Raw genomic sequence first — 576,716 nt, 5'->3', positions numbered from 1 at the left:
CATTGTCTCTCTAATATTCTGGACCAACATGGCTACAATAACACTGCAAACAATCTGTATTTCTAAGTCAGCCTAAAGCAGCTTTGCACTACCTGCTGCTTTGTTAAAATTCTGCAGGAAGCCCTATGCCATCATTTTGTTTTTAGCTAAAAAGGAATCCTGAATTAAGAGAGAAGCTGCCATGCTCAGCAAATAAAGGAACCTACCATGCAGGGAAATTGAATCTAGACAAATTCCAACTGGAAATAAGGGGTCATTTTTAACAGTGATGATAATTAACCATTGGAACAATTTAGCAACACATTTTACCAAGAGCCACAGTGGAATTTCCATCACTGGCAATTTTAAAATCAAGATTGGATTTTTTTCCCCCCTAAAAATATGCTCTAGTTCAAAAGGAATTATTTTGGGGAAAGTCTATGGCCTGTGATATATAGGATGTCAGAGTAGATGATCACAATGGTCCCTTCTGGCCTTCAAATCTATGGAGTTCTGCATACAGTTAAAGGGACAGATCTTCAAGTATAGCTAGTTAGACCTTGGCACAGCTGAAAATCAGAATTTCAGTGGTGGTTTTAATTTATGTCAACTGCCAACAGCTGCAAGGAGCCTTTTCAGCAGCTGGGGCTCAGCGATTTAGTGACTACACCCACTTCCCCTTAACCAGGCACCTAGTCACCAACCTGAATACATACAACAAAATCCTGAAATTTATAGTAACAGAAAAGTATGCCCAGTTTTAAAGTTCTTCATATTTTTCTTAGTTGAAGGTACTGGTCATAGATGTCAGTGAAACACTATTCTTCCTTCAGCTCTTTGATTGCTGTTTTGATTCACTTTCTACAGTAAAAACGACAAAGAGTTGTGTGGCACCTTATAGACTAACAGATGTATTGGAGCATAAGCTTTCGTGGGTGAATATCCACTTCATCAGATGCATGTGGTGGCCACAGGACTCTTTGGCACTTTTTACAGATCCAGACTAACACGGCTACCCCTCTGATACTTTCTACAGTGACATTTGCATTTACAGGCCAATAAAAATAATCCACCCTTCCATTATCTTTATGGCCAGCGGTTTCTGGATGGTATCATTTGTGTGCATCTGTGTGTGGAGGAATTAATTATAGTTTAACACATTTGTCCAAGTCGAGAACCCATAGTTTAGGTAAAGGACAAAGGGGGGGAAAGAAGGAGGCATGTTGAGCTGAATTTATGTAGTAGTCATATGTTGAAGGTCCCTGATAGTTTGTGCAAACTGCACGGTGATGTATCATATGTGAAAAGTATACTCCACAAACACATCAGTGTTAGTTGTAAAGTTTCACAAACACTCAAATCTTACCACACTAATGATTTCAAGTATCTTCTTGGAAGCAATTAATAAAAGGATTTTTTAAAAAAAAGTTATTTATATATGACTGAGCTTCAAGCATTTCAGGTTCAGGTACTAAGCAATAATGTTCAATAAATCTTACTCTGACAATGAACTTTGTCTTAATCAATGTCTTAATCTTGATTATTTGTATTATTGTATCACCTAGAGGCCCCAGCCCTATTGTTCTAGTTGCAGTGTAAACAAAACACATAACAAAAAGTCCCAACAATGTAAGGATAAGATGAGAGACAATAGGTGGATAACAACAAACAAAAAGGAATTGATTACAAGGTAACAAGATGATTTTGACGTATAAGTACACCAGCTGCCGAACCATTGTTATGTCTTCTGTAGGCATCATGGCAGAGGAGAGTTTCAAGGAGGATTTAAAGGTGCTACAATGTGGTGACTTCGCAGATAATTACTGGGTGCTTGCAGTGATGCCACTGTGTGAAACACATTCAGTAAATCTCTGATTTCCCTTACATGCACCCCAAGGAAAGCCACAGCATTTTGCTAAATTTTTTTTTTATTTTTTTTTAATTATTTGTAAAAGTTCTTTGAACATTGTGGTGGTAAAGTGTGCTGGACTAACCACTCTATATCCACATATAATACCTGTAAATCACAGGCAGCAGTACAAACTTCCACACGCAGTCTCATGATTCTTAACTGTCTCTCAAACCCTGTCCTAGAAGGACCACCTGGCAAGGGTGTGAGGGTTGTTCAGTGTTCATGCTCATTCATTCCTGTGCTTCTTAGAGTGATAATTTTATAACCAGTCTATGGGGATTTGGGCTCAGACCACCAGTATATTTCACACAAGGTCACAAATTACATTAGCTAGGGATTTGTTTTCAAAGGTGATGAGCACCCACGGCTGTCACTGAAGATCAGTAATTACTTTCAGTCACTATTGAACTTGTCCGGATTGAATCTCAGGCCAGAGCTAGAAAAGTTCTCACAGCAAGTCACTCCTGCAACAAGATTAAAATTTTAATACTGAAACAGGATTGTATTGTTACATTCCCTAGTCTCCTCACAATCCCTGTCAGGAAAAGTAGATTGTTGTTGTTCCATTTCTTTTGACTATAGTTTCTGTCATGTGAGGAAGCGGAAACTCCTCTCTTCCTTAGGTCTCATCCAGCAATGATCATTTTCAAGAGAACACACCCTTGAATCCAACAATTAAAATCCAATGTCATTATTACAGTTAATATGTGGCTAATACAGCCATGTTACAGTACAGAGTATTTCCTAAAATGGCAAGAATATGGACACAATATAAAAATCTCCTTCTCTAGTAATGTAATCAGAAACATTGCTGAGCAGAAGCAGTACTAAGTAATAACAGATTTACAACCTCTAGGTTACTAATTCTTTCGTCTTAATCTTAATAAACAGAGACTAACTTTGAACCTGTACAACTGAATCAGAGAGAGATCTGGGCATGGAAGGAAATCTAGAAAGAGTATATGATTTTCCTGAACTTTCCTTTAGTTTTCATTTGGGGGTGGAGGCAGGGTGGGGGTTGTACAACTTGACACAAAATGTAAAATCAGCCCTGGTTTGCTCTACAGGCTGGTCTCAGTTTCAAGCTGGTCAGATTCAAGTAGATTTTCAGTTGTATTAATAATTGTTTCTCACAACTGGATCCATAGATAAATATATAAAGTTACCTTACTGCACTATTACTTTGCACCTCCCTGAACTCAGAAAATACCTTGAAAACTGTAGTGGCTGAGATAAGGTTAGTTAGCTAAGACAATTGAAAAAGCCATTGTAACAGAGAATAAATTGAAGGCATCACCAATCACTTTATTAATGTAAAGATTGGCTTACCTGCATAAATAATCAGGCTTCTCACTATCAGCTGTATTTATTTAGTACCTGTAGCCATTTATTGAATGTTGTTACCATTAACTTAGAACGGATGTCTTAATTTGAAACAACTCCTTGCATTGTGTTCTGATGTGTTAATTGTGTTCAAACAATTTACTATAGAAGGTAGATGCACTATAAAAAGAATGAAACATATAATAAATGGACAAGCTGTAGAAATGAATGTACCATAAAGTTAACTGAGCATGTGGCCTGCATTTAAAATGGCAAAAATGTGTTCATTAACCTCCAAAACAGCAAAGGTTTAGCACAGTTACAGGAGAATGACACTTTTTTTTTTCCATGGGATCATGCAAATTAGAGGCAAAAAAGATCTATTATATCATCTTGTCTATTCCTTTCTGCCAATTCACGAATTGTTCTCTACAATATATAATCTAGTATTTTTCAAGTCTTGTTTTAAATGACTCAAGTAAAGATCGTGCTTCCATCATGTACCTTATGTTGTTATTATACAGTCTATTAGACCTCACTCTTAGGATAGTCTTTTCTAGTATTCATCCTACATTTCCCTTTGCCCAGTTTCATCCAAGTTATATCCTTTTTTGACCACCCTAAACGAATCTCCCTCTGGTATTTATATCCTTCAAATACTTACAGACACTTTAGCCACTATTTATCCAAGCTATGCATATTTTGTTCTCTCGGATATTTTCTCATAGAACAACACTTTCATCCCTCTACCCACTTCTGTTGTTCTTCATAGATTCATAGACGAGACCATTGTGATCATCTAGTCTGACCTCCTGCATAACACAGCCCATCACTTATTTGGATTCTCTTCAGTTTGTTAACAGCTTTCTGGTATTTAGGGGCCCAAAACTACACAGTATTTTAAGGTTGTCTTGGCAGCACTATAGAGGAAAAACCACTACTCTTGGTCTCTGACTTGAAATTACTGCTATCATCCTTCATTGTAAGATATATAGCCTAAATTTATATTTATATATATATATATATATATTGCCATATTACATTAGGCTTCTATTTAGTTAACTATAGTTATCTCTAGGTCCATTATCAGCACGGCTTATGGTGAGCTGTGTCATACTGTCTGGAGTGGCTCACGACTGAGAGTGCCAAAAAGCAGGGCACACACCTCAAACTGGTTGTATGTTCTGTAATTAGATTTCACCAACCCAGTAACAAATGTGGACTCCTGGATCACTGTAACAGTCTTACCATGGAGTCACAGACAGTCCCCTTGGGCACAGCAGTCTATCTTGCCACCCAGGCAAGCTGTATTTAGTGATAAATGGTCACTTACACCAAAAATTACAAAATAGTCAGGTTGTGCCCAGTCCCAAAAGACCAATCACTTACCCCAGATCAATTTCTTAGCTCTCACACCAAAGACAATGCTGGTAGCCAATCCTATAGTAAACTAATTAAAGATTTATTAATTAGGAAAAAGAAATCAGAGAATAATTCACAGGTTAAAGCAGGCAACATATATACACACATGAGTTGTTTCCAAAAGGAGACAGAGATGTAATCTGTCAGCACTGAATGTCTTTTTAGGGCTAACACAGATTGACCCTGGGATCTCTGCTTTTTGTTTCTTAACTCCAGCCCTTGTAAGCATTCAAACAGCAAAGAGATGAAAAATCTTCATGTCAGCTATCTTTATTTCCTTCTTCCAGAAATCAAGCTGATGGGACATGTTTTCTCGCATGTAGCACCTTCATGGGTGTAAAAGGACCATTAAACTAGCCTTTGTGTTGTGATGTTCCACAATGGCCCATTTTTTCTTGATAGTTCTTCTGTATGGGTGGGAGAACCACTACCACTTTTCCTGCCTTGGTACACAAGTTCAGATGAGGCATTTTCACAATTATAAAGCAAAATTTATATATTACCTTATAGCCTGGGATACAGGCATTACAAGTAAGATTAATGGATGCAGCAACTTAGAAGCATTTTATAGAGTCTAAACACTAAACACATCCTTACAAGTCAAACACCCTGTCTTGAACAATATTAACACACAGGTGAGCTGGTCTGGTTTCCAGCTATAAATTTGTCAGGGCTTATGCTTACAGCCTTGGCAAGAGCTGGCACTTGAATGACGAGCATCACAAGTGATCAAAAATGTAATGACTATTTCATTCAAATGCTGATTGCCCATTAGTTTCACTTCTTCTTTTAGAAAACAGATCTGTCTGACATAGGAGGAAAATAGATGAGAAAGTAGGATGAAAAAGGAGGGTATATTTTCAACAAGGAAGAACTGCTTCATGATAACTGTGTATGTTGTATTGTTGGTCTTCCTGTCCTTGCATTCTACTTTGCCCTTTCTCTTCCCTCCTGTATCAGTGTTGTTTTTTTCCCCTTTCATTTTTGAGGTGACTGTGCTGTGGAGGAAATGGGTGGGCTGGGTTATTTATACCAGATACTATAAGAATGACTGTCTTTTTGCCTCCTTGTTTCCTGGCAGGTGGCATCATATTGTTCTCTGTGGAGAACTGTTTTCATTGTAGGATGGGGGAAGAGAAGATACTGGTTATGACAGGAACTCACAATTTGGTCAGTCCCTTGACAAGCAGACACATACTCCGAATGATCATTAATTCCATGTACCTCACTTGCGAATGCCTATCTGAGGCCTGATTTTCAGAGGCGCTTAGGACTCATTGCTCCCAGTGACTGAAATGGTTGTTACTAATATCCAGTAGTGATGGAATAGTGCCCCAGGTTGGGCGCTGCCTGTGAGACTCTAGTGTTCCTACAGCATTATGGAGACAGAATATTTTGAGGCCTAGATTTCTCAGTGCATGTTTGTCATTATTTGCAAACTGACAGGTTGTACCACAATTCAAAATACGTAGTTGTAGGCATTTAGTTTGTTCCTTTTTTTGTTTTGTTTTGGGGCAAAATGTATGTGTTCTGCTTTTATTTTCCTGCTTTTTGTTGGTTTTTTTAGCCTAAAATCTTCCAAAACGTAGGAAATTGTACCTAGCATTTCAAAATTTGCTAGGAAGGAGCCAGTGCCATTTCTCCTACCTTTGTTTACTTTGCTTCCCCACAGCTCACCACAACTTTCCTGCTTTCATTAGCCTGGCTACAGGCTTATATCCATATCAGCAGGCAAACCTTCTCTGGATAGACTGTAGGTGATTTGGGGCTCTCTAATATTAGATGAAAGTTAAATACAAGAGTCAAAGTTTAACTTGAGGATCTTACGCTATAGCAGCCTCCAGGGTAGTACTTCAATAGAGGCTGCTCAGCTGAAGTAGGGACCCCTGGCAAGTCCCAGGAGCACTCGGGAAATCGTATGCACTGCCTTTCTCCTTGGCAAAGAGACGCATCCATGGAATGGTTGGGCCTTTTGACTCTATCAACAGCGTACAAGAGGTTAACGTATAAAACAGCACTAAAAGACACATTATATTTGAGGTCATTTGGGTGTCATTTCAAGACTTCCTGAAATAAGCTAACTCTGGGAACTTACAAACCAATTCACACTTATGGCAAAGGATAACTGAAATGACACATATATCATGCCTCAAAATGATACCCGCATAATCCTCCATTTTAATCTAGCATTAAATCTTTATTTAGTGTATGTATACAATATAATATTTCTAGATACTTTACTTCTGATGTAACACATGGTATAGATCCTACTGTTGGTTAATTGAAATTATTATTTTTAATTAAAATTTTAAATAACACTACTTGTCTTGTTTACCGTCAGTTTTGCAAAACTATCACATCATTTTTCAAGTTCAATTATTTTAAAAATAAAATAGAACAAAAATATATAATACCTTTTAAAATTGTAAAGAGAAATGTCAAGACAGAAAATGTCCTAATTCCACAATTATTAGATTGGAAGTCGTTTTGCTCTAAATCCAAGCATTCCAACTTTATCTCAATATTGTATAATCATTGTCAACATCTACTGTAAAGATGTATGTGACCAAGAACAAATGGCATTGCTTAGTATGTAGAACCTGCTTAGTATTTTTAATGTGCACTTCACAAGCTATTGCAATGGTTATATTGTTTCAGAGCATAGTATGACATTATTTAAATTAGGGATCTTTGATATGATACATTTTGTCAGTTTATTGTATGCAGCTGTTAATAAATGTGTTCCTGTTATGCAAATACACCCTTGCTGGCATGTGTGAAGCTAACTGGAGAAATGCTATATTATCTAGAGGCAATTTAAGTAGTCAGCAAAAAGAGCTGCCAGCTGGTACACTTCTGCTGATTAAAGGTGATTTATTAAACTGTGCCTCACATGTTACACCATGTCATGAAAACACTATTGTAAACTAAAACGCCTTTTCTGTTTCCTCACCCTCTGAGAAGGTGACATTCTGAGGTAACCCACAAGTAGGTCCTCAGTGTAGTTAATTCCAGGTATCAGGTCAAATTCAGAGGTCACGTAAGAGTAGTGCAAATTACATAGCAGAGGCCCTAGTCTTCCACCTCAGGGGTCTTACATCCCTGAAATGCAGGGATTATTTTTATTATTTTTATTTAGGTGTCCAAAGATACAGAGAGGTGCCAAATAGGATTTATAAAAGCATCTAAGTTCCTTATTCCCAAATAAAACAACGGAGAGTCATTTAGAAGACAAAGCTCCAGTTTCAAAAGTGGCCCAGATCTTCACAGGTCCATAAACACCGAACTCACATTGAAATCAATAGGAGTTAAGGGCAAGTTCCACAAGAAGATTTAGGCATTGCAATGCAAGGCAATACCTAACCTCTAGGAGCCCTGACACTTGACAGAATTCTCAGCCCTCAGTTAGGCGCCAGGCTCCTCATACAATCTATGGGAACAGTTAGGTGCCTAAGAAGAGGATTCTCAGAAGCCAGCAAGCTGAGTGGGAAGCCACCTAAGCCAGCCAGGAGTGAGATGAAGAGAAAAGGGCCCAGAAGCACAATAGTCCTTTGGTGCATAACTCAATCTGGTCCTCAGGTACCAGACTGACAGGTCAGAGATAGGCACCTCCCTCTGTTCAGGACGCTCAGCCATTAACTCCCTCCTGAAGTTAGGCACCTAACCCAGATCAGCCTTTTCTCACCAAAATAGAGAGACACAAAAAGATCCCTTCACTCCCTCAGAACAGAGAGACAGATTCACAACCCCACTTTGGATCAGGGACTTGAACCCACATCCCTGATGAGTGCCCAAGCCAGCTGGCTATTCTGGAGATGGATGCACACAGAACTCCTCTCCACTCTATCTTTTGTGTGAGGCCTGATCCTGATCCCACTGAGAATGCCTAAGGGAACAGGACCCACAGGTGAAATAGACAGGGGAATGCTTAGCATGAGAACCCTGCTTCAGTGCCACCAGATTGCATTAGTGCTTGAAGTAGTTCATTAGCTGAAGAGCAGTGCAGTGCTTCAGCATCTTTATGCATGCCTACCAGAGAAAAAGGAGGTGCTTAGGGGTTAGGCAACAGCGAAGCAGTGCCTTTGAGAATGTCAGTGGCACTTACATAGGGTGACCAGATGTCCCAATTGTATAGGGACAGTCCTGACTTTTGTTTTTTTTCTTATATAGGCTCCTATTAGCCCCAAGCCCCTGTCACGATTTTTCACATTTGCTGTCTGGTCACCCTACACTTACATGTTGAACTTGGGTGCCTAAGGACATTTGTGGATCTGGGCCCTTGATGCCTAAGTCACTGAAAATCAATTGCAATTGGGCTATTCACTACCTAAATCATTTTTGAAAATGGAACTTAGCCATCTAAGGACTTATCTACATTGCAAGATACTGTACAGCAAGCCGGGCTCAATCTGCAGTGCACCAGCTTGTCACCACTAACTCTCCACACAGACTGTAGCAGTGACCACACGGGATGTTAGTGCATGGCAAGTGGGTGCACTATAGATTCACAGCCCAGCTTGTCATGCCATGTAGCTAACTCGCCATGTAGACAAGCCCTAAGGCAATTAGGTTTTGCTGCACTTTGTAGAGCAATGACTAAGTACCTTTAAAAATCTGGGCCTGGTACCCCAAACAAGGGCCTGATCCAAAGCCTATAGAAGTCAATGGGAGTCTTTCCATGGGCTTTGAATCAATTCCCAATTGCTCTGTGCCTCATTATACCCAACTGTAAAAATGGGGATAATATTTACCTGACTCATATAGGTGTTGTGGGATCTAATCAAGTAGAGTTTGTAAAGCACCTTGAGATCATCAACTGAAAAGTACTATATAATTATAAAGTACCCATCTTCTTTATTATTCACTATTAAAAATTGTCATACCTTTCATGCATTAGGATATCTCTTTGGAAGTAAGTGAAATAACTTGAAAGCAGAAATATATATATATTAAACTGCACAACTATAATAAATAGCCAGCCTTTTGTTAAACTGTATTACATAACTTTTGTCTACCGACAGATTCTGTTGTGGCTGATAATAAGATACATGGTACAGCTTTCCACTAGGAATGTGAATGTAAATGAAGTGCTAAATGATTAATTTTACCATTCTGATTACACATCAGAAATAACATCCTTTATCTGGGCTGCTAATGCCAACAGTATTATTTATGCAACAGGAAGGGTTGGAGGGAAATGAGGGAAAAGCAGTAGAAGTACTGTATCATTCATTAGCATATACAGACAAGGTATTCTTTTGTATGAGTATGTTGCACTATTTTACAGGCGCTGTTAAAGTATTTTATGAAAGCCTAGATGATGCAAGGCATTTTTAGAAGTGCTTTGAGTCTTGCCATATTTTTCTTTGGATCATCAATAACTTTTTTCTTGAAAACAGCTTGAAAGGAGATAGTTTGGGTCTTGATATTGCTAAAAGCTAAGGACCTGCTCCAGTAAAGCCCTTGCTTAGCGTTAAACATGAGTCTCTTTGAATTCATGAAACTACTCACATGCTTAAAGTGAAGCACGTTTAAGTGTTTTGCTGGAGTGGGACCTAAATCAGCAGTATATGGGGTAAGTATGAATGCAATGTGTTCACTTCTCTAGAGCATGTCACTTACTCCCAATGATTTACTCTAAATTCACATAAATATATAACAATTCTCAACTTTCCAACTCCCTTCAACATTTCCAATTCCAGCTTGCCCCAGGCCTTCAATCCACTTCTTAATCAGCTCTTCATTCATTACAAATGCAGAATACTGGATGGAGTTGAAGCCAGCAAGCTTTGCTGTCTTTCCCAAGTCACCAGACATTTCTGTCCAGAACCAGATGTTCTTCACAAGTGATCACTCCCAGGCTGCAGAATCTCTAGGCAGAATGCCACAGCGAGCCTTTTCTTCTCTGAAATCCAGATTCTCTTGGTCTAAGTATTGTCACATCCCAAGCACAACAGATGACTATTACACAATGGAAGTTCTATCAGTTCTATATTTTTGACAATCCATTGAAAGAACATACTTTTGTATTATCTCGTGGTTTTGTGTGCATCCCTGGGACCTAGAGAAGAGGAGGACAACCTTAGGGGACCCAGGCCCTTAGGAGCAGGCCCCTAGGCCAGGGCCCTGGGGGGGGGAGGCCCTGGGAGCAGGGCTGGGGGGGCCAGGCAGGGCAGGCAGGGCCCAGGCAGCAGCTGGGAGGGAGCAGGGGCTGGGGCTGGAGCAAGCAGGAGCAGGCAGGCAGGCCCCACAGCAGGCAGCTGGGCCAGGGGAGGGCAGCAGGGGCAGGCAGTCAGGCAGCAGGGCAGGGCAGCGCAGGGGCAGGGCAGAGCAGCACTCAGGGCAGGCAGGCAGGAAACAGGCAGGGGCAGCCTCAGGTCAGGGGGGGGACAGCAGCAGGCAGTGGCACAGGCAGCTCAGTCTCAGGTCCTCAGTCACAACTGGTGAGTCAGACCTTTGGGGAGGGGAGGCTGGGTCGGAGAGTGAGGGTGGTGTGTGGGAGGGGTGAGTGGGGGCACAGGCCAGGCCGGGCCCTCCACCCACCCCACTGGCCCCCAGCTGGGGCTGAGGCAGCAGCGCAGTGCAGCAGCTGGCTGGAACCTGGAGACATACCACACTGCGCCGTGGCACGGGCCGCCGACAGGGGGCGCCACCCGGGCACTCCACTTCCCCCCGGCCCACCTCGCACTGGGTCTGGCAGTTCGCCTGGGCCTCTGCCGCTGGCACTCCTCGACCCGGGCTTGATGGCCGGTCCGCTCGCTCCGGGGGGTTGGGCGGGGACTGCTCGGGCCGGGCGGCGGCTCCGGGTAGGGCCAGGGGGCGGGGCGTCGCGCGCGCGCTGGTCCTCCTCCTGGGCCGGCCCCCTCCCGGCCGGGAGGGCCCTGGGGGCGAGGCAGGTGAGTGGGGGGAAGCTCGCAGTTGCAGCAGGGTTCAGGCTCCAGGCAGGAGGGCTCAGCCAGCCAGACGCTCCCGCGCCTGCGGCTGCGCGCGGCGGCGGCTGCTGACTGAGCTGCCCCTTTTTCTCCTGCCCTGCCCCCCTGCCCTCCGGGGCGGGGACTGATGGTGGAAGCTCTGCCCACTGGGGGGTTGGCAAGGGAGCTCCCTCTGCCGGGCAGGAGGGGAGCCACACCGACTCACTACAGTGCAGCTGCATCATAGAGACAGTTCCAGGGCAAAGGGAAAATTCCTCTTCATGTCACACATTTTGAATCTGTCCCAGACGAGCTGCATTGCTCCCTGCTCATGTTCTCAGAGTGGGTAAAAATAACCATCTCAAATAATTTCTCCCATGTAAAAACAGCAACTGTTGTTATCTACATTAGGAACCCAAGACTTAAAGCATTGTTCACTGCCTGCTCAGGAGTCTATATGGCAGGATTAAATAACATTGTGTGTAAAATATCTGTCTTTTATCTATGTTAGTTCTTTCACTGTTATTACCACCAGTGGAGCTGCAATGGTGGGAGATATCGAGAAAAATGCCAGTGTAGATAACTCTTTATATCAGGGTTGGTTATTTCCTTCTTGTCTATTATCTCCAGGAACAAGGGGCCTGCAGGCAAAATTATGCTCTCAGTGACACCTATCCAACTGCATTGTCTTCGTTAGATTTGACTTGGTGTAACTGGTTAGAATTTAGTAAACAGTCTGTGGATGATGCACAAGATTGGACAAAATCCAGCTCTTTCTCTTTTAACTAGGGTGACCAGACAGCAAATGTGAAATATTGGGATGGGGGTGGGGGGTAATAGGAGCCTATATAAGAAAAAGACCCAAAACTCAGGACTGTCCCTATAAAATCGGGACATCTGGTCACCCTACTTTTAACCGTGTTGGCTCCCCAGGGCTAACAGGAGTAACACACAGTAGAAATGTGTTTAGTCACTGAAGTTAGCAGAAATTACTGTGAATACACACACAGGAAGCAGATCTGTTGAGTAAGAAGGCACCATTGTTATATTGGCACTTTTCAGAAGACCACATTTTAAGGCATCTTGTTGCTTTGGCTTTCTTTTCATCTGCAGCCACAGCAAATGCTTTTGAAGATCACAAATCAGGAATGTTGCCAACTGCTACAAAGGTTGTTGCATGGTTTCAGAATTATGTTCTTGGGTATGTCAGCTGGTACTTAAAATATTTCATACAAAATACTATAATAAAAATGACCAGTAAAGAAAATAACTACTGCACTGATTTGTCCATTACGCACTCTTGACAGTTAATCTCTGTATTACACACACACACACATAAACACACACACACAAAAAAGCTGGAAAGCTGAAAACCTCCAAATTCAAAAGAAATTCTTACAAAGAATCTATACTACAAGAAACCTCTCCTAATGCCATCAATAAACATAATTATTGTGTAATACTGCCAGCTCCTTCTCTCTTTACACCCTTATCAGCCAACAAAACAAGGAAATTATTAAACTCTAAAAGCACAGCACAATTATTAAAATCTAAAAGAAACCCTGCCCTACTCCAAAAAGAGGCTTGATCCCAAAAAGGAGGACATGCCAGAGATTCTATGAGGTGCACTAGAAACTTCGCTATTGCTATAGATTTTATGTGGAAGGTGCTTAGATACTATAGAGATAGCTAGATACGTAATATCAGTTTTACGCTGACCTAAAATAATTTGTTGAAAAAATTAATAAAATATCTCTCCCAGGTTTATGCATTTACAGACATCTGCTATGCTGCTAACAAAAACCCGTGCTTTTCCTAAATGAAGATAACCTTGAAATGGTCAATATCAGCCATAGACAAAGAGTATTACCATGGGTCCCTCTCTTTGCTTTTACCAACATCTCAGCTTTTTTTTTTCCTGACTTCTTCAGAACCCTGCAGAAAATCAGAAGTTCCTTCATGTAGTTTATGCTACCATAAGTGGTCATTTCTTCTACTTCGTCTTCTTCCGCTGACCTTGTCAGCTCATTAAAGTTCTAATATCCCATAATTTCTATAGGTTTCCTTCAGTATGCCTCAGAAACAGCAAAGGAAGTTGTTTCTTCCTATACCTTCAGGTGACTAATTCTTTGCTGTGCTTCATTAAAAGTGCCAGTGTGCTGAGATTTTTTTCCCCAGCATCCATTGTCTGCATTCAATTTCATCCGCCTTTCACACACCATACAAAACCGATTTCTAAGCCTAGCATAGCAAAATGGAGTTCTAAGAGGTGAGGGAGGCCAGCATGGGACAAGGGGGGTGGGTGGGTCAATTCATCATATATTTAAATAAAAACTCTACAACTTGAATGATATGCTCACAGCACATTTCCACCCCTGTACACACGTACACCACAAGGTCTCTGGATTACTTCACGAGAAGAGAAGAGAAGAGAAGAGAAGAGAAGAATGAGACTATTCACATGTGGAAAGTTACTCACATGCATAAATATTTGCAGGATTAGCGCCTAAGTAGAGATATAATAAGCAGAAGGTAGAAAAAAAATCAGATGCAGGAGGCTAGAGCAGTGAGCAACAAGGGCTGAAAGAGTTATTGTAGGGGTCTTGCACACATCTTGTGTGTGTATTTAAAATAATATTCAAACATAAAAAAGCATTAACACAGAGCTGAGGTTGCTGAACTTCATTCATTAAAAAAAAATCTATTAAGTATACAGGGAACCTTGAATTAAGGAGCTTTATCAAACGTTAGAAACTGCTAAACATACATATATTGTAACATAAGGTGGGGACAAGTATCAGAGGGGTAGCTGTGTTAGTCTGGATCTGTAAAAGCAGCAAAGAGTCCTGTGGCACCTTACAGACGTATTGGAGCATGAGCTTTTGTGGGTGAATACCAACTTTGTCGGATGCATGTCAGGTGGGGAGAGACAGCTCAAGAAACCTTCACCCCTGCACAGTTGAGATGAGAAATGAAGGCACTGCCCCCAGCTCGCACTGCCAGTGGAGCTAGCCATTCCAACCTGGCAGGTATAGCCAGGTATAGCCATGGCTTGGCTCCCTGCCCCATCCACACGCAGCAGTGGATTTGGCCCAGCCCGGGTGGGGGCAGGGCACATTTTGCACCTTTCAAAGGGTGTTCCAGCAGGTGGTCTCCTGTGGAACCTTAGCCAGTGTTTCTCCCGTGGAACTGTACTACAACACAGACCCTCCCCCAGCCAGATAGCAGGTAGGCTGAGTGCCACAATGTGGCCCTATGTGCAAATGGTTTAGTCTCATTTTTCTTGGGATTTGGATTCTACCCCTGCAGCACTAAGATAATACAAAATTGTGGTTGTTGCAGATTTACAAAACCAGAGGGGAACTTCCAGAAAATTAAAATATCAAACAAACGTTTAAAAAAAAACCCTCACGCTCATTAAAACACCTGTAATTTAAGCCATTTCAAAATGAAGCCACTGGAATCTTGGAGAGTGAAATAAAAGAAAAAAGCCTGTCTACCTGTGATTTCAAACTGCATCGTTTTCAGTTCGGCAGAGTTATTTTTGGAAAGCAATTTGCCATATCCCTATTTTAAACTGGAGAAAAGTTCTTAGCTGCCAGTGTTGCATGAAAGCAGATTAGTAAAAGGTAAGGGTTAAACAGGCAGGTCTCTATATGTCACCAATTAAAAGGGAATAAAAAAGGGGAGGAGGAAAGGTGCAGAAAGACAAGTCTGTGTGTGTCACAACAGGAGGATCAGAAATGATTAGAGTCAAAATTACAAGTCTGTCTGTCATGATATATGACAAATTTAAAATAGAGTAGAAGTCAAATGACACTGAGACTGAGCAGGGAAAATTTTTACCAAGTGGGAAAATAAATTTAAGCCTGGCATAGAAACTGGAGGGTTAAGAGTTTATACTGATGCTGGATCACTTACTGTAGATGAGTGTAAATAATAATCTACAGGAGAACCAGACAAGTTAACAAGCCTCATGAACACTCAGAACATTTCTACTTGCTAAATGAATAATTAAAATCGCTCCCAACCCCCAGTCTCAGGCAATGGCCAACTAAATTGGGAAGACGATCAGTTATTATTTCTGCAATATTCTGTACATCTGAAGAAAGACTAGTTCATCCACATCTGTGAATGATTATACAAATATATGGATTGCTCTATTAGGAGCATGGAAATAGGATGGTGATTGGTACACTATGAATACAACACATAGACTGGAGGTTAAAAGAGGGTCAAAGTTGTGTTCAGGAAGTTAATAGGCACAGTGCCTCTAGTATGGCTGGCATTGAGTATCTCTTTATCGGTGTTTCATATCTGGCCTATTTCATGACACATTCATGTAATCTTTCAATTAGACCTCATGCTATGGTATAAAATATGATTGGCCTTGAAAATGATTTTGTGCAACAAATGTTTACAAAAGAGACAGGCCTAAAATACAAAATTTGCATTCAGATTTAAAGTTGCCACCTGTTGTAATATTTGGTGTTTTCCTTAAAGTCCAGTGGCAGGAATCAAGAGATTGCAAGGACAGCTTCCAGCCTTCATGAGTGCCGAGAAAGGCCTGAAAATGTGAAGTAAGGGAACCAAAAAACCTGAAGGCAAATAAAAGGAGCCCATTTATTATTTTTCAGAAAAACGTATGGTTTTTATATCAATCTCATAATTTTTGAAGCCTAGCTCATGATTTTTGAACTCTTGGAATTGGCAGTACTACAGACCCAGACATGTCCAAAGTCTGGAGATGATCAGATCTATAATTTGTCTTGGATCATTAGAGAGAGAGGAGCCAGCTGGTAAATATGGGGTCTGAACCCTGGTTCAGATTCTAAATCCAGAGATTTTCACATCCAGGATTTTGGTTCAGGCCCATCCCTAATTTGGAGTAGTATACAAAACGAGAGTGAGCGCAGAACACTGATAAAACCCTTTAAAAATGCCACAATGTCGCAGAAAGTTTGACAATTAACAACTTTGCATTAGCACTCCTATTGAGCTGCTAAATGCACTCTCTTGTATCTGATGCTTGTTAAGACGAGACAGTGAGGTTTTACTTCTGGAATTCATGAGAACAACTGGAACCAATGGTCATTTAGAATACCTGGAAGAGATTACCCAAATCCTTGGGTCCATCTGAGCGGTGCATGGCTGGGTGCCTCCCCAGTCCCCAAAGCAGAGAGGGACTGGCTCAGCCCTTAGCACAAATTAGAGCAGATTTCCAGCTGCTCTACTTTATGGTGGTTTGTAATAGCCCCCTCCTGCCCCTGGTATTCCTCCTACACCAGGGCACTGAGAGGAGCTTTTAACTTTCAAGTTATAGCAATAAATACTGTGCAGTCATACGCAGTACGAAATTAAACAAATGCGCATGCAGCAGCTTCAGCATGCATATTTCCAACACCTTGCACATAAGGAAATCCTTTAACAATGGAATCAAATCCAAACTAAACAGAGAGGAATTGTTTTGAGGGACGGCTCATTTCCTACTGCTGGCTCTTTACTGTTGATTATTTAAGCACTCATTTTACTTATAAATGGAAACTGAATCATAGTAGGTTACCACGCTGGAAAATGATTGGAAATCAGAGTCAGTCCAAGTCACAGATATGGCCATTTCCTCTCTGGACAGGAAGCCTACACTCAAATGGTCCTTTCGGGAGCTCTGAGTGATAAAAAACCTGTTTCTATCCTCTTTCAGAAGGACCTGCATAATGTTTTCATATGTCACTTAGAAAAAAAATGTCAGGATGTCCCTTTCCAAACACGGATGTGAGAGCAGGAAAAAGGAAAGGTGCCATATACATTTTCTGCTTGTCTAGACAGCGTAAAGTCTGTTTTCAGTATTGGAGTAAGACAGGCCCTATAGATTGAGCATATTATACACTACACCCTCCCTCTCTCTAATTTATTTTTATTTACTTATTTTGACTTATACACACAGGAAAGATAAGGGAGTGCAGCTCCATGGCTCTAAGCACCTTTGTCAATATATTAAAAAATAATTATTATCATGCACAACTCCCTCCATTTCATCTGCCTGCCCTAACCAACAATTGCCAGATAGAAAATAAACAATGAAAAATCCCTGTCAACCTCACTATCTCTATCATTCTTTGCCCCCTCCAAAGGCCAGGGACATGCCTGAAAGACTGATGCAAGCTATTTTGAACCTAGGTGGGAGCTAGTTCCAGAAACAAGAGGCTCCCATAGAGAATGCTCTGGGAGTGGGTCTCTCCCTTTCATACCAACAGGGCTCCAGCCTGAGTTACTCTGTTGCCCACAGCTATGGCAGTATCACACACACATAGAGGTACCTCTTAGTTCTATGATAGATTCCCAGTAGAGGATGTTATAGTGTGATAGCATGCTTATGTATAGGATAATGCCTGGGTATTGAGATAACTCAACAGTCAGGAAGTGCTGGAGAAGAGAGGACAGTCTATATGGAGGAAGGAATAAAGCTTAAATGTCGCACTGTCTTGGCTCTCTCTCTTTTTTTGCTTGAACACTGAACATCTAGGTAGGCAGTGTCCCAGGTCTTCTAGGTCTTACATCATAACCAATACCTTTAATTCCACCTGGAAACCAGTAGGCAGCCAGCAAAGAGCCTAGAGTGTCATAAATTGAACCCAAACCACAAGTTTGAAAAAGGCCAAACTTCAAAGTCTGCCATGCACCCCAGTGCTTCCAGGACTGCCAGATACCATGCCAAAGACTATTATCCCAGGTTGTAAAGGGTGACAAGAAAAGGAAAAGCTCCCATGGAATCCTGTTATTGAGAGAATTGCAGCTACAGTTGGGCCAACATTCAGAAAAATACAGAGGGCCTGATTCTCCACTGCCTTGTGCAGTCATTCACCTATGTTAAGAGGGTGTGAAACCATTCTGAGGCAGAAGCAATTTATACTCACTTTGCATAGCTGTGGGCAACTATATAAAGACACAAAGCAGCAAAGAACCAGTTCCAGAGATATTCAGGGGCTTATCACAACTCATCCTTCACATTTTTCCCAAGTCCTTCCCTCAGCATGACCCCACTCACCCTCAACGCTCTCTGCACATGCACACACCTGAAAAAAAGAAAACAATAGCGAGTGGTCATTCTGACTTGAGGGTTCTTTCTGCTCAGAGTTCAGTTCTATAAAAATGGGATAAAGAGATGCATCTGGCAATTGCGACCCAAAAACTCTATAGTGACAATCACAGTGGAGTGACACATGCCAGCTGTTTGCTTGATTTGACCTTGATGAGGATCCTTTTCCTGACCCTTTTGACTTTCAGAGAACAAGTCATGGAGGGAACATCATACATCTTTCGGTGTCTTATACAATTCATCTCTTGGGATTGAGATGCTTTTGATGTAAGCAATGCCACAAAATGCAAAAAGAAATTAAGGATTGCTCATAGGACAGAGATGCCCAGAGAGTAAATATTTAAAGCATCCTTTAAAAAGTCTATGCATAGAACATAATCAAATGGGAGGAAATCTGCCATTGTCAGCACAACCCTGATTCTTGGTATTACTTATATCCTGCATCTCCATATCTTCAGCATGATGCCTCGATCCCAAATGACACTGGATACTTGTTATAACATGTGCAGAAGTGCTTTTATCTTTCTCCTCCCGCCCGCCTTTTAGAAGTTTGTTGTCAAATATTGCGGGGATTAGTTTCAAACGTCAAAAGCAGATGTGGAGCTAGGAGTAAAGGTTTTTTTTAAAAAAAATGAAACCTGCCTTTTAGACACCTCAGATAAAGAAACATGAATCACTTCAAACAATCTTCATTTTGCACAGCTATTTAATATTCTAGGCTGCTGTTCTGCAGGCATCCAAATGGAATGCTAATTATTCACTTCTCTTCCCAGCTAAAAGCTTCACAGAGGCTGACAGAAGAAAAGACACTAGACTGTAGAACAACAATGCCATGCTTTCAGTAGGAAAGGCAACTATAAAATGTTTCCTGCAGCCTAATTCTTCTAGCATCAGCTGATTCTTTACTAGTTCCTACTTGACACCAATTAATTTCTCCTCTTCAACATAGTATCCCCTGCAGCCTCAGCTGATAGTGGATGTACTATTTCTGGATTTTAGCAAAGCTTTGATACAGTCTCCCACAGTATTCTTGCCAGCAAGTTAAAGAAGTCTGGGCTGGATGAATGGACGGTAAGGTGGATAGAAAACTGGCTAGATGGTCGGGCTCAACAGGTAGTGATCAATGGTTCCATGTCTAGTTGGCAGCCAGTATCAAGTGGAGTGCCCCAAGGGTTGGTGCTGGGGCCGGTTTTGTTCAATATCTTCATTAACGATCTGGAGGATGGTGTGGACTGCACCCTTAGCAAGTTTGCAGATGACACTAAACTGGGAGGAGTGGTTGATACGCTGGAGGGTAGGGACAGGATACAGAGGGACCTAGACAAATTAGAGGATTGGGCCAAAAGAAATATGATGAGGTTCAACAAGGACAAGTGCAGAGTCCTGCACTTAGGACGGAAGAATCCCATGCACTGCTACAGACTAGGGACCGAATGGCTGGGTAGCAGTTCTGCAGAAAAGGACCTAGGGGTTACGGTGCACGAAAAGCTGAATATGAGTCAACAGTGTGCCCTTGTTGCCAAGAAGGCTAATGGCATTTTGGGTTGTATAAGTAGGGGCATTTCCAGCAGATCAAGGGATGTGATCATTCCCCTCTACTCAGCACTGGTGAGGCCTCATTTGGAGTACTGTGTCCAGTTTTGGGCCCCACACTACAAGAAGGATGTGGATAAATTGGAGAGAGTCCAGCGGAGGGCAACAAAAATGATTAGTAGGCTGGAGCACATGATTTATGAGGAGAGGCTGAGGGAACTGGGATTGTTTAGTCTGCAGAAGAGAAGAATGAGGGGGGATTTGATAGCTGCTTTCAACTACCTGAAAGGGGGTTCCAAAGAGGATGGATCTAGACTGTTCTCAGTGGTAGAAGATGACAGAACAAGGAGTAATGGTCTCAAGTTGCAGAGGGGGAGGTTTAGGTTGGATATTAGGAAAAACTTTTTTACTAGTAGGGTGGTGAAGAACTGGAATGGGTTACCTAGGGAGGTAGTGGAATCTCCTTCCTTAGAGGTTTTTAAGGTCAGGCTTGACAGAGCCCTGGCTGGGATGATTTAGTTGGGTTTGGTCCTGCTTTGAGCAGTGGGTTGGACTAGATGACCTCCTGAGGTCCCTTCCAACCCTGAGATTCACTGACTGCCTCAGAGTATTTAAATTCCTCCTCATTTGATGAGATGTCATTTGTTCCTAGCTTTCATTACCCAGCCCAGATTTCTCCAAGATCACAAACTCACTGGAATTTCTCAGTCCTCTTTTCCTGTCTTCAGATCTTAATCAAAGGCAGTCCATGCTGATAGAACAAAGACAGACTTGTCCATCACTGCCTCTCACTTAGGGTATGTCTTCACTGTAGAGTTACCTTTAGGTGTTGGTCACCTAAGTTATGTCTACACTTCAATTAGACACTCACAGCTGACTCAGTTTTGCAGGGCTTGGGCTAAATGGCTATTTTACTGCAGTGTAAAGGTTTTGGACCCCACCTCACAGTGTCCTAGAGCCTGGGCTCCAGCATGAATCTGAATGTCTACACTGCAGTTAAATAACCCCTTAGTCCAAGCATCATGAACCCGAGTCAGCTGGCATGGGTGAGCCATGAGTTTTTAATTGCAGTGTAGACATACCCACAGTCTACACACTTGGGTTAGCCTAGCCCTGCTGTGAGCAGCCATGCTACAAAGCCACAACTGAGTGACTGGGTCCCCACTGGTGCTGCGCTCACCTATGTGTGTTGTAGGACTTCTGAGTGCACATCCCGTGGGTTCTTTTTGCTGCAGTAAGCTGAGTAACTCTATGATTCTTTTCCAGTGAATTGTGAGGGAACTTATCTGTCATGCTGGCACACAAAGAGAATTGTGCAAAGGTACTGGAAGACAATCAGCATTTGAGTGATTTAGCCTGTACCTTCACTGCAAAACAGGCAGATTACCAGTCAAAGTGAAAGCAGTACCCAGGCTTTAGTCTGCACTTCAGGATGAGCCAGCCAGCCTGGGCCGAAAGTACCACTAAATTCATCTGAGAAGATTTTGTGTGTGGACAGAAGGGATAGGGGGGCCCAAGCAGCAACACCCGAGTAAAAGCCAAAGTTAATTCTGCCCTGGTGCTGGCAGCCAGCTCTTTTACCAAGTGATGCCTAACTGATGTCATAAATACAACTGCATCTGAGCCATTAGCTCAGGGATGAGATCTTCCCCTCCACTTGAGAGATCCAACTACTATTTTTCTCTGGTCCTCTTCTCTTGACTATCCTCTGGCATCCTTGTACAGATGCATTCATTCTTCCTCTTTGACTCACTCTGACCTTTCTATCTACCTGTCTGGCCTCTTTCAGCTCCCAAGTGCAATATAAACTTCCCACAATTCACAGTTTTAAAGAATGAAGTCCTTTTTCTTGCTAAAAAGTCATCTTTCACCAATGCCTTAACTTTGACCTGAATTTTGCTCCCAAGTCCAGAGAACTTGGGTCAAATTTTTCTCTCATTTGCACTGTTTCAGCACCATGAATTCTGAAAAGTAAAAACATCAGTCACATATCAGAGGGGTAGACGTATTAGTCTGTATCCACAAAAACAATGAGGAGCCCAATGGCACCTGAAGGAGTCCTGGTGCATCTGAAGAAGTGGGTTTCTTACCCACGAAAGCTTATGCCCAAATAAATCTGTTAGTCTTTAATGTAACATCAGTCACACTTAATTTAAATGTGCTTAGTATAGTGAATTGGAATAGCTGCTGAGAGGCTGTGTTTTGTTTCACAGCCAATATGGCACATGTAGAAGTTTTGGAGCAGCAGCTGAGGGGTCGTGTTTTTCGTTTTTGTGGCCAGTATGACATGTTCAGCAGATTTTGGGGCTGCAGTTCAGAGGTTGTTCTTTTTCTTTTTTCAAACTAGTCTCTGGTATCTTTCCAGCTAAGCTTTTCAACACCTTTTGTCTGTGCAAAACCATAAACAAAGGATGAAAACAGTTTCTTTGCGAGAATAAACCCTATTATGGAGATTACTGATAACATTTTCTGGTCGGGCATGACTCCAGAATTCAGACTCTTTCCTCTTCCCCACTTGACCACACTGCCTGCCACAGCCTGAAAGTGTTTTACTTTCAAAATGTGATCCCTTTTTTGTGTGTGTGTTAAAATATCAGCCTTTTTTATACAAGCTGTTATGTGCCAACCAAATTTAAGAAAAGACTAATTAGCAACATATTCAGGTGGAATATCTGTGCAGTTTTGGCTGTAGAGTATTTTCATCACTAGTCTGAAGAACTTTTTCCAGTGCAAGACTCCTTTAATTGTAAAGTTTTACATTTGGAGTTCATGAAAGATATTAGAGCATTCACCCTGGAAACAGAAGTCTACTATGTATCACACAATAGAATGGACAATATTTCCCATGCTATCCCAGGCACATTGTTGTGTGTTAACAACCTTTAGAAGATAGAGTGTCCTGCAGTTTCTGTACCAAACCAGTCTATGGCCAACATGGGATCTAATTCTGCAATTGGTTTGTGATACGACCCCCCATTCACTAGGAGCTGGAGAGAGAGCTTGTCAACACTTGAAACGCTGCAGCGACACAACTGTAGTGCTGCAGCTGTGCTGCAGAAGCCCTTGAGTGTAGACATTACCTATGCCAACAGGAAAGGTTGTCCTGTAAGTGTAAGTAATCCACCTCCTGGACAGGCAGTAGCTAAGTTGACAGAAGAATTCTCCTGTCAAGCTAGCTCAAGCTTAGGTGGATTTTTCACACCCCTGAGCTATGCGGCAGGGGTCAACCTAATTTTCTAGAGTAGGCCAGCCCTGAGACTACCATTTATTTCACCTAGCCCAACAAGCAGCAGGTAAGAGTCAGATAACTTTCACTTACTACTCAGCTGGCCTATATTTGAACCAGCAACCTGGATGTGACACTTTCATATACCTCCATCCATGAAGACCCTCCAGAAATGTTATTATTTAAAACTTTATGCTTCACAGTTTAAAATAATCTCTATTAAGATTTAGAATAAGACCTTCATGAGAGGGCAGATTACCCCACATCTGCCTCCTACTGGGTTCCTTGCAGCTTCCTCTGAAATACCTGGTGCTGTCAGAGACAGGATACGGGACAGTCTGGGTCCTGTCAGGCAATTCCTATGCCCCCAAAATATGCACAATAGAAAAATGACATTAATAAATGCTGCCTGGGATTCCCTGTTTACATTATTGACTTTATATTGAAGAATTCAAGATAAAACATTAATTCTTTCTAACCTTTAAGTACTTTTCTTTCATTTTCTCTTTGTAGAACATTGAAGTACTTTGTAAAGAACCCAAGACACTTTACAAACATGAATTAATTTCCCTTTTTCAGGCAGTAAATGTTATTATCCCCATTTTACAGATGGGGAAGATGAGACAAAGAGAGGTTTGGCAATTTCCCTAGGCTTACTCAGGATGTCTGTGGCAGAGCCAGGGACAGATCCAAATCTCCTGGCTCCCGATCCTATCTGGAATCAGAAGACTATTCTTCATCTTTATGGATCTGACTCCATTAACTCAAATGGGCTTTGCATGAGGCCCTATAGTTCTATTATATTAAGCGCTTCAAGTTGAGTGAATACTCATGTAATACTGACAGAGTATGTCTCCAATGAAATCACAGGGTTTGACTGCATCTTGTGTAGACATACTCAAGATAACTTTAATCTAAACCAAAAGAATGAAACTGTGGCAGCACAGGCTTCAGCATGGGCTAGCCAACTGAATAATTGCCCTGGGGTCCAGGAGGGCTTGTACGGCCCTCACTAAAGCCCATGCTCCCATGGCTTCACTGCTCCAGTACCCAAGCTAGTTTAAAACAAGTTCAAGTATGTCCACACAAGCTGCAGCCGCACCCCATGATTGTAATATAGACATACCCTTAGTGGACCAGGTTCTTGACTGGGGCCAAGAAGCACACAATGCTAGTTAGTGTGGGAGTTGTGAGAAAGTGGCATAATGCTCACTTCACATGTCTGATCCTAAGGCACAGAGTACTATGGTCTGCCTGACGTCTGCTCCTATTTACCCTAGCTGCTAACAGCCACACAGGGCCAAATGCACAGTCAGGGATTGGCGCAGCATAGAGGCATCCTGGCCTTGACCCCTACCAGCAGCAAGGCAGGGATGGCATTGGAGGCTCAACACCAGCTCTGCACCATTGGAGAATCCCCCTACGCGGTCTAACATATACCAGCTGCTAAGAGCCCCAAGAGACTGAACCTGCAGTCAGAGTGCAGCACAAAGCTGGGGCAGTCTGTCCACATCCCTTACAGGCCCCAACTAGCAGGTATAGAAGCCTCTACACCATAAGTGGCAGGTACAAAAGGCCAGTGGAGGCTAAGCCTCCCCAAACAGCCAGCCCACTACCTTTGGAGCATCCCGCAACCAAAAGGGTGGGCACCCTGGCCATGGCCCCACCTGCACTCCATCCTTAGGCCCCAATCCCACTCATCCTCTTCCACCCAAGGTCCTGACCTCCCTCCACCTTTTCCCATCCCCGCTCCCCCCGCATGGAGCTCTCACAGGACGGGGCAGAGAGGCAGGCATGAGTGGTGAGCAGCCAGCTGGCTGGCCAGCAGGCAGGTGGGCAGGCCAGAAGAGGGGGCAAAGAATATAGACATGCGGTGGACAGGGTCTGAGGGAGGGGATCAAGCGGGGCCAGGGGTAGAGCGTGGGCAGGGCTCAGGGGCAGCTCCAGGCCCCAGCACGCCAAGCGTGTGCTTGGGGCGGCATGCCACGGGGGGCGCTCTGCCTGTCGCCGGGAGGGCGGCAGGCGGCTCCGATGGACCTCCCGCAGGCACGCCTGTGGATGCTCCACCGGAGCCGCGGGACCAACGGACCCTCCGCAGACACGTCTGCAGGAGGTCCACCGGAGCCGCGGGACCGGCGACCGCCAGAGCGCCCCCCACGGCGTGCCGCCGTGCTTGGGGCGGCGAAATTCCTAGAGCCGCCCCTGGCAGGGCTTCAGGGGATGGAGGCCAAGCAGGGGCGGGCTTAGGGTGGCAGTCCTCGGGGCAGGGCCATGGGCCAGGTGCACCCAGCGGCCCAAAATGGAGAAGTCATGTGCCGCCCATGCTCTACACCAATTCTATATAATTGGAGTACACCCTATTTTGAGGCAATCCACTAGGGGCCAGATATACCAATGCAATGATCACAATTTGCCAGCAGGATGGTACAAAGTGGCCACGCTACACCAGAGGATCCAACTAAGATGTTTTCCCATCCATCCTCACCTCAGCACCTTTTTACCCATTGTGAATTTTATAAACTTTCACTTGGCATTTTGTTTAGGATTATTTCTTGGATTGGTAAAAGTTTTTCTACAGGAGTTTGTTTGTTTTGTTCTATAGACTTGCATTTCTTTAGAGACTGGTTCAGAAACTCTTTTCTCCATCTATAATTACAATTACTTTCCAATATGCGCAATCTGATACTCTAAGATGTGAATCAAATCATTAGTAAGCAATTATGAAACCCAGACTATTTCTTTGTTAGATGCTATTTTCTCCCTTTTGAACTGCTTCACTGTGCCATGGAGGCTCCAATGATTTCATTGTCAAAGATCGCCCCATTGGCCTGTGCCCTCATTCAATCAAATAAAAGAAAATGATTCAACTAATCCAATTTAAAACAAATTTATAAAAGAAAAATTGCACATTGATCCACAAATGAAGTTACTGACATCTGAATTAGACTTTGCAATTAGCCGTACAACCATTGTATTCCTTCACTTATATTACATATACATTTATATTCAAGATCAAATATGCAATCTTAAGGTCATTGAAGGACAGGCAGTCAGAGATTTATGAAGGGTAAGGTATCCTTCTCTGAGACTGAGTCAGTTCTATGAAAGTCTACAGATTGTTATATTTTGGTCTTTACCGTTCTTTGTATCCTATTGTTTCCCAGACAGACTGTCACAGTCAGATCCTTATAACCTGCAGTACTTGTCCCACTAAGTCACTTAGCTGCATCATGCATACAATTGAATACAGCTTATAGTTTTACCACTTGTGAGCTTCTGCGTTCTTTGCGGTTGTTTTATTTCTTTCTTAATATTAATTGATGTGGCTAGCCGTGTAGTTCACTAGAGGACATTCAGTGTATTTGACCCTGGCCATGTATAAGAAACAGACAAAAAGAGTCCGACTGAAGCTATCATTTTCCAATTTGAGGGCTTAAGTTAGACTTCTAAATAAATAGCCTGATTGTCAGAGATGTTGAATATCCTCCACTCCCCAGGAAATTATGCATCTGTGACAGGTGGTCATGAAATTATTTTTTTCTAATTAATAATTTAGACAAAAATAACAACTTAATCAAAATTTTTCTTCAGAATTTTTTAGGGTTGTGTCAAAAGACCAGAACCCTACAAACCAAAAAATGTAAGGTTTCAGTTGTCTAAAACTGTTCTTTTTTTTTCAACAGAAATCAGAAACATTTTGACAATTTGTTATTTGTGAAACTGTAGAGAAAAATTACTTTTCATCAAAAAGCTGCTCAACAATTTTTTTAAAACCAGCTCTAGTATCTATTTACATTTTTGGGCCTGATCATCATAGTATCTGAGCATCTCAAAATACAAATACATTTTGAATTTATCTTGACAATACCTCTGTGAGGTAAGGCAGTATTAGCCCTGCCTTGTAAACTGAGGCACAGAGAGTTTAAGTGCCTTGCTAATGATCACACAGGAAGTCTCTGGCAGTGAGCTAAACCCTAGGTCTCCTGAATGCCAGTCTAGTGCCTTAACCATTAGACTCCCCTTCCTCTCTGACTGGGTGTTGTGGGTGCTCAGCACTGATCTTTAGGCACCCAAGTTTGAAAATTTTGGCAATTGATTTATATAAAATCATAGCTATTGAAGAAAAGACTGGCTATGGTAGCTCATTCAATCTGCATCCTTGCCAGTTCAGCATTGTCCCCTGCCAGTATTTGTCCAGTCTAACAAGTGACTTTAAACTTCCAAAGCAATGGGGTCTCCATAATGTCCTTTAGGCTATTGTTCCATAGTTCTCACTAGTGAATAACAGAGTGGATAATCAGCTCCCCTATGTGCAATTTGAGTACAGTACTATTATCACTATTGCATACCATTTAATACCCCAAAAGGATCCATTGGGCCTGATTCTGCCACCTTTACTCACATGGAACATAAGGAGCTAAACTTACAGAATTGGACACCTGATTTTCATGTCTGTCAGTACATGTGTTAGGGATTATATCAGTGGTAAGAAGCTACATGCAGAATATAATCAGCAACACATCTAGAGATGCACAGCTCTCAAAAGGTGCCGAGGTTCCACTGCATTCCAGGAGTTTGGACTTTGACCTGACACCCAAGTTTGGTCTGTAAAAATGGGGCGGAAATCTCATGAGAACAGATTGGCTGGCAGAGTGGGTCCTGGGTTTTGCAGGGCCCATACACAGTAAAAAATGATGGACAGTGTGACTAGAAAGTGATATATGGGATGAAGGGTTACAACCTTACGTAGCCTCATTAATAACATGGTCCTAAGACAGGCAGTGGTTTCTTTTTCTCATGCGACAAGGGACAGTCTTTCTCAGGTTTTTGACACTTGTCCTTCCAGTCATGACCAGAATCAGAAAGTCCAGAGGGAAAAAGTACAATTTACTCAACTTTCACAAATAAGGATCAGCTCAATTCTGTGTTAGATCTGGAAGCTTGAGATCCTTCTAGTGTCTCAGAGCAAGTTCTCCTGTCTCTAACTTTATTTGCCAACTCTGCTGTCATTCGTACCAGTGCAAATCAGCAATCATTGCTTTGCACAGGGGACAGGAAATTGTACATTATTCAGTGAGGGTGAAAATCACCCTGTGAGGAAGGCCAGAACAAAGCCTATGCCCCACATAAATCCCAATTAGATCCTATTCTGAGGATTTAAATGGGCTGCAAGTTTTGTGCTGACCTTCTGCACCCTAACAGAGGAAAACACTAATGGCTTTTCTCCTCAAAGGGGCCTTTGTGTTTATTTACCATGCTGTGTAGCAATACTTAGATGCAGCTGCCAGTCAGAGGTGGCAAATCATCTTCAGGTTTAAAAATCTTTACTCAGAATCTGATATTTTTTCTACCTAGCTTGCTGAAATTATTTAGGAGAGGCACTTTTCCCACCACTTCACTAGTTCCTTTCTCATCCATGTTACCTTCAGAAGAAGTTTGAATAAAACCTCTAAGTTTTTTTAAAATGTTCTCACCATTAATTTTCCATTTGTATCAAGTATTATTAGCTTGCAGGTTACACTACCAAACATACCACAAGTCTCAAAGTCATAGTGGATGCACCATAGGTGAGATTCAATAAGTCTTCTACAGGTAATATGATAAAATCTTAATACAAAAGTACTGATATACAATGCCAATCATTCACTCTCTCTTAGATTTCAGTTACAGTGATGAATTAGCATTAGCTCTTCCTGTGCTGTCTTTTTGTCTATTGTGCTGTCTATATTTTCAGCATGTGACCATTTTAAGTGAATATCTCTGACAATGAGGGACAAAGAGGAAACTGATATAATCCAGACTGACCTCTTGGTTGGCAAACACTATTTGCTATGTGATTTGATATCTAAAAAACAGCATTAAGATAGTATCATCCTGGGGAAAAGAGACACATTCTACTGTAGCTAGTAAAAGACATTGGTGTAATAATGTCCATTTAATAATGCTATTAAATTCAGAGAATTGGTGTATTTATTTATTCTCTTACATTCAGATTTAAACCTATTGTGTCCTTTGCAGTAAGACCTTAACACATGAATGTTTAGCAAATGCATCCTTAGTATTTCACCTGGAAGACCTTAAAATGTGGCATCTTTTCTAGAGGATGCACACTTCCACCTCCTGTTGAAATGAAAAGCTATGCATGCAAGCATATGAGAATTAATCTGGCCTTATGATGCAACATACATTGTAAGATTGTGGCAGAAAAAGCAGTAAAAGGGAAAAGAACAAACTTCCCAAATTAGTATATGAAGAAGATGGAGCACAGCATGCTGTGCCCTGCAGGCTGCAATCTGCTCCATTTTATGTAAACTACATGCAGCACTCAGGCTTCTGCCAAGTTATCAAAGCTGCCCTCAGTTGGACAAACTTTGATGCCTCTGGGGTGCTTGTTGGGTTTCACGCTGACAGAGCTGACAGTTCATTGTAGCTCTACTCTTGGCTGGCAGAATCTTTATTTTATGTGAAGTTCATTCACATGGCTTACAAGGCACATGCAATCAAGTCATTCATGCTAACTCTGGTGTATCAGGGAAGCTAATAAAGATCTATTTTCAAGATTAAACATTTCATATCTTTCTCCAAATTTGTTCTCTACTCAGGATGTGTTAGAAACTTTGAGAAATTGAAAAAAACCTTAAAAGCTTTCACCTCAACAGGGCAGTGACTAACACCTTGGGTTAAGATACCTCAGCATGCTCAACAGTGCTAATGGGTTAGAGAAAGGTTAAAGGCATATTGTAAAGGTTGTTAAACCAAAAATTGATCTTCCTTACCAGTGGTCTATCAGGAAGACCTCACCTTCAGAATGCCATTATGTTTGTATTCTTCCAACATGTCCATTGTAGAATTTTGAATACATTCTGCTATTTTGAGATCATCACTCCACTTTAATTCTAGCACTCATTACAACCTAATTAAATGAGGGATTTCTATTTCTTCCCACCCTAACCCATCCCCCAATTTAAAGGACACCATCTCTAAGACTGAAGTCTTTTGGAGCAAGTAAATATTAATCTGAAAGCACTGATGTTTCATATGTATCATTTTGGTGGTTAATCACTATATTAGGAAGATTTCTGCATGGGTTTTCTATTGTTACAAAAAGCAATCCATATTTTTAAATCTCTGGTAGAAAAAATAATTGTGTTGTACAATAGATAATGCATCCGAAGAAGTGAGCTTTAGCTCACGAAAGCTCATGCTACAATAAATTTGTTAGTCTTTAAGGTGCCACAAGTACTCCTGTTTTTTTTTTGCGGATACAGACTAACACGGCTGCTACTCTGAAACCTGTCAATAGATAATATGTCTCTCTACCTTGAAAAGCTTAGCATCTAAGGCCCCAATCCTGCAAACACTTAAGCAGATGGCCTAACTTTACTTACTATCAACACTCCCAATTAATTCACTGCAGGATCAGGGTATAAAACAGTACAGTATAAAACAGAACAAAATATAGTAATATTATTATTTATAGCACAAGCAGTCAGGATGTGGTCAGCACAAGTGGTCAAGGGCCCCTTGCTCAGGACATTTACTTCTAGAAAAGACAAAGCACTGATGAATGTAAGATAGGAACCAATGCTGCACTGGCTGAGGAATGGATTAGCTGACCTAATATGCTGCCTGTTCCACCTCTAATTTTATTAGCCTGTTGGACCTTTTTATAAAAAAAGCCTTATCCATAAGGCTGTTTATATTCAAACGTACATCGGTAGTCATGTATGTCCGTCTTTTGGCCTTCTTTCTTCATTTTCTTGTGATCGTACAAGATTATACAACACTAATCCTAAAGCATGTAATCCAGATTTGATTATATTAAATATGCACTAAATTTTCAAAGGACCCTCAATTTGACCTGCAAATTTTCACAAAAAGTCATTTATGCTTGAAGAATATTGAATTTGTTCTACAGATGATACTCAAATGATGGCTAAGAATTTTTTTAACTGATTCAGGGAGCTGAACACTCATTTTATTTATTGGAATTGGGTGTCAAAGACGTTTGATGCTTTGAAACATCTCAGCTGATTTTTTTTTTGTTATAACCATCTATGTAACATTTTTAGACATAACCACAGATTTTTCTCAGTTCCCAGTAAATACAGGGTGGGAACAGATGGTAATATGCACATTTTATTTCATAATGATGAGTTAACTGGTTCTTATGGAAAATGGAGCTAATCACTTTGTAACACCAGTGTTATGTTAATGTAACTCCATTGAAATCAATGGAGTTACACTATCATAAAACTTGTATAACAGAGTGGTGAATCAGACCCACAATCTTCACCTGTTTCCACTAGAACTGATCTGAATATATTACTTGTATCTCATTCTGTTTCTCTCTCTCTAAGTATATAATATATGTATATACACACACACTACGGAGGTGCCAGGCATGGCTCCATAACTGAAGCGGAGTGCCATTTTGCCCTTATATCAGAAGTACAGCAAGTTGTGAGTGCTCAGTTTCACAATTCATCAAAAAATTAGCTTTTTAAAATGTTGTATTTGTTAATAGCTTTCTCCTATATTAGCATCTCCTGAGACCTTACATCCGTAAATTAGTTTTAAAGTCTGCAATGTTAAGGATTTAATTTTGGATAACAGATTTTTCTTTTTACTTCCAAGGTAGTTTGCATGGCGAAGAGCTGAGTTAGGGTCTCAGGATTTGCCCCAAGGATATCATTACATATGGAAAACAATTCCATTCTACTAAGGGAAATTGGGGCATGGATATACCAAAACCATTCAACTCCTAACCTATCCGACTTAATAGTGGCAGTCTGTGCTGAAGCCCAACCATAGTTTGGAATGACAGAGGTGTGACAGATCAGGACTACGGTGCATTAGCAGTGCTGTATAGAAAACTATCCTATCCAAACTAACCAAATGGGCCTGATTCTCATTTACACTAAGGCTTTTCAACACTGTTGAACAGGCCTTAAAGAGTGTATATAAAAAGAGGACTTAGAGTAAATGAGTATCAGACCCTATCTCTATCTGAGTTGCTATGTCCTAGCCTCTTTAACAATTCTTGCACCATCGAACTCAACTGGAGTTTTGCCACTGACACCAGTGGCAATAGGATCAAATTCTAAATTGAAATTGCCAGATTCTGAGATCTTTCCTTTGAGGGCTTGCATAAGAAATTTGGAACCTGAACCTGTTTTTTGCCATTGGATTTAACAGGAGCAGGACCTGGGTCTAATAAAAGAAAGAAAAGTCCAGGTACTCAGCGAAAGATATATGGCTTATTGTCCTAAGAAGGCATTTTTGAGAAAACTATCTAAACCATATATCATGCCTAAAGATATATCGTTGTAGGTAAGACCTCAGAGTGGTTCCTATATGGAGTTATTTCTTTTCTTAGCTATTGTAAGAGAGGAATAGAGAAGGAGAAAGAAATTAAAAGTAATGCATGTGCAACATACAAAACAAATTAGAAGGCATGACCCTCTGCAGCATGGTAAAAAAGGAATGTCTTTATATTTTTGCTTTTTTTATATTGAATGCACATGGTGAATGTGAGCTGTTATAGTGAAATATTGTTGATTCACATTAACACTGTATGATATTGTGCCTGAAAAATTCACAATGTTCATTTGTATTTGAGATTTTATTGGATTGGAGATTTGGCGTATCTTTAAGTCACACATGTGTCGGATGAAATGAAGAACATTTTTTTGCCCTGTGTTACTAATTATTGAAAAATAGTTCTGTCTGTTGAATGATTATGACCCAATTTTGTTCTTCAGGGGCAGGGGGGAATAGGCTTTAGCCTATTATTTTATAGAATGTAATGCACATTTGACTAGGTTGTAAATATTAAACAGCAACTGCAGCATAACAGATGTGACTGGTTCATATTTTGTGTTTAAGAGAAGATTTGTCAGGATTGCTTTGCCTATTTACATTTCATGGGCTCTAAATTTCTCTAACTTCCAAATTCAAAGCTTCACACAGCTAATAGTACTATCATGGAAACAAGAACAAGATGCTATAGCTGACTCCAACTCTCAGCACCTGATCAATGAGAAGACTCCCATTGTCTTCAGTGGGCTCTGGATTGGACTCTAAACAAGCAGATGACTAACCAAAGTCACCTTATTGGTATTTTGGGAGACCACAACATAGCTGAGTATAGACTTTAGGCCAAAGGCAGATGGCACAGTTCATGTTGCTGGCCCAGATTTAGAATATTCTCATTGCATATGCTGCTGCTTCTGGCTTTTGTAATCAGAGAAAGAACAGTATTTGTGGCATCTGCTGTGAATGGAGCTACGCCAATTTATACCAGTTCAGGATCGATGGATCCCATAACCTCCAACACACAGTTTCCAATAAGTTACTGCTATTTCATGCTAGTCTATGAAGTGTCTAAATACCTGGATAGTCAGTGAAATTTAATACCTAATAGTGTATTAAAGTGCATTTGTCACATTCTTATTGATTATAATTATACTTTGCATCTACACCACATTTTTTATGAGAGAAACTTAAACCGCTCTATAAAAATCAATTAATTAACATGCCAGTCACCTCTTGTGTAGTTAAGTATTATTGTAGCCACTTTAAAACTGCTTAAAAGGCAAAGAGAAGTTAAGTGACTTGGTCAAGATCCCAGAGCAAGTCAACAACTGACTCAAGAACAGAACCCAGGAGTCCAGGATCTCATTGCTCCGCTCCAACCACAAGACAATATTCTTTCTCTGTACTAAAAAAGTTTTAAAAAAAATGAAAAGAAAAAAAACCACACACACTCCTAAAACTCAACGTGGAAAAGAATGGATTCTGAAGTACTGCTTCACTTCTGTGCTATAAAGCAGAAGATAAACTGTATTCTGCCATTTTCTTGGCACATCAAGAGCTCTGCTAAAGTACAGTGCCTGGAAATTAGTTTAAATACAGTTAGATTTCTATTTTGTGTCTTGTCCTTATGTACTGATTGCAGAGATATATCTCTGGTCCCTTTCTACTAGATTTTTAACAGGGAAAAATGTTGCAAATATTGAAAAAAAAAGCAGTAGCTTCTGTGGACAGTCATTCAGAAACATCGTCATTTATTCATCTACTTCCATCTCTGAGAAATGTATTAAAGGAGCAGAACAGTGAAGAAAAAAGAGGCAAACTAAAGGAGATACTTTCCTTTTTCTTCTCCTTTTATCTGGCACATATCAAATGTGACCTGAAGAAGACTTTTTGGGTCAGATTCATCCCTGTGCGATGACCAATTCAAAGCTCCCTGTACCACTTGGTCCCTAAGATGCAGCTGTGTTGGATGCCCTGGGTAGGGTTGGCACTTTTTATAAATAGAATACAAATGCCTCCATCAGCAAATGCTGTGCTCCTCTGGGACAACGTACATCTCAAAGCCAAGGATGAAATATGAGAGATCTGGGACAAAGTATTCCCTGTCAAGGGGAATCTGGCTATACAACAATCTGCCTGAGGAGATCAGGTGAGGTTTCAGGAACAAACCATCCCGATATGTAGAAAGAATAATAAATATGGCAGGCGACCAGTTTGGCTTAACAGTGAAATCCTTGGCTGGATTGGACAAATGACCAGGGAGGAGTATAAAAATATTCTACAGGCATGCAGGAGTGAAATCACACTAGGAGTTGCAGCTGGCAAGAGATATTAAGAGTAATAAGAAGGGTTTCTTCAGGTATGTTAGCAACAAGAAGAAAGTCAAGGAAAGTGTGGGCCCCTTACTGAATGAAGGAGGCAACCTAGTGTCAGAGGATGTGGAACAAACTAATGTACTCAGTGCTTTTTTTGCCTCTGTCTTCACGAACAAGATCAGCTCCCAGATTACTGCACTGGGCAGCACAGCATGGGGAGGAGGTGACCAGCCCTCTGTGGAGAAAGAAGCAGTTCAAGACTATTTAGAAAAGCTGGACAAGCACAAGTCCATGGGGCTGGATGCACTGCATCCGACGGTGCTAAAGGAGTTAGCAGATGTGATTGCAGAGCCATTGGCCATTATCTTTGAAAACTCATGGCAATCGGGAGAGGTCCTGGATGACTGGAAAAAGGCTAATGTAGTGCCCATCTTTAACAAAGGGAAGAAGGAGGATCCAGGGAACTACAGGCCAGTCAGCCTCACCTCAGTCCCTGGAAAAATCATGGAGCAGGTCCTCAGGGAATCAATTCTGATTCACTTAGAGGAGAGGAAAGTGATCAGGAACAGTCAGCATGGATTCACCAAGGGCAAGTCATGCCTTTCTAAGCTAATGGCCTTCTATGATGAGATAACTGGCTCTCTGGATGACAGGAAAGCAGTGGACATGTTATTCCTTGACTTTAGCAAAGCTTTTGATACAGTCTCCCACAGTATTCTTGCCAGCAAGTTAAAGAAGTATGGGCTGGATGAATGGACTATAAGGTGGATAGAAAGCTGACTAGATAATCGGGCTCAATGGGTAGTGATCAATGGCTCCATGTCTAGTTGGCAGTCCTGGGGCCAGTTTTCTTCAGTACCTTCATTAATGATCTGGAAGATGGCGTGGACTGCACCCTCAGCAAGTTTGCAGATGACACTAAACTGGGAGGAGTGGCAGATATGTTGGAGGGTAGGGATAGGATACAGAGGGACCTAGACAAATTAGAGGATTGGGCCAAAAGAAATCTGATGAGGTTCAACAAGGACAAGTGCAGAGTCCTGCACTTAGGAAGGAAGAATCCCATGCACTGCTACAGACTAGGGACCGAGTGGCTAGGCAGCAGTTCTGCAGAAAAGGACCTAGGAGTTACAGTGGACGAGAAGCTGGATATGAGTCAACAGTGTGCCCTTGTTGCCAAGAAAGCTAACAACATTTTGGGCTGTATAAGTAGGGGCATTGCCAGCAGATCGAGGGATGTGATCATTCCCCTGTATTCGACATTGGTGAGGCCTCATCTGGAGTACCGTGTCCAGTTTTGGGCCCCACACTACAAGAAGGATGTGGATAAATTGGAGAGAGTCCAGCAGAGGGCAACAAAAATGATTAGGGGGCTGGAGCACATGACTTATGTGGAGAGGCTGAGGGAACTGGGATTGTTTAGTCTGTAGAAGAGAAGAATGAGGGGGGATTTGATAGCTACCTGAAAGGGGGTTCCAAAGAGGATGGATCTAGACTGTTCTCAGTGGTACCAGATGACAGAACAAGGAGTAATGGTCTCAAGATTCAGTAGGGGAGGTTTAGGAAAACTTTTTCACTAAGGGGGTGGTGAAGCACTGGAATGGGTTACCTAGGGAGGTGGTGGAATCTCCTTCCTTAGAGATTTTTAAGGTCAGGCTTGACAAAGCCCTGGCTGGGATGATTTAGTTGGGGACTGGTCCTGCTTTTAGCAGGGGACTGGACTAGATGTCCTCCTGAGGTCCCTTCCAACCCTGATATTCTATGATTCTATGAATCTAGGATGATCGTCTCTAGGAAACGTTGCCAGGCCTGCCTCTTTGAGAGAGACTTTCCACCATAAGTGACACTCACAATGTGACAAGTCTTTTACTCCCAAACCCCTACCAACTCCACTCACACACTAAACCTATACCCAAAACAGTTTTGACACCCCCCCTCAAAAATGAGAGATGTGCCAGAGATTCCATGAAGACCACTAGTGATTTTGCTATTGCTAGTGTTTTTATGTGGAAGGTGCACAGATGCTATGGTGATGGGCAGCAGTATAAAACCCACAGACTGACAGACAGATGGAAGTCAGCCAGTATGGGGTGGGAGATGTTTGGGGACTAGGTGAGGATGAACAGGGGTGGGGCCAAAGGATCTATTAGTATGAACATAGATCCAAATGCCCCTATAGATTGGATGGGAAGGGAATAGAGAATCCTACCCATAAGCTTCTACATCCCCTGCTCAGGGACTGTGTTTTTGTTCTTTGTACAGCACCTAGCACAGTGGGGCCCTGGACCAAACTGGATGCTCCTGGGTGCTACAATAATACAAATAATAAACAATAAATGATGCCCTAAAAGTAGCTGGCCTAGGAAGGAAAATAGCCAAGATGCCTGTGAGATACATGCGGTCAGAGGTTCCCAGACTATGGTATGCATACCGCTGGGGGTACACGAGACATCTCTGGGGGGTATGCATGAGAAATTGTTTAATGATGGATTTTATTTATTCATTATTTTATTTATTGCATTTTTGTAATAGGCTACTGAGACAAAGCTTTACAGCTCCATGGGAATTTGTTATATAAAATACAGTAGTTAATTTACTTCAAGATGTACCAATGAGAACACAGATATGCAGAGACGCTGACATACACAGCCCTCACCTCCAACCACCGTACAATGCGGGTTCAGTTGCCCAGCAACTGTCCAATCTAACTGAGCTCAGAACTCAGACTTTTTTTCTGTTGTATACATCACACTATATCTGTACGTAACAATGAAATATGGACAGATGGCTAAAGACAGGTAGTGTTCAGAAGAACACACAAGTATCAGTGATGAGAAGGGGAGAATATGTGGACAGTTGGTAGATCCAGAATGGGGTACGTGGGCAGTAGGTAGATCTGGAAGGGAGTACGTGGGTAGTTGGTAGATCCGGAAGCGGGTACGCAGGCAGTTGATACATCCGGAAAGGGGTACATGGGCAGTTGATAGATCTGGAAGGGGGTACACATGGGCAGTTGGTAAATCTGGAAGGGGGTACGTAGGCAGTTGGTAGATCTGGAAGGGGGTACGTGGGCAGTTGGTAAATCTGGAAGGGGGTACACATGGGCAGTTGGTAGATCTGGAAGGGGGTACGCAATAAGAAAGGTTTGGGAACCTCTGCACTAGGCAGTGGACTCCTATGGAGTCCTTATCACGTGCTAGAACTGATCTCCGCTGGGGAGAGTAATAGAACAAACACTGCTTCCCCTTCCCTGGGGTACAATGGCCTCCACTGGAGCAAGATGGTGCAGTTTCCACCTCTTCACTTTTATATGTAGCTGACATTTTAGAAAGGCATTTTCAAAGGCACAAATGGCAGTTAGATGCCAAACACCCAAAGGGAGTCAGGCACTTAACTGCCATTTCAGCCTTTGAAAATCTCTCCTTAAATATATCTCTAAAGTAATGGGAAAAAAAGGCATTGCCAGCCTGCAGAGTTCTGGCCCACTATCCCAGACTGACTGAAGCCCTGTGAGGGCATGATTGTTATTATTGTCAATGCATCCTCCTACCATCAGCCCACAGCATCAGATGAGGGTCTTTTTATATGGCATGAGGAGTTCACAGAGGCCACTCAAGGAGTCACATATGGGTTGCAGAACTCAAAGATTCTAGTATTTCAGTAATTTGTGGAATAATACAAGAACTTATTGCCTTACATTGCAATTTGATATATCTAAATCCAAGTGCTTCCAAAGAAGATTCAAAAAAGCTGTTGTAAAACTTGGTAATCATCAGCTACATGTGCATCAGATCCTTAGGAGAACAATACGTTTACTTGTGGTGGGGAGAAAAGAAAAATAAATTTTTAAAAACCAGTTGGCAATAGATGCTCTTTAATTCTTTTTTTTTTCATTCCTCTCCTAAAGCCAGGGATCAGCCAAAGCTGCATGCACGTTTATCTAAGCTGAGTGACCGCATTGTAAACCTATTCTAGTCAACAAACCGTAAATGGTTTGAATTAATTAATTTCCTTTGGAAATCTGTTGTATCCTATATCCTGCTTTACCCTCTATGAAGAAGGCCCAACATGGAAGCATCAGTTAGCACCATAAGTACAGCTCAGTGACAACTCACTTTGTTGTTAATGAAAAATGGTTACTGCTGCATTCAGAAGCCCATTGATGTTAATGTGTCCAATGATCTTGTGGGCTAACATCTGGTCTATGTTAGGTGCTAACTCTAATTCTCAGTCGATATTTTCGGACATTGCTACTGTTGACAATTTACGGGTCTTACCTGTGTGTGCTACACAGCTTTGCTGTGATCTAGCTAAATAACATTTATTCTGAAATAATTCATCAGTATTAATTCTACGTATTTCATCACAACTGCAGGGCAAGCAAAGACACATGCTATTAATACCTAATGTCAAGTTTGATCCCTAGTCAATGCTCTTAAGTTTTGCCATTTTTGCCAAGTATTTGAGGTCTCAACTCCACATGATGTTGTAGCAATAACTTATAAAAGGGAAATGTCCCAAAAGCCCTGTAGAAAAACGCAGACACCACAAACATTATGGCTCACACCAGACCAGATTGGGGTAGGAGAGCTGACTATAGCTAGATTTATGTGCCTACCATAGCTTTTTTAACTTGTTTGATTTCTGACAGCTAGTTATACTATTTTGGAATCTTCCTTCTCGACGATGGCAGCTGCTATCCAAAATAAGCGGTGGGGCTGCAGTTAGAAATTTGCATATTTCTAGAGAGGCAAACTCACCACCTCTTCTCTCTGTACAATCATAACTGCTCACAACATCAATGCCTTAAAATGATTAGATAGATAGATAGATAGATAGATAGATAGATAGATTTAGTCAAATTTATTGCCTATATTTAAAGGTATCTGGAACTTCCCATTACAAGACCTTTATTTCAGTTGCTTATAACTTTACCAAACTTTAGCCCATTTGGGCTGAAATTTTCTATGCCAGATGTCTGCCTCAGGCTGATTTTTTTTTTAATTTCCAGCAAAAATGATTCCACTGTTTCAAAGAATAAGATTAGGGGAAAAGTTGTTTTGCCCATGTAAAAAAAATTCTTACAAACTTTTGGTTGAGAAAATATAACCCTTCATACTTTACAACAGCAACTTGAAATTTGGCATGGGAGGGTTTCCTGCTGTCAGGAATGAGCCTTCAGCCATCACTACCAGTGAAAACACACCCACATTTGGCCAACTTATACGCCAGTGGAAAAAAACCTCAGTTCTCAGATGCTCAGTAGAGATATGTCAGAGGTTAGCCAGTTGAATTCTGACGCTTCCATCTGCACTGATCACACTCCAGCCTAGGGCAGCAGCAAGAGCTGAGCATGTCTTTCCCAGAAGTTGTTGCTCATGGCTGCTGGGCCTGTGTGAGCCAGACATAGAACTGAAAGCAGGGAAACTCTCTCTCTCTCTCTCTCTCGTGCTCTTAATGTCGCCTTGCTGGCACCCTGGCAATGTAGAGCAAGAGGAACAGCCTGACTGAAATACTGAGAGGACAAGAACCAGGCATAGGTGGGGAGGGGCAGAGAAAGTAGATGGGGCTGGGAGTTTGGGGGAGGGAAAACTGGAACTGGGAGGTGGTGAGGAGGTAAGAGAAGACTGGGACGGGTTAGGAAGGAGCCTGGGACTGGGACCTGGGGGGAAGGAGTGAGGGGGGGACTAGAAGCCAGTGGGGGAAGAAGGAAGACTGGTACTGAAGAAAGGGCTAGAGGGGGAGAGAGGAAGACTGGGAGTGGCTGGATAAAGAGAATGGGATGAGGAGCCTCGTGGGGAGATTGGAACTTGGAGTAGAGGAGGATGGGAAAGATTTTAATTAGATTAGGATGTGGGCAGTGGAGGAGGGGTGGCTAGGAAGGCTCAAAGAGGAGATTGGGACAAGGGCAGAAGAGAGACACAGTGGGGAATGGAAGCAGGGGCAAGACTGAGATCTGAGGAGGATCCCAGACAAAAGGGGGGAAAGACTGGGACTGGCTGGACAAGGAGCTTGGGGCAAGAATCCTGGGGGAGATGCAGACTGAGTGTCCATATGAGGAGATTAGGACTGCCTGGCAAAGAGACTGGGAATGGCTAGCTGAGGAAAATGGGACTGGGACAAAGAGGGATAGCTCAGTGGTTTGAGCATTGGCCTACTAAACCCAGGGTTGTGAGTTCACTCCTTGAGGGGGCCACTTAGGGATCTGGGGCAAAAATCACTTCATATAGGGAGGAGGGATAGCTCAGTGGTTTGAGCGTTGGCCTGCTAAACCCAGCGTTGTGAGTTCAATTCTTGAGGAGACCAGTTAGGGATCTGGGGCAAAAATTGGTCCTGCTAGTGAAGGCAGGGGGCTGGACTAGATAACCTTTCTAGGTCCCTTCCAGTTCTAGGAGATTGGTATATCTCCAATTATTACCTTCGAGGGGAGGGATAGCTCAGTGGTTTGAGCATTGGCCTGCTAAACCCAGGGTTGTGAGTTCAATCCTTGAGGGGGCCACTTAGGGATTGGGGCAAAAATTGGTCCTGCTAGTGAAGGCAGGGGGCTGGACTTGATGACCTTTCAAGGTCCCTTCCAGTTCTAGGAGATTGGTATATCTCCTTTATTACCTAAATTCTGTCATCGCCTAATTTTGGTACTTGGTTTTGTAACTTTAATGTTCTTTTACTGTAGTGTTTTGTGAGTAATATAAATACAATTCATTAGAATGCACACTGTGGCTTGTAGCCCTTTGTACAGCAATGATGAGTTCTTAAAGATTCATTTTATAAAAAAAACATTGGTTGCTATGGAAGCAGTTTCAAAAATCCTTTGTTAGAATTGTGTTTTTTCTGCTAATATAAAAAGCAGTGCCTCTTTTTTACCATATTTATCATGATTGTATCTGGCCATCTTACAAGAAAAGAGAAGCAGGTAGTTCCTTGTAAGTACTCTCTCTAGCCAGAAGCAGAGTGGGGTGCTTGGCATTAGTTACTAGTTTGATTTTTATGAGGGTGAGATGGGATTCTGTTTTGTGTTCTTTTAGCAAAGAAATAGACCGTGAATTCTCCTGATCTCTTATTCATGGGGTGGCCACTGAAAAATCTGTCTCCAGCTCTCACTATTCTTACCATGTTGCATTCTTATCCAGTAACCTCCTTTGCTCCGGAGGTGTGAAGTTGTCACAGAAATTCCTGACTCCTGAATAATATTTGAGATCCACAAAGTCTATTGCTGAGGACAGAATGTGTGGCATACATCCTGGAACATGACCACTGTAGTCATATTCTCAAAACAGGCCAATCAATGACTTGAACCTAAAGTAATCCTTGTAATGCTATATCCCCAATGTGTGTTTGTGTATGAGGCTAGGGAGGAGGGAGACATACTGTTGAGATGGAGGCCCGAGTGGGGAATGGGAAGATTGGAGCTGGAGTGCATATGTGAAAAGCAGATGTGGAAGGTTTTCCTGAGCAGAGCTGAGTTTGTGACAGCAGGGGCTTGGGAAAGAAGTCTCTGTAATGACTGTGTTAAGATATTTTAATAAAGAAGTTACCTATTGTAAATAAATCCATATGTTTTCTAATCCATAGTCCCATTCCTACTTAGGCATCTGACAATGTGGGGAATTAGAAGCCATAGGATTAATGGTATAGGTCCCTATTATGTTTAATAGGGGGCGGACAGCAATTAATGACTCATTTTAAATGACAATTTTAATGAGAGTCTTCTTTTAGGAAGACACACTATTAAAAGAGAAAAAAAAATTCTACAAACCTTTCATCCATAGGAGGCTAAACTAACCAACAAAAGCAACTGTTGGAGAAATAAACATTTAAGAGAAGACAACAAGGGAGCCATACATATAAGCTACTTCCCCAATATATACATATATTACAATTAGGGCTGGCGGAAACTTTCCATTGCAGCCTTTTTCTATAGAAAACTCGGTTTTCCAAAAAAAAATTGTGTGAAAAATGTCTGCTTTTGGTGCAAAACTTTCACTTTTCACTGAAAAAACAAAACAACCATAACCAAACCTTTGGCAGAAAACCAGACACTTTAGAGCCAAAAAATTTCAACACACCTCTACCTCGATATAACGCTGCCCTTGGGAGCCAAAAATCTTACCGCGTTATAGGTGAAACCGCGTTATATTGAACTTGCTTTGATCCACCGGAGAGCACAGCCCCACCCCCCCGGAGCACTGCTTTATTGCATTATATTTGAAGTCGTGTTATATAGGGTCATATTATATTGAGGTAGAGGTGTATTTGGTTCTTCAACAAATTTGTTTTTTTAAAATCCTTGGAAAATTTTGATGATGATTTTATTTTATTGTCAATGGCATTTTGCACAGCTCTAATTACAATATTCATGTTTATGCCAGGTCAAGTAGCTTGTGTGTATCGATTGTAATAATAGTTACACAGAGATCTTGTATTTTCTAAAACAAAAAAGGAAGCACAGTTAGTAGGAAAGAATTATTAAGCAGGTCTTTTTTTTTTTTTTAAAAAAATGTCATGACTCCTTATGAAGTAAATTGAAGACAGTCAAAACTTCATGAAGCTCTGAAATTACCCTTTAGTCACTTTCAGTTTGGCCCAGACTACTTTAAATAAAGTGTTGCCATTTGACTCCAAAACGTTTCTCATTTACAGGTACCATTTCTCCCATACGTCATGATTTTATTAAGCGAGGCTTTCACCTACACTACAACAAACACCACCAAGAAAGTTTCTAAATCATGCTGGGTTTTTTATTTGGTACAGTCCATAGGTGCATTCATCGACTCTTAATGGGAGGTCTTAGTCTGATTTTTTTCTTGAAAGGGAGTTATTGAGGAGGGGGTGGGAATTAAATAATATTTTCCCAATAATGCAGGGTTCATAACATTTGTCATCATGTGAATTCCCATGGAAATGCCAGGGTATGTCTACACTGCAATTAAAACTCCGCAGCTGGCCCATGCCAGATGACTCAGGCTCACGGGGCTCAGGCTAAGGGGCTGTTTAATTGCGGTGTAAACGTTTGGTCTCATTCTGCAGCCCAAGCTCCGGGACCCTCCCCCTTGCAGGATCCTAGAGCCTGGGCTCCAGCCCGAGCCCAAACATGTACACCACAATAAACTAGTCCCCTAGCCTGAGTCCCATGTGCTCAAGTCAGCTGGCATTGGCCAGCGGCGGGTGTTTAACTTCAGTTAGACATACCCCAAGTGTACAGAGCAGCTGTAATTTTGGGTCAGTTCCTTCACACACTGTAATTTGCCTAGAAAAGAGCTGCATATTTAATAACCCTTACCAAAACAGGAGTTAATATCTGAACATTTGCATTTTATTTGTCTCTTTTATAAGAAACAGCTGTATTTGAGAGGATTTAGCATGGATTACAGGTCACAGAGGGGCAGAAAGTTATACAAGCTATTTTCTAATCCCGTTTTTTACCTTCAATAAAAGGAGTGTTATGGATTTCCTCTCCCACCCAGCTGGTTTGCATGTGGGCGGGGCTAGAGCAAGGATAAAAGGGAGTGAAATGTTACATTGTTTTTATAGTTGTGCTGCCAGTAGCTAGCCCTAGGGAAGAGAGGCACTTCAGTAGCTAGAGCTCTAGACGTGTAAAAGATTGCTGGATTTAAAGAAATGTGGCCTTGCCTCACTCATTCAGATACCCCAGAGGCTTCAGGAGACACAAAGTAAATGTGCTACATGCTGCTACAAATCTTCATGTTCACTCTGACTAGTATTTACCTAGCAAAAATGTAGTCCTATGAGATTTCTAAAAAAGAAAAAAAAATCTATTCTAACCTACATAGTGAAGAGAATAAAGGCTAGGATTCTCCTCTGCATTAGAACCCTGCCCGGTGCAGGAGATGGAGTGAAGTGTTACAGCTCTCCGATCCTCAGGACTGCTCTGTGCTGGCCACAGCCCTGATGCAACTTAGAGTAGTTGCCAGACTGCTCTAAGCTGCACCCCTACACAGGCTCCCTGTGGGACCCTATGCTACTGGAGAATTAGTGTAGCAGAACTCTGCCATATCCTTCCCTGATCCCAACCTGCTTTTCTCATTAACCTTGACATGACCATTTGCCTGAGTGCCCCACAGGGACCTCTATGCAATAGAGAACCTGGCAGGTTGTCTTCATTATTGTAAACACAATTGGCTGTGAGTGAAGTGGTACAATAGAAGCAATTTCATTCAAATCTGAAGAATACAGCAGCAGGACCAGTGTCTTGTACTATAAACCGGAACAAGAAAATGTAGGTTTGTTAACAGCTTTAGAGCTCCCTGCCCACTTGGTTTCTGTGTCTTTGATGTCCCTCACCAAAGCCCTCTTCCAAGAGGCTAGCAAATTCACCACTATCATATCATCTCCTTGCAGTCAGCCAAATCTCAGTCTGGGCTTAGCCATCATCTCTTTAAATCTCTTGCCTCTGGGTCATCTCCAGAACTCCCTCTCCTGAGCAAGCATCACTGTTCCCAGCTAGTCCTGAAACCCACCAGAGAAGAGGCAATTCTTGATTTAGTCCTAAGTGGAGCACAGGATCTGGTCCAAGAGGTGAATATAGCTGGACAGCTTGGTAATAGTGACCATAATATAATTAAATTTAATATCCCTGTGGCAGAGAAAACACCACAACAGCCCAACACTGTAGCATTTAATTTCTTAAAGGAGGACTACACAAAAATGAGGAAGTTAGTTAAACAGAAATTAAAAGTGAAATTCCTGCAAGCTGCATGGAAACTTCTTAAAGACATCATAATAGAGGCTCAACTTAAATGTATACCCTACATTAAAAAACATAGTAAGAGAACCAAAAAAGTGCCATCATAGTTAAACAACAAAATAAAAGAAGCAGTGAGAGGCAAAAAGGTATCCTTTAAAAAGTGGAAGTTAAATCCTAGTGAGGAAAATAGAAAGGAGCATAAACTCTGGCAAATGAGGTGTAAAAATATAATTAAGAAGGCCAAAAAGAATTTGAAGAACAGCTTACCAAAGATTCAAAAACTAATATAAAAAAAAAGTTTAAGTACATCAGAAGCAGGAAGCCTGCTAAACAAGTGGGGCCACTGGATGATTGAGATGCTAAAGGAGCACTCAGGGACAATAAGGCCATTGCAGAGAAACTAAATGAATTCTTTGCATCAGTCTTCACAGCTGAGGATGTGAGGGAGATTCCCAGACCTGAGACAATCTTTTTAGGTGACAAATAGGAGGAACTGTCCCAAATGGAGGTGTCATTAGAGAAGGTTTTGGAACAAATTGATAAACTAAATAGTAACAAGTCACCAGGACCAGATGGCATTCACCCAAGAGTTTGAAGGAACTCAAATGTGAAATTGCAGAACTACTAACTGTAGTTTGTAACCTGTCATTTAAATCAGCTTCTGTACCAGATGACTGGAGGATAGCTAATGTGATGCCAATTTTTTAAAAGGGTTCCAGAGGTCATCCCAGCAATTACAGACCAGTAAGCCTCATTTCAGTACTGGGCAAACTGGTTGAAACTATAGTAAAGAACAAAATTGTCAGAAATATAGACGAACATAATTTGTTGGGAAAGAGTCAACATGGTTTTTGTAAACGGAAATCATATCTCACCAATCTACTAGAATTCTTTGAAGGGGTCAACAACCATATGGACAAGTGGTATCCAGTAGATATAGTGTACTTAGATTTTCAGAAAGCCTTTGACAAAGTCCCTCACCAAAGGCTCTTAAGCAAGGTAAGCTGTTATGGAATAACAGGGAAGGTCTTCTTATGGATTGGTACCTGGTTAAAAGATAAGAAACAAAGAGTAGGAATAAATGGTCAGTTTTCAGAATGGAGAGAGGTAAATAGTGCTGTCCCCGAGGGGTCTGTACTGGGCCTAGTCCTATTCAACATATTCAGAAATGATCTGGAAAAAGGGGTAAACGGTGAGTTGGCAAAATTTGCAGATGATACAAAACTACTCAAGATAGTTAAGTCCCAGGCAGACTGTGAAGAACTACAAAAGGATCTCTTAAAACTGGGTCACTGGTCAATAAAATGGCAGATGCAATTCAATGTTGATAAATGCAAAGTAATGCACACTGGAAAACAATCCCAACTATACATATAAAATAATGGAGTCTAAATTAGCTGTTACCACTCAAGATAGAGTCTTGGAGTCATTGTGGATAGTTCTCTGAAATCATTCACTCAATGTGCAGCAGCAATCAAAAAAGCAAACAGAATGTTGGGAATCATTAGGAAATGAATAGATAATAAGACAGAAAATATCTTAGTGCCTCTATATAAATCCATGGTACGCTCACATCTTGAATACTGCATGCAGATGTGGTCGTCCCCACCACAAAAAAAGATGTATTGGAATCGGAAAAGGTTCAGAAAAGGGCAACAAAAATGATTAGGGTTAAGGAATGGCTTCCATATGAGGAAAGATTAATAAGACTAGGACTTTTCAGCTTCGAAAAGAGACAACAAAGGGGGGATATGATAGAGGTCTATAAAATCATGACTGGTGTGGAGAAATTAAATAAGAAGTGTTATTTACTCTTTCTCATAACACCAGAACTAGGAGCCACCAAATAAAATTAATAGGCAGCAGGTTTAAAACAAACAAAAGGAAATATTTTTTTCACACAATGCACAGTCAACCTGTGGAACTCCTTGCCAGAGGATGTTGTGAAGGCCAAGAGTATAACAGGGTTCAAAGAAGAACTAGACAAATTAATGGAGGATAAATCCATCAGTGGCTATTAGCCAAGATGGGGTGCAGGAACACGTGTTAGACTTACTGTGAGTGGGATGGGGGCCTGCCCCATCACATTCCTGCCACACAGAGTGTGGTGAACTGAAAACAATTAGAATTCACCCATTTTCATGTTTCTGGTGCTTCTGCAAAAATGCAGTTTCCTGCAATATTTTTATAATCGTGGCCTGGAGACAGGTGTTAGAGGAGTCCAGATATTTAGGTATTTATTCTCCCCAGGCACACATATTTCCTATTATTTTAAATGGGATTTAAGTGTGCAGGCAGGAAGGGGGAAATAAACTGCTAATGATCTAAGCTGGAGAAAAGGTAATGCAAAGCGGTTAGAAAACAGGTTAGTCGAAGAGGGGAAGGAAATTATTGCCCTGAATTAATCATAAATGAGAAGAATGGAAAAGACCATCTGGACTTGGGTTTCTGCATGGAAGAGGCATTTCATCTCCATTTGACTCTCAAATGTTGTACCTAATCTAGACTTAAGGACCTTTAGTGACAGTGGATCAGCTACCTCCATAGGCTGATCATTCTACTAATTGCCATGACGGCTAAGAAATGTTTTCCTGATGTCTAACCTAACCAGCAGGATGAGCAGCTTCTTCTGCTCAGAAAACACATGGAATGTTATTTATGCAAGTTAAACAACTGTGACAGAGAGAAGAAAAACATGTAGCACTTACTTCTCCTCCAAGGAAACTCTCAGCTCATACAGCGTATTTCCAAATGGCCACACTTTGCTACATATTCCTGAGACTGCTTTGATACAAATCACAGGCTTTGTTTTTACTTAGGCCAGGGGTCGGCAATCTTTCAGAAATGCTGTGCCGAGTCTTCATTCATTCACTCTAATTTAAGGTTTCACGTGCTGGTAATACATTTTAACATTCTTAGAAGGTCTCTTTCTATAAGTCTATAATATATAACTAAACTATTGTTGTATGTAAAGTAAATAAGGTTTTTAAAATGTTTAAGAAGCTTCATTTAAAATTAAATAAAATGCAGAGCCCCCTAGACGGGTGCTCAGGACCCAGGCACTGTGAGTGCCACTGAAAATCAGTTTGTGTGCCGCCTTCGGCACCCGTGCCATAGGTTGCCTACCCCTGACTTAGGCTCTTGTAAAAAAAAAAAAAAAAAAAACCCAACAGAGATTAAAATCAGGCCTGCAGTAAAAGAGTTAATGCTGTGACATGTGATATCATCAAAAGTCCAACATGAGTAAAACAAAAACATTCATGATTACTCATAATTACGAGTGTAATCTTTTTACTTTTTGGTGGGTGAGAATAAGCTATCATCCTTGAACTACAAGGGCATGCCAACCCCTCATATCCCCCCACCCCGCAATGAACCACCAGGCATCCCTCCTGAGCTACACAGGAAGTCAGACTAGATGACCACAGTGGTCCCTTCCAGCCTTGGAATCTATGCAGCTGTTGTCCTAGAATTAACAGTGTAACAGAGTAGCTAATGGATGTGAAATCATGACTTTGGGGGAATGAACACTTTGAGACAAACTATATAATCTCATATGGTCACTTGTGGCAGGGCAGGGGTAAAACCCCTTGATTGCCCTGCTAAAATGCTGGCTAAGCCCTGCTTTCAGGCAGAGAGGCCAGGGGCAGAGGTGCAAAGCAGCCATCGGGGAGCCCAGCTGCTGGCCCTAGCGAGGGCCTGCTTACTGCAATAGACTGAGCTAAGCAGCGACAGCTGGGCTGAAGGCGGGGAGGGCTATAAAAGCCCTGAACCAAACTCAGTCAGGAGGCTAGCCTGGGAGGGGACAGGAGGCTACGGCTCTATCTTCTCACAGCCGGAAGGGAGCCTCAAGGGCCAAGAGATCCTGGAATGGGTTGGAAAGGGGATAAAGGGGACTGCATGGTGGCACTATAAAATAAAGCACAAGGATGAAGCACCAGAAGAAGACGTGAGGACTCTTATTTTATCAGCCTGGGCACAGGATGAGAAGGCAGAAACCTGTGCAGACCCTGTGACACTGGGGGCTTGTCCGGGATCCTCTTAGCCATTGCTGTTTGTGGCTGCTAGCATTGAGGAGACCCTAAAGTGGCTGGTGAGCACAGTGCAGGAAATGCAATAATCCCAACAGACAGAGAGGCAACAGTGTCACAGGGTCCGCACAGGTTTCTGCCTTCTCACCCTGTACCCTGTGCTTAGGCTGGTAAAATAAGAGTCCTCATGCCTTCTTCTGGTGTTTCACCCTTGTGCTTTATTTTACAGTGGCACTGTGCAGTCCCCTAGCGGGGAAGGAAGAGGAACTGATCTGCAGGACTGCCGGTGGGTGCTGAGCTCCCCCTATTTTTTTTCCGTGGGTTTGCCAGTCCTGGAGCATCCATGGAGTCAGCACTTATGAGCTCAGTTAAAACAGATACCTGCCCTGGGATATTTGCTGACTGAGGAGGAACAGAGCCCTGATCTCAGAATAGAGTGAGTAGCTGCCTGAGTAGCTGGAGTCAGGGATCATATAAGGCTGTGGTGAGAGCCACTGTGTGCACAAACAAGGTCATATAACCATAGGGGTATTAATGATGTGATAATGACACCTTTATTAAAAGGTGCAAAATAATGCTTTCCTTTGGAAATATAATTTTCCCTGACATTTCCACAGCTATATCTCTGGGACAATTATTATCCTTTATTCATTTCTGAAATTCATTATTATTTTGCCACAGTTGAATCTATTGAGGTTTCCATTTTATATTTCTAAATTGTTCTTAGAGGAATGAAGCAGAATACTGCCATTCAGAACAAGTGAGAAGTGATAATTAAAAATAAATACTGCAGTAATTGCAAGGTGGTTCAATTAAAGTAACAAAGAGAGAGAATTGTGACTGAGCCATACAAAGTCATAGTTTATTGTTACAAATTGGATTTGAATTCGGTCTGGTTGGAAACAGGCAAAAGATCTCAAGGTTGCAAGCACCACATGAAATGAGCTGGGATGATGAATTACCTGCATTGAACCTTCTTTCTTTTTCCAGGAACAGCTAATGATAATGTTAGCCCATCTGCAGCAGAGATTTTGCTAAAATTTTATCAGCGGATGTTTTTTCAAACAAGTAATTCTAGGTTGTTGACTTCTGAAAAGAACAGCCATGTAGAATAACCATCCATTCTCAGCCCTGCTAGATACTTGGGGTTGCATACAGAATTATAAAACCCTTGATGTTTCTCACTATTGATTCAAAATGTAATAGAGCTCTTCATGATTTTATGTGGTGTTTCTTTTGATAGTTAAGTGCCCTATGCCTCTTAAATTTCCTTAACACTATTTAGCTTCTTTCTGTCCAAGTAACTTGTAATTGTCATAACTAGAGCTCAGCAAAAAAATTTCAGACAAAACTTTTGTCCATCAAAAAATGAAGCTTCAGCAACATGAAAATGTTTCAGGGATTTGTGTCAACTTTGCCAAATTGTTTGTTTGGAAAAAAGCAAAACAAAAAAAATTCTGAAAAATAAAAATGTTTCATTACATTTTTTTTAAACATTTAAAGTGAAATGTTTTGATTTTGTCAAAATGAAACTTTTAATTTGACCCAAAACTAATTTTTTTTTAACTTTTCAATTGGCCAGAAATTTCAAAAAAATTCATTTCGGTCCTACCCAATACAACTTTTTTTCTACTTTTCAAAATTGCCAACAAACTGAAAAAGCCATTATTCACCTAGCTCTAGCCATAATTGACATACAATGATAAAAAAGAGTCAGTGTAAAAGAGGGAAGTAATATCCCATGAACAAAGTGCATTTGATCATATCAGCATTCTTTATACGCATTCTATGGCCCAAGTTTCACTAAGTTTAAATGGTGGCAAAATTACAGACTGAAATGTCATATATAAGGAATGGCATGAAAAAAAGTGCAGAGAGGCTTGTGTGAGAAACAGAGAAATGGTTGTTCAAGGATGGCATCTTTGTGCTACAAAGGATAGGGCGTAATGTAACAAGACACCAATGAAAAAGTATAGAGTAGCAGGTTTTTTTAGGCATTAAAGGAAATTCTTGAGAATGTATTGCTGAATCAATCAACACTGCTGTGAAATGGTGTCAAACAAAGAATTCAAGGAACAATATTTCAGCTATGAAGAATTACATTCCATCCCATAAAAGCATTCAGCATCTTTTACTGATTAACAGTAAATAACCTCATTGAGTATAAATGCAGCACGATAAAGTGTCCACTATGTTTTCCTGCTTCCTCATCTTTATGAGCTCATTACTAATGAGGCTTTAAATAATAATTACTGGAAATCAATTGCCCATAATTGGAGCAAGAATATCACACTTGCACATATCATACCATTTTGGGAAAGGGAACTTCTACCATTTATGTGTTCAGTCGATAAAAGACAGTTTTTATCATGGTACATTTTTTCTCATTAGCTTTTTTTGCGGTCCATTTCCTCTTGCACAGAAGAAGAAAAAAGCTAATGCGATCAAGTGCTACCTTCAGAAGAGCTTTTTTACAGAATGATTTGTCAGTCACAATGAACGAAGTATTTCATTCTATTAAGTGGAAGAAATCCTAATTGAGCCTTTGCGAGTGAGAATAATCCCTTTGAGAAGAATGATCACCTTAGTGCTGCTGCCAGAATATATTTTAGGCTGGGATTTCAATGGAGTCTGGGAAAATTATACTTTCACTGTGAGTTAAGTTCCAAGATCCCATAGCCACCTTTGACAAAAGAAAACTCAAAGGATGCAACAAATCAGAAAAAGGGAAGAAATTCCCAATTTAGGCTGCCAGTCCCTCCTGCCTCCACCCCCCTCAACACTCTTGAGAGGTGATCTAAACTACTTAAAATTTACTGTGATCTTGTCTTGTCTGTATGATGTGATAATTTACAGGTCTTATACAGTCTTTGCCTTTTAGTGCTTTTCTGCAAGTCCATGTCTATATCAGGAAATAGATGTTAGCCTCTCTTTTTAATTATTTTTCTGCCTTACAATACAGCTGGCATTGTCAAGTTACTTAAAATAGCTCTTCCTAAATAATTCACTTTGAAAACCATTGATAATCTTGTTCCTTATCAGCGTTTCCAAAAATCTTCCCCACAGCTGAAATCAGCGTTATGGTCTGTGGTTTCCCATATCATCCCTTGTTCATTACTGAATTAGCCATCTGTCCATCCTCTGGGGTCACTGCCATCCTTGGCAAGCTATCAAAACTCATTGCCAAAGGCTTTCCTATTTCTTCCCTTGTTGCTTCCTCCTCAGACTGAGGGATGTAATTCATCTAGGACTGGAGCTCTGTCCACTTTTAAGAGTTCTAATTGCCTTTTTATCTGCCCTAGTGCAATGGTCAAGCCTTTTAGCATCTCTTTGCCTCCTGCCCCCAGGAAAATTCCTGTTGTTCAGGTTAGCATGTGAAAGGTCTGAAACAAACTGACCTGCAGATGACAGTTCTAATTCTAATTCTGTCCTGCCCTCTTCCCCTGCTTCCTCACACATTCACTCTTATTTTAAGAATCATTTAAGAAAAATACTCTCCTGCTTACATACTTTCTATCTCCCTCTTTCATATATCCCTATGCATCAAATGCCCCAATAACTATGTGGGCAAAACCAGACAATCACTATACTCTTGACTGAACTCGCGCAGAAAAATGATAAAAGACAAGAACACCATATCACCATAACACTCCATGTCTGATATTTCAATATTTGTCCTCAAAGGAAACCTGCACAACACCTTCAAAAGGCGAGCCTGGGAACTTAAATTCATAACTCTGCTATACACCAAAAACCATGGACTTAACAGGGATACTAGTTTTATGGCTCATTACAACAATTTGTAACACACCACACAGCCAGCTACCATTCATCGCCCACTTCCACCATACCTTTCCCCGTTCTGCTTACCCCAATCTGAACTAGCTTGTATTTAGCTCAGACATCCTGCTTGCTTCCCCAGACCTGAAGAAGAGCTCTGTGTAATTAGAAAGCTTGTACCTTCCACCAGCAGAAGTTGGTCCAGCAAAAGATGTTACCTCACCTACCTTGTCTCCTTCATGAAACAGTGTTTCATGTGTTTAGTATGGAGATAACATTTCTTTACAACTCATTTCCTTCTCTTTTACTAAGCCACTGTTAAGGTGACTGCAATGGGGGTTGTGTGCACTCACTCCAGAACAATTATCTAGATTATTTTTTAATTTGGGCCAGATACTGAGGGAGTTTTTTCAAAGACACAAATGGGTAGCTGGTCACAGAGATCCCACTGTAACTCAATAGGAGTTATGGATCCTACTGCTATTTGTGCCTTTAAAAATCTTTCCCAATTGCCTCTTTTTTTTTAATATTAGATAGAGCTAAACAGAAAACACATTTTTAAATGTCTTTGATTTTAAAGGAAGGACAATTGCTAGATTTTTTAAATTTGAATCTTCCAAAACTAATCCCAAGTGTTAGTCAGCACCAGTAATGGTATCCCTTGGTATCCTACTGCTAATTGAACTGTCTCGTTAGACTGACCTCCCACTTGGTAAGGCAACTCCCATTCTTTCATGTGCTGTGTATTTATTCCTGCTACTGTATTTTCCACTCCATGCATCTGATGAAGTGGGTTCTAGCCCATGAAAGTTTATGCCCAAATAAATGTTTTAGTCTCTAAAGTGCTATAAGGATTTCTCGTTGTCTTTGCTGATACAGACTAACATGGCTACCACTCTGAAAAATAATACATGTATTTAGTGCCCTGCATCATGAAGGATCCTAAAATACTTAGCAAATGAGGAGTCAGATCCTCTGCCCAGTCTAAGTCCCCTTTGGACTGCCCTTGTTTGCTCCCAGGATCAGAAGGGGTGGAAAGGTGGTAGAACACCAGAGCACCTTCTATATAAAATCAGTAGCAGTAGAAAAGTTCCTACTGGACTTCGTGGATTCTTGGGCATTTCTCCTTTTTCAGAGTCAAAACTGTACTTCAGGTCGGGCTCTTTTGGTTTTGGTGAGCAGAGGGTTAGGAATTGAAGGAGGTGCCAGGGTTGTCACTGTGAGTATCATTGTTATAGTGGAAAGGCTTTGTGGAACCTGCTGTCTTCCTCAGAACGTTTGTACTGAACAGCCCTAACAAGTGCTGCTAAATCACTAATGAATATTCTAAAGATCTGTAGTGTCTTGTAACGACCTGAATACAGAGGATTCAGATTAATGACTAGAGGGCTGAGGATAGCTCATTCAAAAATTTGTAATGCAAATAATAAAACCTTCCACAGTGCTCACGAAACCTTCTAACTGGGTTTTGTTTCCTTTTTGTCACAAATGTCCTGGCCTGGCTGGTTAATTAATTATTAGTGCTCTAGTTCTGGAGAACTGCCACTTCTGGGTCAGAAAATATATTTATAATTCTTCTGTCTGACTAAAGCGATGTTCCACAGCCTGTCAGCACAAGTACAAGACTTACACCAATGCTGAGAGTCTGTTGCCAGGATACATTTGCAAGTCATTTTTTCTTGCCTCTGTAATTAGGAAATGGTGGAAAATAACTGCTAGTTACAGGTAACCCAAGCTACTGCTCACAGGTAGCACAACAGCTAACACGTCAAATGCAATGTCAAAGTGCCAAGTGGAATGTCAAAGTCTAGCTGAATAAACAACGAGCCTGTGCACTGGTGAGCCCAGGGAGAAGTGTTTCCCTCTGAGGCACAGTGCCTTCCAAAATTCCCCTATGATGGTACTGCTTTCCAGGGTGCCATCATAAACCTGTGCTTTTCAGGAGAATCTAGCCCTAGCTGGGTAATTGAGATGATATAGAAGAAGAAGATCACTTAACAAACTGAACACAAGAACTCTGATACCAGAGTCAGGATCTGGATTGTACTGAATGACACTATACACCTCAACCTCGATATAACGCTGTCCTCGGGAGCCAAAAAATCTTACCGCATTATAGGTGAAACCGTGTTATATCGAACTTGCTTTGATCCACCAGAGTGCGCAGCCCCCTCCCCCCCGGAGCACTGCTTTACCGCATTATATCTGAATTCGTGTTATATTTGGTCGCGTTATATCAAGGTAGAGGTGTAGTTAAAAGTTAGGTGCTAGAATTGGAACCAAAGATTCAGTGAATGGAAGCTAAGGGAACTGTACGTGAACATGATCAAATGAAAGACTGGAGTTAAGGTTTATTGTCCTGTAAGTTAAAAAAGTTACCAAAAACTGGTTATGGGATCAAATTACTAAGGAGATGAGCAGGTTTGGTAAAAACAAATAATGATAATCAGCAAAAATGTTTCCATTTTTCATCAGAATTTTTCAATCAACTCTCATGTTGAGTCCTTCTACACCGAGTGCTGAGTGCATGATTGTGCTTGAAGCCACAGAAATTCTGCTATTGTCAAAGACTTTGTGAGTTAAAACAGAATCTTCAACAGGAGGGTAATGGCAGCAGCAGCACATTTAAGACAAAAGTGATACAGGTCATGAGAAAAGCAAATACAGATTGAGTGAAGGATTTAAGATGAACTCTGTTCTTCTGTGAGTTGAAAAGTGTCACAAAGCCCAAGGTAATAGAGCTGACGTCAGAGCTGCAACTCTAAGATTCAGACAATGACATGAACCAAAGACATCAAAGGGATTAAAAAAGCACAAGATGAACAGTTTTCCTGATCAGTTTGTCTTCAGTCCATAACATGACTGCATAGAATCATGGAATCATAGAATATCAGAGTTGGAAGGGACCTCAGGAGGTCATCTAGTCCAACCCCCTGCTCAAAGCAGGACCAATTCCCAACTAAATCATCCCAGCCAGGACTTTGTCAAGCCTGACCTTAAAAAGCTCTAAGGAAGGAGATTCCTGCACTGCTAATCCACAACAACAGACCTCTGTCTAATGTTCCTGCAAGAACCTGGACAGTTAAGATTATGCTGGAGGACAGAAAGGTGGAAAGCCAGCATTTTGCTTTCCCCAGTACCAGAAACTGCGGGTACAGATATCTTTAAACCATATGTCCAAATGTGCTGGAGGAACCATTGCTGTCATTACCTGTAACATCACATATAAACCAAGTATCTGGCCAACTGGAAAGACATGTAAAATCTTTTTTATCCTTCCGAGTGGCCCAAAAAGCAAAGAGATACGAGATCTTTACAGCATTACCCGGTGTGCTGTGTCTGGTAATTAAATTCCCATACTGCTGGCATGAATTAGAGATCACAATTTGGTCTGCCAGCGTGACATGAAAATGAATTGGAAATTTCTGCATAAACAATCCTTGTTTGCTATAGTAGAGAACTCAAATAACTTGTGTATTCAAGACAACTGGGTGAGCATTAATCCACAGAATGATCACAAGAGCAGAAAGCAAAAGCAGAAGGTAAACAAAAGATTAAATACAATTTTTTTCTGATATTTATAAAAGGATACAAAGTATAAAGACATGAATTATTGAAATAATCCTGGTATTACAGATTTCTGATATTACAGTGATAAGGTTTTTAATATGTGTTCTTATTTAGAGCCTGATCTCAAGAGGTGCTGAGCATCCAATACTCCTGTTTAAATCAATGGGAGTATGGATGTAAAAAGATGCACAGGATTTTATCCCTAGTGCCCTAACACATAATCCCGAAGGCCAAATTCTGACTCTGGATGCATAGGTATAGCTCTCAATGAAATGTGTGTTACCTAGCAACCTACCATCAGCAATGGGACAGCTTTAAAAATGTCTGGTCTCCAATGGGACAGTGCCAAAGGAGCTACCCAGAAGAGGAGGAAGAACCCAGTGAGGTGATATGGAAGAAGATGCCTGAGATCCTAGAACTTGAGGACAATGTCATGCCCCAGTTATGACCACAGAGGCCCTCTTGACAGTGCAACCAATGCACTCAACTGTGAAAGGGGAGAGAACAGAGGGAAGGATTCCAGGAAGGTTGCACAGGGCACTGTCCTACACGACATGCAGCTAAAGCTGGGTGAGCTGCCCAACTGCTGGGCCAGTTGCACTACCACCAGCACCTCTTCCTCTTCTGGTGGTTTTGTGAATGGCACCTCAATCCTGAAAAAGATTTTTGGCCAAAACTATTCAAAGAATTGGTGTCAAATTGACCAACAATTTTGCGTCAGTCGAAACTTTATTTTCCAGTGAATAAACTAGTTGTAAAAAACCCCCCAAAAGTGCCCAGTTCTACACACAGCCTAGCCCCATAGGAGTCCCCTGTGAGCCAGCATATAGGAGTACATAGGGGTGGGCCGTGGCTGTGCCGGGGTATAAGATCACTGCTGTGGCTCCTCCCATCCTTCTCCCCTGAAATGGGGAGTGACAGAGGTTACTGCAGCTGGATGGCAAGATAAGGGGCTTCTCTGTGAAAGGGAAGGTATGTGTTTACTAGGAACTACACACTGTCTGGACATTTCTACAGAACAGAGTGACATTTAATGGCTGAATAATATACTGCAAATCAACACAACATTATCCCCTGTAGCCTGAGCCATTAGCCAATATTTGGGGCCTTGCTGGGTTGCTTCTATTAGGAGGAGAAATTGATGATAGGACTCAGTTGTTTCCTTGGTGCAATCCTGTTTATTCACAAATGATGTCCACAAAGTCTTATATCCCTGCACACACTAACACACAACAGGAGGCAGTTTCCTTGTTCAGAAATCCATGCCTGCTTTCCAACCAGTCCTGTGCCCCACAGAAACTCTCTTTCTTGGCTTCACTCTAGGGCAGAGGTAGGCAACCTATGGCACATGTGCCGAAGGCGGCACGCAAGCTGATTTTCAGTGGCACTCACACTGCCCGGGTCCTAGGCACCAGTCCAGAGGGCTCTGCATTTTAATTTAATTTTAAATGAAGCTTCTTAAACATTTTAAAAACCTTATTTACTTTACATACAACAATAGTTTAGTTATCTATTATGGACTTCTAGAAAGAGACCTTCTAAAAACATTAAACTGTATTACTGGCACGCGAAACCTTACATTTGAGTGAATAAATGAAGACTCAGCACACCACTTCTGAAAGGTTGCCGACCCCTGCTCTAGGGCTATCCTCAACAGTTTTTCTCTTGCATTCTTCAGGCTTTGGGGTCCTGTCTGCATCTGACACAGAGACATATACAACTCCATCAATCAGTGCCCAGACCCTATATTTGCTGTCAGTCCCAGGGATAATGCTCTTATTCTCCCTGAGTTAGTTCTTACTCAGGCCTTCCCATGTGGTCCAGTACCTCAGGTGGTGTTGCTGTTGTTTTAGCTATCTCTAACAAAGGGGCATTGAAATGCTCCATCATTTAACATGAATGAAAGATGGTTAGTATGCCCATCACTTCAGACAGGTCTGTGATTACTGTAAATTAAACATGCATTTGCTGGCAGCCACCATCACCCTCTGGCATAACAATTCAATTAGAACCAAGAGGCCAGTACTCTAAAGTCCACTTCTTCCCTTTTATTCCTTAGTTTCCTCCAGCTGTAGGAGCCTTCCCTCCTAATTTGGCATTATATGGTGCGTATTTCAGGAGTGGAGCTGGCAGCAGCTTTTGGTTGAAGGTCTCTTCCTGCTCTGGCCCCATGTAGTGTTCGTACACCTTACCTCAGAGTTATTCCATCACCTTCCCCTGGTCATACTTTGGAATCTACTGCTGGGGTCACTTGCCTGGTGGACGACTGGAATGTTCCACAATTTTAGTCTAAATGGTTACCCAGGATTAATTTGTACAATGTACCACAACATACATCAGCCCCAGCTGGAAAAAGTGCTGTCAGTTTAATGCCTGTTTTATGGTAATGAAAGATTAACAAGGACGAGGAAGAAGGAGCTTGGAAGGAGGGAGTTTATGAACAAAATTGCAGCAAAAATCAAAGAAGTCCTAGTGAGGCCCCTAGTCTCCTTCTGACTGCTCAGCACGAGATTTCAGATGCAAGGACATTTTCAACTAACAAAAAGAAGAAATGTTTGTACAGTATTAATTATTCACCCCTTTCTAGGGTTTCCATGCACTCAACACTACCAAATTTCCCATGTAAATTATTTAACACTTCATACTTCACCATAGATACTGTTTGAAGAGCAATACATGCAATTCAAAATAATATAGTCCCCAGGCCTTGATACCAAGCTGACAGTCCCAAGTACCTGATGATTCTGAACCTATGTTATGAACACCAAGAAAATCATCATCATAATAATACCCTGTCCTTATTACAGCATTTTAATCCATAGCTCCATGGGTCAAAATGGGAGGGGGGTGGAAAGAAGTGGTGATGCTCAGCTCAAGCCCCACTCTAAATACCAGGGTTCCATACAGTGCCAGCATTCCCCAGTAAACAGACATTTCCTCAGGTCCATCCATGTATTTTATGTGTTGAAACATGTAAAATTCCACATCAGAAAGATAACTAGTTTACGTAGAAGGTTCCAGTTTATTTTCCTACCACTTCAGCAGACAGAACTGCATTTCTTACTCATGCCAGCAATATGGGAAGTTACTACCAGACACAGCACACCAGTTAATGCTGTTGTAGTCTGTGACGGGTTGTACTTACCACTTGGGGTCCTGTACCAGTACCACTTGTACTTACCACTTGCCCTTGTGGGCATGCTTCAAATGGAAGCAGACTATAAAAGTGTGTAGTTCAGCTCAGTCTGGGCTGATTGGAAATGAAAGAGGACGTTGTTGCAGGCTCCCACCCAGAAGCTGTTGGAGCCCCAGACCACAGAAGCTAGACATGCTGAGACTCAAGTGAATACCCTGTTGTCTGCTGAAGCCTATGAGAAGGAGTCACTGGGAACTTTGCCTGCCAAGTATTTCATAAGAACATAAGAATGGCCCTACTGGGTCAGACCAAAGGTCCATCTAGCCCGGTATCCTGTCTTCCGACAGTGGCCAGTGCCAGGTGCCCCAGAGGGAATGAACAGAAGAGGTAATCATCAAGTGATCCATCCCCTGTCACTCATTCCCAGCTTCTGGCAAACAGAGGCGAGGGACACCATTCTTGCCCATCCTGGCTAATAGCCATTGATGGACCAATCCTCCATGAATTTATCTAGTTCTTTTTTGAACCCTGTTATGGTCTTGGCCTTCACAACATCCTCTGGCAAGGAGTTCCACAGGTTGATTGTGCATTGTGTGAAGAAATACTTCCTTTTATTTGTTTTAAACCTGCTCCCTATTAAAGAGATTCAGAGAATCAGAGGACCTGCAGATTACAGAGAAGGAAGACAAGGTAGGAAGTAGCCCAGGTGAATTAGACATTGATCCACTTGTGGTACCAGGAACAGAGTCAGCATGTTTCGGTGGGTTCCCCACTGACCCAGAGGGGCGACCACCTGTCACTGATATGGCTCTGGTGGAGTAGGGAGGACCCTGCCCCTGCTGCCAATTCACCCCTGCACAGCACCCCACTGCCCTTTGGCTACAAGGGCCGAGTGTGTGACTGATTTCCCTCCAGTCAGGAAGAGTGAGACCCCTGGATGGGAAGGGCTGCCCTACATGGAAGAGTGGTCCCATTGTCTCTGGCTGCTAGGCAATACTGCCCTATGCTGAAAGGCAGTGTGTACTTACCCCCCAACATGGTCTTGTGGTCTTGCTTTGTGGGCCACCAGGGAGGATAGAAATCATTCCATGCACCTTTCCAATGGGCCAGGTTGTCAGGTCGAATGTTACAGATAATGACAGCAATGGTTTCCCCCAGCACATTTGGACATATGGCTTAGAGACATCTGAACCAGCAGTTTCTGCTACTGGGTAAAGCAAAATGCTGCATTGGCCTTCCAGCTTACTGTTCTCCATAATAATCAGAACTGTGCAGGTACTTGCAATATCATTGTAAAAAGTTCTGTAATGGTGGAATGGTGGTGCAGCTGTGTGACAAGGTGAAGACAAATTAATCATGGAACCTGTTCCCTTTATGCTTTTTCAATTCTTGTCATTGTCTGATTCTCACTCTTTGCAGCTTTGTCATCAGCTGTGTTATTTGGGGAGCTGTGACACTTTTCAACCCACAAGAGAACAGAGTTCACCTTAAGCTCTTCACTCAATCTGTATGTACTTTTCCCGTGCCCGGTATATCTTTTGACATAAATGTGCTCCGGCTGCAGTTTTCCCCTTGCTGAGGATGCTGTATTTTAACTCACAAAGTCTTAGATGACAGCAGAACGTCTGCAGCTTCAAGCATTTTCAGTCCAATCCGCACTCGGCACCTTTTAGACCAAGCTCAGTATTTGAGTTGGGTGGAAGATTTTTTATATATGTGAGATCACTGTAATAGAATCACAGAAGAAAGTGATGGAAAAGAAGTACCCCTTACCCAGTACAGGATTTTTCTCATCTGTATACATTTTGGTGCTCTGGTCAGTCTAGTTTTCAGTTAATCAAATGATCCTCTTCATTGGGAGACTATTCCATAATTAACATCTCCCCCTTTACCCTGCTGCCTCCTGTTAATCATCCCCATCTTTGTTCCCTCTCCCTCCTCTTCCAGTTTTCTATTTCCTCCTTGCCTAAATGTTCCCAATATCCACATTTCTACATCCCTCCAATCTCTTATCTTCAGTTACCTGTCCACAATCGCCAATATTTAAATCAATTTTTTTTCATAGTTTATGCATCCATTTTTTCTTGTATATACATGGAATATGTGACTATATCTCAGTACACACACACACACACACACACACACACATACCCTTAAGATATGAACATAACTTTGATCTACATGATCATGTATGTGCAACCCTGGGCTTCTGCTCTCCTTTCCCCACACTTCCTGCCACTCATTGCATTTTTCCTTTTCTGAATTTCATTCCATCACTTTCCCAGGCATAATACCATGTAGCAGAAATTGTTTGACACTTTCAGAGGTTAACCTTGATGATTCCATGATACCAGAGACTGTAAATACACTGTTAGTTACTGGACAGCTGTTCTGCTTACCCAAGAAATCTGAAAATCCTGAATAGAAGGTAGTCATCTCTCTCTGAATAATTAATTAAATTGATAATCTTGTCAGTTGCGGTTATTCTGTATGTCAATTCATGTGTTATATTTTAGGCTCCAGATTGTTGCAATGTTTGCATGTTCTTCTTTCTTTCCACCGCCTCATTGCCAATATGGTCAGGCCATTATTACTACAAGAAAGGCAGACTACTTATGTTTCCACCCGAAGAAGAAAGCAGAATAAAGGAATCTACAGAGAGTTTGACCTGCTAAACACTTGAATATGCCATGTATGGTTTTGATAAGGAAATTCAGGTTCAAGTGACTTTTGAGAAGTAAACAACCTGGCTTCTAAGTTAGAAATCTGCACAACCATGCCAGTTTGACAGCCAATGAAAATTTTCAAAAATTTACTCAATACTTTTACACCTACAGATCACAAACTAACATCCAGTTAGGGCTAGTAGGAGAAAGACATGTTAATATGGATATTAATTCTATTATAAATGATGTTGAAAAGTGTTTTCTTTGTGTATAAGAGTGTGGGATCATGACAAATCTAGTTGCTGGGCAGGAACCTATTACTACTGCTACCAGCTAAGGAAAATCTTATTTAGCTGAAGAGATAGAGACCTGTGTAAGCTGAAGAACCAGAATTCTAATTGCAGCTGCACACACGTGTATGGGTTTAGTAGTTATTATATCTGCTGTTTTCAGCAAGGGAATTTATTAACTCTGTCTACTTATGGACAAAAGACAAACACAGCCTTGCAAACCACTTGCTTCTACCTTTTAGACCTCTGTGCTCTTTATACAGCATGGTTAATGATAAAATAGAAGGTTTTTAAGAACAGATTAGGCAAACATCTGTCAGGGATGGTGTCAAAGAGCCTAGTGAAAGCCCCCTCTTTGCCTCCCACTAGGACTGCTGTGAGATGTATCCAAGTCTCCAGGCTCTGGACCCCTGCAGTGTTTCAAGCCCCTGATGGTTGAATAGAATTCAGCCACTTCCCTAATCTCTGGGTCCTTAGGGTACAGATCTTCTATGTGGCACCTCCCTGGGAGTGTTGAAACCCACTGTCCAGCTGCCTAGCCCAACTGGGTGCAGCCCTGAACCTTTTGACTCCCCAGTACTTGAACACATCACTGACCCAGAATTCTTCCCCAAAAGTGTGAAGCTTCTGGTTTACAGTTGAACTCTCTCTGGGGCATGCAGTAGTTCTGAAGCAGTCAACACACATGCTTTACACAGTCTAACATCTTTATGTTCTTTTAATTATGTAAAGTACAAGAGTACAGATCATACAAAACAAAAAACATTACCTGCATTTCCCTTTCTATTTCACCTTTCCCTAGAGAGTCCTTGGGGACCATCTGGTCCAGGAAAGTAAGCAGGGTGTCCCCTGCCTCATGCAGGCTGTTACATGATGGGGTGCATGATGGGCTACACATGAACTGAAGAACGACCCATGAACAGACCAGCTTCTACTCTTTTAAAACTTTCAGCTCCTGTGTCAAGTGACTCCTTTTCCAGCTTCCCTCACATGAGCACAGACCCCTGCCAGGTAACTTTGTTGCCCTAGCAAGCTTCCCTCTGTTAAACTAGTCCTCCTTGGCAGGGACCACTCTTTTGTCTAGAGTGAATCAATTCCCAACAACTGGATACTTAAAAGTCACCTACCCTCTATTGTCATTATTTTGCCACCAGCCTTTGGAAGTTTCAGCTTAACATGGAGACAGACTATAAAGAATGTAAAAGGCCATACATGCAAAATGGAGTTTGCAGCCTGACAGACTTCATAATCACACACATAATTCATAAATTGTATGGATATATTTCCCATTCATCAGACATGATTTAAATTTATTTAATCCTGCCTCAGTGCACGGAGATGGTCTAGAGGAACTCTTGAGTTCGCTTACACCCTTAAATTTCTCTGGGCTTCATTTTGGTTGTATTTCAAATACTGATCACTTCCCTCAGTTTTTGTTTCCATATGACATATACATTTCCAAAATCCAGTTTTAGATAGTTGTGACTTCCACGTACAGTTCTTAAACTAAATACCAGAGCATCGATTACGTGAAATGGGTACCTAGTAAAAGAGAGATTCCTGCTTTGGTAAGTAACCCATGTCTAACCTGCAGGGTGCCATTGTTGTTATTCATAATCCTCTGATAAAAGCTGTGAAGTGAGTGCCTGCCTTGACGATGGCTTTGTTTTCAAGCTCAGTTATGTGATAATATACAACTAATGCAACAGTAGGCTACTTCCTAACAAAACGGGAGGAAACAGAAATACTTGCATACAATATGACCTTGAGCAACTGAGGAAACAACTTGAACATAGATCTGGCAGAATTTTTCATTCTAAATATTTTGACTAAAAATTCTTTTTAAAAAAAAAAAGAATGTTGCAAAAATCATTTTCTATTTTTTAAAACTTTTTTATTTTTCTTTTCTCTGTCCTCCCTTTTTTTCCCTTTTCCATATTTTTAAATGATAACATGGGGAAAAATAAAGGGTCTCAGAAAGGTGCAATAAAAAGGGAGGTATAACTAAAACCAAACACTTTCACACTGCTTTTTAAAACAAAACAAACAAACAAAAAACTCTCAGTAAAAAATGTTCATGATTTTTTGTTTAACCGTGAAAATAATAACGCTATTCCTTTAGAAACTAAGAGAATGAAAACTTCTTGCAACATTTCTGGTGAAAAAGTATCAGTATTTTTCAACCAGCTATACATGTATATATTATAAACTGGTTGAGATTGCTCTGATTACCGGTTGTTTCTTAAAGTAAGCATTAAGATTACATATTAACAAACTACTCTATAATGAGATGGAAATAGCAAAGAATCATGTGGCACCTTATAGACTAACAGAAGTTTAGTGATTTCCAATGAGATGGAAATAGTGACATTTTAACCTGTGGACTGGATAGGTCAAGGCTCAAGACAGCAATAAAGGAGCAGTAATACCCACCCATAACAAAAAAATAAAGGAGAAAAAGATGACCATGACATTTCATACTTCTGTATTTTTGTTTTGATTTTTCCCAGACATGTTTTTTTCACTCAGACCCTGTGACTCAGTGGCTGTCAACCTTTCCAGACTACTGTACCCATCTCAGGACTCTGTTTTGCATACCCCCACGTTCCACCCAGCGGCGGCTCCAGGCACCAGCGCTCCAAGTGCGTGCCTGGGGCGGCAAGCCGTGGGGGGCGCCTGCCGGTCCCTGTGAGGGCAGCAGTCAGGCAGCCTTCGGCAGCTTGCCTGCAGGAGGTCCGCCGGTCCCGCGGATTCAGCAGCAATTTGGCAGCAGGTACACCAAATCTGTGGGACCAGCGGACCTCCTGCAGTAGGCATGCTGCCGAATCTGCGGAACCGGGGAGCTCCTGCAGGCAAGACGCCGAAGGCGACCTGCCTGCTGTGCTTGGGGCGGCAAAAAAGCTAGAGCCGCCCCTGGTTCCACCTCACTTAAAAACTACTTGCTTACAAAATCAGACATAAAAATACAAATGGGTCACAGCACACTATTACTGAAAAATAGCGTATCTTCACCATATAATTATAAAATAAATCAATTGGAATGTAAATATTGTACTTACATTTCAGTGTATAGTATATAGAGCAGAATAAACAAGTCATTGTCTGTATGAAATTTTAGTTTGTACTGAGTATAATACTAGTTATGAATGACCTTATACATTTCTCTTTTCAAGAATATCAGACACTGTCTTCTTCTCCAAGAACCATAAACTGTCTTCATGAGTAGGCTTTATTCGGAAGGCAAACAAATAAAGATTTGCCTTTTTCAATTCAATCTTCAACTAATTTGAGACATTTTCTACTTCAAACAGAAAGACAGAAAAGGGTAAAGGAAAAGATTGGGATGGATACTTATACGTACTTCATTTGAGTTGTTCGAGAAAATAAAACACAGTAATCTTACAAAGTCAATCAACTCGGTGACTTTCTGGAAACAATTCCTAAGAAAAGCACAAGTTTTGTTTCCATAAATAGCATTTATGAATAATTTGGAATCAAGCTTTAGCTTCATAATAATTTTAATCTTATTAAGAGATACAGTAATAATGACACTGGATCTCCTCCTCCCCCCAAAACCCCCGAATTCCATTTACTAGTGGATGAACTGAGTTCTGCATATGCTATAGAAATGCACCAGCATATTGGCTATTTATAACAACAGTAATAATAAACATATACATATATGCAATTATTCTATAAATCAAAATATATTACCATGGAAAATATATCTAAAGATAATGAGATTTCTAAACAATTGCCAGTGAGTACTGCTTCCAGAACTAATTTATTAAAGGGAGGGAATGTGTTTACTAATGAAAGCAGTGGACTGGAAGTAACAACTCTTAGGTTCAAATCCCAGCTCTGGTACTGACACACAATGTGATCTTCTGCAAGCCACTTAGCCAGCTTTTCCATCTATAAAGTAGAGATAGTAACACTTTCTTCAAAGAGGTATTGTGACGATGTTTGTAAAGTGCTTTGCAATGCCAGCAAGAAAGGCACTGTATAAAGGTAAAAGTATTAATAACTGATTATTACTGTGATTGTAAATAGCCAATATGCCTGATGATTTCTATAGGATATACTATACTCAAATAATCCACTATTGAACATAATTTAATTGTTATGTATAACAATGCTAAAATATGAATCCCATGCATATTTCAAAGCAAATGAATAAGGGAAAGTAGCAAAAAAAATAAAAAGAGAGAGTTGATTGTCCCTGCCATCAAAGAATATCCTTTGCACATTCCTGGCACTACATCAAGGTTAAGTTAAATGCAGCACTTGAAGGCAGTTGCATGTGGTAGAGTGTACAACCAGGCTCATTAGCCAATGGTGAGTCTTATGCAAAAGTCTTTAATGTGGTACAATGGCATTTTTCAGCCTTCTTTTAAAAGGGAAAAAGTTAATAATGTGAAAGTTTTATTACTTTTTTTTTCTTTTAAAGAAGTGCCTTTTTGTAGTGAACTATTGTGGCTAGTTAGAGCGAAAGCTCAGGGATTTCCTTCACTCTAGGAATGACTGTAATTATACAAGGGGCAGGAACCACAGCAGTAAACTGGCAACACACCAACGTCTTAACCTCTGAGACAGGAGGTGGAGAGGTGTTAGCAGTCTTACCCAAATCCTTAAAGCATAAACATATGGTAAATCCATTACTTAAACTACAAAGACTAGAACCTTGCTAATGAACCTATTTACTAGGTTAAATAAATACTAAAAGTGTTTAAAAAAGGCTAGCTGTGTGAGTTTTCAAAATCAAACATTCTTCACTTGTCAGAATTTGGTGTTTGGAATCTGTGAAACATGATGACCTTTCCAAGCCCATGAACACATAGACCTACACACTGTCTGTGTCCTCACCACCACATTAAACTACAAAGCCTTTATAAGTGATGTGAATTGGCTAAGGTAGCATCGACACTGGCAATGCTTGGCCTCCCACCAGCGGTGGATATGTAGACAGGAAGACTCATGCATTTTTACCACCTTGTTGTCTAACCTGATGGTGAATTATGTGTCTGATTTTATTCAGTGTAGACAAGGCCTAAGAGTAGAAGTAAGAAAGGATGATTTTTTCATGTACAAATCTCTTCCTAATGCCCAAAAAAGAGGCCAGCACTGTTAGCTGTAGCAGCAGCTTTAATGCACATTTTCACATCAGCCTTAGTTTTAAGGTGTAAAGGACACCAAAGTCCATAAGAGCTGCATTTTATAGAAATAAAACTAAACTGATTATTGTTTTGCCAGACAATTTCCTCTCTAGAGGATGTGGGAATGAGATGGCTACAAATACTCGTTAAAACCTCTATTAGTGGTTTCATTGCATTACTATCGCAATGAAATCAGGTCCATCCAAAGCTGACGGAAGTCGATGGAATGATTTCCCATTTAATTCAAAAGGGTTTGGGTCAGGCCTATGGAAATACACAGTTGAGACAGAAAGGCTTAGTGACTCAAGACTCGGGTACTCTTCAGTTCTAAGCACATTCACTGTCTCTTTGACCTCGGGTAAGCCACTTTTTCCTCTCTGTCTCCTTTTTCCCATCTGTGAAATATAATCACGGCCTACTTCACATGAATGATATGTTTGTAATCTGTTCTGAAAATGAAATAAGTACTAGGAATTCATATTTTGTCAATTTTAAGTAAAACATACACTTGCAAGAAAAGAGGAAAGATCATGTTTATACTATTGTGGTCGTGGAAGCTGAATAGATGTTGGTCATCGGCTTGATAGAATTCAGTCTCAACAGATGTATTACCAAATGCAAGTTAGCATTTCTCATAAGAACATAAGAATGGCCATACGGGGTCAGACCAATTGTCCATCTAGCCCGCTATCCTGACTTCTAAAAGTGGCTTTTACACTTGACTTGCCAGAGATTATGGTCCTTTTTATTTTTCTCAGTAGGATTTGATTTCCAATTTTTAAAGATGCCTTCTTGTCTCTAACTGCCTCTTTCGCTCTGTTGTATAGCCATGGTAGCATTTTTTGGTCCTCTTCGGCCTGGTCTACACTACGCGTTTAAACCGGTTTTAGGAGCGTAAAACCGATTTAACGCCACAACCGTCCACACTAGGAGGCACCTTATATCGATTTTAATGGCTCTTTAAACCGGTTTCTGTACTCCTCCCTAACGAGAGGAGTAACGCTAGTATCGGTATTACCATATCGGATTAGGGTTAGTGTGGCCGCTGATCGACGGTATTGGCCTCCGGGCGGTATCCCACAGTGCACCAGTGACCGCTCTGGACAGCATTCTGAACTCGGATGCAGTGGCCAGGTAGACAGGAAAAGCCCCGCGAACTTTTGAATATTTCCTGTTTGCCCAGCGTGGAGCTCTGATCAGCACGGGTGGTGATGCAGTTAAAAATCAAAATAAAGAAAGAGCTCCCGCATGGATGATGCGGACGTGATCGCTGTAAGGGCAGGCAAATCTGTTCTATCAGCGCTCCGTTACAGAAGACGACATTCAAAATCATTTTTTAAATATCTCCAGACAGATGCCATAACAGGACTCAGCGCACTGCTGCGTGACAAGCGTAACGGAAAGCCAAAGAATCAAATGGACGCTCATGGACTGGAGGACTCAAGCTATCCCACAGTTCCTGCAGTCTCTGAAAAGCATTTGCATTCTTGGCTGAGCTCCAAATGCTTCTAGGGTCAAAAACAGTGTCCGCGGTGGGTCAGGGCATAGCTCGGCAATTTACGCACACCCTCCCCACCCCCAGAAGTGAAAGGGAAAACAATCCTCTCTTGACTCTTTTACATGTCACCCTATCTTTACTGAATGCTGCAGATAGACGCGATGGTGCAGCACTCAACACCAACATCCTTGCTCCCCCCACGCTATGGCTGGCTGATGGTACAAAATGACCGGTATCGGTCCTCGTCATCAGCCTATTGGCACATGGGGCAGTGCAAAAGGACTGGCAACCATGATGACCAGCATCTGTTAGGTCAATCAAGGGTGCCTGGTCCTAATTTTTCCTGGTAGATGGTGCAATATGGCTGATAACCATCATCGTCATAGCAACAGGGGGCTGAGCTCCATCAGCCCCCACCCTTCATGTGTAAAGAAAAGATTCAAGTGCCCCTGAACTAGCAGGGGGATGCTGGGCTCCTCTCCTACACACTCCTTACTGTCCTGTCTGGACTATCATAGCAGCTGGAGGCTGCCTTCCACTCATATCTCACTAAAGTCACTGTGTCTTATTCCTGCATTCTTTATTACTTCATCACACAAGTGGGGGGACAATGCTACGGTAGCCCAGGAAGGCTGAGGGAAGAACGGAATCAACAGGTGGGGTTGTTGCAGGAGCACCCCCTGTGAATAGCATACAGCTCATAATTTCTGCAGGATCTGACACAGAGCAGCTGTGCTCTCTGATACAGTGGTTCTCTAGTACACTTGCCCATATTCTAGGCAGGACTGATTCTATTTTTAGATACCAAAAAGGAGGGATTGACTCAGGGAGTCATTCCCAATTTTGGCTTTTGCGCCCCTGGCTAAGAGCAGCCAGGGGCACTTATGACAGCAGCAAATGGAACAGTGCAAAAGGACTGGTAGCCACGATCATCTTATTACCAATTTATGGTATGGTAGATGGTACAATATGGCTGATAACCATCTCTGCTATCATGCAAAAGCAAAAGCATGCTGCTGTGTAGCGCTGCTGAATCGCCTCTGTGAGCGGCATCTAGTACACATACGGTGACAGTCACAAAAGGCGAAACAGGCTCCATGATTGCCATGCTATGGCATATTCCAGGGCAATCCAGGTAAAAAAAGGCATGAAATGCTTGTCTGCCGTTGCTTTCCCAGCGGAAGGAGTGACTGATGACATTTACCCAGAACCACCCGCGACAATGATTTTTGCCACATCAGGCACTGGGATCTCAACCCAGAAATTCAAAGGGGTGGGGGAGGCTGCGGGAACTATGGGATAGCTATGGAGTAGCTACCCACAGTGCAATGCTCCAGAAATCGACGCTAGCCTCGGACCGTGGACGCACACCACCGATTTAATGTGTTTAGTGTGGCCGCGCACACTCGATTTTATACAATCTGTTTTGTTAAACCGGTTTATGTAAATTCGGAATAATCCCGTAGTGTAGACGTACCCATACTTTTATTCACTATTAAATAATTTATTAATAATAATAATAATTATTATTATTATTTATTGGATATACATATCATTTGAGCCTCTATTATGGTATTTTTTAAAAGTTTCCCTGCAGCTTGCAGGCATTTCACTCTCGTGACTGTTCCTTTTAATTTCCACTTAACTAGACTCCTCATTTTTGTGCAGTTCCCCTTTGTGAAGTTAAATGCTACTGTGGTGAGTAGCTACATTCACCTCTTGGACCAGATCCTGTGCATCACTTAGGACTCCCTTGAGGGTTCCATAACTAGCTGCTACAGAATACAGTTATTAATGGTGTCTCGAAATTTCAGCTCTGCATCCCATCCTGAGATGACGTGTTCCCAGTGAATATGGGCATAGATGAAATCTCCCATTACTATTGGGTTTTCTGTTTTTCTAGCTTCTCTAATCTCCCTGAGCTTTTCACAATCACTGTCAGCATCCTGGTCACGTCCAGAAATCTGGGCGAGCCATCAGTTTCGCTCATCTTTAATACACCACTATCAACTGCAAACATACAGACAAAAGTTAACTATGGTCCCTATCCTAAAGTGAGATCATTTGTGCAGACCTCTGGTGCCCATGAAGAATCACGCTGAAGTCCAGTGTGAAGTCCATGGAAGGGAAGTGAGGCCTACAAGCAATTTTAAAATATTAAACATAACTATATTTAAATCATGCATTCCATAATTTTAGATGACTTCTTGCAGAAGAGATAAAGCATTTTCTCTAAATTGTTCACAGACATAATTTCCATTGTTTTAAAAATGTTTTAGTTTGCTAAAAAAAAAGGGGGAGGATGAATGAATGCAATTTTCAGTAAAAAAACAATGGTTATATGATTTAATATATTAATATGTTTATACAATCCTCTAGGATAAATTCACACTAGCAACAAATGGTTATTATTCACATACTGAGGGAAAATTATTTATTTCCACACTAGAAAAAAGCATTTTGCAGTAGAAAATGGACTGTATGGATTTTTTATTAAAAGGGTCATTGATCAAGTATTTGCCATTATTTGTGTCACACTTTTACCCATCCAGGGTGAAAGCAGCTTTCTAATGTAGGATGACAACATAGGTGCAGCAGTGCACACAAAGGAAACAGCTGAAGAGAAAAGCTCAAGCAGCTGTATGAAATCATGCTATTCTGAGATTGTTCCAGTAACACCCCCACCTGCCAGACACACACACACACCCAATGTGTGGCACAGACACCACAGATGGCTTAAGCTAAAAGTTTTTCTAACTTTAATAAGTGATAGTACTGATAAGAAGATTTTACCATACTGAAATAGCATTTTTCAGGCAAGAGTTTGAAAACTGAGGACCCAATCACCCTTCCCAGGGACAGAGACAAAAAGGAGCTCAGGAAGGGTGTCTATAAGAGGTTTTGCTTGTGAACTTTTCCTCACATTTTTCATCAGCATGAAATTTGATTCCTTTCTCCCAGGGCCGGCTCCAGACCCCAGCGCGCCAAGCACGCACTTGGGGCGGCGTCCCAGCAGGAGGGCGGCAGGCAGCTCCGCAACTCCGGTAGACCTCCCGCAGACGTGCCTGCGGAGGGGCCGCTGGTCCCGCGGCTCCGGTGAAGCATCCACAGGCACGTCTGTGGGAGCCGCGGGACCGGCGACCGCTAGAGCGCCCCCCACGGCATGCCGCCGTGCTTGGGGTGGCGGAAATCCTAGAGCCGCCCCTGCTTTCTCTCCACTACCACAGAACAGACCTCACAACTCAGTCACAAACAATGACTTTGTACCTCCCAAGACCTTCCTCTCACTTCCTGGCTGCATGACTCCCAGAACCGGCAGCTGCTCCTGGGTATTTCCCTTTAGAAGGTCTCCACACTACAGAAGGCAAGTCATGGAATAGAAATACAGTGCAATGCACTGTGCACAGGACTTTGGGAGAGCTAAATGAACATTAATGTAGAGTGAAATCTATTCCATCTGCATAGAGCTCAAGCATTTCAAAACAGAGTACGGAGGAGTTGGAAAGGTGAAAACCATCCCTCATCACAAGGCTATCAGGCTGAAACAGCAGCCCTTCTGCACCACTTGCACAAGTTCTTGAAGTCACGGAATTGTAATTCCTTGATCCCCTCACTGCCTTCTGTGTCAGCATTTGTGGAGCCAGAAAAGATATTCTTTTAGTAGAATGTAAGGAATGTGAGGACTTCCCTGTTCACCCATGATGTTCTCCATGCCTCCACACATCCCAGACATGGGGCTTACTTGGTGCAAGAGGTCTTATGTGGACCTACTGACCATTAGTGAATTTCTCCTACAGTGGGGTATGATGCACATAATCTAGTCCCAGTGCCTTGATGTAAGGAGCTCCCAGTAATTGGATACATCATATGAAACAGAGTAAATGAATTTCTGGCTAGCATTCAACTACCTAATGCAAAAGGTATTTCTTTCATTTCTTCTAAAATTGTTTTTACAAGCATTTCCTTGTCAGATACCACAGCCTCTTTAACTGCAGTTTTCACACAAAAAAAAGCCAAAACCCATCTCTTTGAATTTCATGGATGACAAGTCAGCAATAACATATCAGCCAGAAAAATGTAAACGAATGTTTTCTGGGGAAGGAAAAAATGTGATTTATAAAATAATCCCTTACACAAGTTGTTTTTTTAAACGAGTTCAGATTTTTCTGAAGTAAATATAGTTATATTCATAAACTCTCATACAGGTCTTTGCATATTTACAAATTTTCTCTCCTCCCCCAAAAGACCTAGACTAACTTGTGGAACTCCTTACCTGAGGAGGTTGTGAAGGCTAGGACTATAACAATGTTTAAAAGGGGACTGGATAAATTCATGGTGGCTAAGTCCATAAATGGCTATTAGCCAGAATGGGTAAGAATGGTGTCCCTAGCCTCTGTTCGTCAGAGGATGGAGATGGATGGCAGGAGAGAGATCACTTGATCATTGCCTGTTAGATTCACTCCCTCTGGGGCACCTGGCATTGGCCACTGTCGGTAGACAGATACTGGGCTAGATGGACCTTTGGTCTGACCCGGTACGGCCTTTCTTATGTTCTTATGTTCTTAATAAATATCAATGCAACTGTAGATAATTCTTTGAAGTAAGGCACCTCAGTCAGGGCAGGCGCTGGCTTTTTTGCCACCCCAAGCAAAAAAAAAAAAAAAACCTGCAGGGTGGCTGGAGCGGCGAAGCAAAAAAAACCAAAAAAAAACAGCGGGGCGGCCGGAGCCAGGGTGCAAACTTTCGGCTAGTGGGACTCCCTGCATTGCAGACGTGCCCTGGGCAGTGGACTGCGCACCCCGGCTAGCAGGGGAGAGGGAGCGGGGGAGAGAGAGAGAAGGGGGGCAGCCAGGGCTTCCTTCAGCCAGGGGGCTCACCACTCGGCCCCTCCCGCTGCGCCGCCTGCCGGGAGGGCTCCGCGCCGCTCCGGTCGGCGGGGAGGGAATGACCCGGGCTGCCAGGCTTGCTGCAGACCTGGCACCGGCTGGGGCAGACGGAGTGCGCAGCCGGCTCCCAGCAGGGCACTCCCCTCCTCTGCACCGCCTCCCCCTACAGGGCGGCTAGAGCGGCGAACAAAAAAAAAAGAAAAAAAAAGGGCGGCCGTGTCGCCCTAGGATTGGACGAAATGCCGCCCCTTAGAATCTGCCGCCCCAAGCACAAGCTTGCTTGGCTGGTGCCTGGAGCCGGCCCTAACCTCAGTAGCTAATTGAACAGAAATATTCCTTCATTGTGAGTTGAAGCAAGAAAATTCACATACTGCAGAAGATTAAATTACGTTAGATATTTCTGATGCCTTTATGTTAAGTTTGTTTTTGCTTTCTGACTTTAAACAGTCTAAAGCAGTGGTGGGCACCCTGTGGCCCATGGGCCACACGCGGCCTGTCAGGGTAATCTGCTGGTGGGCCGCAAGACAGTGTTTACATTGGCTGCCCGCAGCTCCCAGTGGCTGCGGTTCACCGTTCCTGGCCAATTGGAGCTGTGGGACGCAGCACAGGCGCCGCTTCCCACAGCTCTCATTGGCCAGGAACGGCAAACCGCGGACACTGGGAGCTTCAGACAGCCATGCCTGTGGACAGTCAATGTAAACACTGTCTTGTGGCCCGCCAACAGATTACCCTGATGGGCTGCATGCCCATGACTGGTTTAAAGACTGATCACCAACAAAACATATAGTTAGATTCATTCCCTTCCTCTCAGCCACAGTCACAGTCACCAAATCATGATCAAAAGAACTGTTCCATGTATAGCAGAACCTCAGAGTTACAAACACCTCGGGAATGGAGGTTGTTCATAACTCTGAAATGTTCGTAAATCTGAACAAAGCATTATGGTTGTTCTTTCAAAAGTTTACAACTGAACATTTACTTAATACAGCTTTGAAACTTTACTATGCAGAAGAAAAATGCTCTTTTTAACCATCTTAATTTAAATGAAACAGGCATAGACACAGTTTCCTTACCTTGTCAAATCTTGTTTATTTTAGTTTTCCCTTTATTTTTTTAGTAGTTTACATTTAACATAGTACTGTACTATATTTGCTTTTCTTTTTTGTCTCTGCTGGCCTTACCATGGGGTGACCTGAGGCAGCTGCCTCAGGTGCTCTAGACTGTGGGGGGCACCACTAGGATCCAGAGTGTAGAAAATTGTGCCTGCTGCTGGTGCATATGTATTCTCTCTGCTTTAGATGCACAGAGATAGTGGCATGCTGTGCTGGAGGAAGGAGAGCACAAGAGACATAACAGGCAGGCAGGAGAAAAGGTGAGAGGGAATAACAGAAAGCAGCAGGAGCTGCAGGGAGAGAGAGGAGGAGCCTCCTCTTATTTACCTCTCTAGCACCCCCAGAAGCCTGGATTGATTAACACCAGCTTCTCAGGGAGCTTCCTGTTTCCTGCTGCTTCCCTGAACCCACTTGAGGAGAACAGGCAGTCAACTGAAGTAGTAGGAGCCAGTTAGGCCCTTAAGATGCTGATATCTTCCCTCACTCAGGCCCTGCTACCAGCCTGCTTATTTGTCCCCTTCAATTGTGTGTTGAGAGCCACTATAGCTGGCACAGAACAGCAGTCATGAGTGAAAGAAGAGAACGCCCCTCTGGGACAACATTCAGAAAAAGAAAGCAAGCAAAGGAAGTTTTTCTATCTAAGCAGAAAGGAGCTTTCCTGAGATACATAGACACAAATGTTCACAGTGAGCCTGCCGGCCCCAGTGAGGATGTGAGTGGTGAGGAGATGCCTGATCTTCCAGTTAGTCAGAGTGCAGGTGACCTGGCAGCTACTGCAGCATCCATATCTCCATCTCAAATGGATGTAACCATGCACATTCCTGAAGAAAAGTGTAGATCAGAGAAGAGTGTGGTGGAGGCACAAGAAACAGCTGCTGCTGAGTTTAGTTCCTTAAGTCTAGATGATCCGGGACTGTGGACCCACTTGAGCAGTAGCCAGAGGGACTTCCTTGTACTGCATGGGCCACAGTAAGTGAAAAACATCATGTTCTCCAAAGACAATGAAAACAGAAGTTTCCATCCAACACATTACTAAATCCCCAGTGGTGACAAAGTGGAGAGGCCATGGCTTATGTACTCAAAAACCCAGAATGCTGCATACTGTTTTTGTTGCAAATTCTTCCACTCTAATGTTCCAGCTACATTGGGTTCTACGGGAACAAAGGACTGGAAAAAATCTGGCTAGAAATCTGGCATGCCATGAAAGACAGCAAATCACTAGAGAGCATTCCATAGGTGGAAAGTGCTTGAGATGAGACTAAGGTTAAAGGCCACCATAGATGATCGGCATCAGAGTTTCTTTACTGGCAAAATGTTCTGAAAAGGCTCATTGCCATAGTGAGAATTCTTGCTACCCAAAACCTAGCACTGCGTGGCACTTCAGATCAGCTGTACATGCCAAACAATGGAAAATTCCTTTAAATTGTGGAGTTGATGGCTGAGTTTGATGCTGTACTCCAGGAGCATCTAAGAAGAGTCACCACCCAAGAAATGTACACACACCACTACCTTGGAAAAACAATTCAAAATGAGATCACACAGTTACTGGCAACAAAAGTCAAACAGAAGATTGTGGCAGATCTGAAGTCAGCAAGATATTACTCTGTTATTCTGGACTGCACACCTGACATCAGTCATACAGAACAAATGATTTTAATGGTGCATTTTGTAACAACAATAGAACTTAGTGAAAATGTCCCTGCAATGGTGACTGTCAGAGAGCATTTTCTACAATTTATTGACATTGATGATACTACAGGAGCTGGTATGACAAATGTGCTTCTTAAAAAGCTGGAAGCTACGGTAATTGCGATAGTTGACATGAGAGGTCAGGGCTACGATAATGGTGCCAACATGAGAGGAAAGAACAGAGGAGTGCAGACACGGTTCCAAGAGTTAAACTCTCGAGCTATTTTTGTCACATGCAGTTCTCATTCATTGAACTTGGTGGTCAGTGATGCAGCATCAGCTTCTAGTGAGGCTGCTGAATTTTTTAATGTAATTCAAAGCATCTATGTATTTTTCTCTGCATCGACTCATCGATGGCAAATTTTGAAGCAACATCTGGGAACATCCTCTCTGACACTGAAACCACTGAGTGCCACGTGATGGGAAAGTCAAATGGAGGCGATAAAGCCTAACACACACCAAATTGGGAAGATAGATGATTCCATAGTTGCCATTATGGAGGATAATGCCATGACAGTAACTGTTTGTGGGAGAACAGTGGCAGAAATGGAATCACCAGAAACATACATAACTTCAAATTTCTGTGTGTCTTAGTATTGTGGCATGACATACTGTTTGAAATAAATGTTGTAAGCAAGAGATTCCAAGGTGTTAACCTTGATATATCTGGAGCAATGGAACAACTGGACAAAGCAAAGTCATATCTACAGTCTTACCAGTCAGATGAGGGATTTCAAAACGTTCTGAAGAGTGCACAGAAGTTGGCAGAGGAACTTCACACTGAAGCTATTTTCCCACTCATTCAAGAATACAAGAGTCACTGAAGAAGATGACATTTTGATTACGAGGCACGGGATAATCCCATAAGAGACCCCAAACAACAATTCAAAGTTGAATTCTTTAACCAGGTGCTAGATTGTGCAATAGAGTGAATTGAAGAACATTTCATGCAGCTCAAGGAACAGAGCAGTATATTTGGGATGTTATATGATATTCCAAAACTCCTCACTATACCTGAAGAAGACCTACATCAGCACTACAGACAGTGTTGACACATGATGACATATGCGATATTGATGTGAGTGATTTAGGTGATGAACTGAAAGCCCTTTCAAGATACATTTCAGCAGGATCTACTCCAAAGGCTGTTCCGGAATATATGTGCACAAAGAAGATGACCACCCTCTTTCCAAATGCTTTTGTTGCTGTGCGCATACTTCTAACACTTCCTGTAACAGTTGCCAATGGAGAATGCAGTTTCTCCAAGCTGAAGTTAATAAAAACACATCTACGCTCCACAATGACACAGGAGAGGCTGGTTGGCCTTGCAACCATCTCAGTAGAGCATGAGCTGGCCCAGACTGTGGACCTTCAGCAGGAAGCAGTTAAAATCTTTGCAACCAAGAAGGCACAGAAAGCACCACTTTGATTATTCAGACAGATAAAAATGCCAGTGTTTACTATGCAGACAAGAAAAGTTACATTTGCTGTTCAGGCATTTGAGAGTTAAGTGTTACTTAAAATTTTTGAACAAGGCATTTTAAGTTGTTAGTTCTCCTTTATTGGGGTAGGTAGCAGAGCAGTACCACGAGAGGAGTAGAACAGGAAGAAGGCAGAATTGAGATCTTTCAAAGTTTTGGCCCAAGTGAGGGGGCATGGCGGGGGCGGGTCATTTGAGCTCCCCACCTCAGGTGCCAAAATGTTGTGGGCTGGCCTGCTGCTGCCTGATTGCATACCTCCAGTTCCAAATGTGATGTGTGGTTGACTGGTCAATTTGTAACTCTGGTATTCATAACTCTGAGGTTCTACTGTAGTAAACTGCCTAATCAACTCATAATACCTTCACACACACCCAGACCTAAGCACTACCCACTGTAAAGGGTTGTCTTCCTCCTGAACCAGTAAAAATCAACAGAATGAAAAAAGGTCTTCCTGGAACAAAGAACACAAATCCAGAACCGTGGAGGGTGCCCAAACCAGGAGGGTGCCTTGAAGGAGCTTGAGTCCATCACTCAAACAGAAGCCCTGGAAGCTCTGAGAGATATGTGAAATCAACCCCTACTTACTCATACATGGTAGCAAGAACATCTAGCCACAGGATATCTGAGATCATACCAGTCTCCCTAAATAATTCTGAAGTCCCATTCACTGGATACCAACAAACTCATCAATTACCTTCTTGTTTCTGACTCATTTTCTTGGCAAGGTCACTGAGAATGTTGTAGTATTCAAGCTCCATCTCTGATGAATAGCCCTGTCTTGGCATGGAAGAAAAGAGGACACAAACCTAATACACAGATATTACTAGATTTCTCAGTACCAAGTGTCAACATCTCTGACCATTTTGTGCCGATGACACAGCATGAGTAAATGAGGCAGCACTGCACTGGATTCACTCAAACAGATCTGAAAGAGTTATCATGGACATCTGTTCCTTTTCAATCTAGAACCATAGAGTCCTGTAAGGATTAATATTCTTATCCCCCTTCCTTAATTGCTTTGAGAAAACATGAGATCCTGGGACTTCACTGCCACCAATACACAGATGGCATTCGACTACAAGTCTCCTTTTACACTGTGCAGACTCTTGTCACCAAAATGTCTCAATGTCTAGAAAAAATAAGTGGATGGAAAAGCACAATATTTTATTCTGGGTTTTGTTATTTTAGTTGTTTAACTATTTTAGGTGACAATATATATTTCCAATGTTAAGGTTCATCTAGCAAAGAACACAGAATCTATGAATTTCCTTCGCACAGCCCAATAACCAAATTTACTGCAGTTCTTAATTATCCATGAAATTTTAAAATCTAGGCCTTTTTTCTATCCCTCAAAATCCTCAGAAAAATATTAGTGAGACTCAGCTGTTTAGCATTACTAATATTGTCACATATTCCCAACCTCTTTCCTCCTGATAGTAGAATATTATTAAAACTAGTGACAGAGTCATGCGTTTTCATCTAAGAGTAAAAATAAATATAAATGTTACCAATCAGGCTAACATAATGGAATATTCATATTCTTGCCTCTGGACCAGTTTTGAAGACTAGGGCTTATCCAGTCTCATAATCCTAAAATTGTAACCTGACTTCCAATGTTAACAGTTATCAAATAATTTTCATGTAGCCTCCCTTTATTTGTGTTTATTAATTGTTTGGATAATTGCAATTATAAACGGAATGCTTCACTGATTCTGTAATTAGGGAGCCTGAATTTGGAATAATGTATTAGGTCTTAATTTATGTGCTGTGAAATCTGTTAGATCATTTGCTAGTTACTGTGTTGTCTTGAATAAAGGCACTCTACAAAGAGATTTTAGGGTGAGGGTCACTAGTATAATCAGAAACATACTTGGCCTGGCCTCCAGCTAAAGATTACAAGCTTTTAAGTGTATTTCTGTTTTGCAAAGTAGCCTTTTGAAGACAGCCATTTCAACAAAATTCTTTTTTCAGATATTTTTTTTTTTAAAAAGGAGCAATTATTTTGCACAATTGTTCAACTTTAAAAAAAAATCTAGATGCAAGAGTTGATCAAGTGTGAGAAGTGTTTAGCACTCTGGACTGACTTGTCTGAACCTCTGGAATGAAATCTTCAAAGCTAGGAGCAAGTGTTGGTTTTAATACTAAGCAGTGAGCTGGAGCGAGGGGTTTGATTAAAAAATTGGACAATAAAGTGAGCCAAGCCAATTACTGTCTCATGCACAAAGACATGCTTATGTTTTCTACAGCATAGGGAAGGAAATGACATGGCTTGGCTTTGAATTGTAATTTACCGTGTTCATCCATACACTTGTATAACAGCCTTTGCTAATACTGCTGTAGTAAAAGATCTGTCAGCAGGTCCATTATAAAGTCAGGTTTCAGCCTTTTTGTTGCCAAATTCAGCTGTTGAAAATGGTATTTGGCTAAAATGTAGCTCACAAGTTGTCAGCTTGGACATGATTCTATAAAACAGAAACCCTGGCGTTATTTGAATCTCTTCAGAAATTTACATTTTTCAAAACACAGCCAAAAAAGGGAGAAATGACAAGAATGTCATTTTTTATTGGCAGTCTCAGCAGAGAAGGCATCGATTAAATGTGCATGAAGACTAAACTACTTCTCATACTTGAAGGGTGGCTCTTTTATGCCAGGGTTGAGACACATTGAAGGAGTCTTGAGTTGCCACGGCCTCTGCTCGTAGTGGATCAATAGTGGACTTCAGTCTCCATTGATGTCAAGCTGCCACCTGAGCACCAGAGACAACTGCTTTAGAAGCTGGACCTAGAATATGGAATTTACGCCCACAAAAGAGAAGAGTAATCACAGAATTAACCACATTCAGAATTAAGACTATGATCCTGCAAACACTTATGCATGCATGTGCTTAACTTTAATTGACTTCACTGGGATTAATGTGTTTAAAATAAAGCACATGTGTAAGTATTTGCAGACTCAGGGTGTAAATGCAAAGCCTATTTTTCTGACTTAGCTTTTCCACCATAAAATGTCCACTTAGACTCACACGCAAATCTGCTACCTTTCATACACTCGTTATCTTCTGTAGCCAACATTCAGAAGAACAGAGACCAACTCAAAAGAAGGTGGTGATGTGCCCAGTGTACAGTGAGGAAGAAAGATCAGCAGATGGGAATTGGCATAAGGAAACAAAACATGGAAATAGTGTTTTATCTGGAGAAATCACAGACTACACTTTGGATACGGTGCATTCATGAGCACCTGAGAATGTCAAATTAAGGTGCACCTGTTGCGTGTACATTCCTGAGCGAAGTTCTGCTGCTCAAGAGATATAGGAATAAGATTTGTAGGGAAAAACCGATATGTGGTATGCATATTCTGTGCAGCACTGGGTGCAGCTCAATGGGAATCTTTGGAAGTGGGCAAGGGGAGGGGTGGGGCCGGAGAGTCTGCCAGTCCTTTCTTTCACATATGAGACAAACTAGAACTACAAAGACTAGTCTGGAAACCCATTTTCAGAACAATTCTGCTGCCAATAGTAGCTTTAGTGGCAGGATTATTTCCCTCCTTCCTCCACACAGATTACCTCAGCATCCAGTCAAAATACTTGTCCCACTGTATTTTGTGCCTAAACAGTCAAGAAAGAGTAAGAACTGGGTCCTTAATCTGTAAGGTTCTAAGTGTCTCCTGAAAAGTGCTGAGAACCCTCAGCTCTACTGACCATCAGTCGGAGCTGAGAATGTTCAGCACATTGCAGGATTGGGGCTCATACTACTTTGTCAGGCCAGACATGGCCTATGAAAAGGAAAGGATGAGTGACAAGTGGGACTTCCTTTAGCCTCACAAATACAATGCCCTCAACAAAAGTTACTTTCAAACATAGGCAAATGTATAGAAAAGCATATGGCAATATTGAAATGGGCCTCTCCCAAAAATGTAGCCCTCCTATCCCTTGGGTTTCAAGCAAGCAGAATAGAAATGAGATGGGGATAACAGGAAGAGAAAATCTGCTCCCCAATGGTGAAGAAAGAGCAGAATTTATGATCCAGCAAATGAAATGTAAGCAACAGTTTTAAATGGAAAAGGATAGAAAATTATGGCCAAGAAAATAAATGTTAGATTTGGTTTTAATTATGAGGTAATTTAATTAATGCACCAATTTCTGCTCCTGGATTCATTGGTGTGATTCATTAACATCTATGAAATTATAATTATGTAATTGAGAGCAGAATTTGTCTAAATGTGACAAAATGTGATAATTAAGGAACCAGTCTTCTGGGCTTTACCTGATCATGAAGTCAATGAATTTTTCCTCTTTAAGAACTACAGAATTAGACCCTAAAAGCACAGACTTGAAAGGACATGTTAATAAACCATATGAAGAAGGCTCTTCACATCACCATATTCCAGGAAATCATTTTATCAGAACAAATAAAAACACACCAAAAACTATTATAAATTGTGGGTGGCATTTTATAGAAATGCTCTTTGTGTGGTTTTATTATTCACGTGAATTTTATTTCATAACTTAACAAGTCACTTCTCAAAGAACCATGACATTCTTTCTTTGTCAGAATTTTTTTTGTTGTTCTTTGTTTTATTTGCTCCTGGAATATGAGTAAAGCTACCTGCAAACCATTAAATACTAAAGTAATACAAACCAAGCAGGAGACCCTAAGGGACAAGAAAATGCATATCAAAAGACAAGAACCATGTTAATTTCTTTTACATACGTGCTCTCATTCCCTATTTGGCTTGCTGCTTTTTATCATGGCACTATATTACCTCGTTTCCCAGGAGTTTTCTGGATCTCAACCTATAATCCTCAATGGGGAGTGTGGGGGTGTGTGAGAACCTTTGCAGTTTGTTGCCAGTGAGTGAATTGGAACAATTTAGTTTAGCTCAGAGGAAGTGATTTACACACAAACATCCATCACATCTAACCTACTCTGCTCTGTTAACTTTCTGTTTGATCTCTTGAGGGTTGAGTAGATTAGGGAGGGTCTTCACACGGTGGTTTCATTAACAGCCTATGGGTTAACCTGGCATGAGTCCTGTTTAAATATAATGGTTGTGCATTTCAGTGTTTAATAGGTATGCTTTAAAACGGGAAGAAGAAAAAAAGATGTTAATTAGTATCATTATTTCCCAATTCAGGAAACACCAATCATACTGTAGAGGAAAATCACTTTCCATTTGCTGGAATTTTAGAGTATGTGCAGAGAACAGAATTTAGTGTTCTCTAGGACAGATTATACTCAAAGATTCCCAATATGCTTTAAACATAGCAAGGGAATTCCTGGTAATACAGCGTCTGTGCAGGCACACAGAGTATCTATTAAACATCCACCAATAACTCATGCAATTCTGGACATTAGAACCCATTTTATTGAGACAGGGAATGCAGGCCAGATGGACACTGGGGTTATCACTACACTTTTAAAATACTGCCAAAGGATGAATGGATCTCTGTTTAACATCTTCTCAGCAGGCCAGCACCTCTAACACTGCAGCACTCTCCCAGCCCTATCCTGCATTGTCAGCACATTTGAATCTAAGCCTCAGTGTGACACATGAACCCAAGACTTCTGTTCCAGAGTTAAGAGTGTTTTCAAAGGATCCAACTGCCTCAACTACAGATAGCATCAAAGTTTAGTATCATAGATATCTACACTGCAATGCCTCACTGAATCTAATCTTGCATAAATTCCTGATCACTGATTATGTGTCGTACACTATCATCCATATGAACTAGCTTATAAAGTATTTGATTATTTGTATTCATGCTTTACTCTAAATCAATGAAGTTGGATTTGTGGTGTGCCCTAATGTATGATGTCATTAAGTTGCAATATATAGTATATTTATTTTTGATGTTCTACTCCTTCCACCTGTTATCTCACTAGTTTGAATTCATAATATACTTAATAAAATAAGTAAACTTGGAAATAATATGATGCTTGCCAGATACAACTGCAATCACATTGCTTGTTGTACCTTTGTCTATTTACATTGTAAGTTCTTTAGAATAAGGATTGTGTCTTCCTATGTCTGTACAATACAGTAGGATGTTTATCTTGAGGGTGTCTTTAAAGCATTTCTTTTGGCCTACCTGTTTCCTTTCTCCTTTGGTGAGTTGGGCGTACAGCAGTTGTTTTGGTAAACGTATATCAGGCATGCGCACACAGTGCCCACTCCACCTCAGCTGGTACTGGATAATCAGGACCTCAACACTGAAGATGTTGGCCTCTGTGAGGACACTGACATTAGTGCGATGATCCTCCCACTTTATGTTGAGGTTCTTCCAAAGAAAGTGCTGGTGCTGGCATTCCAGGTTTTTCAAGTGTTTTCCAAGGTGTGCCCGAGTCTCACAGCCATAGAGGAGAGTTGGGATTACCACCGCTTTATAAACTGAAAGTCTTGTATGTGTTCTGATCTTATGATTGTTGAGCACCCAGTGAGACAGTCTGCCAAAGGCAAAACTGGCACAGCGAATTCTGTGCTGAATCTCGACATCTATGTCTGCCGTCTGTGAGAGATGGCTGCCAAGATAGGCAAAGTATTCTACATTTTCCAGTTCTTCTTTGTCAATGTAGATCTTCCTTGCTGGATCTGATGATTGACAGGGAACTGGCTGGTGGAGAACTTTAGCCTCACAAATACAGTGCCAATGTTCAGAGTTAGCCCAATCTTTTGTAAGCTTATGAGAAGCAATTAAGGGCTGTTTGGAAGTCCTCCTTTGAGTGTGCAACAACAGCACAATCATCTGTGTATTGGAGTTCAGTTATTTTTGCCGATATTTCTTTAGTTCTGGCACGGAGACGAGAAAGGTTGAAGAGGTTGCCATCAGTCACATATTGGATGCCAATGCCCTGCAGTAGATGGGCTTGGGTTATTAATGTTTTCATAGCTGCTAAGAAGATGGAGAAAAGGGTGGGTGCCAGTACACAACCTTGTTTTATGCCAATTCGGATGACAAAAGACTCAGAGGTAGAGCCACTGCACAGGATGGACACAGTCATCTGGTCGTGGAGGAATCTTACAATAGTGATAAATTTGCTTGGGCAGCCAAACTTTGACATGATTTTCCACAGAGCCTCATGGCTGGCAGAGTTGAAAGCTTTGCTCAGATCGATAAAGGCCATATACAGCTCCTGGTGTTGTTCTTGACATTTTTCCTGGATCTGCCCAGCTGTGAAAATCATGGCAGTGGTGCCTCGTGATGGTCTGAAGCCGCACTGGGACTCTGGAAGAACTTCTGCTGCAATATGGAGCAGGCGATTCAGTAAGATTCTAGCAAGAATCTTCCCAGCGATGGAGAGGAGGGCAATGTCTTGATAGTTGCCACAGTTGGCCTGTCTCCCTTGTTGAAAATGGTGACAATGGTAGCATAACATAAGTCAGCAGGGATTTCTTTGATGCACCAGATTTTGAGGAACAGCAAATGAGGCTTGTTAGTGTTTCTCCCCCCCACTTTCATTATTTCAGCTGGTATGCCATCAGGACTGATGCTTTATTGTTTTTCATTTGTTTAATTGCTTTGTGGACCTCCTCAAGTGTTGGTGGATTGGCAAGAATTTCCCAGTTTGGGTGCTGAGGGATGGAGTCGATGGTGTCGTCAGTCAGTCAATTTAGAAGCTTTTGCTCGTGTTCCTTTCCTTCCAGCGCTCTGTGTTGGATTCGTTATCTTTAAGAAGGCTACTACCATCTTCAGTTCTCTAGGTCCATACAGGGTCTTTGCCTCACAAAAAAAGCTCCACATATCACGTCTGTCAGCGAATGTTTGGATTTCGTTTTCTTTGTTCTCCCTCCATTTGTTTTTGATTTCTCAGATCCTCCTTTGAACTTCAGCTTTGAGCTGATGAAAAGAGCTCTGCTTCTGATTGGATAGTGGTTGTTTTTGCCAGTCACAGAAAGCTTTTCTCTCCTGATCGAAAAGGGTTGTAATCTCAATGTTGTTGTTGTCAAACCAGTCCTGATGGCAGTGGGTAGGAAGGCCAATGGATTTCTCGCAAGCCTCATGGATGGTCTGTTTTAGGGCTTCCCAATCTCCTTCAACACTTGTGTTGTCACTTCCCTGGCCAGTTTTTCACTGAGGAGTGTTTGGAAGTTCTGAGGATTGGTGCACTGAGGATTGAAGTCGTTGGATGTTGTATTGTATTGATTTGGATTGCTTTCTATGTTCACGAGCAATCCTGATGGACATGACTAGGGTCCTACCAATCTCATGGCTGTGAAAAACATGTCATGGACCGTGAAATCAGCCCTCCCCCCATGAAGTGTGATCTCCCCTGCTGCTGGGAGTCTGGGGCTCCTAGCTGCTAGTCCAGCCACACTGGGGAGGGACAGGACTTGTCCTTCCCCTGCATGGCTGCTCTTGATAGGGAGATCAGACCCACAGATCTGATCTCCCTATCAAGGAGGCAGCACAGAAATGAGGGTGGTACACTCTCATTTCAGTGCTGCAGCAGCCTGGGAGCTGGGCTCCAAGCTTCCATCCCCTTCTCCCTCCACCCCCTCTCCCCCACGCAGTTCCTTCCATGGCTCTGAGCGCCGAGCTGCTGGCTTCCCCTTCTTCCCCCAGCAGCTCTTGCTGGGCTGGGGGCTTCTGCTCCCAGCAGCTGCAACTGCAGACCGGGCTCAGGGCATCCCCCACACTCCAGCTAGGGCTTGCAGCAGCCCAGGCTGGGACTTCCCTGTTGCTCCAGCTGGAGCTCAGGGTACCCTCTGCTGCTCCAGCCTGGGAAGCCTGAGTTCAGGACTTCGCCCCTCTCCACCACAGCTCCTGCCATGGCTCCAGGCTTCCTCCCCAGTGGCTGGGGCTGGGGCTTCCGCTCCTGGCAGTGTAGTGTAAGAAACTGAAACTGCTGTCTGTAGGAATTTGCTACATCAGATAGCAGGGGGTTTTTTGTTTGTTTTTTTTTACAATCCCTTACATATAAGTAACTACTACATGTAGCAAATTCTTACAGGTAGCAGTTTCTCGCACTACACCTGCCACACTCGGCACTTCTGCCCTCTCCCCCTAGAGCAGTCTGGGCTCAGGGTTTCCACACCAACCCCCTTCCCTACCCCACCAGAGCAGCTTGGGGTTTCAGCCCCCCACCTGAGGCTCCGGCCAGTCCAGGCTCGAGGCTTCAGTCCTGCAGCTGCAGCCTGGGCTCGGGGTGCCCAGGCTCAGGGCTTCTTTCCCCAGGGCTCCTGCCAAGATTCAGGGTGACCCAGTTGGGGCCTCCACCCTAGGCCTTGTTCCGGGGCTAGGGCATGCATTTTCCCTGGGAGCCCCAAATTTACTGAGTGGGGCCCCTGCCTTAATCTGGCCTGGACTAGCAGTGAGGAGCCCCTGGCTGGGGTGCTCTTAGCAGCATGGGGGAGATCCTACCCACCTCCACCTCCCAGAGCCTCCTCTAACTGCAGGAAGCTCGGAGGCTGCTGGCTAGGCAGCACAGAAGTGAGGGTGACAACCTTGGGACCCCCCTACAACAACTTTACAACCCCCCCCACAATCCCATTTTGGGTCAGAACCGCACAGTTACAACACCCTGAAATTTCAGATAGAAACATCTGAAATCATGACACTGACCAATTTTAAAACCCTCTGGCCATAAAATTGACCAGAAGGGACCATGAATTTGGTAGGGCCCTAGACATGACTGACCTCACCGGGCGGTGCTCAGCCCAGCAATCATCGGCTCCTCTCATGAGAGGGGTGATTTGGACATCTCTTAGATCCTGTGTCTTACAATGAAATAGTCTAGGAGGTGCTACTGTTTTGAGCGGGGGTGTTGCCAAGTTGTTTTGTACTTGTTGCTTTGTCTGAAGATTGTGTTTGTGATCACAAGGTCGTGCTCTGTACAAAAGGATCATATTGGAATTGGTCTTGCCCATTCCTTCCTTCCCAGTGGTGCTACTCCATACATTAGAATCTCGGCCAACTCTTGCGTTAAAGTCCCCTAAGAGGATTATTTTATCTGTTTTTGGAATGGATGACAAAATTTTATCAGGGTCAGTGCAGAAGGAGTCTTTCTGTTCTTCTTCAGCGTCAAGTGCATATGCACTGATGATAGTGGCAAATGACTTATTAATCAATTGGATGTGAAGAGTCATAAGGCGCTCGTTGATGCCGAGGGGGAGTTCAGTCAGGTGGTTGACTAGAAGGTTCTTGATTGAAAAGCCAACACCGTGTATTTGCCTGTCGCTTCTTGGTTTTCCTTTCGAGAGAAAGTGTAACCACCACCCTCTTCCCTCAAGTGGCCTTCGTCTGTACATCTTGTTTCGCTGAAAGCAGTGATGTCAATATTGTACCTCAAGAGTTCTCAGGCAACAATTGCTGTTCTGCGTTTGGGTCTTTCACTTTTTGATTCATCTAGTAGGATACGGACATTCCAGGTTGCAAGAAACATTTTTGTTTTTCGACCGCATTGGGAGTGATCCCTCTGGACATGGTTATCCAGTCAGGTAAGGTGGGATAGCCTATGTTTGGGGCACCTTTTCTAGCCCCTTCCCCATATGGAGTGAGCAGAGAGGTTCCTAAAAAGGCGTGCTCAGTCATGAACGCTGCTGCCAAAAATCCCTCCCCAATCCCAATCCAGGGACACATGACAATCAGCTCGCAGTCACTGCCTGCGTGTGGGTCTGTGACTAGTGACTCCTGGCGATCACTTCACCTGTCCCTTGTCACCTGTTGCCACTCACCCATCGCCGCATGACTTTTGGGGTGGGGGAGTTCTTCCTGTGAAAGAAGCCTGCATGTGAGAAGTTTAATGTGGAGGAGCTGGTGCGCATCAGCAGTCACAGAAATCTTGGCGAAAGAGTCATTTGTGTCCGGTGAAAAAGAGGTTAAAGATGACCGGGGGTTTCTCCTCTGTTGCAGCCTTCATCTGCCTTCACAGCCATTGAGAGGTGATCCTCGTTCATCCGCCTGTTCTGCCATTGAGGTCTTATACTGGGTTGGGTTGGGTTGCACTTTGTCTGGCACCTCGCCTTCAACCTTACTGCCATGGGTGACCCTACCAGGAGTACAGGACTCCCAACAGCATTGCTCTTAGGGCCTTAGGTATACACAAGCATCTCCACCACATCAAGGTAGCAGCCCAAAGAGAAGAATTTCTGAATTCCTATATTGCTCCTTATGATTTCATTAGCCTCTCCAGTAGGAAATCTACAGAAACAATTCAGAGATGAACTGTAGTGTGTCTATAGTAAAGATTTGGTAGAGTTTCCTTAAAAAGATGGCAGAATTCTGAAAATGGCCAACACAGAGCTGAGCTGAAGTGGGCTACATTTATTGTTCAAAGTTCATTTATTTCAATTCTAAACTGAAACAAAGAAGGAAACCTTTTTTCCAAGCTCTCTAGGCACCATGCCAACACTTAATTACATACAAAGTTATACAATACAAAAAAAAAAATCTAGATGTAATCAAGTAATAACAAAACAAGCCAATACCCACTTCCACCTAAAATCCTACAGCCCTCATTGTACACTCCCACCCTTCCAGAAGCCCAGGGAAATGGATGGGCCTTGCAATACATCTTGAAGCTCAATCAATATGGGCTATTTTATATCAAGATTTGGGGGAGCAAATTCTCAAAGAGAGGAGACCTCAGTAGACATGCCCTGCTGACATCTCCCTGCCATTTCTATTGAGGCTCCCCAGCCTCAATAGATTTAGGATCTTATAGGTCAAACCACCGACTTTATATGCAGAAGCTAAGTGGCAAAAAACATTTGCCTCCCTTGGTTGTTTTTTCTTTCCTTTGTTTTTCTTTTCTTGTTCTCCACTTTTATGTCTATATGTTGATGTGTCTTTCTTACCCTTAGCAAGACACATACAACAGTTCTGTTCAGCATTGGATTTTCACCGGCTTCACAAAATGATTAGTTCCTATCCTACAAAACTCATTACAATAGGAACATAAGAATGTAGGAATTGCCAGATTGGATTACTCCCCCAAGGTCCATCTTGTCCAGTGTCCTGTCATTGACAGTGTCCAAATACTTCAGGGGAAGCTGTAAGAATCCCACAATCCTAAAGTAGATTTAGGATACTCTGCTCTCCACATTAGGATTCCAACCTGATCTTTGAGGGTACGTCTACAGCTGGGAGGTGTGAGTCCCAATGCAAATAGACACACTCATGCTAGCTTTGCTCAAGCTGGTGCACTAAAAATAGCAGTGTGGACATTGCGGTGTAGGCGGCAGCTCGGGCTCGCTGCCCAGGTCCAAGCCTGCCCAATCTCCTGGATCCCAAGTTCAGATGGCTAGCCCAAGCTGCTGCCCATGTCCACACAATGTCAACACTGCTATTTTTAGTGAACTAGCTCGAGCAATGCTAGCATGGGTCTGTCTACCTGTGTTTGGAATCACATCTCCCAGTGGCAATTGTTAGAGAAGCCCAAGGTTTGAAGTCAAATCAGAGTATATCCATTAACTTCAATAGGTTTTGGATCAAGCCCCTAAAAATTTTAGTGTCATTTAGAAAAGAAAGCCCATATTGCTTGCTTATATATACCTGCCCCTGGAAATTTCCACTACATGCATCCGACGAAGTGGGTATTCACCCACGAAAGCTCATGCTCCAAAACGTCTGTTAGTCTATAAGGTGCCACAGGATTCTTTGCTGCTTTTACAGATCCAGACTAACACGGCTACCCCTCTGATACTTGACCCCATATTAGTAGTTAATAATGGTTAATTTCACCTTAAAGTTACAGAAAAATATTCTAGATGTTAAATATTTTTGATAGAATCTTAACTTTTTATGTTTTTGTTTTTCCTTGACATTTCATGGTAGTATATTATAAAAGGATTACTACTGCATATCAAGCAATAGCACTTGTTGCTTCTTAAGCTTAAGTTCAACTGAATCAAACATCGTAGTCTAAACACACACACACACACACACGAAAGAGGGGAGGGAGGAGGAAGACTGAAGAAAGTTGTTCATCCAACTAGACAGACAAGGTGGGTGAGGTAAAATATTTTATTGGAGCTATTTCTGTTGGTGAGAGAGACAAGCTTTCAAGTTTACACAGAGTTCTTCTTCAGATCTTGGAAATTAATCAGAGTGTCACTTCTAAATACAAGGTGGAACAGAAAGTTTAGCATAAGTAGTTAACACATATTTCAAGGGACCATTCAAGGTGAAGTGGCTTGTTAGCACCTCTCCAGTCATAGGGAGGAAAGTAAGCATGGTGGTATAAGCAGCTGGGGGAAGAAAGGGGTTGTAAAGATGTGTTCATAGAATCATAGATTATTAGGGTTGGAAGGGACCTCAAGAGATCATCTAGTCCAACCCCCTGCTCAAAGCAGGACCAATCCCCAAATGGCCCCCTCAAGGATTGAACTCACAACCCTGGGTTTAGCAGGCCAATGCTCAAACCACTGTTGTTGGAATGGGTCACCCAAATACCCTGAAAGAACCTGTTACAATTCAGAAATAAAAACCCCTCCAAATGCACACTGCTAGTTGTCACCTCCCACCCCACACTAGAATCCACATGGGGTATCTACAACCCACACTTGAAGGGGACTACATCCTGAAAGACATCTTTCCTGAACTCAGTCTTCTGGCCTTCAAACAATCCCCCAACCTCTCCAAGCTCTCCACAGACCAGAAGACACCAACTCAAAGCGGCACCAGATCCTGCCAGAACAACAGATGCAAAATCTGCAGACATATCTCTGCTGCTACAATGATCAACACACTCCACAAAAAACCTTTCAAGATCCATAGGTCCTACACATGCCTATCACAACATGTGGTGTATCTCATCCAGTGCACTAAATGCCCCAATACAGCAGCTATGCGGGTGAAACCAGACAATCAATACGCTCTCCAGTGAACTCACGTAGGAAAATGACAAAAGACCAAAATGCCACATCACCTCTGGGTGAACACTTTTCACAAAACGCTCACTCTATAGCTGACCGATCAGTCCTCATTGTCAAAGGAAACCCCCATTACACTTTCAAAAGATGAGCCTGGGAGCTTATAACTTTACTAGACACTAAAACTCATTGACTGACGAGAGACACTGGATTTATGGCTTATTACAACAATCTGTAAACCACTAACACTTCTCTCTTCCCCCTCTCCCATTTCCCTCTCCCTCCTTTCCTTCCTATGACTGGAAGGGGGTAAACAGGCCACTTCACCTGGAATGGTCCCTTGAAATAGGTTATTTACTTATGCTAAACAATCTGTTCCACCTTGTATTTAGCAGTGACACTCTGATTAATTTCCCAGACCTGAAGAAGAGCTCTGTGTAGCTCGAAAGCTTGTCTCTCTCACCAACAGAAGTAGGTCCAGTAAAAGATATTACTTCACCCACCTTGTATCTCTAATAGCCTGGGACTGACATGGCTACAATATGTTAATCCAACTAGACAGACATAAGCTATTTTCTCCTGTCAAATTATGCGTAATCAATAGGAACAGAACCAGAGTGTGTGAACACGTGTAGACTATAATAATATTTATCACTTACATAGGGGTTAAAGTGAGTTATAATAAAAAATGAACAGCTTGTTCACTCCAGACTTCACAAACGTAGCACTCATTTGCAAGGAAGCATGAACAATTCTAGAGAAGCACCATGAATCTAGCACACAGTTATGACAAGTTATGATCTAGCTCCCATCTTCTGAAAGACAGAAGGAATAAAATTCTACTATCCAAAAGTTTGATAAATACTTCACTTTCTTTAAAATTAGGAAGCACTACTGAAGTCTTAGTTTGAAAGAATGAGTACAATGTCCATTTTCTACCTAAAATATGGAGGAGGGAAGATTTTTTTTTTTAATTACCTATTCATTCACCCAGAGTTAGTGCACACTTACTCACAGACAGGAACAGTGCATTGATGGAAACAATCACAAAAAATAACTAATGGGATAGTAGATTTCGAGAGCATTCCATTTCCTGGTCATCGGTTACAAAAGCAGCCGGGGAAGCGTTTCCTGATTCTGCCACTCCCGAGCCTGAAAACCTCAGCAGCTTGATAGTGTTTAGGTATCAGAGGGCCCCACCGGAGGGCACGCCTGCAGCTAGGGAGCACCCAAAGCAAGCTTATGTATTGTTGCCCCTTTCAGATCCAAGCAGCTAGTCAAAGTTTAGGGCCGTGGGGATGTTCCAGTTGCGGGGTAGAAATTGATGATGGTATCTGATATTTTCTTTGGTGCAATCTTGTTTATTTACAAGGACTGTGCAAGGTCCTGCTTCTCCAAATGCAGGAGGAACCAGAAACAAAAAAAAATGCTTTCTTAGTTTACAATCCCATGCGCCAGCACCAGACCCAAAAAACTCTCTCTAGCTTTTTCCAGTGTCATGCATCACAGTTCTCGGGGGGAGCTATAAAAGCCTTTAAAAAACCTTTGGTTTTTGAATTTTGCCTTTCGCTTTCGGATTCCATTTCAGATTCGGACAGTCCCAGTGCCCGCAGTGGTGGTTTGAGTTGACTCGAAATTAATCTTGAGTGATTCATGACTACTTTTCTCTTCGTAAGTCCTCCTCACCCCAGCACCTCCATCACTTTACTTGCTCACTACACTGACTGGCTCAGAAGGAGAATTCAGTGAACTGAGCACCACCACACAGTACTAGGTAACCGCGGCTTGGGTCAGCTGGCTCTCCACTTTTATTTTTTTTAATTAGAAGCAGACTGAAGGTGGGGCAACTCTGGTGGTCTAGTGCACCTGTAGTGGGGTGGGGGAATTTGTTGGGGGCTGGTGGCATGGCTGGACGGCAGGTAGGAGGGAAGGGGTCTGTGTGGGCTGTGGGGAGCAGGGGATGGATTGGTGATGGGGTCGTGGAGGAAAGGGGATTTGTTGGTAGGGAGCGATGGGGACTGGGAGGGGTCCAGTTCAGGGAGGCTATAGGGGACAATGGCATGGCTGCTGGGCTGCGGGGCTGTGAGGGCCAGCAGCATGGCCGCCCAGGGGGACAGCATGGCTGCGGGGGTTTGTGTGGGAGATGGGGCTGTGGGGTGGCACAGCTGGGTGAGGGGCTGCAGCATGGCTTGGGGTGAAGAGGAACTGGGGGGGCACATACCTGGCTGGGATTAAGGAGGACAGTCAGGGAGGGATTGTGGAGTGGCATGGCTGGGCTGTGGGCGGCGGTGGCAGTTCCACGGGGCTGTGTGAGGGGGCAGTGGGAGGTAGTGGGGTGGCATGGTTGTTGATCAGTCATCGGGAAACTCTGGTGATGTGGTGCACCTACGGTGGGGAGGGTCTGTCAGGGTGATATGTAATTGTCCCAGGTTACTGGATGGGGGTTCGAGAAGGTTTTGTGTTGTATTGTTGAAGAAAAACCCCTCAATATTGAACCCAACCCTGTTTTCTGCCAACTCCATCTGGAAGAAGGGCTACATACCTTTTTCTGTGTACTTACATTATTACTAAAAATAAATTATGGAATTTGTATATAAACACCCCTCTGAAATGGGTTTGGCTTGTTTTGGGCTTGCTGTGAAAGGCAATGCAGCTTTTTAATCTTGTGAGACCTGGCAACACTTCAGGGTTTGTGATTAACTTAGGCCTGGTCTAAACTTAAAATGTAGGTCAACATAGCAATTGAGCTCAGGGGTGTGAAAAATCCACACTCACTGAATGCTGTAGCTATGCTGACCTTAACCCCAGTGTACATCCAGCTAGGACAATGGAAGAATGCTTCTGTCAACCTAACCTCGGTGCTGTTGCTCAGGGAGGTAGAGTTGCTACAATGATGAAAAAACCCTTTCCATTGCTGATTGTGTGAATAGTACAGGGTTACAGCACCATAACTACAGCACCCTAACTATGATGCTATAGCACGCATGGTGTAGACATGGCCTTATCTTTATAGCTATGCTAATTGAAGGTAACATTAATACCTCTCAACCTCAATTAGTTGGGCTTTTTTTTAAACTTGGCCCATAACAAGATTTCAGCCAGCTCATAACAATATACAACATGACACTTGGGCTCTTCACACCACTATGGATAAAAGTCCATCAAGCATTCTCACGGTTACATCCCACATGAAGACATTTATCAGCTTTGAAGAGGCACTTTCATGCTGGAGAACTTATCTGATATATTTGCTCTTCTGATCTTGTTCCTTTTCAGCAAATAGCAAACAGGAGGTGAAATCCTAAACCCACTAAAGGCAATGGCAAAACTCCCACTTCAATAAGGCCAAGATTTCACCACATTTATGCTGAAAACTATGCTGTGAGGCCTACAGAACACTTGATAATGGTGATGCAGTTGGTGTGCTCTTTTTTTACTGCTGCTTATTATACTAACTACAACTGTCCTACTCTTACCGTGTGCTACCGTTACCTGTTAGTTGTATCCATATGCTGTCTTTGGTCTTACCCAGAGACTGCAAGTTTTTCAAGACAGGAACCAACTTATATGTACATACCCTACATGTACAGTGTCCAGCAAAATGTGGCCCTAATTCTTGATTGTAGCCTCTAAGTGCTACTGTAAAACAAATAATAAATAAAGCAATAATAATATGCTTAAATCAAGACTTACTTCATCCCATTTCCAGCTCCTCCCCTGCTGTTGCAGCTGTAGTACTGAGTTTGAGACATCACAAACATTTACATGGCAAACAGATGTAATGAACTCAGGAAGACGATTTCTGCTGGATCCTGCGGGAGGGAGAAAGCTCTTATCAAAGGATAAAACAGCAGCAACAAAAGACACCCCAGAAAATAGTCATTGAAACTATGACAAGATTGTTCAATATAGCAGCTCAAGAACAAGTTCTTTTACAGATTTTTAAAAAGTAAAAATGGGTTATTTTACCATAATAATGTTTCTGATGTTACACTTTTTAGGCTAGTATAATTCAAACATGGTGTCAGTTTAAAAATGAACTTTGGAAAGTGATTTATCTATCTCTGGCCTCCGTGCTTTTGGTATTTTCAGAAAAGAAGTGGGAGATTCAAAATCTCCATTGCAAATGCATAAGTAATGAGTTTAAGTCAAAAATCTGGAGTGGGGCTCTGTAACTTGCTTTCGCTATACTTTTAAAATTTACTTTTTAAAAAAATTCCTGAGAGTGCTGTATTGTGGTTCATTGGCTACTCTGTAAAATCCTGCTGCTGGAGTTCTCTTCTGGAGTGTGCGCGGTGACACAGTCTGACCCAATGGATCAGCTGAACTTAAATCAACTCGTGCAATTGCAGGGGATTGGATTTGAGAGAACCAGGACGTCCCTTCTAATCCTATGACCCTAAATTGAACATTCATCTAAAATAGCTATTTTGTTAATCCCACCACTCCAATCCAATACTTTAGAAAACAGCTTCTTTGAGCAAAGAGTTTCAGTGCTTCCTTCCACTACATTACAGGCAGTAGCATAGCTGGCAGGGTTCAGTGGAAGCAGCCGCTTCCCCTCAGGCCGGCAGGCACGGAAGTGGTGCCTGCCGGCCGGCGCTGCCAGCCACAGGGCTGGAGGAGCCGCGGGGCGGCAGTGGAAGCCCGGCGCAGAAGTGGCGCCTGCTGGCCGGCGCTACCAGCCACACGGCCGGAGGAGCCGCAGGGCGGCAGCTTGGCGTGGAAGCGGCACCTGCTGGCCGGTGCTGCCAGCCACACGGCCGGAGGAGCTGTGGGGCTGCAGGCCAGCACGGAAGCTGCGCCTGCCGGCCCGTGCAGCCAAGTGCTGGGACAGGAGCCAGGGACAGGCGGCAGCGCAGGAGGGAAGGTGAACGGGGCGGGGGAGATCTGGTCTTGAGGCATGGCCAGAGGAGGAGTCAAGGGGGCGTGACCAGAGGAGGAGCCGGGGGGGGGGGCTTTTTAATGTTTTTTTCTCTCCCTACACTGAAAACCTGGCTACACCACTGATTACAGGCTTCTCTCTACAAACCCAGTTCTTCTGAACATGATTGGCTACTCCCCCCCTGGCTCCACCTTTCCATTCAGCAAGCCCCTTAACATGCCATAGTCTCTCTCCCTCACCATAGCTTCTGCCTTCAGCTGACTATGCCTTAGTTGTCTTCAGCCTAGCAGGATGAAGCCTTCCTAGCTCCACCCAGGCTCCTGATTTCTTACCTATCCATCCACCTATCTCTTGCTCGCCTTCCTGGGCCTCCCTTGCACGGTCCTCTCTGTTCCAGCTCCCTTCCCCAATAATTGTCACACTCACCGAAACCACCCTTTCCATCAGCACCCTCTCCCATTCCTAAATTTAAGTAAACCAGAAATTAAGATGTGAATGGTGCATAGAATTGGGATAAAGGTAAATTTATTTCAATGTGATTTTATGTCGCATTGTTCCAAATGGAGAAATGCCACACATATCATGGGGGCAGAAATGCCACAAATGCATAGCAACTAATTCAACAAAACCTGAAGATTAAAATACAGAATACTATTTATTTAGGCATTTTTAGTTTTTCATCACTGCAGCATCTAAGCACATCACAAACATTAACTTCTTATCCTCGCAATACCCTGTAAGGCCAGGAAGTATCATCCCCATTCTTCAGGCATAAAAGCAGAGATGTGCAGCCAGTATAAATCAGCATCACTCCATTGACCATGTTGGTATTACTCTAATTTACTCCAGCTGCTCCAGAAAAATTAAGGCCCTCATTCTGCAAAGATTTAGACACACATTTAACTTTAAGACAGGAATAGGCCCAATGGAGCACGCATACACAAGTATTTGCAGGATCACAGCCTAAATAATCTTTCCAAAGTCACAGAGGAAGTTTGTCGCACACTCATAGATCTTGAACCTAGATTTTGAGTCCCACTCTAGTGCCTTAGCAAGATCATCCTTAGGAGTGCGTTGTTAAATTATAGATGACAATTTCCTAACTCAAAAAGCACATGCGGGAATTCTACATTAGGTCCTGATCTTGACAGATAAATAGGAATTGATCTCAGAACTAAAAATTAGTGGTGATTTAGGTGCAAGTGATCATGACTTGATCATATCTGTCATGTGCAAACAGAAGAAAGTCCAGATCAGTAATATACATACTTTGTACTTAAAAGGGCCAATTTAACAAAGCTGAAAACAATTATGAGCCAATCAGCTAGGACAAAGAATTTAAACAGGAAACTGTGAGGGATAATTGGGAACTGATTAAGAACATTTTACTAGATGCTTAAAAAGTCACAATCAAGAAAGAAGGCTATGCTGGTTAAAAATCCAACCTGACAGAGAGGAAGTGAAAGTAGCTATAAAAAATAAATTAAAAAAATACATTACGGGAAAAGGGAAACTTCATAGCAAAGAATATAAATTAGAAGCTAGGAATTTTATAAAATTGTTAAGGGAAGAAAAAGGACACAAGGAGAAATCTGTGGTGAGCAGGACTGAAGGCAATAAGAAGGAACTTCTAAAATATAGAACTAAAGAAATCCTAACAAGGGTATTGGTCCATTGCAAGATGGAAATGGTAGAACCATCAATACACACAAAAAAAGACGGTTACTCACCATTGTAACTGTTGTTCTTCGAGATGTGTTGCTCCTATCCATTCCAGTTAGGTGTGTGCGCGCCGCGTGCACGGCTCGTCGGAAGATTTTTACCCTAGCAACACTCGGTGGGTCGGCTGGGCGCCCCCTGGAGTGGCGCCGCTATAGCGCCGAATATATACCCCAGCCGACCCGTCCGCTCCTCAGTTCCTTCTTGCCGGCTAATCCGACAGTGGGGAAGGAGGGCGGGTCTGGAATGGATAGGAGCAACAATCTCGAAGAACAACAGTTACAATGGTGAGTAACCGTCTTTTCTTCTTCGAGTGATTGCTCCTATGCATTCCAGTTAGGTGATTCCCAAGCCTTACCTAGGCGGTGGGGTCAGAGTGAGATGTGGCAGAGTGTAAGACTGCTGAGCCGAAGGCTGCATCGTCTCTAGATTGTTGCACCGATGCGTAGTGGGCAGCAAAAGTGTGGACCGAAGACCAGGTAGCCGCCCGACAGATGTCCTGGATGGGGACATGGGCCAGGAAGGCGGCAGAAGAAGCTTGCGCTCTCGTAGAGTGAGCGGTGAGACGGCTAGCTGGCACGTGAGCAAGCTCGTAGCATGTCCGGATACATGCTGTCACCCAGGAGGAGATCCTCTGAGAGGAGACCAACTTGCCCTTCATGCGATCGGCAACCGCTACGAATAGCTGGGGCGAACGCCGGAAGGGTTTCGTTCGCTCTATGTAAAACACGAGGGCCCTGCGGACGTCAAGGCTGTGAAGCTGTTGTTCACGACGTGAGGCGTGTGGCTTCGGAAAAAAAACTGGGAGGAAAATGTCCTGGTTCACATGGAAGGCCGACACCACCTTAGGGAGGAAGGCCGGGTGTGGCCGAAGCTGTACCTTGTCTCCATGGAAGATGGTATATGGTGGACCAGCCGTTAGGGCGTGAAGCTCGGAAACTCGTCTTGCTGAAGTTATAGCAACGAGAAACGCCATTTTCCATGAAAAATAGAGAAGGGAACAGGTGGCCAAGGGCTCAAAGGGGGCTCCCATAAGCTTGGCTAGAACTAAGTTCAAATCCCAGGAAGGTGTAGGACGCCGTATCGGCGGGTACAAGCGATCTAGTCCCTTAAGGAAGCGGGAAACCATCTGATTGGAAAAGATGGACCGTTCTCCCACGCCAGGTCGAAAGGCGGAAATTGCCGCCAGGTGCACCTTCAAGGAGGAGACCGCGAGACCTTGCTCCTTGAGAGACCAGAGGTAGTCCAGGATCGTAGGAATAGGGACTGCGAAAGGATTGAGACCCTTCTGATCGCAGCAGAGTGCGAAACGCTTCCATTTCGCAAGGTAGGTCGATCGAGTGGACGGCTTCCTGCTTTCCATCAGGACTTGCTGCATCGCTGCAGAGCAGTCACGCTCCGCTCGTGTCAGCCACGTAGGAACCAAGCTATAAGATGGAGGGACTGCAGGTCCGGGTGGCGAAGCCTGTTGAAGTCCTGTGTTATCAGGTCCGGCCATAAGGGGAGAGGAATGGGATCCCGTACCGAGAGCTCGAGCAGCAGGGTGTACCAGTGCTGTCTCGGCCAGGCCGAAGCGATGAGTATGAGGCGGGCCCCGTCCCTCCGGAGCTTGAGTAGCACCCGGTGTACGAGGGGGAACGGAGGGAAGGCATACAGCAGGTGACCCGTCCAGGGGCGGAGGAATGCGTCCGATAGGGAGCCCTGGGAGTAACCCTGGTAAGAGAAGAACTGGTGACATTTCCTGTTCTCTTTGGAGGCAAACAGATCTATTTGGGGAACACCCCACCTCTGGAAAACTGTGTGGATAACATCTGGGCGAATCGACCACTCGTGGGAGAGGAATGACCTGCTGAGATGGTCGGCCAACGTGTTCTGCACTCCTGGAAGAAATGATGCTACAAGGTGAATAGAGTGGGTTATACAGAAGTCCCAAAGGTGTATCGCTTCTGTGCAAAGCAGGGAGGAACGAGCTCCCCCCCCCCCGCCTGTTGACGTAAAACATCGCTGTCGTGTTGTCCGTGAAAACGGCCACGCAGCGCCCTTGGAGATGGGCGCGGAAGGTTTGACACGCCAAGCGAATTGCCCGCAGCTCCCTGACATTGATATGAAGGGAGAGCTCTTGTGGCGACCAGAGACCCTGGGTGTGCAGGTTGTCGAGGTGTGCACCCCACCCCAATGCCGAAGCATCCGTGGTCAGTGTGACAGATGGGTGGGGTGGGCGGAATGGAACTCCGGCACACACTACCTCCGGGTTCAGCCACCAGTTGAGCAGTTCGAAGGTTGATGTCGGGACTGTGACCACCATATCTATGGAGTCACGGTGCGGGCGGTACACTGACGCCAGCCAAGTTTGAAAGGAGCGAAGACGCAGCCTCACGGACGTGGTCACGAATGTGCATGCTGCCATGTGGCCAAGGAGGCGGAGGCAGGACCGCACCATCGTTGTCGGAAAGGACTGTAGGTCTCGGACAAGGGAAGCCAAAGTCTGGTGCCGAGGTTGAGGGAGGCAGGCTCTGGCTAAATTGGAATCCAGGACCACACCGATGAACTCCACCCTTTGTGTTGGAGCTAAGATAGACTTTTCGGCATTGATCATAAGGCCTAGCCGTTGAACAGGCCTAGGATCTCAGCCATTTGACTTGTTACCAGTTGGTGGGAAGATCCGCGGATCAGCCAGTCGTCAAGATACGGGTAAACATGTATGCGATGACGGCGAAGGGCCGCAGCCACCACTGCCATGCACTTGATGAAGACCCCCGGTGCCGTGGAGAGGCCGAATGGGAGCACCGTAAACTGGTAGTGCATACTGTTGACGACGAAGCGCAGATAGCGTCGATGAGGGGGGTAAATCGCGATATGGAAGTATGCGTCCCTCATGTCGAGGACGGCAAACCAGTCTCTCGGATCCAGGGAGGGGATAATGGTCCCCAGGGTTACCATGTGGAACTTGAGCTTGACCAGAAATATGTTGAGCTCTCGGAGGTCGAGGATTGGTCGCAGACCTCCCTTCGCCTTGGGGATCAGGAAATAACGGGAGTAAAATCCCCTGCCTTGCATGCTTTCCGGCACCTCCTCTATGGCACCCAAACTCAACAGAGTCTCGACCTCTTGTAAGAGGAACTGCTCGTGAGAGGGGTCCCTGAAGAGGGATAGGGAGGAGGCGAAACAAATTGGAGTCGTTAACCAAACTGCACCGTGTGCGGAGCACCCAGTTGTCTGTTGTTATGTGGGACCACGCCAGCAGGAAGTGGGAAAGACGGTTGGAAAATAACGGGGAAGGATCCGGTAAATAAACTGGTGGGCCGCCCTCGGGCGTCCCCTCAAAAGTTTTGTTTAGGTCCCGGGGGGGGGCTTGGAGGGCGCTTGGGGCTGATTTCCCCGGTTGCCCGACGGTCTACGCCGATTCACTCTGCCCCTGTACCTATTATCGGGGCGCGGTAGGGGCTGGTTGGACGGGCGGTATGGCTGAGGCCTGAAGGATCTCCGCTGGGTAACCGGCGTGTGCATGCCCAGGGAGCGGATAGTGACTCGACCATCTTTGAGGGTCTGCAGCCTTGAGTCTGTTTTCTCGGAAAACAGACCCTTGGTGTCAAACGGTAAGTCCTGGATAGTGTGTTGGACTTCCGGTGGTAACGCGGAGGCCTGCAGCCATGAAATCCTCCTCATGGTCACCCCAGAGGCCAAGGTCCTGGCTCCTGAATCCACGGAGTCCAGAGAGGCTTGGAGTGCCGATCGGGAGGCTCTTACCCTCCTCAATAAGGGCCTTGAATTCAGGGCGGTAGTCTGACAGCACCAGCTCAGTGAACTTTGAGAGAGACAGCAAGGTGTCATGGGTGTATCTACTGAGGAGAGCCTGCTGGTTGGCAATCCTCAATTGGAGACCACCGGCTGAATAGACCTTCCATCCCAAAAGATCCATGCGCCGTGCCTCTTTAGATTTTGGCGCTTTAGCTGGCTGCCCATGGCGCTCACGGTCATTAATGGACTGCACAACCAGTGAGTCTGGAGCTGGGTGCGTATACAGATACTCATAGCCTCTGGAGGGGACCGAGTACTTCCTTTCCACCCCCCGAGCAGTGGGAGGGGTGGAAGCCGGCGACTGCCAAATAATATCTGCATTTCTCTGGATGGTGCGAATGAAGGGCAAAGCCACCCGAAGAGGCGCCTCAGCCCCGATTATGCTGACCACAGGGTCATCATCCTCTGCCACCTCCTCAACGGGCAGGTTAATGTTTTGTGCCACCCGTTGAAGCAAGTCCTGGTGGGCACGGAGGTCAATCGGGGGAGGGCCCGATGACGACGCGCCCGCCACCGCCTCATCCGGCAAGGAAGACGATGACAGGCCCGGGACTAGGGTGTCCAGTGGTGGCTCGTCAATGTGCTGCGCAGCCTCCGTGATCGGGGGATGCTCGGCAACAACAGGCAGCTGAGGTTCCTCTACCAATGACGAGGGAGGAGGTCTGCTGACTGTAGCCTCAGGCGCCCTGTGGACGGAAGTTCTGGGGCCCTGAGATGGGGGTACCCCTTGCGCCTCATGATAGGCCCATGGGGTCCAGAAACCCCATTGGGGGGAACCCTGGTCCTGGCCTTGAGGATCAGTGCGTGGATTGGCTACACTGTCCGCTTGCGAGGAGACAGATGGCTGACACGAAGGCCACGGCGGGGCGGAGACACTGTGGGATTGCGCCATCGACGCCGCCAGTCTGTCCCTGGATGGTACCGGGGAACGGTACCGGTCGTCACGGTGCCGGGAGCGAGATCGAGACCATCGACCGTGCCGGTGCCGGGAGGTCGACCTGGATCTCGATTCTCAGCGGTGGGAGCAGCTGCGGGATGAACGGTACCGGGAGTGGTACCGAGATCCGGATCTGCGTCGATACCGCTGGTCAGGAGAGCGGGACCGGGATCGTCTCCGGGAGTGCAACCGGTACCGCGATGGCGAGCGGTACCGGGACTGCGACTGGCGCCGAGATCTGGATTGGCGTGGAGGAGAGCGTTTCCGGGACCAGGACCTGGAGTACCGTCTCTCTCGTCCACCAGGGGAAGGAGGCCGCATGATAGCCGGCTTACCCACTGACTTCACAGACCGCACCGGCAGTGCCGGGGGCTGGATACACTGAGGCTTGGTGAGCGCTATCAGCTCTCTCGCCGTCGAAAAAGTTTCGGGTGTCGACGGGAGAGGCAGCTCGACCACGGTTTGCACCTGGGAGCAAGGCGGTACCGGACTCAACGGCTTTTGTGGTACCGGAGTCGACGGTACAGCGCCTGTCTTGGGCGCCAGCAGAGTCGGCGCCGGTGCCGGTGGTTGGGCCAGCGGACCTGGTGCAGATGTCTTGGCGGCCATCTGCACCAGCTTACGCTTCCTCGCAGGAGAGAGGGAACGGTGCCGGGACGCCGGTGCCGGTTCCTGGTTTTTCACAGTCTCGGTACCGGACCGGCCAGGAACCGCTGGGGCGCTCCATACTGAAGAGGACTGCGGAGCGGCTGAGGTCGGCACCGCAGGGCTAAGTGCCGACTCCATCAAGAGCTGCTTTAAACGAAAGTCTCGCTCTTTCTTTGTCCTCGGCTTAAAAGACTTGCAAATAGGGCACTTATCTGCACGATGAGACTCTCCTAAGCACCGCAGGCAGGAGGTGTGAGGGTCTCCTATCGGCATGGTCCGCTGACAGGCCGAGCAGGGCTTGAATCCCGGTGCCTTGGGCATGAGCCCGCACCGGTTCAGGAAAAGAAGGGCTAGGCCCCCCAGTTTCCCCTAACTAACTAGTGAACTAATCTAACTATTTTAAGAACTATATACAATAATTACAACGAAGAAATCAGAGAGAAGCTAGGGCTGTGGAGGTCAAAGGAGCACTCCACCGTTCCAACGACCGTCACGGGCGGTAAGAAGGAACTGAGGAGCGGACGGGTCGGCTGGGGTATATATTGGGCGCTATAGCGGCGCCACTCCAGGGGGCGCCCAGCCGACCCACCGAGTGTTGCTAGGGTAAAAATCTTCCGACGAGCCGTGCACACAGCGCGCGCACACCTAACTGGAATGCATAGAAGCAATCACTCGAAGAAGAAGGCAGAATTGTCAAATAAATATTTCTGTTCTGTATTTGAGAGAAAACCAGATGATGTACTTAAATTGTACAGTGATGATAGAATAACTTCCTTTCCAACAGTAACTAAGGATAATGTTAAACAGCAGTTACTAAAGTCAGACATTTTCAGATCAACAGTTCTGGATAACTTGCATCCAAGAGTTTTACAAGAGCTGGCCAAGGAGCTCATTGGACCATTAATATTGATTTTCAATAAGTCTTGGAACCCTAGGGAAATTGCAGAGAACTGGAAGAAGCTAACTTTTAAAATATTTTAAAAGAATAAAAAAGATGACTCAGGTATGTATAGGCCTGCCAGACTCACATCAATCCCAGGCAAAATAATGATACAGCTGATATAAGACTTGGTTAATAAAGAATTAAAGGAAGGTAATATAATTAATGCCAATCAACATGGGTTTATGGAAAATAAATCATGTCAAACTAACTAAATATACATATTTTTAATTAGATTACAAGTTTTGTTGATAAAGGTAATAGGGTTGATGTAATATACTTAGAATTCTGTAAGACATTCGACTTGGTACCACATGACTTTTTGATTAAACTCCAGAAAATACAAAATCAACATGGCACACATTAACTGAATTAAAAACTGGCAATTGGATAGGTCTCAAATTGTAAATGAAAACAGTGAATCATCATTGAATGGGTGTGTTTCTCAAGTGGTTTTCTACAGGGATCAGCTCTTGGCCTAAACTATTTAACATTTTTAAGAAAAAGAAAGAAAGAAAAAAAATGATGACTGATGTTTTCAGGTGATACAAAGATTGAGGGAGTGGTAAATAATGAAGAGGACAGGTTACTAAAACAGAGTGATTGCTTGGTAAGCTGGGTGAAAGCAAACAACACGTATTTTAGTATGGCCAAACATAAAGCCACACATCTAGGAACAAAGAATGCAGTACTTACAGGACTGGGAACTCTAGCCTGGGAAGCGGTGAGAATGATTAAAGGACTGGAAAACATGCCTTCTCGTGAAAGACTCAAGAAGATCAATCTATTTAGCTTATCAAAGGGAAAATTTAAGCTTTGATTTGATTATAGCGTACAGTACTGTGGCCCATTGCCTGAGCATAGTCTGTTAGATATGCCATACCTTGCAAAATGTACCTTCAGTTTCTTGATCACAGTTCTTGCCCGAATGTCCTCTAGATAGTCCACCTCCCAGAAACAGGAGTAGTAATCTACTGTGACCATGTAGTTCCTGTTATTAAAATTGAACAGGCTTGTTCTGACCTTTTCCCAGTGTGAGGTTGGGATTTCATGAGTCTTAGAATCTCCTTCTGTTGTGTCTCATTATACTCTTTCTATGCCTCTATCCCAAAGTGTGAAGCATGTATCCAATAGTGCCTGCAAAGATTGGCTGGTGGCTCAATGGCCCATCTAGCTCCAAATGCCAGGACATTCTTGACATCAGAAATAGTGAACGCCTGCCCTGGATAAATGGAGTAATATGTCCTTAATCATTGGTAACGGGTAGTGATTTCTTTTTAATGCTCTATTCAATGGTCTTGGGTCAAGGTAGCTCCTCAGGCCATGTCTACATTACAAAACTTTGGTCGACAAAAATTACATTGTTGTAAAGCCACCACAGTTAGTATATCACTTGTGTTTATGCATACTTGTCTGCTTGTGTTGGTGCTTTATGTACTCACCAAGGGTGCGTGTGTTGACACAAAATACAGTGCACCATAAGTAGGTATCCCAGTGTGTCACATGCCCCCTCCAGTGCAATGCCTTTTTGGACATTTTCATAGTGTATTGTGGGGGCACACACGACCCACACATGGGAGCAAGAGGTCAGAGTCCCATCATGCAACTTTCTCCCTTCTATAATGCCATCTCCAGCCCATAATTTTCATGCCTTTTTAAAGAATCCCACAAACTCATGCTGCACTTGTCACTATCTGCCATTTCTGAAACATGGAGCCCGCACAGCTCTGCAGTGATGTCATGAACATCGCAAACACAAGATAAATGATCCTTCAGTATTTGCAGAGCCTCAGGAAATACCGCAAAAATGGGGGACATGACAATTTCTTTGAGAACAGATTGCTAAGGGACATAGCAAAAAATAAATTCAGGGTTGTTAATGGTGTTTACGGAGCATCAGGAGAAGGAGGACAACCACTTCTGGCAAAACATGAGCACTGACTGATGGGATCACATCATAATGCAGGTTTGGGATGATGAGCAGTGGCTGCAGAACTTTCAGATGTGAAAGGCCTTATATCTGAATCTGTGTTGAGCCTGCACCAGTCCTCCAGAGCCAGGGGCGGCTCTAGGAATTTGGCCGCCCCAAGTACGCCGGTCCCGCGGCTCCGGGGGACCTCTTGCAGACGTGCCTGCGGAGCGTCCGCTGGTTCCGCGGCTCCGGTGGAGCTCCCACAGACGTGCCTGCGGATGCTCCACCGGAGCCACGGAACCAGCGGACCCTCCGCAGTCATGCCTGCGGCAGGTCCACCAGTCCCGCGGCTCCAGTAGACCTCCCGCAGGCATGACTGCGGAAGGTCCGCCAGAGCTGCCTGCCACCCTGCCGGCAAAATGCCGCCCCAAGCGCGCGCTTGGAGCGCTGGGGTCTGGAGCCGGCCCTGTCCAGAGCAGGAACACTAGAATGAAAGCTGCATTGACACTGGAGAAGCGAGTGGCGATTGCACTGGAGAAACTTGCCAGATTCCTACAGTGCAGAGGGAAATAATTTTGGAGTTGGAAAATCCACAGTGGGGTATTGTCATGCAAGTGCATAGGGCCATAAATTGTATCTTGCTCCACAGGACTGAGACTCTAGGCAATGTGCAGAACATCCTGGGTGGATTTGCAGCTATGGGGATCCTAACACTGTGTTGGGGTGATAAACAGCCCGCACATCCCTATTTTGGCTCCAGCCCATCTTGCCACAGAAGGTGGCAACTTTTCTATGGTTCAGCAGAAAAGGGCAACTTTTCTATGGTTATGCAAACACTGGTGGATCACTGGGAACGCTTCACTGATCTCAGTGTGGGCTGGCCAGAGAAGGTGCATGACGATCACATCTTTAAGAACACAGGACTATTCAGAAAGCTGCAAGAAGGGACATTTTTTCTCAACCAGCAGATTTCCATTGACAGTGTTGAAATGACAATATTGATCCTGGGAGACCCAGCCTACCTTTAGCTCTCCTGGCTCATGAAGCCGTACACAGGCCATGTTGACAGTCCAAGGAACAATTTGACTACCAGCTCAGCAGGTGCAGAATGACAGTTCAATGTGCTTTTGGTAAACTGAAGGGAGGCGGGCTGTGTTTACTCACTAGATTAGATGTCAGAGTGAAAAATATACTGATGGTTATAGATGCTTGTTGTGTCCTGCATAATATCTGTGAGACAAAGAACATAAGAATGGCCATACTGGGTCAGGCCAAAGGTCCATCTAGCCCAGTATATAAAAAACGGCTCGGCTGGAGCGGCGGGGCAGGGGAGGGAACACGGCGCGGCTGGAGTGGCAAAGCGGGGGGGGGACACGGCGTGGCTGGAGCGGCAAAGCGCGGGGGGGAACACGGCGCGGCTGGAGTGGCAAAGCGGGGGGGAAACATGGCGCGGCTGGAGCGGCAAAGTGGGGGGGGGGAACAACACAAAAACGGCATGGCTGGAGCAGCAAACAAACAAAAACAAAAAAAAGCGGCCATGCCACCCTAGGTTTGGGCGGAATGCCGCCCCGTAGAATCTCCCGCCCCAAGCACGAGCTTGCTCAGCTGGTGCCTGGAGCCGGCTCTGACTACTGAGAAAGCAAAGTGAAATGATTGTTATTGTCCGTCAGATCGGACTAGCACAAAATTTCACTAACTCAGGATCAACTTGTGGCTAATTCTAGAGCAGCATGATTATAGCCACAAAGCTGCACAAGTATTATTTACACATTTTTAAAAGATTAACATTTAAACATGTCAAACTATGTCATTATCCCACTATTTGTAATAAATATTTGGAGACCTGAAATTCAAACCTAACAATCTTCTTTGCATTCTACATATAAGTGGTGATTGGATTATTATTGTAGGGTTGCTCTACCGCTCTGTTTTAGCAAGTGAATAAAAGTAAGGTCTGTTTTGTTTGTTTGTTTGAGGTTTTGTTTGTTTGTTTTTTAGAATAAAATCAGAGTAAATTAATATTGGGGCCTACCAAACTGTACAGTGTCCTGTTAAACAATAATTAACTTTTGGAATATACCCTTTTGGAAACCAGTCAGCAAGAATAACTATTAGTTGAGTGCTTCAGTGTAACAATAAGGCAGACAACGGTATTTAAAGGAAATTGGTTGTTATGGTTCTCACATCAAGGTCCCCTCCCCTGGATAGGTTGTAATGTCACTCCCAGCTGAACATATGGTAGCAGTCAAGCATATAATCTACCTGGGGGTCCTGGTGGCCCTACAAACAGATCACCTCCTCCTTGTGTTCTTTAAGGACATATCAATGTGCACTTAAAATAATTAAAACCAACATTCTTTCAATTTCACCCCTTATAAAACGTCTGGGAGATGAACCGTGACTCTGGTTTAGTCCAATGCAGGCTGATCTCTTGTTCCTAATCTATCAATCTGGGTATAAAATCAAACCTCTCAGTGCATTCTATATTCAGCTGTTCACAATGATCCTGAGACTGCTGCGGAGTGTGAAAAGCATCAGTAAGTGACAGGGATAGGTTTACCAGAATGCTAATGCCATCAAGAGCATGAATCAGAGTGATCGGGTTTCTCAGCTACAGTTTGGAGTACAGTTGCCTGCGACTTTGTTGTTTTGAACTCTGCTTCAGCCCTTGAGCTGAGACTCATTTCAGTTCAGGGCTAAATGTGCTGTAATTGAAGGATTAAATAAAAGATACTTTAAAATTATTGTCTTCAGAATCTATTCTTGAAAATAACGATTGTGTTTCTAACATGCTTATATACTTCACTGATGAGCACCTATGTAATGTAATTAAGCTCTAGTCAAGGATGAAAACCAACTTTGGTCATGGTTATTTTTTAAAACTATGGTCTCAAGGCCTGAAAAACTCATGTTTAAGCATTTGTAAATAACTTCGCTTCACTCACTTGCTTACCCTGAAACCGCACTCCCAGCAGTACAAGTGCTTATGGAAAAACTTAACTCTGTGATCTTTCTTCTAGGTCATTACAGCATAAAAATCATGCTGCATTATTGCAAAGCTTGCTTTTGCTATAGGAGAAAATGTAAACCTAACAAAATAAAAGTCATTGGGCTAGATTCCAACCTCCCCCCCCCCCCCGCCACCCGTTAGCACAGGAGGGTGGGAATGGAGGGCATCAGCCACAGTGCAGTCATCTTTGGTTGAAAGTACATATCCGCAACTGGTCAATTCACTTCACAGTTTAGGAGTGCTCCTGAATTCCTCATCGATGTTAAGCTCCCACATTGCAGCAGTCATGAGCAATGCTTTCTACAATCTCTACTTGGTTAGGAGGCTCCCTCTTATCCTGGCAGACAAAGACCTGACTTTGCTTACATACACCTTTGTCATCGCCCATCTGGACCACAGCAATGCAGTGTACCAGCCATCACCCCTCAGCAAAACTCCATCTAATTCAGAACAGAACAGTACACAGAGTACTGCAATCACATCAAATCCTGTCCTCAGTTCCCTACACTGGCTTCCCATAAAATACGGAATCAAGTTTAAAGTCTTGGCCCTTTTCCTCTCAAGGAATTCAATGGCCTGGGCCGAGCATATATAAAAAGTCACTTATATCTGCAGAAAGAACACTGTGGTCAACAGCTCTACTCCTCTGGCACAATGGAACTTTCTACCAGAAGGTTAAAGTTCAGCTGCATAGGAGACACAGCTTCCTTGGTCACCGCGTCAGAATGGACTTTCTCAGGAACTCAGGACCACTGCAAACCTCAAGGCAAAGGCAAAGTTCACTTCTATAGTCTATAATAAGGCATTAGAAAACATGCGTTATAGTGTTTGAGCTCTTTGAGTCTATTTAGCTTAACAAAGAGAAGGTTAAAGGCAGTCTGCTGATTACAGACTAAAAGTATCCACATGGGGAACAAATATTTAAAAATGGGCTCTTCAGTCTAGCAGAGAAAGAAATAACATGATCCAATGGCTGGAAGTTGAAGCTAGACAAATTGTGTGAGAGTGACAAAGAGAGTGAAAATAAGGCGCACATTCTTAATGGTAAGGGTAATTAACCATTGGAATAATTTACCAAGTGTCATGGTAGATTTTCTATCACTGACAATTTTGAAATCAAGACTGGATGTTTTTCTAGAAGATCTGCTCTAGGAATTATTTTGGGGAAGTTCTATGGCCACTGTTACATAGGAGATCAGACAAGGCCCTTCTGCCCTTGAAATCTATTAATCAATCTGCCTTCCCTAACAAAGACAGGGCAGCATGTACATTTAAAAAATAAGAATAAAACAACCCCCAAAACCTCACTCCACTACACACATAAAATTCTCCCAGTTAGGAGAGAATGAGAGAACAAATGACCCACATGTGATCGGATGTTAGTCACACCATTTCATGTACCTCAGGAAAGTGCTCAGACACTATAGTAATGAGGACAATACAAGGACCTATTCTTATGAGCTGAGTGAAACCTTGTTATGGATTGAGTTAAAACCCCTTTGAGATTGATAGGTGTGAAGTCACCGTTCAATTAATATAACTGTAAGCATAAATCCCCACCTAAACAAAAGAGGACTGTGAAGCCACCCAGGACTTATTGGGTTAGTATTGTTTTGAGTAGGTGTGTTAGGGGTGGAGAGGGGAAAGACAGAGCACAGAGAAAATGAGGACAGACGAGAACAGAGGCAGATGCAAAAAAGCAAGAAAACCAAGCAGCAGCCTGTGAGCACCGTGTGACCCTGGAAAAAGCTAGAGAGAGAGCTTTTATGTCTGGCATTGGCGAAAGAGGTTTGGAACTGTAAACCAGTAAACTGCTTTCTGTTCTTGATTCCTCCTGCATTTGGAGGAGCAGGATTTTTACGTTCCTTGGAAACAAACATGATTGCATCAAAGAAAAAGACCAGAATCCATCAATTCTACATCCAACTAGAATATTGTCTGAGCCCTGAAATTTTACTTGCTGTTCGGATCAAAAAGGGACAACGCTATCAAGAACAGAATAGGCTCCCTGATTCTGACTGCGCACCCCATCTCCAAAGTGACTTAGAGCAGTCCAGCAGCTGTTTTAAATCACATACCTGGCACTGGGTTCTCATTGTGTCCTGCACCAGTGAGGAGTCATGTAGTAGAGTGCTGCTGTGCCACACCTGCTCTCCATAGGTGGCCGAGTGTCCAATTTTTGCCTGTCAAAAAGGGGACCTGGCAGTGTCTGGTCAGATGTACTGACTAGACACTAAAAGTCTGGTTACTGTGGGTGGAGGTGAGGGAGAAGGCGCTGGGTCATCAACCCGTGCCACAACCTCTGCTCAGCTGGGGCTGCCTCCTACCGGCATCTCATGGTCAGGCAGGCAGCAGGCTCTGCACTGGGCTGCAGCTCCCATCCCAGCCCTGGAACAGAGGGAGCCCAGCTTGGGAGGAGGGAAGTGAAAAGCAGCGAGTGATGGCAGGGTTGGGGGGGAGAAGAGAAGTGAGTGGGAGGTAGGCCTCGGGGGAAGAGGCGTGGCAGGGGGCCCAGTCCTCATAAATTAGAAAGTTAGCTACCCTTTCTCTTCACCTCTGCTGTGTTTCCTCCTACCCACTCTACCATGAGAGAGAGGTAGCAGTTGCACAGTACCAAGCAGCAATACAGCTGAATCAACAGGGGAATGCCCCCTTCATTGGGGGCAGATTGCAACCCCTTGAGTACACACATTAGAAAAACTTATCTTAAGAAAAGCATGAAGTAGGTAGGGGCTTTATCCTGGAGTGGAATTCAACGGAACAACCCATCTGAGCATGGCATACTTGTATAAATAGGTCTGAGACCTGAATTTCTCCTTCAGAGCTCGATGCACTGTGTGATTATTTCAGATCACGTTGTTAGACACAACAAGGAACTTTTTCATTCTTAAAAATGAAGGAAAATCTTAATATTGGTTTCAAAACTAGTATGTCTAGATTTTACTTTGCTCTACAATGTACTTGTAAAATAAAAGCTTTTTGCAACTGGGTTGCAAGCAAACCAACAGCCATTATAAACATTCATGCTGCTACAACAGGCATTTCAAAATAAACCAAAATTTAAAGGATGGCTCTAAGAAAAGCCCTATAATGAGCCCTTGTGATCCTTGAAGTGGTTTCTCACATCAGCAGCACCTCACTAAATGAACTCATTCTTCTCTTCTTAAATGCTCTCTACTAAGCAACAGTCAGAGAGCTGCAGATTCCTCTCTCTGGAGATGTAGCGGCCCTTGCACTCAGGTTAATTAGCTTAACGTAGGACACAGACTAGTGAAGTTTGGGGTTTCTTCTTTAAACAATTAAGATGGAAGTTCTAGATATAGTAAAAAGTCTCTGGGAAGAAATGCCATGGCAAAATATCCAATAGGTACAACAGTAGTACAAAGCACAGGGCCATCATTCTAAGGAATTGCCACAGGATAGGGGAGAGAACACAACTTTTTGCCACTGTAGGTAGAATGGGTTGAACAGTATCCAAAAACATACTGGCCCAACGTGGGCTAGTTTGCCTTTATTATATTCATTGCTTTGCATTATATTCAACAGTAATGCAAGAAACCTACAGGCCTGTATCCCGTAAGACATTAGCTTCACCAAGTTAGCATAAGGTTTGAGGCCTATGGACTTTGAAGAGATAAATGGCCCAATGGAAAACCCCAAGTATTTGGGGAGCTGATAATAGAGTTTAAGGGGAAGCTCTGACCACGGGTACATGAGTCAACCACAGAAGCGTCCTGGCAATGAAGGGACGTACATAACAGGTACATGAGATACATCTAAGGCTAGCCTGCTTGCTTGCCTCTATATCTTTTCTTATAATTTTCTTATTTTCTTATGGCTTTGATTATTTGTTTTATTAGAATAGGTTTATATTAAAGTATATTTTGGCTGTAACACAAGAGACCTGCGGGCCACATCCTGTATGTTGTGCTAAGGCAAGGTTAGCATACATACGTTTGGGATCTTCCACCTAGAGAGATGATGATGAGCTAAAGCAGAAGGTTCATATATGGCTGCAACCTTTAACATAGAGGATGCGTTAAAGCAGGTTGGCACAAGGGTTCTTCTAAGTTCATACCCTTTTAAACTTAACAGGTACACCGCAACTTGGAAAGAACCAAAATAACTGGTTGGGACAGAAATAACAAATGTGATACCTACTCACAAAAGGGCCATGGTAACGAATTGACATATATGATTGTAAGCAGAGTCAGGATGAGCTCTACCCTGACATCTGGTGGTGAATTATGGGGAGTGTGGAAAGGAATTTCAGGTATTTGCATTGGCACACCCACCCTGCCCATGGCAGCCTGGGATGGTTATTTTGACAGCTCTGGGATCCCCAATCTCTTTGTTGTTGGGGCAGGAGGAATAAAGTGTTGTCACCCTGATTATGTGAATGAGGAACTACGAGACTGCCTTATGACAGAGATGTCTCAACAGCAATTAAGTAGCACTTGCTAGACAAGGGACATGGGTGCCAAAACTCCATGAATTGAGAGAGGTTGGGGATTAATGTGTGTACCTAATGGTATGGGCCCCTTTTGAGGGCCTGGAATACTAATTGCACATCCTCCTCTCTCCACTGTTGAAGAGCAGAGCTAATTTTGATTCTATTAGGAGTCCATCTAGAAGTTGCTGAGCTGAATTCACGTTGGGCCAATAGTGCACCAGTACTGGGGCTCCCCTACTATGAGCTGAAATCACTAAAAGAGCTAAGCTTACTGAGCTGAGATCACTGAGTGCTGTGTTAACTAGTGGGGGAGCCTGAAGATCTGTTGCTAAGCGGCTGGCAGAGTGGAGCAGTTTCTAGCATGTTGGAGCAGCCCACGGAACAGTGAGTGGAGTGGCTCGCGGGGACGGCTGGAGGAGCAGCACAGCTGGTGGAGTGGAGCCAGTCGTGGGGAAGGCTGCAGCAGAGCTCCACAGAGAGGTGGAGCAGTTGGCCCTGGCCCACGTAAGGTGCCCCTTAACACCCTGTGTGTGCCCCCCCATTTCCACCCAGACTGGGGGGGTACAACTCTGCAGATAAACTTTTGAACTCTGGGGTGGTACTGACCAGAGACTTTTGGGTTGTTGGACTTTGGGGTGATTGGACTTAAGACCCTAAGGGGGAAAGGACATTGCCAAATGTACTTGGAGGTGGGGTTTTTTTGCTTATGGTTTGTGTTATAATCCTGTTTGTGGTGTTTCTCCAATGTGATGCCGCATTGTTTCCCTCCTTTATTAAAAGGATTTTGCTACACTCGGACTATGTGCTTGCAGGTGTGGAAGTATTGCCTCCTAGAGGCGCCCAGGGGGGTGGTATGTAATTGTCCCAGGTCACTAGGTGGGGGCTCAAGACGGTTTTGCATTGTGTTATTGAAACGGAACCCCTGGATACTGAACCCGGCCCTTGTTGCTGCCAACTCAGAGGGGCAGAAGGTTTACATGACAAGTTGGGATCATTGATATAGTAACCTACAGGAAAAAGACACTCCAACATTAGTAAGGTGAGGAAATACAAATAAGGAAAAGGGGAAAAAATCCCCTACTAAATATGCTTCAAACATAACAGCATCAGCGTAACATATTACGAAAGTGGCATCCCAGGCTAGGGGCAGTAGGAGAGAGAGAGAGAGATGTAGTCCTTGGGAGGTGCCAGAATGATGTCCACTGGTGATGATGAGGAAGGTGATGGTGATGAGGAAGATGATGGCTAACACTTCAGGGTGTTCTACAAGGGATGGTGTGAGTATACAGGTGTGCAGATGTACATTCCGTGGTATCTCTATCTTACTAAGCTGGGGTGTTTGTGACTGATATTTACAACTACAGTTTATTAATACATTTAAAAGTTCCTATAGTGCGAGTGTTGCAACTGTGCACATTGGGGTTCCCAACTATATAATACACCTCTACCCTGATATAACGCAGTCCTCAGGAGCCAAAAAATCTCACCGCCTTATAGGTGAGACCACGTTATATCAGGTTCGGGCTGGTACACCGTACCAGACTGGACCGGCTTCCCCATCAGTGATTTAAAGGTCCTAGTGCTCCAGCTGCTATGGGGAGGCCTGGGGCTTCCTGCAGCAGCTGGAGCCTCTGGCCCTTTAAATCCCCGCCGGGGCTCCAGCAGCCGGGCTTGGGTGGTGATTTAAAGGGCCCGGTGCTCCAGCTGCTGTGGGGAGCTCCAGTCCTTTTAAATCACCACCAGAGCTCTGGCAGCCAGGCTTGGGCAGGGATTTAAAGGGCCCCGGGCCACCACATGAATTTGGATATAACGCAGTAAAGTAGCAGGGCTCAGGTGGCACTTTAAAGGGCCTGGTCTCCCTGCTGCTTTACTGCATTATATCTGAATTCGTGTTATATCAGGTCACGTTCTATCAGGCTAGAGGTGTAATTTGAATAATACTGGACCTGATCTTGGGGCAAGAACCTGTCAACCCTCAAAATGATAACAGGGGATTATTAAGTAATCAATATAATGAATACATAATTAATGACCAAGCAACAACAAAAATATAAAATTAGTACTGCCCCATTTGATGTCTCCTATATGAATACTTGGAGCAGAGTAGGGTTCACTGCTGACTTAGGCTTAATGCAGGTTTTGGTGAAGCTAATGTCTTACGGGATACAGTGGTAAACTATGAAATACATTTAAAGCCAGATTACAACTAAAACTGGGACTTCTGAATGCTAGACTGTAGGGAGCTTATGTAAATTTTCACTGTTTTAGTAAGATGGGCTAACTTTAATATGCAATATTTAAAGTATGATTCTGCTCTGAAGAGCAACTATAAAAAGATGGCATGTGAGTGGAGGAGAGAGTTCTCTCAGTAGCTAAGTTTTTCCAACGTGATTAGTGATTTTAAGACATCTTAGAAAGGGACCTGATTTTCAGAGGGTAGGAGCTCAGCATTTTCTGAAAATCAGGACCCTTTAAAAGTATCTTCAGCTGCACACCAAAACTTTTGAAAACTTTTACCAATGAGCCATGTTTACAAGATGTATTGTTTCCTAACTGGCAGCCATGCAAAGAGCATGGGCTTTGCAAGTTGTCCCCCCCCGCCTTCAGTTCCCCTTCTCACATTCATTACAAATAAGTTTTGCAGGCCAAATTAGGCTTTCAATGACCCCTGTGCAAACCCCATGGTCTTAACTGGTTAACAGATGTAAACTGACTGGAACCCTGCAAACAAATGTGTGGAGAATCAACCATATACAGTTTGCTCTCTTCAGCATGCAGGCTTAACAGGAGTAAAAGGCAACTAACTTGTTTACTTTAGTGACAAAAAGCAGGTATGATTCTGGACACACACAGTCTGGGTAGGAAAAGGACTTTACAGGGTCTCTCTTTTTAAAAAAAGATTTTATTTTGAAAAGGGGGAATTGCAAAGACAAGATGAAATTGGAGGATGTGTTCTGATTGCAAACCCATATCCCTGACTGTTTGGGTTATAAGATAACCCATGTTTAACTTGACCAGGTCCTGGGCATTTCTTGCTGTATTCAATAAACTGCAGAATGGTGCATGCTGGGGCACCTCTCTGAGTATAGACTGCATGCAAGATCACACACTAATTAAAGTGGGTCTAGAATACCCCTTGCAGCCTAGGTAGATGGGGCACCATGGGTTTAACTTATTTTTCATTTTAGGTCAATCATTCAACTTTACAAAATGTGTTTACACTTTAAAGTTCATTTGCCAAATGAGAAATAGGAGGTAAAAAATGTCTTATGCTGTGAGATGCAAAGATTGTGTCCTTTAAAGCAGTTAAGGAAGGTTGAGAGCACACAAGGTTGTTTTGGTTTTTTTGTTTAATTTTTTAAACTCAGTAGGATGCTAAGGAAAAAAAGTGTAGCTGCTGTATATTTCAAGGTACTATGTGCTTTAGAAAATTGGATTAAATAAAGACACTAGTGAAAAAGTAGCATATTGCACATCAAGCTGTCACAGCAAGATTTTTATGTAATTTGGACTGTTGACAGAACTTTAAGTGGCTTCTGCTCATTTTAAAGCTTTTAGAGACTTCCTTGAATTTGGAAAAAAGTGTTCTATTCATTAGTTTGGCACACTATAATAGTACTGGTAGCAGCACTGTAGGTATGGATGAGCTGACAGTTATTGTAAACCCAATTATGAAGGTCTAATATTCCATTTCAAATTGCATTGGGCTGTAACTTATGATACAAGAGGACAATGTGGATACATTTTTTTTTAAAATACAAAAAAAACCTAGCCTAGAAGTTTAAATAGCACCAAAAAATCCCCCACCCACGCCAAACAAGCCCACCCACCCCACACCACACTTGGGTTATATTACTTTTGCATGTTTTTTAGTCCCAATTCTGGGTAAAAGTGTAACCTACCACCATTAAAGAACCTAATGTACACAAACAGCTTAGAATTTTGAAATAGCTGATTTAAAATATGGCTACGAAGCTGCTGCTAAATTTCATAACCACCGTTTTACAATAATTATTCATTCACTTTAGTAAAGCATGTTTGTCCTTCACAACCATCTCTCAAGTTTACGAAGACCATGCTGCAGATGCTGCATATATAATGTAGCAGCTGCTAATATGCCAGCTACTCAAGTAGGTCAGAGAGAGTATCTTGGATGTAGTTTACATAATAAGATGAAGCCTCATTAGAAGGTGCTGGTGCTCAAAAGTAGTAGAAAGATCTCCACACAAGCTAACAGGTGTTTATAATGGGATTTTACTGATCATGTATTTTTGGCCTGTGTTCATAGTGTGGCTTTTAGCATCAAATAGAAACAAAACTAATTATCTCAAGTTAGATGTGATGATGCTACCTGTTGTGCTTGGACTATCTGCTGGGTTTTAGCCCAGGCAAAGGCTGGTGGGCCAGGATACTTTTATTAGCTTATACATTCTAACTGGTGGGATATTTCCATACATGCCGGATCTAATTGACTTGTTGAACACACACAGTTTCCTGGCTTTAGTTTGCTGCATCACATTAATTTTTCTGTAATTGTAGGCAAAGTCAGTCTTCAGCCAACTAGAAACAGTATGGCTCACCTGTCTAATGCCCTCTCAGGTATTGCAGTATATAACCCCAGTTCAGCATATGTTCATACATATTCTACTAATTAACTCAGTCATAATAAAGCACTTTTAATACCTTGCTTTATAATGGTATATCAGCTATGAGCAACAGTATTCAAGACTTTAGCAACTAGATATATTTAATGGGTCATTACAAAAAGATTACTTTTTTTTGGCCCATATGGATAAAATATTTTAGGTAGCACAGTGTGTATTTTCCAAGCATTACTATGACAAATTCTTGGTAAGATCATCATGTTTAGAGAGGGAGCATGATATACAGGCTTGAGCAGAGGTCTATGAAATCAGGAGACCTAGGCCCTATTCTGTCTCAAGTCTGACTCTTTCTGGCCTTATACTAGCAGACAGTACCATGGACTCAGGAGACCAGTGTTTTATTCCTGGCTCTGCCACTGGCCTGCTGCGTGACCTTGGGCAAGTCACTTTGCATCTGTACCTTTATTCCCATCTTACAGATGTGGAGATGATGATACTGACCTATTTTGTAAAGGGCTTTAAAAATATATAGATAAAAGCACTATGTTGATGACAAGCACCATACATAAAGAGCTAGGACAGGAATCACTCATCCACCTTATGAAGCTCTCAGCAAGGTTATGGGAGGAGATCATTCAACATTATGATTATGAGGATACTTTCAAACAGTTATAAAACTTGTCTATAAAGTTTGTGCTGAAATGTCTGGTGAATACAATATATTGAGAACAAAGTCATTGTCAAGGGGATCCCCTACAATAGGTGCTAATTAGGTCTCTTCCAGGTTTAATTTCCATAATTCATGGTTATTCTTGGTCCACAGGTGACTAGAGGTAGAACTGTGACTGGCTGAAGATTTAAACACACACAACCCAACTCAAACAGCTACCCACCTCGAGTCCTCATTTTCCCCGCCCCCCCCAACACACACACCAAAAATAAAAATCTTAATTTTAAAACGTTGCATAGTGTATGCATGCAATCCCCAATCAAGAATATAACTTGTAGCTCTCAGCTCATTTTGTTTCATCCCAAGTTTTTGTAAGCACTATGCGCCCTAAGCTATTTTGATAATTGATTTAAGTATGAGGGGAAATAAGTTAGATACATAGCATTATATGGATATTCACATATGGAAGTGACCACAGACCAATTACATCTTCAAGTAGACTAGGCACATTTATTTGCTTGTGTGGTTCCATAAACATGAGAACATTGAAGCAAAACACAGTATTGCCAGAAGCAATTTTGTCTGCCCTCACAGTAGCAAAATAGAACCATACTTGAAGTGTAAGAGACTACTGAACTCCTGCCTTTGGAGTACACTAAAAAGAGGCCCCAACTAAGCAGTTTGGACAGAGTGGCAAACACCATCTGTATCCTTTTCCCTTCCATAAAAGGAACCTTTATAGTGTAGAAAAGGAAAACAAAGAAAGATTACTACCAGTAGTTATAAATACTCCAATAGTTAATCATCCAATAAGAGCATGAATTCTCATGAGACATACAAAGCTGTTGAATTAGTATTTCTGACTGTAAAAAAAGTGCCCAAATAAGTGGAACTATGATACACAATTCAACATTTTATTCCTCCCAATTACACCCATTTTAAGAATATTTTTTCTAAAACAAGTAGTTCAGGAAAAGTGAAAGCTAGCATTCTTTGCTAAATTTTACTATATTCTTAAAATGCAATATAACAACTCACTTTTGACCAGGAACAATTAATGTGTACGTGTGCTGATTTGCTGGCCATCATTACCACCTCTTCATTCATAGCTCTGAAATTTAAAGACATTTAGCAACAGAGCTACTCACACAGGGTTGTACATTTATCATTCCACGCTGATTACTAGAGTTACTGAGAACAGCAATGAACATAAACAGTTTTGACATGTACAGGTGATCTGTCTACAGCAGGAATTCATATTGTACCCAAAACAAGGTACAGACTGTTTAAATAGTTAGTTGTGGATAAAAACACTGGCAGTTTAAATTGTATGTTTAATCCTGTTGTAGCAACAAGTCAGCTAATGAAGCAGAGTTTCTTCATTGTGAACACTAAGCTTAGCTCCATACATGAAGATCCAATATCTTTGATTAAAAAAAAAAAAAAATTTAGCTTGAAACAGTTTCACCATTAAAAAAAAAAAAAAAGAAAGAAAAACAGACTAGTTTAGATTCTGTGCCCCTTAGGCGGCATCAATGAAACATTAGCACCACCATGAGGCAGTCAATAGATTTGTTTTTAGCAATGAACTTAGAAAGAAAAAGAAAAAAACCCAAACACACACACCCTAACCCCACAGCCTTCAATATTAATTTGGCAGCCAATTTAATGACCAGGATACTAGTATGAATATTATTTTGGATATTATCATGGGTGTCTGTGTTCTCATGCCCAGCTCAAATAGATTCATGTTATTTATTTGCTACCTGAGTTTCCAAGACATTCTGACCTTGTTTGCACTGGTGTGACTACACTTAAAACCAACAGAACTGCTCCAGATTTAGACTGGTGGCAAAAAGTAATCTTTATCATCTCTCAGCCATGGATGCAAACGCAAATCAACACTGCCTGATTCAGAAAGAATCCCTGTTTGAAAGGGCACTTAATTGGGGAGTTGGCTAGGTAGCTTGAGTTGCTTGCCTATACAGCATCAGTCTTTGCCTATTTCCAAAGACTCCTAACCTACAACCAGCATCAAGCAGCTGCTCTTATTTGTCAATAGAGCAAGCTACTTTGATTAAAAAAATCTAAGCATCTTAGCTGAGTTCAGCTCTCAGCTTTATGGACTCACTAGGAAGGTGGTCTTATTTGCCTTCTGAGATAGATGATCAGGAAAAGTTATAGTAACATTATAAACTGTCACTGATGTAGCCGGCAGCCTGATTTAATATAAGCAATTCAGTTTAATTCCTTGTAACAGGGAGCACAAACAGCCTTGCCAATGTACCACCTCAACAAAACACACAACTGCCCCCAGCAACGATCTACATAAATGCCTATTAAGAAAACTGTGCCCTACATTCTGTTTAGCATAGCCAGGTTCTGAAGGATTACCATAGGGAATCAACTCCAGAGTCAAGAATCCTTCACTAAGTCATGCTGCAGTCTTAGAGAGTACATACTTAGACTACCAGAAAAAAAAGCCTCTTAAATATAAGAGGCTGACAATGGAAAAAGAAAGCCAATATTTTCCAAACCCGCGTGCCTAAAAACTATGTCCTTAAAGCTTTATTTAGCCATCTTCAGTCTTAGGATTGGACTTCAGAATTGTGAATATTTAATGCCTCAATTTTTATTTTGGTGCCTGAACAAGGCTCTTGCTTGAGACATCTGGTCTGAACATTTTTGCTAGTTCTGTTCAGAAATTTTTTATATGCTTTACACTTGGATGAATGTTTAGGGAACAATTTTACTGACAAAAAAAGTCTCCACCCACTGAATGATTGATGCTTGTGTGTTTGTATGAAGTGATTTTAGTGCTGCAAAATGAAAATTGCACTTACACCTACAATTTTTGAACTACTTAAAGAACACTGTTCAATTAAGTGCACCTGCTTTGTGTATGTCATACTGAGGATTAGGAAGGTGAAACATTACCACCTTTTCTGATGTGAAGTCACATGGTGGGCTTCCATTGCCACATGGAAAAACACACTGGTGAGAGCCTGCCTGACTTGTTGCACCTTTGCTTGTTTCAAGTACAAGAACACTAGAAAGATTTTCAGAGATAAAAAGAGAACTCATAGGCCATTGCCCAATTCAGTTATGGTATCAAGTTCTAATGAATCTTTCATCATTTTTTGAAAGTCAGTTTTAAGTTACTGACAAAATAAGTTCTCTTCCCTCTCCCGGCCCCACTCCCACAACATAGTCTCTTATGTTGAAATACTTCATATTTCTCTGTGGAACAACTTAAAACCTAGGCTGCTGGGTTCTCATCCCAATGCACACTGGGCCATTTCCTCCATTCTGGCAAGCAGGCACACTACTCCAATTCTGGAAATATGTTTTCTGCTCACAAGAATAGAGAAGATATTCAGGGGAATGGAACAACACTCACACAATATCAGATATTTCCTGTAACTTTGGATATTTTTAAGTGTCAAACCAGCAATTGCTTTAAGCCGCTGAAAATAATTTTAAAGTAACTTTAAGGTTTATACCTGAAGCCACAAAATGGAATAAATCCAAACTTAAATGAAATGCCATTAGACAGATTTTACCTGAAATGTGTAAGTATGCAGTTTATAGCTACTATAAAAGGCAGTTTCTCCTCCCTTGGTGTTCACACCTCAACTGCTAGAAAAAGGGCCTCACCCTCCCTGATTGAACTAACCTCGTTATTTCCAGACTGATTCTCGCCTGCATACTTATACCTGCCTCTGGACATTTCCATTACATGCATCTGACGAAGTGGGTATTCAACTACGAAAGCTTATGCTCCAATATATCTGTTAGACTATAAGGTGCCACAGGACTGGCACAGGTCTGGATCTGTAAAAAGCAACAAACACGGCTACCTCTCTGATATAAAAAGAGAATATCCACAAGGATATCAGAGGGCTATTCAAAAGCCTTCCTACTAGCGCCTTCAACTATTACCATTTATAAGGTCTGCAGGATGAAGATGGTCACTTGTAATGCTTATGAATGCTGCAGGCTCCTGGGCCCATGGACTTCCGTTTAGCCAAGTGAATCCAGTGTTCATTGACTTGCCCCAACAAACTAGATTACATATGTTAAATTGCAGAAGACTCAATGTTCTGCAATACTCAAGCAAAGCAGGATAGGTCCTCTCCAATTAAGTTCCATGTTTTTGTAGATACAAGTCAGAGCCTCTAATTTCTAAGATACTTAAACGTGATGGATTTTTCCCCACAATATTTTAAAACAATGTACTTTGTGAAAATTCAGTTGTTTGTTATAACATGCATTAAAAATACCTGTTTTTTTAAAAGAACTAGAACACAAGTGAACAAAAAAGTTTTTGTCAAGGTTGACTATGTGATTGAAAACTGAATTTAACCCGACAAAATAGTACCAGGACAAATCATTTTATATTTAGTAGAAAGGTATATAACATTCTCACTCAACTGGGTAAATTATATTTGCATTTTTAGTAAATGAAAATGCTACAAAACTAGTGATTCTGAAGACTCACTCAAGGATAAGGGGGAAAATGTAAAAAAAACCAAACAAACAAACAAACACTCTCAAGTTTAGATTAGTTCTCTTTTATTAGGCCAACATTTATGACAGCTAAAACATGGGAGTCTACATTCTTGAACAGGGTTGCTTGACATGCAAGAACAGTGCCTTGTTTTTAAGAGTTATTGGAAATATTACTGCCGAGAGGCAGCACAAGATTATAGTATTTTCAATGTGGAGCTTATTTTATTATTATTCAAGTCTTGCCTAAAGTGTGGCACATTCAAAACATTCTGAACAGCTGGTTAGGAAGGTAGCCAAGATGTAAGAAAGATGTCTGAGCCTCCTTTTCAAGGGCAGCCAACTCTTGTACTGTAGGTGCCAAAATATCCACATGGCCTTTATAGGTTCCACCTGCCAAAAAAGAACCACACTCTAAAGGACATGCTTGAAATAACTTGTCAGCAGTACTTATGTTCAGTTGCAATTGTTCAGAAAGTTAACTATTCCAGCCTTACTAACTTGCTATTGGCAAACTTGCAGACCTCACCCCACACAGTAAATATTATCAGTTGCAACTCAGCTAGAAACAAATTTTAATTATCTAGACAAAAACCAGTAAAAAAAAACAAAAAAAAAAACAAAAAAAACCACCACACACCTTTAATAAAATCAGAGAGTTTAGAAGGTCGGTTTATTTAACTGAATTTATGTTATGGTTAAACAAATGCTCCCAGCCATAGATAAATACATACCCATGCTTGCAACTGCCTGAAAAGAACCCACGTCCTTATTTTTATATAAATTTATATTTTGAAAAACCCCCCACAAACACAGGATCCTGGTATTACCACACAGGAGGACCTTACATTTGATGGCCTGCCATGTATCACAGTCACATATAGGGGGTGGAGTGAAAATAATCATGGATGCTTTGTTTAGTGACATGGGTTCTTCCAAAAAGGTTACATAAAGAGTGGTTACATAAATTACAAGTCTTAAGATACGGACCATTTTGTCAATTTTTTTATCGTTAAGTCACTCTTTCCAATGTTTCCGCTAATTGACTGAACGAAACGTAACTAGACTACCAAACACTAATTAGTTGCTTACCGCCTGCAGCCCTTCTTTTTCCATATGTAACTTTCCCATCGAAGTCATCCACTGGTACTTTTATGTCTGGCTCAACTTGGGAAATAGTACAGTTCAGATGCTCTTCAATCTCACCCAGCAACTAAGAAAGAAAAAAAAAACAACAATTCAGTCTTAAAGATTCGTCCATTTCTGAAGCAAAAAATAGTATTATATTGTTCTAAACCAGTTATTATGTTCAGTGGTTCCAACAGGAGTGGCATACATCCAAGAACAGAGTTTGCCCTGAAAGGAATAAAGTCTCAGAAGTGTATGCATACTAGCTTAGACTAGATGACCTCTTTAGTTCCCTTCGAGCCCTTCACTTCTGTGATTTTAATCACTTCTGCGATTAAGTCTCTCTCTAGACCAGTGGTTCCCAAACTTGTTCCGCCACTTGTGCGGGGAAAGCCCCTGGCGGACCGGGCCGGTTTGTTGACCTGCCGTGTCTGCAGGTTCAGCTGATCACAGCTCCCATGGCTGCGGTTCGCCGCTCCAGGCCAATGGGAGCTGCTGGAAGCGGTGGCCAGTACGGCCTGTTTGTGTCTAACCTGTTCTTAAAAGCCTTCAGTGGCAGGAATTCCAGGTAACCTGTTCTATTGCTTAACAATCCCCCTCATTTTAATAGCCAACCTAAATTTCCCTAGTTACAAACTAAGCTTTTTAGTTCTTGTTCTACTCTCTGTGGACATAGAGAACAACTGATCACTGTTCTCTTTAGAACAAACTTTTACATTTGAAGACTTCTGTTTCCCCCCCAACCCCCAAGTTGTGTTCTTTAAACATGGCCTATTCTTTCAACCATTGCTCACAGGTCATGTTTTCTAAATTTTATTTTTGTTGCTCTCTGAACTCTCTCCAATTTGTCTACATCTTTCTTAACGGGTGGTGCCCAAAAAGTGGACACAGTACTCCAGCTGAGGCCCCATCAGTGGTGAGGAAAGGGGAATTACTACCTCTCACGTCTTACATATGACACTCCTTTTGATACAGAATAACCACAACTGTTATAATCAAGGCCCCTTTGAGACTACAAGTAACTCTCTATGGGCAGACCCCTTACATCCATATGGTGCCCCTACTGCAGCATTTTTCAAACATTTTATATTGATGAGCCCTTTCACACAGTAAGCCTCTGATTGGGACTCTCCCCATATAAATTAAAATGGGGAGGGGAGGTAATTTAATTGAAGCTTGGGGCTATCAGCCCCATGGAGTTGACAGCTTGCAACCCCCATGTAACCACCTTCCAACCCCAAGAGGTCATGATGCCCAGTCTGAGAATCCCTTCCTTATTGACTTTAATGGGGCCGACCCACACAGAATAACTTGTGGTCTGAACCTAACTGCTTATTTTATTACATACAAGGCATTTAATATTTCACAAGTGTGAATTGCCATGAATTTCCAGCAATTTCATACTGGACAGATCCCATTCAAAAATCTGTACTTGTATAAAAAAAAGTGATATTCTCAGGTTAAGAGAAATGACAGATATAAGTAGTCTTGAGAGATAATTCATCTCAGTAAATGAAATTAATATCAAATTTTTAATCCCATTTTATAACAGTTCACAGCACGTGGTTAGGAAGGTGGTAAAATGCATTCAGAATCTGCATGTTATTCTGGATATGGAAGATGAAAATACAAGATTCTCTTATCAATCTGTGCAATAGCAACATAATCAGCTGCACTTTAAATCATCAAAAACTGATTGAGAATTATTGTATGAAGCGATATTACATTCTTGAAACAGACATGCAAACTTATCGTCAGTCTATTTGACTAGATGATAAGTGAGACAGTCGGCTTTCTATTATGTATTAATCATTTTTAGAAAGGACAGTTAAGATGCAATTAAACATTCACTAGCAATATCCTAGCACAATGGAATCAGTTATTTTATCTGTGAAGACACTGGATGTAAGTCAGTGCCAAAACTAAGAGGATACAAGAAAAAAAAAATGTTCTTGGATATTTATCAACAGGATAATATAATCAAAATTAATTTCAAACTTTGTAGATTAAAATGAAATATATATTCCCAACCACCACAATTTTGACTTTAAATAAAAACTATTTTTAAAAAGTCTTCATCCATGGGATTTTGAAACTATGATTTATGCTTCAGTTAAACAAGACAAACTATAATGTACATTCCTCTCAATCCTTGAGAAACAAGTATCAGCTATTTTTTCCCTCCTTTTAAATAGAAAGGTGATATTTTTGAATTAAAAAAACAAACAAACAAAAAAAACAAATGAAAGATTACCTGCATCTCTTTGTACCAAATAGTGCAACCTCCATCTTCCTTCAGCCTGGTATTATAGCAACCCTTTCCACGGCTACTACAAACATGATACCACACCTAGACAAGAAGTGAAATATATGCCACACACAAATAAAACAATTCAATCACTTATATATTAATGCATTATTATTTTCATTAAATCCAGTATAAGAACTACAATACTCAGTTAAAGATGCAGATGCACTAAACCAAAGTACAATACACAAACAAATGGGAGTTTTCCAAAGCAAGAGATTAAGTTAGATATCAGCCATGATAAACTTCACTCAAACAACTTTTCTTCTGCCCAGTGCCTCTGCTTTTGGATTAGAATTACCTTCTCTTTTTCTGTTGCCACGAGGGAAATCGCCAGACCCATTCTGAAATGTTTGAAAAAAAGTACTTAAGTATTTCTAAAGTGCATTTGAAGCATCAAACAAACCCCATAAAAGATTGATGAAGGTTCCAACATACCTTTCAGCTCTGCCTACTCTCCCAATTCGATGAACGTAGTTTTGCTTTTCATCAGGAAGCGTGACATTGATAACTGCATTAATAAAAAAGGTGGACGTTACCACATACAGGAGTATGACAATTCAAAGCAGGAGCATACAACCCAGGTTGTACTAACTACTTATAGTAATCATACATACTGTTAATTTATTCTACCTCAACTCTGCTGTAATCCCTTTTTCATGCATATGAAACAGTTTCACAGAGTAACAAAAACCAGTTGACAGGACAAGTTACCTTTAATAAAAGAAGATATTTTTTAAGAATTTTCTTGTTTCAAACCCCCCCCCCCCCCAAATTGTAGCCAGCTCAGGTTGAAACACCTATAGTTAAGGTTGCTCAACACCTCAGAGTATAAGACTTCTCTGGGGTTCCCCCCCCCCGAAAAATAAGCGATTATATAGTTAAAGACTGCAACGTCACACATACATATACAAGATGGCCAAATTAAGATTGCCTGTGGACTTCCTAATATTCGAGTGCTTCATTTTGAAAGCTTAACGTTCTCTTAGTGTGTTATTATATATTCGGTTTAACTAGTTTGTATATTCACATACTTAAGCAAACCCTTACAGAGTTCCATAGCTAAAATTCATGTGTTAATCATATTTAGACTTCTTACCATAAGGAACACCATGGATATCAATTCCTCTAGCAGCTACATCGGTGCAGATCAAGAATCTGACATCTCCTTTCTAAGGAAAAATTGAATTCATAGTTAAACCCACTACAGTTTTTAAAAACAAATTCCTCCCTCCCCCACCTCACACTCACTGCAAGGGCCTTTAAACAGAGTATCCTTTGAGAGTTGGGTTACTTATTTAGCCTAATGTGCAGTTCCTTTAAAAAAAATTGGTCCTAGTCTTTAAGTTAGTGTAATTACTTGTGTATAGCTTCTAATTACAGGAACAACATGTCACAGGGTTTAGACAATAGTGAATAATTACATCCTGGGCCTCTGGCTTGATGAGCTATTTTAATGTGGATGCTCCTAAAATTGGAAGACTGGCCCTACACGTTAAAGCATGGCTTATGTTATTAATAAGACACCACATATGATATTACGAGCCCTATCCCATGGCCACAAGAGCAAACTATTTCCTTACAACTTCAGGTAAGTAGGTAGGCTACTAAAAGTAGTAATCTTTCCACATTCCATACTGCATTGTGAAGGACTCGTTCACCCCTCCCTGGAACGCTGAGTAGCATGAAATGGAGAAGTGTTTGGAGAAGTAGTTGGGCAAAATAGCAGATACACTTTGCATACTGTTCTCTCAATCCAGATATTACAAAGGCCCTCTGGCATCACAGACATCCTCATATGAAATAAACACCCTTATTGCAGTGGTTTGGGAATACTGCATTTCCACATCAAGTCATCCTGGTTCAGATTTGTTTGGGGACTGAGAAGCACCATAACACAGCCTGTATTTTTACCTTAAATCTTTCCAAGTTTTGTTTTCTTTCTTGAGGTTTTCTGTCACCATGCAGACAGACACATGAAAACTGATGTCCTTTCTTATCTGGGCCTAAAAAAAGTTAGGTTATTAATATTCTATTGAACAAAGAATAAAATATACAAACCATTCAATAATCACACTGACAGCATACTACAAACATATAGAAGTTTAAGTCCAAAACTTCAGATGTTGTACAAAGATGACCTTTGTGAGAAGAGGTTTTAAATGTCAAGCAGAAGATACAGTTCAGACATATCACAGTAACATACTATTTTGCTATGGGGCAGATCATTTTAAGCTTTTTTTTGGAAGGTATAAGTGACACCATTGCAAGGAAGTTTTATCACCATGTAAATACGTTTTACAGTACATGGATCTTGGCCTCAGGTGCCAAGAGGCCAAGAAAAGTTTGGTGATCACAGTATGCCATCAACACAGGTGAGCAACTAGTGGTTAACTGTCATCTTACAGCTTTCAGAAAATTTTATAATTAAGACCTGAAACACTCTGAAAGAAGAACAAAAAAACATTTGATATAAACATCTTCAAGTATTAGTATTTCTTTAAAAAAAAAAAAAAAAAAAAAAGCAAAAGTGGACTACTATTTAAGGCCTAAACAGTCAATTTTGAGACATCAATAAAACGGATTAAATAAGTTTACAATGAGAAATATTACCTCCTCCTTGTTGCATAAAGTACTGCTCCATGTTATCACAGTCTATTTTAGTTCTGCAGAAAATAATTGCTTGATCCATCTTGTGTTCCTTAATTGCTCGAACAGTATACTCTCCCTTTAGTATTTTAATAGCTTCAGACCACATTTCTGAGTATAACAAGAGACGATTGTCACTCAAAGCATTTATAAAAATGCTATTTTCTAAATGTGTTACTATACGGTTTTCTGAAGGCTGCTTTGAACACTTATCACGAAAACCAGGTATATTAGTATGGATAGGTGCAACAGGCCCAAGTCTGCACTCACATTCTCCTGCCCCAAAGAAAAAGGGTGAAGAATTCTCTTCCCCCAGCAAGAGTTAAAATACCTCTCATGGGGAAGTTACCTTCTCTCAGCCACTCAAGTTGTCTGCAGACTCAGGCAGACATCCCTGCTTCAGTTGTATTCAAATTCCATTTTCGAGCTGTTCTTTGCAAACTTGAGGACTAGAAACAAGCTTTTTTTCCTATTTGACTATGACCTAATCACTTGACTCCAGGAACTGAAACATGCTATATCTTTTTGTAGGGCCTCTCTCTCAATACAGCTCAACTCTGCCTCATGATATCTTTTAAAGCAGGGATGGGCAAACTTTTTGGCCCAAGGGCCACATCTGAGTGGTGAAACTGTATGCAGGGTCATGAATTTAGGGCTGGGGCAGGGGGTTGGGGAGCGCGGGGTGTGGGAGGCGGTACAGTGAGCAGGAAGGGGCTCAGGGGCAGCGGTTTGGAGTGCAGTAGGGGTTCAGCAGGGGATCAGGGGGTTCAGGGTAAGGGGGTGTGGCCCAGTGCCACTTACCTTGAGTGGCTCTGGGGTAGCAGCAGTGCGGCTAAGACAGGCTCCCTGCCTGCCCTTGTCCTGCACCACTCCTGGAAGTGGCCAGCATGTCTGGCAATGGCTCTTGTGGGTGGGGTGGGACAGGCAGGTCTGCTGCACGCTGCCCTTGCCTGCGGGTATTATCCCCAAATGGCTGCAGTTCCCCATTCCTGGCCAATTGGAACTGCAGAGGATGGTGCCTGCAGGCGAGGGCAGTGCACGGAGCCCTCTGCCCCACGCCCTTCCCCAGGGGCTGCAAGGATGTGGTGCCGACCGCATCTGGGAGCGGCGCAGGGCCATGGCAGGCAGGGAGATGGATTGAAAGCCCTGACCATCTGGATTTGGCCCATGGACCATAGTTTGCCCTCCCCTGTTCTAAAAAATACTATTTCAAAAGCCACTGCTCTGATACCAAATGTTGTTAAGTCTGCAGGGTAAGTTCAATTACCTGGACTGTTAACACCAGGCCTTGTATTATCTTTCGCATGTACCTCATCAGTCTAGAAAGGGGAAGAAAAAAAAAAAAAAAAGGTAATTATAGCAGTGCCTTCATAACTACAATAGTATGCAAAACTAGCATCAATCTCATCAATAGTTTGCTATTTGCATTTAATTTATTAAGCACCAACAATCTACTTGGCGTTCTATGACACATTAAGACAACCATTGCTCCAGCGGCCTTATCTAACATTAGCAAGCACCAAAGGTGAAGTTCTTGTCCCAACAGAATCAATGGGAGTATTGCTATTAGTTGCCACCCTCCAGGATTGTGCTGGAATCTCCAGGAATGAAAGATCAATCTTTCATTAAAGATTGTGTCATGTGATAAAACCTCCAGGAATATGTCCAACCAAAACTGGCAACCCTAACTGCTATCAACTTAATCTGAAGTGAATTTTTTTCCACTACGTTTTCAGTGGAATTTTCCTATCTCTAGGCCAAAAGTAGTTTGAATTTGGGGAAATTTAGTGTTTTTGTTTTTTTAAGTGTGTAATGCACATTACAGAATTTTTCATTCCAAGTTCTCAAAGTCAATGCTTATTTTATAGATATTGATTTATCTCTGTGTTTCAGTTTACCTAGTCCAAGAGCACAGAGCAAATCAACTGCATGGCAGGAATTAAAATTCTCATGTTCTTGACTTCCAGTTTCATGCTCCTTTCTCTAACCTACATTGCTTCTCTGTGACTGCTGAAAGGGAAACTACAGTATTTTGAGGAAGAGAGAGTTACAAATTTAGCTGATTCGGGATTTAAAAATATACTTTTTTTGTAATTAAGTACTTGGGGGGGAAAAAAAGTAAAATTCAAAGTCAACAAAAACCACAAGAAAGCTAATTGTCAAAAACAGCTATGTTTATTTTTAAAGCAGAACAAAGCCCATCAGGAGAAAATACTCAACTATAGAAGGCAGTAGTAAGTAGAGAGGTAAGCTAGTCCACATTGGTTACTAAAGCAACTCTCTTGAAAGCTGAATACTAAGGGTATGTCTACACTACGGGATTATTCCGATTTTACAGAAACCGATATTTGGAAACATTGTATAAAGTCGAGTGCACGCGGCCACACTAAACACATTAATTCGGCGGTGTGCATCTACTTCTGGAATGTTGCACTGTGGGTAGCTATCCCATAGTTCCCGCAGTCTCCCCCGCCCATTGGAATTCTGGGTTGAGATCCCAATGCCTGATGGGGCCAAAAATTTGTCACGGGTGGTTATGGATAAACGTCCTCAATCAATCCTCCCTTCGTGAAAGCAACAGCAGACAATCATTTTGCGGCCTTTTCCCTGGATTGTCTGGGCAGACGCCATAGCATGGCAACCATGGAGCCCATTCAGCCTTTTTTCACTGTCACTGTATGTCTACTGGATGTTGCTAACAGACGCGGTACTGCAGCGCTACACGGCAGCATCCCCTTGCCTTTGCAAGTTAGCAGAGATGGTTACCAGCCCTACTGTACTGTCTGCTGCCTTGCAAGGTGACAATGACCGTTACCAGTCACACTGTACCATCTGCTGCTGTGATGGGTACTCCTGGCCGGCCTTGGTGAGGTCGGTCAGGGGGCGCATGAACAAAAATGGGAATGACTCCCCAGGTCATTCCCTTCTTTAAGTTTTGTCTAATGGAGGGTCAGTCCTGCCTAGAATATCAGGCAAGCCTACTGAAGAACCAGAGATACAAACGGCCTCTCTGGGTCAGAGCCCCAGACATCCCGCAGAAATGATGAGCTGTATGCCATTCTAGGGGGTGCCCCTGCAACAACGCCACCCATTGCTTCCCTCCTGGGCTACTGTGGCCGTTATCCCCCCATTTGTGTGATGAAGTAATAAAGAATGCATTAACAACAACACTGACTTTATTGCCTCTGCAAGCAGAGATCAAAGTGGGGAGGGGAGGGCAGCCTCCAGCTGCTAGAATATTCCAGGCAAGAGTGAATCTCCATTAGACAAAGCTTAAAGAAGAGAAAGACCTGTGAGTCATTCCCATTTTTGCCCAGGCACCCCCGGCCAACCTCACCCAGGCCAGCCAGGAGCACTCACGGGACGACGACGATGGCTATAAGTCCTACTGTACCGTCTGCAAGGTAAGGGAAGGTAAGGGGATACCTCAGTGTAGCACTGCAGCACTGCGTCTGCCAGCAGCATCCAGTAGACATATGGTGACATTGAAAGAAAAAAAAGCCGAGAAAGGATTTTTTCCCCCACTTTGCTTTCGGGGGGAGGGGGGGGTGAAGGTGGCGCGACAACAACGATATATACCCTGAACCAGCTGCGACAATGTTTTTTTGACCCTTCAGGCGCCGAAATGGTTTTCGGAGAGAGTGCGGGAACTATTGGATAGCTACAGTCATCCCTCCCTCCATGCGCGTCCATTTCATTCTTTGGCTTTCTGGTACGCTTGTCTCAGGTCCTTAAGTTTCACGCAGCACTGTGTTGAGACCCTGTTGTGGCCTCTGTCCATCATAGCCTTGGAGATTTTTTCAAATGTTTTGGCATTTCATCTATTGAATCTGTTCTATCAGAACTCCGTTCCATTTCCATATACAGAGATGAGAGATCTCCCGTACGGTCCATGCTGGAGCTCTTTTTTGATTCTGGGAGTGCATGGTCACCTGCGCTGATCAGTGCTCCATGCTGGGCAAACAGGAAATGAAATTCAGAAGTTTGCGGGGCTTTTCCTGTCTACCTGGCCAGTGCATCCGAGTTCAGATTGCGGTCCAGAGCGGTCACAATGGTGCACTGTGGGATAGCTTCCAGAGGCCAATACCGTCGAATTGCGGCCACACTAACCCTAATTTGAAATGGCAATACCGATTTCAGTGCTACTCCCCTCGTCGGGGAGGAGTACAGATATCGATATTAAGAGCCCTTTATATCAAAGTAAAGAGGTTCGTTGTGTGGACAGGTGCAGGGTTAATTCGGTTTAACACTGCTAAGTTCGAAATAAACTCGTAGTGTAGACCAGGTCTAAGAGTCACATTAATTCTAGCCAAGGCAGGGAAAAAAAAAAAAAAACCCCCACCATGACCAGCTACACAAGAGCAACAGTTTATATTTACCATTGCCAAGTATTTATTTTTATGGAGTATTAGGATATAGATATTCAGGCCTGTCTGCAAAGGCCTATACTTTAAGAATTTAGGTTTATTCTTATCACTTAACTAGTTACAGAGGTACAAAACAAGAATAATAATAATAATAATAATAAAAAAAATCACAGTCTGCCTGTTTATAGGCCTTCTCTCACTATGATAGTCTAAGGCCTTGTTCTTAGGCTAAGGCCGTTGGCTAAACAGCAGGGGCAGCCATAAGCTGGGAAGCGAACGGTCACATCCTCAGTCAAACTGAAATAAGGCAGTTTTGGGCTGTTAAAAAGGTGATCCGATCTATCACCTCCAGATAAAGGGAATAATAATAATAATAAGAGGAGATATACCTATCTCCTAGAACTGGAAGGGACCTTGAAAGGTCATCAAGTCCAGACCCCTGCCTTCACTAGCAGGACCAAGTACTGATTTTTGCCCCAGATCCCTAAGGGGCCTCCTCAAGGATTGAACTCACAACCCTGGGTTTAGCAGGCGAATGCTCAAACCACTGAGCTATCCCTCCCCCCTAAAGGAAGAGCCTAGAAGATGTAAAAGGAAATTTAGTTTGATAGTTTTCTGTTTGGTAAGAACTCACTTAGCAATAGATACAGCTGGGAAACCCTTATGTCTTTATAGATGTAGTTGTGAAATCCTCACTTCTGTATTGTTTTATCATTATAGTTTCCACTTTGCTATTATTTGCATGGTCTCTGGTTCTGTGATTGTTTCTGTCTGCTGTATAATTAATTTTGTTGGGTGAAACCAATGAAGGTGGTGAATATAATTGGTTAGATAAACATGTTACAATGTGTTAGAATTGGTTAGTTAAATATCAGAAAAATGATTGGTTAAAGTATAGCTAAGCAGAACTCAAGTATGATGGCAGACTAGATAGTAAAGCAGGAAGTGGTGGTGGGTGGGAAATTGGAATCATGTTTTGCTAAGGTGGGGAATGGGAACAGAGACATAGGCAAAGCTCTGTGGGGTCAGAGCTGGGAAGAGGACACTGAGGAAGGAAACAGGAATCATGCTTTCTGGAAGTTCACCCCAACAAACATCGAATTGTTTGCACCTTCAGACTTCTTGCATGAAGAGAGAGCAACAATACCCGAAGGACCAGGAAAAAGAGAGTGAAAGAATAAGCACCCTTACACGGGGTTTGTATAAACGTATTCAAAAAAGTATATAAAGTATGCTAGTTATGGAGAAATGTGTGGGCAAAAGGGAAAATCCTTGTTTTCTAAAATGATTTTTTCTGAAAAAGCCAAACAAGAAGTTGAGGGGGGAAAAAAAAAAACCCACCTAGGTAAATTTAGAGAATTACCTTTAAAAGCAAGTTTCAGCTACACTGACAAATGCATGGACTCCCTCCGGTGGTTAGTTTAAGACCTACCACATTCTATATCCATATTTTGGCTACAGAATGATCTAAAATCTCAGTGAGTTTTTAAGTAACTAAGTACTTTACCCTCAACTCAATAAAGATATCTGATAAGAACTTATCCTAATTCAAACACTGCAAACAAGTTTGCCAAACCAACCTGGCTTCTCCATTTCACCTTGAAATGGTTTTGCAAAGAGCAAAATTTGTCTCTGGCTGGAAATGCTGGGGTTTATCCATCCTCCTTGTGGGGTTAAGGATAGTGAGATGTTTATCAGGGGAAATGAGTCTTTATGAAACTTGAAATCCAACCCTGGGCAAGAAAAATAGTTTTCCCTTCCCCAGATTAGCCAATAACTGCAGGCAGAGGCACTGTGAAGTATGAAGGTACTTGAAGGTAAATGTCAAGGAAGATATCTGCTCTCTTGCCAAAGAAACATAAGGCCTCCTCAAGCACAAATAAATGCCAGTAGATCTAAGAAAGTGCAAGCTCCCCAGTTAAAGCCCTCAGTTGGAGGGCAGACTAGAGACACACAAGCTATCAAGAACTTCAGGTGGTGGCGCTGGAAAATAAGAGTTCCTGGGCTCCTGTACTGAGGCTACAAGATCAGAGTGATCACTGCCTCTAATTATTTTGTTTAGGGTAGCAGGGAATAAGGTCAGTTGTCCACATCTCACAGAAGAGAAACCTACTCCTAATTCTGTACTCCTAATTCTGTGCTGCAGTGGAGATGGATTGCACCAGAACGGCATGCCAGCATTTTTGCTGCATGAGGGATGTCATTTTGTTCTTAAAATGGCAGCCTCCATATAGTGTGATGTGATATCCTCTCTCTCTCACACACACACACACACAGGATGTCATTTGGTAGAGCAAAACGTCAACCTCCCGTACAGCACGTGTGTAAGGTCATGTTGTCAGAAGTATTCTGGTGGTTGCCCATTCAGGACTATACCCCTGTCCTTATTTGAAATTTAAGGATTAACTATTTAAACCTATTCATTTGATGGAATTTTAAGAGCAAGAAATTAAAGAAAAAAAGTCTATACGCTTAATTTAGCCAGACAAAACTGGTCCATCTGAAACAAAAGTCTGGAATTAATCAGCCAAAACTGACATTACAAATGGAGATTGGCAACTGCAAAGCCCATTAGGGTAGTTCGACTCAGTAAGGGCATAGACCACCACAGCAAGGTCTACATTAGAAAGGCTTATTTACAGACTTCTGACCAGTCACAGATGAAAGATAATGTCTGGGACTATGGAACATTACAGGGGAAAAAAAATAAAATAAAAATAAAAAAAAAATCAGGTATAATGCTGTCCTCTGCAACTCAGACCCATTAAAGTTTGCTGGCAATCAGGTCTCTCATCCAGATTTCTATTTGAGTCAGGCACTTAGATTGCAAGAGTCTTGCAGAATTGGAGTTTTATTAGATCTGCAATATTACGTTGACAACATGGACTTTACACTACAATCAATATGCCAAATTTTATATTCAGATAGATGCAGCCATTTCAACAGGCTACAGTGCCTGTTGGTCCCATATGGGACCAAGTTCAGGTTCTAGCAGTTTAAGTCACTGTGTAACCTGAAAGCAAAAAAGTGGGTTTTTTTTAAATTAAGTTACATCTACTGTGGTCTAATAGGCAATTACAAACCACTTACCCTGATATGATTCTTGCCAAGCCTTTCCCATTGTTTGTCATTTTTGGGATTCACAGGAACAACAACGTGGTGTACAGTTTCTGGGACAGAATCCTCTCCTTTTAAGTCAACCCAAGTGGGGAAATGCATGATCTTCTCAGCCAGTTTCTTCACATCAAAAGAATGTAGAGTTGCAGAACACACAATAACCTTAAGAAAAATACAAATGTTTTATGGCAAGAAGTTTTACCAAAGCCACAAACACCACAGCAGGTGACTCTTAGTGGTCAAGAGTTTAAGTGGAGAGAATGAAGTCTGGAAGGGTCTTGTAGGTTGGTGACAGTTGTGTGGTGTTATGCAGAGAATTTTTTGCCTCTCTATTTCTGACACTATAGACTGATGGAAACCAGCCCTATGAAGGTCTTTCTGGCCAAGTCAAATAATTACTCCATTGTTCTCTAAAATCAGCTGCCCAGTCATTCCTGGTCAAGGAGATCAGCATTATTGGCAGCTGAAGAAGAGGCAACACAGAGCAGAGATGAAATAGAATATATCTGAGGAATTGTTAATCACATGGATACTTTACAATTTTACAGATTTCTGAATGTGGACTTTAGGGTTGTCATGTATCTGTTCCAAGTATAATTTTCATATCAAAATGCCTACAGTAATACTGCAGATTATGAAAGTTGTTTATCACACTCCTAATTTGAGTTACACCTAGAACCAAGTAGCAGACTGTAGTTCGAGTGGTGGTGGTGGTGATGCACTTTTTTCATAATGAGGAAGTACACAGCTCTTGATGGCATTCTAGGTAGTTTCTAGCCTACACATGTTTTCTTTTCAAATTGAAAGAAAGCTGACCTTTAGTAAGAGTATATTAATATATAAATATAATGTGAAAATGTATGTTTTGCTTTTCATTTTTTGGTTTAGTTCAAAAACTAGCATCTTAAAATTACTCAAGATAGCCAACCATTTCAGCCCAACAAGGAAGGCCATGAAAGACCAGCAGATTAAACCCAAGAGTATCTTCTGTAAACACTAAGAAGGAGAAATAGTAATTTCAGGAAATTGCTGACTTTCTAAATAAAATCCCATGTTATACCTTTAATTAGCAGACAGTCATCTATAAAAACTATTGTTAGAAAAATATAACAGTAGGTAACCACTTGTGGTGGAAGGTAGATTCAGAGAGTTGTAGGCCAGTATATCACAGGCTATTAAGCTATACCCAGTTACCCCTGTGTTCAGCCCAACAACTTGCGAACAAAACACTGAAACAAATAAAAAAGAGAAAGTGAACAGAAAAGTATTAAATTCCCCGTAAAAGAAAAAAGTGCATCACACTGATACAAGCTGTTGAACATAACAGTTTAACGTGTTAAAAATGATTGCTGATTACAATAAAGAGAGCATTATACCTGCAGTCTTTTTCCATCTGAAGTTATCTGAGGAATCTGACCATGGATTCTGTTTATGAAGTCTGTATAACCTTGGAGAAGGAGGCCATCCTACATTGGGTATCAAAAAAAAGAGAAGCTACAACACCTTTTGTTAATCTACTCAGACAAACAAATATTAGGATATGACTTTGATGCTCTTTAAAAAAAAAAAAAAAAAAAAAAAACCCTTGTCTGGCTGGGAAAGCATTACCAAAAGGGAAAAAAATCCTAAAACTCCTATTTATTTAAACTGGATCCTGAATAAAATTAAAGTGGGTGGACGAAAACAAACCCTCCAGACCAGCTGCTGCACTTTAAAGTTTACTCTACTTAAATAAACTGAACTAGAAAACCTGAAATAGCACCATTGTAGCTTTTTGAGCAGAAGTTCAGAATAGCCCACACAATTCCAAAAGCTGATTTAAAATTAAAAAAAGCAGGTTTTGGGGAAGAAAAAAAAAGTCAACAAGTAGGAAAAACTAGTTTATTTTAATCAATACCTAAAACCCACCTCAAAAAAAACACACCCAAATTAGTGTCCAAGCTAGATTTAGAAGATGAACTAAAGTCATATGTGCGACGGTTGTGACTGCAGTTGTATAAACTCAGCCTAGGTAGTATTTTCAAAGTTAGTAAATTAGGTATTTTTCCATAGTACTTTTTTGGTATTTGGCATTAAATTATATTACAACATCAAATCTTGTGATACCAGCTTCTACCCAAGGGCTTTGTACATTCAAAATGCTGCCTTTGAGGCTGCTACTTCCATGCACGATTCCTCTGTTACAAGGTGAAATGACTTTTTTTTGAGGAGTAGCCATTTAAGTTTTTCTGAAGGTGAAGCTTTTTGAAAGCCTTGTGACCACTCATGGTCTGCCTATTTCAGGGAGACGACTAACTCAGTCCACACCTTGGATGCAATGCAAGTGCAGGAATTGAGCATGCTGCATTTACAAAACACTAACTAGGATAATGAACCCTGAAACACAAGGATATTGAACTGTCACTAATGCATTTAAATACATAATTGCTTTAACTCTAGGACAATGAAAACTTCATCTAACTTCTAACAGTAAATCAAACTGCCAAAGTTTTGTTCTTACAAACAATATTAGTTATTTTCCTTTACTTACAGCTTCATCAAGAACCAGGAATCTAACTTGAGATAAGTTAAGCTTTCCAGTTGACACCAAATCATCCAATCTTCCAGGGGTTCCCACAACGATGTCCACCTATGAAATATAAAACGGTTTTTAAGTACATGTAGCAAGTCAAAATTTAACATGAACACTAAATTTAGGAAATTGCATGCAGAGCCAAGTGTCGTGATTAATTAAGGTAGCACAACCCTTCCCACTAAAAGACCCAGTTTTCAGTTGCTTATAAAACTTTGCCAACCTTTAATAGTATCAGCTGAAATTTGTCATTCCCACTATCTGGTTCACACTGAATATCTTTGGAACATTTCAGCTACAATGGTTCAGCTGTTTCAGACAACAAGGTTGATGAAAATAAGTGGTACTGCCCACATTTAACAACCCCCTTCCCCCCCCCACCACAAACTTCCAGTCATCTAATTGAGAAGCTCCAAGTCCTCTACCCATTGATGCAGAGATTTGATATTTCGCAAGGGCGAGGGACGAGAATCACCTTTGTGGGTCAGTGAGGTGATTTTTGCCATTCCTCTAAAAATATATAGCTAAAGTTTGGCCAAGCCAAAAAACAAAACCCCCTTAGAACCCCCCCCCCTCAGTTAACACATGCTTTGTGGAGACTTGTTAGAGCTTGGCAGCTAACTTCACTGAAGATTCATCTACACACCAAAATGCTCCTATAGACACCAGCAGACATACTGTATCCATGGATAGCTGAACATACTTCATCCAACCAGGACTTTCCTTACAATTGCTCCTTGCATCAGCTGGGGCTATTTGGGGCTCAGGAACTGAAAGCAGGGAAACCATCTCTATTGTGCTCTCAATGATAGTGCACAGGCAGCAAGGAAAAGGAGGAGAAAGCACCTGTTTGAATGCTGATGAGTGTAATATGGGGGATGGGGCTTGGACAGGAGTTGGGGGGGGGATGTAGGGCCAGATGATAGCACTAAGACAGAATGCTCTATAGCCAATAGAGCACACTCCCCTAGAGCCTGAAATTGAACCCAAGAACGTTCAGTCTCTACACTCCTCTGTCAGCAAATACCTGTGAAACCCATTCATAAAACGTACATTGCATCCCCCTCTAGGGGCTGATCCACACTAGAGGATAACAGTCTACTTCTGCTACCAGTTCCTCCATTTGCTTAAGCGGAGAAGGTCTGCTGTGGCCTCTAAGGGTTCAAACTTTTTTTTTTTTTTAAAATCAGGTGGGTTTTAAACAAACTGAAAAAATGGAATTTCTATTAATGTAAAGGTTGCAAAGTCAAGTACCCAAATGCCAGGAAAAGCCAGCATTCAGGCTGCCTGTGCAACTGTATTTGCCCCCCCATGTATGTATGCATGCATTATATGATTATACACTATTTTTTCCACAGGACCCTACTCTTGTTTAGTGAGCAGGATGGATGGTGTTCAGGGGATGAATCAGGGTGGAGTAATGAATGAGGCTGTTATCTCTAGGCACAAAGCCAAATGTACTCTAATGCATTTTACAGATACATATGGGATTTGTCCCCCCACCCGCAAAAATCAAGAATTGCAGTCACTTCTGGGGTCAAACAGTAGCAGGTTGGCACAGACACACTAAACAAAAGCTTAAGACTGAAAATGAATAATAGACTGCAGGGAACATATAGGCAAACAAAATGTTAGACATTTATCTATTAGTATGCACCGGAAAGAGGATTCTAATTTGCAAATCTCTTATGTTTGAAGAGATGAAAACGACAGTTTCCACTAAACGTATAAAGCAGGTAGAGCACAGTAAAGATTAAAATATCTTTAGGATACCAATAACGACAGTGCTATAGGACTGTTAATTACTGTATGTGCTTAGGACCTTGTTTTTTACAACTCATCTGAAAGATGATACCTTAAACACTGTGCTACTGAATACCATGCTGGGGCGCAGGTTCTGATCCAAGTCAGAAAGAAAATAATCATTTCCTTCAGTGCCTTTATTTTCCCTAAATGTATCCCTGACAAGAAGGATGACACTTAACTTAGGAGACCTGACAGGATTATGGCTGGAGGTGATACGATTCTATCTTGATCTATGAATTACCTTACTGATCAATGCACCAGCTTTTCTTACAGAACATAAAGGTTTGTATTCTCCCCCACCCGCCAGGTTTAATACTGCAGTTTCCAGACACCGAATTAAGGCTCTAACTTTTCAGGCCCATGTGTCTCAATGCCCAAAGCAAAATGCTATTTAGTGTTATAGTAGGCCAGCATTACCATGGCCTACATAGGTAGTACAACAACAACAGCATGACAGCAAAGCTTATCTAATGAAACCCTTCCTCACATCTCCTTCCTATTTCCCCTGTTTTGGAGGAGGAGGAGGAGGAGGAGGAGGAAATGACAAATTAGGATTGTTTTTGTGAAAACACAATAGATGCAGTTTCCAAACTAATCTAGAGACAGAATGCAATTCCTGAAAAGTAGTACACACATTTAGATATTGGGTACACAGCTACAACTATGAATTTTCTTCGGTTTTTGGAGAAAAAAAAGCTTTTCAGAACTGAATGACCAAAGTTAACAGGCTTACTACAAATTAAAAGCTATTTGCCTTACCTGGCTTAATTTGATCAATTTCTCTGTCTGAAGGGACATAAACACTAAAATACCACAGTAGTTGGGCAACATACCACTCATTTCATTTGATCAGACGTACAGAAGCTATACGGAGTGCAACATTGTCAGGGAATTTGGGCTGTGGAACACCACAACTATAAAAACTTTCAGTTAGTGATAAGAACACAACTTACACCGTTTTCCAGAATGGAAAGCTGATCTCTTGCAGCAACACCACCAATAATTAGGAGCTCCCTAAAATAGAAAAGAAAATAAGAAACCAAGTTTTTGAAATTTTTATATTTGTATGTTATAGACACATCTTATTCTCCAGCCTGTAGACCTTTGCATATACAAAGGAGTAATCAACCAGCTGGCCTGGTATTCTGTACACCATTATCTATACATACCTCACGCTAGAGAACTGTGTTTAAGGAGATTACAGTGAGCTTGAAAGCTTGTCTCTCTCACCAACAGAAGTTGGTCCAATAAAAAGATATTACCTTACCTACCTTGCCTCTCTAATATCCTGGGACCAAGACAGCTGTAACACTGCATACATTTAAAGAGATTAGTATGTTTTAAACAATCAACTTGTTTTAAACAAAGCATCAAGAAAAATAGCAGCACTGGACAAAATTGTGGCCTACAATACACATATTTAAGACCAGAATGTGAATCATTTTGTTGAATTCCAGGAGCATGAATTTCAAACAGTAGCAAAAATGTTTGGGGAAAAAAAAATGTGAAATTACAAGAATGACAAATGCACTAAGTATTCCTACCCCTTCAAAAGAGATGTATAAGATTAAATGTACACTATATAACTTTGTATAGCATGTTAAACTATGTTCTCAGAAGTTAGGAAACAAATGCATCATTATGAATGCAGTGAGCTATACATACTAATCAAATCTTATAGCTCTACATTTAAAAAGAAGGAACTTAATTGTAGTCTTGAGATTTCTAATGTTTCTTCATCATTTGATCAAAATATTTTGTAGGTAAAAAAACGACTTAAAACCACAACACCAGCACAATGAGCATCCACATACAAACCAAGAGACTTTGCTCTGATCCCACTAGAGCAAAAGAAACATAGGTCTATTGTACTAGTTCATGTGTAATGGTACTATAACAACCTGAGAAAGCAAAACAGGGAGAGCTAATAATTGATGGCATTAAAAAGGCTGAGGTACTTAATGCCTACTTTGCTTTAGGCCTTGGCTACACTGGCACTTTACAGCGCTGCAACTTTCTCGCTCAGGGGTGTGAAAAAACTCCCCCCTGAGCGCAGCAAGTTACAGCGCTGTAAAGCGCTATTGTAAACAGTGCCCCACTGCTGGGAGCGCGGCTCCCAGTGCTGTAAGCTAATCACCGCGGGGAGGTGGAGTACGTGCAGCGCTGGGAGAGCTCTCTCCCGGCGCTGCGACCCCACACACACTTCAAAGCGCTGCTGTGGGAGCGCCCTCGCGGCAGCGCTGTACACTTGCAAGTGTAGCCATACCCTTAGTCTGCAGTGAGAAGTATGAACACAGCTCTTAGCGATGGTCTAAGGCCTGGTCTACACTACGCGTTTAAATCGAATTTAGCAGTGTTAAACTGATTTAAACCTGCACCCGTCCACACAACGAGGCCCTTTATATCGATATAATGGGCTCTTTAAACCGATTTCTGTACTCCTCCCCAACGAGAGTAGCAGCGCTGAAATCGGTATTGCCATGTCGAATTAGGGTTAGTGTGGCCGCAAATCGACGGTATTGGCCTCCGGGCAGTATCCCACAGTGCACCAATGTGACCGCTCTGGAAAGCGATCTGAACTCGGATGCACTGGCCAGGTAGACAGGGAAAGCCCCGCGAACTTTTGAATTTCATTTCCTGTTTGCCCAGGGTGGAGCTCTGATCAGCACGGGTGGCGATGCAGTTCCAAATCCGAAAAGAGCTCCAGCATGGACCGTACAGGAGATACTGGATCCGATCGCTGTATGGGGAGACAAATCTGTTCTATCAGAGCTCTGTTATAGAAGAGCAAATGACAAAGCATTTGAAAAAATCTCCAGGCTATGATAGACAGAGTCCACAGCAGGGACTCAGCACAGTGCTGCGTGACAAGCATAACGGAAAGCCAAAGAATCAAATGGACGCTCATGGAGGGAGGGAGCGGGTACTGAGGACTCCAGCTATCCCACAGTCCCCACAGTCTCTGAAAAGCATTTGCATTCTTGGCTGAGCTCCCAGTGCCTGAAGGGTCAAAAACATTTTCCCAGGTGTTTCAGGGTATATGTCGTCAATTTACACCCTTCCCCCCCCCCGAAAGGGAAAAAAACGTTTCTCGCCTTTTTTCAATGTCACCCTATGTCTACTGCATGCTGCTGGTAGACGGGGTGCTGCAGCGCTGAACACCAGCATCCCCTTCCCAGTGGCAGACGGTACAATATGACTACTATCCATCATTGTCATCAGCCCGTGAGTGCTCCTGGCTGGCCTTGGTGAGGTCAGCCGGGAGCGCCTGGGTAAAAATGGGAGTGACTCCCAGTCATTCCCGGCAGATAGTTCAGAATGGCTGGTAACCGTCTTCATCATAGCAACTGGAGGCTGAGCTCCATCAGCCTCCCCCACCCCCCCTTTCATGTCTAAAGCAAAGATTCTGTACTGCCTAGACTATCATAGCAGCTGGAGGCTTCCTCCCCCTCATTTTATCTCACTAAAAGTCAGCGTTTCTTATTCCTGCATTCTTTATTACTTCATCACACAAATGGGGGGACACTGCCATGGTAACCCAGGAGGGTTAGGGGAGGAGGGAAGCAATGGGTGGGGTTGTTGCAGGGGCACCCCCTAGAATGGCATGCAGCTCATCATTTCTGCAGGATCTCTGGGGCTCTGACATGGAGCGGCTGTGCTCTCTGGTTCTCTAGTACACTTGCCCCATATTCTAGGCAGGACTGACTATTTTTAGACAAAACAAAGAAGGGAATGACCCGGGGAGTCATTCCCATTTTTGTCCATGCGCCCCTGGCCGACCTCAGCGAGGCCAGCCAGGAGCACCCATGACAGCAGACGGTACAGAATGATAACCGTCATCTCATCGCCAATTTACAATGGCATGGCAGACGGTGCAATAGGGATGGTAACCGTCTCTGCTACCTTGCAAAGGCAAATGAATGCTGCTGTGTAGCACTGCAGTACCGCGTCTGTCAGCAGCATCCAGTACACATACGGTGACAGTGACAAAACGCAAAACGGGCTCCATGGTTGCCATGCTATGGCGTCTGCCAGGGCAATCCAGGGAAAAAGGGCGCGAAATGATTGTCTGCTGTTGCTTTCACGGAGGAAGGATTGAGTGACGACATTTACCCAGAATCACCCACGACACTATTTTTGCATTGGGATCTCATCCCAGAATTCCAATGGGCGGGGGAAACTGCAAGAACTATGGGATAGCTACGGGATAGCTGCCCACAGTGCAACACTCCGGAAATCGACGCTAGCCTCGGTACAGTGACGCACACCCCCGAATTAATGTGCTTAGTGTGGCCGCGTGCACTCGACTTTATACAATGTTTTACAAAACCGGTTTATGTAAAAGCTGAATAATCCCGTAGTGTAGACATACCCTAAGTATACTTGGTCCTGCCTCAGAGCAGGAAGTTGGACTTGACCTTGAGGTCCTTTCCAGCCCTAAAGTTCTATGATACTGTGATTACTTGTTTTCTTTCTTCCATTTTTCAAACTTAAGGGAGCATTAGATATACATTTGACAACCTGAAGTAAAACCCCAAACACACACCACATCAGGTAGAGATTGCCTAAACAAATATCAACTGTTTGATAATCTAGCCTTGATGCTGCAACTTGCCCCCTAATTTCTTCTCTACAATCTGCCCCAGTCTCCATCTGCTTCATCTGGGGTGCACATGAATCTTAAGGCTGACCCGAAACCATATAACCTATGACATCATCCATACAGACCAAAAGTAACTGGAATGTTACCTGGACTGCAGATAACATTGGAAGAGATGTTACCTTAATTTAGGATTATCAACGTATTTTTTGAATTGTTTTACGTTGTTCAAAGTTTGTTCTGCTAACTCTCTGGATGGTTCCACAATTAATGCTTTTGGAGCATTAGGAAGGTTCTTTGTTTGAGACACTTGTGCATTTCCTAGAGAAGAAAAGATTTGCAATTGATAGAAAGTTAAATTTTGCATCTTTAAATTCATTATTAGAAACAATTTTCCAGACTTCCCCAGTTTAAAAAAAAAAATCTGGAGAATGCACCTTTTAAAGGAGTTATTTACTCCATTAAAACAAAAATCATTGCTATGGCAAACAACTTTACTCATTTGCAGCTAGTAGAGTTCACCTCCAGATGTACATTTTGAACTGAAAAAAGTGTAATTGCCCACTCAAAAACAAATCAGGCCCAGACAAGTGTTCATATTACTCATACAGCATGAGCCATTCACTGCTCATCCTTTAATGGAAAATTGCTAATTCTTGAAGTGGGTGTCCTTTTATAATTAAGTTGAATTCCTGTAAATTAGAAGTTGGATATGCATAGACTAAATAGCTAAAAATGCCAACTTCACATTAAGTATTAGACGACACAGAGTTAAGACTAAGGATAAGATTTGCAAAAGTATTCCATGTTAACCTAATTCTGCTCCAACTGAAGTCAATGGTCAAGCATCAAGTGTTTTTTAATTGGCACAATTAGGCCAATTCAAAGCCCTTCTGAAAAATCCCATTTAGTCTCCTGCCTATCTATCTGTGAGGAATTCTAATATTAATCCCACCCAAAAATATACCTGTGTGCTGTGATTTCAGAACATTTCCATCAGGAGCTTTGCAAAGAGCAATAAATCCATCCTTTGGTGGAAACTTAAAGTCTTCTTCACCGAAATTGAATTTCAATTCAGCATTCTGAAATAAATAAATTTCACAAAACATTTCAGACATTGATTCTAGATATATACCGTCTTTAACACTTCCATAAAAATTTTCTGTGGGAATCAGCCATAAGCTTATAGAAACATAGTAAAGCTTTTTCGTCTTTTAAAAACATGTCTCCTCAAAAGTGAGTTGTAAACAAAGTTGAACATAAATTATCTGATGGATCGTTTGGATTCATTTGTTTACTTTCTGCTCTTACTTGTGGGGTGTTTAAGATATTGGTTTTCTTCTGAATCAATGTCTCCAATTTTAAAACTATGATTTAGGCCCCTTGTGAACTTCAATATTTTAGCCAGGCCCGACTCATCGAGTAGTACTGCATCAATAGATTTAAAGATATGTTTCAGTCTTTGCCCTAAAAAGTTCCACTGAAGGGATTTCATACATTAGACAGGCATCATATAAGTGCTTTCAATTATTATAACTCATTTAACAAATCAGTAGAGAATGCTAGACTAATGCACTGTTGTAACATTAGGGTTGAGAATTTAAAATGGAAGAGTTAAGGTTCTTCACAAAATTTTCTCACCCACATTATACACTAGCATTTCTGGCTATTCTTTTAACTGTTAACTTACTGAATTGTGTTAGAGAGTGGGTGGACAAGACAGTAGTGCTGAGACAATTAACGTTTAAACTTTAACATTGCAAAAAAATGCAAACTTATACTTATTTGTTTACTGAATCTGAGGAAAGTCAAAACCCTAACCCTTCCACCCAGTACTCCACTTCCATGAAAAGAAACTTCACCAGCACATTGCTGACAGAAAAGATGCAAGGGGCGGGGTGGCCAATGAGGTAATAAATAATAATAATAGGAGATATACCAATCTCCTAGAACTGGAAGGGACCTTGAAAAGGTCATCAAGTCCAGCCCCCTGCCTTCACTAGCAGGACCAATTTTTGCCCCAGATCCCTAAGTGGCCCCCCTCAAGGATTGAGCTCACAACCCTGGGTTTAGCAGGCCAATGCTCAAACCACTGAGCTATCCCCTGCCCCAACTGAGCTATCCCTGCTACTAGGTGGAGATAGTAACTGAGGCAAGAATATATAAAAATCTTATGGAAAGAGTAGTTATGGTATATGATTAATATTTGATATTTAAAACTGGACTGGAACAATTCTCACATGTTTTATTTATATATATTTGTGACAGATTCGTAAGTTACCTTCAGAACACAGGCTGCAAAGAGTGCTTGGCTCTTTATATGTGGTGGGATTTCAAATGCAATGCCAAGGTCTTTCCCTGAGAACATAATACATGTAACACAATTAGAGTGAAATGTTCAGTTAGATTGTCAAAAGGAGGAGAAAAAAAAATAAAAATAAAATAAAAAAAATCAGCACTTACCAGTTTTGGAGAACTTGATCTGCCCTTTGTCTATATCCAGATAGCATCCAACTGTATCATGCATAGTGAATTCCTACAATGGAAGACAGATTGAGAACAGAACAAACTGATTTAGAGTAGTTACGTTAAAAAGAAAATAATAATAATAATAATAATCTTCATAGTTTCTGACCCAAACAGCTTCAAAAGCAGATACAATTTTACATTTGATTTAAAAAACAAAAAATCCCCGCTCTTCTCTGAACGGCACACACTTGTCTTAAAAAGACGTGTGTTTAAACAGACAAAATTGGCATCTTAAAATACTTATTACAAGAAAGTTTGATTTCACATAATTAGTTTGTTCATAAAACCAAAAATATGTTTTGATTAGATTCAAGTCTGAGTGGAAGTGCACTAAATATGGATTAGACAAGCAATCTCAGTTTATGACAAACATGCAAGCCTACGTACATGCCAACTTATACAGACACAAAAAAGAGATTGCACTTAAATATTTTTGAAAGATGTTTATGTAGCACCTCTTCAATCACCCTTGGGTTATTATAAAGTACTTCAATTTTAGTAATCAGAAATTATATTTTTTTCAACAGCTGCAAAAGCTGCAATGCATAAGCTTTGGACAGTTCACCAATAATATTAAAGATAATTATTAAAATTGGGTTTCTGCTGAGCTACCTGGATTCATATCAATTGTGTCATAGGAATTCAGGTAGGCATGTAAACTTCTGAAGTTAACTACAATTTCAAAAAGGTTTGAACAGAAACAGGAAAGAGGAAAGACCAGTTTTAATGGGAAACAAAAAAACAATTCTCAACTGAACAGCTAAGATGTAAAAGGTTTAGGTCTGACTGACTTCATTGTATTGGTATAGTGTGACAAAAAGGGTGCAGTAAGTGAAGCAATAAGGTAATGTGAAACAAATTCCTTAATTATTGCTCAATGCATTACAAGGTCCTCATTGTGGTGGTTGTTAATACCCATAAGTAGGTCAGTTGCATAGAGGCCAGTGATGACAATAGAAAGAAAAGCCCCAGAAATAAGTCCAGGAGATGAGACTATTTTTTCCACTCTATACATAGCTGTAAGTTTTAAGATGTGGGCATGTTGGGTCAGTATGTTTGTGTAAATAACATAAAAATTCCAGATTTGTGCTAATTCAATGCCTGGTTTTTAAAGCAGCAAATCTATATTATACACATCGAACAGTACCTGGCTAACACAAATATTTTAATTTCTAAAACGGATGCTGTTATTTACTAGAAATAACATTTCTAGCCACTTAATGATTGAAACTTACCTCACCATAACTGTCAAACTGTTTGTTGTGTGACTTCTTTCCAGTTCCACCATAGCCAAAGCCAAATTTGTCAGTGCCTAAATTCAAGTTAAACAATATCATTGTTACTGTTCAGGTTGCAGGTCACAGATCCTTTTTCACTACCATCTCAAACCATGTCAGACTCAACTGTTTGGATTGCCATCATGCAAGGGAACACCACCTGCTCTTAAACAATTTTCATTGCCTTGGTGCACTCTCGAACACCATCTCTAAGATAGCATGCTGACTTTTTTTCAGTCTCTACTCATCTACATGTTAATAAACTATGAAAATAGAAACAGAAAATTAGAGTGTATCCCCTCTACAGGCAGATCTCTTCCTGCCTGCTTAGCAGTGTTTGGATGAAAAGAGCTGCACATCCATGGGCTTGCTCTCCCTCCAATGCAATTCCCACAATCCTCCAATGCAATGCCCCCTCTACTTGTTCTCTGGAAGACTGGAGCAGGAGATTATATGCGTTCTGTGACACCGACTCCTGTAGACCAGCTGAACTTCAGAATTTTCTATTTTATGACGAAAACTCACCCAAATCCAATGAAGCCTGCATAGTGGACCACCCAATTCTGCACAAGCCCTGGTCATGACAGGATACTTCATAATAGTATTTTCCTAAAATAAATAAATAAATAAATAAATCATTTAAAAAAAAAAGACACAAAACATTTAAATGTCAGTTTCATCAAAGCAGTTCAGCTTGGTTACTTCAAGAGGAAGACTGAAGGATTTTTTGGTAAAATAATTAGTAAAACTGAACTTGAATATGCAAAAGTACATTTCTTCTTAAGGTCTTCAATCTGTTTAAGACTATGGATCTGAGTCAATATACGTTGGCTCATAGTGACTATTCTGAACGCAACCAACTTAAACTGAGGATAGTCAACAAGGTAGAAAGTCAAAGATACTCATGTTTCAGAAACGCAAATTGTTTTCAAAATGCATATTTAATCATTGTATAGCTACCTTTAGTCACTCCTTTAGTTGCTCTGCATCCATGCCATTCCTTTACCTCTCTGCTTTGGCAACACAGACCATCTGATCCAATTGCTGAACAAGACAAAAAACAATGAACTTAAACATTTTAGAGTAGAGACAGAAACTTGATTCAGCCTTATATGAAAAACTCATGTGGAGAAATGCTATGGACAGCAGTGTATCTTAACATTGCTTTGACACTTCAATCTTCAACAAGAGTAAATTATAATTGCTGTTACAATTATGATCACCTAGCCTGATCTCTGGCATAACAGGCCAGAGAAATTCAGCCAGTAATCGCCACATTAAGTCCATAATATGCCATAGTTCAAACAGAAGTTACCTAGAAAGATATCCAAGGTATGTCTACTACACTTAAAATGCTATGGCTGTGCTGCAGCAGAAAGACTACCTTTGCCAACAGGAGGGATTTGCTTCTCAGTGTAAGTAATCCACCTCCCTCAGAGGTGGAAGTTAGGAAGAATTCTTCCATCAACCTTGTGTTGTTTACACTTCGATTATGTCAGTCTAACTGTGCTGCTCAGGAGTGGGGATTGTTCACACTCCTGAGCAATGTAGTTAAACCAACATAATTTTTTAGTGTAGACCAGGCCCTAGTCTTGCCAAAAAGGATTCAAATGCTGGAGAATCCACCATACTCCTAGGCAAGTTTTATCAATGGTTAATTACTCTTGCTGTTAAAATTTTTCACCTTATTTCTAGTCTGAATGTGTCGAGATTAATCTTCCAAGTCCTGGAAGTCATTATGCCGTGCCTTTGTTTTTTTGCCAGATTAAACAGAGCAATATACTATCAGAAATCATGTACTTATAAACATTGACTGATCACAGCTCCTCTTAACCTACTCCTTGGTATAAAACAAAAGAAAAAAAAAAGTTTTTCACCACAGGCATGATTCCAAACTCCTAAGAATTCTCATCTCTCTTTGCTGAACCCTTGCCAGCTTTTCCAACATCATTTTTTGAAGTGTTAAAACCAGAACAGGACACAGTATGCCAGTAACGATATCCCTAATGCCATATTCAGAGAAGATATCTCCATACTCTTACTTGACATTCACCTGCTTATGCATCCAAGGATCATGTTCACTACTTAACTCATCCATTGGATTTGCCATATGGTAGATCCAATGTGGGCAACCATTGTACTCACATTTCATAAGCACCACCTGCCTTAAAGCCCTTTGTGCTAAACTCTGCCTCCTTGGTCTTGATAATGAACTCTTACTACCTTATTAAAAATTAGTTCTCAGCCATCACTGATATAAAAATTGATATACTGAAGGCATCTACGTCATCCTGATTTCAGAGGAAGATTTAACATCTTCCTTCATCATGGAAAAAGTCACCCTCTCAAGGATAGGCAGCCTAAACTTTTTAAACAGTTTTTATTTTATTAATACCACTCCAGGACTAGAAAGATAATATTGTATTGTTGGTCCACATTTCACAAACTATTGTATCTTCATTAGTTTCCCCTTAATATTGCTGAATTGGTACGTGTATTAACAGTTTCAACTTTGTGTGTCTAAAATGAAGCACTTCAGATTAAATTATAAATTTTGAAGCTTTCCCATGCACCATATCCAACCTGCTCTTTCTGTAAATCTGTTTGAGAAAAGGAGTCTGTGTTACAAGTTAAATTTGACTTTTAATATTTAGAGTAACAAAAATAAAAAATAAAAAAAACAAACCCATAAAATACTCAGAAACATGCCCCACTCCATGTCCTGCAGCTGATACCAAACAGCAGTTACAGATTTTGGTCAGAATCCTGGAGCCCTTAAGCAGTCCACTGAAATCAGTAAATTACTTACACTAGTTCAAGATGCAGGCCTAGGTCTTTTATTTCCAGTTACATTCAAAGTCAGCGTATACCTCTATTTACAGACTGCATTTTACAATTTAATATTTGTTACTCACTCTTACAGCATTAAGATGACAACTTACCAAAAGCTGATCCTCTATCGTATGGATTCATCTGCCATTTGTTGAGCACTATTTAAAACAAAACCACAACACCAATAAGGGCAGTCAGTACAGCTAGTATTAAAAATCTACAAGGTAAATATGATATTTTGGTACATGGTCTTACTGCATTTCAGGTCAGAGAATAAGTTTTTGAACTGTTAGGCCCAGATCTTACAAACCTCCTGGCTTTTTGTCATGGTTTTGGTCATACAGAAAATACTCTTAAAACATAAGAAGGAATTTTGAATGCTGTTGCTGTGTACACTAAGTATTCACTTTTCACATATCTTGTATTGGCTAAAGTACTATTCCAGTCGGTATTTTATTTATATTCCAGTGCATCTTTCAGAAAGACAGCTGTAACAAGTCAAGTTTCTGATTTCATTCTGCATACACACAAATCTATTTGTGAAGAGTTTGTACACATACTAAAATAAAAAGGGATCTTGTATTTTGCAGGTTTAAGTTGGCCATTAAAAACAAATAAGTTTTAAAACAAAATTCCATGGCAATTAGGTCTACAAGTCCTTTCCACATGCATTAAGGTGGTTCAAGCAGTACCATTCCCCCCCCCAACCCCCAACGCACTTGAACTGTCCCTAGTGCAACTGGAGCTCAAATCGTAATTGGAGATTGAAAACTGTTGCAACATAAACACATTGTGACAGTTCCAAAGTCATCCCTACAAATCTCTACATTTTGTATAACATAGTATACATCGGACTTGGTTAAATAAATGCCCAAATTCTTTTTTTTTTTTTTAAAGCTGTATTTTAACTAAAACACAACTTAAGAAATAGAATGAAGTATATTCAGTTTCAACACTTCAAATGCCACAAGAATTATGTAGTTAAGTGAACAGACTTACCTGCCCCACCAGTTTTGATAGTTGTTTTCCCCTTTTTGCCTTCCTGCTGGTCCTTAAGTGTTTCATAAACAATCTGGATAACTGGGATGCTGAAAGCCTAAAAATACAGAGCTCTTTTGATACTGAAGAAATACATCAAATGTTAAGCCACAAAAAATAAATTATGCATAAAAGTCGTGTTATGATCTCCCAATCCTTGTGTTTAAAAAAAAAAATCAAAGCTGTCTAGTCAAGCTGTCTAGTCTAGCTGTAAACCGTTGTATTTGTTAATAGAAATGTTAAATTTTTAAGTAAACAAACAGCAACACACCAACACACCTCTCACATCTGAATTGTATGAGTCTACACTAGGGTTGCCAACTTTCTGTTGAACAAAGCTGAACACCCTAGCCCCCCCCCCTTCCCCAAGGCCCTGCCCCTTTCTTAGGGCACACCCACGACATCCCTCCTCCCTTGGTGGCTCGCTCTCCCCCACCCTCCCTCACTTTCACTGGGCTGGAGCAGAGGGTTGGAGTGCAGAAGGGGGTGGGGTGAGGGCTCTACTGGGGGTGCAGGCTCTGGGATGGGGCCAGAAATGAGACCTTAAGGCTGCCTGTCCTGACACCACCACAGCATGGGCTTGTGAAACAGCCAGCAGGTCCGGGTCCTAAGCTGGGGGTGAGGAGGGTGTTGGGCAGGAGGCTCCACACACCGCTCTTGCCCGCAGGCACTGCTCCCCCAGCTCCCATTGGCCAGGAACCGGCCAATGGGATTGTGGAGCCAGTGCATGGAGCAGGGGCAGCGCGCAGAGCCTTAGCGCTGCAGCACTGTTGACCAGACTTTGGCGGTGCTGACTGGAGCAGCCAGGGTGCCTTTTCAACCAGGTGTTCCAGTTGAAAACTGGACTCTCGCTCACTCTCGTCTACATACTCAAATTAAGCCTGTTTACTTACACCAGTCTTTCCACTCCCAGTTTCTGCAGCCTGTGGGGAGGGGGAAAAAGTTTCAGAAGCTACATTAAATATTGCTCCATAATAAATAATTGGTATAGTTGTAAAATTTATAGTACAGTCACTTGAATTTATGTCTTCACTATTTATTTTAAGTTTCTATAGTACACATCAGTATAGGTTAAATGCTTTCCAGGTAAGTTAGATCTAGAGAGTAACATTTCCCATAGACTTTCTGCTCTTCCTTGATTATAGGTGCTGCTGACTAGTTTTTGTTTGTTTGTTTTTTTAACATAATTTAACATACATTTTTAATGTACTGGTCTGGTTATGATGGAAGTGTTCTCAAAGAGAAGGGTCTTCGAACACATGATAAAGAAGTACTCCATAAGAAAAGATTTCCTCAGCTGCAAGTATTTAATTGCTCCTCTCTCCACTGTAATGTAATCTTCTATGTACTATTTTTCTGCTTGTCTGACATTCAAGGTGTCTGTTTTTGAATATTGTTGTACTGCATGCATGTAGTTTGTGAAGTGCTCTGTTGTCCTTTACGATGAAAGCCACTGCATGCGTGTAATGTAATATTACTGAAGGTACCCAGGAGGGACTGTGTAGATGAGTGGGATGAACAACACTACTTGTGAGATACTCATTTAGTTATCTAGAAATAACTGAGTATTAAAGCACTCTGAATTCTTTAGAGATGTGTGAATTTAAGCAATAACTTCAAAGCTTGATTTTAATCAATTTAAAGGTGGATGGAATTCTTATATTACAAAAAAATTAAAAACCCAAGAAAACAAAATACCCAAAATAGTGGTGTATTAAAAGAGGACACATTTTAAGTTTATTATAATTTTATTTCTCTTTGGCTTTCTAAAATACAAGAACAAATCCTATATTCTTTGTGCCCTTTTGACAATACAAAATAGGATATAAAGGATGACTCCATTATTATTTCTTTTGTTTCACCGTTTCAGAGCAAGAGCTCTGAAAATATTAGTAAACTAATGCATCATTATGTCTTTAACATAAATAAGAAGTGGGCAGCAGCATCTCACATAAATGTAGCCAAACTTGTTTGTCTTAGCTATTGGCTGAACATGAAGTAAGACTGAGTGGACTTGTAGGCTTTAAAGTTTTACATTAAGGTTTTGTTTGAGTGCAGTTATGTAAAAAAATGATTGTACGTTTAAGTTGTACTTTCACACTAAAGAGATTGCACTATAGTATTTGTATTTTTAATTCACCTCATACAATTTCATCTTTTTTACAAATATTTTACAAATATTTGTAATGAAAAATATAAAATGAGCACTGACCACTTGGTATTCTATGTTGTAATTTAAATCAATATATTTGAAAACTTAGGAAAAACATTCAAATATATTAATTTAAATTGATATTCTATTATTAACAGTGTGATTAAAACTGATTAACTGTTTTAATCTAGTTATTTTGCATTAATCACTAAGTTAACTGCAATTAATTGACAGCCCTAAATTAAACACAATTTTACATAGATGTGTTGCAATACTTTTTTTTATGTTCTATGGATTGTAAGTTTTTGAGTAAATGGACTGTTCGATTATACCATCTGATAAAGATTAACTGCATACTGTAACTAAGTTTTCACGAAATATGCTCCAAATTAGTTTGTCAGTGCTTACTTACTAGATTTAAATAATCCATCTATTGTACATTTAATTTTAAAATTGTAAAGCCATGAATTTTATGTCTATGTAAACTGAACAGTTTAACATACATACCATAAGCACATCACCACCTCCTAGAATCAATGGGATAGACTCAGCTTGAATATCTGTGGGAAGACTGCAAAACCCTCAGTGTAAAACAAGAGCTGACAAAGTAAAATGTCAGTCTCCTTGCATATCAGTTTATAGGAAGATAATAATTGCAAAAGGAGATCAAATTAACCAATTCAGTCAGTGTCCTGAAGTGTTAAAACCTGCAACATATGAATTTTGTCCATACAAGCAGAAATGTATTCAAAGAAAACTGAACTAGAAGCTGGAAACAGTGAGAAGCCACAATTATGCAACCATCCAACTTCATTGGCAGCAGAATGAGGCCTGGTCTACACTATGACTTTAGGTTGAATTTAGCAGCGTTACTTTGATTTAAGCCTGGACTCGTCCACACGACGAAGCCCTTTTTTTCCAACTTAAAGGGCTTTTAAAAATCAATTTCTTTACTCCACCTCCGATGAGGGGATTAGCGCTGAAATCAGCTGGGTTGAATTTGGGATAGCGTGGATGCAATTAGACAGTATTGGCCTCCAGGAGCTATCCCAGAGTGCTCCATTGTGACCGCTCTGGACAGCGCTCCCAACTCAAATGCACTGGCCAGGTAGACAGGAAAAGGCCTGCTAACTTTTGAATTTCATTTCCTGTTTGGCCAGCGTGTTTGCAGAGCTCATCAGCATGATGTGCACATTGCCCAGCCCGTACTTTGTGAGAAGTCTAGGACCATGTCCCTCTCGTTACTGCGCTACTGTCACCTCCTCGCCTGGTTTTGCGCGAAACAATTGTCTGCCATTGCTCTGACTGAGGGAGGGGCGACTGACGACATGGCTTACAGGGAATTAAAATCAACAAAGGGGGTGGCTTTGCATCAAGGAGAAACACAAACAACTGTCACACAGAATACCCCCTCAAGGACTGAACTCAAATCCCTGACTTTAGCAGGCCGTTGATTTCACAAAACAAATCGGGTCAATTTCTTGTTTTGATCCATCTATCTTTTAGATCTTAGGCTGGAAGCAGATGGTGCAGTACGACTGCTAGCCATCGTTATCTCCTAGGTGCTCGGCAGAAGATGGCAATGACCTGACTGAGTCACTCCCATGTTTGCCCAGGCACCCCAACCGATCTTGCTGAGATCGGCAAAAGAGCACCCAGGAGTATGATGACGATGGCTACCAATCATAATGCACCGACCGTCTGCTGCCAAAAGACAGTGAGCTGCTGCTGTGTAGCAATGCAGTCCTACATCTGCCAGCACCCAGGAGACGTACGGTGACGGTGAGCTGAGCAGGCTCCATGCTTGCCGTGGTATGGAAGCTGCTCAGGTAACCCAGGAAAAAAGGTGCAAAATTATTGTCTGCCATTGTTTTCATGGAGGGAGGGAGAGGGGGGCCTGACGACATGTATCTAGAACCACCCATAACACTGTTTTTGCCCCATCAGGCATTGGGATCTCAACCCAAAATCCCAATGGGCAGCGAAGACTGCGGGAACTGTGGGATAGCTACTCAAAGTGCAATGCTCCGGAAGTTGACGCTAGCTTTGGTACTGTGGACGCAGTCCGCCGACTTAATGCACTTAGGGCATTTTGTGTGGGGACACACACAGTCAACTGTATAAAAACGATTTCTAAAAAAACAACTTCTACAAATTCAACCTAATTTCGTAGTGTACCCTAAGACAAGCTAGCAAATGACCTGCATAACATCTGAAACCCCAGTTTGAAAACCACTACCTTCAGTGATTAAGATATACTAGTTATCTGGTTCTGTAAGCTCACCATAAGTACAATGAAAGGAAGGCGGAAAAAAAGCTTTTTGCAGAGAAAAGGCATCATAACATTGGCTGCAATCAATACCATACTCCTGATTTCCCCAACCTGGCTAACATCAGCTCTGCAATTACATTTATCAGATTTTTCAGTCATTCATGATAAAAGGAATACAAGAGATGCAATCAAAGATGCAGAAAACACCTGCATCTTTGCTGTTAAGTGAATAGAGACTGGATATTTCAGAAACTGAATTACACATCACTGACAGACCAAATTTTGATGGTGATCTCCTGCTTATTAGATATCCAAGCACTCATACTTACAGCCAGTCCATCTCCTCCACAGCTTGAGCAATCTCTGGCATTACACCCATCTCTATCAGAAACAAAAAAAAACCAAACAAACAAAAGCATTAGATATCTCATCATAAGTCTGATGGCATTATTTTCAAATGCCAACCCTTCATGCAGTTCAAAAAGAAAAAAAAGTGTTTATATATTTTTGTCACAGTACTACTGTCTCTTCTTTCGCACCAAAAATGTTACTTTGTCCATTTCCTCTGTTGTGGTTGACAAAGTAAAGAGAAGATGGCAGGACTCTGCGTTCTTTGGCCCTGCCTTTTTTAGTGCCAAATTTTACCCTTGATGTGCAAGTGCATCTCCACCTTGACATCAATGTGAACTGCATGTGCGTATCAGAGGGTAGAATTTTTCTATGCTCCAAAATCTCAACTCTGACTACAACAGAGATGGAAGTTATTTTCTGAAGAGCAAAGCTATCAATATTGCATAGGAAATCAGGTTTTTAGAATTCAGACCTTTACTCCTCCTATAGCATGCACTAAAAGTGGCAAGACAGAAGAGGCTAGGACTACTGCCACTGAAGGGTGCTCAGCCATAAAATAGGCAACACCATATATCACATCACTCTACAGTGGCTTTGTCCAACTAAATGTAAACTAACAACAGAGGCTCCATTTAAAGTATTTTTACAGTAACACTGCCAAAAAGAAAGAAAAAAAATTCCTGCAACACAATGTGTAGTCTGTTTTCTTTCACATCCCCAACTCTCATTATTCCAGCATGAAGATAGGAACAGAGTTGCAGTGAGTTTACCAATTCTGATAAGTCAGTGTGAAATAAATTCTTTAATAAAAGTTTTTGCCCACATCCAATTCTGCTACAGATTTAAATCGGGGTCCTGCCTGACCCAGATTTAAAAAAAAAATCAGAATATACACCAACTTCTATGTCTGGCGGTTATGAGTTATGCACAGGCGAACAGGGCAAACTCATAAATTGATGGATGGACTCTATTACCCTCCCTCATGCAGTTCAATAAGGTGAATGAGGTGCAAAGATCTAACCAAACCAGTTGATTGCATCACGTTGTCAACCTGATTCTTCAGCTGCTGGCCCACCTCTTTGCATACAAGTGCTCTGTGCTTAATTCTATTATATCTAAACATGGAACGTGCCCCAACTTTCCAAGGCTAAGAATCAGAGGCATAGACAGTTATCTGAAGAGAAGGGCCTGGCTAATTGGGGGTTCACAGTAAGCCAGTCTTGACCCAACCATGACACTTAAGCAGCCAAAAAAATTCTCCCTCCCCTCAACACCAAGTTATAGAACTATTCTAATCATTGTTGCATCTCAGTGACACTGTGATATTTGAGTAAGCCACTTTCATATTTTAGTACTATGTTTTAGTTACTAGTGTCCTTTTAAACCAAGGTACTGCTATTTAAGAAAAAAATAGAAATATTCTACTTTTTTTTAAAAAACAGTAAAAGGAAGGACCCAAATTTCCTGAACAGTTAAATAAAATGCACTCAATTTGAAATTCTAACTATATTTTCATGTTGCCTGCTCATAAACTTCTGACTGTTAGTTGCTTCAACACAGAACTTGATGCGGGATTTAAAGAATGCTGAAGCAAACTGATGATGATGATGATGTTCGTCCATCGTATTCGAAGACCACCTTGACATCTAGCAGGTTGTGAGCTGTCCACAGTGCGTCCGCAGGTGGCTGGTAAGGCCAATACGGGCACGGAATGTTCTGCCACATGTTGGGCAGACATGTGCGGGCACCACTGTTACAGCATTTACAGCTCTGGCTTTACGGAGTGCTCGCTTCTCTTGTGCTATGGTTATCCTTCTGGCTTCAGATGTCTGGCAGCCTTGGTGGATCAGCGTATGCCATGTCGATCGGTCTTGTGCCAGGGTTTCCCAGGAGGTGATGTCAATATCCAGGGACTTGAGAGGCTTTCAGCGTGTCTTTGTATCGCTTCTTTTGTCCCCCGTGCGATCGCTTTCCTTGAGACAGCTCACCATAAAAGAGCTGTTTGGGGATGCGGTGGTCTGGCATCCTTACAACATGGCCTGCCCAGCGTGTCTGGGCTTTCATACGGTAGGCCTGCTCTAGAGAGGACTTCTGTATCTGGCACCTTATCCTGCCACCGGATCCTCAGAAGTCTGCGGAGGAAGGTCATGTGGAAATGGTTCAGTTGCCTAGCATGCCTCCTGTATACAGTCCAAGTCTCACTGGCATACATCAGGGTAGTTAGCACTGCTAACTCCTGCTCGATAGACTTTAAGCTTTGAACCGCCCATCTTCCATCAATAACGAGGCGATTGACAGAATGCCCCAGGCAGATATTAACTACAGCCTGGACGTTCCACCATCAGAGACTGAAACCCTACAGGCCATCAGTCAGCTGTCCAGTGGCAAGGCCTCAGGATCTGATGCGATTCCAGCGGAAATCTATGAGGATGGTGAAGCAAACTACAATACTCAAGAAAGATGTGTAAACTCCTTGCAAGGAATGGCTATGCTAAGTTGTACCAAAGCACTATAATGATTGTATCTAGTTTAACTCTAATCTGAAATTTTTAATTGAAGACCACATAAACAACATGGCAGTCTCAAGTAATGAGGTTTCACAACAGCAATCGTAGGTTCCTCCGGTCCCGCTCTCAAAATAGACATGACTTTTCAAGCTAAACTCTCACTATAAAGTCATGAAATTTTGGCTTCATCTTTGTATCATTATGTCTAAATGCTGGATTAAAGATATGAAAACTTCATGATATGGAGAAGAATTTCTGATTTATTCCATGGTGTCCGAAGATACAGTTAGCATTACAGGAGAGCCCTGAAGGAGTCTATAGTAAATCTCTGCAGTGAAGTACCAAATATCAAAAGTCTTCTTGTGAATAGGATTTTGTTTTTCTTGATAATTTTCATCTGTCAGCATAAACATATTTTAAGATTCCATGCAATTATGTATTTTAATGTATTGGAAGGGTGCTCAAACCAGGGGTTGACACCTAATCGTATAAAATAAAAAAATAGCAACAGTCCACTGTCGTGTGCAATTCAGCTAACACCATTTACAGAACACTGAAGTCATGGGTGTGTGTGTGTCTGGGGGGGGGGGGGGGAAATTTGACAAATATTTAAATGGTATAACCTCTTATAGTGAGCACCTCCTTGAAAAAACTCACAGCCCTTCTACTGCTATGTGAAAAGCTACCACCTTAATGTAGCTAACACTAATTTATAACAAGGCAAATTATATAATGACTATTACACCCGGCAGCAGCCAGCCTGGCCTAGGCCCGTATGACCCCTGTGAGAGAAGAAATCTCGCCAGCCTCATCCCAAAGGCAAGGGGCCGCCCTAGCGTGACGGGCAGCGCTTCCCTACAGGCAGCTGTTACTGACACCGACTTCTCCCGTTTTTCTTACTTCATTTACCAGCTGTTACCCCCATAACCCCCCCCCCCCCGCTCGGGGGTAGCAGCCTGTGACACCAGCGCCCCGCGCTAAGCGGGCTGCCCTGGGCCCCAGCGCGACGGGCCTGAGACAGAGCAGATCCTGCTCCCTCGGGGGACGGCGACACCCACGCCCGGCTCCCTTGGGGACCATGTAACCAGGGAGTCTGCGGCCCCCGCCCCGGCGGGGGCTCCTGGCTGGGCCCTTGGTGAGCCCGCCTGCCCCCGGCCCTCGCCCCGAGCAGCAGCCCCTGCCCCGGTGCCACGTACCGGAGAAAGCCGCCATCTCGGCGCCACGCAGACTGCGGCGTTAGCGGCCCGCTGCCGAGAGCGCCCAGAGCCGGTCCCCACGCTTTATCCCTCCGGGCTGCTCCGCGGCCAGACCGCACCGGTTCCGGCTGCGGAAATCACCCGGGCCGAGTGAGTCCGACCTGAACCCTAAACAACCCTAACCCGGTCTGTCCTGAACCGTGACCTGGGGCTCCAGCCACGACCCACATCCCGAGCCGCTCCCTGAGCGAACCAGTGGCTTGAGTTGTAACCCGGATCGCTGGCTACCCACCAATCCCCAAGCTGAGTTCCTGGTCTGGATCCTCACCCTGTACCCTGTCCTGCCTGACCCCGACCCCGACCCTGCCCTGACTGACTCTAATCCCTCACCCGGACTGGGGCCGGACATGCCCTAGCTGACCCCCCAGACCATGAACCCTCACCCTGACCAGCCCAGACTGACCATGAGCCCCGTACCTAATCCAAACCCAACCGGAGACTGACCAAACCAAGACCATGACATGGATTTTAAATCGGCTGGTGAGCCTGAGACCATAAACCAAACTGAACCCAAGTTCTGAACCCTCATTCAGACTCAGTGTTGCCCACACCACGAGTTCAAAACTGAAGAGTCAGACTCCCAGTCTGAAATTATTAATTTGAAAACCTGGTTCTTTTTGCCACAACTTCAGGGTAAACTGCTCTCTGTGCTCCAAGTCATCATCTCTCTTGGGCAGAGACTGGTGTCTTGCTCCCTCCTAACAGGGATTTTAAGGCAGTACAGATGCTGTACACCGTGATATCCGCTGCAAAATGGACTGCCTAAAAAGGCAAGTGCCTGCACTTCACTTTCTTGATAAGGGCTATGGCCTGTAGTTATCAGTTACCACACAGATTCTTCTAAGCAAGCACATTTATTCTTAAGATAAAAATTTTACAGAGAAAACATATTAAAACAATAATAAAATCTATCTACATGCATTCTATAAAGCTTACTAGTAGTCACCCCCAACTTGAGCCTAGGGTTCTGGTAAGTTTTATTCCTTCAAAACTCACAACTGGGTTTCCCCCTTAGTTATGAGTTCATTAGTCTATGGCAGGAGTAGGCAACCTACGGCACGGGTGCCAAAGGCGGCACGTGAGCTGATTTTCAGTGGCACTCACACTGCCCGAGTCCTGGCCATCAGTCTGGGGAGCTCTGCATTTTAATTTAATTTTAAATGACGCTTCTTAAACATTTTAAAAGCCTTATTTACTTTAAATACAACAAGAGTTTAGTTATATATTATAGACTTATAGAAAGAGACCTTCTAAAAATATTAAAATGTATTACTGGCACGTGAAACCTTAAACTGGAGTGAATAAATGAAGATTTGGCACACCACTTCTGAAAGGTTGCCGACCCCTGGTCTACGGGCTTGTCTTTCTTGCTCAGGGATGTGAAAAAATACCCCCATGAGTGCAGGGGTTGCGGCTTGAAGTTGGGGCATGGCCTTACCTCGAGTGGCTCCTGGTCAGCGACACAGTGGGGCTAGGCAGGCTGCCTGCCTGTCCTGTCTCCGTGCTGTGCCCCGGAAGTGGCCAGCAGGTCTGGCTCCTCGGCGGCAGGGGGAGGAGGCTCTGCGGCATGTCCTGCTCTCACCCGCAGGCACCGTCCCCACCCCTGGCCAATGGGAGTGCGGAGCCGGTACTCGGGCAGCGCATGGAGCCCCGTTTCCCCTCCCTCCTAGGAGCCGTACTGGCTGGCTGCTTCCGGGGCCCAGCTTGGTGCCCCAGGACAGGTAGGGGACTAGCTTGCCTTAGCCCTGTGGCACCGCCGACCGGGCTTTTAACGTCCCGGTCAGCAGTGCTGACCGGAGCCGCCAGGGTTCCTTTTTGACTGGGTATTCCTGTCAAAAAACCGGACACCTGGTAACCCTGCGTGTCTGGCATATTTTAAATATAGTCTTTTGAACTCCCAGGTCTCATATCTGTCACATCTCACCTCTGGAGGGGTTACATACAATTGCAGCCCAAAATAATCCATAAACCATACATAATATAATATGGTCTTCCAAAGATATTGTAGGAAGTTGTATTATCTGTCACACTTTTTATTTGCCCTTTGTTTTTTATCGTTTAGGATATATTCAGATCAAATTTTCAAACTTTTTTCCATAACCATGAGAGCTAGAAACATACTTTTATCACTCAAATTAAAGCTGAGATTCTCACATAATCACGGGATTCTGGAAGCTGGGGTTTTAAGAAAAAAATACCAAATAGAATGAGAATTGCAATAAAATTTAGAGAATTAGTAACACTGCTCATCTAACCCAAATCTGAAACTGAACTCTTTACCTGAACCTAAACCCAAACTATCTATTTACAATGAGTATTTTGTCTTTAAATTATGCAATTATTGTCACCTGTAGACAACTGGACTGGTGTAGTCTGGTTTCATAGTTATTTAATCTTCTATAACAGCACGTTTCTTAGAAAGTATCTTTACTTACACATATGGAATTCTAAGTTGTTTTTAGTAACATTACTGAAGTCCTTACTCAACTTTTACACAAATGTACTCATTTTCTACTCAGTCGGTATTCAAGCAAACTCCTATTGACAAGAGTGAAAACCTCTGGATTTGGCACTGTAAATATAAGATTAACGCCAGACTGGGAACAAAACAAGTGCAACTCTACTTCACCAGTTTATATTAATGGTGAATTTGCCCCATTATAAGCTAGTTTATGGAATAGAGAGCATAACGTCATGGTAATTCCCTACTGTTGTTAAATCGATACACAGAATGTTTAATTTACATTGGGGGTGTCCCCAGAGAGAGGAAGAAGGCACCTAGGTTTAGATTTCATACCAAGGACAGCATCTGTAACAATGCAGCATCTCCTACTACTGCATTGTAGCATGAATGGTGGCTAAACTAATTCCTGTCATGGGAATTGAGTTCAGAGCCTTCTGTCCAAGTGTTTTACCATTTGGGGCATACTGACCATTACTGACTTATGCTGATGACATATGAGATAGGAAGTATTATATTAGAAATAATGCAATAAGTATTTTAGTACTTTAATACCAGATTTCATTTGTGCTATCGATGGTATTATTTTGGGTCCTTTTTGGGAGCTGTCTTTTAATAGTAACCAAAGGACATGGAATCTAGGTTCAAATGGGGCATCAGTTTAATCTCTGCTGTATCTTTGCAGTTATATTCAGATCAGATCAGTTTAATAAAGTTCATCTGTATGATGTTAATTATTTTCTGGTTTCTCTTATTACAGTGGTTATTACATTATTACATTACAGTGGTTAGCTCATTTTCTATCTAATCTATCTATCATCATATTCTGCCTTGCTTTTGGATCATAAGATATGATACTCATGCAATTATTTTTTTTAAAAGATGCAGTGTCCATGTGAAGCCCTTGCAGAGCTCCTTGACAGATTGGAGCCTGTAGCTCTGAAGGAAAAATTTACTGTGAACTTCATATAGTTCCTGTAAACTATGAACATTGGATTGATGCACTGCTGATGTTACCATTTTACCTTGCTAAACATTATTCAACTAAAAAATATTCAGCAAAATAAATAATTATTAATCAGTAGTAATTTCTTCTCAAATGGAACTATTTCCTTAATGTTTAACACAAGCTATCTAACAGCACAGAATGCTAGGTCTTCTAATTTCACACTTTTGTCAGTATCTAAAACTAGACCACACAGATAACTACAAATTAAAAAAAGAGGTTATTAAAATCATGCTAAAAATAGAAAATAAGATTAGCAGTGAGGTGTGAGCTCATTTTCTTTCTGTCCTAAGAAGTCTTCATTATCGAAAAATACTATACACACAATTGTTTTTTTAAATCACCATTTCATTTATTAACTTATTTGTGTTTTGCTCCTAAATTAATGCCACCTCTCCCAATGATCTTGCATTCTAGGGTGCTGATCCTGTAACATGACCATGGGGGTGGTAGACCTCTGTGCCTAAGCAAAGCCCTGCTGATACACTGGGGCCTGAGGCCAAGCTCCTGAAAGGTATCTGGTATTCAGACCCTTAACTCCCAATGAAATTTGAGGAAGGGGTCTAAATACCTTTAAGGACCTAGCCATGCTGGGACCTCTGGAAAGTATTTTGCCCCCCCTCTCCCTATGGCTTTTGGGCGAGCCCAAGTTGCTCTACGCAGACAGCAGCAGAGCGGAAAGGGTTAAACACCTCTCTCTTCCTCCCCCCGCCCACCGGGAGGAGTGTGAGGTTTGTCCGCTGCCGGGTGCCGTAGCGGCTGCAGCAGCGATCCGGGTCCGGGCTGAGCATGGCCGCTGCCCGGGGGAGCGGGGAGGAGGCGGCGGCCGAGGTCAGTGGGGAAGAGGAGGAGGAGAACATCCTCTACGACCTGCTCATCAACACCGAGTGGCCGCCGGAGACCGAGGTGCAGGTCAGTCCCCCCGTCCCCCCGCGCCGGGTGGGAATGACCGCAGGGGGGCGCGGAGGAGGGTGGCCACGTAGAGCCCTGCCAGGCGGGGGGAGGGATCAGGGGAGTATGGATGGTGGGGTCTCTCCCCCCGCCCCAGCGGTGAGCTCGGGCTCACGTTGGGGGATCTTGCACGGATGAAATCTGCAGACACACAGCAAAACCCTTCAGCCGGACAAAATGAGACCAAGCCCTAACCTTAATCCTGAGCGAGGGGATTCCTTCTCTCCGAGCTGCTGAGGCCACCCTTATATGCAGCGGATCGTAAATCCATCACGAGTAGCCAGGGCACGGACAAAACACCTGTACCGTGCCACTGAATGCTGCTTTCAGTGGGAGGGAGAAGTGAGTTCCCACCAGTTTGTCATCTCACTTTTGCACGTGTGCTGTCACAGGTGCAAGAACAAATGTTTATAATGTGGGTGCTGAAAGCAGTTGAATGCAATTGTAAACCCTGTATATAATGGAAACCACTTCAAGCCAGGGGGTGCTGCTTCCCCCTAGTACCCTTAGTACTAGCACCTATGGTTTTAGGTATTTTTTTAAAAATCTTCTGTCCTTTTTATACCATTAACAAATATTGATTAGGTTTTTACTTTTTAACAAACATACAGAAATTTGTCAGGGAGAAGTATTCATTGTGTGATTTACTTTGGGCCTGATCTCCAGAAATATTAAGTACTCACGGCACCAAAGGACTCAGTGGGAGTTCTTAGGAGAACCATGCCCTCTGTCAAGTAAACAGTGTATGATGCAAATGAAATTATTTCGTATTAAAGCTCTGGCAGGGTTTGATACCTCTGCAACATGTACTTAGTGGGGAGGGCATACAATTGTTGGTGTGTTTTCAGAGCTTGTCATGAGTAGATATCACAGCACAAAGTTTGGGTAAGCATTATTTCAAATTCACAAATTAGAAAATTGTAATTGTTGAAGTTCTGTTTGTTCTGTATGGACCACTAGAGAAACCTTGACCCTTTTCTATGGTCAGCAAATAGTGGCTTGCCCTTGTATCCTTGGGGACAAATTTTCCATCTCTTCTTTTTCTGTTCTTTCCCTTACTTTGTGCTATAAAATGCTAAGAATTCTGAAAAGTTAGGTGTAGGTTTCTCAAAGTAAAGCCAAAAGTGTCATCTAATTTTTGGTTTCCAATCTCTGTACTCTGCTTTTCCATGTGTAAAATAGTGACGGTAATAAAACCACTTCACCTCACAGGGGTGTTGTGAAGATAAACTTATTAGTGTTTGTAAATAACCAAGATATTGTGATGAGAGCTCCACAGAAAAGCCCATGATGGCTTTCTGTATTCAATGCAGGGTTTGGATAGTGTGTAATAATGCATGAGGCTACACGTATGAGGATTAAAAAAAGAAATATTGAATAGTTAACCATTCACTGAACACTGTTCATTCTGTGCACTGAATGAAGCAGGGGTCCTGTGGGGGGGGAAAATGTATTTGATCTTGTAATTTAAAGACTGCCTGATAATGCTTAAGTATAAGGAGACTGAATTTTATGGTTGCCCAGGTAATCTTAATTCTGGCATTTCCTAACTTTTGAGTGCTTGACTTTTCAACTTTTGTGTTCTTTTAAGGTAATTTTTATGAATGTGTGCTAGGCAGCCAACAAACATCAGTGCTAAATGGATTTATTATCATTGCAAAAGTAGATATGATTCATGTATAGATTTGCTTGAACAGAAAAAAAATTTGAAGGATGTCCATCAAATATGAATGAATCAGAAAGGAGGTTTCTTAATGGGTTGCTCTGTAACTATATGGTGTATGTAATTCCCAGTGGAGCTACGTTAAAGAGAGGGTAAATTCTACTGTTCCTAATATGAGAGTAAGTTACTTACTTTTAGGGATTAAACAGTTGAAGAACAAGAGTACGTAGTTTAAGTTCAGAAGTGGATGTTGTAAACCTTCAAAAAAGTACTCTAAAAGTAATAGGGGGAGACTTTCAGAAGTGCCTGTGCGATTTGGGAGCTTTTCATGACTCCTTAGAATTTTCAGTGGGACTTATGCTCTTAAATCCCTTGGGCACACTGGGGAATCTTATGAATAAAAGAAACAAACAAAACTTTGTCACTTATTGTTACTATAATGCTATGTAGCAGGAGTGGCCAAACTTACTGACCCTCTGAAGCCGCATACAGTAATCTTCAGAAGTTCGAGAGCTGCAACACACACACACAACCTGCCCCATGGGGCAGTGCCTGCCAGGCAGGGGTGGCTCTAGACATTTAGCCGCCCCAAGCATGGCGTCATGCTGCGGGGGGCGCTCTGTCGCTCGCCGGTCCCGCGGCTCCACTGGTCCCGAAGGCACCCTGCCTGCCGCCCTTCCGGCGACCGGAAGAGCGCCCCCCGCGGCATGCCGCCCCCAAGCACGCGCTTGGCGTGCTGGGGCCTGGAGCCGCCCCTGCTGCCAGGGTACAGGGCTTCTTCCCCGATACCTCCTTGCTGGGCTAAAGCACTTAGGCCCACTATCCCCCTTTCTGCTGGGCAGAAGCCCCTAGTCCTACCACCCCACCGCAGGGCAGAAGCCCCAAGCTCTTTCCTGCCCAGTCTGGTAGGTGGAGGGGAGAGGCCCATGGAGGGGTTCCGGGAACTGCTCTTTAACTGTAAAAGAGCTGCATGCGGCTCATGAGCCACAGTTTGGCCACCCGTGCTATGTAGAAACTGTGGCCACATTGCTGCCTGGCAGATCAACTTTACTGAGCAAATTGTGTATTGGGGCAGCTATGTGTTCTCCTCCCTTCAGCTCACCCACACTGAGGCACAACAAACAGGTATTCTAAAGAGTTGCTCACACTGTGAAAGGTATTTCTTTAAAAAGCTTTGCAAACTTTAAATAAAAAGAAATTCTACCTTAGGCCAAGATTTTCAAATCGGGAGCCTAGAACTTAGGTGTCTGAATATGCATTCATTTAGGCTTTGGCCACACTTGCACTTCGAAGCGCTGCTGCGGCAGCGCTTTGAAGCGCTAAGTGTAGTCAAAGCGCCAGCGCTGGGAGAGAGCTCTCCCAGCGCTGTCCGTACTCCACCTCCCTGTGGGGAATAACGTACAGCGCTGGGAGCCGCGCTCCCAGCGCTGGGGCTTTGACCACACTGGCGCTTTGCAGCGCCGCAATTTGCAGCGCTGGAGAGGGTGTGTTTTCACACCCTGCTGCAGCGCTGCAAATTTGCAAGTGTAGCCAAGGCCTTAGACATGTAACAAGCAGCCTGATTTTTTCAGAGGTGCTGAATATCCCACAGTTCCCATTGACTTCAAAATATGGAGTCGGAAACCTAAATTTGGGCATTCATTTTGGAAAATCATAGCATTAGGAATTTTTTTTTTTTTAAATATATTCCTACCTTTGTCACTGGCATGATTGTCATAAAACCATCCTCTCCATTAACCTAATCGTTGACCTAAGAGTAGTTGTACTTCCTTCCTTCAGCTCGTGGTGCTGTGAGATTTTGACCAGAGAACGACAACGATATATAAATGAATATTTATTGAATTTAAGTCAGTGGCTTTCAACCTCCTTTTTTTTTTTTTTTTTGTTTTTTGTTTGCAGACCCCTAAAAAACTTTAAATGGAGGCGTGGGCCCCTTTGGAATCAGAAATAATCTGTGGATTCCCAAGGGTCTGTGGGCCACAGGTTGAAAACCACTGCTTTAAGCTCTGCTTGTGATGTTTTCCTTTCCTCTTTATCTGTGTTATCCCTCTGTTCTCTTACTCCTTTTCATTTCTGGTTTAAATCTCTTCCTCCTTCCTTTTCTTTTTCTTTGAGAAGTAGTCTCATCCTCTTTTTATAAGCAAGAGCACTTAGCCCAAGTTCTGTTATCTCTCCCCTCTCTTTGGATCTTCCTTTTGGTTGTGTATACTTCTTCCTTTCTTGGTTCTCTGCTTTCCCTTTTGTCCTGGCTGATTATATTGCTTCCTCCTCTTGTTATGTAGCTCTCCTGCTCTGATCCTTTCTGCATGAGATAGGAACCAGGAGTCCTCTGTGTGCCAGGCAATGGATGCAAAATGGGGTGGAGTGGCATTGCTGCAGAAGTAGAGTATTACTGAGATTATGTGAGAGAAGGAAAGGTGAAAGAAGGGTACTGGGGGAAGAAAATGGTTTCTAAATAGGTGTTTTACTTGGCAGAAATATATATAGAAAGAGACCCGTTGCTATAAAAGTTCTTGCTCTTTCACATAAGAATTTTGAGCCAGAGACTTTTTCTCATGCATAATCAGAATGTAGTGCACCAATGACGGCACATTGAACAATTGTATCCTATGTTAATGTTCTGTTTTTATTACAATTTGGCACATATTGAAGTTCAGTTATACAGTCTCTTAGCTTATGCAATTTCATATGGAATTGGGAATACTCAAAATTAAATGAGAAGTTTTTAGAGGAGCAGAGGGTTTATCAAGTGCATTATTCATTGAATATGTACATGAATATTGGATTGTTCAGATGTTGCATGATGAATGTATTGTTGTAATTACAGCCAAGAGGCAGCAAAAAACATGGTGCCTCCTTTATCATCACTAGAGCAATTACAGGTAAATATGACTTATTTTCATTGAAGGATTGTTGACTGATTTTATATTTATGGCTTAAATGATCTGTGTGTGGGTTCTGCTTACAGGCTTTGCTATGCCTGGTATTGTGATGGGGCTAGTACAGGGGTTCTCAAAGTGGGGGTTGAGCCTCCACCCCAAACCCCGCTTTGGCTCCAGCATTTATAATGGTGTTAAATAAATATATAAAAAAGTGGTTTTAATTTTTTGGGTTGAGGGGGGGCGAGGGATGTCACACTCAGAGGCTTGCTATGTGAAAGGAGTCACCAGTACAAAAGCTTGAGAACTGCTGGGCTAGTATAATGGAACGTATACTATGTATCAATCTGGGAACAGCTTTTTATCATTTTCCCCTTTGTATCTTCTTAGTTGTGAGTTTGTTCTGGCTAGATCAGGGGTTCTCAGACTTTTGTACTGATGACCCCTTTCACATAACAAGCCTCTGAGTGTGACCTCCCCCCCGTATAAATTAAAACCACTTTTTTTGTATATTTAACACCATTATAAATGCTGGAGGCAGAGCAGGGTTTGGGGGTGGATGATGATAGCTCGCGATCCCACATGTAATAACCTTATGACCCCTTGAGGGGTCCTGACCCTGAGTTTGAGAACCCCTGGGCTAGATAGTACCCCATTGGGGCACACTAATAAAACATGCATCTGACAAGCATCTGTATTACTGCAGAATGATATTGAGGTTTTGGCATGTGCCTTTGTCAGATCTAATGGTTTTTAGTAAGGATTTCTGGACACTTCTACAAAATGCATTTTAAAATCATGGCATGCTGCTATTACTATGATTGATGTATGCATGTTAGTAATTTTCATCCCCCTGATACTTTTCACTGAGTTTTCAAAAGTGAGTGGAGTTTGAACTCTGTATTTACTTATTTCATAAAATTTGAGGTTCAGTGGTCAAGTAGAAAAACTAAGAATATTCATTTTTATGCCAAAAATACTTTTTCTGAGAGTTTCCAGTGTCACAATTCAGGGCAACTGCACCTGTATTCCTCTTCTATGATCAAGCAAGTGCATCCACTCTAGGCTTCTGGCTCCTTGGCTGTTGCCTCTCTCCCTTCTGACTAGGGTAGTTCCAGGCTGAACAGTTCCCTGCCTAAACTGTGACCTCCCCATCAAAAGACAGGCTGCTTAAGTAAGCTTTTTTGCCTTTTCTTGAGAGAGATGTGTTTACCACAGTTAAACTACTACACAGCTCTTCTTAAGCAAGCACATTTTACTTTTAAGGCAAAAGCAGTACAGAGAAAACATGTTACAAACAATAAAAGAACCTACACATGTGCTAATAAACTTACCGGAGATCACTCCAACGCCAACATGGGCTCTCGCTGATGAACAGTCCGTCATACCTCACACAGGGCTCTTCTTATGGTTTCAAGTTTGTAACACTCTTTGCTCAGAACAAAAACACAGTTTTAGGAAGTCTCAGTAGGCCAAAGTCCTTCCAGCCCCTCCCTAAGGATTGAGACCTTCGTGGACCAGAGATCCTGTCCATTTACTGAATCAGGAAGAACGCCATGAGTCAGTTTACTAACAGGTTATTTGTCCAAAAATCCTTTCTTTGTCTGTTGATCCCTAGAGAATCCAGTTTGAATTAATTTATGTGAATCTTTCCAGGCAGTGGTGTTCCTCTGGAGATGTTACAACTGGAGTGACTTTGACTAATCTCCCTCCTTTGTTCTCACCTCCTGGAGGCGCTGTATTTTTACCTTTTCCATGGAAATGCATACAATCCCTCAATAACGCATTAACAATTGCATTTTTAATAAATGGACCCCAGTGGTATTAAACATAATTCAGTAAGGTTTATCCAGGATATTGCAGGAGATTGCCCAATTTGTCACACCCTGTTCTTTTTATTTTCCGCTGTAACTTGAGGACTGATTTTTTTTTTTAAACTGTTGAAGCAATTGTCTCAATTTATTGCTTTTCTCTTTTTATAGGTCCTGCATTATTTTTGCTTCAGTATATCTGGTACAGGTAGGTTTGTTGAAACTGGAAACAAGAATATTAAATTTTTGCCAAATATTATTCCTCCTCGTAACATTTTTTGCTTTAGAAGGTTATTTTTTTGCCATGCCAGTAAAGACACCCCTCCCTCCTCAATCCTGCTTTTCTTGAGAATTACTGTTCCAGTGAACCCAGTTTATGGCCACATTGTGCTTGTTAAAGCTGCCAACAGGTATTGGAGGTCAGAATTTGGCCACTAAAGTGAGTTTCTGCACTAAAAAGTGACTCTAAACACCCAAATGGCATTATAGGGTTCCATGTTTATCTCTGTGACTTCATTTCATAGTGCTGAGTCATAATAAACAGTATACGTAGATTTATATTATTGGCTGTGGGGCTCTCTTTCCTTGTGTTGACACTGTACTGAATACTTATAAAATCAGTAAATGATCAGACAAAACCAGTTCCCCAACTCCTTAAAATGAGACATACTATTCCTGCTGTGACCCCAAATATAAGGAATTGGAGGGAAAGTGGATGATCATCTCATTCTTGTTGCTAGCAAGTGCAAGATTCTATGTAAAGGGGTCCTGTGATCAGAAGCCTAACTATGAATGGCTGCTGCACCTCTGACTCCGTGGAATAGACTTTTATACTTGCTAGTCCCTTGAGACAATTGGGATGAACCTGCTAATCCACCAGATAAGTGACACTGTCAAACATGCTAGTCGTTCTGAGATTTAGCAGGACATAGTTTTCACGGATGTGGGAATTTCTGTTTGTCTGGTTTGAGGGCCATACTTTTCTTCATAAACAATGTTCCATGGTTCCATTTTCTGTGTGATTTGATGAACAATAATGTTCTTCTTGTGTGCAACTCAAGTGTTTTTTCTTTTCCTTGAGCTTGTACACTCTCTAGGCTTTATGTTATCTGTGCTACTAGACCCGGGGTTCTCAGGACAAATTATTTGGTGGCCTCAGAGTGCGGCTACCAACTCTTGCTGGTGGCTGATCTCACATTTTTTCCTAAAATACTTAATTAGCTATAGGAAAAACAAATAAATATGCACATATACTTGTACAAATCATTGCAATTTATTTGCTGCTAGCTAGTAAATCTGCTGTGAAAAGTGATATTAACCAACATACAGTATCACTTTTCACAGCAGACTTACTCAACCCCAGGATGTCTGGGGACAAATTAAGCCCTAGATGGAGGATAGGGGGATGCATCAGGATCCAGGGGCAATGTGGGGGCCGGTGGATGCAGCGTGGGGGCCGGAGCCTGAAGCCCCGTGGCCAGAGCCTGTCTCCCCTGCCAACCCTGGACTGAAGCCCAAATTCTGAGCCCCACCTCCCCTGGGAAGATGGGGACTTCACCAGCTATCCAACCCTTGTTGGAAGCCCCAGCAACCAACATCCAGGGAGGGGCAGGGAGTGGGTCCTCCCACCTCATCACAGCCCAGGAGCTCTGGTGGCTGCATGCCCGCATTTGAGAAATGCTGTACTAGACCTATGAAAGTTCTTGGTTGAGCTTGTAAACTGTATATTTCCTTGGCCCTGCTCCCTAGAGTGCTGAGTTCAGGCTTACTACTTTTCTCCATTCTTAATATGCATCTTATGATATTTATCTGCGGTGAGCATTCCCAAGTCATTAGAAATTTTATTATGTCATTCTCCTTCCTGAAGTGCTTGGTAGGGTCCTAGACATGATTGTGGACTATGCTACTGACTTGTAAAGTGATTTGCTTGAGGTCAGACAGTCTCTTAACACCTTAGTTTTCTCATCTGTAAAATGAGGTTATACTTATGTATGCTGCTTAGAAATCATTTGATGACAAACATAGCCATCTAAAAGTGTAAAGCATTTTTGTTTTTTATACAAAACATGAAACAAACACAATTATATTCAGAATCAGTTCATGCTACTGTTACTTGCTCTGAATTTTACAGTATTCCAACATGCAGAAAAGTAACTAGTCACTTTTTTAAGGATTACATGTATCCACTCAAAAGTTGTGATCTAGTTTTGTCAGAAGTCTAAAATACCAACTTTTCCAATAAGTAACTGGGGTTGGCATAGGGATAGAAGGGAGAAATACAATGCATGTCTCACAGAACACACAGTAAAAATTGTTCCGATAAACTCATACTATCATGGACAAAATAAAAATGTAAATGTAGGTTCTCTTTCAAGAAATACAGGAAAAAATACAAGGTAGACTCCCGAATTGGAGGAGCCACTGTTTCCACTGAACTGTCACATTATTGCTAATCTTAATTTGTAAATCAGTATAATGTGTTTAAAATCAAATGTTCTAGAAAGATCTCTAGCAGGATATAATAAACATAAATGACAGTCTTAGGGTAGGTCTATACTCACCGTCCGGGTCGACGCAGTGAGTTCGACTTCTCGGAGTTTGAACTATCGCGTCTAATCAAGACACGATAGTTCAAACTCCCCGCGTGCTCCGGTTGACTACGGAACTCCACCACCGCGAACGGCAGTGGCGGAGTCGACCTTGGAGCCGCGGAGTTCGACCCCGCTGCGTCTGGACGGGTAAGTCAGTCGAACTAGGGTACTTCGAGTTCAGCTACGCTATTCGCGTAGCTGAACTTGCGTACCCTAGTTTGACACCCCCCCCTTAGTGTAGACCAGGCCTTAGACTGTAAGTTTCATTATTTAGATTCAATTCAATATTTACTATGCCATTTAGTCAGATTCTAAGTTTTTGATTTTTCTTGTTTCTCTGATTGGCTGGATCCCTCTGATATCATTTGAATGGCAAGATGTTTCTTTCAAATAGCAGTAGACTACACACGTAAATAAATCTGTCTGTGTATACTTTTCTAACATGAAGTGTGCACCTGGGTTTTGATCTTGGAATTGGATCTGACAGGGTCAGGCGTTTACAGCAATACATTGCCTACTGAAGTCATTGGACTTCAGGCAGGCATTTAGGTCTGTATGCATGGATCCATTTGCAGGTTTCGGGCTGTCATTTGTGTATGTTGTGGGAAATTTCTTTTAAGATTTCATAATGTATGCATTTGTTGTGTAAAAACAAAATCACCCAAAGTAGTTTTGGACATCTTACTTCCAGCTGGGAATTTTTTTTTCTGAAATAGAAAATAACTTTTAGGCTAATATGTTGAGTGACCTTTTGAAACCAATTAATCTTCCATGTATTCCTTGCATATTACTATTTTGATATATATAGTATCCATTTTAAAACCTCACATTCTAATCTAAATATACTTGTAATTTCAGTCCTGCAAAGTTTTCCCTCCCTGCTGGGCTTGTTCGTCTGGTTAGTAAGCAGATCAACTGGCATCTAGCGCTTTCAAGGTAAGAGAAATATCATTTTTCTTTCTGTGTTCTTTGTTGACACACACATTGTTTTATATACATTTATGGGGGGAAAAAAGGCAAGCTCGCTCTTTCTAGTAATTTTTGTAATAACAGTTAAGTTGGCTGAGCAAGCATATAAAACATTCTATTTAGACAGCGGTAATTTAGCATTATCAGAGAGACATGGGCTAAAGAAGGAGGAAAATAAGCTATGGGTCCAGATTTGGTCATGGGTTTAACTTTGATGGCCTCCCTATCCCTGAGGCTAGTGGTTTGGCAGTCTTGTCTGGACCAGCTCATTTAGTTTTACCCATCTTATCTGCTGTGTGTGGAACTGAATGCAGGCTTCCATCCTCCTCCTCCTGCTCACCCCTGACTGTGAGCTCAATTTGCAAGTAAAGATGGTGAGTAGGATAAATCTTTGGCTGAGAATCTACTAGATGACTTGACTTGTCAGGACTTGCTTTATACTAAAGTCCTAGAACCTGCAAGATGTTATGTCATCAAGTTCCATTAAAGTTAGTGGGAGGTGAGTATAATGTGGTTTCCAGGAGCTGCTCAGCACCTTCTAAGTCTGGCCTTTAATGTGTGGAAAAATCTGGGACTGAAAATAGCTGTTTTGCAATAGTTACATAAAATGAATGATTTTTTTCTAAGAAATGGAAAATGTGTATATATAGGAGGATTGCACGACCTGATATTAGTTTGTAATAGCTTTACGTAGGGTGTTTTACTGTGGCTCTCAAACCTAGTATGTGTCATATTGGATCTGAACAAATGTCCAGCAAGTCTGGTATCTGGCTGAAGGTAATGGTCTATGCTTGATGCTTCAGAAGAAGGGAGGACCCCTTCCCTCAATTGTGCAATGCTGTATATTTTGAGGCAGGATGGGAATTTCCTTCCAACGCCCCAGTAGTGATCAGCTGACAGCCTGAAACATGATATTTGATTAACTCTTGTCTTAGCAGGCATAATTACAAATATTTCTGGCTTTAAAATTATCCTTCAGCAGTGTTTGACTCTGATCTCCTTTGGAACAACCATTTTAGGTGTTTTTAATAGTGGTAATAAAATATATTAATAGTACTGAGTGCTATGATGCAGCCAGTGACATATAGAATCTAACTGTGCTAATTTACATAATAGGGACCAGTATGTTCTAGTAATTGTCACCACCAGGGCCGCTCGGGGGGGGGGGGGCAAGTGGGGCAATTTGCCCCAGGCCCCGCAGGAGCTCCCACGAGAGTTTTTCGGGGCCCCTGGAGCCGGGTCCTTCACTTGCTCTGGGGGCCCCGGAAAACTCTTGCAGGGCCTGGAGCTTCTTCCGCTCCGGGTCTTCGGCGGCGGGGGATCCTTCCGCTCCGGGACCTGCCGCCGAAGTGCCGGGTTGCGAAGACCTCAGGCCCCCTGAATCACCTGGTCACCACCCAATTATTTTCACGTGGAATGTAAGACACAATTTAAATCTGAGTTTGTAAAATGATACATAGTTGTGTGACCCATGTTTCACAAAAGCAACTTTTTACTGTAATTGAATTTTAACATGAAATGCTTTTTTTCCCTCCTTTCAGTAATGGTAAACTGTTGGCAGTTGTTCAGGACCAATGTGTAGAAATCAGGTAACTTCAGTATTATCTATCATTTCACTACCAATTTCATGGAGTACCTTACAAAAATTTAATTTTACCTTTAAAAATATAGCTTATAAATCCTTAACTCCATTTTTTCATTTTAGGCATCATAATTTGTGAAATGGTCTTAGAACCTATTAACTTTAAAAGCAGCAGCTTTACACCCTCTGCCTTATTCCTGACACTGCCCATAAACACACAAACTACATTTAAAAAAATGAAGACACATAGAGGCATGAACAAGATGGATGAACCTCACTAAGCACATTTCATGATCTTTCACTGCTTTTGTCCTCCTTTGCATCTCCCTCTCCTTTGTATTTCATTTCTTGCTCTGTTAAGTAATCTCTGGCTTTAACCTTCTGAGGTGCTGAGTGCCCTCATCTCCCACTGAAGTCACATTGCAGAAGGAAGAGGAGTTGTTTGGAATCTCACTGGATTGTGGCAAGGAGCTGTCATTTTACTTATCTGTAAAGTGCCTTGAACACTTATGGTGCTGTACAAAGAATACTGATTTGAGTAAAATGATGTAGAGAGTTTTACTTTCCTCTCCCCCAAAAAGACAACGTACCCACCTTCATTTGCAAGTTCAATAGCAACCACCACATACTTACCTGCAGAACAAGTCTTGACTGAGTGTATTTGCTTGCTTTCCAAAAATCCATTTGCTGGAAGATCAAACCTGCTATTTATATGTAAAAAGAAAATGTATGAAAACTGTTTTGATGAAAATAGACAAAACATCGCAAATATCAAACTTCCTAGAATGTAAGGTTGAAGTTTGCATTTTTACTGTGTAGCTGTAACTGGCTGAATTTTTACGTTGTTTATGAAATACTAGCCTTAAAGGATACTGATCTTGTATAGATCCCACATTTACCTGCCTAGTTATTCAGGTGCTAATATAATCTGGTGGAATGGATGCCTCTGACTCTTTTGAGCAGTTTTGTCCATGGATTGGAAAGAGAGAGCTCCTAAACTATGTTTTAAGCCATCTTGGCTGTGTGAGGATGGAATCAAATGTCTTAATAGAAAGTAAAATTAACTATGTGCAAATTCTCAAATTATGCACTTTCAGTATTTTCTAATTATTTTATAAATGCTGCAGTATTTGTCAGTTTTCTTCATCAAAATTCAGTTAATTACATGTGTTCATGATTTACAGGTCTGCAAAAGATGACTTTGGATCCATTGTTGGAAAATGTCAAGGTATGCAAAACTTTTTTTTATGGCAAGGAGGTTTCTTAAGCAGTATTGTTGCTTATTGGGTTTAAAAGATTATTCATATGCTCTTTTAAGGAAATACCTTTTAATAACATTGATACAGTTTGACAGACTGTTTTCTCTCCACTTTTTCCTTCCTCTACCCTAACTAGGGTACTGAGCCTGGATCTCTGATGTGGAGAGGGTAGAGTTAAGAGGGCATGTTGAGGCAGTAGTAGAGTATTGAATATCAAAAAAGTGGACAGACTACAAGAATTGATGTGTACAAAAGTATCTTGGTTATGGTGTGACTGCACAGTGGTTCAGCTGTCCTCTACCAAAGCTCAGTTAAAGATCAAATAAATGTTTGTAATAGGAGCTGAAGGGAGTACTTCATTTTTTTTTTTTAAGGTACCATAACTCTAAAACAGAATCCTTTGCCTTCTCTATCCTATTAATCTGGCTACCTCTTGCTATGCTTGGGGAAAATTTCAAAAGCACGGACCATAAATCTCATTGACTTTCAGTGAGACTTAGTTTCAAAATGATTTAGGAGCCTGAGATTAAGGTGCTTTTGGAAAGGTTACCCACTGTGTTTAAATGACTCCTTCAAATGTGACATCTTTTATGTCTGAGGAAGGGAGCTCTTCCTTTAAAACAGCCATATCAGTGCAGTATGATGGTACGACAGATGCAATAGTGGTCGTAAAGTAGAATTACAGTAAGCTTCCAAAAATTTTGTTACAATAATTTTCAATAGGGTAATACTATAGTGCTGGAAATGAAAGAGGCTATATTTGTCTTATACTGTATGTACCAAACAAATCAGTCTCTCTTTTTCCTTCTGCTAGTCTTAATTTTCTGTCTGTTAGATAATGGGATAGGCTGCCTGGAATAGGCTGTCATCTTCTCTTTGCTCCTTATCCCAGTGGATGCTTATTTTCAGGTGGTAAGATGATCAGTTATTGTTGCTGGACAATAATGATAAGTGCACAATGCGATGATTGAACTCTTTATGGTCTTTAGAGAATACACTTTATGTAGCACCTATCTACAAAATTATCGTGTCTGTGTAATAATGAAATTTGAGGCAGAGTTTCTGTTATATCTCTTCCATTTTTTTACACCACTCTATTTTTAAGATTATTAAAAAGATTCCCACATATGCAAGCAGTACATTGATGCTGTGTTAAGAATGACATTTTTATAGTACAAAAGTTAGGAAATTTAGACTCCTAGTGTTAAGGTTTTCCATTACAGTGGATGAGTTACAGTAAGATTCATTTACGTGATCCAACAAAACTCTGTATTGTCCTAATTAAGATTCAGAAAGTTGATAGATGAAAACAGTTGAGTCCAGTTTATAATGTAACCATTGAAACCATGGCCATATTCTTTTTATGAATACATCTTCCTTCTCTGTAGTGCCGAGGGATCCTAACACACAGTGGAGACGAGTGGCATGGAGTCATGACTGCACACTGCTTGCCTATGCTGAAAGCACTGGAACTGTGAGAGTATTTGACCTGATGGGCAGTGAGCTCTTTGTCATTTCTCCGGTATTTACTGTCTTTATTAAATAAAGTTTCATACAGTGGAACCCTGTGTAACTTGTATGCACACAAATGGCTGCTTCTACTCACTCCTCTGTAGAAGTTTAATAACAGTATATTCTAGTGCAAGGACTTGCACTTCAAAGACTGTTACTTTTACAAATGTGCTATTAGTGTTTAGTAGTATAGTATGAAGTATTTATCATTACTAAATACAATTGAGCTTATAAGTGTTAAATGAACAAGTACATTATTCCTGCTTATTATTTTCGCTGAAAGTACCAATTGATCTTCAAAGAACACAATTGACTGGAACTTTATCTTGACTCTCATCCAAAAATATGGCAGATCCAACAGCTTTTGGTGGCCTCTGACACTTTACTGGGGCATCACACTCTGAGGCAATGATACTCAGACTGAGCTCGTGAGGCGCAAGTGGTCTCTAATGTCTCTCCTGCCGCTCTTTGCAGCATGTGATATTGAAACACTATGTGATTTAATTATTAACCAGTCTAAGTTATTAACCAATCATTTTGCTGTAAGAATAATATGTGTGTGTACTATTTGTATACACATATATAAACGAAGCAATGAATTCACACTACTGTGGCTCTTTTGGGTAATGTTTATCACTAAGTTGGCTCCTGAACCACTGAGGTCTGAGTATCATGCTCTAAGGGAACACTGCCAGCACCACTACCCACAATAGCATCTGAACTTCCATTTTTTTTTTTTCTCTCATGAAAGTACTGATCAGGTCTGAAACTGTGCAGCTTATATTCTGATTTGATCACAATCCAAAATTGGCATTGCTGCTACAGGGATCTCAACAAAATGGTCTTTTATTTGAGGAAACGTAAAGCTGTTTGCAGCAAGCTAATAACAATTTCAGAATTAAAATCAATAAATCTTTCACAGCCTGAAGGACAAGTTATTATGAGCTAACATTTTTGGGTATCTTTTAATCACTTTCCCTCAATATATTGTCTAAGCACCTTATGTTCTGTGTTAACATGACTGCTTTTTCCTTAGTATTGTGAAGGGCAAACTCATTTTCCTCTGGAACTAATGCAATATATGAATTATTTCTGTTAGTTCAGCTTAGCTGCTTTTTTGTGTTTTTTACCTATAAATGTCTTTTTTTTTTTTTTTTTTTTTTGGGTTGTTTGGTAAAAGGCAACCAGTTTTCCAGGAGATCTGAGCTACGCAATTGCCGGATTGATCTTTGTAGAATATAAAGCAAGTGCCCAATGGTCAGCTGAACTGCTAGTCATCAATTATCGTGGAGAATTGAAAAGTTATCTTGTAAGGTAAAATGAACTCGGATGCTTGTGGTACATTTCAGAACAAACTTAAAGAACCCTTTTTCCCCCTATAAAATATAAACTGTATTCATTTTTCCTGGTCTAGTGTTGGAACAAACCAAAGCTTCCAAGAGAGTCATAGTTTCAACTTCAGCAGCCATTATGCCCATGGAATAACTACGGTGGTTTATCATCTTGGGCACAGGTAAGCTTTTAATCAGACTAAATAAAACGTGAATAATCATTGTAGTGATAAATACCTAAGAGTACTGCATATAGTTATACACATTCATACAGTGGTTCTTAGGAATACCTGTTGCTGATTAGCTGTCTCTAACTGTGAATGGTCTCTGGGTGGATGGTGTCATTTTACTGATGCACCTCTACCCTGATATAATGCTGTCCTCGGGAGCCAAAAAATCTTACTGCATTATAAGTGAAACCGTGTTATACCAAACTTGCTTTGATCCTCTGGAGTGCACGGCCCCGCCCCACCTGGAGCACTGCTTTACCGCATTATATCCGAATTCGTGTTATATCGGGTGGTGGTATATCGGGGTAGAGGTGTAGTTCAGGCTCATGATGCAGAACACAACTGCAAGAATGCAGTTCTCTTTGGAATGTATGGGAAAGTTAAGGGAACTTTATGGTCATTGTGGCTTCCATCCTGCAAACGCGTGAACTCAGTGTAACAGTTTGCATACGTATGTGCAGGATCAGGACCTAAATTTGTAATTCTGCTTTATTCGGGTATGATCTGATGCCCATTAAAGTCAACAAGAGTCTTCACATTAGGATCAGGCTCTTAGGTGTCACATTCCCTTTTTATTAAAATGGAATTTACTACACAAAGCTATAATTTCCTGCTTTCCCATGCATATAAATTGGATCTACTTTCTCTCCATTCTTCTGTATCTGAAACTGATAATATCTTCTTCCTTTGGGATGGTTATTTATTTATTAAGAAATTAAGTATTCAGTGTTACTTTTTTATGTTGTGATCAGAGTATTTTCACATTATGTTAGAATTTGGTTTCTAAAAGATTATTGCCTCTTTTAACCTGAGTGGCTAGTCAAAGTTTGGGGCCCTGCCAATTGTTAGACCTGGAATTTGAAATTGATGGGATCTGGTAGTTTCTGTGATGCAGTCTTGTTTATTTACAAGGAATGTGCAAAGTCTTTGGTGTTACTTAATACTTTCAAACCAGCATTGGTTAAACACTCTGTCAGAGAGCAGAAACTACAGGCAGGCTCCGCTCCCACAGGCTTATATGAGAAATGCCTTTTTAAATTCAGAATGCTTTAAAGTCGCATAGTAGTTATGAAATGTGTAACTACTTAACTTGACTGATGAAATCTCCATTACTGCATCAAATATCCCTAAATACACAGGTTAGTTATTTATAGTACTGTAACTTTTTTTGTTGGTCCTTACCACAGGAATCAAGTAATATGTGTTTGGCTACATAGAGAAACTCACATTACAGATGTTGAGGAATAGTGAGTCTTATTCTCTTGCTTACACTGATGTAAATCAGGAATAATCCATAGAAGTCAATGGGGTTACTCCAACATAAAAAATCATGGTGTATGATCAGAATTGGGCCTAATAATCCAGCAGTGCCAGGTGTTAATTTTTCGTGATAAATTATCCGTGTTTAAAAATGACACTCTGTTTTGTCAGTGATGCTGCAGTTTAGTGGCAGTGAAAATGTTAACTCCTTTAACAGTTATCCAAAGTAGTCTCTTTCGGCTAATCCAGGATGCCAGTCTCTGTTTTGAGAGAGTTTTGTTCATGGGAGGAGATGTAGGGACACTTGCTGATGTGACAAACCTGCTTTTCCACAAAATGGAACAATATTATCCCAAATGCCAAAAATGTTCAGAGGAATTTCCTTAAATTCCTTATGTGGCTCTCAATTATCAAATAAAGCACCAGACCTTAGAATGAGGAGATCATGCTGTATCCTTCATTGTTTGAATAACATCAGATTCATGCAAAATGTACAGTTTTGAATCACATTTTTTTATTTTCATGCATAGTTTTTCTTTGCATTCAAATTTTTTCAACTACATGAATAGAACTGTCAGGCTTTGATATTCAAAGCTTTTCTATGTTGATTTTTTGTAATGCGTCAGGCACTGATAGTGGACTTGAAAGACTGGCTAATTGGCTGCTCTTCATTTGGATTTAGATGAAGTTAGGAAGTGGCTTCCATTCCTTTTTTCCTGATTTTTTTTTTTCAAAGTTATGTTTATTTAATACACTGTGTCTCTAAAACAAATATTTCCTTCATGTATTAATCCATTTTTAAAAACCTCACTCTTTTCAGTTTTTCTTCAATGGCAGTATGTAAGAGCAAGAGTCTAAACTTTGGTCTTGTAAGGTGGAATTTCTCCTATGAGAACTGATATTGTTGCTGTTTGAGACTGAAAATTGAGGCTATAATTTTCAGAGATGAAGCTAGGGATGTCTTTCATTGCACCAGCCAAGTTGAAAAAAGTTAAAGGCAACATCACTGTGTTGAGGTGTGGGGAACTTCTGCTCTGATTATGCAGGCCTAATGAGATGGCCATGCTTACAACTCAACAAACAGCTTTTTCCTTAGCAAGGAGAGCATCAGTCGGGCGGCCCCAGGCACCAGCGCACCAAGTGGGTGTCTGGGGCGGCAAGCCAGGGGGGCGGCCTGCCGGTCGCTGTGAGGGTGGCAGTCAGTCAGGCTGCCTTTGGCGGCATGCCTGCGGGAGGTCCGCCGGTCCCGCAGTTTCGGTGGCAATTCAGTGGCGGATATGCCGAAGGCACAGGAACGGCAGACCTCCTGCAGGCATGCAGCTGAATCCGCATTACCAGCGGACCTCCCGCAGGCGCGCTGCTGAAAGCTGCCTGACCGCCGTGCTTGGGGCGGCAAAATACATAGAGCCGCCCCTGGCATCAGTCCTTCTTCTTTACAGTCCTTTTAAGTAGGAGACTTGCATCTTGGAGTTAACTGATTTATTAAATTAATCCTGGCTTTGGTCAGAAGTGAAGGAATTTGGTCATCTTCTCCCTCATTTGTTCATATCACGTAACTTGGCATAATTCAAATTCAGTACAAGTGACAGCCTCCTCCAGCGTTCCAGGGTATTATAGGTCAGAGTTAAAATGTTTTGGCAGAGCTGTATGGAGAAACTTATAAAGCACCTGGCTGCACTGGACCTCATTCAGGCCAAGCCTATTAGCTCTTGACATTTACTATGTTTGCACCCAGATCTTAAAAACAAGCCATCTTTCCTGCTGCCAGATTTGTGATCAAGACTTGATTAAACCTTCAGAATGAATTTTACTGTACTGTGAAGAATATTGGCTAATACACTAGCTCATAGTACATGTGTGTGACTGATCCAGACATTACTTGGATGTTCTTGGCTGTTTCATTCTCTTTGTGGAAAAATTACATCATGTTTTTGTTTTGTTTTTTCATACTAGGTATATTAGCTGCTATGGAATTTCTAAAAATGGAAACTAAATCAATTGATGTATTTGACAGTTGAGTAATTGAAGCTCTGAATATCATGCAGTTACTTGCACACACAGCAATCTTGTCAAAACTATTTATGCACGGAAAACTTTGAGATAAATAAAATATTTATTGCATAAAAAGTGTTTCTTATCCCAGTGGATTTGGTCAAAGTCTTTCATTTGATTGATATTAGTAAGTAAAGTAAACAAAAGCAGCAGACAGTGTTATCGGGTGCCTTTTGTTGTTAGAAATGTTCAGTAGCCAGAGGATTAGCAATTATGGCTGATTTAATAGGAAGCCTACAGTTGATAAAAGTTGTTTCCTCATATTTTACGTAAATACCGCCTGTTCTATGAGGATAAGTAACGTTCTGGCTCGAAAAGAAAGATGTATTATACCTAGTGCTGGAGGATGGTCCTAAATTCATAATAATAGTATCATTAAATCTTGAATAGTTGGAAAACCTTATGTTCAGTAGTGTTTAAAAATCAGTATTTGAAAGATTTTTTTAATTCTGTGGATGAAGAGAATGAAACAGATGATACTTTGATCCTGTGAGTGGGCAAATCCTCTGTTCCTCTTGATTTTTTCATTCTTTCTGGGTGTCAGAAAATTCTTGACTTCTGACACCAGACAGCTCAAGATTCTTATGCAAAGCCTTTTCTTGGAGTTATTCTTATTGTCCAGAAAGTGAGAGAATTTAAAGGGAGACAGCTAGATTAAAAATAGCCTGATTATGGACCTATGTGAATGCTTTATTGAAATGTTAAGAACATCAACTGTCTAATTTACCTGCCACTGTTTTACTTACTGTTTGTTTGCTTTCTCCTTTTCTGAGTGGGAGTGGGAGTGAGACCGACCGACCAGACTGGTTCATTCATTAGCTTATGTATAATATAATCATGTAGTCCTGTAAAATTGCTACATAATGGAAGTTCACTTTTAAAGTGCCACAGAGTTGTGGTTAAGAGTCTGTGCTTTCATTTTAAAACAATTTTAAGACTCGAGATGCAATAATTGCAAAGTAAATAAATATGATGATGCAGTGCTGTTCAGTTGAGTCTGCAGACAACTTGAAACAATAGCTGTGTGAAAAGTGTAAACTTTGAAGTTTCACTGCTGATAATATTAACAGACATGTTAAACTTGTCTGATATGGTTTGATGTGATGTCAGGATTAGGAGCTGAGTACAGTTATGCATCCTGTTGCCAAAATGGGTTGGAGTACAAGATGAGAAATTTAAATCCATCCCTCAAATTTTAAAGTTACCTCATCAGCTTCTCATAATGGGAGGAGACAGAGGAGGTTCAAAAAGCCTCAAGTGCTTCTTGAACAGCAAAACCAAAGCCTCCACCTGTGCCTTCCTAGATGTGAGTAACCCTAATTGTCCCCTTTCTCAGAAATTGCCTGAAGCTTCAGGATAGCGATTGGTCGATACTTCCATTCCTCAATCATAATCGCTGCAAGGGTGAAACTAGTCTTTGCAGAAGACGGAGCTTTTCTCAGGGGCCAGTGCAAGGCTGCAGAGCCAACTTCCACAGGAGCAGACCTCACCACTTCCCATTCCAAGTGCAAGGCACTGCTTTGATCTTGCTGTCAATAATAAAAGCACATAGTGGGGCTGACATAAAAGAAATCGATTAAAACCTTCACAGAATTTTCCTAGAAAATGACACGTGCTGGTCTCCTTCCGTAATGCACTTTTGGGAGGTGCTTGGACACTACGGTTATGAGGGCGGTATAAGTACGGGTACCCTGCCAGGGTTGGCCTACCAGCAACATAAGCTAGCAGAAAATCCATTTGCCTTTTGGAACCCTTATCTCTAGATCTGGATGTTCCACTGGTGATCAGATATTTGGGTTTTTTTGTCAGAGAGAGACAGACAGTGCTTAATTTGTAATGAAAGAGCTTCTGGGGCTCAAGCAATTTTTTTTACATTCATAATTGATGCAGCAAGGCCAGAGGTGCCGGGGCTATGAGCTGCCAAGCCTAGAGGTGTCGGTGCTCAGCCCTGGCACAAATTAAGCACTGGAGGCACAGTTCATCGACCTCATACTCACGGCCTAAAGTTGTTCTGTATGGCAGAGTGCATAGAGAGAGCGCATGGACGCACAGGGAGACAATGGTAAAATATGATCTATAAAACCATCCAGACAAAACCCCCACAGGCTCAAATGACAGCTCAAAACAGACATGGATGGAATCTGTTCATACCTCGGCCCTACCCCACCTACACAGTTGATTATGTTGGGGAAGCTTACACAGTACAGGCAGGAGTTAATGTGAAAATCTTAGCTCACTGAAAATATTTAAATTTGTTTAAATAAAACATTACTATTTTTATATTACAGTGAATGTCCTAGTGAGTGGAGTGGAGGTCAGTGAGGAGAGAACTTGGGGGAATGTTGGGGGGAGGGATAGCTCAGTGGTTTGAGCATTGGCCTGCTAAACCCAGGGTTGTGAGTTCAATCCTTGAGGAGGCCATTTAGGGATCTGGGGCAAAAATTGGTCCTGCTAGTGACGGCAGGGGGCTGGACTCAACTCAATGATCTTTCAAGGTCCCTTCCAGTTCTAGGAGATTGGTAGATCTCCAATTATTACCTTAATGTTGCCACTATTTTAGTTCTAATGTGTCACATAGAATATGGGGCTTTGTTTTCATGTCTTAGTTTGGTGCACTGACATGGTCCTGTGGTGTTTTGAACTGCTAGTAGTACAGAGAGAATATTTAAATAAGTATAATGAGAGGTTATTGTGACTTATGGAGTCACAATTATGACCTAATGAGACTGTGCTTATCATTCTCTCAGCTTTAGAATTAAAAAAAAAAATTGACTACAAATGCAAGCGCAATACAATCTCTTCTCTTTTCCCTTTCCTTCCCTTGTTTAAAGAGTGTCTGGTTTGGTTTAATGAATGGGTGTACTCTGAGAACTGTGGTTTGGAATTTGAAGTCACCAAATTTTTAACAGTGAGGGTAATTAACTGTTGAAACATTAGCAATTCACTATCACATGGCATCTGGTCTTGATTTAAAGATATGTGCTAATGTCTAGTTCAACCACAAGCTGTTGGTCTAGATGCAGGGATCATTGAGTAAAATTGTATGGCCTTGGGTCATTCCAGTCAAAATAGACCTCTTTCTCGTCTGAATTTATAAACTTTGTTTAGCATTGATTGTATTTGTAGTTGTCTTTGATGAGAGGAGTCTCCAATTCACGTTGAAAGAGTGAATGGGGAAGGAATGGTGGAATCTTCAATTTGTGTTGGGAGGATAGGAGAGATAGATTGGGCACTCTGATTCATAATGATATGACGGATGAGGGACTGTTTGTAGAGTGAGAAGAGAAGTCATGCTGGGCATTAATCAATGCTCTGGTCTGTATGTGAGGTATATGGGCAAGAAATTACTGGATGTGTCCTATAGCAGGTTGATAGCACTTCTGGCTCTGTGAAGCATGTATGATGGATGGGTGTTTGGTTCGTTGGGTTTGTAGCTCGTATTGGAAATGGAAATGGAGAATGGATGTGAAAGGGCTTCTTATCTGAAGGTTGAGTCTGTGTGAGGTTTTGTCTCCAAAGTCCCTGGGCTTTATTTTTGCAGTGTCTTTCCAGTTTGCTGAATAAGTAATGTTTTTGAATCTTACACCCTTACCTCTTTTTTGCTTGGGTCTGGGAAGCCATATGCATTTACCTACTGTAGAATTGTGTGTGTCTTCAATACTGTATTGGCAGGGAGACGGTGCTTTGGCTATCTCCAACAGATAATATGAGTGTGGTAGTCGTGATAAGGGGAATGCAAAACTTGCATCTGTAATCTTTTCGTTGACATAGTCTTGGTTTATTCAAATGATGTAAAACTGAGAGAGACAAGGTGAGAGGAGAAATAACTTTTATTGAACCAACTTCTGTTGCTGAGACAGACAAGCTTTTGAGCTTATACAGAACTTTGCCTCAGATCACCTGAAGTAGGTAAAAGCATACTTCAAGTGACCTGAAAAAGAGTTCTGTGTAAGCTCAAAAGCTTGTCTGTCTCATCAACAGAAGTTGTTCTGATAAAAGTTTTCCTCATTCACATTTTCTCTAATATCCTAGGACCAACATGGCTACAACAGCACTGCATCTATGAAGCTAAGCACTTTTGACTCAAAGGATTTGATTATTGGCAGCCTCAGGCACCTGTCATGTGGTTTTTTTGTTTTTTGTTTTCATTATTATTTTGAGTCTCCTGTCCAGCTCTGGAAAAAAAATTAATAATTTGTAAATGGATCTAGGCCTTTTCTATGGCTCTCAGAAGAGCTTTAAGGTTCTTTTGATAGCAGTGGCTCTATTCATCTTAATAGCTTCTGCTCCTGCTGTTGCATTTTGCTGTCTCAATGAAGAGCTTTTTAAAATTTTAAGTATGTGCTGCCATGATGAATTCTTCTTCAGTCTTGGGAGAGAAGGTCTTTTGTCTTGGGAGAAGGTTCTTTGTCTAACTTGATGTGGCAGCTTCATTCCAGCTGTCACTGAACTTAATCTATCCTGAGAAGAGACTTTTAAATTATAAATGTATTGCACTGTATGTGATGATTTTTCCAAAATCCCAGGGAAAAGACTTATTTTAATGGAGTTTTTAAAAGCCAGTTCGAGCAGAGTTGGACCTTCTGTTGCTGCTACCATTATTAACAACTTTTCCCTTGATCTTCATGCCACTGTTGGGCTATTACTCACCTCTGACAACAGAGTGTAGTCAGTTGTAATAGAATTTCAGGACTCTGACACCATTGAGATGTTTCTAGTTTAATTTAGTCTTTTTTTTTTTTTTTTGGCTTGGTAAATGAGAGCTGATATAAACCTTGTGAAGTGCCTATGGACTGAGTAAATTATATATGGCTGTAAATAGTTTAATCTTGTGTATGTTTGACCCCTATCTTCTGATTATTAGCAAATGACATCTGTGCAGTAGGTCTTCCATGACTTTCTGGCTTCTTTGTGCTGATACATTTCCACTGTTTTATTGCCTGCCTTATGCATTTTGTTGTGGCACTGTCTGAATTTACACTTAGCACCACTTTTTATCACTCAACAGATGGGTACTTGCATATAACCTACATGTGAATCTGGCTCTTAAAATGAGGGAAGGAGGGGAGAAATAAACCACTTACCTTTTTGGAGGGCAGTAAAATAACAGTATGCTTACTGTTGATCTCTCAGGCAGTTCTCTGTGTTTGGTACTGAAGCTAGGTCTTCAGTCCTTACATTTACTGAACTCCCATAATAATACCAGTATTTTCATAGTCCTTTATATGTTTGTGTCAGGGTGGACTGGGTCTTGAGCCCCCTGCTGGAGGCCTCATGGACCTGCCACACCCCACCCCAGAAAAGGGCAGCAGAGAGGGCCTCCAAGCTGCCTAGAGTGGCTCTGGGATGCAACCAATCAGGGCCCAGTAGGCTAGTATAAAATGAGCTGCAGGGCTAGCCTCCAGAGTGAGTTCAGTTCCTTGCTGGAGTTGGAGGAGCATAGATGGTGTGCCTGGCTGGCTGAGGGAGCTACAGGACCTTGGACAGAGCAGTGCTGGCCCAGGCAACCAGGACTAGGCCCTGAGGTAAGGGTAAGAATGTGCTTGGTGCTGCAAGGAAGTGGCCCAGAGAATTGTAGCAGCAACACAGGTACATGGTGGGCAGCTGCTATCTATAGGGTTCTTGGGCTGGGACCTGGAGCAGTGGATGGTCCAGATTCCCCCACTCCTCATATTAGCCACTGGGAAAGAGGCCTGGACTTTGAGGCACCCTTGGAAGGGGAATTGAACTCTAGTGACCCAGCTGGAGACTTGGGGCCAAAAAGACCCAGATAAGATGAAGATATTGCCTCTAGGGAGGGAGCCTTGGGGCACTGCTTTATACCAGAACAGGGACAATTTGAGAGAGTTCAGAAGGGACTGAGAGACAGTTTGAACAAGGGTATTGCTATAGGTTCTGCTGCACTGATAGGGCTGCAGATAAAGAGCCATTATAGAGGGCACTGAGAGAGGCCCCTGCTGGACTTGTACCCCAGAAGGGGGTTTGCTTTTTAATTCACATGCAGACTGAGAGAGACTCGACCGAAGGGCTGAGTTACTGAAAACTCACCACAAAGCAGAGAGAAAGTGCAGGGACACACACTCTGCCAAGGCGGCACTCAAGAGGTGAAAGCTACCCATAACAATGTTCAATACACGTACCGACCTTTAATCCTCTCCACTGAGGTAGGTGGGTAAGCATTGTTATATCTGTTTTACAACCGGGGAAGCTCAGACATGAAGGTGTAGGAGCTTGCCCAAAGTCCACTGAGTTAGGGTCAGCACTCGGATTAGAATTTCAGACTTCCTGAGTTCTCAGCCCTGTGCTTGTTCATCCAGATCAGTGCCATTACAATGAATTAGAGATTTGCATGTCAAACATACTGCAGAATCAGATTGTCATGCTTGTTTCTAGTCCAGTTTCTCAAATGATAGAAAAATTATAATCTGTTATTCTAGGAGGTAAATTGTAGTGACTGCTATATTTAGATTGCCCAACATTTTGTTATAAGTTTGAGAACTTTTTTGAGACGCTCAAACGCTTCCCTTGTTTTTATAGCAGGCCTTTGAAAGTTGACTGAAATGTGTTTTATGCGTGTTCAGTATGTTTAAAATTAACAAACAAAAAACCAAAAACCCAATCCTAAATGTGAGTGTTCTAAAAAGACGCGCACCCATCCTCCCGGCTGCAGAAGCACATGCTACATCGGAAACACCTTGTAGCAGCGGGCAAGAGAAAGCAGGATTGCACTTTACTCCATGACCACAGCTCCCTGAGATGCAGCTTTCTCTTTCTTTCCAGCTGAATTAATATTCTGTTAAAGTTCTTATATCCTGTATTTATATAATTTCCATAATTGTGGTAGGTATCTTACATGTGTGAGAAAACAAGTCCAGTTACTATGCATCGCCCCCATCCTCTTTCTCGTCTAACTGACCACTCTCATGTCTGTCCTTCACAGTGCAACTCCCCATCTTTCCTCCAGTGACCTCTCTAGACTTCCTTCCTAATAATTGTTTACTTCATAAATCAACAGCATCTCACACAAGTAATGTTGGCTAATGTCAGAGAGCTGAGGAAAAGCCATGCTGCTCTGTGCCTTTTAGTGAACTGCTTGCTGGGTAGACTCCTGATCCAAATTGCTCTTTGGGAGAATGGGTCCATATAGAAGGAGTTTGCAAATGCTGTGAAGCAGCTTCCAGACAAAAATGGGGAGTGGGGTTGGGGGCACCCTGTCTGGAGTGTCCTCTTTCTTCTCCCCCTTTTCCAACCATGCTGCTGCTCTGCCCCATTGACTCCTGAGGCTCTGGCTCCTGGGGTCTGGGCCAGCCTCTAGCCCGGGGGCTGGAAGAACTGCTGCCTAATATAGATCCTGGAGGTGGGAATTCAGCTTCCATTAGGTGTTGTATTTTTAACTTCCTCTTGAATGTGATGCTGAAAACCATATTTTTAAACAGTGAGTTCCATTAGGAAAAAGTCCCGATGCTGGCTCTCTTTGCTTGAATATCTTTTGAAGGAGACTTGCTCAGCTTGACTAGAAGTGTGTGTGTGTGTGTGTGTGTGTGTGTGTGTGTGTGTGTGTGTGTGTGTGTGTGTGTGTGAGAGAGAGAGAGAGAATCCCAATGTTCTCTGTATGTATAAATATCCCCTGTCTGTGTGTTCCATTCTGTGCATCCGAAGAAGTGAGCTGTAGCTCACGAAAGCTCATGCTTAAATAAATTTGTTAGTCTTTAAGGTGCCACAAGTACTCCTGTTTTTTTTTTGCGGATACAGACTAACACGGCTGCTACTCTGAAACCAATGAATTATTGGTGTCAAATTAAAAACAAAATAGTTTAATTTTAAATGGAAATATTCTATTTCCTATATATAGTCACTAGATAAATGGCTTGTTTCAAGCAGTCTTTGCACATTGCTAGCATATTATTTGGTGATGGAACCTGCAAGCCAAATGTTGTTTGATATTTATGAACATTGCACAACCGTGTCCATCCTGGGTCTATGTGAGGGAATGTTGATCAATAATCTGACAATTCACTGATGAAAATCCCTTCATGTAATTCACTGCATAATGAGAAGCATTACTTATTCATAGAAAAATCTGTTTCCCAGCACCATTAAAGTAGCAAAGTTTTGCTTAGGCACTGGATTTCATATAGGCTTTGATCCAAGCTTTAGATATTTGTAGTAAGGTAAATTCACAATTGTCATAAGTGTCTTAAAAGGAAAGCAGATGCATTTTTGGAGTCTTGTCAAAGTGCTTTTTCTGTTATACTTGTTTTACTTTAAGTATTGCACAGCAGATGCTTCTGCTCCATTAAAGAGGCCACTAGGGAGCTACAGTTGAAGCACAATATGGCTGCTCACTTTCTTGGATGTAGTACCCAGAGATTCACAGATTCTATGGCTAGAAGGGACTGCTATGACCATCTAATCTGATTTCTGGTATAGCACAGGCCATAGAACTTCCCCAAAATAATTGCTAGGCCATATCTTTTAGAATAACAGCCAATCTAGATTAAAAAATGGTCAGTGGTGGAGAATCCACTATGACTCTTGGTAAATTGTTCCAATTATTAATTATTATCACCATTATTTCCAGTCTGAATTTGTCTAGCTTCAGTTTCCAGCCATTGGATTGTGTTATACGTTTCTCTGCTAGATTGAAGAGTCTATTATTAAATATAGACTGTAAACAAGTCACCCTTAACCTTCTCTTTGTGAGACTCAAAGAGCTCAATCTATTTATTTTAACGTCATAAGGCATGTTTTCTGATCCTTTAATCATTCTCATGACTCTTTTCTGAGCCCTCTCCAATTTATCAACATCCTTCTTGAATTGTGCACACATGAACTGGACACTGTTCCAGCAGCGGTTGCACCAGTGCCAAATGCAGAGGTGCTTACTTGCATTCCAGGATTGCATTAGTTCTTTTCGACACAGTGTCATACTGGGAGCTCATGTTCAACTGATTATCTACCATGATCCCCCAAATCTTTTTCAGAGTCACTGCTTCCCAGGAGAGAGTCCCCCATCCCATAAGAATAGGAACAAAGAATGTAGCCAGAGGTACACGTGTACATTTAGCCCAGTGCTACTCAGACCTTCTGGTTTAGTCAAATTAGTGACCACAGTAAAGCCACAGTAGTGTGGCTTCATTGTTTCATTTACTGTAGTACTACATATTCATATTTAAACAGTAAGATGGGAAATATTAATTTATATATGATTTTCACAGCAAAATGACTGACCAAGTATTATTATTTTATCAACCCTATTTGGTTAATCACATAGTAAAAGTATCCTGATTGATTAATAACTTAGACTGGTTAATAATTAAATCTCACAGTATTTTAATATCATGTTCTACAAAGAGCTGCAGGAGACCCAGTAAAGAGCCACTTGTGGATCACAAGCCTCAGTCTGAGTATAACTGATTTAGCCATATTAAAATCCATGTTCTTTACTTACGCCCAGTTTATGAAACAAGCTAGATCACTTTGAATCAGTGACCTGTCCTTTTCATTATTTACCACTTTCCCAATTTTTGCCTCATCTGCAAACCTTATTGGTGAGGATTTTGTTTTCTTCCAGGTCACCGATAAATATATTAAATGGTGTAGGGCATAGGGTTATAAGAGTTTAACCAGTTAACTGATAAGCTTGATGCAGGACCCTGGACGTACTGGGATGCCGGGCAGCAGCAGACCCCAGGCGCTGCAGCAACGGAGCTCTGGCCCCGGGGCCGGCAGCTGGCACCCCAGGCAAGCTGGGATGTTGGTGTGGGCGGCAGCAGAAGGGATCCCCAGGCGGGGGGGCAGCAGCAGAGCCCCATGTAAAACATGGGGGTGGTGCAGCACCCATTGGACCCATAGTTCCCCGGGTAATCATTGAACCGTGTAACCAATAGAATTTTAATCGATTTACATGGTTACTGTTTTTACACATTATTTACATCCTTAGTAGGACATAAGAATGGCCATACTGGGTCAGAACAATGGTCCATCCATATTACCACATCCGAGGTAGAAGCCATACTCAAACAGCTTAATGGGACTAAATCAGGGGGCCCAGATAATCTTCATCCAAGAATATTAAAGGAACTGACACATGAAATTGCAAGCCCATTAGCAAGAATGTTTAATGAATCTGTAAACTCAGGGGTTGTACTGTATGACTGGAGAATTGCTAACATATTTCCTATTTTTAAGAAAGGGAAAAAAAAAAGTGATCCAGGTAACTACAGGCCTGTCAGTTTGACATCTGTAGCATGCAAGGTCTTGGAAAAAAATGTGAGGGAGAAAGTAGTTAAGGACATTGAGGTCAGTGGTAATTGGGACAAAATACAACATGGTTTTACAGAAGGTAGATCGTTCCAAACCAACCTGATCTCCTTCTTTGAGAAGGTAACAGATTTTTTAGATAAAGGAAACACAGTGGATGTAATTTACCTCAATTTCAGTAAGGCATTTGATACAGTTCCACATAGGGTATGGTTTATCCATGAAATGAATGGGTCTATAATTAGATATGAATATAAACTTTTTTTTTTTTTAAATATAACATCCCAAGCAGCCACTAGGTCACGTTCCATTTCAGTGCTGTAGAGGATTATCATGGTGCTGAATCAGTGAGAGGTTTCAGTTAGGCTACTAGATAGTAATAAAAGTGAAAAGATGCTCTTTCTCTTCTGCAATCAGATGTTACTCAGTTTATGCTGATTAGCCCAAATTAAATGAGATAATTAAAACCTATTTTTAAGTTGAACATCCCTTGGACCACATTCAATTTTAGGCAGAACATTTCACTTTTAAAAATTGTTTTGAACTATCCAAGCAAAGTTGAGCATTACCCAGGGTGGTTCCATGTTGCTAGATGCAACCCTGATTTTTAGTTTTTATAGTTTTAGTAAATCACCTATCTGGGAATGCATTTTAACCATGAACAAGCTTTATATACATCTTAACCACTAGGTGGCAGAATCTTTCAAGAGTAACACATCTTGAACAATAAAGATACACAATTGTTACCCAGATTGTTAATTTCTTTACTCATTTCTTTCCCAGATTGATTGATCCTTCTGTACGAATATTTTTACTTTGATAGCTTGTTTTTCAATAGTCATACGCACAATAAAAAAGGCTAGCATAGGGCTATGTTCTAAACATTCTTTTCAAAGTAATTACTAGTTTCTAAAAAACACAACTGCTTGTTTAACAGTAATCATAGGGGCTTAAAGGAAAAAGTGTTGATTTTTTTTTTCTTTTAGTAGTAATCAGCACTAGTTGTGTGTTTTAAAGTGTTTTAAAATGGTGTTTTCCATATCTGGCCATGTTTTCTACTGTGTGTAATTAACAATATTACTAACTGATATACATGCAGCGATGTGTAGGTTATACCGCTATGTACTAAGATGCAATTTTATCTATACTTAGTATAGGTAGTTGTTGATAGAATAAGCTGTTTTGTCCTTCTGTTTTGTTTTATATTTTTATTTATAAATAAGCAACTAAATGTTAAAATAGTAGGATGATGTAAACTCTTTTTGCTGACGTTTGTTCCAGCAACATATTTTGAGTGTATTTTTGTTCTTGTTAAAGAATCTCAAGTCTTTGAATGTGTTTTAAATTATCTTTTTCCAAAAAAAGTTATCTATATATCAGCATATCTTATTTGGAACTCAGAGATGGGAAAAATGTAAGTAACTCATACATTGGGCCCAATTCATCTTTGATGGGCTTGATTTGACATAATTTGAGATATATCAAGGATGAAGTTGATTTAGCACAGAGAGGAAAAAATGGTTTTGTGGGTATAAGTTGGGCTGAGAGTTGGGACATGTGGTGGCAATGCCCAACTCTGCAGCATATTTTCTGAGATATAGAAGAAAGCAACTAGGCCCTGTTCCTGCAAAGACTTGCCAGAATTAAATGAGAATAATCATAATTTAAAGTTAAGCACATGCTTAAGACAAAATCTGTCTTTCCATTTCCTTTCTGTAAAATGTGGATAATAATACTTCCTTTTTCTGAATCCTGTCTATTTTGTCTATTTAGATTGCAAACTCTCTTTGGGGGAAATGACCATTTCTTACTGTTTCTAGGTACAGCACCAAACACCGTGGGATTCCAGTCTTAGGCTATGTCTACACTGCACAGATAACCTCAGTGATTGGCACTTGGGTTTACTCAGCCTGGGTGAGAGTGTCCCAGCTGCATAGCCTTACCTGTTATTGCGTCCTCATGGTTTCTGCACTTGCCTGTGAGCCTGGTGTTCCCTGCTCAGTTTAGGGCATGCCATCTATACCCTACTGAGGGCTCAAGGGGTGACCCAGTCAATTTAGGCACCCCCATCCAAGGGCTCAGTGTGCAAGGCACCTGTCCTTACCCACAGGGCTCTGGAAGAAACCTGGTCAATTTAAGTACCCACCTTTTCCCTTGGGGCTCAGGGCTCTACAGGTCTGCAGAACCTTTTCCTGGTAAAAGAGCCTTACATAGTTCTGCTCTAAACATCTATTTATTAGCAACACACACAGAATACATATACCAAGCAACTCTCTTATGCTCACCACTCCCAATATACAGACAGATCTCACCCATGGGCAGTCAGGATTCATTCATCTGGGGGTTCCTGGCAATGCTGCTGCACATCACGGTCATGCAAAAGGGTCAGAGTTCCATCAGTTAATGTTGAACTGCAGTCCAGAAATGGTTCCCAAAGAGTATTGTTTTTCATTTACATTATATAGGTAAAACTAGCTACCTCCTTCAAATTTACTGAACCCATTACCTTATCCCACACTCGAAAATAACATTTTAATCAGTTAGGCACTGGCACCTGTGTGTCCTCCTTCCTGCCCAAATTCTTTACATTTTATCTTCCATACCCAAATTGTAACTTAACTGTGACCTTCTCTATTTGTACAGATATTGTACAGACCTTCTCTATTTGTAAAATAGTGTCAGAGCTTACCTTATTGTGGAGATTAATGGAAGGAGGAGGCACACATCAGAGCTCTAGGGGGGCTCCTATATGGGCCTTAGTGAGGCTCTGGGTGTTCGCTACTTCCCACCACCCAACACAAATGTAATGAGGTTGAGTAGTGTCCGCAAAAGAGAAACTAACAACTAATTATTTCTTAAGAAAGGTTTTTAATGACTTATGACTATAAAGGCAACACAGACTATAAAGTCTACACTACGGGATTATTCCGATTTTACATAAACCGGTTTAGTAAAACAGATTGTATAAAGTCGAGTGCACGCGGCCACACTAAGCACATTAATTCGGTGGTGTGCGTCCACGGTCCGAGGCTAGCATCGATTTCTGGAGCATTGCACTGTGGGTAGCTATTCCGTAGCTATCCCATAGTTCCCGCAGTCTCCCCTGCCCCTTGGAATTCTGGGTTGAGATCCCAGTGCCTGATGGGGCAAAAATCATTGTTGCGGGTGGTTCTGGGTAAATGTCGTCAGTCACTCCTTCCTCTGGGAAAGCAACGGCAGACAATCTCACACACCCACCCACCTCTGCATCTTATTTATACGATATTTGCTGGCCGTGCTTCAAAACAAGTCAACCAATCAAGGTGGCCAAATATTCCAGGGTGGCATTTGTTGTTGTTTTGAACTTATGAACTGTGCACCTGTGCCCAGCTCATCTCTTCTGTATGTGGCTAGTTGTGGTCAATTTGCTAGACTTAAAAATGCTCGATTCAGCTTAAAGAGGTATTTGGTTGCAGAACATAGTAACCACAAGTCTATATCTACCTTGACAGAGTTTCCTTTTTAGTCTATAAAGCTTTCTAGATAGATTATGCTTACGCTTGCAGGATTTTACTGTACTCGCTTCTTACAACTTCCGGAAGTTTGAGGCCTAACAGTACTTAGCCTGACACTACTTGACAAGGCTTATGCACATTAATCACACTTACCATTTGTTGAGTCTCTTTCTGTATCTTCTCTAATTTCCCAGTGTCTTTACAACCTTGGTGGTTAGGGACATTCCTGGGGGGGGGAGGGGGTGCTTCATCAGCAGCAGAACGCTCTTTTTTCAGTTTTAGTGGTGAACTCCCTGAGTTTCACCCAAGGCTGGTTTAATATGGGAGGAGGTGGGGGCTTAATGAGGTCTCAGGCCATATCCCATGGTTCTTTGTGATGAGATGCTTTAGATTTTTCCCTGTCAATTGAGGGACAACTTGTCTGTCCTTTGGGGGGAATTGTGGGAAGGGCATAGGAGGACTATCAGCACTTGAGTGATTTTGCTTGGGTCCTCACTTCACTCATGTGATTTAGCTTGTGTCATTAGTGCAAAATGGGCAGGTTCCAGCCAGAGTTAAAGTGGAACCTAGATTCTAACCCTTACCCCCAGCCAAGTAAGCTGGCCCTGTTTTAAAGTGCCTCCAAACCCAAGTCAGACTTTGATTTTTTTGTGTGCATGGTAGGGGAAGGTTAAGGCTAAAACCTGGGTAAAAGACCGCAGGTTAACTGTGTAGTGTAGGCTTATCCTTAGTTGGGGCTTTTCGATGCTATTTTAATGCATGGTTTTATTCATTTCAGGTAAAGCTATTATGCTCCTGTTTAATGGAATTACGAAATATATATTTGGACTCCTGCAGTAGGCAAAACAAAACCAAAACCTGCGTTCAGTAATAAAAGTGTTTGTGTTTATAGGCTTTTGCTTGTGGGTGGCTGTGAAACAGATGAAGATGGAGTATCTAAAGGAACTAGTCGTGGAATATCTGCTTGGAGGGTTCTTTCCGGATCCCCCCATTATAAACAGGTCACTAGTTATGAAGATGATACTGGGACAGTAAGTAGCTTTGGCCTCCTCATTTTGCTGTTGGAAGAATATTATAGTTTGTTTAAATAAAGAGAAACTTTATGTAGATTGCTCTCTTTTCCCAGACCATAGCATGTTTCCATGTTAGAGATACTGTTGTGCCAGTATTCAATCAGGGTTACTTGGGCAACTGTACGCTGGTCAGCCTGAAATCAGTCCCAAGCAGAATAATGGAAAAGCTGATACAGGATTCAGTTGATAAAGAATTAAAAGGCAGAAAAATTAATTGTCAGCATTGTTTTATAAAACATAGTCTCATCAAAGCTTTCACTTGTTGTCTTCAAACTATTTATTACTGGTATTGCAGAGCAGTTAGAAGCCCAGTCATGGATCAGGTTATTTTTTACCTGTGTATTTTGAAAATATTTTAGTCTCTTATAGCTCAGTTTGAAATAAGCCTAATTGTAACCCTCTTTTTAGGGCTATAGCATACATAAAACTTGCACTGGCATAATAAAACTCGCTGTAGTTAAATTGGTGTACTCTACATGGGTACACTGAAATTAATTTCTTAATTAGCTTGTAGCAATTTAGCTTAATACAGTAAACCAATTTTTACATTTTAGCATGTGAAAAGTTCTAATGTGTATACTTAGCAATATGTATTAAATGTTCTAGCATGGCATAATTTAGTGGCAAGCTGATGGTGCTTTTTATGGAAACATGCATACATAGTCCAAGTAATTAATAAGCAAACTTAACCTGTTGCAACATTTACATGAAGTGACATTTTAATACATGAATATTAAAATAATTCTTATGAGTATTTTAAAATTTTCATAAAGCTGAGAGAATGTTGCAAAATAAAGTATTCTTACTTGGTGGTTTCATTACTCACTGGATTTGATTTATTTTTTACTACATAAATCAAAGACTGTCTTTAATCTTAAAGTGTGTGATACACTCCTGTTTTAACAGGCAAAGAGAAGCGGATTATTAAGGATTATGAATTTCAGATTTTACAGCAAAAAAGGAACAGAACAGGTAATACGTTCCTCCTTAACACTACTAGCACTGTTATTCACTTAGATTCACTTGGGTTTACATGAATGAGGAATCTAATTGACTTGAAGTAACTTAATTTAGATAGATTAAAAATTAACCTGTTTAGAATAGTAGGATTTAGCTTTAAATCAGTTAACTGGCATGAGTTATCAAATTGCTTTTTTTTTGGGACTTTGTTTTGTTGGCAGACTGTTGCTCTGTCACTGATTTGTTTTTACTTCACTTTATTTACTCGTTTCATATATTACCTGGCATCATCAGTCCTGCTCATAGAGACCTGATGACTTTCAGTATATTTTATGACTGAAACAGATCCAGTGATTTATTGCTTTATCCTAAGTGTAACTTGTTACCCAAGGTGGCAGGTGCAGAAAGTTTTGTTAATATGTGCAATGTGTAAGTCCCAAGCAGACTGCGAAGAGCTACAAAAGGATTTCACAAAACTGGGTGACTGGGCAGATGAAATTCAATGTTGATAAATGCAAAGTAATGCACACTGGAAAACATAGTCCCAACTATACATATAAAATGATGAGGTCTAAATTAGCTGTTAACACTCAAGAAAGAGATCTTGGAGTCATTGTGGATAGTTCTCTGGAAATATCCACTCAATGTGCAGCGGCAGTAGAAAAGTTAACAGAATGTTGGGAATCATTAAGAAAGGGTTAGCTAATAAGACCGAAAATATCATATTGCCTCTGTATAAATGCATGATATGTCCACATCTCAAACACTGCATGCAGATGTGGTGTCTCCATCTTAAAAAACATATATTGGAATTGGAAAAGCTTCAGAAAAGGGCAACAAAAATGATTAGGGGTATGGAATGGAATGATTAATAAGACTGGGACTTCTCAGCTTGGAAAAGAGACAACTAAGAAGGGATGTGATTGTAGCCCCTGGGGCTAGCCTGCTTGCTCGCTTATATATCTTTTCTTATGGGTTTGATTGTTTGTTTTATTATAATAGATTTGTGCTAGAGCATTTTTGGCTGTAATGCAAGGAACCTACAGGCCACATCCAGTATGTTGAACTGGGAGTCACCTACAATAGAGATGTGTTGATAATGTCCATTCCATGACCCACCCTCCTTCCCCATTGTTGGAGTTTCTGGCAAGAAAGAACTGGGGGTGAGGGGAGCCGGCAGCTCCCCTTATACTGCGGCATACACACGCCACTCCAGAGGGTGCCAGGTCCGGTTCCCTAGGCATACCACTGAGGGCACTGGTGCATGTGGCGAGCGCGCACACACACACACACACACACACACACCCACCTACAATGGAATGGACATGAGCAACACATCTCTAAGAACACGAGTTACGAAAAAAGGTAACTGTCTTTTCCAGTACTTAACTGTCCTCTATAGTTAGAAAGTGTATCCTGATATCAAACCTACATCTCCTTTGCTGCAGATTAAGCCAATTACTTCTTGTCCTATCCTCAGTGGACATGGAGAACAATCAATTTCTGTCCTTTTTATAACAGCCCTTAAAATATTGGAATGCTACTTTTCTCTAGACTAAATTATGCCCTTTTTTCCTCACAGGTCATGTTTTTCAAATTGCATACTTTTTTGTTCCTTTTCTTTGGACTCTTTCCAATTTTTCCACATTTTTCTTAAATGTGGTGCCTAAACTGGGCACAGTACTTCACCTGAGGCCTCACCAGTGCCGAGTAGAGTGAAACAGTTACTTCATCTGTCTTACATACAGCACCCCGGTTAACACATCCCATAATAACATTTGCCTTTTTAGTAACAGTATCACATTTACTCATATTCAATTTATGATCCCCTATAACTCCAAGATCCTTTTCAGCAGTACTGCTGCCTAATCAGTTATTCTGCATTTTGTGTTTATGCATTCAATTGTTTTCTTCCTAAGTATAGTAGTTTTCATTTGTCTTTATTATATTTCATCTTGTTGATTTCAAACATGCTGTAATTTATCAAGATCATTTCAAATTTTAATCCTGTTCTTCAGAGTTCCTGTAATCTCTCCAACTGGGCCATACGATATTTAGGGGCAGGCCTCTCTGTCTATAAATACATACTCTTTCTGGCCTAATGAATATTTAAGAGTGACTGACTCCATATCCCAATGATGCTCACTAGGGTGGTTGGAGACTCAAGTCCCTTCTCCACATCAGGCAGAGGAGGGATTTGAACCCTCCACATCCTTTTTGTGTGTGTGTGTGTGTGTGTGTGTGAAATGAAAAGGTGTTTGTCTGCCCTGAGGAAAGAAATGCTTGGATTCTTCCTAGCACTTTTCCCTTGTCTGGGAGCTGTCAAGTTAATACTGACCCCTGAATAGCAGTATTTACTGGGCTGGTATTTCAGTCTTTAAATTAAAGAATGGAAAATATGAAACAGAAGTAGATTTTATATATATGTAAAAGAAGCTCAAGTAAGTTTTTATTGAAAGGCTAGTATTGAATTGAACTAAACTTAAATTTTACTGCTTTTGCCAGCACTAAATTTTAAAAGAGTAAAGGTTACTATTGTTGTTTACTCATCTTCAAAAGTTTTAATACAATCCCTGAAATGGTATCTTAAATACCTGAGGTATAATTTTATTGTGATTTATGGGAGATTGAAAAAGCTATTTAATACTGTTGCCAAGGCTCAGCGAGGCCTTGCCTGTGGAGCCAGCTGTTCTCAACTTAGATGACAAATCTTAAATGTGGTATGCCAGCCTAGTGGAGCTTTCTATATTTTGTTCTGCAGTTGCCCCAAGAGTAGTGAACTGTTTACTGCGGTAGCAGAACCTGCTTTGCCTAAGGACACACAAATCTTTTGAGAGGCTAGATTTGGAGGCGTGTGATGTGTATGATGGCCGTCCAAAGGAGCAGCAGTTGCACTGATTGCTGAGTTATGTATTGAATTTCAGAGAGGCCTCTTGTAACGTTCGGTCATGATGACATTCAAGAAAGGCTCTCAGCCTAGCGGGTAGGGTTTTTTATTTTACAGTTCCGTGCAGTTTCATAACCATCTTTCTCTTCTGTGAACAAATCTTGATTTATAAACTAAAAAGGAGAGTGCAATTCATAGCTTTGCAACTTTCAGCAAAGGGAAATAGAAAGCACCAGGCAGTAATATTACTGCTCTCATGCCAGTTGTTTCGTAAGAGTGGAAATCTACGATTTAACCAGACACCATCAGGTAGTTTAGGCACAAAATTTTAGGTGGTTGTTGTTTGTTATAACTTTTAACACGAGCTTGCTATCATTTTAGGTTTAAAGAATCTTATTCGTTATTTGCAAGCCAAACACCTAATGTATAAGAATGGAAAGTAAAACTGATAAGCCAGTTTTCATTGTCTAAGTGAACAAAATGTAAATTTTAAATAGTTTGAGATAAGATGGAAGCTAGTCTAAAGTGAAAGGAAACTTTTTTTGCATTTGAAATTTCAAAATTATAGCTTCTTGACCATCTTTAGAAACTAGACTTAAAATTTTGATTGTGTAGCCCCAGTTACATCCATAGTTTAAAGTTATGGAATACAATTTCTGCCGTAAGCATGATTTTAAGAATGGCCTTACTTGGTCACACCAATGGTCCTTGTAGCCCACAGTGGCTGGTGCCAGATTCTGCACATGAAGAGAACAGAACAGGGCATTTTATCGAGTGATGCATCCTCTGACATCCACTCCCAGCTTCTGGCAGTCAGAGGCTTAGGGACACCCAGAGCATAGAGTTGTGTCACTGGCTAATAGTCATTGATGGACCTCCATGACTTTATCTAATTCTTTTGTGGACCCAGTTATAGTTTTGGCCTTCACAAAATGCCTGGCAATGAGTTTCACAAGTTGACTGTGTGTTGTGTGAAGACGTACTTCCTTATGTTTGTTTCAAACCTTCCCTGCTACTGACAGGGTCTAAACAATTCTGTATTGAAATGATGCAGACTGGAACTTCATGGTACACATGCACTTCTTTCCTTTGGGGCTGCAGACCCAGATCTCCTAAGACCTGGTCTACACTGGGGTGGGGGATTGATCTAAGATACGCAACTTCAGCTATGAGAATAGCGTAGCTGAAGTCGACGTATCTTGGATCGAGTTACCTCCCGTCCTCACGGTGCGGGATCGACAGCTGTGGCTCCCCCGTCGACTCCGCTTCCGTCTCTCACCCTGGTGGAGTTCCGGAGTTGATGGGGAGCACGTTCGGGGATCGATTTATCGCGTCTAGATGAGACGCGATAAAGCGATCCCTGATAGATGTAGTGTGGACATACCCAGAGATCTCCAAGATGCTCCTCAGACTGATCCCCAGGCCTCCTCATATCCCAGTCACATCTCTTTCAAGCTGTTCCAGTTTATTCTTCCACTATTCAGTACACCTACATTTAACACAGTGAATGCAGCTGGAATGCCTGCAAATAATTCCTAGTGACCATTGCCAGCCTCAGGGGTTGTATTACCTTAACTCTGTATTTCCTGGTTTTGAAAAGTTTGAGTTGTGCTGACCTTGACATTCTGGAAGGGCATGAGCTATAATTGGGCAATCTTAATGAAGTTTTCTGCCATTTAATCTATACACATTTAAGCCATATAATTGCTTAAATAACATATATATTTATTCATATTCTTAATTTTTACAGTTTTATGTTAGAAAATGGTGAATGACACATTACTTATTTACAGGAGGATTAACATTAATTTTTTAGTCGTGACTAGTCAAGCTTCATTAGGATGGAAATCAAGTAAAAATGCCCCAAAACAGCATTTTAATTTTTTTAGTTAGGTGTTTTTAAGTGTGCAGGATACATAAGGGGAAAAAAAAAGTTTATCAAAATGTGTTTTGTATTTAAAATTAACTGATTTATTAAACAAATGGAGTGTTCTCTGTTGTAGTTAGTGAATTGAATTGATGATTTCTGGTAACAGTGTCTTTCAAGATTTTAAAACTGGAAGTTCTCATTCTCTCATACTTCATTTTTATTCATAACTTGGAAGAGAAAAACAAGCTTTCCTCTTTTTCAACTCCTAATTGGTTCTCAGTTTTGAATTAACTCGTCCTTGAACTGAACTAGTTGAATAAACTGAAATTAAGAGAATATTCTCTCTGTACCTGCAGAAAAAGCTACTGCTGTCAAAAGCTGGTTCAGCATGTCAACAAACTCTATAGCTCAGGGTGCTTAGCCAGCAATTAACTACTAATTCAGTGGTTTAACTTTGCTCTAACTTCAGCAGCAAACATGTCCTGCTTGAATATTATTATTTATATGTAATTTAAATGATTTAAATAGATTATAGTAGATTTTTAGGCTTTGACATAGGCTGTGATAATTTCAAATTTAATTTTGAAGAAATTTTTTTTTAAAAGAAAAGTGTATTTAATTTAAATTAAAAAATGTGATTAAAATAAACTTTTTTCAATCAAAATTTTATCTACCCTATCCTAGCTCTAATTCACCAAACACCAATCAAATAACTGTCTCTTCCCCCTCTTACATGCTCACTGTAGTCAAAAGACTACAATATTTTGACATCTTATTTATTTCGGTCCTGAAATTAACAAACAAAGGTGTCCAGTAGTACAGGTAGGTAGAATACTTTCTACCTGTATTACTAAACTTTTTATATTCCTTTACTTACATTTAAAAATGAAATATAGTATATATTTCAATTTTACAGTATGCTAGATATTTGTAATTTTAAAACAGCTATACAAATAAAAAATTGTGGCCCTAAAATAAAGGGAAAAGTTACTCTGTATTGGTGAACTGAATTTAGCCTATTCTTACTGAGAGTCTTGGTTTTCTTTTTACACTCTTTATTAAATTGGTTGGGCAGGATGGAGTTTTCAAGATGAGCCTTTCTCCTGATGGAACTCTTCTGGCAGCTATTCATTTCTCAGGAAAACTGACCATCTGGGGAATCCCGTCTCTCAAACAACAAGGAGAATGGGATCAAAGCGACCAGGTACATGGACATTTAAATATAATAAATATTTTAATCATGAGTTTAGCTTTATTAGAGATTGAGAGATGTTCTGGATATCTGTCATTTTAGCTACTGATACTTCTTTCCATTCATCTGCTTGTTTACAAGGTGCCCTGTTTTACTGATGCTCTAGTTGTAGTGTCTTCTGCAGCTTTGAAGTGAGGGGCCTTTCAGATGAAAAACACGGTTGATATTGGAATGAGTTAAAAGTTGAAAGTGTTGAAAACAATATGTAGTTGACAAAGCCCTAAGTGTTAGGATAGTAAAATAAACAGATGTAGGTAAACTGAAACACTGTTTCAAAACACAAATCGGTTGAGTATGTAGCCTTTCAAGTTATAGTTCTGGAGGACCATGGGATGCAGTAGGCTAATGCATTAGTCTTTTACTCTTGTAAAGTGTTACTTCCCTCCTGAACAATGACACTCCAGAAGGACTTGCTTTTCAAATGATGACATCAAAAAGCTATGCTCTACCTAATACAATTTATCTTAGTTTTGTAAGCATGAAATTCAGTGCAATAAAAACAACCATGGTCTTACCTAATCTTTACATTAAATAAACTCCTTATTTCTTCAAACATACAGAGTGCTGGAGTTGTCAGTTAATGATGAAAAGGCATCTGCTTACAGTTTGAAAAGTGGCAGATCTGGAATCATGAACACACAGAACTCTGACTTCTCTTGCCTGATTTTGGAAACCATTTCTTAAGTATTAGATACTGACATAAGCTTTGTCTCTCTTACTACGTGTGGTGTATAGTGTTCAGTTAATGTCTTTAAAAATCAGGCATGATCCATTTTATAGGATAGATTGCACTGCCTGTCCATCCAGTAGCTGCTTTTGAAAACCAGAGTTCATATCTGAGTCTGCTCTAATTCTCCCTACTTTCAGGTGCAAGCCTAGGTGGTGGACTTTTTTGGTTAATGACATGTAGTTGACAAGGCCGGCTCCAGACCCCAGCGCGCGAAGCGCGCGCTTGGGGCGGCATTTTGCTGGCAGGCGGCTCCGGCGGACCTTCCGCAGTCATGCCTGCGGGAGGTCCACCCAAGCCGCCAGACCAGCGGACCTCCCGCAGGCACGACTGCGGAGGGTTCGCTGGTCTGGCGGCTCGGGTGGACCTCCCACAGGCATGACTGCGGAGGGTTCGCTGGTCCCGCGGCTCGGGTGGACCTCCCGCAGGCATGACTGTAGATGGTCCGCTGGAGCCTCCTGCCGCCCTCCCAGCACACCCTCCGCAGGCGCGTCTGCAAGAGGTCCCCCGCAGCCACGGGACCAGCAGCGCGCCCCCTGCGGCATGCCACCCTGCTTGGGGCGGCCAAATTCTTAGAGCCGCCCCGGTAGTTGATGCACTGATCTGATTTCATACTGTGTATCTAGGAGGGAACATTTCACATTTTAGGCCAGTTTGAAAAAGTACTTTGATATTTTAGCCATGCAGGGGTCTACTTGCATTGACCACACTGTGGGACTGAAAACAGATTTTGTAACCAGATAGGATGTTCGGTGTCGAAACGTGTTAGAAAATATCAAGGATAATTCTTCTATCTACATTTGTATCCACAGAATTTGTTTATATATGTTGTGTATAAATGTCATTCTCATTTGTCTTAGGGTTGTTCAATTCACAGACTCACTGTTCTTTCTTAGTCTACAAAGTCCATATGTTGATGAATGAATTCCCAACCTATGCTGTTATGTAATATCTTCAATTACTGGTTGTTCACTGTGATTACTGTCACCCAATATTTTTCTGCACAACATGATATAAAATATTTTCTACTGTTTATGATCATTTTTGTGAGATGATTTAAATACCTCAGCTTCTCTTTGTCTATATGAAATACATCCAGCTGTTCCCACAATCTGTTGAACTCTTCTGCAGTCCATGAGTTGCACAGCAGACACCATAAGCTCCAACATAGAGCTTTTGTTTTTTTTAATGATATGTAGATACAGATTTTCATTGAATTTTTTTTTAAACTGTTTTCATGATTATTTCCATATCTGGGCATTATGAGGAGCATTTGCAATTAAGTCTTCCATAAAGATAAGTGACCGGAACGGTTATTGGGACCCATTTCATAAGGTGTGCTAATATGTGAAGAGGATTGCGGTTCATAAAATACTCTAAAAGATGACACTACACTCCAAATATAGCCTATGGCCATAGCAAGCCAAAAGTTTGGATGTCCACTGTCATCCTATTGTGTGTGAAATATCTTGGTTCAAGCCTAGGAGATGCATGTTTGACTGCCATGACCAGATCCAGTCTTTGTTTACGTTATTGTTGACGTTAAGCAGTCATATCTGGTAACAACATTTAAGCTCCAAGATATAGTTCTAATTTACATAGAGAACAGCACTTCAAAGAATCCGTTGAAATTTTGGGAAAAGAAATGATGTAATTTTTATATTCTTTGCGCTTACAAGATCTACATCTGCATTGAGGTTTTGCCTCAGGATATTTACTACCTATTACGTATTTGCCCGTGAAGCCATTTTCATTATTTTATGCATGTTCCAGTAGAAGGTGATATAAGAATGTATTGATGAACCTGACTTGCCTAGTGCAGAGCCTGTTTTAAAACTGTTTAAGTTGGTATTGAATTATAATGGATATTTCTTCTTCGAGTGCTAGCTCATGTCCATTCCATGTTAGGTGTGTGTGTGCTGTGTGCACAGTCACTGGAGATTTTTCCCTTAGTGGTATCCGCCAGGCTGGCTCTAGTGCCCTCTGGTGCCATGTGCTCATGCACTGTTATAAGGGGCTTGAGCAGCCCCGCACCCTCTCAGTTCCTTCTTACTGCCTGTGACGGTCGCTGGAACAACTCTTCTTGCCTTGGCAAGGCGTTCATCTAGTGGTTCCTCTTTTCTTTGTTAGTTTAGTTAGATTCAGTTTATTTCTTTTAGTAGTAGTGTATATTGTTAGACCCCCTTCCCCCGGTTGTTTTGAAGAGCATGCTCTCGGCTTCAAACCCTTTGCCTTCTGTGGCAGCCTCATGCTGGGGAGCGACCTGCACTCCAGCTATCTGAAGTGTCTCGGGGAGGCTCATGTGTGAGAGTGTTGCCAGATCTGCTGCTAGTTCAAATGTCATATGAAAAAGGACAGAGAGGCTAGGCTAAGGTCCATCCTGATGGAAGTCGCACTCAGATGGGCTTTGGAGCAAAGCTGGTCAGATTCGGAACTGAATACTACTCTGGCAGCATGGGTTTCTCGGCACCTTTCCCTTTCATTGGTGCCAAGGAAGAAGCACAAAAAGCAACAGTCTGAGAGGGGGCACTTCCCAGAGCTAAGGACGGATAAACACGGGGAGTGCAGTGGAGTGTGACCTATGTTGGACCACTTCTCTACCCCTGCTCCACAAGTGGCACAGTTGACTCCACCCTGCTTGCAGGTGCCATTGAGTCCAGTGTAAGACCATCCACTGACACCCAGGAGGACATCATAGCGCCAGTGGGGTTGTGGTGTCATCCACCCTGGAGGCATTTGCAGCGGTCAGGGACTTGATTGCTGTCCCAGTACTTGCAGGGCAAGTTCTGGCACCGGTGAGATAATTGAGCAGAAGGGAGCATGTTGCCCTGAGCTCCTGTGTGACACCGAACCCTTTGGTACCAACCAGAGGGAAAACGACTTTGCTGATGTCAGCAAAGACTTCCCCGCTCCGGCACTGTTCCCCAGACCATCAGCACTGGCCAGCAGAAGCAAGGGGTACCGTTCCCACCCAAACTGATTCGTCTTTGGAGTCGGAGGTGGAGTCGTACACCCAACCAACGTGCCGTTATCAGTACCCAAGCTATGTCCTGTCAGATCCTGGTGCGGGTGCCCTCCCAAGCATCTGGCCTGGTGGGCAGGTGGTCTGTGCAGGTCCAATGGCCTTTTTGGAATCCCTGGGGGAGGCGGGTGTCCAAGAGAAGGGTCCCTCTGCTTCACCATCTGGCACCCGACCTGGACTCTGGTATTGAGCCGGGTACTGATACTCAGGACTTGGAGCTGTGTGATGTGGTTGGTGCAGAAGGGGAGGAGGAAGCCCTCTGCCAGTGCAGGCCACTGCCGCCTCCTCCTCCCCAGATGAAGCTGTGTCGGGGCTGAGCAGCTTGGTGCCGTAGGATGACTTTAGAGCGCCCCAGGAGCTATTGAAAAGTGTGACTTCTAACCGAGTGCTGGAAGTGGAGGTGCTTGAAGAGTCCTCACGCAACTTGAGCAACATCTTGGTCGCAGCAGCCCCATAAAAGGTGGTCCTACCCCCTCAACAAGGCCTTTATGGGTCCCTATGGCAGACCATATCTTCTCTGGCCCCCGCTTCAAAAAGAGCAGATAAAAAATGTGATGTCCCACCACGTATAAATACTTCTATTCCCATCCCCTTCCCGGGTCCCTTGTGGTTGGAGCGGCCAACAAAAGAGACAGGCAAGGGCTGCAAGGCGCGTCCCCCAAGTCAAAAGACTCAAAGAAGCTGAATCTGTTTGATAAAAAGATTTATTCTCCTGGTGGGTTGCAGCCCCGCATCTCTAACCAGCAGGCCTTGCTTGGGAGGCATGACTATAACATCTGGGACTCCATGTCAGAATTCAAGAACTTGCTGCCCCAGGAGTCCAGACAGGAATTCTCTGCTCTAGTGGAGGAAAGGAAGACCATAGCCAGGGCCTCCCTCTAGGCTGCCCTAGATGCCCTGACAAAAGGTTGGCATCAGCGGTGGTCATGAGAAGATACTCCTGGTTTCATGAAGTGTGGGGTGAGAACTGGCATGCCAAAAAAAAAACAAAAATCCAGGTGATACCAGTGTGCTTTTGTGCTCCTTTTAAAAAAAAAAAAAAAAAAACCAAACCAAATTCCAAACTTTCCACTGCACCGAAACTGGACCCAGTCTGGTGTTGCAAGTGTCGAGAGGTATCCTTTTGGTGTTGTAAATTGCTTGGCGTACGGCCACTATATCCTGTATCTTCACAGTGTCCTGCATCCTGACTGTACTCAGTAAATAATAAAAGCTGTTTTTCTTTCACATACTGTGTGACTTGTGATACCGCACTGTGTGAGATTCAGCATCACTCTCCTACTGTACAGCTTTGTATGCTCTTTCCAAGATGAAGAAAAATCTATTCCAGGGCTCAAAGGAAGGAGGTGCAGAGGTCACTAAATACTGCTGGTTCTTCTGCTACACTAGTCCTACAAGGGAAATGTTACAGAGATAACTGACTTATAACACATGATCCTGGGTTCCTAAGATGCAGGGGAATTTAGAGTGACACCTGCGCTCTATGATTTGTAACAACACTTGTTTATAAAACACTTCAGGATAAACAAATCACATATAGTTTGGGCAACCATTGGGCAACCATTGCCATAGAACACAGCCCAGATCAGTGAGTCATTGGGTTATCTGTTGATGGATCCCGGTTTCTTATGTAGGACATGGTGCTAGGCAGAATACTGTATTAGATGGACTATGGGTCTGATCCATTGTGCAGTTCCTATATTTCTAAATTAAATATTTAAAGAAAGGGTTCAACTCGTACATCTGACCTAGTGGAGGAAGTTTGAATTTCATTCCAGTGAGGATTGAATTTACATGGATGTAGTCTCAGTGATGATAGAGCAGTTTAAGAATGGAAAATTGAAGGTGTTACCTTTTGTGAGAAGTAGTTAGATATAAAGGGGGCAAAATGTTTGCTTTCTAAAGATGATTGCTTACTAATATAGTTAATGTAACATTGCAATTTAATTTTTTTTAGCCAGGTTATGATGAGATCAATCCAGATTGGAGGCTTTCTACTGAAAAAAGGAAGAAAATAAAAGGTGGGTGATGTAGTCAAATTATTATGCTAAACATTGATGTTCTGGAAAAAAAAAAAGTACATTAGTTAAAGAACATAATGGTTTTAATTAAAATCTTGCCTAGGATAGTTGCCAAAATTGTGCATCTTTCTTGAATATTCAGTTCATCCTAGCTTAATGAGTGTCACAATGCATATATTTAAAAATCCGCTGTTAGGCATACTTTGCAGCTGAAATATCCTTTTATTTATGGTTACAGATAATATAGGGCTTTTCATTCATGATAAATCAGAAGGTTGTGGATCCTGGCTCCATGGAAGGCTTAACACTCAGCAAAAATATATGTCTGTCTTGGAAATACATGAAACAATAAATTGTATGTTGCAGAAATTTGCAGAGCCCACCAGGAGGCCTCTGGGGATATATTGGAGCCTGAGAGCCGGGTCCACAGAGCTTGGTTTCTAAAGCTTAGGGAGGTAGATGGGCGGGCTTTAGAGCCCGAGCTCCAGCCTGAACTGCAACCCCAAGGTACTGTCTACATAGCTATTTTTAGAGTGCTGGCATGAGCCCTGCTAGGGAAGATTTGCTCCCGCGGGGTCCAAAATGCTGTGTAGGCATATCTTTGTAGTCCACAATGCTAAATACACTTTTCGTATTTAATTCAGTCCTTCCCCTCCACACCAGCATGGTGAATTTTAAAAGTCTAGGAACAAGTTAGAACACTACAGGAGGTTGGTCTTCCTGCTTGTCTTCAGTTAATATTTTAGCTGAGAGCATGTTTTGATATACTTCCATTCATACATGCAGTGTTAATGCCATACTTGTACATCAGTATATGAACAATGTTTATATAGCCAGCACAGACATTCCCCGACTTACGCAAGCGTTCCGTTCCGGAACGCCTTGCGTAAGTCGAATTTTGCGTAAGTCGGGGACATATACCTGACAATTATGAAAAAACAAACCCTGCTTACGGAACTTAGGGAACTTTTTCCGTAAGTGCGGGTTTGCGTAAGTCGGGTTTGCATAACCCAGGGAGCGTCTGGAGTTTCACAGCAAAGAAGCTAATAGCTTGTTGGTTCCACTGATACAAAGAAAGTAACAACAAGAAGTATTGCTGTAGTACCTCTGGGCCTCAATCATAGATCAGGGCCGCATTTTCCTGAGGTACTTGTGGTGCCAGCCCCTAAAAGTTTACAGTCTAAGTGACCTGGCATACACAATCAGCATAAAGATTTGTCTAGGAGAGAAATGGAAAAGTCCAGTTACAAAAAAGTAGTTATTTTTGCCAAATGACATGACTTGATTTAAAACAAACAAAACCCTCCTTGACACCATGCCTGCCTGAGATTAGTGAGTGGAAATCTTCTAATGATCCATACAGGTGGTGTTTCATTATAGTCCCTTTTACCTGCTTAAGTCACTGATTAACTTGATCAGAATAATTGGCAGTAGAAATAACAGCATCTACCTTGTTTTGAGGTGATGGGTTTGGCTAATACAGTTCATAGCTATAGTTTAAAAATCTTTGCCAGTTAGTGAGAGGCCAGCATTCTGAACCAGAGAAGAGCCCAAAGAAAACTTGTTGATAAAATATGACTGCAATTTAAAAGCTGCTGTACAGACACTTCTACAATTTCTGAGCTATACCCTGGTATTATCTATGTAACAAAATTCAAACAACGATCATTCAAAGTGAAAAGAATGAACTGAATTGAAAGGAGAGTGTGCTGTAATAGTTAGAAAATAAGGTGGTCTGTCTTCACTTAAGGGCGATATCTAACTGCATAAGCAAATTGCCCACAAAATGTAAAATTCTAGATTGTAACTATTTTTAAAATGTCATCTTAATAACTGTTTTCTCCCTGGATGGTCCTCTAAGAGTTCTGTTTTCAGTTGTGATATGTCCTCCAGCTGGATGCAATTTTTCTGGATCCCATCTGTAATTCTCTATGCATTTGCCAAAGAAATTCACTCTCAGCTATCCTGAGGAGTGATGTACCAAATCTTTATCAAATGCTCAAAACCTATCATACTCAGTGCATGTAAATCAGCTTGCTGTAGATTAGTTTTTTTTTTCAAGCAATATTTAAAAAGTAATGCAGTTAAGTCAAAATCTATAATGGTTGAGTTTTACTTTTGTTAATACAGAGTTGACTGTGATTAAAAATACTATTGCTGTAAAATAGAAACTTAGTGAAGCGAGGCTGTGTGTGATGTTGATGAATATGTTTGTTAGAAATGCTTTTGGTTTTCTCCTTTAGATAAAGAATCGTATTATTCACTAATGGATGTAAATTGGTGGGCAGAAAATGCTGTGATCTTGGCTCGCTGCTCTGGAGCTTTGACTGTGTCATCTGTGAAAACATTAAAAAACTTACTGGGGAAATCATGTGAATGGTTTGAAAGTTCCCCTCAGGTCACTTCTACTCATGATGGAGGATTTCTAAGCCTGGAGGTAATAAACATATACTAATAATACTAAGAAACCCCCCACTGTAGTATAATAAAACCTCACTTTTTTTCAGTTTGCTAATGTGCAGAACCCAAAACGTTTATACAAAAGATGGCCATCTCTCCCACCCTAATAGCAGATGCTGTAATGAAATCTTGTCTTACTATGTTTTCATTGCATTTTCAAATTGTTTTATCATATATACTCTGAATGATTATCCTAAATCATGAAAGCAAATGAACAAAATAGTTTGAAATTTTGGCTTTTTCAGTTGCCTTCTTTCTGACTAATGTTCAGAATTCACTACTTCGCAATATATTTTCTGGTCATAAGTATAAATAAACAAGGCCCCACTCTACTGAGACATTTGCTTTGTTTCAGTATAGATTATTTTATTTATTTAATTTTGTGCTACTTGGAAAAAATGGGTTTTCTTCAAACTATTTTAATTAGAAGGAAAAATAATCTGATATATACAGTAACCAAGAAAATTTGTATCTACAAATTTGTACAGTAAGAATGGCAATTTGTGTGTATGTTAAAATATATATCTATATCTATATATAATTATATGAAAAATCCTGCAACCTGAGTCATCCTTCCTCAAGTATAACTCGCATTGGCTTGAAGTCTCATGGATACTGGGTATGTTTGATTGAAGTGAGGAATACAGTATTTGTCCCTATCACTTATTCAGAGAAGAAATGCTATTAAAAAAAAAAAACTATGTAAAATGTGTTTTTGTAAATTTTTTTCATTTATTTAAATTATGCCAAAAAAAGCCTGCTGCCCTCCATAATAATGTATACCTGCAATGTTATTTCAATCCAAGTAATTAAATCTTTGATTTCCCTGTAAAATTGTTATGACATGTTGGTCTTACAACATAAGAACAGCCATACTGGATGAGACCAAAGGTCCATCTAGCCCAGTATCCTGTCTTCCCATAGTGACCAATGCCAACGGCTTCAGAGGGAATGAACAGAACAGGTACACCGCTACCTCGATATAACGCCACCCGATATAACATGAATTTGGATATAACACGGTAAAGCAGTGCTCCAGGGGGGCGAGGCTGCGCACTCCAGTGGATCCAAGTTCAATATAACGTGGTTTCACCTATAACACGGTAAAATTTTTTGGCTCCCAAGGACAGCGTTATATCGAGGTAGAGGTGTAATCATCAAGTGATCCATCCCTTGTTCCCCTTTCCCAGTCAAGACAGATTAAAAACAAAACAAATGAACACCAAACACCAGCATGATCGCAATATAAACAAGTTTGTTCATATGTCTATTAAAAGATGCATTACTATGGAAATGACGTTAACTGAAAGACCTGAAAAGCTTCCTATCAGTGGCTTCTTGTTCTTCCATCAGGATGTTAACATTGACCTAATCAGAGAGAAGCTTAGTACATTGATATAGAATTCCAAATAATTGATTAAATATGTGACTTTTTAGTTTGCATACTGTTTAACTCATGTGTTAGCTAAATTTTCTGATAATAGAACTGATATGGATTACCTCTTAGTTCCCCACCTTGTATGGCTTCTTGCCTCTGTTAGAGGACACAGTGTCTGACTGGTAGCCCATTGAGATTTATGGAAGTCTTTCTGTTAACTTCAGTGGGCTCTGGATCAGGTCTGTAGTCCAGAATGGAGAGCCAAGAAGCATCCCTGAAGTACAAATTACAGGTTACAAGCTAATGTTTTAATGTGCGCGAGTGGGAAGAGGCGGGGTCCTTGATCCTGAAGTTGATGTGAATTGTGGATGCTCAGCATTTTCCTGAATCAGGCAGCTTGGGAGCAAACTAACAACAACATATTGCACTGTTTAAGAATTGCGTTTCTGTGTAGTGTGAGATAAAACTGGCTCCAAAGAGATTACGCTTGGAGAGCAGACCTGGTGAAGAAGATGAAGGAAAAGATGACTCTGACTCAGATGATGTAACTTCTGCCAAGGCCAGATATTTCAGTTACCTAAAGCAAGGCCTGTATTTTGTGACAGAAATGGAGCGATTTGCTCCTCCACGGAAACGTTCACGCACTATTACAAAGAATTACCGCCTTGTGAGTTTAAGATCTACAACCCCAGAGGAGCTTTACCAGAGAAAGGTGAGATTGAGACCCATACAACATGAGACTAGGACAACAGTAAAGATTAACATAAAATAACTGTTTTTCATTGTTTTAGAAAGACCAGCTTTGATATCTTCCTGTTTTATTTATTTTTTTCTTTTAATACAAGGGTATTGCCATGTATTTCTAAGGGGTGTATGTGAGTGAGAGAGAGAAAGAGAGAGAGATATCAACAATATGCAGTGTGTCCACCAGCTGGAAGGCACGTGGTTAAAATAGAGAACCTGCATTAGTGTAATTCAAATGACAAGTTATTTAAGGATCATTTGAGCAGAAAGTATTAGATTCATTAGACTGTGGATGGTGGTTAGCTACATCACATTAGACATTTAAAATTAGACTAGAGAAAACCCTGGTAAATATATTCAGTGAAACAATCCTGTGTTGGCCAGGGGACAGAATTGATATGCTATTTTATTTCTTTGATTCAATGGTAATGTCCGCTGACATAGATGGTATCACGGTTTCGGGGCTAGCTGCACCTCTGTCCCCTGTAGTTTCTCTGAATGTACACCCCCCCAGATGTTTTTATTGAGATTTTCATAATAACTAATCTAATCTCCCTCGCTACAGATTAAGCCATTATTTCTTGTACTACCTTGAGTGGATGCAGAGAACAATTGTCAGAACAAAGAGTAATGGTCTCAAGCTGCAGTGGGGGAGATTTAGGTTGGATATTAGGAAAAACTTTTTCACTAGGAGGGTAGTGAAGCACTGGAATGGGTTACCTAGGGAGGTGATGGAATCTCCTTCCATAGTGGTTTTTAAGGTCAGGCTTGACAAAGCTCTGGCTGGGATGATTTAGTTGGGGATTGGTCCTGCTTTGAGCAGGGGGTTGGACTAGATGACCTCCTGAGGTCCCTTCCAACCCTGGTATTCGATGATCCCTGTCCTCTTCATAACAAGGAATTTGACAACTATCAGGTCCCTGCCCCCCATTGTCTTTTCTCAAGACTAAACATGCCCAAATTTTAAAACTTTTCCGTATAGTTCATTGTTTTAAATATTTTATCACTTTTGTTGCTCTCTTCTAATCTCTTTCCATGTTTCCCACATCTTTTCAAAAGTGTAGTGCCCAGAGATAGAAACAGTATGCTAGCTGAGGTCTCGTCAGTGCAGAGTAGAGCAGGACAATTACCTCCCATGTCTTACCTATGATACTCCTGTTAATACGCCCTAGAACGACATTAGCCTTTTATACAACTGCATCATATTGACTCTCATTCAATTTATGATTCACTCTAACCCCCAGATCCTTTTCAGCAGTATTAACACCTAGCCATTCAATTTTGTAGTTATTCATTTGATTTTTGCCTTCCTAAGTGTACTACTTTGCCTTTAATCTTAATTGAATTTTATCTTATTGATTTCAGACCAGTTTTCCATTTGTCTAGATTATTTTGAATTCTAAGTCTGTCCTTCAAAGTGCTTGCAACCCCACCCAGCTTGGTGTCATCTGCAAATTTTGCAAGCATGCTCTCCACCCCATTATCCAACTCCAAGAAAATATTGAATGGTACCGAACCAAGGACTGATGCCTGTGTGACCCCTCTTAGATACACCCTCCCAGTTTAACAGTGAACCATTGATAACTACTCTGAGTTCGATCTTCCAACCAGTTGCGCACCCACCTTATTGTAAATTCATGTAGGCCATATTTCCCTATTTTGCTTATGAGCATGTCATGTATAACTGTATCAAAAGCCTTACTAAAATCAAGAAGTATAATGTTTACTGGTGCCCTCCCCGCCCCAATCCACTAGGCCAGTAACCCTGTCAAAAAAGGAAATTAGGTTGGTCTGGCATGATTTTGTTTTTAACAAATCCATACTGGCTATTCCTTCTAATCCTATTATCTGCTAGGTGCTTACAAATTAATTTTTTAATAGTTTGTTCCAGTATCTTTCCAGGTATTAAAGTTGGGCTGACCAGTGTATAATTTGCTGGCTCCTCTTAGTTCTTTCTTTTAAAGGTAGCTACTATGTTTGCTCTTCTCCAGTCCCCTGGGACTGCACCTATCCTCGGTGTGATCTCAAAGATAAGGCTAATGGGTCTGAGATTGCTTCAGCTAGTTCCTTAAATACCCTGGAATGAATTTCATCAAGTTCTGCCAACTTGAATACATTTAATGTACTTTCCTTATTTTGGCTTGTGTTCCTTCCCCTTTCTTGTAATAGAATTGTGTTGAGTATCTCATCACCATTAATCTTTTTTCTGAAGACAGAAGCAAAGTAGGCATTAAACCCATCAGCCTTATTGATGTCATCAGTTTTTTAAGTCCCCTTTCCCTCTAAGGGCTTGGCTACACTTGAAAGTTGCAGCGCTGGGAGTTACAGCGCTGGTCGTGCAGCTGTGTAGGGACAGCGCTGGTGTGTGGCCACATTTGCAGCATTTGCAGCGCTGTTGGGAGTGATGCATTATGGGCAGCTATCCCAGCGTTCAAGTGGCAGCAACGTGCTTTTGAAAAGAGGGGGGTGGGGTGGGGCTGTAGTGTGACAGGGAGCGGGGAGGGAGAGAGAGAGAGAGTGGATTTTTGGAGCCAACACTGTGTGATTAGCTTCCTGCCTTGAAAAATCAGAAAATGTTCGCGACCCCTAGTCTTAACTCTTAATTGCAAACAGCCTGCATCCAAACGGACTCCCCGCTGTTTCTCTGTCAAGCAAACACTCACTCCCTGCCTGCCTCATTATCTCATTTGATTGTTCACAGCCAGGTACAGATTGATCAAAGCAAACAGGAGCTGTGTTATAAGCAGCTCCGGGATCAACGGAGCTCCAGAGCTCCCCGTTCACAACAAAACAAAGAGAGGCTGCATAACAAAACAGAGTAATTTTATAAAAGCATTCTGGGATATCTGCTAATACCCTGGAGGCCAATAACAGCGCTGGTGTGTGTCCACACTTGACGAGCAGCGCTGGATCACCAGCGCTGCAATCGTTGCACCCCAACCAGACCAGGTGTACAGCCAGCGCTGCAGCCAGGGAGTTGCAGCGCTGGATGTGCCTTGCAGGTGTGGACGGTTACTAATTGCAGCGCTGGAAAGCCTCCACCAGCGCTGCAACTTTCAAGTGTAGTCAAGCCCTTAGTAAAGAACTTACTTTCCTTTTGTTTTTTCTCTTGCTCATAATGTATTTAAGGGAACCTCTTTTTATTGCCTTTTATGTTCCGTGTTAGGTGTAACTCATTTTGTGCCTTAGCCTTTCTGATTTTATACCTATATGCTTATGCTATTCTTTTGCATTCCTCTTACCAATTTGTCCGTGTTTCCTATTTCTGTGGGATTCCTTTTTGATTTTCAGGTCATTAAAGAGCTCCTGATGGAGTCGTGAGGGCCTCTTAATGTCCTTCCTATCTTCCCTTCTCATTGAGGTAGTTTGCAGTTATTCCTTTAATATTGTCTCCTTGAGAAATTGCCAGCTCTCCTGAACTCCTTTTTCCCTTGGTTTTTTTCTTCCCATGGGACCTTACCTCTCAGGTTGTTGAGTCAGTTAAAATCTGCTTTTTTTGAAGTTCATTGTCCTTATCCGGCTGCTCTTACTCCTTCCTTTTTTTAGAATCATGACCTCATTTCATGGTCACTTTCACTCAAATTTTCTTCCACCCTCAGGTTCGCTCCGAGGGAGGAATTGCACAGTTCTCCCAATCTTAGACCAAGTCCTGAGCTACAGTACTTTGTGTATCAACGGTGCTTACCAGCAGGCCCAGTTCAATTTTGGCATAGAAGACTGACCAGTAGTGAATATAGCGGCCAGATACTACTTTAAACCTACTCTTTTTTTTTTTTTAAAAAAAGGACCAAAACATGTACAGAAAAAGGGTTTTAAAATAACACGCAGTTGACACACGTCTATTGTCTAAGGCTTCTTGATGGTAACTTACGCTGGTTTAACTTCTTCAGACTCTCCAGTTGGGTGCAAATGTGTCAGACTGTTTCCCCTGAACAAATCCCTCTTCTCTTGAGAAAGGGTTCCTTTTTAAACCTGCCACAGTTCTTAGCTCTCCAGTATGCACGTGCCTTTACCTGTTCTGGGATTGTCTCTTAATAGCCCCGAGTGTCTGTGGAGAATTTGCTACCTTGAGACATTATTTTTCTTTCCTGCGTGTTTTTTCCTTTGGGATCCCTATTTAATTAGACTACTATATTGTGTGTGTGTGTGTGTGTGTGTGTGTATAGATACATATAAACACACAGAATGGAGTTGCTCTGTAATTATTTGTGAATACTATCAAAGATGTTTACGTTCATGTACTTTGTTTTAGATTGATAATGAAGAATATGGTGAAGCTTTATCTTTGGCTCAAGCATATGGTCTAGATTCTGATCTTGTATATCAAAGACAGTGGAGGAAATCAACTGTTAACATTGCTTCTATTCAAGACTACCTGGTATGTATTTTAAGTTGAAATAAATTTCTTAATATTCTCGTAGAAACAGAAATCATGTTCTAATTTATGTAACAAATGTTGGTACCGATTTGCAGAACTGTCCTTCATGAATTTCACCTAATGCAGAAGGGGCTGACCTTGTTAAATTCACTAGTGGCCGGATCATAAAGCCCATTGAAGTAAATGGAAAGACTCCCATTTTGTTCAGTGGGCTTGGAAAGAAAAAAATGCATCAAGCTGGTGTCTTCAGGTTGTCTTAATTATTTAGTTGAAGGTATTGTGGTATTGTTGATTTGAGCCTCAGATAATTTGAAGTTGAAGTTGTGTTGCTAAAATAGCATTATCTCTAAGCCAAATGCTAATTGAAAAAATGCCTGTAGTAGTAAGGTACTAGCAATTGTTCTCCGAATGTTATCTAGAACATGGACTGGAACACCTCATAGTGTAATTTGCACTTCTAGATCACATAAGCAGCACTTGCTGAAGGAGATGATGCTGAAAATGGCCATATAGTACATTGAGATGGGAGTAATTGTATGCTGTGATCAGACTGCAAAATTTTCAGTCAGCACAGAGTTGCCATACTGACTAGGAAGAAGAGTTAGAGCCCTGAGATCCAGGATAACTAGGTTCTATTTCTAGTTCTATGTCTGAGTTGCTGGGTGACCTTTGTCAAGTCACTTGACATCTGTATCTCCGTTTTCTCCTCTATAAATTGGGAAAAACATCTTTTGTACAGTGCTTTGTGATCCTTAAATGGAAGGAGAACAGTATTACTTTATTATGTATTGGTTTCAAGTGTAGTCTATCTTGCTTCCAAAAGCAATGGTTAGATATTTAGGAACTCCGAAATTTAAACAGCTTCTGTCCGCTAGTCAGCAAAGATTGATTAGAGTGCTGTAGTGAGGTTTCATTCTACTAATTCATTAATGCTAACCAATACACTGCAGTTCATTTGCTGATAGATTAGGAAATGCTATAAATAAAACTGGGCTGTAGTTTTCAAAACAAAATATTTTAATGCATTTTCCCTGCTTTTTTTACTGGCTGATTTTTTTCTTTAATTCATGTTGTCTCCCAGTCACCAGACTAAATTGATAAGGTTCTAAATGGAAGAGAGGCAGACTGAAAAAGTGGAAGACACTGATCTCAGTGCTTTGGTTGGCTATAACGTATTTCACTATGCTTACTTCTCACTCTTTTGTCATTTGATTAGAGTAAAATTAAGAAGCGGTCCTGGGTTCTTCATGAATGCCTGGAAAGAGTTCCTGAGAACGTGGATGCTGCCAAAGAGTTGCTGCAGTATGGTTTAAAAGGCACAGACTTGGAGGCTCTCATAGCTATTGGAAAAGGAGAAGATGGTGGCAGGTTTGTTGAAATAATTTTTGTGTATTGTGTTTCTGTGCTTTGGAATTATGCAGTGAATTTGTCAGAAATATTCATTTGTCTGAAATATTAACAGATTTTGCAGGACACATAGTTTTTAAAATATGTTCCCATAAGAATAGCTGTAACCAATACTAGAGATAGCAGTCAAGTTCTCCCATGAATGAAAATAAATAAAATGATGACCTTAGAAATTGAATGCAATAGAGAAGAAATGACTTCCATATTATTGTCTATATATTCAGCACAAAATATTTCCAAAATTTGGCTTCTACTTGGAACAGATTCCTGTGTTGATGTTCTTAGACTAGTTTGAACCACAGTGTTTACTCCTGGGAGAATTTTGTGCCAAAAAATTAAACTCTGCACTAAAATATTAAAAATTATGTGCACAGTATTTTAAAATGCTGTATATTTTATCTGTCAAAATAACACAATATAATCATGCCCGTTTAAACTATTTTGGTAATTTATTTTAAAATACTTGTCAGCAAGTATGCTTGTAACAATACAGACAACAAAAAAGATTCAGGAAATGTTTTTTGACAAATAGATTCCTTACTACGCATATTAATCCAGAATTCTGAGTAAGAATTCATTTAAACTACAATACAGAAATGTATTTCCCACACCCACAGCAGCCTTCTGTGTCCCATGCTGTCTGTCCCCTCCATATCCCACGCCTCCGGACCTGGCCCCCCAGGCAGGGCGCTGTGAGGAAGGTGGCCTCTGCTCTCTCCCTGTAGGTAGTTGGGGCTGTCCCAGGAGTGGCTGCTCTCTGTTCTGGTGCCACAGCAGCCCCTGGTGGGCAAAAGGCATAACTGCAGCACCTTTCTGGCAGGATGTATTTTCTGTGGTGGTGCGTGGGGTGGGGGAATTTTGAGTGGCACATGAATTCTTTGTGTACATGGTGACACAGAATTCCCTCAAGAGTAAGTGTTGAATTGGCCTTTTTTAACAGCTGCTTTTGCCTTAATTCTTAAGATGTGTAGGTAAAATTAAAAAAAAAATGCATCAGGGAAGCAAAACATGGTCTGGTTCTGTCTTTTGTACAAAAGATTGGAGAAAACACAAATTCAGGTCATTCTGTAACAACTCAATACAGTGGTGATATAGAATTGCTTCTTGGGTGTATATGTAATAACTACTATATATAGTAGTATGTGCTGTGGAAATAGTGTCAGGAACTCTGTTGCTTGTAGAATTTGTAAACTTTTAAAAATGAAAACCTGGTGTGTTTTGTGAAGAAAATGTGAAGACTGCCCTCCCTATTTCAGATACTGAGAATACATCACTTAAGCTCACAGTAGCAAAATTGTTTTTCAGATATTTAATTCGTTGTCACCAGTTTCAGTAAAAATCAATTCAGATACAAAAGTTACAGATGGAAAGTTGTGTAAAATCTGTTGACTGAATAATCAGCTCTTCATATCTTTTTATCAACATTGATTTTTGTTTCTTTCTGCCAGATTTATCTTATCAGGAGAGATGGACATTGATGAAATCCCCTATGAACAATTTTTGTCACCTGATGAAGAGGCAGAAAATAGAAAGGAAAGGGAGGCTAGGAAGCATCAAGAACTGCTTCTATCAGTGAACTTCTCAAAGTAAATTATATGTCAGGCCTAGTTTTTGCTTAAATTCATAGGTTTATAAATACATAATCCCATGGCCATAATTATCTTAATACATTGTACTTCTTCTTTGGACGATGGTTAACATTTCAATCAGTACTCTATTATGAAAGTTTTCAGTTTATTGAATTTCTTGTTGTGCTTCCAATATATGGATCTGCTAAAAAATTTTTTTGTCTTGTTGCCTTCGAATAATCTGTTTTGTTTTTTTAAAATAGAAGTCTATTTTTGAACATTTAGATACTATGCTAATGTGCTGTAGCAATCTTGAAAATGTAGTGGTCTCTTTTTTCTCTCTCTTTCAAAACAGACTAACACTGGAACAAAAGGAACTTTGTCGAAGCAGGCTGAAATTATTAAGTTATTTAGATAGACTTGCAACTTATGAGGTGAGGAGATGGGGTTTAGTCCTTAGATCCTGTCTTGTGAATAGCTTAAGTTGTTTCTCTGACTTATTTTGTTCTATTTTTGATCTTCTCTATTAGATACCATTGTTTCATCGTGTATTTCTTTGCAGTAATTAAAAAAATATACTTGTTATGCTTAGGAACATTGAATGGGTATAATATTACTGAGATCTTTGATTGTGAAAATGGGAAACTTAATGTGTGTCTGGTGAAACAGCTTGTGAAGAAAATGGGTTACCACGTATCCCTTGCATCAATGGTACAGACAGTGTAATAGTTAATGTAGAGCCATTCAGATGTACCACTCTGCCATGAAAATCTGCTCTGAGCATTTTTCATGAGACACTGTCTGAAATGTCTGAGCCCTGTCTATACTAGCAACTTACAGCAAAAGCCGAGCCACAGTGATGGAAACACCAATTTACCTTTTCAAATACAGACACACACACTTAGCGGCTATGTTAGATTCTACTAGAAGCAAAGCACTTGAAATTTACAGTAAACTTGTATGGTAATAATTTAAGTTTAAAAGTGTTGAGTTGCTACATTTATTTGAGGTTTGAAACTAAACATTCAAATAGATTCTGCCTCCCCCCCCCCCCAATATATGAAATTTCACTTAGTTTGAACAAAGCTAGTGGATTATATGGAATCCAAATTTAAATAGTCATCAGTGATTTTGTTTATTCTACTTAAATGGACACCATCCACTTGAAATCTAGAGAATAATAATAAAAAAAACAGTATAAAGCTTCAGATAGAACAACTGCTCCTATCATCTTGTTGATTTATTTATTTATTTATTTATACATTTTTGGTGGTTTTACAGTAACAATAGCTAACTGTTTTTTTTTTTTTTTTTTCCTTCCCTCTGTTGCTCTGTGAAAGACCAACAGAAATGGCAGGGAGGGGTAATGGCTATTGTGGGAAAACAGAGCAACTGGTTAGATACAGAGAACTATGAAATGTACAGAGTAAACTGATGAAACACAATTTAAGGTGACTCTTAACAATTGTAAGCAGAAAAACAAACGAAACAAAAGTGTCCATTCTGAAGTTGATAACGTGTCTTTAAAGTTAAGTGTGTGCGTATTATATGTCCAGGTATTTATTCCAAAAATATTTAGACTTAAACCTTAATTGCTTAGCCAACTACTAAGACGTCAATGATGAGTGTTGCTGTTAGAATACTTGTATGTACAGCATGACTCTAGAAATGATAGAAATCTACATTAATCATAAATTGTTTCTATAGATCGTTTTTAGAATAACATACTGAGCTATGTAAGTGTCCACTCCTTAGGTAATCTGAGATTCAAGAATTTTAATATGACTTTTATCAACATACTTAAATCATTTTTTATTCAACTTTTTTTTTAAAGGAAATCCTTGGAGGGCCTCATGCAGCTGAGCAGAGATATGATGCTGAATTCTTCAAGAAGTTCCGAAATCAGAATATTGTACTTTCAGCAAGAACTTATGCTCGGGTATCGGTATTTTTTTTTTCACACGTTTAAATTGCTGTTTTTGTTAACACTAATTCCCCATCACCACATACTGAAATGCAGCCAATATTTTTTTCTGTTTAAAGCTGAGTGATTTTAAAAATAGGAATGATATATCTTCAGTGTTGTATTTGATTAACTTTATCTGACTGTAAAATGGGACAAGATTCCTCTGCTCTGTCAAGCTTCCAGATTATGAAAACTTTTAAATTAAATGTTTTAGTCACTCCTAGTCTTTAAAAATGCATGATGAAATCAGAATTATATGTTTGCTGAGCAGTAATTGGTAAGCAGAATCATTCTTAAACTGTTTTCACAGTGTAAAACAGAATATTTTATATTTTCTGGTGTAGGAAAGCAATGTGAGAGCCCTAGAGATCTTGTTTACATACCATGGCTCAGACCTGCTTCCACATCGGCTGGCAATTCTCTCTAATTTTCCAGAGACTACTTCACCACATGAGTATTCCTTTTTGCTGCCTGAAGCTTGGTAAGAAAGCATTCTCTCAATATCAGTTACTAGACAGCATTTTCTTTTTAGAACACTTTGAGAGATTTTATTCTAAAAGTGTGGCTGTAAACTTAAAAACGATTTGAAAACTAAGTGTGGGTTTTTGTCTGTGTATAGCTGTTGCCCAGCATCAAGAGAGCACTTTTGAATTTACTTATTGAATCTCTTCACTTTCTACTTAATATAGTTTTCACTTTGTCTTATCAAGTCACTCAGTGTAAGTAGGTAAGAATCAGTGGCTTTCTACCTCTTACTTGCAGAGATTTTTCAGGACATATGGTAAATCTTTAGGTGTTGAGAGCATTTAAATATACTTACCTCCTTTTCACATAATAGACCTTATCAGGGGAAGTGCCCACTCTGACTTCCCTTAAGAAGGCCTGTCTAGCACTCTGTACAGTTTATCAAATGCTGTGCTTCAGGGGGTGCATGTGAGTCTTTCCATAATTTGTTTGTAACTGCATTGAGGTCTTTGGGTGTAAGGCACAGTAGAAATACAAATTATTGTGATACATTCTTTAAATAAAGAAATAACTGAAGTGTGGAAATTTTACGTACTGACCTTAAAGTGACTCAAGAAACTTGGCAGACTACCTCAGAGGAAGAGAGAGCATGAGGTCAATAGTCTAAAATTCAGATTTCACATACAAAATGGTTTTTAAATTAGGTTTTAATTCCTTCATCTTCTTTATGAGAGATCTCCCAGATCCAATTTATGTAATTCTGAAGAAGCTTCATGATTTCTGAAGTGTCCTGTTTCCATCTCTATTGACATTTATAGACGCTGCAGGATGCTGTTATACGTTTTTTCTCAGTCTGTCAATGATTGTGAAGCTATTACCACAATCTATGAAGATGTGGGGAAATTTCCTGATAGGTTCTCTATGACTCCTTGTCTCCCAGGCAAAAGTTCAAGACCACTGATTTCCATATATAAAAGCTTATGAACAAGGCTATTCTCTTTTCCTGGATTAAATACAGCCAAATACAATATCTCAGTTTCTGAGAAAAGAATGGAAAACCTAATTTCTCTGGTATTATAACAACAGTGTTTTCTAATCATAAAGAAATAATTTTCAACAGACTCCTTTGAGTGAGTGAGTGTCTATCTAACCTATCTATCTAACTTATCTATCTATCTAACCTATTCCTTGTGTATGTTGTGTATATATAATGGCAATGTCCAAAAGCGGGGCGGGGGAACAGGAAGTACTCATTAAAGCTTATCTATCTATCTATCTATCTATCTATCTATCTCCATAAGGAATAGATTCTCTGGCATAACTGATCTAAAACCACCAAAGCATTTTGGGCTACACACTCTTTCTGCAGGTAACTACTTGAAGATATTTCATACTGTAGCTATATGAAAGAGAGAGAAGTCAAATGAAATTTTCTTCGTAACTTTAAGCTTTTGGAACAAAAACAAGAGCAGAAAGCCCTTATGTATAACAATCAATGCTATTTCTTCTGAGCTTCTACGGCTGTCATCATAGTTGCCTTTGTTAATATTTCCAGATCTCTCAATCTTTTCTGTCAGTATATGTTGACTTGAGGCATTTATTTCTCATTTGGCAAGAAATTGATTGACTTTTGAAAACTGTGAAATGGGATTTAAGTCTATTTATCCTTCAGTATCCACTGTATTTAAGCAGTTATTAAGAAAAAATGATTACTTTAGACAGCAGCATAATACAAATAAAAGAACTAAAAGATAGCTGTATAATTGTCTAACTTAGGTCCTTAAAGACCCTTGTAATCTCAGTAGCTGAGTTGCCCCCAAAATCTTTAATGTATTATCCTCATAACACCTTTGTGAGGAAGTGAAATATTATTAATCCTTTTTTGAGTCCTAGGCTACCACCCTAACCACTGGACTTCATTGTTCCTGTCCTGCAACATATTAATAGATTCTGAATTCTAGTTTTGCTGACAGTGTTAAATCATTCAATTTTAGATGAGTTGTTCTACCACTTGCTGTTTAAAATTTGGAACTTTTTAATTTCCAAAACTTTATAGGATACTTTTCATGTAATGGGAAAAATAGTAATATGAATACATTTAAGGTAATACAGAAACAAGCTTTATAATACACAACAAATCTGAGATCAAAAGGGCTTCACTTATCTCTCTGAAATGCACGTATGTAAGTACTGCATGCCTTGGAATACAAAATATACAAGTCTTAATAATTACACTGAGATTACTGCAGGCTTTACTTGCACACATTTATAGAAATAGCAGTTATAGTATAAAATGGAGGAAAATTTTTGATGTACAGTACTCAAATGTTACTGATTATCCCCTTCTGTATATTGATACTATATTGATGGTTTAATTTTCCTTGAAACTTAGTTTTATCAAAGGTTTGAAAATGGATGAAAACACACATTCCAATAAATGTGTGCTATAAATTTTAGGTTCAAGACTCTTGAATATATTTTATGTATTGATTATCATTTGATTTACATAATGAACCTATGTCAGCCATTTGCAGTTTCTACTTTTCGTTGTGTTTTGAAACTTTCTGATTTGAATAAGGGTCCCTGACGAAAACTTGTAAGGTAGAGGTAAAAGAATGGAGCTTTGCCTATTAAACCAGTAGAACATATCTTCATGAGATTTTTTGCCTGTGTGTGGGTGACTGAATTTTAATACGATTGCAAAGTAATGACACAATTTTTGTGTGACAAATGCTGTAACTAAAAATGAAAACAGCCACTTGGATTTCTTCAGATCTGTCCTTACACTTTGTGGCACACTTTTCAGATGTGGTTTGGAGACTGGTGTAACTCTGAGAAATATTTAGGTGGCTATGACTAAAAGAACAGTGTGCACTAGAAAGTGAATGAAAGAAAGAGCAACATAGAATGCCACTTCTAGAACTCTTGAATACTGTAGAGTTTCCATAAGCTAGAGCAAAATAAATAAAGAGTAATAACTGATATTTGCTGACATATGGACCATCTAAATGTGTAGCTAGTGAAGCTGCTAATTTATTGAGCCCTCTCCTGAATTGTAACTAAAGGCAGAGGTACAGCTGGTTGAAATTGTAAAGCATGAGACTGCTAATTCACTAAATTATTAAAATATGTACCATAGAGCAGGAATTCTCAAACTGTTTTAGAGTGTGAACCACATCTTAATCTAGAGATCGTCTTATGGACATTTCCTCGTCAATTATTAGCAAGCACACCACTTTCTTCCCAATTGAGGTCCCCTAACATCCTGTAAAAAAAAAAAAAAATAAAATAAAATAAAAATGCAGCAATAGATTACATTAAAAAAATTAGGGGACTATTTAATGGTGTCTTTCAAGGTGGTTTAGCAGCTAGAAAAAGGAGTCCCAGCACCATGTGAGCAGCTAGCTCCCCAAAGGCTCCTTTTTGAAAACCTTTTCCTCAAATAAGAGTCTGTTACTAAAGATATTCCTGAGCTTGTATCACAATGAAAACAGTATGTTTAAAAGAATAAATGAATTACAGCGGTTAAAAACTTCAAAGGCAGCTAATTCTCATTTTCAGGAGTCAGTCATATGGAAAGTCAGCGTGACTAGTCTCCTAAATGCCCAAGTCTTTCTTGAAAATGGAACTTAGGCTCCTAAGTTTAGGTAAAATTGTCAAAAATGCCTGATAGTTCTGCTGGTGTTTAAGATTGTAGAAAAAAAGTATAAGATTGTGTCTGAGAAATAGCATTTGATCTTGTAATTAACAATTGTTTTATAATGCACACAAAAAAAGCAGAGTTAAGGTTTGTAATTACTGACTTATGGATGCTTAAGAATGCAGTCTTAATGTTTCTTCACACAGTTCTTAAATGAGATATTACAATATATGAGAACTAAAGTATGCAAAATGCATATTGCAGTATCTTGGTACCGCCATGTCAAAAAAATGTATGATTCTGCATTTTAGAAAAATAAAAATTTATCGGTGATCCAAAAGATGTATAGAGATACTGGGAACATATAGAGAATCTGTTTTTCATCCTGAAAATACAGTAGAACCTTACGATTACGAATACCTTGGGAATGGAGGTTGTTCATAACTCTGAAATGTTCGTAACTCTGAATAAAACATTCTGGTGGTTGTTTCAAAAGTTTACAACTGAACATTAATTTAATACTGCTTTGAAACTTTACTATGCAGAAGAAAAATGCTGCCCCCCCTTTAAAAAAAAAAAAAGTTTACATTTAACACAGTACTGTACGTATTTGCCTTTTTTGGTCTCTGCTGCTGCCAGATTGTGGACTTCCAGTTCCAAATGAGGTGCGGGGTTAACTGGTAAGTTCGTAACTCTGGTGTTCGTAACTGAAGTTCTACTGTAAACTTTTCTGAAAGTTATTTCCTGGATTTGACTCTTTCTACTGTTAAGTTTATGTAGAGTGGATGAGCTTACATGCTTTCACAGTAGATCATCCTTACTTTAAAATGATTACTCTGTCATAATTAGAATAATTAGATTTTTTTTGCTTTAAGTTGTTTCATACTAGTGTTTCAATTATAAAAATAGATTTGAAGTATAGCGCTCAGAGCTCATAAATCAGAATTGAGTAGACTTCATTATTTAGTAGTTGCAAGGAACATTTTTGAAGTCTTATATCAGAAAGACAAGTTTCAGAATATCTAACAGAGCCTTTATTTTTCCAGCACTGCAGCTTTTTCTTATTTCAAGACATACTTTTCCAGATGGCTTGTTTCCTGCCTTGAAGAGGCTTATTAATAAATCAAGCTTTTTTCCCTTTTCCCCACTCACAATATTCTTCACAAAAAAAAAGGGGAGAACTACTTCTTAAGTAGAAATTGGCCAACTACTTACTATATCTGATATTTGCAGAATGTCCCCTTTGGCCAACTAGCAAATGTTAAGACATCACTGATTTTTTGATGTCTAAATCAATTGTTCTTTCCCATCTATTAAGACAGGTATTAGGACCATAAAAAGAGAGAGGAAAAATGAACAGGGTGTTTAATTGCTAACCATTAACTAACTGATATTGCTTTGGTAATTGTATTGTGACAACATGAGGCAGGAGCAAGAGGAAGGAAAGGTGGTTTGAAAAGCCTGTTTCTCTTCTTGTATTGTGTGCACATGTAGTTGTTTCCAGTCTACACTGTTGACTCTTGTATTCCAGAAATGTTGTTCCTTTCCCTGATTAGTGAGTCAGTGTCCCAAGCACTTTTGTCACTCTATGTATATGATAAAGTACTTAATCTTTGGCCTTAGCAGCAGCTGTGAAGAGTTGTGCAGTCATGGGTCAAGATAGTCCTTTTCCTCTACGCATGAAGAGGTGGCTGTGTTAAATTTATGGCCACTCTTAATAGTCCTGGGGTGGATTTGCAGACTTTCTAGCCTGACTGGTATATATGGTGATCTTAGCACTGGAAGATGTGTCCTGGGGAATACTACACATCCACGTTTTTCATCCTTAAAGGCTTCCTTTTGGTGCACTCTCTGTAAACTGCAAAGAGGCTGAACTATGCAACTTGGGTAACAGATAACTGTCCTTGCTTGGACAACTGCAAAATGGAGATGGGATGGGAGGTACTGGGTGTAAGTCAATCCCATTCTCAGTACCTTTTACAAAGACATATTTTATATATCTATATAAACCACTTGCTGCTGAGAAGCTAAGGCTCTACACAAATAATTAAAATAGGTTCATAATAGATATCTAGTAATTTGAATTGGAACTCTTCATCTGTAGTACACTAGATCAGATTTGGCCCGGTTCAATATTAACAAAGTTACCACCTAATGCCTGAACCTCAATCTACTTGTATTTGAGATAGGATGATCGTCTTTGAGTTTCTTGTAGACCTATGCTCCGGGTGGACATGGTACCAAATTACCACCAAAAGTAACACCTATGTTGTTAGTTGTAGCAGAAATCTCAAGGGTGGAATGGGCATGCAGACTGAATTACCTCTCTTTCTAGGGAAACATGCATTGCCACTAGACATGCTATATCCATTCCGAGGGCAAATTACATGACTTTGTTCTTTAACGGCTATCAGTACAGCACATTTTACGAGCTCTACATTACATATACACAAAAATTTAAATGTCAATATGATAATTAAAACATCACAAAATATGCATTCTAAACCCAACAAAATATATTCCATACCAACATTTCCAACAAAAGTGAACACTCATGCGTGCGCGCGCTCTCTCTCTTTCTGTCTCTCATGTTAAAATTATTTAGTGCCCTGTGCAACTTTCAGGCAATGGTTGAATGTATGTAAAAATAACTTATGACCAATTATTCATAGGTAGTTTTTCAAAAACTGGAATTTCATTACTTTTACACTTCATACTCTAAGAGAAACAGATGGCCCTGTTTATGAGCTACCATTTCTGCTGAAACCAAAGGAGTTCTTCTTTCAAAACCCCATTTCCCACACACAAGCACCATCATATGCTCCCACCAAGAATTTGTAATCTAGCAGACTTTTTTTGTAACGTAACCTCCCTGAAAAAATAGTAATTGCTTGTTAAATTAGAATGCCATATTTTTTTTTCTTTTGGTTTAGTAAATTTCATACAGCCTATTTCAGTTCATGAATTTTTCTCACCACTTTTGATTCCAGCAAGAACTTTAAAGCAAGGACCGTTTTCTTCCAGCATAACTTTATTTTTGTAATGAAATATTGCCATATATTTGTCAAAGTTAGACTCAGGACTCACCGTTTTCAGACCACTCTGTTTTATTAGCACTGCACTCTGCTAATAACACCCAGATAGTTTGTGCCTTGCATGGTGCTCACATTCTTATTTTTACAATATAATTCATTCTACTTTCACAATCCCTCCTTTTGGTCAAGCTTACGCCATGACCAACAATTACTGGGTTCCACAAATCAATCGTTCTTTATTTCTTCATCAGTGATATTTAAAATCATCATATTAGCACTCTGGTTTGGGGCAGCTATCTGTGTGGCATGTCTTACACCATTTTGGATGCAACAGGAGATTAACTGAAGACATACAAAAATCATTAGGATTCCAAACAGGATAGTCAGGGCTCCCTGAAACAACCAGTTTTCTATGCCAGAGAAATTGAACAGATTACTTAGCCACTTCCATAAAGAACTCGGCTCTACATGGGGAAGATATGTGATTTGTTCTAAGTGGCTAGCGCGATCTATTATCTCATTGGTATCGTCAGGTATAAACACACAACATTGTTTTCCAATGAGAGCACGGGTCCCTCCTTTGGCCGCCAGCACTATGTCCAATGCCTGACGGTTTTGAAGGGCCACCTGTCAGATCGCCCCTGTTTCTTTGGCCAGGGCTCTTAAACCTTCTCCAGCTTTATTTGCCATTATTTTAACTACTGCTTGTAACATCAGGAGCCTTTTTGCATGGTGTATTACTCCCCCAAGTGTTATTGCTGTTCCATATTGTGTTAAACGGACGAGGTCCTTCAGTGAGGTCTGGGGAATTGAGTGGGATAGCCAGGAGAACAACACCAGTTTGAGAGTGGGCTGGGATGTGGCTTCAGACCCAGCATTTAGAAATATTAAGGGTCTGAGCTATCCACACTTGCTGCTGGATAAAAGAATTGTCATTGTGGACTCCCCAGACCTTAAGACACCAACAGCCGAGGAACAGGCACCACCAGAGGTCGATGTTAGAGGCAGGGCCCTTCTGGTTCTGACAACCTCAACTGAGGAAACCGCAGTCACGGTTTTACGTCCACCAGGCAGCAGGCGCTAGGCTCGCTACTGCTTCTTCTTGGGCCTTGCTTTAGGTCGTCATCTGCTTCTGGCAACCCTTACGAGAGCGTAGATTGTAAGGTATTGCAGGCTGTTCCTCTGCGTCGTCTTCTGGAGTCAAAATTGACTCTGCGTGGTCCTGAGGTGGTGATTGGTTCGCTGGGGGTGGTGCATTCTTACACTGCGAAGCATGTATCCACTCTGTGATGCCAGACAGTTTAACAGCCGTCTGGGTAGTAAGCAGTGCCTGATGATTCTTTGATGTTCTTTAAGTCTCTTTGCTTCTTTCCTTGACTCTAGCTATAACAATGGCCTTCACACCTTATCTTTTCCTGATGCATTCATTCCTCATTCACACAGATTGAGAATACAAACAGCAGTATTTTATATCGAGCAAAAGGCATTGCAAATTAAACCTTGCTAAGTTTTACAATCAATAACTAAGATAATTTACATTGACACCCAGGCCTTCAATGTTTCTCTAATTTACTTAACATAGACACAATAGAGAATCCTGTCTCTTACTAACTAAATCTTAAAATAAAGAGTTAGAGAGGGTCCAATTTGTAATGCATATGGGAAAACGGAATCTTATAGTCCCAGAGGGTCATTTCTTTCTGCTATTCAAAAAGGGTGGCTAGCAGGATGAAATCAAATCCTACATTAATTCTTAGGGGACATTATAAAATCCTATAAAATCCTGCTCCTACATATCCCCCTTTTGACACTAAGATTATTAATCACTAGTGTAACTTCTTGTTTAGTCCATGTAATATTAGTTGGGTTTGGCCCTGCTTTGAGCAGGGGGTTGGACTAGATGACCTCCTGAGGTCCCTTCCAACCCTGAGATTCTGTGATTCTATGAAAATACTAGGTGGTGATTTGGGCCTATGGCTTTAGCTTTGCATACATTCGTTTTATCCAACAGCACATTTTAAACATGTCAATTAAACACACAAAATTTAAAACCAAAAACAATTAGGGGTAGTAACATTAGTGTGCTAGTAGTTGTGGGAGACCATCCAGAAAATATGTTATACCAATGGTAAGCTGTTATGTCTTTCTGCAGTGACTATTTTTAACATGTCCCCATTTGCATGTATAATATGAATGGTCCTGTTTCCCACATTGTTTTTTTTTCCCCTAGGAACTGTTAACTTTTTACCTTTTAACAGATGATTGGTAACTGTTTGCCATTCAATGCCAATATTGATAGAGAACTCAGCTAAATCAGTGCTTTATAGTAAGCTGAGACTTTCTTTTGTTGTTGTTGTTGTGGCAAATAGTAAGTGTGATTATTGGTAAACACAGTACTTGCATTACATTTACATTTGTCTTCTGGTGGGTTGCTAACACTTTTTTAAACACTTTTCCCCAAAAATTAACACATACACATAGCCCATTATACAGTACTTTGGATTTTCTGAAAGATAAAAATAACGTTTTTCTACCGCTTTTGGGGTGGCATTGATTATTGCTAAAGATTCCGTTCTTTTACAAATATCCTTGCTGATTGCAGGCAAAACAGAGGAATTACCCCCATATTTTCCTGTGCTTTTTGTTTTTGTTTTATAGGCAGGCCAGCTTTTAATGGCTTCTACTTTTTAAGGGTTATGGGAAAATTATTCCACTGTTTAGTTATTAAATTCATGAGGTGGTGTACCTCAAGTTTTTCCTCTTATATAGACGACCAAGTTTGTAATGTTTTTCCTGCTGCATTAAGCTTTAAGTTTATTCACAGGTAATAGCTGAGAAGCATCATTACCATATTACCTTAAAGGATTTTTCCAAAAATCATACACACTATAAGTTGTTACAGGGGTACTTACTAACATTAAATTTATTTCAATGTTTAATATTAACAATAACATTAGCATCAAATCTCTTAAAGGTATCTTGTTATACCATGCCTTTTATTTAGGCAATTTGTTTGCTGACCAGGTATGTTTTTTATTTGCAGCTTCTTTTGTGCTGGCAGTTTTCTCCTTTCTTTATCAGTTAGGTAATTTGCATCAACACAGGCTTGGCTTTTGGATTCAAAGCCATCAGCAGAGCTCAGAGACTCTGTCTTAACACACAGGGATCTGAAAAAGAAAACACAGCCTATTGCGGCTCTTTTTGGAGCCCTAATAGGATTTTAATTCAGCAGTACGTTTCATTTGCATTTCTTTTGCCCCTTTCTACAATATACACTGTACATGTCCTAGGGAAAATGCACATTTCTTCTATACTATAACTTTTTTAAAACATTAGCCTTATCAATTTTTACATAAGGTGTAGCTGTTTCTTTTGTTCTTACAGAGTTTTCATGTACCCTTGTCAAAGTGACAGTCTGATTACATAGAGCCATTTTAAGGCTCAGTGTTTTTAACATTGCTTCTTTTTGTTTTGTGCACCTCACCTCTGCTGTTGCTTCAGAGGGTCACTCTTAATTTCTTATTCTTTCACTACAGCTCTTATCTGCTATTGTTACAAAAAAAACAACCAAACAAACAAAAAGACTCCAGAATCTCTACCTATTCTCCTGATTTTGACTACCCTATTGCAGCCATGACTTGGTCTTTATTTAAAAACATTTTAATTTTTTGTAAAGAATCAAGTAACCCCTTAAGGGTTAAATGCTAAATCCCAAAGCCAAACAACACTAATTACCTGTGTCTTGCAAAAAGGTCTGTCAGTTTTGAAACTTTGAATTAAAGAGTCAAATGAATTTTTAGTGGCATTAAAAACAAAAACAAAACCGATTTATCTTACACCTACAAAAAAAGAGTTTTACAAACCAGATGTGCTGGTTTAGATTCTTAGAACTTTACATATTTTCACAGACAAATAGATACATACACATTTTCTTTTCCTTAAAACTGCTTTGTTTTTACATAGTTGTATATATATTTGGATTATTTACAGGCATTCTTTTGGAAAAGGGCCCATTTTTCCTTCAGAATGGCTGCAAAGAAACCAAGAATTCGCTCTCTTTAACACGGTCCTTTTTAACATTTTCACAAAGTTTAACTGCTAAATTCTCTCGAGCCTCTGTAGAGTTAACTTTTCACTCTCTTCCCTTAAATCATTTGTTTATCTTCCAATATGACACCTTCATGAACTCAAATTTAACTATTTTAAGTATTGTTCCAGGGATTCGTGCCTGCACTTACTGCTTTTCTTACTCCTGACACTATGCCCTTAAGGCTTCCAACCTGTTTTTCAGTTCCTTTATCTGTTGCTTGCCTGCTTGTCTGGGCCTGATCCTGCTTTTTCCAATGTACCATTTTTGTTAGTGATATTGTGGTCATTTCACAATTTTGAAAGCAATGTTTAAGCAAAGGGACCAGGAAGGGTGGGGGCTAGTTGAGGACCCCACCCTCCTTGCTGAATTGGTAGAGGAACACTAAAGAATCAGTTTTTGAGGCAGACAACAAAGGGGAACAGAACAAGGGGCTTTTTGTCCCTTTTTACAATGAGATGGGAGTATGAAGGGGGTTGGATCGATCCGGGGTTTGGAGAACGGGGTAAAGGGGAGCGCTCGGTCTGGTTGTGGGAGAGGAGGCTTTTAATAAAGCTTTTAACTTATTATTTGAATATTTGAGAGAGGCGAGTTTTGATTTTGTCCACCTACAATTTGCCTCTTCCCACCACTGCATGAAACAATTAACCTCTCCTTCAGCCAATTTAGTTTTAGGTTGGCCGAGTTTGTCCTTTAAGACGTCCACACGGTCTTTGTTCCAAGATTTTAACAGTGGCCACTGAGTTTTGGGATCCCCCTGAGTTAGCCTAGACCATTTTTCTAGAAATTTACAGGAGTCTGGACCCATCCTAAAATACATAAATGAGCCGGCGTTCGTTTAGGGAACTGTTCTGACTTAGACGTCTGGTTACCCATACAGGAGGACTTTACACACCAATTGCACAAGAAGGAAATTTGGGTTCGTCAGAGCGGTGCCCGGTGCAACACACAAAAGGAGCCCACAGGCTACTGCCTCAATCGCCCTTGCTTTCACACCAAGAGCTTTACCCAAAGTGCGGTGCGGCTGCGATTGTGCAGATTCCACTCACTCAGACTGTGGGGACAGGAACCCCTTGGTCCGCCGATCCCCGGACGGAGACGGCACCCAGACTCAAACACTCAACAGGGAGGACGGATAGACACAGAGTCAGGACAGTCCTCAGTCCGGACAAAACACAGAAATAATTACCTGACCAGATACCGGGATCCCTACCAGAACAGAGTGGGAACCAACAGGTTCGATGGCGTAGACTTCACTGTGGTCGTGCGCCTTTCTGTTCTGGTGGAGGACCGCTCAGGCTAAATGCCCGGGTGCCGGCTGCCATGGTTGTCCTACAAAAACAGTCAGGAATCACACAGCCCCAGTGAAGACGGTTGCCATCTCGGTGGGACCTCCAAATTGTCAAAGTTAGACTCAGGACTCACAGTTTGTCAGACCACTCTGTTTTATTAGCACAGCACTCTGCTAATAACACCCAGATAATGTGAGCACCATGGAAGGCACAAACTATCTTATTTTTACAATATAATTCATTCTGCTTTCACATATGGAATAGCTAGTGTATTGTAGTGGCTATGGAAACAAGATTAGCAGTACATCCCTCTTTGTTATTCTCAGGAGAAGCATAATGAGATTTCATTTTTTCCTATAAAAATGAAAAGCTGATTAGACAACCTAATCAAAATGAAATTAATGAATGTGTGATTCAGTCCTACATTGCTTTTAGGTAGCTAATATTGAACATAAAAGTACTTGGCTTTGTACTTTTGAAATAGGTTTTGTTCTTTTCATTAATAAACTGCTGTGAGAAGGCATCTGCAACATTCATAAAATTTGAAAGCATCTTTACTGATTCTTACATTGTTGTAACAGTAACTGCTGTGGTCTTGTGGTTGGAGGAGGATGGAGTGCTAAATTATGTTTCTGGACTTGCTATTTACCAGCTGTGACCTTGGACAACTCATTTGAGGCCTGTGGTGATCAGTAGATGAGGCAATTAGTCTGTTTATCTGTCCCTTAGTGTTACCTCATCTGTAAATAGAGTAATATTTCTCTACCTCACAGAACTATTTGTGTCCTTAATATTTGTAATGTGTTGTCCACGTGCAAATAATCTTTTCTGTGATCTTATTTTGTATTACCATAGCTCCCAAAAGCTCCAGTTGTGGTGAGGGCCTCATTGTGCTGTATACGCTACCTAGTAGACTGTAAACTCTTCAAGAAGGGACTATTTTTGTTAAAATTAGCACGTAGAGGCCAATGCCCCATTGTTTTATCATAATACAAATAATAAATAACATATAGCAAGACTCAGTCACGGCTCTGAAACATTTACAATCTAATTCTAGCTGTAACAAACGGAGGGGTGGGAGAGAGGGGACATGGAGTATTTTGTTTTTTTGTTTTGAATTCTGGCTAATAGGCCTATTTAGTTGGTGGTTTGGATAAATTTTGCAAGTCAAACGTCTGTCTCGGAGAAGTAGCGAGGCAGACAGAGGGAAGATAGCTCTTTTCTAATGTCTATTTTAATGGATACAATTAGAGTCCGTAGCTTATTGTTAAAACTATTGCCACTGGGATTTAAGAGATAATCTCAGTGGAAAATAATGCCCTTCCCTGCGTTATAAATACATAACCAGAGCTTTTTTTCCTTTACTCGTAATTTCCTTTTCCTTTTTACTGCATTAAACTACCATGTTGCAACATTATAGCTGACACTTTAAACTCACAAAAGTCAGGGAATTCAAATGTATTGTTCCTCCAACAGCCATAATTCAATTATATTGCACATTATACTGGTAGTAAAAATCTACACTTTAAGATGGTAACTTTTATGTGTATTCCTCTGTTTTCACACTCAACTTTCCAAAAAACTACTACTGGGCTGAAATTGTCCCTATTTGTTTTCAGCTTCAAGATGAATGTTTATTGGATACTTTGAATGAAATCCATTCAGCCACGTGAGGTGGGGGACAGGAATACTTTCTTAATAATTCAAACAGCTAAACTTTAAAACTTCAAAATTCCAATGTGACAAGTTATCAGTGATGGGTAGGTAAATGGTAGGCTTAAATTAAAAAAATACTATAGACAATTACATTTGCCTTTTCAGAATGAAACCATTCTACTTAACCAGTTTTTCAGTTATCACCTGCAGCACTGTAGAGTTTCAAAGCTCTCCGTGCTGCACCATCCTTGTTTTGTGTGTGTGTGTGTATAATTGGTGCGATTTAAAGCATATAGAGTTTTGCAAAAGGGTCCAAAGAATGCCAGAGCGAAGGTTTTTTCTCTTCTTTGTCTCTGTTTTGTCTACTATTTTTTAATAATAAAAAAGTAAGGAAAACTGAATGCGTTAAAATCTTCTCTAGAGATAATATCTTGACATGGTAGAGCTTCTTGAGTGGCCCCATGACACAGAGAGCTTAGCCAACAGGAATTTTATTCTCCTGGTAAGGTCACCCAAGCCAGACAGACAGAAGAGTAGAGACCATACAAAAATCAGCCTCCTGGTCCTCCAACCCATTGGGAGTTGGACATGACGTTGACAGTCTAATTCTATAGAACAGTTTTATTATGGGAACAGAAGAACAAATAAGACACCAAATACTGATCCTTAACCTCAAATGGACAGCATGATGGATATCGGCCAAACTCTTCTGTCAGGATGCTGTTATCCTGAAGATCTCACCGCTGCAGGCTCATTCCAAACTTCAGGTTAGTTTTTGAAATGTGAGGACTGTTACAGATTGGGAAGTCAGCCCAAGAAATAGAAAATTACAATTTAGACATCCTTCGTATGAGTGAATGCAGGTGAAAAACAGAAATAAATCTGATTCACTCTGGGACACCAGATAGAAGAAGAGAAGAAGTTGCATTGATCTTGAAATCTACCACACAAAGTACCATTTTAGACTGGGAACTGGTTAATGGCAGTAATATACATGATTTCAAACACACTATATACATGTGATAGTTAGTTATTCAGTGGTATGCCCCAATGAATGTATATGATGAGGAAGATGAAGATACTTTCAGTAACATTCTTCAGGATCTCATCAACAAGGGCCCACAACATGATTTTTATTGTAGGGTGATATGAATTCTGTAGTTGGGATAGTCAGTCATGGCATGATGGACATAATGAGCACCCATGGCTCACTTAACAACATTGGTGATCATATTCTTGAATTGTGTCACCTGAACCATTTTGTTGTTGGAGAAACACACTTTTCTCATAATGAGATTTTTAAAAAACCCATTGCTTTTTAGTAATGCAGTCAGGCGATATCTAGTAGATCATTTTGGTGTACAAACATAGTTTTAATAGTCACTTCAAGACATCTGCATATACAGAAGAGCATATATAGGAAGTGATTATCAATGCATTGTCATTATGAAATGAAATTGGGAAAATTGCCTCTAAAGATGATTATAAGAAAGATGACTATCTTTAAACCTGAGGATGAACAAATAAGGAATGATTTAGAATTTTACTTTTAAAGAAAGCTGTCAAATGTGGCAGAAGTAGTCTATGATATAGAAAAAGCATGGAAGCCATTAGCAAACCTTTTATTAAGACAGCAGAGACTGTCCTTGGATTTAACAAAGTTAGGAAAGAAGAATGAATTTGCAGTGCCATGTGGGAAACTATTGCTGTGATGTTTTCGACATAAGCTATTACCGTTTAGATCATTGTTGCAACCACTGTTATATATTTGCAGCAAATATTGTACAAAGGTTGTCGTGTGAGGTGTCTATGGAAAGGTTATGATTTGCTGATTATAATTATGCTATCTGTCTGGGTGTATCATTTTGGTAGTTGAAGTTATAAATATTGGCTATGTACCTGTATCTCAGTGTATTTGATTCCAAGTAGCCTCAGTGAAGCATTTGGTCAGCTTCTTGAGAAGGGACTAGTCTCAGTAAGTGCCCAATCAAGAAACACTTAACTGACAATGGGCTTTGGAAGACACCAATCCACCTCTGAGCTTTCCTGGGAATGTTCAAACTAACATGTAAACAATGGCGTGGGCATATAAAGAATTGAGTCATGCATGGGCATGTGGCTTGCTTATGTGACTTCATGCTCTATTTTGCTGCTGTGATCTTCCAGATGGCAGAGATTATAAAAGGCTGCAGCATCTCCTCCATTTTGTCTTCAGTCCTGCTTCTTCCCTCTGGAGGGACTTTGCTACAAATTGAAGCTCTGAACAAAGGACTGAATGACCCATCCCAGCTGTGGAGGTACTCCAGAGGCTTGATTTGAACCTACGGTTTATCACATCACTGCCACCCTCAGGGTTCCCCCCACTCTGAACTCTGGGGTACAGATGTGGAGACCCGCATGAAAGACTTCCTAAACTTCCCCAAAGCACAAATTCCTTTCCTTGTCCTTGGATGGTATTGCTGCCACGACCAAGTGATTTACAGAAAAATTCAGGGAAGGGTCACTTGGGAGGATATTTTGGGGGGATAGGGATTCCAAGTCCCTTCACCCCCTTTCCTGGGGAGGCTTGAGAATAACTGCCTTGGGGAAGTTTTAACCTAAGATGGTAGACTATAAGCTTAGGAAGTCTTTCATGTGGGTCCCCATATCTGTACCCCAGAGTTCAGAGTGTGTGTGGGGGGAGGACCCTGACAATTGCAGAAAGAAAAACCAGGTTAAATCTACTTAATGTCTTAGGGCCAGAAGAGGGTAAACAACAAAAGGAGGAATATAGAGATAAAGATAAACCAATAAAAAAGATCAGCCAGGGAGGATAAAAGAGCATTTATTGATAGGCATTTGGTAACAAGAATGGCAGCAATGAAAAGTGTTTATCAAACCACTAAATGACTTGTTGGAGATTTTAGCCATAGTAGAGAAGTTCCAGTAAAAGATAAACAAGGGAAAACCCTTTACTACCTTAGAGGAACAAAACCAAAGATGGATAGGGCATGTCCATGATATCCTTAACAGACCTCCACCAGAGATAGCATTCAGCTTTGATAACAGAGAAAGTGGCAGAGCTTGATGTTTGCTTTGAGGAAATTACCCTGGATGAATTGAAAGCAGACATTGATGGATTAAGTAACAATAAATCATGAGGTGAAGATCAAATCATAGCAGAACTGCTTAAGGCAAGTGGAGAGGACAACATGAAAATCCTATTATCCCTGATATGAGAGAAGGGCCATGCCCCAGAAGAATGGAAAAGAAGGATTATAACCAGCATCTCAAAAAGGTAGATTTGAGTGATTGTAATAACTAATGTGGTATTGTGCTGCTTTCAGTCCCAGCGAAGGTCTTCTGTGTAAGCACCCTAAATAGACTTAGAGATGCCGTAGGTCGCAGACTTAGAACAACAAGCTGATTTTCATCCCAATCGATATTGTGTGGATCAGGTGTTCATCTTCCATAATATTGTGGAAAAAAAACAATGAATGGCAAGTGCCAATAGTTCTGAATTTTGTAGTTTTTCAAAAGAGATTAGTGTAGATGGAAAATCTTTGTAGCAGATGATACAAATCTATGGTATCCCCAACAAAATCATTCAATAAACAGTCAGTAAACCAGGAGCTAATGAACTGGTTAATGTTACTAGTCACTAGTAACTTGCATTGGTGTCAGGCATAATTGTATCTTGTCCCCTATATTGTTGACTTTATGTGACAGACTATCATTAGGTAAAGGGGTATTGTGGGAGTAGTAGGTGAGCTTGGGGGCTTACATTCTGCAGATGACATCTGTCTTATAAGTAAATCAGTTGAAGATATGCAGAGAAACACAGATGTTCTTGCAAATTCTCTCAAGCAAATAGGTCTTGTTATCAATAAATCAGACGGAAGTTATGAAAATTTACCTACCAATAATTTTCCTTATGTAGAAAGTGAAGCCTTGAAAACTATTAATAAATGTACTTATCTGAGTAGTATGATTCATGATGCTAGTGCTTGCATATTTGATATAAAGTCCAGAATAGGTAAAGCAAGTGCTGTATTTTGAAAACTCAGTACAGCATGGAAGTCCAGCGTGATCAGCAAAACCACCAAACTTAAGATCTTTAGAAGCAACATCCTAAGTGTCTGCCTATAGGGGTAGAATCCTAGAAAATAAATCCATCCAATGGCAAATGAAAAATTAACAATACGGTACTTGGATAAAATATGTAAAATGGACTGATAGGATAAGTAATTAACAGTCCTAGAATGGGCACAACTGCCTGCAACAAAACAAGCAAGTATGAAAAGATGGATGTATTTGTGATATCTTTTAAGAATGTCTTATAGTAGGATTCCTAAATGAGCATTGCTTAGTGACCCAGAGAAGAAGGCAGAGAGGCTGACATAGAGGCATAATCCAAGGTGAAGTGGCATTATTACATGTGAATATAAAAAGTTATATTGAAGCTTTAAAATCATCAGTGCTTGAATCCTACAATTAAAAAATGCCTTTCTTCTTAAATGCCACATCTGACTTAGTGAGACAAGTAGTGAGGTATTATCTTTTATTGGACCGACTTCTGTTGGTCCAATAAAGAGACAAGTTTTTGAGCTATACGGAGCTCTTCTTCAGGTCTGGGAAAGGTATTCAGAGTATCACAGCTAAATACAAGGTGGAACAGATTAAGCGTAAGGCTACAGGTTTGTCACAGATTCTGTGATTTATTTATTTATTTTTGTGTCACCTCTGACTTCAGGGCTTGGGTTGCCGTGAGTTCTTGTTTATTGCCTGCGACCTGCCTTTGACTTTTACTAAAAATAACAGTGACAAAATCTTAACCTTAAACATAAGCTGTAAAACTTTCTGCAAGAGCAGAGTCACTTTCAAAGGGTCTGTCATTAGTTTTCACAGCAGAAATTTTGAAGCAGAAGTTACAGTGAAAGCTGCAAGCAGCTGAGATGCTATTATTTTAAATGTTGATTATTTTCATTTGGGTTAATCATCCCAAAATGGTTCTTTTTGAGTAGGGTGGTTTAAAGAAATGGCACTGGCTGTGCTTTAGGATAGTAGGGCACTTGAATGTATTGCTTCCTCTCTCTCTCTCTCTCGCTCTCCCTCTCTAGAAAATTGTGAGTATTGAACACGCCACTCTCTTATCTCCTCTCTGGCAACCTTTTTTTCCCCTGTCACAGTTTATCAAATAAGATGAAAGTTTAGAATGGATGTAGTTACAGTCACACAAAGTGCCTGGCTGTGTCTGTTACTCTTATAATTGACAATCTGGTTTTCTTTAACTGGCTGAGGGGAGCTTTTTCCTGAATTAAAAATAAAGCACAAACAACATGTACAAATATGATAAATATACACCATGAATTTCTAAAAGACCATTCTTTCCTTATTACCCCTCTTCTTTGGAAAAGATGACCTCAGGCATAATGAAGCTATGCCTAGGGCCTAATCCTGAGAACCTGCAAGTGGCACTGACATTGCATTCTGTCCTTTCATTTCATTCTATGGCAGTTGCAGGTGCTCAGTATCTTTCTCAGGATTTGACCATAAAGCAGACATGGAATAATGTAGTTTTGTAACCTCTGTAATAAAGATAAAAATGCCTGACTTAATATTATAGGGTCATCAATTGTTTCATCTAGTTTGATATTTATAATGTATTAGTATTCAAAGAAAAGCATGTGATAAAACAGAAGGAAAATAGAGATGTAATACTATATTTCAGATTTGATAACTTTCAGACATTTTAAAATGTAAAATATGGATATGCATTAAATGTATGTTATTGCAGCAGAACAAATGACTCTCTAAGTACTTCTATTGCAAGTTTTTTATTATGTCCTCAGTATATGGAGTTTTTTTCCAAATTAAATGCAAATAAGATGAGAGTCAGAATCCTCACATTAATAGCTTTTTGATGGTATATGGATGGAAGACTTTGTGAGAACTGTACCATATTTTGTGCATTCAACATCTTCCATAAATAGCTTTCTCATCTCTAGCATATGGATACCTTGCATTTGTAATCTGTGTTCATTATATCGGATATTCAGAACCAATACTTAGTACAGCAAACCTTTCAGATGGTAAGAGAGACTCCGATTTAATAATTAAAAAAAAAAAAAGAAAGAAAGAGACAGTGAATATGTGAAAATGACATTGTGAAGTTCCATGTTTTTTGTGTCTCAGTGTTTCCAGATCAGATGTGCTGAGTTTACAGGGAGGAGGCAGTATTTCCTAACTGTCAGCTCTACAAACTCAACCTGACATTTGTGAGTCATATAGAAACACGCACTGCACTTTTTTCCTGCAAGTACTGTGTACAGAGTATAAAGTCACCGTAGGAAAAAAGAAAGAATTGAACTCTGTCCCTAAAACTGAATAATACCTTACCTTTTAGAAAACATGTCCATGAGAAAAATAAACCCACAGCTTGAATACTTGCAATAAGTAGTTTATGGCACTTACAATAAATCAGGCAGTCTTTTATCAAAGCAGAGAATTATAAGACCAGTTGAACTAGTCTTATAGAGTGAAAAGGGCTATATTGAGAAAAGTGAAACCCTTTAAAAGAAAAAGATCAGGAGTTGAGTGCCTTCCTAGTCGGTCAATTGATTGGACACCAATTGAATTTGGAGTGTATTGAAGGAAGTAGGAGCTTCAATAACATACCAAGGGGAAAAACATCAAAAAGTGTGTTTTGGCTCTTTAGAAGGAGCAGTTTAATTGGCAAGAAGAATATATAAAGTGTTGCAAACAAATTTCAGTGTGTAATAGGTAATGCTTAGCATTTGTGTGATTTTTAATCTGTAGATTTTATTGTAGGTATTTGGCATACAGTACCACACTTAAGATTTTTCCTATGTGAGTCAAGCTGGCACTATTCCATTGGGACTATTAATGTCCGGTTGCTCCTGGCAGTTGATGATGGCCAAAGAAGAGTACTGATGTGTGCATGATTGTTTTGAAAGCAGAACTTCCCTGTTCTCTGCCAATCTTGACTGCTAAGTTCATTTGGCAGGAGGAGATGGAAGACTTTGTTTAAGTCTTTGGTGTCTGGGTAAAATCCTGTCTATATAATTGATTTTCCTTTATAAAAATCTTGGAGACATTTTTTAAAGGGCATTATTTTTCTAAAATGCGTTGGAGCTATTTAATAAAATGACCTCCTTGAGTTTTTTGAGACGTGTGCTAGTGTTCATAACGATTAAATCCTTACACGTTCTAAATTCAGAATTCTGCACTCTATATCTGTGTTTTGGAACAGCTAGTTGTACTTCATTCACATGTTATTTTTGCATCTCATTTGTTCGTATGGTACCATATGTGTGCATGGTCCTTTTCTGAGAAACTTGTCTTCTGAATTATACATGGTATAGCCAGGGATAACAGTAAAAATAGATTCATCCCTGAAATAAATGTTAAAATAGTGAGGTAAAGTAAAAAGGGAAACGATCCCACTATTATCTGGATAAGATTTACCTTCACTGTATCAGAAAGGTCACATATACAGATCTGAAGTACGGGCTGTCATAATGAATGAATTTCCCACAACTAATAGGTATGGACATATTGAGACAGTTAGTTGTGCTGTCCCTCGTTTTTCCAGGTCTCGGTCATAAACTCCTATGATAAAATCAAATACAGAAAAATTTCTGAAGTGGCTCAGTAGGATTACTCTGAGCTGCTTTTAAGGGCACATAAAAATAAAATGGCGCCTGCTGTGCAAACTGCATGGGAGTTGCTGTGAATCAATAAGTAGATGGTTTCTGGACTAGTATCTCCTTGACATATTGTAATAATACAAGTTACTTATTGGGGAAATGGGCCACATCACTGTTCAAAAACTATGGTAAATGATGATATTATTGACTTATTTTTAATATGAAAGCACCCACAGGGCACAGTCCTGACTGGGCCCCATTAGTCCTAGGTGCGTGCAAACAAAGTTCCTTTCCTAAAGACCTTACAAACTAAGTTAAAGAAGAGGCAGCACATGGGTGCAATGAGCAGTGGGAAGGGATGGGGGAGAGAATACAACGGTGATGGGAAAGAGAACATGTATCATGTAGTTCAGCTGTGTGCAATGTTTGCAGATTATAGATGTTTTAATATGTCAAACTATTTTGAGAGATTAAAGAGCTAGTTGCTGAAAAATAGCAGGCTTTTCGTGTTTTTTGGCATCATTATAGATGGAAGTATTGGTATGGGAACTCAAAGCTTTGTACTTGGGGTTTTCTGATTGACATTTGTACTTCGTTATATATTTAATATTCAGATTATGACTGACTGGTTACACGATAATTTCAGTTTTTCTGTCCATTGAAAGAAATAGGTCAAAAATCATGGCCCTTGGAAGTGATAGAAGTAAAAATAATGACCAATCTGTGGGATGAGTGCTCCTTGTAGATCTTCTGAAGTTTAATGCCATGCTAATGTATTACCACTGCATTACCCATAGGTTTGCTCTTGTGAGCTCTCATGCTGATTCTGTTCCATATCTGGAAGGATATCACATCACTTTGACAGGTCTTTTCTATTACTTCAAATCTATTCCTTAGCATTTTGATTAAAATGAAAGAGGGTTTATTAGATGAGCCATCGTTAAATCGTAAGGAAATTCATAGGGAGCTCCAGCTGGCAGCATATAGAGCAAAGTAAATTGTATTCCGTACTCTGGACTATAAAATAAGTTATTTTAATAAGCTGTCTGACTCCAAAATCAGTATCACCTCTTTCCCCCAGCAGACTTTTTAGGGATGAAATATGTTCTTATAGATGTTTTGATGTTTGTTAGAACTGTTCCATATATTGCAATAGATGGATGTTGCAATTGCTAATTGCTGTTGGTGGTCTGTGAAGAAAACTAAAATGGCCTGTTTGGTTGAGGGCTGCCACACTTGTGCAGAGGGATCGAAGGTTGACCCAGAAACTGATGAAATGTGGACAAAACTCTGCTTTTCAGTGTTAACCATTTTATATAGGGCAAGAAAATTAAAGTCCGTAAAACAGATTTTAAATACAGTTAAAATGGAAGCTTAAAACAGATTCTCAGAGATTGAACGTAATGTACTGTGTGTGCATAAGTGTTTGGCGTATAGTCTTGCATCTGCTCCTATATTGGATTTTTATGGGAACCTGCCCCAACTCTGCAAGTTTCTGAAATTGACTAGGTACTGATAAATAACAACATAGCAGTAATAAAATATAGTGGCTTTTTTTTTAATTTTTTTAATTTTTTTGACCTCTGTCTAAATTCTTAGAGACAACCATATGTTGATTACAGTTGTGCCTATTATAAGACAATTTCAACCATTTTTCTTTTCTGATTTAATACTAGCTGGATGTCAGTTTATTTTTATTGTATAAATATTAAATGGAATAACTATCACTAGTGCTGAGTTGGCAGCTCCCTCACCTGTGTCATAGAACCTCTCACTTCCTGGCTGACCCTAGTGTGTGAGCCAAGACCCTGTCAGCAGATTCTGCTCTCTACTAGCAGCATATTTCTGTGTGAGGGAGTGGTCACCACTGAGACGTCATGGGAGTGGGAGAAGTTAATGGGGTCTTATGAATGTGTGTCTTCTATGTGGTTTTATCCAGGGTGTGTGATACTTTGTAATCTAAGCCAGGGTAAAGCACACAAAATATGGGAGAGAGGCCCATAAGTGTGTTATTCAATATATGGCCTGGTTCAGTGCACATTGAAGTCAGCGGGAATATCTCCATTAACTTCCGTGGACATTAAATCAGGCCTACAGAGAAAGGTCTGTATAATAAAGATGAATTGGTGAAAGAGGACCATTTCAATATCATGCATTCCTCTGTTAACATCCAACCTATTAGTAAGAACATAACAAAACATTTGAAAAAATGGATTATAGAGAAGTGTACAGAGATTCTACTGCATTTGTCCCATGATTATTACAACTACGCCAGTTAAAACTTGACACATTCTTGTGATGCTCCATTTGGGACATTTTGAAAAGCTCTGATAATGCATACAGTAAAAAGTCTGGTTTATCCTTTTTTGGTGTGCAGGTGAAGGCTAGAGAGCTGGCGAGGCGATTGAATTAAGGGACAGGGTTTCTTTCTGTCTGTAAACTTATGTATTTTTGTATGTGAGTGAGTGAGAGATTCTTAAAGTGCTCCTGGCAAGAAAATTCCAGGTTGAGGCTGAAATGCCATATTTACTTATATAACCCAGGCTTGATATTTTTGTGGATACCACCTCTTCTATTTCTAGTCTTTTTGTGATGGAATTTTCAAACATGCCAGTTGCCCAACTTCCTTTGACTTTCAATGGGTGTTGGAGACCTAGCTCCCATAAGCAATTCTGGAAATCCCCCACCCCCTTAGACCCACTCATCTCTCTAGTAAATCTGTGCTTTCAGAATTGCAAAACAAGTCAGTCAAAACCGAAATTGCAAGGTTTTTGGTACTCCATTTTATAGTTTATCAGTAAACATGCCATAAAGATATCTCTTTATTTTCTCCTGTGGGAAAGGAAAAAGAGAGAAGGGGGAAGGTGGCCCTTTGGGACTTTGGCCACTCCTAATGGCACTGGGGTCATGTTTCTTTAGCAAGAATGAAGATTCTTTTTTGTAGGCTACAGTGTTCCATACAGAGATGCAATGATTTAATATGAAAAAGAGCTTTTGTCTGTTTTTAACCAGGCTCATAATATTACTTAGATGTCAGCTTGTAAGTATGAACAATTGCAGCTGTCATTTCTGCATCATGTGCTAAACTTCTTCACGGGGGCAATGCTGTTTTTTCATTCTTCATAGAATTAAGGGGAAAAAAACTGGTTCCCAACCAAGGAAAGAAAAGTCTGGCAAATCTGAACAGAGTGAAATACAGTTTCTGTCAGTGATCCTCTGAACTGTTCTTATTACAGTTGAAATTACAGGCCATAGTGTGATGTTGGACAAGATATTCCACATGGACTCCCTATCTGCACATTTCTTTTCAAGTGCCTATAAATCAGAAAGTGTTGCTTTGCATGGCACATTAGTTTTTAAAAACTTGATGTATACCTAAGGGGGGGAAATGAATTAATGAAGAAAATTCCTGTTCATGATGCAATTGTTCAGTATTTAACGGAGCACATGCTGCTTTAAAATGCCCCGAGTACCTTCCCTGTTCCTCTTGTCAGCACTTTAAATTGTCCATCTTAATTTAGACAGCACAATTTTCTCCTTTCTTGGAGCAGCGTCAGTATGAATTCTTTGGTGCTGGAATCAGCAAGATCTCAAGATAATTTTTAAAGGGAGGATAAGGAAATATTTATATTTTTTTTCAGCTGGTGAAGCCATGTGGTTTATATGAGAGGAAAGGTATGGGTCTTGGATGTGTTGATATCAGTCTTCTGAAAGGAAATGTGGAGTACAGTAATTCATTGTCTTAGATTGGGTGGGTGCTTGCATGTCCTTGTTAAAATATAAGAGAATTTTAACAGCTTTTTCCAGTGTATGGTGGGAATCTAAACAGTATTGAAAGTACTTGGAAGAAGGAGGCACATCATTCATGTAGACTCAATAATATGATTGACATTCTGGTTAATTACGAAGAAATTTTGCAAGTTTTGAGCTATTAATTGCAAACCACTAATGCTAATGAAACATCCAAGTTGAGAAACCAAGCACTCAAGACAGAAAATTCCAAAAGTTAAGGTTTGCTTTGCTTTATATTAGCCATGTTTCATGGACTTTACACCAGTATTTGTTAATAACAAACGGTCCATCAAAGTTAACATTTGATAATGCCGACTTTAGATTGTTAGATCCCTCAACCTTAATGCTATGTTAAGAGCAGCATTTTTGTATCCTTTCATTTATTTAATGGACTAAAAGACAATTTCTGAGCTGTTCTGCTTCCAGAATAAGTCTCAGTTCCTCCCCACTCTGAGTCCTATAAGCACAGACTGTTCAGAACTGAAGTCGCCAAGTTACACAGACCCATCCTTGCTGGCTTTTAATTAGCAATTTTAAATGATCCTAACATATTGAAATGGCAAACAATTTAATACAATGAGATCATCAAAGCAAACCACTTTTGAGGATTCAGCCACATTTCAATTGCACAGGGAAAAAAATGAGTGTATCTGTCATCCTTCTTCCCCATAAACAAAAATGTTCATAGCTCAGACAGCTAAACAAACTTTCCTGAAAGTTCCCACTTGAGCTGAGACCATATGTGGAAAACTTCTGAAGCAACTGAAGGTGGACGATTAAAATGTAGTTAAGTTTCAAACTTGGGACTGTAGTAAGAGCAGTCTGCTCTAGTCTCATTACTTAATGTAGGTTGTCTATTTGGTGTTTAAAGTGACGGTTACACAAAAAAGCAAAAGTTATACCTGCCCAGTCAAAAAATGATGGTGAAAGGCTTCTGGTAGCACATCCATTGTTTGTCACGAGAGACAGATGCTGTCTCCTTAATATAGATTTCTCCGCACTGGAACTAATGTTCATGGAGGGTGCAACATCCTCTCGTGTTGAATGTTTGCTTAGCATGCTCAGTGTCTGCTTAACATGCTCTGTTCAGTTTCACTAAGAAATACCATTTTAAGAAGTTCAGCTCTATTAACAACTAATCTTGGCCTGTGATGAAGAATACAAGTTTTTCAAATTGATGAATAGAAACAAAATTGTAACTGGTAAAAAAATTTTTGAGTTGATGTGATCAAGTATGATATTAAACTCCTAATTGAAAAGGCTTTTACCTTAAACCATAACACAAGTTATTACAATAAAAATGAGAAGTTTGTTTAGCATTAGGATTCTTGGAGCCATCGAATTAAAACCCTGTGTAATTGTTAAAGTACTGGGAAAGAAAACCGTCTCCCCACCTCTAATTCTTAAAAAAAAGCAAAGTGGATTTGTTATGGTCCAGCAATATTACAGAAATGTTAGACAAGCACTTAGCATATCTTCTCAGCCTAGTGTTCTAGAAAACACCTCTTGTTTATGCTCTTAAACACAGGTGGGGTTGAATAAAACTTGGGTTGAGAGGGTGTCCAAAATGAGTGTGGGGACATTTTTTGCAGAAATGGATTAAAACAACTCACTAAACATTAAAGGATGTGAAAAGTCCCCAAAGTGGCCAGGGTATATATGTGGGTATTATAGGCTGGTCCAGTATGGCTGACAGAAGAATGCTGCAGTCATGGGGCAAAAATCCCAGTGACTTTCATAGGGACACAATTACACCAAAGGAGTCAGGGCTTAAAAGAAAGGGTAATGACACTGGACTATATTTCTGGTTGATGGAGTGAGATTCTGAAGCCCTTTTCTCATTGTCCCCACCTTTGTTTTTGTTTTATCTGTTTGAGTGGTATAGGGAAAAGGATGGACGGGGATGGTGTTCCTAGCCTCTGTTTACCAGAAGCTGGGAGTGGGTGATGGGATGGATCACTTGATGATTACCTGTTCTGTTCATTCCCTCTGAGACACCTGGCATTGGCCACTGTCGTAAGACAGGATACTGGGCCAGATGGACCTTTGTTCTGACCCAGTATGGCTGGTCTTGTGTTCTTATTCAACCTCTACTACAACTTACTGGCTGAGTTCTGAAACAAAATGTTTTCCCACTTTTTGTTGTAGTTCCTTTCTCCTATACTAACCGCAACAGCTGTTATGGCTAGCCTTATCCCTCCACCAGTCAAGGAGGAGACAAATTTCTGTCAGTCAGCTAGGCTAGAAGTTTGAGCACTGAAGTGAAGGAGAAGGAGCAGGCTTGTTTGGCATCATCATGGAAACTACTCTGTTTTTTTGTTTTGTTTTTTTTAAAGATACGTAATATCAGGATTTGATGATTTAATTTAGGTGGAAGGTGATGCCCATTTTAAAGGTGGGGAAAATGGAAACATAGGGAAGCTGAGACGTACCTACAGTTGTGCAGACTGATATAGAACATAGGTCTTACTCCACTTGCTGTGCTATAATCATTAGAGCTGGTGCTTCTTCCTATATTTTCTTCCTCTTGAACTTTATGACCTGCAGATACTTCTCTGACACTTCGTTGCTGATTTTTCCAGTGAAGGGTCTAATTTTGGGTAGTTGTGATTGTCCTTTGTGCCACCAACACTGTTGGAAGTATCACAGTGGGGAAGGAGGGACATGTGGCCTTTCTGGAGAAATATGCCTGGGTGGTGAAAGTGGGTGAGGGTGTTCCACTTAGATAACATATGTAGTGCCTATTGCTAAACGTGATAGTTAATTAAATTTTCAGGTCACCTTTCATCAGTTTAAGCAGCAAAGAGTCCTGCGGCACGTTATAGACTAACAGACGTATTGGAGCATGAGCTTTTGTGGGTGAATACCCACTTCGTCGGATGCACCCGACAAAGTGGGTATTCACCCATGAAAGCTCATGCTCCAAAACGTCTGTTAGTCTATAAGGTACCACAGGACTCTTTACTGCTTTTACAGATCCAGACTAATACGGCTACCCCTCTGATACTTTTCATGAGTTTATTTGCATTATGCTTTTACAATTGATTTGTGCATCAGAACATAGAATTTTGCTTTTTAAGCTACTGAGGGAAGGAGTCATAAATATCTATTGCTACCGGTTACACTGTTGCTGTCCTCGAAGGGATGAGAAATTTATATTAGCCTTTAATTTGCAGTAAAGAGGTCATGCCTGTAAGGCTTGCATCAGTATTATGGTATTGAATTATCAGGATCATGTTAAAATGAGTAAGGCATAGTACACTTTATTTCTCTAATTTGTTGAAAATTTAAAACCATGCCTGTGTGCACAGTTTTTCTCATCTCCTGTGCTTTGGTTTCTGTTCGGCATGGCTTAACAAGATTTTACAGCTTTTTTGGGGGGTTTAAATACCTAACTAATACTAAGAAGATGAAGGATAAAGACCATAACTAATTGTTTTCACTAATACCTTTTGTTGTTCTTAATCTATATTGTATACGGGAAATGCAAATTCCATTTTTAGATGATTCTCACTACAACATTTAGTAAATATTCACTGTTGATGTTTGTAGGCAGAAACCCATGTCTAAGTTAATTGAGAAAATCAATACAGCAGGGCATATTTTATCTCTGTTCAGTACAAGGATTTGTCTACAAGTTTTTAAAGAATCCTGTTCTTTTTTTAAGCTAAAGATCCCGTCCCATTCTTTTACTATTCATTTCAAACTTCTGTGATAGAAATATTCTTGTTAAATATCCTTACCGTGAAAGCAAAGGAATCCCAGACCTATAGTTTTGCTATTTTTTGACAATTAGAAAAATCTAAGATATTAAATTGTCAAAAATAATATGAGTAAAATCTGTTGTCCATGAAATAGCTCTCAAATATCCTGTAAGTAGCATACAGACTTTCCAAGCTAGGTATGCAAAATTATTCTCATGCCTCTGTATGCCCAATTTATGCAACAGATACCTGTTAGGAATTGATCCTGCCAATTGAATGGTAGCCCATAATATAGACTGAATCCAAATACTTTGCTGTACTATCTATTCAGTTAACAGAATGTTTTTACCAATCTATATTTTTTCAAACTATTTGTATAAAATTTTCATTGTGTTTTGTAATAGTTGTAGGCAGGATGTGTTGATGATTCTTCCGTGGAATGAACAGAAGCATCGGGAAGAGGACTGGTGTGAAAACCCACAGTGCAAGTAGGTATATAGAAAGAGAGTGTGTGTGTGTGTGTTTAAAAAGAACACTTTGAGAGGTTACTAAAATAAGGTTGATGGAATGCATGACTAAAATATTTGTCTTTACTGTTTATGCCTAAATTGGTAGACAATTAAAAGCTCATGTAACAAAAATATATTCAAAACAACAACACTATGCTAATGCAGTGTTAAACCTGACGTTTTAATTACATAAAAGTAGAGAAACTATGAGTTCAGGGACTCATAACAATATTAACTCTTCATCTTTGTGCCCATGGGTTTTTAAGTAACTTTTAATGGTATGTGTCACAGCCTCAGATGAGCTTCCCTTGCTGGAAGCTCACCAGGCTGCTGTGTTTGGAGCCACTGGGCCAGTGTCTGGATAGGCTTCAGTCAGTTTTTGGCTCTTAGTTTGACCACTTACTGAGTGCTGACTCACTATCTGATATCCCTTTTGGAAGTGGGACCCTGTGGCCTAGCTGCCTCCGGACCAGTGTTAGCCTTCACCCAGGGTATCTCTATCTTTAGCATGCCCTTTTGCAGACTTCCACCCTAGTGGGCACCCTGGTTTATACTTAACCCCTTCAGGGACACTTGGTAGTTGTAGGAAATAGACTTTGCAAAAGGATTTCTAAAGCAATTACTCTTCACTTTAGACAGCCTAAGAGATTTACTGATCCATGCGAAATAAGGAAATCTGTACAAAATTCCCTGTGTCACTTTGCTCACTACTCTTGAGCATTCTTAGGATTTGCATTCTGATTCTGGTCTCTTCTTCCTCTCTCAAATGGCTGTGAGAGAACCTTTCTTCTATAGATTTCCAGTCCCCTCTGTCAGAGGGATCCCTGGTTGGGTTCAAAACTCCTGTAAAGCGATCTGTCTCTTGCTTGGTGGTTCCCAGTTGGAGTCCAGACTTGAAAAATTGGTAGCCAGCTCTTTGTCCAAGGGTACTTCCATTTATATGGACAGTCATCAAGGTTTAATTACCCTCCATTGTTAGTTGTCTGCTAGGTGCAAGAATTTCTCCTGGGTGTTCCAGCTCAATATGCAGGCTGCAGGTTCAAAATGGTGCTCAGTGAGCAAAATGGAGTTTATAGTTTGATACGATTTCAAACAGAATTCATAAGTTTTACACAGACAGGTCTCCCAAACTTTTTTACAGTGCTTTTGACTTGTTTACATTGCACCATTTCCTTAAGTCTGGGTGAACAAGTGTGGTGTTTTGTATTGCTACATTTTATTCTGTGATCATCATATAATGAAAAACAAAAACCTTATTATGCAGATGTACTGGAGACTGCTATGGGAAGTTGAACTTTCTTATGTGTGCAAATTGTGTCAGCATCATTGTTTTGTTTTTGTGTGTGTGTGTGTGGGGGGGAGAGTCCAGGATGAGTTCTCCCTGAGTAATGTCTCCTGGTTTTGTCAAACAGCATCTTTATAGGGAGTAGTGATTATTTAAAAAATGGCTTTTCAATCAATGTATTTGCTCTATTTGAAAGTTCTTACTGCTTGCTTCTCAGTTTAGTACAAATGCTTATTACTGCTAGTATTTAATGTTTAGTTCAGAGCTTTGCACGTACACATTAGCTGTTGGTGTCGGGCCTTGTCTGCACTACAGGGGAAATTTGATCTAAGCTATGCGATTTGAGTTACGTTACATTATGTTAATTGCGTAACTCAAATCAGCGTAGCTTAGATCTTCTTACCGCAGGGTCCACATTATGCAATGTTGATGGGAAACGCCGTTCTCGTTCTGGTGGAGTACAGGAGTCGATGGGAGAGCGATCTGTGGTCAGTTTAGTGGGTCTTCACTAGACCCACTAAATCGACTGCCAATGCATTGATCATCACTCATCGATCCCTCGGTAAGTGTAGGCAAGCCCTCAGTCTTAGTCCATCTGTATATACCTTTGTAACTTTTTGTCTGCTCTTCTCAGAATTATATTTGAACCAGTTGTTCAAGATGAAGATGAATTCTTGTATGAAGCACAACCTGAGTTATTAAAGTACAGAACTACTAAGCTTTCGATAGACCTGGTTTCTGACTGGTATTGGAATAGGGCACAGGAGATTGAGAACTATGCTATGCAGGTAAGAACAGCAGCACAGAAATAGTAATTGTTGGCATAGATGCAAGCATTTTATTGCTTTTCGAAGCTAATTAAGCTGTGTCAAAAGTAGGCAATATCAAACCATCTGAACTGAGTATTGGTAGTGATTGCAGACACTGATGTAAAATGCTGGCCTATTGAGGTCATTGGGGCGCTTGCCATGGAATTAAGTATGGATTCACAGATTTTTATTTTTCATATGTGCCCGTATAGGGAAAGAAAACTACTTTGCTGCCAAATAATAATTTTAGATGACCCCAAATTGCTCTCTCAATTTTAGAGTGTGTTTCCTGAATTCAGTCCTGTTTAAGATTTACTCAGCTCAATTGTGATCGATTCATAGGGGTGATGGAGGAGTAAATTTCCTTCGGCCTATCTGTACCTGGGCTCTAGAAAATAGCAAAACTTTCCCAGCCGTAAAGTGCATTTTCCCTTCTGCTACACATTTTATGTTCATGTTTTTTAAAGGAAGAAGTGTTGAATAGTGAGTGGCTTAATCAGGGAACTCAGCTGTGATGTCAGGCCAACTTGCTGTGTGAATTTGGGCAAGTCATGCAGCCTGTCTGTGCCCTAGTTTCCCCACATCTTGAAAATATGTAAAGCACTTTGAGATCCTTGGATGAATGGTGCCATGAGACTGGAAGGTGTTACTATTAATGTTATGACATGCTCTTTCCCTGACTGTAGTTTTGAGAATCCTCTGTGGAATGTCACAGATAATTACAGTTCACTTATGGTTTAACAACATAGAGATGTTTAAAATACTCCTGTGGCTATTAATTAGTAATGTTAAGTACTTCATTTTACAGATCAACCTGAGCTCTTATTTCTTTATATTCCTGAGTTAATTGATCCTTCCAGTTTCATCGATGTTTCATAAAATGCTTAATCTTTCCAGATACCCTCATTGTAGACCCTCTCTTTTAATGACTAAAATAACAGTAAAAGATAATGTTGCTAGTGACCCCAGAGTGGGGGAGTAGGGAGAGGGATAAGTCAGTGGTTTGAGCATTGGCCTGCTAAGCCCAGGGTTGTGAGTTCAGTCCTTGAGCAGGCCACTTAGGGATCAGGGGCAAAATAATTACTTGATCCTGCTAGTGAAGGCAGGGAGCTGGACTCAGTGACCCGTCAGAGTCACTTCCAGTTCTAAGATTAAAAAAAAATAAAAATTATTATTAAAAAATAATAATTTAAAAATTTTAGTTGCCTACAGAATTAAAATCCTTAACTAATAAAAAGATTCATCTCCTCTTGCATTTCAAGAAAGATAAAAGATATAGGGAATATTTTTCTTAGTGCCCAGAAATGCCTTTGGAAATCATTTACATTGGCCTTGAAAAATGTTATGATGGTTGATTGTATCCAATGAGGTTTTCCTATAATACACAGCTCTCTGTGTTACACTGGAGCACAGTTTCATTTAATGTGTCAGTAATGTAATTGATATTTGGAAGTTTGTTGTTAGTTCAGTAAGAATTTGCAAAGGCGACAGATTCACAGATGATACAGAAAAGACACAGATTAGAATTAATATTCAGAAAATATGTGGGTGTACTATTAAAAACAAAATGCAGTATTATTACTATTTGTCAAGTTTTTGTCTGATTTTTTTTTTCTGTACTCAACTTCTGTACTTTAACTCATTTACTTGCAGTCATCTGCCTGTGTATCCATCACATTTTGATATCATCTGTAGAGTGTTTGTACTAATAAATCTCCTGTATTTTTTAATCTCACACCCTCATTTCCAAACACCTCCTTTCAGTATTTGAAAGCTAGTTGACTGTATCTTTTTATTGGCCTTGTCATAGGTCTCACCCCCACTTGGAGCTGTTGGGTTCCAATGTGGGGACTTGCATTGACTTCTCTAAACTAAAATCCTAGTTTAGATCTGGTTCTCGCTGCCACCAGTCAGGTTAAAGTGTCTGACACACTGTCTGTCCCCCAAGCTTCCCCTGGGGAACCCAGATTCAAACCCCTTGAATCTCACCAGAGAGAGAGAGAGAAACAGCCAGTTCCCCTCCCCCCTTCCCTCTCTCCAGCCTGCTCTGGAGAGATTACCCCGAGTCAAATCCTTGACTCAACACAAAGAGGGACTCACCTCCCCCTCCCCTTCCCTTGAATCTCCACAAGAGAAGGAATTAACCAAGTCCTTAATAAAAAAGAATTTATTAAAGAATAAAAAGAAAGTAACTTGTCTCTGTAATCCAAGATAGAACAATACAGGGTCTAAATTTATCAATCTCTGGAGAGAATCCCCCCTCCTTTCTTTCTCAGTAAAAGCAAAGTAACAGCAAACAGGAATAAAGAATTTCCTTTAGCAAACACACAATTGCAAATATAGAAAACAACTCAAAAGACTAATCCGCCTTTCTAATTAATACTCACTATTAAATAGTAGAAACTACTCCAGGAGAACTTGGAGACATGACTGACCTCTCTTAGATCCAAAGAGAGCTCTAACAAAGAACACAGACAAAGGCTTCCCTCCACAGAGATTTGAAATTTTTTTGTCTCTGATTGGTCCTCTGGTCAGGTGGTCATCAGGTACTGCATGTTAACCCTTTACAGGTAAAAGAGACCTTAACCCTTAACTATCTGTTTATGACAGGCCTTTTCACCATTCTTATCTAAAATGTTTCCTAGCTGCTGTGCTTATGAGGAATAAGCTAGTTAGCAGAGATGAGGAGCAAATATTTTGTTTCTATGTCATAATCTCTCCACTAGTTGCGAGTGCTGGTTGTCCTCCTTTTGCTAATCCATGTCAGGCAGCTGAAGTCTTGCTGCCATATAACTCTGTTCACTCAGCAGGAGATGGCTTCTGCAAGACTTGGGGGGAAATTATGGTAGTTTGGTTTGTAACTTGTTTGGGAATCCTATAGTTCTTCCATTTTATTTCCCTGCCTGCCACTCCTCCCCCCCTCCCCCCCAAAAAAAGGAAAATAAAAGAAAAAGAAAGAAAAAGAAAACAAACGACCAGCAATATACGTGCAGTCTCAAACAGTAGCAAAGCCAGGAAATGTGCATCCTATTAAGGACAAAAAGGTGCTCCTTTATGAAGCTTCTTTCCCAGCTTCTGCAGACTGTGTAACCTGCTCACAGCCTACTGAACAATGACTGACTGAAAGGGATTCATTCTCTCAGGCTGGATTGAGCCTCCCACTGTTCCCAAGACTCCAGTCTTCTCCCAAGAGCACTGCTATGTTATGCAGATACTTGTCAAAGCAGGCAACTGTCTGTTGGAAATGAAATCACTCCCTATTCAAAATTTTCTCTGGGGTCAGTGCAAAAGGGCAAGATCTAGGAAAAGTGTGAGTGTTTCTTTTAATGTGTTAAATGGGTTGTCATTAACTTGGGGAAACAACTGGTATTCTTTCTGCCTTGTAGGAGGAGTCACTTCAGTTTAGTGTGCATCACTTTTATGGTTGATCCCTACCCCCCAACTTCTCTCAGGTGTGGATTAAAGGCTAGCCTTTCCTATCCTAACTCTTCAAAAACAGAGCAGGCCATTACTCAGATGAGACAATGGCTCCCTTTAAAAGGTGTGTGTTGGGGATGAGGTGAGGGTGAAATCTAAGGAAAAACAGAAAAGCTCAAAATCATTGCTAGCTGTCATCCATCTCCTAAGTTCCTCTTCGATAAAGAGGGAGTATTGTCTGAGTTAGATCGTGAGGAAAAAACCAGAACCTGACCTTTAGGAAATGTATTTTCAACTTTGATAGGATGTGCAGAGCAATAATCACAATTTAGGTCATGTAAAAGCAACAAAGAATCCTGTGGCACCTTATAGACTAACAGACGTTTTGCAGCATGAGCTTTCGTGGGTGAATACCCACTTCTTCGGATGCAAGTGGTGGAAATTTAGGTCATAAAACCTATAAAAAAGGAAAGGGAAGTATGTACCACCAAAAGGTTAATCGTAAGCTGTTGTATTACTGCCCACATAATTTTAAGATTTTGTAAGGTCCATGTCAGAGCTGGCTGACTAAAATTCAAGAAGCTAAATAAACAGCTTTTTTAAAATTCTGTAAGATTAATGACCTCCAACACTTCCCTTGCTCAAATATCTAATGTGGATGCAGTTGTGGCCTCCCTACCCAAGGATTGTTTTTAATATGGAGATATACCTATCTCATAGAACTGGCAGGGACCTTGAAAGGTCATCGAGTCCAGTCCCCTGCCTTCACTAGCAGGACCAAGTACTGTCCCTGACAGATTTTTGCCCCAGATCCCTAAATGGCCCCCTCAAGGATTCACAACCCTGGGTTTAGCAGGCCAATGCTCAAACCACTGAGCTATCCCTTCCCCATACTGAGCTATCCCTCCTCCCTAAGGATAGGGTAGTTTCCTTGGAGTATTTTCTCCCGAAAGATTGTAGGACAGGAAAATACAAGGTACCGACCACAAGGATTCTGAAGCATTAGCAGTAGCTGTGAAAGCTTCTTTAACAACCACATGCTTTGTCCAGGCAGCAGTGTCCTGATGCAGTGACCTAAAGAATACAGACCAATTAAACAGGGAATGTTTTTTCTTTATTTTAAAGAAAATATCTCTAGTTGTACCTTTTATGTCTGATTCCTGTAGTCTCTGAACTTTCTAGTAAGAGCAATGACACCTAATTCAGTGATCGTGACACTATTTAGGGAACTGGGGTAAAAGTCTGTCTGGGGATTGGTCCTGCTTTGAGCAGGTGGTTGTACTAGATGACCTCTTTAGGTCCCTTCCAACCCTGATATTCTATGATTCTATGATACTCTGGCTCAGACCCTGGATTGCTGAGACTAATGAAGTCCTTTGTAAGTATGTGTGGGAAAGGACAGGGAACTTTCACTTCCAAATCCTTCAGTAACACCAAGGAGATTTCAAACAACAGACAAAGATAATGCCATTGTTTTTAAAACCTCATCTGGCTCTTTAGTGACTACTCCTACCTGGAAAAAAATAGTGGAAAAATAGTATCTGAGGGACCAGATAGGACTAGTTCAGGTATTGATTACCAAAAAGAAACAATCAGGCAACAACATATTTTTTTTTTCTTATTTTCAGGTGGACTGTGCTCTGTCCCTGGTTAGACTTGGCATGGAGAGGAACATTCCTGGTCTGCAGGTGCTTTGTGATAACCTGGTTACTCTGGAGATGCTGATTTATGAGACTGGATGTGATCTAACCCTAACCTTGAAAGATCTGCAGGAGATGACAGATAGTGAAAAACTAAGACTGTTAATGTTGAATGTACGTATTTTTGAAAATGCATTAGGTAGATTGTTGAGCCTAAATAATTTCCATGCTTATATAGACGCCTTGCATGTGTAACATAACAATGCTCTTCAGCTAGAGGTGTTTCCCTGTCACATTTCCATTTATTATCCATCCATATCCCAAACAGCAATGGCACTAGATTTGTTTCTTTTTTTAATAATGTGGAAATGGTATTTTTGGAAAACAGCGGAATCATTTTGGCTCATTTAAAAAATAAAATGAAACAGCCCTTCACCCCCCCCCAACTTTTGGGCAGAGGCTAAGCCTGAATAATTTCAGACTGTGCAAACCATGATTGACTGAAAACGGGAATACGGTAAACATGCCTTAAGTATGACTATTGCTACTGCTCCAGTTAAGAGCACTTTTTTAAGATGTCAAAGTGGAAATTTCCAGAGGCAGGTATAAATATTCAAGTAAGAATCAGGGTAGAGATAACGAGGTTAGTTCAGTCAGGGAGGATGAGGCCCTCTTCTAGCAGTTGAGGTGTGAACACTAAGGGAGGAGAAACTGCTTTTGTAGTTGGTAAGCCATTCACAGTCTTTGTTTAATCCTGAGCTGATGGTGTCAAATTTGCAGATGAACTGAAGCTCAGCAGTTTCTCTTTGAAGTCTGGTCCTGAAGTTTTTTTGCTGCAGGATGGCTACCTTTAAATCTGCTACTGTGTGTCCAGGGAGGTTGAAGTGTTCTCCTACAGATTTTTTTATATTGCCATTCCTAATATCTGATTTGTGTCCATTTATCCTTTTACATCCATCTTTTTTACACAATTTGTATTGTAGGAGGAAACTGATAGTGAACCCAATATGTAGTTTGCCTAACATTTGCCATTACAAAAAGTTTCTTGTTTTGTTTTTTTTAGTTATTTTGAAACACTTCCAATGTGTGCAGCATGCCTTTGAAATTCAGCAGGGGGAATGTCCTTAGGCAAGAGAAGTGCCTTTTCTTTGTCCCAGGAAATTCTGTTCAGGTTCTGCTGAGACATACAGTATTGAAAATCACTATTTATTTTCTCTTGCTTGAATTTCTTGGGAAACTTTTGGCAGCCTGCCAAAATAATTTAATATGAATATGGTAAGGCTGGGCTCATGCCACCACCAAAGCAGCAGTGGGATGGGACTTTGCACTGGGAATGCCTAGTATGAAGGTCATCTGTAGTCAAGGAGACTGAGGAATGAGAGAGCTGAGCTTTTTTATAAGACTCCCTTACATTCAATATCCCCTCCCTCCCATCTTGAATGACAGTCTTCTCCTGCTGCCAGTTAGTTTAATTAATTCTGTAGTTTAAGTGGTAGGAGTCTGCTGCAAGCTCAGGCTTCAAACAGTGCTGATGATGCATGATGAGGGCAGTTTATTACTGTTGCACATAATAAAATTTGTTTTTACCCTTTTCATTTTTTATCGTTCTGTTTTCATTTGTTTTAACTTCTTACACTTTCTAGTCTTCTGATGAAAGATATGTGAAGAACGTTTATCAGTGGATGGTCCCATTTCTACATCGCTGTGAAAATCAGTCCCCTGGTCTTGCAAACACACTTTTTAGGGAGTATTTAGTAAGCTTAGCAAAGGAAGACCTGAAATTCCCTCTGAAGATCTTTCTAAATTCAAAACCAGATGTAAGTACAGATTCATAGTTGTTTTATTTATTGGCTTATTTGAAAACTATAATTTATCATGCAGAACTGGATTCATAAGTAAGGTTTGTTTGTTTCACGATCCGTTTTAGAGGTTGACTCGGTCTTTTTTTCTGCCTTTTTCACTGAACATTTGTCATGCAGATATGAAAATATGTTCCCTAAACAAGGTCAAAACAGAATTTCTAATGTATGGTTAAACCATAATTCTTGATCAGGATGTCAAAAGATAATAGGGATTCTTCTGAATGTCATTTTTTGGTAATGCATCAAACTTCATTTTCTGAACATGGCTAAATATTTTGTTTGTTTGAAGCCTCTTAAAATATTTTTCTGAGTACTTCTATCTGGTGCCTTTCCCTGAAGAATTTTACCAGCTTTCATTTTTTTTGCCGCTAAGAGTGTTGGTAAGAAGTATTTCTTTGCCTCATTAATGAGGGGAAAAAAGCAGTGATATTGATCACTGTAGATAAAAATGCTGAAATTCATATCTCAGTAAGTTGCTACTATTTTCATAAGAAAGTAGAAGGACCACAATAGAACTTTATTAAAATAAGCTGTATCCCTTTCTATTTATCTTTTGTATCCATTATTTAAACTACCTTTTTCCAGTAGCTAGATCAAAATGTGTGTAGTTAGATATTTTAAATTTACATTTACCCACAGCCCTCGTCAGTTCATATAAAGTTCATTTATTTGTGTAATTATTTATTTAGATTTCTAAAACATACATAGCAGAAAGGTCCAGCTTAAATCCTGAGATGCCTTTCCTGTGTTTTAAGTGCACAATCAATAAGCACACCAACACACACACTTCCTGCAGTCACACTCTGTCTGCCAAGGTAAGTTCTACCCCCACTACCTCTCCTCGTAGATAGAGGAGTCTCCCAGCTTCTTTTGGAAGGAGAGAAGACCCCCTGCTGCCCCTACTTGAAATGGATGTTGGGGCATAGGTCCACAGGGGGTAAAACCATAGGAGTCCAATGTCACACTGTGCCTCAGGGCCCACGTTGCCTTAATCAGGACTTGATTCAAAGTAAACTAATGGAACAAATATTTAGATCAAATAAATAATTAAATATCTAGAAGGCAACAGAACTATGCATAATAAACAGCAAGGTTTTATAAATCTTGTTAGACAAATGTGCCTGATAATTTTTTCACCACAGTAATAGATTTGGACTCTAGTAAAATACTGAATACTGTATTTCATGAAATCTTAATTGGAACATTGACATTGTCTTGGATGCTTGTGTGGATTGACCTTTTGTCTAAAAATGGAAAGCAAGAGACAGTGAAAGATAGCAGTGTGCCAAGTTCGAGTTGGAAGCCACCAATATTGTTTCTTGGATCAGTGGTATGTGACATCTTCATTAATGATATAGAAGATGGAAGAATCAGCAAATTAATATAATTGCTATGATAAAACATCAATACAGCTAATTCTCACTTCAGATACAGATTTTAAGTTGCTTCTGATGGCTGTAGTCCCATATGGATGAGATCAATATTTGAGTTACTTTAAATCTGATCCAAAAACTTGATACTCTGGTGATTCAATTTGTAGTTTATAATGAAATATTTGAAAAGATGCAACTGCAGCAAAGTCCATGTCCCAATCCTGAACTCTTATATCAGGGATCGGCAACCTTTGGCACACGGCCTGTCAGGGAAAACCGCTGATGGTCTGGGGTGGTTTGTTTACCTGCAGAATCCGCAGGTTTGGCCAATCACAGCTTCCACTGGCTGCAGTTGGCTGTTTCAGGCCAATGGGAGCTGCAGGAAGTGGCATGGGCTGAGGGCTGTGCTGGCTGCTGCTTCCCGCAGCCCCCATTGGACTGAAACCGTGAACTGTGGCCAGTGGGAGCTGCAATCATCTGAACCCGCGGACGCTGCAGGTAAACAAACAATTCTGGCCCACCAGCGGAGTTCCCTGACAGGCCACGTGCCAAAGGTTGCCGATTGGTGTTTCATTTGCAGAGCAATAACCTCTTTGCTCAAAAGAGGGTGTCAACAGTCACTTCGTATATCTCACAAAAATGATATTTATAGAATAGTTCTGCAGATGAATTAACTGCGCATTTAGGAGCAAATCAAAATTGCAAGTGAAATTGTATTTCATATGCTGGCCTAATAAACACAAGTTTTGGCCCTCTTTCCCCCAACTGATCATTTTTCTAACTACCTACTTTTGACGTGTGGTTCTACTCTGGAAAAGTGTTGCTAAAAATGATGACGACTTAATCAGCAGGTCTGCTCCTTGTGTCTTCAGGCATATCTTATTGTTTAACAGATGCAACTAACTTTTTACCGCTTGTCAGTGTCTGCTCTGCAGCGTTAGAAGTGAGAGAGCCAGATGATGTTCCTCCTTGTGCATCATCAATGGAAGCGTTTACTCATTTCCACTTGCTTACTTCCATACAGCCTCACTGGAAACATTGGGTTTGCACAGTTCAAGTGAGAGCAGAATTTGGCCTGCAGGAACTTTTTGTTATTGGTGGTGGTACATGAGAAATAAAGTACTAAGGGATATGGGACTTTGAAAATCTTTTTCAGGGTTGGCTGACTCTACTCCTATGGAAGTCAGTGGTAGTTTTACTATTGACTTCAATAGGAGTAGGGTTAGGCTGACACTGAGTATTTTTGAAAATTTCACCCTAAATGCTTAATATTTTATCTATTGTGATGGAAGCACAGTACAATTGTCAAGTTATGACTATTCTGATAAAATATCAAGAATTTCTCACTACTACGTAGTCATCCACTGTGACAGGCTTATGAGCCGTCACTTTCTGAGTAACCTTTCCCCCCACTGTCTCTCTCCTTCCTCAGAGTTAAGTTGAAGGACTTAAATACTCACATATGTTATCCTATATAGATAGGTCCAGGGAATCAATGGGTAATGGGAAGTAGAAGAACTGCGTGGCTTACAAACCTTTTTTTGTGTGTAGTCTGTGCTGAAAACTTTCTCAAATTCTCCGATCACGGTTCTACTAAAAAACGGAGCTGTACCACTGATAGTTTGTAAGTAATTACATCCTTACTGAAAGACACACTGTTGCAAAAGAACTTATTTTTCCCATAATACACCCTTGTATCACTCTTCTCCGTATCACATCCTGCATTTACAGTAGTGTGAGATCTTGTGTAGATTGGCATCCACTGTTACTGATCCAAGCAGCACAAGTTGACGTGATGGTAAAAACACTGGCAGTTGATCTATATTCAAGGTACCCACAAAATGTGGACCCGGTACAGAGAAAAATAACACAACATTGTTAGTGGAGGAGAGGAGTGCTTTTGCAACAGTGAATAACTGGTCTTTCTACAAGCATGGAAACTTTTAAAGGGTTCTTCAGTAAAATATAAAATACTCTGGCAATGTAAGGCTGTACTTTGGCGGTTGTATTTGGAGCTATATGAATTATTGTAGTCAGGTAGGCAGGGGGGCCAGGGGGTTTGGGGGGGGGGGGGGGGGGGGGCCCCTTCGCCCGGCGCCCCCCGCACCCGGCCCCGAAGACCCCCGCCCGCCCCCCGCCCGCCCCCCCGCGGCGCGCGCACCGCCGCGCGCCCGCGCCCGGTTGCGTGGTGGGGGGGGGGGGGCCGTGCCGCGCGGGGGCGCGGGCGGCGGCGGGTCCCAGAACGGAAGGCCCCGCCCCGGACCGGCTTGCTGCGGCGCGGCGGGCAGTCCCGCTCCCCCGCCCGGCCCCAGCCTCAGCCTCTGATTGTAGTGTGTCTATACAGTTTCAAATACAGTTTGAGATTCATGAATCATAAATTGATATAATTGTTAGAAGCATCTCATTTTTCTGCTGCATGCAGTAGTGGGTTGTGTGCTGGATGGGCTGTACACAATAACTGCAGCATTTTACAGTATTGATGCTGTTAATGTGCAAATGAAGTAAATTCTTTTGATGTGTGTAAATAATGGTTTCAAGCATCTAACATTTTTTTAATAATCTGCCTGTTTAAAATATTTGCTTTTTCAAAATTAAATAGGATTCAGTTGCAAGTATCTTGCTCTTTCAGACAGGTTCAGTACACAGAGGATACAGATTAGCTTTTGTTGCATTTTCTGTATTTACAAAAGATATTTCACAGAGAATTATTAAAGATCCAGAGAGCCTCTAATTAAAAAGAAATCACTAGATTGGTTTTATAGTTGTACTTGCACTAGTTAAGATTGTATTGACAGTAACACTGGAATATGGAAAAACTGACTGTAAATGGAAAAAATGTTCCAACATACAGCAAAATATATTCTGTTTTTGATAGTGTCAGCAAAAAATAATTCCTGATCAGGACCAGCTGATGAGTATGGCACTGGAATGTATCTATAGTTGCGACCGAGATGACCAACTCTCCCTTTGTTATGATATTTTGGAATGCCTTCCACAAAGAGGATATGGGTGAGCATACATATGTGGTTATATGCAGATGTTTTTAGAATGCATTAAATATAGTTTTGAAATATCTAAAATATTCCCTGAGATGACATTCCTTTCTCCTGCGGAAATAATTAAAATAAATTAAAAGCTAAAGTATGTAATGTAATTGGTGTAGTACCTATCTTAATTGAACTCTTTGAGCCTATAATTCATATATGTTAAACTTTTTTTTTTTAAACAAATTATCTAAATCAAAAGGTCAAAATTAGACAGTCCAGGCCATGCCCACTCCCCAGGCCTTTGTGTCAGGCAGAGGTGGGAGGGTCCCTGAGCTCGAGCTGCAGCCCAAGCCCAAATGTCTACACTGCAGTTAAACAGCCCCTTAGCCAAAGCCACGCAAGCTCAAGTCAGCTGGCACGGGCCAGCCATGGGTGTTTAATTGTAGTGTAGACATACCCTCGAAGTACATTTCCCAGACCTGAAGAAGAGCTCTGTGTAAGCTCGAAAGTTTGTCTCTTTCATCAATAGAAGTTGGTCCAGTAAAAGATACTACCTTGCCCACCTTGTCTTTCTAATAACATGGCTATGTACAGCATTGATGCTCATAAGCATTCATGCCAGCATGAAACAGGCCCTCCTACAGAGGAACTTCACTATGACAGACAACATTTCTGGAGAAAATGGATGAAAGACTGACTAACAGGAGAAGCCCTAGGCTACCTGATATTGTTCTGGGTCCATTGCCAATCTCCCAATCTCCACACTTGGGAAGGTCACACTTGGGAAAGTGGAGGTGGATGGATGGGAGGGAGTTCAAGGGGAAGGTGTCAGGTAAGAAGTGAGCTGGTATTTCTAGGGGTGGGTTCAGTGTTGTCTAGTATTAGCCACAAGTTCTTGGCCTTCCTTCTTCCAGAAGCCAACAGTTTTAATCCTTCCTGTGCAAGCTGTAGCATCCCCTGGGTTTTGAAAGGTTCCAGAATGAATATTCAACTTTTTGGTGTTTATTTCCATGTCGATAATGTGTTATAGCAGCAATAACTGGATCATGCATTTAACAGTGTTTTGTTTTGTTTTTTAAACCTTCACAGCCCAGAAACAGACGTAACTAAAACTCTTCATGACAAGGTAGATGAACTAGAACAAATTCTCAGGTAAAAACCATTTACCACATCAACAGTTCATTTTGTTTTATTGGAGGAATAGTACAAGAATGTACAGGTTACCATGGCATAGGGTCATAGGTCATATCCAAACCCTTCACTACACATCTAGAGGAAAAATACTTTCTGAATGTTGAGCTCTTCTACAATATTAAGGTTGTAACTTTCTTCCTACAAAAAATATTTCAACCATTACTGTCCCAAATCAAATACCAAAGCTAGGATTGTAAGGGATGAGAATGGAGTGCTGAACCGCTTCTGTATTTGTGGAACATCAGTCAGAGTATCTGTAGTGTGTACAAAAGGGTTTAGGCCAAATCTGAGCCTCTAAGCCAGTGGTCCCAAAGCTTTTTACCTTGTGCTCCCCATTACTCCTGTCTGTGCTGCCCACACCCCTCGGAGCTGGGGCCAGGAGCGGGGCCATGGCTCTGGGAAGGGGGAGACATGGACAGGAGTAAGGGGGCTGAGGCTGGGGCCATAACTGGGGGAAGGAGTGGAGCCTCGTCTGGGAGTGGGATCCCTGGGCATGGGGTCGGTAGCCCCGGCCGGAAGTGGAGCCCCGGGTGCGGGGCTGGCAGCCAGGGCTGGGGCCAGGAGTGGAGCAGAGTGGTGCTCCCTTTCTGTCCTCCATGGGGACTGGCCCAGGCCCCAGCAGTGTCCCCCTGAACCGTCTAGGGAGCATGCCCCACAGATCGAGGACCTCTCCTCTAAGCCAAGTTTCAAATGCTTGAGTATTTATAGGAAGAGAAACATAACAAAAATGACTAGGAGAGGTTAGGAAGAAAAGAGGGAATGAGTTTTTTTTTTTTTTTTTTTTTTTTTTTTTTGGTTTTGTGTGTATTGTGTCAGCCTGTAGCTAGCTTAGAAAGAAAGTTATGTTGTAATCAGAACTTTCAAATTTTTTATTTTTTATATTATAGGTTTGTATAATGCTTATAGGTTGTATAAAATTCAAGAAAATATGAGATGGTTTACAACATTCTTCCTTGAAATAATATTAGACTCGGTTGGTTGGTTTATCACTAAAACAGCTGGTGGTTGGAGAATAATGTTTCTTCCTGAATATGTATAGATTATCTGAATAGTTTGAAATTGAAAATAGTTTGTTCATTTCAGAAGGAACTGGCTGAAAATATTGCTGTTAGCTGTCAGTGTGGTATATTTACTGAAAGTGTTCTTTGTTTGAAGGAGGGACAATACTCATGTGGTTATGGCACTAGTTTGGGATTTGGGAGATGTGAGTTCAATTTCTGGCTCTGCCACAGACTTTGTTTATGACTTTGGCAAAGTCACATACTCTCTCAACCTCAGTTGAACTCCTCATCTGTAAGGTCCCTACTAATATTACCTTCCTCCCACCTTCTGTCTAACTTCTCTGTTGAGGTTGTAAGCTCTTTGGGGGAGAGACTCTCACTGTATGTGTATGTGCAGTGCTTTGCACAATGGCACACTCTTCTTGTTTGAAGCCTCTAGGCCATTGTTTCTCAACAACTGGTCTGTCCCTGAGATCTCCCTGACAGTTTAGGAAGCCCTGGTTCCAGGTATCAAAAAGGTTGAGAAACACTGCTTTAGGCAATATTATGATACAAATAATGATCTAATGCAGGACAAAATGGCAAGATGCTAAATGATTTATACTGTATATTTTTTAGTGTATCTGAAATTTTGGAGAAGCATGGACTTCAGAAACCTGTATCATTTGTAAAAGATACGCAGAACAGCCCAGAGCAAGCAGAGAAGCTTATGATTAGACTGACCAGGCACACAGGACGCAAGTGAGTATCGACGGTGTTGGTCAGCTTAGAATGTTAATGTTCAGAGAATGCACGTTTTCACCTTTATACGCCAATATGATGGTACTTTTTACTCTTAGCCTTAATACAATATCCATAAAACAAACTTGTTAACGTGAAATTGAACATTGACTATAAGTACTTCACTGCTTTTTGTTGTTGCTTAAAATACTACCTCTTGCTAGAATTGTTGTAGACTGATTTCGGTATCATTGTTCTGTTCAGTTAAGCAAGCTTAAAAGGCATATTGGCAGAGAAAATACTTCCAGTGTATGTACTTTAAAAATGAACAATAAAACTAATGTACTGGAAATAAAGTCCTTTAAAACTAATTCTGTTCTACAGAAAGTGCAGAATTTATGAAATAGCATCTTTTAGAATTTTTGGGTTTTCTTTGGCTTCACATGATTTTCTTATGAGCTTTTGTATCAGTAATTTTAATTCAGGTATTTAGCAATAATTGAATCTGCCATTTCTTCTTTTAGTGATTTTTTTTTTTATTTTGAAAATACTCTTATTTTTCATGTTACATCTTACTGTAGCTAAGTTATTGTACACCTTTCGTTGAGAACAGAGAAATCAGATTGCTGAAGTCTTGAGAAAAAGCAGCATTTTGTGTTTGTTGTAATTACTACTTCTCTTACTAAGAAAATCTCCATCAGCTTTAATGGGTAGTGTATAGCTGGTGCATGTTGAAAGCCTTCTTAAGAGTTTTTTAAAATAGCTTGGAAAGACCAAATCAGTGTCCCTCCTAAAGTAAGATGGTGCTGTAGAAGAAAAGTACCTCTCATCTGTATAGATCCTTGGCTCTTGGACCCCCATGTCTTACTACCTTACCTATTAGGGTCAGATGCTCGGTTAAATACTTTAAATATCAAGAATATAGAGAAAATGCTAACATCAGTGTCAATTCACAATCAAAAAGCAGTCTGGCAAATAGTGAACCAATAGACAGCTTAGTAGAATCTTGCCTTCTAAACTCCTCCCACCAAATTAAAATAACATTTAAATAAAAATAATAATGCTGTCTCCACTGGTTGCAGGCAACGTGTATCATGCTTTTTGGTAGCTTGCATTAAATTTACTGCAATAATCCAAAATTGACGGCTCAGAATTATGATTACCCAACTTTTTTGGGTGCTGTTAGAAATAGCTCAACAAATAGCTCCTCAGTGGTGGATTTTGTGAATGCTTACTTGAAAAAAAAAATGTGGTATGTCGGGTCACAGATGGAACTCTAGCATCATCTCCCTTTGTTCTTTCTTTAGCTAACATCCCATTAAGGGGGACAATAAATATTGATATATTTTTTTCTATTTATTTAGGCAGCCACCAGTCAGTGAGATGCACTGGAAAGGGTTACTGCAGGATATGTTGGATATGCAGCAGAATGTCTACACGTGCTTAGAGCCAGACACTTGCTATGAGGTGATTTCTGTCCACTCCTCTATTTTTATTCTACAAACCAATATCAGAATAAATTGTCTCACTTTGTACTGCTGTTCTCATTTGTGTTACCGAGATTGACACGAGTAAATATTCACATGCTGTATTGAAATATTACCTGATGTCTGTGAACTCTACCATTGAAACCAGCGTAGTAGAAGTTTCTGTTAGGGAGTTCCTTTGATACGTTTCATCAGCAGTCCATGTAGTCTCCTGTCAGTCCCTCAGCATGCGGTTCTATTCATTTAACTCAAAAGACTGAACTACTTGAGGAATATAAGAGTTATAAGATCTATAGTTTTTGATTCATAGATATCGTAATAAATAGAAGTTTAGGCAAGTGATTACTAATAAATGTAATTTAAAGATAAATTATATTTTCGTTAACTGTTACGTTTTAATTAAACATGAACTTTGTATTCAGCCAAGCGTTTTAATGTCACCCACAGTACATACAGGACTGTGTGTAGATATTTTCCTCTTTGATTTAAAGTGAAACATGAAATCCAATTTCGGCAGAAAATAATCTGCATATGTATAAACCCAAGACATGCTGGTCATTAGAGTTTGTGAAGGGCTGTTATTATGCTGAAGTGGAATTTATTTTGATAAGTGCTGTTTATTTGCATATTCACTTTAATACATTACAGTTCAGCATTTAGATTACACTGTGCATAGGCTTACTTATCTTGAAATCTTGACATCTTTTGAAAGTTTAATATTATTGTAAGTTTTTTTTCATTACAGTTTCCAGAATTAATTGCATATAGCTGCCAGTCTCTCCTGCTCTTGGGAGAAGTTCTGAAAGCAAATCTGAACAGTTTTGAAGGAATTAAAGGGGAAAAAAAGCATATGAGACTTAAACTAGAAATTGAAATATGTCACTTTTTTTCTACAGTTATACATTTTTAAGCCATGTCAAGAAAAACGCTGTATGTCAGAAGGCATTCCTCATTTAATGAAATAATGGACTAGATAATTTAAACAGTTGGACTATACATTGTCTGATAGTATGCATATTTTGTTGCAACTAGAACATACAGTAGAACCTCAGAGTTATGAACACCTCGGGAATGGAGGTTGTTTGCAACTCTGAAATGTTCATAACTCTGAACAAAATGTTATGGTCGTTCTTTCAAAAGTTTTACAACTGAACATTGACTTAATACAGCTTTGAAACTTCACTGTGCAAAAGAAAAAAGGCTGCTTTCCCTTTATTTATTTTATTTAATTATTTTTAGTAGTTTACATTTAACACAGTACTGTACTGTATTTGGGGTTTTTTGTTTGTTTTTTGGTCTCTGCTGCTGCCTGATAATGTACTTCCAGTCCAAATGAGATGTGTTGTTGACTGGTCAGTTCATAACTCGTGTTTGTAACTCTGAGGTTCTAATGTATTTCTAGCGTCCATTAACACTCAGAACTGGTAAATTAATATATTTTGTTTGAAAATCATGCATGACATTAGAAAAAGAATAGGCCTGTAAGGTGGCTTCTGTATCAACGTTGGGACGTTTGTGTTGGGACTCTGTTGTGAAGTGTGTTGTGTTATTTGATTGAAACAAAAACTTTTGGAGAATGGGACCCATATCCAACAATCTGCTTTTTGGTCTACTCTCTTCTCTATATTCGTTGATTTATTGATACTTTTTGCCTTAGATCATTATCTACAAATTTCTATGTTCAAGGAGGTTACACATACATACTAAGAATTGTTTACTGGTCAGATATATTCTTATGGAGATTAAAATGGTAGCTACTCTCTGCCTATGTTTCAGCTTTCCCTGATGAATGGTTTTAGATGTAGGAATGAGACACAGAACTTTGGATATGGTTATCTTACAAGTTATCTCCCATGCAAATTGTTTGACTTGCACGAGAGCAGGACATATGTAAGAATGTTGCAACCTGTTGTCATGAGGGTGAGGTGCCTCTGGGTCTCTATATAGTCTTATGTGTGCTTCCAATAGAGCTCATTCTGTCCTGACATACAGATTGGAAAGAATAAAATAAACGATATGTCATTTTTTTTTCTGTTGTGATCATAACTATAGTATGAGAGTGTCTACAAATACAGATTTTGCTTACAGATGCACTGTTTTAAATTTAATGATTATAAATTTTGGGGCAAAGAAAAAAAATCATGTCATGGAATTAAACTTTTTGATTGATACAAAGTTATAATAACTAGTGTTAAAATATTTTTTTTGTTCTTGTTAATTAGGATTGTACTGATCTCTTATTTTGTGGAAAAAATATGATTCACCGATTTGAGTTATTCTTAAAGGGAATTTATGCATTTTTAAGTACATTTTAAATAATCACAGCTTTTTGGCCTAAGGCTAAAATAGTTAAAAGTTTCATGGCAAATATCTTGATATATTAACATTCATACTTTCATACTTTGAAGATTAGTCTTGATTTAAAATTAAAAAAATAAAACATGATGAGGATTTGAATATTATTCTGATGTTCATTATGAACCTAAATATGTTATGTTTAGAGCCCTACCAAATTTACGGACTATGAAATCTCGTCTCCCCACAAAATCCGGCTGTGGTAGTGCGGGGTGCAGTATTGCCACCCTTACTTCTGTGCTGCCTTTAGAACTGGGTGGCTGGAGAGTGGTGGCTGCTGGCTGGGCGCCCATCTCTGAAGGAAGTGCTGCCGTCAGCAGCAGCGCAGAAGTCAGGTTGGCATGGTATGGGGGGAGAGGGAGGCTTACAAGCCTAATAGTGCAGTACAATACTTGTATATTTATTGTATGAACACATCCATGAAATTTGCTATTTATGGTGTGACCATGCTGTGAAAAATGTGTGATTTCTCCGTGATTTAATTAGACCCCTAGTTATGTTTCTTCAGGAACAGATGGTGAGGGAGGAGTCAGTAAAACTGCAGCAAAAGCACAGGGATCAGACTTTAGCATGTGCTTAGCTTTACACACTTCAGTGGGACTGTTTACAGTGTGTAAAGTTAAGCACTTCTGTAAAACTTGATGTTATCAGGGGTTGGTTTTGTGGTATTGCTTAGCAGCAAACTATTTTTGTAAAATTCCATCCAAAGCATGTGTTTGTTTAATTTCAAATTTGCAGCAAACATAACTAATATATTAGGAGGAAGAAGTAGCCCTTTTTGAAGCTTGAGTTTTTAATTTATAAACATGCATGCATATTGTTACACAAATGGCTAAATATTATCTATACACAACGCTATTAATAAAAATATTAATTAAATATTAAGGTATAGAATTTTATCCTTCTAGTTTTTAAGCCCTATCTATAAAAACAAATAAAAAATAATCACCTCAAAATTCTGCCTCTAATGTGGGTCAATTCTGAATTGTAAAATATTTTGTAATTGCAAAATGCTATCATTTGAATTTTTTTAAATCTTGTTGAGTTTCACTAAAGATTTTATTTTGTGAACAATTAGTGTGGTAGCAGAACTAAATTTTGTACTGCAATTAAAAAACAAAAAGAGAAAGATGGGAATAATTGTCCTAATTCTGCTTTTGTGGTTAAAATACTTTAAAAATTATTTATGCAAATATTAATCCTGGAATAATTTTTCAGATACATCTTAAATTCATTTTCTCCCAACATATTACAAGGAACCTTTTATGTTCAGATGGCTTGGTCCCACAGAAAACTATACACTTTTTTTTGGATGAAGCTACTATAACAAATTTACGCATCTTACTTTGCAGATATTTACAGAAAGCCTTCTATGTTCAAGCCATCTAGAAAATATACACCTAGCTGGGGAAATGATGCATTGCAGTGTTTGGTCAGTGGATCCACCAGTTGGTGTTGTCTCAAAAGGAAAACCACGGTATAGAGTCAGCTATGAGAAAAGCATCAAACTGGTTTTGGCTGCTAGCAGAGAATACTTCAATTCTTCTACCAGTCTGACTGATAGCTGCATGGATTTGGCCAGGTATAGTAAAACACATTTTCTCTCTCTTCAATATTCTTTACCTTTGATTCCTTTATTTTAAATGTAGTAGATGATGAATTTTACTGAAAAGGAGTTTTGGCCGGATTCCCGTCTACAATCTGTCCCTTTGTGCAAAGCAAGTGGGGGATAAAAGGGCTGTAACCACAGCTTCTCTGAGGAGCCCCCAACTTCCTTTGCAACAACTGGCTTAGTGGGGCATAGCTGGAAGGAAAGGGGTGTTGCTGGAGCATCTGTGCACTCCTACTGTTCCTGGCTGCTAGAATGGCCCCTTGGAGCCATGGATTCCTATGTCACGTCTAGCATTACAAGGGATGCCATAAGCAAGACACTAATGGAGAGAGTTTGTGGAGAAGAATAATGCAATACCATTAAATGTTTGGATTTTTTTTTTAAATGTGAGTTTCTCCGAGATGAGATGGAGATGCGTGTACTTTCTTCTGATTCAGTTTTGAAGACATGAAAGTACACGAGTCTGTCTGGCTGGGATAAGTTGTTTTCTGTTGCACAGCTTCTCACCTCATTGATTACTAATGATCTAATCCTCCCCAGCTATGGAATTTGGAGGAGGTTCAATGTTGTTGCAGGAGGCTCCACTCTCTCATTGCTCTTCACTTCAGGTTACCAGCCTTTCTGCCTCTGGCAATGAAACAAGGTGGCAGTTCATTTTTCTTGACCATTTTATTTTAAACTTTTTATTTTTATTTGTTTTTGTGTAGTTGCAACTTATGATCCTCCTTCTCCTTCTCTACATTGGGTAAATAGCAGCATAGTGGTTTCAACCACCTGGATCTGCTGTTGTAGTGCCCCCCTGTCAGATCCTTCTGATCACACTAGGGCATGGAAGAGCTGTCCCACAAACATCTAACCCAGGAGTCGGCAACCTTTCAGAAGTGGTGTGCCGAGTCTTCATTTATTCACTCTAATTTAAGGTTTCACATGCCAGTAATACATTTTAACGTTTTTAGAAGGTCTCTTTCTATAAGTCTATAATATATAACTAAACTATTGTTGTATGTAAAGTAAATAAGGATTTTAAAATGTTTAAGAAGCTTCATTTAAAATTAAATTAAAATGCAGAGCCCCCCCTTTCCCCCCCCCGGACTGGTGGCCAGGACCTGGGCAGTGTGAGTGCCACTGAAAATCAGCTCACCTGCCGCCTTAGGCACACGTGCCATAGGTTGCCTATCCCTGATCTAAGCCATGCTCATCTAACTGAGGCAGCACTTATAGGCTCTACGAAGGGAGAATAATACTGTGCCTGTTCGCAGACAGACAGACTTTGCACTGCCAGGACACAGGGCTCAGAGTTGGACTGACATGTCAGGTCCCCACCCTGCTCCAATGAACTGTGGCTCCAACACAGGAAAGCCCAATCAGGAGCTTCTCAGTATATGGGGAGAAAGTCTGAGGAGGAGGAAGCTATCCAGCCAGCTCAGGGGGGTAAGTCCTGCAACAGAGCTGGGCAGGAGGGGGAAAAAAGCTTGAAAGGATTCAAAGTCCCCCCCATCCCAGTACTGAAGTGGGTCCTCTGCTCCCTGGGGAAAGAAGCTCCCATTCCTCCCACTGTGAACTAGGGGATTCTCATGATATTCAGGGGTAAGTCCTGCAAATCCCAGGGACTGAGTCCCAAAGACGCAAAAGCAAGTATCCTTTGCAAGGCAGAGATTAGTATTGTTAAATGAACAAGGGGAGTGAAAATCCTTCTCCCCCTGAGGAAGTGTTTGCTGGGGCTTTTCTCCTACACAGTCTCTCTCAGTGCTCTATATCATGGATGCTGCCCCTCCCTGCCACACCAGCAGCATGTCTGGGGATGCAGAAGAGCCTGTTCCTCCTGTGCATCCCTGCATATGTGGAGTCCGTCCAGCACCCTGAGCATCCTGGCTCTGCAAGGGAAAGGGGCTCAGAATTCAGGCAGCAGCAGAATGGGAATTGAGTATTTTGATCATCAGCCATAGCCCCTTGATGTGCCACAAAAAGAGGCGCAGACTCTGGAAGGTGGGGAGGTCTCTCTGTCTCTCTGTCTCTCTCCTCAGGCTCCATATGAAAGCCTCAGGAGCACTTCAGGCAGTCTGTGACCAGAACAGAGGCACATGAGGATTCCACTCTACACAAAGCTGCACCATCATAGGATTACTGGGTGGTAAATGAGAAATACCTTCCTATGTTCAAACTGATCCTGATGGATTCAGTTAAATCCTGAGTGGTACTGGGTTACTCTTGCAGTACTTACGTGGGTGCTAGCCAGCCCAGGACAGCAGGCAGGCTGCCTTTTAGGCTCCTAGGGACAGTGAACAAGCTTCTTCCACAATCAAGGCATGTGTGCCAGCACCCCTTCTCTGTTACATGATTGCCATGTCAGGACATATAGTATACTGCATCTCCCCTACAAACAGCATGGGAAGCAATACCAGACATGCATCAAAAGCAAAACCAAAAAAAATACAGGACTCTTACAGGACAGCATGTCAGTGGCTTGCAAGGAAATTACTAATATTAATACAGTATTATCCCTTTCAAGAATTATTAGATAGGTATTTTCCTATTAATGCCTCCTTTGAGGGCATCATAATATCCAAATGAGGACATCCAATTAAACCAAATGTTAAACCAAAATGTTTATATAAAAATGAAAGAAATTTCATACATTTTGGGAGCCTGAGGTTGGTACAGCCATAGGATCACCAGTGAAAGACAGATACTTTCAGAAGGGGACTTCCTTCCAAATTATCCCATAGACCATACGATTCATGACACACTGCACAACAATTTAAAAGCCTCACCTATAGCCATTCAAACAAAAAGGTTTTCATGTATTTGGTAAGGAAAGCTTACTTAGCAGCAGGCAAGTGGATCATCATCTAGGGATATGATCCTTGCTTGGAATGAGCTCTCTCAGGTTCTGTCTTGGTCAAATTCTTGATGTGATTTGTGATGAGCAATGGATTCTGTCTTGGTGCTACAAGGAAGTCATGTAATACCTGTGAATGGTCATCGCTCATCCTAAACAGATATCTTGTGCTTCCAAATGAAGAACTATCAGGAGAAACATTAGAGAAATTAGTAGCTGACATTGCAGAGGCACCCCAACCCTTATTTTTGAAGCTAGCAGAGCAATCCATTAGCTCCTACTGAAACCAAGAATACCAAAGAAGGGACTATTACCCTGGCAGAGGGAAAATCTGGAGCAGAAGTTTCCAAAGAAACCTAGATAAATTTTCCTCTAACCCAGCAAAATCCTTAGCATGACAAAGACAAAAAAGCATTTTGTATACAAGAGCACACAGCTCCTGTGCAAGAATCTTCCTTCTGAGTCACCCTCTGCACCCAGAATCTTGAGTGGCTTGTGGTAGTCACAGCAAGACACAAGTTGCATGTTGTACACTTATTTCCATTCATAGACAACATTCCAGTCAGTCTCCCATCCAGAGAAACAGACCAGTTCATAAAGGAACAGCTGCTGGAAAGGATTCATTACTACCAATTCTTCAAAATCAAGAGTTTTTGATCCCAGTGCAGAGAATTGCTCACCCAGAGATCAAAACAGACATGGCACTGGCCATAATTTTACCACAGTGGAAAATATTGTAGAGATTCAGAACTTGATTACATCAGTCATTTCCTGAGGAGTCATCCAATGGCTAGAATTGCTAATGTTAGGTATCAGCTTCATCCCCTGAGTGGGTTTCTCAAAATGCACCTGCTGAAATTCCTTCTGAAGACACAGAACCATGCACTTGATGTAATGCAAAAGTAGGCATCATTGTGAGATCACATCCAAATGCCCCTTTCTGGGCAGGTAAGCACAAACAACATGCTGCAAGACAAAAAAGGTCGCTCTAGACTTCTGCATACAAGTATATATGGAACACAAATTTTCCAAAATCTTATAGTACACATTCTTTAGTTCATTTCAATGCTCATAAACATTTCAATCTTTTTAAAAAGCCATATTGAGTTGGACCTTCATCTCTTGTATCCTGCCAGTGATAGTGACCGGTATCAACTGCTTCAATAGAAGGTTCAAGAAACCATGTAGTGGGTTATTACGATACTCATAGAGGAAGTCTCCTCTTACCTCCCGTTAGAGTTTGGCTTATGACTGAGGCATGAGTGTTTATATCCATTCCAAAATCAGGAAATAGCAAGATGTCAAAGCTTCTCCGTTATGATGGAAAAAAATGTCCTGGACAGTGAAGAATATGTTGCCTTTCAAGACAGTTCACGTAAAGGATACAAAAGGGGAAAGTTGAAGTCATCCTAGTCCTCCACTGGACTTACTAGGTATCTAAGGACTTCGCATTGCAGCTGAAGAAAATACCTGACCTCTTAAAGCTGGGGGATGCATCTTTCATCTGGACCTGAAACACCTACAGTTAACACCCTGGCCATCAGAAAAGAAATGTAGTTCAGTATGGATTGTCCATTAACTTCTGATACAATTTGGTATCCAGACAGAATTCAACCAGGATATTTCATGTATTGATCTGGTCAAATTTGTGTTTCTGGTGTGAGGGGAAATGGAAAGCTCTTTGTGCAGTGCCCAGCACAATTGGACCCTCACCTTTAGATGCTGTTATAATACTAATAATCATCATAATACAAATAATCAGAATAATTACTTCAGCTTCAATCACATCAGCATACATTTAAAAATGTAACAAAAACCAAAAAATCCCCCAAACAAAACAAAAAACCCCAAATAACAAAAAAACACAACTTGTACTTAAAAGTAGGCATGTGTTCAGCATCTTGTAGTTCCTATGTGACCAAGTCATTTGTCCTCTCCATGATACCTGCTCCCACCCCCATCCCAGGGCTCAGTGGCCCGCTGCGGGCTAACGGGACCTTGTCCCAGTGACAGAGCCTTTGTTTCACAGTAAATATTCTTAAACATGTACATGTATTTATTAGCAATTAACAATCAACAGAATACACATGCCAAGCATCTCATGTTCAACTCTCCCAATAAAGCAGACAGAGTCTCCTGATGGCCTGTCAGGATCCGATCTCGTCAGTGGTTCCAGCTTCTACACAACCTAGTCATGCAGGGGTTAAAAAATCTTAGCAGCTTTGGTCTTGAGCTGTACCCTGGAGTTAAGTTCCAATGAGCTTGTTCTCTGACCCTCATTATATAGTTAAAATGAGGATTTCTTTTATCCATGCCTTAAACAGTTATTTTACTTAAATGGTAGTTATGCAAAAAAAACCACTAACTATACAGAGGTCTACATGCCTAAGACCACCTACTCATTAGCTTTTGTATTTTTCACAGTTAGTAAAAACTTCTCAAGGACTACGTATCTTTATGCTTCATTAGTGGAATACACTTGCAACAGCAAAACCTCATTTTTTTTTATTATCAGGAAGAAGCTACAGAAACTCACAGTTAGCTTGTCCATTCGCTCCCTATTCTCGGGACTTTGTGAATATATATCTATCCCTGTTAGTAATGCTTCAGCTGATACTTTTCTATCTGCCTATGTCAATGTTGAATTCTCCTGACTCTGTAGTTTTTTGTTTTCAACTTATGGTGGCTGCTGGTTATGCAAGTCCATACCCAAGATGTTTGTGAGTCAAGTCCAGGCTCTCATTACATTCTGTGCTTCAGTTTCTGATCTATAAAGCGGGAGCAGTTATCCAGCGTCTACTACTGGGTGTTCTGAGGTTTAACTAAGTAATTTTTGGAAAGTGCTGAGAGAGTCTTAGACAGAGGATATAAAAGTGCATATACCTGTTTTGTTTTGGTCAAGTAGCCATAACTGCTGCTTATCGTCCTGATCAACATCCTCCCATTGTTTCCTTGTACTCCTCATGTCCATATGTGTCTCTCTCTCTCTGGTCTTGTATCTGTAAACTCTTTGTTGTGGGAGCCATCTCTTTGTTCTGTAGTGGTAAAGCACCTAGCACAGTGGAGCCCTGATCATCTGGATTCTACCACAGTGCAAATAACAAGTAATGATTTTCTCTTCAGTCTTTCAGTCTCATTTCCTTTTCTTTCCTTCATTTCCCTTATTTTCTTTCAATGCAGCTGCCTCACTGCACTTCATCCCTTTCTTTTTTAGGAACAATTTTTTTTTCCTCTGGAAGAAATAGAGATGTCCCCTTCATCACAAGATAATTATGTCTAACGTGGGAGATCATTTCACTGAAATGTTAAATATAATAGTGTTTTAATGGTTCTCGTCTATGAGGTACATGTAAAGGAACCTGATATCTCTTACTTTGAAAACAAATAATAGAATCATAGAACATTAGGGTTGGAAGACCTCAGGAGGTCATCTAGTCCAACTCCCTGCACAAAGCAGGACCAACCCCAACTATGGTTTATGGCTTGGCTTATCCTGAATATTAATTTTATATAAAAATGACTTCATTTATCTGGTGTTTCCTTATTATTTAAGAATTATCTATTCCATTTAAGTTATTTAAGTATACATTAATTCAAACTAGTTTCCTTCTTCCCCCATAAGATATAATCAACAATTTATTTTTTTTACTTAATTACATCTGAGTGGTTGAACCAAATTATGAGGAAAAATTATTAAATAAGTTAGTTTTTTTTCTAAGGCACAGAATTCATGTTGGCTTATAAAAATAATTCTTTATGTTCCTTATCAGTTTTTGCACAGATCTCCAAAAAACAACTTCTAATTGCATAATTCAGGTGCTACAGTTGAACAGTTAATAACTGATTTCACTTTCTTGATATTAAGATTTATTCTTTTTAGTGGAACATTTGCTATTACTGAACTGTATAGGTCGGCAAACCATGCATTTAGTCTCATGAATAATTAGGGCCACCGCTAACTAATTGGGTTTCTCCATGACTGAACTGGAAAAAAGTGGTAAAAGTGACTGAAAATGCAGTTCTGATTCCCCAACCCACCTTTTCTCTATTTTAGAAGTGGTAGACTGATGTTCATTCAGACTAACTTGGAAGTTAAAATCTCAAATATGGCATAACACCCAGAATCTTGTCTGGTCTTTATATACAAATACAGTCAAATAACCACAACAAAGAACGGGCCTATGGGTATGCCTCTCTCTCTCTTTTCCAAACCCAATCAGAGACCGCTGATGGCATTCTAGGGAAGGACTTTTAGAGGGAGGCATTGTCTCTACATTTTAGTATGTGAGCGGCACTTTCTCCAATCCCCTACAGATTTTTTCTGTTACCCATGTGAGCGAGGAATTGAACTTCTACATGTGGGGTGAAGACTGCAGATGTTTTGGTTTATGTTAATTTAGCTTTGGTTGTGTTCATATTCACCTATTTGAGGGGAATTATACTTCTATGTTTACAGCCATACTTCGATCGTAAATATCAATTTTTGTATAAATTTGGATTATTGAAACTAAAAAAAGCATGCAGAGGAGACATTTCATAGAAGATATATTGATTTCCTTCAGTAATGTGAGCCTTGAGCATCTGTTTTGTCTGTTTGTCCCACTAAGATCTCTACACTTTCTTCAGCACTGCCTTGTATACATGGAGTTGATTTAAGCCTTAAGGCCATTGCCCTCCTTCTTCAAATCCCTCCTTTAGACCCACTTTGGTTGTGTCCCTTACATGAAACAGCCCAGCAACTATGCCTAAATTGTGTAGCAGTTGAAGACATCAGATTTTATTTACTCCAAAAGACAATGACTTGGAACAGTTGGGAGCCATTAAATTGTGCAGTGCTTAGCCTGTGTAATATTGTTAGCTGCCCCTCCCCCCCTTTTTGAACGCATTAATATTGAACTTTTTATTAGATTATAAACTCTTTGGGGCAGGGCCCATGTCTGTCTATCTTGAAGACTTTAAATTGAACCATAGGCTTTGTGCTGACTTTTGCACCCCACACCCTAATGATCAGACTGGTGCATTCTTAAAATCGATTGCTTGCTTGTCACATTTCCGAGATACCAAGGTTACTAGATACACTGCAGAAATATTGATGGATTCCTGCTAAAACATATTTATAAACATTTGTTATAATACTGCATTTACATATGCATTCAGTAATCCAAATGCACATGCTGTATCTAATTATTAAAATCTCCTCAATGGAGATTTATGTGCCTGTAGAGAGGGCAGAATGTTGCAGATTAAATCTGCCATGTGTGTATGACAGTGACTGTTCCCCATGCTAACTAATCATGGATTTTTAAGCAGTATTTTCATCCTTAGAAAGTAGTAATGATGATCAGATTTATGCTATGGCTACACTTTAACTGCTACAGTGGCACAACCACATCACTGTAGGACTTCAGATGGGAGGGTTCTCCTGTCACTGTAGTTCATCCACCTCCCCAAGAGGCAGTAGCTAGGTCAATGGAATAATTCTTCTGTTGACCTAGCACTGTCTACACTGGAGTTAGTAACTACGTTGCTCAGGGGTATGGATTTTTCACATACTTGAGCGATGCAGCTGGGTCGACTTAACTCTTTACTGTAGACCTAAGTCACAATTGAAAGGGTTTGTTCCAATTAAATTCTATATGGTTATGCTTGTAGTCTGAATAGTTACATAGGTGGACACAAACATGTGATTTGTCCAGATTTTCAGAAGCGTTCAACACATAACAGCTCCTATTAGGTACCTAAATAAGGAGGTAAGATTTTCAAAAGTGCCCAGCTCTCTTTGAGAACAGAGGGAGCGAAAGGGTGGCAAGCACTTCTGAAAATCTAGGCTGTGCTGAATGTGCTCAATCTTCTTGAAAATCTGACTCTTCAGTTATTAACAAAGCTAGCTCACATCTATCACAATTGCTTCCTTTTAACTTGATACCTTCTTTCACTCTCAGATGATATTATCAAATATTCCATATATATGAAGATGCCCACATGGCAAATTGCATAGAATACACAGGTTCTTGTGGAGCGATGCCTCCTTCACTGTGCACCATATAAGATGAAACGTTGTTTTAAAGACAATAATAATTTTTGATGCATTTTACTACTTGAGAAATAGTATGTAGTCATGCATTAAACACTTATTCGTACTTGATACAATATCAGCAATTTTAATCTATCATTTCTGTTTATTCTTTTTTGTGTTTGTTTGTTTTTAAACACAAAACATTGCTAGATTAACTTCCTGGAAGTTAACTGGAAGGGTTGTGTTCGTGTAATTTTTCCTCAAGCTTTTTGACATTGTGTGCTTTTTTTTTTTTTTTTTGGCAAAGCTTAAAAGCAGCAGCAGTGCACAGAAGTGTGCCCCTAAATTCTGCATTAAATGTTTTTCAATAAATTTAAATGTCTCAATGTCTCCGTTTCATTAAATGTGCTCCAGTCCTATTTTTTTTTCTAATTTAGGTGTTTAGTGTCTTAATTTAGGTCATTAGTATAACGGGTCACCCAGCTAAGATATTTGGTAACTAGTATGTGTTTCTGGGTGTGTCAGACCATTGGTCAGCTAACGGTGAAATCATGTAAACCTCTTTGTCACATGATGCAATTTGTGTTAAAAGTTTGACAATCCAAAAGTATAATAAATCACTGTTGTATTGCACTTGACTTTTCTGTCAAATATAAAAAGTTTTTTTATATATATATTACTGTTTTTAATCCTTTTATTTATATTTATATATATATAAAAGCAGTAACTCGTCCGAATTTTTTACAGAAGTTTGTAATGTTCTTTTTCTGTTTGTTTAGGTGCTGTTTACAACTTATTGTTGACTGCCCCAGTGCTATCCAAGAGGAGCTAGATCTCATTCGTGCGCTTAGTTATCTTGAAGAATTTGGTCTGACAATCTTGCCATTACAAGGTACAATGTATTACTTATGTCCCTTACGTGATGGTGTGGTGGAACATGACCCACAGTTCATTAGCTGAAATTGTGCATAACTTTAATATGAGTAATCCCAGTGAAGTTAATAAGACTCCATATGTACATACATTTTACTCTTGTGCATAAGTGCTTTGCTGCGTAACAGTCTTAATATACTTTGTTTGTAAAAGCACTTTGGGGATCCTTTGAGAGGGAAAGACACTGTTTAAATGTAATCTGTTTTCATGAAACTATTTTGAAAAAGTGAGGGGCTTGATCATCATTGATGTTGAGTACCCCAGCTCCCACTGACTGCAGTGGAAAGTACACCTCTGAAATGGTGCTCAGAATATTCATACAATATTAATTAAGTTGAAAACAACCTTTGAGAGAGTCCTTTTTTTAAAAATTCTGCAGGGAGTTGCTCTTGAAAAAAGAATAATTTTCTTTCTTAAGCAGATTGCTGTATGGTTTCATATATTCCTGTAAAACAAATTGGCAGTCAAGGTCAACATTTGCAGTAGATTTCCTTTGGAGAACTCTTGATTTAAAATTATAAATCGTTTTTTTGTGTTTCCCATTTTTTAATAAAGTGGTGTGGAGTTTGCTTTTGTTTTTCCATTGCAAATATTTTTTAAAAGCTAAATGAAAGAGATATGTTTCCATAGGAAAAGCATAAGAACTTCCTGTGGCACAGGGTTGAAGGATAAAAAGGCTAGGTACTAAACATTTCTGTATTCTGCAGTTGAATTCTTCTTCTTCAAGGTGAATTCATTTATTTCACTCAGATTATAAATGACCTTTCAGTGATATGCACGGTTCTCTTATGCCTGTTTCACTTAATAAAACAGAGTAATTAAAAAAAAAATCATATTGGAATACAGTTTTAATATCACCTGTAACATATCCAATTTGCCATAATTACTACATGTGAAATGAAGCCTGTCATTTTTAATGGTACTGCTTTATCCTTCTCTCTTCAAAATCTTTTGGATAAATTAATCTAGTAAAGGAATAAAAAATCGTTTATCTAAGCTAGATGTTATTGTACAGTAATTTAAATATTTTAAAGATGACGTTAAAATAGCATTAAGAGTGAGACACTATTTAGTGCATAAAAGGAAGGAAAGAATTAAAGTTGTGGATTTACATTCTTAGTGTACCCTGTGCTTGAGAATTGCAGTGCACTTTATCAGAACTTCTCAGAACAGTGGAGAGAGGAACACACACTCCACACTCCACACCCCATCTCCCGCTTCCTTTCCTACCCGATCCTGTGCAGTATCATCTTGCTCAGTAGGATGTTAGGATGCTCTCACAACCTTTCTCAGAATTTCTCTGTGGCTATGAGCCTAACCTTTAGAGGTATTTTACTTATACCATCTTGTCTTTTAATTTCATTAGCTTGGCTTTTCTTTATTCTAACTCCATCTCTTGTGTTCCCCATCCCAGTTTTTTTGCAACCAACTGAACAGTCATCTCTAGTTAATTGCCAAAATGTGTACGAGTCTCGTAGTATATTTTATATATATTAAAATAGTTGATCATATCTGTACTTCTGGATGTCATCTTCCTCCTCAAATAGTCTTACCAAATTTCATTTCCTCTCTCCATATCAGATCTTCTTGAAACAATAACTCCTGACTCTGCTTTCATCCATAAAAATCTCTTTAATTTTTCACCTTTTTTCTTTTTCCGCTGTGCCTCTTTTAGTTTAGTTTCTTCTCCATGTTTTCATTAGTAGTTTCCCAATCATTTCTTTCAGTTTGTTTTTCTCTAGCTTTTGTTACATGTTCTTTTCTTTTAATACCTTTCTCAGTCTTTGTCTTCTATTCCCACTAATCATTCATGTCCACCTTTGCTTGCCCATACTCTTCAAACTGAGTTTAGGTGACTTTGAACTAATGAAAAATAACTAAATTGATCAAGTCCTGAAAGGTCACATTTGGGACCATCTTAGCCCTTCAGGAGTTTGTCAGGAGATTTTTAGTGTTGCAGGGTGCCATTGATCTTAAATGCAAGACCCTGCGTCTAATACTAGCTTGCAAAATACTCATGATACTCTACCATCCCAGCTGCAACATAGTCTCTCATCATTATCTTCACGATGATGCTAAAAAAGAATATATTAGTTGCCTGATTTATTTTTTGTTTGTTTTTTAAATACTGGGATAAGTGAGCTAGTAGAATTTTGCAAGTCTCCGTTAAAGCAATGTTAAGGTACCCCAAAGGAAACATACTAGGAGCAGAAGTACAACTCTACCTCGATATAACGCTGTCCGCAGGAGCCAAAAAATCTTACCGCGTTGTAGGTGAAACTGCATTATATTGAACTTGATTTGATCCGCCGGAGTGCGCAGCTCCGTCGTCCCCCCCCCCCCCAGAGCACTGCTTGTGTTATATCTGAATTTGTGTTATATCGGGTGGAGTTATATCGGGGTAGAGGTGTAATAAATGATTTTGTAGTGTAGAAGCTGCCTGAACAGCATTCTAGCATTGTGTGCCAAGAAACACTCTTTCCGCCTACCTGCCCTGGTTTAAAAACATTTATAGATATCCTTGTTGTGGATCTAAAATGCTAACCTTAAGACATTATTTAGTCTGATTATCCATCCATCCGGCTGTACCACAGATTTGGACCAGATAAAAGTATTTTTTTTGTTTTGTTTTTTAAATCCCACCTGTACTTTGTTAGAATATTCATCCACCACCTATTGTTGTAGTACCTGAGTGCATCTTATGAATCATAGAATCATAGAAGATTAGGGTTGGAAGAGACCTCAGAAGGTCATCTAGTTCAACCCCCTGCTCAAAGCAGGACCAACTCCAACTAAATCATCCCAGCCAGGGCTTTGTCAAGCTGGGCCTTAAAAACCTCTAAGGATGAAGATTCCACCACCTCCCTAGGGAACCCATTCCAGTGCTTCACCACCCTTCTAGTGAAATAGTGTTTCCTAATATCCAACCTAGACCTTCCTCACTGCAACTTGAGAACATTGCTCCTTGTTCTGTCATCTGCCACCACTGAGAACAGCCTAGCTCCATGCTCTTTGACCTCCTGAGGTCTCTTCCAACCTTAATCTTCTATGATTCTTTGGACCCTCCCCCTTCAGGTGTAGAATCATAGAATATGAGGGTTGGAAGGGACCTCAGGAGGTCATCTAGTCCAACCCCCCTGCTCAAAGCAGGACCAATCCCAGGTACTTGACAGCTGCTATCAAATCCCCCCTCATTCGTCTCTTCTGCAGACTAAATAAGACCAGTTCCATCAACCTCTCCTCATAAGTCATGTGCCCCAGCCCCTTAATCATTTTCGTTGCCCTCCACTGGATTCTCTCCAATTTGTCCACATCCTTTCTGTAGTGGTGGGGCCCAAAACTGAACACAATACTCCAGATGAGTTTGCTTTAAAGAAGAAGGAAAAAAAACCTCCTATCTTCCTTCCCTGCCAACAAGAAGTAGGATTGGGGCCTACGTCTGTTCTCCCTTCCCCTTTAATGAATCCATTTCTACATTATTTGAATATGACTATGCAGTAAGAATTGAGAGAGCCACTGAGAGGTGGATTGAGAGCTTCCAAAGTTCCTGCCTTGATTCTTGTGCTGATCTGGCCAGTATTAACAGTCATTCACTTTAATGAGCTATATGATTCACCCTTGTTTTTTATCTTCTTAGTCTCCAGAAGACTGACATATTTTACAGGTGCAGTCTTATGTTCAGCTCTTGAGTCCCTGCTATATACATAAAACTTAAAAATAACCTTGTTGAATGTATTTGTATTAGAAACAAAATTGCCCTTCTGAATTAATGGCTTTAAAATTAATGACATGATTATAAAGCTTTTAGGACTTTTAAATATTATATGTAAAAATTGCTTAAAAACTTTTTTACCCTTTTAGGGTAGAGGGCCAAGTTCAAACATTAAGTTCTTAATTTTGTGTGTGTGTGTGTGTGTGTATATATATATATATATTTATTTATTTATTTTTAATCTGAAGGGCTGCTGTTTACTGTTTTTCAATCTTAAAATGGGACTCCTTGTATCTTTTAAACTTTATTTGGTGGTTCCATTTAGATTAAGGATGTGATCCTTCTTTCAGTTATACTGTTGTGCATCAAGGCTAATTATTGAAGCGAGTAGAGTGACACCAGTGTAGAACTGGTGTAAATTATTGCCTATTCAGGCCCATAAATCCATTAGTTTTTACCTCTAAGTTCTGGGCTAAATTCTGTTCAGTTACGTCAGTGTAATATTTTTAACGGAAGTTGAATTAATTACAATTTGTACTGGTGTATAGGCAGTTCAGTTAAAATCTTGGGGTGTGATTTTACCAAAATGGTCAATGTTGACTGAATTGTACTTAAGTAAGTGGTAGAACTCCAAAGTTAGGCCAATACTGAATACATCTGAAAGTCCCCGTCTTTGATATTTATGAAACTGCAATATTGGCTTGGTGTGTGTATTACTTTTAATTAGAATGAGAAATACTTTGACAAATTTAACTGGTGCAATCAGTAAATGCAGAGATTTTAATGGTGCCCACTAATGTTAAAATGTGCCTCTGAAGTCCTAATGTAAATTGCAAGCTTTTCAGGATGGAGAGATGTATTTTATGTGTTTGTCAAGGACCTTCTGCACAGTCCTCATTAAATTATAACAAATAATTATACTACCTTAGAAAACAGGGTGTTTTGTTTATGCAGCATGAGTAAGTGTGCCTGCATTTTAAACAAAAAATATATACATAAATTAGAGAAAGTTTGCACATATAATCTCCCTTTAACATATTGTATTTTCTTTAAACAGTGCGTTTGTGTTCTGATCGACTCAGCCTCATCAAGGACTGTATTGCTCAGTTGCCCACAAACTACAAACAGTCTGCCAAGTTCCTGGGACTTGCAGATTTACTAAGAGTTGCAGGTAAACTGTTGTAAATGTTAAACTGCAATGCAAGATATGTGTTATGCTGAAGGGCATTTGAGTTAATCATCAGGATGTACTCAAGGATGTCACTAAAGTGTCCTCTGGAGGAGCAGTCTTCAAGGAAGACTGCCCTATTTTACAGGTGATCTTGCATTCAGCTGTTGTGACCTTCTTTAATACGTAAAATAAGAACAGCCTTGTTTAATTTAGATTTTGAGCCAAATATCATGTCAAATTTGGATTTACAGGTGACAATATTTTATGATGTAGAATCAATTAGTATTAAAATTCCAGTAATTTTCTTATCCCTGTCAAGTATGCTAGTTTGATTTTACGACAGTCCTGTTCATGTAAGAGAAGAAAAGTTGTGTGTCACATAAACTTCAGTGTAACAACGTGATTTATCTACAGTTGATTTAGCATATTTTTATGCTGAAGGTAATGTGTCAGGGCTGAATGTTTATTTAAGATGTTGAACGTCTTGCAGGATTGGACCTGCAGTACAATAGCTGTTCCATATTGAATTTTCTGTTTTTTCAGAAAAGGAAGGCAGTGAATTTGGCATGTTCCCCCAGACTTCTCTGCTGAAGTGTTTTCAACACTCTAATTATGTTTAATTATAATAATACCGAGAACTTTATATATAACTCTTAGCTCAATATAGATGTTGCTATTGGTATTTTGGAGGCATCACTAGAGATTCTATGGTTAGGACTGTGTTGAAGTTTTGGGTGTTGGTTGGGAAAACTAATCTTCCTCCCTGACTACCCTGTACATCTTGCCTCCCACCACCTAGGCCAAATCACTGATTTTCCTTTTTCATGTCAATATTACCTCTTGCATATAGTTTATGCTAAATTCTTGTTTTGTTTCTGTTAATATTTACAAGGGTATTAGTGTGCATAAAACATATTTTCTCCAGACTTTGAATGTGAGGCATGTGACCGGCATGTGTTCTGAGGTGACTTACATAAAGTCTCATGCATCTTGTTGACTTTCTTTATCACTAATGTCTGTTTACTAATGCGAGAAGTATGGGGAATAAGCAGAATGAACTTGAAATACTAGTAAATGAACACAACTATGACCTAGCTGGTATCACGGAGACTTGGTGGGATAATACGCATGACTGGAATATTGGCATAGAAGGGTACAGCTTGCTTAGGAAGGATAGGCAGGGAAAAAAGGGAGGAGGTGTTGCCTTATATATTAAAAAATGTGTACACTTGGACTGAGGTTGAGATAGAAATAAGAGACAGACTTGTTGAAAGTCTCTGGGTAAGGTTAAAAGGAGTAAAAAAAAGGGTGATGTCTTGGTAGAGGTCTACTACAGACCACCAAACCAAGAAGAAGAGGTGGATGAGTGTGGGGGTTTTTTTTGTTTTTTTTTTTTTTTAAAACAACTAAAAATCATCCAAAGCACAGGACTTGGTGGTGATGGGGGACTTCAACTACTCAGACATCTTTTGGGAAAATAACGCAGAAAGGCACAGATTATCCAACAAGTTCTTGGAATGTATTGGAGACATAATATCTTCCCCCTTTGTTGTGCCATTCAGGGTTTTTAGGCAACAAAGTTCCTGTTGGATTTCATCGGAAGCTCAATATCTTGCAACAACTGCCAAATGTGGAACGTTGTTTATATCCACGCTCTCATCAACTGCACTGCTGTGTCCTTCAATGCAGTTCTCTGCTCTTTGTTAATGTTTTCTGCCATTTTGCTTATGCGTCTTTCAGCTGTTCTGGGAGAGACAGACAGTTCTTTTATTCTAGATAAAGATAAAATCCTATTTGGCAAATCATTGAACAAAACCTCTGAACTGCTCAGAAAACCTTCTTTTATATATTCCCCATCTGTAAACGGCTTTCCGTGTTTTGCAATGCACTGTGCAATCTTGTAACTTCCTTCTTTGGCTTGATTGTTACTTACACTTTTTAGCATTTAAAAACACTGCTTTGCTTCTGATATCCTGCTACTGCCTTTTTGATTGATTCAGTCTTGTCTGCTTCGTCAAGAAAGGTTTTCTCGTGCTTCGTTTGAAAATGTCCTCGAACGCTTGATGTGCGAGAAACAACACTTTCACAACAGAAAGCACAAACAGCACAGTCCTTCTTTTGAATAAATCCAAAAATATCCCAGTACAGTGGTGCTGGAACAATTTTTAAGGTGGGGGTGCTGATCTGTGCCCCCTCTTGCCCCTGTCTGCACCTCTCACTGCCCCAGTCTGGGGCCAGAGGGCCATAGCTGGGGCCAGCGGAAGATCCGCCCAGGCAAAGGTCAGGAGCAGAGCCCTGAGCTGGCGGCCAGGACCCCAGGCCAGCAGCGGAGATCCTGAACCGGTGGCCAGTACCCAGGCAGTGTTGAGTGCCACTGAAAATCAGCTCGCATGCTGTCTTTGGCACACAGGCCATAGTTTGCCTACCCCTGTTCTAGATAATTCTTAGTCCTGCCTTGAGTGCAGGGGACTGGACTAGATGACCTCTCAAGGTCCCTTCCGGTTCTGTGATTCTCTGATCACCTTTTCAAAGAATAGCTCATGATGAAAATGAAAATAAAATACTACATTTTATCAGTTAAATTAATAGAAATGCATCAGTCGTGAAGCATGCCATGTGATAGCACCAACCCTATTGCCCATTGTCTTATTATATGCTCCTCCTGCCCCTTTCTCTGTTGCACTTTTAAACATTTATAATTCAAAATAATTTCTTGAATATTTGCAAGTGCAGTGAGGAGCAAGGGGCATTGCATGGTGTCAGGGAAAAGATTGTGGGTGACTGAGAGTTATGGATGGCTGAATTGGATTGTGGGTCCTAGGAGAGGTAGAGAAAGGAAAACAGGAAGTACTATCCTGCCTTTTCAGTTTGCTTAACAATAATGTCGTTCAATGATAAGTTAGGGTAACCTAAACTGTATGTATTTAAAATAATTGTATGCATATGACTTTGTGAGAGTATATATGCACAGATGCACTCTCACACACACAAATAAGTAATAACCATTCCCTAGCTCATTCCAATAAATGGCGTGCAGATAACATTAAATCTCTTCCTCTCCCCCCTTCCCCAAAGGCAGAGTTACAGCACTTTTTTTTTTAACTGTGTCACATTGCTTTTTCTATTGTTTACTCACTCACCTAAATCATAAGAGGAAGGAGAAGAACAACCAAAGGAATTTAGATAAAGATAAAAAAGAACATAGTGGATATTTCAGCCATTAATGGGAATCTTTGTGCATTAATAATTGTTTCCACAGCACACCAGGCAACTCTCAGTGACTTTAGAGATAAAATCTCAAGTGTAATAGTGGTAGTCACTCCTAAGATAAATATGAAATTTCATAGAAATGAGTGTACTTCAAGAGGCTATCTCACTGAGCAAAACACTGTGCTTTAACAGTTAGTAATATTTTTTGTGTGTCTCTTGGCTGAATAAATGTACAGAACTGTGTGTTCCCATGTTGTCATTAATAAGTTCCACTTTGTAATATCAACAAAACACTTCAAGTGGATTATTTTGTATATAAAATCACTCTGCATTTGGCTTTATACTTTTAATGTCACTGGAGGTTTACAGCATGCCAGTTTGTTTGGCCTTATTGCAATAATGGAAATATTCTTTACCGTAGACCTCTGGTATGTTTTTCTAATGAATCCTTGCCTACAGTTAATACCTTAATTATTCTACACTCATTCCTCATCGGCGTTGGAACTTGGTAACGTGCTCCAAAACACAACACTTGATTTTAAGAAAAATCAGGATTAGGAACTTTTGTCTCTTGGGGAGCTACTCATTAGAAAGGAGCCTTAATTGCAAAAAAAAAAAAAAAAAAAAAAAAAAGACTTGAACAGGCTTTACGTTCTGTACAGCAGAGGACAACAGTATGTATTAGCAAGTATGAAGTATTCCGGTGTATTACATTCTGAGTTTAAACATTAGTGCTGTTTCAGATGGTTTTGTTATGCTATTTATACCTTTAAATACTCAGAAAAGTTGTTAGTTTATAACAGTTTCCAAATTCCAAGGTCTGGATAACTCACAAAGAATGAGCTATTCACAGGATCGTATAAATTATCATAGTACATGAAACCCATAATCCATCTTGTCCAATCTCCTGTCATGAACCAACACAAAATGATTCAGAACAAGGTACAAGAAAATAGGCAGTTGTTATTTAAAAAAAAAAAAAAAATCTGCCTCCCTACCAAGGTCTCGTCCTAATCCCTAATAGTTAGACAATGGTTTAAGGTTTAAATCTGAGACTTTTTAATTAAGTTATTTTATATCCCTTCAGAATTTTTGTTAATATTATCTGTTGTAACTGGATATTATCCATACAATGTCCAATCCTTTTTTTAAAAAAAATCTTGCTAAATTCTTGACCTTGATAACATCATGTAGTAATGAGTTTCACAGTCTGATTATTCAAAGTTTGGGTTTAAATCTGCCATTCACTAACTCTGACGTGCCTAGATATTGCATCATTGACTTGAATGAAAGTTGTATGTCCTTGGATTGGGCTTTGTGTCTCTTTCTAAAACTATGACTGGGCAAAAGAGCTTTCGGCAAATCCGTATAATTTTTACATGAGGAAGATGCTTTTTTTACATAACCACAACAGCTTTAAAAACAACTAACATTTGCTCTTTAGGCAGGTCCTCACACCAAGTTTAAAGTCAGTTGATTTTTATGATCAAATTAGTAAACCTTGCAAAACAGAGATTTAAACAGAAATACAGATGCAGCCTTAACTACAGTGTGTAAATAGAGCCTCTCATGAACGTATCAATTAGGTTGTAAAAGCAAGACATATAGAGCACTTTTGCATCTATTCTCTCTTTATTATTTTATTAGATTGCTGTGTATCATTAATATGATGAATAGTTACTATTTATCTTTGTGGCTATAACAATATTAACAATGTTATTAGTCTCCTTCAAGTTATGCATTGTAACCTAAAGAGCAGCCCCTGCATTCATATTATTTTAAGATAAACTAAAAATCAAAAAAAGCAGCAAAGAGTCCTGTGGCACCTTATAGACTAACAGACGTTTTGGAGCATGAGCTTTCGTGGGTGAATACCCACTTCGTCGGATGCATGGGATGTATTCACCCATGAAAGCTCATGCTCCAATACGTCTGTTAGTCTATAAGGTGCCACAGGACTCTTTGCTGCCTTTTACAGATCCAGACTAACACGGCTACCCCTCTGATACTTAAAAATCAAAACTTATTATCTGAATAATTTTCAGCTTGAAATAAAATGTACTTGCCTTCCAAATTAATGGGTTTGGTTCTATGGTTCATTAGCATTTTTAATAGCATCTATGAACCAAAGCTTTTATTCTGCACAGTTGGGTAAATAGCATGTGCTGTCTGTGTTCCACCATTAAAAGAGAATGATTTGGGGAAGGATAGACACTAAGTCAGGGGTGGCATAAGATTCCCTGTACTGGCGTGTGGCAGTGTTATGGGAACACCCTACTCCAAGAGTAGCAATCCACTAAGGAGTATGTTTTCAGAGAACAAAAGTTACAGGCAAGTCACGTATTCCTCATACTTCCTTTCGGCACTCTTATGGTCTTTCATCAGGTATCTTAAATCAATTAGTAAATCCTAATTAGGCTCAGAACACCATCTCAGTAAAATAGGTATGTAAGCAATATCTCCGTTTCACAGGTGGGCAAAATAAGGGAGTCATGGTGGGGTTTACAAGGTGTCACTAATAAATCAGTGGCAGACTTGGGAATTGGAACCAGAGTCCTCATTCCCAGTAACAATGAGAACACAAATAATTTATTTTAGGTAATTATTTAGCCTTAAATTGTTGTATTTGATTGCACACTGGAACAAAAAAAGATTCAAAATACAAAATCAATCTTGGATAATTGCTTTTAATTACTGTTTGTTTACTGTTACTGAATGTTGTAAAAGCCTGTCTAGACATTGTTTTGTGCTGTCACATATTGCAGGAGTTGCTTGATGAGACATTAATTTAAAAAACAAACAAACAAAAACATTTTCCATTTAGTTTCTCATTAAGTTGACAGTAAAGTTTTTGGAAAAATGTAATTCTAGGAATGGGTGAACTTTTTCTAATTAAAAAATGTTCGGAACCCTTATCCAGAAGTCATACCTATTTTTGAAGATTACCAAGTTTCTCAACTTTCTCATGTTGTTGCCCTTCCCAGTTTCATCCAAAAGAATATATATCAAAATAGTGCACAGCTGTTCTTACTGTATATGAAAGAGACACTGTTGTCTGAGCATAGGACATGTGACTATTTTATTGAGGCGCACCTGTGATCTAAATCCAGGTCTGACATTCTGGAAATTTGGGTGGGTCTGTGCCTCAGTTTCCTTCATCAGAAAACGATTCTGGCTAATTTAGCCAAAATTAACTTCTGGCCCTGGAATTATCCTTTTATTAGTTGCGATTCATATTGTCTTGCTTGCTGGATGACCCAGGCTGCCTGAAAAGGAGAAGATGTTTTCTTTATATTTCTCAAGTGCTGATAGTTTTCTTCCTTGTCATGATATCTGTCATCTGCCTGTCATTATGACAATTTGCCTTGAGATAAGATGAGATGCATGACATCCTTTAAGGCTTCTGTAAATGCTTCTCAGTAGATTGACCCTCAGTAGTCATGAAGTCAGAGCATACAAGTCCTTATGTTAGGGAGTAGTCCTGAGGAGGTTTCTAAACTCATGCTGTATATACAGGCCGTGCTATAGAAATAATAAGTGATACAACATTTCCAGTTCCTGAATTTTAAATGTCTTTGCTATTCAATCTGCGGGATGTCAAACAACACTAACAGATAGGAATAATAGAGTAAAATAAGACACTCATTTTATGATGGCATTTATCTTACCAACTGTTTTAAAGAAAAATCTTGACTTTCTCATGTCAATATTGCAAGAGATGGAGGTGGGGTGGGGCTAGGCATTAAAAGCTGCTTAATTTCTTTAAGACTTACTCTTCACTCCCAAGTCAGGAACTGTGAAGCAATGGCAGTAAGTTTCTAGGTCTAAATAGAAGAATAGAGGAGATACTGGAAATCCTGCAGGGGTAAGATTTTAATTGGCTTCACTGAGTCAGCAAAAGCCACGTGAACAATGTTCTAGCTGTGCATTGCAGGGGATTTGCTAGTCATGTTGGAATTGTAACCCTTTGGTATAACAGTGTGCATCAAGATAATGGGAGTTTAAATGGGAGGCAAATTGATATAGGGTACTAAGTATTGTAAGAGAATAGAGAGAGAATGATGCTAACATACATTTGCACTCTTGTAAAACACACAGAAGAAGAGCCTATTGCTTCAAAATAAATTAGTCAACCCCCCCCCCCCGAAAAAACCCTCTAAACCATAAAAACAGTCAAGATCAATTAAGAAAAGAACAGCTCCAATTGTGCCCCTATTGATTTTAAATAGTAATAAATTGTAGTTGATTATTGGTCATGGCGATTTCTGAATAACAACAAAGATCCATTTACTGCACTTTTGTTACCCCTTCCTTGTGTCTGATGCTGACACAAATCTCCCAATATAAGTATAATACATTATAAAGCTGCCAAGGGTGTGGGGCAGGCACTGGATGCCTGGCAGGTATCTAGGAACATTTCACATCTAGGACCCTGGTTCAAATTTATCCTAGGTAAAAATGACTAAAAGTTGTTTCCATTTAATTGCTGGGCAGTGGCCTGTATGAGAGGAGTTTCGTAGCAGTACAGTGGGCAAAAATTCACATCACAAAAAACAAGATGGTGACTAATTGGCAACAATGTATGGCAGTCTGTCTTAGTGGAGAGGCTAAGGAATAAATGAATATGGAGGTAATGCTACCCTCCAGACCCCAGAGGTGGTCCCTGTGCATCCGGAGCAGAGGCATCTTGGTTGGACAGCTCTGTAAATAGAGTTTTAGGCCAAAAGGGACCACCAGATTATCTGGTCTGACCTCCTGTATATCACAGGCCACCAGCACTACCTCCCACCTGCACACTAAAATTACTGTTTTACTATTTCACTAACTTAAATTAGCCTGAAGTATTAACAAGGAATTGAGTCTCCATGGTTGTCAATCTAGCACAATCAGTACATTTATCTTTATGGGTGTGATTAAAAATAAATAAAAAAGACTAGACAAGCAATGTCCTTTACCTCTGTTGTTGGAGCCACAGAGTAGAGGGGAAAAAATAACCATGGACTTTTTAATTGTTTTTATAGTCTTAACTCTACAAGTTAGATACATTTAACTTTTTTAAATATTTGAAGTAAAATTATTCCAGGGTAGGTATGTTAACACAGTGTCTCATAATTCAACTTCAACTATTTAAAAAAGTTCAGATAGCTGCATCATCACTGCATCCTTAAAATCCTCTGATAGCCGTTGAGAGGAAGTAAAGATACAAAACTCGCATTGAAAGAAGTCTTTTTTTTTCTGATCAGTCCATCCCTGTAGATCTTTCATAAGTTTAAATATATATAGATCTAGATTGTGTGTGTGTGACTGCACTTTCATGTACAGTTATGGACATATGCTGTGTTCATTACAACTTGCCAAGTGAGGTGAGAAATAGAGGGCCAAAAAAAAAAAAGTGGAAGGAGGGAAGATTATATGCATGGAATATAACTCTGGTTTGGAAAAGGAGATTAGGACTCCTCATATTCCTGATTCCGTTTCCATTTCATGCTCACCTAGAACATACAGGTAAATTTTTACCAGAACATATGCATGTGGAACGGGTTTTATCTCCAGGACAAGATTTTATAGACACATTGCTCTCCCCCTCACCCCAAAGTCAAATTTGGTTAATCCCGCACTGGCCATGTTTTATTTTACATTTATTGTGTTGCATGGGAACATGCACAATCATCTCTGGTTGCTTAGGGGTGAACAGTTGAACAAACTGCAGGACTCAAAGGCTTCAGTGAAAAGTTAAACCTTGGACTGTGCAAGTCATTAATGGAGAGCAAGAGTTCACTGACAGCAGTGCAACTGTCATAAGTAGTTAGTTAAGGGTTAAGTTCTACCTGTAAAGGGTTAACACAGACCTGGTGAAACACCTGACCAAAGGACCAATCAGGGAAGAGAATTTGAAAATCCCAGAGAGCGGGAACTTGGGTCTCTGTGGGAACTTGTTCTGTGTTCTTGTCTTAGTCTGGTCTGGAACTACACCAGCCCAGACGCTTAACCAAGTCTGCTCATCTTTCTGAACTAATTTCTTCTATTCAAGCTAGTGAGTATTAGAAGTACTGGGTAATTGCATATAAGAATCCTGTGTCTGCAATTCTGTGTGTTGTATTGATTATATATTATTTTTGCCTGTATTGCTTTTGTACTGAGAAAAGGAGAAATTTCTCCAGGGATTAATAAGATTAGACCTATGAATCTATATCTTGGATTCATAGAGTGTGTATTTTTTTCCTTTTTATTCTTTTAATAAACTCTTTTAGGTTCAGGACTTGGTTAAGTTCCTTACCTGTGGATTCAGGAAGAAGAAACACTCTGTGGTGGAAGGGTTGTCTGTTGAAAAGAGGAAAAAGCAGGGAAGGAGGAGGAGGAAAGGAACCTTTCTCCCCTGTGATTTGATTGTTGCTTCCCCAGGAAAGTCTCTGGAGGAGGGAGGAGGGGGGAAGAGGTCGATCTCGATTCACGAAATCAATGGTGGCAGCAGAAAGAAAAACCTACCCTAAGGGTTAGGGTGGGGGGAGAATACATGTGGGTCCCCATCTTTGAACCCACAAGCTCAAAGTGGGGGTGAGACCCTATGACAGCAACCAAGCAGAAGTCCAGGCCATAAAGAATGAATTAGAGCTTTTATTCCCTTTGGAGTCATAAGGAATCTTACAGCTGTTAACATTAAAATGATACAGAGAAAAATCAGTCATACTGTATTGGACACACAGATATAGGGCCCTAAGATATGTAAAATTAACATTGAAGCACACAGCTTCCATATTTAGAGACCTAATTGGTGATTTAAAGAGCCTAATTTTAAGCCCCCATTTTTGAAGATCTTTTGTGACATATAAAATGTTAATTAACTAGACGGTATTTATTTTTTTCAACAAGTGTTTTCACCTTCTGATATGCTTAATACATACTGATGTGAGTTCCTCTAGCAATATATGAATACATGGTTTGTGCACACAATTACCTGTTTCACTAATTAAATGAGATATGTCGTAGTTTCATCAGGAAGAGGTAGATGTATATGGCATATTTGTAGCATCCAAACCATCAACAGCTTTGAAAGAGAGCCATTTTCATCCACACTATACAGAAATATTCTTGTGAAATGCTGTGTTAATAATTAATTGACCTTTGAAATAATTGGTAACAACTTTTCTGACTCTATTTACAGGAGATGACCAGACAGAGAGAAAAGGCCAGGTTTTGATCCTTTTAGTGGAACAAGCTCTCCATTTCCAGGACTACAAAGCTGCTAGTATGCACTGCCAAGAGCTTATAGCCACAGGTGAAGTTTACCACTTTAAAAAAAAAAAAAAAAAAAAAGTCCTCTCCTGAATTTTCTGACATTATGTAAAATATGCGACTCCAGACTGACTAACTTAATTGGTAGGTCAACCACATTTTGTCTGTAGAAATTAGAATATAGTTACTTATGTTACCTACATAAATCACATGGACTACAGACCATTTAAGCAACAGTCACCTCTGGAAGAATGCAGATTTTCAGTTAGATTAATTCTGTGTGATCTGTCTGCGGGAATTATGTATTTTAATTCAGATATCCTTTGTTTTCATGGTAGTCTCTCATAAATCTGTCCCAGCAGGGATTTAGTTTTAATTGTTTCCACAGTGGTTTATTTCCAAATTATTCTTGTGGTGGGAGGAGAGAAGAAATTGTTTTTCGTTTATCTCATATGAATCCCCATGTGTGATAAATTTGAAATCTTGTTCATTAATGAATATTCATTGAAATACTATTAAAATCCAAAGACCCCTATAGATCCTAGTGGTAAATGCATTAATTTCTGGGCTCATTCATTCTTTAACCCTTTTCTTTATAAATTCTCCATCAAAATATGAGCACATTACTTCATGAAGCTTTGCTAGGGTCTGGTTTCAACCTAAAAAAGCTAAATCAATTTAGAAACTTCACAGTATAATGAAAAGCCTATTTATCATATCAAGTGATTGGTTTACTTATAGAAATAATTAAATAGTGAGGAAAACAGTTATTAGTTATGCAAAAGCAACAAAGAATCCTGTGGCACCTTATAGACTAACAGACGTTTTGCAGCATGAGCTTTCGTGGGTGAATACCCACTTCTTCGGATGCAAGTCATTAGTTATGCAGTTACTCAGGGGTCCTAGTGTATTACTCTGAGAACGTTAGGGACTATATTCATAAGGGGAACTTTTAGGCATCTGGCTGCCTACTGTAATTCACAACCCCAGGTTAGTCACCCAGGCTCCTTATACATGTGTGGGTAGAGTTAGGCACGTAAAAAAAGGATTCACAGAAGCCAGCACCCTAACAGGGAGCCAGCCTCCACCCTTAATTTGGTGGAGTTAGGTGCTGAACTCCAGGCTAGAGGATTGTGCTTCCCTCTGCTCAGGATTCATAGTTGTGAACCCTTTTCTGGAGTTAGGTGCCTAATCCAGGTCAGCCCTTTCTCAAGGGAGGTGGCGGTGCTCCCTTCCTTAATTATACTCAATAGCTCAGTGGTTCAGGCGCTCGCTTGGGGTGTGGGAGACATGGAATCAAATCCCCGGTCTGCTTCTACCCAGGTCTCCTACCTCTCATGTGAGTGCCCTAACCATCAGGCTGTGGAGTGTTCTTGGATGAATCCTTCAATCTTTCCTGTTGAAGCTGTTCCACTTTGTATGAAATACTTAAATATTCATTCGGACAGAGGATGAGCATTAATTCATAGGCCAGTGGTTATTCTAGGTAAGAGCTTTATCCACTTGGCAATTGCGCAGAAGGCATGACACCAATACAACCTCCTCCACACTGTCTTTTGTGTGGGTTAGGTCTGCTAAAAGCATACCTACCAGGACAGGCTCTGCAGATGAGAGAGACAACAGAGCACCTTGTTTGTGAATCCCACCCGGTAGGTGTGAGGTGCCTATCAGTTCGGTGGCGTCTGGTCTTAAGTGGCTTTGCTCCTGCCCACGTGTGGAGATTTAGATGCCTGGGAATTCTAGGCACCTGCAGGGCCAGGCAGCACTGGAGCGAGAATTTTGTGAATGTCTGTGGTGCCTAAAGGTGCCATTGGGTGCCTTAGTCACTCTTGTTAATCTGGCCCTAGGTAATCTGGCCTTAGTAATAGGTACTGTACTGTTCTTAGTTTTTTCCATAAATGCACACACTGTGGAACTAAGAGCTCAGTCCTTTTGTGTTGTTTAGGGCAGGTCACATGTGGCCTTTTCATTTTTGAGTGGTCTTCCACGATTAAGACCTTCCCCCTGTCAGTTATGCACAGAGCAAGTCCAAGGATTTGGATTTAAATAATTTTAAGTAAAGTGTGTGTTTGGTGGTGGGGGAGGTTGACATGTCCCCATAATCCGGCCTACAGTATGAAAAGTGGATCCCAGTTATTTGTGCTGTTTGTACATATTTGCAAACATTTAAACAATGTTCTATGTTTCCCATATGATCTGGGGCCACTAGACTCTCAGCCACTGAAAGTGATTGTGTGCACTTTGGAGAAGTGTGGTTCCTCTTTGGCCATACCACCCACATCACATCCCTCCAGAGGATAGCTAGTAGAAATGACGGGGCTTCACGTTTCTCCTTGTCTGCCCAAATCCTATTTTAATTCTTGCAAGTCTAATATGGCTTATGGGTGGGGGAAGGTATAAGTGGTACAAAGAAGGGCCACTAGAATGATCCGAGGAATGGAAAGCCTGTCGTATGAAAGGAGACTTGAGGAGCTCGGTTTGTTTTCCTTAACCAAAAGAAGGATAAGAGGAGATATGATTGCACTCTTTAAATATATCAGAGGGATAAATACCAGGGAAGGAGAGGAATTATTTCAGCTCAGTGCTAATGTGGACACGAGGACAAACGGATATAAATTGTCAGTCAGGAAATTTAGGCTTGAAATTAGACGAAGGTTTCTAACCATCAGAGGAGTGCAATTCTGGAACAGCCTTCCGAAGGAAACAGTGGGGGCAAAGGACCTCCATGACTTTAAGATTAAGCTAGATAAGTTTATGGAGGAGATAGTATGATAGGATAACAGGCTTAGTCAATAGGTCAATTAAGTGCCACACTGGTAATTAGTACAATGGGTCAATGATAGGATATTGTTAGCCTTTTTCCAGAGGGTATGGCTGGAGAGTCTTGCCCGCATGCTCGGGGTTCAGCTGACCGCCATATTTGGGGTCGGGAAGGAATTTTCCTCCAGGATAGATTGGCAGTGGCCCTGGAGGTTTTTCGCCTTCCTCCGAAGCATGGGGCAGGCGTCGCTAGCTTAAGGAGTGGGTGGATCTGCTTATGTGGCCTGCATCTTGCAGGAGGTCAGACTAGATGATCATAATGGTCCCTTCTGATCTTGAATTCTATGATTCAATGAAGTGGAGATCGAGGAATGGGATAGCAGAAGATAGTCTGCTCCTGTGCTTCTCCCCTCTATTCCCCCTAACACAGAGGAATTACATTATTTTATTTTAAAAGACAACACTGTTTTTTTTGCAGCAGCTGATCTATTCTAAAAATGTTCAGTTTATGCTGAAGCAGTCTGGTCTGATTTTTCTTAACATGGTGTCACTAAGGACAAATACACATGTATGGACACACACACATGACCATGCACCGTATTGGTACCTAGAGTATATATAATGTTAGGTAGCTGAATTCCATTTCCTTACTACTAGGTGTCTGTCTGTCTGTGTGTCTGTGTCTGTCTCTCTCTCATTAAATGTTGAGAATTCAACAAGAGAGGCTATACTCTCATCTGATTATTGAAGATGATGTAAGCTTTGGCCATTGGAGAAGGTTGATTTTTTTCTCAGCACCCACACAATTGAATTATTGATTTTATGTGACTTTGCTTGGCAATCTTTCTGTTCCCTTTGCAGGCTATTCTAAAAGTTGGGAGGTATGCAGCCAATTAGGGCAATCAGAAGGCTACCACGACTTGCGTACTCGGCAGGAGCTCATGGCTTTTGCTCTGACACATTGCCCTCCAGGTGCCATAGAGTCACTACTGGCAGCAAACAGTTCTTTGCAGACTCAGGTAGGATCCGTTTCTGTAAACTTTTCCTACATAAGCTGTGAATACTTATCCCCTATTTCAGAAAGTAAGTATTTTGTATTTTTTCCCCCTAATCTTCCTACAATGTGTATTATCAATTTTCTGTATTTTTTCTACCTTATGTTTTATATCTGAACAGTTAAATATTGCTTTTATAATACATTTTCTATAATCAATAAATAACTATTTCAAATGCAATTTCTTTTTTGTTATAACTAGTACTGCTGGATGGGTGCTATAGCTTCAGAGGTTTCTAAAATGCAGCACTGTCTGGCATATTGTTGACCGAATACTCTGTTCCAGCTCTGTAATACATTTGATTGGGAGGTACAAATGCGTAGTTCTTCTCTATCAGTTATTCAGCTTCTATAAGGATTTTGTGCATTGTACACAGCCTCATTTGTACACAGTCTCTTTAAATGCCCACTGCCTGTTCCAATGTTTTCTGCAGGTTCTGCCAAACATAGGGTGAAATCCTGGCTCAGTTGAAATAAATGACAAAATTCCCATTAATTTCTGTGAGGCCATGATTTCACCCATAATGGTTTTAATTGTTTATAATGAGGATTTAAGTCCTGATCCTGCTATTAGCTCTTCACAGGATCAGGGCCCTAAATATCAATTTTATCATGTATGTAAAATCTGTAACTATCAGATATCTCATTATATGTATTTAAGAAGATTACTAATATATGCATTTGAGAAGATTAGCATGAGTGCTGTGGTGCAGTGGTTGAGTAAGTCAAAACGTTTAATTTCCATTGAGGTTGACCCTAGTTTTGCCAATGTGCACAGAGTTTTTCTGAATTGTTTCATATAGGGTACATTAGGGGAAATTGAATTTTGTACTCTGAAAAGTAACTCCTTACAAATTACATTATTCATCTATCCCGGTTCCATACTGTCTTGCAGTCAGCAGAAGGGCTTAAGCTGGATCTCCCTTGTTTAAAAAAAAAAAAGAGGGAAAGCAGCAGGACATTCTCTGTAAAGGCTCAGAGACTCTGGAATTTATATCCCTCTGAAGTCTGAAGCAATCCAAAATTGGTAACCTTCCAGGAACAGTGCAAAAATAGGGATTGGATAGGGTTATTGGAGAGGGCTGTGGGTCTGCTGTGGGTTTTTTGTAGGTGCCTGACTGTCTGGCAGAGTTCCTGTTTGAATGATCATTTCTATGCTGCTAATTTATTATTTATTTATTTATTAATGTGTTAAGGTGCATAGAGCCTTGCATGAGTGTCATTTTATTATTGTAATCTAAATTAATTAAATACAGTAATTTATTAATAGTAATTCATATTGGGCTCCAGAGTCCCACTCAACATTGTGTTGGTGCAGTACAATCACACAGGAAGGCATTGTATTTGTTCTTAAGAGTTAAGAATGTAAAAAAAAAAGGGGCGGGGAGGAACAGGTACAACACAAAAGTAATGTGGTTAGGCTGATTACAAGCACGTCTCATTTTTCTTTCTGAAAATTGTTTGTATATTTCTCTTATTTATATTACAAGAATGTATTTGTAAGTGTTTTGGAGGATGGCAGCACATGATTGAAATTGGGGAGAGAAAGTGATTGTTGAAGTAGGAGAAAAGTAGTTAAAAGAAAGGGTAGAAGCATGATGGGTTGGGGAAGAGTTTGCGAAGCTGAAGCTGCAGAAAGAAGGATCAGAGTAAAGGGCATCAGCAACTAATAGAAATACTGCAAACGGGAGGTGAATGTGGTGGAAAGTTTGTCTACCAGTAACTTCCATACTAAGGCCAACACACTTTCTTAACTGTATTACTATGGGTGACTCCACTGATTAGTGGGACTTGCCACAGTAATAGAGAGAAGCACAAGTATATACGTTTGCAAGATTGGGTCCTGAATATTTAGTTTATAAGTAAAACAGTGCTATCCACCTGGAATTGGAACTTATTTCAAACTATTTTTTAGATAATATACAAACCAGAAAATAATCCTATTCACTCTCCCGTTACTGCAGTAGCTCTGCATTACCAGGAAGAGTGAAAAGCAGTACAAACTTCTGTCAATACAGTAAATATATGAGATAGATCTGTTGAGCAAGAAGATGCCATTTTCACGTAGTTACTTTCTTTAAAAAAACAACAGCAACAACAGTAAATCATGGAAAATGCATATACAGTACTGAGAGAAGGTGGTCTTGTGTAGACATTTATATCAGTGGTTCAGCAGGATGCCATGATTTTTTTTTTTTTTGATTTTTTTTTTAAATTATTCTCCTGGAAGTTTTGCCACTTGAGGTCCTTGCTTTCCCGTGACACTAGGTAGCTTGAATAATTGTGTATTATTAGTTTGCATGGTAGCAGAAATAATGTATATCCCTTCTTTTCAGATTCTTTATCAAGCAGTGAATTACCAGTTACGCCCTTCAGAAGGAGGGGAGAATATAAATATCACAGGACCTTCTTCGCTGATCGCTAAGGAGACTCCTCAGGTAAGTTTTAAAGAGAGAGTGTTAAATGACCACCATTGCATTCTGTTTTATTCTGCATTATAAGGAGAAACAGATTTCAAAGATTTCATGTAGCACAGCGTAGAGAACTTGAGATTTTTCTGCTTTTGGCTTTGTGCTTAGCACTATCAAATAACCTAAGGAAACAAACCAATAGATGATTTGTAATGAAGTTTTCTTGCTAGTATATACTCCAAATGTGGTCTTGAACATCCTTGTCCAGTGGGGTCTCAGCACTGTAAACAAAATAATTGAGAACATAACTAAATACAAAGGCAGAAGAAGTGGAAGACAAGAGAAAAACCTAACATAAAAGAAAGGAATAATTATTAATGTTGATGCTAGCCTTGCAGTATGGCACATACCAACATTGAAAAATAAACCATATGATGTTTGAATTTAGCCTTTTTTCTGTCTGCATATTATTCACATATGGACATTTTATCTTTTACAAATTCATAATTGCTCAAACACTTTGTATGTACATACTTCCATAGATTTTTTTTTTATGAGGCTTGAAGGCACCATTATGATGATCTAGTCTGACCTCATGCCTAATGCAGGCTGTAGAATTTCACCAAGCCATTTTGTGTGTTAAGCCCGTAACATCAGTTTGATGTAGTATATATCTTTCTGAAACACACACTCGATCTTCATTTAAAGACCTATAGTGATGGAGAATGCTCTATGTTTTAGCTTATGTGTTGCTTGTAATCTATTAGTTTTGACTGTTTGATTCATTGGTGTAATTTGTCACCTAAATAATGTGACATTATTTTTTTATTCTAATTGGATGACTGAAGGTTTCTAAACAGGGTAAGTACTTCTGGTGCAAATATTCAATACCTGCATCTGAGCAAATTGTGGGCAAATACAGGTGTTTATAAGAAGGATAGTCATTTACAGGCATTGGTGGGAACAAAAAATATATTCTCATGAGTGATCAGCAAAAGCAAGTTAGAGGGGGGTTCAACATGGCTAAATGGAAAAACGTTTTTGCAGGTTCTAGAATATGCACAAATAATTCTTTACAGTTCTTACCCAGCTCTCCTGATGAATTTTGAGGGGAGCAGCAATATAAAATCACAGTTTTTTTGCCTTCTGGTCTTTCAAGATTATTTGTAGAGACTGAAGACTCCAATCTCTCTACTTAGTACTATTAGTACTAAAGGAGTTTAAATTGTTGCTCTTACTTAAGTCAGTGAGTTATTACCATTGTTTTATGGTATCATTTATATTTGCTTAAATATTTGATGTCATGTTTTTTGTAGATCATAATCTGTTGAGGTTTACTATGACTTAAGCTTTTGCACTTAATTCCTTTTTCTCTAAATGGCATTTTTATATGTCAACCCCCTTCTTCACTTTCATGCTTACAGCTTCAACATAACTTCAATAATAGTACAATAGAATGTGAGCACCTGGTCTCCTATAATGAAGGAATAGGAACCACCTAAATAGCAAGGGAGTGAAATGCCTTTGTTAGAGTTTTTTGGAGAGCTGGGAGTTAGAAGTTTGGTTAATCTGCTTCTTTTGGAAGAATAGGTTTTTGCAAACTTGGATTTCATTTATTTCCTCTTACGTTTTCCGTTTCATACAGTATATTGGTGATAGTCTTATTAAAAAAAATAAAGAGAAAAGTCTGAAGTTCAGATTCTACTGTCTAAGGCTTATTCAGGCAAAATCCAATTTATTTAAGAGATCAGCCCATGTCTATGTGAGTATGTATCAACTATATATTTGTTGGGTAGACCATCTTGGGGGGTTTACCATTGATTGCTAAAACATATTAGCTAAGGTTGCCAGGTGTCTGGTTTTCAACTGGAATGCCCAGTCGGTCACCGGGTTACTAAAAGTCTGGTTGGCTCCTAAGCTTAGGGGCAGCCAGGGTGCTCCTTAGGCTGTCCCGCCCCAAGCGCTGGCTCCGTAGCTCCCATTGCCTGGGAACTGCGGCCAAAGGGAACTATGGGGGTGATGACTGCAGATGGGGCAGTGCGCAGAACTGCCTGGTCGCACTTCCGCATAGGAGCTGGAGGGGGGATATGTGTCCGGGAGCTGCCTGAGGTAAGCCCCGCACGGAGCCCCCTCCTGCACTCCAAACCTCTCATCCCTGGCCTTACACCAGAGCCCACATTCCCAGCTGGAGCCTTCATTCCTCCCACACCCCTACCCTAGCCCAGATCCCTCTCTCAGACTCCAAACCCTTCATTTCTGGCCCCACCCAGGAGCCCTCACCCCCTCCCTCACCCTAATCCTGTTCCCCAGGCCAGAGCCCCCACACACACACTCCCAACCCCTTGACCCTCTCCCTTCCCCCGACCCAGAGCCTCTCTTTCAGCCCCAAACCCCTCATCCCGGGCCGCACCCCGGAGTGACTCAGGGAAGGGAAGGGAGTGAGTGAGGGCGGGGGCTTGGAGAAAGGGCGGGGTAAGGGTGTTCAGTTTTTTTCAGTCAGAAAGATGGCAACCCTAATATTAGCTAACACTATTTGATTTAACTAATATTATATGGATAAAGCTGATAAAACCAGTACTAGATGGGCATAGCTCTCTCAGCACATCATGTTTCACCCTCTCTAGGGCTCCAATAAAAGATTTTTCACTTGTTTTGCTAATTTTAACTTTTTATCCTCTCACAGTGAATTGAAATGAGGAGGCCTAAGGTGTGTTGGGATGACATAGATGGGAACATAACCAACCGGCTCCTCTGCAAACCCCATTGTTTAGACATTTTAAAATAGGACTAGACAAAGCATTAAAATAAATACTGTGGGGAGCAATACTTCACTGGCACGAGGCTGGACTAGATCATCTAATTGGCCTAGTCAGTCATGTAATTCTTTGAAGAACTGTGTTCAGGAAGGGAAAGGAATTCCTCCATAATGATTGCCTCTTCCTTATTAAGCTCCTTTTCCCCTTTGCACTCTTGTTGTATGCTGTAATTACCTCAATTACTAATCTAGTGGTGCTCAAAGAAAAAAATCTCAATGCGCAAATTAGGACCTTGATTCATGAAGAAAATTTCAGAATATTATAGCTAACATTATTAGATTAAAGTATAGTGCTTAGCCACAAGATGCTGTGTTATGTGTTAACAGGAGAAATAATAACCACAGTAAATTATGCCTCATAAATGAGGGCTGACTTTTACTTAATCTGTTTAATACTTAAAACCTACATTACATCTGCTGTAAAAATAATGATTTTATTTATATATCTAAGTAATGTGAAAATGTAATTACTGCGCATAGCGCTTTAGCACAAGAGAAGCTTGCAATTTCAGGAATATTGGTACTGTCCTTGGAAACGAGGTGTTTTTTAATAAATTGCAGAGGATGCATAATTTGTAAAAATTACAGATCTGCTTTTTGTATAAATGCTGTTTAAAGGACTCAAAGTTTCTACTAGCTGCAGTTTAGTATTCTCTTTTGCTAGAGTTAGTTATGCAATTTAGCCTATGCTTTAACCTGAAAATCTATTTAGGTTTGAAAAATTTGCTACACCTGAGGTCTCGTATTAAAAACCACACTTATTAGCTTGTGACATGCATTGTACTTACCCTTTTACTGAGCATCAAATACCTTTCTAGTGAGCTACAAATATATGCATTATGTTTAGTGAAAGGCTCATCTAATTGAACACATTTAATGAAGAATTTGTATATGTAGGGCCTAAGCAGTGATAACGTATGTTCTCAGTGATTTAGGTGGAAGTGAGAATTAAAATTTTTCTGTACATGGAAATGCTTACTTATTGATAGTGTCACTAGTTAAGACAATGAAGGGCAAATTCTCATCTCACTTATACCTATGCAGATTCAGAGTTGAGTCCATTGAAGAATCTAGTTCTGAATGACTTGACTTAGTAAGTGTCTGTTGTAAGTAGCTTCTAAAAGGAATATAGTAAATTCTGGGATCTGAACTCCAGTATTTTATAGCTGTGTAAGATCTGTGTATAAGTATGCACAGCATTTTTTGGAAGAATTAATGGGTTAGCTCATATATCACAGAACCTGTGAGAGAGAGGGTTTGTGGGTTTTTTTTTTTAGTGTGTCTGTATCAGGTAATCAGACTAATTTTCACTCTGTTGATATTCACCCCTTCTTGTCAACTGTTGAGAATAGGCCACTTCCACCTTAATTGAATTGGACTCGTTAGCACTGACCCCCCCACTTGGTAAGCCAACTCTCATCTTTTCAAGTGCTGTAATATATATACTGCTTACTGTATTTTTCACTCCATACGTCTGATTAAGTGGGTTATAGCCCACAAAAGCTTATGCCCAAATAAATGTGTTAGTCTCTAAGGTGCCACAAGGACTCCTCATTGTTTTTGCTGATACAGACTAACACGGCTACCATTCTAAAACCTAACTCTTCCCAGGCATTCCATAGGGAGCCTGGCTGCCTAACTCAGGGCTGAGGATTCCACTGAATTGCAGGGTGCCTAAAAGTTCAGCATTGCGGTGCTCAGCATTGCAACACCTAACTCCCTTTGTAGATCTGGCCTTCTAAGTTCTTGTGGCATGAGTTAAAAAAATCTTGTAATGTATAAGCATTGGCACCCAGGAGCAGAAGGTTTAGACACCAGTTTAACTCTCAAGAATCAGCTCCGTTAATGCTTCACCAATATCCAGCAGAAAAGTAAAGGTCAGACCTGTGGAGGGAGGAGAGAGATGCAGCTTCAACTCCCCAGCCTTAACTCATGAAGAACCAGCCTGCTACACCCTTCTTCAGAAGCCTGTTAAGGGGGCAAATAAAGGGAAGTGCAGTTCTAGACTTGAGTAACTTGAATAAATGGTAACATGGGGTTCCATGTTCATTGGACTTCATCTAAGAAGGAATAGACCACATTCTCTTAGCTATGTTGGGTCTGCAGAGCTAACAGGCAGGCAAAATAGTAGAAAATCATTTTAGTCGCTCATGGCAGCAGATCTGCTATGGCACTGAAAGCACATAAGGAGCAGGTCTCATGAGTGGGAAAAAAAAATTGACATTTTTACATATTCATTTTTCAGAGTGTGTGACCACACTTCAAGATAAAAGAGGAGCAGGCTTTGATGGGAGAGAGAAGGAAAAATATTGTCCATGCTTGCTTGAAAGGTTGAGCAGCAAATGTGAAAGAGAGGAGACCAGATTAGAGATGGAAAATGACTAGGGTGCTACCGCAGTGTTTTCCAGGGGAAAGCTATTCTGTGTAAATAAACAGGATTGCAGCAAAGAAACACCTTACTCCAACACCAGTTTCTCCTCCGAACTGGAACAACTTGCAAGACTCCAAATTTTGGCTAATCGCTTGGGTAAAAATTACAGGTTTAGAAACAAAGGAGATGGACCTATTAAATAGATACATTAGTAGTATATTTACTTACTCTTGGTCAAGGAAAGGAAGTAGATCTTTATTCTTAGTCTTAAAAGACTAAATGAACAAAGATTGCTACAATGAACTATAAATTCTGAAAGCTAGACACTTTATCTTGTTTCACCAGTTGGTACACTATACAAATTGTTTGGTTAGGATAATAAACATTTCTTAATAAAATAACTCTCTCATCCATCTAGGGTAATTTTTTTTGCAGAAAACTCCAAGTGCTAAGTGTGAACTGGGACATTCCATGGAGAATTATTCACTACTTGTGTATTGCTATAAATGTGCTCACTAGGTAAATAAAACATGTTCCTGACTGAAAGAGATTATAATCTAAGGACCAAATCTGTGGCATACTAACCACCTTCACATTCTACAGCAGTCAGTGGGCATTGAAGGTGCTCAACATCCTGCAGATTGGGTCTTTATCTAATCCATCTGTGGGTTTTCTATAGCACTCTCAAAGTGCAGCACAGGTTAATTCAATCTTTGTTCCAAAATTCATAGTGGATGTCATAGAAGGCTCTATTCTTATAGGAAGTTCTGTTTACATGTTCTGGGGTACATGTTTAGGGATAAAAATTCTTCCTGTTACAGAGAGCTTTACTTTGAACAAAAAAGAGGATCCTGCAGTATGTTCTAAAAATTATTAGACTTTGATTCCAAATGGAACAACACAGCTAACTAAGCCAAGGACAAAACACATGAAAGCTACAATTTAAAACATTCCACAGCCAAACTACCTTGACCTGGAGTGCTTTATCTCTGGCTCTCACAAGCTTTGTCCTGGATTTAGTGAAGTGTATTGTTCTAGGAGAGGATTGGGAGCATCGTGGAGTATCTGAAATCTGACTGGATCATTTTAGTCATTAAAAATTGCTTAGGGATTTTTTTTCCTCCTATAAAATTCAAATCTACACAGTTTGCTTTGATTGCTATTGGTAGCTATATATTTAAGTTTGTTAGATGGTAAATTATTTTAAAAACAATGAGTAGTTTGATATCCTGGGATGTAAAGCTGTCTGTAAGTTCAAAGTACACCTCTACCCCGATATAATGCGACCCGATATAACAGGAATTCGGCTATAACACGGTAAAGCAGTGCTTGGGGGGGCGGGGCTGTGCACTCCGGTGGATCAAAGCAAGTTCGATATAACATGGTTTCACCTATAACGCTGTAAGATTTTTTGGCTCCCAAGGACAGCGTTATATTGAGGTAGGGGTGTATTAATTTCAAAATTATTTTCTCTAAAATATATATTAAAATACGACTTACCAAAGTCACTAGGGCAAAGCAAGGACTCCCAATATTCTGCTCAGATTGCTAGACTATGCTTCCGGGGTCTTCAAGAATTAACCTCATAAGTGCCCCAGTTCAGGAAAACATTTAAGAACATGCTGATGTCTAGTCCTGTTCAGCCAATCACTTAAGCATATGAATTCAGTGTGGATTTAGGCACATGCTTAAGGCCTTTGCTGAATAGGCATGGTCTTCTGAATTGGGCTAGGATTATATTTCTAGGGCACAGTCTTTATTTTTGTTGTTTTAAAACTTTCACTTTCTGATGGCCCATACATTTTCACACAGTTTTTTAAAAAAGTATTTAGTTCAAATTTAATTGAGAAGTTGGTTAGTTGTTTCTTGCTCTTATTTTCCTAGAAACTTGCATTAATTGATGAAGTTTAATGAAGCATCCTCTTGAAAATTGTATAATGGCTTACAAAAGAAGAAACTAATTTTCTCTGTTATTTTGAAAGTTTAAAAAAAAAAAAGTACCAAGATGTACTATTTTTCTTTAAACACAATCTAAATAAATCCTGTCGCCATTTATTTTTCAGGAAGAGTAAAGATTCTGGCATATTTCGCTCAGCATCCAGTCACTTTCATCTGGTCAAGTGGGAATTGAAATTTCCAATTGATTGTTCAGAGGTTGGCAGGAGGTCCCCTCTTTAGATCATTTTATTACTATTAATAATCAGGCAGTGCTCACATTTACAGGTTTTGTTGCAGGCAGAATGTTGTTGATGCCTTTTTAATGACAATGATAGATTTAGTGATAAATGTCTTCTTTGTTTTTGTACATTTAAAAAAAAATCTAAAATAATGGGACGTGTCAGACCAGGACAAAGTTAAAAATAATTTGCTGTTCTCAATCTTTTAGAACTGCTAAGAGAAGACTTTATCGAACAGCCATATAATAATACCTGGAAAATGTAGTCACGTGATCTCTTAAGTTGATGATCTTTTAACTATTTCACCCACAATTTTGTGACTGCAGCTCTGATAGTTTGATATTCAATTGCTACCATTTGTGGGCACAGAATTGCAACTGAAAAATTAAAGAAAATGCAAATGCCTTGGTGGAAATTGGTCCCTAAACTGGGGGGAAGGATCTATTATGTCACCTTGATTATCGGTTTGCCAGTTTGAAGTATACAGTACTACATTAAAGGTGCTAGAGAATAAAGTAGATTAGAGGTGAAATCCTTCCCCATTGATGTATTAACTTCAGTGGGGCAAGATTTCACCTAAGTCATTTTGGCCACCAGTCCCTGTTTAGAGTGTAAAATTCTATCTCAAGTTGTTGAGCTGAAAACTGGTAGTTCATATCCTCCTGCCAGCGTAAATGTAGAAAAGTGATTTTCTTTTGATAGGTTTAAATTCAGTATCTCGTGTGGGGAAACTAACCATTATAACTTACTGGCTATTAAAACATGAACAATATGTATGTATATAAGTGTATTGTAAATATTACCCTACTGTACATTTGTGCAATTATCATCAGTGGAATATAATTACATAATTTACAGCATGCTGAAATCTGTTTTATGTTTTAATATGTAAGCTATGTAAAACATGGAAAGAATAGTCACAGACCTCTCAGGAGTGTAACAATTAGTGGCACAGAAATCACTGCAGATGTTTCAAGTATTAATTTAAACCCTTTATTTGGGGTAGGCCTGACCCAGCAACCCAAATTTGCAAAACCCAGACCCTAAATTTTGAAAGACCAGACCTGAACCTGCCCTTATTGAGTTTGGATCCAGGTGTCTGTGTGGGAAGGGTGGGAAATCAGAATAGGTAGAAATCTCACAAGATCTTTTGCAGCCTGTGAGAATTACTATATTTGGTTAATGTCTCACAAAGCACCAGAATTTCAGAATAACAAAGCTACCAGTATTTTCACATCAGTGCAGGTCACACAGACCCACAACATCAAATGGAGGAGCTGGAGAGAACCCTATTTTGGGTAGCTCTGATATGAAAGATTAAAGTTTTTCACCAGCAAAGGGTGTAAAGACAAGAGTCCCCTGCTGAGAATCTGGATGGCTTAGTTGTGCTTTTTGGAAATCCACACAATCCTGGCTTTGTATGTGAAGACTGTTCATAAGATGTTGAAGAAACAATCCAGTGGCCAGTACACCCAATCTCCCCTTTTCTATAAACTTCAGTATATCAGCAGAACAGTGGGACTAGTTGAGCGAAATAACCTTCAAAAATGTAAATGGCTGGTGTCCACAATATCATGAGATTAGAATTTAATGAGAAAAATAATGTTCTACTAATCAAGAAATCAGCTATGAGATTTAAAAAGTGCAACATTGTAACTCTGCTTGTGTTTAGCTTGCTGCTAAATGAGACTGATAATTGAAATAACTTATTAACCAAACTGTTATCAGTATATCTTGATGCCATTGTGTGTTTATTCTAGGCATTTGGCCTTATTAACTCATGGTGGTGATAATACTGAGGTCATTTCTAACATTTGTTGTGTGTTGCATAAACTCACAGGAAGAAATCAGCATTCCTTCTAGCCAGTCTGCTGACTTGTTGTATTGGACCACCGCTAAAACCATGAAAGTTCTGTCTAATACAACTACAACGACAAAAGCCATGCTGCATGCAGTCAGTGATGGACAATGGTGGAAGAGGTCATTAACTTATCTTCGGCCATTACATGTAAGAAGTCGTTAAAATCTCTCCTACTGTCTATAGTCTCACTAATGGATAAACGTATAGGCCATATTTCTTCACAAGGAACTGCTAGTCCTGCTTCTGGAACCACTGGCAGTCACATTGACATCAAGGGGCCATGGATGACTTTTAATGTTTTCTTATATTTTGTTATTCATTTTGGAAAAGAAAGACTAATACACACTGTGATTGGTTGTTTGTTTGTTTATTTTTTAGTGTTAGCTGTGTCATCAAAGAAGAGCAACAGGCCAATGCTAGTAAAATTTCAGGGTGTTTGGGGTGGGAGCTAAAAGCAGTTGAAGCACCATTAAAGCAAAGTGTCACACTTTCTATTAAAATTTAGAAAATCTCTTTACCTTCCTATTCGTTTCAGGTCCTATTCTTCCCTTTTTTTCCCATATATATGTGCATTTTTCACTAGTCTTTTTTTATGGTGTCTGTGATTCTCTGACTAACTTTGCTATTTTTTCTTTGCTTTTAATTGATGAATAGATGAAACATGGGTCCTTATCTTGTTGTTTGTCATATGTAGTTAGCATACTCCTTTATTAAACCCCATTGACTTCAGTGGAGTTCTGCATGGGTTCTATGCATGGAGTTCATTGCAGGATCTCCTCCCATCTGAATATATCACTGCTTAATAGACTTTAAAGCAAGATTTCGTTATTACCAGGTGTCACACTATCTGGAATGGCTCACGACCATGAGTGCATATCTCAGGGCAGACCTTCAGAAAACAGGCAGATACCCCAAACTGGTGGTGAAATCTAATTATAGAACACAACAAGCCAGTGACAAATGTGAACTCCTGGATTACTATGCAAGTCTTATCATGGGGACACACACATTCCCCTTAGACTCTCTAGTTTATCTTGCCACCCAGGCAAACTGGACTTTGTGATAAAAAGTCACTTATACCGAAAATCACATCACATTTAGGTTGCTTCCAGTCCAAGAGACCAGTCACTTACCCTAGAGCTTACACCAAAGACAACACGGGGAACCAATTATATAGTAAACTAACTAAAGGTTTATTAGCTAAGAAAAGGAAATGAGAGCTATTGAGAGATTAAAGCAGGTAAAATATATGTACAGGTGAGTCACAGTTTGCAATTCCAAATGGTGACAGTGATGTAATAAATTGCCAGTTTCCCATGTCTCTTCAGGGTACTCAGATTGTCTCTGAGGATCTCCACTTTGCATCTGGTACGCTTCCCTGTAAGAGTCCAAACAGTCCAGAGATGAAGGCTCTTTCCTTGAATCCATACGTATAGCTTCTGAAAACAAACTGACAGTGTCACTGCCTGGGTAGGCTTTTCCTTTGATGATGGAGAGTGAAGAATGAATTTTGAGTCTTTTGACCTCTGATCATCACACACAATGACCACTGGCTTTGAAATTAGTGCTTTTCTGTTAAAGTTCTTCATTTGCATGCCATAAGACTTCTTTCTCGTTTGATGGGTTATTAGCTACAGGGGTATACACAATGTAAATGTTTGCTATTACATTATAAGGGAGTACAGATAAGTAAAAACAATGCATGTAACATCCCATCAGTTTTCATGAAGTTTAAACTCCAAATACACTCTTATGCAATTAGCAATCACTTTGATCTATACTAGTACACAAATGAATTGGCCTGGGGCTCTGACATGAGCTGGCACCTAGTCGACTAGTACCACACTGGGCTTAATTCTGCTTATTCCTTCCAGGGCCAAGAATTTGGAGATGTATTAAAAAGCAGTTCTGGAGCCGATGCTGCAGTGGAAAAGCAGAGCTGTCATCCCTTTTATGAATCTCTCATTGTTGATTCCTATGTTGCAGAAGTAAGTTTAAGATGCATTAAAATACACTTATAGAAGCATTGAAAGAAGACCGTGCACTTGTTTGAGGAGCTCAAAACTATGGGTGACCTTGTAACTCCCCCACAGCTCAGCGAGAGAGATATTGGCTGGTGCAAAACTTGGTGATAACTGCTTCACACCCCAATCTGTTAGCAATCACAGACAAACTTCTCAGGATTATGCCGGCCCTTACTTTACCTTGCAGGTAACACTTAGTGCACTCCAGTTCCGAAGCCCCCTGGAAGAGCATTCCCATGTGGTATCCAGCCCCTGTCACTGGAACCTCACAGTAATGACCAAGTCTGCTGTCTCCAAAGAAACAGTGCACACACAAGCTTGTTTGATTCAACTAAGAATTCATATTTTGCTTACTATTACAGTACAGAAATCTGCTTATGATAAAAGAAAGAGAAGTTTATTAGCAAAGATAGAGTTTTAACTCATATTGACTAAAGGTAGTAGAATCAGAATTGATTACAAATAAAACAAAAGTACAACATGCTTTTAAGAGACCAAACATAACTAGCAAGCTACATTTCTTTGTCTAAAGCAGTTTTCTCACCCTCAAAGCCCTTTTGCACAATTCACTGATTCAAATCAGGATCCAGATTTAACATGAATCACTCCCCTCTGCTGCTAGTGTTCCTCAGTCAAATGGATCACCAAGGGTTCCCTTTCATCCTCCTCATAGTCCAGAAAAAACCTTTGAAATGTATCCCTTTGAAGTATACCCCCCAGACAAAATTCTTCTTCCCTGCTATTTGTTCTTTTGTGTGCTGATGCCATATTGTCTCTCTCATTCCTGGGTTGACTTAACATGCAAATGAAGCTTGCTTGGTGTTGACTTACCCAATGTGTGCTTTACATAGGAGAGCTAGGCAGACAGGTAAAGCAACATTCATTTGTTTTGGAAAATACTTCATTATCTACACTGTCTGTTTACATTTCACAATGCTTATCGTAACCAGTATGATAGGTTTCATTTTACATATTAAGTCAACAGGAAAAAGCAAGTTAACAGGAGAATTATTAGGTTTTCTATTGCTGCATAAGATCTCTATCTAGAATTTTAAAAAAGGGAACTAAATTATATCATTGTATCTAATGTAACGTATTACAAAACGTGAATTGTTTTTTTTAAAGAGGATATTTTAAACAATGCAACTGTGATTTTTTTTTCTGTTAGTCTGAAGTCGCCTATACTGGATTCCAACACAATTCTTCAGAAAGTTTTGCAGAAGTATTGCTGAGAACAGGAAAATTAGCAGAAACTAAAAGTGAAGGGGAGGACCTATTTCCAGCTACAGAAGGTACATTGTTTTCTGTTTTATTTATAATATAATGTGTGTGTATATACTGTAGATTTTCAATTATTCAATATAGTGTTTGAAAGTGATATTTTAGTATTTTCTACAAAGTTCATTATGGTTTAATTTCTAACAAAGAAAAAATCTATCAAAAGAGGCAAATCCTTGAAGGGTGCAAAAAAAAAAAAAAAAGGATGGTTTCGTTTAGGGTAGTAGGTCAGCAAAGTGTCTGGAAATCTCAAGAGAGTTCTAGATTGACAGTAATCAGGAATCGGAGTAGCAGCCGTATTAGTCTGTATCCGCAAAAAGAACAGGAGTACTTGTAGAAGTGTCACTTTTAGAAGGCTCATGGGTGCTTGGCCATTGTGACAGAAATAGCCGCGCGCTTCCAGTGGTCCACAGATACAGTTTGAGAAGCAGTGGAGTGCAATAAAGTGTCCATCAGATAATCTGCAGATAGGTATGTTCATCTGTTGCAATTAGAGTTCATATCTTTGCCACTTTGCTAAAATGATCTTTGAATTATAGGGTTTTTTTCCCCACTATTTTATTTAGTGCATAGTTCGTATTTAAAATTTCTGGATTCCCTAGAACTTCTCTTTACCAAAATTAAAATGTATATAGGGATTACACTGAGAGTAATTCAAACATGCTTAAAACTGTCTTCACTAAAAAAGGACGCTTCACCAGGGAAATAGATTGCTTCACGGAACGAGCCACCCAGATACCCCCGGAGAACCTGTTTCAATACTGGGGGGGGGGACAAAACAATGACCACATATCCCTAATTGTCATCTAGCACCCTACACTGGAATCCATATGGGTATCATCAAACAATTACAACCCGTACAGGACCGCATCCTGAAAGAAATCTTTCCCGAACCCCCTCTTCTGGCCTTCAAACAACCCTCTGGCCTCGCCAAGCTCATCAGAAGCAATCTCCCCACAGACCAGGACACACCAACTCAAAGTGGCACCAGACCCTGCCCGAACAACAGATGAAAACCCTGCAGACATATCTCCACTGCTATGATGATCGTTACCCCCACAAAACACCTTTCAATAGCCATGAATCCTACACATGCCTATCCCAACATATGGTGTACCTCATTCAGTGCATCAAATGCCCCAACACCCACTATATGGGTGAAGCCATACAATCATTACACTCTCAGATAAATTCTCACAGAAAAATGAGACAAAAACACCCTGTCACCCCAGGTGAACACTTTTCACAAAGCGATCACCTCATATCTGACTGCTCAGTCCTCGTTCTCAAAGGAAATGTGCACAACGCTTTCAGAAGACAAACCTGGGAACTTAAATCCAGAGCTGTGCTAGACACTAAAAGCTGTGGACTTAAGAGACACTGGTTTTTAAGGCTCATTAAAACAGTTTGTAGCACACTCTACTGCCTGCTAACCCTTAATTGCCCACTTAAGTGGTGTGCTACAATATGTGTGAACCCCATATGTTTAACAGTCCTGGCCCAACTTCTGTTTAGCTTAGACGCTCTGGTTACCTTCCCCAGACCAGAAGAAGAATTCTGTGAAGCTCGAAAGCTTGTTCCTTCCTGCACCCTCACCTGCCTTGGGTGTGTCATTTAAAAGTGAAACATTCTCATATTAGTCTTGCAATTTTCTCCCCTAGCTATGATTATATATCTTTTTCCCTTTAGCTGCCTCCTGCTGGTTTAAGAAATGAACTGTTTAAATATTTACATGCTGTTAGTGTCCTTTTGAAGGAAGATGTCTGTCTAATGCTTTACTCTGGAGAGTTCTGGCATGAAAAAATAGTGTATTAGATCCCATGAAATGTGAGTAAAGTCTTTAAAGTGAAGTTCTCTCCATAAGCCATACATTTTAAACTGAAAAATGGAACTATTGTGCAGTTAAAAGGCATATTCATGGGTGTGTAAAGGGTATACAATTGGCTAGCTCTGGATGTGTGATTTATTTCCATGAGTTACTGATAACAGCTTAATTCACCTCTACCCCAATATAACGCTGTCCTTGGGAGCCAAAAAATCTTACTGCGATATAGGTGAAATCGCGTTACATTGTATCGAACTTGCTTTGATCCGCCGGAGAGCGCAGTCCGTCCCCCTCCCGGAGCGTTGCTTTACCACGTTATATCCGAATTCATGTTATATCAGACCATATTATATTGGGGTAGAGGTGTATGTGAAGCAAAGCCATGAGTTATGAAAAGTAATTAACAATGATCATACTAGGAGGATGGCAGGTTGGTTCCCTTCATGCTGTCTTACTGCAACATCAGTTTTAGATTTAGTCCTTACTGTTGATCTGCCTGTTTTATCTTACATGCTTCAACAGCACTAGTTTCCAGATGTTGTGCCAGCGTTTCTTGTATTGAAAGAGGAACGATCTGAGATTGGAAAGTATTTATTCCTGTGTTTATAGCAAGGCTTTATTGGCAGGGCTGGTGTTTATTTAAACAAGCCTCTGAGTGACCCAGAGCACTTGCTGACATCAAGTTATAGACTTCAGTCTGGCTCTCTCTAAGTCACTGGATACTTTTAGACTGAAATTTTAGGATTATGTTGGGTTTTATTTATTTACTTTGGACATGACTGGAATTGGAATGGTTCTTCATAGGCCCCACCTTCACTCTTTAGCTCCAGAGGGCAGGGCCATTTAGATATTGTCTTTATTTCATTTAAATGTAAATGAATAACAATGGAGCTGAATGTGTTGTAAGTTGTGAATCCCCTGGAAACTATTTGAAAAATGTGTTGAGTATGGTAATGTCAAAAGAAGAGTTGTATCTTTCCTTCCTTTCTATCCTATTGTCACTTCCCCCATAGTCATGCCTTAGTCCACATGAATTTGCTTTTATTTTTCTTTCCACTTCCAAATGCTTCACCTGGCTTCCAGATAAACAGTGCTGCTTCTCTGTAAGTTACAGAGTTTCTATGTTGTAACTTCTGTACTGCTCCTCTATGCTGTGGGCACTACTTCTCTGCTATCGCCCTGGAGCCAGCTAAATTCTCTGTTCTGCAAACCTTCCATTTGGCACTCAATGTGCTCCATCAGACCTTTCATTTTCAGTAGCAAGACTCAGCTGCAACCTCATTTCCTGTAATCAGTGAATTTACAGTTTTGCCAACTCTCACAATTTAATCATGAGTCTCACACAATAGTTCATTTTTTTTCATAAAGCTCTAGCTTCTAGAGTCTAGTGATTGAGAAACTCGGCTTTATTTTATTAGGCTTCTAGCCCTTATGGTTCTGGATAAAAGCTTGAAAATGTGGATTCTAAAGATTAAAAAATTAAAAGGCAAATAAGAACCACATTGCAACCTTAACTCTGTCCCTCTCTAGCTGGCAATAGCTACTGGGAATAGTTCAATAAGGGTGATGCCATAATCAATAGGCATGATGAAGTGCTGTGAGACGGTGTCATTGTTCATGTTGTGTTCCACAAATTTTAATTGCAGCATGTCTCTGCATGCAGTCTATCTGCATTCACTGTGTTAGGTGTAGCTGTATTGGAGGGTGGAGGGACTGGTTGGAGCAAGTTAGAAGAATTCTCACAGTGATATGAGGAGAGGTGCATGTGAACCTTCACGGATCAAATATATCTCATTTCAGTGCTGAGTTCTGTAGGCTGTATCAGTAGGCACGATTTATGAATTATGTGTCTTACCATGAGTCAGTATTAAAACACACATTAAATATGGTAATAACATTTGCTATAAACCTGGGTCTGGTGCTACATGTTTTAGAAAAGAGGCTCTCAACCGTTTCCATTCTGAGGCCCACCCAACATGCTATACAAACTCCAGATCCTAGTGGAGGGGGGGTGGGGCTTGAGGCTCTGGCTGCCAGGTGTGGGTGGGGGCCTTGAGCATAGGTGTAGTTTGACTTCTGTTGTGGAGGGCGGGCAGTGCTCGGCGGGGCTTGGGTCAGCTCTGCACAGTGGGGCCCAGGGAGGGAGCACCACATTCACTTCCTGAGTCACCTGAGGAGGCCACCCAGCCTGTCTGGGTTTGGGGGAGGAAGGGAGACAACTAAAAATTATAACTCGTGAGGGAGGGGCAGGAATTGCTCTGCTCCGAGGGCTCTGCTGGCCCCAGGTGGCTCTTACTGGCTGCCTGAGCAGTCAAAGGGGCCTGGGAGGTGAGGAGGAGCCGCAACCCCAGGCACCAGCATGAGGAGGAGGAGGAGATGGGAAGTGCTGCATCATTTTCAGTAATCACCATGAAAAATGAATTAAAATTTTCCAGATTTTCATAGATATGCTCTGAGTTCTACACAAACACAGTAATTTTTCCACAGAGTTTTCTACATAAGAACATAAGACCAGTCATACTAAGTCATACCTATGGTCTATCTAGCCCAGTATTCTATCTTCCAACAATAGCCAATGCCAGGTGCTTCAGAACAGGGCAATCATTGAGTGATCCATCCCCTGTTGTTCACTCCTTGCTTCTTTTGCGGAGTGCAACATTTTTCTAGTGAAACTGACCACAAAAAATAAAAATAATAATAATTATATTGACTCTTGGACCTTTCTAATGTCTAGCAATGTTTGTTAAAATGCAAACTGTATTATGCATCCAAGAGCTGTTCCAGAAGAAAAGAAAAACACACAAACAATAAATAAAGTTTGGCCAATCCATCAGTGACTCTATAATATTTTATAGTCACAAATTCTTTAGTTTCTTCAATTGGGCATTGACTTCCTTAAAATACCCAGTTTGCACTGACAGGGTTACAGTTTAATCTATGGGAATGTGGATAGAAAAGTAAATGCTGCACATGATGTGAATATCTGGCAGTTTTGTGATAATCACCTAGAATGATGGGTAAATGGCAGTCTCCTTTTAAGATGGTATGAGTTTTCTCAGGCGATCTCAGATTGGGTCACAGGACCATAAGCCGTTATTTTTTCTCTTCATTATTATAGGCTTTGCAGTTTGAAGATACGAGTTTTGGCAAAACTCCTTCAGTGATTAGCAGTGAAGGCATTCAACCAAAATACTTGTCTCCTGAATTTATTCCTTTAGTTTTTATCAAATCTACAGGTTTTTTTTTTTATTATTATTATTTTTAAGGGAACACGACAAGGCTGGGAACCCTAAAACGAGACCAGTCGGCTTCATTTTGGTTTGCAAGTAGTAGAGTGCAATTAACACAAGTTGTGTGTACATGGCATACCAACCCTTCTTCCCTATATACCTGAACCGTATTGCAAGGTATCTGAAACTAATGAGAATATTTTATATGCTTCAGATACAAGATTTCCATCTATTTCAATACCTTGCATATTTCCAGGAACAAAGGGACACCACAGCATGGGTATTTGTGTTTGTATCATGTGCATAAGACACACAGAAACTCACTACTCTTGGTTTGTATACAGCAGGTTGTCCAGATGAGAAGCTGAGATGTCGATTTAATATTGTTCTTGGGTGAGACTGCAGATTTGGTTGATATAGATAACTTCATTGACATGATCTACTTTGACTTTTGAAAGGCATTTAGCTTGGTTCCACATGACATTCTGATTGGTGGGGTTTTTTTGTACAAAATAAATTTAGCTCATATGAAATAGTTACAAAAACTGACCTCATCTTTTTGTTATTAATGGGGCATCATCCATAGGAAACATCCATGTGTTTCTAGTGGAGTTCCACATTTATTACTCATAGGCGAAACACTAATCTATGGTTTTATCAGTGATTTGGAAGAAAATACCAACTCATTGCTGTAAAAGTTTGCAGATGACACAGAGATTGGTGGAGTGGTAAATAATGACAGATCACTCGTACAGAGCAATATGAATTGCTTGTTAAGCTGGGTACAATCAAACATATTTTAATACAGTTGAATGTCAGCTCATATAGCTAGGAATAAAGAATATAGGCCATATTTACAGGATGTGGCACTGTATCATGTTAAAGCAGTGACTCTGAAAAGGAATTTGGGTAATGGTTGATAACTAGCTGATTATGTGTGTGACAAGGTAGCATAGCAGTCTGGAAAGAATTAAGGGTTCCTGGCCTGTCATATGATTCAGCAGGAGTATCTAAGGAGGAGGAAGCTGGGTACAGAGACAGAGCATACCTTTCACTTCTTGTCTCCCCTGCTAAGCAGGGGCAAGGGAAATCCAGTGTAGGCCAATTTAATTGCTTTATTATTTGTAGTGTTTATGGTTTTGTGTTTGACTAATAAACTGAGGCAAGCACCTTAAACGGACGTGGGTTTAGCTTGGCATTGCTTCCCTTCCTCAGCTGGTGAAATAGCCTGATAGCCTACAATCAGCGGTGGCTCCAGGCATCAGCGCTCCAAGCGCGTGCCTGAGGCGGCAAGCTGCAGGGGGCACCCTGCCGGTCCCTGCGAGGGCGGCAGTCAGGCAGCCTTCGGTGGCATGCCTGCGGGAGGTCCCCGGTTCTGCGGAATCGGCAGCAATTCGGCGGCGGGTACGCCGAATCCGCGGGACCAGTGGACCTCCCGCAGGCAAGCTCCTGAAGGCAGCCTGCCTGCCATGCTTGGGGCGGCAAAAAAGCTAGAGCTGCCCCTGCCTACAATGAGCTTCCAGTACACTTCTCTAGCTACAAAGTCTAGTGCACAGCAATATTAGCAGCGGTTGCAGTACAACAACACATTGTATGAAAGATGCTTGTCTCTTATGTAAAAATGATGCCTTTGATGCCCTATATAGTTAATAAATATGTGCAGGCAAACAGACATTTGTGCACATTACTTTTGGTAAAAGTCTAAATAGCAATTGTTAACATAAATAGAACAGAGTAGTAATTTAATCAGCACCATAAAACATAATTTTATATATAAAGTCAAAGATTATTGAAAAAAATATGTTCTATGTCTCTGGTCTATCAATAGGTCACTGAATAGATTTGAACTCTTCAGATCTGTCTATCTATGTAAAACTTGTAGGAGGTGAAGGATAGGAATCTTGTCAGTTCAGCGGGAGGAGTAGAGATCTTGATAGATCTGTAGATAGATGTTATACACAGAGTGGTAAAGATAAGGGTATTTATTTATCCAGTCTCTTTTATGGGCATTGATTTCTATATCAATAATATGGGCCATTTTCCCTCTGTGAATGTTGCTTTGAAATTAAACTTCTCATGTTGTTGTTTTCAGAGAGGTATTTGGTTTTCAAGGTGCTCATGCTTGCCTTACACAATACTTTTTTGCAGTGATCTTGGGTTTCACTCATTCCAGTTCTTGCTGTTTTGACTGCAGAAAAGTTACATTGTTCTCTTAGTTTAAATTAATTCCCCTTGAAGTCTTTAGCAAAATGCCCACTGACTTTAATAGGATCTTCAAGAGTGTTCTGAGGTGGGGTTGGATACCACAGTGATATGAGCCCTTTGCAGATAATGAGAGATAATATTAGGAATTGCTATAAGGATCATAAATGTACAGCCTTGACTATTGTGTGATGTGCCTCAAACAGTGCTAATGTTGGCTTGGTGAAGAGCTGCTCTTAGATGACACTGAACAATCTTGGAAGCAGAGCCTGGAAGCATTCCAAGCTTTCCCCTATACCTTCTCTATTTCTGAAGGCTTCCACTTTGAGACCCAGAATTGAGAGCCCCAGCTGGTGTTAAAATTGCATCAGCATTGTGCAGAATGGCTCAGATAGGCTAAAGATACAGTGTTTAGATCTATTGTCTGTCTCTGCATTCAGAGAGAGGAAGTGAAGAAACACCATCAAAGATGTACATGAAGGTCAGGATCTCTTTTTGCACAGAAGCCTAAGGGTTCCTACGACAGTTTTTTGTCCGTAATGAGAAAAAAGCTTAATTTTTTTTAAGAGCTCTGGAGCAAGTTTCAAGGCTTATAGCATCCTTGGAGGCCAATCTATCTTTTAAAGAGAAACTATAGACTTTTTATCCCTGATGACTTCAAATTATTTTGACAACAGATGTCTTCAGAATTATCAAAAAAGATGGAAGATCCACTTCAGAGGAATTCCACCAAACTGCTCCTCTCAAATGCACTCAACAACCAAGAATTCAGGAAATTCATTGTCTTATGAAGAGCATCACTCAGACATTGACAGTGGGTGCAAAAGGGAAGAGGTTTAGTTCCAGTTACTTTCAGATGACCCAGAAAACAGTTATAGCCCAATTCTGTACTTCTGATTGGGTTACATCTTTATTGGGTTACAGAAAAATTCACAGTGAAGTGTTTGGGAGCAATCATGGCAGTTTGAAGAAGGCTACTTATTAGGTTTTCCTGACTATGAAGATGCTTAAATTCACATCTGGTGGTGATATACCCATATGTATCTCAGATTTCCAGTAAGGGAGCAGATTAGTTTATTCTCAGGAGCTAGTCTAAGATTGCAGCACCAACTCCTTAACAGTTAAGAACAACCACAGTTCTCACCACTTTCCAGTCCAAGTTCAAGGCAAGCTTCTTTGACCTTGCCTTCACTAATAAAAATATATAGCACAATATGTATAAAAATATATTGTATACTATAATGTATTTTTTTGTAAATCCACATGCAACTTTTCCATTAGGAAAAGGAAGGGAAAAATAAGGAAAAAACAGTATATGACTTTCACTAGTCATACTGCAAAAAGAACAGGAGTACTTGTGGCACCTTAGAGACTAACACATTTATTTGAGCATAAGCTTTCGTGGGCTACAGCCCACTTCTTCGGATGCATAGAATGGAACATATATTGAGGATATATATATGTTTCCCCCTCCCCCCCCCACACACACATAGAGCATGGCAAGGTGAGAGTTGTCTTACCAACTCTGAGAGGCCAGTTAAGTAAGAAAAAAACTTTTGAAGTGCTTAATGCAGTCTTGGAAAGCACTTGGGGACCATGCTGATGGGCACAGTACAGGAACCTGAATAGAATAAAAGATTGCCTTTTGTCCTGGTGTTAGTGCCATGGTTGTTCACACAATGCTTGGGAGTACTGAGTGGCTAACTACGTAGGAGTATAGTGTTTGTGTACCTGGACAATTGGCTCATTAAGGACAATATTTTGAAAAAGATCCAAAGATTAGTCATGCAGGTTCTGGCTTCATTAGTGTTCTCAAGGAAAAAAAAACAACAGAATACCAGCCTTTCTACAGCTAGAGAACATCAATAAAATGTTAACAAATTCCTATGCAAGTTATTCGCCTTACCATTGTATTTCCTGCCCTGAACATAGAGAACATCGCAAATAACCTTTAGTTGCAAAAGCAACAACATTCAGATTTTAATAGTAACTGTTAGGAGATCTGTTAGATATCTTGACTCAGACAGGATCCAGGACATGTTGAGTCTAGCCAAAATAATTTGCCAGAGCTAGAAGCTTTTGTCGGAAGCCAAGTTATCAGCATAGGTAGTGATGACCACATCTGTAGTCTTAGTACCGGTGGCCTGGTGCCACCTGAGCAACCTCTGTGGTCACGTGGCATCCAAAGACTTGCTTATTGCATCTGGCTGAGGGAGAACCACAGCCGGATGGAAGTCCAGTGACAACCTGCAATTATAAATAGTCCTCCAAACTTTTTCATTGTAAATAAGTAACCGCATAAGCAATCCCACTCCCCTGGGATGAGGAGCTCACAAGAAGAGGCTGAAATACACAGGCCTCTTGGTAGGGAGCCCACAGGAGTGGTTCTCGGATCAGGGAGTATCAGAGTGTATCAAATCTCCTTTTAGGCCATGTGTATACTACATGGACTATAGCAGCATAGCTGTGGTGCTGTAGCTATGTCAGCATAACCTCGTAGTGTAGACATAGGTGTCATTGTAGGAACTCCATCTCCTGAAGCAGTGGTAACTAGATTGATGGAAGCATTGTTCTGTTGACCGAACTACAACTACAATGGGTGTTAGGTAGACATAGCTACAGCACTCAGGAGTATGGCTTTTTCACACCCCTGAGAGACAAAGCTATGTTGACCTAAATTTTAAGTGTCAACAAGGCTGTTAAAAGGGGCAGGGTGCTAGACATGCAGGGGTTGTCACTATTATATATTTTGGTGAAATCATACTCCTGCTCTGCAAATAATTGAGAAAGTAAATGTGGTTTTGGCAGATTAATAATTCCTCATTGTAGTGTTTGATCCACGTTTTATAAAAGCGTGTTTACAAAAGTTTGCACGTGATTCTTGGAACCGAGAGTGGGTTTTAAAAATGTAATATTTAGGTTGAGTGGGTTGAATATTGGTTTTGAGGAGATTACAAAAATCAAAGCAGACACTACAGAATTCATCAGGGGCACAATGAGTGGGAAGAAAGTACAAGTATACATGATGTCACTGTGATCTAGTGATTAAGCACTCCACCAGGAGTTGGGAGACTTGGGTTCTGTTTCCGACTCTGCCTTTGGTTTGCTGGGTGACCTTAGGCAAGTCACTGCACCTCTTTGCCTCAGTAGCCCATCTGTAAAATGGGGATAATGATACTGACACCTTTGTAAAATACGTTGAGATCTACTGATGGAAGAATTATTACATCTTCCTGAAGTGAGCAGAATAACTGCTGGTGATATTTTTTGTGTCTGGCATAGTGCATTCAAGGTAAGAAGATATACAGTAAAACCAAAACACCTTATTCTGTAGTGCTGCTTACATATAAGTGGTGTCCAAGTGCTGCCATTTCTATTTGAAACTCACAAGTTCAGAGAAAGTTCCTTCTTCGTAGGATTCACTTAAAAGTAGGAGATCTACATAGAATAGACAAGATCCTTTGTCCCCTGCATGCCTCAAAACTATGGGTTTTCCAGTTTCTCTTAAATGACTGGAGGCAGGTGGAACCTTTTGTCCTGTCTGGGGCATAGGTGTCTCTGCTTTTCCCAGATTTATATTACATGTAAGGCTTATTTTTTATGGGATTTATTAATTTCATTTTGTCAGGGTTTATTTTTCGCAATTTTTGAGTTTTATGCAGATGACAGAAAATCAGCTTTTTGGGGGCTTTTGTAAATGGCTTTTATATATACTGTAATGAATAATGTATATTGTATGTGTTACTCATTGCAGTAGTATTTATTCTGATTAATCTCTTTGCAGTGTTTCAAACAGCACTAGGTTAAAGTGCATTAGGGAACCTTTAGTGCACACGGGCAGGATCTGCACAAACTAGATATGTGCAACGCTTTACTGCACTTGAGAAATCACACTCCTGTAGTCTGCATGACAGCTCTGGTTAAACAAGCCGTTCAGGGACTGCACAAGGGGAGGAGGGCTAAGCAGGGGCATGGACCACCCCAATAATCGGCTGCGGCACAGAAGTCCGTGGGACGAGGGCACAGAACATGCCCTTCCAAAAGCAATGAAGTTTAAATTCCTGTGCATGCCCCTGAAGCCCTTAGGTACAAGTAACCATTTCTGGTGTATTTTCTGATGTTTTATTGATTAAACACTAATTTCTTTTTTGTATTGGTGTGTTTTATTGATGTTTATTGAGTAACACCTAAGATCAGAAGCCTCCAAAGAAGTGCAAATGGCAGACCTCCATGGTGACATTTTTTGGACATCTTGACTCTTCCTTTTCCCCCCCCCCCTCAGACAGTTTAATTTGAAATTTAAATGCCCTGTAAGGGAACCAGCAAATTTGGTTTTGGAATGTTGAACTCAAGATTTTCCTCGGTCAATCTGCTGTCCCCAGTCACCTGCCTGGCAGAGAAGGAGAAGTTGAAAGTCAAGGTCAGGAAATGTGCTCTTGACTCAGAGGCAGAGAGAGTTTGTCCTGCCTGAAGACTCCCACAGTTTGTCAGATGAAGTTCGTTCATAACAAATCTTATTGCTCATTCTCCCATTGCCTTCTAGAATCTCTGTGATTCTTCTTCTCTTCTGATAGGAAAGCACTGGCCAGGAAAGTTCTCTCTTTTATTTGAAAATCAGTACTACAATAGGGGCTAATATAAAGCCCATTGACTTCAATGGATTTTGGATCACAACCACAATTTCTCTGCAGTCTTTTGGTATCTCATCAGTTGGCAAACAGCTTTCAGAAATAATTGTTAGTGAAACAGTTAGCTAATTTTCTTAATTTTTTAGAATATGTATCGTCTGAACCAGCTGCTTTGCTTGTTCTTTATCAATACTTAAGTGTACAGGTCTTCCTTTAAAATAACACAATACTATGTTGCTTTTTTATTTAAAGATGAAAAGTTGATTAATAATTGAGATTTTTGTTGTGTGCAGCTTACAAGTAAATTTGATGCTCTGGCTTCAGGAAACAATGTATTTTACATTATTCATAGAATATCAGGGTTGGAAGGGACCTCAGGAGATCATCTAGTCCAACCCCCTGCTCAAAGCAGGACCAGTCCCCAACTAAATCATACCAGCCAGGGCTTTATCAAGCCTGACCTTAAAAACCTCTAAGGAAGGAGATTCCACCACCTCCCTAGGTAACCCATTCAAGTGCTTCACCACCCTCCTAGTGAAAAAGTTTTTCCTAATATCCAACATAAACCTCCCACGCTGCAACTTAAGACCATTATTCCTCTGCTTGGTTTTCTTTAATGCTCATAACTTTATACTACTGCCTTGATTTTACAACCTCAACAGATTTAGTTGTTGTTAATCAGTGCAGAAAATGTTTCAGCAGTTTGTTTTGGGGTCTGATACTGCAGTAATTCACCTTTTTTGCTTAATGTATAAATGCTTTGCTTGGAAGTTAAGGTAAATCGGGATTGCAGTTCAACTACACGTTATCTTTTTCTGGATTGCACTCATGAATGTTTAATTTAACATATATAGAATGCTTCAAGCTAGAGTCTAAAAATATGGTTACATGGTAAATATTTCACTTGCTAACGGTGAAGGACAGATGGGTCAGTAATCAAACCTTTATTTCCCCTCTCCCTCCTGTATTTCAGTTCTGTTACAACTGGCTAGTGATGCTTTACCAAATGATATGACCTTATCCCTTGCCTACCTACTTGCATTACCACAGGTAAGTTTGTGTGTGTGTGTGTGTGCGCGCAGACGTTAGCCTCTTATATATTTGCTTGCTTATAATCTTGGAAACCTGTTTCTTTGGGCTTAAAATTTATATCCTTGTTCTCTACAAAATCCAGCTTTGGGCTGATAATGTTGAAGAAAATCTGAACAGATGTTACTAAACTGTTGTGTTGTGAGTGGTGATGGGAGCCAGACATCCTGATATTAAAATTAACTTGTCGAGCCTTTTTGCACAACAATAACTCAAATGTGGCTGACAAATTTGGAAGGTAGCATTTTAATAAAGAGGGATCAGAATTGTATTTAATGTAGCTGAGTGATATTTTGTGGTAGCCTCAAGACAGGAGCTAGTGTAATACAGGTGGTCTTTTGTTATGTATTTTGATGCAGTTATGTCCATTTTTGCTCTGTATTAAATCCCTTTTAAGGGGGAGAAAAACCCCTATAGACAGTTCTACTTCTAAACCATGGTTCAAGACTAGCTTCTAGAAAGCTTGTGCACTTACAATTATAAACTTGTTAATTCTTTCATCTAAGTTAATGTCCTTTTTCTCCTAGGTGGTAGATGCCAACAAGTGCTTTGAAAAGCAATCACATTCTGCTTTATCTCTCCAGCTGGCAAGTTATTACTATAGCCTGCAGATCTATGCTCATTTGGCACCATGTTTCAAGGACAAATGCCACCCCCTCTACAGGGTTAGTTCTCTTTTTTCTCCCCATATTCATTAATATGCAATATAAAATCTATTCTAAAAAGCCTGTATTAAGCCTGTTAAGGGGCAGCTCTGACTTGCACTTTGGACAGTCAGCCAGGTTGTATATAATTATTTCTTCTACTGTTCTGTAAACAGAGAAGTACTCAACATATGTTTCAAAATAGTATAATACATGTTTTTGATATGTCAGGTTGTTTAGGATTTGTATACAGTAGCACTGTCCATTTCCAAAGCACTTTACAAACATTCGTCATGTACTGAATAGGTAATCTGCCAGCATGGATATTACACTTCTGGGGAAGACTAAACTGTCTGTCTAAACAAGACCTGTATTGTTCCAAAAGATTTCTTTTGCGTGTTTTGAGACAGTGTATTGTTGCACTGTACCTTAGGTCAAAAATACGACATTGCAAATTGATTACCAAATGATAATTTACTCACTGATTTGATTTGACTAATTTCTTTCTGTTGTACGGATTCTCTCCTTATTCATCACTAATAATGTCCCCACCTATGGAATTTTGGAGGTGGTCCAGTGTTGTTTCTTGGAGGCTCAGGGACTAAACCCAACCATTCATCTCAGGCCACTAGATTTTCTGCCTCCAGCAGCTGAACAATTTGAGGTTCAGTTTCTCTGGACCATTTTATCTTATCATTTTTTATTTGTATTTGTTTTATTGGAATAGTGACTTATAATATTTCTTACTCCTCTTCCCCAAGATCAGGTATCTGGCAGAGTGGTGGGTTCAATCACCTGGATCTCCGGCTAGCAGTACCTCCTTTCCGGGACTTCTCTGCCTCCATTCACTCATGGCAGAGCTGTCCAGCCAGCATAGGGAGAAGCAGTGAGGCAGCTCTAGAAAGGGCAAATTAAACTCTGCCTGTTCATAGCTAAGGCTACGGTTTTGTCACAGAGGTTGCAGAAGTCACAGAATCCGTGACTTCCAAAGACCTCCATGACTTCAGCCCTGGCAGCTGGGAGCTGCAGGATCCCGCCGTCTTCTGCAAAGGCAGGGAGCGGTAACGTACCCCCGCTATCTGAGGTAGCGGCCCCCCACGCTCTCAGCTGCAGCAGAAGTACCCCACAGCTCCCAGACACCGCCGGCAGGGGACCTCCACCAGCTCCCCACCTGCTGCCGCCATGGGGCAGAGGGACCCCTGGCTGCTCCCCGCCCGCCACCATCACGGGGCAGGGGACCCCGGCATTGCTCCCCACCATTGGGGGGAGGACAGGGGAACCCCAGCAGTGCTCCCTGCTGCTGCGGGGGGGGGAGGCAGGGGAACCCTGAGCCCCCATGGGCGGTGGGGGCCCCCGAGTTCCCAGCCACCCCGCAGCTGCCCAGTGCCTTCCTATTTTATCATGGATATTTTTACTAAAAGTCAGAGACAGGTCATGGGGTGCTGTGAATTTTTCTTTATTGCCCGTGACCTGTCTGTGACTTTTACTAAAAATATCCATGACAAAATTTTAGCCTTATTCATAATCAGCTGATCCTTGCACTGCCACAGCATGCAGCTTAGAGTCAGACCAGCATGTTGGGTTGCCCCATCTCCTCCCAGAAACCAACTCTATGCATAAGAGTTTGATCAGGAGATTCTGAGCATTTTGAGGAGAGAATCTATAGACAAGATGCTATCTGACCAGCTCAGGGAGTTAGTCCTGCAAAAGACTCTGCTTCACTGTGGGGAAAGGACTTTGCATCCCTTTCCCCTGAGGCCTGAGATGCCTCAGCCGTCACTGTCACACAAGGGCTCTTTGGACTTGTTAGATAGTCCAGAAACTCACATTGCACCTGCTGCAATTACTAGACCTCTCAAAGCAGGGACACCTTCATCTGGATCTAGAAATCAGACAATTAACAGCTTGGGCATCAAAAGAGAAGTAAAGTTCAGCAAGGATTCTCCATTAGCCCCTCATGCATCTTGGAATCCAAGCAGAACTCTCAAGGAAATTTCATTCGTTGATCTGGTCAAATTACATTTCTAGTGTGAGGGGAAACATAAAGCTCTTTGCAGGAAAGGACTTATTGTGCAGTATCTGCAGAATGGGTTCCTGACTTCCAGGTGGTGGTATAATATAAATAGAATAATAATCACAAAGTTCTGGTGATCTCAGCTGTTAGGGGGCTTATTCCTTCACTCTCTTATTTCCCTGGTCCTTCTCGCATGAACAGAGAGCAACCATACCCGAAGTCCGAAGGTGCAAACAATTCGATGTTTATTGGGGTGAACTTCCAGCAAGCATGATTCCAGTTTCCTTCCTCAGTATCCCCCTTCCCAGCTCTGACATCACAGAGCCTTGCCTGTGTCCCTGTTCCCAGTTCCTGTTCCCATTTCCCCCCCCTTGGCGAAACATTCCAATTTTCTCACCCCCATTTTCCCCCCTCTTACTTCCTGTGTTGCAGTCTATTTTTCTGTAACATTACCTATTGGCGCGTCTTATTTCGCAACCTTACTGGCATCGGGATATTCCTTGGTCACCGACTTATGACAAGTGTTCTTAAGTTTACAGCCTAGTATGGCTAAGCTAAAATCTTACAGGCCTCAGCCTGCAGGCCTTGCAGTCCAGCCATGCTTTACGTATATACGTCATACACACTCATCACACTTCGGGATCTAGTAGCACAAATATGGAGTATGAATAGTAAAATAATAGCTCAAGCATATGAAGTACATACGCCAATTCACAGAATCATAGAAGTATGCGACTGAAGGAACCTTAATAATAGATCGTTTTCTGTTCATCTCATTCCATGCAAAATGCTGAGGCCTTAGGGTCTCAAAGTTGCTGCAGGTAAGATGTTAGAATCATGCACCAGTTGGCATCCTAGGCACCTGGGAAATTATTCACAGAAGTCCTGACATATATTGGAGGGAAGGGGGAAGAGCATTTGGGTTGTTTCTACATAATTCCTTAGTGTGTGTATCTCTTGCTTTATTCATTGATCTGGTCAAATTTACATTTTTGGTGTGAGGGGAAACAAAGTTCTTTGGGGGCAGAGCTATCTCTTTGTGCACTTCCTAACACAATGGGGCCCTGACCTCTAGATAGGGGTCGGCAGCCTTTCAGAAGTGGTGCGCCGAGTCTTCATTTATTCACTCTAATTTAAGGTTTCGTGTGCCAGTAATACATTTGAATGTTTTTAGAAGATCTTTCTATAAGTCTATAATATATAACTAAACTATTGTTGTATGTAACGTAAATAAGATTTTTAAAATGTTTAAGAAGCTTCATTTAAAATTAAATTAAAATGCAGATCCCTCTGGACTGCTGGCCAGGACCCAGGCAGTATGAGTGCCACTGAATATCAGCTCACGTGCCGCCTTTGGCACGCGTGCCATAGGTTGCCTACCCCTGCTGTAGATGCTGTTGTCATACAAATAGAGTAATACAGTAATCACAAAGCTCTAGTGATCTCACGTACACTAGAGTTTCTTCAGGAAGTTCTGTTGGATTCTTACAATCAAGCACCATAGAAACATGGATGCAGATCATAGCAGCATTTTGTAGGCAGGCACATTGGATTCTTCATTTGCGTATCAGATGCCAAGTTTAATCACAGTAACAGTGTGACAGTCTTTTTGTTGCTATTACTTCTGAAAGGCAAGTTTTGGAGTTAGTTCCCATATTCACACAAGAACCACTGGAGAAAAAGATTATTCCCATAGCTCCAGAAATCTTTCTGTTTAAGGTAAGTTCCGAGTTCCACAATTCCTGGGAAATAGTTTTCCCATCATTTTATTGTAACCCTTGGAAACTTGTTGCATAAATCAGTATTCCTAAAACTCTGAAGCGATATCTCAGGCATCTGTAGTACATATACCAATTGTGTCCTGGTCATCACATTCTATTCAAAATGCCAACACCTTAGGACAGGGGTGCTGGAACAATTTTTATAGTAAAGGTGCTGATGATGGAAACCATGTATTTGGTGTTCGTTATGACTACTTCAAGCCAGGAGGTCCGGCAGTATCCCCAGCAGCCCTAGTTCCAGCACCACTGCCTTAGGGACTCAAAGTTGCTGCAGGCAAGATGTAAAAATGCTACACCAGTTGTCATACTAGGCATCTGGCCATTGCCTAAACAAAGCTTTCTCTTTTAATTCAGAAAAAAAGGACAGTTTCCTTCTCCCTCCAACTCTTGGTAAGGGCCCTATGTCAAATAACTTTTTCCAACCACATTTTTAACATCATAACTCCTCCAAATCAATTTATGTAACTAAGTATGTTTCTGCACCTCTCATCCTCAGCTGCAGACTCACATCGCTCAGCTTCTATTTTGATCCAAGAATTTCATGATTGAACTTATTGTCACAAAAGAAATAATAATGATCTCCTTGTACAACACTAGGCTAGGTGTAGTCCCACAGTTGTATTATTGTGTTCCTGTAACACCTACTTGTTCCCCTTGCTAAGTCTCTTGTCCCTTTTTAAAAAATGTCTTGGAGGCAGCAAGAGGGGGAAAAGAGAACTTGTGCTACGCGTTCAATTTAGTGCTATTTTCAAGCTGCTCTCCAAACACTGATAGTGTAAAAAAATTATATTCCTAAACTTATTCTTCTCCAGATCCCTACCCAACTGCTCTTTTCTCACTCCAGTTGTCAAATTTGCAAGGTGATCTGCTACAAAGTGCTGAAGTTCATTTTACTAAAAGATCTGGCTTCCACAATCAGAGGAGAACCAGAACGCTCAGTTAGGGAGTGTCTAATTTTCTTGCCACCCTCTGATTGTTTTTGTGGTAGCCGTATGTGGACTTTCACATAGCAGTACATGGCTGTAAGTTGCTCACTATCTCATGGAGACACAAAGATGCTGCACGTAATCACCTAAGACTTGAAAAAGTTTTCTAGTGAGCTGGAGCAAAAAAAGAAAAAATACTGATAGATTAAAGTGCTTTCGGGACTGAGAGATATTTTGAGAGACTTATACCACAGTGATTCTGATGTACTGTGAGAAGTGGTTTGAAATTGTAAATGCATTTCATACAGGCCCCCAAATAGCTATCACAGGTTAACAACCTTTGAGTCCTACCTGCTTGGGCTGAATTTAAAACAGAGATGAAGAGGCGTAAGGCTCTGTGTCCCATTACAATCTACTGAACTATCCTGTCGTCTATCTTGTATTTTATGGGCAGTTATGTTTTGTGGTGCGATTTAATTTGAGCATGTAGTCCATGAGGTTTTGATAATTACCATGCTCATTTAAACAGGATAACTTAAAACTCAATAAATCATCATTGCCACACATCTCACTTTCTGTTAGGTTTTTTTCCCGATAAGTAGTGGGAAATCCTTTTGGACTTCTCCAATGCAATAAAATTAAAAAAAAAAAATCTAAGAAGTATTCCATTAGCCAAAAATTGCCTGAGTATTCAAACAATGGAACCTACCATTTAAGGGGTTTACTATCAAATCTATTTATATGAGTATTCCTGCCTTTATTACTCAGATATGCATAACATCATCCCGTTTTGACATCCATAGGTATAAATCAGTTATGTCTAGAATTGTGTATTCATTACAGTGAAATAAAATACCAGGTTAAAACTATTCCCCTGCTTATAAACAAGAGTGGAGACTTCTCATTTCAAGCTTTAGTGATAGTTCCACATAAATTCCATTTCCACACCATGGAGTCTTGTACCAAATAAATAAAGGAGGGACTCTCCATTAGGTAGTTATAATTTTAGAAATTGAAGGTACTGTGGAATTGTAGTTCTAATGGCTGCCCATTTTGGGTAAGCAGTATGGGTCAAATTAACATTATTATGCTGTCCACAACACACACAAACTTAGAAATTGGAACCTATCATTTTATAAGCAACATTTTTTTAAAGGAACACATAATTAACCAAGTGCTGCTGGATAAAATACGGCAGGATAGGAGGGGAATTTAGTAAATATTAAAAACAAAATACCCTATATACTTGTATTAATAACTATCATTTTCAGATACAAAATTAAGAAAAAAAATCAAGTGTTACCTATCCTCATGCTTCAGGACATAAACTGATTGGTATCTGAGGTCAGGAAGAAATCCCTCATGTGTAAACCAGATGCATTACCTCCAAAAACACTGCCTACTATACACACCTGAATTCCATAGCAGAAAATTCTATTTTTTTTAAAGTAGTAACTTTAGGCTCAGGGCAAATGAAAGGCAATTGACTGTTTCAATTGACTCCAGAACCTGATGAACTGGAACATCCAAGAGTATTTTTTTTTTAAATTAAGATTATTAAAAGCACTTAAGAGTGTCAGGTGCCCCCCGATACAGATTAAAAGGACATGCTCCCTGGTTTGAGGGGTTAATAAACTAATGTAAGATGTGATTCAGTGAAAGGAGTAACAGACATTAGGGAAGGATCAGAGAGCAAAGACATGAATTACATTTGTAAAGGTTGCAGGCTTAGGGTTTAACCGTATAAACACATTGTTCACATGGCAACTTGAAAAACAATGTTAAAGTTAGATATCCAAGTTTGTCATCCACTCTACAGCTCCTGGCTGTCCTTCTGGAGAAATTGAAAAACGTACACACATACTTAACTTTACATACTGTGAGTAATCCCACAGTAGTCAATGGGACTACTCTCAGTGCATGAAGTTAAGCATGTGCATAAATCTTTGTAAGGTCAGGGCTTTACTCAGTGAAGGCTAGTGCACAGAATGAGGGACTTAAAAAAAAAAACTTCAAAGATAGATAAAATTAATAGGTGATTTAGTCAACCATTTTCTTATAGACATCCTGGAAAAAGTGAGTCTTCAAGAGGGATTTAATTGAGGAGAAGGTAGGTCTTATTTACACAGTATTAAATCCTGGGACTACATCAGTACTCTCAGGTGTGCACTAAAATTTACAGCCCAGCTGCTGTGCACTAACACACCATAAAGACAACCCTGTAGCGTCTTTGTGGACCACTAAGATCACTTCTGGAGGACATTTCTGTTCTCCAAACCTAAGTTTCTTATTTTCATCAAAAGATAAATTGTGTAGGTCTTCTTCCTATTGATAGAACAATAACTGGTTTATTGATCTACAAGGAAAGCATACTATCTTCGAGAGTGTGGGGGTCCTCCAGGATGCCGTATTCTGAACACTTGTGGTGTTCACAGGCAAACAGAAAAGATATATGGACCTACTTTGAGTTCCAAATCAATAATACACATATGTAGCATTTATTTTATCTTGTCGTGAAATTTCTTTTTACTTGAGGAATTTGTTAAGAATTACTAAACTTGACTGAAGAATTGCAATTTGGATGTTCACCCCAAAATTGTCTGGAAAAGAGAAGACTGAGAGGGGACATAACAGCTTTCAAGTACATAAAAGGTTGTTTCAAGGAGGAGGGAGACAAATTGTTCTTCTTAACCTCTGAGAATAGGACAATGGGCTTAAATTGCAGCAATGGAGGTTTAGGTTGGACATGAGGAAAAACTTCCTGTCAGGTGTTTAAGGACTGGAATAAATTGCCTAGGGTGGTTGTGGAAATTCCATCACTGGAGATTTTTAAGAGCAGGTAAGACAAACACCTGTCAGGGATGGTCTAGATAATACTTAGGGTACGTCCATACTACCCGCCGGATTGGCGGGTAGCAATCGACTTCTCGGAGTTCGATATATCGCATCTCATCTAGACGCGATATATCAAACTCCGAACGTGCTCCCGTCGACTCCGGAACTCCACCACCGCGAATGGCGGTTGTATGTCCCCAGAAGCTGTGGCTATTTCATTTATTTTGGACCATCACCTTTCCCTAAAAATAGCATGTCTTTGAAACAGTTCTTTACAAGACCAGTTGGCAGCAGTGAGTATGTACCAGCCACTTTCACAGGGTTATTTGATCTTCACTGACCCATGGACTAACAGATTCTTGAAAAGCCTCCAGAAACTTTCTGCCAGTAACAAAAAAAAGCTACTTCTCAATGGGACTTGATCCTTGTTCTCCCTGATGCTCACTAAGCCTCCCTTTGAACATTAGCTACATGATCCATCTCTCTCTCCTATCCATGAAGGTTTCATTCCTGCTACCCATCACCTCAGCCAGGAGAGTGGGTGAACCTGGAGCGCTGATGGTGAATCCTCCTAACACCACAACCATGGCCTTTTGCACTAAATGTGATAATTGCTATGGAGTTTCCCTTTCCATGGAGGATTTTTCCTATCCCCAAGAACATATAGACAAAGTACTGTCAGCCTTTTCTAGTGGTCTTATGAATTTCCCTACACTCCATTGGTCTTTATCTACTCTTGAGTGCTTTTAGAACTGTTTTCTCCATCCAGCAAATCTCAGCTGAAAGAATTCCAAGGATTTTTCCAATTTGCTTAAAAGTTTCAGAATTTACACTTGCAGCAGCTTCATCTCTGAGAACTTCATGTGATTCTCTGATTGTGCTGATGGCTCTGAGCAAGTCCAGTTTAAATTTCACAGTAGAAGTGAACCGTGGCTCTCCACTGTTCTGGCGGGAAAATCTTTGGAGAACCCTCACCCAGAACTTTAAGAATGTAGCTGAGAACAATATTTCTAAGCTTTTCACTCTGCTACCTACGTAAGCCTTCTGCCACACTTGTATGTCTTTGTCCTTTTAATTTTAGTACCTAGAAAGAAGAAATTAATTTATTCCTAAGTATCACATCAGCCAAAGGTAGGGGAAGTGGCATTCACATCTCTCTCATACAGAAAACCTTTCAGAATATACCCTTTTCCTTCTCCCATCCCTTTATTATCTTCTGCTTTTCTGGTAATTATATAGATTGTAAGCTCCTCTGGGCAGGGAATCCCTCAATGTTTATTCTGTGAAGTGAAATGCACGTACAGCTCATCCAAAAAGTGGTCTGTAATTTTCAGTGCAAGAGAGTAGGGTTTTTTTCCCTAAATGATTCTTTTATATAAAAAAATTCATTTCAGTTAAGAGAGAAAAATATTTTAGTGTCATGCTCTTCCCCTTTTTTCAGTGGCAAAACCTGAAAACTTTTCAAGTTTCATGCTTTCATTTTAGTGGGAATTTTTAAAAAGGTTTTTTTTTTAATTTCTTGCATAAAACAACCATGTAAAATCAGATCTATGTACACATCTGTGTAGCTATGATGTAATGATAATACAACCATGCCCTTAGGACTCTCCTGATAAATTCCTGAGATAATGCCTGGAAAGCTTCCACCTTCAGCATTGTGCTCTAGAGGGTCTCTGAGACAATAACTCAAATTAACCTAGATCTTCCACTTCTGTTTGCTCTTAAGAGTAGGGGACCATGTTTTATTTCTGGTTTCCTCCTTGAGTTTTTCTAATGGGGAAATCACCTCACAAAACAGGACTTTTAAAAGCCAGGTTAACTTTCCTCTTTGCTATTCTTTTGGAAATGTTTTCTGAAATTGATTCAGGTTAGATTTCTGTTACCAGAATTATTTAGGAGATTTAGATGTAGGGGAAATTGGAAGTATGTATCAGATATGTTAATACTGGGGAAACTTAATGCCCTCTGGATGACTTGTACCTTTCAGTTTACTGTGGTGGTATGGTTATGTATGATGATAGGTCTTGGAAGGCGAAATGCTTAATTTTATTTACTTAAAATGAATGAGAAATATAATAGTCTACAGTAATTTTACAACACCGAAATAGACTATAGAATGAATGCATCATGATGTTCCTTTTACTGTAGAATTCAATTCTACTGTCATTTGCTACTCTGAACAAACACTATACTGCTTTCTTGTCTATAGCTTAATTTAGAGCTGTGAGCTGTATTGATCTTACAGACGACATGATTTAGACTGAGTATCTACAACGCAGATCAGCTCAGGCAAGATAGTGTTTTAGCAGAAAGTTATTCATCTTAGTTGCAGATACACACATCTCCTGATAAAGTCTCTATTAAAGTGGCTTTACACATCGAATAAGGTTGTTTGCCCTTTTTTTTTTTTCCTCCTGTCTCAGAGTTGAGGTAGATAAATGAAACATGTCTGAAGCAGAATGGGAAAACTCGTTTGTTCCAGGAAGTTCTGTTGGTCATTCAGAAGGTTGCACTCCTCTCTTTGGCTACGTCTACACTACGGGATTATTCCGATTTTACATAAACCGGTTTAGCAAAACAGATTGTGTAAAATCGAGTGCGCACGGCCACACTAAACACATTAAATCGGTGGTGTGCGTCCACGGTCCGAGGCTAGCGTCGATTTCTGGAGCGTTGCACTGTGGGTAGCTATCCCGTAGCTATCCCATAGTTCCCGCAGCCTCCCCCGCCCCTTGGCATTTCCGGGTTGAGATCCCAGTGCCTGATGGGGCAAAAATCATTTTCGCGGGTGGTTCTGGGTACAGCCTCACCCCTCCCTCCCTGAAAGCAGCAGACAACCGTTTCGCGCCTTTTTTGCTTGGTGAACTGTGCAGACGCCATAACACAGCAAGCATGGACCCTGCTCAGCTCAATACCGCAATCGTGGATGTTTTAAACACCTCGCGCACTCTCGTGCAGTATATGGTGAACCAGGACCTTCAAACCTAGGCGAGGAGGAGGCGGATACGGCAGCGCGGCGATGACAGTGATGAGGACATAGACACAGAATTCTCTCAAACCGCGGGCCCCTGCGCTTTGGAGATCCTGATGGTAATGGGGCAGATTCTATCCATTGAACGCTGATTTTGGGCCCGGGAAACAAGCACTGACTGGTGGGACCGCATTGTGTTGAAGGTGTGGGACGATTCCCAGTGGCTGCGAAACTTTCGCATGCGTAAGGGCACTTTCATGGAACTTTGTGACTTGCTTGCCCCTGCCCTGAAACGTCATAATACCAAGATGAGAGCAGCCCTCACGGTAGAGAAGCGAGTGGCGATAGCCCTGTGGAAGCTTGCAACGCCAGACAGCTACCGGTCAGTCGGGAATCAATTTGGAGTTGGAAAATCAACTGTGGAGGCTGCTACGAAAGGTTGTGACTCTGGGAAACGTGCAGGCCATAGTGGATGGCTTTGCTGCACTGGGATTCCCTAACTGTGGGGGGGCGATAGGGATATGGGTTCCATCTATCTTGGCACCGGAGCACTAGGGCACCCACTACGTAAACCGGAAGGGGTACTTTTCAATGGTGCTGCAAGCACTGGTGGATCACAAGGGACGTTTCACCAACATCCACGTGGGATGGCCAGGGAGGGTTCATGACGCTCGCGTATTCAGCAGCACTACTCTGTTTAAACAGCTGCAGCAAGGGAATTACTTCCCAGACCAGAAATTAACAGTTGGGGATGTTGAAATGCCTGTCGTTATCCTGGGGGACCCAGCCTACCCCTTGATGCCATGGCTCATGAAGCCATACACAGGCAGCCTGGACAGCGGTCAGGATCTGTTCAATTACAGGCTGAGCAAGTGCAGAATGGTGGTGGAATGTGCATTTGGCCGTTTAAAGGCGCGCTGGCGCACATTACTGTCTCGCTCAGACCTCAGCCAAACCAATGTCCCCTATGTTATTGCTGCTTGCTGTATTCTCCACAATCTCTGTGAGAGTAAGGGGGAGACCTTTATGGCGGGGTGGGAGGCTGAGGCAAATCACCTGGCCGCTGATTACGCGCAGCCAGACACCAGGGAGATTAGAAGAGCACACCTGGAAGCGGTGCGCATCAGAGAAGCTTTGAAAACGAGCTTCATCAATGGCCACGGTACAGTGTGACTGCTGTGTTTGTTGATGAACACCCACCCCCCTTGATTGACTCATTCCCTGTAAGCAACTCACCCTCCCCCTTCAAGTACAGCTTACTTATGCAAATAAAGGCACTATATTTTAAAAATCATGATTTATTTATTAATTCATTATAAAAAGATGGAGAGAAGTAAGCGTGTGGTTTGGGAGGAGGATAGGAGGGATGGAGAAGGGCAGTAAAAAAATTTCACAGTAACGACAGCCTTCTGGTTGGGCTGTCCACGGGGGTGGAGTGGGCAGGTGCACGGAGCCTCCCCCCACGCGTTCTTACACGTCTGGGTGAGGAGCATGTGGAACATGCTGAGGATTGAGGGTGGTTATACAGGGGCTGCAGTGGCACTCTGTGATCCTGCTGCCGTTCCTGAAGCTCCACCAGACGCCGGAGCATGTCAGTTTGATCACGCAGCAGCCCCAGAGTTGCATCCCGCCACCGCTGATTTTCCTGCCGGTCTTCCTGCCGCCACCTTTCATCTCGGGTGTCTCTCCTGTCCTCACGTTCACTGGCATCTTTCCTGTAATTTGATGCCACGTCCTTCCACTCATTCAGATGAGCTCTTTCCTTGCGTGTAACTTCCATAATATCCGAGAACATTTCATCTCGCGTCTTCTTTTTCCTCCGCCTTATCTGGGCTAGCCTTTGGGATGGAGTAGGGAGGCTTGAAAAATTTGCAGCTGCATGAGGGAGAGAAGTATTTAAAAAGATACATTTTACAGAACAATGGTTATACTCTTTCACAGTGAACAGCACTATTCACCTTACATAGCACATGTGATTACCCTACAAGGTCGCTTTTTTCATCTTAATACTGAGTGCCTGCAGCTCTGGGGTTACAGATCTCACAGACACAGGTCCGGGCATCAGAATTCAGCTTTCATGCGGCCATGGTAAGCCACTGTCTTTGGGCTTCTGCAGTGATTTACCCCTCCCCCCAACGCATGGCTAATACCATGCTAGCTCCCTGCTAATCAACACCCTTCCCCCCCCCCCCCACTGCCTGTCTGGTAGCTTGGGGAAGATCCCCACTGACCAAACATGAAAAAGATCATCGACATTTCACTCCTCCCCTCCCCCCGCTTGGCTACGTGCAGGAAAAGGTTTTCTTTTAAGGTGCTGCAGTCCACGAACCCAGTAGGAAAATGGCCATCCCCCTTACTTAAATTCCTGATTTTCAACCAGGTTAACCCTGAACGATATCACTTTGCTGAGGATAACACAGCGAGATAAAGAACAGATGCTTCTTGAATGCCAGCAATCACCGGGACCATACGCAGCTATACTTTGCCATGCAATGATACCTGATTACTTGCTACATGCATGGCGTGGTAAAGTGTCCTACCATGGTGGACGGAACAAGGCTGCCTTTCCCAGAAACCTTCTGCAAAGGCTTCTGGAGTACCTCCAGGAGCGCTTCATCGAGATGTCCCTCGAGGATTTCCGCTCAATCCCCAGACATGTTAACAAACTTTTCTAATTAACTATACTGTCAGCGAATGCATCCCAAGTCCTCAGGGCAAATCAATCATTAAAAAACGCTTGCTTAAAAAACAATCTTTGATATTTGCAAAGGTACACTCACCAGAGGTCCCTTCCATGGCTTCATTGTCTGGGGTAGTGGGTTGGGAGGGTAATTCCATCAGGGTGAGAAAAAGCTCCTGGCTGTTGGGGCTCACGGAGTGCTGTGTGCTCTCTGCAAGGTCATCCTCCTCACCTTCTTCATCATCATCTTCCCCGTCCGCATAATCCTCAGCCATGGCAGAGATTACAACCCCCACCTCGGAATCCACGGACAGGGGTGGGGTACTTGTGGCGCAACCCCCTAAAATAGCATGCAGCTCAGCGTAGAAGCGGCATGTTTTTGGCCCTGCCCCGGACCTTCCGTTTGCTTCTTTGGTTTTCTGGTAGGCTTGTCTGAGCTCCTTGACTTTCACTCTGCACTGCAGTGAGTCCCTGGTGTGGCCTTTATCCGTCATAGACCTTGCAATTCTTTCAAATACTTTTTCATTTCGTCTTTTTGAACGCAGTTCTGTTAGCACTGAATCCTCTCCCCAGATAGCGATCAGATCCAGTACCTCCCGTGCAGTCCATGCTGGGGCTCTTTTTCGATTCTCAGGAGACTGCATTGTTACCTGTGCAGATGAGCTGTGCGTGGTCACCTGTGCTGATGAGCTCTCCATGCTGGGGAAGCAGGAAATTAATTTCAAAACTTCGCGGGGCTTTTCCTGTTTATCTGGCCAGTGCATCAGAGTTCAGAATGCTGTCCAGAGCGGTCACAGTGGTGCACTGTGGGATACCGCCCGGAGGCCAATACCGTCGATTTGCGGACACACTAACCCTATTCCGATATGTTAATCCCGATATTAGCGCTACTCCTCTCGTCGGGGAGGAGTACAGAAACCGATTTAAAGAGCCATTAAAATCGATATAAGGGGCCTCTTAGTGTGGACGGGTGTGGCGTTAAATCGGTTTAACGCTCCTAAAACCGGTTTAAACGCGTAGTGTAGACCAGGCCTTTGAGTCAGTATGATAGCAATGCCCCTGGCTGGGATCAGAGGACAAAGTAATATTGGAGACTCTTTATTTTAGAAGCACAATTTTCATATAGGCGAAAAAGACTACTCTTTCCTCTCCTATATCCGATTGGAATTCTGGGTTTTCAGGCTTTGAAATGGTACAGTATAAAGCATTTGCATTTAGCCAGTCAGGTATGACATTGCACTTTACAACAACAACAACAGGCTGTACAGGAAAAAACCCTATTTAATAACCTTTCAAATTATTTAATATGTTCTTTACTGTCTAGGTACTCCAAGGCCTATATGTGGAGTACAGCTAGGGCAGTGTGAGTTATACAAAGGCCTTTGCATACCTGTACAACTAAGGCAATGTGAGTTCAGGGGTGGAGATTATTTTATATGGATATAGTACTAATAAAATGGTTTATTGTCTTAATTGTTTAAAATAACTTTTCTCTAGAGGTGGCATAAGTAAAACAGAGTGGTTCCATGGTGACATTTTAAATTGACATGACTTTGACATTAACTGCCTGAATTGTAGCTTTGTCTCTTGTCAATAATGTAGTCATATTTATGTGTAAAGTTTTTATACTACCGCACACAACATCTTCTTATCTCCAAAGTTTTAAAAAATGTATCAGATCCATTAGCATGAAAATTGATGCTATTAAAACCTCAACATTTCCTGCTCCACAGCGAAAATGATGCTGGGGTGCTGAATGAGCTTTCAGTAATGTTGAGTGTAAGTGTATAATTATTATTATAGATTTTCTGGCCTTGCTTCCCAGTTAACCACTTTTGTCTATTGTTACCTTCTGGTTCTTTCAATGGGTAAATGTGCCATTTTTGATGGCTATCTGCAAAGTCTGCTTTGCATTTGACTCTTTATGCTTTCATGTATCTTGTGTTAATTACACTGAAATACCTTTCAGTTTCAGTAGAAACAAAGTGATGAGATTGTTTCCTGCCTGACGGTGATTCTTTAATATCTGACCCCAGCGGGAACCAAATGGAAAATAAATAAATAAAAATAAAACCTTTGCATGGGGAGTAAATTATTTCCCCCGTTTTTGCTTGAAGGACTGGTTTCAAACAAAGAAACAAGCAAAAAAGCTTTTAAAATCCAGCACTTGGACAAGTTATTCAACTCTACAGGCACAAGTCATTTAATGTAACAGTGGTAGCAACTGGTTTCTCTTTTTTGTTTGTTTTTGTTTTTTTGCCAACAGCAATATCTTAAATACTGTTTTCAGCCACACTGGCCTCCATGTTGGAAGCTGTGTTGATTTAAACTTCAACATCTGGGGTTTTCTGTTGGCACCGACAGCCTGTCTGATATTAAATTTAACTCCTTAGACTGGCTCCAAAAGGAGTACACCTTCCTTTGCTAGATAGATTTAATCTTTTAACTCCATTGGGAGCTTAACAGTGTGACATATCTTCAGTCACAAATACAGGACACATTATTAGAATGGTGTATAGAGACCAATGATGGGCATCTTCAAAATACTTGGAGTAGTTTGTTACTGTCAGTTTCTCTGTCCAGTACTTAGATTTCATTCTGTGATAGCTGCTCAGACTTGAAAGCAGAATATGGTATTTACATTTTATTAAATGCATTCCCCTTCCCACCCTCTGCCACGCGTATTGCAGTAGGCCCAGTATCTGAGTTTGCTACTTTTGAAAGATTTAAATTAGTTTGTAAATTCTTTATGACATGGACCATGGTTTTCTATACTGTGTTTGTACAGTGCCTAGCACAATCTTGATCAATCCTTTTGGGCTCTAACACAATACAAATAGCAACTAATAGCTTTCTCTGTAACTCTGTGTTCTAACTTTCAAAGTTTTGTTCTCAAGTCAGAAGTAAACAGCCTAACTCTCTGGCATGAACACCTGGGGCAGCATTTTTGGTTCATTTAATGGAAAAGAGGCACTTAGGATCCTATCTATTTTATCTTCTCTTTACTTGCACAAAATCCTCCAGGCATCACATCATAGCACTGGTCTCTCTGCACACTGCACCAACACATAGAGATCTCAGTATGGGTAATGAACTGGACCCATCATACTGGAATGGAGAGACTCTGACTGACTGTCTGCAGACTGTGGACTGAGAATTTGAATAGAAATTGAAATTTTATTTTGGAATAAACAACACACATTTTTTCAAAATTAAAAAACTTAAAAAAACTTTTAATTTTTTTTGTTTATTTTATTGAAATGATATCTCTCAGCCATTCTCATCACTCACATCACAGTGATAGTGAGTGTGTTTGTTAGTTGAGTAAAGTAAAGTGAAATCTGAAGTAAAAGAAGCCAAAAATAGACTAACATAGTGGCACCTTATAGTGATGGAGGCGGAGCGGCATGAGCTGATGTGAATAGTGGAAGGCAGTGCCAGCAGGTATTTATTTCCCCAGAGGCAGGTAGGTAATCCCACTCCTGCTCATGCAATAAAAGTATTCTTCAACTCATTGTTCTGTAATCAGGTGGCTTTCTGCTTTGCTGCTTTTACAGATCCAGACTAACACGGCTACCCCTCTGAATCTTGAAGTGAGAAATTCAGACTGGAAATAAGGTGTAAAGTTTTGACTGTGAGGATAACAAATTATCAAAGACCATATTGGATCCCCCACCACTGACAATTTTTTAAACCAAGATTGGATGTTTCTCTAAAGTACATGCTCTGGAGATTATTTTGAGGAAGTTCTATGCCCTTTTGTATATGAGGTCAGATGAAATGATCACGTGGTTCTTTCTGGCCTTGGAATCTGTGACTCTATCCAGTCATTTGATATGATTCGTTGGAAGGGAGCAGGTCTTCTGAGCTAAAACTTACTTGTTTTCATGTGAATGAAGTTATACACAATGTATACTTTGCATCAGATGACATATGTTTTGGGTCCTGGCTTTTGGATTTTAGCCAGAGATGTGTCACATTTGCTAATGGACAAATTTGAGTTCTGAACTTGAATAAGGTTTCCAGTGAGCACTTGAGTAGCTATTTAGGTTCACGGTTTTGGTTTTGGTCTTTAAAAGAATGGGTTAGATCTGTGTTACTGTCACAGTCAACCGAGGAGGGATAGCTCAGTGGTTTGAGCATTGGCCTGCTAAACCCAGGGTTGTGAGTTCAATCCTTGAGGGGGCCATTTAGGGATCTGGGGCAAAAATCTGTCTGGGGATATGTCTTGCTTTGAGCAGGGGGTTGGACTAGATGACCTCTTGAGGTCCCTTCCAACCTCATATTCTGTGATTCTATGATAATGCCTTATGACCAGCACAACTACTGCAATCTGAAAGGAAATAAGAATGGGCATACTGGGTCAGACTAATGGTTCATGTAGTTCAGTATCCTGTCTCTGACAGTGACCAGTAACAAATGCTTCTGAGGGAATGAACAGGCAGAGTTGTTTCAAGTGATCTATCCCCTTATGTCCAGTCCCAGCTTCTGGCTGTTGGAGGTTGAGGGACATATGGAGTATGAAGTTGCTTACCTGACCATCTTGGCTAAAGCCATTTAATGGATCTGTCCTCCATAAACATATCTAATTCTTTTTTGAACCCAGTTATACTTTTGGCTTTCACAACATCCCCTAACATGTTCCACGGGTTGACTCTGTTATGCAAAGAAGTGCTTCCTTTTGTTTTAAACCTGCTGCCTATTAATTTCTTTGGGTGACTCCTAGTTGTCTAATGTGAAAGGGTAAATAACACTTCCCTATCCATTTTATCCATACTATTCATGATTTTTAAGATCTCTATTGTCCCCCTTAGTCATCACTTTTCTAAGCTGAACAGTCCTAGTCTTTTTAATGTCTCATATGGAAATTGTTCCATAACCCCAATTATTTTTGCTGCCCTTCTCTGAATCTTTACCAATCTTTTTTGAGATGGGGCAACCAGAACTGCTCACAGTAGTCAAGGTGTGGGCATACCATGGATTTATATAGTGGCATTATATTTTCTGTCTTATTATTTATCCCTTCCCTAATGGTTCCTAACATTCTGTTAGCTTTTTTTGGCTGCTGCTGCACATTGAACAGATGTTTCCAGAGAACTATCTACAATAAATCCAAGATCTTTCTTGAGTGATAAGAGCTAATTTAGATCACATCATTTTGTATGTATAGTTATGATTATATTTTCCAATATACATTACTTTGCATTTATCAACACTGAATTTCATCTGCCATTTTGTTGCCCCATCCCCCAGTTTAGTGAGATCCCTTTGTAACTCTTCATGGTCAGCTTTGGACTTAACTATCTTGAGTAATTTTGAATAGTCTGCTGATTTTGCCACATCACTATTCCCCACCTCCGCTTCCAGATGATTTATGAATACGTTGAACGGCATAGGTCCTAGCACAGATCCTTGTGGGGACCCGACCTATTACCTCTCTTCATTGTGAAAACTGACCATTTATTCCTATCTTTTAACCAGTTACTGATCCATGAAAGGACCTTCCTTCTTATCCAGTGACTGCTTACTTTGCTTAAGAGCCTTTAGTGAGGGACTTTGTCACAGGCTTTCTGAAAGTACAGTTATATTAACTGGATCACCCTTTCCCACATGTTTGTATATACCCTCAAAGAATTCTAATAGCTCAGTGAGGCATGATTACCCTTTACAAAAACTGTGCTGACTCTTCCCAAATATATTGTGTTTATCTGTGTGTCTGATAATTCTGTTCTTTACTATAGTTTCAACTAATTTGTAGGGTACTGGTGTTAGGCATACTGGCCTGAAATTCCATGGATTGTCTCTAGGCCTTTTTAAAAATATTGGTGTTACATTAGCTATCCTCTAGGCTCTGGTACAGAGGCTGATTTAAGTGATAGGTTACATACCACAGTTAGTATTTCTAAAATTTTATATATGAATTCCTTCAGAACTCTTGGTGTTCTGGTCCTGGTGACTTAGTTCTGTTCAGTTTATTACAAAACCTCCTCTATTAACCCTGCACCTTGAACATTTCCTCAAATTTGTCCCCTAAAAAGACTGGCTTGGGTGTGGAGATCTCCCTCACATCCTCTTCAGTGAAGACCAATGCAAAGACTTCATTTAGCTTCTCTGCAACAGCCTTGATACTTTCTAGGGCATGGCTCAGGTTACTGGTAAATCATTCCTGATGTGGTCTCTGAACTGCACAATCACCTGCCCATCTGAAGATTAGGATGCGTTAATCTTGTTAGTTTTAAATCCCAGCACAAGACCCTTCTCTTTGCTTAGGACTTCCCCATGTAATGCGATTAGAGACAGGCCAGTTAATTTCTCGTAAGGCAAGATTGGTTGCAGTCAAGTTGGTGGTGAAGGTGGGGAGGGGAGTATGTAGAAGTGGAGAGTCTAGGTGCCATTTTAGGGTAGAATATGCAATGATTTGTTCATGGAATCTCTGTACAGCACCTGGTGATGGGCCTGTTAGGGATGATAGATTTAGAGATCGTTATAGTTTCTAAAATAGTACTTCAGAAGTTGGAATTAAATATGACAAAAGTTCAAAATGGACTGTCTGAAGTTAGAAAATTGAAACAGAAAATAGCTTCAACTGTTTGAGTGTATCACTGTACTTAAAGGTTTAGATTTTACTTGACTATCAATTGTTCACCTCTTTTCTAATCTACAATCTTTGTGCATTTCTCAGTACCTCAGTCTGCAGTTATGAGAAAAAGGAAAAAATAATTCAGGCAGATTGCTGTGTTTTGATAGACTGTACAACCGCCATATCTTGAAACCTACTTTTAGCTTCTGCAAGAACTCTGTCTGATATTTTGCCACAAATGAAAGAACTTTTGAAAAGTTAGTGATGAATGGAAATTCAGGTGTTTGTAACAAAATGCACAATGTGGTATGGTGGAGCTATCTGCAGTTGGATAAACCTTTTTAAAAAATATACAGGGACTTCATTTAATGTAAAGAGTGTATTTTTAAGGGTTAAAAGGGGTTTTGATTTTTTTTTAAAGATGGGGGTGATATATAAAGATAATTTCCTTTTTGTGATTACAAAGATCAAATGCAACATGTAAAGTGACAAAATTCTGGTAAAATCGTGTTTAGCTTGAAAAATTTAACCCTGCCACACCCCCATTATCAGTTAGATGCCTCCAAACCTCTTAAAAAAATTAGAAGCCTCTGCACCTTCACTTTTTTTCAGCTCCCTTTCTTTGCCATCCTTCTGTTACTCTCTTCCCCCATTTTTCCCTATTGCTCTTCCAGTCCTCTGATATACCACCTCCTTCAAGTACTGTTCTCCATCTTGATATGGAGCAACCATAGGCACACACATCTCAAAGAATTCCATTTACAAGGTAAGTAACCTCTCCATCTTTTTCTCTCTGCATTAGATCTCCCCCTCATGTTTCTGTTCCTCTGACCTCAGTCTCTTTCTTCATAATACTTCCTCCCATTTACTCCACTTTTGTCAGGCTTGGAACAACAACTTTTTAACTGAGGACAGATATATGCTGATTGCTGTGGAGCCAGTAAGAGTTATTCCAGCATCAATAGGCGGGATTCTTGTAAAGCAGAATGTGGTGCGTATTCTTGTATGATGGATAAGCGTGTGTCCTTGAGAACATGCCCCACCTGTGTCTGACCAATCAAAGCTGAATCTTACATTGTCTTCCCAAGTATTGCATTTCTCCTTTCCGACCAACATCATTTGCCTGGGTTCAGTATGAGCCAGCAGTTTTTTGTTAAAGGGTTTGCTGACGTTTTTGTAATGGCAGTGGGTTTATCAGTTGAAAATGAGTAAGGCTAAGATTTTGTCCCAGATATTTTTCGTAAAAGTCACAGACAGGTCACGGGCAATAAAGAAAAATTCACAGAAGCCCATGATCTGTCCATGACTTTAACTAAAAATATCCATTACAAAATGGGGAGCTCAGCTGTGGGTTCTCCACAACCCCCCATAGCTAGGCAGCTGCGGGAGCCTGTGTCACGGTGCTGCCTGTGGGAGCCAGCTGAGGTCACTCAGGGTGAACTGCAAACAGAACGGGGCAAACAAACCCCCAAAGCTGATGGATATTTCAATACTTAGATTTACCAATCCAGCACAAAACAACTTCTGTATTACCATGTAGGTTACTCAGAAGTTCAAACAACGCAGTTCCCTTAAAGTGCCCAGCCTCAGGCCTCCGTCCAGATACACACGTCAGATATGATGATGATTACTGAAAATCTTATCTCATCATATAAAAGAAAAGGTTCTTCCAATCCCAAAGGATCAGCCACATACCCAGGTCCAATTATAACTTAGATCTTACCCAAAATACACGCTACAGCCAATTCTTATTAACTAAGCTAAAATTTATTAAAAAAGAAAAGAGTGAGTGTTGGTTAAAAGATCAATATACATACAGACTTTAATTCAATTCTTGAGGTTCAGATACATAGTAGAGGTGAGCTTGTAGTTGGCAAAAGTCCTTTTAGAAATAGTCCACAGGTTATAGTCCAAGGTCCATATTCAGGGTGACTCCAGTCAGTGACTGGGGATCTCAATCCTTATGGCTTAAGGTTTCCCCTTCTTGAAACCCAAAGCAGATGTGAGATGAAGTAGGATTGTGTCCCAGGGTTCTTATACATTTCCAGCAGCCTTTCGGCTTGAGGAAAACAATAGGCTTAACTTTTCTTCTCCCAAACACCCTGTCAATTAACATAGGGTAATTTATCCATTAAACAGTTCAGATGCAGGTTACCACAACCTTCAAAGAGACACATAGACAATAATACTATTTCACTCAACTTTCTTCCTAAATGTTAATATTCCCTTTTTGCTCTTTGAATTAAAGCCATAGCAATAGACAAGACTTATTTGCTTACGTCAGGAGACCTGAGTAAACATCTCCCCTTCTACCTCTAACAATGCAGACTTGCATTTCAAAGCTCTATTCATTTACATATTTTCCTAACAAGTCTCTAAAGTTCGGCCATGGATCAAGTTAGTCTGTGAGTTAATTAACTCTTTCTGGCTCTGTTATTCTTCAATGAGATATTATATCAGACTCATAACGTCACAGACTGCTTGGAGCTGCCTGTGGTGGCTTGGAGCTCTGGGATCCTCCCACTGCAGTGGTGGTCTGGGGCTCCTGGGGACCCCCACTGCTCCCAGCCACCATGGGCTGAAGTCACGGAGGTCACTGGTAGTCATGGGTTCCATGACTTATGTGACCTCCGTGGAAAAAATCGTAGCCTTAAAAATACGACACATAGGTGCCTCCTTATGTACGCTCTTTATCAAGAGTGACTGCAAACATTGCTTTTGAGCAATTTATATGTTACTGATATTAGATATAAATATTCTGATATGTCAGAGAAAACAGAAGCATCCACAGTAATGTATGGACAAGATAACTCAGTGTATTCTTGCACCTGGATAACTCGGACATGGTAATTTTTAATCTTGAAATTTGCTGTTAACTTAATCTTCACTGAGAGCAAGTGTTATTGACATAGTTAATGAAAATTTGTGCCAAAGGTTTGAGTCTCAGTTCTGGAAAGCATTTAATTTTAAATCCATCCCTCTTCAGGACAGCACTTAAGTACATACTTAAAGACAAAAATTCATATTGAGAATGACTAAAATGTTTCTTTCCTGAATTGGGACCTGAGGAAAAGCTATAAATGGTCATTTCTCTAATACTTTTATTTTTCTTTGTCATATTATTGGCTGCCCATCAACTTAGAAACTGAGGAGCATTTTCAAAAATTAAAATACATATTATCATTTGTAAAATGGTAGTGAATGGATACTGTCCAAAGGTGGGATCTTCATAATCCTCTTTAGTCTTGATTTAGCTGAATAAATTTGACATCCACAAATTTTGTATTCTTACTATTCACACCATTATCTTGATCACTAATCTGTTTAGACCCCTGACCTTCCAATCCAGGCTGCAAATCTCTCCAGTCCAGGCAAACTGAGCAACATTTTCATCTTATGTTAGTTATATATAAGGCTGTGTTTTAGTCACGGGTATTTTTAGTAAAAGTCATGGACCTATCACGGGCAGTAAATAAAAATTCACAGCCCGTGACCTGTACATGACTTGTACTGTATACCCCTAACTAAAACTTGGGCTGGGGGCGGGGGTGCTCGGAGAGGGGCAGTCTGGGGGCACCACGGGTGCTGAGGGGTAGCCCGGGACCCTTGCTGGTGTTGGGGGAGGGGGAAGCGGAAGGTGGGCAGTGGTGGGCAGCCCGGGACCCTGCTGGCACTGGTGGGAGGGATGGGCGGGAGGTGGCATGCGGAACTGGACCCGTGCTGGTGCTGGGGACGGGATTGAAGGGGTTGGCAGGCTCCTTAGCCAGCTCTGTGCAGCTCCCTGGAAGTGGCTGGCATGTCACTGCTGCCCCTAGGGGGAGGGAAGGCCAGAGGGGCTCGACATGCTGTCTCCACCACAAGCTCCAGCTCTGCAGCTCCCATTGGCCAGGAAACGCAGCCATTGGGAGCTGCGGGGACATTGTCTGCAAGCAGAGGCAGCACACAGAGCCCCCTGGCCCCTCCACCTAAGAGCTGTAGGGACATGCCAGCCACTTCCGAGGAGCCCCCTCCAGGTAAGCGCCACCCCACACCCCAACCCCCTGACCCAGCCCTGAACCCCCTCCCACACCTAAACTACTGCTGCTGCTGGCCCAGGGACAGCCCGAGTGTTCAGGCAGCCCCTGATCCAGCTGCACTGGCTGCTGCAAAAGTCAGGAAGGTCATGGAAAATCACAAAATCTGTTACTTCTGAGACGTCTGTGACCTCCGCAGTCTTAGTTATGTAGCACTGTGTGAACAATACTTTGTAGGTAGTTAAAATCACTGGATGTCACTGACTGCCAGAATTTAGCAAAATTCAAAGAGGAATTGGTTACCAAGAATAACCACTTATAATAATTAATGCTAACAAATCTGAGAGATATGAAACATCTCTGGGTTTTAAACTAATCTCTAACTGTTAGGGATTAGGATGAGAGAGTCAGATTATTCCATATCTGTCTATCTGTGGGGTTTCTTGCACTTTCCTGTGATTCATCTGATGCTGGCTATTGTCAGAGATAGTTTAGCTAAATGTTATAATTAGTTAGATTCCCTGTCCTAGGAAACTACCCCCTCCTCCTCACCCCATTATCCAGTTTACGGGTATTAAACTATGTCCAGAACTTCAGGCTCCGGTATCTGTGCTTCTTGCCCCCCTCTCCTTCTCTGTCAGCAGTGATCATCAGTGTTGCCTGTACTGCCTCAGGAAAGGTCATGTCACTGCAAGATGCTGTGTCTGCTGCTCTTTCCCTAGTCATACCCAGGAACATCAGCCTGCCTCAGCAAGGAGTGTGCTTTCTGACACGAGGTTCAATTTATGAGCAAGGGAATCTACTCCCACATATCTCCCATTGAGGTCTTGTCAGGAAGGCAGGGAACATTCTCATAAATACAAGAGTGAATCCTCTTCTAAGTTCACTTCAAAGAAGTTAGATACAACCCTGCCTAAGGCAAGCAAGTATTCCTGCTCAGCCCATGAGGATTTAGAACACCTAAGTCTCAGAGTCATGAGAGCCAACAAGTCGAGGACTCTGTCAGAACCAGACCACACTCTTGGTGGCAATGGTACCGCTGGTACCATCTAAGCCTAAACACTGGGAACCGATGGCACCAACAAAAGGCACAACCACTGGGAGCCTCAGCCACAAACTGTAAGTGCTCACTTTCTATCAGTTTAGATGGACAGGACCAATGCACTCCAGGGAGAGCAGAGACTTGTGTTACACCTGGTGACATTTTTGCTCTCGGTTACCACAATTGCTGTTGCTATCAGGGCCTTCCCTCATGAAAGAAATCCTGACTCCACCAGGAGATGCAAATTATTGGAGGAGTCTGTCCCCCATTCCATCATCCAGCCATGGTTTCCCTCCAGCAGAACCGTTGGTGCCACCGTTAAACGCAGAATAGGCCGTTTCTTTCTTGAGAGGCTCTGAATCACGTGAGGAACTGATGTATTCTGAGAAATATCTTCTTAGACAAGTGACTCGAACCTGTCTAGAAGTAACCTTCCATCTCAGTGTCTGTATCAGAACTGGTGGTACCCCATGGTTCCAGTGGAGCTCCACAACCACCCTTTGACATATCTTACTTACCATACTGGGGACTGTGGTACCCATACGTCCCCCTTCAGCATCGATGTGATCCACTAGGAAGTCAGTCCACTGCTCCCTGCTGAGGACAACCAGAGTTTCCTTCTGACACCATAGAAGAGGAAGATTATGAACTGGATCTGACAATTCTGCTGGTACCAATGAGACAGCCTTCATCTCCAGATGAAGCAGACACTTCCGTATTTTCCCCTGTATGCTGAAGTTGTCACCTTATAGAATTTGTGCATCAGCAATCGAATCACCTTGTCACAAGTTTACCTTCTAGGGAATCAAAATGTGTTGTTGTGCACCTTCAGCAGGCACTTTGCTATTGACCACAAGTGAGTGTTACATGACTCAGTGGTGAACAATATTTTTGTTCTATGGGAAACCCCACAAGGGATCTGTTCACCTCTCAAACAAACCTATACTGTTCCGGGGAGCCCAAAGACATCACTTTCAATGTGACACTCTTGCCTTCCCTCCCTTGCCACTCCTATCTTGGATCTTATGGAAGATTCATCAGGACAGGGCTTGAGTCATCCTCATCAACCCAGTTGGCCCAGACAGTTTTGGTCCCCAAGTTTCCTACAGACGTCATCCCAGTTGCTGATCAACATGCAGTCCTTTTCCTTGACCAAGAGGAAGGGCAGAATCAAGCGTGTCAAACCCCAAGTACTCCATCTTAGGGTGTGATTTTTGGATGAGTGGCAGCTCTAGAATATTTACACTCTGAAGCCATATAAAGTGTCCTTACTAAAAAAAAGAATAAATTCCGCTAGGAAATCTACTTAGCCAAGTTGGAAGAGTTTCTCTAGCTGTACATCACAAAAACTTGTGTCCCCGGAAGCAACAGATATTCCCCTTATTCTGGACTATCTTTCCCTCAAATCATCTGGTCTTTCCATCAGCTCTATGTGGGTCCACGTGGCAGCAATCAATGCATATCACCTACATTCACATGGTTACTCCATTTTCATTCACCCACTGACTACCAGATTCTGGAAAGGTCTAATCAGAACTTTTTCGCCAGTAAGGAAATTCACTCCCCAGTGGGACTTAAAGCTTGTGCTTTCGGTGCTTACTAAGCCTACCTTTGAACAACTAGCTACATGCTCCATGTCTCTCTTCTTTATGAAGGTTGAATTCTTTGTGGCCGTCAACTCAGTCAGGACGGCAAATGAGCTTTGAACATTGATGGCGGATCCACCTTACACCATATTCCATAAAGACAAAGTTTCATTCTGTTCACATCCTAAGTTCACCTGAACCAGTCAATCAATCCACTTATCTGTGTTTTTTCCCAAAACCACACTCATCTGAAGAGAAGAACAGACTATATTCCCTCAACATGCAATGAGCCGTAACCTTTTACCAACAAAGGAGAAAGGCAATCAGAAAATCATCCAGACTGTTTATCACTGTAGCAGAAGGAGTCCAAGGTCAAGGTGTATCCTCTGAGAAGATCTCTAAATGGATCTTGGGCTGCATCTTACCCTGCTGTCAGTGATTACATCTTCCTCCCCCTCATGTGGTGAGGGCTTATTCTACAAGAGCACAAGCTACATCAGTGGTATTGCTTCAAAGCAGCTACCTGGAGTTCCATCAGATATTCGCTAGTACAGGATGCTGATGCATCCTTTGGGACAGTGGCCCTTCAAACAGCTCGCTGCCTGCATCCTCGCACCCTTCTCCTACTTGATTACTTCGTGTCAGTCACCCCCAGTGGAATACACGTAGGGGCCAGCACTTGATGTAGAAGAGAAAAGTATTTACTTCATGACAACTGGAGGTTCTTTGAGATGTGAAGTCCCTATCTGCATTCCAGTACCCATCCTCCTTCCCCTTTGCTTTGGATCATTCTGCTCTGTTCTTTATCTCCTTAGCTGGAGGCACAAGGAGAGCGAAGGTGCATGTGTGGGCCAAAGGATACTGCTCTCAAAGAATTCTCCAAATCCAGGTGCCTGGAGCACATGTGTACCCACAGTGGAATACAGATTGACGATTATTTGAGATGTATGGTCCCTGTTACTCTAGGGTAAATAACTTTATATTCCTCAATGAGTTTAGTCTAAAATGCAAATATTTTTTTTGTATGGAATTAGATAACCCATTTCACACAGCTCTTTGGATGATCCACACACATCTATCTTGCATCTGTCACTCATCTTTTTATTCCATCTAGACTGAAATTCCTGTTCACCACTCTACTCAATAACTGCAGTCATTCCTTAACGTCTACTGTGTTATACAGAAGTTGTTCTGTACTGCAGGACTAGTTTCCTTCCTGGTTCCTCCCAGTTACAGTTATGCAGTATATATTTTAGCTATTCTGTATTCAGATTGTTAGATTTCATTATCTTGTTTCTGCACAGCTGTTGCAGCTAATTTTGTTCAAAGTAACATATTTCATCTTACCTATTAAGTAAAAAGATTATTTTTAGAGAAACTTAATAAGCAAGATGAAATATGTTACTTTGAACAAACTTAGCTGCAACAGCTGTATAGAAACAGGATAATAAAGTCTAGCAGCCTGAAAATATATATAATATGGAACAAAGCAAAACAGATTTTCTCTCTCTCTCTACCTCTTTCCACTATAGCTATTTTGGGAGTTGCTGCCACCTCATGTAACAAGGCATAGTACTCTTCAGGTTGTTAATCTTTCCCCATGCCACTTCGGTCCACAATGTTGTGATATTGTTTGTAGTTACAGATAGCTTCTGCTTTTGACTGAGTATTTAGGCAACAGCCCAAATTCTGACTGCCTGCACTGAGGTCAGAGTTTAGTTCTCATCTCTCCAAGTTTTGTCAATAGGAATTTTCCCCATCTTAAAACTCTGCATCTAAATCAGTGGGGGGTTTTTGAGCAAATTATTGAAAGATAAAAACACAAAATATAAGGTATCTGTAAATAAATACCTATAGTTGCATACTATGGAAAACATAATTAGGTAGGCACAAAGCTACTATTATGAATATTAGCTACATATCCAAAGAGAGTCTGGGTCAGGCTCAGTGGCTTTCTCTCAGCCTGTTGTGTGAGTTTCTTGAATTTCAGCATGGCTCAAGAAAGTGGGTTTGCCAAGGGTTAAATGTCTGTGTTTCAGAAAACACCTCCTCTTTGTTTTCCCTAATAATCTACCGTTTGGTAACCAAGGACGCAGACTATCAATTGCATCATTTCCATGAACCAGACCTAACTTCTATTCAGAAATCTCCCCATAACCTAAACCTTGCTTCATCTATATAGCTGTTAGGTTATATTTACTTTAGAAACCTCCTTTCAAAATGACATAGGAGCTACTAATCTTTGTTCTCTTGTATGGCAGAGTAAGGGCTACCCAAACCACAACCCCAATGCTTGAGAGTTCAAAGTGCGCATACAGTTTTTGTTTTGCGTAGGTTGTGGACAGAGCTATAGCTTGCCCTAACTGCCTGCCTGGCTCATCCATTCTCCAGTCAGCGGAAGTATTTTGCACTTCATAAAGATGTGTGAGAAATGCAACTGGGAGCCCTTTACTATGGGCTGCATGCAAATAGCCCACAGCACTCCTATGAAATGTCACAAGTCTAACAGCAAACTATAGGTTACATAGTACTTTATTGTCAATCAATTAAATAGAAACAAGCACAAAATCGCACAGGCTTTTCCAAAATCAAATCCAAATTTATATTAAAAATAAATATATAGTTCATTTTTTTAAATTATTTTTATCTGAAAGCAATTTGGTGTATATTCTTTCTACTGTTGGAAAAAGTTTATTCACAATATGAACTTCACTTCGTGTCAAAATAGATTATTCAGTTGTCCTATCTTTTCTTTTAGCGATATTGTAGAAAAAAAATGTGTTCTCCCTTCCCCAACATACAACTATTAGAGTTGATAATTACAGGGTTTGGCATCTACAGTTTCTATCTGCATTTCCACGAGCTCTATGCTATTAAGGCACAAAGAAAACTGTGGTAGAGCTGTCAGTTGAAAGTACAGAAAATAAGTCAAACGTACCAGTTGACTGTGTAAACCATGATTTGATGCACATCTAAGTTTCACAAATTGTGAGAATTGCAAGCTCTTTGTTCAGACTTGTATATGCAGAGGTGTATTTCTTTATGATATGCTCATCCTAATATAATAGAATATCCTTCCACCCTTTTGTGCTGTGAATATGCACTGCTTGAATAAGCACCAAAGTGAGAGTGATGCAGAAATAGAAAAGCTTTCCATTTATTTTAAGTTCTTTAAAATGAGGAGCTAATGAAATATTATACCACATTCCATTATCTTGATGTCCTGTTAATAGAGCTCTGGGAAATGCATCTGAAAATGTCTGCCTGCTGAGCACCATGCACTGACATTGTGTCTTTAAAACATGTCTTCCTTAAAACACATTTGTGAAGGCCAAATATTATACCTGTGTCAGTTACTTCTAAGGGTGTATATGGACAAATATGTGCACATAACTTACCTCCTTTTCTCTTTGACACATTTAATTTCAGCTAAGCTCATAATTTTTATGTTCATGTACTTTTTTAGATTTTTTTTTTAATTTATAAAATATTTGCGAATTGTTTGTGAGATTTACTTTAAAAGATATAATTAACAATTAAGGAAACAAATATAAGTGAGATTTGAGGGTAATATAAATTGCTAAAACAAGTTAGGAGAAACATGGTATTAAGGCCAGCATGTCTCAACAGAAGTAGAAAGTGGCCAAATAACTTTCTCATGATCTAATATTGTCAATGACTTATTTTGTACTGGGACACAGGATTCTAACAGTTAATAGTTCTATTGTGGTTTTTTTAATTGAGTTGTATGTTGCATTACTGGATAATTGTGATCCAAAAGTCCCATGTAAAACAAAAAAGCACTGTTGAATACTCAAGCCCACCTGCTTTACTGGGCATTTCTTGCCATCAAATAACATTAAGTTCCTGTGAGTGAAAAATGCACTTCCTGTCTAAAGGACTCATTGGACTCCAAGGTCCTGTGACTGCACGGGGTAAGTGACTTACTATTTTTACAACCTAGATTGACTGCACTGAATTGAATTAATTCAGCATATTTATCAAAAAGATTTTTTTTTAAACACAATTGCTCACTTAAAAAGAGATTAGCATAAAGTGGCAATGTTTCATAATTTTTAATAAAAAAATCAAAGTCACATTGGGATATGTGACTAAGGTGGAAAAAGTCAGCTAACAAGGAAATGCAAGTTTAGTTTCAGTAACTTACTATAATTATCTTAATAGCCATTGTTTTCAAGCCCTGTGACGTTAGTGAGAACTAATTTGTCCATGTGGGGGCTATTTCAGTATCTGAGGGGTCAAGAATCTCATGTGTGAAGGAGAAGAAACACCTTTTAATACACAGGTTTATCTGAAGCTGAACTATTCAGGTGAAGAAAAGAGTATTTTCATTCAAATATTAGAGAGAGAATGTTAAGGAGGTCTCTTGCTTCTGTATAGTATAATATTCATGCCAAAAAAGAAGAAACATCACAGATTACTAAAACTCAATCTGCAGTTCATAACTCAGTCACCTAATACTGAATTAAGTATTTAATATTTAAATATCCTGTGCCTTGCATTTAGAGTACAGGTATTTTATTGTAATTAAGGACCATCACTGGGCTGAGTGATTTGGAGGAAAGGGCAGGAAAACAATAGAGAGAATTGGGTCTCAAAAAACAATGGGTGATGAAAATAAGGACATGTAGTTATTCATTTTTGGTATACGCAAATCTTGATAGTTCCATTAACTGAATTATATGTATACGTTAACTATCGGTTGTGCTGCTAAGATGATTGTTTAGGAGGGATTTGAATGAGAAGAGGGTGATTGCTTAGTGAACAAAATTTTGGAGATTACCTTATGTATAAGGGGCAGACAAAGCTAGTAGCCCTCAAATCAAAATGTTTCTCTTTAGTCTCAAGCAGTAATCCATTTTATCCCAAGGGCTTTGCAAGCACATAAGAACATAAGAATGGCCATACTGGGTCAGACCAAAGGTCCATCCAGCCCAGTATCTTGTCTACCGACAGTGACCGATGCCAGGTGTCCCAGAGGGAGTGAACCTAACAAATAACGATCAAGTGATCTCTCTCCTGCCATCCATCTCCACCTTCTGACAAACAGAGGCTAGGGACACCATTCCTTACCCATCCTGGCTAATAGCCATTTATGGACTTAACCTCCATGAATTTCTCTAGTTCTCTTTTAAACGCTGTTATAGTCGTAGCCTTCACAACTTCCTCAGGCAAGGAGTTCCACAGGTTGACTCTGCACTGTGTGAAGAAGAACTTCCTTTTATTTGTTCTAAACCTTCTGCCCATTAATTTAATTTGGTGGCCCCTAGTTCTTATGTTATGGGAACAAGTAAATAACTTTTCTTTATTCACTTTCTCCACACCACTCATGATTTTATATACCTCTATCATATCCCCCTTTAGTCTCCTCTTTTCCAAGCTGAAAAGTCCTATCCTCTCTAATCTCCTTCCAACCCCCTAATCATTTTAGTTGCCCCCCTCTGAACCTTTTCTAATGCCAGTTGACAGGGTTCCTTCCCCACTCTAAACTCTAGGGTACAGATGTGGGGGACCCACATGAAAGACCCTCTAAGCTTATTTTTTACCAGCTTAGGTTAAAAACTTTCCCATGACACAAATTCCACCTTGTCCTTGAACAGTATGCTGCCACCACCAAGTGAGTTAGACAAATATTCAGGAAAAGGACTACTTGGAGTTCCTGTTTCCCCAAAATATCCCCCCAAGCTCTTCACCCCCTTTCCTGGGGAGGCTTGAGAATACTCTACCAACCAGATAGGTAACCAGGTGAGCACAGACGAGACCCTTGGGTTTTAGGACACTAAAACCCAATCAGATTCTAAAAAAACCTCCAGACTTTATTATAAAGAAAGAAAAAGTAAAAGAATCACCTCTGTAGAATCAGGATGGTAAGTACTTTACAGAATAACAAACGATTCAAAAACACAGAGGATTTCCCCTCTAGACAAAACTTTAAAGTTACAAAAGCAGGGATAAACCTCCCTCTTAGCACAGGGAAAATTCACAAGCTAAAACAAAAGATAATCTAATGCATTTCTTTGCTATTACTTACTATTTCTGCAATACTAGATGCTTAGTCCAGATAGGCTTAAGGAGATGTATTTTTCCTGCCCTGGTTCCTTGGTGACTTGAAGAAAACAAAACAAAGACACAGACAAAACCTTTCTCCACAGATTTGAAAGTATCTTCTCCCCTTATTGGTCCTTTTGGTCAGGTGCCAACCAGGTTATCTGAGCAGCTTAGTGCTTTACAGTTAAAAGAGGAATTAACCCTTTACAGGGTAAAGAGGATTTTATGCTACCCTGAGCTGTATGTTTATGACACCAGTATATCTTTTTTGAGATGGAGACCACATCTGTATTCAGTATTCAAGATGTGAGCATACCCAGGGCCGGCTCCAGGTACCAGCCCAGCAAGCAGGTGCTTGGGGTGGCCAAGGGAAAGGGGTGACACGTTGGGCTCTTCAGCGACAATTCTGCGGCGGGTCCCTTGGTCCTTCTCGGAGGGAAGGACCTGCCACTAAATTGCCACTGAAGAAGAAAGCGGCACGGTGGCGCTGCCACCGATTGCGATCGCAGCTTTTTTTTTTCTTTCCCTGCTGCTTGGGGCGGCAAAAACCCTGCAGCCGGACCTGGGTGTACCATGGATTTATATAAGGGCAATAAGGTATTCTCCGTCTTATTCTCTATCCCTTTTTTAATGATTCCTAACATCCTGTTTGCTTTTTTGACCGCCTCTGCACACTGCATGGACATCTTCAGAGAACTATCTACGATGACTCCAAGATCTCTTTCCTGATTAGTTGTAGCTAAATTAGCCCCCATCATATTGTATGTATAGTTGGGGTTATTTTTTCAAATGTGCACTACATTACATTTATCCACATTTAAATGGTTTGTTGCCCAATCACTTAGTTTTGTGAGATCTTTTTGAAGTTCTTCACAATCTGCTTTGGTCTTAACTATCTTGAGCAGTTTAGTATCATCTGCAAACTTTGTCACCTCACTTTTTACCCCTTTCTCCAGAGCATTTATCAATAAGTTGAATAGGATTGGTCCTAGGACTGACATTTGGGGAACACCACTAGTTACCCCTCTCCATTCTGAAAATTTACCATTTATTCGTACCCTTTGTTCCCTGTCTTTTAACCAATTCTCAATCCATGAAAGGATCTTCCCTTTTGTTCCCATGGCAACTTAATTTATGTAAGAGTCTTTAGTGAGGGATCTTGTCAAAGGCTTTCTGGAAATCTAAGTACACTATGAACATTGGATCCCTTTGTTCACATGTTTGTTGACCCCTTCAAAGAACTCTAATAGATTAGAGGAAACATTATTTCCCTTTACAGAAACCATGTTGACTTTTGCCCAACAGTTTGTTTTTCTATGTGTCTGACAATTTTATTCTTTACTATTGTTTCGACTAATTTGCCCGGTACTGACAGACTTACTGGTCTGTAATTGCCGGGATCACCTCTAGAGCCCTTTTTAAATATTGGTGTTACATTAGCTAACTTCCAGTCATTGGTTACAGAAGCCAATTTAAAGGACAGGTTACAAACCAGAGTTAATAGTTCCGCAATTTCACATTTGAGTTCTTTCAGAACTCTTGGGTGAATGCCATCTGCTCCCGGTGACTTGTTACTGTTAAGTTTATCAATTAATTCCAAAACCTCCTCTAGTGACACTTCAATCTGTGACAATTCTTCAGTTTTGTCATCTACAAAGGACGTCTCAGGTTTGTGAATCTCCCTAACATCCTCAGCCAGGAAGACTGAAGCAAAGAATCCATTTAGTTTCTCTGCAATGACTTTATGATCTTTAAGTGCTCCTTTTGTATCTCGATCATCCAGGGGCCCCACTGGTTGTTTAGCAGGCTTCCTGCTTCTGATTACTTAAAAAACATTTTGTTATTACCTTTGAAGTTTTTGGCTGGCTGTTCTTCAAACTCCTTTTTGGCTTTTCTTATTACATTTTTACACTTAATTTGGAAGTGTTTATGCTCCTTTCTATTTACCTCACTAGGATTTGACTTCCACTTTTAAAAGATGCCTTTTTATCTCTCACTGCTTCTTTTACATGGTTGTTAAGCCATGGTGGCTCTTTTTTAGTTCTTTTACTGTGTTTTTTTAATTTGGGGTATACATTTAAGTTTGGCCTCTAATATGGTGTCTTTGAAAAGTATCCATGCAGCTTGCAGGGATTTCACTCTAGTCACTGTACCTTTTAATTTCTGTTTAACTAACCTCATCATTTTTTCATAGTTCCCCTTTCTGAAATTAAACGCCACAGTGTTGGGCTGTTGAAGTGTTCTTCTCACCACAAGAATGTTAAATGTTACTCTATTATGGTTGCTATTTCCAAGCGGTCCTGTTACAGTTACCTCTTGGACCAGATCCTGCGCTCCACTCAGGACTAAATCGAGAATTGCCTCTCCCCTTGTGGGTTCCTGTGCCATCTGCTCCAAGAAGCAGTCATTAAAAGTATAGTGAAATTTTGTCTCTGTATTTTGTCCTGAGGTGACATGTACCCAGTCAATATGGGGATAATTGAAATCCCCCACTATTAGTGAGTTCTTTTATTATGATAACCTCTCTAATCTCCCTTAGCATTTCATCGTCACTATCACTGTCCTCGTCAGGTGGTCGATAGATCCCTACTGTTATATTCTTATTAGAGCATGGAATTGCTATCCATAGAGATTCTATGGAACATGTGGATTCATTTAAGATTTTTACTTCATTTGATTCTACATTTTCTTTCACGTATAATGCCACTCCCCTTCCTCCCCCCCTGCATGACCTGGTCTGTCCTTCTGATATATTTTGTACCCCGGAATGATTGTGTCCCATTGATTGTCCCCACTAGGTTTCTGTGATGCCTATTATATCAATATTCTCCTTTAACATGAGGCACTCTAGTTCTTATTATTTAGACTTCTAGCATTTGTGTACAAGCTCTTTAAAAACTTGTCACTGTTTATTTTTGTGCCCTGAATGTGTCAGATTCTTTTTTATAAGAATGTTTCTCGTCTGATCTGGCCCATACTTTATCCTCTTCCATCCTCTCCTCCTGACTAAAACCTAGAGAATCTCTATCAATAGACTCTCCTCTAAGAGAAGTCTCTGTCTGATCCATGTGCTCCTCTGCAGCAATTGGCTTTCCCCCATCTCTTAGTTTAAAAATTGCTCTGCAACCTTTTTAATGTTTAGTGCCAGCAGTCTGGATCCACTTTGGTTTCGGTGCAGCCCATCCTTCCTGTATAGGCTCCCCCGTCCCAAAAGTTTCCCCAGTTCCTAATAAGTCTAAACCCCTTCAGTTTACACCATCGTCTCATCCACTCATTGAGACTCTGAAGCTCTACCTGTCTGGCCCTGCGCGTGGAACTGGAAACATTTCTTAGAATGCCACCATAGAGGTCCTGGATTTCAGTCTCTGTCCTAGCAGCCTAAATTTGTCCTCCAGGACGTCTCTCCTAACCTTCCGTATGTCATTGGTACCTACAAGTACCATAACCATAAGTCTATCTAGATGCCTCGAGAGATCCACAACCTTCGCACCAGGCAGGCAAGTCACCATACAGTTCTCCTGGTCATCACAAACCCAGCTATCTATGTTTCTAATGATCGAATCTCCCATTACTAACAGCTGCCTTTTCCTAATGGAGGGGTAACCTCAGTGTGAGAGGGTACCCCAACATTATCTGGAAGGAGGGTCCCAACTATGGAAAGGTTTCCCTCTGATCACGTTGACTGCTCTCCTTCCCTGAGCCTTTCATCCTCCTTAACAGTGCAGGGGCTGTCTGACTGGAGGTAGGACAACTCTACAGTGACCCAGAAAGCCTCATCAACATACCTCTCTGCCTTCCTTAGCTCCTCCAGTTCCGCCACCCTGGCCTCCAAAGCCCGTACGTGGTCTCTGAGGACCAGGAGCTCCTTGCACCGAATGCACACGTACGCCACCCACCCACAGGGCAGGTAATCATACATGCTACACTGAGTGCAATAAAAGGATAGCCCTCACTCTGCTGCTGGGCTTCTGCCTGCATTCTCTCCTACAGCTACGGCACACTTGAAATATAGCTGATCTACTGTGTTACTCTTGTATGGAAAAGATAACGAATGCTTAGGTTAGAAACATTATTGGAGAGAAGGAGACAGTGCTGTCAGAAATCAACAGGTGCAAATTATATATTTTGGTCACATTGGGCATAGAAATGGAAGTAACCTTGAGAAGGTTATTTTGGAAGGAATGGTGGTTGTTAGTTGTAGTAGGGGGTGACCAATAAGGAGATGGATAGAAAGTGTGCAGCAGGTCACTAGGAGGTCAGCTGCTGAGTGCTTGAAGCTAGTGAAGAAACAAGAAGACTTCTGAAAATTCTGTGTTGAAGTCACCATAGTCATCCATGAATAAGTGGATTTTACTTACTATGTTAAGGAGAAGCATCACTAAAGACACTTGGTACAGTGTGGCCCTCATCTCTGAATGGGGATTGTAGGTGCTACTGCAGCATTGTTTTTGATGATAACTAATCACAGGTAGCTGACACAGTGCTGAGCGCAGTCTGCACTGACTGCCAAGTCGCAGTTAACACTGTGGCATCGAACTTGATTGTTTCCTGTTGTGTTCAAATGATATAGAATTTTGTAAATTAGACAAGCCCATGGTGGAGCATCAGGGAGAAAAGCTATATTATTCAGGCACCTGTCTTAAAGTATCAGGAAAGATTTACCTAATAAAAAGAAGCAGGGGAATTGGGCTTGTAGCCATACTTTCTCAGTGTCTGAGAGAATTTGAAAAGCCAACAGATTGTCATGTACTTGTCTTTTTTTTTTTTTAAACACACAGCATTAGAAAGAACAAACTGATTCTAACTTCTTATCTAGCCTATTGACTGTTTAAAAATATTGAGGAGCCTATGAACTACATAAGTATGGTGGTAAGCAGTCTGCTCTGTAGCCTTTTTTGCTGGTTTCATTTATAATTAACGATCTTATTCGTGTTTGTATCTACACTTCCCACACTCACATAAAACCTGTCTTCATTAAAATATGGGGATATAGAAATATTAGTATATTCTAAAAGGATACTGTGAAAAATGTATTTCATAATTTTAAATTGCTTTTTATTCATTCTTTTAGCCGTACACAGCTTGACACTGAAATTTTATTATCCATCACTGGGTGGTAGTTCTTGTTGAAAATCCAATAAATATCACGCTAGTAGAATCAGTGTTATTTAAAAAGTCATTTTAGGAGGTGAGGAAGAAGACTGAGTGCACAGAAAGAGAAGGGATAAAACATGTAATAATTAAATGGACTATGCAAACAGACACAGTTGAGAACAGTATTTTCCTTTATTCATAGATTTTAAGGCCAGTAGTGATCATTGTGGTAATCTGTTCTGACAACCTGCATAACACAGGCCATGAGACTTCCCTGGATTAATTCCTGCTTCAGTTTCAATAGCTGTGGCTGAACTAGAATATATCTTTTAAGAAAAGGAATCTAATCTTTAAATGAAGATTTACAGTGATCAAAAATCTATCACAACCCATGGTAAGTTGTTCCAGCACTCAAAACCACTGTTAAAAATGTCCACCTTATATCTAGTCTAAATTTGTCTAGCTTCAGCCTCCAGCCAAAGGATCTCATTATACCTTTGTCTGTTAAATTGGTAAAATAAATAGATTGAGCTCCTTGAATCTCTTACTGTAAAGCATATTTCCTCAGTCCTTTAATCATTTTCACGACTCTTCACTGAATTGTGGACACCAGAACTGGACACAGTATTCCAGTAGCAGTTCCATCCGTGCCATGTATATAGATAATAGAATCTCTCTATTGCTAAGGAGATCTCCCCCCGTTTATAGGTCTAAGAATTGCATTAGCTCTTTTAGCCACCACATCCATTTTATTTATCCTTATTTATTATTTATATTGTGATAGCACAAGAAGAAAAAGATAATCCCAGACCAAAGAGTTTATAATCTTTTATAAAAAAGAAAAGACAAGAGACAAGTGGGTATATACAGACAGATGTGGGAGAAAAAGGAAACAGGGAGACAATACTGCTCAGCATGAAAAGCAGTGGTTTCAGCACACTGTTGTGAAGGCCAAGACTGATGTTGTGAAGGCCAAAACTATAACAGGGTTTAAAAAAAGAACTAGATAAATTCATGGAGAAGAGGTCCACCAATGGCTATTAGCCAGGCTGGGCAGGGATGGTGTCCCTAGCCTCTGTTTGCCAGAAGCTGGGAATGGGCAACAGGAAATGGATCACTTGATAATTACCTGTTCTGTTCATTCCCTCTGGGGCACCTGGCATTGGCCACTGTCGGAAAACAGGATACTGGGCTAGATGGACCTTTGGTCTGACCCAGTATGGCCGTTCTTATGTTGCATACTTTGTTGTCTGTTGTCAAGTTTTTTTGTAATCATCTTGGCAAAGGAGAGTGTTATGGATGGATTTGAAGGAGGAGGCTTTGCAGATATTACGGGAGTTCCTCCCAACTATGATAGGCAGCATGGAAAAAAGCACAGATGTGCTTGTTTGAAACAAGAGAACAATGAAGGCTGGTTTTTTTGGCAGAGTGGAGGCGAGTCAATCTTGATAGTGTATTAGATATAGTCAATGTAGGGCCTTGAAAGTGAAGATCAGTCATTGGCTTGTAGTGAAGAAGGGGAAGTGAAAAGTAGGTCAGATTTTGGACTTACCAGCCTTTGCAGTGCATTTTAAGTAGTTTTGGTATGTATAAAATGTGTATAATGCTTTTTTGCAAGAATGTAATTATTCATGTTTTTTGTGCACTACAAAGTAAATTACTCTAACATCCACTAGGAAAAGTTCTGGCACGCTTGCATTAAATTATTTTCTGCCAATTTCAGTGATATATTTATTATTTATATAAGCATTGTCAGTGAGCTTAGTGCTGTACAAGGCACACAATGAGTCCTTGCTATGAGGCGCTTACAATCTAAAAGACAAAATTAGAGCACTTGGAAGTTCAGGGAAAGGATTAATTGAGTTTTTGTTGTAGGTAGGTAGTTGCCTAATATTTTCTTTTCTAATCCCCTGCTTTCGGTTTGTCATAACTTTGCGAAATTTCAACTGATTGGTTTGAAATTTTCGAAGGTTGGTCTTTGCCTCAGGTTGAACTCTTTCTGGGAAATTTCAGCAAAAGGCTGCATCCATTTCCAAGATGAAATGTAGATAGTTTTGCCAACATTAACACATTTTTTACTGTTTCCTACATCTTAATGCATACATAAAGGAGGGAAGAATTAAGGTTGTCTGGGCAGCCTCTACTTCTGGCATTTCTTTAACTTTCAGATGCTTGTTTTTACAACTGTAGCTTTCTTTTCATATAGGGATCTTTGCATTTTGTGTGTGAATACATAATATGTGTGCACACCACATATGTGGAGGCAGTACTCTACCCACAAATCTATCACGATGAGAACTTATGCCAACATTCCAGTCTCCTCAGCATCTTCAAAGAACTTCCATTTATAAAATTAGCATATTCTAGGATTCTTTGTAATGATGATGGATGATGTCAGGTTAGAAAAACATGCCAAGAGCAATTTAAGTAGTTGAACAGGATATTAGCCTGTTAGAATCATAGAATATCAGGGTTGGAAGGGACCTCAGGAGGTCATCTAGTCCAACCCCCTGCTCAAAGCAGGACAAACCTGTTACAGTGATGGGAGAGAAAAAAGGCTTCTAGAGAAGTAAAAGATTTCTTATTGAGTTTTTTACCAGTGTTCAAACATTTTATTGTGTACAGAAACTCATAGTGCTGTTGTAGTTTACATAGGTCATTAAAAAAACCTGCAATTTTTAATATCCTTGATTGCTAAGATGTTTTAAAAAAAGTATCTAGTTGTAATGGAAATAAATATAAACTCATCCAACATACTCCACTGCTACTTAGTCAATGTATTCATTGTGCTTAGATTATTTGTCTTTTTCAGAAAATTTCTCCGCTGTGCCTGGCATCTGTATCTTCTTGTGTTTTTATCTTGTTAGCTCATGCAACCTGATCAGAACTTAGACTTGCAAGGTATGACATTTCGCAAATCTCCCAGACCAGTAAAAGATTCTGTCACCACCTGCCTTAGTAATGCCGTTCTGGTATGGCTCAGAGCTCTGACACCAGTAGCCAGCCTACAAGCAGAACGGTCTCAACTCTGGTTTCCACCAGCCTAGTTATTCCTTGCATCATACCTGCACAATCCCTTCCAGTCCTGAGTCTCTCCAAATCTATCTCCCCAAGTGCTTAACTACCAGACGTCTGGTTCCTCCTCTGGTTCCTCATCCCCAAAGAAGTGAAATCTGCTCCCAATTATCAGTTCTCTTTAGAGGACACATGCCACACAGTTTGCACAAGAGAGACATACTTGGGTTAAAAATAAAGTTTATTTAATTAAAAAAGTAGATTCAAAGATGAAATAGTAAGGAAAAGCAAACACATACAAGTTACACAGAAAGTAAGCAATCTCAGGCTTTACATTTCTATACTGTAATACATTAGCAAAATTCCCTTCTCTAATACAAGTTACCAATTTTCCAGCTCGTCCTTTGTCCTAGAGGGGATCCAGTGTTTAACGGAGAGCACCCTGTTTAGATGCTGGCCCACAGTTTCTAGATAGCTTTCTCTTCAAACCCCTTTTCCTTTTAACCAGGTTTCCAGGTTTTTTTCCCCTTTCTCTCAGGCTATGCCTACACTGAAGACCTTACAGCCAACAGAGGAGAGCTCTCCCACCAACATAATTAGACCACCTACAATGACTGGCAGTAGCTACGTAAGCAGGAGAAGCTCTCTCGCTGAAACAGCGCTGTGCACACTACCACTTATGTCGTGCAGCAAGGTGTTTTTTTCACACCCCAAAGCGATGTAAGTTTTGCCGCTGACATAAGTGGTAGTGTAGACATGGGCTCAGACTATGGTAATGCTTACACAGAGCAAGGGTAACTCTCTCTTTCCTTTAGTTTTCCAAGACTGGGTGATTGTTTGTTTCAGTGTCTTTCCATTAACTTTAATGGTCCTTTCCCTAGGTTGCACAGTGCTAGGTGCCGGCAGTTAGTTTCATGTGAACAACTAGCCAGGGAGATGATCCTCCCTGCCTGATTGCTTCACCCCTTGTTGGGAGATGATGCTGTAGATGCACCACAGTTACAATTACCATTCTCTACACATATATACATGCCTACATTCATAACGATAACCTGAAAAAATATTTCCTAATGACCACCAAGTTCACAACATTATAAGCTTTCATAAAAGACCTTAATTGGCATATATTTTTACACAATAATATTGTATGCAACCTGTTGATTCTGTTTCTTATTCTTTGGGGTTCAGGACTCCTGTTCTCCTTTTGGGGTGTCTGGACCCTGCTTGTCACACAAGATTAAACAGGATGATAGTGTTGGTGATCCTGTAGGTGGCACTCTTCCCTCAGAGCCCGTAATAAAGTCATAGTATTGTGTTGGGGGCGTTCTATTGCTAAAGGTGTCATTTTTCAGATAAGCAGTAAAGTCAAGGTGTTGATCACACTCTGCTATTATAGATCACATGCAACTTTTCTTAAGAGAACATGACTAAACACAGTGCACTGTCAAAATTCCTAGGTAATTGCATTTCCCTGCTGTGTGTACATTCCTCTGCCATTTCAAATAGATACCATATTCATTTCCTGTCCTAAAAATGTAGTAGGGTAGTTTTGCTACATGCTGTTTGACCACAGAGTTTGCTGTGTTTCAATGGCTAAGTGGATCACTGTGTAACTTCTATAATAGTTAAGATAGTTTGTGAATTACTTTGGGATGAATATCGCCGTATAAATGGAAGATACAGTATTCATAATACATGCAATACAAAATTATTTGGGGCCAGATTTTCAAAAGTGTATCTGTCTCTGTGTGCCATGGACTTATGAATGTGGAAACTATAATGCACATTTAAAGATCTCATTTCTGTGTGCAGTTTTGAGCTAAATACTACAGCCATTGTGCACTTTAAATACATAACACAGATGATTTTTAAATCATCTAAACAACTCTTTATCCTGTTATGGATATGCTTTTACATTTGTATGTTATTTCTCTCAGTGCTTTGGAAACAGTCATCGATTCAGAAGAATTATTTTAATATTTGTGGTATGTTCCCCTGTTTGACTGTAGGATGGTCGTTAGCTAATTTGTAATTAGGTAACTTATATTTTATACAGATAGTTTAGGGTCTGTTAATTAATCTTTTAGCTCAATGGGTCAATAAATGCAGGATTTTAGTAGTAAAGAGACTTTTTCCTCTTATTTTTGTGTTTTTATTACTATTACAAAATGCGCACTATAATATTACTTCCACTAATCAAAAAGAAAATGTTTCCTTTATTTATCTCCTCCAGTACAAATACAAGTTTGACAGCAGTGCAGATTTGACTTGCATCAATTATATAAATGTGTTCAGGTTATTTAGCATTCCGTGGTCACACTTACATTTCTACAAGGTTCTACAAGTTTCTGAGATGTTTTTATGTTTAAAATGTGGAATACCGCAAGATCTGATCATATCTCTCAGGATGGAAGAAATATTTCATGGTTGATTAATGAAAACACCATCAGATGGATCTTACAATGGCAACTTTGTTTTAGAGTTTAAAATACTGTGCTTTTTTTATTTTTAATTGATTTCACAGGCTGACCCAAAAGAGCTGATTAAGATGGTCACAAAGCACGTTTCTCAGTGTGGCTATGCAGACTGGCCTGAAGAAATAGCAACTTTGATTAAGCAGTTGTACTACTACAATGAACGACTACTGGACTTAACTCAGGCTCAAATCCTTCAAGGCCTTGGCAAAGGAGTGGATGTGCAGAGGTTTACAGCAGATGGCCAGTACAAGAGAGAAACAATACTGGGGTTGGCGGAGTAAGTAATGTCTGTTGTGTGGTTTCTGTTTTGTTTAAGTGGAAGTATTTAAAATTCAAACAAGGAAAGTAAATTTTCAGCAGCACTGACCTTTAGAGGGACTTATTAATCACTTATTTTGCAGGTTTATTTTGCAGTGTTGCTATAAATGTGACCTTTTTTCTCCAACCACTCTAGTCAGACGAAGTGATGTTTGTCCAACCAAATTGATCAATAAGTGCAGGATTCTAATAGTAAAGATACTCTTTCCACTCCCTCCCGCCCCGCTTATCTTTGTGCTTTAGCTACTACTATTACAATCCATTAAAACAGATGCCCTAAAAGGGGGGAAATTTTCTGAACCACACTAAAAAATATAGTGTCTTCCACTATTGAATTTGAATAAATTATAGATTAAACCCTCTGTTTTAATGTTGATAATTTAGTTTATAGTAGACTTACATTGCAAAAATGTATACACTTCCACCCTCTCAAATCTGGTAGATTGTACATCAGTGTCATAGTATTAACTAGAGACCCAGCTCTATCGGATTCTCCATTAAATTTTTCTGTTGAATTGTAATCCTAATTTCCAGAATCCCTTTATTCTAGTCTTGGGGTTCTCGAGAATAGGCTGCAGTGTGCCTCCTAAGGGCTTGATTCACAAAGAAATGACAATGCTGAGCATCAAAACACCTTACTTCTAGGTACCTAGAAATGCTAGGTGCTGTACAAACAGAATATAAAGCCCCAAAGAGTAGCAATCTGTTGTCTCCTGCCTTATACCTAGATGGATTCAGATTTACAGGGAACTACAAGGAAACAAGGGACAACATTGGTCACCACAGTAGGCTATGGCATCAATGCCTCAGTTTCCTAACTGTTGTCAAGTTTATTGTATGCATCATGGCAAAGGAACATTTTAAGGAGGACAATGGGTCACTTTACAGACGATAGGGAGCAAATGTGAGGGGTAACATGGGAAAAAGCATAAAAGTGCTTGTTTCAAAATTTAACAAGTGGTCGAGGCTGGCATCATTGGCCAGTAAGAGAAAGGAGTCCACACTTCGATTGTGAGTGGGAGATGATAGGTAAAATGGGGATAAGCTATGAAGGGCTTGAAAGTGAAGACAAGCATCTTATTTTATGTGGGAGAGAAGGGGAACCCAGATGAAGAGATGGAAGGAGGGAACTGACATCATCTAAGTGATGGGCTAGGAGAATGATCTTTGCAGAGGCATTCTGAATGAATGAATATCAGTGGGGCAAGATTGCATTTGTCATGGCGAGAGAGAAGGGTATTGCAGTAATTGAGATGTGAGATGAGGAGAGCCTAGCTATATGGGTAGTTAGGAAAGGCTGTATCGTAGAGATGTAGTGCACAAAGAATATGCAAGATTTAGACACAGCCTAGATGTGTATACATAAAGAGAGGTCCAAGTTGAAGATGACACTCAGGTTATGGGCCTTAGTGATTTCATCTATCCCTACATAGGGAACAAATCTGAAACGGGGTTATCAGTTTTGCTGACAAAGCTATAACAAGATCCAATGGCTGGAATTTGAAACTAGACAAATTTATAAGGCACAAGTTTTTAACAGTGAGGGTAATTAACTATCAAAACTAAGTATCAGAGGGGTAGCCGTGTTAGGGTATGGCTACACTTGAGAGTTGCAGTGCAGGTGGAGTCTTTCTAGTGCTGCAATTAGTAACTCTCCACACCTGCAGGGCACATCCAGCGCTGCAACTCCCTGGCTGCAGCACTGGCTGTACACCTGGGTCTGCCTGGGGTATAACCATTGCAGCGCTGGTGCTACAGCGCTGCTCGTAAAGTGTGGCCACACACCAGCGCTGTTATTGGCCTCCAGGGTATTAGGAGATATCCTAGAATGCTTTTAACTAAATTACTCCCTTTGTTTTGTTATGCTGCCTCTCTTTGTTTTGTTGTGAACTCGAAGCTCCGGGAGCTGCTTATCTAAAAAACAAACACAGCTCCTGTTTGCCGTGATCAATCTGTAACTGACTGAACAATCAAATGAGATAAACCCACTACCTTGCTGTGAATGAGGCAGGCAGGGGGTTGAGTGTTTGCTTGACGAGAGAAACAGCGGGGGCAGGGATGAGAAAGGGAGTACGTTGGAGCAGCTGCTTATCTGATCTGCAGGCTGTTTGCAGTTAAGAGTAAGGGGTCGGGAAAAAATTCTGGTTTTGCAAGGCAGGGAGCTGATACACAGTGTCGCCTCCAAAATTCCACTCTCTCTCTCTCCCCCGGTCCCTGTCACACTGCACCCCACCCCTCTCTTTTGAAAAGCACGTTGCTGCCACTTGAATGCTGGGATAGCTGCCCATAATGCATCACTCCCAACAGCGCTGCAAATGTGGCCACACTGCAGCGCTGGTAGCTGTGAGTGTGGCCACACACACCAGCGCTTTCCCTACACAGCTGAATGACCAGCGCTATAACTCCCAGCGCTGCAACTCTCAAGTGTAGCCATACCCTTAGTCTGGATCTGTAAAAGCAGCAAAGAGTTCTGTGGCACCTTATAGACTAACAGACATATTGGAGCATGAGCTTTTGTGGATGCATCCGACGAAGTGGGTATTCACTCATGAAAGCTCATGCTCCAATACGTCTGTTAGTCTATAAGGTGCCACAGAACTCTTTGCTCCTTTTATCAAAACTAACCAAGGGTTGTGGTCGATTCTCGATCACTGGAAATCTTTAAGGATCTTTTTCTAAAAGATATACTCATCTTCAGACACAACTATTGGATTTGAAGCAGAAATTAATTCAAGGAAGTCCTGTGTTATGCCGCAGGTCAAACTAGATGATCACAACTGTTCCTTCCCAGTGCTATCTTTTTCCCACCCCAGCTCGTCCTCCCAGTCCCATTCTCCTCACCTAATCAGTCCGTCTCCACGTCTCAGGATTCTTGTCCCAATCCCTGTTCCAAAGCATGGGGACACTAGAACTGTTCAGAAAGGGTCACCAGTATTGATTAATATGGAGAAAATGTATTTTTCCCTAGCCTTGTTCTCCGAATGGCTCTCTGAACCATTTTGGCTGACATTTTCCAAAATTAATCTCAGCCCGAGGCAGACAACTAGCATAGAAAATTTCACCCCAAACTTTAAAGCTTAGCAAACCTATAAGCAAATGAGAAAATGAGAAGTGTCAGATGATCTTAACAGACAGATCTACCAGCCCCTGTCTTTATTATATCCCTGGAATCAGGATTAAGCCCACCCGTGACCCGCCCCCCCCCCCAAAAAAAGAACCTGCACCTGAATGAAACTATATATATATCTATATATATATATAATATATAGTAAGGGCTGTCGATTAATCACAGTTAATTCACACAATTAACTCAAAAAAATTAATCGCAATTAATCGTGGTTTTAATCACACTTTTAAACACTAGAATACCAATTGAAATTTATTAAATATTTTGGATGTTTTTCTATATTTTCAAATATTTGATTTCAATTACAACACAGAATACGAAGTGTATAGTGCTTGATTTATATTATTATTTTTATTACAAATATTTTCACTGCAAAAATGATAAACAAAAGAAATAGTATTTTTCAATTTACCTCATACAAGTACTATAGAGCAATCTCTATCGTGAAAGTGAAATTTACAAATCTAGATTTTTTTTTGTTACATAACTGCACTTAAAAACAAAACAATGTAAAACTTTAGATCTTACAAGTCCAGTCAGTCCTACTTCTTGTTTAGCCAATCATTAAGATAAACAAGTTTGTTTACATTTACATAACTTCTATTTGTGCCTTTGAAAAATCTGTCCCTAATATTTTGTTACATATACCTATGGTATTTTTTATTTATCCCATACAAGCAATTACAGAATGATAGATTTCTAATTTGTTTTACTTTTGAGAATAAAACAAAGAAATAAAACTAATTTGAATTGTTGTTTCTCAGTTTGCGCATGGGGCTTGGGGGGGAGGTCTGCAGAGCAACGATGCCTTTTCTATCTTAAGTATTTTTCTTTGACTTTTTTTCTAAGCATCTTAGTGTGACCAGTTATTTTGTTTTCTCTTACTGTGTTTTATGGTTCTCCTCTAACAAGAACACTTGAAGAAAATGTGTACAACATCGCTCTTTCCTTGGCTCAACGTTACAGTGTTCCACTTTGGGAAGTTTATATGACACATCTTGAGTTTCTGTTTACTGATAGTGGGTAAGTGTTGCGGCTCATCTGAATTAATTTACAGTTCTGTTCCATTGAGGTATGACCCATTCCAAGAGAATTCTCATGGAAGAAAGAAGCAGCTTTTGTTTACTACATTTGCTTTACTTTCACATAGCATGCTTCACATTTTCCATACATTTACATTTTAATCAGGCCTTCCTTAACAACCCATAAAAAGATTAATGGAAGAAGGGTTAAATGGCTCTTCAAGGCTTCATGAGCTCCCATCTGTACCTCCTTTGTTGTTCTTATTCAACCGTTTGAGCTTTGGATCAATGTACAAGTTCCTATGGATTCTTCAGTGTTTAGGCCTCTGTTTTCACTAAGCCCTGACCTCACTAAACACAAACCATTTCTTCTCATTCCTTAGCTTCTTAAAATCATCTTATGATGTGTAATTACTTTTTTCCAAATGAGTGACAACTCACTAATGACTGAGGCATTAAATATTTTATAGAATTTTGACAACAATGTTATATTCTTCAAGCAGTTCTAGAAGGTTCTTGCGCTTCTCAAAATCCATGCATGCGGGGGGATGCAGTTGGCCTGCTTAAATGACACAGAAATGTATATTCTTCATTCCTGAGGATTTCATGATGGTCATTCAATTACCATATTCATTTCATGTATTGTTAACAGTAGAAAAAAGTTTTTTAAAAAATGAAAAGGAGAAAATGTACAAAAAAAATGTGTCGCTATCACGTCTTTGTATCTAACACTACTAAATGCAAATTGTCTGAATTTTCTTGGAGAAACAGGTGATGTGCTAAAACAATTTAAATGTGTGTGAATTTTAGAATATTTAAGTTAAAGAGGTCATACTTTTGTATATCTACTGACATTGTCATTATATATGAAATATAAGATTGCATTGGGGAATACATTTGGCTGATGCCAAGTTATTTATAATTAAGGATACGATTTTGTCACTGAGGTCATGGGTTCCATGACTTTAAAGGACCTCCATGACTTCTTTGGCTTCAGCCTGTACAAGAGCAGCAGGGCTGGAACAGCTGTCTAGCCTCACTGAAGGAGCAACACGGGGCTGGAGCAGCAGTCAGTTGAGAAGGTTGGAGCAGCCACAGCAGCAGCCCACCCAGAGACTGGAGCTGCAGCCAGGCACTGGGTTTGGGTCTGGAGCAGCAGCCGGGGGCAACCCAGCCTTGGAGCAGCATCCAGCGCTCCTGACTGCAGGTTTTCATGAATTTTTGTTTATCGTCCATGACCTGTCTGTGATTTTAATAACAATACCTGTGACAAAATCTTTACCTTAGTTATAATTTATCACCATGCACAGGAATTACACTCATATTACATAAGCTTCAACTTCTTCATATAGGGCTTGATCCTCTTTGCATTAAAGTCAATAGTATTAATACCTCTCATCTCCGTAATGATATTCATGTGAGGTTCTGATTTTTTTACAGGAACACCTTTCATCTTTGTAGCAGATTTACGGAGTTGGGTCCAGTTTAGGAGATTATGTCCAACTCTTGGTTATATTGGTTTAAAAAAGGATACTTTTGTTTCTAATTCTAATTGGTTTGAATTAATCACATATGCGTAACAACAACCTTGTGAGGCAGGCAAATACTACATACCCCTTTTTAAGAATGGGTAAGATGGAACAATAAGAGGCTATGCCAGCTGTCCTTATAGCAGGTTCAGATGGCAGTGCTTCAGGCTCTCGGTATAAATACAGAACAAAAGCAGTGAACCAGGGCAATTCTTACCAGTTTCAGTAAAAAAAAATAATAATAAAAAAAAATTTGAAGATGTTGGCTTTAAATTTGAAATAATTCATGTAGCCACACCTTTCAGTACCACTTGCACACCTTTTAACATTAACTATTAATTAAAATACATGAAAAAGTTATCGTATTTTATAAAACATGAGACATAAGAGATGAAACGTCTTATGTATGTAGTGGAGAAGTCTGAAGATGGAGGAGCAGTCTGAATTTTTCTGTCTTAAAAAAAGTAAGAGGGAAAAAAAGCTACAGCCCTTAAATTCGAACATGTTCCTATACTATTTATTTCATTAAAAGAAATTATACACAAGGGGTAAAATCCTGGACCCACTGAAGTAAATGGCAAAGCTTCCACTCAATTCAGTGGGGCAGGGATATCACCTAAGGCTTCTGCCATTTTATTTATCTCATCTATGAATTAGTATTCATGGAAGACTATAATAAGTGAAATACAAAATAAAGATCCTTTTTCCTAATGAAATTCAAAAAAGTATCTTAAAAAATTGATGTATAATAATATAAGATACTGCAGAACATGCTTTAGTTTATCTCATTTTAAGGGTGATTGAAAGCATGTGGCCATTACAGTATAAATCACTCTAGGGATTATTGTTTTCATTTCAACATTAATGCGTAACAAGACATGCATTATTCATACAAGTTTAGTCTAAGAGTTACTCATTGTTAGACAAATATGCAGTATTTATATAAGCCACTTTATGGACAGTTTCTGAAAAAAGAGAGACACATTTTATACTAGTAATCATTTATTTTATTAGGTGATGACAGTAATGATCACATGATATTGCATCATGCAATGAATCAGAATTTGTGGTGATTATTATCCAAGTTAAAATTACGTTTTACGTTCTAAAGGAAAATATAACTGCTTCTTCCTATAGAAGTGATTGAAAAGGACTGTTGATCACAGAAGTCTATAAAACATGTTGGCACATTGTAATTTAGTTAACGGGGGTTTCAATATTTATCATGTGTCAGTAAATGTATTCTAATATCTGTCTTGACAAGGTAATTAAACAAAAAGTGCAGATTTGGGAAGATTTAACTGTGGGTCCAAACTGAGCAAATAGCTTAAACTTTGGCTACCGTCAGAAAGGGAAAAAAAGCAGAATTTTATTTCATTAGCACTGCAGCTATGAAGGAACAGAGGGTTTGGCTACACTTGCAGCTGTACAGCGCTGGGAGTTAAAGCTGTCTTCGTACAGCTGTGTAGGGAAAGTGCTGCAGTGTGGCCACACTGACAGCTACCAGCGCTGCAGTGTGGCCACATTTGCAGCATTTGCAGCGGTGTTGGGAGTGGTGCATTATGGGCAGCTATCCCAGCATTCAAGTGGCTGCAACGTGCTTTTCAAAAGAGGGGGGTGGGGTGGAGTGTGACAGGGAGCGTGGTGGAGACAGAGAGTGGATTTTTGAAGCTGACACTGTGTCAGCTCCCTGCCTTGCAAGTTCCGACCCCTTCCCCCACCCCTCTCTCATTCACTAAATGCAAATAGTCTTCTTTGTTTTTTTCTCACAGACCAGATAAGCAACTGCTCTGAAACGGACCCTGCCCCTCCCCGCCCGCCGCGCTGCTTCTCTCCTCAAGCAAACACTAGCTGTGGACATTCCAAAGGGATCCCCCTGCCTGCCTCATTCACAGCAAACAGTAGCTGTGTTTGTTTTTTAGATAAGCAGCTCCGGGAGCCCTGAGTTCACAACAAAACAAAGAGTGTTATCTTTACTTAAAAGCATTATGAGAAGGTTCCGGAGGTCAGTTACAGCGTAGTAAGATTAATCACTGTTTACACTGGCACCCCAGCGCTGCAACAGCAGCGCTGTTCTCTTTATTCCTCTCGTCGAGGTGGAGTACATGCAGCGCTGTAGCCAGGGAGATACAGCCTTGTATGTGACTTGCCAGTGTGGACAGGGAGTAAGTTACAGCGCTGTAAAGCCACGACCAGCGCTGTAACTCTCAAGTGTAGCCAAGCCCAAAGTAGTAGCATTGTCTTCAGCATCATTATCGAAATTTTTTATTGTTCTATATGTAGAATCTTTATTACAGTAAAAGGTAGGACCTTAATTCCAACTGAAACAAGATTGAGTTTGCAGTTCTTACAATGACAAAAATCATCTTTAGGGTTGGAAACTGAGCATATTCTGTTTGGAAATCACAGGTAAATATAAAATGTCTCAATGTTGCTTCTACCGAGGCAGTATTCAGAATATAACTCCATTTAATAAACAAGAAGAGAGCAGAAAACATCTGACTTATTGGAAATGTACTGTAGGTTAAATTCTTCAGATTTGAGCTTGTCAACTTTACATTTTCAGCATATTCTAGACATTTTCAGGTTTTAATTCTGCCTGCATTTCTCTGGCCTTCCTGGTATTCTAAGTGTCATTTTCGTGTTCAGTTAAATTTAATGACTATCACTGGTAGGTTGACAGACGTGGAAAGTGGTTCTGCAGAGAGTAGGTACAGAATGGGCAGTAATACTGCAGGTTTCTTCATCCTACCCACAGATGTTTCTCAAAGCTGTTGCATGGGGCTCAGCCCCAGGCATGAGAGAATGGCTGAATCTTCATCTGCATTAAATCTATGGGGAAATGCTTCAATCTGCTAGCAAAATTTTAGTGACTAAATGTATTTGAGAGATTAGGCTGTCTGAAGATACTCTCTGTATGAGTACTATATGCTGCACTTGCAGGGGAATGGATTCTGTGATCTAAGCATTATCTATCAACAATATCTGTTGCTAGTATAAGCTAGTATAAAATCAACAAAGCCCCAGTCTAGCACAGTTATTCCACATGGAGAACCTTTCAGCATCCTGGCCCAAGTCATTTGCCATGTCACCAACAGTCCAGCAGATAGTAACTTTCTGGTCATTACTGAATCAAACAAATGACGGAAAGATATGCCATTACCATTTCCCTTTACTGACCAAGTCCTCTGACTATATTACATCTAAAGCATTAATATATCGTGCTTCAAGTGCATATCTACAATGTAACTATTGAATATCCTAATTCTGCTGCTTGTGCCCATGCATGTGCACTTTCCTTTTTTATAATGTGAACATTTTGACGTAAAAAAAAAAAAATGTGGATAGCAAAACCAGGCAGTTCATATGGAATAATTACTTTTTTAAATGGATAATTTTAAAAAAACTTGAACTGTAAAAGCTCTATTTTCTTACCCTTTTAAAACTTAAAACCAGCCAAAATCTTGTTCCATGATGGAGAACCCACCGGCCAAGTTTCATATTAAAGCTGAATTTTTGCAGCAAACTATAAAACCTGAAAATAGATGCTTATTATAGAAATGGTGATCCAATACCATTTGATAACATTGGAATGTGAAAGTATGAAATGTTCTGTTGTGACTGATATGACTCTCTATATACATGTCTAAATAAGTAGTTTATTACCCAGCCTCTTTTCCTCTTGTTGAAAGAGCATGAATTATTTAAGAATTTCTTAAATAGTTGGGATCACTTTTTACACGTCAGACATATGTACATGAAGTAGTATTCACACATCAAAATCTGTCACAAAATTGAACCTTTTATGCTTAAGGAAAAAAATGAGTTATCATGTCACCTCTTGTATTTGAATGAATACGTATTTAATTTACTCGAGTGTCCAACCTTTAAGGCAATGTTTGTTTTACATACAGCTTATCTACTGGAGAAATAGAAGACAGAGCACAAAGTCTTGGTCTCTTTGAGACTTTAAAAACCAACCCTGAAGCCCTACATGAACACATGGCCAAATATGTTTACCCGGGTATTGAAGGCATAGATCACCAGCGGTTGCTTTATTATTTTACTCTCCTTGAAAACTGCGGTTGTTCCGAATTTGTAAAGCATGCTATCAAACCTGAAACTCACATACGGCTGCTGAAAAAATTCAAGGCTGTTGCACCAGGTACGAGATTTATTGGTTTTGTACTTTATATCTGTAGTTACTTATCACATTTATTCAGTTTTCTGAGTATTGACAAGGTCACACTTTCTAGTTTAAATTATCAGGTGCTCTTTTATAAGCAAATCAGATAGATGCAGGGAGCTCAATAGGTTTCTTATACCTCAGAGGAAAATTAACCGTGTCTTTGGATTCATTGCATGTTTAGATTAGTTTTTCATAGCAAGCTACAGCAAAATGCATTGCTGAAAAAAAATTAAACAGTATTTTGATATTTCTAGTCTAGTAAATGTTAAATATTTTAGCTTCTAAAAATGTTATGTAAATATTAAATGTATCTTTGTATAATTAAAATGAAATTCTCCATTCTGCAAAAATATGGGTTACAGTGTATGAAGAGGCTTAAAAAACAAAAACAAGCACTTGAATAACATACTGTGGGCAGAAATGCAGTTCATGTAAAATTGGCTCCTTTTAAACTACCTAAAATGCATTCAGTGTATTGGTGTGCCTATCAAAAATCTCCATTACATAATACAGCATTTCATAGATGTTAAGCATTTTTCTTTTCAAAGTTCATATTTTTTTAAATAATGTTTGATATTACTTTATTCTGCAGAAAGGGATACAATTTTAACTACTATTTTTCACCCGGCCTGGCAACAGGTATTTATGTAATTATATTTTTAAGCGGGGCTAATAGTGTCCCCATTATTAAAGTTGCCTGACCCATTATAAGACCCTCTTTTCAGTTGTGTAGAACTTTGCCAAATTGTAATTGTTTGGTTTGAAACTTGACATGACAGGTGTCTGCCTCAAGCTGAATGTTTTTAGAAAACATTTCAATACACAAGATGGCTCTGCTCTGGGGATGGATGAGGGTTGCATTGTAAATGAGGCGCTGTCTTAGGACCCTTGTCTCATGCTGCAGAAATTGGAAGGTGTGTTGTGAATAATACAGGGGACCGCAGGAAGAGAAAGGACTGTCTCATGGCTAAATCAGTCAAATGCAGCGTTGGATAATTGGATTCTATCCCAGCCACTGCCAGAGAGTTCCTGTGTGAAGCTAAGCAAGTCACTTAAAGTAAACTTTTCAGAGGTTCCCACTAATTGTTTGTGTTCCTCATTTTTTCAGTGCTCAGCTTGGTCAAGTGAGGTCTGATTTGCAGAAGTGCTTAGTCTTTGCAGCTACAACTGAAGTCAATGTTTTAAATGTGCAACGTGCTTTATAATGCTAAGAACTCTTAAAAAAATAATCTAGTCTTTGAGGCTTCTCAAGTTGAGCACCCAAAATCAGTGTACTGTTTGACCTTAATCTCTGTGCCTCAATCCCCCCAGTGGTAATGTAGAGATAATAATACTCCCTTATTGCACAGGGGTGTTGTGAAGATGGATTGATTAATTAAGGACTGAGATGCTATAGTAATGAAGGCTATAGGAAAGACCCTGAGGATATTAATAATTCTGTCTTTATAGCAGGGTTTGAACAGTGTGCTGTAAATTAAGGCCTGAGGCAACACATTTAACTATGAGGACAAAACAGAACATTGAATACTACTCATTCAGTGAGCACAGTTTGTCTGTGCACTGAATGAGGCAGGGGTCCTTTGGAAAAAATAGCATGTAATCATGAAATTAAAATCTGTCATAACAAATACGCACAAAGGGGCCGAATTAAGGTTGTACGGATATCTTTGTGGTATTTCCTGACTTTTGAGTATTTGACTTTGCAGCCTTAATAATGGTCTTGTACTATAGTTTTATGTGCAATATGTATATAAAATACAAATGTACACACGTTTACTTCACACGTGGTATTTGCAGCTCACATGCCCCTTTTTAATTGCTCATATCTTCCACAATAAAATTTAAGCCAAATTTTCATTTTTTGTAAGTCCAAATGTGATTTTTTTTTTCAAAGTTTGAGCAATTTTTTCTCTGCTATTCTCAATTAAATGTGCATTTAAAAAAATCATTATCAAAATTTTCCTTTTGGATGATTTACTTGGCTAAGCCTCGGAACATCAAAATGTGATTGCTTTCCAGCCATATATTGCATTTAAAAAAACTAAGCCAAGTCTGAAGAAATGTTATGAATGTTTTTTAAAATAGCACTTTTTTGTTTGTCTCTCCTTTGCTTTTTTTTGTCATTAAGTACAGCCAGCTCTATTAGTAGCAGAGTTGGTCTGAGAGCTTGCAGAACGTATAAACTTCACAAAAGAGACAGCTATGAAAAGCCATTAGCATAGGCCCAAGATTGAAGAGTTTAAAAGTTCCAAAGCTAAACATATATGGATTTCTTTATTTCCATGTTTGTGTGTTCTAAATTGGGAAATTAAATGTAAAACCAAGTGTTATAACACTACTGCTGTAATAATAAGCATTCTGCAGTCAAGAAATTATAGAAGTTATGGTTGTTCCAGCAACTTTATCTTTGTCATGGTGTAAATAGTATTCTAATCTGTTGTCTTTTTATGTAAATTTTGAATATATTATTGATTTGTTGTCAATGTATACCATTGTGGGACCAGTCTTAAAATTTGCATTTCTTGGCTGTTGTTTACTTGCATCTTTAATCTTGATCTTGACCAGTTGCTAGGGTGGTTCTCCCCCACGCTCCATTTATCCACAGTCATAGCATTATTATTTGTACAGCATCATAAATGTGCATAGAATTGTAAAGACAAAGGACAAAGTCTCTGCCCTGAGGAGCTTACAGTCTGAGGCCTTGTCTACACTACTGGGGTAAGTGAACCTAAGTTACACTATTTCAGCTACATGAATACCATATCTGGAGTCAACGTAGCTTAGGTTGACTTACTGCAGTGTCTGCACTACGCTGCGTTGACGGGAGAAACTCTCCCATCAACTTACCTTACTCCTCTCATTCCAGTGGAGTACTGGAGTCGACAGGAGAGTTCTTTGCAGTCGATTTAGTGGGTCTTCACTAGACCTGCTAAATCAACCCCGCTGCATCGATTGCAGCAGTGCCGATCCCCAGTAAGTGTAGACATGGCCTAAGGCTCCCTGAACTCAAAGAGACTACAGAAAGTTAAGCGTGTATAAGAATTTCCAGAAGGGCCCAAGTGAAAGCAAAATGTTTGAAGGATGTAGAGAGGGTATGGGTCTGAGTGGAAGGGCTATAACGTAAAGTAATGCTACTGAAGATGTTCCACCAATCTCTCAGGGTTAAGGTTTTTGAATGGAGCAGGGCTTGTTTACTTTTCTTCACAGACAGGCACACTAAGTCTTTGTCTTCACTGATGCACAGTGATTTTTACAGCAAGATAACTAACATGATTGTTATCTCACTGCAAAATCCTAAATGGAGACAAGGCATTTGTAGTATTTTTCATGAGGTATCTAGAGAAGGTCAGTACTACCCCCGGCAATGGGTGGCCTTGCCTAGTTTATGTCTCTGTAAAACTAGTGTCTTGTCTCCACTATGTTTTTACAACGAGATAGCTCATGTGCGTTAGTTTTCCCATGGTGTAAAAACATATTTTTTGTCAGTGAAGGCAGAGGGGAAGAATCAGGTTTTGTAGGCATTACAGGAATTTATAATTTATGTATATTTGTAGCCCTAGATGTGTGTGTATATGCACTTGCTTCTCCAGGGAGAAACGCATATATGTATATGTACTTGGTATGGGACTTGAATAATTTTAAAAAAATGCTAATTTTCTTGACAGACTGTTATCACTAGGAGTTTAAACCTGTTGATTATCAGCAAATAGAGGAATCAACAGCCCGTTCTACATTACAGTCTGTCAATATGCATCAACCCTAAGTTAGAATGGACTTTGTCGGTGGAGATGATAGTTCTGTCAGTGCTCTTTCAGTCCTTGGTTTTCTTTTTTTTGTTTGTTTTTGTTTTTTGTACATAGAATGCCAAATATAGTCCTACCTGTTGAATAGGTGCAACTTTAATAACTACTTTTGTTTTTCTCTTTCTGCCAATAGATCTCAATTACAAAAAACTAACAGATGAAAATGTGAGCCCTCTGGGAGTATTGCAGCCCATCCTTACAAGTCAGAACATCTTATCCATTTCCAAACTCGCTCCCAAAATCCCTGAGAAAGATGGTAGTATGCTCTCTCCAAGCTCTGTTTACACCATCTGGTTACAAAAACTCTTCTGGAATGGTGATCGCAAGCTCATTAAAAAAGCACCAGAAACAATACCAGAGTGGTTAAGTGCATATGATACATGTGCAAAGTACTTTGATAGACTCTACCCAGGAGATATTGTCACTTTCATTGATGACATTACCTTTTCTTCAAAGGCTGTTACCAAGGTAAATATAATCCCTTTTACAAAAGAATCGCAAGTTTGGTTAAGCTGCTTAGATAATAAGTTTCATACAGATAGTCCATATCTCATTTTTATCACTTTTTCTTCCAGGGAAATGTTGCATTAATGTACTATATTAAAAAACAAAAACAAACAAACAAAAGCCCAAAGCTTAATTTTCATGTCTAAAATTGGTACTGTGGAAAGAAAATTTGTGTTTTAATTTTAAACATTTTTATCGACCTAAATTGATAATAGGTTCATCCTCCTAGTGAAAGAAATACTGTCGTGGTCCTCCAAAGTCTCCATGATCCAGACCTAGCAGAGAAATAGGGAAATGTTTTTCACCGGTGCAAATCTATATTTGCTCCAGGTTTCCATTAACTCCAAACCCAAGGATAATGGTCTGCATTTCTTGGACTAGTTAGAGATCTAATTTACTACTAGGACATTGAAACTCAATATAGAACGAATGTCTGATGCCCTTTTCATGGCCTACAGTTACAATATAAAACAGTCCAAAAGATACCTAATGCCACAATTTCCATATGGCTGAAAGCCTGCTATTAGTGTCTTACAAGGGCCCAAGCTCATTCTGCTGAATCCATAGTAACTTCTTCCAAAGGTAAAGTAAAATCACCTGGGCCTTGTTTCACACCTTTGCTACCCCGCACTATGCCAACTAAGGCAAAAGCCTCACACATTCCTTTGATTCCAGAATCCTGAGTGCTGTTGTCTCTAACCCTATATCTTAAAAGATGATGAGAATTCTTCCCCCTCCTCCTTATTTCCTGTAGTTATTCATTTTGGTTAATCAGTTGTCATTCCCTCTTTTTTTTTTTTTGGATATTACTAGTTACAATTTCCCAGCAGCTCATTCCGACTGGCTTATGACCCCCCTGCTTTTTTCTACATTAGTATTTGCTTGCTCAAAAATTTCATTTTCTGTAGCACAACTGGAGCACTAGTGTAGACTAGGTGCTACCAGCATTGAAATAACTGTCATCTAGACCAACTGATTTCTACATCTCTAGCTATGTTCTTCAAGTCTATCTTTTTCTCATAAGAATATAAGAATGGCCATGCTGGATCAGACAGTGGCCAGTGCTAGATACTTCAGAGAGAATGAACAGAAGAGGTAATCATCAAGTGATCCATCCCCTGTCATCCAGTCCCAGCTTCTGGCATTCAGAAGTTTAGGGGATCTAGAGGATCGGGTTGAGTCCCTGACTATCTTGGCTAACACAGTCATTTATGGATCTATCCTATCAGAGTAACTGATTTGATGAATAGGGGGAATGTGGTGGATATAATATGTACATATACCTAGACTTCAGTAGGCATTTGACACAGTCATGACATTCTGATAAGTAAGCTGGAGAAATGTGGGCTTGGCAGAACTACCATTAAGTGGATTCATAATTGGTTAAACAACCGCAAACAAAGAGTAACTATTAATGGAATTATGTCAGATTGGAGGGGGGTTTCAAGTGAGGTTCTACAGGGATTTGTTCTGGGTTTTGTGTTGTTTAACATCTTTATTAGTGTCCTGGGTCTCGGAATATAGAGCATACTATCAAATTTGCAAATGACACAATGCTAGGGGGGTTGCCAACACTGTGGAGGATAGAGCTAAAATTCAAAGGGATCTTGATAAATTGGAGAACTAGGCTATAGTCAACAAAATGAAATTCAACAAAGACAAATGTAAGGAGCTACACTTATGAAGAAAAAATAAATGAAGAATAACATAAGAACGGCCCTACTGGGTCAGCTCAAATTTTCATCTAGCCCAGTATCCTGTCTTCTGACAGTGGCCAATGCCAGGTGCCTCAGAGGGAATGAACAGAACAGGTGATCATCAAGTGATCCATCCCCTGTCGCCCGTTCCCAACTTCGGGCAAACAGAGGCTAGGTGCACCATCTCTGCCCATCCTGGCTAATAGCCATTGATGGACTTATCCTCCATAAATTCATCTAGTTCTTTTTTGAACTCTGTTATAGTCTTGGCATTCACAACATCCTCTGGCAAGACGTTCCACAGGTTGACTCTGTATTGTGTGAAAAAATACTTCCTTTTTTTAAAACCTGCTGTCTATTAATTTCATTGGGTGACCCCTGGTTCATGTGTTATGTGAATGAGTAAATAACACTTCATTATTTATGATTTTATAGACCTCTGTTATACCCTCATAGTCGTCTCTTCTCTAATCTTTTCTCTCTCTCTGGCCAGCCAGGCCACCCAACACCATGTTTATCTCTCTTCCCCTCTCCAACATGTCAGCTGGTCGCTGCACCATGTTCATCTATAGCCCTTTCCTCTTCCCCTCTCAATACACCTGTCCACCCCGCAACACTCCTCAGATCACCTAGTCCCAGCATCCACTTTCGTTTCTAGCCTGGAACCCTGACTTCTTTGTTTTCATTAAACTCTGCTTGTCTGACGTGGGTCCGGACTAAGGTAGGCAAGACAAGATTGGAGTGGGATGGGGGAGGAATGGTGGCTTCATTAGGGTGGGTTGCTGTTTTTTATTGGCTTTGCTGTCTGTTGTTGAGCTACTCTATGCTTCGTTGATTCCCACCTTCACTCGCTCTCCCTAACTGAATGGAGAGAGAAGTGCAGCCTCTGCTATGTTTATCTCTCCTCTTGGAGTCTTTATGATTCTTGCTTTCTTATGTTCTCTTTGGTAGGCGGATTGAGTAGAGAGAGCAGGACTACTGGGGTGGTTGAGGTGTCAATAGAAAAGTTCAACAGAAGCCTCTAAAGGGTGCTGTTCATCTTTCTTAGACCCCAAATTACTCCTGGAGGAATTCTGCACCAAAAAAATAAAAATTCTGTGCACAATATTTTAAAATTCTGCATATTTTTTGTCAAAATAACACTATATAATCCTTTTGGTAATTTATTTCAAAATACCCGTCAGCGTGTTTGTCTGTAATAATACAGACAACAAACAGATTTGTGGAATTTTTTTTTCTTTTTTTCTTTTTTTTTTTTTTTTGACAAATAGGTTCCTTATTAGGCATATTTAATACAGAACTTTGAGTAATAATTCATTTAACCTACAATACAGAAAATAATTCCTGCGCCCCTCAGAAGCAGTGCAAAGGCTTGGGGGAAGTAAGGGGTAACAGAGGAGCTGAGAGGGAAATAATTCCTGGGAAGGAGCCGTGGAGTGAACCTGGAGGGTTGTTGGGTGTGGGTGGGAGAAGTGGTATGAAACAATTATTTGGGGGAGGGAGGGATTGTTAATGAGTTGGAGAGCCTCCCCCATGCAGACCTTGGCTGGACCCCTAACCTCTCCCATTCAGTCAGGCATATCTGCATATGTCCCCATGTGTCCCTGCGAATTCACTCAGCTGGGCATAAATGCCCCTGTCCCCATGTGTCCCTAAACCCCCACTCCCATTCAGCCCCTGGCTTAATGTCACCCCACTAGCTCTTGTGCCCTGGCCCCTGTCTGTCTCTCCCACTAGCCCTTCTGAACCCCAGTCTGTGTGATCTCCCAGCAGCCCTGTGTGCCCCGCTCTGTCCTTCCCCCCCCCCTCCATATCCCTTGCCTTCCTCACCTGTGACCCCACTAACGGCTTCCCTTTGCCTCCCTGTCAGAATCAATTATTCTGTGTGGGAGAGAAAAGTCTGCAGGGGACATTAATTCTGTGTTGCACGGTGGCACAGAATTCCCTCGGGAGTGGCCAAATATAGCAGCAGCTTCTTGAACAGCACCCCAGACATTCTCAGCCAGCTTATTTAATACACGTGTTGGGACTGGGAATGAAACAGTCCTTTAGCTAGACTCAGGAAATGATCTACCAGTTAATTGCCCAGCTTTCCAGTCCAGTACTGGCATGTACTGGAGTCCAATAAATAGCTTCCTAATGGAAGTGTATTATGAAATTATTATTGACCGGTAGTTTCTGAAAACTTCTATCACTCTTATTTTTAGCTCTGTTTGTTCCTCTCACTTTGAATTTATCAGCATTTTAAAATACTACTTACAGCATATCAGCTATCTTCAGATTCTAACTTTTTATAGCCTTCCCCGTCCACCCCTCACTTCAAACCATATCCCATTTAGAATCTGTATTAGTCATGTAATGATCTTCCACATCCACTTACTCCTTTAGCCTTCAGCTCTCTGATCTTTTAGCAGCTTTGAAACAAATCTAATGTATCTTTTTTCTCTATAGCTGTCTTTAAAATATTGGTTCTATTTGGAAGTAAAATAGGGATGTGATTCTAAATGCATTGAAAACCAGTGAATGGATAAATTGAAGTCCTGAAATTTTTTTTAAAGAAATTACTCTACAAATTTCAAAAATAGGAGTCAGCTCTGATTAGGTTAGGAAGAGAGGTTAAACCAATAGTTCTTTGATACATTATTTATAAGTGACACTATCAACCTGTTTAGAGACATATTTATCCATATTAAAGATATAAATCCCAAACCAGGGATGCTGATGAAAAATAAGTTTCTTAAAGAAAGCCACAGTATGTGGCCTAAATAAGATGAGTGACTTCTTACATACCTTTTTATCATGGATTTTACCTGAAAGATACCTGACCATAATTCATAGCTGCCAAGTTTCTGCAGGTGCATGTGAGACATTTATCTTCCCCCTCCTAGTGCCCTCTGCTCCTAAGTGGTAGGACCAGACCATGCCTGAGGGTCCACATCTCATATACACACAGGGCCACACTTACTCATGTTACTGTGAGAGAGATGATTAGAGACACTCTCACTGGCAAATGTCACTCATGGAGCTGCACGATGCTGACATGGGGCAGGCCTGCCAACAGAAATAGGAAGACTTTTGGAGGCTTCTTGGAAGGTGAAGCAACAAAACAATTGTATGGGGGGAGCCCATAGTCCTCCATGAGAAAATTGTGAAATGTCCTCTTCCCCACCACAATAAGTTCATTGCTGCCACCCCGTTCTCCTCTAAAATCAACTCCCTATCTTTGTATAGGCCCCTGCTTCTCCCAGCATTTCTCAGGATTCCTTAGCTGAGAGGAACAGTAGGAGGAATGGGAGCCCTAGGAAGGGGTAGGGTTGCCAACTGTCTAATGGCACAAACCCAAACACTCTTAGCTGTGTGGCATCACAACTATTATAGCAGAGAATATGAAATAAAAATGAAATGCATGACTGACATGAGGCATGACACTTGGGTATATGTCATGCATACACATGTATGCAGAGATAACAGTAAATGTGAACTTATGTTTGAGCATTGGCCTGCTAAACCTAGGGTTGTGAGTTCAATCCTTGAGGGGGCCACTTAGGGATCTGGGGCAAAATCAGTACTTGGTCCTGCTAGTGAAGGCAGGGGACTGGACTCGATGACCTTTCAGGGTCCCTTCCACTTCTATGAGGTAGGATAGGTATGTGAAGGATGCTGCAGCTGCTGGGTAGTATGATACTACTGTTGATTTTTCACTGTTGGTGTGAATGTATTGGAAGTGGGGGAGGAACAAGAAGAAAGAAGGATGAATTGGGTGGCGGTGGAGAGGGGAGGAGAATTAATGAATTTCGGAGGGAAGAAAATTGATACATCTCAGGGGGCAAGTGGTTGAATGGAAAGGTGCATGGATGAATGACTGAGGAGAGATGAGGAGTGAGTGAGTGGCTGGGTGGTGTGGTCTTCTAGTACATATGAGAAATAGATGTGAGGTGTGTGTGAGACAGAGAACAACTAATCTGAGGGATGCTCATGAAAGGAAGAATTTGCTGTACAGTGTGAACACATGTACATTGGTGTGTGCAAGAAAATGTTCTGTGTACATATGTGCAGATTGTGTACAAGAAAATGTGTTTTTAATAGCTTTGCATGACTGGTATAAAGTATTACATTAATTTCTAATTATAGCAGTTTCTGTGAAACTCTACTTCTAAAATCATGTGATTTGTAGTGGGGAGTAAAAACCAAGATGTTCTTGCGAATGTCATGAAATTTAAAGATGCAACATATCTTGACCTGACAGGGCTTAAAACATTCTGCAGACAGACACAAATGGGAAATATTCAAACTTCTGCACTGCTTTTTGAATGGTGTATTCATTCATCTATATGTCTCAGATCAGAAATAATCTTATGCCATACTAGTATTTAATACAGGAAAATTTAAAACATTATCTACCTGAATATAACAATACCCCTAGCTGGACTATCTGCAGGGATTGATCTAAATCAAGGGTGGGCAAACTTTCTGGGCCGAGGGCCACATCTGGGTAGGGAAATTGTATGCAGTGCTGGGCCAAGGGGTTGGGGTGCGGGAGGAAGTGCGGGGATGTGGAAGGGGGTGCAGTGTGCAGGAAGGGGCTCAGGGCAAGGGATTGGGGCAGAGGAGGAGTGTGGAGTGTATGAGGGGGCTCAGAGAAGGGGGTTGAGGTGCAGGAGGGGTACAGAGTGCAGGAGGGGGCTCAGAGCAGGAGTGCAGGAGGGGTGTGGACTGCGGGAGGGGGCTCAGAGCAAGGGGTTAGGGTGCAGAAGTGTGGGGTGCAGCAGGGGTCTCGGGATTGGGTTGGGTGCAGGGGTGTGTGGGGTGCAGCAGGGGTCTCAGGGCATTGGGTTGGGGTGCAGGGGGTGTGTGGGGTGCAGCAGGGGTCTCAGAGCATTGGGTTGGGGTGCAGGAGGGGTGTGCAGTGCAGGCAGAGGGCTTAGGGCAGGGAGTTGGGGAGCGGTGGGGTGCAGGAGGGGTTCGGGCTCCGGGGTGGCAGCAGCATGCACCAGTGCCAGGGCAGGCTCCCTCCACGCCTGCCCTGTCCCTGGCCCCGCGCCACTCCAGGAAGCGCCACGGCCCTTGGGTGTGGGGGGGCGGAAGGCTCCACGTGCGTTGCTCTTGCCGCGCCTCCACGTACCTCCCTCGAAGCTCCCATTGACTGTGGTTCCCCGTTCCTGGCCAATGGGAGCTGCAGTGGGCGGTGCCTGGAGGCAAAGGTCTGGGGGCCGCAGGGACATTGGGCCAGCCACTGCTGAAAGCAACACGGGGCCTGCAGCGGCATGGGGGGCAATCCCGCGGGCCGGATCCAAAGCCTCGAGGGGCCAGATCCGGCCAGCAGGCTGTAGTTTGCCCGCCCCTGATCAAAATGCATAAGCCTCTACTGCTGCAGATAAAAGACCAGATCCATTAGCTTAGAGATAATAGCAGACCCATTTGGCACAGGCTATCATGTATTATGTTTGTACAGTGCCCGGCATTACTGAAATATAAATGTTAAAGAAAAATAATAGGGTGTAGCCACAAAAGAGGGATAAAGAGCCACTCTGCAACAGTGTGAGTTACATAAAAAGGGAGTTTTTCCTCCTCACTTCAGGTTTTCTAATTGTTCTCTGAAATTGTTGCCTCTGTTTATACATCTGATTTGAGTCGGTCACCTTTTCTCATGGCAGATGCCTTTTGCTTCTAAGAAGTGCTCACATCATAGATTCTCCATTACAGTAGTGATCACGTCAAACTTTTAAATCTTCTTGATGGCTTCCTACGTATCCTTCTTGACAATCTGCACAAAGTTCTTATTTTTTTTTTTTAATTCCTTTATTGATAACATAGCCTTTTGTTTGGTTTTGCTTGACAGTCCTTTGAAGGAACAACAAAGTGCTGTTTCAGTGCTCAGAGTCTGTTGTCCTGATTCTTTGTGGAAAAAAATACTAAATGTCCTTTTGACAAATAAAATACCAAATGAGTTGAGAGACATGAAAATAATTGTGCCTCCTCCCCACCTTTGCTATATTGTCATTACCTAGGACAGACTATAAATAGGGACAGGCACAGGATGTTAATAAACTGCAACTTTAGTCAACAAAAGTAAAATATAAATCAATGGCATAATCAGTAGAGCTGCTTGGGAATCTTTGGACGAAATATTTTTGCATCAGGAAATGCCTAATCACAAAATCTTCTTTTTGTGGAAAAATATCAGTTTTCTCAAAACTGTCTCAGGTCCAGAATGGAATTTCTGGTCAAACCATAGAGACACTCACTCCACAGTAGCCAGTAGTCCAATGGTTACACCATTCACCAGGGACGGAGGAGACCCAGGATCTAGTCTCTGCTCTACCTGATTCAGAGCAGGAACTTGAACTTAGGTCTCCCACATTCTTGGTGAATAGAGTATTTTTGGAATAGAAAACCAGGGTATAGAGTGTCTTAATGTCGCTCGTTAAACCTGTTCCCGGAATAGCTCCTCTTGGAGGTTAGGAAAAAGGACGCAGAGTTACCTTTCATTTGATCATTTTTTTAGAATTATATATTGCATTTGTGTTAAATGGAATTACAAAAAGAATCCCGTTTGAGATCTTTTACTAACTTTGGACCCAGTTCTACCACCCTACCTTCCATTGAGTAGCTTAATCCCCAGTTCAGGAAGCCCTGTCAGCATGTTTGAGTCAAGTCATATTTAGAAAAGCACTTAACTACATACTCAAGTGCTTTCCTCAATCAGGACCATATACCATAAATAGCCCTAGCCCTGCCTATCTGCAGTGTTGCATACTGTTCAATGATAGTAAAGTTGCGGAGTCAGGGTCATGTAGAAGTTAATGCTACTAATAGGGAATACACTTTTTCTTAGTAAATACATTTACATATTCTGCCAGGAATTTGCCTCTGATATAAATGTACATTTCACAATAAATGTGAAATTTCCCTCGAGGAATGAAATCTCTAGACCTAACATTATATATGATGTTACATGGTTTGTAAATGAAATGAAACAGGCTTTTAGGATTTTTTTCATTACAGATTATTGGCTATAAAATTAAACAGTTTTATAGTCATAAAAGACGCTTTTAAAAATATTCTTTATTTTCTGCACATGCAAACTAAGATTGAAGTAGCCCCAAGCTATTCTAAAGCACTGTGCATGATAGCAGATCTCATTACTGAAACTGACTAGAAATAAAGAAGATAGCCACTCACATTTTGAATGAAATAAGAAGAAAATGATAATATATTAGTAGTGCTGCATTTTATCGTAGTGTGCAAAGATGAAAACAAAATTAAAATGGCATTGGATAGCCCAGTATTTTTTTTAATGGTCCAATCTATATATGCTTATGGCATCATGACTTCTAAGCCTAAAAAACATTTGGATAGTTCTCCAGACATTAATAAAACAAGGTAGAATGTATGCATAATTCTGCTTTCTGCATCTTTGTAACCATAGTTCAGACATCAGAATGCACTAAAAGGGGAAAGAAGAAGATATGATGTTGGTTTAATCTTTCCCATTATCTTTTTAGTTTTAGGAAATAAATATACAAACCTAGTTTTGAGCCAATTTAATACAATTCGGTATAAAAAATGTTGATTGCCACTGATCTCATGCTTATACTAACATTGTATTAAAAAGCTTATTTTCTTAGTTGACTACAATATTTCTTTACTTTTCACAGCAATGAAACAGTCCATAAAATTATTTGACGACTTAGAGTTTAATAATAAAATATCAATTAGCCGATTAAACAAGTTGTATCTCTTACTCCTTTAGCACTCAAAAAAAAAAAAAAAAAAAGGGAGGGAGGGAGAGGATGTGATAGTAAATTCAGTTTTCATTAAAAGTGCCCATTGGAGCATGTCCTGTAGTTCAGAGCAATAGCCCTGAAAAACTGGGGTAACCTCTGTCTAGCATTAAAGAGTTTTATGGGAACAGACTTATGGTGCACAAGTTTTAACACTGATATAGGACATCATTGAGTTTGCAACCTCTGTCCCCTGTGATAGTAAAACTAAATGGACCTTATTCAAATTCTAAAGATGAATTTAACTTTTTTATACAGAATGTTATTTGTTACCTTTCCTTTAAAAACAAATAAGATTCTCAAAATATTGGTTCTACAGCAGTTGTCAATGAAAGACAACTGGAATCAACTGAGTAAAACTTCTAATTCCGACACTTCACTCTAGGTACAGGAACACACTACAATAAGTTGTGATAAAACCACTATTGCTTTTTTTTAAAAAATGTTTACCACTATAGAAATGCAGGTCTGAAAGACAAAAACAGGTCCTTTTTTTGTCCAAGTATCTCCAGTGTCAGGGTTTTATGTTTAAAGAACACACCTCTATAGCATCTAAATCTTGCAAGTATTACCCTGGTTATGCAAAATATGAAACAGACTGTACAAATAACTGTAAAAAGAAATGGTCCAACCATCAGAAATATTTTTTCTAAAGTAAACCAACAGACTTCTATTCAAAAGCAGCAGAGAGTGGCGTTAACTTGTATTTGCACTATTTCCCATTGGAACAATAATAATTTTTCTATGTTCAAAATCAGTGTGTACGTCAAGCTATTTGTAGTTACATCTAGAATGTTCCCGACAGATTGCAGCTAATTTAGAGTGAGTCAATATGCATACGTTTAAATTGTTCCTCCCATTATTGATATTGTTGATGACAATAATGACATTACAATCGCACCTAAGAAGCCCCAAACAAGAGTGGGGCACCATTGTGCTAGGCACTGTACAAACAAGTTGCAAGAGACAAGTGCCTGCCCTGAAGCGCTTGCAGTCCAAAGAGAGAAAACTAAAGTGACCCTTTTCCCGAGGCACAGATATTAAGTGATATAGTCATACAGGGAATCTGTGGCAAACTAAGGAGATGAAGTCACATTTCCTGAGTCCATTGCTTTAGCTGCAAGACCTGCTGTCCTCTCATGAGCATAAGGTCAATAGTTCCTACGATGGACCTTCAGACTGCTTGCCAAATCGGTGGACCTTACTATTGGCAGAATTTTTTTTAAGTTGTTATATAAAGGTTTAGTTCTGTTATTAAATAAAGTCATATAACCAGGCTTAAACAATATTAATCAAAGATTATTCAACGCACTACAAAATACAGAAAGGAACATTATACAATACCAAAATGATCTGGGAAAGTGGCCCTGCAGCTCGATTCCCTGTCAACTACCTTTCAGAAATTCACCTCTGTATATATTGTTCTTGAGACAAAGACATTCCATTCCCGTAATTTACTTATCTGTGGGGATTCTTGCCCATGGTATCCCAGCTTAGATGCTCAGTAAGCTAAAGACATCTATAATCAAGTCATTATATCAGAAAACACCTGTAGCAACAAGTAGATCCTAATGAGCTAAACATATCTTTCAATAATCATTATGCCATCAGTCACAGAAGATATCTACAATAACAAGTATTCCCTCATCAACCACAAATAAGTCCCTTTCTGGACACATTTCCTAAAGGCCAAGTTGGAGCGGGGGTAGGCAACCTATGGCATGTGTGCCAAAGGTGGCACATGAGCTGATTTTCAGTGGCACTCACACTGCCTGGGTCGTGGCCACCAGTCCGGGGAGCTGTGCATTTTAATTTAGTTTTAAATGAAGCTTCTTAAACATTTTAAAAACCTTATTTACTTTACATACAACAATAGTTTTGTTATATATTATAGACTTTTAGAAAGAAACCTTCTAAAAACTATAAAATGTATTACTGGCACGCGAAACCTTAAATTAGAGTGACTAAATGAAGACTTGGCACGCCACTTCTGAAAGGTTGCCGAACCCTGGGTTAGAGTAAAGAAATTACATACAATCCATCATTTGGTAACACACAAAAGTTCAGTATAAGTTCAACCACCTAGCATATAGGTACAGAGCACTTTGCTTCAGATACAAATGATTATGGGATTTTGATTTGTACTCCTGAGAGTAAATGTGTCTAAATTTTCCCGTTTCCCTATAGGGAATTCCCTTCCACTTTCTCATGCAACTCCTTCTGGAGTTCTCCACAAGTTACATACATAACTATTATTCTCTCAGTGCCCCTCTATCAGCTGCTTTTCTATTCAAGATTTGGGCATGTAGACTCAATTTTTGTTTCGTACCTCCTGTGTGTCAGGACTTTGAAACTTGAAATTATATTCACCTGCTGCCTTTTATTCACTATTTTGGTAATTTTCTCAAAGCATGCTGACAATATAACCTTTGTAAAACTAATTAATCCTACAGTGTTAAGCACATTTAAAATATTGGTCTCATCTCAGATTTAAAAAAAGCCTTTATGGTAAAACCTTAATTGTGAATTTTAAATAGGAGAAAGGAGGGGGGAAAAATCAAGTACATTATTTTGAGATCCTATTTGAATCTTTGAAGCAAGGGCTGGGAGATGGCTGCTCTGATGTTGGGAAACAGATAAAGGGGCTCAGTGAACTGACTGTATCTTAGCTGCCCTTTGCTAGGAGTATTTCTGCCCATTTCCTTTCCCTGTAGACCTTAGCTTTGAGGGAGCTGTGGCGGCATATGCACACCCGGTCTCCCTTTGGGTTAAATTGGGGTTGCACTGACACCACAGGTACAGTCTACGAGACTGTCCTGGACCTCACCATGGTGCGGCCCAATGGCTAGAGTCGGAGCAGTGGCCCTTGGGTTCTGGGCTGCAAGGCCTAATGGCCTAAGACAATATGGCCGCCCACAAGCACAGGGCAATGTAGCCTAGTGACTGGGATCAATATATAAGCCCTTGAGTGCAGGGCAGCGTGGCCTAGCGGACTGAGTCAATAGAGCATCCCTTGAGTGCAGGGCAGCATGGCATAATGGGCAAATCCGGAGGCTGTCACCAAAGGGGGTCTGGGCTCACCCAACTCCACCGAGTCCCAACCCAGGGCCCCAACAGTGGCGGAGAGTGGTCCACCACTGGGGCAGCGGGGAATCCAACCACAACACACTGACTATACATGGATGGAAGATACCACTCCCTCCAGCTCCCTGCACTTTCTACTGGGCTTCCTGAAGCTTCAATCTGTAGGACACTGAGGTCTTCGGGCTCCTTGGCACAGGTAACTCCCTAGGACTCTGACTCAAGCCAATCAGCTGTAGGCAACAGGTCTCTGTTCTGTGTCTCGGGATGTCTGGCTCCCGCAGGCAAGGACTGTAACAAGTCTTGGGTTGGAGCCTCCACCAAGCATCCTTCTTCCTAGGCAGTAAGCCCAGATTGAGCTGGGCTGCTCTCCTTTATATTAGCACAGCGGTTGGAGCATTACCAGCACAGTCTGAGGGACAGGACTTCCTCCGCCCATTGTGTGTGATTAACCCTTTCCAGGCTAGTGTGGGGTATGCACACTCTGTCGCAGGAGCTCAAAACCTATGGTTCCTTAGCAGCCCTGAAATCTGTTGCCATCACCTGCAACCCAGGACCATAGGCACTAGAGCAACTGAGAGTGAGAAACACCTTATTCACACTAACTTCTTTAAAAAAAACATATCTAGCTGAGAACAGTCTAATAACAATGCCTCTACATAGAAGTCCAAGAAGAAAAGTACCTTCAAAGGGAAAAATTCCTCATTTCAGACTGCTGTTTAATTTACTTCAAGGAGACCGTTTTTGAACACTTAAATTTTAGTTGAATTTATTTAGACTGCTTGATGTGTGTTAATAAATATAAAATGGTCTGAAGGAAGTATATGTTGTTATGAGTGTTGCCAGGATTGAGATCTCTCAGAGTAAGAATAGCTTGTTTACTAGTGCTGTTTATATGACTCAAGCATTTGATAGAATGGAATTCACTTATCTATAACCATTTTAGTTAAGCTTGCACCTTCTTTAAATAATGTCTGTAGTTGCAATCAGTGCCTCTAGCATTGTGTAAAGTAGTGTAAGGTACAACTATAGTACTTTCTTGATTAGAAAAATGGCACTCTGTTGTCTGCATCAGCATCCGATCAGCTGAATATAGAGTGTTACAATGAATGCATGGATGGTTGGAATCAAATGTGGCTTATGATGGATAAGCTAGAAATATGTAAATTTGTTGTCCTCCCATTGTTCTAAGTTGAGTATAGATTTAAACAGTGACCTAATACAAATCAAAATAGTTTAAATAAAAAACTGGACTGTTGACAACTTCAGAGAAATTTGACAGGCAATTTGAAGTATATGAATTAAAATTTGGACTTCAGACTTGTCCCTAAGTATATCCATAAACAACATTTTAAAAATGGAGACTTTCAAAGTTCCATTCTGTGGAACATTCAGCCCAGAAGTTGGGAGATAAAAGGACACTATCAGAGGTTTTTTTTCTTTTCCTTTCCTTTCCTTTCCAGCTGTTATTCTTGCTGCTTCTGGTTCATAAGGAAAATGCAGGGAAATATATATAATGTGATGTTTTTCAAATAAATGACTGAGTTAGAGAAATAAGAATGTTACCATTTAGTGTTTCACTTAATGTTTTAATTAACTTTTTGGGGCACGAACTGTCTATTACTCTGTGTTTATACAGTGCTTAATGCAATAGAGTCATGTTCCTGGTTGTGGCCTCAGAGCAATATTATAATACAAATAATAATGACTGAATAATAACGATAATGATCAAATAAGTCATAATCTCCTTTTCAGCTGTCAGTAGATGCCCGGCTAGAGATGACTAATAAGGCTATTAAAGCAATGCAACAGATCATTGAGAAATCAAGAAAAAAGAACTCTGAAGATGGTATGGACGGTGCTGGAAGCACGCCTGTCACTTACGAGAAAGCTCTGAATCATCTGCAGCAGTCTCTTGCTCATCTGGAAACGCTCAATCATAGGTTTATCACTTGTCTGAAAAACAGTGACCAGGTAATGAGAAATTACACATAACAAACAAAATCAAGTATATTCCAGCAGCAGGATATATTTGCCTTCAATCTCTAGTCACTTTCAAGTTACTACAATTGATGTTAGAGGTTTGGACTCGATGGGATTTCTAAATTGCTGAATATGCCTTCTTTCTAAATTTCTAAATATGCCTTCTTATTGTAGGTCCGTGATTAACTCTGAGACTTGAATATGTTTCAACATAAATTGTAATAATTTAATACAAAAGGAGCAGTTCTCTTTTGCCAGAACAGAAGGGCATGGTGGGGGTTCAATTTAAAGTTCATAGGTGGAACTTGTGCAAGGTTTCAGAGTTTATATTGATATAAAATGCAGTGAGACATTCCAGGTATGTCCTTGGGAGCGGGAAAAATTCACTGGACAGCTTTATCTTTCATACATATATCGCTGTGTTCAGGGAAAATGTTTTTCCCCCCATTTTTATAAAGTAATATGCACCAAGTCAACATTGTTTTGAGGAGCATGAGTCAAATTAAAATGTCTATCCTTTTATGAAGTCTTCAATTTTCCACAATGCAATAAAGGGTTTAGTTTTACATACATTTTTGCTTGTAAAATAAAACACACTTGAGAAAATAAGTTGCTACTGCTAGTAAATTTCATCTACACAAATATGAGATTATCAATGATACTCAGAAAAAGTATTTTGAGTTATAAGGAAGCCTGGTTACTAATTAGTTATTTGTTTTAAACGTTACCATGAGCAATAATGGTGGAAAGAATGACTTCTGTCATAATTCATTATGGTATGTTTTGGTGACTTGTTCTTTGAAGGTATTCAGAAATTTCCGTTTGCCAGTCTTTTCTGTTTCACGATAAATTTTGAGATACTGAGCCATACATATCTGTAAGTAAAGATCACCCTATCTCATGAGTTTTAAAATATCTGTTTTCAGGAAATGCTACAGAAGTACGGCCACTTATATGATTTATCCAGGTCAGAGAAGGAAAAAATCCATGACCAGGCAGTAGCTATGTGTATAGATGGTCAGCCTCTAGACATGATACAGCAGTTGTTGGAAGTGGCTGTTGGAGATCTGGAACTCTCCCCCAGAGAGATAGTACAATGCGCTATAAACAAAATTGTATTTGCATTAAGGTAAGTTACATTTCTACAATTATTAAAAATAAAAATCTTTCTTATTTCTTTGTGTTCCGGGATGCTTGGAATTCTGCAGGGCCTGAAGAAATAGCAGATATTAGAGAAGTTTATGTTGATGTTATATTTACTTTATAATTCCATGCCTGTAGTATTCATTGTGGTATACAGGGTTCCAGGAGACTGAGCATGGACTTAACCTTTTTTCGTAAATTTGCTCTTATGCCATGGGTCCAGTTTTTGGAAATGTGCTTATAAGATATACCCACTTTATACACCTGCTGTGTGTCTTTGGAGTGATTACAATGAACCGTGCCTTTGTTAAATAGAGAATGGAAAGTTACCTTACATAAAAAGGATGTTGGGAGCAGGTTGTGGAGTCCAAAAGGAGGAATTTCCTGGGTTATAGGGATGTTTTACATATGGATTGGGCTATCTGGACCTGGGAGCTCTTTCATGCTGGAACTGCAGAACCTGTAGGTACCAAATGAAGGCCTGTGTTTTCAAACTGACTGATTTGGGGTTCCTCAATTTTTGGGTGTCCAGCTTTAAAGGGGCCTTATTTCCTGATGGTGGATGGGTGCTCATCATTGTGTGAAAATCAGACCCTATGGTTATGTCTAGTCCCATATTATTAGTTACTTTTGAAAATTTAGGCTTTCAAGATTTATTTTTTGTCTTTTATGTAGCGTTGATCTGTTTGATTTTACTGAATTGAAAAGTAATTGTCCTCAGAGTCCTAATCTGAATGGAGGAACCTGTAGTTGAATGCACAATGAGTAGTTGGGTGAGCAGTTACCTTTTTTTGAAGGGCATACATTATTACACTTTATCGTTTATTTGCAGAGAGTAGAAATGGACTGTTGTAAGAAAGAAATTGAGTAAAGGAAGAAGGAAACTGATAGGGATGGAGGTAGAAAGGAGAAGAATAAGACCGGGAAAAACATAATGTATTGGAACAATGAAGTTGGGTAGCTGATAAGTTGTAGGGGTAGGTGAGTAATGGGATGATCAGGAAACAGCCACAAGTGACCAAGTTTCAGAGGTCTGTAAATGATGTTAGAGGCTCTGAATGCTTCTCCTGGCCGATGTCCCAAAGCAGAAGGGAGAGTGGGAGCTAATGAACGCAGTTCTCCAGATGAGTCCATTCGGTTCCTGGGAACTGAAAGGCCTTGATTTACCTCTGCAAACCTGGCTATAGCTAGTGTTGGCTGATTTGGGAAAGGAGCCTCAAAGGTTTGGGGTATTTCCTTCTTGGAGATCATCCTAGCTGTTGCTTCTACTCCCCATTTGGCAGGAGGGAAGAGAAGGCAACTTTAGTGCCCACATCAGAAAATCTGGGCCCATATGTCCCTAGATTGTGATATGTAAAAAGACAGGTGCAAAAGCTGTGAAGTGCATCCTTGTGCAAGATGGAATGTGCATAACGACCTAAGTACTGAAGAGGGTTAAAAGTGTATAAAAGCTTCTCTCTAAATATAGAGAGCATTTTAAAGAAAGGTTGTTGCCTGGCATCTTTTTAGCCTGCTGACATTGGTGTCATTGAAGTGAGTGAAATTGAATGTGTCTCATTCATGCACCAGTACATTAACATTCAAGCTAGTGCATGATACAAATCAAAACTTACTAACCACAACATTCTCTGTGACTCCTGTGCATTTCAAGGTTCAGTGGGGAAAAAGTGTAATTATTAAAAAAAAAAAAGAAAAAACCTTGCTGCCTGCAAGAACTGCCAAGTTAAGGAACTCAATAAGTGTAACTTGCTTTAAAAAAAAAACTCCTAAGGTTTTTTTTGTATTGAAACTTCTTAGGCTTATTAGGGATTGGACATGTGAATTCATAAAAATCATAGGAATGTAGGACTGGAAGGGACCTTGATAGGTCATCTAGTCCAGTCCCCTGAACTGAGACAGGACTAAGTATTATCTAGGCCATCCCTGACAGGTATTTGTCTAACCTGTTCCTAAAAGCCTCCAATGACCAAGATTTCACAACCTCCCTAGAAAATTTGTTCCAGTGCTTAACTTCACTTACAGTTAGGAATGTTTTCCTAATGTTTAACGTAAATTTTCCTTGCTGCAATTTAAACTCATTGCATTTTGTCCTGTCCTCAGTGGTTAAGAGAACAATTTATCACCCTCATGTTTGTAACAACCTTTTATATACTTGATGACTGTTATCATGTCCCCTTTGTCTTCTCTAAATTAAACAATCCCATTTTTTTCACTTTCCTTGTGGATCATGTTTTCTAGACCTTTAAGTCATTTTGGTTGCTCTCCCCTGGACTTTCTTCAGTTTGTCCACATCTTTCCCAAAGTGTGGTTCCTGGAACTGGACCAGTACTCTACTTGAGGCCTTATCAGTGCTGTGTAGAGTGGAAGAATTACTCCAATGTTTTGCTTACAACACTCCTGTAATACATCCCAGAATGATGTTTGCTTTTTTGCAAAAGTATTACGTTGTTGACTTATATTACGTTGTTGACTTACATAGTGTGATCCACTATAACACCCGGATCCTTTTCTGCATTACTCATTCCTAAGCAGTCATTTTGGATTAGTGCTGACTTTATACATGTACTCTCTAGAATCATAGAATATCAGGGTTGGAAGGGACCTCAGGAGGTCATCTAGTCCAACCCCCTGCTCAAAGCAGGACCAATCCCCAACTAAATCATTCCATTATCCAAATCATTTATGATGTTATTGAATAGAATCAGCCCCCCAGCTTGGTTCCAGTTCTATTCAATTGTGAATGGTCATACAACGGGTTTGAAAGAATACAGTGTTGTGGAGCTGAAGAGTTTGAGTTGTGTTTTGGGGTGCATGTTGGCTAACCGTGTAAATTGAGGATATTATAGATGTAACATTTAGTTTAACTGGAGTTCCCCTGGATTTTTAATGACTGAGTTGATAGGGAATGTCATTGAGCCATCTTAACCTTAATGTAAGTTTACTTCTTTTGTGAAAGATTGTGTTGGCCTCTGTGATGACTCCAAAGTAAAATGCAAATCTCAAAACAAACTTAATGCAGGACAAAAATCCCACTGTTTAACATTTTGATGATAAAATTAAGATCCCACCGTCAGTACAAAAATGATTCATAGATTGTAAGGCCAGAAGGGACCATTGTGATCATCTAACACACACCCCAGCCTTCTGCCCTGAACCCCCCACCCCCGCAGGTCTGGAGTCCCGGCCGCAGGCCCTGCTCAGCCTGCTGCCGGCCTAGGTGAACAGAACCCCAGGCTGGCAGCGAGCTGAGCAGGCTGGTGACGTAAGATCAGCATTTTAATTTAATTGTAAATGACGCTTCTTAAACATTTTCAAAACCTTGTTTATTTTATGTACAACAATAGTTTAGTTATATAATATAGACTTATAGAAAGAGACCGTCTAAAAACGTTAAAATGTATTACTGTCACGCGAAACCTTAAATTAGAGTGAATAAATGAAGACTTGGCACACCACTTCTCAAAGGTTGCCGTCCCCTGGTCTAGTGGAATGGAAATGGTATTATCATCACCATGTCATGAGACTACATCATCTGTTTTTCCCTAAATACAGAACAGAAATATTTATTGAACACTTCTACCTTTTTTGTGTTGTTACTGATAATTCTACCATTTCCATCTCGTAATGGACCAATACCATTGTCAGGATTCTTTTTGTGCCTAGTATATTTTAAAAACTTCCTTTTTTATTATCCTTAACTCTGCTGGCCATAGATTTCTCTTCATGCCCCTTGCCTCCGTTATCAGTTTTTTGTAATTCCTAACTCCTGATTCGTATTCATTATTATCAACTTCCCCTTTCTTCCATTTGTTGGGTATTATTTACTATTATTATTATTTACAGTTTCAAAAGACAACAGAATTCTGTGTATTTTCATAGTAAACAATTTACTAACTTTTGCACAGAACCATCTAAAAATGTTCTCTTGGAAATTCCCCCTCCCCCCTTTTTTCATATTTCTTTGGATTTTTCTAGCTAACCAACCAGCTCCAAACTTATCTCACACAAGCCTCCTTAGAAACAGATCAATTTTAGATGGAATGCATAGTTATTCCCCTAATTCTAGATGCATAACTTTGAGCTAAGTCAAGAGTATTTAACAAAATTGTCAAGTCCTGTCAGATAGTTCCATTTTCCTACACTGTCAGCCTGCCTCGCTGACTTTTCAGCCTCACTTCTCCAAATTTAGGATGGAAAATCTTCCACTATAAGTGTAGTATCTCCATGAGAAGCTTGTTTGCATATTCCAATTACGCTCTGTCATTGGCAGTTTCTTTGGTTTTCCTACAGAAATCACTGCTAACAATGGAAACTGGTTGACTCTCCTTTTATGTCATTCACCCTCCGTGTGCTCGCAAAGGTTTTGGTAATGATTTTAGCCTTTCTGAGGGCATGGCTACACTTGCAGATGTAGAGCGTTTTGAGTTAAACCAGCCTTCGTAGAGCACAGTAGGTAAAAGCGCTGCAGTCTGTCCACACTGACTGCTTCAAGCGCACTAGCGTGGCCACAATTGCAGCACTTGCGGCATTGGGAGCGGTGCATTATGGGCAGCTATCCCAGCATGCAAGTGACTGCAACATGCTTTTCAACTGCGGGGGTGGGGGGGCTGGAGTGTGATAGTGTTACCCGGGCTTCTTTCAACCCAAAGCTCTTGGTAACTTTTACTCTGTGTGAGGCGGTGTTGGGAAATAAATCAGGGGAGACATGGCCGTCCAACCGATAGATGGCTGGCACAAACAGGACAACACAAGAGTGCTTTCACTTAAAGCTAAACTTTACTTAGTCTCAAGCACTTACACACATCCACAACAAGATTAGTAAAACACTCCTGACCTTGCTAATTACCAAAGTTGAGTGTGGCTTTCGAGTGACACAGCGGCAGGCTTCCAGTGGCCAAATCTTCTGTCTGCCGGTGGGGACCGCAAGATGTATCCAGAGGGAGAGTCCAAAAAGAGTCCCCAAACGAGTCCCACTATCTCAAGCTTTTCCCCCATATTTATACATTAATAATAGAATGACATGTCCCTTAAAGAAAACTTGTTAAGCAAGCAGTTCCAATGGGCAAGCAAGAGGCACCTTCTGATTATTGATTAACCAGGTGTGGGTTTTTCCGGAGTTTGCAGCCTTGAGACCCCAATAGACATTCCTGCTCTTTTAAAATGCATGTATCAGCAACTTCAACACAATTCTTATCAAGAAGGACGCGGGGTCAAGCTACCTTTTCTGTGGCACCTCAAAACCCCCTCCCCTCCTGCCTTGATCAAGCTGAGATTGCTGAATGGCCAATTTACAGCTTGCTGACTAAGCCGCCTTTAACAATAAGCCATAGTGGTTTCAAGCACTTTACTGGTTTGCCAAAGTCTCCCCATTCAACAGGGAGTGTGTTGTGTGTATGTGAGGGGAGAGAGAGTGGGTTTTTGTGGGGCTGAGAGCATGTCAGCATGCTGTCTTGTAAGTTCAGACAGCAGCAGACCCTACCCCCCGCCTCTCTCTCACACATAGCATTCCACAGCAATGGTTGCTTTGTCTCAGAGCAAATAAGCAGCCGGCTGTCAGAAACGGAGCTTTCAAACGGCATATCCACATTCCTACAGTGAGTTCAAAACAATGAGAAGAGTGGCTACTTGACTTTAAGGGGATTATGGGACATTTCTGGAGGCTGATCAGAGCGCATTACTGCAACACCTCGTCCACACTGGCGCCGCGGTGCTCCAGTGGGGGCGCAGCAAACTTTATTCCACTCGCCGAGGTGGAGTACCAGCAGCGCTGTAGCCACGGAGTCAGAGCACTTTACGTGCCTTGCCAGTGTGGATGGGTAGTGAGCTAGTGTGCCCGGGGCTCCTTTATTGCACTGTAACTTGCAAGTGTAGCCAAGCCCTGAGTCATCTAGGGTATAATCTATACCTGTTTTTAGATGACATACTGAGAGTATTGTCCACAGAAACCTCCCAGGAAGAAATGGAGAAGAGGCAGAAGACCTTTTCCATGTTTCATACACACCAATATTTGTGATACATTTAAAGAAGAGGTTTCTAATCCCATCTCAGAGGATCTACTACCTGGGAGTCAAGAGACACTGAGATGTTGTGGAACTGAATATAATTAATCCACTTCATTGTCAGCTCCTGAGTCGTCTGATCTCTTGTGTGCATCATACAGCATTGGAATTCTCATCTGGCTTTACCAGACTCTGGGGTCTTGTTGACAACTCTGAATGAAGTACTTCTCTTACTTGCAGGGAGAGATGTATCCCAATGTTTTTCGGACATAGGAAATGATCAGTTCCAGAAAGGAGAGTTAGTTTTCCATTGCCCCATGCTCTTATTGGAGAACAGTGTGGGAAGCAGAGGTTTAATAACTTAGGAATGTACATAATTGTATGGCGTTTCTTATAGAAAACACAGTTGTGTGACATTGTGACTCATGATTACCCAGTGGGATGTGCTAATGCCCCAAATATTAACACCAGTGCAGAAGTTTCTGATTTCCTACCACTGAAGGGCTGCACAAATATAACAGGATAGAAACTTAGGCTAAGGAAACAACAAGGCATTAGGCATTTTCAGTGAATAATGTAATTAGGTGAAAAGATTTAGTTGTATTTAATTTATTCGCCTTTTAGCATTCTTTGTAAAAAAAATTATTGCTCTTGAGGACCTTTTTGATTAAATTCATGTCGTTTTTCTGCAGGTGAACTGAAAACAAAATGAGTCTTTATCAGTTTAATTACACTAGACTCATGCAGTCTTCACCTTAAAGCATCTAAAGTATCCTGGGGGGTGGGGCATACGAGAGGGAGAGAGACCAAAAAATGCACACAAAATACCATATAATCTGTGTGAAGGACTAATGTTTCATTAATTATGTTTGTTTTTGTCAGTAGCTTCTGATGATTTTACTGTTAATTAGGAGGAAAATAAGAAACCGGTATTACTTGTGAAAATTTAGCGGATGATTGTCATGTAAAAGTCTTCTTTTTTTTTAATTGTAATTCTTTTTCATTGTCCTAACCAATTTTAAGCAGCTCAGATAGTATCGGGTTTTTAAGAAGAAAAATACTTGCTTGCAACCATATATTTATTTTAGAAATGAACATTTATTTAATTACAGTTAATTGGGTTCATTTCTATTTTATTTTAAAATACATCCTTACCATGGATAACTAGACTTTCTACCTTAGGAAAAAGGGCCAATTTACCAATTTTCTGGTGAAATAACACTTGCCCTTCACAGTACCTTCCATGTGATTATCTCAAATCACTTTGTAAACGTTAATTAATATTATCCTGGGAAAGTAAATATTGTCCCTACTTCACATATGTGATCATTAAAACACAAGAAGTTAAGGCCTCAGTTTTCAGAAATCTCCTTTAATGTCTGTTTCAGTAGAGCCCGGTTTGAGATACATAACATGATTTCCAGAGGTGCATTTGCACTTCCTAGTGAAGTCAGCAAGAGCTTTTTTTAAAAAATCAAGTACTGGGGGTGTTTCAGGTTTTTGTACCATCCAAAACCTGAGGAACCCAAAATTAGTGAACACACTTTCTCCCAGGGCATAAAATTTGGTTATCCATAGAAAGGGTCTATCTTAAATGACTGGAAAACTGAATCACAGAAAATCCTGTTGCAGAGCTGGGACTAGGTCTGATATCTCTTCATTTCTCTGTTTGGATCGTGGTTTTTAAATCACTCTTAGAGTTCTTTGTATATTTGATGATATATATGAAAAACAAATTCCCTTATTGCACAAGCTAGTCCAAAAAAAACCTATCAGGCCCAACAAGACAAGATGGGAAATTTCAAGTCAGTCTATAGAAGAATCTCTAATAATGTAAGTTTAAATGTTATAGCTCTCTTGATTCTGTTCCAGTGTTTGAAATTTTCTTTTTGTTTCCTTCTAGTTATTTTTTTTAAACAGATTGGAAACCATCTCATTATGCATATAGCTGTGTTGTGTTCTTATTACAGGTTCCCTTTTTCAGAATCCTCATTCTTTCATATGGTTTATTACTTCTGGATGTTTCTAGGTAGGTTTTGTTTGGTTGGTTGGTTTTGGTTTTTTGGGGGGGTTAGGGTTCCAGAGAGCTAGAGATCAAACTATTGATATGATGGTCACACTCTGAGTTTTACCCAAGATAGTGCCTGGCACCCCTAAATATTTGGGGGACCCAAATTGACAGTGGTATTTAAGAAAATGTCATTTTTATGTCCATTTACCAATACAGAAAAATGACTGGAGGGTTTCCATTCTCGCCATTTTATATGCTTTAAAGTTCGACTCCTTTAAAATACAAATACAATGGTTCGACTCTGTAAAATACAAATGGTTACCTGGAGTGCTTTGAAATATAATGTGCCTCATGGAGTTGCAGGTCAGCATTAGTGATCCAAATTTGGGGTCATTTAACTGAGGATTTCCTGAGTTACAGGCCCTACAGAAAATGGTTTCTGTGTGCTGCCTTATACTGTTAAACTGAGCAGTACTCATGACTGGATGAATCACAGATGTGGCTGAGTTTGATGGCTGTGAATTCATCCATCAATTAACATAACTAAGGATAAGTTAATTACAAGTCTCCACCTAAGGAAAAAAAGTTTTGGACTGAATGACTGCAGGTTGCTGCAATTTGTGAGTCATGGGTGGCAATTTTATTTTTGAGGAACATAATCAAAGTATTGAGGGAAATTGGACACGTGAATGCTCCCTGGGAGGGGGGAGGTGTACTAGGTGGAGAGAGATTTAGGGCTGCAGCAAGTCAATTTTGACCAAAAGTAGTGCATGGCACTGATTACATCTTTGGGGAACCCAAATTGTGAACGATATTTAAGAAAATGTTCACTTCTTAGATGTGTACTGTGGAAGGATTATAGTGCACATGTGCCACTACGGAAAAACACAATAAGATGTTTTCTTTGCAGCCCACTTATGCTTGCCTGGGTAGTTTGGGGGAATGTGCCCATGTCACTGTTCCTGGTGAACACCCCTCCACTGATGTTTCTACTCCAGAAGTTTGTACTCCTGTGCAATACAAATTTAATAACTCGTATAGCTTGCTATACGTTGTCTCTGTTACAACGTGTATTTATTTTAGGAGAGGCTTATTGTGAACACAGCAGAATAGTCCGCAGCCAATCTTATCAACATTTTTGTTATAGGTAGGGAAGAGCTGGAGACAGAGGACTTTGCGGGAGGGACAGAGACAAGGAGAGGAGTTGCAGCTGCAGAGAGGGCAGGAAATGAGAATGGGTGGTAGGCAAGTGTTGGCTTTGTTATTTGAGAAAATCTATATTTTACTGGTCCCAAGGCAGGGCAAGTGGCTGCGTCCAGTTCTTGGAGCAATTAATGTGTTTCCAAAGACACAAAGTGATCATTTGCAGCTGATAGTCCAGGTACTTTGACTACCGAGGGAAAAGAAATGTGTGTGCTGCCAGAGTTGCCAACATGTGGATTCTGGGAGATTCCATGTTTTGCCTGCATTGCAGCATCTAACCAGTGACCTAAGAAGTTGTGATCTATCAGACATTGTGATGATTCACTCAGGTTGAGATGATCTGAGCCTTATTCTTAGGATACACGATACAGTGTGTGAGAGCAGATGTGGATCTCATCAGAGATTTGTGTGCAGGAGCTGTTTTCTCAGATTTCGCTAAGAGTCTGAATAATTGCTACAGCCACATATGAAAGTGATTAAGTATTGGAAGAACACTAATCAGGAAATTGGAAATGGGCTGACCAGACAACGTGCACTATATGGCATAGAAACATTACCAGCTCTGACATCTCACTGTTTCTTGGAGATGGGGTACATCTACTGCAGGGGTAGGCAACCTATGGCACGGGTGCCGAAGGCGGCACACAAGCTGATTTTTCAGTGGCATTCACACTGCCTGGGTCTTGGCCACTGGTCCGGGGGGCTCTGCATTTTATTTAATTTTAAATGAAGCTTCTTAAACATTTTAAAAACCTTATTTACTTTACATACAACAGTAGTTTAGTTATATATTATAGACTTGTAGAGAGAGACCTTCTAAGAACGTTAAAATGTATTACTGGCACGCGAAACCCTAAATTAGAGTGAATGAATGAAGACTCGGCACAGCACTTCTGAAAGGTTGCCGACCCCTGATCTACTGGATAGGGATTAGGGGATCTTTCTCTCAAACATAAAACGCTCAGTATTTGGGAACAGAAATCCTGTCTCAGTTCTTTCACCAGCTTTATCACAACTCCACCCTCAAACCATTTTGAAACATGACCAGGAGCCCCATTCCACTGTAACATAGTTGTCCTTCGCTCTAGGCACTGCATGAGTCAGTTACAGAAGGGAGGTAGTAACAGCAATAGAGATGTTTGTATACCAGGAAGTAAAGACTTCCTGGAAATGCATTCCCTGCTTTTGATGTGGGGGCAGTGAGCGCCTGGGTACAGTAGTGGGGAAGGGGCCAGGTTGGAGGGGGAATGCACTGAATGGGTCAGGGGCATGGCTGGCAAGGTGTGCCAAAACCAGCTGATGTGTGCGTGTTGGGAGGGAAGGCCATCTGGTTCAGTAACAAACTTGTGGGACATGGTATCTACAACTGCCAAAATGACAGCTAATTCCTACCAACAGTGTATCTTTTTCTGTTGGCTAAAAAAATAAATGAAAAAACCTAGAAAATTCAATGGCAAAAAAACCCTATGTTATATTGTACCTTTGCAGAATGCTGGGTTGAGCAAGACTCGAGCTTCTGAAGATCAGGAGATCCTTAACTCTGTCCTCTTTCAGCGGTTGCCCTCTGTTAACACACGTACCTTTACTCTGCCAAGCCCACAGTTGCTGAAATGGACAAGCTCTTCACCTCCAAGCCATTCATTCTAACCCACAGGATTCCATCGAACACTATTATAGAACAAAATGAAAAACAAAACTGGTTGCCTTTCTTCTGTTCCCCTGGCATAGGCAGTAGCCAATGGGAATTAGTTGCATACACTCAAGATGCAGTCAGCATGTTAGGTGTACCTAGAAGAACTGATGGAGGCAATAGTTGTGCCTGCTTGGTAAAGGTGTGTTTGTGATGTAAGGAGCTGTAAGTGTTATATGAGATCTGTGTTTTGCACCCTCTGATGTGTGAGAGCAAAAAGAAAGGACTGCATCTGTACCTTCAGGTTCTAGTATGCATCGGTTCAGTGCAGAATTGTGTACATTTAGGTCTTCCAATTTTAGGTTATAATTGATACCTTGATAAAACACCCCAGTTATGAGAATAATGAAATGAGCATTTATCCAATAAACACCAGAAATGGTTACTCAATTCATGTTGACTTCATTCCTTTCACAGTGCAGTTTGTTTATATAGGTAAATATCACTGCTGACTGGATTATATCTAAGAGATTGTCTACCCAGAGCAGTAATGTGGACTATGGAGATGTGATTTCTAAAGCACACTAACATGTTACAATTTAACTGGTCTGTGTAAATCCTGCTGTTAAGCACTAAAGATTCCTTGGAGTGCTTTAACATAATGCTATATGAAATAGTACTACGTTAAAGCACAATAGGGACTAATACACCAACCAGGGGTTCAGTAACAAGGATGTGAAGCTTAAACTAATCATGTAGGGCAGTGGGCGCCAGCCGAAGAACCAATGCGGCGGTGGAGCACCCGCCGAAATGCCGCCGAATTTCGGCGGCGACGCCTCTCGATGACATCGCTTGTCATTGACAAGCGACGTCATCGAGAGGCATCCCCGCCGAAATTCGGAACCGACGCCTCTCAATGACATCACTTGTCAGTGACAAGCGTCATCATCGAGAGGCGTCCCCGCCGAAATGCTGCTGCGGCATTTCGGCGGGTGCTCTCCCGGGGACCAGGACGCGGGCGCATGGCACCCGCGGACACTGCGTTGGAGACCCCTGATGCAGGGCATTTTTTATACCTGTAATAAAAATTAAGTAAACAAGAATTTTGGGAAGTACCTGAAAAAAAATCATCTCATTACAGCGTACAAGAGATCCTTGAAACCCTCAGACTTCTGAACATCTACATAGAACTCAAAAATTGCTAAAAATAAGCCTAGGAAATGAAATTAACAAACCCTGAGAAAGAGAAGCTCTACATACATTATGTAATTAGTAGGACATTGGGGGCAGGTTGTTACTAAGGGTATTGTCAGTAGTGAGCTGGGATATGAGAGCAGTCATAAGAACATATGAAAGGCCGTACCGGGTCAGACCAAAGGTCCATCTAGCCCAGTATCTGTCTACCGACAGTGGCCAACGCCAGGTGCCCCAGAGGGAGTGAATCTAACAGGCAATGATCAAGTGATCTCTCTCCTGCCATCCATCTCCATCCTCTCACAAACAGAGGCTAGGGACACCATTCCTACCCATCCTAGCTAATAGCCATTTATGGACTTAGCCACCATGAATTTATCCAGTCCCCTTTTAAACATTGTTATAGTCCTAGCCTTCACAATCTCCTCAGGTAAGGAGTTCCACAAGTTGACTGTGCGCTGCGTGAAGAAGAACTTCCTTTTTTGTTTTAAACCTGCTGCCTATTAATTTCATTTGGTGACCCCTAGTTCTTGTATTATGGGAATAAGTAAATAACTTTTCCTTATCCACTTTCTCAGCATCACTCATGATTTTATATACCTCTATCATGTCCCCCCTTAGTCTTCTCTTTTCCAAGCTGAAGAGTCCTAGCCTCTTTAATCTTTCCTCGTATGGGACCCTCTCTAAACCCCTAATCATTTTAGTTGCCCTTTTCTGAACCTTTTCTAGTGCTAGAATATCTTTTTTGAGGTGAGGAGACCACATCTGTACACAGTATTCGAGATGTGGGCGTACCATGGATTTATATAAGGGCAATAATATATTCTCAGTTTTATTCTCTATCCCCTTTTTAATGATTCCTAACATCCTGTTTGCTTTTTTGACCGCCTCTGCACACTGCGTGGACATCTTCAGAGAACTATCCACGATGACGCCAAGATCTTTTTCCTGACTCGTTGTAGCTAAATTAGCCCCCATCATGTTGTATGTATAGTTGGGGTTATTTTTTCCAATGTGCATTACTTTACATTTATCCACATTAAATTTAATTTGCCATTTTGTTGCCCAATCACTTAGTTTTGTGAGATCTTTTTGAAGTTCTTCACAATCTGCTTTGGTCTTAACTATCTTGAGCAGTTTAGTATCATCTGCAAACTTTGCCACCTCACTGTTTACCCCTTTCTCCAGATCATTTATGAATAAATTGAATAGGATTGGTCCTAGGACTGACCCTTGGGGAACACCACTAGTTACCCCTCTCCATTCTGAGAATTTACCATTAATTCCTACCCTTTGTTCCCTGTCCTTTAACCAGTTCTCGATCCATGAAAGGACCTTCCCTTTTATCCCATGACAGCTTAATTTACGTAAGAGCCTTTGGTGAGGGACCTTGTCAAAGGCTTTCTGGAAATCCAAGTACACTATGTCCACCGGATCCCCGTTGTCCACATGTTTGTTGACCCCTTCAAAGAATTCTAATAGATTAGTAAGACACGATTTCCCTTTACAGAAACCATGTTGACTATTGCTCAACAGTTTGTTTTTCTATGTGTCTGACAATTTTATTCTTTACTATTGTTTCAACTAATTTGCCCAGTACCAACGTTAGACTTACCGGTCTGTAATTGCCGGGATCACCCCTAGAGCCCTTTTTAAAAATTGGCGTTACATTAGCTAACTTCCAGTCAATGGGTACCGAAGCTGATTTAAAGGACAGGTTACAAACCTTAGTTAATAGTTCCGCAACTTCACATTTGAGTTCTTTCAGAACTCTTGGGTGAATGCCATCTGGTCCCGGTGACTTGTTAATGTTGAGTTTATCAATTAATTCAAAAACCTCCTCTAGTGACACTTCAATCTGTGACAGTTCCTCAGATTTGTCACCTACAAAAGCCAGCTCAGGTTTGGGAATCTCCCTAACATCCTCAGCCGTGAAGACTGAAGCAAAGAATCCATTTAGTTTCAGTTCCGGCCAACAGGAACTAGTGGGAGTGCCCACACAACCCACAACCTATAGTTCTAGTGTAGTTAGTTTGAGTATAGTTTTAGTAGTTTAGTCAGTTCTTTGTATATATTTAGTGTTTATAGTGTTTCCCATCCACCGCAAAGACAAAACAAAGGCGGGCCGGCCTTACATCCCCTCCCAGGTGTCGGCCTTTCATCTTAATCAGGATCAGATCTCTTGGTCTTCTTTCTTTCAACCGCGCGCGCCTCACACCGTGAGCAGCAGCTCCACACCCTCGCGTCCCGTAGGGCCCTGCGCCTTACACACGAACTACTACCTTCCGGCGTTCCTCCCAGCTCTTGTCGCAATTGCGAGCGCATGCAAAGGCGAGCCTGTTTCATCTCAACGGATTTCTTCCTGGGTGACATCCTGCATACGGGGAGGAGCAACACATCTCGAAGAACACCAGTTACTACAGGTGAGTAACCGTCTTTTTCTCCACAATGACTTTATCGTCTTTAAGCGCTCCTTTTGTATTTTGATCATCAAGGGGCCCCACTGGTTGTTTAGCAGGCTTCCTGCTTCTGATGTACTTAAAAAACATTTTGTTATTACCTTTGGAGTTTTTGGCTAGCCGTTCTTCAAACTCCTCTTTGTCTTTTCTTATTACACTCTTTCACTTAAGTTGGCAGTGTTTGTGCTCCTTTCTATTTGCCTCACTAGGATTTGACTTCCACTTTTTAAAGGAAGTCTTTTTATCTCTCACTGCTTCTTTTACATGGTTGTTAAGCCACGGTGGCTCTCTTTTAGTTCTTTTACTGTTTTTCTTAATTTGGGGTATACATTGAAGTTGGGCCTCTATTATGGTGTCTTTAAAAAGGGCCCACGCAACTTGCAGGGATTTCACTTTAGTCACTGTACCTTTTAACTTTTGTCTAACTAACCCCCTCATTTTTGTATAGTTCCCCCTTTTGAAATTAAATGCCAAAGTGTTGGGCAGTTGTGTTCTTCCCACCACAGGGATGTTGAATGCTATTGTATTATGGTCACTATTTCCAAGCGGTCCTGCTATAGTTACCTCTTGGACCAGCTCCTGCGCGCCACTCAGGATTAAATCTAGAGTTGCCTCTCCCCTTGTGGGTTCCCGTACCAGCTGCTCCATGAAGCAGTCATTTAAAGTATCGAGAAATTTTATGTCTGCATTTCGTCCTGAAGTGAAATGTTCCCAGTCAATATGGGGATAATTGAAATCCCCCACTATTATTGTGTTCTTAGCATTCTAAGCAGTCTAAGCATTTATTATCCACATGGACTCAAGTGTGGTCAGTGTCAGGTGTAGCTGGATTGATTGGTCGAGGCACTAGTTAGCTCTGTTTTGTAGAGATGTGTTTGTAAGATCTGTGGATTACTTTGAGGTGTGTGACAGAGCTGTGATTGTGATATGAGGAAATGGATGCTTCGCACCCTCTCACGTGAGGAAAGGAAAGAAGAGATGCATGTGTATCTTTAGGATGCAGTATCCATCATTTATTTTCAGAATTGTTATGTCAGTATCAGGACATAGGGCTTTTATTACAAAAGACATTGTCAGCAGTGAACTAGAATATGAGAGGACTAATACTTTTAATGATGGTTAAGTGAAAGTGTAAGTTAAGATGTTATGCTCTAAGTATAAGGGAGTTTTAAAAGGCTGTGAAGTGATTCATCAGTTGTATACATGTGATATTCTTTCTGGGCAGTTGGCTAAGTGTGTGAGTGTATTCCAGGATCTGGAACCTCCTGAATCTTACAGGGCCAGTGTCATATGTGTGTATCAGATGGAATCCTGTGGGGGAGAGTGAATGAGTGGTAAAAGGAGGTGAAAAGTTTGTACATTTCAGCACCTGTATGCTTGGCAGTGTAAATTGTGTATTAACAAGGTGTAACTGGGGCATTGCTGATAGAGGGCAACCTTAACTCTGCATTTCCTGATTTTCAGAAGTTTGAGTCTTGCTTAACTCATCATTCTGCAGGGGGACAGCATGCCACCAAACAACTTTAACTCTGTGTTAATGTAGTTTTTTGCCATTCAGTCATTTTTAATCTACTGATACAATGCTACTGACATAGACCCTGACTACTAATCAACATTAAAGAAGAAAATCTGCTAAAGTTTCAAAACCTGCATGTCTATACTTTCCTCAGGGGTCACCTGTGTAGAGTAGTTAGTTATTTTCTTAGCTAGGGCAAATATTGTCCCACTGCAGTTGCATAAATTACAAGGTTGTAGAAACTACCGTAACTCTAAGGGTAAATGTGAAAAGTGCTGTAATTATTCCTCTGCATATTTCAATATCTGATACCCTTTGGGTTATCTCATCTTTGGCAGAGCAGTCATTGATGCCTTTGACATTTTTCGAAGTAGTAGGAAGCCATAATTCTGAGGTACAGAGAGGCTGCCACTTACTCTATTGATACAATAACTGTACTGTCTTGATTAATTGAAGGGAGGGTATAACCTATCTCTGGTGATTGAGTTGTTCTTAGCAAATCAATTTTGGAAACATTTGTCTGGCATCCTTAGTTCTTAAAAATTAAAATGAGTCACCCTAAAATAGACAGGTCAGCTTAACCATCAGTGCCCTTATAACAATTTGTATGAAAAGACACTTGAGGCATAAAGTGCTAGTGTAATTCAGTTTCCCCTTAAGTAGTCAGTCATTTTTCATGTTTATTTTTCTAGACTTCGATTTGAAATTTCATTCCATAAGACAAATGTTTAAACAGCACTGCAACTTTAATCTTTAGATAAGTAGCTAACAACAGCCACGCCAACTTTTATCATCTTTTGACATGTGGAGAGGTGTGTCCTCCAACTGTGGAAATTCCCTGACTGGATACATGATTCATAATTATTGTATTTAATCCTAGGCAGACCGATTATTGAAGAGCAATAATCAGTGGTAGGAAGATACCCACACTGAATCATGTTACCCTGCAAATTTTGCCAATGCATTTCCGTAGTTTTTCACATAGGCCAGGTTTGAGATGGGCATTCTGAAGAATACCAAATGTTCCAGGCCATTTTAACTCTCCGGGGTTTTTCCTTAAAGTGTATTTGAGTGCTGTTATTTTCTCCTGTTGTTTATTTCCATTTTTGCTCCTCGCATCACATCTGACACAGAGATAACTGTGAAAGTTGTCACATTTACTGAATATTCATAAATGACCTTCAGGTGTACAGATGAAATTAGATATTGTGTCCAGAAACCTTTATTCTAAAATCATGTTTTTGTAAAAACTGGTTTTGTTTGATTCTTTTAACAGTGGCAATGGTGCTGAATTTACTTTGATAAAAGACCCGCTTCAGATCCTAGAAGAGATTGTTTCTGCAGTCCATGCAAGTGCTGAAAAGGGGTAAGAATGTATATGGATGCTGTTAACCTGATTTTTAGGGGGTTGTATATTATTATAGGCTTGCCCATGATCTGACCATAAGATAATCAGGTTCTCGTCCTGAAATCATGCTACGCAGAATTGAATGTTCAATATTTTGTAAGGACCCTCAGGGTGTGTGGCTAGAATGCTCATGCTGAGGTCAAAGCTGAGCTTTGGAGATTTTTTATTAAAATAAAGGAAAAAGTGATCAAAGCTCGAAACCACAGAATCAAAAAGAAATAACAGAGTTCTGTGGATACCCGTGGTATCATTCCTTACAAAAGTTGCTTAGACTTGCACACTCACACCCTTCCTTAGCGGACCTGGTGATGGGAGGCAGAGGACCAGCCTTGACTCTGGTATGACAAATGAGTCCGATGTTTCATGTTCCTCAGTATCCGAGATGGTGGAGAAGGGTCAAATGTTGAGTAGCTGTTGAAAAAGCTAAGCTAAAAGCTAAAGACAAGAAGAACAAAAGGGAACTAAACTAGTTGGATGGAGCACCCCTTTGCATGGTGGTTTTGCCCTCTTATAGGGTCATTGCACCTTCTAAATATTCATGTCAGTGTCCAGCGTTCCATGCCCAAATCTTATTTCCTCACCCATATAATCTTAGGGCACACTTACTCTAGAGGCTAGCGTATTCATACATATTAACAGCATAGCCATACATACTAATGCCAGTTATCTCATTCTTGAAACATGTTACCTTTGGCCTGGACCATTACTTCCATGTTCTTGCGGTGTACCTTGTGGTTACCAGTAGGTCCCAAAAATCTTTGGTAAACACATTCAATTCCCTAAAATCTAAAGGCTAACTGGTAGGCCATTTATCTATGCCAAAGGTTACAAATACTCATGCTAACTTGCTTCAGCTAATCGTACAGGATACAGGCCTTTATGTTCCTTGCGTATGGGCTGTAATACATCATACGAATTCTTTTGCTAACACTGTCAGATTTTTTTGGTCACAATGCTATGACCGGGTGCAGTATTGAATGTGAATACTTTCCTGCGAAGGAGTATATGATGAACTTATTTCCCACATGCATTATAAGACATCCATCAGTAGTATTTGACTTTTGCATAATTTAAAAGAAAAAGCATACTATATCCTACAACCCCTTGCAATTATCAAACTATACTTACTGAAAGAACTAGATCCAAGTGCCTAATTACTAGTGGGGATTGCAACGTTTTGTTGGAAAAACATCCAAACAAAAAGGTCTATTTTGCATCCTGCTGTAAAAGTGACAGAATCGCACTGGGAATTAATTCCAAACCCTAGGGCCTGCCACCAAGAATGCCTTGAGTCTAGCTCATGGAAATTCATCCCCTGAACGACTTTCACAATCCATTAGTTACATTAAAAAGAAAGCTCTCCCACCTGTCCAGTTCCTTGTTAATAACTCCCGCTCTAGGAAAAAAATAAGGCTTTGCTTAATTATGAATCGATCCTCATCTGTTTGCTGTACAACACTCATTACCACTATACCTGTTTTTGACTAAGCCATAACCAGAATCAGCAGGCATGAGGCAGGGGGGAAGGTAAGGTCTGTACACTGAATCATTGTTCAAACTTCTAGTGCTTTAGTGTCCTGCCAATGTTATTTATCATTTTATTGGTTCTCTTAGCATTGCTATTCTTATGGTCGTGTCAGCATTTTCATGATAACTGAGCCTTAAAATTTATTCTGCACTGAAACATGGCATACAAATCACAGTTTGAGAGAGAAAATGTAGTATACCAAACAAATACAAAAAAACAAAAAAAAAGTGATCTTATGGAGTTAAACAAAAAAGAAACTTAAGTCAAATATGTGTTTTGTGAGCTTTTATAACTCAATGTGATGTGGCTTTTCGTTGACTCTGTGGTAGGAGGAATCTCACATCTTTTCATTGGTCCCCATAATTTCACTTCTTAGCTGAGAGAACTGATCCCTGAAAGAAGTGCTGAGCCAGGGCTTTTGCAAATTGCTTATCTGAAGTAACACTGTGCGTGGGGAAGAGGCAGAACTCCCTCCTCCTCCCCCCACACACATTAAGGTATTGTCTGCACAGCAGCTGAGATGTGATTTCTAGCAGAGGTGAATATAAACTTGTTAGTTCTCTTTGAGCTAGTGTCTAAAACTAGCAGTGTGGCCATGGTAGCACAGGCTGCAGCTTGGGTTAGCTGCCCCAGTACATACCTTGGGGGTCAGGCAGGACTGTATTTGAGTGCCTAGCCCTAGCCGCAGCCCATGTCACCACAGCCACACTACTATTTGTAGGTGCTAGTTTGATTTGAACTAGCCAGGAGTCTCTACTGGCTCTGGGAATCTCACCTCCCTGCTGCTTTGTAGACATACCCATACTTAAGTACCATTGTTGAGCAACTCCATATAATGGCAGGTTGGAGCATGCCGAGCAGGGAACATTAGCTGTGCCCCAGCTCAGCTTAGTTGTAGAAGATCTGAACTGAGAAATAAGTGGCTTTAGACCCTGTCCTTGGCAGACAGCAGCAACAGACCTACAGTTGAGAAAACAGAGTCTAGTAGGATCCTCACTTCCACCTCTGTTTAGCACTTCAACAAATTAGGTGAGCAGTGTGTGTGTGCAGGTGTCCAGATTAGAGTTGAGAATTGCTATGCTAAAAATGGCTAGATAAATTAAACTATTGCCAGTTTTTCCTTCCATAACTTATAAGAACTTGGTTTCTTTTTAACCCCAAACAGCCTAATAGGAAACTGCAGTTTAAAGATGATCCGCTGTGCTTTATTTCTTTCCGCATGTTTTAGTAAGCATTTTTACTATGGCTCATACATATCTTTGATATAGAAGCCATCTCATCGTGTGCTTGATAACCATATAATGGGGGAAAAAATCCAAATATTACAGTAACCAGACAGACCAAAAATGTCTAATAAATGCTTTAAAACCTGAATAATCCTGTATTTCTCTTTGAGTTCATATTATAGGAAACTCCAAAACACACATGATTTTCAGAAGCAATTCCAGAAAACCTGGTTATAGCACTGAGGTATATACCTACTCCTCCTGTTTAAGATAGTGGAAAAATTCTCATTGCTTTGAGTTAGAGCAGGATTGAGTGCTTCAAGTAATAGTCCATCACAAATAGCCACACTTATAGGTGAGTTTGGGAATACACAATACAAACGAGAGACCAATATAATCTGTGTCCTGAAAGCATTTCTTGGTTTTCACTTCTTCTTCGTAAGTGTTTGTATAGAGAACTTGAGGTCAAGAAAATGGTGCATGACTGATTTTGGCTTCTCCTCAGTAGTTATCGCTAGGGTCCGAGAGTCAGCCAGTCCACCTTTAGCACAGAATGGAATTTAAATTTCAATCCCATAAATACCAGGTCTGTTAGTTTTTGAATAATTCAAGAAATTAGGGCTATAAATGTACCACTGTAATTATAGCTGTACAGCTCCCATGTGGACACTCTCATATTTGAGAGTGAGTTGCCTTTTTCTAGTTTAGCTTATGTAGCTTTCATTTAATTTTGTTCAGCAACCTCCTTCCCAGTCTGTCTCCACCTCCTCCGTCCCCTCACCCCCCAGAATATTTATTTGATTCCAGTTAGAAGGCAGAATTGCCAGTTTTTCATCTCAATAACACACAAATTGGCCTCCTCATATGGTTGGTGTGTGTGTGTGTGGAAATGGTCCAAGTTCCTGTTCTTTCTCCCGTTTTTTAACATCTGTGCTACCCCACTTGAGTCCTTAGTTGCAGCAACACTTCTGGTCAAAAGAGGCCTCATCCACTTTCCCATTGCTTCACAGACATATCACTGTAATGGGTGCAATGGTTCACTGTGTAGTTAAGCTTCAAATGCAATTTCCATAATAACACTCTCCATGTCCAACCTGTTTGGGGATTGCTCTTTTTAAAATTAATTTGTGGGTGAAGTTTTCAATTTTTATTAGTCCAGAGATTATTTTGATTTAAATTTGGAGCAAAAAAAATTGTTATAACACAGATTGTGACAAATCACCCTATTCAGTGCTAATTTGAACTGTTTTCTTTTGAAAGGAGCTGTCTGGAGTCTCTCAGTTTGCGTACTCTGCTAACACTGTGCATTTAAACGCTAATCAAGTGTGAAGATCAATGTGACTATAGAAAAGATTACTCAGATTCATTTAAACATACTTGCTTACCTCCTTATACTTCAGCTATCAAGACAGCAAAGTATAAAGCTTCTGCTTCAAGAAAGTCATAAAAAATTGAGACGTGAGCTTGCCTAACTTTTGAGAAATGTTCCAACAGTTACTTTTAATTTTCACACTTTTAATTTACAGTTTGAATGACACTCATTCAGCAGAGTAATTTCTAATTTAGCTCAAGTTCTGAGATAGATGAGATAATAATAGAGGCTAAATAATATTGAAATCCTCACAACTGAAAACTTAAACTGTCAATGTTTATTACTTCAGACCTTCAAGATAGGATAAATTGGTGTTTTCTGACTAATACTACTTTGCCATCTGTCTTGTTAGGACAAATAAAGGAACATTAGTTATAAATTACATTTCACATGGAGCCACTTTCTTTAAAAAAAAAAAAACCAACCCAATGATAGTTTGAAATATTACCAAAGAATAGCCGAACATTGTTTACAGATTTATTACATGATATTTTGGAGTCTGTATAGGACTGTAGACTCTTGCCTACAACTATTCGCTGATTTTACTAATCTGTACACTGTAAATACAGTTTAATAATCAGAATGCTTTTATTCTAATGTACTTCATTATATGATATAATCTATTCATATTAATTTATTTTCATTATCTGCAGTACCAACCCCCCCCCCCCCAATTTAATTATAAACCACCTATTTTTCTTCAGGCAATGTCCCTATGGGTGCTCCACTTCAGGCGCCTCTCGCGCTCTTCATCGGAGATTTTCAATTAGCATTCAGAGTAGCAGCCGTGTTAGTCTGTATCCACAAAAAGAACAGGAGTACTTGTGGCATCTTAGAGACTAACAGATTTATTTGAGCATAAGCTTTCGTGGACTACATCCCACTTCATCGGATATATAGATTGGAACATAGAGCAAGAAGATATTTATACATAAAGAGAACATGAAAAGGTGGAAGTAGCCATACCAACTGTAAGAGGCCAATCAGTTGAGATGAGATAAGCTATCAATTGACTGGTTCTCAGTTGATTGGCCTCTTACAGTTGGTATGGCTACTTCCGTCTTTTCATGTTCTCTGTATGTATAAATATCTTCTTGCTGTATGTTCCAGTCTATTCATCCGACGAAGTGGGCTGTAGCCCACGAAAGCTTATGCTTAAATAAACTTGTTAGTCTCTGAGGTGCCACAAGTACTCCTGTTCAGTTAGCATTGTCCATTCAGCCTATACATGCACCCTATGCCTCCTCACACCAAATACTGAGGCTATAGGAGTGTGAGGGCAAACCACTCTCAGGTCCTTCTCAGCTGCCTCAGCCTTGGACACAGCACTAGTCTGGATTTACAGCTGTGCCATTTAGCCCACATCCTGTCATTTGGAGACCACATTGCCTATTTCCAGCATGCTTGAAGGCAGATCACTACAGACAAGTGGATCATACAGGTCATAACATAGGACTATGCCATCCATTTCGTCACCCCCTCCCTTCCACCCCTCCTTCCCTGTCCCTCTTCAGGGACTTCTCTCTCAAGCTTTTATTGAGACAAAATTGAACTCTCTAGTTCGATTAGGAGCAATACTGCTGGTTTCTCCTCCTCACAAGGGCAAGGGATTTTACTCAAAGTATTTCCTTGTGCCAAAGAAGGATGGAGGGTGGAGACCGATCTTATATCTAAGATTTCTACACAAGTTTGTAAAGTTTCAAAAGTTTAAAACGGTCACTCTCGCAGCTATAATTCCTTCACTAAAGAAAGAGTATTGGTTTTCGGCCCTCAGTCTACAAGATACCTATTTCCATATAATGATATACCAATTGCATAGGAATTACCTATACTTCACTATAGGTCAGGATCATTTTCAACAACTAGTGCTTCCTTTTGGCCTTTCCTGGGCCCCAAGGGTGTTCTCAAAAGTCCTGGCAATAGTGGCTGCTTACCTCAGACAAGAAGCGATCCTAATCTTCCCATATCTCCACAACTAGCTGCTCAAGGGCTGTTCTGACACAGACAGAATTATCCTTATAGTGCCTAAGGGACAAGCTTGGCACCTTTAACTGTTTCAACTATGTATCCAGCTGTTGTTCTAGCTCCCAGCCATTTCTCATCTCCTGTAACGGGATACAGATCATGTGGTTCTTCCCAGCCTAGTGGTTCTTCACCTCAGGGTATGACTCCTCAATGGTTCACAGGGTTAGAATCCTCCTGTTCTACTGACAGGGCCAGCTCTAGGCACTAGCAAAACAAGCAGGTGCTTGGGGCGGCACATTTGCAGAGGGCGGCATTCCGGCCATCTTTTTTTTTAACTCACTTCCTCCCCTCTCACAACCCTGCAGAAGCGGAGCCACGGAGCAGCTGGAGATCCAGCATGGGAGCTGAGAACCCATGGGACCCTGGGAGCTGTAGTTCCTTGCCTATAGAGCCAGCCCTGGAGCAGGGAAAGAACTACATTTCCCAGAAATCCCTTGGCAGCTATCAACAGGAAAGGGATGGGGAGGGAGGGAGGTAGCTGAGCCATGCTGCAGCTTGCTGTGAGTCAAGAGCTGCTGGAAGGGGGTGGCACTGTGAATGGGGAACAAGTGTGCCCAAGGAGTAGGTGGCTTTGCCCCAGATATTCCCTTCAGAAGACTTCCCCAGACTGGATTAGGGATACTGGTGTGACCTCACCTTGCAGCCCCCAAAGAAGGAATTGGGTGGACTAAATGGGCAGTGCACCTCTCTAGCTGAAGCCTAGCAAGGGAGATATGTGGATCCCACTAGAATTTAAAATGAGAGGTAAGGGAAGAGAGGCTCTGCTAGAGGACTTTGGCAGCTTTAGATACAGTACCAGGCACGTAGGAGAATTTCCACTTCTGAGCCATGGAAGCAGAAATTGACTTTTCCTTTCCAGATTTAGCTAATATTTAGAAAGGGAATCTAGCACCCGCCTTCCAGATTTGAACACCCTCAAAATTCAGGAGTGCTCAAGCTCAATTTAGGCAGCTGTTACTTCATTTCTCCCAAATCAAATATACTGATCCACTATAACTTGCTGTAGAAAAAATAGGATAAAATTTAGCAAGAAATGCTTCCCAGTGGTTTTTAGGACTGGAATTGCTATTTTCAACAGCTATTTTTTTTAAGTTTTATTTGTTTAAAAGGAAGACAGTGATATTGCATTGGCAAATTCCCCATAGAAAGAAAGAGTGGAACAAAAGAATAATAAAGGCACCTCAACTTTTCCTCATTTATGTAGGACAGTCTTATAATATGCATCCAGATATACTCCAGTCACACAAGCTGAAAATTGTTCCACTTTACTGCAATTCTGTAACCATATGGGAACCAATCCTGTCTGTGTTCTGTGCACATCCAAAATTCCTGCTGAATGACCCGCCCTGGGAGTGAGTTACCAGTGACCCAGGGCTGGGACAGCAGGAGAGTGCAGGTTGAAGGGGAGAGCCCAGGGCTGGGGCAGCAGGGGGCTGCCGGTGGGGGGAGGGCACTGATGGGAAGGAATGGAGGGAGCCCAGGGCTGGGGCAGCAGGGAAGTGCGGCAGGGAGCCCAGGGCTGGGGTGGAGGGGCAGCCAAAATTTTTTTTGCTTGGGGCAGCAAAAAACCTAGAGCCGGCCCTGTCTACTGAAGTGCAACAGTATGACTGAATAATACAAAGAAATCAACCAGTACTACTTTCTGCAGAAATGGAAGAGATCCTTCCATTGTTGTTATCACTGCCTCCTGCCTGATTGGGTGCCACTTTACCATTTTGGATTATCTGTTGCATCTAAAGAAATCAAGGTTATCTATTAGTTCAGCTAAGATCCATTTGGCCACAGAATCAGCCTTTCATCCTCCATTAGAAGGATTCTCCATATTTGCTCATCCAGTATCATCTAGGTTTATTAAAGATTTGGGGAATCTCTGTCTCCAGATTAGAAAACCTACTCTGTTCTGGGACCTCAATTACCTTATGAGATCTCAATTCCAGTGAATGGCAAACCTAGTCTCTGTTGCATTTATCTATGAAGACGGCCTTTTTAGTAGCCATCATGTCAGCCCGTAAAATCAGGGAGATTGGAGTTGGCAGATACCCCCTTTCCGGGATTCTTTAAGGACAAGGTCTCTTTACATCTACACCCTAAAGTCTTACCTGAGATTCTATCAGAGCTCCATTTTAACCAATACATTCATCTTACCAGTGTTGTTGGGTTTTTTTTTTCCTGAAGTGACATAGTTCTCTACAGCAATCCTGTTTATATACAGTGGGTGTTAGAAGAAGGGCATTTGGCTTTCATTTGAGATAGGACCAAGCAATTTAGAAAGTCACTTAGGTTCTTCATTTCCTTCATGGATATATCCACAAGGTCTTCAAGCTCTACTCAGAGACTATCGAGATGGATATCTGAATGTATTGTCACTTGTTATGCTACAGGCATTCATCCCATCCTATCCTCTCCTCCCCACAAAGTGTGATAGCACATTCAACCATATCACAGGCAACATCTAGGGCATTACTGAAGAATGTGCTAGTATCTGAAATATGTAGGGCCAATACATGGGCTTCAGAGTGCATTTTCAAAATATTATACCCTGATCCATGCTGTCAGATTTGATGTGGCACTTGGTTCTGCTATACCACTTTCAGTTCTGGACTCTATTCTGAAGCTGCCTCCTTCATTTGGGGTACTGCTTGGAAGCCACCAGAAGTGGAGCATCCATAGAGACACTACTCGAAGGAGGCAAAGAGGTTACTCACTTTGTGCAGTAACTGCGGTTCTTTGAGTTGTGTATCCCTATGGGTGCTTTACTACCTGCCCTCATTCCCTTTTGCATTGGACTGATCCTCCATGGACATTTGGGTGGAGAAGGAAATGAGGGTGGTTCACCCATGTACACCATATAGCTTCAGTATTTGGTATGAGGAGGCATAGGGTACATGCATGAGCTAAACGGACACTAACTGAAATCTCCAATTAAGGGCTCCAGTGGAGCATGTGAACTGTAGTGGAGCACTCATAGGGGACACATCTCAAAGAACCGTAGTTACTGTACAAAGTGGTTAACTGCTTCTTCTCCCATGCTGATAAACATGGTTGTTTTGTAATCATGAATAACTATAATAGGACATTATAAAGTAACTAAATTGAAAAGGGTGCTATTCAGAAGGAGAGAAGGTGGAAGGTCAACAATGATATAAATTTGTAAAGAAAAGAAAAAAATCCACATGCTTTTAAAAGTAGGAGATAATGATTGTTGGAGGAAGGAGTGAGCAAAAGCAAATTACTTACTGATCAAGTTTAACTCATTCTTATAGGCAGATGATGTGCTAGTACAGACACCCATTGGAACCAGGCCTGATCAGAAGGTCTAGTATCTTACTCCCTTAGGATGTAATCCACTCAATTGAGCCAATACCTTTGGCTAATAACACACACTGATACATAGTCCTTATATGATAAATTACCTCAAATTATTTGCCCAAATGTAAATGTTAAAAAATTAGTTATCTGGTCTGTATTATCTGTTATACTGCCAGACAGAGTTTGAGTCATTTAAATGAATGCTGTTCCCGTTCCAATACCTCCAATAGCAGTTTTCTATGTCTGTACACAAACATTTCCAGATTTATTTGGAGGGGGATGAGGGAGAGCAGAATGAAATATAAACTTCTGCAGGATAGGACGGAAACCAGGGAACTGGTCCTCTGGAATTTCCCTGATCGTGATTGGGGAGAGGAGCCCACCCAGAATATATGGTTGGAGTTTGGACCTGGTTATAAATAGAGCAGCCATCCTAACCTACTGTTCCATTGAGGTCAGTCCTCTTTACAATTTCAACAAAGGCCAAATCCTGTACCCCATTGAAGGTTTGTTTGTTTTTTAAAGGTACCCAATTACATTGAAAACTTTTGCAAATCTTTACTACAAGAGTTGAAAATATGCTTTAATTTCTTAATTGCTTCCAAACAGAGACTTCCAAATCTCCTGTCCTAACAACCTATCCGAGAGTTAGTGTGCAGTAAGCCGGGGTCTGAATCAGTGTGCCATGGAACTCCTAGGGCATGGCAGCAGGGCCACTCTGCCAATTAGTGTGCAACAAGCTTGTGCACTGTAGATTCACACCCTGGCTTGCATTGCACTAAGTCTCCATATAGGTTATCAATACTGTGCCCCTCGTCATGCTCTCGTGGTTTTTCCTCACATAGAGCTATTCTCAGGCTTGAAATCATTACAGCAATTGACACCTCAATATAAACAAAACCGGGTGTTTAGATGCTCTTACAATTACAACACTGTTGTCTCTGCACTAGAGTAGGAAGATCTGCAGCAAATGTTGCCCAGCTTTGAAGATGTGCATAAGACTCAGACAAACAGGCAGATCTAAAGGACTAATTGCCAAATTGTACAGTAGTGGATGACACTAAAATAGATGTCACAATACATAAAAAGAAAGATAACAGTAGACTTTCAGGAAGCCACAGAGAATGGTACTTTGGCTGGTGTCCTCCAGTATTCCAGAAAATACCACCTCGTCATTGATCAGTGAATTCCAATGGAAAGTGCTTGTGTACTTCCTCTATATCCTCGTAATGGCAACAGAATGAACCGAAACCGCCTCAATTCCTGTGTTAGAAGTTGTGGACAGTTCACCCACTATGCACATTACATCCCTTTTGGGTTTCTCCAGAGATCCAAACATGAAAGTTGAAAGAAAACATTTGATAATTGTTCAATAAAAACCTTACCTACCATGGACAATACTATGGGGTTTTGTTTTACCGGTAGGTAAAACATTACCTCTCTTGGCTTATATTCCTTGTGCTGTTCTTATTGCATAACAAAGGATACTGCTTGAACTCATATTTTAAAAGGTAAAAGAAATCTGTGCAATTGTGTACCACTGTATTGTTTTCCAGAGGGCACTCCCTCAAACCTTTCCAACAAAGAATAAACACTGTGCAGAATATTAACAACTGCAAGAAAATGCATCATTGTGCCAGTGCTCATTTAAGAAAACCTTGCATCTGAGGCGCAACTAGAATACAAGAAACTAGAAACTCTGAAAGCAATGTTCTGGCCAAAGGGGGAAAAAATCCAACAAATAAGAAATGGCACTAATCACAGCTGGATTTTTACAGTCCCAATTTCTATTTGAGGATTGCTGGGCTCTTGCCAATATTTACACAGGTCAACCACAATGGCCCAAAGCTAAAATCAGCTCTGCACCCAAACATGGTGCCAACTTGTTATCTAGTTACTGATATTTACATAGAATGACTCTGCCCCAACCATCCATTTCCCTAGCTGTGGAATATTAAACCATCCCTACAATATCTGCCATTTACAGGCTCTCAGATTACAATGCCACAACGAACACTTATCTATATATATTTGTCTAGAGATAATATGCTATAGAAAATTACTTATATTCTGCATGGATAGAACATTGTGACCCTAACTGTGCACCAAACTCTGCATAACAATCTTGTGCCAAAACAAATCGTAACATAGTACTTGCCTGTGCATCTATGATATTGCCATATGTTTTTAACCTAGGTACCTATCTGTAAATGTTTTTTTTTTAAGATACAAAGATCATATTAAAAGAGGGGGGAAGTTTGATGCCAAGCTAATTACCTTACAGGGAAGATTCAGTCTTCAGAAACTGTGCAAATGACATTAGTGCTTCTTTTCAAGCATTAAGAAAAGTGACAGGATATTTCTGCAACTTTAGTTTTGAATTGTGGTGCAACTGAAGGGAACACTGTACTGTAGATGTGATATGTATTGGATTTATTAAAGTAAATGACAGTGTCTCAATCTTGTTTGAAAGATTAATTCAAATTAACTTGAGTATGAACGCTGTCAAATGAACTGAAAACTAGCTAAAAGCATAAATGGATAGATAACAGAATTTGATCATTTTAGGTTTAAGTTCTGTAAAAAAAAATTGTGCTGTGTGTCTCTTACATATACATTTTTAGCATCCTCTTCCTCTCCCACTAGGAACAGACACTGGTGCTCATTGACAGCCATACATTTGTTAGACTAAAATAATCTATAGATTCTCATGGAAGAATATTTAATCAGCTTTTTGCTAATTGTAATAACATTAGCTAATTTAAATATTTCAGAATGAAAGGATTACAGAAATGTCATCTAATATAATTTAGAGTAGAAATGCATGAGAAGAATCCATTACTGCTTAGTAAACAGCAGAAGCATTAATACAAGCCATACTCAGATGAATAAGAAGCATGTTAAAACCATTTTGCAATGCACATGGGTGTCTGTAGCAGGGCAACTGAGGCCAACAGAAAAGAGGGGAAGCTTTTATGTAAATACCTTTAGGAATAATGAACCTAGAAAAATACCAAAAATATGTTTAAAAGAACTAGGATTATTTCTAAACAGTGTTTTCTCCAATTTAATTGTTATATGATGCTTCAGCTGCTTTTTTAAATGTAATGAATTCAGTCACTGCTGCTATATCTTATCTTCAGTATTTGAAATGAAGGTTCTGTAGTTTTTGTGCCATATCAACGATTTAATTATCCACAATGACAAAATGCACTACTTTGTTCTAAAATACAGCTTAACCCTTAATTTTCACCTGTAAAACCCTAAAGGGTTTGGGGACTGGCCTACCTAAAAGAGTCTCTCTCTTCTTGTGTGATGATGAGGTAGTTGAGATCCCCCGAAGCAGTCAACCTGCCTGCCCCTTGTATGCCAGTGGGAGCTGGTGATGTAGTATTTTGGTTGGGAAGGGCAGAGATAGCAACATGCCCCCCACCCCCCAACTTTCCATAATACTCCTGATTGTTTAAGGTAATTACAGAATTATTAAATTAGGATTAATTCTACTAATTTTGCAATTACATTTAAAAACTGGGAAGATTGTGTGTGTTACTGACCACTCGGGTCTGATAAACACAGTGCCATGGCCATCTGAGGATGTTTTTGACCACTGCTGGGGGTCCCTGTGCAAGGGCACCCACAGCCCAGCAGTATGCATGTTGTGCGTGGTGCATACCATTTTTGTCGGCCAGACTGGGGGAGACGTTGCATTGGTGAGATCTCCTGATAAGGTGAGCCCATCTCAAGCCGATGTACCTTCATGGGGCATGAACGCATGCTGCTGCCAGCACCATCGCTGCAGAGAGCAGAGGGCTGGACTGAGAACGCTAGCTCGGGTAATGTACTCCCCCCCCCCCCCCCCACCATCCACAAGGCTTGTTACCCTTTCAAGGAAAGATTTTTAGATTGGTTTGACATGATTTGTTCTTGACAAATCCATGTTGAATGTTACTTATCACCTTATTATTTTCTACTTGTAATTCCGCTGTAATTTTTTTTTCATAAACATTCCTACAATTCTCAGAACAAGGTTGTCATTTCTGGAAGGCTCATGACTGGAAATCCTTTCCCACTTGCTTCACCAGTGCCATGGTTTGATGACTTTTGGAGGACATGTTAGATGAGCTTATGTTCTCAGGCCTTTCCTGGAGGGTTTTGTTGGTGTTGAGTGATGAATGGGAGATGATTGTGATAGGCTGGTTGGAGGGGAGGCAATGAACAGGTGTCTAATGGAAGCCATATGGGGTGACACTGGTATAGTAGATAAGTTGGGGTTTCCAAGGATTCAAAGATTAGTTTTTAGGAATCTGTTAAAATATGCATGTTTGTTTTAAGTATACAATGCACATGGAGTCAGTAGGAGTGCAGTATATTTATTTAAATAAATAAATACAATTTAGACATAATTATTTAAATTATTCCAACTACTCAATAGCAGTGTTTAGACCTAAAATGTAGTTTAGAAAAACAATAAGTACTGCATCTTTAGAAGCAGTGGCAATACTTCCCCTCCTGCCACCCCTTTTGGCATCTTTCTCAGAAAATACCACAAAAGAAACAGTACAGTCTATTAATTTGTGAATATACTTTTTTTTTTAAAAAGTATGTAATTTCACACCTGTACCTGTCACATATGTTGGTATATCTCGAATGTTTATAACTATTCATCATATTGCTTATTTAACAGATACTTCCTTGTATACTGTGTGAATTCAAAATAAGCATCCTTATGCATATATACTTTAGCTCAGTTCATAGCTGTGCAACCTAGGTAACATCCTATGGACAAAGTTGAGAATATACTTCTTTGAGTTAAAGGAAACATTGAGTCTTTAATGTTGGTTTTATTATTACATTTATTTAAAATACAGTTATTTTAATATCATAAAATCCCCGAATTATCAAAATTATTAGAAATTGTGTTAATAGACTCTGACCATTAATGTTCAAAGTATTATGTGTCCCCTTTTATCTGTTTACTTTTACATTTTATATTACAACTATTGGAATGACCTCATTTGGAATGGAATCATGAAAAAACAATTCCTTCATGAGATTAGTAAATGCTTGAGAAGTTTTATTTCTCTGTAGTTCATATTATGTTAAATATTGAAACGTGTTTTGCTTTCTATATGCTAGGAAGACATCATATTCCCTGATTAAACTCTTACAGTTTAGAAAATAGTGTTTTTATGTATAGCTGGTTCTTCATGATTCCTCTGTGATGACGCTTAAAATTGATTAGTGTAAGAAAATTTTAAGAACTTAGAATGGATTTTTAACTGAGGGTGTATCTATTTAAATAGATGTAGTAGATGTGTGTTTTATTTGATGTTTGCAGGGTGGATGTATATGAATTCTCTTCCCAACAAGTTTAATTTTTGAACATGACAATTTCTTCTCCGAATCCATGATCGTCTATATTGTCACTTATCCTAGATCAGTCCTTTTGGTTGATCTTGTAGTGATAGTTCTTAAAATCAGAATGGCATGATAGTGAAGTCGGCATGCAATTAATATCATTTGAGAACTCCTTCATTTATTTTCATGTTCATAAAACAGCAGAGTGGTTAAGTTCCACAGGTTAACAGTCTCTATTTCAAGGTAGCCAAATATGTAACCAAGTAATTCAGAGGCACTGAATGTCTGTGGTTGTGTTCCGGTAGGTCTAACTCACAGCTGCTTATGTCACAATCAGAATTAGAAGAGTTTACAACGCTCCCATTAAAGGTGTTCACAACTAAACACAGGACATATTTGTTATGTTGCTATCAGTGATAATGTCTTTAGAATTTGGATTAAAATGACTAAATGTTAATTAAAGCCGAACGATTTTATTTGGATTACAGGGAGAAACTAGTTTCTTCAGATGATCTATTGGAGTGGTTGAGACCTTTCTGTAGTGATGACTCCTTGCCAGTGAAGCCCCGCATTAAGGTGCTGCAGATTATGGAGCAAGCATTTCATCTCAGTGATGAGGATAGCAGGCTACTTGTGTTCTTCAGAACTCAAGCAGTTCTCAAAGCCTGTTGGCCTGAGACAAAGGTATTATTATTTACCCTAACATTAACTGATAGTGTTTTTCTTTTAAAAACTGTATGATGGAACTTTGTCAGTTGTGTAAGTATGAACCATATAGGCAGTTACAAATGCATGCTGTCGACAAATGAAGTGGCCTTTTTTCTATCCTCATACCAAGCCAGGATTGTAACAAATTGTGACTTTAATTTAAAAAAATAAAAATAACTAGGAGTAGTTAAATACTGCCTCACTTATGGGCTGAGCATCCTCAGCTCCCACTCCCTTTAGTGGGACCAAGGACACTTGATACCAAACAGAAGCATGCCCCGGTGCCTTTTTTTCTTTCTTCTCTATTCCCCACTCCTACCTTCTATATACCTTTCTGGTATTTGCCGTTTTTTCTTCCCCCTCCACAGTTTATCTTCTGCCACTTACCCCTGTCTCCTCTGTGGTGTGCATTCTAGTGGTTAGAGCAGGGACATTTAGATTCTCTTCCAGATCCTTTGACCTTAGATATGAAATTTATCTTGTCTGTGATTCATTTTAACTGTCTTTAAAAGAGAGCTAGTAAGTGTAACCTCGGAAAGATGTAGCGCAAGGGTTAATTAATATTGTGTTTATACATGACTTTGAGATCCTCAGATGGAAGGAGTTGTTAAAGTACTTTGTCATAATCACAGGGCTGCTTGAACCTATGTCCCCTTTCTGGTCTCCCTACGTGCACAACCTCAGCTATTGGCCCACATGCCCTTTCCCTGACTTGGGGGATGTATTTCGCAGTTCTGTTCTTAGACTAGGGTGTGGGTGCAACATACCCCATGTATACCAGCCATTTATTGCCGTGCAGGTTTGATTGGGCATCTGTGTTTCGTCCTTTTGGGAGCCTGTGACTAGCGCTATACAGTGACAAGCAGCCTTCTTAGAACTAGTAGGTTTATTTAGCAAATGGGAGCAAAGCAATTGGGAAAATCCCTATTTACATTTTTACTCATTTAATTCTACTCTTCCCTACAAGCTAACTTAGATAGTTTTCTGTATTGAGTTACAGGAACAGAACAGGCCCTACTTCCATCCTTTTAGCAAACCCAAGAGTTCTTGGGACCCAGTCTGGACTCAGTTTTCCTTCTAGAGAGTGTGTCATCTTGTCTGTTTTCCCCCTCAGGAAAATTCCATTTTCTCAAAGCCCCACCCTCACTGTGTGTGCTTGAGCCACATTATTATAATGCTCAATGGATGCTCAGGTGGATAAGGAGCTGGTTAAAGGGGAGACTGCAGAGGGTAGTATTGAAGGGGAGGGGGAACTGTGGTTGGTTAGGGGGTTAGGTTCCTCAAGGCTCTTTTGGGTTTTTTTTTATTTATTATCTATATTTATGACCTGGGAAAACCAGAGAGGAGGAGGGCTGATAAAGTTTTGGGATGACACACCAAGGGGGGGGTGTCATTCGGAAGAGGGATCGGGATATTCTCCAGGGAGATGGATAAATAAGAAGGAGGAAGGCTCAGAATTATTTCAGCTCAGTGCTAGAGGACGACACGAACAGGATATCAACTGTCAGTCATCAAGGAAAGAGGAAGAAATCAGGGGGTTAGGTTTAACCATCTGCAAGCATGGAAGAGGACACAGAGGGAAACAGGAAAGAAAGGACCTCCACGACTTTAAGATTAAGCTAGATAAAGTTATGGAGGGATGGTATGATAGGATGATAGGGCTTAGTCAATAGGTAAGGTGTATGTATGTATGATGTAACCTTTTTTTTTAAGAGTTTTGTCTGAGTCTTGAGCGAGTGCTGGGGGTTTGTTCAGCTGCCCGCCATGGGTCAGGAAGGAATTTTTTTCCAGGAAGATTGGCTATGGCCCTGGAGTTTTTTTTCGCCTTCCTGCATGGGGGGGGGGTTCACACTAAAAGGAGTGGTGGGATGGATTATGTGTGGCCTGCATCTTGCAGAGGTCAGACTAGATGATCATAATGGTCCCTTCCTATAATGCTCAATGCCTTTTTGTTGCAGAGCAGAGGTGTGAAGTTATCTTTTTGCCTATCTACACTAGAAAATTATGTTGGTTTAGTTACACTGGTCAGGTGTGTGAAAAATTGTTAAGCCAACCTAAGTCCCTATTTAGACAGTGCTAGGTTGACAGAAGAATTCTGTTGTCATAGCTACTGCCTTTTGGGGAAGTGAAGTACCTAAGCTGACAGGGAGAATCCTTTCCATCAACTTAGTGTCTATAGTGAAGCACTACAGCGGTGCAGCTGTGCGTCTGTAGCATTTTAAGTGTAGACAAGCCTTGGGTCTCTGCTGAAACTGTCTTCTCTCCCTAGCATTCCAACACACCATCTCAGACTGTTTTCACTAAAAAAGCTGCAGCAGTGTAGTGCGGCTGCAGCATTTCAGTGGAGACACTCACGACAGTGACAGGAGGGGTTCTCCCATCGCTGTAGTTAATCCATCTCTCCAGTAGGCAGTAGCTAGGTCGATAGGAGAAGGGTAGATCAGCTTAACTATGTTGCTCAGTGTGGATTTTTCACAACCCCGATCAATGTAGCTCGGTCATCCTAACCTCCTTCTTCGAGTTATTGTCCCTATATGTATTCCATGCACTGAAGCCAGAAGTTTTTCAGCAGCAGTGTATGTTGACCTTCATGTAAGGTGACCAAATGTCCAGTCCCAATATTTGGGGCTTTGTCTTACATAGGTGCCTAAAACCCCACCCCTTGTCCAAATTTTTCACACTTGCTGTCTGGTCACCCTACCCGCACGGCCACCTTACATCACCACATGCTCCATGCGAGGTTATAAAAGGCTGTGTGGGGCGACATGCCCTCAGTTCCCTCTTACCACGTGGTCAGAGTCGGAATCTTCTCTTCGCGCTCAGATGCTTTACAAGAACAACAGTCCATTATAGATAGTTCAGTTTCCTTTCTCTTCATACTTCTGTAAATATGTTAGTTTAGTTAATTAGTGTATATAGTAGCCCCTTATGGGGGATTATGCTCCGCATTCCATGGTTCAAGAACTGTGCCTTGTGCCCTCTCTCTTCTCCGTGAATGATGAGCATATGTGCTTCCTCTACTGCATGGATGAAGCACACTTTGTTGCCCGCTGCAATATCTGCAAGTCCTTCATGTCAAGGAGTCACGTTGCTCAACTTCTGCACCTCACGTGGAGCATGTGGTGACATAAGGCGACCATGCTGGTCAATGGACACTGCTGCTGAAAAACTTCTGGCTCCGGCACATGGTTCACATGTGCGCCCGCGTTTGGAATACAAATAGGGACCACACATCTTGAAGAGCCTCCAGTTACAGGTAAGTAACCTTCTCTTTTAGTGTAGACCTCATCTCAGGAATCCTGTACACAAAACACATTTTGGGGTACATCGCTAAGCACCCACGCATTTTTAACATATTATATAAAGAAGATGGGAATTAATATAAGAATTGAAAGGTGGATAAGGAACTGGTTAAAGGGGAGACTACAACATGTCATGCTGCAAGATGAACTCTCAGGCTGGAGGGAGGTTACCAGTGGAGTTCCTCAGGGATTAGTCTTGGGACCAATCTTACTTAACACTTTCATTACTGACCTTGGCACAAAAAGTGGGAGTGCGCTAATAAAACTTGTGCCTGACACAACGTTGTGAAGGTATTGCCAATACCGAGGTGGGCTAGACGGTCCCAGCCAGGGCTTCGTCAAGCCTGACATTAAAAACCATTAAAGAAGGAGATTCCACCACCTCCCTAGGTAACCCATTCCAGTGCTTCACCACCCTCCTAGTGAAAAAGTTTTTCCTAATATCCAACTTAAACCTCCCCCACTGCAACTTGAGACCATCACTCCTTGTTCTGTCATCTGGTACCACTGAGAACAATCTAGATCCATCCTCTTTGGAACCCCCTTTCAGGTACTTGAAAGCAGCTATCAAATCCCCCCCTAACTCTTCTCTTCTGCAGACTAAAGAATCCCAGTTCCCTCAGCCTCTCCTCATAAGTCATGTGCTCCAGCCCCCTAATCATTTTTGTTGCCCTCTGCTGGACTCAAAAACCGATGACCTTGTGGATGACCTTGTAAACTAGAGTAATAGAAATGGGATGAAATTTAATAGTGCAGAGTGCAAGATCATGCATTTGGGGACTAACAAGAATTTTTGACAGAGGAGTCGAAAGACAAGGATGTATTATGGGGCCTCCCTGATGCGGGAAGATCCAATTTATGCATCCCTGCATCAGCTTTAGTGAGTGTTGCCCTAAATACTGTATGTATGATTCACTCTCGCACAGTATTGAAACTGATTGATATCTGTGGTGAAATACAGTAAAACTATAACAACACATACTTATGCTACACATCAGCCAAGGAAAGGCTGTGCAGAAAAAGTAAGTATCCCTATGATACTGCACAAGGAATTTTAGTACCCAGGAAAGATTTTAGTTGTGTGTCAGAGTTAACATTCCTGCTCCCACAGAAAGTGGTCATTTATCTGTCTTGAGACTCTTGCAGGTCTTGCTCTTCTCAGATGAAAGAGACCACCTCTGGCAGTATATTGCCCTCTAACATCTTTGAGCAGGTGGTTGGACTAGATGACCTCCTGAGGTCTCCTAATCTTCTGTGATTCTATGATTGTGTTTGGATATTGGTTAGCTACTTCCTTCCCATACCTCTAATTGTATGTCTTAGTGGTCTCCCATCCAAATAGCAATCTATGCCAACCCTGCTGAGTTTGTGAGATCCAACAGGATGTTAGCTGTATGGCTGAAGACAATACCCCATCTTTCATAAGAACTGTGTAACACAAGTATACAAGACCCAGGTAGGAGATGGAACTGTTCCTTCCCTTTTACAAAACTGAATGTATTTTTTTTTCTTGGAAGAGAGAGGAATGTGTGCCATTCTTGTTTTCATCACAGAAAGATCAAATTCAGATAGCAGCAAGAAGAAATAGATAAATATAGCGTATGTTCTTTAAAATATTGTGCTTTGTAGAAGCAACTGTTCTAGCTATTATTAATATGGGGAAGGGAAGGCATAGAAAATTATCTTGCAAAAATGCTGCTACAGGTCAGATACCTCTCATAGCACAAGGTAATTCATCTATCCCATCAATGTTTTACTCTTCAGCTGCTGAGCAAACAAGGCATAAATAAGAAAGAGTCTACTAATAGCTTGTAACAAATAGCCAAGTGTGTACTCTGTACCCAGTAAGCTCAAATCCTTCAGAACTAATAACCTATGAGTTTTGTTTCTTAAAGTTATAAAAAACAGTTTGTATATTTGACATAAGCAATAGCTGTTCTTTAGGTTTTTCCTGATACAGAGTATGTCAAAGAACACCTCTTAGTATAATTTTTAACAAGTTTCAGTATTCATATCATTATAGTCTAGATGCAGTAATTTACACATTTGGATCATCCAGCAGGCTCAAAGCTTTGGTTCTGGTGAATTTTGGGGTGCTTTACCCTGAACAACTAGTGAAATGATTCAGAAGTGACAGGCTGGTATGTCTAGCAGGTACCAGTTGAAGTTCATTTCCTTTACCATTTCTAAAGAAAATAATTTAATGAACTTCCTTTTTGTGTGCATGTAATATCATGGTTTGGTGAGTAACCCAGAATATGGTACTGGGGAAGCTGTTATATTTGAAAAAGGACATGGAGACACCATGAGGGTAAATAAGCCTGGTTTTTAGTTCCTGAGCCTTCACAAATTAACAAATCCACACTGAAAGTGGGATATCTCTCGAGTGGGATAGCCTAATTTTGGCAATTAATTTTGCAATTGATCTTTTGATTATCAGCAGGTAAGTATGCCTGTGATGGGATGTTAGATGGGGTGGGATCTGAGTTACTACAGAGAATTCTTTCCTGGGTGCTGGCTGGTGAGTCTTGCTCACATGCTCAGGGTTTAACTGATTGCCATATTTGGGGTTGGGAAGGAATTTTCCTCCAGATTGGCAGAGGCCTTGGAGGTTTTTCGCCTTCCTCCGCAGCATGGGGCACGGTCACTTGCTGGAGGATTCTCTGAACCTTGAGGTCTTCAAACCACAATTTGAGGACTTCAACAACTCAGACATAGGTTAGGGGTTTGTTACATGAGTGGGTGGGTGAGATTCTGTGGCCTGCATTGTGCAGGAAGTCAGACAAGGTGATCATAATGGTCCCTCCTGACCTTAAAGTCTATGAGTCTGAGTCATCAAATTTTTCAAATTAGCAAGTTAGTGACCACATATAATAAAAAGCAAAGATAGTTTATCACACACTGTACTGCATCTCTTTATATGACAAATGTCCTGTTAGTTACTTGTCACAGTGTTTCATGGTAAACTAGTAAAATACAGTCTTAGAAATATAAAAGTCCAGACTACAGAGCTCCAGCTGTTACATCTTTTGCTGAAAACTGAGAGGAAAGCAGTCGGTTTGTACATGTGGTAGGAGTGCGCAGGTAAGCAAAGCATAAATTAGCAAGTTTCTATTGCACTGTGTTAATACTTCTTGCTTATATTTTCTTCAAATATCCCAAAGTACTTTACAGAATGACTGTACCAACTTTACAGATGGAGAAACTGAGGCACAGAGCTAAAGTGACTTCTCCAAGGTCATATAATGAACTGGTGGCAGAGTTAGGAATGGAACTCAGCACTTCCGATGTCCAGACTTATGCCCAAAATGCTAGACTATACTGCTTTCTTACCTCCTTTTAACTGTTCTTACTTCGTATTTAACAAGACTGCCCTTCTCATTTACAAGGTGACCCTTTCTCAGAACAGAGTGGACAAAATAGTGCTGAAATAGTAAAGCCCTTTGAAATGTCAGTGAAAAATTGCTATCCCAATTTCACCTTGGGACTTACAAATAGAAATGTATTTCTGATACTTCTATAATAGTTGACATTTAAATCATTGCAGACGTGGGGTGCCTTCTCTTTCAATAGTTACAAAAGATCTTAATTTTATTTCAGTGTCACATTATTTCAAAAATTGTTTTTCCTTCTTTGATAATTGTTTCATTCCTTTATAATGTCCCCTCTTTTCCCCAATCCCTCTCCAATACCTAAAGGAACACCAGATATTGCAAAGGATGGATGTGGATTCTTATTGAGTAAAGATAAGTTTAATGATATTGCAATGTTCAATTACCAGAAAATGTGTGAAAGCCACCCTCAGTATGTCTAGTAATCCTCTTAGTTGGGCTTTGCACACATCAAAAAGGGACTTAATATTTAATTATGCTTTAGGTTCTATAAGTAGTGGTCCTACAAATCAATATGCTGCTGGGAAACAGGCCAGATCGTGCAAAATTAAAAATGTACTTTATGCAGGCCGCTACCTAGCTAACAGTCAGAAACACAGCAATTTCCAGTTCTCTAATGATTAGTTAACAAAATTAAAAATTCAGAGGTCCTCATTTTTCAAAGGCTTCAGAGTCCTTAATTCACATTCCTGTAGCATCCCACAGCTACTGGCGGGAGGAGGCATGTGTTGTTTTAATCCCCTTGATACATTTTATCTGAGCTTTTCAGGTTCTGTAATTTTCTAGTTAACTGGTGCATGAAAAATATGGGTCAAAATACTGACATTTTCTTTAAATATTTTTTATTTTATTTTTTGGGTAAGAGAAAATGGGTACCTTAGAATTTTCATGTTTTAAATTTTAGCTTATCCATTGAGGATAGATAACTTATTCCCTGTCATTATAATTGAGAAATAATAGAGTTTATAAGGACTTCCAACAACATGACTAATGTATGTATTATGTCTACTTACAGGACATGTGTGAACATATTAGTCATTCAGTTTGGTCACCAATTCTACATAATTTACAGTAGTAAAAAGCTAGAGCTTTACCCTGGCAAGCAGAAGCTACTGTAGGAATTATAAGAGCTTTAGCAAAGGTTCTGTGTGTAAACCAATATTTATTAGTTAGCAAGTAAGATTGTTTAATTATTATAAGAATAACATTTGTCATTTGTGTGTGACTTGAATCCAAATAGCATGTGTAGTTTAGAGAAGGTAATCGTATATAGAGTTTCCTTTAATTTTGGTACATCATACATTGTTGTGCTCCTGAGGCCATTTTGGAAAATCGAGAAGTGAACTAAATATGAATTTGGAACCTAACTTTAGCCTCCTATTGTGTTTTTTTTTTTTTAATTATAGCCTTGAAAAGTGGCATGAAGTGAGTGTGTGTGTGTGTAATAAAAAGAACGGAGAGATCTTTTAAATAATTGCATTAATGTACACATTAATGCTTTTCCTGGAATTTCATTCTGGAAGATGTCGGTCTCCCCCTCAGCCATCCAGAACAGGTATGTAGAGGACAAAGGCAGTGTATGTTGATCTCAACACCTAATTAGAAAGAACATATTGAATTATTGTCCAGTCTCTCTTGAGTGACGGAAGTCTTTGATGTGAACACCATCAGATAGTAGTGGCCTTTGGCTGTTACTACCCTTGACTGAATCCGTACTGGCAAAATAGTTGCAAAGATGCTATATTACTTGTCCCTGAGTCGTCTTGTTCAGTGGCTGAGTAGTTAAGGCGCTCAACTACAGTTGTGAAAGGCCTGGGTTAAAGTTTTGTTCAATCTCACAGTGAAAGGCCAATTCACTCAGCTGCAGAGTGGCCTTATCCATCTGGTTAGGGCAGTCAAAGACCATCAGACATCATTCTGGCTACAGCACTCCGTTGTGTAACATTGGCTATTGAACTGATGTGCCTTAACTGCATCAGCCAGATGAACCATTCACTCAGGAGAAACTTTTGACATCTTGTAACCTTACTTAATACATAAGAATTAATGACCATATCTATTTTTAGTGAATGAATTAATTAGAAATTGCTCATAGACTCATAGACTTTAAGGTCAGATGGGACCATTATGATCATCTAGTCTGACCTCCTGCACAACGCAGGCCACAGAATCTCACCCGCCCACTCCTGTAACAAACCCCTAACTATGTCTGAGTTGTTGAAGTCCTCAAATCGTGGTTTAAAGACCTCAAGGTTCAGAGAATTCTCCAGCAAGTGACCTGTGCCCCATTCTGCAGAGGAAGGCGAAAAACCTCCAAGGCCTCTGCCAATCTGCCCTGGAGGAAAATTCCTCCCCAAACCCAAATATGGCTATCAGCTAAATCCTGAGCATGTGGGCAAGGCTCACTAGCCAGCACCCAGGAAAGAATTCTCTGTAGTAACTCAGATCCCACCCCATCTAACATCCCATCACAGACCATTGAGATCAATTAATTGCCAAAATTAGGCTATCCCGTCATACCATCCCCTCCATAAACTTATCAAGCTTAGTCTTAAAGCCAGATATGTCTTTTGCCCCCACTACTCCCCTTGGAAGGCTGTTCCAGAACTTCACTCCTCTAGTGGTTAGGAACCTTAGTCTAATTTCAAGTCTAAACTTCCTAATGTCCAGTTTATATCCATTTGTTCTTGTGTCCACATTGGTACTAAGCTTAAATAATTCCTCTACCTCCCTGATATTTATCCCTCTGAAATATTTATAAAGAGCAATCATATCTCCCCTCAGCCCTCTTTTGGTTAGGCTAAACAAGCCAGGCTCTTTGAATTTCCTTTCATATGACAGGTTTTTCATTCCTCGGATTATCCTAGTAGCCCTTCTTTGTACCTGTTCCAGTTTGAATTCATCCTTCTTAAACCAGAACTGCACACAATATTCCAGATGAGGTCTCACCAGTGCTGTGTATAACGGTACTAACGCTTCCTTATCTTTACTGGAAATACCTCGCCTGATGCAGCCCAAGACCGCATTAGCTTTTTTAACGGCCATATCACATTGACGGCTCATCGTCATCCTGTGATCAACCAATACTCCGAGGTCCTTCTCCTCCTCTGTTACTTCCAACTGATGTGTCCCCAATTTATAACCAAAATTCTTATTAATCCCTAAATGGATGACCTTGCACTTTTCACTATTAAATTTCATCCTATTACTGTTACTCCAATTTACAAGGTCATCCAGATCTTCCTGTATGATATCCCGGTCCTTCTCTGTGTTAGCAATAACTCCCAGCTTTGTGTCATCCGCAAACTTTATTAGCACATTCCCACTTTTTGTGCCAAGGTCAGTAATAAAAAGATTGGTTCCAAAACTGATCCCTGAGGAAATCCACTAGTAACCTCCCTCCAGCCTGACAGTTCACCTTTCAGTATGACCCTTTATCCAGTTCCTTATCCACCTTTCAATTTTCATATTGACCCCATCTTTTCCAATTTAGCTAATAATTCCCCATGTGGAACCATATCAAATGCCTTAATGAAATTGAGGTAAATTAGATCCACTGCATTTCCTTTGTCTAAAAAATCTGTTACCTTCTCAAAGAAGGAGATCAGGTTGGTTTGGCATGATCTACCTTTTGTAAAACCATGTTGTATTTTTTCCCAATTACCATTGACCTCAATGTCCTTAACTACTTTCTCCCTCACATTTTTTTCCAAGACCTTGCATGCTACAGATGTCAAACTAACAGGCCTATAGTTACTCGGATCACTTTTTTTCCCTTTCTTAAAAATAGGTACTATGTTAGCAATTCTCTAGTCGTACGGTATAACCCCTGAGTTTACTGATTCATTAAAAATTCTTGCTAATGGGCTTGCAATTTCATGGGCCAGTTCCTTTAATATTCTTGAATGAAGATTATCTGGGCCCCCCGATTTAGTACCATTAAGCTGTTTGAGTTTGGCTTCTACCTCGGATGTAGTAATATCTACCTCCATATCCTCATTCCCATTTGTCATCCTACCATTATCCCTAAGCTCCTCATTAAAGACTGAGGCAAAGTATTTGTTTAGATATTGGGCCATGCCTAGATTATCCTTTAACTTCCACTCCATCCTCAGTGTTTAGCAGTCCCACTTCTTCTCTTTGTTTTCTTCTTATTTATATGGCTATAGAACCTTTTACTATTGGTTTTAATTCCCTTTGCAAGGTCCAACTCTACATGGCTTTTGGCCTTTCTCACTTTCTCCCTACATGTTCTGACCTCAATAAGGTAGCTTTCTTTGCTAATCCCTCCCATCTTCCACTCCTTGTAGGCTTTCTCCTTTTTCTTAATCACTTCTCTGAGATGCTTGCTCATCCAGCTTGGTCTACAACTCCTGCCTATGATTTTTTCCCTTCTCTGATAGTTTCAACAACTTTGACTTGAATTCCAGGCCTCCTCCCACCTTAGATCCACAAGTTTTTCAGTCATTTCCCTAACTCATTTCTAATTCTTTAAAGTTAGCCCCTTTGAAATAAAAACCCTAGTCCGCTTTTGTCTTTCCTAAACAGCACATAACCTTCAATACTGTACTCCAGTCATACTTACTATTTCCACATGTTTCTGTTATCCTATATATAATATTTCTTTTCTTCTTCACCAGTAGCTCTAGTTGCTCCATTTGTTACCTAGGCTCCTCACATCACATTACACAACATCTTATTTTTTTTTTGTTTTTTTTCACATTTCTTCTTAACCCGATTTAGGCACGGACATTACCACCACCTACTACACCTATAGACTACTGGTATCCTCCTCCATTCATCTTCATGGCTGCTGCTATTTTCTTACTTTGTTTTTTTTTCCTCTCAGTTAAATTTCAGCATGGAGATTACCTGGACATCTCCCAGCCATCTAAAGCTCTCTTAATCAGTCAGTCCAGCCTCCATCCATCCTAGAAGTCTATTTCCCTCCTTACTCAGGTGAAGTCCATCCCGAGAGAACAGTCCTCTGTCCGTGAATATTTCCCAGCGGCCATACATCCCAAAGCCCTCCTTATCGCACCACTGGCTGAGCCATCTGTTGATCACCATAATCTTGTCACACCTTTGTTGTCCTTCTCTAGGAACAGGCAGAATCCCACTGAAGATCACCTGAGCCTCGATTTACTTAAGCTTTTTCCCCAGCCGGGCATAGTCTCCCTTGATACATTCCAGCGAGAATCTAGCTGTATCATTTGTTCCCACATGAAGGACAATCAGTGGATTCTTTCCCTCTCCCATTAGGATCCTTTTCAGCCTCCGGTCCACATCCTGTATCTTAGCACCCGGCAGACAGCACACCCTTCTGTTCTCCAGATCAGCTGTGGTTACAGGCCTGTCTATTCTTCTCAGTAAGGAGTCCCCAATCACATAGACCTGCCTTTTCCTGGTGATTCTCCAGTCTATTCCCTCTGGCTGCAAGTCCTTTCGATTTCTGTTGTCCCTTGCAATCCTCCACAACCCATCCTGTATCATCCTGGGGCTCATATTTGGTGGTGTTATCTCCATTGACTCTTCTCCTCTTCCTATAGGACTAGCTGCTCTGCTCTTCTTCCTTGCCCTCTCACCTTCAGTGACCACCTCCTGTGCCCCTTCATTTTCCAACTCTGCAAACCTGTTCCTGAGCTCTATTTCTCCTTCACTAGCCCGTCTTTTCCTCTGCCTGGTTCTCTTAGTCACATGCTTCCACTGTTCACTTTCCTCGCCCAGCACACTGCCCCTACCAGCCGCCACACATATAACTACAAAATACAGTACACAGAATACAGAAACCTTCTCCTCCAACAGAACTCCCACTGAAACTCCCCTGTTTGCAGCTCCTGTGCTGCTGCAGCTGTCTATCATTGCTTTAAATCAGGTGTTTATAGTGTAGGTGGATTTACCGAAGGAAAAACTAATCAAATGAGAAACTTGCAGATTTTTAATGTTAAACTGTGTAAAAAAAAAAAAAAAAAAAAACCCTCCATTTGCTGATTATGCAGTTTTTCCATGTGAAAAAGTGCAGCCTGCATTGCTTCCGAGAGCATCACATTCAACTATGTGATTCATTAAGCAGTTCCTATAACATGCACATGGAAAAGTTATCAGTATGCACTCAAGCAAAACAAAGAAAACATCAAATGAAATGGGCAGAAAGAGACACAGGACAGTTTGAATGCACAATATATGCATGTTAGTTTGAAGTATGGATGTAGATATAGATAATTTACAAATGCCTTTCCCATTCTATTAGGGGATGGGAGTATCTTATCTAGTATTCTGTGGACAGCACCAGATATGTCAAAGGAAGATGAAAGAACCCCACAGTAAGCAGATGTGGGATAATCTACTCTCTACATTAGGTCACCTCCTTATCCTTTATTTCTGGAGATTGATTTAAAACCTGAAGCATGAGATTTCATATCAGTTTTATTTTTTTGTAAACAATAGCTGTTATAACTCTGGATATTCTTGTAATCCATATACATGTAAATCGCTTTTGGAATCTTGCTAAATTCTTGGCCTCAACAATACCCGGTGACAATAAGTTCCATAGTCTATTTATATGTGTGAAAAAGTATTTCCTGTTTTGCATTTTCCACCTGTTAATTTCAATGAATGTGCCCCTTTGTTCTTGTGTTATGGAATAGAAGTTCAACAATCTCCCTTCTCTGTAAGATTCATTACCATTCTTTATATCATTTGTTAATTTATGTATTTTATCATGTTGTCATTATTGTCTTGTTCCTAAAGCGAACAAGTCTAATATTTTCATCTCTCTACATATGAACATTTTTCTATGCCCATAATCATTCTTATCGCCTATTGCTGAACCCTCTCTGATTCTGCAATATACCTTTTGAGATGAGGTGACTAGTATTCCAGATGAAGCTGCTGTATTTATTTATATAATGACAAAATATTTTTTGTATTATTCACAATCTTATTCCTTATGTAACCTAACATCTTATTTGCTTTTTTTTTTTTTTTACTGCACCTGCACATTGAGTAGAGGTCTTCACTGAAATGTCTACAGTGACTCCCAGGTCACTTTCTTGAGTTGATACAATGAATTTAGAACCTTGTAAGATATGAGTTGTTTGGGTTTTTTCCCCTTCCAATATGCATTGCTTTGCATTTATCAGCATGGGATTTCATCTTCTGTCAAATAACCCATTCACTGAGCTCTGGAGGGGCCAAATAGAAATTTTTTGATTTTACCATTTTTTCCTAATTTTCTTTTACAAGATTTGTGAATGAAGTTAATGGTCACAAAAACATTTTCAAACCAGACAGTGTTGGCAGATGCTGTGTCAGCTTGCTTATACATCTATGTCAATGCTTCTGATATTCAAGTTTAGGTCCCTTGGAAGTTCTGCATGGTCCTCTGTGATCTTTACCAACCTCAATGAGTTTGTGTTATCTGCAACTTGATATTTCACTGCTTACCCCCATCTAGAAAATAAATATATGAAATAACATTCAATAAAATAAACTCAATTTGCTGATTATGCAGTTTCTCCATGTGAAAAAGTGCAGCATGCATTGCTTCTGAGAACATCACATTCAACTGTGACATTCATTAAGCAGTTCCTATAACATGCAAATGGAAAAGTTATCAGTATGCACTCAAGCAAAATAAAGAAAACATCAGATGAAATGAGCAGAAAGAGATACAGTACAGAGATACGGTACAGACCTAGTACAGAACCTTGAACCTATTAACCTTTTGCCATTTCAATTGACCATTCAATCCTAAACTTTTGTCTCCTAGACCTTTTTTGGTCCATGACAGTACTATGCCTTAACCCCATAATCTAATTTCTTGAGAAGCTTCTTGTGAGAAATCTTGTGATAGACCTTTTGAAAGTCAAACTTGTCAGCTGGTTCTCCTTTATCCCCAACTTTACTGATATGTTCAAAGAATTCTAATAGATTAATTGGACACATTTTTCCTTTGCAGAAAGCATACTGGTTAGTCTCTATTATATCATGGTCTATATTTTTGTCATTCTATTTTTAATAATTGCTTAAGCCAGTGTGCCAGCTACACATGTATGGCTTATTAGTCATAATGTCTCTGTAATTAGTCTGTAATTTCCTCTGACTCTAGAGCCTTTTCTAAATATAGGTACAATATTCACTATCCTCCAGTCCTGTGGCATTGTAGCAGGTCTTAATGAAATCACATATTTTTGTTAGCAACTCAGCTACTTCATAATTAAGTTCCGTCAAAACTCCTATATGTATACCATCTGTGCCTATTGACTTAGTGCTTTTTAAATTATCCATTTGTTCCATGCACTTGATGCAATGCAGATTTAGGTATCTTTCTGGCATAACAGCAGTATGCCTTTGTGAGCTGGTAAGTTCAAACAACATGCTGAAAGCCAACCCAACTTTCATTTGAAACCCTTGTGTACTCCTGATTGAAACAAACATATATGGAAGACAAATTTCCAAAATCTCTTAATACACATCCCTTCAGTTCATTTAGACACCTCTGTCTGCATGTGTTTTAAAAAAAGAAAAATCCACAAACATGACCATATGGAATCAGACCAATGGACCATCAAGTCCAGTATCCTAGCTGTGACAGTGACCTGTAACAGCTGCATCAGTGGAAGGTGAAAGACACAGCATTGCAGGCAAATATGGTACTCTGAGATTCTCCTCCTACTTCCCATGAAGGATCGATTTATGATTGAGGCATGAGTATTTATATCCCTTCTGAAATCAGGGAGTAACCAGAGGTCAAAGCTCTGTGGCAATGGAAATAAAGCCCTGATAGAGAAGAATATGCTGTCTTTAAGACAGTTCACATAAGGGATACAGAAAAGAGGAAAAGGGAGGGTTGAAGTCCTCTTAGACCTGGCCCAGAAGGTTCTTTGGGCTTGCCAGATAACCAAAGACCCCACATTCTGTCTGCAGAAAACACCAAACCTCTTGAAGCAGAGACTCCTTCATTCAGCTTGAGAACATCTATAGTTAAGAACTTGGGCATCAGAAGAGACGTGTAGTTCAAAATGACTTCTCCATTAACCTCTGATACAGTTTGATATTGAGACAGAATTCAACCAGGATATTTCATTAATTGATGTGGTCAAATTTATGTTTCTAGCTTGAGGGGAAACAGAATGCTCTGTGGGGTAGGGACTGCCTTTGTGTTTATGCATTGCTCAGCATGGTGGCGTCTTAACCTCTAAATGCTATTGTCATATGAATATAATAATAATCCCAAAGTTCTGGTGATATCAGCTACACTAGAGTTTCTCCAAGAGGTTTGCTTGGAGTCCATTCTAGCATATTTCTCTACTATAGTAATCAAATTCTGCTTATTTTTTCCCTCCCCATTTCTGCAATTCATTGCCTATTATATCCCATGAATGATGAAAGAAACTGTGCAACAGAATAAGAAATTATTTACCTGATAATTTTCGTTCTATTAACAGCTTCTTTCTGAATTCAACCCATCTTGGTATTCTGGTAAATGACCAGAATACATATTGAACATTTTTTCTAAAGGGAGACTTAGACATGTGTTGTTTCAGTGTTAATTTAATACATTATGTCAAGTTGCTGTAGCTGATTGCTGGAGTGTTTCTATAGCTGTGGAACCTCCCTTCCGATGGCCTCAGCTGAAGGGCGGAAATTAGTCCTAGAGCCTCCAACAACACCGTTTGGCCATCTTTGAATTCCACAGGTTGGGGGGCATTAACCCATGAGTAATGAATTTAGAAAGATGCTGCTAAGAAAAAAAAAAGTCAGGTAAGAAATTTCTCATTACTCTCTTCCAGATTGCATGCTGTAAATTATGCTGCTGTTTTTGTTGCCCTTCACTAGGATCAGATTTCCAAATTTTGAAGAATTGATTTGGCTAAAATATAAAACATTACTATTTAGCCATATTGGTGCATTCCTTGCCTTCCTGTTTCCCTTTTTGTTCAGCAGTGCATATTCCTTCTGAAACTATTATCATTCCCTTAAGTAGTATCTAAGCCACCTCTGAAGATTCTACTTCTCATTTATTAAAATCCCCCTTTTAAAGCTTAATGTCTTTGTCCCTTCTCCCTTGCATGTTGATCCTAATTATACTGTGGTCATTATTACTTAGTGGCTCAGCTACTGTTACATTTTGAGTTAACTCTACTTAAGACCAAGTCAAGAGTAACCTCTCATTTTGTGTGCTCCAGAACTAGCAGTTCCAAGAAGGAGTCACATACATTGTCCACACATTTTCTCACCAGGTTATTTAACCAGGTTATACGTGGTTTGGAGGGTTGTGTGCCCTCTGATACCGGGGTGCCCTCCCTTTTAATATTCTCCTTTCCATAATGCATGTGAGGATCATGTGGGAGCTGGAGCTGAGGAAGGTGGAACAGAGCTCCACATTGCCTAGTCAGTCATTGGCCGGTTAAGGGGGGGGGGATGAGGGAGACGATTGGCTGCAATAAACTCCACTTCCTGTCCCTGTCGCCCTGTAGATGATGTAGTTGTCAGAATGAGGTTTCCAAGCTCACTGTAGGTCTAACTCAAGCACCGTTTGGGGTCAAGAAGGAATTTTTCTCTGGGCAACATTGGGGAGGTGTCCAATTTTCACCTTCCTCATAGCATTCTGGAGGCCAAATAGATGGTGATAATAAGGATAAAAGAGACAATTTTAAACAAACAAAACAAAAAGTGGAAGATATGGAGGGGGACTGTAGGAATATTGTCACAACTTGTATCCAGTTCAGGAGATAAGAGGCTTCAAGGGTCCAGCTACCAGAGTAAACCAGATCATGGGTCTCAACTTGAGGCAAAAGACAGTCTTAAATCTAGGCAGACTGAGCTCCCCTTCATAGTACCCTATTTCATGCTTGCTAGAGGGAAGGAGGGATTCAGTACTGGGCTGAATTATGAATTGAGCAGTGGAGGTTTGCTAAGATAGCCAGCCCTCATTCCTTGGTTATATGGCGTGAGGTCATTTATCTCTGAACTGAACCCAGTTAATGCCTCATAGATTGTGGGGGATGGAGGGGAATTTTAAAGTTAAAAAAGTTGCAGCCTGTCATATCTCTGTCCTCATTTTCCTTTGTATCCTGATGTAATATATAAGTACGGAAGCTAAGTTTGTGCAGGGGTTAATTTTTTACTTTCTGTTCATATGGATTTCATTCGATGAGTTACCATTTACTTTAAAAAAAAGAAAAAAGTTAATTGGTTGCCATAGCTGTGCAATAACATATACTGTGTTATCTGAAAGAGTTCTGAGTAGCTTTTTTATCTATGAATATAATCAGAATTTTAAACTTACTATATTATTATAACTACCTTCCTTGGGTAGTTCTGTGTTTATCAGCTTGATACCAAAGTGCTCTTGTTAAGAATCACAAATGCATATAAAAATTGGAGGAGTGTTAAATTGAAATATACTTTCAAATTACTAATGTGATACTGGAATAAGAATCTGCATTTGGATCAGTAGCATGAAAAACTTGAAGATTATTCACAGAAAGTGTTTTTTTATTTAACACAGCATAAAAATGCATAAGCATTTTACCTTACCCATGTTATCATGTTGGCACACTTGCCGGATGTCATTATGATAGAAAATTTAATTTTGACAAATATTCATTTGCACAAACACAATTTAAAAAAAATATTTTAATCTATTAGCAAAAAGAGATTAGAAAAAATGGACTTTATGTAATTATTGTGTTGATAATCAGAGGGTTGTATACTGGGATTGTGCACATACTAATGTTAGTATTACTCATAAGCAAATGCCTAAAGAGCAAAAGTATGGACTTGAAGGGAGAAATGCATGACACTGATATAAAAGTTTAAAATTAAAGGGCATCTTTTTTAATCTTGGATGCCAAAAAGTAGGTGCATAGACCCATATTTAGGCACTTCAATACATGGGCTGATTTTCAAAGTTTGTGGTCACCCAGAGTTTCTGCTGACTTTAGCTGGAATTGTGGCTACTTAGCACCTCTGAAAATGAAGCCTAACTTTAGGTGCCTAACTTGAAAGCTTTGGCCTCAGTGCCTTCTCGAATATAACAGCCTACTATGAAAGTGATAAAGTAAACTATGTATTCTTTAGAATAGCACTGATAGAGCAGTTTATATTCCCTCTGACTCCCATTATTTTTCATTCTTCCTATGCAAAAAAGGAGTGGGAGGAGAGGCTTGAATCTCTGTACCTAGAACTTAGCAGTATGAGAGAAGTACTTTTTATATGGAAAAAGGTTGTGAGTCTATATAGGGTTTTCAGCCCCACTTCATGTTTTAAATAAGGATATGTACTTTTATAAATAGTTTATAAAGGGTTAATAAATGATTAACGGCTGTTAGATGTGAGTAACGTGTCCTTATAGATGTTTAAATCGCACATCAGTAGAAGGCATTGATGGTTGTAGGTGATGGCTTAAAGCAGCCTATTTACCTGTCAATTGGCACTCAGTTGATATGGGTTTTTAAATTATTAATTAAATTATCTATTAATGATACTAAAGTCTTTTAAACTACTTATAAATATACCCTTAATATAATATCTTACATATATTAAATTACTTCTTTGCCATGATTGCAGAGTGGAAAACATAGATGGCCTCTTACAGAATACAAATAAATATATTTTACATTCTGCCCACATTTAATCAGTTTTATGCATTAGACCATGCATGAACGTTTACTGAACCCATATACATTCCTCAGTAAAGGTTTGGTTGTGTGCTGCATATCAAACAGATTATGTATTAAACTATACACAAATGAGTTCAGAGAAAATAGTTCTTGGCTAACTTCACAAAGACAGGCACCTTATGATATGACTGAGGCTCTCTTTAACACCTCACTGTTACAAATAGTGCTAGATCTTGTTTGCCTTACTCACTGATTTTAGTGTCAGCAGGCTTTGGTCTGTGGTTTGTAAGATTATGGAACGTTTTGCAATATCTGTATACAGTTGAATAAGGGCCTGATTTTCTAAAGTGGTGAGCACCTGTGACTAAGGCGCTTCAGTAGGATCAGAAGAATTATACCACATCAGACCTGTGGTCTGTCTAGTGCATTATCCAGTGTCTGGTACCGGATGCTTCAGAGGAAAGTGCAAGAAAACCTGCCCTTAAGGAACTTTTCTCCTTATTCTCAGTAGCTAGAATCTGATTTATGTCCTGGAGATTAAGTTTATAGCCCTTCCAAACATTTCTTTTTAAAAAAAAATTATATTTATAATTGAATATCTGTTATGTATTTTTGATAGTAGACACTTCCTTTTGGCCTGAAGGTCCGTTCAAAAATACTGATTATGATAGCCTAAGTGCTTAGGGCATTTACATCTGTCCCTTCCTTTGCATGTTACTTCATGCCCCATCTTTCCAATAAGTGGAATATTCTACCCAAAGAACTCTAGCCTGCCTGCCTGCAGTTTCATTAGAAGTGAAGTTTAAAGAAGAAGGGGGGAAAAAATCTCAAATTAGCAGCTCAAGTTGTCATTCATCTGATAGTGGAAATGACAGAGTTTTCTGACTAGAGGCAAGTTTTCATGCCTATGGATAACCCTGCCAAGATGCATGATTTCTAAATCATCCAAGACAGATGGCTATCCGGCCTGAGATTTAATCTAAATCTGCTATGCTGGCAGCCTATCAAGAATTTGAAGACAGTAGTTCCTTCAGACTTTGCCCATATGGTTTGCATTCCATCCTATTGATCATCATTGTCGCTCGCCTATAGATCCTTTCCAGTTCCTCTACAACTTTTCTATACATGACCAAAATTGGAATATTTTAAACTGGTCTACATTAGTTAAACAAATTTATCCAAAAACTAAAATTCCACATGATATCCTTGGCCTCAATAATTCCCTCACTAGAGGAAGTCATGTCATTCGCAGCTCTAGACTTCTCCATCCAGCCCGCAGGAGATTCCTCAAGTTCCACTTCTACCAAGATAATTGCTAAATTGGAGTCCTTCCCTTCGATGTGGCTACAGCACACAGGGTATTTACAAAAGTTTCTTCAGAGGTGGCTGCTTGGATGAGAAGGGAAGGATTCACAGTCTTCCCATACCTTGATATCTGGATTATCACAGGCCACTCCTATGAGGATTCTACAGGTCAACCTGTGTTCTGCGTCAGTCATGAAAAATCCACATTGACACCCATGGAGTGCATAGACTTCATAGGGGAGACAGTAGACTCAAATACAGAAAGAGGACATTTACTTCTTGAAGGATTTCAGGTCATGAGCACTGTCATCCACCAGGTCACTATTAGACCCAAGAAGTCAGTCAGAACTCTCCTTTTCCCTCCTTGGCCACATGCCTTCATGCACACACATGACCACCATTCATCAGGCTACATCTATGAGCCACAAGCCTGGCTTCTCTTGGTGTTCTCACCAGAGAAGGGTACCATAAAAGCCAGGGTCACAATTCCATCCATGATATTAGCCTCTCTTCTCCAGCAGACAAAACCGGAGAAGTTTTGGTAGGAGTCCCTTTCCTCACACCGACACCTCAGGCAACCATCATTACCAATGCCTCCCTCTTGGATTGGGGTGCACACATGGGTGGTCATATAGCACAGGGCATCTGGATCTACCAGAAGCCCAAAATACACATCAGCTTATTGGAACTCATGGTGGTCTTTTGGGCCTGCAATGCCTTCCTGCCACTCATCCAATCCAAATATGTTTAGATAACATTAGACAACATCACAGTATGTTATATAAACAAGCAAGGGAGAATGAGAGCTTTCTCTGTGTGCATAGAGGTAGTCACCTTGTGAAATTGGTGCATCAAACATTACATAATAAATTCCCTGGCAGACTGCCTGAGGAGATATGTTTCTGTGAATTACAAATGAGAGATTCATGATTCATTTTTCAGCAACATCTTCGTTCCATAAGGAAAGCCATCCTGGGACCTTTTTGCTTCAAAGGTGAACCGGAAGCTTCCTTGGTACTGCACCAAAGCAGCCCTGGGGAAGAACTCTTTGGGAGATGCCCTCCTGAGGTCGTGGAAGGTTCACCTGAGATATTCTTTCCTTCCAGTTCCTTTGATGTCACAGGTTTTATGAAAGCATCCCATAGCGTGGCAACCTCAGCAATGGGTGCTCCCCCTCATGGTCCTCCCACCAAACTGTCATATTGGGACACATGAGCGTTATACAGAACCCAGAACATGCAGCCCTCCAACTCATCCAGGTCCATAACACCAAGATCACAGAGATCACCTTCACCTTCTGCCCCAACCTCCCCAGAAGCTCTTGAGGAGGAAGCAGAAGCAGTTGAAGAGCCACCAGAGGGTGACACCATCCCACCCACTCACATCTCCTCCATCTCCTGATGAAACAATAATGCCTCCTCCTCCCACGTCAGGCGATGACTTTAAATCCTTCCAGGAATTATTTAAACGAGTGGCTGACTCCTTTGACATTTCCTTGGCAGAGCTGCTGGAGACACAGCATAAGCTGACAGATATTCTCTATACATCTCCTACTGCCAAAATTGCACTACCCATTATGGACCTGGCAAAAACTGTCTGGCAGACGCCAGCTACAGCTCCACCTTCTTATAAAAGAGCAGACAAGAAGTACACTCCCAAGTTGACCCCTATATGTCCCTGGACTCAGTAGGCTGGGTCGAGCAGCACTTTCCATCTGCCACCCTTATATGCCCCAGGTTCAGCACATCCCTATCTGCACTTTCACTTTACAATTGTTCTGGTAATAACCTACTTGATGAGCAAACCCCGCAGATTTTTGGGTGCTGTAGGGATCTTTAGGTACGAGGACCGTTGCTGCAGAGCGAATGGGAAAGCCAAAAAAACACCTACGAGGGTTGAGGGGAGGGAGAGAGGGTTGTGTTCTCACCACTCCATGAAGCTTGAATCGATTGGGGTTCACAGGTGGTGGTGCTGGTAACTGAGGGTCCGGAGTTCTGGAGACAGGCAGAGCCACCAGCATGATCAGTCAGGAGAAGATGGAGTCCCAATGAAACTGATACAGATGTTGGATACAAGCATCAGAGCACTTACTTGAACGTGGGCAGGGGTTTTTGTAGGGAAAGAACAATGGTTCAAGGGAGAACACTAGATTTGTTTCTGGGTAAACGGATGGCTTGAGGGAGTGTATCAAAGTAGTTTTGTTCAGGCTAGACAATTGGAACTGATCATTCCTGGCTATGGGCGATGTTCTTTCGAGGCAGTTCACAATGCAGTTAGGCAGCTTCAGTATTTTGGATACCAGTAAAGGATTTATTACAGAATTGATCTGATAACTGCTGAGCTGGGTGTGTGGAGGCATGGGTTCATTAGCATCTGGAGCAGAGATTCCCCCATGATGCAGTGCTTCCCTGCTTTTCTGGTCCCAGAGTTCAGTGCAGTTCTTGCCTTGGAATCTCTGTTCTCCATTTTGTATGCTAATAGAGATGCCTCCTTATCCCATCTTTGATACAAATGAGGTTAGGGGAGTTTCCTTAATCCTGTCACCCTTGTCCAGAGGGGTTTAGCTGTGTCTCCCACTGCCTTTTCATTGCTTTTTGTAAGTCTTTCTTCTGATTGGCTTTGGTTCAAGCAGAGGCTGGGGGGAACAGGGGGAAGATCTTTCGTGAGTCCGACAGGATGGGTACTGTGCCCTGGTTCCCCAAGAACACAGAGCTGATAGGTAACATCCATTACTCACCTTCCCTTCTTCTGCAATTTCATTACACTGCAGTATGAATGGGAAACTGGAGAAGCATTGGCCCACACTGCTCTTTATGTCCTCAGTTGGGAGCACAAGTCTAGGTATGGTGCATGTGCAGACCAACGGACACTGTTCACATGAAATTCCAGGCTCAGGGATATGTTCCGCATGCGTATCTCTCATGTGGAATATAGATAGGCACCGCACATCTCTAAGAACCTCCAGTTACAGATAACTAACTGCAAATGGAGATGTGAAAGACATTTAGTATGGCAAGGAGCAAAAGGTCTTGACTCTCCATCCCATCTTTTAGATAGACTGGGTGCTCTCTAGCTCCATCTGATATTTTGGGAGATGGACAACAGATCCACTGTCTCTTCTGGCCCATTCTGTGAGAGGATATTTCTTAGCCAAGTATCTGTAAATGCCCATGTTCAGGTTTGCAATCCCCATTCCCTATCTCACGCAGTCCTAAGGAATGTCCCACTGCTCTCAATTCCCTCATTCAGCCATCTTTGGCAGACCCCTCTTTCTACCCTGAATGGATGGGTAATCCCTTGGTTTAGACTCCCCATTCTCCTTGACCTTTCTTGGTGTGGTCTATATCCTCTATATCCTGTCAACACAAGTACTTCAGTTTAACATTCCCAGTTTGGTGGAGTAGTTTCTTTATCGGGTCCTCAACTCTGTAACTTGCTCCCTGCCCTGGGGCCAACAGAGTGAATTAATTTGCTTTTAGAGTGTGCTGCAAATCTCTATTTTCTCTGAGTTTTACTGAGGAAACAGGTTGCAGTATGTGACTTATATGTGGTAATTAATTATTATTTGGGGCATCTGAGTTTTCTTCATCATGAGACGTTACCTATGGAAGATTTGCATTTTTACATTCAGTGTCTTTCTGTATATTATAAATGTTTTCAGAAGCACCCAGCATCTTGGGCTGATTTAAAGAAAAATAAATAACTGAAAAAATAAAAGGTTTTACTTTTGTTAGTTCTTTAGGGTCAGTAATAGTTATATGTATTTCATTGGCCAAATGGCCAGCTAAATTCCAGTTACAAAATCTTTACTGTTGATTTTCACACTGAGTTAGCAGTGTGAACAGTTACTTTGCAAAAGTTCTGTTTGACTTGCATACTTACAGATTTTGTATGGAAGTAATGGTGAATAAAGATGCAACAGTTGGGTATTATTTTGACTTTTTGACACCAGTCCGATGTTTTAAAGCCTTCCTCTCCACCCATAATTCACCCTGTTTTGTTCATGTATTTTAATTTAATTTTAATGCCCACATAATTAATTAATTAATTAATTGCAACAAGCTTTTTAACCATGAAGTGGCTTGCATAGTGACTTATCTTATGCATATAGTCAAGAATGTACCCCGAGTGGGTAATGTAAGGAATGATGATCTAGTAGTTGAAGCATAGGACTGGGACTTGGGAGAGATTTGGGTTCAATTTCTGGCTGTGCCAAAGACTTCCCGTGCAACCATATCTGTGCCTCAGTTCCCCAATTGTAAAGTAAGGATACTACTTCCTTTGTCAGCTTGATCTATTTAAATTGTAAATTCTTCACGGCAGGCATTGGCCTGTATTGTGTTTACATGGTATTTAACAGGATGGAGTCTTTAAGTATTATCATAATACAAATAATTGTTTCCACTATAGCTCTTAGAATCCTGTAATACCTAAGCACAGTGTTCCACTTCCACTCAGGAAGCGTTAGCTCTTGAATTCTTCCTTCACTTTTTCTAGGGCTAAAGAAAAATATTTTGTGTTATTTTAGTGTAGTATTTTAAAATATAGCCCATATAACATCCACACTGTTTTGAAAGCCGAGCAGCTGAGAATAAATATGAATGTAATGCATTTTAGCAGGGGTTCAGGATGACACAATATATTGTAGCAATACTGCTCAAATTCTGCTCAATACTGCTCAATATATTGTAGCAATTCTGTTCTTAATGCCATATTAATTCAAATTTACATTGTAGCCAAGGATATGCCAATATTTTGAGATGTTTACATTTACAATCTGGTAAAAGTAATAAAATGGAACTTACAAACATGCAAACAGTAAGTTGTTGATTGAAACTCCAAGACAGTAAGAGCAGAAGCATTTGTGTTTTATCTATCAGGCATTGATTTTAAGCAAAAATATATCTTTTTGTAACATCCAGGCAATTATAATAAAGGAAAACGTTTGCTGAGTTCTGAATCTTCTTCCCCTGCCAATGCTCACCAATGTTTGTCTCAGAACATTAGTAGTATCTAAACAATGTCCACTAAAACCAAGAGTTTTCCTTTTCTTAGAAGAATAAAAATGTATTGAGCTGAACACATTTCAGTACAAAAAAGCTCTACTTAACATAGTTGGTGAGCAGCAAAGTAGACTGAATTTTTTTTGGCCTGTCTGACTGAATCATTTCCTTTTCACTGTAACTTTTCAATCATTCAATTTTACGGCAAAAGATATCTCCAGGTTACCAGCTCCAGGTTCTCCAATTATATGATTTAGGCAATACAGCATTTACAACTCTAGCAGATGTTTCCATATTTTAGGAACGATGAAACTTTCTATAATGGATTTCAGTGCCTCAAGTGCACAATTTAGAATAAGCACCATACAGTGTTGGCTAAAATTAAAAAAAAAAAAAAATGTAACAAACTAGAGGGAGTGACCCAGCATAATACCATGCCACAATCTTTGTCACTTCTGCCTTTGCCATCTTTGCCTCAGTCCAAAACTATTTGCTCATGATTTTTTAAAAGTTGATAATCGTATAATTTATACAGTATAGTATTTCCTTTAAAAGCTACAGTGTCAACGGCTTTTTACAGGAACTGTTCACATATTGACTCATCTTCAGGAGTGTCATAATATGTTGAATATACATAAAGCAATAGCCACACTATGAGAAAAAGGAAAAAGATCAAACTTTTGAGTCACTGAAATTGGATAGCAAATATCTTGGAGGATGTCAGTGCTTTGAAGTCTTATGGCTTCTAACACCTTTAATCTATAGGCGACAGAGAAAAATGTACACTTTAAAAAAAAAGTGTGCTTTACATGAAATCCTGAGCATTTAATGCATAAAGATCTTCTTTTTATCCCTGTACCTGCAGCAAAGAACATGCACTCAGAGTATGCAGTAAGTGGTAGAATTTCAGATAAATCTGTGCTCAGATACCATAAAGCTGAGTGGATTAGAAAAGCCCGAGACACGTGCTAAATTGCTTTTATTATTTATACCATTCAAAAAAAAATGTGAAACTCCTATATTTCATGTTTTCGCACCTGAAGCCAATGTTTGTTGTTGCTGAAAATTTGAAGTAAAAGCCCCTGAAAACTCATGTGATGCAATTGAGCATTAGCAGTAAAAATGGAGAACTGCAATAGGTTGTTTGATAAAACATTGGACTCCAATGGTAGCTTTTTTGTATTCAGGTAATTATTTCAGTTTTCAAGAGATATGCAAGAAGCAGCAAGGTCAAGATTATTTCTGTATATGAGTAGATGATTGAACGTGCTGTGTCAAATCCAGGCAATCTATTACTGATAAGTTGACTGTAAGTATTAAAGAAATATAGCTGTTGTGATGGCTAAAGTCACCTAATTCAATGAGGTGCAGTGTGGTTATGCTCCAAGACAACAAACATGAAATATCAGAGATAAAAGGAAAATTAAATTCTGGCTTCTGAAATGGTGTAGCGGTTGCAGAATACAACTGAAATAATCGGTACACTTATGAATTCCCAAAACATGTTTGGGTAACTGGATTGATTAATTCTAGGAAAAACTGGGTCAATTTACTTTCATGAGTACCACTTTTTAATTCCTTTCACAAGCCAACTTACACCCATTGTGTTTAATATTTGTATAGGTAGGAGTAAAACTTGAACACAAAATTGTTTTATTGTTGCTTAAAAAGATGATCATGTTAATGAGGAATTAGGGCAAACCGAGCTGGATCTCTCATGTTTATCAAAAACTAACTGCCGAGTATAATAAAGCATCTGCCATGAAACAAATGTTCATGGAAACGTTTGTCTGTTACTACATCTACAGGTTAAGTTTGTCTTTATAATGCTGCATTATTTTGTGGCATTGAGAGAAGGACACTTATCTCTATGGTAGACTGCACTCAGAAATGCTGTGGGTACACTATCATTTGATACCTTGGTACACTACCTTTTTCTTATCTTGTAAAATTAGATGTCACTGTGAATAGATTGTGGTTTGGTTTAGTTTAGTGGTGGTTGTGGTTTCAGAAGCCTTGGAACAAAACTCTTGAGCAAGGAGTTTTAAAGAGTGTGGCAGAGAAACTTGTCACTGGGTAACTGAGCGAAATAAAAAAATTTGAAAAGAATTTAAGGCTATGACGGATAAAGGCCACAGCAGGGAGCAAATAGCAGTTTTTTTTTTTTTTTTGATTTATTTTGTTGATGAGGACTGGGGATGCAGATGCATTACAGGTAAGTTAGTTAGAAAAGTTTGTTAACATGTCCGAGGGAATTGGAGGAAATCCTCCAGGGACATAAGCGCTCCTGTAGGGTCTCAGCTCCAGAAGCAGAGAAGAGTTTCTGGGGCAAGCATCCTGTTTCCCACACGTGTAGGGACACTTACCATGCCCCATGCATGTAGCAAGTAATCAGGTATCATTGCGTGACTGGGCATTTCAAAGCATCCTCTCTCTATCTCTGTGTTCCTCAGCAAGCAAATGATATTTCAGGATAACCTGGTTAAAAATCAGGAATTTAAGGAAACCGATGATCTTTTTCTGTTTGGTTAAATCGTGGGCTACCAGCTGCGCATCATGGCTACATGCAAGCTGTGTCCTCTGTTGTGTCCTGAAGATCTCTGTGAGATCTGTAAGCAGTCACTATTAAGATGAAAAATCACATGAAATGTAATGAAAGATGCTGTGAAATCTGATGTGTTGTGAATAGTGAATGTGTTCTGTAAATGAAAAAGTTATAAAATGTATCTCTGTAAAATGTATCTTTCCTTTTGCAGCTCTCTCCCTCAGTCCCTCCTCCCCTCCTCCTCAAGGCTAAAACAGATAGGCAGAAAGGAGAAGAGAAAAGAAGAAGATGAAGAGTTCTCAGATATTAGATAAGAAGCAATGAAATGAAAGAGGAATGTGTGGAGTGGGGGATTTTGGCCAAAGAGAGAAGGAGAACAGTGAGAGGGAGGGGAGGAGGAGAGATGAGGGAGAGGACAGGAGACCGAGATGAGTGGCAGCGGCAGAAGGAGGGAAAAGGAAAATCAGCGGGGCAGGGCAGAAGATCAGCGTGGCGGGATGCAACTCTGGGGCTGCTGCGTGATCACTGACAGCTGCCCGCGCCTTGTGCTTCAGGAACGGCAGCAGGATCACAGAGTGCCGCTGCTGCCCCAATGGCTCCTAAAAAAAAAAAAAAATTTTAAAAATGAGTTTTGGTATGCATTGTTTATTTGCATAAGGAAGCTGTGAGGAGAGGGGAGGACTGGACAAGGGGGTTGGGTGTAGGGATCAACAAACACAGCAGTCACACTGTACTCCTGGCCATTGATGAAGCTTGCTTCAAAGCTTCTCTGATGCTGCTGCCTCTGGTGCCTGCTGCTCTTCCTTCTCTGTCTTCTGGGCTGCATCAATGGCCCCTCAGCCTGCCCCTCCGCCATAAAGGTCCAGCCACCTTACTCCTCCCTGTACTTCCCCACACAGCAGTGTGGAGAATACAGCATACAGACAACAGAGGTTACATTGGTTTGGCTAGTAATGTTGCGGGTCAGCAGTAATGTGCAGCCAAATGCACATTCCACCACACACTTGCACACTGCCTCTGCACTTGCTTGCTCAGATCAGACCACTGTCCTGTCTGGCTGCCTGCTGGGCATGGCTCCATGCATCATCAAGCAGGGGGGTGGCCCCCCCAGCCCCACAGGCATTTTTTCCACATCCCCATCAGTTTTCTTTGGTTTCAAGTCTAGTCTGCTGCTGCAACTTAAACAGAGAAACATGGAATACGCGAGCATCATGAACTCCCTCCATATCCCTCGGATGTTGGATGTTTGACCTCATGAACGATCCTTGTGATCCACCAGTGCTTGATACCATTGAAAAGTACCCTTCCCGGTTTTGCCCTGGTGCTGTGGTGCTGCTAAGGCTGCCTGGTGGCCCCCCCGCCATCCAGGGTTCCATTATCCAGCGCCAATCCAAACCCACCTAGCAAGTGTCCCAAATCCAACCTCTCTCGTAGAGCAAGCTTAGTATAGCTTGCGCTTTTTCAGCTGCTTGCCCCACAGCAGCTACTTCAGACCCAAAATTGATTCCCCACTGACTGAGATTTTCCAACTTGCAATTGACCAGCACTGAGCGTAGCTGTCTTTGTCCTCTGAGGGCTGCTGCTATCGCTCTGATCTATTATATGGCGGCAGGGGGCATCTTGGTACAAGGTCCAAGAAAGTGCCCAAAGTTCCATGAAAGTGAAAAAGTGCCACTGAAATGCGCCCCACCTGCCACTGGGAATCGCCCCACACCAGTCAGTGCTGCTTTTCCCCCCAAAAATCGGCGTTCAATGGATAGAATCATTTAATGTTTAGTGTGGCCCACCACACACGATTTTATAAAAATCTGTTTACAAAAAGACATACCCTGAGAAGGGGGTCTTAAGGTTTTACCTTCAGCTTATTTGTCTTTATGATATAGAACAATCTCCCTTTTTGTGTGTATTAGTATTTATATGTAGAAACTTCTTCCCTTAGTAGGTATGTGTTACCATTTATTTTTGTGCTGTGTAGTGTCAGGAAAACATTTTTAAAAATCAGTCTTTTCACACTTTTTTTTTATACACACATTAAACTGTCAGGTGCTCCACAGAATGTGAAAATTTACACTCTGAATAGTCTCACTAAAATCAGTAGGACTTCTCATAGTGTGTAATGTGAAGTATGTACCTAAATCTTTGCAGGATTGAGGCTTAATGCATTTTTAATATTGCAGTCATCCATGAATACTTTTAAGAAATGTGCATAACATGGCATATATATGTGGCCATCCTGGGTGGATTATGGCATAAGCACTATAGGCCCTAAACGTCTAGAGTCGTGATTATATGAAAATATCAGCTTTCATTTTTTAAAAAAAAATGAGTTTTTAGCCCTTACCGTTGCTCAGAAAAGCTTAAAAACATGAACCTAGCATAATCAATGCAATGTGATGTCAAGTGGCATGTCTAGGTTCTGTAATTGAATATTGAGTACAGGAGAAAAGTTCATGTCAAGATCTCATCCCACCTTTGAAGACCTTACTTCAAATAAAAAAAGCAAGGAAGGTGAAAGTAGCCATAGAGGTGATTACAGCCATCGTAATGCAGTTTTGCTTTTTCATTATACTTAGGATTGAGCTTTATTTCAAACTACCATCCTGTAACAATGCGCTAGCAATAGGAGATGATTGGAAGAGGAAGAAACATATGATAGATTGAAGAAGACAAAATTGTGGGGGGGGTTCCTTTGATGTGGAAAAAATAAATTTTTATTTGGTGAGTCTAGACAAAACTAGTAATTCAACAGAGGTAAGCTTGCCTTTCATCTGCCTCTTACCTTCACACTACACCACTTTCTTTCACCATTCCTCTACCACCCTGTTCATTTCTTTTACTGTTAATCTCTCTCTTCTGGCTCCTCAGGCATCTACAAATATATCCTTTCATTTCCTCTTAGAGCTGTGTGAATAACTGATTTTGTTGTTGTTTACTGACAGTTTAAAAAAAATCAGCTCGGGTCAAACCAAAACTACAATTTTTTTGGTGCATCGAACAAATCTGAAAAAATTCATTTCATTCTAACTGTTCAACCCCAAAATGACATGTTTTGTTTTGAGCCACTGTTAACCTTTTGCTTTAGTAAAAATAAAGGAAATAAAGGGTTAGAGTCACAAAATAGTGGAATTTGTGCTACTCTGCTCTGCTTCCTGATACCCAATAGCCCAGTGCTTAGGGCCCTTACCTGGGATGTTGGAGACTCTGTTTCAAATCCCCACTGTGGATTAGAGAGCCCCCAGGTGAATGCCCTAATCCTCAGGTTATTGGGGTTTTGGGGGGGGGGTGAGGCTTTCTGTTTCTCCAGTTGAAGCTATTCCACTTTATATTAAATACTTGACTAGTTATTGGGCCAAAGGGAGAGAATGTGTGGCTCTCTATAGATTAGTGGTTAGGGCATACAGCAGGGGTCAAGGTCAAATCCCTGCTCCAGCTGGGGAATTTGAACTTGGGTCTCCCACATCCAGGGTGAGTGCCCTAAACACTGGGCTATTCAATGTATGTGAGAGGCACCACCACCTCACTGGCACCCCAAATCCCTTTGCAAATCTGGCCAAAAAAGTTGAAAACTTTTGTGTTGACATTATCAAAATGAACCATTTTGATGTTTCCTAATTATTTTTCTATTTACCATTTCAACCAAAACAATTTGCCGAAATTGACATAAATTTGCAAAATGTCAAAATGTTTCTCAACCAAAATTTACTTTTTCAGGCAAAAAAAAAAAAGTTTGGATGAAAATTTTCCCCATCTCTATTTCTTTTCTTGAAAAATGAAGCTTCCCTCTAATCCCACTTGTTTCTCTAATAAATAGCGGTGACATTCATATTATGGTACCATATAAGTAGTGAACCTGAAATCTTAGACTAACATTTCTAGGCAGATAGTAGACATGTTTGTATTATTTAATATGGCTGATTACCTGTACTAAATATTTTAAATATCCAGTATTTTAAAATAATACTTCTTCAGATATTATTTTTATTTGAGACATTTTCAGATGCACCCTGGGGCTGGAAGCAAACTGTCAACATTGAATATATTAAAGCCATAAATTTGTGTAGGCATTTCAACAAATTAATGGGCAATCTGTATTTTCCAACCTCTTTTGAAAATGTTGCCCTTGTTTGAGTCACTCAAACTATGGGAACATGAGTTTTAGTCCTTTAAAGTTGCTATAGAACTGAGGAAAACTTTTTGGTCCAAGTGATGTTTTAGAACCACTTTTGGACTGAAAAAAATTAACGTTTAATGTTGTGTATCCTGACTGAGCTGAAGGTAATATTTGATGATTTGGAACTTTTCCAGATTTTTGGGAAAATGTTTTTCAGTGCAAAAACGTTCTAATGTTAGAGAGGAAGAATTTGTATTTATATATTAAAGCTATCTCGGTGCTAGGGAACAAATTATTTTTTAAACTGACAAAAATTTAACAGGTTGACAGTAATTAGATACATCATTTGAGAAGTCCTGTTTGTTTGATAGCCAAACTTTTAAAAATAAGCTTCTTCTCATTTAATAGCAGCCTCCATTTAATAGCCAGACCTTTTTACCTTGCACTTTTACCATGAGAGCTGAAGAAAGTAATTATATTTAATAGAACCTGTCCTCAATTGAAAGCCTCAGGGGAAACTAAGTAAATTCTAGAAGAAGCCTTGTTTTCTGAGTAAAGATGCATGGTGTACAGAGATGGAGAGGATTTTCTTTTTTTTAATTTATAGTACATATGGAGAGAAATATGTGCTAGTTGACAGCTGTTCTGTGTGGAAAACGTGAGTTAAAAATCAGCATCCAAATTTCCTTCTCCAGTGAATGAAGATTAGATGCCAATTTAGAGAGAACAATGGTCGTTTTTACTCTGTGTATTTGTGCAGGGGGAGAGGGTCATTTTTTTAAATAAAGTAATTTTACACAGTAATATATGTTGGGAAAATATCAGAGGAACTTTTTTTTTTTTAAAGGGCTAGGGAATTTTTAACTAATTATGTGAAAAGTTGGAGGTGGAGGGATCACTTGAATTAATCTCTTGTGTGGGTTTCATGTTATTTTAGGAACCTCATTCTAAGTAATTTCCCATCATCTATGTGCTTCCTAATTTCAAATGCATATAAATGAAGATTTAGAGAAAATTCCTTGGTCTGTGTTTCTGACTTGTTTTACAGTAGTAATATCCTTCACAGATCGAACACATCATATTTATTGTTACATAGGTATGGCAGAGTTAACTGATTTAGATCCTGTTCTTATATGGCTTTATTTTTCTTGCAGGTAGAGGTAATTGATATTGAAAATGAAGAAAAAAGATATTCTCTCTTCCTGGAACTCCTGCACTCTAGTAACAGTCAGTCTGAGTTTCAGCACTTGGTTTTACTCCTGCAAGCTTGGCCACCTATGAAAAGTGCAAGCATGTAAGTATTCCTTCAAAGAGAAACCTGGCAGAACAGTATGCTCTCTCCTACTTTGATTTTGAAATTGCTAAACCTTTCATGCAGCCTCCGGTCAGTGAATTCAAACAAACCGTTACATAAAGAAGTATAACCATCTTAAATATGCCCTTTTGGAAGGCACACAGAAGACAATTGCGTATGTAGACCAAGAAGTTTCTTCTGAAAAGCATCTTCGAGGAGGCACACATTTAATTTTGCTGATCTCCATGTTTCTTATTAAACTTCAAACTGCCTAGTCCAAATAAAGACTTTATAAATACTTGCTTGATTTGCAAATCAAAGCCTAGCTATCAGCACCCAGTGGAAAACCTGCAGAGAGGAGGGGAGGGAGTGTGTGATTGAAGATTTTCACTCCAGTTCTGGCTCCTTCAAAACTCTTTCTGAAGCTGCTCTTTTGGGCAACGACTGCAGAGACACATTCCAGGGAAGGGCCAAGAGTTGAGGAACATTCCAGTCTTTGTAGGTGACCAGACAATGATACGTTTCTCTTCTACGCCTGCTACCAAGTTGTCCCATCCCAGAGTAAACTACAGGGAAAGGAGGAATGTATTTTAGGGCCACTGATGTCCAGAAAATAAACACAAGATTATTTTTGCAGCATTGTGCACATTCTGAAGCCATTTATATGGCAGGCCATAATTTGCCAATATTTTTGTATCAGTCTTTTGTCTTCCTGTCTACCTGTAGTGCTTCTATACATTCCATTTGTTCAATACTTTGATCATGACTTCTAAGATTTAAAGAGTCTCTTTGTCTCTACATTATGCTGTCAGCAGTCATCCATCCTTCTATTCATCCTTCAAGGAGAGCAATAAAATTAACTTTTTATGGGCTAGCCAGCACAGAGTACCATCTTTCATCTGTCAGCAGTTAGGTGAGAGAGGCTGGTTACTAACTTCCACTTAACTTTGAGTTCCAGGTGCCATTGATCACATTCTGTTTGAATATAGGGAAGACTTCCAAAAAGGCTTGTTTGAAAAATTAAGATATATTTTTATTTTCCTGAAAACTAATACTTTTGTGTGCATTTAAGGTACTGATATGTTAGGGACCAATCTGCAGTGATTATTCAGCTTGAAGCCTTTATCGGTGTTTTTGGGATTTGTGGACTAAGAACTGAACTTATTCTTTACTGCCTTTTCATGAACAAAGAAAGCATTTCTCAGGCATTAAAATGTTATAGGGTGTTCGCTGTCTGACTTGTCCTATATTCACATTGTCATTCCCCTACATATTTTTGTTTTACAAACCTTTAATGCAGTCAAAATGGATCAAAATACAATGTAGAAAACAAAACTTTGGAACAAAGATTAAAGTTATGGACTTTCACAACATGATTTTTCCCCCCCAAGGGGTAGAATTTTACTAAATTTTATGTTTACAGCCTTTGTGAACAATAAACCTGCCAACTAAATTAGTGATTTTATTGTCATCATTTTCATATAATTTTATAATGTTGACAATCTAATTGAAATTTCAGGCCATTATAGTGAAACAGATGTTATTGTTACTATTAGCTATTCTTTCTTTACGAAGGAGAATTAGACTTAGACCTTGGGACTCTTCTCAAGTTCTTCTTTCTCCAGCAAAAGGATGTGTCTGTCTATATCTCCTAAAATGACATCTCCAAATAATTGTTCATTGTTATAAGGCTTTTCAAAAACAAATCACATTGGAGGTCAGTGGTTTGCAGAAAAGCCCTGCTGAAATACACACATTCCCCGAGCCAATTTCGAGAGAGGACTCCCTTTGCATCTCTTTGGTCTTCTGATCTCAGGATCCGTGGCAACACAGCTAGCTCAGCAGCCCCATTGAGACTGGTTCCAGGCCAGCACCTGGTCTCTGCATGACTCTTCCGCAAGGAAACAGCATTATTGAATCTTTCATCTTTACTCATAATTTAGACCTTGCTATAGAGGGAAGTGACCCTCCCCTGATTTGACAGTGATGCTAAAGGTGGCTACAGGGACAGAGAAATATTCCACATTGCCATCCAGTGCTTTTTCCTATTTTGCTTCACAATGCACAGCAAAGGCGAAAAGTATCAGGACCCTTAGTTCATTCATAGTGTGTGTTCTATTCATTTTATCCTCTATTCTTGATGAGCAACTTCCCAATCTTATTTCCCACCTGTTCATAACTTGATTCAGTACAGCAGCTAAATTTGCTCCATGTTTGCTATACTCATTCCTCTCTTTAATAATGCAGATGGGTGAGGAAAAACAAAATGCAGGTTAAATTGTATTCTCTTCCCAACTAATGATCAACCAAACCCCAGTGGTTTGGAGGTTCGTCTTAGTCCCAGTTAGGGCCTGAAGGATAGAGACCTGCATGAATTATACAAATCTTTTAAGTCTAAATAAGTTAGGACCTGAAAACAACTGATAACTGGTATTTTGACAAAGAAATCAGCAGCATTGTGAAAGAATGGGGAAGGGGACAGGCTGAATTAACAATCAGCCTCACATTTAATTTGAATCAATGGAAATGTCAGAATGATTGAAGTTTATGAATTCATGCTAGGAATGAGCCTGCCCAGGATATGTAATAGAAAATTGGAAACTTTTTCCAAAGGCCTATTTCAGCTCCCATCGAGGTCTTTGTTTGAATACCAGTTGATTCAGAGTCCTATAGCCTGATTTTCAGAGATGCCAAACTCCTGCAGTTCCCATTGACTTCAAGGAGAGTTTGAGTTGACTGTATATATTATTAGGGGTGGAATGTAACAGGAGAGAGCAAAAGCAGAAATTGTAATTGCACTGGCGACAGAAATCAATGGTCCGTGAATACCACACTATGAACAGAAATATACAACTGTATGCAGTTTTCCAGCAGTCACCTACAAGCATAGAAATAGCTGCCAACAAGCACTGTGCAGTCTTCTAAGATAGATACAAACCTTTCCAAAAATTCTGCAGTTACCAGGAGACTTGTGACATATAAGCGATCGTTAGCCTGCTGACCAGTAAATTAAAGCCCCTCCTGTGCATCCCAGATTTTCTGTCATGAACTTCAGAGTTTATCCTATGATTAGATTTTTAAAAGGATTCCCCAGATATGGTCAAATATAAATCAGAAATAACTATTTCTTTTATGAAACAAGTTCTTTTAAAGAAAAAAAATGCTAGACTTGTTACCCTAAAGAGTTTTTGTCTCCTAAAAATCAAAAACAAATCATCATTATTATATCTCTACCCTTAGTCCATTAAACATGTGAAAAGAACTTACCCTCTTTATTTTTTTTCCACAGGGTGAATATGTTTGATACTAAAGGATGAACTCACTAGTCCTGTTTTTTCTCATTTTACAGTCAGCAAATTGTCATTTTCTTATTAAATTTTATTTAAAATTAGATTTAAATAATAGAGATTTTTTTTAAATCACAGTTTTTAACTATTAACATTAATAACTCTCCTGAATTAAAGCGCCTCCCATTAAGAACATAAGAATGGCCATACTGGGTCAGACCAAAGTTCCATCTAGCCCAGGATCCTGTTTTCCGTCAGTGGCCAATGCCAGGTGTCCCAGAGGGAATGAACACAGCAGGTAATCATCAAGTGATCCATCCTGTCACCCATTCCCAGCTCATCCTGGCTAATAGCCATTGATGGACCTGTCCTCCATGAATTTATCTAGTTCTTTTTTGAACACTGTTATAGTCTTGGCCTTCACAATATCCTCTGGAAAGGAGTTCTACATGTTGACTGTGTGTTGTGTGGGGAAAAAAAACTTCCTTTTGTTTGTTTTAAACCTGCTGCCTATTAATTTCATTTGGTGGCCCCGAGTTCTTGTGTTATGAGAAGGAGTAAATAACACTTCCTTATTTACTTTCTCCACAACAGTCATGATTTTATAGACCTCTATCATATCCCTCCTTAGTCATCTCTTTTCCAAGCTGAAAAGTCCCCATCTTATTAGACTCTCCTAATACGGTAGCCGTTCCTAATCATTTTTGTTGCCCTTCTTTAAACCTTTTCTAAGTGTAATATATCTTGAATATTGCATGCAGATGTGGGCGAACCATGGATTTATAGAGAGGCAATATGATATTTTCTGTCTTATTATCTATCCCTTTCTTAATGATTCCCAACATTCTGTTTGCTTTTTTGACTGCTGCTGCTCGTTGAGTGGATGTTTTCAGAGAACTATCCACAATGACTCCAAGATCTCTTTCTTGAGTGATAACAGCTAATTTAGCCCCCATCATTTTATATGTATAGTTGGTATTATGTTTTCCAATGTGCATTGCTTTGCATTTATCAACACTGAATTTCATCTGCCATTTTGTTGCCCAGTCACCCAGTTTTGAGAGATCCTTTTGTAGTTCTTCGCAGTCTGCCTGGGACTTACCTATCTTGAAAAGTTTTGTTTCATCTGCAAATTTTGCCACCTCACTGTTTACCCCTTTTTCCAGACCATTTTATGAATGTCTTGAATAGGACATGTCCCAGTACAGACCCCTGGGGGACACCATTATTTACCTCTCTCCATTCTGAACAGTGACCATTTATTCCTACCCTTTGTTTCCTATCTTTTAACCAATTACCAATCCGTGGGAGAGCCTTCCCTCTTATCCCATGACTGCTTACTTTGCTTAAGAACCTTTGGTGAGGGACCTCGTCAAAGGCTTTCTGGAAATCTAAACACACTATACCCACTGGATCTCCCTTGTCCACATTCTTGTTGACCCCCTGAAAGAATTCTAGTAGATTGGTGAAGCAGGATTTCCCTTTACAAAAACCATGTTGACTATTCCCCAACATATTATGTTAATCTGTGTGTCTAACAATTTTGTTCTTAGTTCTATAGTTTCAACCAGTTTTCCCGGTACTGAAGTCAAGCTTACCGACCTGTAATTGCCAGGGTCACCTCTGGAGCCCTTTTTAAAAATTGGCATCATGTTAGTATCCTCCAGTCATTTGGTACAGAAGCTGATTTAAATGATAGGTTACAGACGACAGTTAGTAGTCCTGCAATTTATATTTGGGTTCCCTCAGAACTCTTAGGTGAATACGGTCTGGTCCTTATCAATTATTACTGTTTAGTTTATCAATTTGTTCCAAAACCTCCTCTAATGGCACCTCAATCTGGGACAGTTCCTCAGATTTGTCACCTAAAAAAGAATGGCTCAGGGTTGGGAATCTCCCTCACATCCTCAACCATGAAGATGGATGCAAAGAATTAATTTAGTTTCTCTGCAATGGCCTTATCATCCTTGAGTGCTCCTTTAGCATCTTGATCGTCCATTGGCCCCACTGGTTTTTAAGCAGGCTTCCTGCTTCTGATGTACTTAAAAAATGTTTTGCTATTACTTTTTGAGTCTTTGGCTAGCTGTTCTTCAAATTCTGTTTTGGACTTCCTAATTATATTTTTACACTTCATTTGTCAGAGTTTATGCTCCTTTCTATTTTCCTCATTAGGATGTAACTTCTACTCTTTAAAGGGTGCCTTTTTGCCTCTCACTGCTTCTTTTACTTTGTTGTTTAGCCATGGTGGCTCTTTTGGTTCTCTTACTATGTTTTTTAATTTGGGGTATACATTTAAGTTGAGCCTCTATTATGGCGTCTTTAAAAAATTTCCATGCGGCTTGCAAGGATTTTGCTTTTGGTGCTGTACCTTTTAATTTCTACTTAACTAACCTGCTCATTTTTGTGTAGTTCCCTTTCTGAAATTAAATGCTACTGTGTTGGGCCACTGTGGTGTTTTCTCCACCACAGGGATGTTAAATTTAATTATATTATGGTCACTATTACCAAGCAGTCCAGCTATATCCGTCTCTTGGACCTGATCCTGTGCTCCACTTAGGACTAAATAAAGAATTGCCTCTCCTCTTGTGGGTTCCAGGACTAGCTGCTCCAAGAAGCAGTCATTTAAGGTGTCAAGAAACTTTATCTTTGCATATCCTGAGGTGATATGTACCCAGTCAATATGGGGATAGTTGAAATCCCCCATTATTACTGAGTTTTTTATGTTAATAGCCTATCTAATCTCCCTGGGCATTTCACAGTCTTTCCCCAAATATCCAAACCCATAATAAATGTCCTTTAAAAAACATTTAGCATTGACTTTCTGTTGAAAGCTGTAATACAAGGCAGGATTCTCTTCAGAAACTATTAGTGATAAAGACTGTGAGGTTTTTTTACTTCTTTTTATGGCAATCTGTTGCAGAGCCTTAAATTTTCAAAGGAGTACATGAATTATTTTACTTTGTAAATCCTCTGAAATTCTTCATGCGGCAAATGAGCCACCTGGCAAGTAGAGTTCTTCTCAAGTGCTTGCTCATGTCAATTCCATGTCAGGTGGGGGCATGCCCGTGTGCATGGCTGAGAGATTTTTCCCCTAGTGGTATCTGTAGAGCCAGCTCTGGTGTCCCCTAGAGCCCTGCACTCATTCACCAGGATATGAGACTCCGCTGGCCCTGCACTCTCTCCGTTCATTCTTACCGCCTGTGACCGTCACTGGACCACCTGTATCCCTTTCTGATTCGCAAACTGCTCTCAGTGGTTTCCCTTTCATAGTTTTTGTATATAGTTGTATATACTTATCTGAAGTAGAGTTAGTTAGATGAGTAGTTAAGTTAGAATAGTCAGTGGTCCCTTTAGGGACTTTGTCCCTAGGACAGGGCATGCCCCAGTCCACGGGATTCAAACTGTGTCCTGTTAGTCACAAACCCATGCCAGTCAGTGACCCTCACACAAGCTGTCTGAAGTGTCTGGAGGAATTGTGTGTTAAAGAAGAATGCAAAATTTGCAAGGGCTTTACAACACACACGCAAAAAGACAGACGTTAATCTCAAAGCCCTTCTGGCACTTAGACCAGACTCGGAACCCTCCCACTCCAAGTCGCGCAGAGCACCTCGGCACGGATCCCCCCACGGACACGGTGTTCGCCTCGGTACCGCTCACCATCGCCAGTGCTGTGGAAGTGATACACGAAGCAGCGCGTGAAACATGGGTACTCTCAGCCTCAAAGAAGGACGGGAAAGGGCAGCAGGCAAAGGGCCCAGGTCAGGTCATCTGCCTTCATCAGGACTGCAAGGTTCAGCTTCTCCACCCAGGGCTCCAAGCCCAGTATGGGAACTGCCTCCGACTCCAGGGAGCAGCAGGGGGTCCCATAAACCTTATGGTGCCCTCAGTCTTTTCAAGCGGCGTGGGACCTGATGGCCCTACTGGTGCCACTTACACCACGGGACCTCTCTCCATCAACGGAGCCAATGAAGGCCCCCCTACCCAAGGGGAAGCCTCCTATAGGCCCCCCTTAGTGGTTGCTTGGTCATCACCATTTGCTGAAGAAGTCCTGACATCGATCCACAACTCCATGATCCCAGTTTCTGGCACTGTGTCCTTGGTCTTCTACCCCGCATCCCCAGTCCCTCATTCCCGGTACCTGGCTCCATTGTATGGATCACCAACCTCACAATGTCGGTCCCGATCTCCCCAGTACCAGCACCAGCCTCCTTCCTCACCACCACCACACTGCCGCTCACCAATGCGCCAGCCTATTCCTGGTCTCTGATGCCTCGGTCTCTGTCTCCACATCTCTCTCCTCCAACTAGACACTGGTCTCTGATGTGGCACCAATCTCCAAATCCATCCTCCGGTCACCTTCCCCTTGGCACCACTCAGCCTCGCAGCATAGCCATCAGTGAGAGGCACTGTCAGCACCACTGTTGTACCCGAGAGAGGAGTCGTCCTTGGAGTTGGAAGGGGATGTCAGTTCCCAATCCCAAAGGCTCAGTCAGCCCAGGTGTTGGACTCCGGTACTGACCCTGCAGCAGGTGTCTGACCGCAAGATCATTGGCAACTACACTGGCCGTACTGGAGCCCATGGGGGCTCCCTACAATGCCGGGACCATACTCCTAGCAGTCATCTACAGCCACATCGGTAAAGCGGACTGCGACGCCTCCTGCCTCAGCACAGGAACCGGATTCAAGTTCCAATGCAGGTACCAAGGTACAGGCTTCAGCTGAGGGGGAAGCCTCTCCAGTGGAAGAAGGGGCCCCACCACAGTGTTGCCATCATCCTGTCATCCCCGGACAAGGCAGTCTCCAGGCCCACCCACCCACTCCCAACAGATAACTTTCAGGCCCATCAGAACCTTTTGAAGAGGATGGCCTCAAACTTTGGGCTAGAAGCAGAGGAACTCACAGAGCCCTTGGACGGCCTCTTTGGATATTCTGGTGGGTGTGGCAACATTTCTGGTACACGAAGGAGTGCTAAAAGTAGTTAAGGCCCTTTGGCAGAGCCCATCCTCTCTGCCCCAACATCAAAAAGAGCAGAAAAGAAATATTATGTCCTAGCCCAGGGCTATGAATAGTTGTATTCCCACCCACCCCCCAGGTCTCTTGTGGTGAATGCTTCCACACCTAAAAATAAGGACACAAGGAAACTCAACTTGTTTGGAAGAAAAAGTTATTGCATGGCCAGTCTCCATGAGTGTTTCTGGGGAGATATAATTATAACATTTGGGACTCCGTGGCCAAATTCAAGGACTCCCTGCAACAGGAGTTCAGACACTAGTTTCTGTCCATCTTTGAGGAGGGCAAGACAGTGGCCAGAGCCTCTCTCCAAACTGCATTGGATGTGGCTAATTTGGTGGCCAAGTCCATGGCCTCTGTTGTATCCACCCAGCAGGGCTCCTGGCTGCAATCTTTGGGGCTGTCTCAAGAGGTGCAGCAGTCCATTCAGGACCTCCCCTTCGAGGGCACTGCTCCATTTTCGGAGCAGACGGATGCCAGGCTGCACAGCCTGCAAGATTCCTGTGCCACGCTTTGCTCCTTGGGCCTGTACACGCCGCAGGCCTCGAGGAAACACTTCTGGCCGTCATCTCTGCCCAGATTCTCGGGTCCACAATGGCAGAGCTCCTACAAGGAAAAAGACAGGGGCTTTAAACCCTTCCAATCCACTCTGTCCCCCTCAGCTGCCCAGTTTGGCCCTGCATGTCACTCAGGTGGTCCTCGGCAGGCATTTTGAGGGTGTGCCCAGGACAGAGTTACAGTTTTGTCCCAGAATCCATCCCTCCATTTATTTTGGAACAATATATTTCCCTTATTTGCTGCATGGGCCAAGGTCATCTTGGACTGCTGGGTGCTCAACACCATAGCACTTAGCTAGACCCTGCAGTTTTTCTCCATCTCTCCTACTATCTCCCTTCCCCATCCCTCTTCAGGGACCCTTTTCACAAGCATCTTCTTGTCCAGGAGATGGAATCCCTCCTATGTCTGGGGTCCTTGGAGATTCCTCAAGTTATGAGGGGGAAAGGGTTTTACTCCTGGGAATCCTGAAGGCCAAGGGGGACCCCAGATGCATCTTAGATCTGTGTTGCCTCAACAGATATCTCAAGAAGTTGAAGTTCTGCTTTGTCTCCCAGGCCTCAGTCATCCCCTCTCTGGATCCAGGAGACTGGTATGCCACCCTTGACTTAAAGGACATCTAATTCCATATTTCTGTCTTAGAATCATAGAAGGTTAGAGTTGGAAGAGACCTCAGGAGGTCATCTAATTCAACCCCCTGCTCAAAGCAGGACCAACCCCAACTAAATCATCCCAACCAAGGCTTTGTCAAGTCGGGCCTTAAACCACCTCTAAGGATGGAGATTCCACCACCTCCCTAGGTAACCCATTCCAGTGCTTCACCACCCTCCTAGTAAAATAGTTTTCCCTAATATCCAACCTAGACCTCCCCCACTGAAACTTGAGACCTTTGCTCCTTGTTCTGTCATCTGCCACCACTGAGAACAGCCTAGCTCCCTCCTCTTTGGAACCACCCCCCCTTCAGGTAGTTGAAGGATGCTATCAAATACCCCCACACACACTCTTCTCTTCTGCAGACTAAATAAGCCCAGTTCCCTCAGCCTCTTCTCATAAGTCATATGCTCCAACCCCCTAATCATTTTCACTGTCTTCTACTGGACTCTTTCCAATTTGTCCCCATCCTTTCTGTAGTGGAGGGTCCAAAACTGGACACAATACTCCAGATGTGGCCTCACCAGTGCCAAATAGAGGGGAATAATCACTTCCCTCGATTTGCTGGCAATGCTCCTACTAATGCAGCTCAATATGCCATTAGCCTTCTTGGCAACCAGGTCATAGTGTTGATTTATATCCATCTTCTCATCCACTGTAATCCCCAGGTCCTTTTCTGTAGAACTGCCGCTTAGCCAGTTGGTCCCCTGCCTGTAGCTATGCATGTGATTCTTTTGACCTAAATGCAGGACTCTGCACTTGTCCTTGTTGAACCTTATCAGATTTCTTTTGGTCCAATCCTCCAATTTGTCTAGGTCACTTTGGACCATATCCTTACTCTCCAGTGTATCTACCTCTCCCCCCAGCTTAGTGTCATCTGTCAGCATGCAGAGGGTGCAATCAAACCCATCATCCACATCATTAATGAAGATGTTGAACAAAACCGGCTCCAGAACCGACTCCTGGGGCACTCCGCTTGATACCGGCTGCCAAGTAGATATTGAGCTGTTGATCACTACCCATTGAACCCGATGATGTAGCCAGCTTTCTATCCTCCTTATAGTCCCTTCATCCAATTCATGTTTTTTAAACTTGCTAACAAGAATACTGTGGGAGTCCGTATCAAAAGCTTTGCTAAAGTCAAGGTTTATCACATCGACCACTTTCCCCATTTCCACAGAGCCAGTTATCTCATCATAAAAGGCAATCAGGTTAGTCAGGCATGACTTGCTCTTGGAGGAGAGGAAGGTGATCAGGAATAGTCAACATGGATTCACCAAGTGCTTCAGAATGGATTCGTTGAGGACCTGCTCCATGATTTTTTCTGGGGACTGAGGTGAGACTGACCCATCTGTAGTTACCTGGATTCTCCTCCTTCCCTTTTTTAAAAATGGGCGCTATATTTGCCATTTTCCAATCATCTGGGACCTCCCCCATCGCCACAAGTTTTCAGAGATAATGGTTTTCCATGGCCACAGGAGATTCCTCCATTTTGTTGTGGGGCAGTGCCACTACCTATTCACAGCACTGTCCTTCATCCTGTCGTCTGCTTTGAGGGTCTTCATAAAGTGCATGGTGGTGGTGACCGCTTACCTGAGGTGCAGATGTGTTCAAATCTATTTCTACCTTGATGACAGGCTTGTCAGAGGCAGGTCACAGGCCCAAGGGCAGCACAGCCTTTCTTTGGTGGAAGACACATCAGGATCTAGGCCTGCTTGTCAATAAACAAAAATCAACTCTGACCGCAGTTGAAAGAATAGAGTTTATAAGAGCAGTACTTGACTCCACCCACGCCAGAGCCTACCTGCCAGAGCCCCGATTTCGGGTTATGTTGGATCTCATCAAGCATGTCAGAGCCCACCCACGCACGACTTCCCAGGTATACCTCAAGCTGCTGGTTCACATGGCTGCATGTACCTATGTGGTTTGACACACGCGGCTACAGCTCAGAACTCTACAGACGTGACTGGCATTGGTTTTCTCCCCCAGCAGACACGAGTTGGACTTAGTGGTCGCAGTTCCATCAAACGTCCTGTGATCTCTGGCTTAGTGGACAGAACCACAAGCTGTTTTGGAAGGGGTCGCATTTGTAGCTCTGCTCCCATGAGTAACTTTGGTCTCTGATGCATTAGAGCCTTTCACCCTCCTGTCCAGGGCAGATCAGTCTTTGGTCACGACATGACAATCAAGTTCCTAAAAGGTCTGGACAGGCTATACCCACAGATTCATGATCCCGTTCCTCATTGGGACCTAAACCTGGTGCTATCAAGGCTCGCAAGTTCTCCTTTCAAGTTGCTGGCTTAGTGTTCTCTGCGGCTCCTCTTGTGGAAGGTTTCCTTCCTGGTGGCTATTACTTTGACCCATAGGGTCTCCAAGATTAGAGCATTGACATCTGAACCCCCTTATATGGTGTTCTACAAAGACAAAGTCCAGCTGCGCCCCACTCAGCCTTCTTACCTAAGGTGGTGTCACAGTTCCACAATAATAATGACATCTTCCTGCCGGTTTTCTTTCCGAAGCCTTACAAGATGAACGAGGAGTGTCGGTTACACTCTTTTGATGTTAGGCAGGCCTTAGCCTTCTACATCAAGAGGGCCAGACTCTTCCATAAGTCAGTGCAGCTGTTTGTCACAGTGGTGGACAGGATGAAAGGTCTGCCTGTGTCCACTCAGAGAATCTCCTCGTGGATAACTGCCTGTATCAGATTCTGTTATGAACAAGCAGGGGTGTTACTACCAGCCATCATGACTGCCCATTCCACCAGAGCGCAAGCATCAGCAGCAGCCTTCCTCACGCAGGCACCAATCCAGGGTATCTGTAGAGCCACCACCTGGTCTGCGGTTCATACCTTTGCGTCCCACTGCGCCGTCACCCAGCAGGCCTGGGATGATGCCAGCTTCAGCAGAGCAGCTTCAGCAGAGCAGAGCATGATGGTGAACTCTGAGCCCACCTCCAGGGATACTGCTTGTGAATCACCTAACATGAAATTGACAGAGCAAGCACTCGAATTAAAAATGGTTACTTACCTTTCGTAACTGTTGTTCTTCGAGATGTGTTGATCATGTCCATTCCATGATCCACACTCCTTCCCCACTGTCAGTCAACAGCAAGCAGGAATTGAGGGTGCAGGGCCGGCGGTGGCTCATATACCGGCACATTAGCACGGGTCTCCAGGGAGCACCAGAGCCAGCCCTATAGATACCACTAAGGGAAAAATCTCCGGCAGCCATGCACATGGGCGCACATACACCTAACATGGAATGGACATGAGCAACGCATCTCAAAGAACAACAGTTATGAAAGATAGATAACTGTTTTTGGTGTGGTCTAGGTTCACAGATGATCAGAAAAATATATCATCATCTCTGCTTCCTTCAGGCCTGTCAGTCTGCACTTTCTCTCGTCTCTCCCCAAGTGGTCACTGACAGCAGTGCTCAGAGTTCCTCTCAAAGCGTCTCTGGAAAGGCTGCCGGCATTTCCTGTCCTCTTTTCCTTACAACCATTGGGACTTCATTTCTCTGCCTCTTTTCATACTCACATACCAGTTAATCCTGCAGTCTAGCTTTGTATCACATTTGTTCCTGAAATGTTACTTCTAGAAAACCTAGGCTGTGCTGGTAATTCCACAGGCAGTGAGTATCCGCTTCATTCCTTTTGGACAGAGCGGTTAATCGTTTCTTTTTGAGTGGTGAAACTAGTAAAAACAAATTTTTGACTGGGTTGAAAAGGAAAACTGAACACCCAAATATAGCAATCATTCCTTGTCGCGTAGTTTGCCTCTTCTGGAGCTCCCAAACATTTGGTTCTGGCTGCCTACATGTATCTCCTGTCTCTTGCATACTGTGTCACGTTCAGATCTCCCAGTTACGGTTCAACGTTCAGCAACTTTTTCTTTGCAATTGCTTAACGCTTTTCAGCAGGATTTTGTCACTGTGTTTTATTTTATTTTTTGTTCAGTTTTACCCCCACTCCTTTATTAAAGAGACAATACAGTGTTACCGAATCTTGGGATTTTATCACAAACTTTGTGATATGTGGTGTTTTTCCTCTAAGCCCCAGCTGTGGAGTCCTCTGAATACATGAAAATCACAGTTTTCATTTTAAAAGCAGTATATTTCTAGCCCTTCTTATTCAGGAGGAAACCTTGATAATGTGACCTGAGTATGCCCTAAAGACTCCAAAACCAGTAGACAAATAAAAGAAACGCCCCATTTATTTTTTTAAATGTCATGATTAAGCCAGTTTCATGTTTTGTGAGGACCTGACTCATGTTTCAACACATGTGTTTGGAAAGATTACAATGGCAGTTTTTTGTTCCTCATTTTCTTAAACAGGCAAATTAAATGTTTCCTTTCTCTTTACATCCTTATGTGACATGTTTAATAATTATTTAGTAGATGTGATTGTATATGACATGTTAAATATTTATTTAGCAGATTTGACTGTATATGCAGATTGCTGCTACTGGCTGAATTGCAAAACAAAACATTTTTTAAAAAAATCATCCAGGCGTCTTGCTCTCTGGAGAAAATTTTACGAGCTTCATGAGTTTTTTTGCAGGGTTGGCAATATCATAGGAGTTATTTTTTATGATATTTTGGCACTTCTTTTTGAATTCAAGGCATTCAATACTTTTTTTAATCCATACCAAAATGAACAAAACTTTTTGGAATTTGCAAAAAGATATGGTTTGAGGGATCAGAAGATTAGATCACATTTTATTTTTTAACAAGGTAGGTCATCCATCCCCAGTCACAATCCATTTGAAAATCAAACACCTGGAAAGGTATATCTGATTAACACCGTCATCATAGAAAAAACTGATGATGCTGTGCAAAGAAGCGTCACATTCAGGGCCCAAGCAATGAAATGTTAACCTCTTTCACTTTAAAGAAAAAAAAGAGAGAGACACATTTTCCCCTATTTGAATTTGAAACTGATTATACTTATACATCATGCAACAGAAGGAAGATGAAAGTCAAATGATAAATTCTGTTTCATAATGTCAAATTCTTGCTAACTGAATAATGCCTTTGTGATCCTCCAACTCCGAACAGGCTTTTAATACAAAAATGGACAAAATATTTGAGAATATGCTAGAGAGAACAATGGGTCTGTATGTCCTTATAGGTCTATTACATCTGTAACCTAATGAGTTCTATAATATTGGGAAGAGTTTAGCACAGAACTAGACATCTATCTTAGCAGCAAGGCTTTACAAAGACATGGGAAAATTTACAGTCCTAGTTCTGGTTTCTATTCATTTCTTGTTTTAAATTCTTCCACACATTGAAGGGTGACTTTCTTGTTTCCTTCTCCTAATGGAAAAAAAATTGAGTTTTTCTTCATTTACTAAGGAGACAGCACCTATAAAGATTAAAAAAAACATTAGGGACAGAGGGAATCATAAGCAGGAGACCGATCAGGCAGCAGAAGCTCGTTGTCACTGATCCCTCAATTTGAGGATAATCTCTACCACAGATTTACATATGGGTCCTGAGATGACTCAGGAGTCTGATCCTGGAACCACAGCATAAGCTATTAATTTAGCCAGTGACAATGATGGAGCTGCAGCATTCTTCCTCTGTCTCTCTTGTGGGTTATGCAGCAGCTGCAGCACACATTCTGGCATCGTGGTTTTCGATATTAACTACTATGCCTAGGTTTGACCCAGGAGGTTGGAAGAAGAGGAAGGGAGGAACTGTATTGATAGCACCACGGCTTGCAGCAGTGATTGCTCATTGACTATGACTGATTAAAATACTCTAAGTTGTCAAGAAAGAATAAAGATAATGGCTTTTAGTCATTTCTCACTCAAATGTAACTACTACTAGTATCTCTCTATCTGTTACACAGATCAGGATAGAATAACCTCTTCACCTGAAGCCAGTATTGCTCATCTTTCACTAGACATTGTGAGTAGGTAAGGGGAAGCATAGGTTAATGGACATTGACAGTTGTCCTCCCCAGGTCTATTGCTTGGGCTGTTTTTGTGCCTGATTCTTTTGATATGACCTGTTGGGTTCTTTCAGTAGTAACTGGAGCTCTACAATGTTCACTGCTTATGGTCCGTGATTGTATTTTTTACCAATTGCCACTCAATAGCAACATTAGCAATGCAAGGTTTTCAAGGTACCTCACAGTTGCTGTTTTAAACAGCATATATGTCAGTAGGTGCCGGATGAGTGACGTGATTTATAATTAATCCAATTCCATTGGGTATGAGTCGATCATACTGTGGTTTTCCATTTTAGTTTGAATTAATTTTGAAACCTTCCAGTGTACTTGGAAGGTAGGTTCAAAGACGTATAAACCCTTTTTCCTGCTTTCCACTGCTAATATGAGGAGATCATATTTTTCTCCATCACAGGTAAGTCTGTCTCTTGACTGTAGTAAATATATCTGTTGGCAGATGTTGATTCTTCAAGATCAAGGCGAAGATACTGCTCTGTGCCTTGAAGAGGTGTAGCACACAACTTACAGTCTAGGGGGAGGGGGGCCTGTGGTGGTTTTAAATCACCTTTGTGTCCCCCTGGTGGCCTGTCTAAGTTATGACAACCTGTCACCAGCTGCACTGCCTAGAATCTTTGTAGTACTACGCGCTACTGCTCTGTCCCCAACACACTCCTCCCACCCCCAGCATGCCTCCTAAGGCTAGGCCAGTAAGGGGGTCCTTGGAGGACAATATTACAGCTGCCTTCCTCAGTTCCTAGATCAAAGGAATCCTCCCCCCCCCACCCATGCAGAACTGGTTTTAGAGCCTCTTTACACTCCTCCATTCCTTCCTCCCAACATTTAGTCTGCAGAAGAGAAGAATGAGGGGGGATTTGATAGCTGCTTTCAACTACCTGAAAGGGGGTTCCAAAGAGGATGGATCTAGACTATTCTCAGTGGTAGAAGATGACAGAACAAGGAGTAATGGTCTCAAGTTGCAGAGGGGGAGGTTTAGGTTGGACATTAGGAAAAACTTTTTCACTAGTAGGGTGGTGAAGAACTGGAATGGGTTACCTAGGGAGGTAGTGGAATCTCCTTCCTTAGAGGTTTTTAAGGTCAGGCTTGACAAAGCCCTGGCTGGGATGATTTAGTTGGGTTTGGTCCTGCTTTGAGCAGGGGGTTGGACTAGATGACCTCCTGAGGTCCCTTCTAACCCTGAGATTCTATGATTCTATAAAGGGGCCAGAGAGGGGGAGAGGATCTCACACCAAAGGAGTGTTCACTGTATCTGTGGGGGAGACTCTTATCATTTTTATGGGTCCAATGTGTGCTAGATACTTTACAGACACAGTTATTTCCTTCAAAGAGTTTACAATCTAAATGTAATTTTTGCTCCTCAGAAGTGCTGAGTGCTGGCAGTTCCCATTGACCTCAGTGTGGTACTTCACATCTCCGAAACTCTGGCTATTTATCTAGGTGCCTAAAAATAAATAGATTAGAGCTTGAAGTCTTTGGCATAATCTGACTGGTTACATTGACCTGATTGTCATAAATTGTGATATTTCGCTATTCCTGTTATCAAAAATCACAGTTAAACGACACTAACACTCTGAAGTGAATGTGAGCTTTTTAGTAACCTCCTCCTTAATTGCATTGTCATTCATTAGTACTTCATGTCAGTAGCTGCCATTTAAAAAGTCAGCATTTTCAACACTTCCCACACAGTGATATCTTTTATCCATGTTTTTGCCTTAGACTGAGAACAGGTAATAGCTCTGGTAGATATATCTCATGGCACATAGTGACTTTGGAACAAGAACCATGGTGCATAATTCTGTGCAATAAAAAAAAAAGGATAATTGGGGGCCAATTTGAAATGTGTAACAGGTGTATCTGATTGTGAAGTGCTTTCAGATCTACTGATGAAAACTAATATATGAGAGCTAGATGGTAGGAATTAATTAATTAATTAATAGCCAGTTGCATATGTACATGGTTCACCTCTTTGCCCAATTTACATGTACAATTAATGGGGTTTGCAACCATAAAGGGTGCATGTTTGTTTTTAACGATGTATTTGTTCCTTCTGTGTTTACATATTTGGATCTTGGTGTTGATTTTTGTCAGTGATTTTGAGGTGAAGGTTTTTCATTGAGAAATCAGGAGCTGGATTCTCTGATCACCTGAGAGAAGGGACTAAGAGGTCAGAGTCTTGCTGGAGCTACCAAGTTAAGAATCCCACTTCCAATGAAAGGAAATTTTCAGCTGCTGTAAAGCCAGCAGTGCCCACACCTGTGCCAAGCATTCTTCATGTTGGGTTTGGGAGAGAGAGCTCCATTATGCTGATTCACAGCTGCAACATGGTCCCTTAGGGACCATAATAGTTGTAATATAGAGTAGTCCAAAGGCTGTTCTAAGTTTTATGGGGCAGTTTTAGAATCAGAGATCCCTAATTGGCCCCAGATCTTTTTCACTTTTTCATACTATTATACCATGTTTTTATTCACAATTTTTTAAAATACAGTTTTCTGAATTTTGTTTTCTTGTTTGTTTGGGTTTTTTTTAGCACATACATGAGAAATAATCCATGGGTGAAACTAGGGACAGTCATGCTATCGAGATGCCCAACTGAGCAAAAAGAGGATATGGGAAATGAAATTTTGAAGATCTGTCGTTCTCTGTATGAGACTAAGCACATGCTGCCCGTAGAGGTGAGTTGTAACTTAAAGTACCTTGCAAATATACCTGCACCTTGTACAGTGTATGTACTATCACTAGTAAACTCCTTATATAGACCTACTGGCCACACTTGAGTACTATTTAGCAAAAACTATTCAAGATAAGCACCAGTAACTTTCCACTTACTAAACATAGAAAGTTGTCTGTAAGGAAGTGCTGAAATATTTGGGCTTTAATTAGCTTTTATCTTACAAGCAGTTCTTCTTTACAAGTACTCTAATATTCCCTCTTCCTAAATTCATTATGTATACTCTCTTCCATACAAGCATCTCTTATGTCCCAAAGTGCCACAGCATCCCATACTCATACGTCATAGCCTAACCATACCAGATTTAAAAAAGGATTAAAAATCTTCGCACTTCTCTGGAATTATTCCCAGGCATCTTCTTTTATTATCCTGATTCATCCTTTACATTGAGATTCACATATCCACAGTTTTTGTTCCTGAAAATAGCCAGCACAAAGATTATGGGCAGTGTAATGGAAACTGATCAAATGATTCTTTTCACTTTAATGCCAACTAGTCTCTGGTAGAAATTGAAGGGCAATATATTTTAAAACAAATGGGACACTTGTATTTTTGCCGCTTAAAGCCCACTTCTGGGACTTGCTGCCAAAAGAAGTCAGTAAGGCAGAGTGCCAGATATATTTTGTGGAGAGAGCCAAATTTAATTTTTAATTACAGTGCATGGGATAGACCTTCAAAGGGCCCGATGCTTTCTCCTCACTCATCATGAGTAATACTTTACACCACAAGTAGCTCTGATCAAAACCAGTGGGACTACTTCTACAGGAAGGTACTATTCAACCTGATTAAGGGTGGCCAAACCAAAGTTAAGGTCCTAGGGTGGAATTTACTAAAACATCTAAGTGACTTACGAACACAAATGTAATTGAAAATCAGTGTTCTACCACAGCAGATCTCCTCCTGATAGGAGGGTTCCATCAAGGTCAAACATTGATCAACTCTTTTTAATTAATAAAATTACTGTTAAATTCAGCATCAGTAAGGCCTGGTCTGTGCACAGTTTTTATACTGGTATTACTCTTTCAGTTAGAGGTGCAATTTTTACCAATATAATTTTACCAGTACAACCCCTTAGTATGAGCATGTTATACCTATATAAAAGTGCCTTTATATTAGTGTAGGTTATTCTCCTCCTCATACGGAAACAAAGTGCCTTTACACTGATATAATACACTAGGAGGCTGTACTGCTTTAACTGTACCAGAATAGTTAAAAACAGTATAACTTTTGTGCATAGAAGCTAAAGCAGTACAACTTTTGGGTAGACAAATCTTTACTGAGGAAAAAGTAATGTAGGGTAGTTTAAGAACCATTGCTAAAACCATTTGATTAAAACTTGCATTTTGCAGAATCTGTCATTGGAGCCTATTAAATACTTTGAGTGGGGAGAGAAGCATAGATCAGCGGCTTTTTTTTAAAAAAAGACTGGATAACTTTCTGACCACCAGTAGCATTTGTGATTCTGAAGTCTAAAGGCAATAATTGAAAAGGTGTTTAAACTTTATGATACAGGATGTTCACTGATGGCCAGGGTGTTCACTGAGGTCAGGAAGAAATTTTTCTCTAAAGACACCGTCATTACAGGAGGAACCAACTAGGGGCCATGCTCCTCTTGACCTGCTGCTCACAAACAGGGAAGAATTGGTAGGGGAAGTAGAAGTGGGTGGCAACCTGGGCAGCAGTGACCATGAGATGGTTGAGTTCAGGATACTGACAAAAGGAAGAAAGAGCAGCAGAATACAGACCCTGGATTTCAGAAAAGCAGACTTTGACTCCGTCAGGGAACTGATGGGCAGGATCCCCTGGGAGGCTTATATGAGGGGGAAAGGAGTCCAGGAGACCTGGCTGTATTTTAAAGAAGCCTTATTGAGGGTGCAGGAACAAACTATCCTGAGGTGCAGAAACAATAGCAAATATGGCAGGTAACCAGCTTGGCTTAACAGAGAACTCTTCGGTGACCTTAAACACAAAAAGGAAGCTTTCAAGAAATGGAAACTTGAACAGATGACTAGGGAGGAGTATAAAAACATTGCTCAAGCATGCGGAGGTGTACTCAGGAAGGCCAAAGCACAATTGAAGTTGAAGCTAGCAAGGGATGTGAAGGGTAACAAGAAGGGTTTCTACAGGTGTGTTAGCAACAAGAAGTTGGTCAGGGAAAGTGTGGGACCCTTACTGAAGGGGGGAGGCAACCTAATGACTGATGATATGGAAAAAGCTGAAGTACTCCATGTTTGTTTGTTTTTTTGCCTCGTTCTTCACAGACAAGGTCAGCTCCCAGACTGCTGCACTGGGCAGCACAGTCTGGGGAGGAGATGAGCAGTCCTCAGTGGTGAAAGAATAGGTTAAGGACTGTTTAGAAAAGCTTGACATCCACAATTCCATGGGGCCGGAGCTAATGCATCCGAGGGTGCTGACGGAGTTGGCTGATGTGATTGCAGAGCCATTGGCCATTATCTTTTGAAAACTCGTGGCGATGGTGGGGAAGGGTCCTGGATGATTGTAAAAAGGCAAATATAGTATCCATCTTTAAAAAAGGGAAGAAGGAGAATCCGAGGAACTTACCTCAGTCCCTGGAAAAATCATGAAGCAGGTCCTCAACGAATCCATTTTGAAGCACTTGGAGAAGAGGAACGTGATCAGGAACAGTCAACATGGATTCCCCAAGGGCAAGTCATGCCTGACCAACCTGATTGCCTTCTATGATGAGATAATTGGCTCTGTGGATATGGGGAAAGTGGTGGATCTTGTATATCTTGAATTTAGCAAAGCTTTTGACACAGTCTCCCACAGTATTCTTGCCAGCAAGTTAAAAAAGTATGGATTGGATGAATGGACTATAAGGTGGATAGAAAGCTGGTTTGATCGTCGGGCTCAATGGGTAGTGATCAATGGCTCGATGTCTACTTGGCAGCCAGTATCAAGCGAAGAGCCCCAGGGGTCGGTTCTGGGGCCAGTTTTGTTCAACATCTTCATTAATGATGTGGATGATGGGTTGGATTGCACCCTCAGCAAGTGCACGGATAACACTAAACTAGGGGGAGACGTAGATATGCTAAAGGGTAGAGATATGCTCCAGAGTGACCTAGACAAATTGGAAGATTGGGCCAAAAGAAATCTGATGAGGTTCAACAAGGACAAGTGCAGAGTCCTGCACTTAGGATGGAAGAATTTCATGCACTGCTACATGCTGGTGACCAACTGGCTAAGCGGCAGTTCTATAGAAAAGGACCTAGGAATTAGTGGATGAGAAGCTGATATATGTAAACAGTGTGCCCTGGTTGCCAAAAAGGCTAACCAGCAGATCGAGGGAAGTGATTATTCCTCTCTATTTGGCACTGGTGAGGCCATATCTGGAGGGCAAACAAAATGATTAGGGGGCTGGGGCTCATGACTTATGAGGAGAGGCTCAGGGGACTGGGCTTATTTAGTCTGCAGAAGAGAAGTGTGAGGAGAGATTCGATAGCAGCCTTCAACTACTTGAAGCGGGGTTCCAAAGAGGATGGAGCTAGGCTGTTCTCAGTGGTGGCAGATGACAGAACAAGGAGCAGTGGTCTCAAGTTGCAATGGGGGAGGTCGAGATTGGATATTAGGAAAAACTATTTCACTAGAACGGTGGTGAAGCACTGGAATGGGTTACCTAGGGAGGTGATGGAATCTCCATCCTTAGACGTTTTTAAGGTCAGGCTTGACAAAGCCCTGGCTGGGATGATTTAGTTGGGATTTGTCCTGCTTTGAGCAGTGGGTTGGACTAGATGACCTCCTGAGGTCTCTTCCAACCCTAATCTCTTATGATTCTATGATTGTCACTTCTGAGTCTTACGCCTCCAGGAGAGAAGATCTTACGGCAGGGATGGACAAACTACGTCCCATGGGCTGGATCCGGCCCCTCAGGGCTTTGGATACAGACTGCGGGATTGCCACTCCGGGAAGCGGCCGGCACCATGTCCCGGCGGCCCCTGAGGGAGGAGGGGCAAAGGGCTGCCCTTCCCTGTGGGTGGCTGGGAACAGGGAACCACGGCCAGTGGGAGCTGCGGGAGGCAGTGCCTGCCCGTGAGGACACCGCCCGGAGCCATCTGCTCCACCCTATACCCCAGGGGCCACAGGGACATGGTGCCGGCCACTTCCCGGTGCGGGGCCAGGGCAGGCAGGGAACCTGCCCTGGCCCCGGTGCGCACTGCTGCCACCATGGTGCTGCTCTAGGTAAGCGGCATCAGGCTGGAGCCTGCACCCCAAACCTCTCCTGCACTCTGTACCTCTACTCCCTGCCCTGAATCTCCTGCCACACTCTACACCCCTCCTGCACCCCAATCCCCTCCCCTGAGCCCCCTGCCGCACCCCGCACCTCTCCTGCATCCCAGTCTTCAGCCCTCCTGCACTCCAATCCCCTGCCCTGAGTCCCCTCCCACACTCCGCACCCCTCCTCTGCCCAACCCCTTTCCTTGAGCCCCTTCCTGCACACCACACCCCGCACTCCCTCCCGTACCCCAACCCCAACCCCCTGCCCCAGCCCTACGTTCATGGCCCTGCATGCAATTTCCACACCCAGATGTGGCCCTCAGGCCAAAAGGTTTGCCCAACCCTATCTTAAGAGCTAGTGGACTTTCTTGTATGGCTCATGCTGAATGCAGAAGATCAGGGAGTGAGAATTCTATGTGAAATCACAGTAGCCAAATTTACAAAGTGATTTTCCCTTCCCTCTGCACCAGTGCATATACAGTACAGCATTGATCAAATTGGCCAAGTGTATTTTAAAAAATGCTGCCTTTCACTGATGGCAACGACTGGTGCCAGAAGCATATACTAGATTTAGAAGGCATAGTAATGGCAATTTATAGTTTTTAATCAAATATGGCACTAGCATTACATTCAGAAATCCAGCTAAGGTTGTGTCTGTGTTTTCCTTTTGTATTTCAACTATACGTGTTTGCCCTGGGCTAAACCTCAGAATGCAAGGTCAGTAGTTCAAGAGCAATCTTATACAAATTATCATAAAATGTGTGTGGATGTTCTTGAATTATGTTTAAAAAAAAATCAAACATGTGTCTTTAAACCTAAAATGTTCCAGGTTATGGAATGGCTGAATCTAATGTAGCATAAGTTTCTTTAGAACCCACTTCAGCCAACCACTGAAGCACTTACTTAACTTAAAGCACTTGAGTATTCCCATTGGGATATAAACATGGGCTTAACATTAAACATTTGCTTTAGTACTTTGCTGAATTGGAATCTTACTTTTTAAGAAGGGTGTATTATTACTCCTGTCTAAAATACATGAATAGTGCCACTTTAAAATTCATTTATGTATATTTGTATTATCAATATTAATACTCCCAATGATTAAGGTACTAAATATGGCTTTACATTAAAGACTAGCTATAAGGAATTATTGGGGCCTATGTGTAATTCTTATCAGCACTATGTGGTGTTCTTAGTAAAATTTTGCAAAGGATGCAAGTTGATAATAAACATTTTTGTAGAAGGGCGAAAATACCTGTTTGATCTGACATTTATTTGTTGCAAAAATAATGATGTTAATATCTACATTAACTGCATTTGCAAATTTACATCATCTAATTACATTTTTTCTATAATCTATTAAATCACTTCAGTGAGAAAGCAAATTGTAATTCAGCAGGTCAGCAGTGTTTTTAAAACACCTTTTCATTTTCCTCGTCATTGGCTTTAGAAATGCTCACTGTACCTAATTATGTTTAACAGTGTACTTAAATCATCTGCCTTTCCTTTTCTCCTCCCACCACCTTAAGGTACAAAAGTATGATTCTGGGGGGGATTCTTTTGAAAGCTTTTTTATAGTTATATGCTGTTCCCTGTGGCACTGCTTCTTCTCTTATGGTTTTGATGGTATTATAAAATGTTACCAGCACTATAAACTTGCTGTTACACTCAGGTTGTGCATCCTACAACCCTCAAAATTTATTTTTCCTAACATAAAGGTGTATCCATGGTGATAAATTGTTCTTTCCAGACACAAAGGACTTGTAGAATTATAAATTGCTAAATGTGCATTCTGTAATCTCCTTAGTATGTTGCTGTTTGGCAGAAATGAAGGAGAAAATCAAAATAGCAAAGGCTTAAAGGGGGTAATATTTTTAATTTTGACCCACCCTTTATAGTCTTTTCAATACAGCTGTTCATCTGTTCCTGTAATGTTAGTTCTCAATGAAAGCAAAGCCTGTCAACTGCAGACTTAGCCGTTGCTTAATTTTATAAAAACTTATGAAACACTTCTGTCTGTTCTTTGGCAGCAAAAGACAAAATCTCCTCAGTGTATTACAAACCTTTTGTTTTCTCCTTAGGCTCACCAACCTCTGCCGAGCTGCAATAATAACAAAATGTGTTACTTGATATCATAGGGAGAAGTTTAGTTGATAGCAAATTGTAGCAGGTTCTCAATTTTTGTCTGCTGAACTGCAATGCAGGCAACCAGTGAATGCATTTGGAAGATGTTTTGCTAGTAGTCCTGTGTGTGCTGTTTTTTGTGTGTAAACACTTTCCTGATTGGAACTTTGCTGGTGTAGACAAGACAAAGACATTTTTACTACTGTGTCGTTTAGACTGGCTCTGAGCAGTGGAAGTTTGAAAGATTTTTTTGTAACTACCATGAACTGTTACCAAGCACAATGTAATTTGTAGTTATGTTGCATTCTGAGGTATGCATCGCAATTAAATTAATATTTTGCTGTCAGAAATGCAGTTGAGGGGGATAACTGAAGAGTGGCTGCATTATCTGAAAATAAATTGGTTGTGAAAAGAGATGTCAGTAGATACCCTACTTTAAGATCTCAATCCCTAACAGCAATCTCATGTATGTAATACACCAATTTATCATTTTCCATTTTTTTTAAGTTAGAGGAGCTATAACTACCCCAAGGGCATGACTACATTTAGCAGCACCTTTGGGCACCAGATTCATCAAATTTGACCTTAAATGGTAAAAATTAAAACGTTCCTTTTTTAGATTGTAAGCTCTTTCGGGCAGGTGCAGTGTCTTTCAGTGTTTTTCTGAAGCATAGAGCATGTCTGTGGATGTTTAAATGAAATTGTAATAATGTCTATGTTATATAATACACAGGCTGACCAGATGGAGTACTATTGTTCACTAGAAACAAAGTATTGGGGAAACAGATTAAACTATATCTTTGAATCTGGTCACTCTGGACAAGTTAGGTTGTTATTCATAAAGGGAAAGTTATCATTTGATTTTTGAGGTAAAGTAATCCCTTTTTGAAACTGATCAGTGTTTCATTTATACACCATAGTAGATTAAATAAAATAATGCTATATGTATAAAATAAAAACTAATAAATGTTCACTTTGTTACTAACCACAGTAGACCTAAATAAGTGTTTGGAAGTAATCCTACTCAGTATTTTTTTTTTTAAGCTTCACTTTCTGTTGCCAGCTTTTGTATGAGGACACACTATACCAAAATTGTAATGCCAAATAGTTCATGCTGGATAATAAAACATGGAAACTCATATTAAAATGGAGAAACTAATATACTGTATCAGAGCTCTGTAAAAGGCATTTGACAAGATTTTGGGGACAGCTTTGTGATACTGGACTCTGACATGAGGAGCTGTTATTTTCCTTCTTTATTTTATTCCACCTTTATGACTATATAACTGTGTTAAAGAAATGTCACAGATGTCTTACCTTACGTCTTACAATTTGCAGTGTTTCAGTGACCACAGCAAAAGTATTAGTCCCACAGAGAGCAGTGATTGCTCCATTCTTCTTTCAGTAAAACTCTGTGTGGGTTGTAATAAGTATTCAGTACTTGCCTTGTTTCTCGTATATATAGCAAACCTTCTACTTACAACCCTGTACCACACCCTTTTTTAATTTGTGCTTTCAAGTTTCCAAAAAGGCTTATTTCCACTGGGAAATTCATTTGTTTTAAAAGTTTGATTTCTATTTTGCATTTGACACACAGTTTTCATAACATTTTGTGTGGATAATGTTACCAAGTGTCTCCTGAGTTCTGACAGTCTGGGGTTACTTTTCGTTTTCAGTGTACGAAGGAATTATGTTTGCTATTGCTTAACCAGTCCCTCCTGCTGCCATCCCTGAAACTGCTAGTAGAAAGTAAAGACCAAGATCTTCATGCATTGGCACTGGAGCAGATAACAGCTGTTACTAAGGTATGAGCAGTTGAATTAACCATCCTTCATACTTTCAGGTAATAAAATAGCTCTTTTATCTTCGCATAGGAAGTAATCTCTTGAGTACATTGTCATTATTAAGATTTGCTAAAGTTATTTTATCTTCAGCCATAGGACTGATAAAGATCCTTTATACATTCAAAAGAACCCACAAATGCTGTTAGTTTTAATTATCTGACTACCCAGTTGTAAGTTAATGTGGTGGAACAGAAACTACTATGTTATACAAAGTAGATTTGTTTTAGTTCTTTTAAAATAACTTAATCCATAATATTGCATAAATAGCCCACTGCTGTAGACTCTTCCATACACACGGTAGGATTATTTATTCCTTTGGAGGTTTTTTTTGCAAATAGTCGAATTTATATTAACAGATTCACTTCTAACTTCCTGGAAAATTCAGTCTTGTTGATGCTGATTTACATTTTTCACACATAACACAGGGATTTAATTTCACTCTAAGTGCAAATTTCAGTGCAACGTAAACTATAGCGTTGACAAACACATCAATAATGCCTATAAATCACCACATTTTGTTTCCATTTAATTCCTATTGAGAATTTGGGATGGTGACATATCTAATGTATCTTAATGTTTAACTCTTTTTGCTATCCTGAAAGTAGGTGTATATCTGTCAGTCATGTGTATATATCTGAAAAGTAGGTAAGCAACTGTGTGATACAAAGCAGAAATTTAATTGAGGAGTTCTTGTAAACTCTTAATCTGGCAAACTCATGAGACTGACATACTAGAAGAAGCTTTATCATTATATCCCAAGATTAATTTTCTTAGCATATCATTTTTGCTTAACTTTCTTTTTTGTAACATCAGGTTACAACTAAAAACAGACAAACCAAAACCATGAGTCTGACAATGCTCAAATTTGTTTTTGTGAGGAAAAAGATTGATTGAGAATCAAAACCCTATATCCAAACTTGCTCCTTTCATTGTCATTGTCAGCTCAGTCTCTTCTTGTTTCAATCCATTTTTTGGTTTAGCTACCTTTTAAACAAGAACTCAAAAATGGATTTAAAGTGTCCAAGGTCTGTTAATAAGATTTCAGCAACAAAATCCTTGTAAGATTTCCATGCAAAATCCTACCAAAAACCTAATCTGACTGTAAATACCACCTCCTCAGCCCTTTACTACATAGAAAGTTTCTTTGTGACATGTTTGTAGTCTCTGAACCCATATGTAGACAGTGACTGACTTGCTTTTGTCAAAATCACTAATATATGGTTTTAAAAAACTCCGTAATCTTCATTTCAAAGATGCAAAACTCACTGATGTACTTGAGAAAATACTTATTTAGTTGCTGTGTATGTCCATCAGGTTATTAGTGGGAGTATAACAGAATGATGTAGAATCCAGTACTCACAATACCTCCTTGTAACAGGATAGAAATTGCCGGGGCATTTGCTGGAACATGATGAGAAGCTGCAGTTAGAAAAGTTAGCCTTTTTTACTTCTATGCCACATGTGACAAAAATCTGCCTGCCACAGAAAATATAATAAAGAATAACAATTTGTTCACAATTTCCATTGTCGCTATAACCTGCAGAAACCAGGACTTATTGCTAAGCAGACCTGATAGGTCTTATGGAAAACTGACTATTGGAACGTTCAAAATACATCATACAATAAGGTTCTCGTGGAATGAACTTTCCGTATGCTTTTAAGGAAAGTTAACCATGGCTTCTCTGCATTTACTTATTAATCTACAAAATTTTCAATAAAGAGTCAGAATTAGATAGTCTACAAAGAATTTTTTAAAAGTTCCGTGCTGATTATGTCACTCTCCTGCCTTAAGTAGGTTTTACATATGGCAGGAATCCTTTGTTTTCCAGTGTGGTTTCTCCCCTCACAGTGGAAAAATACTGGTATTCTGTCATGGAATCCAGTACCAGATAACTTGATCACATGATCCTGCAGTGTCAAAGTGAGTCAGAGGTTGTTTGTAGCATCTCAGGAAAGCTTTTCAGGAAGGTGGGAGATTAGCATCTTCAAAGATCTATGGTTCTCCCTAATGGTCCAGACTGATTCATTCTGTCTGGTGGGTGTTCCCCAGGTACAAATACTTTTGTCGTACAGTTGTATAGTCAATATTCCTAATGTTAGATGTAAAAATGATACATGCATACAAATAGGATAATCATATTCAGTGAACCATAACCTTTCCAATGATATCTCACATGCCTTATCTTGAACAAAACATATAGTTATGCTATAATCGTATTTTAACAATATTTCTATGAAAATGTGGGGTGTAGTGTCACGTACAGGTCCTGTACCCCAATAATGTGGTCTAATCTGGGTCAAGGGTGGGCAACCCTGATCTTTGGAAAGCTTCCCGCCCGCCACTTTTAAGAGTGGTTCTTTTGACCATATCGGTCACTAAACCACAAGCCAGATATTCTTCCAAAATATAAAAAGCATGGGATTAATGGGAGATTACTTCATGGATGCAGCTTCAACCCCCACTCCTTTGAGATGAATTGGAGGGAGCAGAAAGTGCCAGATTCCTCAAAGTCTCCACACATTCTGAATGTGATTTGTGACATAATTTGCTCTCAGCAACAAGGCAAGGAGACAGAGTTGCCTTAGATCCTGTTAATATAAGTCCCACTTAAGATAAAAATGTATTACAATTTATATTCACTAAAGAAAACTGAAGTTTATACACTAGACCAGATGTTCTCAAAGTGTGGTCCTGGACCACTAGTGCTCCACGAGTTCCATTCAGGTGATCCATGGGTATTTCCCTCTCAGGTGTGCGCTTGTGTGACTGCACATGACACAATGAAGGGCCACCCACCCAGTTAGTGGAGCCGTGCAGATATGGCTCCACTATTTAGGTGCCTGAACCCTGGAGAAGGCGCACATATAATCATAGAATCTCAGGGTTGGAAGGGACCTCAGGAGGTCATCTAGTCCAACCCCCTGCTCAAAGCAGGACCAAACCCAACTAAATCATCCCAGCCAGGGCTTTGTCAAGCCTGACCTTAAAAACCTCTAGGGAAGGAGATTCCACCACCTCCCTAGGTAACCCATTCCATTTCTTCACCACCCTACTAGTGAAAAAGTTTCTCCTAATGTCCAACCTAAACCTCCCCCTCTGCAATTTGAGACCATTACTCCTTGTTCTGTCATCTTCTACCACTGAGAACAGTCTAGATCCATCCTCTTTGGAACCCCCTTTCAGGTAGTTGAAAGCAGCTATCAAATCCCCCCTCATTCTTCTCTTCTGCAGGCTAAATAATCTCAGTTCCCTCAGCCTATCCTCATAAGTCATGTGCTCCAGCCCCATAATCATTTTGTTGCCCTCCGCTGGACTCTCTGCAATTTATCCACATCCTTCTTGTAGTGTGGGGCCCCAAACTGGACACAGTACTCCAAATGAGGCCTCACCAGTGCTGAATAGAGGGGAATGATCACGTCCCTCGATCTGCTGGAAATGCCCCTACTTATACAACCCAAAATGCCTTTAGCCTTCTTGGCAACAGGGGCACACTGTTGACTCATATTCAGCTTTTCGTCCACCGTAACCCCTAGGTCCTTTTCTGCAGAAAAGATGTACGGTGAGGTGGTGGCCTTGGGGGGAATAGAGGGTAGGTGGGAGGGGACAGTGGGGTGAGAAGAGCAGGTGGGGGGAATTTGGGATGTGCAGTGCTGCAGCAGCCAGAGAAAGAAGCAACTTTCCCCAGCTCTAGCTGCTGTGGCGGGGGAGAGACCCCCTCTCCTTCCCAGCCCGAGCTCGGAGTCTGCTGCAGTGGGGGAGAGAGAGAGACACCCCCCCTTCTTCCCAGTTCCAGTTCAGGGGCTGCCACAGTGGGGGAGAGAGGGCACCTCCATTGCAGGGGCGGCTCTAGCAATTGCGCCGCCCCAAGTAGTGCGGCATGCTGCGGGGGGCGCTCTGCCGGTCACTGGTCCTGCGGCTCTGGTGGACCTCCTGCAGACGTGCCTGCAGAGGGTCCGCTGGTCCTGCAGCTCCGGTGGAGCATCCGCAGGCACGCCTGCGGGAGGTCCACCCGAGCCACGGGACCAGCGGACCCTCCGCAGGCATGCCTGCGGCAGGTCCACCGGAGCCGCCGGACAACCGGACCCTCCGCAGGCATGCCTGCGGCAGGTCCACCGGAGCCGCCTGCCGCCCTCACTGCGGCAAGCCGCCCCAAGCGCGCGCTTGGAGCACTGGGGTCTAGAGCCAGCCCTGCTCCATTGCATTAGAAAGGTAAGACTACTGATATTAAAATATGAGTTGTGTGGTTTATTTGTAGAACAAAAGAAGTTAATGATTACAGTTTTTTACATATAGCGTTTTTATCCAGAGTGCTTTACAGTAGTTAGCTAACAGAACAAACAACATTTGCAAAGATCATTAAGTGGTCCACCAAGACCCTCAGCAATTTTCAAGTGGTCTATGAAAAAAAGTTTGAGAACCACTGCACTAGGCCTCTCGTAGAGGCTCATTTCTTTCACACATTGAAGTCAATGGGTGTTTTACTATTGATTTCACTTCAACTGGAGTAGTTTGGTCAGTGACTGAAAGGTTGATTTATAAGAGATTTTAGGCAGTATTTGAAAAGCAGGTAATACAGAAGAGATTACCATTATTCTCTGTAAATCTTGTAGTGTTTGGAAGTGTTTTTGTTGCATTCCAGAAAGCATGCCTCTTGCCAGTTATTTTTCACTCTCATAATTACTTCAGGTGGAATTTTAGTAAAAGATTGTGTCAGCCAACCTATATGCTGTGTATTAGAATCATTACATTAATATTGTAGACAGTATAATAAGTGATGCAGTTGCAAATTTTATTGTGCTTTTCCCAAAATGCTTTTCTCTCATGCTAAGGAATATCCTATATAACACTTTTCAATAGCTAACCTTTGCTCTTGGCAAGAGCAAATACAAAACCTGTCATGGTACAAACACTATGCCCTGGTACAGTTAGAGGATGCCTGCACTGACACCTGGAATGTGATTGTAAAAACAAAGATAAGAGAAAGGTACAGGATAGCACAGAAAAACAAGATAAGAAGCTGGTATTGACTGGTCTGTTAAAGCTTGGGTGATGTACAAAATGCTCACTACCTCGTAAAAAAGGCTACTATTAATATAGATAATCTCAAATGCATATATTTGAAGCTGCAAGATTGCTTTTTGTTGTACTGTTTTGTCTTTGACTAATGACCTGGCTAAACTTAGGCTACTTGGTTTCTTGAATATTTTTAATAACGAACCACTAGTGTAGTCAAGCAATTGGCTTTGGCTATACTTAGTTTTCAGATTTGTTGTAGAAGGCCAATTCCCATTTATATTAAACAGGGAAAGGAAATATGCCATCTGGCAAAGAGAAATAGTCAGATTCCCTGACATACTGCTAGCACGGCTCACAAACATGGCTGTGAAAAAAAATACAGCAGTTGCTTGCTGGCACGATGTATTATTTAGCCATTTGTTGTATGATGCTGACAGCTTTATGGATGTTTACAGTTAAAAGGATGATGCTGAAGTGCTGATACTAGGATTGTACAGCCTTTGCCGACAATAAAACAGCCAGTTTTTTTAAGCTTTTCTGAAACTGCAGACCTCTATTATTGTGTAACCTTTTGCAAACTGCCAGTTCCATCTTTCACATACCAGAAATAACTAGACTACCCCCTCGCAGTGAATATGGCGTATGAATAATTTAAAAAACTTTCTTAGTATAGCCAGTTAAGTAGTTTATGAATGTCAGTAGGATTCAGAGCTTCTCTTTAAGAGTTGCATATTTCTTAGAACACTTTCAGTGTTGTCTTCTTTCTTATGTCAGCATGCAAAGGTTAAGACTGATTGTTTATAATACAATAATTCTATAGGCTGTTTGTAGCTATACTGTTAAAGCAGCCATAAAATTAGAGCTTATGTCGTCAGCAAAAAATGCTGCCTGTACCCAACAGACTTGAGTTGAAAGTGGGACTTGAACATAACTTTTTTTCTGTTTAGTCTAAAATAATTGTTATTTAGTCTACTTACATATTATATATTCATTTTTGATGTACTGGGATACATCTTTATATTTCAAAACAATTTATTCCTTTTGTAACATAAAAATTTACAAAAAATGAAGCTTGGAAAATGAAATTTAATTTATTTGTTTTTGACTAATTCTGGGTGATTGTTCCAAAATAATCAGCTCCATATTCCTTGAGATCCTCTTCAACTGTGTAACTAGCCTCTTTCTTCATTAATGACTGTTGACTTGCAACCTGGTTTATCAGTTTCTTCTTTGTTGGAATCTTTTTAAACAGTGTGTATGGCCAGAAAAGTGACTGCAAAAATATTACCAGCTAACTCCAGAGATCTAATCCCTGTGTGTCCTTGAGCCATACCTGTTCAGTTCAGGGACAAAACCAACTTTTAACCTCTGCTAACAGTGCAAAACTAATACTTACATGGAAGAACAAACTCAATTTTGTTCTGTCTGATGAATCATCGGCAATAGTACGTTGCCACTAGCATGGTTAGATGTTATTAATCAACAGAAAAGGATAAAACCTCGCTCTTTATGGTAACATTTTTTCCACTCATAACGCTATGTATCTCAGCATCTCCCTGTCCAATAGACACCAGCTGGGAACTATCATAAGCCACTGAGGTGAGAGAGGCATTCCTGTCCATCCCTGTTCTAGACTGGGTCCTTGACAGCACCTGGATAGATTTTCAGTGAGCAACACATTATTTCACCTCAAATATTTAGTGTATCTCCACTTGGTGTTTCGCGCTATATTGCCTGCGTCCATATAGGACTGGTTTAATGAACAGGGTGGTCTAAAGATCTAATAGCCAGGAACTCCCAAGTCCTAATCTTTGCCCTGTCACACTGTGTGCCCTTGAGTTAGTTACACTGCTTTTTGGTTTTGCATGCTATGGAATGGGGTTAATACTACTGATAATACTACTCATAATACTCATGAGGAACTGTCTGCACTAGTTAATATTTGTACAGCACTTTACAGAGTGCTCTATAAAGGCTCGTTATCATTGTATACAGTCTCCCAAAGTGATGACTAAGACCTGCTACGTTTAAACTGGCATTTTATGTCTTTCTTACAGTTATTGTTGTTTTGCTGTGTAAATATTCACAAAATCAGTTTATATATGTTAAATAAAAGAACACGGCATAGCTTTGGTTGGGAAAACAATTGCTTTAGCCACAAATAATTCAATCCTGACATATTACACTTGATCTCTGTCCAGAAAAAGGGTGAATTGGTGTGTATTTTAGTAGTTGTAGGCACTGTTGTTGTAGTCCAGTTGGTCCCAGGACATTAGAGAGAGAAGGCAGGTGAGGTAATAGCTTTTATTCGACCAGCTTCTCTTGGTGAGAGAGAGAGAAGCTTTTGAGTTTACACAGAACTCTTCTTCAGGTCTGGGGAACTATCTTTGGCTGTGTCTACACTACAGCTTAAATTGACATAGCTTATGTTTCTCAGGGGCATGAAAAGTCACGCCGACATAAGCACCGGTGTGGACAGCCCTGTGTCAGCAGGAGAGCTTCTCTCGCCAACATAGCTACCGCCTTCTCATAGAGGTGGTTTTCTTATGCTAACAGGAGAGCTCTCTCCCACTGACATAGAGTGTCTTCACCAGACATGCTACAGCACCGTATGCGTAGACAAGCTCTCCGTGTCACTGCTAAATACAGGGTGGAACAGATAGTTTAACATAAGTAGTTAACACATTTCAAGGGATAATTCAAGGTGAAGTGACCCATTAACACCCCTCCAGTCAAAGAGAGGAAAGAATGGGAGGAGGGGCAGCTGGAGTGTGGGGAGGGGGTTGTTAGTGGGTTATAGATTGTTATAATATGCCATAAATCTAGAGTGTCTACTTGGTCCTTGATTTCTAGTGTCTAGAAGAGTTATGAATTTAAGCTCCCAGGCTCATCTTTTGAAAGCTTTGTGCATGTTTCCTTTGAGGATGAGGACTGATAGGTCAGCTGTAGAGTGATCACTTTGTGAAAAGTGTTCACCCACAGGTGATATGGTGTTTTTTTTCTCTTACTATTTTCCTGTGTGAGTTCATTCAAGAGCGTAGTGATTGTCTGGTTTCACCCACATATTTGCTATTGGGACATTTAGTGCGCTGGATAAGGTACATCACATGTTGTGATAGTTATGTGCAGAATCCAGGGATCTTGTAAGGTATGTTGTGGGGAGGAGGGGGCGGTATTTATCATGTAGCAGTGGAGATATCATCTGTTGTTCTAGCAGGGTCTGGCATCACTTTGAGTTGGTGTTTCCTGGTCTGTGGGGAACTTGCTTCTGATGATGAACTTGGAGAGGCTGTGGGGTTGTTTGAAGGCCAGAAGAGGGGGTTCAGGAAAATTTATTTCAGGATGGAGTCCCCATCGAGTATAGGTTATAGTTGTTAGATGATAGTCCGTATGGGTTCCAATGTGGGGTGGTAGGTGTATTTTAGCAGTTGCCTTTAAGGTGTTTACAAGACTATGTGATTGCTGTGAGTTTTGTGGGTATTTTTCATGTGTATGTGTGTTCCATAAAATGTTGACAATATAAATGTATCTGAGGTGTCTGTGTGTATTGCATATGGAGTATTTGTCTCGTATTTAAATTGTAAGCTTTTTGGGGCAGGGACAGTCTTTTTGTTTTGTGTTTGTACAGTGCCTAGCACAATGGAGTCCCGGTCCATGACTAGAGCTACTATAGGCTACGATTTTACAAATTATAAATAATAATTCATGCTTTACATGTCTATAACGTATCTGTGCACTACCAGCCAAAATGTCTTTAAAACCTGAAAACTAGTCACTTTACCACATCCACAAGCTGACACGTTCTGAGCCACACAGCACAAAACTAAAATCCAGGTATAACCCATGACGGTAACTCCATCTGATTTTTTTAGTGTTCTTAGAATTGTTCCTCCAGAGAGTAAGGCAAGAACTGCTGTACATTGAAATAATTATCTTTGCATCCCTGGAGATAAGTTCATGCAACAGATTGATAATGTGCCAAGGATTTTAAAAAAATTCTTAATCAAGAAATGTATTTTAAGGATGTCAGTGTGAAGAAGACTGTCAGTGAGAAGTACAACTTGTATCTAAATGAAATAAAAGGGAAATGCAGGTTCGGGGAGTTGTACCACATAGACTTGGAAGCCAGAAGGGACCATTATGATGATCTAGTCTGACTTCTTGCATGTTGTAGGCCAAAGAACCTTACCCACACACTCCTGTAGTAGACCCATAACCTCTGAAGTCCTCTATCTTGACATAAAGACTTTAAATTACAGCGAATCCACCATTTTAGTTTAAACTAGTGCTGTCAAGCCGTTAAAAAAAATTGTGATTAATTGCCATTTTAATCACACTGTTAATAATAGAATACCATTTATTTAAATATTTTTGTTGTTTTCTACACTTTCAAATATATTGATTTTAAATTACAACACAATACAAAGTGTACAGTGCTCACTTTATATAATTTTTATTACAAATATTTGCACTGTAAAAAATAAATTGAATAGTAGTTCACTTCAACTCATACAAGTACTGTAGTGCAATCTCTCTTATCATGAAAGTTGAACTTATAAATGTGGAATTATTATTTTTTTACATAACTGCACTCAAAAATAAAACAAGATCAAACTTTAGAGCCTACCAGTGCACTTAGTCCTACTTCTTCTTCTCCTTTGAGAGTCTCAGCATATTGAAGGGGTAAGATTTTTTTATCTCAGAAAGTCAATATTCTGGAGATGGGAGGGATGTGAGTTGTGCAGGAGAAGGGTGAATTCTTGGTGCTGCTCCTGTTTGGTTGGGTTTCTGAGCTCACCAGGCTCACCTCCTGTCCAAAGAGGAAGAAAGCTTCATCTTAGAAATCTGCATGCAGTGTTTGGGGAGGCAGGGGTTGGGGGCAAGCAATGACTTGTGCAGGACGAGGGGAGAGAGATGCCTTGCTGCGGCTTCTGGAATGGTGGTTACTGGTACTGGGGCTCGCCTCCTTTTACTAAGGTAGGTGGGCTCCCTTTAGCTGGGCAAACCCTTGTTTGCAAGGGAGGATATGGATTTTACCTCAGGAATTTGGCATGTGGCCGGGAAGAGAGGTCGGTGGTGAGAGGCTGAGCTTGCCATGCACCTGTTCTCTATGGGGTACTCCCTAGAGCAAGGGCCTGGCCAGGGGTGTTGGTCCTCGGAGTAAGATGTCGGCTGGGAACAAGGGGGCACAGCACAGGGTGGGGCGGGGAGTGTCAGTCCCCATAGCAAAGGGCCGGCCGGGCGCAATGGGGCACGGTGTGAGGGAGGTCAGTCCCCAGAATAAGAGGCCAGCTGGGGGCATGGTGGGGAGGTGGGGGTTGGGCGAGGGGCCTGCTGGGGGGGGACATTTGGACACGGTGCATGAGGAGGCAGGGGGAGTCGGTTCCTGGAGCAAGAGACCGGCTGGGGGCAATGGGGCACAGAATGTAGGGGTGCAGTCCTAGAAGCAAGGGGCAGGCTGGGGGCAGTGGGGCACGGCAGGTCAGGATCTCTACCCCTCAGCCAGAGCTGGGATAGGAACCACTTCCTCTTTTTCCTCTCCTCTTCTTTTCCCACCCTCCAGAAGGGGATTGGGTTACTGTACCTACTGGACACTGAGGTCCCTCCACAGCCAATGCCTGTCCCTGCCCAAAGATATGGGATTAACACCATTAAAAAAAATGAATGTGTTAATTTTGTTTTCAGTTAATCATAGGTGTTAACTGCAATAAATTGACAGCTCTAGTTCAAACTAACGAGTGACCCAGGCTGAACGGGAAAACCACCAGGGTCTCTGCCAATCTGACTAGGGGAGAAATTCCTTCCCAACCAGATATGGTGGTCAGTTAGACCCTGAGCATGTGGGAAAGACATGCCAGCCAGATACCTGGAAAGAAATTGTTTGTTGTAATTCAGAGCCCTCCCCGCTAGTGTCCTATCTTCGCCCCTTGGAAATATTAGTTAATAGTAGTCACAGATGGGCCATATTCCATTGTTTGTGATCTCATCATACAATTCCCTCAATAAATTTATCAAGTTCAGTCTTAAAAAGAAGTTAGGGTTTTTGCTCCCGTGTTCCCCTTGGAAAGCTGTTCCAGATCTTTGCTCCTCTGCTGGTTAGAAATCTTTGTCCTGTCTTTCATTTTACCTTGAAAAATCCAGCATTTCCCCTACAAGAGTCTCTGAAGTCCCTAAGAGAGGGAAGTTAATTAATAAACTAATAATAATAAAGGGTAATTTTTAAGGCAAATTCAAAGAAGGAAGGTAGTTGTACCTGGAGCCTATTATCTAAGGAGTATGGTTGATCAAATGAACGTTCATGGCATGCTGACATGCTTCCATATTTTGTCTCTCTTCCGGTGTTTTAAAAAAAGAAAGAGAGGTTGGGAAAAGTGCTCTACCTTTAAAAAAGGAGCAACAAATTATTTTTGCACATTTTTCTGAATCGTACATAAAGTTAAAGCATCATACTGACTTCTCCCATCATCTCTTTAACAAGAGAGAAATGCTAACATTCATAAGGGTGAAAGAATCTAAAGATAGTAAAGTTCTTCATTCTAAAATAACTGGTGTGGTTTCTTCAGTTAGGGCTCAGTCTCATCCCTGTTGAAGTCAATGGCAGCTGCCCACTGACTTCAAGAGCAGCAGGATCCAGCATAGGCTTCTTTTGAATTCTTCATGTTCCTCTGAATATGGAGTGAACGTCTCAATGTAGCCACTGTGGTGTGAGAAACAGTGATGTTTAAGGGCACGTCTACATTAAAAGTGCTACTTGCAGCTGCGCCACTTTTGAGCGTTTGGTGAAGATGCTCTATGCCAGAGGTCCCCAAACTGGCAGGGAGGAATGTTTGAGTGAGGGCAGCTGGGGCCTGGGCGGGGCTACCAGCCTGTCCATGTCCCCCCACTTCCCTTCACAGAGCCGCAGCCCCACTCCCAGCTCCAGGGGGGGGCATGGAGAGAGGTAAGGGGGGGCCCGAAGTAGAAAGTTTTGGCACCACTGCTCTATGCCAACAGGAGAACGCTCTCCCATCAGCATAATTATTCCGCCTCCACAAGAGTTGGAAACTACGTTGGTGGGAGAGCGTCTCCTGCTGACATAGCGCCAGTGTGGACAGGACTTAGGTCATTATAACTTACGTCGCTCAGGAGGATGTCTTTTTCACACCCCTGAGCGATGCAAGTTAGATTGACTTAAGTGGCAGTATAGACCTGTCCTTAGCCACTAAGTTCGATTTGCTGGCTCACTGTACCCGAGGCATATTTAATCTCCCAGACAAAGGCACAGAGCTGGTAATTCCCCCTATTGTCTGAGAAATTGAAGTGAAATGATGAAATAGGAAATTGGGATCTAACCAAGAAATGTCCATCCTAATGCTTGGGTGGGGAGGGGGAATTCAACCTGACAGCTTAACAAAATCACTGAGAAGCTAAGTCCTGAGCTGCTTTAGCTGTAGACAAGAAAGACAATCAGAAATGATAGGCAAGAAAATGTTAGATGTTGTCCTGAAAAATCAGAATGAAATGATTTATGATTCTGGTTGAGTCAAAAATTGCCTAGGAATATGTTGTCAAATGTCTCCAAGATGTCATAGTCACTTCACCGTTGAGATGTCATAGATTCAGCTACATATGCCTAGACATGGGAGAGCTGTGCTGCTGTATCAAATCACTTCAGATAACAATATGAGTGCTATTAACACTGCCTGCTCTACCAGCCATCAAAATGTAGTGGGCAGTTATTCTGGAAAATTGGACCAATGTTGAGTAGAAGGCAGATGGAATTTAAATTAAAAAAAATTGTCTGGTCAGGAAATCATTCATTATTTATTAAACAGTTTAATTGGTATGTTCAGATTTTATCTGATGGAGTGCATTGAAAGAAAGGTGGTTTCTACGTACTTCTTACAACGTTCTTTTCTATTGCTTATTAGTTTTTTTCTGGACGTTGGAGACATAAGAAGCTTTATTGCCATTAAAGCCGTCTTGTCTTTCTAGGAACTTAGATCTGATTTATCTGCTAAATTCACTAAAATTGAATTTAAAAACTTAATCTTGTAGCATTATCCATACAGATATAGATCCAATTTTCAAAAGAACTCCGTACCCATTGTATGCCACAATGGGAGCTGCTGGGGGCTTTGGACTTTGAAAATCTGAGCCTGGTTGTGGGTTCTGGTCCTGAGCTCTGTTCAGACACTTGCCTGTATAGTGCACACAATTCAGTGTGTCAGAAAATATAGTTTACCTTATGATCTCCCATATTGAATCTCTGTTAATCCTTCTATTAATGTGAAAATAGAAAGGGAGTTTTCTAGTGTATAGAGAAGATACTGGGAATTTATTCCAAACTCTGCACTACCTTCTATTTAGTTTCTTTGTTCCTTAGTTTGAAATGAGTATATCTGTAAGACTCATGTGAGGTTTTATTAATACAATAAATGACTGTTTAAGGTTTGCCTGGACGTGTAAAGTATATATCACTATTGCTATTAAGCAATGCAGAACATCCTACCATTGCTGCTTCCCAAGTAAAAAGCATATTGGAGGAGGTCATAGGTGATGGTTATAATGGTCATGGTCCCTTGTGGCCTTAAAAAAAAAAAATCTATGAATGTAACCAATAACTCAGTCTTCATTTTTGTGTATTTTTCTTTCTTTGCAGATTGATGATTCCAGCTGTGATTCTGAAATTCTTTCCTTGCTCCTGAATGCGAAATTAGTGGTAAAGTGCATATCCACTGTGTTCTACCCTCACCTTATCAACCACTTACTGGCCAACCAGGAAGAGGGCCGTTGGGATATAGAGGAAATAGCAAAACAACTGCAGGAAGCAGGCTTCAGTGCAGAGTCAGGGTCTCTTATGATGTGTTACAGAGGGACTCATCCTGCCCTCAGAACCTACAGTACTGCCCTCAGTGCTGTACAGCATTGGATCTGAGTGGCAAAACAAACTGAATATCTTTTGACAAAACAGCTGCCTGAATAATGTGTTTGTTTCAATTGCCTGCTTTTCAGACGGAGATCTTCTACATGAGAGACAAACTGTTCTTCTAATGAAGTTATATATGTAGAGTTGATCATCACTACTCATGATTTGTGGAAAATGCTAACAATATACATACATTTACATACTTTCAGTTATTTTGAAACTTTTTACCAGTTCTAAAAGTATCTCTCTCAATATAGGTATAGTAAATCTCTCAAACTGGCAAAAACTTTCAAATTGGCAAAAATATTTGAAATACAACCACTGTAATATGTAAATTATAAACTAGGAAAGTAACTTGTAATGCTGCAGGGTTATACAATGTGTCACACAATTCTTGTAAATCATTTGCACCCTGGTCACAATGTAAAACAACAGTTATCAATAAAGGTGTTTAGAACAACGTGTCATCGCCATGAAGAGAAATAACCAATGAGAAGTTCTGAAATCTTAAAATTTGAAATTTTTCAATGTTGTTTTGGACATATTATTGCAATAGTTTTATTTGCAATCAGTGAAATACTTTTCATTTATTAAACCTTTTCTTTTTCCCCTCTCCTTTTGACTGAACTGAGTATTCTTCAGGGGGAAGCAAGCTGATAATTTTTTTCACACTTACTATAGTTTGGTCTTTTTCACTCTCCATCCAATTTCAGAAAACTTGGCTCAGATCTCCAGAAGATTTTGTTCACCATTTTGTCTTTCCTTCTCGATATCTTCTCCTACTTGCTATGGACATGAATAGCTGATCCATTTCAGTTTTGTTCAGTAAGGGAAATGGTGCACATGGATTTATTCTATGTAGCCTGTTTTACCAGAAGCATTTGGTGTTCATATATGTTTATATGATTATGGCTTTGTGTTAAAATTACCTTCTCAATTTCACTCTTGCCTAGTTCTATACTGAGATCAGTCTTCAAAGGAATTTTGCGAGAACCTGAGAAAAAAATATTTGTTTCATTCTACAAAAATGGATGTTGAGACAATAATTTCTAATCTTTATTTACGTGTAGGGCGGATGTCCAGTGCAGGTACTCCACAGGAAAGGTATACAACCGGATAAATGGCTTGGAAAAGAACTTAAAAAGAGGTGTTTGGTAAAGGAGCAAGCGGGGGGCGGTTGAGGACTCCTGTGATTGGTGTGGCAGGGAGCCAACCCCCATTATTATAGCCCACCTTAATCCTCCTGGGGATGGGGGGGCAGTGGATAAGGTAAGGTCCTGGCAATGGATTTGCTGGAGGGTTGTGGATGGGGAAGAAAGGGGGGAGGTGGTAAAAGTCCTCTGGGTAATTGTGGACTAAACATAGGGTTACCTGCACTGCACTTTATCTGCCGGGTAGTCCCAGACATCTAATAATAGTGTTGTGACCTGATTAAATCCATGTCAAATGTCTGTCCTTCTTTGGTATTGCCAGACAACCATTGTTGGGTTAATTTCCTATAAGTATCATCTGTGGCTTTGACTCAATATATTATTTTATTTTACTTACACTTTGTCCTAAAATAAGTTGCTTGGAATTCTTTAAGAAGACTGTAACAAAGTATTGAATCCTTCAGGTGATTTGGTCCTTTTTGGTTCACACCTTTTCAACAATGTTTGAGGAAGGGACTTCCAGCTTCCTTCATTCATGACCATCATTTTCATTCATCAATCTCAGGGATTGGAATTGAGGTCTATTTCATTTAAATTCCCCAAATTAATCTTTGCCTCAGGTTCCAAATACTATATCTTAAATGGAATCAAAGCTCATTGGCAAAAATCACAAACCCAAAGATAAATGGAAATAAATAAATGCATTGGAACACAGAACAATGCTATTAGCCAGACACACAGGTTGTTTTATAAAGCATTGAAATAGCACCTACAGCATGGCATAACAATGCACATCACGTTTCTCAGCCTGTTACCTCAGGATCATGTTTCCAGGGAGTCCATGTGTTTATGTATCACTTCAGAGCCAGTGCAGTAGATAAAACCCAGCCATGTTAGCAGTTTAGAGAGCCACTGACATCCTGGCATTACATCACAGCAAACATAACCCAAGATAGATAGCAGTGGTTGGTATCCAGTTGGTATGGTTCCTGTGTGGTTCTAGCCCAAAAACTTGCAGAGATTAAACAATTTTCAACATCGCCATCCAAAATCACATGCTTAGTCTTAACTGTAACACTTTCCAAATGACATTATCAACCACTTCTTTCTGGATGAAATAGAAGAGTTCTCTTTCCCCAACCCTCATCAATAAACAGCTTATGCAGACAGGAACTCGGAGATGATTAAACAGATACTTAACTTTATTTAAACATTTTCTAAAAGACACAGTGATGGGTTATACTGGACAGCTGGATGTAATTTCTCACTAGGACCAATATGCAATGAACTATCATAATCTTCCTAATGCAAAGTAGGCTGTGAAGCAGTATAAGTGGTCCTTGTTTAAGAAAGACAATTCATAGTAGCTGCTTGTCTTTTGGGGCTGTATTTCCCCCTCTTGACTCTCAGTGAATTGTGTTTGTGACCTTATCTGTCCTACCATTTGGACATGGTCAGTCAATTGGCTGTCATACAGCAATGACATTAGATAGAGGCATTACATGGTTGTAGGTGTCTCACCAGCCTGCAGCAATGTAGGTTCCAGGCATCTGTTCCTGGAAAGAGATGGCACATTCTGAGTATACATGTATCATAATGTATGTTTGTGAATTTCTTCCATGAGATTGATTTCAGATTTGGAGTTCTGACAATTGTTATTAAGACATGTTAAGAAATGGGATAACAATGAGAGTTTGCCCGTAAGACCCTCTCATCATCTGTTACTTGTTAAGACAATAAAAAGGTACTGAAGAGCTGAATTGACACTTGTGCCTACTTGGATTTTGTCAATTTAATTGAAACTGTTCATAATGTTACTTTCAATGAATACAGCATGAGCTGGATCTCTCCTTTGGAGGTAACTCATTTAGTAGTTTGTTCATTTCCTTATAAAGAAACAGGCCAGAATTTAGGTTCTTACATTCATATTCAATCACCTAAATAGAAAGGGGCTGATTTTTCAAAGGTGCTGAGCACCCTAGCTCCTAATAGTGATCATGGCAGCTGCAGGTGCTCAACACCTTTGATAATCAAGCTCTTCCAGGTATTGTCTATGGCTGAGGTCTGGAGCCTAATTCCTAGGGCTATATGGGTTGAAAATGTTAGCAAGCTCATAATTTATTAGCTGTCTGTAGTAGTAAACAGGGTAGAATTTGGTAGTTAAAGTTGTTGAGACCAAAACACTCGGCCTGATTCATTTGTCATTTACATTGTTTTGAAATCAAGGTAACTCAGATAAAGTCAGGAGAGTCTTCATATGAACCATCATTAATAGACCACCTGGATTAAGCTCATGTTACCCAGGATGAGGAACAGGCGCATCCCTGAAGCTATCCATCAATTGTGTGGTAAAGAGGAGAATTTCACAATGCTGGCTTACAGAAGCTATGTCCTGTCTACTGGATTCAAGGTCAGCATTTTTTGCTCCTGGACAGGGTGGATAAAATGAATGATTTAAAAAAAAACTTTTTTTTTAATTTAAATTAAATACTGGTTTATTTTTTAAAATAAACCTATTAAAATTACATATGAAACTATGGCAATCTATGTTAAGGCCCAAACCTGCTATAATCTATTAAAATCATGTACATTAAATTAAAAATAATATTAAGCAGTACATGTTTGCTGTTGACATTTTGAAGAAAGTCAAACCACTGAACTGTAGGAAGTCACTGGCTAAAGATGTAGAACCAGAGTTTGTTGAAGTGTTAAATGAGTTTTTGACAGTGGTAACCTCTTTTGCAGGTGCAGAGAGACTATTTTCTTCATTTCAGTTTATTCAACTAGTTCAGTTCAATGAGTTCAATGTTAAAGAGACCCAACTGAGAGTTGAAAATGCAGGAAAGCTTGTTTTTCCTTTCCAATCTATGAATTAAAAATTGGATGAGATCCACTATTCTAAAATATTGAAGGGCAGTGGTGACCATAAACAATTAGTTCAATTCACTAATTACATATGATACATCGTTTAATAAATCATTTTAAAATGCAGAACATGTTTTGATCAACTTTTTATACACTTATGTATCCAGCATATTCATTTTATTTAGCTTGACACACATCACAAATAAAAAAAGTCATCATCTAGTAAGAAATGTATCATTCGCCATTTTCTAACATCATAAATGTGGTAAAAAAATAAGAATCTGAATAAGTATAAGTAAAGCTATATAATTACTTATGTGTATACATACATTATATCCTCCTGGTTAGCAAAAAGAATCACCAAATTTACTATAAAGGGCTATATTTAATTGCAAATCAGCATATTTTAGTAGTTACCAATCAATGCGAATCCATCTTTTTTTAGAAAATATCAAAAGTACAAAAGGAAACAAGATTAAAATCAATTATTTAAATCAAAAATTTGCTCATTCAAAAGCTTGTCTCTCTCACCAACAGAAGTTGGTCCAATGAAAGATATTACTTCACCCACCTTGCCTCTAATATCCTGGGACTGACTCAGCTATGACAACACTGCATACCATGATGAAGAATAGAGGCAAAACAGCCAAAATGGTCATTGGTACATATCTTTAATACATCTAATAGAAAATATCATTCACAGGAGGATGGCTAGCAATAATAAAGGGATCATAGTATTAGTGTTCTTAAGACTTTCTAGAATTGTATTTACCATTTCAGAAAACATATTGTTAACTGAGTAATCATGAAATAAGATGTATAAAATACTAAACTTCATCTGGTCTAACCAACATGAATTTAGCAAAGGAAAATTGAGTCTCAGTAGTGTCTTAGAATTGTTTAATATACTAATAGAGATATAATGTCAATATACTAATAGAGAAGGCCTTTGACAAGAAATAAGAGGCAAAGTATTGCCTTGGATCAAAAACTGGCTAGGAAACAGAAACCAGATTAGGATTCAATGGTCAATTTTCATGATGGCAAAAGTTTAACACAGGTTCTGTATCAGATCCTGTGTTATTTAATATATTAATTATCTGGAAAGTGGAGGGATACATAGCAAGATATGATCTGCAAATTTTGCTACAAAATTATTTAGCTTACAACCAGAGAGGACGGAGGAACTTCAGAGAGAAGTAAACAAAGTAGATGAATGGGCAGCACAATGGCAAATGAAATTTAATTAAATGTTGACAAATACAAAAGTAATGCCTATTGGAGGGGGGAAAATCAAGCTATTGTACATCTGGTAAGTTTCTAAATTAAATGTAGCAACCCCAGAATGGGACCTGGGCATCATTGTAGAGCGCTCAGTGGAGACTTGCGCAATGTGCAGCTGCAGTCCAAAAAGCAAGACATTAGGATAAATAAATAGCTGGAGAATAATATTGAAAATATAATGACTTTATATAAATCAATGGTGTGACCTCACCTGGAATAACAGTAGTCACCCCATCTCAAAAAGAATATTTCAGAACTAGAGAAGGTTCATAGAAGATTGATGAGATTGATCAAAGCCTGGAAAACTCTCATGAAGAGAAATTGAAAAGACGGGGATTGTTTAGCTTAGAAAGGAAACAAATAAGACAAACTTATTTAGAAAAATTAAGTCTAGAGAAGGTAGATTCAGAGCTTCTGTTCTCCCTATATAGTAATACAAAAACAAGGGGACATTCAATTAAATTAAAGGGTAAAACTGATAAGAGGAAATACTTTTTCACACAATATGTAGTTGAACCATGGAACTCATTGACACAGGAAGTCATTGAAGTCAAGAACTTAACTTAACATTAAGAGAGTGGATATTAATATGGATATAAGGAACATCCAGTATTGTTATAATTAATGACAACAAAAATTTTGGAAGGAGTATTAACTCTTGTGCTTCAGTCTTAAGCCAATCTGTGATTAGTAGAGATCAGGATGAGGCCTATTTGGGCCCACACCAATTGAAATAAATGGGATTGTTAATATGTTCAGTGTTCACACTGCAATATTGAAGTTGTGTTTTTAGTATAAACTACAGAATATATTAGCAAGTGCTTCAGGGCTAAGAATTAGATAACTTTGCTTCAATCTGAAAACATGGAAGATAGGATTTTTAGTGGGAATTTTACCATTGTCTTTAATAAGACCAGAGTTAAAATGACATTGAGGCCTGGACTATTGCAACACCTAACATGTAGCTATCTAGAAAATCAGTGGAACAGCAATAGGATCCACAAAGCTGGGTTAAGCACCCTATACAATGCATAAGGAGAGAGAAATCACCTAAAAATGGGATCCACAAACTCCAGTTTGGTAGACAGGGAGCCACCTAAGCTAGCCAATGGGAGATGCTCACAAGAGGGGTGTGTCTCAAACCCCAGCCCCTCATGAAGTTAGATGTTGTCACCAAACTATTGCCTGATGAGCCAGGATGACCTTTTCCCCAGGGAGTTTTCCTCTCCTCTTGCCTCCTCTGTCCTCACAATCTTCTTGGGTGCTGCCTCTTCCTCCTCTTGCCCCTGGAATGAGCTGGGTCTGGCTTAGGAAGGCCCAGGCCCTTCCAGCTCCCAGCAGCCTTTGAGAGGACTGCCTAATTGGAGACAGCTGCCTGGGTTTTTTTCTTCCCTCCACATTGTCTCCCCCATCTCCTTTAGGGTTAGGTTTAGGGGTTGACCAAGTTAAGTAGTCTGACACTAAATTGGTATGCCCTGTATTTTGTCAAATTGGCTGCAGGGTGGCTGTGCCAGTGCTTATATTTACATTTCATACTCTATTTTTGATTGATGATCTGATTTTGGATTTTTTGCATGATTGATATTTTTGATCTCAACAACAAAGGATCTCTAAGACTCTCCTGCCATTTATTATCCCACCATATTTCATTCATTCTTTTCTCTTCTTTTTCATATTTAGCTCTTGTAGCACAACTGTAGCACTACTTTGCACTTGATGATGTTGCCTTTTTCTTTTGCTTTTTTCTTGCTTCTTGAGCTTTCAACTGCTGAAAAATTCTACAAATTCAGCTACAAATCATCAGTGAAATCAGTTTCTGAAGTGTGGTTGTGGTTTTTCTTTTTTTTTCAGTGCCTCTTGATTTATTCATTTGTTTTTGTTGTGTTTTGTTTATTTGTGTCAGGTTTGTAGGTGTGTGTGCAGTGTGCAGAAAAAGTGAAAGTGACCACCTATACCCCCCCTAAAAATCCTCTGATCATCAAAATTCTTCTTCTTGGGGTCTTGGGTTGTTGGTTCTCTCAATCTCATAAAAATAAATTAAATTTAATTTCTTTCTCTCTTTCTGGGCCTTCATTCAGATTTCAGAGATTCAGAGATTTTCATCTTTCTGTTCACTTCTTCTACATGTTCTTCTCTACATGTTAGATGGTCCTTTAAGTATAATCACATCATCCAAATATGCGGAGGTGTGTATCTCACATTCCTTTAAAAGAATGGTCACAGTTGCTAAAATGTGGCTGGAGGGAGCCCCATTTAGTCCATATCATTTAGTCCATATGGATGGAACAGGTCCTTGAAAGGGTTAAAATGCAGCAGTGTACTTCCTTGATCCTTGTGGCAAAGAAACTTGCCAATCACCCCTTCTCAAATCCAGGGTTCAGATAAATTCTGTTTTCACAAACAATTCAATCAATTAACTATGCAGCATTGAGTAAAAGTAAATTTCAAATACATGAAAATTTTAAAAAAAAAAACACACAACACTACTGTGTGACCCTGTCTTTTTGGAACCAAAACTATCAGGCTTGCCCGTTCACTTGAAGACGGCTCTATCACCCCCGTCTCCAATATTGTTTCTACTTCTTATAGAGTTGTGATCAATTTCTCTAGTACTCCATTATGTCGCTGGTGGATTGGGAAGGAATTCTTCTAAGTGATGGTAAATTAGGTGGTAGCTGGGAGGGGTTTTGTGGATCAAAGTAACACTGAAATCTGGGATTAAGGTGCCTAAATACCTTCATGGATCTGAGTCTGAGTGCTTGTGAAAATCCCCAGACAGTAGCTTTCTTCCTTATTGTCTCTGTAGAAATGTAGAAGAAGCGTTTGTTGCATCTACCTGTCTATCGTCTTATATTTAGATTGTAAGCAGTTAAGGGCAGGAACCATCTCTTTGTTAAATGTTTGTATTGGTACAGTTCCTAGCCCAATGGGGCTCTGGCCTTTGGGCTGTACCATAATAAGTTTTGGAGGGAAAAAGAAGAGGGAAGGCAGATGGGCAAATGGCAATGTGGCAAGATATTGGGAGGAATCTGGCAGGGTATTAGTGCTGGTCCTGTCTTAGTTGACAGCTGGAAAACATTATGTTTCTTCATAGGTCTGGAGGAGACCATAAATGTGTAGACTCTATATTATGAGGAGTAGAGAATACCAATCAGGACAATGAAGCAAAACAGATAGAGAACTGGAGACATTAAAGACGGGACTAAAAAGAGAGATTTGACTTAGGAAAAAGCAATCTAGGGGGAAAGGATGAAGCATAGACTATGCCATGGCATGGAGAAACCTGGGAAAAAGCAATGCTGAATGAGACTTCCTCGCATAGCAAATTAGACAAGATTTTGCAATGCAATAAAGCAGCAGAAAGCAAGCCACTTTTGTTTTTCCTTTCCAATGTAAAGGGTAAGGTTAATTAAGTGTCTGCAGTTTATCTCAGGGTAAATGCACCCCAGATAAAGTTGGGAGGAGAGACTCCCAGTTGACAGAAGAAATTCCAAATTTACTTTTTCTCTCAGTGTAAAGACTCTTACCAAGTTTTTAAATGGCCTCCTTTACTCCAAAGTAATCCAGAAATTGAATCTGCCAGCTACAGGCAACTGACTACCATCAGCTAGCCAGCGTATCTTCACTGTGATAGGATGTAGGTAAGAACCAAGGCAAGTCGGGTGAATAAACCTGCTAGAAAATCCCAGAAGCAGGACCCTGCTTCTCGCTTCAATCTATTTATATTACCTCTGAGATCTTAGTATCTGAACACCTCACAATCTTTAATGTATGTATCCTCTCAACACCCCTGTGAAGTAATGAAGTGCTAGTATCCCTATTTTACAGGTGGAGAACTGAGGTACAGAAAGACTAAGTGACTTGCTCAGGGTCACTTAGGAATTCTGTGGCAGAGTTGGAATTGAACTCAGGTCTCCTGTTAGTGGCTTAACCACTTGACCATCTCTTTCTTCAGGTAGGAGCTTCCAGTAGGGCACAATGGTGAAGGCAAAGTTCTATTAAAAACTTAGGAAGCAGAAATCTCCTGGATGTGCTCTGAAATTTGGGAAACTGAAACCCAGCTCAATTCTGCTTGCTCTAAGCCATCTCTTTGCAAGATGCCCTTGCCACTTGGCCAGTGACTACACGATTTGAACAGAATAAAATATTATTATTCTTTTCTGGCTGAGCCTTCACATTGTACTCAGCATTGGGAAATAGCAGATACACTTAAAGATCTTATAGTGGAGCCATGGCTAGCCCTGACATCCTGGCCAGCATTCCCTAGCTCAAAATAGGTGTTGTATTTTCCAAAGCTGAGTAGTCATGGAGCATCTAGGAGTATCTCTATTTGCCCACACAGTCACTTTGCTACCCACACCCAACTCATTACATTGTAAAGCATTTTGCAATACCTTAGGGGTGAAAATCACTATGTAAAACCAATTTTTACTTGGTGGATATTGAAGGAGCCCTGGAAACTAAAGCCTCCTATTTGTTCTCTGACCTAGATACTGTGGTTCAGTATATTAAATTGAGATGTATCTGTGACAGAATGTACCCGTGTCCACACCCTACAGCATATGCACTTTTTGCAAAGTATACCTTGTGAGGGATCATTTGAAAACTCCTAATTTGCTGGTCGTTATTGCCCTGGTAAAATGTGTGATAACATTGTATGTGAAGTTATAAGTTTCCCCTGCATGGTGTTGATAATGCATGTTCCAAGCCACAGCCCTCCCAAGCACAAGTTGGCAAACAGGTCTGTTCTAAACAAAGGAATGTGTGCTCGGCTTGATTTGCATTTATGCAGTAAACAGAGTCATCAAGCACGAAAGGGAGACAAAGGAAGCTCAAACAGGTAAGAAAAAAGCATCAGGGAACATCCTTCCACATAGACTTTTTATCTCCTTGTACTAAGCTGGAAATGTCTTTCAAGAGCGGGACTGACACTATAAAAAGGAGGGACAAATGCCCTCAAGGCACCCCTTTCCCTCTCCCTGTGCATCGCATTCATGGCACATGAGGTGACAAAGGAAGCATTTGTTGGATTCTGGGAAAAGAGGTCCTGACCTAAGAAGTTTGGTCAGTGAGACTGCTGAAAGCATGTGGTGAGAAAACTTTGCTTTGAATTTAATATAGTTGGCTAAGTTAGATACCAGTTGCCTTTTATCTTTATTTTTCTTGTAATCATCTCTGACCTTTATGCCTCATTACTTGTACTTATTTAAAATCTATCTTTGTAGGTAATAGACTTTGTTTTATTGTTTTCTCTAATCCAGTGTGTTTAAAGTGAAGTGTAAATGCTCCATTTGGGGTGCATATTGATTCTATTAAAGATATAACTGACTTCATAAAAACGTGTATTGTCCAGGAGTGGGCTTGGCAATACAGGACACACATTTCTGAGGGAAAAGATAAAACTGGGAGCATGTCTGGGTCACCCTTCAGTATAACCAAGGCTGGTAAGAGCCAAGCTGTGGCTGGCTGGCCGTAGCACACACACGGGCATCAATGGGGATGACTTGCATGCTGGAGGCTACAGCAGCAAAGCAGTGTAAAGGGCATCATAGGTTAGAGGGCACAGATGACACAGGTGTTCCTTGGTCTGGATTGTATGCTGGTACATCACAGCATCTTTCTGGAGATGTGAAGTGCTGAGCAGCTTCTTTAGGGTGCTCAGTAGATCTGTTAGTGAATAGTTTTTTTTAAAATGGGAGATGTTATAAGAAGAAAATGCACCAAGCCTAATAGTCATAAAGAAAATAGGAACACCCTTTGTGCTGATTTCCGAGGACTCAGGAAATAGGACTTTTGAAAGTGATCAATATAGGTTTTATATTACACATAAAGTACAGTCTCTATTGCAATTGGTTTGTTCTACAGAACTTACATCCTTCCCTCTCTTGATTAGTTTCCTTCTCAATTTCACTCCTATCATCCCCATCTCTCTTGGTTTGGTCCTACAGACTTCTGTTGTCACAAGATAAAATAAGTTTCATTTAGTCTAACTCCACATACTGATTTAGTGGCCAAAGCCTTTTGCAATGTATAGATAGACAGAAAATTGTATGAAAGTCCTTTTCTGCAATGTGTGAATCTTTTATCTACCTAATGTGCATATAAAATATTTATTGTAACGAATAAAGCAGATGTATACTGTTTAAAAATAAAAAAGTAACACTGAAAACAAATAAGCAGAAGGAGTTTAGGCTAAATGGGAGAATAATGCAGAACACAAACTGCAAATGAAACCTGGGGGTGATTTTAATTAATCTGGTTGTACCATCTGTGCCGTGTTTGGCAGTACAGGGAAAAAGGCACAGTAATGTCTGTATGCATCTTTCAAGAGGATATAATTGATAGATAGGCACTAAGTTGTTTCATGTGCCAACTAAAATGGCAATAATGGTGCAATTTAAGGCCCTGATTCTGCACATGCTTACAGATGCATTTCAATTTTTGCAGTCCGTCGGGGGAAAAGGAAGAAAATGCCAAGCAGGTGTTGGACATAATAACTAGGTCAAAAATGAAAGGTTATCTGGAGTTGAGGCTTCTGATGTGAAATAATGTAACATTAAGATGCCGGAGGAAATGGCTGCATGATTTAAGGAACAGGCTTCCCTGAAAGTCCACATCTGATTCTTAGTTACCGGTTCATAGTGATGAAAAGATCACCATGATATAACTTTAAGAATAATCCCGAGCTCTTCTATAGCACTTGGCACGTTCAGAGCATGAAACATCAAGTTGCAAATGCACCTGAAGGAAAGTAGCATCTTCACTCAGAGACGAGGAAGCTGAGGCAGAGAAAGATGAAGTGACTTGCCCAAGGCCACACAGCAAGCCAGTGGAAGGCTAGCATTGGAACACTGGACTTGACCCCAAGGCCTTCCGCTGAAGCGTGCTGCCTTCCAATGCATTCTGTATTATTGTTACTACTCTGGTATAATTGTAGTACCTGGAGGCCCAGATAAGGGATTCTCATTGTGGTAGGTATATAGTTAAAAAGTCAGTCCCTGGACCCTAAGACAAAACATGCAGGTGGAGAAAATAAAGGGTTGGGGGATGGTGTCAGTGAGGACAAGGTAACAACACAAGCATGTATTCATGTAGACCAGCGGGGCACCCAGTCCAGCTCAGCACCCACTGACAATACATGTTGACTTAAATTTACATTCCTCTATCGCTTGGTTTCCCCTGCTTTGGGATCGTTCCTCTTCACCAACTTTATTGAGTGATCTGCAATTTAAATGACAGTGGGATCCGAGTCTGATAATCAGCAGGGAAAGAGATTGCAAGCCAAGGAAGCCAAGCTGCAGCTGATTAAATAAATGCAAAGTGCTCCCTACCTTGCGCTGGACTGTAGCAGGTCTGCTGAGGAAAGACCAACTTGATCCCAATTCATGCTTCTTCAGGACTAATCAAAGCACATCAAATACATCTCCTTGGAAATGGATAGGAAGTTCTTTCAAGAGCTTTGTGCCAGAGAAGACGCTTGTAGTGTGTCCCCTTCTGGGATTTCTACACATGTCAAGTAGTGTTCTGTCATGCACTGATTTTTATCTTTGATATTTTACTGTATTACTCATTGGTTTTGAGTAGAAATAGCTACTGAACTGGCTTAAATAAGATGGAGGAAAAAAGGGCACATTTAGAACTCAGACAAATACAGTCCATGGAAGTTGTGTTAAAATCATTCAGTTCCTGCCTACTGCCAGAAGGGATTTATTTATTTTTTGTCACTCTCTACATCCATATTTATGTATGAACTTGGCAGTGTTAAATACAGGATTTGGAAAGAAAAAAATATCATTGTGTTCAGAACTTAACACATTGTTAGTTGTGAAAATTGTTTAACAAGACATTTTCTGCCTAATTCAATGAAATGTTGAAAAAATACTTTTTAGTTACTCAGATGATGCATTTAAGAATAATTTCATGTTATAGATGAATTATATTTACTGCAGAGCTCTGCCTTAGATGTACTGTGCTGTAATTTACTTTGAAACCATCAAAGAAATCAAGTAGAAAATACGTTTGTTTTCAAAATCTGGTTTGAAAGTCCAAGTATTCCTTAGGCAGAGAGGATAGCTATGGCTGTTCTGCTTGTGCCAGTGTCTTGGCTACAACTTTAATGTAGATCGACAGCCCTGAAGCCTGAAATCCTCCTTTTTATGTACCAGCAGCAGTAATTCAGTCTTCCCCACGCTGTCCCATTGTGCTTCAGTTCTGACTTGGAGGGGTCAGATGGCAGTTCAGACTCCAGGCCCATTCAGAATCTCATTGACTTCAACAGGTGCTGGAGGAGGCTTACAACTGTTGGCTTCCCTCTTGAGATTGCTAACAAGGCTCCTATGGAGGTGGATATGAAATGCACATAATCACCCAAGAGGATATAGATTCAGACCATCAATTTATTAGGGAGGAAAGGGTAGTCTTGTGGTTAAAGGCACCTGACTGGGAGATCTGGGTTCTTTGCAGGCACTGCCACAGGTGCCATATGTGAACTTGGACACGTCTTTGTGCCTCATTTTCCCAGTCTACAATACTTCATGTAAACTGGTGAAAAGATTTGTCAGAGAACAAACAGTTGAAGCTGGCAAGCTCTCCTTCCCTTATGTTAGTATTTATAACAAGAAGGGAGAATAATTTAAGTACAGTAATTAGAGACACTCCCCAATGTAGAACCCCTGCAATCTCTGCGTGTGAAGCCTGACCAGCTCTGAGACATTCTCCCATCTCAGCTCCCAAGAAGTCACTGTTATCCCTTCTACTGTGCATATATGCAAGGTGCGATGGAAGCCCTTTGGTAACTCCCAACAGGGAAAGCGGGCATTGTGAGGTAGAATTCATTAATATTTGTGGGATGCTCTGAACACCATACATATCCCTATTAATAAATAAAATGTCACCGATGCCGCCAAGTGACTGACAGATGTCAGTGAGTTCTGATCACTATGGACCCTTTAATTGGATTAGAAGTGGCAACCTTACAATGAAAAGCTTCATAGCCAATTACTAATCTCATAGACATTCAGTCCCTGTTTCAGGGCCCTCCTGCTCCGTGTATAATTGTCCAGGATGGTCTTTGTCAACCTTCTCTTCCACCTGGGACAGACATGGTAGCCTTTGTGAAGACAATGATTTGTCATGATTGTAAACCTTCATTACTTCCCTTTGTAGTTCAGATAGATCTAGTGGATAAAGTTTTCTGCTGAAATCATCTGCATTCAGGGCAATTGTTGACTTTATACTGTTGCTGCTCAGCTCAATGTTTTATAATGGTTGGATTGCTCCCCTCTCCTGACAGTTCGACCTTCCCCAGATTGGTCTGTTCACAGCTGCCACGCTGGAAGTTTAAACTGCCAAGACCTTCCTGAAAGGCTGCAGAATTTCTTCCATTTTACCACTCCTCCACCACAGCCCCTTCCAAAGGATCCTGACAGGTCTGTACAAGTCTGTCTCCTGTAGGGACACTATAAGCCTCTGGAATGATCTCTGGTTTCTAACTCTCAGACCTGAACTCTGGACCAAGATGTTCACAGGTGACTAGTGATTCCAGATGCCTCCATTTTGGGTTTCTAACTTGAGACCCCTTTGAAAGAGGCTTATATTCACAGGGTGGGTGCTAGCCACTTTCTGAACGGTGTATCGGGTTGAACGCCTAAGATCACAGGTTACTTTTGAAAATCTGAGCTTCTAGGATTCTAGGGTGTAGGATTTGCTACAGCTAAAATAGATAGCAAAAAACCTATGTCTTTAAATATTTAAGATACATTTGTGCATCTGCTTTAATTCCAGGTACAGATTTGCAGGGCAGTCCCAGCTCAGACAATGCCAGATCTTAAGGAAATAACACATTGATAGAGCAAAGGGTGAAAGAAACAGTAAGTAGTTCCTGTACTGCTGCTTATCTCAGAAGACAAAGTATCATGGTGAGAGTCAAAACAGTTCTGTTTGCATAGCTACTATGCCTTTAAGCATCACTGATATTTAGGAAGTGTTGACCTTTCATATCATCATGCATATGATCCCATCATCCCTCCAGTGTCGCTCTGCCACAGCAGTGGGTAGCTAGTGCTGTAGCAAACACAATGCAGTTTAAGGGGGAAAGAGTAAAGCTTATCATTAAAATCTGTATAGAGAGGGAGCATACTCTAGTGATTAGAACATGAGACTGGAAACCTTTGTGTCTCTTGCTTTGCATTCCTTGTCCTACCACTGTTTTCTTGACACCTTAAGCAAGTGACCTAACCTGTCTGTGCTTCAGGTTCCCCTCCTGTTACTTGGTGATAACATCTTTATGGGGGTGTTGTGAGGCTTAAGAAATTTATCTGTATTACACTAGAGTCTAGCAATCCCAAGTGAGATCAACGGTACCCTTGTGCTAAGCACTGTGCAGACATGTAGTGACAGACCTCTGAAGAGGTTACTGTTTAACTTGGATTGTTTTCAGTCATCTGGAGGATAAGACTTCGTTATGATCTGTGGGCTGTGGTACGAATTCAGAACTGCATTTTCCCCACAACACACAGTGGATCTCTCATTGACATAAGTAGGAGGCTTTCACAGAGATCAAGGAACTTTAAGGAGTAACTAAACATTTAGGGGGGAGGGATAGCTCAGTGGTTTGAGCATTGGCCTGCTAAACCCAGGGTTGTGAGTTCAATCCTTGAGGGGGCCACCTAGGGATCTGGGGCAAAATCAGTACTTGACCCTGCTAGTGAAGGCAGGAGGCTAGACTCAATGACCTTTCAAGGTCCCTTCCAGTTCTAGGAGATTGGTATATCTCCTTTTATTACCTAGCTTTTGTTTGTACTGTGTCTTTTCATCTTTTGGGGAGAGAATACACTCCCCTGCAAGTTGCCATTATTTTTGCCCTTTGTTTCTCTTCCTCTCCCATCCTCCTTACTCTGTTTCTCATCCCCTTCCTGGTCCTTGTGAATCTCCTCTGTTCTCTCCGCATTTCCCTGAAAAACCTTACTCCATGTGTTTCACTCCCACCCCCTTCCCCATTGTATTTGCTAAAATGATCAGCTATGAACTAGTTAACCAAAGCAGACTGTGAAGAACTTCAAAAAGATCTCACAAAACTATGTGATTGGACAACAAAATGGCAAATGAAATTTAATGTGGATAAATGTAAAGTAATGCACATTGGAAAAAATAATCCCAACTATACATACAATATAGCTAATTTAGCTACAACTAATCAGGAAAAAGATCTTGGTGTCATCGTGGATAGTTCTCTGAAGATGTCCACGCAGTGTGCAGAGGCAGTCAAAAAAGCAAACAGGATGTTAGGAATCATTAAAAAGGGGATAGAGAATAAGACTGAGAATATATTATTGCCCTTATATAAATCCATGGTACGCCCACAACTCGAATACTGTGTACAGATGTGGTCTCCTCACCTCAAAAAAGATATACTGGCACTAGAAAAGATTCAGAAAAGGGCAACTAAAATGATTAGGGGTTTGGAACGGGTCCCATATGAGGAAAGATTAAAGAGGCTAGGACTCTTCAGCTTGGAAAAGAGGAGACTAAGGGGGGATATAATAGAGGTATATAAAATCATGAGTGCTGTGGAGAAAGTGTATAAGGAAAAGTTATTTACTTATTCCCATAATACAAGAACTAGGGGTCACCAAATGAAATTAATAGGCAGCAGGTTTAAAACAAATAAAAGGAGGTTCTTCTTCACGCAGCGCATAGTCAACTTGTGGAACTCCTTACCTGAGGAGGTTGTGAAGGCTAGGACTATAACAGCGTTTAAAAGAGAACTGGATAAATTCATGCAGGTTAAGTCCATAAATGGCTGTTAGCCAGGATGGGTAAGGAATGGTGTCCCTAGCCTCTGTTTGGCAGAGGATGGAGATGGGTGGCAGGAGAGAGATCACTTGATCATTGCCTGTTAGGGTCACTCCCTCTGGGGCACCTGGTATTGGCCACTGTCAGTAGACAGCTACTGGGCTAGATGGACCTTTGGTCTGACCTGGTACGGCCGCTCTTATGTTCTTAATGTTGATGCTGAAGTGGCATCACTGGGCTTTGGAGCTAACATTCACATAAGTAGAGCCTGAATGAACTCTCCCCTGCCCTGACATTTAGAGGTTAGCTGTGGAAAAAGACTTCAGAAGCTGATCTTGTTTGCATGGACACACCCACCCTGCGTAGGTGCTCAGCATGATGGGCTTGCTTGCCCAAATGATCACTTGTGGCTGGTGTTGGATCCCCAGTCTCCTTGTTATTAGGGCAGGAGTAATAAAGGGTTGTTATCCTTGTGTGAACCAAGGGCAGCAGAACTATACCTGGCATACCCCAATGGAGGGACTCACCCTCAACTGAACAGCACTTGCTAGGCAGGGGACATGGGTTCCAAAGCCCAATGAGTTGAGAGAGAGTGGGGACAGGTACTTGTACCTGGTGATGTGGGCTCTGTTTAGGGTCCTAGGCACCATTTGACCCTTCCTCTCTCCATGGTTTCATAAAAGAGCTAATTTAGATTTGAGAGTCTTGTTACATGCTGCAGAGCTGAAATCACTGATACCTAGGTGATTAGTAGACCTACTTTGAGACAGTGTCTCTGTCGCAAGAGACTGCCGAGTGTGCTCAAGCATTGAGGGTCCCCAGCTAACAGCTGAAATCACTGAAATCTGTGTTAAGTGTGTGTGTGGGGGGGGGACCCTGAAGACATCTTGGTGAGTGGCCAGCCGGGCAGCTGGTGGAGAGAAGCAGCCAGCAGGGAGGCTGGTGGAGAGGTGCCTTCTTACCCCCCCACCATGCACAGGGTGGGAGGTGAACTCTATGGATGAACCTCTGAACTCTGGGGCTGCACTGGCCAAGGACAACAACTGAGTGGGTACAGGGAAGGGGTGGGCACATTATAGGGACTTTTGGGTTGCTGGACTTAAGAACCTGAGGGGAAAAGGACACTGCCCAACCTACTTGCGGATGGGTTTATGTTTATGAACCCTAGTTGTGGTATTTTCCCAAATTAATGCTGAATTACTTCCCTCCTTTTATTAAAAGGTTTTGCTACACTCAGACTCTGTGCTTGTGAGAGGGGAAGTATTGCCTCTTAGATGCACCCAGGGGGTGCTGTGTAATTGTTCCAGGTCACTGGGTGGGGGCTTAAGCCGGTTTTGTGTTTTGTATTGTTGAAAAGGAATCCCTAGATACTGTACCCGGCCCTTGTTGCTGCTGGCTCCATGTGGCAGAAGGGTTACATTATTAGATTAACATGGGACAAGGAAATTCATTCCTTTGAGTCATTGCTTCAGGCTGAGCAGGCTCAAGCAGCCATTACTGCATCAGTTACACTGGAAAAATGCAGCTCGGGGTCTGGGTCTGGCCATTTGTTTGACATCCCTGTCTAAACAAACAGGAGGTGAGAGGGGAATTAGTCATAGAGTGGGGAAGTTACTTTACTGATTCCCAGCTCTGTGCCCAGTTCATTGGAGCATTGTTAGCATTTCGTAGTCTTCAAATGCTCTACAACTGCAGAGTACTGTACTATTCTACTGTAGTCACCATGAAATGGCCACCAGTTACCAACACAGAGCACACAATGGTGTCTGTGTCACCATAATTATTTCCTGCTCTGTGTGTTGATAAATGGTGTCTTGTCAGTGATATGTTTAATTCAGTGACTAACAAATTTATTTCAGAATGGACACAGACAGGAGATATTTATACATACAGAGACATGAAAGGAAAAGGTATGCATATGCATAGGCAGAGTCTAATCAAAATGAGATGAGATCGTTAGCAGGAGAGGGAAAAAAAACTTTTTGAAGTGATATTAAGATGGCCCATAGAAGGGTGTGAGGAGAACTGTTTACAGTTAATTATATCTAGTTTGCATATTAATTTCCAAGTTTCTCAGTCTCTTCTGTTTTCTGTTTTTTTTTTTTTAAATTTGCCACCTTCAAGTCTGTCACTGAGTGGGTAGGAAAGGTTGAAATGTTCTCCCACTGGTTTTTGTGAATGATGATTCCTGTGATGTCAGATTTGTGTCCATTTCTTCTTGGCGAGAGACTGTGTGGTTGGGCAATACATGGGCAGAGGGCATTGCTGGGCACATGATGACATGTATATCGTTGGTAGATGTGCAGGTGTACGAGCCCCTGATGGTGTGTCTGATGTGATTAGGTCCTGTGATGGTGTCACTTGAATGGATATGTGGACAGAGCAGTGGTTACTATGGAAAGATTGTTTGAATAAGACCCTTTACTCACTCAACACAGCTTCTCCCATTCTTCAGTCTGGCAAAAACATTGTACTCCTGGGTTTATTACATTGCCCTGTTGCTCTGAAGATGATTGTGATAGCAAAAATTCAGCCTTATGACAACAGCAGGATCAAGGAGGTCTGGACAGGCTGTAAGGGGAAAGACTGTTACATTTGATCATAAGCAAAAGTACATGGAAAATTGTGACTAGGGACTGGGCAATTAATGGCTTTATGTTGCTATATATAATTGTGATGATGATGATTTGTATTTGTAGCATGTAGAAAGTCCTGGTCATGGAGCCCCATTGGTGATCAGTGCTGTACAAACAAAGAACAAAAAGACAGGCCCTGTCCCAGGAGCTCATTTTGAACTTACACAGAAGATATCAAAATGCTTTACTAACGGTAAGTAGGCCTCATTTCATAATGGTGAAGTATATGGGTATTATCCCTATTTTCCTGATGGGAAAACTGAGGTGTGAAGAGAGAAAGTATATGCCTAATGTCACATGGTGAACTGGTGGCCAATGTAGGAGTAGGTTTCTGACTCACATATCTTTAGTGTAATCCCTGGATATGCACCTTCTCCATGTTAGTTCCATCTATAAGTCATCAGGGCTGTTTTTCATCACAAATGGCTGCTAAGGTTTGAGGTGGTGACTGGAGCCCAATGTGGCAAAGCCCCACTTCACTGATGAGATTTTCTTAACCCCAGACCCTAAAATTGTCCCCTCTGTTAGAGATGCAGGCTAGCATTGTTCCAAAGAGGAACTGTTGTTACACCCAGAGTATGTCTACACTGGCAGAGTTACAGCACCGCTCAGAGAGCACTGAAGGGAAACCACTGCTATGTGTTCACACTGTCAGCTGCCTCCGCAATAGCACATTCACATTTGCAGCACTTGCAGCAGTATTCGGAGTGGTGCACTCTGGGCAGCTATCCCACAGAGCATCTCTTCTGCTTCTGCTGCTAAGACTTGTGGGAAGGCGGAAGGGGTCACGGGGCATCCTGGGTCCTGTCCCAATGCCCCGGGATGGATTGCTTCACATCCCAGCAATACCTGTGCTTCCATCCGCATTTGGCACCATCATTCAATGGTTTGTGTATTGCGCACCCTGCATCTTGGGCTGCAGGAGCGGATCCCGCACTTTTGACCAGTAAGCTGCTTGCTCTGACTAACACATCATGAGTGGCAGGCAGTGGAGTTATTCCTTAAACTACAAAAGCAAGGGGAGTGTGACATTGATCTCGCCATGCATAGTAGCTATGACATGAGATTGCTTGTGCCATTCGGAGAGGTGCTGAGTGGTGGGATCACATCGTCATACGCATCTGGGATGACGAGCAGCGGCAGCAGAACTTTTGGATGAGAAAAGCCACATTCATGGGATTGTGTGATGAGCTCACCCCAGCCCTGTGGCGCAAGGACACGAGAGTGAGAGCTGCCCTGCCATTGGAGAAGTGTGTGGCGATTGCACTGTGGAAGCTGGCTACTCCAGACTGCTACCGATTGGTCACTAACCAGTTCGGAATGGGAAAGTCAACTGTTGGACTCATGTTGATGGAAGTGTGCAGGGCCATTAATCACATCCTACTCTGAAAGACCGTGACTTTGGGCAACGTGCGTGACATTGTGGATGGCTTTGCACAAATGGGCTTCCCTAACTGCAGAGGTGTGCTAGATGGCATGCACATTCCAATTCTGGCGCCAGACCACCTAGCCACCAAGTGCATTAATTGGAAGGAGTATTTCTCTACGGTTCTCCAGATGCTTGTGGATCAGGGTGGGCATTTCATGGGCATTAGTGGAGGCTGGTGTGGAAAGGTGCATGACGCACACATCTTTTGGAACACTGGCCTGTTCAGGAAGCTGCAAGCAGGGACTTTCTTCCGGGACCAGAAGATCATCGTAGGGGAAGTCAAAATGCCCATTGTGATCCTGGGAGACCCTGACTACCCCTTAATGCCGTGGCTTATGAAGCCATACACGAGGCACCTTGACAGCAGAAAGGAGTGGTTCAACAACAGGCTGAGCAAGTGCAGAATGACTGTTGAGTGTGCTTTTGGCCATTTAAAGACCCGCTGGCACTGCCGATATGGAAGGCTTGACCTGGCCGATTACAATATTCCTATGCTTATAGCCACATACTGTACACTCCATAATATTTGTGAAGGGAAGGGTGAAAGCTTCACTCAGGGCTGGACCATTGAGTCCCAGCGCCTGGAGGCTGAATTTGAACAGCCAGAGACCAGGGCTATTAGAGGGGCGCAGCACAGGGTCATAAGGATCAGGGATGCTTTGAGGCAGCAATTTGAAGCTGAAAGCCATTAATATTTGTTGCTATGCTTGGGAGGGCAGTGCTTGTAATTCCAGGAGATGATTGTGATTGGTGCAGACGATGCACTATGAAGGTTTAAGAAAATTGCCTGTTGTTTTGCAGGGCTCTGTTTGCTTTCAATTAATAGAATAAAGACTGCTTTCAAACCAACATAATTCTTTTATTAAAAAACAACAACCAGAGAAGAGAGACAAACAAAAAAACACATCGGCACTGAGGGGGATGCAGGAAGAGAGGGTCCCAGGAGAAGGTGGGGTCCCAGGACAGTGAAATATTTGTGTATGTCCAGGTATCATATCCAATCTTCTCCTTTGGAGTACGATGCAGCGGGTGCTGTACTTCAGCAGGGCTAAACTGCAGAGGGGCAGGTGTTGAGTGCAGTGGATACTGGGAGTCTGCAGTGCTGGGCTGTGACGGAAGAGGGGTGGAATGCCGCAGGTACAGACTGGAACCAGGAAGTTCATAAGAATGTGTTGCGATGTTTGGAGGGCTCATGGGAAAGAGTTTTGCGACAGTGGCTGCAGGGGAGAGTGGGCATGGAGCTGCTCGGTTTGCAGTGCTAGTAGTGCCTGTAGATTGTCTGCTTGCTGTTCCATAATGTTTAAGAGCCGCTCCCTGGCTTTGTTCTGGCGCGCCGTGTTCTCCTTTCAGTCCCTCTTTTCGCTGTCCTGCCACTCCTTCAATTCTTGTTTTCCGGCTGCGGAGTACATCCTGATCTCACACAGAAAGTCCTCCTTAGTTCTTCGTAGCTGCTTTCTAATTCTGCGCAGCCGTTCAGCTGGCAATAACAAAGAGGGAGGTTGGGCTCCCAAGGTCGTATCTGTGAAGCCAAAATGCAACATTTTACAGAAGCAGTATTGTTTGCAACACACAGACCACTGCTTCAGTGATTTAAAACACAGCCACTGTTCACACACCTGTCACTAACTGGCTGGCCCCAGGCAAGCACACATGAGCCACAAGGCCCCCCAAATGGTGAATAACCTCAGGGGCAGGGGAAATCAGTGTTTTAGGACCGTACTGTACACTGGGCATATGGCTCTTGGGGAGAGCCACCACTGGGGAGGGGGCTCAAATCATTCCTGTCCCCACGTTTTCCACAGGCTGTGTTCATTATAGAAGAAATGTTGCTGCTGAAGATGAGCAGGGAATCAAGAGATGCTCTTCTCCAAGACTGCAGCTTCCGCCCTGGCTCTTATGTAGCTTCCCTGTGTGCAGCAATGCCCCTCCCCCCCAGTGACATCAGAGTGGTGCGGGAAAGTTACCCTTAATGGGGCACGAAACCAAGAACCTGCAGCAGCGGATTGCCCAGTATCTCCATGACAGTTTCCTGGAGATCTCTGAGACAGATTCCCATGAAGTGAGGGAGTCAATCAACATCCTGTTCCACCGCTCAGACTAGGCATGTGGTGGTACGCCCATCGTACAGACACAAGCCTGCTTTCTGCAATCTGAGTCATCCTCTGCCTCTGGGTCCCCTCCCTCTCCACATCCTCATCCAAGATTTCCTCCTCCTGGCTCAGTCCACTCTCCATTGGCATGCGAACAGCCGAAGTATGCACAGTGGATTTCACCGTGGAGGTGGGGTCGCTACAGAGTATCGCGTCCAGCTTTTTGTAGAACTGGCAGCTCCTGGGTGCAGCATTGGAGCGATGGTTTGCCTCCCGGGCATTGTGGAAGGCAAACCGCAGTGTGTCCCGGTCATGGCACCTTTCTGTCATGCACCGTGAAATCTGTCCGTAGGTATCATAATTCCTATGGCTGGAGCACAGCTGGATTGGAGAACCTCCTCTCCCCAAATGCTGATTTTGTCCAGCAGCTCGGCATTGCTCCAAGCAAGGGATCACCTGGTGTGTGGAGCAGGCATGGCCACCTGGAAAGATGCACTCACACCACTGAACGTGTCACCAAGCAAACAGGAAGGGGACTTTCAAAATTCTCAAGGAATTTAAGGGATGGGGATGGCAGTTGGACACCTAAGGGCAGTGTAGTAGAGTTCAAACCAATGACCAGGGAGGTGAGAACAGGCATTGTGGGACACCTCCCGGAGGCCAATTGCAGCCCTGTAATTGATCAGGATGCCTACACTGGCACCGCGGCACTGGAACCCTGGCACAGAAAGCTCTACACCTCTCGTTCGGGTGGGTTCTTTTACAGCACTGCAACTGCACAGTTTCTGCACACTAAGTGGCTTGGCAGTGTGTGCATGTTGGGAGTTACAACGCAGAAAGCTGCTTTACTGCGCAGAAACTTGCCAGTGTAGACAAGGCCCCAGAGTGTTAGCACTGCATTCTGAGAGCTGGCAGCTATCCCTACTCTTTGGGTTCCAAATCAGTTTCTGTTGTATAATGTACATGTAACTTTCTGACATTCACCTTTTGGGCTGAAATTTTCCATGCTGGTTTTCTGCCAAGTGGCGATGGGTGCAATGTCTGTGTTATGAAGTCTAGCACACTGTGTACAATACAGCTGAGGGGAGTTTCTCTCTGTCTCAGACTAATAACTGTCCAGCCTTATCCTCACTTGTCGACTGTGAAATCTGTAAATTTGGAAAGAGCTCAGGAAGGTTGGTTGAAGAGCAGGCAGAGCTTTTTTATTATGCAAGCACTCAATTCGGACTGAGATTGCTCAGGCTTCTGGGAGTCTATAGGACATGATTTGCAACAGTGTTCAACATTGGCCTCATTTTGCTGCAATTGAAGTAATGATAAAACCCCCATTGATTGCACTGGGACCTGAGTTAGGCCAAAGCTGTGTGCTCTGAAAATCTCCCATTGAGTTCACACTGGGTAGGCTCAGGAGTTTAACTAGTATAATCATTCCTGTACAAACTTTACATCATCTCACTTGCTTTGTCATAGGCCTTGTCTATACACACAAGCTGTACTGCTTTAACTGTAACTGTATCCTCCCTCGGGGCTGTACCTGTATATCTATATTGGTGTTAAAAAAAAATCACCCCTTCTTGAAATAGTTATACAGAGGCAAAATCCATATGTAGACCTTAGTCACTCCCAGATCAGTAATATAATACCTGCCCTTACAACCAGGACTGCAAGCGCCTTTGTCATTGTCCCATAATGAAAAAAATGTCTCCCATAACAGTAGTTTCCCCTTCCCGGCTTTTACAGCATTAGGAGAGCCCAGATTGATACTCCCTGTATGCAGCCATGTTTTCTTTTGATATGCACACAAAATTCAATATATCCTCTCTGAGTAACAATATGCAATAAAACACCTTTTCTTCCTCTTGAATTGTTGATATAACTGGGGTTCTCTATCGTATACCCTCTCATGTTCCTTTTGTTTTTTTTACTGTTTACCGAGCTACTGATAGTCTATCCCCCCCAAGTCTAACTCTCAGATATTAGACATCAAAATTCATTAGTGTGTTGGTTTCCTTCAGGACTCTTAGAACATGCTTCATTACCATGCAAACAGAAATAGTCCGCAAGTCCAAGTGAGCTGTCAAACAGCGTAACATAAAATATTAAATTCCCCAAGGTTTCTAGTGAGTACAATTTATATTCCACAGAGACAAATCAACCCACAACATAAAATCGCCACCAATAAAGTTTGTGGATGACACAAAAATTGGGGGAATGGTAAATAACAAAGAGGGCAGATCACTGATACAGAGCAATATGGATCAATTGATAAGCTGGGCAGAAGCAAGCAATATGCATTTTAATATGGCTAAATGTAAATCTATACACCTAGGAACAAAGAATGTAGGCTGTATTGACAGGATGGGGGGACTTTATTTTGAGAAGCAGTGATTCTGAAAAAGATTTGAAGGTAGGCCTGTATAATCAGTTGAATATGAGCTCCTATTGTGACTCTGTGGCCCAAAGGGCTAATGTGATCCTTGGATGCATAAGCAGAGGAATCTGGAGTAGGAATAGAGAGGTTATATTAAGTCTATATTTGGCACTGGTGCAAGCACAGATGGACTGCTGTGTCCAGTTCTGGTGTCCACAATTGAAGAAGGAGGTTGATAAATTGGAGAGACTTCAGAGAAGAGCCATGAGAATGATTAAAGGTTAGAAAATCTGCCTTATAGTGTTAGAATCAAGGAGTTCTATCTGTTTATCTTAACAAATTAAAGGGTGACTTGATTACGGTCTACAACTACCTATATGGGCAACATATATTTGATAATGGCCTCCTCCATCTATCAGTGGCTGGAAGCTGAAGCTAGACAAATTCAGAATGGAAATAAGGAGTAAATGTTTAACAGCGAGGGTAATTTACTACTGGAACAATTTACCAAGGGTGAAGTGCATTCTCCATCACTGTGATGCTCCCCAGAGGTACCCAGGGTTGTGAGGTATCTCGCTACCACCTGCCCCTAGTTGCCTGGAGTCAGCTCCCTGGCTCTCCCAGCCAGAGGGCAATGCAAGCACTCCTCTCTCAGCCCAAGAGGGCTCTGCTGTCCCTCATGCAAGCTAGCAATAGGCACACTCCAACCCCTGAGTCCCCTGAGCATCTCCCTGCAGTGTTCAGCTTCTTATCCACTGGACACACATAGGATTACTAGATCCACTGTTCTCAAAGGAACTATGGCTTACCCCCAAAGTCCTTCTCAGAGTTTTTCAACCGACTCTTCTTTCATGAGCTCAAACCCATTTGCAGCTTGTTTCCCCTAGATAAAAGATGATAGTCAGGGCTGGTGCAAGGATGTTTCATGCCCTAGGTGAAACTTCCACTTTGTGCCCTCCCCTGTCCCCGAGCCCTCGCCCTGAGGCACCCCCCCTCCACCCTGAGGTGTCCCCCCCGTGGCAGCTCCCCCCCTCCGCCCTGAGGCATCCCTCCCCTGCGGCAGCTTAGGCGTCGCAAGCCTGGGAGGCGGGAGAAGTGAAGCAGCCACGGCGTGCTCGGGGAGGAGGCGGGGCAGGGGTGAGCTGGGGTGAGGAGTTTCCCTGCGTGCCACCCTCTCACCCTCCTTACTTGCTGCAGGTGGCCCTCCCCGCGCTTCCCTGCCCCAACTCCCTCTGCCTAAATGCCGGCAGCGACCGGGGCGCCTGAAGATCTGGCTGCCGCGGTCGCTACCAAAGAAAATGCCACCCCGCAAATCCTAGCACCCTAGGCAACCGCCTAGGTCACCTAAATGGTTGCACTTGCCCTGATGATAGTGCTTCTTCCTGCACCCCTAAATATATTAGACAAGCCCTTTGCTATTCAGAACTCCTCCCCTCACCTGTCTTCCTGTTAATATTTCCTTCCGAAGTCCCCTCAATCTCTTCATTAGCATTTTATTTTGTATGCAAATTAACTTCCATTGTAAGACACACAATACACAATAGTCAGCTAGATCTTCCACCTTCCCTCTGGTGGAACCTGATCTAAGGCCTGCTACCTCTGGGTGACCTGCCTTTAATTACAAGGTCGTAAGAACATAATTTTCTATATATCTATCAGATATATATATAGATAGATATATAGAGATAATCTATATATATCTCCCTACAGTATTATCTGCACATACATTTTTCACAGCTTGTGATGACCAGTGTGACACAGGGTTTCAGCAGAAACCTTACGTGACGCTCTTTGGTGAAATAAAATTTAAATACTAGATCCAGGGAATCCCTGTAACCTTTATGCACCCCAGTACCCTCTGTCAGTTGGCATGAAGAGGTCGTTGCATCACAGTCACTGACAATTTTAAATCAAGATTGGATCCTCTTCTAAAAGATCTGCTCTCAGAATTATTGTGTGTGTGTGGATTTCTATGGCCAGTGATCTTGCAGGCTCAACTACATACAGAGGCATGTTCCAATAGTAACAGAAGTTAAGTCAGTTTGTGACTAACTAGTGCCTAGGTATCTACAACTATATGTTTTATTAACAAATGTTGGTAGGCGCTTGCTAACTGGTATCTGCTATTTATAAACCTAGAGTCTTTTCTTAATCCTATATTGTTTACTCAGTTAATCTCTCAAAAATCAGAACAAGCTAAAGGGAACACGCCTGCTAACTCTGTCGCTTATGACTATGCTTTGGGATACTATATCAGATTTTGAGGTCACAGTATATTTTAGGGGTGAAATCTCAACCCTGTTTGTGTGTTGGAGGGATTGTAAAGTGGTTTTGCATCTTCACTGTTCTGAGGCCTAGAGAGGCCTCAGCACAATTTAGACAGCCCTAGGGGCCTGGTTAAATTACGGCAGCCTGCCCAACAAGTTGTAGGACTGCTTAGAATTTCTGCAATGCTGTGGCCCTCTCCCCTGTCCCCAGCATCCCTCTGCTGACCCTAACCCCATCCCTGGCATGCCCCTTAGAGTGGGGCTCGTGATGGGTCCTCAGGAGGCAGCCTATTGCTGTCTTTGTTTTGCCACTCTGGGGGAATCATTCCCTCTCCACAGCAGAAGCTTTTAGGACCCCTATATGCCATTCCAACCCTCAACAGCGCTAGAGTGGGGGTGAGGATCTCATCTCTGGTGTTTAAGGTTGTTTTAATATAGGTGTTGGAGGACTAGTAGGTGAGCACATAATGACATTGTAATGCACCTTCACAAGGGAGCTCGGGTAAGGCTGTGAATTGAAGCTGAGTGTATACATTTCCTCACCGCTGAGTGCTTAACCATGCAGCTGGACTTGCAACATAACTTTTTATTTTACATTAACATTTAAATGTTATTTCTTTTGTTATTAAAGGGGTATGAAATGGGCTTCCTCTGCTCCTGAAAAACATGCCAGAAAAGAGCTTTGCTCATGAAAGAACCCAACAGTGAAACCGCAAAATCTTGTTTAAAAAGATTACTGTATTCTGTGCTAATGATTCCAAATGCTTTCCAGTGGGTTTTGTGATTGTGTTTGGGGCACTGGTTGTACAGGGATTTTTGCCTCCTCTCAGAGCAGACATGTTTTCTCCTGGGTCTCATACAGTATTAAGCACAAGATTAGTGGTTAAAAATAATTTTCCGTCATTGTCCTCAGGCACCCACAAGGGGCTGTGGAGAGATCACAGGGCAGCCTGCATCACCAAGAGGGCTTCCTCCTTGGTGCACCTGGGCTATGCATTCTGGTGCATCCCTTGGAGTGGGTGAAGCATAACGCTGGGCAAACTCTGCCATTTCCTATGCTTGTTAAGGCAGTTATGAAGAAACAGGACCTGGGCTCCCAATCGTATTGTGGCTTACACCTCCATAGGTGTGCAAACGGGAGGAATTAGGCTCTTTGAGTGAGATTTTGTGCTTAGGCTCTAGGACATCCAGCTCAAAACTTGCAGCCCTCCCTACCCTCAGGAGGAAGGGGTGCATGCGGTGGGATGGGATGAGGTAGCTTTAAGCCATCTTTGTGGTCTCCCAATACTTAGCTGTGATGTGGCTGCCTAAGTTATAGCTGCTTGGATGTGTTACAGCTACATCTCTCCCAGGGTTTTCATAGAGTAGCATAAACTTCCCCGAACAAAGTCTGTGCCAGAAGGAATAGTCCCCTGACCAGATCCAGGGCTCAATGGTTCGTTTTAGCTGCTATAGCAGTGTAAGAGAGCCATAGTGGGGAAGAATCATTCCCTTGATATCCACCTCCTCTTGCACATTGGTACTGCCCTTAAAATGTAATAGCCAATCTGTCCATCCATTCCTTATTGAGATTTTAACCCTTCTCTTAGAAACACTGAATTGTTATAGTGATGCTTTAGATCAGTGGTTCCCAAACTTGTTCCACTGCTTGTGCAGGGAAAGCCCCTGGCAGGCCGGGCTGGTTTGTTTACCTGCTGCGTCTGCAAGTTCGGCTGATTGTGGCTCCCAGTGGCTGCGGTTCACTGCTCCAGGCCAATGGGAGCTGCTGGAAGTGGCTGCCAGTATGTCCCTTGACCCATGCCACTTCCTGCAGCCCCCATTGACCTGGAGCAGTCAACTGCGGCCACCGGGAGCCGTGATCGGATGAACCTGCGGATGTGGCAGGTAAACAAACTGGCCCGGCCCACCAGGGGCTTTCCCTGAACAAGCGGCGGAAGAAGTTTGGAAACCACTGCTCTAGATCTATTGATATAGAAATGCTTTGAAACACATAGCAGCAAAGCCGCTCTGCTTAGCTTTACTTTGTTTTGTTGGAAGTGTATCCCGTGGTTCTCAAAATGATGGAATGATTTTGCCCTATTTAGAGCTAAGCAAACTATTTGCAGCAGAAAATTAACCTGACAAATATAGCTTCTTTTTCCCATTTGTGTTATCGGGGAACACACACAGCTTTCTACAAATGACAGTTCTTTGAAATAATTCAATGACTGTTTCATGAAAAAAAATTTCAGCCCATGTGTTGCTCACAAATCATTAGTGGCAGGCGTTGCTTTGAGTGTCTTGTTGCTTGTGATTCACCAGTCACTGTGTGTGGTGGTTCTCCTACAGTGAGCCATGTGGCATTGTTTCTGCTCTGTGACTGAGCCTTTTTCAAATGGGAGGAGAGCTTAAATAAGTCTCTTGTGGTGCAGATGTTTATTCAAACACATTTGCATGAGTATATGGGATAGTTTAATTCCACAAACATCCTTGGGAACCAAAAAAAATCTCTTGTTTACATGCTTGGTAAAGATGACCAAAAGGGGTGGAGAATCCCACAGTGTGAATCCTTTTGTTCTAAGGACAGTTTGTGAATACTTTATTTCACTGTAGTTTCCTAGCTGTAGTAATAATCTAGCTGGCAATACTTAGATGGTGTTGCACAGATGTATCAGCTCTGTGCTTTGATTTGGCAGTTATCCTCGTTCCATATGATGCTTTCTCCTAACTCTGCTCAAAGGGGCCCATCCAGCTCACTACATGCAGCTTGCCATTCTGAGGAGATTTGAATGTGTGACGCTCCAGTTGTGGGCTCAGCTTTGCTGGCTTCTGCCCACAGGTTTTGCTCAGCACAGTAGAGGAGTTCCTGAATAACCAGCCACATGATGGCAGAAACCAATATTTACCTTTCCTATAAAGAGGAGAAATTTGTGAGTCTCACTAAGGGTTTGGGGTGACACTTGAGAATCAAGGAGGGCCTACTGAGATTGAGCACAAGAAGATATTCTTATATGCTGTCACCCTCTAGTGCTCTCATATACAAAGAATTGGAAGTGTGCCATTATTGCTTGTGAAAGTGGTTTGGCTTGAGTTCATGTGATAGAAGTTTCTTTTTGGAGCTGAAAAACCAGGATTCACCTCCTGGCTCCCCATGCAAATGTGTGTGGTTTGTATAATGATTGTCTCTTTTTTTCAGTCCATTAATTTGTTACTCTTGTGTAGTGCCTCAAATCTTCCCAACTGAAAAAAAGACTGTCATGTGAAATGAGAAGCCAGTTTCCCAAGAAGAAGCTACAAAGGGTAAGTTTGTTTAGCTTCTACATGTTGCATCACTTTATGTTCTGACAATAAACATGTAAGTTGGTACAATATACACTTCTACCCTGATATAACGCTGTCCTCGGGAGCCAAAAAATCTTACTGTGTTATAGGTGAAACTGCCATGTGAGAGGGGGCTGGAGTATGCCAGAGTGGCTGTGCAGGCCGGCAGCCAATCAGGAAAGGGCTTGCTGAGAGCTAATCAGGGCTAGGCTCAGCCCTATAAAAAGGCTGCTCAGGATGGGAGCAGTCTGCCTGTCCCAGGCTTTCGACAGGGGAAGATCAGTCTCCAGAGTTGGGAGATTAGCACTGTGGACAGCGCAGGGCTGGCCAGGCTCGGAGAGCAGAAGGGAGCTCTAGCCTGTAGCCTGCCAGGCTGCAGGCCCTGAAGGGAAGGGCCTAGCAGGTGCAAGGGGCTGTAGGGGAAGCGGCCCAGGGAAGTGAACAGATGAGGGAGAGAAGGAGGACAGCGAGACTGCTGCCAGAGGGTCCCTGGGCCAGGACCCAGAATAGAGGGCGGCCCTGGGTCCCCCCCCCCCCTTCCCCTCTTGCAGTACACCCAGCCATCGGCCAAGGGGAGTCGCCATCATAGACTTTGAGGGTGTGGTTGGCCATGGTGGCTAGGGTACAGAGAGACTGCTAACCCCCCTGCCATGGAAGGGGGTGAGGATAGACTAGGGGGCACTGCCGGAGGGCAGTGGCTCGAAGAGGACTCCACAAGTTGGGAGCAACGCGGGTCCACACGCCAACCGAGGGTGAGACGACGCACGGGACACCACCGGGAGAGGGCACTCCACTGGACTGAGCTAATTCCCGAGACAACCAGTAGGAGGCACCATGGTGGTGAGTCCCAACCCGTCACACCGTGTTATATCAAACTTGCTTTGATTCACCGGAGTGTGCAGCCACGCCTACCCAGAGCACTTCTTTACTGTGTTGTATTCGAATTTGTGTTATATTGGGGTAGAGGTGTATATATTGTAATAGGAGAGACTGAAGGTTCACTTATTTGCAAGGGTCCTAGACATTGGGTAGGAAAATCTCGACAAGATACTCCTTTGAACTCTAGTTTACCTTCTGCACCCAGTGGCATATAATTGGATGTTTCTATCTACAGTGACTATTTGGCCAAGTGAGAGAAGATTTTTCTCCTAAGCTATGACACTTGGATACAATCTTTGATCCATTCATGAGCTCTGTGTAGATCTGCCTCTCATGCCTTACATTCAGACTGTAAGAGATACTACTTGTTTTCATTCTTCCCCTTCACTTTGAGAGAATTACCCCCTTTGGCCCTAAATCCAAGCCCTCTTGGAGATACTATCATGTCCAGTGCAGTGTGTTCCTGCTGAGCTACAGGTCTGTCGCATCTATCGCATAAAGCAAAAACCGCGTATAGTCAAAACCCCAAGCCCTTTAAATCCCGGCCGCAGCTCCGGCGGCTGGGGGGGGGGAGCCCTTTAAATCCTGCCCACAGCTCCAGCAGTGGGGCCGAGGGGGAAAGCCGGTGGAGCCCTTTAAATGCCCCCCTGGTCCCGCTGCCGGAGCTGTGGGTGGGATTTAAAGGGCTCTGCCGGGCTTCCTGCCGCGGTGGGGAGCCCGGTGGAGCCCTTTAAATGCCCCCCCGGTCCCACCGCTGGAGCTGCAGGCGGGATTTAAAGGGCTACCCCCCCGCCTGGCTGCCGGAGCTGCAGGCGGGATTTAAAGGGCTCCGCCAAGCTTCCTGCCGCGGTGGGGAGCCCGGAGGAGCCCTTTAAATCCTGCCCACAGCTTTGGCTGGGGTTAGCATTTAAAGGGCCCAAAGCTCCATGGTGGCTGGAGCCTCGGGCCCTTTAGTTCGCCCCAAGGGCTACCAGCCACCTCTGCATCTGGGAGCCCCCTGGGTGATTTAAAGGCCCTGGGACTCCCAGCCACAGCTGGTGCCCCAGGACCTTTAAATCTTGAGGCCACACCTATTCTATTTAAGGCCATGCCCCCTCCCGGACTCCAGGCCTTTCAGCGTAAAGCTGAAATCGCGCATGTTAAATACGCGTAAGTTGCGAGAGACCTGTATTGGGATTGCCCAGCTTGATTACAAATCCAGGAAAAATAAAACTTTTAAATTCTGGAATAATGAAAATGACCCCATGACGCCCCATTCTGGTGAAATACATCACCACCCTGCATGCTACTTTAAAACTTACCTGTGGGCAATTCAAAGTGTATGGAATTTAACCATTCTATTTCCAGTACTTAAAGTCAGCTCTCATAATTCTAAACAACTATACAGATGTGGAACAAATAAAGTCAATGTGAATTTCCTACAAATATCCATCATTCCTTTATTAGTACCTTCATTACCATATCTTGATAAAGGAGCCGCATGGTATAGCTTCAGCACTGGCAAAGCTCACCTGCTGTTACAGACACATTGAGCTAGAGTCTGCACTGTCGGGTATGTGCATTTGCTCTGCCAATCAGTTTTGAGCTGTCATCTGACAGTGATAGTAATGACCAAATTAACAGCTACTTCACACTCCATGATGCAGACTTCAGCAGTGTGTAATGCCAAAGGTTGGATAACTTCTTCGGATTTTGACAGCTGCATCTGCCATAAAGAGCTCTGCTCTGGTCACTTCCCAATGATGCTAGCAATGGAAATTGTGAGCTGCATATTAATGAGAAAGGGGCTCCTGGAGAACTGACCCTTTAGCACTTGAGGATATGAGGAGAAGAAGGGGGGTTGTTTTAAGAAATGTTTTGTGCAGCAGGAGACGTTTGCATTTTCACTTTATTGGCTGCATTCTTTTTCATGTATTTTGTGGAGATTTAAAGACTGGGAAACATGATGGATTGACAGCCCCAGAGACTGAAGTTCTGTATGTCTCTACAGAACATGTACAGCACAAACAGGAGCAATACAAGCTCTCCAACATGACCCTATCTAACCTGGAAGGATCCTGTTCTGCTTAGGTTTTTCTACCATGCCATTACTGTGGTATTTGACTGCCTGTAAGTGAGAGGCTAATTCAGCGTAGGTACCCATTCAAGGTGTCACTGTCCGAGACTGCTAACAGGGGTGCTAATTATGGTAGTGGTTTTTGTGAAATGCTTCTCTCTCCACTGGGAACAGGACTTAGTTCATAAAAGTCACTAATCAGACATCAGAGGGTGATAATTTACAGCTTGTGCCAGATTTGAACCAGCAGTCCAGAAGGTATTGAATGTTTGGGTTTTTTTTCCAAATGAGAATATTTCTGTTATTTGGTTTCTTTTGCTGTACTCCTACATCCTGAAGTTTGCACCTGAGCATAAGAATGCATCAATAATTCTATAACACCTTTTTGGTCTGAATGTTTAGTCAATACTCTGGGCCTCACAGGTTGTGTTTATTAGGAGAAGAAATTGATGATGGAGTCAGATATTTTATTGTATGAAATAATGTACACAAAGTCCTGTTTTCCTGAATAACGTAGGAATTAAACAACAGGAGGCAGCAGCTTCACTCATAATTCCAAGTGTTTCTCTTGCCCGCGCTCTGCCCAAAAAGCCTTCTCTTGGCTTTTTCTCAATGCCACACTCCCAATACTTCTCTTGTTATCTCCTTCATGTTCTGCTTCTCTGTGCCTGCTTTATGGCTGCTCCCCTCACACATGCACAGTCACACTCACTCATCTCCCTGCAATCAAATCAATCACCAGCCCCTGCATTTACATTCCATCAAGTCTTCTGCGGTGGCTTCCACTGTTTCAGCTATCACTAACAAGGAGGCTTTTAATGATTCCCTCATTGGGTCTGAACGGCAGCCAGCATGCTCAACATCTTCAGTGGAGATCATGTGGTAGCCTATCGCACAAAGACAAGCTTATTAGGAGCTACTCAACCTCCAGCATAACAATACTCTGTGCAAAATACAATGGAAATATAGTTTAGCGTATATTTTATTTTAATATTTAGGATGCAAATGTCTGAGAAAGTGAACCAATAAATGCAGATTGGCAAAGTAGGTGGGTGCCTTTCGGCATACCCGAAAAATGTGACATTCAATTGCAAGAAATTGTCACTAGAGAAAGTAGCACGTGTGGTAGCAAATAGCTGGCCTACTTGTTACCTCTCATATGACTTTGTAATGTGTAATGTAAAAAACGGATACTCCTAATGGACAGTAACAAATACAGTTAATTGACATTACAGATTTTAAAAATGACAGTACCAAATAATTTATTTTTCTTAATCAGTTTATTTTAAGGTTTTTATGCCTTGATCTAAATTTAAGCAACTTGGTTCAGAAAAATAAAATCTGGTGTCTACAGTAGGCATCGGTGCTAAAAAAAAAAAAATTTTGTTTGTTTTTTATAGTGTGAAAACTCTGGCTATTTTTTCCTGAATATGTATTATAGTAAGGAAATCTCAGAGTTTGTCCATTTTTGGTTAGCTTTTGAAAGAGGACACAAATATGCTATGTAATGCAGTTTGTGATGGAGGCGCTGCTTTCATTACTCATCTTACAGACAGTCCATATTATCTGAGGCTCTATGTGGGAGGTGAGGAAGAAATGCAAGACCAACAGGACAGTTGGACTCATTCTGTAAAAGATTCCCTAGACCAGTGGCGTGGGAAAACCTTCTGAACATTTATGGCCAAGTCTAGTTTTGTCAAATAAATGAGTTTGAGAGTCAAACTTTGTTCTCTATGACTTTACTGTAGATGGAGTGGGACAGATCCACAGTGAATATAAATCACCATATGCTGATTTAAACCAGCAGAGGATCTGGCTCTGAAATTAGAAAGTTCAAACTTCAATTCAGCTTCATTGTATGGTTACAATTTAAAGCAGCCCAGCCTCTCCTATAGACCCGCTGAGCACCACAGCCAGGCTTCCTCCTCAATTTTGATTGGTTGAGAAGCCCTGGAGTTCAAAGAAAACAGCTCCTGTCTTCCTTTAGATCATAGAATCATAGGACTGGAAGGGACCTCGAGAGGTCATCTAGTCCTGTCCCCTGCACTCATGGCAGCACTAAGTATTATTTAGACCATTCCTGACAGATGTTTGTCTAACCTGCTCTTAAAAACTTCCAACAATGGAGATGGCAATTTATTCCAGTGCTTAACAACCCTGACCGTTAGGAAGCTTTTCCTAATGTCAAACCTAAAATGACCTTGCTTCAATTTAACTAGATCAACTATAACTTTTATGAAGAGCCCCCTGCATATATACACATTTAATTTCACTTAGTACCAGTCCATAGCACAGCATTAATTGTTGATGATGAATACATAGGATTTAGGCTTACAAAGGTAGTTAGGCACTTAGTGGGATTTTTAAGGTGCCTAGCTCCTGTTGAAATCAAATGGAGTTAGACCCCTAACCTGCTTAGACACATTTTGAAAATCCCCACTAGATGCCTATGTACATCTTTAGGCACCTTTTAAAATCTGTCCCTAAGTCACACTATGGGACTTGGGTGCCTAACCTGCTTAGGTGCTTTTATAAATTCTACTAGGAACCTATCTGCATCTTTAGGTGCCTTAATACTTTTGTAAATCTGCCCTTAGTGATGTACAGTCATGATCTAATCCTCAGACTGTTTGAGAAGTAGGATCCCCGTACTACAGGTAGGGACACTGAGGGCTGAGGATAGATTAGGGAATCTAGGAGTTCCTGATTCCCAATCCTGTCTCCAAACCATTCCTCTTCCCTCTCTTGACTGTTCTGAACTCAGTGAGCTGTACTCGATTTTTCTTTCTGTGCCAGTGCCCTCTTGTTCTCCCCCATCCTCCCCCCACAGCATACCTACACTCTGAGACATCTTCCACCTATATCCCTTCGTCCCCTAATACGTTCTGGCAGATCAAGTTTAGCAATGCTATTCTGTGCTCTTGTCAGAACTGTTTTCACTGCCCTTAGTTGGCGATATTTATTTCACTCTGTGTCCTCTCTTCCTTTTTTTTTTAATATACTCTAAAAATCTGGTTTTATTATTCCTTGGACTACACACCTGCAGTGGTTTCCATAGCAACGGAATTCTGCAGCCCCCAGCTGTTTTGTTACTGACTTTTATTAGCAGTTTGCTAGCTGCTGGTAAAAATGCTGCTAGTTTTGAGAAGCAACCTGACAACTGAAATATTTAATTACTTTGCAACTACTTACCATGTGGCAAGTCTGGTCCCGTTGACAAACATGAAAACAAAAGTTAACTAGAATTGTTTAATCATCTCTTTGCCTTAGGGACCTGAAAGTGATGCATTCCCACTGCCTTCCCCTTTACCTTCTCGAGCTGGTAGCACCCGGCCAAAGCTAGATATTTCTTGTGATCAAAGCAAATCTGGGGGTTTGTGTTTTTGTTTTTCTCTTGGTATATAACAATGCTCATTTAAATGAGATTTCAATACCATTGGCTAGAGCCAGGCAGATTGTGGAGTCATTCTGTGTTAAGCTTCCTCAAATAGCTCAACCCAAATACCTCCATCTTCTCCCTGAAAGTCAATTGCCAACTATTCCGAGATGGGTTTGTGAGCAGAGATTGCACTGAAATAATGTAGTAGTCTGCCTACTCCGGCTGTGGTGTTTTTATGCCCCTCTCGTCACCATGGAGTCTGAGTGCTTGATGAGAAAAAATGACCACGGGAGACTCCAAGAGACTATCAGACCTATTTCACTTCTGTCCTAATAGGAATGCCTTCTAGTTTTCAGAAGCAAAAGTTTAGAGGATTAACTCCCACAATGCCATGGCCAATTTGGAGCACTATTTTTGAAATACTATATTTTCATACTTAGCAGTTAATAGTTCCCATGTTAATAATACCCCAGGAATAAAATGCTAAACAAAGGTGAGCACTGTTAAGCGTATATAGCAACTGTTACATATTGAATGTGTATACAATTATGTATGTACATCTTGTGTGCAGAGGCACTGGGCACAATTTCAGGTAAAAAATACTGGTCACAGGAAGAATATTATTGACAGACTAGCATTGGGCACAACATATGGTGCCAGGTTTTGAATAATAAATAACTTACAAGGATAGGCTAAATAAGTGGAACTCATTCTCACTGGAAAAGAGGAAACTTTGAGATGGCCTACTAGAGGTTTTTAAAATCCTGAAAGGGACTTGAGGTAAAGTTGACAGGGAAGGTTAAGCTATGGATAACGTCAGAAGGTTTTTTTGTTCTGTCTGGAATAAACCTCCTAAATTTGGTTTCTTACCTGAACTTTAAGTATGTGTGTGTGCATGTGTGTAAAATGAATAATTTATAGTTAATATTTTATGTGATTTAGATTTCCTATGTTGGAAAGGTGAATGAGAGTCTGCAGGTAAACTCTTCTCTATTTCTAATGTATGGCAGGGCTTGGCGCACACTGGCTTTCCCTCATTTTTCTCCTCCCTGGCAGCTGGAGTAATTCGGTAATTTGACTTAACAATACTTTATTTTCCAGCACTGACTTCCTTGGTAGCAATCCAAATGGGTTTGAAGATATATTAGGCAGAATAAAAAAACCAATGTGCTCCTCAGTATCAATGTACGGGTTCAGTATTCACCAAACTTTGCGCAAATTTCTCTTGACATTAACAGCAAGCCTCTCATTGACTTGAGTGGGGGTCTGGCCCTTTCTGAACTTGTGTTGTCATGTAGTAGTTTGTTCAAAGTTTTCAGTGGAAATAATTTTTCAAAGGAAAAATGGCTTTTTTAACAAACAAAAAAAACCGAAACAAAACTAAAAACATATTTTTTTTGTTTTCAGCAAATGAGAAACAATTTTCTGTTTTAAACTGAAATTTTCATTTTTATGAGAATTCAGAAACATTTTAAGGAAATTTTGTGGATAGAAAAATGTCATTTCCTGCCAGCTTTGTTTCAAGTAAATGTGTGTGAGAAGGCTTGACCTACTCGACTCTCTTGATCCAAGGTTGAGTTTTCAGGCCTGGCAGCTAGAGTATATGGCACCATCAAGAAATGGTAGCTATGGAGCTCCACAATTGCACTTTTACAATGTCACATTTCAGCCTAGGTTAACATTTCCATAATGGATTAAATGGTTAAATCTTAAATTGGCCGATGGAATCTGTTTTTGGTTTATCTTAAATACAGTGGTGATGTCATAAAATTGTGGTAAATCCCTTCTTTTTCAAATCTCTCTCTCCTGCTACTGTAATTAGGTCATGGCAGTTTTTATCAATAATCATTGAGAAGTGATTTAGTAGAAGTCATGGGTTTTGTGATTTTTTTTTAATTATTTAAACATGGGAAAATGTGGAGACTAATGAAAACGAAGGGAGGCTGGAGACCAACCCTGCACCACATTCACCCTGCAGCAGCGACTCCTTCAGTTTCTGTCCTGCAGGGCTGGGCCCGGCTTTCTGCTCTGGGTGTTGTGACCTGGCACATGGAGTCACAGCGCCATCCAGGTTTGGCCTGACTGCTTCTCCATGACAGGGGGGCAGCTGGGTCAAATTTTACTGAGTGGCATTGTGACCTGGCTCATTTTTCCAAGCCTCAGTCATGCTATCGTCCTGTGCACCAGGCCGCAATGCTACTCACGCAAATTTATTCTAGCCGCCCCCTGTCATGACGGAGGGGCAGCTGGTCAAACTTGAGTGGCACTGAGACCCCATACACAGAGTTTCAATGCATGGAGTGGGAAACTGGGCCCAGCACCATATAATTAAACAGAAATTGAGAATTGATTTTGGACAAAGTCTGATCTTTCATAGAATGATTAAAGGGCTGTAAAGTCCTTGTCAGTGTCAGTGATGTCAGATGGGAGATGTCTGTTGCAGAAGTGAGAGGCTACTGTGTTGTTCTTCCTAACGACTCAACATATCAGTCATGTTTTTATCTTAGCTGGTCAAAGACAGTGTTGAGGATATAGTCCTAGGAAGTGCCAAGAGCACAGGTCTAAGAATAGGCACAGCTCTGCTGCTAATCACAAGTAATAATGGCGCTAGCTGGACTCGTCAAAAACAGGAGCAGAGAAAACATGACTTTTAAGGGTTAGGAGAAAGGACCTAGTGGTATTTGTGTCACCATAGGGTTTCCTCAGTGCTTCTTTGAGCAGCATTTTGTATGGAAGGTGGTAGCTGCATATTACTCTGGGTGGATGGATATAGCTGACTTCTTTTCAAATCAGTATTTATTCACTGAACTCTATTCTTTTTCTAAAGCTACAGTATGTGGCATGTTTCCCTGTGATGATCTGGCTAATCAGTGTCAATTTGTCTCAGCTCCGGCGTTCACTGCTTTTACTGTGACCGTTGGTGAAAAATTAGAGAAGCAGCAGCATCTAATAGACTGAGTATGGGACGGGGACTCCTGAGTTCTAATCCTAGCGCTGCTACTCAGTTGCTGTGTTGCCTTGAGGCGAATCATTTAACCTCTCTGTGCATCACAGGATTATTGTGATATGCACTCCAAGAATCAGAGGAAAATAAGGATGATGATTTTGTTAGATTAGCAGTAACCACGTGCTCATAAATATCACTGCTTCCTCCACCCTGGAACCTCAACCTGCTGCTGTGGGAACAATGAGTTATGCCTTCCAAGGGCGAGGGGTCAGAACCCATCAGGCATGCCGACGGGAGGGAGGGGGGCAAAGGGGGCAATTGCCCAGGGGCCTGGGTGATTTAAAAGGGCCCAGGGGGCCCTGACCACTGCCACTGCTGCGGTAGCGGCAGCAGCCAGGAGCCCCAGGCCCTTTTAAATCACCCGGGTGGGCCTCAGGGCTCCTAGGTGCACGTGGAGTGGTACTGGTGCCGGCGAAGGCAGCTGGGTGGGCATGTGGAAGCCCTGGCTGTGATGGAAGAGCGCGTCCATCAGCGCAGCTGACAGCAGCTCACTGGGCACTGGCCAGCGCAGGTGCAGCACCACCCAAATGTCAAGCGGATCATGTCCACAGTTTCTGCGTGTGTGCCCCAGCCTCCGCACGTGGTCCAGCTCTGAACCCATGTGGCGATGCCGGGCCAGCAGCAGCCTTGGGCCTGGCTCCAGCAGTGTCGTAAACCTCAGCCATCCCTTTCTAGGGGGCCCATTGACTGTTCTGCCCTGGGGCCCGGAATTGCTGTCAGTGGGCCTGGCACCCATGTAGTGAACTAGAAGTACAATTTGCCATTTGACTTCCTAACAGCATCCAAATGTACATCTCACCATTTTAATTGTCATAAAAACAGTTAAAAGGGGGAAAATCCATTCTGGGAGATGTCAGGGTTCGTATTTTCTATTCGGGCTGGGAGAAACTAGTTCTGTCAAATGAAGAACCACTTTTATTAGCTTTTACTATTATTATTATTCTGCTTTATTTTTGAGAGAATGTATCCCTGGAAAAAATTGTTAAAATATGAATTAATGACACCTGGGAAACCAGGGCAAGTAGGACTTTGGCCCTGAGTTTGTATGAGATGAAAACAGCCAGAGGACCAATGCTGAGACAGAACCACAAGCACCTTTCAAGCAATTTTGGGGACAAGATAATATACCTCTTACACACGCTGGAATATTTATTCAGATCCTCTATAAACTTCCTTGTGGCTATTCTTTATTAGAATGCAATGAATGCAGCCTGCTGAATGCACAATGCGTTTGGACTTGTCTGACACAGGATTATTGTGATATGCACTCCACGCAATATCAAAAGCCAGAGGGGTAGCCGTGTTAGTCTGGTTCTGTAGAAGCAACAAAGAATCCTGTGGCACCTTATAGACTAACAGACGTTTTGCAGCATGAGCTTTCGTGGGTGAATACCCACTTCTTCGGATGCAAGCAGTGGAAATTGCAAGCTTGCATCCGAAGAAGTGGGTATTCACCATTCTTTGTTGCTAATATCAAAAGCGTGCATGTCGAGCATTCTTTCCACTGATGGGGCTTTCATAAATGATAGAAAAACAAGCTGTGAAGGAATAGTGTAAAAAAAAAAAACCTGCAGAGACTCACTGAAGAGTGCTGAATGGTTGTGTGACCATATATATGTGAGGGGATGGGGAAGAGGAAAAGCAGTTACAAGTTGATTCCTTGGGTAGAATAGGGAAGGACATGCTGAGTATTGTGAAAGGATATGCTAAGTGACTTACACTAATGCCTGTGCATGTGGGGGGTGGCTTCTGCTGGCCAAAGATCATTGGCCACCTTGAAGTGACACATGCTTTTCCACTCAGTGAGCTGGAGCACAATAGCTAATTCAGCTCATGCATTAACTTTGACTGGTGAATACTTTTTAAATCTTCCATCCAAGCTTCGCAAAGTGCTGTACAAATATTAATGAATAAAAGAACATGATAGCCCTGTGATGTAGCTATTGTTCCCATTTTTGTATATTGGGAAACTGAGGTACAAAAAGATTGTGACTTGTGCATGGAAGTCTAGACAAAGACAGGAATGAAAGAACCCAGACTTCTTGGCTACAGTCCTGTGGTGGTTTTTTTTTTTTGCCATCAGAATGTCCACCTCCATACTTTTACTTTGCACTTACAGTATATACTGTTTTTCTCCAGAACATATTTCAAAGTATTAGACTAAGCAGATTATCCCTAGTTTTACAGACTTCAATGGAACTTAAGCTCATGCCAAATTGCTGTCCTGAATAGGGATGCCTTTGTGAATCAGGGCTTCAGTTGGTATAAAAGTAGGAATTGAATCCAGATCTCCTGACTCTTCATGCTGGAACCTATATGGGGCACCAGGCTGCCTTAGTCCTTGAATAGAGCATTACTAGCTCTGCCCATCATGTACTATTCCATTATACCACCTGTAGCGGGGTGGTCACCCTGCTCCTGCCCTAAGGGGGTTAAAGCAGCCCTGGAGAGGGCTGTTGCGGAGAAATGCCAGGCTGATTGGGGGGATCAGCCACAGGTGAGGCCACGCCCCAATCAGGCCACAGCTGGCCCTATAAAAGGGCTGTGAGCCAGGAGCTCAAGAAGACACACTCTAGCTCCCTGGAGAGAGGAGGACCTGGCTTCCTTGGAAGCTGAGGAGGGTACTTAGGACGGAGCAGTGCTGGGGAAGGGCAGAGGGAGCTGGGGAGCTCCAGCCTAGCAAAGCCCCAGGCTGCAGGCTGAGTTTAGGGCCCACAAAAGGGTACTAGGGCTGCAGAGGGGCAGCCCAGGAATAGGCAGAGGCAGCTGGTCCTACCCCCCCCCCCTTGCCGATGATGAGTGGCGTTTACAGACTGCTGTCTGCCCCAGTGAGTGGGGGCTAAATGGAGACTGGCAGTAGCCACTGAGGCAAGGTGGGGATAGGGGATGGGGGTTCCCCAGGGAGGGGAGACCCAGAGTGAGGGAGTACTGCGGTGGGCAGAACCCCTGGGCAAAGGGCACCGGGGTCTGGGAGGGACACAGGGGCCAGAGGCAGTTGAGACAGCAGCTGGTAGAGGGCGCTCTGAAGCTGGAAAAGAGCTAATTCTCTGGAGGACCAGCAGGAGGCGCCATGCCAGTGAGTCATTGCCCCGCCACATCACCTCTCAAGAAAATCACTGTGACCCTGATTTTCATGAATTTGGGCCAGTCACCAAGTCGCTATGGAAGTCAAAGATGGCCACGCTTTATAAGTAGGTTTAGTTCAAACAAAGCCCTAGAGCTGCTGACGTTTCAGGAAACAAGTGCCCTTTTTATTGTCTGCCAAATGCCTAGAGAGATTTAGGGGAACAGCCACCATTGTGAAGGAGAATATGAAATAAAAGAAGCTTTTATTACCCAAGATACAGCCTTATTCTCAATACTTACCTTTCCGTAGTGGCACATAAACCTTCTGTATGTTTTGGCACCAAAACCATATAACAATACATTGTTGTTGTGTTTTTGCACAGACCATCTGTGCAATGAAACTCAGATCTGTAGGAATGCTTACACTGTAAAAATGGAATTGGGAAACAGAGTTAAAATTTCCAAACAGTCGGTTGTAATCTGTGTACTGCAATTACTTTTGCTGTCAGCAGGAGTTAAATTTACCACCATGGAAAAGTGTAAGAGTCAGATGGCTTCCTGCAAAATAGATTGTAAGCTACATGTAAATAATTCTATACCTCCTGAATGCCTGTCTTCTGTCTACCGCAGGATAAGACCAGTGCCCAGTTTTAATTAGCAATAGTATTTATTACTTGTATTGTGGTTGTGCCAGGAGGTGCCAACTGAGATTGGAGGCCCGTTGTGCTTACTATATGAACATATGTCTAGTAAGAGACTGTTCTTGCCCAGAAGTGCTGACAGTCAAAATAGACAAGAAAGACAAAGAGCTCGGAGAAAAGAAGCAATTCTGAAATGTGTTGGTTTGCAGCAGTTGGAAAACTCTAACTGGGAAAGAGAAGAAGTGAACTTTTACACTCTTTATGTTCGTTTATGTTCTTTATTTGTATTTAGTTTTTGGTGGCACCAAAAAATCTGCAAGAATTAACCAAACATAAAAGAAGGCATGATGTCTGCGCATAAAAGCTTACAAGGCAAAAGACAGACAGCTATAAAGACAAAGAAAAGGGGTAGAGGTGCAATGTTTGAGCAAACTAGCTGAGATGGTAACTGGCCAAGTTAATGTTTCAATAGTACAATGTTGATTTATTTTTTGTTTATTTGTTTTTGGTTAAGTATACAGCTACATTTCCCTTGGGTAAAGATGATCTCATTAGGAAAACAGAACACAATTTGCAGCATGCACAGTGTTCTTCATTAAAAAGTCAGTATTTGTCAACAGTTACCACACAGTGGTATTTGAAATACCAGGTTTTCCAGAATAGGAATGTAACTTTATAATATACATAATATATATAATAAAATATTGACTGGTTAATGGCAACCACTATGCAACCACTCAAACCTTCAGGTCAGTTTAGTTAGCTTGAAAGAGCTTCTATCCTTTCTGTATATATTGGGACAGTCATAATCTGCTTAAATTTAGCTGTGCTTGACAGGCAGGAAGGGATTTGTATTAATTTAAATGGAATGTATGGGCCAAAGGTGTTAACGTATGCCATCACTTTCCAACATTAAACAGTGTTAAATAAGGTCTGGGGTTATATATAGATAGATAGATGGTTGGCTTACAGGGAATTAAAATCAACAAAGGGGGCAGGTTTGCATCAAGGAAAAACACACACACCTGTCACACCGAAGCCTGGCCAATCATGAAACTGGTTTTCAAAGCCTCTCTGATGCGCAGCACACCCTGCTGTGCTCTTATAATCGCCCTGATGTCTGGCGCAAAATGATTGTCTGCCATTGCTTTCATGGAGGGAAGGGCGACTGATGACATATACCCAAAACCATCTGCGACCAATGTTTTTGCCCCATCAGGCATTGGGAGCTCAACCCAGAATTCCAGAGTGGATGGCAGAGACTGTGGGAACTGTGGGATAGCTACCCACAGTGCACCGTTCCGTAAGTCGATGCTAGCCATGGTAGTGAGGACCCACTCCGCTGACTTAATGCGCTTAGTGTGGGCATACACAATCGACTGTATAAAATCGATTTCTAAAAATCGACTTCTATAAAATCGACCTAATTTCATAGTGTAGACATACCCTAGGAGAGTAAGGCCCCCTGTATGGCCTTGTAGGATGCTCCTGGATTATAATGCTGGTCACAGGGGAGAGAGAAGGGCTTCATGTCCAATATGGGGGGGAAGCAGGTGGGTGAAGAACCAGGGAATGGGAAAAGTCCTGGCTCCACCCATTCCATGCACTTGAGATCAGGCCCCATTGAGCTAGGCACTGTATATAGCCAGAAACAATCTGTGCCCCACAGGTTAAACTCTAACTAGACAGGAGGCATTGGGAGAATGGGATAGGAATATTTCCTAATTTACAGATGGGGAATTGAGGCACGGAGGGATTAAGTGATTTACCTCAAGTCACACAATCTCCTTAATCCCTCATGCCTCAGTTCGACAGTTTAAAGTTTATTTACACTAGTTATTATCTCAGCTCTACTCCACATCTTCTTAGTTCCAGGCCATCGCCTAAACCACAAGACCATTAGAGGAGCGATGAATCTTGTCCCTTTGTGTGTGTGTTTTCAGTCCTGAGGTAGGGAATATAGGCAGACTGCCTTTAAAAACTGTTTTGTTGTTTTAAAAGTTTGATGTACTGTAGAAAAACATTTAAAAAAGAAACAAAGAATCCTGTGGCACCTTATAGACTAACAGACGTTTTGCAGCATGAGCTTTCGTGGGTGAATACCCACTTCTTCGGATGCAAGTCATCCGAAGAAGTGGGTATTCACCTCTTTGTTGCTTTTACAGATCCAGACTAACACGGCTACCCCTCTGATATTTAAAAAAGAAACACATTAAGATTTCCTTCTTGGCAGTTTGTTGTCTGTCTGAAGGGGAAATTTTTTGTACATTGTGTATTTGTGTAATTACACGAAAAGTCTGTGCTAATTAAGCAAAATGTCCATTTTCTGTATTAATTCTACATTAGTACAAGCACCTAGTGACAAGTCCTTGTGGTTTATACTTTGATTAAAATGGATTTTTTTCCCCAAGAGAAATGGTTTTGACAATATCTTAGCAAATGACTGTGGAATGAATGTTTAAAATACAATTTAACAGGCGACAAGAGTTTGCAGGAGAAAACAGTTCAGTGGTCTGTTCATTCCCTTTGCTTGATTAGTGCCACTATAGTACAGTTCATAAGTGTTAATAACTGTTGGATCTGTGCTGCTAAAGATGACAATATTCAATTTTACAGCTCAATAATAAACAAGATGATGATACATCTAATTGGGCTGCAGCATGTATCTGTAGATATTGCTATTGAACTAACTTAAATTCTCAGTACTGTCACTTTAGATGAGTCACTTCATCTCTCTGTGCCTCTGGTTTCCCCATCTCTAAAAAGGCAATAACCTTTGCAAAGTGCTTTAAGAACTGTGGATGAAAAGTGTTATGTAATTATTAAATATTACTTTAATTATTACTTTTCCTGGGTGAGTTATGAGAGTAGAACTGAGAGAAATAACTAGTAATGAATAATTTATTCAATAATCAGTTTATATTTATAGTTGTATCAATTGTCATTTCATGAACTCTGCAGACAGGTCATACTTTTATTGAATTTAATCACTATTCAGAATTATCTGCTGAACAATTTCTGTGAAGGAGTTCTCAGTCTACACATTATTTAAGAGCAGTTTGTTGGAGGATTCAACACTTGGTATCTAAGATTTTGTTTAGTTTTGACTGGACAATTTTTTGTTACCTGATTGGATTAATGTAATGCCATACCCCAGCCCTGGGCTCCCTCTTGCACCCAAACTCCCTCCCAGCCCACACCCCCTCACTCACTGCAACCACCTGCCCCAACTCGGAGCCCCCTCTTGCACCCCAAGCCCTTCATCCCTGGCCCCACCCTAGAACCTGCACACCCAGCCAGAGCCCTCACCCCCTCCTGCACCCCTACCCCTTACCCCAGCCTGGTGAAAATGAGTGAATGAGGGTGGGGGAGAGTGAGCGGGGATGGAGTGAGCAGGGGTGGGGCCTCGGGACAAGGGCGGGGTAAGGATGTTTGGTTTTCTGCAATTATAAAGTTGACAACCCTAAATGAAACAATGACCTGGAAGTGTAAATATTAAGGCTTCACCAACTGCCTTGAAGGTTCTTACCTCTGTCAATAACCACAATACCAATTTAAGGGTTTGTCTAGTTTACAAAATGTCCCTGTGTTTGAACATGGTTGTAATGAGTAAAGTTAGCTAACTTGAAGCTGACTGTGACTGACCAGTTAACGGAGACTAGGGTAAACAGTGTTTTGGCATTGTGTTTAGACATTTAATTGTGATTAGTTGGCTTGATGCTAAAGACAGTTTTTAGTGCTGTGTTCTGACTAATAAGTACATAGAATCATAGAACTGGAAGGGACCTCAAAAGGTCATCTAGTCCAGTCCCCTGCATTCAAGGCAGGACTAAGTATTATCTAGACCATCCCTGACAGAAGTTTGTCCAACTTGCTCTTAAAAAAAAATCTCCAATGACAGAGATCTCCCCCCCAGCAATTTATTTCAGTGCTTCACCACCCCAACTGGAAGATTTTCCTAATGTCCAACCTAAGCTGCCCTGGCTGCAATTTAGGCCCATCATGTCAGCTAACTCGACTGTTCACAACTGTGTTTGAATGTGGAAAAAAAAGTGTAATGTAGACAAGTCCCATAGTTAATGTCAGTACCACCTGCATTTATTTTTTCCTTTACAGTTATAAAAGTGTCTGTTCAGAGCTCTCAGCAGCATGCTTTGTACGGTCACAGAACTCAGCTAAAACAAGACCATCCCATATACCAGAATAAACGTTCTCCATTCCAACATGTGTTCCGCCTCCCTGCTAGTGACCATGGAAAACACTGTGAAATAGCGGAGTCCTATAACCTGCCCTAAAAGTCACCAACTGTGTGTTTTGTCAGAATTGGAGAGTGGGAGTAAATTCTTGAGAGCTTTTGTAATTTAAAAGCAACAAAGAATCCTGTGGCACCTTATAGACTAACAGACGTTTTGCAGCATGACTTGCATCCGAAGAAGTGGGTATTCACCCACGAAAGCTCATGCTGCAAAACGTCTGTTAGTCTATAAGGTGCCACAGGATTCTTTGTTGCTTTTACAGATCCAGACTAACACGGCTACCCCTCTGATACTTTGTAATTTAAAACTCCCGTAATAACCTCAGACTGTTGGGAAATGCTGGCATCCTTGCAATTCTTGATAACAATGGAGAGGCAGGCAGTATAATAGTGAATCTAACATACTCTATATTACTTTTGAGATTGTTATTTCTCCTCTGACAAGGTAATATAATTGGAATGTTTCTTTATTCTCAGGACTATCATTTACCTATAGTAATTACTTAGGAGCTATGGTCATTGCTTGTCATCTTGTGGAAATCATTTTATTGTCACAGCTTCTGAGCTATCAGGAAAGATTTGGACTCTGGAAATGAATTATTTCCTTAGTAGGAGAGATGTGTTTGCGCACACACAGGATGTTCGTGTCTGTTATTGCTTTGAGCAGAAATGGATATTAAACAGCAGCCAAGTTCACAATGTTCTGATTCCAGAAATCAACAATGTCTCACACATTGTCCCAATGGCACTTGGTCACTGACTGCTAAACCCAGGGTTGTGAGTTCAATCCTTGAGGGGTCACTTAGGGATCTGGGGAAAAATCAGTACTTGGTCCTGCTAGTGAAGGCAGGGGGCTGGACTCGATAACCTTTTGGGGTTCCTTCAGTTCTATGAGATAGGTATATCTCAAATTATTATTATTATTATAATGGAGGACTTCTGTACAGACAGCAGAACATTGCAGAATTCTAAGAGTATATCTATTTTAATCCTATAGTTTGATTCACTTCTCATTTACGCTGGTGTAAATCAGGAGTAACCAAACTGAAGTTGAAGAGTAAAAAAACTAAGTGAGAAGAGAATCAGGCCTCTTAGGTTTAGAAAACCCCTGGCTCCTCAATTTCCAAGTGCTGTGTTTGGAAACAGGAATGTCTGATCATGACCTTGCAGGAGCACAGCAAATCTTCTAATATGGCTGCATCCTACGAAGCCAATTCTTGTCAACTGTGCAAAGATTGAATAAACAGATTTTATGCTGTGTAGCTATGGAAGGAGCGTAAGTGTTCGGGGGAACTCAACCCACTCTTCTCTCTAATTTAGGGTTATATATAATAGCTTGTTGGATATTTCCGTACCTCCTGGCTATAGCAGGAGCTGCAGGATGACAAGTGTCCATACGTTTTGGTGACAGGTTTCAGAGTGGTAGCAGTGTTAGCTGTATCAGTAAAAAGAACGAGGAGTACTTGTGGCACCTTAGAGACTAGTACTCCTCATTCTTTTTACATTGCAACCACTTGGCCTATTCCATGCTCTACTTTGCCATGAGGACATTCACTATGGAACACAGCACTGCAATGTTCAAATTATGGAATTCCACTATAAAACTTCTCTCCGTGAAGAATCATGATAGAATCATGATAGCATGAGTGCCTTTTTCAATTTGGTGGGGGCAATATTTGTTCATTTAGTGCAAAGAAGGCTCATTAATCTGATACAATTTGCCTTGGTTTGAATTGGGGAAAAATATTTATTTAGACTGTAAGCTCTGAGGCAGAGTCTGCCTCTAGCTATGTTTTTATATACATAATGAAGCCTCAATTTCATAATGTAAATTAGTGTGTAGAGACTCTTCCCTCTTGTTCCTTTGAAGTTTTCTACTTTTGCAAGATGTTAACTTTAAAAAAGGAGCCTGACTATGGTTTCTATTGATGAAATTAAAAATAAAAAGTTTAAATGGAAAACTGTATTAGGAAGGCATTGTTCAAATCTGTCCCACACAATCAGCAGGCATGCCTCATTATTTCCTCTGCTTTTTGAAAGCTCCTTCACATAGGAGTATTCCAAGCAAACACATTATTTTGCTTGAAGAAAAAAATAAAAAATAAGAAATCAGCTGAAAAAATCGAGAAGTGATAAATGAGTCTGACACTAGGAAATAAAGGAGGAAAACAAAAGTCTTTTTCAAAATACAAGAGAGATTTTTGGCATTTCCTTTTCTTCATGGGTTCAACAGATGCATCTTTATACTCTATAAATCAACATTTACCAATACTGTGGTATTCATACCTCTCAGTCAAAGATATTTCCAGGGACGTGATTCATTTCAGAACCGTTACCTCTGTTCCTCACAAATTTGGTGTCCTCTTTTTTTGTTATTGAAAATTATTTAGATCGGAAAGAACTATGAAGCTTGAGGTTACAGAGAACATTGTTCACAATAAAGGAATCAATCCCATTATATTTTAAGTTTCCTTTCTTTGTAACTTTCTCTGTGTGCCTCATTTTTGGTCTTTATCACACATTGAATCCCACAGTTGGGCCTTGGCAGGTTGAGAGATGCAGTTTATGGTTATAATAATCATTTGTTTAGTTGTGTTATAATTTTATTTGGTTAACCAGTTAGAATAAATGTGAACTCAAAGCATTAGCAATGGAGAAGTAAGATGATGGTAAGCTATGTCTCAAGAAATGTCCCTTCCTCTGCTAATTATTTTTTTTTCTAGACGATTGTTGATAGTCGGACCAATTCAGGAGGAAATATCTACACAACTTCCTGAGATGCATAAGTCCTGGAGCACAATAGCTGCTGTCTGACAAGCAGGCCAACCTATCCAGGGGCAAAGTTAACATGGCCCAGAAGGGCAAAAATTCTCCCTAAGCCCTACAGCTCCAAGTCATGCTGCTGTGGATCTTGGCTGTGAAGCAGGAAAACTCAGGGAGGTTATTTATGCTACATATCTCCCAGCAAAATCTGCCATTCCTGATATCGGATGCTGTCCAGAACTGTCTGATAAGTATTCACTGCAATGGTAAAATCACCTGCTTTGTCATAAACTAGTAACACTCACTAGGTTCACAGAACATTTCCTGGACATTGAGCGAATCTGGGCAGATTTAGAACCAGATGAAACCAGATTTTTCCCAATCAGCAGTCTTGGGAAGATAGGATCGCTTGTCCTCCACTGATCATTGATTTCACAGGTTGGATTGGGGATGCTGGAAGCCAGATAACTCTTTTCCCCTCTTTGTCTGACAGAGCCACTTCAGAGCTCAGCTGGAAGGAGTGACTTGTGTTATTTCCCCTCTTCAATTTTTTCCTTTCCTGACCACAAATTAATCTCCCAGGGAAGCCCCTCACATTCCTATGCTAAGATTTCATGGGCTGCTCAGTGAATAGGAGACTCATAAGATTTCTGAGAGGAGCTGGGTGAGTCCACTCTAGGGGTGAAATCCTGGCCCCACTGAATTCAATGACAAATATCCCATTGACTTCAAAGAGGCCAAGATATCACCTTAGATGAAAAGTGGAGGGCGGGGGAAACAATTTTCACCCGATGTGTGAAGGGATGTTGTGAAGACGACACATATAAGTTTTTATCATTCAGTGTGGTTAGAAAGTGTGGTTAAATATTAGGAATAGGTTTCAAAGATCATGCATGCAATGAAATAAGCTGCCAACTAAGATTGTGGAATTTACATTATTGGGGATATTCATGGCTAGTCTAAACATCCATCTGTTAAAGATACTTAAGTTACAGGGCCGGTGCAAGGAAGTTTCACGCCCTAAGCGAAACTGCCACCTTGCGCTCCCCCCTACCCCAAGCCCTGTGGCAGCTCCATCCTGAGGCGCCCCCTCGTGGCAGCTCCCCCACCCGCCCTGAGGCACCCCCCCCAGCAGCATCTCCCCCCCGGGGATCCATCCGACACCTCTCCACCCCAACACACCTCTGCTCCAGAAGCCCTGCTGTCGGAAACCCCTGGGCTGGCTGCCGGCGGCGGCGCGCTGACCCAGGGAAACCCCTGGGCTGGCTGCTGAAAGGGTTTAAAAAAAAATTGGGGGCACCACTTTTTGGCACCCCCAAATGTTGGCACCCTAGGCAACCGCCTTTTTGGCCTAAATGGTAGCACCAGCCCTGACTAGTTACATCTGTCCTACCATAATGCAGGAAAATGCAAGAAGATCCACCAGACCCAGCCAGTCACTTCACTTACATAATGGTTGCAAACCCAAAATTCAAGCTGAAACTTGTTCCTTTTATCATTGCTTCAATCTCAAACCTGGGAGAATGAAGTCGAGTTGGCAGACTTTCCCTTTGAGATTCTGATTGACTGATTGAACATATACAGTCGGCAAACCCAAAAAGATCTTAAACCAAATAAAATATAAAATTCTTACACACCAAGTCCAATTAATTTGAAGCAGCCCTAAATTCAAAACAAAGTCCAATTCACCACTGGTGTAACCAATTACATTTTTTGACATCAGTGGAATTGCATCCAATCTTTGCAGCAGTGAATGTGTGACATGGAGTATGATTATATAAATTATCTTATATCAAGTACATATGGAAAGGTACAGCATTTGCAGAGAAAAGGAGGTCTCTCATTTAAAGAAGTTCTGATATTTTATCTTATAAAATGTCACTTGTATCATAACATGTTCTGACATTCCCTCCCTCTTTTTTTAAAAAAAAGTAGATAATGCAATAAAGTTTGCTAACTTTTGAAGTGACACCATAAGAATGAAATCATTATCAAAGCTGCTTATTGAGATATCTTTTATGATTGCTTTATGCTGACAACACTTTTAAATTAGAGGGTGCAGTTGATTGAAATGAACTGATCCAATTTATAAATGCAGATTGTTGAAAAGAAATGGCTTATTTCAGGTCCAAAACGCATTTCATCCTACCTTAATTAGAAGAATATGTAAAGTAAATGTGGGAAAACAGCTTCCATTTTACCATAAAAAGTAACACTAGTAGTTTGTAAGATCACTCTTAAAAACAAGAAATGGACCATTAAAGGATTTCATACATTATTCAATACTTCTGTTATTATATGTATCATGCAAATTCTCTGAAATTAGATTTAGAAAGAACTGTTCATTTTCAAGCCCTAGAGCAGCAGAAAAGGAGCATGTATATACTGTACATGACATAGACAGGAACGGTTCTGGTATTGTTAGAGTATTGATCCTTTAGGCAAAGTATAGTCCAGAGGATGAAGAACTAGCACAACAATCTTTTTGTTATTCTATCTGAATGGAAACCAAAAATCAAACATATAAAAGAAACATTAGATCCATCTAAACCGGGGTAGGCAACCTATGGCATGGGTGCCGAAGGTGGCACGCGAGCTGATTTTCAGTGGCTCTGCCCGGGTCCTGGCCATCAGTCCGGGGGGGCTCTGCATTTTAATTTAATTTTAAGTGAAGCTTCTTAAACATTTTAAAAGCCTTATTTACTTTACATACAACAATAGTTTAGTTATATATTATAGACTTATAGAAAGAGACCACCTAAAAATGTTAAAATGTATTACTGGCATGCGAAACCTTAAATTAGAGTGACTAAATGAAGACTCGGCACACCACTTCTGAAAGATTGCCAACCTCTGATCTAAACAATAACAAGAGACATTACTTATGGGACGTCCGCCATCTTGGCTAATATTAGAGGTTGAACCAGAGATCTTCAAAGTAGAAAACATGAATAGCTTGAGCTGCAGTCAGGTTCTATAAGTGGGGGCTGTAATGTTCTCACATTTGCTGTGGATTGAGCATGGAGGGGGATGAGTATAATACACTGACCAGTGGGTTACACATGGTCCTTGACATTGCTATGTTACAATTTATTTCATTTATAACAAGAAGGCTATGACAAGCGGGATACCAATTGTAATGAAACTTGACATCCAAACACATATTCTTCTTTGAATATATGCAGCCGTGTATTCCATGTATGTGCGTGCCCTGCGCACTGGAGTTGGAAAACTTTGCCTAGCACTGCCTGTAGCAGTGGTGCTCATGGCCTGTGGTTGTAGCTCTTCCCCTGGCCATATAAGGTCGGCACTGCCCTGACCTGATTAGTTCCTTCTTACCGCCTGTGGCTAAAGTATGAGCTCTGTGTGTCTTCACCTCACAGATTCGCTCCCAGTTTTCTGAAAACTTTTCTTCTATGTAGTAGTAGTAGTAGTAGTAGTACCACCTTAGGTTTAGTTTAAGGGTTAGTTTAGTGTTAGGAGAGCACTTGGCTTCCCTCTGCATTCACCAGGGTTCAAGCATTGTCCATCATGTAGAGGGGCCCATCCCGAACAGCGACCCACCACAAGAGATGTTTATGGTGTCATGGCAAGGGAGACATTAAATAGAGATGCTTCATCTGCAAGTCATTCACAAAAAGGAGTCAGGTGGAAAGAGACTTGCGGTTGAAACAGCACCTTCTGGAGCAGGCCATGAGGCCCGCTTTGGCACCTAAGCCCTTGTCTGATCAGCGGCGGACACCTTTGGCTCCTACAAGTGATGCCAACCAGTGCTTGGGCTCTGGCATTATACCCAAGAGGAAAAGGGTCATGCATCCTCCTCTGGTGTGGTGAGGAAGGGGTTCCATAAAATGAATTCGGACCATTCCAGGGTTTGGAGAGACTCTGCCTCCCTCCACTTGTAGGAAGAATGCTGACTTGCACTGTACTCCCTCCAGTGCGCAAGATTGAGCTGATCCATCCAACTGCTTCCTGGTATCACTGTGAGAGCAGCTCAGGCCCATACATCAACTCCAGTTACAGCTGTGGTGTGTCTGTTGAGTTCAGTACCAACAATGCTGGCACCAGCACTGACCATCTCCATGCTGACAGCATACTAGGCAGCCTCACACTTGCTTTATCTCTCAATCCCAGACTCTTTGCTGGTTCAGGAGTTTTCTGGTACTACTGCTTCTACTGGCTCATCCTCTGTTGTGCCCTTGGCACCTTTTGGCTGTGTTGCAGAGCTGCTGGGACCATCAGCACTGCAGCTCACACCACCTGGGCTGCAGACTATGGAGTCAAACCGGGCCCAGAACCGAAGGCCCCCTTGATGCTGGTGCATCCTTCAGCACTGCCCTTGTCTTGATGGCTGATCCCATCATCAAGTTCACTACCAGCCTCAGTGCTGATGCCTCTCTTGGTACCAGTGGAAGCGTCTCTCATTTGGTGCTACCAGTGCTGATTCCCTACTCCTTATTGGACCTCAGATGAGTCCAATTGGTTGTTTGCCCCCATTGGGGCTGGATCCCATGTTGTCATCACAGAACTTCTGGTATTCCTCAAGACCCAGGTACCGGTCATCATCCTGGCCTCATCAGAAAGGTGCCAGAGATCATCCTTAGATCTCTATTGGTACCAAGATAGGCATCTGTCCTGCAGTTTGGACAGGAATGCTTGGCTTGGTGCCTACTGGCCACCAATGCCTTATCCATATGGCCAGTGGCCTCCTTGGTATCCGTGGGATGCTTCTTGGTCTCTGAGATCCTGCTCCTCAACCCTGATCCAGAACAAGATCACCAGTCCTGATGGTAGTACCAAAACAGGATCCATCACTGCTGTAGCAAACCGCCTCCTTGTCCTCCCTGGCTGACTCTAACATGCTGGAATCTTCCTTTCCCCTTGGTGCCTGAGGACTTTAGAGTAGATCAGGAGCTCTTGAGTCACTACCTTTTGGTATCCAGGTTGAATTACTGAAGGAGAATACACATAAGTTGCTGAATATTTTCCAACCATCAGCTCCAGGGAGAGTAGCTCTCCTGATAAATGAAGCTCTCCTGCAGCCCGCATAGGCCCTCTGGAACACCCCAGCTTCATTGCCCTTATAGTGAAGCATTCTTAGCAGGTTAATTGGAGTCAGGTGTTCTCATTAGCCTGGAGCAGCCCCTGCTCTGCTCACTCAGGGAACAGAAAACTGCTTATCCAGTGGCCAGTATATCTCCCTTCTACTACTCTGCTGTTCCCAACTGGCCTGGGTCTATCACAGCAGGTATCATTTTTGTATCTTAAGTTATGAATATTGACTATGTCTCTGTATTTCAAATGTGTTTACACTGGGTAACACCCACTGGGTAACTAGCCTTTCAGGTAGAACAATGAAGAAGCTAGTCAGTGCTAATGGCCCATCAACAAAGACAGTGGCCATGGAAAAGTTTTATACACATCAGGGAACGCTTCACAGCTTATGGATAATGGTTGCTATGACTCATCAGGAGCGTGCAAGGGCATGTGACAAGTTTACATGATACTAGACTACATTTTTGTACCTGTATTTTCCCACAAACTAGGCTGGGAACTCATCTTAAAACAAAGGGGTTCCCAACATACAGAAAGGCTATAAAAGAGGGGGAGTGACATCATTTCTTGGCCTCAATCCCCACACAAAAGAACACCTGGAAACACCTGATGAACAAAGACTGAACTGGGGAGCATGTTGGTCCCAGGGTAAAGGGATTTCTAGCCTGTGTATGGAAACTTGGTGGACTGCTTGTATCGTCAGGGTGAGATATTGCTGATTCAAATCCTATCTCATTTGTATGAAACTTAGATTGCGTTCTTATTTAATTTCCTAGGTAACCTGCTTTGATATGTTTGCTATCACATATAATCACTTAAAATCTATCTTTCTGTAGTTAATAAACTTGTTTTATGTTTTATCTTAACCAGTGTGTTTTTGAGTGAAGTGCTTGGGGAAAGCTCAGCTCAGTTGACCAGGTGCACATGGTCCTCTCCACATCGAGGGAAGGGCGAACTGGGTAATAAATTCATACTGGTTGGGCTTTTGACCAGGGAAGGACAGTACAGCTCTGAGGACCTAGGCTGGGGGTCTAGGAGAATTTTGGTTGTAGCCTCTCTATTGCTGGTTCATGCAGTGGCTGGCAAGAGCCTGCATGTAACTGCAGCTGGGTATGTCCCTACCTGTGTGAATACTGGTGGGAGTGTAGGACCAGGAGCAGTCTACAGCTTGTCACAGCAGCACAGTGTGAGAGTGAGCCGAGGCTGGTGAGTCAGAGGGCTCAGTGGTACCCCAGTTCCAGGTTGGACCCTGGGGAGGGGTAGGACTCATTACACCCTGGACCTGCAGGATGTTTATTTCCACACAGCAATCCTCCCAAGCCACAGGAGGTTCCTTGTATTTTTCATGGCTGGCTGGTACTGCCAGTACATTGTGCTGCCTTTTGGCTTGTTTTCTACTCCCCAGATTTTTACCAGGTGTATGACTGTGGTAACAGGGTGCCTTAGGAAGACGGGAATTCATATCTTCTCATATCTGGATGATTGGTTACTGAGCGGCAAGGCCAAAGGGGAAGTCCCCTTTCATGTTCACTTCACACTATGCCTACTTGATTGTCTACGTCTCATCCTAAACAGTGGCAAGTCAACATTAGTTCCAATTCAGAGTTGCATTCATTGGGTGCTGATAGATTCTATGAATTCAGGAGCATTTCTACTGACTGAGTGATTCCAGGTGATCCACCACTTATGTCTGGACTTGCAATCTGAACCCTTATCCACAGCCTGAATATGTCTAAGGTTGCTAGGCCATATGACTGCATGCACACTGGTAGTCCAATATGTCAGGCTGTGCCTGCATCCTCTTCAGATCTGGCTGAAGTCAGTCTATCATCTGAATTGGTGGTTTTGACTCCCCACACTGATCTTGGGTACCTTACGGTGGTGGACCATTCAGGACTATGTGTGCTAGGGTGTTCCTTTCGCACAGGCCCCATCAACTAGAACTACAGTCACGGATGCCTCCTTAATAGGTTGGATAGTGCTTCTGGAATCATTGGAAGTTCAAGGTCTGTGGTCAAAACGAGAAGCTTCTCTACACATAGGCGCTGACTGTATGGGTACTCCAGGGGTGGAGCACCCCTGGGGAAAAATTAGCGGGTGCTCTGCACCCACCGGCAGCCAAGCTTTCCTCCCCTCTTCCCTGCCTCCTCCCTTGAGTTCACCATGTTCCTGCTCCTCCCGCTCCCTCCCAGCATTTCTGCCTGCTCCAGGAGGGAGGGAGGAGTGGGGACACAGCGCGCTTGGGGGGAAGAGACAGGGGGACGGGGACTTGGGGAAGGGGCGGAATGGGGGTGGGGGGGAGGCAGAACAGGGGTGGGAAGAGGCAGGGTGGGGACTTGGAGGAAGGGGTGGAGTGGGGGTGGGGCCGGGGCAGAGGGGGGTCGAGCACCCACCGATGGGAGCAGAAGTTGGCACCTATGTCTCTACATATCAATGTCCTGGAACTTTGTGCCATCTACAATGCCTGTCAGACCTTTCAGGATTATATCAGGGGCTCAGTGGTTCTCATACTCACCAACGATACCACTGCAA

The 576,716-nt window shown here is 40.9% G+C and overlaps 2 protein-coding genes across 5 annotated transcripts; one reads left to right on the top strand and one right to left on the bottom strand.

Annotated features, from left to right (window-relative positions):
- Positions 1-124,978: 124,978 nt before the first annotated feature.
- DDX1 (DEAD-box helicase 1) lies at positions 124,979-163,837 on the bottom strand. Its single transcript, XM_039531872.1, has 26 exons — positions 163,631-163,837; positions 159,906-159,957; positions 157,812-157,875; positions 156,046-156,075; positions 155,114-155,210; positions 154,225-154,272; positions 152,243-152,326; positions 151,808-151,891; positions 151,241-151,317; positions 149,940-150,012; positions 149,758-149,834; positions 148,444-148,558; positions 147,659-147,797; positions 143,830-143,890; positions 141,029-141,127; positions 139,875-139,964; positions 138,472-138,660; positions 132,282-132,333; positions 130,979-131,125; positions 130,280-130,371; positions 129,465-129,537; positions 128,804-128,876; positions 128,667-128,709; positions 128,312-128,407; positions 126,022-126,142; positions 124,979-125,322 (listed from the first exon to the last, which is right to left on the bottom strand). The coding sequence occupies exons 1-26, from the start codon at positions 163,644-163,646 to the stop codon at positions 125,192-125,194; spliced, it is 2,223 nt and encodes a 740-aa protein (XP_039387806.1). The 5' UTR covers positions 163,647-163,837; the 3' UTR covers positions 124,979-125,191.
- A 3,930-nt stretch (positions 163,838-167,767) lies between these two features.
- On the top strand, positions 167,768-518,359 carry NBAS (NBAS subunit of NRZ tethering complex). Of its 4 annotated transcripts, none has more exons than XM_039531043.1 (52): positions 167,769-168,063; positions 172,599-172,653; positions 174,633-174,669; positions 177,911-177,988; positions 179,563-179,610; positions 180,788-180,831; positions 182,251-182,384; positions 183,555-183,688; positions 183,789-183,887; positions 201,897-202,035; positions 202,984-203,049; positions 208,870-208,998; positions 214,753-214,816; positions 217,060-217,253; positions 219,109-219,366; positions 223,651-223,776; positions 224,993-225,144; positions 226,632-226,769; positions 227,107-227,185; positions 228,586-228,690; positions 229,062-229,198; positions 258,442-258,525; positions 260,466-260,619; positions 265,686-265,871; positions 267,341-267,514; positions 271,808-271,941; positions 273,009-273,071; positions 274,733-274,855; positions 276,199-276,301; positions 280,029-280,258; positions 289,923-290,035; positions 294,846-294,959; positions 305,332-305,445; positions 309,024-309,181; positions 311,553-311,654; positions 320,831-320,998; positions 322,726-322,839; positions 324,044-324,167; positions 337,012-337,088; positions 337,655-337,792; positions 380,902-381,131; positions 385,212-385,322; positions 390,765-391,015; positions 394,976-395,310; positions 409,667-409,885; positions 410,821-411,023; positions 428,326-428,415; positions 443,764-443,959; positions 477,425-477,564; positions 495,568-495,712; positions 503,805-503,933; positions 517,631-518,359. In XM_039531043.1, the coding sequence occupies exons 1-52, from the start codon at positions 167,947-167,949 to the stop codon at positions 517,904-517,906; spliced, it is 7,131 nt and encodes a 2,376-aa protein (XP_039386977.1). In that variant the 5' UTR covers positions 167,769-167,946; the 3' UTR covers positions 517,907-518,359. The 4 variants fall into 4 exon arrangements, with proteins under 4 accessions (XP_039386978.1, XP_039386979.1, XP_039386977.1 ...); XM_039531042.1 differs by having other exon boundaries at positions 167,769-168,069; XM_039531044.1 differs by lacking the exons at positions 495,568-495,712; positions 503,805-503,933; positions 517,631-518,359 and adding an exon at positions 476,878-476,928 and having other exon boundaries at positions 167,768-168,069; positions 477,425-477,543.
- Positions 518,360-576,716: the final 58,357 nt, after the last annotated feature.

The sequence above is a fragment of the Mauremys reevesii genome, linkage group 3, assembly GCF_016161935.1.
Source record: "Mauremys reevesii isolate NIE-2019 linkage group 3, ASM1616193v1, whole genome shotgun sequence".
Classification (NCBI taxonomy): domain Eukaryota; kingdom Metazoa; phylum Chordata; order Testudines; family Geoemydidae; genus Mauremys; species Mauremys reevesii.
This window is presented reverse-complemented; position numbering and strand designations above follow the sequence as displayed.

Coding starts and splice junctions, on each gene's coding strand:
- DDX1 (XM_039531872.1), bottom strand. Junction 157,876..159,905: donor GTGGAGGAGATGGACTGGCT/GTAAGTATGAGT, acceptor AGGGTTTTGCAG/TCTTCCCACAGATATTCAAG. Junction 131,126..132,281: donor GCCTGGTGTTAACAGTCCAG/GTAATTGAACTT, acceptor TGTTATACTCAG/AAATGTGGTCTGAAGCTATT.
- NBAS (XM_039531042.1), top strand. CDS start 167,947: ATGGCCGCTGCCCGGGGGAGCGGGGAGGAGGCGGCGGCCGAGGTCAGT. Junction 174,670..177,910: donor CTTCAGTATATCTGGTACAG/GTAGGTTTGTTG, acceptor TTGTAATTTCAG/TCCTGCAAAGTTTTCCCTCC. Junction 290,036..294,845: donor GACAATCTTGCCATTACAAG/GTACAATGTATT, acceptor TTCTTTAAACAG/TGCGTTTGTGTTCTGATCGA.